The sequence below is a fragment of the Hippoglossus hippoglossus genome, chromosome 12, assembly GCF_009819705.1.
Source record: "Hippoglossus hippoglossus isolate fHipHip1 chromosome 12, fHipHip1.pri, whole genome shotgun sequence".
Classification (NCBI taxonomy): domain Eukaryota; kingdom Metazoa; phylum Chordata; class Actinopteri; order Pleuronectiformes; family Pleuronectidae; genus Hippoglossus; species Hippoglossus hippoglossus.
The window spans coordinates 9309041-9817447 of NC_047162.1; the positions used below are offsets into that span (position 1 = coordinate 9309041).

Consider the following 508407-nt stretch of genomic DNA (forward strand, 5'->3'; position numbering starts at 1 on the left):
CTGAACCTTTAAAAGTGTGTGGATAAACTAGATGAACTGGATTCTGGCACATCCCATCACATCCAGTGTTTTGCTCTGAAAAGACAAGGCTAATCTCTGTCTCTTGGTCAAGATGCCACTACTGTTATAAAACCTGTGTTTATGTTCCAGGATACCTCATAACGGATACCTCATACGGTTGCAGTCACGATACAACATATCTCTGTCGTTATTTTGATCTGCAATGTCTCACATCCGGTAACCTGGATCACAAACAACATGGTATCGAACAAGGAAAATGACATTTTACAGTATTACCAGTATTTCCAATATTTCGTTTTAAGTGAAATTACTAGACAAAAAAATACTAAAGGTGCCACAGGCTGAAGGCTTATACGCAGTATAATATTAAGGGACCGAAAATATAGCAATTTGCTACAAACATCAGGGGAAAGTGTCGGTAATTTTACGAATGAATAAAGCATTTTGCTAAAATAGATAAGGTGCGACTCTTCCTCAAGGAATACTTCTACACATTTAACACAAGGCTAAGATGAAATAAGTTTAACATTTTCAACAACAAACAAAGACACTGGGGCCACGGCTGTAAATGCTTTCATCGCCTTGTTTGTTTCTTCTAGGTCAATTTACAGTAACCCCGTTTTGGATGGGCAGGGGGAGTGTAAAAGGTGCTTTCAATAATAAAATGCTTAAATTTAGTTTTATCATTTTTGACAAAGTTATTTATAAATAGCTTGATTTTTATCTAGGTGGGATCGTTCACTGTAGATTTGACCAGAATGTCAGCAATAAAGAGTTCTGTTCACTATTGGTTACCAATATATTAAGATCTGTCCTAGGGGACCGCTCATTTAAAGAGCTCAGTCATTTTAATGCAGCACAACCTAATACGTATATATGTAACGTCTAAAATCTAATAATGTTCCAACTCATAAGAAGTCACTTTTTTTTCCATTTCAATCTTTTTTTTGTTTCCTCAGTGTTGATCCTACCCAACGTTATCATTTTCTAGAACAATATCCCAAGAGGCCACAATCTGTTCAAGCAAACTGTTGATCCTTTTTGGTGTCAAGCATTTCATTGTCCTCCATAAACAGGCTTTGACTTCTCAGTGATAGATCACCAGGGTTTCCTTCCTCTGTTCTGTTGCCGGAAAGGTCCAGGCCTGTGTCCATCAGGACAGAGGAGCCAGTGGAAGATGAAGCGGAGGCCTCTATTGCTGAGGTGGCGCTGGTGTCGATCTGACTGTTAACCGTCCTATAAATACAGGGAGCAAAAATAAGTTTGCATCGCTCACAGAAACATCGATGACAGAGGAAGGACGACATAAGTGCAAAAGTGAAGCCAAATCATCTGGATCGCCCCCTAATGGTTGGCTGCAGTCTATATATATACAGTTTAAACTCTGCCTACCTAATATTAAACTAAAAAAATCAAAGTACATGCCTAAAAAGGTTTTCTGAAAGATGGTTTCTATTGCGCAGACTTCATATGATGTCACCAGTAGTAGATGGCAGCACCCGTATGCAAGATATTTTGGCTTCAGTTTTGCACAGTGGGAGGAAGGGGACATGCGTCATCCATCTTTATTTACAGTGATTGGTAAAGATATGAATAAAAAGGACAGAGATGGCTGAATTTTAAATACACAGATACACTAATAAAATAAGACTAAAAGTCTAAAGCCATGCTTGTGACTTTTAGTCTTATTGGCTAGTACCAAGCTGTAGACACAATGGTGCTTGAGCTAAATGTTAAAGCAACCATGCCAACATAGTCACAATGTCTACATGTAATGATGCTTACCAGGGACACCACGTTAGAATGATTAGTGTGTTAGCATGTTAAGGTTTAATAAATAGCACTAAAACAGCACTATTTGGTTGAAATTCAAAGTTCTCAACAAATTCAAAACTTTACCCAGAGTTGTTAAATTTCAACCTGAGGGGGACTGAATGAACATCTGTGCCAAATCTAATGGCAATCCAACACACAGCTCTCACCCAAACAGAGTAGAGAGAAAGAGAAAAAGGAAAAGTACTAACATGCCATGTCGAAGGACGTGTCGTTCCCACTCGAGGCTGTCGGTGAAGCAGCGGCCACAGAACTCGCAGGGAAGACGCTTCTCTACACCGCTCGGCCCACAGCTGCTGCTGCTGCTGCTGGAGGGAGATGCAAGGACGTCTGGGAAACAGAGTTTGAATGATTGGTTAGTCTCACTCGTTTATTTCCTATTCATAGAGTACTTGAAAACAATAGACATATTTATGGATAGAGTTTATTCATTATGATGTAATTATAAGTAATACACCAATCACGAAGTCAAATTTTAAAATGAATGTGGGCGCCTTTGGAGTGAGTATATCTTACTACTATACAATACTATAATAACCAGAACAATGAAATAAAAAAAGGAATCGAAAAACACGTATGTTATGGGACTTCCAAAACACAATATAAAATATTCTGGAAGTGTGAATCAGTCTCAGCAGCCAATCATGACGTCTCACCCCATTTTAAATCGCATTAAACAACCAATTAGAACCAAACTTAATGGAAAAAATGTAACACTTGAAGAGACATCAGTGTGATAAGAACAACCTTTAATGACCATCTATGTACTTTGCTCCATGTCCCATTGGTTAAGATGGATGAGGCATGGCATATGACCTATACTGTAGCCAGCCACCAGGGGGTTGTTGAGATACTTTGGATTCACTTTTGGCGAGCCGTCATGTCGTCCATCTTTACATACAGTCTATGGTAAATATCAGTAGCTGTATTACTGCTAGTGACAGAAAGGTGCTCTCACTTGATAATAAACATCAACAATGTTGGTCCATGTTTTATTTTGTCGTTTCAGATTGTTTTCTTCTTAAATAAAATGGTATAACTTTGTTTACAGAAGGTTCCTGGAAATGATCCGTGTCTGTATGAGTGAATAATAAGTGAAATGATATCTATAGAAGATTTGTATTGATGGTCTTTTGTATTTACCTTGTAGGCCAGTCCTTTCTTCCTCCATCCCCTTAATGTCCTCTTCTTCCTCCTCCTCCTCTTCTTCTTTGATGTTGTCCTCCATCTCGTCATCATCCATCACTCTCTGCTCAGCCATTAAGTTTTCCATAATTTCCAATCCTTCGTCATCATAAAGCTCGTCCTCCTCCTCTGCAGCCAAGTCTCCGTCTACGACCATCCGCATCATATCTCTCTCCTCTTCCTCCTCCGCGCTGCTCCCTTGTTCCTTTATCATCTCCAGCTGGTCCAGGTTGACGCGGCCCATCAGCTCAAAGTTGCGGATAACCTGATCAGAAACAGGAGGTCATTTATCAGTTTGGTGCAGTGTGATTGGAGCCATGTTTGTCTTTCAGAACTCGCTTTCATTTCATTTGGGGATTTTTCTTTTCTAATGCAGCTTGTTAAAGAATTAAAAATAATTAGTAGTATATGGTCTGTATTTATATAACGTTTTTCAAGTCTTGTCGACAATTAAGTACTTTACAGTACAAGTTAGATTCCCCCATTCACTCACACACATTCATAGAATGCTTCTATATGCAGGAATTCTTCTATCACACACCATGTCTAGTCTTCTGCACCCTAGAGAAGCCTGGGATAAAACCGCCGTCCCTTGGCGTGCCCCTTTGTAACAATTACTAGAGAAACTGAAAAATCGAATCCTGATTGTTCTAAACTATGATAAATTCTTAAGCTGATTTATGCAGATTCTTACAACCGGGTGGAGACACTTGAGTTTGTTTCTCTCTGGTTGTTTGTTTCTTTATACATTAACTTTCAGATTAGCTTTATACGTTATATACATTTTAAAACCTGATTTAATGTTAAAGCAATAGTAAATAATAAGTGAAGTTTTTTTTCAGGAGCAGACTCTTCAACAGTAACTATATATTTTGAGGCAAAGAAACTGCATTAAAAGTTTCTGGATGATTTTTTTTCTCCAAACTACCAAAAGAACAGAGTCAGCAGTCTGTTGAGTGAGAGGGCCAGTCTCTTGTCACCAGTCAAAACGTTCCTAGTAAAAAGGTTTTGCAGATCGCCTTTAATGAAATCAACTTTAAAAAGTGAATTTCTCTCAAACAAGATGTGTGTTTGTATATTTAGTTGATGAGTTTATCAAAACGACCTGAAATTATTAACACCAACATAAATGGAAGGTTTGATTACACATCTTGCTCCTCTGATCGGTCAAGCGCGTCAATAAATCATAACAACTCTCCTTGCACGAATAAGCTCTTTCTCTCTATCTCCATCATTCTTCCTTTTAAAAGCATATACTCAGACTCCCAGGGTCCACATCAGCTATTTAAGTGTCCACGATGGAGCCATACATTCATCATATTCCAATGGCAAGAAAATAAAAGGATTTTACTGCCTGGTGTGCAATTAAAACTCACAACTTGCTGAGTGGCTGAAGAAGTTGTTAAATGATTGCCGTGTGTATGGATGATGAATGATTCAAGGCTTATAAATTATGGCCTGGCTCCTTGAAGTTAACGGTCATGCTCAAGGCCGATTAGAAATATCTACAGGCTGCTGCTGTTTGACCTTCATCTACCAAACATCTTTACAAAATGATGATATCAATGAGGACGGTGCTGAAAACCGTATTTGAAAGTGTCAAGCTAAATATAATAAGAAGGATTCAGGGAATGCATTACTACAAGACGCTTTCTTTTCTCCTTTGTCTGTCCCTTTTCCTGTTGTTCTTACAATCTCCATCTATTTTGCAGAGCTCCTGACCCTCTGAAGTCTTTTCTCTCCTGGATCTTTCTCTCCTCTCATCTTATTCTGTTGCATCACTTCACTGATATTTTGTTATCTCTTTACATGTCAAGGTCCAGCACAGAGGTCAATTTTGGAGTTATTGGTCTGTGTGTCTTGAAGAGGACAGAAGTTGAATGTAAAAGTGAGACAGGGATGAGCAGAGGTGTTATTGAGTCAAATTAAATACGGTGTAAAGTTTATATCCTCTCATTCTTGTGACTGACTTTATGGTCCCTTGTAATTGGACACTTCTAATGATTTCCCCCCTAATAAAGTTTTATGACACATGCTAAAAATACAAATACCACACACACACACAAAAAAAATGTTGTGCAGCAATCAACTCATTAATATTGTTTTCTCTGCTTAATTTTAAAGCCCTCTGATTAGGATGTTAATGTGGAGTTACTGGGTGTAGCTTATTTACATTTCACTGATATCAATGTACTTCAAAGAAAAAAAGTATACATGGATGATGAGGTTATAAAAACTTTTGACACTTTTATCCATGTAGGTTTGTTGGACACAGACGAAACTTATTTGACTCACCTGATAACATTATTAAATGATCTGTGTGTCTTGGATTCAAGCAAAGACTGTATATTAAGATGGACGACATGACGGCTCCACAAAAGTGCAGCCAAAGCGTCTTGATCGCCACCTGGTGGCTGGCTGCAGTATAGATTATAAACTCTGCCTCCACCATGTGAGTGGGTGGGACATTGACCACACTAAAAAGTCAAAGTGCATGTCAAATAAATTAAAGTGTTCGGTTTTAATTACTTATTTAAAACGTCATGATTGGCAGCTGAGACTCCTGATTGGTCGAGCACGTGCACCAACGGGACCTTGTTACTGTTCCTGCGGCTGATTACTCAGGATTTGTTTGATTTAGGGGTTTCACATTGGATTTGCTGTATTATGTGATCTTTCAACACAGAGGAAATACAGAAAGTTGACTGGTGCAGGCTTGATGATTACCTCCAGTAAAAAAGCAAAGGTCATATAGGATAAATTGAACAGTTTGAAGCTACAGAGTGCATAAGCTGTAAACAACTGGGGTTACAGCCATTAAACACACTGATGATTAAAACCCATTCTTATCAGTAAACCGCTGACTCTGACACTGATGAGCCACAAAGTCTCTCATCTGTAAAATGAGGCCCCTGTTTCTGGCCACATTCCTCCTACTTCCTACTTTTTTACGTAAGTTCTAGGCATTCAAACTTAGTTACAGAAAACTTCATGTGCATCATATCCAGACACCAGCTGACCTTGTGCTCGAGGCGGAGATGCTCCTCCAGCTGACTCCGGCGACTGCTGTCATAATAGCAGAGCTGGCACTGGTAAGGCTTGATCTCAGCGTGCTTCTGCAGGTGCAGCTGCAGGGCCTGGTCACTGGAGCATGTGAAGGTGCATTTGTGGCAGCGGAACACCAGGCCCTGGAGGTGGCGCGACAGCTTGGAGCGGCTGACCTCCAGCGGAGCCACGCGCTCCTCTGGCGGAGGAAGAGGAGAAGATGCGATGTGGATTATTAGGTTGGAGGAAATGGAGGGAGGGGAAAAATGGTGGAGCGAAGAACAGTGAGAGCTAACGACATAATAGGAAAAAGAGATGTTGGGATGCAGGACAGACGTTGAATGTCATTTGTCACACACACATAAAGAAAAAAGGGATCCCAGTGGCTGTGGCTTTTGTCATTTTCTCAATTTCAACCCTAAAACACCATCTAACTGAAGACAGTGTCACATAAAAACGACCTAAGCAAAAAAAAAAATAGCTTTATCAACTCATCAGAGCAGGACCATCTCTCTGTGGATGCTTTTAAATGTTTTCTCTCAGTTTCTGAGAGTCTTCTCATCTGACTCCATAACAGAAATTCTCAAATGTCAAACCCCTTCATTAACGGGTGTGACTCGTACCTCTGTGCAGGACGATGTGGTCGATCATATTGCTCTTGTGTTTGGTGTGGTAGAGGCAGAGAGGGCAGCGCAGGTCTTTGGGGATGTCTTCAGGTACGCTGTTGTTGTGTCCAGCCTCCACGTGTATGGTGAAGTTATTCCTGAGATAGAAAGAAGGAGGGTCTATTGTTTTGACATGTGAAATATATTATGCATTGTTCGTAAGCTTTAGTTATCGGCGTCTGTACTGTCTGTACTGTTTTCCTTGTTTCCTTCCTTACTTGTAGCAGGTGAAGAAGGAACAGTCTTTGCACTTGAAGAGCTTCTTGCCGCCGTGACGGTCCCTGTAGTGCCGGCGAAGGCTCTGCATGTATCCGGAGCTGAACTCGCAGAACTCACAAGTGAGGATGCCGTCTGGTCGATTGTCGCCCACTGTCGAGCCGCCAGGGGCTGAGCCAGAGGACATGTGACTGCGGGAAGCAAGCTGGTAATGACTCAGCTGCTGACGAACATCGGCCGTCTCCAGGTAGGATGGATCTGAGAGAGGGACCGAGAGAGATTAAGAAAACGTGTTGTTTAATATACGTCTGATTATTTCCTGAAAAAATTGAAATGCACGTTCTTAATAGTTTATTGAACGCTATCAGCAGACAGCAGAGGAGTTTGTCCTTTCCAAAGGAGACATGGTTTTCCAGATTTGAGTTCCATTCACACTCAATGTCTCCTCCCCACCTCCCAGACACTGAAGTGTAAATGTGACTGTCATCATTCGCCCACTACCTTTTTCCCTTCTCATCCTCCACCTCTCACGAGTCTGTAATATCAGTGAAGCAGCTCATCTTCTCGTCCTACTTTGAGCCTCCAACACATTAATAAATAAAGCACAGTGACACTAATAGAATATCTGTGAAAAATGCTTCATTCAGCACTCACAGGATGAGGAAATGTGGAGGGGGAAAATATATTTTTTAAGTTTGACTTGCCTGAGATTTGATTTGTCACTTTTGCAGTAGAAGCAGAGGAATTCACACGGATCCAAAAATGGAACAGTTGACTCATTAATATCCCCGTCATTGAGGAGATGAGATGGCAGCCAGAGAGCAAATATTGTAATGATGTGTCTGCTTAAATTAATTAATGTTTATTTTCCAAATTTCACGAGGAGTTGAAGACAGAGGTGGAAGAGAATGCCTGAAAAACATTTTAAGAATCAACTGGAAGCAGTACTAAAATTGGGAATGGATTTCAAAGATCTAGGGGTTGTCATGCCTCTGCGCTGGCAACAGCCAGAAGCATTATTTTTTCTGCTTGTCCGCTAATCCGTCTCATTCACGATATCGCAAGAAATCCTTTGATGGAATTTCTTCAAATTTGGAGTAAACATTCAGTTGGACTAAAGGATGAATTGATTCAATTTTGGTGTTGAAAGATTAAAGTCACTGTGACCTCACAAAATACATTTATTTTCCTTGTGAACCCGATATCTCTGGAACACGGGGATTTCCTTTCTAATTTGGTAGCGGGACTCAAAGATGAACAGATTAGAATTTTGTGGTGGAATGCCAAGGTCGCTGTGACCTCACATAACCCTTTTTTGCCTCGCGGCCATGTTATTTCAAGAATGCCTTGAAAAATCTTTTTGTATTTGGCATCAATGTTCACTTAGACTCACAGAGTGGTCGAAGGTCAAAGGACAAGAAGCCAAACATGTTTTTGGCCTCTTGAACATTAAATCTCAAGTCTGCCTTGAGAAAATGTCTTCGAACTTTGCCCACTTGTCACTTGGACTCCAAGATTAACTGATTCAATTTTAGAGGTCAAAGGTCAACGTCACATTGGCCTCATGTGAGACTTCTAGTAATCATTTTAATAGTTTGGGGGAGGTGTGGGTGTAAATGTTAAAACAAACTACAGTGACTATATTCAAACCACCTTCAAGAAGTTAAAGTTAACTTCCTAGTGATGAGAAGCAATCAAATGCTAATCCTCAAACACATTCCACTGCAAACATCTGAATTTCAGACATTCAACTGAAGGTAGCGACTGTGGCGTGGTGGAGAGACATTCAATACGTCAGCTCCGCTCTCTCTCTCAATGCTTCATTTGTCTTGGTGAGGCACAGCTGACAGTGGTGGTTGGTGCATTGAGGAATGTTGCCCTGCTCCAGCTCCAGGGAAGATTCCACAGCTCCAGCAGCAAGGTAACAGCTGCTGCCAAGAACAGTCTGCGAGCTAAAGCAGCGGCTGCATCACATCACGTCGCTGTAGCTGCTACACCAACCTACAGTGAAGCTGCCTCTTTAACTCAACATAGTTTGCGGAAAAAACGCGTCAAAATTAAACATTAAAGGAGAATCTGAGACTCCTAAATTCTCATACTCAGTAATTTATTCAATCTCTGTACACAACTGTCTTTCAGAGGCTGTGAATAAGACAATGATATAACTATATCAGCTATAACTGCTGATTTTCATAGTAAATCTCTTTTGTGTTATATTAATGGCATAAAATATACCACAAACACAGAATTTCATTATTTGCTGGGTTTGCACATTCTGATATTGATGGACCAGAGAATATTGAGATAACTGAGCCCCATCTAAACGGATGTCAAAAATCATAGAAAAGTGAACATTGTTGCTCCCATTTTAGGCCTCTCTTTGTTTTACTTTGATTGGGAGATAGAAATACCTTGCTTCTGCGGTTTGCATAGATGGTTCCATATGGATTTAATTTGTGATGGACCTCAAAGAAAATGATCAGATACTTGCACTGAATCGCAGAGTGTGTGCATCATGTCCTGTGTGATGTGGCTTTGAGAACAAGCATGTATTTTGATGCAAATTGTGGCAATCCAACAAATAGGTTTTAAAGTACCTTCATTTCACCTCACACAGTTTATTTCTTCCTGCATTACAGTGGATTCTGCTGCAATACTCGAATTAGATTTCCCAAAATTTGGCCTGACGAGTCCATCGTATGACATTACATCAAAATCATATTACACATGATCTCATACCATCTGAGGCCAGCGGAGTCTGCTCTGTGGAACTGGCCAGCCGGGAGGCCCTGAGGGTGGCATGAGCAGCCTGGGTAGCAGCCCTCAGTTTGGGGAGGGTCAGGGCCTCGCCGTGGTCTCTCAGAGAGTGCTCCTTCAGATGGCTGATGGTCATGGAGGAGAAGGGGCACGACAGGCATTTGTATGTGTGCTGCTCGCCTGGAAGATAAACAAAAATAAACAGGAATCACAAGTCAGCAACATTATCAAATACACATAACGCAGTATTAGATGAGGATTAAAGAAACCTATAAATCGTTGAGACTGAGGAGTAAACATGATGATAATCTACACACTCTCCACCACAAACAAAGTTCCCCTCTGAATCCAGCTCTAACAAATACTCACCTCGTACGGGCCGGTGCTCCCCTCGGACTAATTAGTGTCAGTTTGATAGAATCTTTTTCTTTTTAATAAAAGTTTAATCAAAACTCAAACGAAGCATCTCAAGGTGTCACATGTAAACTTTACTGCAGTAAATAGAGCCTAACCAAAAAAGTTAGGGGGCCAATGAGGACAACATTAGGTGGTAAAAACCTTCAGATACCAATATATCGGCCATATATAAATAAAAAAATAAGAATACTAACATCAGCAGTTGGGACTGACTAAGACAGTAAATAAAAAATATAAATGGTATTATTTATTTTCTATTGTTGTATTTTTCATCAGGTATTTTTCATAATTCATTTTTTTCTTGTTCTAATTCTTCCTTTTCAGTTTTCTTTACATTTGAATAGTCAAATGATCTGTCAGGTGACCCATTGGCAGAGGGTGTATCTACAATGACTGCTTTGTACTTTGTCTGAAGAAAGGCCTGAGCCCGACTCTTGACTTGAGGTAACTAAAATGTTTCTTTCTCCCCTGGTTTTTGTCACTTGGGTAATCAAGTCTGAATGTGTGTGATTTTAAATACTTTCTGAATGATTCCTAGGATTTCTTTATGAAACCCTAACGACAAAGAAATGTAATTGAAGCTTGATATTTTGCAGTTTAACCAAAAACTTTATCATAAATATATAGAAGTTAAATTAAGAAAATGAAATACACATCTGTTTAACATTGTTTATTCAGTAAAATAAAAGCTTTCATATCTGCAAACACAAACGCTAATAATGTCTGTGAAAAGGTCATATTAGCTAATATTATCAATATTAGTCGTACTTTAGTAGTAAAGTTGATTCTGTATTTTCCAACAAAAATCAACAGTACAGAATGTGAGAAAACCTACTGCAATAATTTTGAAGGCCTTGAATCTAAGCTGCTGTTGTTGAGAGATCTGATACAAAGACTAAAGATTAAAGGGACTTTTGTGTAGGTTGTTTGAGGACACAGGACAAAATTACTATTGTTATTATGCTGCTCCCCTGTATCACTTTGCTCAAGCTGTTTTGCCTAATGTGTGTTTCTTTGCTAGAAATGTAAATTTTTCCACAGGTGTTTTACAGCATCTTGCTTTAATATGTTTGCTCAACAACATAATACAAGCAGCGTCCTGCAGAGTGAATCTGATCTGACTGTAACATGTTGTTGTCCAGAAGTGGTTTTAATAAGCTTCTGCTTTGTTCAACTGTCCCTAGTGAGAACCAACAGTTTGGCAGCTGCTCGACGTGGACGCGTCAATTTTGAGTAAAACCTTTCTTTAGTTTAGCTGGAACTACAAGCAGCTCCGCTTTTCAAATGTAACTGCAACAAAAAAATTGGTATGTGTCAATTTTCCACAGCAGCTGTAAACTCGTTCTGCTGCTTCTTGTTCTCTCCGAGCAGACAGTTGAGAGCACTCAAACGCCGATTGAAAATTGGTCTTTCTAGTTTGCCGGTTTCCCGATTGTTCCTTTTGCTCGTGTATTGATCTCTCAGGTGCAGCTTTTTCTTTTCTTTTTTTGCATTTCTTGAATGTCTTTGGATCAATGTTGCCGTCTGGCTCGCTCAAAAACAAGAAACACCACAGGCAGAGAACTGCGTCTGACTGAAGACACCTGCATGGAGCATGCTGAGGATTTCTCACCATATTCCCAAACAAACAACATTAGCAATAGACTCATCTGTGGCCTTTTTGTGCTAAAATCTTTGAATATGAATTTGATTCCTTTGGGTGGGCTTAATTAGGTGTGGCTAATGTACTCAGTGAATTCAGTGAAGCTGCTCCTCAAGCTAATCCACTGGTTGTATTGTGCAGGAGAAGCTGAATCAAGCACAGCGTTGTTATGGGGAAGATGATAAAAACAGGAGGCTGCTATTCTCGTCATGGACACAGCTGTAAGATGTGATTTAACATATGTATGTGTGTGTGTGTGTGTGTGTGTGTGTGTGTGTGTGTGTGTGTGTGTGTGTGTCTTTACCTGTGTGTGTCTTATGCAGGTGGCTCTTCAAGCGACTCACGTAGGCAGATTTAAAGGGGCAGAGTTTGCACTTGAAGGGCTTGTGGTGCCCGTGGTGAGACTGCACATGTCTGTCCAGACTGCCGGGAAAAAGAGGGAAGGATACGAGATAAGAGGATGGAATCAAAAGAAAATAAATGAAACGAGGACAAAGAGATAGCAGATAGAGAGAAAGCGATAAGAATAGGGTACAGGAGGCTCTACTCCGAAGCATCCACTTTGATGATTTTCAAAAGTGCTTGTTTTCTGCAGCGTCTGAAGCTCTTCATTCTGTTTGGCTCACAAACAACAGCTGCACATTTCCAATGACTACTGAACAAGGGAGCCATGGGGTGAACTCATCTACCCACAATCCCCTGGTGGGAATGAGTGTGCGAGTGCCTGTGGGGACGGTGGCTGTGTTTTTTTAATGCCGGGGCCTCCTAGGTGGCATGGGAATTCGGCTCCTTTCTGGGTCAGGGCACGTACAGTACAGAGAGATTACACCTGGGAGCTCAAAGGTGATGAGGACTCTCTCTCTCTCTCTCTCTCTTTCTCTCTTTCTGGTCTGAGTCTGTGTGATGGATAAACCAAATCACGCTTCCTACATGTCTTCTGCTTCTAATGTTTGTCTTGCTCTCCTCGGAGGCAGGAAATCTTGGAGGAGATTAAAGAAGCGAATGCGACGGGGTAAACAGAACAAGGTGTAAAACTGTGCAAAATGATTCCAGCATCCAGTCGATCTGAAGAAAAGATTGCGTAAGGTACACAATGGTATTAGTTTTTAATACTTATACCTATGGCTACATATTGGACATATTGTAAGAGTGTGGGTATAAAGATCTATCACTATAGAAAAACAACAGTTTATGTTATCTTTGTGCTGCCAATACATTACACTCGTTTGAATCTGGATCTAAATCTGGCAGGAGCAGACACATCATCAGCTTCAATCAGCTGTTTTTATCTGTAAAATAATGATGACCGAGTTTGTAGACATTGTTAGGCAGCGGGGGATCATGGGAGTTTTTGTTTCACCACTATTGCTTCGGTGAAAAATCATGTTCAGGGATGAGGTGATGTAATAAAGTTTGTAATAAATAGCCACACTGTTTGTTAAATGTTTTTCCATCCGTGGATCATTTTTAAATTTCTGCAAGGAGCAGCCACAGTCGGCTGAACAGCAGCAGCGGAGAGCTTCTTGTCCCATGAGCAAAAAGAAATCTGACAACAGTCAAAAAATGTACCTGGACCTTTTTTGTTAAAACAACAAAAAAGTGTTTGGGTGTCACCAAATCAACCAGGAAAAAGAATTGAGAAAGTCAGGACAGATGAATATTCAGTGGAGCAATCAATGGATCAACACAGGAACACTGGTAAAAAATAACATTCTGTTAATGTGTTTCAATTTGGCATCGTCGCCAAATTTACTCCAATTTACTCCTTAAAGACTACCACTGGAGGCTCAGGAGGTAGAGCGGCTAGTCCACCAACCCAGAAGTCGATGGTTTGATTTATTGTGTAATTATTTACTAAAATTATAAACAGTGGTCATTCACTGCTCCTCTGTACTTACTTGTGCCTGAAGGGGGAGACGAACTGGCAGTACTGGCAGCTGTATTTGTCCTCTCTGCTAAACAGTGCCATGGCTGAGTGGCTCCTCTCGTGGGACCTCAGTCCCTGCATGGACATGAAGACTCGGTCGCACTGGGCACACGGGTGACCCCCCCGCAGTCAACCGCTGCTTCAGTTGGTCCTCAGTCACCACGGCAGTGAGGGCTGCCTCGCTTCCTTCAACGGCATCTGTTTCCGGATCAACCATCTCCATGGTAGCAGCATCACCACCAGAGGCAGCGGAAATCAAAGGTGGGCTCATCGTTGCAGCCTCGGGTCTCTCGAGGTCATCGGCTTCAGCTGCTTCATCGGCCTCCAGGTCGCCATTAGTTAGGCTCTCTGTGGGCAGGGTCAGGGGGACCTCGCGACCTCCTGCTTCAAAACAAAGAGCACAAGTCTCAGTAAGGTCTTTTTCTACAATAAAACAAAGAGAAAGATTGTAAGGAGTAAATCAAATGCATCATATTACAGTGCCCAAGCAACATTTAACCACACCTGCAGTATGGTTCTAACTCTACTGTATTGGCAAAGTAATTTTCAGTTAAATTTTAGTTACGCCTCTCTTTCAACAGGACCATCATATGAAAGACATTAGAATAGTCTGAAATGCTTGGATGAAGTGTCTCTCGTCAATGAACAAATAATGGGATGATTAAACATGAGCGGAACAGACGAGACTAAATCGTAGAGTTAGCCAACACGACAGTGATCTGACTCCTGTATTTCTGGACACACCTTACTTACTTGATAATAATGATTTGATTGTTTTATACAAAAAGATTGGGACGAGAAGATTCAAGCCCAAATCTTTAAATCTGGAGGAGCATTTGTACATATTATATCTAAATCTATTCATATATTATTATTATATATATCTATTCATCATATGAAAGACATTAGAATAGTCTGAAATGCTTGGATGAAGTGTCTCTCGTCAATGAACAAATAATGGGATGATAAACATGAGCGGAACAGACGAGACTAAATCGTAGAGTTAGTCAACACGACAGTGATCTGACTTCCTGTATTTCTGGACACACCTTACTTACTTGATAATAATGATTTGATTGTTTTATACAAAAAGATTGGGACGAGAAGATTCAAGCCCAAATCTTTAAATCTGGAGGAGCATTTGTACATATTATATCTAAATCTATTCATATCTTCTCATATATCTCCCAGCTCATCTTTGAAGATTCTTAGTCATCATGGTATCTAGAGCCCATTTCCCACTGGTCAAAACAAAACTCGTCTACTGACAATGGGAAAGGAGTCAATCACGTTTACCTACGTTTAAGAAACCCATGTATTTCCATGGTGTGAAAGAGGAACAACTGAAAGGTGGGTTTATGAACATATAGGTTTTCAACAGCCAGTCACACCTTGACTCACCACAACGACCCTGCATGTTTTACATAACAACTGTCAAAATAGGGAGCATCCCACAGAGGTTAAATACCTGGAACCAGGCAGTTGGAACTGAAGAAGCCTCTTGGAAGAGAAGTGAAACACAAGCACAAGCTATTCTAGCTGCCCACACATAGATCTCTCAAGCCAAATAACTCTTAATAATAATAATCATAATAATCATAATAATCATAATATCAATAATAAGTCTGTATACCAAACCACAAGCATTTATTTATGATAAAGTTTTTGGAGTGACTAATACAATTTCTTTAACTGCTAAACCTGATGATGATAATAAAATCAAGGCTTCAAGTCAATCAACATAAAAAAAGCTACAGGCAGAACAGAATACCATAATATCTTAATATCCGCCAACAGCGGCACGAGCCGACTGCAAAAAAAACTAAACTCCACCATCTCTTCCTGCGTCCGCCATGTGCTGGAGTTCAGAGCGGCTCCTGCAGTCCGTCCCGAGCCAGACAGACGGATCACCCGTGACTTTTTTTATTGCCCCGAGGAAGATCATTCTTTCTGCAGAGGGACCTGACCCTGCACTTTGCGTAAGCCATAAATAAGAATGTGGCATCCACAAGACCCATCCTTCCAGTCTGCCCTGACTCCACCGTGGGCTTGTTCTTAAAGAGCTCCATCAGAAGCCATTGCAGCTCCAGAATTCAAACTGTGCTTGTGATGCTATAAAAAGCAACGTTTATTTTTATCCTCTGCAAATGTGTAAAACAATGATATATTTTTATCTGGTGGACATGTTGTATGTGGTCATTATGCCATAGGACATAACTGCTCACAGGTAACACAAACCCTCACAGGGTTACCACCTTAGCTGCACACAGTAACATTTTATTCTGAAAGCTTTGAGTTAAATTTTATTGGCAGATCTCAGTTGCCACAATGGAGTTAAGTAAGTCTTCACTCTCAGGGGCTCATCTTAAATACATAAAAAACAGAGTGAGTGTCTGACGGAAGGAGCAGGCCTCCCGCTGGGGTGAGGCGTTGGATCCCTTGGCTTGTTCCCCTCGCTGGCAGCCTCAGCGGAATACTAATGTTTCAAATGGTTACCCGCCCGCTGCCCTAAAAGTTATGGCTCACCACCCCCTCTGATACTCTGCTGCAATGGGACAGCGTTGCTTGTTTTCTCTGGGGGGAAGCTGACAGACTGTCTACCCAGAAGCCTCCTGTCAGTAATAAACAAAATGGGAAACAGAGGCCCGAGCTCAGTAAAACACGTCGGCTGCAGAGCTCGGAGGAGTTGGCCTCGTAGGACGCTGGCTCCAAAAAGTGGGTCTTTCAGAGCGTTAATGTTAAAACAGGAGTGAATAATAGATACTGAGCATTTGTTTGATCCTCAAAGAAGCAGCTACATGATTAGGAAAATAAGTTGGTTCTACATTTTTAGGAAACACGCTTATTTTTCCTACTTGCTGAGAGAGAGATGAGGAGATAGATACCACAGTCATGCAGTGGCGAATCTAGGATTTCTCTAAATCAAGGGCCACTAGGGGGCCAATCACATGTCCAACATCCGTGCACAGTTCTTGATGCAGTAGGTGCACATTTAAGTCATTACTTGTTTACTGTTTACTCAACAGCTAAGAATGAGGAGTTTTTTTTCTTGCTGTCTGTTGCGTTTCGTGACCGGCTCGTATCTTTCTTCTCTATGCTCCTGGTGATTTGCTTGAAAAAAAATTCTCAGGGAAACACTGCAACTTTCAGTCTGGCAGCTGCCAACATCTGGAACTCTCCCCAGAAGAAATATGTAATGCCCTCATTTCTGGACACTAAAAAAATAACTTAAAACCCACCTGTTGACAAAAGCTTTTGACCATAAGTTTCTTTATCCTCAACTAGCATTTCAAAGATTACATTTCTGTTGTTGTTCTCGTTATTTTAATTAATTTTTTACTTCTATCCTTGTTTCCTAACCCTGTGAAGGCAGTCTTGGGTCCCATGAAAGGTGCTACATAAATTAAAGTTATTATTATTATTATTATTAACCCTCAGCAAAAAATCTAGTAAGTGTTTTCAAAAATCATCTTCTATCATCCCTACTACTACTTTAATACTTCTTACATGCAAGTAGACATGCCTTTATACATTTAAAAACTTACATTGTGTGTTAATACATCAAGTCACAGAGGCTACTACAGTCACATATTACAAAATGTAAAAACTAAATCCAACTCTATTTACCTTGAAGTGTCCTTCTTTGACCTCTCCATACTGGACCGTGCTTCCTAAGGTGGTTGCAGATGGCTCGGAGGGTGGAGTGCACTTCAACGCAGAAGTTACACCTGAATCCTATGGGGGCTTTATTTGCAGGACTCTCCTGTTCAGAAAAAATAATAAAAAAATCAGTTAAAAGTCACAGATACTATTTCCTTTTTGTTTGACATCTTTTTTAATTGTATTTGAAGGTGATTTTGTTTAACCTTTAAATGACACAGTAAGACAACACGACTTCTCTCCTTGACTCCTTGATTTTATAAACTTCCAAAATATACAAAATATTAAATGAGATCAATAGCAGTTTTAATAAACTAATTATGAAAGTAATATCACAACTCATTATTATGCACTTTTACAAAACTCCTGGTGACTGTGAAGGAGGCAAATTCAAATATCAAATGTTGTCTTTGTCTTTGTTGTCCATGTTTACAATTTCTAGTCGAGTAATTCAACACTATTCTCTAAGAGATGTATTATGTCTATGAGCTGATTCAGATTTATAACATGGCCACGTTTGACCTCAAGGGGGTCAAGGAAACACTTGCAGTATAACAGATTGTAGTAGCTTGTGACAACCTCATCAGATGATACAGTATGCTTTCACATACATTAATGTTGAGAGTGGTATCTTCACCCACCTCAGGTTTGGTGTCAGGTAGATCTGTGCTCTTCTGTTTGCAGACAAGCTGCTTCCTCCGCTCCATCCTCATGGCCCTCTTGTGAAACTCCTCGTTGTGATTCAGCAGATGCCTGGCCAGAGCCGGGAGAGCCAGGAACTTCAGCTCGCAGTGAGAACACTGGTACAACTCAGAGTCCTCGTCCCCAGGGCCCGGTGACATCATAAAGTCCCTCTTCAGGTCTGTGCTGTGGTGGTCGTTGTAGTGCATAGAGAGCAGCTGGCCCGTGCTGAAGGACAACCGGAAACATTTTAGACACTTGAATGGCAGCCATTCAGCGTCTTCGTCTTGCTCGGGCTCCAGCGGAACGTCCAGCACCTCCTTGTATTCCTCTTCCGCTGCACTGTCAGGAATCTTCTCCGGTTCTTTGGCATAGATAACGGTGAAGTAGCGACCGAGCTTGCTAGCATGCTGCTTCTTGGGGAAGACACCTGGATGGCGCTTAATGTAATGTGAGACAATGCTCTTCCTGCTGAAAGCCTGGAAGGCACAAAGAGAACACCGTCGACTCTCCACAGCCAAACGCAGGTCTTCACTCATTTCTGAATTCTCTGGCTCTGCTACTGGGGGTGCGATCACTTTGCAAGGCGTTTCACTTAAGGTCTTGGACGCAGCCAGACAATGGGTGTAATAAGCATCGATGTCATGGCGCTTCTGATAGTGTGCTGCCAGGCCTTTGCGTATAGGATTTGTGTATGCACACAGAGCACATTTGAAGACATTGTTTTTACCCTCAGGCTGAGCGCGGACGTTGTTGTGTTTGATGCGGTAGTGTCGAGCAATGCCTTTCCTGGTGGAGCAGAAGTATTTGCAGAGCTGACACTTGAATATAGCATGTTTTTCTGTCTTGTTGATGGGTAACTTAGAGAGGGCAAGGTCTAATTCACTGACCTCCTGGACTTTTGCAGAACTTGATATATTACTAGCGCTGCATTCTGCTACTGGCTCTGTGTCCTTACCAGAAGAGAAATGTGTAAGCGAGGGCGTGAACATATGAGAGGCCGACTGATTGTGATACTTCTCGTAATGAATTTTAAGCTTCTCCAGTGTACCGTGCGTGTACGGACACATTTTGCATCTGTACGCGCCGTAACCCTGCCTTTGGGTTTTGCACTTGTCCTCTCCTTCAGTTCCATCAGTTAGTTGCTCTATGTCATCTGCAAAATCTTCTGCAGTGACTTTCACTAAAGGGTGTCTTTTCTGATAGTGAGTTAGGACACCATGGATGCGAGAGTTCACATAAGGACAGTGGCGACATTTATACACAGAACTAGGGTTGATGTCAGCCTCCTGTGCAAAATCGGCAGCTTTTACTTTCATGCCTGGGTGCTTCTTTCCATAGTGAGTGAGGAGGCCATGGAGACTGTTGTACTCTGACAGACATACAGTACACTGATAAGGATTGTTAGAGATGGAAAGGCGTGGGTGGGGAGGAAGAGGATTGCTTTCTTGATGTTGTGTGGCAATGGCCAGCACTCCATCATCCTCCACAGACTGACAATTGAAAGATTCGTGTTCTTCGGCAACCTGCTGGTGGATCTTTTCAGCTGAGCCATCCCCTTTGATGATATCCAAAAGCACAGATTCATCCCCTTTGATGGCCCAGGGGTGGACCGCCTGGTAGTGACTGGTGATGTCCCATATTGTACAGGCCTCAAAAGCACAGTCTCTGCATTTGTAATGTTTAGTTTCCATATTTCCCCCTGGTTGCTGGGAGGTTTCTGGCCCGGCCCATAGCTTGCTGGCCATGTACGTGTAATCAACATTGTGCTCGGGATGGCGTCTTTGGTAATGGAGCAGCAGGCCCTGGGGTTCAGCATGGGAGTAAATGCACCATTCACAGTGATAGCCAGCCTCCAGAATGCCATCTTGGTAAGCCCAGTGTAAAATTGTCATGGCCGTGGCTTTCACAGTGGGGTGCTCTTTCTTCAGATGCTTCTTCAGGGCATATACGTAGGGGGATGTGTAGGTACAGTGTCTGCACTTAAGGGATCGCAGGGTCGTAGTATTTTCAGGGTCAGGAGGTGCTGGGATGGCAGCAGAAGAGACACTACCTGACTGAACCATCTGTGCGCGCTCACGCTGACTCCGGACAACCGCCGTGTGGCGACGTACAAGGTCAGCATTGGCCTTGGTTTCTTTGTGCTTCTTCTGGTAATGAATAAGTACTCCTTTTACTGTGCGGTTGCCATAATCACAGTGCTGACAAAAAAACAGCTCATCCTCACCTTTATCACCACTTCCTGGTTTAGGGCTTGAATTGTTGGATCCATCGTGACCGTTATTTTGAAACTGCTTCAAAAATTGTTTGGGAGTCGCAATTTGTAATTCATCCATTAATTTCATCAACCCAGGAGTGGGAGGGCCATGTTTGATATATTTTGCCGTCACCTTTACTTCCGGGTGTCTTTTTTGATAATGGACTAACACACCAACAACAGATTTGTTGCTGTACACACAATGTTTACAGTAGAACATTTCTTCATCTGATCCATATAGTGCTGCGTTCGACTGTTTTTGAGCTGTAGACATGCTGAGGTTAAACGAGTTGGCTGCAGGTTGTGACTGATCCACTGACACGACCTTCATGGTTTTCTGTATACGGAAATACGATGCCTTCTGCTCTGGGTGTTTCTTCTGATAGTGGACCAAAACAGAGTGCATGTTGGGGCTAGCAAAGGAACACACGTCACAATCGTACACAACAACATTACCACCCATAGCTTCTTTAAGGGTGTCGGCTTCTGCGCTAGTTTCAGGTGTCTTGGAAACAGTTTTCGGCACCGGGCTGGAGGAGGACCTGGGCGTTGACGTGGCTGAGTTAAACGTCTTGGGGCCAGAGTTCAATATTTCCCTCAGAGTTTGCGATTCACCTGTTTTTTGTGGCTGCTCCACTATATAGCTAGAGAAGATCATGGCGTTGTTGATTTTCACTGTGGGGTGCATTCTTTGGTAGTGGGGCATTAGGCTCCTGACATTTGGGCTTGTATACGAACAAAAGCGGCACAAGTATAACAGATGTGGTTGGTTAAAGTTGAGCACATTGCTTGCCTCAGGGTGATGTTCCATGTAGTGTTGGTGCAGATCGTTGTAATTTGTGTATTCAATGTAGCACTCTAAGCAGCGGAAGACCGCGCTCTGGTCTTCTGGGTCCAAGATGTACTTAAAGCTGAACTTGATGTACGGGTGCATCCTCTGGTAATGAGTGCTGACGCTACGAGCGGACTTATTGTGGTAATCACAGTGTTTACAGTAAAAACGTGCAATTCCGGTTTCCTCTGAAAATTCAGCGTTCTCTTGCACTGCGCTGTCGCTGGGATCAGCAGAGATGTTCTCACTATCATCTGAGAGAGTCAGTGATATTGGAATATTTCTAGGTTTTGACTTGGGGTTGCTTTTTCTTTTCCCTATCCTGCCTCTTTCGTGAGAGATCATTGATTCTCTTGCATTAAGCTGTTGTGTGTTGAATGCAAAAACAGGGTTTTTGACGCCATGATTTCTGCCCTCTTTATCAACACCGGTGTGATTTTCTCCGGTTTCTTCATCATCCATGTCATCCAGATTTATGATCATGTCCTGTTGGCTTTGGCTTATCTTGCTTTGAAGGTTACTGGCAATTTCATCAATTCTGGTTCTCTTCTTGACTGAGGATAAGTCCAAAGGCAAGTCGTTAATGGACTTCCTGGCTCTTTTCCCTGTTACTAGGGGCTTTTTGGTTGCAAGTCCTAAAATGGAGGTCTGGGTTTTTTGCAGAAAGATTGGAGAAGCATCCACTTCAGAGTCTGGCTGGTCAGTCAGCTGGCTTTCAAAGGCAGAGGGATCTAGGTCATCACAGTAGGAATGCTTATGCTGCTGGTGAACCCTCAGGCCTTTCAGAGTGGTAGTGGAAAAGCTGCAGAGCGTGCAGCGATGAGGGTTCTGCTGGTCGTTTGGTGTGCTGGTTATCTTTTTTCCATTGACTTTGGAGCTGACATTGCCTCCATTTACTGAACCTTCACTGCCATTCTGAGGTTCTGGGCTATCGCTTGTCAGGTCCATGGTCTCTAAATCTGAGGAATTGTGGCTCTGCTTGTGTGTGCCGAGTTTTAGAGGGCTGGTGCAAATAAACGGGCATTCATCACATTTATATACTGTGGTTTTGCCAGAGAGGTGAATGTTTTCAATGTGGCGGGAGATGCTGCGCCGGTGCATGGTCAGGAAGGAGCAGAAGGGGCACTGAAAGCGGTTCATGTACTTTCTGAAAGGTATTCCTTTCGTCTCCAGTAATTTGTTATCCTCGTCCGTTAAAAGCTGCTTTGCGTCTGCTGACAGGGTTCCAGTGTAGCTGGGATCATCTATATCACCCAACTCTTCGTCATCATCATCCTCTAAGCTGCTCCTGGAGTCTTCCTCATTGAGTAAGTTGGCATCCATATCTACGACGCTGTTTGAGACATCGGATGAAGCAAACCTCTTGGATAAAATAGATGTACCTGTGCTGTTTGGTGTGACAGCACTAATCTGTGCATACTGGAAGGATGAGATCTCTGGGACTGACTTTTCCAGTGTGTGTTCTGGCGTTTTTCCTCCTGTCTCCTCTTCCTCCTTTCCATGAACATCAGCAAAACTGATCTTTGTTCTAGCCGGGCTATGGGAGGAAGAGGAGGGAGAATCTGGTTTGGGTGAACTTCCACTGGCCTCCCCTTCCGGCTCTGCAGTGCAGGAAACTATCTTGACCTTGTCGCTGTGCTCCTTCACCACATGACTAGTCCAGCTGTCCTTCTGGTCTGTTTGATAGTCACACCACTCACAGGCAAACGTTCCCTTCACGAGTGCACTAGCTGCGTCAGATTCCTCTGCAGCCTCGGCGTATTCTGAGGGATCTCCAGCGCTCTCTGAGGGAACTTTGCTGTGATACATGAGTTGGTGTTTCATTATCCTTGCTCTGCGCGGAGACTTGTATGTGCAATACTGACAGGAATACACTTTTGAATGGTCGTTGTGCATTATAACGTTGTAGCTGGGCGGCTTTGCTGACTGTGAGGAGACACTCACATCTGAATCGTCCTCTGCAAGATTATGCACTTTTTTGGTGTGATTTCTTAAGAACGATTTTGATCTGAAGTAACGGACACAGAACTTGCACTGATAAAACGGCAGATGGGTTTCAGCTGTCTGCTTCTGTGGTGTTTGATTCAAACTGTCAGCAGAGTTGGGGCCTACAAAAAAAGAAAATATGACATTTAAATAGTGAAACAATAACATTTTGATGCCATTATTTAGTCTATTACAGCTGTTTCTTTTAATACATGTAGCCAAATATATAATACATATATGATCGTTTTACTGTGGTTGTGAAAAAGAAATGTTTCCTAATCCTCTGTAAATGAACTGTAACATCTGAATTAATGTGGTAGACATACTCGTGCCAGCTTTAGAAGGTGTATAATCCCTCTCATCCTTATCCTGCAATTCCTCCTCTTCTTCCTCGTCTTCATCCTCGTCTTTCAGGGAGTCGGACTCATCTGCATCTGCAGGCTGCAGGAAAGCAGTGTGCACTTCCTGAATGTGGGTTTTTAAGTCGTCATATGACTCGGCACGGAAGTCACAGCCATCACACTGCAATACCTCCATCACTAAAGAGAGGGAGCACTCCCTGGAAAATCAGGGGAACCTGCAGAGCAAGAAGAGAGAGAGAGAGAGAAAGAGAGAAATCATGAGGACATGCATCATTTTCCAAGGAGTCCACGGTGGAATAAAAGTCTCATTCACGTGGTTGTGAATGAAAAGAAAAAAGCAGTTTATGAGAATCTTGTTAAAGTGTTTACATGTGCCATAGGCTAAAACCCATTAACAATGCAAATGAAGGTGTATTTACTACAGCAGGGAGACTCGTATATACAGAGCTATCGCAAAGCTTTAAGGCTGTTTAAGTCATTTCAGGACTAATATTATTCTATTATGCTTCAATATTCAGTGCCGTGATCATGCTCTTCCATACAAATTAGCCTGGTGATGATTTTACAGAATCACCAATAGCAATTCCTGCTGTGAACCAAAAAATAATGACATCCACACCTTTTCCACATAACAAGACAATTACCAGCGAAAAACGTAATGCTTACAAATGTTAATGGTTATGATTATGTGTTTAAAAAAATGCAAATACATGCATGTAAACAAAATGTTAAAAATTTATAAATAATAAAAAAGACTTAATAAAAATTGTTTGCTGTGTTTTCAATGGGAAAATAAGTTTTTAGAAAATACTGTTATTGTACTTTGAGGATAGGGTAGAAATGCATCATTTGCATTAATTTTTAATGAATACATTCATGCTGATAAATGCCTGATTAGGATAAGGAAACCGGGAAAATTAAAAGTCCATATCCAATATCACGAAACACCTTCCAAAAAAGCTATGCGAAATTGTGTGTATATGAGTTCTCTGTCACTGCAAAAATATTCATATGCAGATATACATATTTATGCAGAACTGCCACAAATGTCTGTCTTCTCATTACAATGCACCACATGTGTGGAGTGTCATAAATTGATATCAAAATGATTTTACAGCTCTAATATGACCGGAGCTGTCCACAAACTCTGATAGAAAGCCCCACAAAACATGACAAAAGAGGAGAATTTGACTGATGCTGATGTTGCTCAGAATACTAAGAAGGTCCCAGTTTTTTAGTATAGCATCATTCAAAGAACAATGGCGGGACTGAGGAGGGATTATGGGCTGATTTGTCCCATTTTTATTACCTTGGGATAAGCAACAGCTGGAGAGCAGCTCCACAGCTCAGTATTTAGAGCAGACTATTCCATCAGATTGTATCAACGGCTCTGAAATAAGATTGAATGAATCAACGCAGAGATGAAGGCTTTGCGTCTTTGGGCTCCTCCGCAGTTCGGATTTGGCCAGGGGGAAAAAATGTAAGCTGATGATGTGGCCCATCATTTCATAGCGTTTTCATCACAGCTTTGTAATCAATTGTTGTTTTTGTCTTGAAAATATCGCAAATAGAACTTGTAGCTCACACTTCAAAACCACAACATCACCAACACTTTTTACAGGTGGACCCTGCAAACAAAGGTCCCTTGTAATGGTTCCACAGGGTGTAACCCATCAGACAGTTCATCTATATTACATTCCAATGTGGATTTAAGTTGTTTTGAACATTCAATAGGCTTTTCTTGTCAGTATCTCCTTGATGAATTGTCAGACGTTTCCTTTACTTTGTCCACGTTCATACTAATATCAGTTGGAGAAGAAAGAACTTGAAATACAAGACAAGAACTAGGGAAGCGCGTAACTCTGCCAAGGCCAAACAATCCCCTCTTTCAAGTTTGTAAAAATGACTTGGCTATCAGCAAACCACTGTTGTTATTGTGTAATTGTATTAGTTTCATGTACAGTTGTGTGATGAATTTCTTTTGTGAACATTTCTAAATGCACCATGTGCTTTTTTACTAAATAATACAACTATGTGTTTTAAGTAGATTTAGCATTTTCTTCCTCTTCCAGCAGATCTGGACTGTTATCTGTGATGTGCACCAGATTTTCCAACCAAAAAACTCAACACTTTAATATTAAGTACATTCTTTCCTAATGAACATGTTGAAAAATGCCCCATCTTAGGACATTTAGGAATGTGATAAACAATTCCTGAATCTGCTCCTTTCACCAGATTTGCACCAAAGTGTTCTTCCCAAATTCTGTGCAGACAAACAATAAAAAACAAAATAAACAACTACAATAGCACTCAGTCGACCACACACCTCCACCAAACAAATATGTCTGACTTTTTACATTCCAATGTCATTTACTATTTAAAAGGTGCTGCCTTTTCAATAAAACATTTTCCAAATCAAAACAATTTATTATTAAAAAGCCACTTCTGTAAGTAATGTTTGTTTATCACAAGGTCACATTTGTGTATTTTATTAGGAAATCAACAGCGTATTTTGTAAGTATTCAAAGAGGATTAATGGTTCACACTGGAAGCATGACTTTTTGTCAATCCATCCAAAAAAAACCTGCACCACAACACACCATGACTCATGTTGGCTCATCTTAACTATATGACTCAACAGAACTAACAGGTCGCTTCATATTCTTCCTGAATTTAACTGTACTTAAAGTGAACAATAATTATAAAATAATAATACATTGATAATTATTTAAAAAAATGTACGGACTCATCTTTATCCTTTTTCAGCAAGGTAACTTATACAGGAAAATAATCCATATAACTATTATAGACAGTGATTTAGACCAAAACAAATCAATAAGCAGGCGATTTAAAAATGAAAATAGGTTTAAGTCATTGATTTAATTGGAAACATAGAAAACCATAAAGGCCTCTTGTAATGGCTACGTTTCTCTTCAGCCCAATAGATTTTTTTGCTTGTCTAAAGAAGATGGTTGTTATAATGTGATGTGCTGACGTTGCTTCCGTGAACTTGGGGTGAAACTGACTTAACTGTAAACATCAACATCAGGTCTGCATAAGTGAAAAGAGTTCTAAAGTGCTCCAGATGTGCCTCAAGTCACTTGACTAGGAGTCAGTGAAGGCTACAAATATAAAAATAAAACCTGGTGGTACGGAATTAGAAAATGGATACATTGGACACGTAACATACAGGCAAGTTGCATTCTGGGTAATGTCTGCATTCGTTTTTTATCAGGAAGAGGAATATGTGGAATAAAACCATCAATTTGGGGGGAAAAAGCTGTTCAACCACATTGGTGGGAGGGCAATGCTAATCTGGCTAAAATAAAGATGTTATCCATTGTTTAAAAAAGACAATCAATACTTTTTTTTACTTTTCCTCATGTGAACAAGAAAACATTTAACAAATTATTGGTAATTAATTTCCACTAGAAAAACCAATGAGACAAATAGTGCACAACAGAATCAGGATTAGTCAGAAAATCAGCCAAGATGTTTTTTTGTCAGAATGTAGCTTTAATACCACTATGTAATTCAGCCCACTGCTCTGGATAGTGACACCGAGACATTTCAAGCGTGATCCAGCCTCAGACGGTTGGGAATCCCACCCTGCTTCCCACACCCAACCGTCCTGCCAGTGGAAAGCTGCATGTGAGCCGGCCAAGCCGCCAGTATGTCCCCGAGCAACCAGGGGATCCATTGTTGTCCAGGGTCAGGTTACAGCCTCACCACGAGGCCCCACCCTGCGCTCTTGGCTGTTCAAGGCAGTTTTGAACAAAGTTGTCTCCTAATGCCAGGTTCCTTGACATAGATATCAAGAGAATCCTTTTGGAGAAGGAGGGGAGAGGAATGCCCGGGGAGGAGGAGAGAAAAAAAAAAGCCTCCTACTGAACCATAATCTGCCTTAGAGTTGGCTGTGTCTTTTCAGCCAGTCGGTCTCTACACCACACCAAGTTAATGGGTGAGATTGTGTCACTACTTTCATCTAGTCAGCTGGGGCTCTAACAGGCAGCGGCTGAGCTGCTCAGATCCTCCTCTGAGCTGAGCTTCAAGGGCAGCCATTTTAGGAGCTGACTGTGTGTGTGCTTAGGTGTTCAGCCAGCACACAACATGGACCCACAGATCTGATCCTGTTCCTCAAAGGCAGGCAGCCTGTCACTGGAGAGCTGCTGACAGAAATGTATCTGCCAGATGCACAGTGCTGTACCCAGACCGTCTTCCCACACCGCTCAGCAGAAAACATCTCCAACTCTCACCAGCCTGATTTTGCCTACTCGACATTATCCCTGACATCAAGCGATTTTCAGAGGATGGCAGGAAACCCTGTTCCTAAGAGAGGCGGAATAGGTCGGAGCGAGCTGCAACACTTTGTGGAGAGAAGCACGGCACTTGCGTTTTGTAGGACCTGCCAACCGCTTTCCACAAGGGGGTCGAAAAATGTGAGGCATGTCTGAACTTCTTTATCTCAGAGCTCTGCAGCCCTGAGCCACGAGGAGAAGACGAGAGAGAGAGGGGGCAGGAGAGAAGCAGAGGGAGAGAGAACAGGCCTCGAGGGGAAGGGTGGGAGGAGAAGGGAGGCGGCGAGGGAGCATGACAGAGCCACCTGGAAGACCTTCAGTGGTAGGCAACGGAGGACAAAGCCATCAGACTGGGCTCCCCAGATTCCAAAGTCTACTGACATTTGTTAATCACCAACCGGTCTCTCTGCATCGGTGAGCTCTGCCAGCAGTCACACCCTCTACTCAAACTGGCTGACAGCAGCTGCTCTGTCTGAAAGAGGGCCTTTGAATAAGCCAGCATTAAGCTGATTAGGAGTACAGAGGTTTTGTCCTTAACTGTTGGTTAGCGCTACCGTCTCATGGCGTTTGGGAGACAAAGAATTCTCGGATGTGTTAGAATATCGTGTGGCCCGGCATCCTGGCTACAGATCATTTATTTGGCAAACAGGACAGGACATGCATCTTGTCAACCGGCGCAGCCTCAATAATTAATGACCCATCGATTCAAAATGAAAGGCGGCTTTTTAAAGGAAAAATACAGTGGCAATAACAGCAGGGAAGCCAGAGCCATGGACATTGATTTTTGCAGATATGAGATGACAGCATCATGAGGAAAAATCAATCATTTTTTTTGTTTCAAGAAAGTTACAAGAGAAAGAGAGAGGAAAGTGAAAAGGTATCAGCATCATACTCCAAATTCTGATGATCTCTTTAGCCCGCTGTGTTCAGCTGGTTCACGAGAAAAAACTGTGAGAGCGCTGAGGAGGATCTCATCCTGTCTGCAGAGGAACAGAAAACGCTGCGTCACATGGACCAGTGAGAATTTGGCCTCTTGCACAAACATGAGATGGAGAGAGAGAGAGAGAGAGAGAGAGAGAGAGAGAGAGAGAGAGAAGAGAGAGAGAGAGAGAGAGGAGAGAGAGAGAGAGAGAGAGAGAGAGAGAGAGAGGAGAGAGAGAGAGAGAGAGAGAGAGAGAGCTGGAGATCAAGATGGCTACTCCCATCCCCTGATGTCTGCAGCCGTGGAGAACTAAACACACCGGATCTGAGAGTGTGCTTAACAGTTGCACAAATATCACACATCATCATGCAATCCAAAGATGTCCCAATTCTTGTTTCCCTTACAGACACCGAACCCTTTATGATGATTGCTATGATGACACAGCCTCAACAAATATGGAACAAAAAGCTTGAATAAAGTGGAAGGATACTTGTAACCACCTGCTCTACACAGATGTTTGTGGAGCTACTCTCACCAATCATGTGGGAGTGTGGGAATGACTAAAATATCAGTACAATAAACAGACGCATTATAAAGCAGCAAAATTTTGATGAAACAACAAATGACAAATTCCACAAGAACCACTATCTAAAAAAAAGTTTACGCTCACATGATGATCATATTCATTAAAAATGCTCAATAAACTAACAGAGATTATGAAACTCCGGAATATTTGATTATTATTTTGGGCTCAGAAGAACCACGCTGATGAAAATAAGTGTTAAATCTCTCTGGTACAAGGCCGGTGCCCGTGAGGTTTGCTCACATGGATTCAGGTTGATTATTTTATCCTGAATCAGTCACATGAGACAGGGTGTCTGGTGCACACCACTGTGACAAGCCAGTTTAATACATCCAGTAGCAGTGTTAACATGCTGGTTTCACGTGACTCTCGTGTCATAATATTCACATTATGTGATCGGACAGTTTTCTTTTTTTTTTAAAGGACACTTTCTCCTTTAAAGAACAAAAACCTGTGAAAACTTGGAACAGTATCCTGTAATCACATATTCTATTGAAGAGTAAAATGAAATTGGGAATTTGGTCAAAACGAGGGAATTTGAGCGATGAGCAGAAGCAAGAGAGACATTAGCATCACAAGATGTTCTAAAAAAATAAAAGTAAAAGGGAGACAAAATCAGAAGAAAGCTGTAAAAACTGAGAGGAGCAACAGAGCACAACAAAACTCTGAGCAGCATCATACTTGATAATGGTGGATTACTTTTTATTGCATAGTAACCTTGATCTTATGGCATCTGATGTCATATTACTATACTGCAAATACATGTACATAACTAATACTTCACTTTTGTCTTTTGTCGTAGTTTTAAATACCGGATCAAGTAGCTACGGTTGGTTTTCTTATTTTTGAATTTATTACCTTTTAACACATTTTTCTTAGTCTCTCTTTGACTGTGGTACATTTTAGGGCATCTGTGACATTTGACTGAACTACAAATTAAAAGTTCATTAAATGTTATATGCACTGTTCCTATTTATGAACTTACTGTACAACTGAAACAACTGAGGATCTGAAAATGACACACTTTTGGCAAACTCTTTTGTTTTCTATGCTCAATGTTTTTTGAAATTCTCAGCCACTGAATCACAAAAAAGTTTTCAGACCATGAGCCTGCTTAAACTGAACTAATGGCAATAGGGTAAACTCCGGGCACGGCTCACCACCTGGCTAATACCACCATTTCAGTGAAGTGTGGTGGTGGCAGCATCGTGCTATGGCGGTGCTCCTCAGCAACACAGAGGTGCGGAGGAGCGCAGCCAAATACAGGGAGAACCTGCTCCATGGTGCAAACAAGTTCACCTGGAGGGTTCACCTTTCAGCAAAACAATGAAGTCATGTGGTGAATCAGGTCTCTGACTATGGAGAGGCCTGAAGATGACGGTTTAGGCGCTTGAGAGGATCTGTCAGGAAGAAAGGGATAAACTGACCAAATACAGGTGTGGAGAGCTTGTATCGTCATGCCCAAGAAGAGTTTAAGCTATAATTGCTGCCAGAAGGGGCTTTTACAAAGTACTGTAAAAAGGACTCAATGCTTTTGGAAATAATATTTTAGATTTTTAATGAATTGGTTGAAATTTCTGAAAAATAATAATTGAAGGCTATTTAACAATATCAAAGCACTTCCGGTCTGAAATAGCCCCTCTATGAACTTTCCTGAGGAGATGGCTGTTCAGGGGAACTGTGGAATTCAAGATAACATCTAAGGAACCAAGAAATCTATCAGATTAACCTGTGCATCTGCTAGACAGACATGCAAAACCCTCATATGACTGCAAAGGAACAATGTGCAGTGTTGATACACAAACAGGGCCAACATGGAAGAGTCTTCAGCAGAAAACCATCACATAAGTCAATGTCTTCAGTGTCTGGGAAAGCAAGAGTCGTTTTGGAAAGTGCAGCGGACAGATTGAGGCTACATGGGCAAAATCATGGTGCGTGTGACAAACAAGGTGTGTCTGCAGCATTTGATGAATAGAGCTTCTTGCCAGACTTTAAACATGGGTGTGAGAATATTCTGCATTGGGGTTGTGTGGCAGCCAGTGGAATAATAACACTGGCACAGATAGAGGGAAGAAACCAAATTAAAACAAGCTAAAAACCAAAAAGAAATTAAGAATGAGGCTGGTTCCTACAACAAGGGGTTACTAAGCACCGACTGAAGTTTGTGCCCAAACCTTTCCATATGCCACAATTAGTGCATTTTTTAAGTTAATGAAATAAACTTTACACATTCTATTATACAGTTTTGTTATTGGCCTTTATTCAATATTGTCTAACAATTAACAGGCTAAATAAGTAATGGATTATTTGAGAAAGTAATTGCAAGAATAACTGATAATTTATGCAAAAGATGACCTGTTATGTGAGGCAAGATATGGAAAGCATTCAAATAATGTTCATTGATTTTCTTGAAGTATTGACTCAAAATGTTTTCACAAATATTACAATGTTTCATAAAATTTCAAGCAAACATTGTATGAAAATGTTTTGTAACGGTGAGTAAAGTAAGTCTGCACTTCCTCTGTGTCAGGTGCATTCCATCTAGCACTGCAACGAACAATTATTTTCAGTATTGATTAATCTTACGGTGGTTTCCTCAGTGGCCATTATGGCTCCCCTGGGCTTTATTTAATCTTACAGCTAATTTCAGGACAATGCTTACATGTCCGGAATCCGCAAGTTTGCTGCTTTGGTTCACACCGACTTCAATAAACGGCACGAAGACACAGTAGAGCAATTAGCTGGTGAACATAGTGGAGCATTTAGCAGCTAAAGAGGCAGATGTTTCTCTCAGGGGTTGGTGGAGACCAAATTCAAAGTTACAAGAGTTCAGTTCAAATGATTACTGATATTACTGATTTTTCATCCTTTATATAGATACAATAATAAACAAAAACTCAAATAAGATTATACTGTTGTTGATTTGGGGCAGACACATTTGTAAGGACATTTTCCTGTTGTATTTGTTATGGTGAAAAGGACACAGAAACCACAGCTAAAAGGTAACCAGGGAGCATATGTAATGAACATTTGTACTATTAACTAACAACCAGCCATTTGTGCATCTACCTAAATTTGCTGCCATACACAAACAACATTCAGTTGAGGCAGATTACACATACACAGTCATCAAGTATCATCACCATCTCACACACACACACACACACACACACACACACACACACACACACACACACACACACACACACACACACACACACACACACACACACACACACACACACACACACACACACACACACACACACACACACACACAGGGCACAAGTACAGCGTCAACTTTTTCCGTGGCTTAGCGTCGTCTGAAAGGTCTCAGAACACACATAAAAGCCTTCGGGTGTGAATATGTCACAGAGCATTAGCCCCTAAAAAGGATCTCCCGAGTATTTCTTAATGCATGTTTTTGGAAGTTATTTTGGTTCAGATTGGGAAAGGACCTCTCAAATACAAGCCGGTCAAATGAACATTGTCTAGTCTGCAGCGTTTCTTTGGCCTGCGTTCAGCTCCCTCTCTGGTTGGCTCACACTTTTATCTGTCGGCACTGTGGCAGATAACAACAGTGGTTCAAAAGGGAAAAGCTGGTCTGACCTGACTGACCTTCATCGTCTAATACTGTGCTGCTGCCTCATCCTTTCACTGAAGAATAACATATTGACAGATGCAACCACAACACTGGATGGGACTGAGTTAGCACGGAAAGTGGAGGTATGTAGGGGCTGTGTATCACTAATGCTGATGGTTTTTCTTAAAAAGCAGATTGATTTATACACTCACTCCAACACTATGTCCCCTTGTACCGAAGAGATCGGTCTCCTGCCTCAAGAAGACACAAGTTTACAGTAAACAGTCATCGTGCAACAAGATGAGTTCAGATAATGTACTTTCACTTTGGCCTGCAGGTACATGTACAAGAATTGAGGCTCAACTCTTGTACATGCATAAACCCTCTCTTTAATCAATAGTTTGCCACAGGAAGTGATGATAGCACAATCTTACCACCGGAAACAGACAGACTGATGAGTTTTGATGAGCATATCTGTTTCCGTTGCAACTGTGATGCAGCTCTCGTGTGATAACAGCAGTGAGGTGGACGCTAACCTCACCCCTCCCGTCTGTGATCAGAGGAAAAAGCTTCCTTGAATGATCACATGGTGCTGCTCATTTGAGGAAGAGTGAATACACTGAGATGAGGCATCGATCCCACCTGGCCGATCAATGGACCAGGCCTTTTCAGAGGAGATGCGAGGAATCAATAATGTTCAGTATGAACGTTTTGTCATAACATTCATCAGACATCTGCTGGAATTGCATGAAAGGGATGTGAATGGTAAACAGGTATAGTACAGAAGAAGAGACTAAAATAAAAATACAGCTCTCCTAGTGCACATTTCCGTGTAGATTGTTGGCATACATTTGAATTTAGTTATTTTGAGGTAAGGATAAACCCAGACTTAACAACTCTGTTAATAATGTATAAAGATTCTGTGCGATGTTTCTTCTCTGGGGTCAATTTAATCAATAAAAAAACGGCAGATTGAGTAAGATTATTGAATCACATTTTCAGCTAAATCACTAGCTATGTGGCTGCACATGTATCCTCGTCATGGTAACGCTGAGGCTTTGTCATGTTAGTAATGAATCAACCATATACAGACAGGCCAAAAGTCCAAAATGTCTCTAAGAGTGCTCAAAAACACTGTCATAAGATATTATCAGCCACCTGACTAAAAAAACACTGGCGTTAATCTGACAACAAATCTGTTTCAGGAGGCATATGGCATTCGAAAAACTAGGTCAACCATTAACCAGCTAAAGCCTTGACTAGAAACCTTCTTCTAGCCTTCCTTCATCACAAGCCCCAAGTCCATCTGAAACATCTGGTGTAAAGCAAAACACTGTATTAAGTGAGCTTATGTACATTTTGAAATAACAATTGACACCATTTTTTTTATCTTACAAGTTAACGGTTAAATTCAGAATCAAACATCTTTGTTTAGTTCCAGTCAATCTGGGTGTTGAGGCCTCGCTTCTTCTACATGACCAGAAGCCTATGGTGACCAATGAAAAAATTTGAAAAATACCGATCTGTATTTGACTTTACTGAACAAGTTCACCAGCTTCTTGAACTTTACTTATGATTATCTAAAGTGGCTACAGAAAGTATTTCAACACTTTATTGTGTTTTATATTTTAAATGTTGCAGAAGCCTTTTTGGTGGCAATTACAGCTTTGAGTCGTCTTCATTAAGTCCAAACAAGCTTTGCTCACCTGGATTTGGGCAGATGTTCTATGAAGATTGAGTCTGGACTTTGGTCAGGATACTCAAGTACGGTCAGAGGTGTGTTGTGTTGGCTGTATGCTTTCATTGGTCATTCTTGTGCTGGTAGGTCACCCCAGGCACATCCAACTAGAGAATTGTTTCCTCATGCTCTCAGTCCTTTAAAAGGTAATTTGGTGAGCGTCACTTTTTTTCTCTCAACAAGGCTTCTGTCTAATGACCCCTATAAAGGCCTGATTGATGGAGTGATCCTGAGGTGGTCATCCTCCCAGTACGTTCTCCCATTACTGGAGCAGAACTTTTAAAGCTCTGGATCATTGGTCACCTCCGTGAGGGCTGCTTTGAATGAACAATGAACAATAAGGAAAGTCTGCCCGTGTTGGTATTTACCCATTAAACATCAGCTTATTGAATTCTATTTTCAGTGTTTGATCTTTGATAGATCTATAAAGAATTTTTTTTTTCAATGTAATAATGTACTCTACTTTTCAGCCACAATACAAGTTGTCTCCCTCTATTTATTTAATGTCTTAATTTATCTATTTTACTTTGCATAACAGAAAACATTGTCTTTAAGGTGAAGAAGTATCCTCCATGTGCCATTGCTCTGTATTTAGGAATTGAGATCAAAATGTTCTACCTTGGTTTCATCACATCACAAGTTACATTTCCTGTCATGGGAATCAACCACATTCTTGCAAAATGAACATGTGCTCTTTGGTAAGAACTTGTCTTTGTGTTGCTGCTTATCACTTAGGGTAGAAGTATGTAGAACATGCAGGTCTTGTTAAATGTATGTTGTGGACTGACTCTTATACAGTCCTTCAGTTATTTTTAGCTTGCTGTTGGCCTCTAGTTTTTCCTTCAGAGCTTCCTCCTCACATGAGCATCCATCATAAAAAGATGACCTGGTCTAGATAAGGTCCTGGTGGTGCCTTGAAGTTTGTCCTCACTATGTCCACGAAAACAAGACTAGGTAAAATCTCGGCGTATACCTGGACCCTGTATGGTCAATGTGCAAAATGGAGGCTGTTAAAGGCATTGGGAAACTAAAACCCACAAATTAACACATCCATGATGTCATTGCTTTGTATTTGCATTATGTCAATTTCAGCCGGTTTCAGCCCTTCATCTGTTTGCACATCAGCTCAATCAGACATCACATGGACTTTGAACTAGGGAGCTGGCCGGGTAAAGAGCGTTTAATGTCCAGTTCAAATGATTTGGACATTTGCATTCAGACAGCTCCTCCGGGCGCTGGATAGAAAAGTTCAGGGTTGCGGTGGATGTCTGAGAGCAAATTGTGTCTGTTACATAGTGCACAGCCTTCGTCTGGGTAACAAACTGCTGCTCCGCCTCTCCGTCACTCACTGAAGGGAGTAGAGGCAGAGAGAAGTGTGGCTGTCACTCACGGAGCAGTACTGGCGACTCTTTTTAATGGGGAGTGGCAAAGGTTTGTCCAAAAAGTCGCTTAATTTGTCACAAGATGCTGAGGTCGGCTACGCACCAGCAGGTATAGACAGGTTGTCCACCAAACAGAGGGTTGGAGTTCGAGCCCCAGCAGCATACCGAACCCCAAATTAACCCTGATGGTTGTGCTATCAGTGTGTATGAGTGGATTTACCATTCACCATTTTCAAGAATGTTCATTTTAAAAGAGCAGATGGAGGATCTTTCAAAGATGAACCAGCCAACCGATGTTGTAACTTGATCACAAAATAGCAAATATAGCGGATCAGGAATCCAAAGGAAATGTAAATGTATTAAGTCCGATTTTAGGTCTTTTCCAAATCAGACACTTTCAGAATCAACATTAGCAGTTGAGATTCACTAAAAATCTAGCTTTATTGAATTAGAATCAGTGTATTTCACAATTTTGAATGCAACTAATTGAATCTCACAATTAAAACCCCCCCATCAACTAGGAATGTGCTTTTCACAACTGAAATTTGTACCCATTCTTAGCACAGACGTAATATAAATAGTATAAACATTAACCTTTTGTGTTTAGTTTCCTTTTACTTGTTATATTAACTGGATGAATGAGAAAAAGAAACCCACGTTTTTTCTTTTGGTGAAACCAGCTCAGTAATCCCACATTGTCTCAGAGGACTGGTAAATACAGGTACAGAGCCTTTCAGACACTCCAATCCAGCCAGCTTTGCTGATCTGTCTACAGCCTGACCTTCACTGGTGTCACATTCAGAGGTCAGAAAAAAGAAACAACCCACACCAGCAGGACAAGTAGACCCTTAGGAAGTTTATGAAGGCTTACTATGCTCTTACTAAATTAACCAAATGCAGGTTTAATGGAAAAAAGTGAGGCATGGAGATATAGAACCGAATTTGTTTTTAAACTGTATAACTGAGAGAATGTTTACACACAAGTCCTGCTCTTAGACCTGGTTTACTTCACATCATCATGCTTCAGAGATCATCTGATTCAACATCAAAGTTAATGCATTACAAGATCTGACCATGTGCCACCTCAGTTTTAAAGGACAACAAGCAGAGCCCAGAGGATCGAAGGATTTTGATCTTTGGACCTCAAAGTATTCTGCTGACAGAGGCCTTCAAGGAAGTCCTCACATCAAAAAGAGAGACGGAGCAAGATAAAAAAGGGAGAGAGGAATGCCACCAGCAGGACTTTCAGTTGCAATACTAATCCCTGGAAGAGATGATAATTTTCGACTTTACGTCTGGGTTGTCCATACTGCAAGGTCAGACGGTGCCTGTGTCAGCCTGCCTCTTTCCGACAGATGGTTACCTGACATCACCCCAAACCCAGACAGCCTTTAATACTTAATATCACTCCACTCGCTATCCTCTTTATATTCTTTCCTTGCAAAAAAAGATATTTCCATTTCCAAGACATCCAACTTTCTAATTCCATGTTTCCCTCTTAAGCTGCAAAGCAAAAGAAAGAGAAACTGGCCATCATGGTACAAGTAACCTTGCTCCAAGGGTAGCCTTTGTGTTTCCTCCTGAAAAGGGGGACGGCTGCAACAGAGAGCACTGAGTAGCGACATTTGGCCTCTTTTGCACAAGCAGATTAAGAAGAGACAAGCATTAACAGCCATCTTCCGTGAGGCTACTGTCTTCAGGTTGTCATGGTGAAAACTCAACATGAAAAAGAATAATAATGTCAAAGTGTGGTGCGTACGCTCTTTTGCATCTCCTGCATTTACTTTTTAATCACGAGCCTTCAGAGATAGTTATGTGACCTTGAAGCCTGAAATTTTCACAAACCAACAAAACAGGGGGCTGGTAAATCCCTCAGCTAAAGCCTGCTGGGTGTGAAGATTAGATAATGAATACTCATACAAAATCACTCTCTTCATTCCTGTTAACAATACCAAAATGAACCTTTTCATCTTCACTGATCTTTTTTTTTCTATCGCCACGGTGTGTGTGTCCTCAATGCAAAAAAAATATAAAGCACCAAATTCAGAATCCAGGAAACCAAGCAGTTGTGTGAGAGAAGAAGAGTTGGAAGGAAGCAGACATGCATGACATGAGTCCTCTGGAAGCTCAACCTTCTTTTAGTGTAGTCACCTCACTTGGCTGCTCCCTCGTCTCCCCCTCTCTCCTTCTCTCCCTCTCTCTTTCTCTCTCGGGGGCTGACAGAATTATCTTCTGCATCAGAGCTGAGGCTGGGCCAACGCTCCACACAGAGGACTCCATTTCACACAGCCAGCCCCACTGTGGCCAAGGAGACGCAGCCAATCACGCCGGAGTATCAGTGGCATTGGCCATCCACCATTTTGTGCTCCTCAAGGTCTTTGACTGTCCTGCTCAGCTGAGTGGAGCTGTTGCCTCACTGCACTCACTCTGCTATCTTGTTACACAGATGGAAGTGTTTAAGTTTAGGAGCACAGACCTGAGCGAGCAGCTTCCCCTCCTGTCGGTTCCTCTGCAGAACGTCACGACAGTCAGCGAAAGCAGAAGTGAGATGTGTGATGTTTTTTTCTTCCTTTTTGCTCGCTGCAGAGATGGCCACCTAGAGTGTGGTTCTGATGGTCTTCTCAAGCTGAGGCGATCTGAGGACTGTGCCTCTAAATATGGAACTGTCAACCACACTGTCATAGAGAACTGTAAGAGAAGACATCAGCTGCATGTTTCTGTAGAAAGGTAGTGACCTGACATGTTCTATGGAAGAGCCAAAATCCTTATTTTTCTTGACTGAAAAAGCATAAGAGATCAAACTAGGGGCAACCCTCAGTGACATTATTAAATATTCCATCCAAAAATGATTAAGTGCATAATTTAATTAATAGCCTCAGGCGTGATTATTTTTACAATTCGAAACGGGAAGCGATAGGTAGATATATTTGGTTTTCTCCAGAGGTTTCTTCCCTCGAGCTTGAACAGAAAAATATAGAGAAGATGAAGAAGAATTCTTTCAGGTAGTGGAGACAAGTAGGCTACAGCAAAAGAAAATACACACACACACACACACACACAATTCAAAATTTGTTTCATTCAGATTTCTACCAGCTGAAACACACAGGTTCACGGGCTGAATAAACACTGTCAGCGAGTCGGGCAAGTGAAGGATGCCCAAGGACAGATCTTGGAGAGAAACCAGGAAGTGTTTTTTTTCCACAAGGACAATTACTCCAGGAAACGTTACATTCCATGCAGCCTTGTAGTCCGTCTATCCCGGGAAAGCACTTCCTGACATAAATCAATCTGCTGCTGTCTCAAATAAATCCAGTGTTATCTCACGCACCGTATACAACGGACTGAACAAACCACACAGATTAAGGTCGCCTCTCAATGTGCCAAACTTTGCCCCCCCCCCCAAAAAAGGTCACTAGAGATCTAGTGTCCTCACTCCTTCTCAAACCATCTTCCACTGATCTCAAACGTCTAAAACCTCGATTTCCTTCCTGATTTTATTTTCATTATTAAAATGCCTTCAGCAGTATGTAACTCCATCAGCTCACCTCAAAAACACGAGCAGAAGAAAAGCCCGCGAGATCTGCTCAAGGGCTTCTTGTAAGCGGTGCTCAGTGGACAACTGCCAGAAAGCTGCGATGCTTACTTCCTTGTAAGCCTGACATGTCAGTTACTACAGTTACAAGGAGTGGGTGAGGTTACAAGCTACTCTGGATGGAGTATTTCAGAGTCACCAAAAGAGGACACAGGAAGCAGTAAAAAAAATAAATAAAAAAAAAAAAAGAGCTGAAAAGCCAAAGGCAGTTTGCTTTGCTCGCAGAAATGTTGGAGAAAGGACTCTGCGACCGCAATCTTTTTAAAGCTTCTGCTGAGTTTATCTAAGAGGAGAAGAGAAGTTCTCCTTTAGGTTCAATGAACTGACCTCTCGAGGCAACTCAACAAGTTTGAGAAGGGAAAGAGGAGAGACCCATCAATATTAACTTACCACTGAGACCTCCTTTCCAAGCTCTTAAATATTTAATCGTCCTTGGACAGCTCTGTTTCTTCGTAGGCCGGGCCAGTGTGGATCCCTTCTATAAGACCACTCCTGTTACTGCTCAATGAAGGCCTTGTCCAGTGGCACCACACTGCCCAAGGAACGGGCGTCTCCAAAGAATTCAGGATTTTTTCCACCACAGGCAGCTCGAGGCTGACAGAGCTGGTTCACTGTGTCTCTTCAGAGAAGCACATGAATCCTGACTTCAGGCTGGAAACCTGAGGACGCCGTATAGTTGGTTGCATTTATCTCATCAGCATGGCCGCTTTGTACCTGAAGTGTTAATTTGCTATAAAGCTCGTGCCCTGTTTTCACATATGTGTGCCAAAAGATAGACAACCGTCTGAGCTACATGGGTTTTTTCCCAGGAGGGGAGAGGCAGTGTTGATGTTCTGATGGAAAGCAGAGAGGAGGAACCAGTTTGTCAGCAGTGTAACGTGGCAACTGACAACAGAAACTGGAATGACACCTCTAGCGAGCCACTTCCTTGTTCCTTTGTAACCCTGAGATGTTGTGTGTTTGGTTTTCAAACAGGCCTGTACCTAGTTACCTTAAATCATGCGGTTGATCAATGTGGCTTTAAGCACAACACAATCAAATCTTGCAGCTAAATCAAATCTTGCAGCTAAATCCAGAAAGGCACATGATTATTTAGTGCGGAAGGTCAGTGTAGTTTTGCTGGTCGGTAACGACTGTAGTGCTGTGGATGTGGGGCCTGTGTGTCTCAACACACTTACAAGTGTAGCAGCAGGGCCAGGCTGCATCTCATGAGCCATGCATCATGTCAAGAAAGCACTCACTGGAGCATTTCAATTTGCTTTTGTGCGCCTCCATAGCCTTCTTCACTGCCCCAGGTAGAGAAGAAAGGAGGAGTGCATCACCCAATGTGAGTGAGTGAATGAGAGAGAGAGAGGGAGGGAGGGAAGGAGGGAGGGAGAGTTTGAGCATGTGTGTGTGTGTGTGTGTGTGTGTGTGTGTGTGTGTGTGAGTGCAAGAGACACAGAAAGAGAAGCTAGAGTGAATGATGAGCTTCACAACCCTTTCCTTTCAGTGTTCAAACCATCACAGAAGTCTCTCTTGTTTAATCCTCCGTCCTCTCTGTCGAGATTTTTAGCGTAATCCTGAAATACCTTGCGGAAATCCAGTTATGTAATTTTTTTTCTAACTGTATCACCACGATAGTTCACTCTGCCCTGTCACCCCAAAGCTGAACTGCAGCAACAATGTGTGTTAAATATTGAATGCAGAGGTAAAATTCAACTACTTATGGCCTTTGTTGCACTTCAGACACGATGCAAATCTTTGCTTCGAGCTGCAAAATTAAATTACAAATTAAACCTGTATATTATGTTATGACATGGAGCGGTATATTATAGCAGGTTGCAAGATACTGCGAATAATTAAATCAGTACTCGCATTACCTGTATTTTACATGTATAGTCCAAGAAACCAGTATTTCTATATTACCACAACACAAGGTTGTTCTGTGTCAGCTACTTTGTCATGAATTGAAAACACAAGTGATGATTATTAACATTATAGATTTTATCAGGGGATTATTCCCTTGATTAGTCGATTAATCTTTTCCTTTAAAACTTAAGAATTTCCCATCAAGTTTGTGACATGTTTTTAAAAATGTCTTGTTTGGTTTAAAATCCAAAGAACTTCAATTTACTGATATACTATGACAGAGGTGAGCAGTTTTTATTGGTTTACACTGGTCCAAATTAAACAATAGAAGCAAATTCTTATGCTGGAGAAACAGGAGAATGTTAATGGACCAATTGTTTTAGCTTCACAGGTTCTCTTTAAGATGCTTCCTCAAGGGCCCTTTTCTTTTTTTGACAATAAAGTAACTGCCACACAGAGAACCCTGAGGACTTGTGGGGCCTCTCCGTGGTTGCCCACTTTGTCCTGTTAGTAATCCAACCTCAGTTTACTATAAGACAAACTACTTGAAATGCCATCTCCGCCACAGCAGAAGAAACAGTCCTGACCCACGCGACCGTACGCAGAAAACCTGAGCGCGAGCACATTAACTACTACAGCAGCACTTCACAATCTAGAAAGAGCCAAGAATGTGTGGAAGACTTGTGAAAGTTACAACAGGACCTCTGTGTAGCAAAGGGACGGCGCACACTGGGTCAGAGATCTGTGGAGAACACATCCACGGTTTTACATCAGCGGGCTAATTCGAAGAACATCCACCGTCCACCTAGACTATTTCCATGGCACCCGTCTGCGAGACAAATGTGTCGACCGCAGCAGATTCCAGCCCGGCCGTCCTCTGCCGGCTCCTCCTTGAGAACCTGTTTGCCCTGCCACACCGGAGGAGAAGGAGCATCGCCACCATTTTGATTGCTCTCCTCAGCCCCGGCATTGTCGCAGCACAGTGTGTCAGCTCACAGTCTCCTTGTCAGCAAGATTTCACACAGTGGCCGGGGGGGAACTGCAGAGCCCCGCACACACGCACACACACACATAGAAAAACACACTACGGCTTGCAAACACACCTCCACCCTCCTGACAGGCAGGTCAACACACACCTCAAGGATGTGATGTGTGGAGAGTCATCTAAGGCTGTGCATTGTATGACAACAGAGCTTGGTAATAAATGGTCAAGAGCCTAATCCATTAGTCCAAATAACTTTAAAAGTGATTCAAACACACTTCAAAACACAAAATAGATCAGTTTAACTTTGACATCACAGGCACGTGTGTCGTTGGATGAACAGAAGAAAACTTCATTATGCTCCTGTTTAACTCGTCGGTCAACAAATGATAAAATTAAGACTGGAGACGGGAGCCTGGTTCAACCAAAACCAAAGAGTCGTCTTGAGAACTTACGTGCACAAGAGAGAGTGTGTGTGTGTGTGTGCATGTTGCGTGTGTGTTGAGACCACTTTGTTGAACATTAACCACCAGCGTGGCCAAATCACTGCATTATTCAGCATTAGAATTCAGACCTCATTCATGAGTCCGTCAGCCGTCGCGGTCGCAACGTCCAGAAAAGTGTCAGCCGCAGATCACAAACAAACAAACTAAATAATCCCACATACTATTTGAACACCCCTGGGTTGTAAAATGAAAGGTTTGCACAGGCAACCTTGAACGATCCGGCCTCACTTTGTCTGAGTTCTTCTTCTGCTTCCTCTGGTTGAATACAACTTCAGAGGGTTTGAAAAAGCAGAAGAAGAAGAAGAAGAAGAAGAAGAACTGGAAGAAGAAGACAACCTCTGTCATGGCGTGAGGGGATCCTGCCTGTCCTGTCTGTCCTGTCTGTCTTGTCTGTCTCTGACTCCAGGGCTCTCTCTCCCTCTCCCTCTCTCCTTGGAGACTCATCTGCTTTCCTCCATTTTATGGTGAAGCCCTTCCACAGGCTGACATACCTGACTTGAGACCAGTGACAGCAAACACACACAGTGCAGGAGGAGGGACACACACACACACACACACACAAGCGGCTAACAATGTAGCACTGAGCACCACAGAACAAGAACAACACACTGGGATTAAAATAAGACAGGAACACATGAAGGCGCACAGGAGACATGTAGCTCCAACCCTGTGGAGCCACAAATCTCCTGTTTAGAAATAAATGAGGGAAGGAGGAGGGGGCACGTACATGCTGAGTGTGTGTGCATGTGCGTGTGTGTGTGTGTGTGTGTGTGGACCCGCGGCTAATGCCAGCTCCTCTGTTGTCGCTAATGGAGGCTGGAGAGCAATCCGTGCAATGGCTTCTCCATGAAGCTAACGCGCAGCAACAACGCGCGGCCGGAGAGAGCGCAGGAGGTGGTGGAGGGGTGAGGAGGACACACGGCACGGCACGGCACGGCCAGCGGCAGCAGCAGCGGGGCTACAATATCCCCCCTGACCAGACATGTCAGAATAACAAAACACCACCTCTCTCTCTCTCCACCACCACCGTCCATTTCCTTGTGTCACCGCTGACAACAAACCGAAAGGCGACATAGCAGCGAGGCAGCGGCGTTAGGAAAAACGAGAGGAAGCGAGAAGACCCACTTGACTTTGGGTGCCACAGCCGGAGCGCCCACCCGGCTTTAAAGCACCCTGTCCCCCGGCTTTCCTCCTTCCAAAAGTCCCTGCCTTGGACTGGAAGGAGAAGCGAGGTGGTGGAGGGGGGGATCAGCTCTTTCCAGGTCATTCACGAGGCGCTCTCCAAATCATATCCCATGATCTACCATCTAGCAGACCTTGAAAGCCCAGCGGAAACCTTGGAAATACGGTGCAAGAAGAAGAAGAGGAGGTGGTGGGAGAAGAAGGACAAAACTCACTGGTACAGTCTTCTCCTCGAGCGATCCTCCCAAAAGTTGTCCTCGTATTTCATGCGTGCGCCCAGTCGCTCTAATGGATGATCGCCATCTTTCCTGCTTCTCCTCCGCGCTGCAGCTGCAGATGACCTGAGATCCGTCTGTCTCTGAATAATGAGCAACCACACGGACGAGGAAGACAATCTGCGGAGCGGGCTCACACAAAGAAGTTTGGGAGACGAGCAGGCACCAGAGGGTGCACAAGAGTTTGCGATGAGACGAGGGCGCATCAGCGGGATGGACAACGTCTGCGTCTGAGAAGCTCATCCTTCATCCAGACTGAGGGTCGGGGAGGGAGAAGCCTGCAGAGCCCTCAGCCAGACAGACCCACCACCACCACCGCCAGATTACATGCCGGCAATTTTATATAGGCTTTCCATATAGTGTGTCTGCCACGTCATGGGGTTATCTGCAGTTCACTTTGGTGGTGGTGGTGGTGAAGCTTCACACTTGATCCAAACAAATACACAACTCAGATTAGATTAAAGATTAGACAGACAGATAGATAGATAGATAGATAGATAGATAGATAGATAGATAGATGGATGCACTCATATTATAACATAATATTAGCCTATAATAAATTGGTTATCTGCAGTTCACCTTGATGGTGATGTTGCTTCCTTTACACCTCAAGCACAAACACACAAGATAGATAAATAGATAGATGAATAGTATCTCATATTTTAAAAATATAATGAATAATAACAACATAATAAAAACCATAATAAAAAAAGTAATCTACTTGAAAAATCTCTAGTCCTGCCTTTTTTTAAATAGATAATATTATTTGGTCAGATAATTTTTACATACATGTAAAAAAAAGGGGGGGGGGGGGATGGTAGAACCCCACAAAATGAGATAAAAATAAATTATGATAACAGACTATTTGAAAAATCTCCAGTTTTTCCTATATACTCATCATCAACCCCTGCACGTTTATCATCTTTATTTATAATAAAAGCAAAGCCATCCATTCACATGATTCATTCTGTTCTTTATTCATAACAAATAAATATATGGATGTGTTGCGGCATGCTGCTCCGTCCACCAGCAGCTCTAACAAAGAGAGAGCCCAAGACAAAAGGTGCAGGGTCCTGCTCAGATGTATGTCAGTGCAGAGGGTGCGTGAGTGGGTGGGTGGGTGGGTGGGTGACTGGCGGACAGGCAAGCAGGCGGGTGGGAGGGGGTTTAGCTGCAAGAAAAGGGGCACACACAGGGGAGCGTGGTTATTGAGGAGAGGAGCGAGTGACTATAATGTGATCTGAAGACGTCCATCTCTCACGATGTCTTTTGTTCAGAAGAATTTAACCTGTTAGTGATGCTCATTGCTCTAAATGTAGCACTGAAATGTATTTATATCACTGGGCCGATGAAGTACTCTTGTCATATTTCTGCAATGTAAAATATTTTTGATACGACAACTTCATAAAAAGGCGCATGCTTCAGAGTTCTTATGTCAAGAGCATTCATGCACTCAAACTATCTTTAGCTCTTAAAGGTCCAGTGTGTAAGATTAAGGTGAAAGGGATCTAGTGCAGAAATTGAATATAAAATAATCGCTAGAATTGGCCCCTTATATTCAAATGTATTTATTTATTCATGTCGTATATTATATATGATATATTTTATATTTACATGTTGAGTTTTTATGACAACTGCAGGCTACCACAGGTTCTCTTTCATGTTTGGAAGTGGAAGGTAAGGCGAGGAGTATTCAGCTGCAACATGACACTTGACCACTAGATGTCACTAAATTCTACACACTGAACCTTTAAGATTTTAATGCATCATGTCGCATAAATCTTGGCATATTTTTTTAATAAATGTGGTAAAATCACGATGTGTTGCTTGCTTTTATTTATCAGTGAACTTCAGTGCAGTTGCTGTTTTTTGTTGTAGTCTTTTGTGATCTGTTGTAGTCTTTTGTGACTTGCCAATGTGACTTACACTTCAGGACCCCCATAGTTTTTGGTGAAACCAGTCTTTGCTTTTTAAAACTTGTTCACAGTGGTTTTTTTAAAGGTGCATGGCAGGTATGTGGTTCCCAGCCTCATGGAGAACCCGCCACAGTCCCTCTGTGGATTCAGGCTGCCTCTGTGTCTCCTGCCTCCACATGTAATCCCAGGCTGACTCCATGATGTGGAGATCAGCGCTCTGTGCGGGGGGGGGGGGGGGGGGGGGGGGCACCATCTGTTGCAGGACTCCCATGTGCTTTGCTGCTGAAGATAGTTCTTTATGACCCTGCATGGCTGCATGTTTGGGATCATGCTAAAGAAGGACTTTGGGAGCAATCAGATCCTGCTATGATGGTACTGTAAGACGGGTAACACTGTAACATCCACAGTGCCTTAAATATCTGCACAGTACTATATGAATCATGGATGATATACGATTCCCCAAAAATCACAATAAAGCTTAATATCATTCAAGTTCATCCTCCCCAGGTTATAGGACATATTGTCTTGCAGAATTATAATAAAACATATATAGGGCAGCTGTGGCTCAGGACATAGAGCGGGTCGTCCACTACCCAAAAGGTCAGCAGTTTGATCCCGCTCATTCTGTATGCCAAAGTGTCCTTGGGCAAGATACTGAACCCTTAAATTGTGCCTGACGCCTGAACCAGCAGTGTGTGAGAGAAAGTGATGCACATTGATGCACTGTATGAAAGTGTGTGTGAATGGGTGAATGGCATCAACTACTGTAAAGTGCTTTGACTGGTCATCAAGACTAAAAAGTGCAATATAAATATAGACCATTTATATTGGTCTGAATGCCATTATTTTATTATTACATTATCATACTTATTCATTCTAATAATATTCCTCTGCATGATGCAGGCAGTTGTTTTTTTCTTGCCTCTTGCAGGCAGTAGATGGCAACCAGAACATTTGCCCTGATTAGTCAAATAAAAGCATGTGACCTGTTTGTTCTCTGAGGCTTTACAAGTTTTTACCCATTCATAAAAAAGTTGTTTGAACTCGAGACACAGCTTTTTCTCTCTTTGTGACATTCAAATACCTGGAAAACCATCAGCCACAAATCATGCGCGTGTGCTCTCCGGTGATTGTTGCCTGATTTACAGGCAGAGACACAGAGAGGAATTAAATTTGTGTAAGATGCAGACGTAGTTAATCATGTTTGACAAGTGTTGCTGTTTCCTTTTTGCGAGGCTCGGTAATGAATTATGGATCGTGGAATGCATATATTTTTGATGGGATTTAATAGAAACCTTCAGATAGGAAATGCTATTCAGTCACTCTTTGTATCACCGGCCTGCTGTTTGTGCCACCGCGGCTAATAACAACAGGGCTCCGTTCTCGACAATGTTGTTACTCAGTGTGATACAAACAGTGTCTGAAACATGTGACGCCTTTGGAGCTGAATCAGGTGAGCATATGAAATTTAGAATGTAATGTTAAGCATAAGGTGACAGATGGAAGCAGGAATGAGCCTTTTTTTTTTTTTTGAAGCGCCTCCATAGTGCCAGTTCCTTTGTTGCAGTGACGTACGTAGCCCCATGTATTTCCCATACACTGTGGCAAATGATCAAATGATTGGCCCAAAAGTGACTTCCTCCTCCATCAGCGTTCTGCCTCTGACGCGCTGTTGTTCTTTTCCCTCAGACAAACAAACAAACAAAAAACCCTGGTGTTATTTACTCCAACATCATTTTGATATCTCAACAGATCTTTGAAGGAATGTCTCTAGAGGAACAGGGTGTGAAATATACACACACACACACACACACACACACACACAGACTGTGTTGACAGTGCGTCCTGTGGGTGCCAGGTAGCAGCCGGGGTTTGTCACGCTGCTCGGGCATATGGCTGCTGCGGCAAATCTGATTAATATGGGATGGCCGGGGAGTCCAGCGTATAGTGTAGGACAGACTGCACCAGGACATCCCCACTGGTGCGGCCTCCCCCGCACACACACCGTGCCAGGCCTCGATCCAGAGCAGCTAAAAACAGACCTGTCGTCAGGGACTCAGATGGTCTAAGCAGTGGGGGAGAGGAGGGCAGAGGGGGGCGCTGTACAGATTTAGAAGGTGACCAATGACTTTTGGGATACTTTAATATTCATGTGGCACTATTTAATATTATTGCAAATTAAAAAATGTTTTTTAGACTTGCTTATTCTGTTGTTGTTGACTTTATACTCACTTTTAATTCATTTATTTATAATTTAATTCTGTATTTAAAATGGCACTTTTCCAGTCTTGTTGACCACTCAAAGCACTTTACTGTACAATTTTGCCATTCACCCATTCACAGATACAGTCATACAGTGCATCTATGTACAGCACTGGCGTCAGGGGCAATTTGAGATTCAGTATCTTGCCCAAGGACACCCCGGCACATGGAATGGAAGAGACAGGGATTGAACCGCCGACCTTCTGGCTCTACCTCCTGAGCCACAGCAGCCCCTTCTATCGTCTATTGTTTTCTTGATGTCTGTAAGGTGTCCTTGGGTGTCATGAAGGGATTATTATTATTATTATTATTATTATTTTTAATACTATTATCATTATTATCATTACCTTCACTTAATTATTTTCTATGCGTTTCTGAAACACGATTTATTTAATGATTGCCATTGGGGACTTTCTGTGCTGTTGAGAGATCAAAACGTGCCCTTTTCGAAAAGTTCCCAGCACAGGAAGTTAGACGCAGCGGAGTCCTGCACGGGTCAGCAGACATTATGAGAGGTCAGGTCTATGTGCTGGAGAGGACAGAGGAGACACAAGGAGAGAAAGTGAATGCTGCCCTGATGTGTGAGTGCGAGTTTTCCTTTATTCAAAAATACCTTTAAAGTCTTTGCCTCAAAATATAAAAACACACACAACCCCACACACATACACAGTGAACACATGTACACACAACTCTGGGGTAAGTTTTTTCTATTATCAAGTACGACGAGCATGGAGAATGAAAGGTCTCCTCTGATAGATAGACGGATTCTGTCACGTCTTCTTAATTGAAATTGATTTTTTTTTTCACTATGAGATTATGATGAAACATAAGGGCAACTCATATTGTTTCCTTTGTCAGTATCCTCGCCATCGCAACAGAATATTATTTTACTCCAGACATTACACTGCAGCTATGATTGCAATTTTTTTATTCAATTTATTCGTATAGCACCACATCATAACATACATTATCTCAAGGCATTTTACAGAGAAAGGTCATGACCTCTCAGTCTCGCTAAGAAAAACCAGACAGTTCCCAAAATGAGGAAGCACTTGGCAACAATGGAGTGATTTGAAAAAACAACTCTCTTGTAACTCCCCTTTATTATTATTATTATAATTATTATTATTATCATCATCAACATGCTGCCTACGAGGGACATTTAGACAGGGACAATACATCCAGCAAATTGTCATGGCATGTGTCTGAGTGGAGGGATGATCATGAATTATTAATGCTTCAATTACTATTTCATTTAGATAAGCCCTTTAAGTTGTCAGCAGAAATGTTTCATAACTGTCTCCATGTTTTCAGAATTCCCACACGTTGCTCGGGAGTCTGCGCTGTGAAACTGACAGTTGGGTTTCAACAGTTTTAAGATGCAAATCAGGCGAATGTCCTGGGGCACCCAAAGGTGTGCATGTGTTTGTGTGTGTTCATCCAGGCAGACTAGTGACCTGAACCAACATAGCAACATTGTTTTGGCCACACCAAAATGGTAAATGGTCTGTAACACTTTCCAGGCATGATGACCTCTCAAAGCGTTTTACAGTACAGTTGTTTGCCGTTTACCCATTCACACATAATCATACAGTGCATTTATGGGCAGCACTTTCTCTGTTAGGGGCAATTTGGGGTTCAGTATCTTGCCCAATGGCATAAAGATGAGGAATACTGAGATCGAACCGCTGACCTTCCAGAGGACGACCGCTCTATGCCCACAGCCCTGAAGCGGCACACATCCGAATGTTACTGCAGCTTCTTCTCCATCCACTGAACGATAATATACAACTAAAGATACAGAAAATAAAAATGATCTACAAGGATGTTGCACAAAAATGAAAAAGAAGACACACGAGCAATCTCTGAGGAAGAAAAGAATAATTATTATGTCATTCAGTTGCCTCTGAGCCTTTATTTTGTTGGATTTTAAACCTTGTTTAGTTTCAAGTCAATTTTTCCTTCAAATCAAAAGAGAACAGGCATGATTATGCAGCACTTATAGTACACATCAAAACATCACCATTAACAATAGATATACCTTCTGTGCAATCTGAATGAAAGGTTCTGCAGTCTAAACTTGAATGTGTATGAGGGCGCTTTATATAGTTTGTGCAAAACAACAATTTGTGATGGCACATAAAACAAGAGTCGCTATTTTCTTTACTGCCACAATTTAAAAATGCTGCATTTCCCCTTAAAATATGCAGAATGTCCCGAGTCATATTTATGGAACAGCTTTAGTCATTAAGAGCAAAATGGAAAAGAAACATTGGCACGTCAATCAAAACATTTCAAGCCATTACAATTCTTTTCAAGCTGGCCTTCAGCATAAAACTAACAATGATTAAATAAAGAGAAAACATGTATTTTCCTTTACTTCAGTTAGGAAACCGACAAATGTTAAAACGTTCATTCACGTTTACATCTGCTTTAGAGACAAATTTGAACCTTTGATTCAGTTTGTAAGAAAGTAGGCCAAACGTGACAGGAGCCTGGCTTTAGATTGGCAGTTGCCCGGTGATTTGCATAACCCTCCCACAGCTCATCTAGCGATGATAATCAGGAGATGTTGTCGCTGGATGCATCACCTTTCTAAAGGGCTGACGGATTCCTCTGCAGTCTCTGCTCACCCCTCGTCTCCCTCATGGCTGACGAGCTGTGACTGTTTCTCCTGTGCCGATGGTACTGATGCTGTAAGGGCCGGTCTGTATGTGCACTGACTGGATCCAAGTAAATAGGTACGTCTGGAGGTCATGGTTCCTATTTCCTACAGGTGGAGATGCTACACTACAGTTTACTAAATCATCAACAAGTTCTATCACTATTATTAATGATTATTGTAGTGATGCGAAATACCGGATCCATCACAGTACGGACTTTGACTATTAGAAGTAAAGTCAACCATGCTCTCATGTAGTTTTTTCAATCAACACTAAACTCAAAGTACAATCCAGGCTTATGGGTCATTAGCTTTTGCTAATGTTTGAAATTGGCTCATCATATAAACGTGCACCAAACCCTCCTCCATAAACAAGGCTATGCTTTATTGTTATTGTTTATTTGTTTGTTTATAAGCGGCATTACGAAAAAACTGCTTATCCAATTTCTACCGAACTTGATGGAGAGATGCGGCCATGGTCTGAGAGGCATCCCTTAAATTTGGTGTGAATGCCTGTGGGGACTTTTTCTTTAAATTGTGCACAGTCAAGCACTTTGAGTGGTCATCAAGCCTAGAAAATATTAATACAGACCATTAACCATTTACAAATCTTTTTTATAATGTGAGAGCTAGACAATCACGTGTAGGATTGTTCAGCCTTGGAAGTAGTATGAGCTCTACTGAGTGCCATTGCAGTTCAAAACTACAAACGTCAAAACTACAAAAGGACAAGACATTAAGATACATCATCTTGGAACCAAAACTTGTGTAGCTATCCCCAAACTTAGAGGTGGGCACAGGTTCACTTTGGCACAGGTTCTCTTTGGTGTTGGGTGCCCCTCAGTACTTTCTTGCCTGAGGCCCCCAAAGTGCCTTGAAATGCTCCTTTCTACAAGTACAAAATCCGCTTAATCATGCTTAATGAAACTAAAAACAGGGCTGACCAACGTACAGAATTTGTCATATTTCAGAGACAACTGTGGTGGGCATTGTCATCCACATAGAGCCATTCGTGCTAATAGACTAGTGCTAGTTCTTATCCGCAGTAATTACTTCTCTACAGTTGCTTTTCCATGTCTTTGAACAATAGAAATACCTTTGTGTGTGCGCATGTATGTATGTGTGTGTTTCCGCATTCATGCTGGCAGACAATGCCTCATCATGGGGAACTTTATTGCTTTCAAGTCCTCATTCTCTGACCTCAGTGAAGTGATTGCCTCTGATAATGCCATTAACCACTGCCCTGCAATTCTCTGGGGCGCAGTGAAGAGACTGAGAATAGAAAATACTTTTATTTCTGAGGGGGGTGTGGATGTTTCTCACTGCTGAAATCAAAGGTCAAAAATTGACCACGTTTTATTTGCTCCTAACTTAACTGAATCATGCATTGATCGGCCCTCACCTATGCGAAGCCTTTCATTTGTATTCTGAGACGGAGAAGGTGGTGAAATGAATTGGGAGTATCAAATGGCACATGTTAAAAAGCTAATGCATTCTCTTCCATGGTAGTAGCTGTAAACAGCACTAGAACAGGGTGTGCTAATGACCTGAGCATTTCATTGAATGGCAGAAATACAATTACATGTCATTTAGTCTACATTTAGCCATTAAAACGTGACATTACAAAGTGCCAGCCCACCACTTTGCTGCACACTCATGTATCTTAACAACTGTCAGATGGATTGCCATGAAATTTGGCAGCCGCGTTCATTTTCTCCCCTCAGGATGAATTGTAATTCTTTCAGACATCGTAACAGACTACACTGTGTTAAATGCCTATTGTATATGAAGCTTTATGTCCACTGTGAGTTGCCGTAAAGCAGTTGTTATTAACCAAGTGCCGTTTGGCACACGTGGGCATGTGAGAAATGTGAAAAAAGTAGGTGTTGCTGATGGAACTTACCTCTGCCAACAAGGTTATTTTTGGTTTGTTTGTTTGTAAGCAACATTATGCAAATACATACCATGGAACTTGATAAGAGGATGCGTGCGGTAGGGGTCAGGAGAGAACCCATCAAATTTCCATGCAGCTCTGAATCAAGCTGAGATGGGAAACATGGTGACCATTATACCTGTTAAGCATGTTAACACTGGGATGTTATGCTGGTTACCATTAAGATGTCAGCATGTAGCTCAAAGCACTGCTGTGCAGAAGTGCATCCTTTCAGAAAACCTAGGGAGGCTGTAGACACTTAGTCTTATTAAGGGCAATTTGATATAAATCACTTTTGTATGTGATACAGATGGATTTTATTGTTGTCATTGTTGCACCATTATTAAAAAGGCCTGTTCCTTTGTATGCCTGATCATTTTAAACCATCTGCATCTGCTCCCATCCTCTCAATCTGTCTCCCCCTCCATCCTCTCTGTCTGCAGGGGGTGTCCAAGGTGCCCAGCCTTTATCTCCATCTATGTAACAATAAATCTGCTCTGCCAAAGGAACTAAAAAGTCCCCAGGTGAGAGCTGTGTAAGGAGGCCCTGCTATCCGGGAACAGCCAAGCATACAGCGGACAGCGGCATCTCTGGGATTAAAAACTGCTGCTTCCACTTTTCCCCTGGCCCACTGACGGATGGATAAAGCCTTGGACTTCACCTTATTGAAAGAAGGAGAGAGTGCCCGGGGAGCCATGAAATCCATAGACCCTTCTTTAAATGGGTTTGTAAGAGGCTTCCGCCTAGCAAACCACAGCTGAAAGAGCCCATTAAATAAAGCCCGGCTCCTCGGCGAGGAGCTGGGGCAGACTCATCAGAGAGAAGAAGGCAAAGATAATGATAGCTCATGGCCAGATATGAGACACTGGCTCCACTCGCACGTCATGTGGGACCACGTCAATAACAGTCAAACAAACAGTCCTTTCTCACTGTCTTCTGCCGTCTCTCTTTGGGGATTGTGTCTTGCAGAAGCAGCTAAATGCAGTTCAGGACAGGAAACATGAGTTGATTGGACCATGTTCTTGTTCACCACCAGCTTATTGCAACACAGGTCGGTGAGCTGGATGTGGGCGCCGTCATTTTAGTTGCGGATTACGAATCAGGGTGGGGACATTAGGCCACCTTCCTCCTCCCCTGGTGGTTTGGCCAGACCTTCACAGCAAGAGAAGGTGGAATGCAGCCTGGGCAGATTTAAATGTCAATGCGTTCAAATAGGATGGGAAGGTGTAGGAAGGAAGGAGGAAGGAAGGATGGAAGGAAGGATGAGGAGGGCCTCTGGCAGGACAGTGCGAGAGAGAGATGCAGGGAGGGATGGAGGGATGGAGGGAGAGATTTGTCATTTGCTCTCTGTTCCACCTGCTCCCTTGTCATGCATCCTGCCAGGGGGGGAATACACACTGATGTTCGAGGGAGACTGAGGGAAAAGGATAAGTGAGGTGAAGGGTGCGGGGGCAAATAAAGGGGGGGGGGGGGGAGAAGATGGACAGGATTGAGAAGGTGACAAAGGCAGGAGGCGAGATAGAAAAATAAACGCACAGAGTTGCAGGAAAAAGGGAAGAAAATATATGCATGCCGTTGCGTATTTGAGGTGCCAAGTTCTGAAACGCAGGAGCTAACTACAGGGGCTGGCAGGTATGCAAATAGGAGGATGTACCAGTGCGCCACCAGATTACTTTTCCTGCATTTGCTATTCATATATTTGCAAGGTGACTCACTTCAGACAAAGCAGGTGATCAAGAGCTCTTTCCTTCTCCCTCTAGCCTTTCTCCCTCCTTCTCTCTCTGTTTCTCTCCCGCCACATCTGAATAGCAAGGAGAGGAGGAGAGCAGGCAACACTTGATGGATCCACAGCCTCAGCAGAAGTCATAAGTCTGGCGAATGCTGCAGCTTCACAATTGCATGCCCAGAGATTTGATATGTATTCCGTCAGCAAACCCTATTTAATCCATTTTGCCGTCAGCCCCCTCCCCTCAAAGCATCTCGGCTGATGCGGGGGAGAGTTTAGAGAGCAAGGGAGAGACAAACAAGACACTGACATGCATGGCTAACAATCACACTCCAATCACTGGGAAACATTTGAAAAGGTTCATCTTGCTTCTTCTCGACCAGTTGGCTGCAAACTGCTTTCGCTTGCTGGATCTTTTTTTTCTTTCAGCATGTACATAAAGAGCTAAAAAAGCTCAAACTTTGACATGTCTTCCAAATTTGTTACGCTGATACTTTAGTTGTGCAACATGAGACAGTTGAAGGTCTTTAATAAAGACAAGATACAGTGGCTCCCCAAGGCTCTGCTAATCAGCTCTAAAAACAAAGTATTGCTCACAAATAATGGAAATGTATAGTTATAAACCAAAGATGTAAAAATAACCTTGACCTGATGATGATGCTGCTGATGATAGACAGATGGCCCTGCGATAAGCTGGAGATCTGTCCAGGGTGCACCTCACCCCTAGCTAACTGGCTCGAGCCTCCTCCCCCCCCCTACAACCGTCAAAGGATAAGAGGTATAGATAATGGTTGGACGGATGGATGGCCATCAAGATATGTTGCTAAAAACCATAAATATCAACCTAGAGGGAGGCACTTACTGTAACTCAGCCGGATACGTCATTCGACATATGATGTGCATATTCATTGTTTGTCTTGGAAGCACGAATGTCTGGAATGGAGCGATCGACTCGAGCTGCACGTCTCTACTCATGTGACATGCTTCACTCTCCACAATCCTCCATCATACACACCCTCCCAAATTGGAGGTCAATTTCAGCTAAAAAGATTTCCCATCTCTCCTTTTGCTTCTTGATGCCTCTGCTGCCCCTCCTCCACCCCAGCATCCACCTGTAGTCTCCGACACGGGGTTTAAAGATATTTCCTCATTACTCCCATTATATCTCTGTAACCATATCTGGAGGAGTGATGAAGTCGGGAGCCTATAGACGCCAAACACTAACTGCTGTTGTAATGAGCATCTCAAATATGATGAGTTAAATTGATTTAATGGCAATCAATCCAAAATTTATTGAAATATTTCAGCCTGGACTAAAGTGCTGGAATGACTGACTGACGAGTGTTGCCATTCTTCGACCCACAGCGCCAGCATTGCTAAACAGTCTCAATATTACATACTTAAAACATACCAAGCGCAGTGGTCAAAAATCATCACATGACAACATTAAAACATGGTGAGAAAACGTCTGACACAAGCAGCCATCTCATCACAGTCAGTAGGACCACGTATGTCTGCAGGTTTAGATAAATGTGTGTATTCGGCATTACGAGCAGGACGACAGACTGATTTACTCTCCTTGATACAGGCTCCCGACAAACCTCCGGGGACGTCTGGGGAGAGCCGAGATGAGTTCTGTGTGATTTCAGCCCTGTGATCTCCCAGTAAGCACAAGGGAAAAAACTGTGGGGATAACATTTCCCTTTGAAAATCACAAATTTGTAGCATCGCAGCATCATCTGAGGGGATACAGTGCATAAAGAGAATATCTCTATTGCACCCACAGCGCGACAAGGTGCCACAGTCTCTCCAAGGTCACACTTCATCTCTCCACCAGGGCTGTCATGCAATCACGAGAAATAAATGAAAAGCATGCAGCGTCCTGAGGGGGGTGAAAGCACAACAAACAGAGTGGGCTTTCTTCTGAAACCCTGCAAATTAGGATTTAAAAAAAAGTGTCCATTAGGTTTCATAGATGATTCTGTATTACATGTATTTAAATGTTAGGCCACAAAAACCACAGAGTGACAGACATGCATGTTCAAGATGACAGGCCCAGTATTTGTGAATTTCATTCTGGGGTGACTTTTCCTTTCAGGTTAAATCTCAGGAACCAAAACCAAGTCTCCAGGCAACGCAGTGACCCACATTCTTTTTGTGTGTGACCACTTCCCTCACATTACTTGGTTGTTTCCTTTTCCTTTGTAATGCTTTCCTGATCTCTGATGCCGTCTTTGATCATAAAATATATACTAATATTACAATACAACAATTATTCATGCAGCTTATTATTGCATTTAAAAGGACCTGGTCTTGTGGATATGGTTCTTGCAGTATGTATATAATAAAGCATTTAAAGATGCAAAATATGTAACTTTGGTCACTAGGAGTCTCTCGATCAAAACAATAACAAATGATGACATCGTGAAGCAGCATGGGATCATGGGAGTTATTGTCTTCACCATCATTACTGGTGAAAATCTACCTGGCGTGACTCAGGCCCAAGTAATGTTCATGGATGAGGTAATGTACTAAAGTCTTATTCATGTTCTGGAACAAACAGCGATGAATGGTCATGATCAGTGGAAAGACAGATTAGACTGGCTAACTGGCTAGCAGTTTTAATAAGACAATTCATGCTCTATAAATCAAGGATAAGCTCTTCACAATGATAAACTAAGGAGTAACTAATGTTAAAAATCACAGTCCATGAAATGGGCCACGTTATGTTGTTTCCCCTTGATTCCTTTCTGGTGATGTCAGTCATGGATGAAAATATATGGAAGCAGGTATGAAATATTAAAGCCGGGGTGTAACTCCAGGAGGCACAGAAGAAGTTGTCGGCATTTAATTTCACTTCTTTGTTGAGATTTCTTCCTGAGACAGTTGGCGGCGTCAGCAGATTCTCACCACTGGAACGAAATTCATGGGACAAGTGTCCATGTCAGCAGTTTCTCCCCACCCCTCAGCCCGCGTGTGAAAGGACATCACACTTGTCAGCTGGAGTAAACCCAAATTATAAGGACAAATAAAACGGTGTGTCTGTGAGTGGTGGGGGCTTTTCACAGAGCGTGTCCTTTTGGCTGAACGATATGAGAACTTGTAAAGGAGCTCTCACATGGGCAGACAGATCCTGCAGCTGTGTGTGTGTGATCTTCGCATGTACAGCCCAAGAATAGTCATGATTTATACTTTGAAGCTGACCTGAAATTGGTACTTTTCCCCTTTTTCGTGTAAGGACATGAAGATAAACTGCAGCTATTGTGTATATTTTTCAGATGTGTGTGTACATTTTGGAATATGAAATGAAAGTGTGTTGAATCAGCTAATGCCAGTTGCTTTTTTCTATGTATCCAAGGATGCACATCAGCCATCGACAGCTATCAATCGATTATTTTGTTACTCTTACATTTTCTTTAAAATGTGATATTCTCAAGCCAATTCTCGAATTAGAAGCAAGATCTTTTCTATATCTATGGGGTTTATATATTTATATTTATATATATACTGGACAATGCACTGGTAACAGGGAAACCGAGTGAATACTTGAGACCCTTAGAAAGATGAAAAATCCTGGGGAGTACCACCAGCTGGTCCAAGAGCTTTGTCTGGATGATGATTGATCCATGAGGTTTACTCTCGGATGAGCGGGGAAAGTTTGATATGTTCTGAAGCCTGTTAAGGGAACAATGATGCTGAAAGTGAGATCAACACAACCAATGAACCGTACGCCACCAGTTAACTATTAGTACAGTTTAACTTGACAATAATAACTCACCAGAAGGCTCATGCACCATACCAACTTGCCTCCAATCCCACTGTTCAGATTGCGATACCTGCAGTTAGTAAAGTACTAACGGTGTATCCAGCAACAGCCAACACTAGTTTAAAAATAATCAGACTGGACAATAGGGGGAAAACGTGAATGGCATAATCCATTCATTATCTCTGTCCATTAACTGACCTCTGATCCTTTTGAGGGTCGCGGAGGTCACCAATCCCAGCTGACACTGGGTGAAAGGCACTTCGACCCTTGCCCCCAGTGGAACCACTGCAAGATAAACATTAGTGCAAGTTAAATCTCCTTTTAAACAATTTTAACCGAGCAAGTATCAAACAAATACGTATACACTTACTTATAGTGATTCCTTATCAAAGATGAATTTTAATATAATAATTTGCTTTATTTACATAGCACCATTCATCACACAGTTTCAAGGTGCTTTACGAGCGAATCTTTGTAAATTGAGGGTAAACAATGTGAAACAGTTAAAAAGCAATTTGAAGATAACACAACAATATAAATGAATAAAAATGTTACAGATGAGAAAAGACTAAAACAAGATCAAATTAAACATTATAAAATATGACATTGAAAACTATGAGCTTCATGAACCAGTGTCATGCTGCCATCAACACAGCCATCCTCAGAGCTGCATGGTCTGCAAGTGAGTGGGAGGCGAGTCAGGTTAGGAATTAGTAGCTGGTAGGTGTGGATTAAGGTTTGTGCTCATTAGACAGGGGGAGCAGAGCTATAATCCACAACCTCCCTCAAAGCATATACTGTATACAGGCAGACACACAGACACACACACACAGAAACAACAGCCAGCTCACTTAATTAATTTTGCATGACCAGAAGCCTCCCTTTCAGGTTTTTACAGACACTGAGCTGCTGATGTAACCGGGTGGAAATGACACCCAGCTATACCTGCTGGGGGGATGCAGCAGGGACACAGGTACATGAAGAGTGTGTGAATGGCTGTAATGTTGCGGTAAAGGAATCTGGATTACATGGCTGCATTTGGCTTCTGAATCGGTGAGCTGGAGCAGAAGCACAGGTCCGCACGACTTTAATCCCCCTCCCCAATTCTATCAAAATCCTCACAGGGCATCGTTATGAAGTTATCGATCTGATGACTGCCTGCGCTGAATGTCACAGCAAAGACGGAGACAGTTTTTTTGATATCTGAAGGTATCGAAATTGCGTGCACAGAGAACTCAGGCAGGAGGGGCAGTGTGAGGCGTAATCAGGGTTAATTGTGTGAGGTGACAATCGGAGGTGACACTTAATGAGGGAGGAAGTTATAGTGAGGATGTGCAATCCATGAGCAGCAATCAGTGTCATTGAGTCCTTGCTACTGCTGCTGATGGAGAAACGACACGGTGGTGCAGTGGTTATCATTGTTTTCTCACAGCAAGAAGGTGTCTGATTCGAACCCCAGTTTGGTAAGGGAATTTTTGTGTGGAGTTTACGTGTCCTCCCCGTGTCTGTGTGTGTTTTCTCTGGGTACTTCCTCCCACAGTCCAAATACGTGCAAATCAGAGACTCTAAACGGTCTCTGTGATACACTGGGTACCTGTCCAGTGTGTACCCCGCCTCTAACCCGCCCAAAGTTAGCTGTGATTGGCTCCCCACCGTCGACCCTCTGGTGTCTACAATCACGAGATCACCAAATATTTTTACACTTATACCCAACCTTTCAGGTTCATTCATTCTCATTTAAAAGAAAATACTCTACATGCATTTTATTTAGTTAACTAAATGGTTATAGACAACAAATATGAACAGTAAATCTATCAGAGAGGTTGTATCACAATATGTTCTACTCATAAACAGTCATTCATTTGTTAAAAAAGATCCAATGAAGCTAAAAATTGTATAAATGTATCCATTAATAAATAATAGTGATTTCTAGCTGTCAGTGATCTCGGACACATCCTTCCAACCATTTTCTATAACGCTTATCCTTTGAGAGTCATGGTGGATCCCATCCCAGATGACATTGGGCGAGATGTGGGAACCCTGCTGGCCAACATACAGAGACATACAACCATTCACATTCACATCTCTGGTCAGAAGGACATCCGTTTAACCAAACCCCAAAAAGCATGTTTTTGGACTGGGGGAGGAACCTGGAGAAAACCACTGTCAATCTTGGAAACATAACTCTATGGAAACCCTACCCCCCGCCCCCCCCTGCTCATTTTTGTATTTATGGTTGTTCTGATTGTAGTACAGTAATTCCTCAAAGAGACCATGATGCATTGCTACACTGAACAATGCATTTTCACTGTCTGCAAACAAGCTATTATATAGAAAAAATGAAATATATATAAGTTTGAAGTATTCTCTAATAACGTGTGCTGTTGACTGGGGTGAAATTTAGGTGAGAATGATGTCAGTGCGGCAGAAACACAAACAGCATGTTAATGATTCAGAAAGGTTGTGAGGCGGTATACATCAACAATGACAGCTCTGCAGAAGTGCATGGCTTTTGAGCTGCAAGGTAATCATATCTGCTTTAAATAAGAAAACCTCTTGGTGTGGGAGGATACGCCTCCATGAGAAGTACAGTATAGGAGACTGCATTCATCACGCTGGTGATAGACACATTTTTCCTCCACGAAAAAGAGCGGAAAACACAACTCATTTGTCTTTAAAATTGTATTTTTCTGATTCCTGCTTTTGTTCTGCCGTCCCTGCTCCTCTCACGTCGGAGGGGACAAGCTCACAAAGGAAGCATTCTGTTAAAAAATTAAAATAAATAAACCTGAACTTCATCTAACGTAGCTCCACCTTATCTCAGCAACTCTGGAGGCAGCCTGTCAGGCTTGTGATGTTTTATATTCAGGGGTAATATCTGGATTCAGATGAACAGAGGAACCCAGGTGTATCTGGCCACTGTCGCTGCAGAATTCAATCAAAGCCAAACCATATCTGCTCCAGCTCCCTCCTCCTCTGCCCCCCTGGCAATTTCTTTTAATTTGACTTCAATCCACTCGGCTCTGTTGGTGTGAATGACGGAGGAGCAGCACCTAACAATAAACAATTGTCTTTTTTCTGACCATTTGTATCTGCGTCACATATTCATGTATTCAACAGCCAGAGCCTTTGTTGCATCTCCTCTTCCTATCTCCCCCTGTCAGGTAACATCACTTCTGACAAAGGTCAACGTGATTTAGTTCATGAATTTCAATTAGAGCGTAGTCAAAACTTTCCTTTCCTTTTATTAAGAGTTTATTTTCTACTGTCTTGCAGTTGACTTTGGTTTTATTTGCCTCCGTTTTAAGCGGTTTGTATTTTCTCCTATGATTTGGTCTCTATTCACACAGTTCCGTGTGTAGTTTGTAATGAAGACACTGCTGTCAATGCTGTGTAAGAAAATATATCAATCTGAGCCGTAAGATCCATTTTACTGTCTCCAAAAACAACATTTCCTTTACATCACGATGGAAAGTTAATTGTACTAAGGCACCAGATGCTAGTACTTTAATAGTATTTAAATTTCATATGCAACTACATTTGCAGGGAGAATATGCCAGTCTTTACTCCACTGCATTGCTCAAGATTAAGCCAGGGGTTTGCGGGTTGTAAGTTCCAAGGGTTGTACAGCACACAGACAAAACCTGCATGTTTGGGCAGACAGACAAAATATCTGCAGATGAGTGGAGGTGCACTACACCATGTGCAGCACAAACAGGGTCAACAGGCAAGAGTCATCAGGAGAGTCCAATCACAAAAGTCAACATCTGGATCAGCCAGAGATTCATTTTTAGAAACATGTGCTGGAATTAAAACGGAGCTTTTCGGGCACAATCACCAAAGGTGGGTGGAAAAAACAGGAAAAGCATTCCATGAAAAGATCATCCAGCCAAACATCAGGGTGTAAATATTCTGCTTGGAGGCTGTGTGGCAGCCAGAGGCACAAGAAAAAATGAATTATATAAAATATTAGCAAATTCCCTAAATATTCCAGTGTATTTTTACCTTAAATTGGAAAAAGTGAGAAAACACATATTTTGTCATTTGGGTGCATCAACACAAGTAGTTGGCCCGACAGAGGGAGGCTCTTCATCCAGCCACGCTCTGTGGTGCATATTTGCTTCTGTTGGGAGGGGATTGGATTTTCTCTCTCCATTTGGGCCACCAGTGATTAGATGAGTCTATGTCTGAGAGTTTAATCCTGGTTGGAAGGAGCACCAAGTTGCATGTGGCACACACGCACACACACACGCACACACACACAATTTGAGATCCAGATGTATCGTTTGTTTTTTAAGTGAAGCTGCATCTGCAGGGAGGCATGTGGCCCTCATGGCACAGGCCCAAGCTGCTTATTGATGGGCAGATTTAGTCCTCATTTCACTCAGACATTCCTTTGTCAGACCCCCCACCCTCTCTTTCTTTCCCTCACAACACACACACCATGTGTCAGATGATACCAGCAGGAGCTGGAGACTTTGTGTAACAGGCCAGACCATTAAAAAAAAAATAAGATAATAGCTTTTAAAACACTCTCACTGACACAATCCAGTATTTAGTTTGCTTTTGTCTTCTTTTTTCTGCAAAGTATTTTAAAAAATGAATGTTGATGGACTAAATTGACAGTGAGGTGTTACATCAGTGCATTGTTTGCATATCTGCCTCAGACTGCTGAGGGACAGAATGGTTTTAGCATAATAATTCAGCTTGTGTACTGTACATTAATATTCATATTTACATACTCGGCTGCTGCTCTGACAACTTGGCCCTTCTCACACCTGCCAGACGTGTGTGTCAGTGTGTCTTTGCACATACGTTCATTAATAACTTAGTTGTTGTTTTACATCTATACGTATGTTTTGTATATTTACAAGTAATACAAATGTACTGTAATACTTTTTTATAGCTATGGAAATGTATTGAATTATACTGACAGGTGTTTTTTTTACTTTATGCACCCCACATATTTAAAATGTAAAAGATTTGTTGAATGACACTGACTTGTACCATGACCATCTTGTTGTTTCTTGTAAGCCCATTGGTACCGTGTGGTATTTATAGTAGCGACAGTTTTAACTTGCTGAGGTTTGTGTGTGTGCATGTGTCAGTCTTCGTGCCACAGCAGCTGCCATTTCCTCCGTCCTCCAGAGCGACTCATGCATCCTCTGGCTCCAACACACACACACACACACACACACACACACACACACACACACACACACACACACACACACACACACACACACACACACACACACACACACACACACACACACACACACACACACACACACACACACACACGTTACTCAGACCATCCTCAACCACACAAACACATCCACCATCTTACTCATTTCATCCCAAACACAAGGCCCGCCCAGACCATATTTCATCACACACACACAACACACACACGCACAATCTATAAAATGGGCAACAAAACAGGGTTACCCAAGCTCTTCATTGCTTTTTTTTTTTTTACATTTCCTTTTTCTGTGAGCAGACTATTCTCCTTGAGAAAGGTCTCCATGCATATAATGAAAAAGCTGGTATCTATAATAGAGAAGATGACAAAAATATCTGCAATGTGCATTCAATTCATTTGTTCTTTGTCTCAGGTATTTTAAATTGCTGTCCCTCCACCAAATGCTTTATTCAAGCGGTGTGCTGGAGAGACATCTGGTTACCTGAGTGCGTCTCTCTCCTCAGAACTATAATGTTTTTACATGTCACTCCAGCATTTCATTATTTGCAGTCATCTTTCCTCAGCGGCAAGAAAATGTCATATCTTACACCATAACAATGGGAGCGTGAAGGTTGAGAGATGCATCAGAGGATTCGTCTGATATCCTTCAGGGAGAAAACAAGAGGGCTGATTTTGGAGTGTAATTGAGGAACAAAAGAAAAAGGTGATTGCTGTGGAATTAGAATTGGGAGAGGGGAGAAACAACAGTTGAGATGTGGCGCATCACCGGAGGCTGCAAGGAGCCAAAGGTGTTTTTTCTGCATTTGCAGATGAAGCAAAACTGTGCTTATATTGCCATGTAGACTTTTTGTCCCCAAACAATCACTTCTACTCCATGTTTTGATCTGCACCAGTTCTCCACGGATGACGCCGGATCTTGGATATTTGGCAACCTGTCTTGGATGACACTTTTTACTGCGGCAGAGTCAGTGAAAAATAGTTGAGTTCCTTGCATAGATTTCCTCGCTCATTCTCAGAGGTGAGCGTGGCCCAATTAGTATGCAATAAAGACACCTCGATGTGGCCACAATCTGAAAAAGAGAAAATGAAAGTTGGAGAAAATATGTGTTTTCAGAGCCCTGGGAGAAAAGAGCTAATATGCATGTCAGTCAAGCCTTGTGGCAGCAGATAAAGCCGAGCTACTATTTTATGCTGGAGAGTGACTAAGGTATTGGTGTGAACTAACTGACCGGATGCTGTTTTCAGAGTCAGTGACCTCCAAACAGAGATTTATGCAGAGCGGGGGAGTGAGGGAGAAGGGAACAGTGATTCTCATTTGTCCGAGACGTCATTCAAATCGGGAGCGGAGTGACACTTCAATTAACTCCCCGTCCTCAACAAAGTTTACCTTGGTCTTCAGAAAGGCGCCGTATTTCGTCTCATCCTGCAGGATTAGCTAATCATATTTCCAATCTCAGACCTGTCACCATGGTGTCGCTGTGCGGCAGCTGGTAGTCATAATGACAATCTATTCTACAGGAGGTGAAGAGTTGTTTTTCCCTCAATTTTTTCCAGCCAAAGAAGAAAGAACATGGTGGTTTTCTCCCTTGTAGCTTCCTCTCGTACACACAGTGTTGGTCCATCGTTCCTCTGTTTATCCATCCACCTTGACTTGTTGCATGCCTGTCAATCAATCCCTCAATTTGTTGTTCATTTTTAAATACAGATTTTTCCATAAATGGACGATACAGCAGTTTCCCCAAACCCTAAATACAGAAACGAATTGGTATATTTCTTGGGTCATTTACTCTTCCCCTGCATTCCACCTCTGAGCTAGGTTATGATTCTACATCACAGACAATGTGGGCCCTGGTCAGCCAGCAGCAGAAATACCACTGGCATGCAACCAAAGCTTTGTGTCCGCAGGCTTCCTCCACAGCCTGGAGATGGTTTTACTGCTTTTACAGGATTTTCAGTCCGACAACTTCCCCTTCTCACGGAGAAGAAAGCTCCACCATGGCGTTCTAGAATTAGGATTAGGGTAGATGAAACCCACTGGGCGATTCTCAGGATTTCAGAGAAGTTGCAGATATGGACCTGTGGAAACGGACATTGTTCCAGATGTTGTAGGTCTGGCCAGCATCACCTCCCTCTCCTTCTGGAGTTAAGCACCAGGAGACAGTTGAGGAATGCAAGCAGATGTTTAGCATTACTGTGTGTAGGCCCGGTTTGGCTTGGCTGTCCCATGATAGATGTTATGATGGCTGACAAAGAGTGACACTGCCTCCGCTGCAGCCAAGGACAGCCACAGTGATGCAGTGCATTCTCTGCTGCTTGGAAAAGGTATATTAGAAAAAGAGAAGTACAGTCAAAACAGTACTGCAGAACAGATTAGGGTAAACAGGACATTGTGCAGGCCACAACAGATGATTCTGGGATAGGAGTGCATGCCAACGTTGATTTACTTGTTATGAAAATTTTTTTTTAATTTGCATACTCTTTGTGTTGTGCTAAAGACTGGCAGGATTAGAAAAATAAATACAAGGTACTTTGGTACAGCCATGCTTGTGCTCTTAGAAGTAAAGTCCTTTCAGCTAAATGCTAACATGCTGACAATTTCAGTGTTAAATTGCCAAATAATGTCCATTTTAAGCATCTAAATTTAGTGTTTCACAGTGCTAACACTTGCTAAGTAGCAGAAAACAAGTACAGCTGAGGCTTATGGGACCAGAGGTGCCCATCCCATAGGTGCTCCAGGTGTCGAGCAACCACAGAGAATGCAAAGCACCTACGTGTGCCAGCATACAATACAATTTACATTAATTTGAAATTAAAGCTCAATGTTGGTGCTAAATTGGATCAACTGGAAGGACTACGTATCTATGATTGGTTATTTCGCTGTCGATGATCCAAACCCTAACCACCAATAAGAGTGTTGGTTGATCCATTCTACTGCCATAAAGAAGTAGCACCAATGTTGAGTGAAAACAAATAACATTTTAATATTTAATAGTTGTTTTGGCAAACATTCTTGTAGGCTATGATTTGTGAATGAAGTCTGTTATGGGTGTGGGGGTCAACTGTTAATATTAGCCACTGGCAGTTGCATAAATCAGCAGCTATAGATGAGAATGTCAATAGTTTGACTGGTTTGTCACATTTGTTTTTAAATATCGTTTTTTTTCCCTCCTGGTTGAGCAAGAAGAGACTTGAGAGGCTCCCAAACATGATTACGCTTTATCCTTCAGGAGACATAAACATCAGTGCCACATTTTGTGGTAGTTCATCCTACAGTTGTTGAGACATTGCCAGCCTCGAGCATTTGTCATTAAAATCACTTATCTTTATCCTCTGGGAACCATGAATGTCTGACAGCAGACAGGGTTCGCCACTGTCACACTTTGCTGCTTCAGCTTTGGCCATTTTTAGTCTAATGAGTATCTCGCATTTGTGGGGGCGCAATATTAATATACTGGAAACACATTAATTTTACACATGTGCTTCATGGTTGAAACATTCACTCTGTAATTGCTTTGATAACAACTTCATCCTCAACTATTTTAAATAATTTCTTGAGGGATAAATTCGCCACAGAGATCGGATGTGTGAGACAATGATGTCTCTTTACTCAGAGTCTTCCACCATCAGCGATCTGTCCCTCGTTTCTGCAAAATTAGAACAACTGCTGTGTTATCGTCTCATTTGTACTCTGTCGGTGGCATCCATCTATTCATCGCTTCAAACCATGTTTTATTTTACAAGTTGAAACTGGCGATTTGAACAATAAAGCTTTTAGTGCGAGGACTTCATGTTGTGTTTTAATGAATTGTTTTTGAATATTGAAAGACAAAATGTGAGATCACGAAGCAGCTAATGTACAGTTTGAGATGTTTTGTTCATATAACCAGTGTTGGTGTGTTCAGCAATTGTGTAAAAAATTAATATTCAAGATGTGCTGTCAATGTAATAATTAAGTTGAGGTGAGAATCATTACTTTTCCTTATAAATATCTCCATCCAGACAAGAACAACTACAAATACTCAGACAAGCATGCGGAGCAGAAGCAGTGGGGATAAAGTCTTCATTAATGATCTGTCAAATACCAGAGAAGAACGCTGTGGTCCAAGTTATATTGGGTGAAGCAGACACCTGTGAATGCTGGAAATGTTGTGCAGTGATGCTAAATTTAACTGCAAACTTGTCATTAGACCTCGTAGTGCTGACCAGACATAGACAGACCAGCATATGGTTGCTATTGTTGTTGTTTCTGGTATATGCTCACAAAGTAATAGTTGGATTGTGCGACGTAAATCTCCCACATGCTCCCGGTTAGGAATACAAATACATGGACACTGGAGTTTTTTTTAAATGTGTACTTTGGAAGGCCCTCGTAAAATGTTCTTGTTTAGAAACCTCAAACAACCTTTGCGGAAAATAATTGTTTTGCAAAAATATCCGCAGTCGTTTGGACAGGGTGGAAGTCTTGTGTTCCTTACTCCTCCTCTCTTTGTCTCCTCCTCTCTCATAGTCAGCTGCATCGTAATCCTACATGTCAACAAGTGATCACAGATGAATTCATACATGGCTTTATAAAATACATAAATGCTCTGATTACTTCAAAGATCCTTAAATGCTTCAACAGGTTTTTCCTCTCCCTCAGCTTTCGATATCCATCACCAAACAATAAGCAGCCGTCCTGTGAGAGACTTGCATCACATAAGTCTGGATGATCAAAACCCACAATGAGACACACACACAGATGCAATATATTCCTTTTTTTATCCATCTGAGTCAAGGTGTCATCCTGTGCGTGCGACACAGACTCATTCCAGCTGGTGCAAACACAACAGATATTAATTCCTCTGTAGCCTCGTGTGCTAGGACAAGACTCCTCCATCATTACACAGCTTCAAATGTGCATCCGTGGTCATGAATATAAATTTGACGCTCCATAAAGAAATGGGTCTCAACAACAGCATCTAATAAAAATATTCATACTGTATATCAACCGAGACATGCATGAATAAGTGTAATTGAGTGACATGGTGCAAAGGAAATGACAGAGGGAGGAAGACTGAGGAGATGGAGAGATGTGGGCATCAAGAGTTGTGAGCTGAATACTGAGATTAATGACAAAGCAAAGGACGAAAATAAAATCATGCAACAGTTTTTCCTGTTGCAAAACATGACCTTGATTTCAATGTATTGTTACCTTTTTAATTGCTCTGTCTTGAATTGCTAGTGTGACATATTGCATCAAAACACCCTTTTATCATTAATATTAAGAGGGACGATGTGTTTAAAGCCGCCATTTTGTGCATTTGGAGGCAGAGTCTGCACAGTAGCGATCAGGGGACGGAGATGTGGTAGCGAGGTCCTATGGATACATGTGCTCCACCAATCGTGAGTCAGCTGTCCATCATGATGTTTCACCACATTTAATTAGCATCAATTAAATAATGAAAGACCAAACTTACCAAACTAAATTAGGACTTTACATCAGTGGGGGAAAGATCTTTGAGAAACATTTTGATGTGTACGTTTTTTGTTTGGCTCATGACCCATCAGGTAACATGGAGGAGGTTTATGACCTATAGTGCAGCCAGCCACTAGGGGGCAATCAAGATAATGAGTTTTAATAGTTATTGTCATAAAAAGCAATGTTGCATGAAAAATGTAAATTACGAATTGATTAAGTAATCATTACATGACTCATTACTCCGTAACCCATTATTTTGTTTCCTCGGATCAGCCTCAAGCTCTGATACCCATGTGCCACATATTTTGTATTTATACGAATGTGAAAAAATAGAAAACAAGTCATTTTTGGAGTCAATGCAACTTCCAACTTAATTTCCGTGGTGTCACAGACGTCTGGTGTCTGTCTGGAATATTAAAACATTTGCACATTTACAATTCACTATTTACTCTGAATGTGCTGCTCCTCTCTGCTCGTCCTCGCTAAAATACATACAGGGTTTCCAGGTCTGTGCGACAACAGCCAATTACAACCAGCCCAGGACCACAACTGTAAATATGCCTCTGTCATCCCATACACAGTACACTGCTCTTTAAATCCAGCATTGCTATAATTGCCAAATGTATTGTATCCAATACAACACCATAAAAGTTTAGTGCGCCAGCGTTGGAATCATTTTCACATAAACAGTTTCATCTAAATTGGCCTTGTGTAATTAAACAGTATGTTATCATGAGTGCAATTTAGCTCTGTAGTGTAGAACAGTAAATTTCAACCCCTGTATGATACAATTTCATTATTCCATATATGTATATACAGTATATAGACAGGTTAACAGTGGAGACATTCATAAAGACAATAGTTATTCTTATACATGTGCACATTTAGCTAATTTCTACCCCATGTAAATAAATAAGTTGATCCTCAAATTGCAGAAGAATCACTTTATACAGTGTCCGACTGTAATTCTATCTAATATTTGTCATTGGGAAAAAAAACAGACATTACTGATACAGACTGTTACCAACATTCTTCATAAAATATGTAATTGAAGTGGGTGAAAAACAGCCTCAGGTACAACTAGCTGATGAATGAAATTCAGATGAAACCTTTTACCACTGAGGGTAATAACTTGCTCCAAGTCACGTTTGGCATGAGGAATTTTGCACAGATCCACACATTGTACCTTGATTGAATTTTTACACATTAGCCACTTACCCCAATCAGCAGCATTTTCTCAGGAGCTAAACTCCAGATGTGAATCGTAGATCTACAGTTGAATATTTCCTAAAAAGGCAACAAGGTCAGAGTTTATTTCAAGAAGGTGTAATTGTCAGCCTCTATTTCAACAGTTGAACTAATGTAGCTGTACATAGATATAATGGCAGTTCAGTGTTTTTAAATTCATTTCTCAACAGTTCCTTCTACACCATAATGAATAATTAACTGTGTTGTGACTGTAATTGTTCACATACTTGCCCATAGACAATGTGTGTCAATGCTTTAAACTGACACAGGATAAACAGGGCAGCCATTATTCACACACAAATCCATAAAAGCAAGTATTTCTGGTTTATTTCTGCATATGGTGTTAACCTAAGACAACGAACAGTTTCCACCCGAGACAAAACAACTAACTTAAAGTTGTTTTCTGTTTCATAGATTGTATATAGAGATAGAGGTGTCTCCACTTCTTCATACTATCCAGAAATTAAGCCAAAGTATCCCCAGATGACCATAGCCACCTTGTGCTTTTGGCGGCAGAGTCTGTGTAGTAGCAATCGGGGGATGGAGCCACAGTAGCAAAGTCCCGCCGATACATACATACAACTGTAGCATCGATTACATTGATGCTACATTTTATAGCATCAAATAACAAATTAAAACCAAACGTATTGGAAAAATTTGCATTTAAACAATTAACACCACCATTGTAGAGAAAATTTCATTTGATGTCTCCTTTTTACTATGGTACAGGTCCCATCTACGTACATGGACAGGGTGGGTCGCGCGACCTATACTGCCACTAGGTGGCGATCAAAACGCTTTGGCTTCACTTTTGGGGAGCTGTCATTTCATCAATCTTTATATACAGTCACATAACAAGTGACGTCGCTGTGTAACTTGTCAACAAACACTTAAACCTGTCCTTATATCTGCTTACACAACTTACAACAACATTATAGTTCACCATAAACAATTTGTTAAAAAAGTGTTTGTACTGCTCATGAATTTTAGGCGTGGAACAATTTCACGGTGGTGCACGGACAAGTCACCTCTTTTTGTTGGATATCCGTTTTCATCAGGTTTAAGTGCATTAGTTTAACACCACTGACCTTCCTCTAGCTAATGACCCTTGTCATCACGTTGGTGCCACACCAGCACTTTACACCAGGGAGACAGTATAAACTACAGCCTCGGTTCACCAGTCCTCAATCACCACTCCATAATGGCAGTTACCTTGGCACAGTTGATATCCATCATCATCATCAGCCAGCATTAAATTATTATAAGGGATGAGACATTAGAAACTGCAGAGGAACCAGACATGGCAGAGCAGTGACAGGGGCTCCCTCTGCTGTGATGAAAAAAAGCACCGGGAGCCTCATGTTGTGATGAGCAAAATGGTATGTATGACACAAATGTGATGGATTATGTATGGGAGCTGAGTGGTGATTCTGACAGAATGATAGTCATTTGAGACTTTGACAAAGTAGTCGTATGTTGTCTTAAAATGTGTTTGCACTTAGAAAACTAAGCTTGATGTCTCATTTATTATTATTCAACTCTCCATGTTTATGTACATCTGTCTTTTATGGTACACACTGGTCACTTGTATGGTCAGAAGGATCCTAAATAAACTCCAACAAAATGATGTAAAACATGATGAAGACAGTCAGAGTTGTGGCCAACACTGAAACAATGGGGGATTAGGCAGCAGGGGCTTGGTGATGGGAGCAATTTACACATTTTAAGCTGAATCCAGTAATATTAGTCTAGGGAACTTTTAAAAATCTATTTAAATTGACTAATTGGCTTTTTAGAGACTTTCTGATGGGTTACACTTCAGGGTTTTGGGGACTTGACTCATGACCTTAACTGCTGTCCACATGGGGTAAAGTTAGGAAGAGTCTAAGGGCCTGTGACTGAAAGGGGCCCTAAAATTTCTGATTACATTGTTAACCTTAACAAAGTTCATGGAATATTTTATCCACAATGTACTAAAGTAAACAAAGAATAAACAAACATCTAAACTGTATACTAGGGGCACTCTGCAAGCACATACCTCAGCCAAGGTTGATTGGCCACTTAATCACCATATTGCACATGTATTGAAATCGGAAACATTCTGTCCAACATGTACAAATATATTTTCTGCAAACTGCTTTCAATCACCTGTTCATAGGTATTAGCACTGTACATATCTTCAATGTTAAAGAATTATTATTATAAACTTTTTTGAAATGACACTTCCCACTTGATCAAATCTGATCCAAAATGTATGGGTTCTTCCTTGGCTCATACCCGACCCTTCCACGAAGTTTCTATAAAATCTGTACAGTAGTTTTGGTGTAATCCTGCAAAAAGTGTTATGCTATCAGGGGTGGCACGGCCTGTGCTGATGGGGCCCTAACGTTTTATGGGACCCCAAATTCACTTGGAGGCCCCCCTGCATTCCTCTCAACAAAAATATTACAGCTGTAGATGAAGAATTTTGAGTAAAACTGCATAGCATTGTAAAATATCAACATATGTCTGAGGCTTTTCTTAGTCACAGTGAAAACAGTTTACAGTAAGAAACATGTTAACAAGTAACTGTGATAGCAGACAGTTCCACAGGGGACTGTGAAGGGTAAAATGGTCTCCCACAGGAAGGGTTTCAGAGCAGATGGTTGCCTGGGTGTGCAGGCTGGGTGGCTATCCTCCCTGCCCCCTTTTATTATTTTGTCACCCTGGCATCATGCAGCTCCTTCGTGGGGGGGCAGCTGACAAACCATTCACCTACTCATCAGCACAGACACCATGGTGGAGCTCGTCCTTGGTGCCGGAGGAGGCAGATTAGAACCAGACTGTGGTGGAGGATTCAAGGATGTTTTCGATCTTAGACGTTTTATGATCCAGCTGCATACCTGATCCTTTTCCTTTGTTCTTTGTTACTATGCAATTATTAGAAAAAGGTCTCTAAGTGTTGTTAAAACAGTCTAAATGCATAACTACAACACATCCAGTTTAAAGCGTCCATGTTTTTGCCTCATCATTCCGACTTCAAAGCACGTGAACACACCAAAGTCTGGACAACAACTTCACAACTCGGCAAATGGGCCCTTCCAAGAAACACAAGAATGTTTCAAATTTCAGGTTCATGAAGGAAAAGAAACGCAACTTCCAGAATGATAGTCAGACGTAATAAATCCCTATCCACCATCACATCCTCCACAAATTCTCTGTCCTGCTACGTCTAGGTCCCACTACTTCCCTTTTGGCATTTGATGTAAAGAAATGTCAATTTCAAAATTGTATTTAAATCCTTTGGTATATTGATATGTCGCCAAACCTCTGTCTTGTAAAGTTCAGAAAAGCATGGAGAAAATTATCAGGATATTGAGACTTTAACTAATTCAGTGGCAGTCTTACATTTTTTTGTAGCATAAAGTTAAACTTCTCATTTTGTGATATTTGTGGTTTTAAATATTCACTTTCTTTAAATTCACTTTTTTGGGGGGATAATTTTGAAACAGTGTGTTAATGACATGGTATTGGACTTACAGGTTTGGGAGCATAGGTAGGAAGTCGGGTATTATCCAAAAATCTCCCAAGTCGAAGGCTCGGTCAGGAAATAAAACTTGGTCAATAACTGAAACATTATAAACGCAAGAAAACCACCAGAACACTGAGAAACTGACGAGACACTGACGAGACAAACCGTCACTCAGAGAAACACAGGGATTATATAAACAAGCTAACATGACACAGGTGACACCAATAAGGGCGGGGCAAGTAATCAGAAAAAGGCGGGAAAGCAGAAAAAGACAGGAACTGAAGTGAGAGAGACAAACAAGGAAAAGAAGCTTCAAAGTAAAACAGGAAATAAAGAATTCAGAGTTGAAACAAAGATATACATAAAAAAAAACAACACATGGAAAACAACAAGGTCAAAGTCCATAAACGAGGTAACTTCATGTTTAACTCTGGATTTTCAGTCCTACAAAGCTCGTTCACTTGTTACCAAGGAAAGTCACCACGGTGTCCTATGCTGAACAACAACCAAATAGTCTGACATCAATAAAAAAAAAAAATTTCAGCATCACATATTAATAATACAAAACAAACCATACTCAGTAATAACTTCAATAAGATAAAATGAAAATAAATCCCGGGTTTGCAGAACTTGCTTCAAAATGTTTGTTTCACAGGCTCCAGGTTGCTGTCAGTTCTTCTTAGAAGCATCCTTCATCAGAGTTTGATCTTTACGTTGCACCACCACCTGTTTCCCCGTCCTCTCCACACATTTCCTTTGTGTGACGTACTTTCGCTTCCTGTCCTCGTCATCCATCCAAATCCCAACTTTTCTTCCTCTGTCTGCAACCCTTTGAAGTCGCCACATGTGTGACATTTCAAAATACACACTTTACTTCACAGTTTTCAATGAACTTGACCTGTGCAACAGTTACACCAATGCCCATGCTAAAAGCATTATGAGTTCAACCAGCACTGATGCTTGCTGTTACTCCAACATGAAAAGCTTAAACTCCATCTACCTCCGCCTCACTCTTTCTCTCCTGTCTCTCTCTTCTGGCTGTACTCTAATGTATTCTACCCCTGTGGTGGCCTCTAGCCAGCCTCGCTCTTCTGTTCTTTAACAATGGAGAGGGAGGAGGTCACTCGATGCCTCTCCTAAGCTTGACTCTGCTCTCTCTCTTTTTTCTCTCTTCATATTCTCCAATATGTTGTTTTTCCCATCTTTCCTTTCTTTCTATCTCCTCTCGTCTCTTCTGTCTGCTCCCCTCCCCTCCTCTCTCTTCTTCTCCCCAGCCCTCTGGGTGAGGTTGTCCTACCAGCATGTAACCAAGCTCTCTCTCTCTCTCTCTCTCTCTCTCTCTCTCTCTCTCTCTCTCTCTCTCTCTCTCTCTCTCTCTCTCTTTCTCTGGAGAAAAGAAAGAACTGAAAGGAGGCTAGTTAGTCAGAAAGCAGGTTCTTCAGAGGATGATGTGCCTTCATGCAAATGTATACGTCAGGAATGTGCTGTGTGTTGAAAGCAGATGGTACATGTACTTATAAAGTGATCGTATATGGTGCTGTACGAATTGGCGACTCCACAGTATATCAACTAAAACATTACGCCCGTATGTGATAATTGTTGAACATCTCATTCCAGAACCATGACCACTGACATGCAGCTGTACTGTAAAAGCCACCACTCTCCTGCAGAGGCTCTCCACCAGTTTTTTTGGAACCTGGCTCCAGGGGTTTGCCCCCATTAAGCCACGAAAGCATTAGTGAGGTCAGACACTAATGTTGGGTAATGAGGCCTCTGCTCAGACTCATCTTAAAAAGTGCTAGATGTGGGGTAAAGGTCACGGCTTTGTGCAGGCTAGTCAAGTTCAGCCCAAAATCCCTTAGTTTATCTTTATGCTGTATGAATCCTGTAAATATATTTATTTTTGCAGAGCTAATGCTCAGTGACAATGGAGGAAGGAAGGTCCTTTGTGAGGTGGAAAGTTAAAGCTGTTATGGTAGAAAACAAGCGATTTGTACAACGTGTTATCCGAACACTCACATTGCAACCTCAATTGCGCAACACGTCACTCACGCAATCAACTGCCATTTTAACATGATGCCATCAGGACAAAGGCTCAAGTCAATAAGATGCAACAGGGCCTGCCTCAGCAAAGGTCTAGTATGTGCAGCCATAATCAGACTAATGTTGCTAATCCAGAACTTCACAGTCCATCAAAGGCCTTGTCTACACTAATACGGAAATTATATGTGTTATGTGTAAATTATACCTGCACTTCAAAAGGCATTTCTGTTAATCACAGTTTAAGCAATTTAAAATACTGTTTGTGTGTGGACGAGAAGCCCAAACACAGAGGCAAACAAATTGTTTTGCAATAAAAAAACAATCAGCATTATGAGGACAGGGTGGAAGTTTCATGTTCATGAGATGTCCCTCTTTGTTTTTATTATCATTGTCTAATAATGTGGGAGTTTCTGCTATAGCTGCAGCTCTGGTGCTTGTTTCTTTGGACCTGGTTGGACCTGTGGGTTAATGTTAATGTAAAAGCCCAATGTTGTGAAACTGAATTTCTATTAATCCAGGACAATAAACAAAATAACTAACTGTTCTGAACAAAAAGGTGTTGGAGAAAAGCTGGTCACTGTGTTTACTAGCATGATGGAGAGTATAGTGAGCTTAGCTACCAGTTTGTCTGCATTCAAATGTAGAGAGCTATACAAATATGAAGCTATAAAACTGTTAGTTAAACTGAAATGTGGGTTTGAACTTAGTTTAATCAAATTGTTAATTACAAACAATAAGTGAGGTTGTACAAAGGCTGCTACAAAACCAGTTTAGCAACAACGATAAATAATATTATCATATCAAGTGTGAGTGTTTATCTGTGTGTGTGTGTGTGTGTGTGTGTGTGTGTGTGTCTGTCAGCTTTCATCAGTTACACTCAAGCTTGTGCGTCTGTGTTCCCCTCATCAGCCCAATGATTGGTACCTGATGTCACTGTCATACTGAAATTGTTCTGTGGTGACACATATAGGTCTGCACATCTTCGCCTCCCTTAATGATCCTTGTTTTTTTATGATCATTTTATCTCTGAAGATCCACTGAGGTTTGCAGGTAAAATAATTTTAGTACGGGGAAACCAGTGCACATATCAAGGAGAATCTCCTAAAGGGAATTCGTGGTGTTTAACATGTGTATATATACATAAAGGGGACAGTAATAGTTGTGCAGCAAATGAAAAAAACAAAAACAAAAAGGTGTATGTGTGTGTATATTAAATATATTGGCCCCTGAAGGATGTGGAGAAAGTAGTTCATCCAACTCTCATGAGGGAGGATGGATAGAATTTGCATCCTAACCAAATTTCTTGGCCACACCTTAACTGCACAACAGTTCATTTGCAAAAAACCACAGTTTCCCTGCCGGCCTGCCAAAAAGGCCACTTTTCATTGCAAACTTGGAGAAAATGAGTAATATACCTCAGTTTGTGCACAGGAGCACTGTCAGCTTGAAATAGGAAAGAGAGTTCCCCAAAACTAGTTCCACAAAGAAGAACAGCAACAGTTTGACGCACTTTACTTTCTTAAATGTAAGTGGATTTTTGAGAATTGAGAGTCAAACCAAAGGGCCGAACTGACCAAGAGGCATTGCAATCGATGCAGACTAAATCGTACATTTTTCATTCAACCTGTGACTAAACCTCTGAGTTCATCTGAGCTGTTAATTCATGCTGTTTGGCCTCCTTCCTCTCACATCTCTTTATCCTCGCACCATCCAGAGCAGCGTCGGGAGCCAGCAGCTACTGCGACTCCAGCTTCATGCACTGTGTGTGGAGTCAGCAGAGGAGCGTGCACCGTGTGCCATCAGGTCCTGATCGACCTACCCTCAGCTCCCCTCCGCCCCTCCGTCCCGGTCCTGGACCCTGCTGGCGGCCATGATGAATGATTCATCCTCCCAGTGAAAAAAAAGCTGACTCATCGCTGCATTTCCGCTCCATATTTTTCTAAAGTGGGCAGCAGCTAAATGGCCTTACCAATGGCCTTGTCTCCTCACCACCTACAGCTACCTTCTGGTTCTGCTGCAGAAAATGCAGAAGAAGGGAAGACAACAGCAAAACGTATTGCGGCGCTTTAAGTTGAAGACATAACTGCCTATTTAGGTTTTTAGGTTGCAGTTAATTATTGCAGTGTTGTACCTATATCAATATTAAAGGTAGGCGTATTATCTGATTTGCTGCCTCAAGAGGTTATTACTCAATGCAGTTAACTTTTTTACCTGCCATGTCAGTCTCTTCCTGTCACTCTAAGTGGACATGAAAGTAGAGATGTTCCGATACCAGCGATGGAATGCTTCAGTTACTGCCGAAAATTCCCAGGTCGGGCATCGCTGAGTACGCAAAGCAAGTACCAGCCAGCTAAAATGTCAGGAATTTGGTAATAGGCCTTTTTCCTGTTGGAAAATGTCTAGTAAAACAAGGACCTGTACCATATTCAAGACTTCAGTTTCGAGGAGTGGCACAAGTGTTGCCAATTACAGCAGTAGCTACAACATAAAGCATTTTAAGTCATTTATTTCTAGGTTTATTTAATTTTATTAATAGCAATATAGCAAAAGACTGATCGATATGCTGATGCATTGTGCAGGCACAGTGGGGAGGTACAACACATTGATCTACATCAGATTTGTAAGATTTGTGTTTGTGATTCTTTGCATTAAAGAAGAGTTAAAAACCACAACTTTCACTCAGGAGCAAAACTCGTTATTCAAACCTAAAATACATAATAATGTGACACTTGTCGTGATAATTATCAATATTGACCAATATGGGCATTTAAAAAATGATACTATTATTGGCAATATGACCAAGCTTAACTCACAGGGGAATCCAAAGTAAGTTTCAACCCCAACACCCAGATAAGTCTATAAAGCTGAATATGTGTCTGCCTCTGACCCGATCCCTTATTTAAACATCATCTAAAAAAGCGAAGGTCACCAAGTAGCGAAGGACTGGACTGGAGTCGGTGTCTGTCTCTTTGATGATACTGGTGCTGAGGACTTGGTGCACACAAATATTCAGATGCTCACGCTCACAGTGTGACATTCTGAGATGAAGGACGTTTTAGTTCTGCTCTGCTGCAGTGGGCTAATGGTCAATAACAGATTTATTTTCATCGCCGTACAGTACGTGTGTGTGTATCTATGTGTATGTGTGTGGCTTATTTTTGTATCCTTATGGGGACTTCATACCTGTATACACACTAACCCATGGGGACTATTGATGTCCCAATAGGTCGAGCTTTTTCAGGGTTAAGATTTGCTTTAGGGGTTTCGGTTAAGGGAAGGTATTTACTTGTGCTGGTTAAGGTCAGAGTAAAGGGCTAGGAAACGCTTGTGTCAATAAATGTCCCCCACCGGGATACTGAAACAAGTTTGTGTGTGTGCTGCGTGTGAGGGTGTGTGTTTGTGTGTGTCCTTCACTTCCCTCTCCGGCAGTTATTATGGACATTTGAAATTCTGTGCCAGCTTCTAGATTGAGCGGGGGGATTACTCATCTGCCTCAGATATTGTGCTCCTTGGTGGTGCCTGGCTTTGCGGCTGACTTAATGAGAGTGGAAGGCTTTGTTGTTGTGAATTTCTTTATTCATCCAAAAGAGGAGGAAAGGTGCTCCACCGAAGAGGAAGAAAAAAAAAGAGGGGTAGTTACTTTTAGCTGCTTTTCCCGGTGAAAAGGAATGACAACTAATACCTGAGGGCACTTCCTTATCTGCAGCCTGTCAACACAGACAGGCCATATCATTCACCGGGGGCTTTACTCAATGGGAAAAAGCCGTCCACCAATGGGAATAAGCCCCTTCTTGAAGACAGTGGTGCTGTATCTCTCGGTGTGACTCTGTAACCTTTATCATACAGTGTTTATGGAAGAATGGTTCCTCACACTGCCAAATGCTGAGACTTTCTTTCATTTCCTGATTTCAAAGCAGAGGCTGAGATGTTCTCGGCTTAGAGGAAACAGGATGAGGTGAGGATGCAGGAAGTGCATTGTGGGACAAAGATGAGATTATGGGTTGGGGATTCAAAAGATGTGCTGACCACAGATGGTGTTATTAATGCGTGCATCTGCGAGAGTGCTGCTCTCACCGACATTTTTCTTGATCCCACGTTCAAGGATCATAGTTTGAATGATGATGCAGTTTTTAAAACTCTGCTTGCCTTTCTTGGTTTATTTTGGGGCAAAAAATTTAGATTTATCGCTGAAAAAAGATGAGAAAGAAGTGAAAGAGAGGATGCTACACGGCTCAAAAGGTTAACTAGCATCATGTCATCTTGAGAAAATGCCACTGATTCTTGATGATAAGATGAATTAATGAGGGAAGAAATTATCTGAGAACAAAATGTCAGATTTAATTTTCCTGGGGAAACCTGCATAAAGCTGCAGAAAATATAAAAAAAAAAAAAAACAGACCTTAACATTTCATTTGACCCGCAAGCAAAAAGAGCATAACCACATCCTGTGTATACCCACTGAGACCACATTCATCTCAGCGAGCTGTCCTTCACTCACATTGTGGGAATTCTCATCTCACTGAAAATAGCAAAGTTGTTTCTTAAAAAAAAAAAAAGAAAACAATACTCTGTGCTGCTGAGCCGCAGTGATTTTCTGATGAAAGAGAAAAGTCCAAAACACCCCCATCCCACACACCAAAGTGTCTCCCAAGAAGAAATCAATGACCTTCTGTGGGAGGTGGAGATACGCCACAATTGACTACACAGCCCACTAAATAAGCAGCCACTGGCAGATGATGCTAAGTGAGTTCTGGAGGAAATAAAACATTCGGTTACAGCGTTACTCCGTCACTCTGGTCCCTGGAGAGTGCCGCAATTCATAAACACGAGGGAAGGAGCCCAACACGATCGTCGAGGGAAGAAGAATGGAGGGTTGGGTTGGTCTTTTATGTAGCGTGACCTTTTCTAAGATGAAAAGTGAAAATAACATTCAGCTTAAACACATTTAGTTGGACACTAAATGGGAAATATAACCTTCATACTGAGAGTTGAGGTAATTTTATTTTACCTATCCTCAATATGCCAGTAACTCTCATACTCTGAGTGTCTGATATTTAAAGATGTTCTGGCTCAATCTTCCTATATATTGCTGGATTTGCCATAAATCATAAACCACAGACACATAGCCAAATCCTGAAAATACCTCTGTGGCCCATTTTGGTTTCTGCCAAGAATAACCAGCCTAAGAGTCTAGGGCCAAGCTAGCAGCTCGACAAGCCTCTACTTAGGCACAGCACTGCTTGGAGCTAAATAATAAAGCTAGCATGTCCAAACACAAATACTGTTTCAATAAACCTTCTTCTGTCTCTACTGAGTTCTGGGTTTGGGGCGCAGAGAAGTATTCCACTGAAAATCACAAATGTCAACCACGAGAGGAAATATCAAGGGATTCAAATTAGAAAAATTGCATCATCTGGAAACCATAAATGTCAAAATTTTGCACCAGCCCATCCATTAAATATTTCACTGAATGAGTGAAAACTGTGATTGTGGGTGACAAAACTGAAAAGTCAGGATTTATCCACCACAGCCAGTATTTGCGGAGCTACTAAAGTCTGGACTAAAGTGCGGGACGGACCAACGGAATGAGAGACAACACTTTTTACCATTAAAAAGAAAATGGTGCAAGACTTAGATTTTTACAGTGATGTTTCGCAAGTCTGAAGCTTTGCAGTGCGTCAGTAAAACAGAATTCCTGTGGTGGTTTTACATCATTATGACAGAAACAACAGAATGTATATTAAAGTGGAGTGACTTATTGGAAAAATAAAATTCTACATGAACATGCAAAATATGTAGAGATAATAGTTGTACTCTAGACACAGATATTTTTTTCCTTTTCCCCTCTGATACTTTCACTCTCACTTGCAGTCCTGTGGTTTATATGTCTGATAATGACAGTGATGATGAAGTATTGAGGACCTGTAGTCTCCAGAGTTCTGTGCGTCTCACATCCACTTCCATCTCTCTCTGATGTGATTGGTCGCTGAGTTAATTGTGGAGGTCACGGGTAGATGGGGAATTGATCTTCTCCCTCCGAGACCACAAAAACTAGATCACTCAGAAGGAGACGGCATTATTAAAAGTAAGCTATTGCTATAATAATAAAGATGAATTGTGACCAATTTAATTTTGTAGAACATCATGTAGATATAGATAAGTCAATGGGAGCTGGGTAAGTAGAGTAATAAGTCAATAATAAGTAATATCTACTAATTTAACCAAAGTAAAGATTGTTGAAAAATAGTTTAAATTAAAGGTTGTTCTCTTGACATGAAATTTTGTTTTTGATAAGATGCCTGTAATAAAAAGTCCAGTGCAAGCTTTTGTTTTATTTAAGTTTAAATCTTAAAGGTAGGGTTGATCATTTGTTTATGAAACAATTTTTAGCTTATTTGTTGAAATCCTCTTCACATTCCGATATCCATGTACAAATAAAGTCATCTTTTTCCAGGATTACCAACTCCAGCTTTAATTTTAAATACGTTGCTCAAAATTTAAATATTTTGCTCCAAAAATCTTTCTTTTTAAGTGTGTAAGTTACTGAAGTAGAGGGATCTCCTTAAGATGTATTGGATGTTTGTGTCTTTAACAGTCATGCATATAACTTTTATTCAGTGACCAAAGGTGGCAAAGGCACGCAGCAATCAATGTGTGTGTGTGTAACATGCACCTGATAAGATAAGGAAACACTTAAATTCTTGTTTTTGTTGGTTCTTGTGCCCATTTTACATAGAAGATAAAACCCCAATAATAGCCTCTAAGACCTGGCTTTTGTCTTCAGTGTGAAAAGGTCCGATCGTCGTCCTGTTTCAAGTGACTCAGCAGAGTAGTCACAGGTATTTCTCAGCTGAAGCTCTGATAGGCAGCTATGGAAACATGACTCCCTGGTAAGACAAGGTCATTTTCACCCCACATACGACACAAGGCTACGACCCACGTCATGGAGGCAGTGAGGGCCTGTTACCTCCGTCAGTAACTTCGGCGACTCTTTGCCATCGCAGCCACATCTGTGTCCAGTCAAACAGTGCTAAACATCGTTCAGTCAGTGTTTGAAGAGACTGAAGTATTATATATATTATTTTGGGTGTGATAAATAATAATTGATTATATAGTCATGAATATTGACATGATATAAAACGAAGTAGAAACTCCCATATGATATTACTCAAACAATTGACAGTATGTTTTTTTATGGTCCCATTCATGTATAAAATGTATAAATACAATTCAACATTTAAGCGGCCTTTGAAATAAGATAAAGTCACTTACAAAATCGGAAGCTAATTTAAATTCATTCCACTTGAACGGATACTTCATATTTTGATATTGCCTCCCAGTAATTTGATCATACTCAGACTAAGGGGTTTAATCCAGGTTTTGCTTGCATATCCACCTCTATAGAGATGCGAGGGAGAGTTCCTCCAGACGCACGAGCATAAAACCTTTCGCGAGGTAGACGAGATTAATGATTGAAAACAAGTGGGTGAAACAGAGAAATAACAACTATAAATACTAATGCTTTAGAGAGCTGGGATCAGGCCGGAGCTGTGCACATCAATAAGAGTCGCTTCATTCTTTGCCACTCTTTGTCTATGCAGAGAAAAAAGGAAAGGGAGCATTTTTGCACTGTTTCAATGTAATTCTAAAGACTGGGGCCTAGGCCAGACGTTCCTGGGTCCTCCTCACGTTTGGGTTAACCAGGACTCTCAAACCGCCTCCTTCAATGTCTCATCCAACTCACCACTACCGACACCAAGTGGTCATCACCTGACAGCTTCCTTCTCCAGTATCCAAGATATATGGCCGCACATCAAATGATACGACTGCAAAGTTGATCATTAATCTTGTAATTTGACGTGCTGACCTCTTTTCCTTTATGGACATGTAAAGGGAAGCTGTAGATCCATCTAGCACTTCACAACGTTAGTCTGAACCACCAGTTCTTCTTGTTCATAATGTATGTCGACCTCCTAAACAAAAGAAAAGCTTTCGCTGTAGGGACGATCCATTAAGAGCTTTTCCTTTTGGGACCTACATACACCATACATGATCAGGCTGTTCTGTGCGTTAATTATATAATTGGGTTCAAATTCCTCTTTACAGTCTTAATTGCAGTGATGAGAAGGGGCACCTTGCTTCACCGCTCAATGCAGTATCACTATTCTATGCAGTAGGGTCACGTTGTTCAGAAGGCATGAAAAAGCAGAGTCCTTCATGTTGTCTATACTCTACCGTTATCAGAAATATGTAGGAGTAAACACAAACAACCTAATTATAGTCTCTGTGTGAACTAGCAGTGGATTTTTAGCAGTTAGCTGCCATAGCAACATAACGTATTCACGCTAAAGTATGAATGAAGCATAAATTAGCCACAAACACGGCATGGTGTTAAAGCAGAATCCATCATTACAGCTCAAAGATGGTCGACATTAGTGCTCCCAAAAAAGTTAGGCCAAATCATCTTGATTCCCCCCTGGTGGCTGACTGCAGTATAAGTCAAAAATTCTGCCTCCTCCATGTTAGTGGATTAGAAAAAAAAAGTCAAAACACATGTGAAATACATTTTTCTCAAAGATGGTTTCTATCATTTTAGGTATTTCTTATCAGACTGTAAAGTATATTTGAGTTTTCATTGACAGCTGAAACTGAAAACTGCGATAGGTCGAGCACCTGCTACTGCACAGACTGGCTTCATTTCTGGATAGTGGGAGGAAGTGGAGAGGCTCCGTTCATCTTTAAATACAATCTATGTTACAGCTAATCTCTAATTTCCTGTCTTGAAATCAGAAGATCTTGTCTACCAGACCACAAGGCCTCAACTTTAGCATTAATCCAACTACATCTACAGCTTTATCAGCCTGTTGTTGCTCCACAACTCAATTCCTCCATAACGTCTCAGAGAACCTTAAAAACCCTTTTGTTCTTAAGACCTTCACTTCATATGTTTCAGTCTCTCTCTTTCACCTGGTGTACAGCTTCTTCTGAGGCCTCACTCATGGCCGGACTTGTGCACATTCCTCACCAGAGGCAGGTTAGCCTCAGTGCCAGGGTTATAGCTGGAGCAGTAACAGATGGTTGCTGGAGCAAGTCTGGCTTTTCCCCTTCTCTCTTTCACTTCCTCACTCACTCATTCTCTCTCTCTCTCTCCTCACAATAACCCCACCGCTGTTCTCATGGTAACACTATCTGCCAAGTCTGAAGGATTGGATTTTTACAGGACACATGAGCTCAGCACTGTACCAGCGGTGGAGACTCTCTGCCCTCACCGTGTCTCTCCTTCTCTCCTGCACCTTCATCTTTCTTTCCATCTCTACTGAATGTTTCATTTCTTCCTCCTCGCCGCCCCAGGATCTCTTTGTCTCCTCTGTCCGGCTCCTCCTCTCCTCGGCTCATCTGTCATCGCCTCTTGTTGACTCAACAGTTCCTTCTCTTCCTCCTCCTGGTTTTGTTTCATCATCCAGAAATCCCAACCATGACTGGGCTTTATCAGCTAGCACGTAGAAATCTCCCTCAGATCTAATCTCCTGTATCTGCTGTGCTATTGTTTTCCTCTTCTTTGTTTCTCTGTATCTTCAGACTGCTTGCCTCGGCTGTATTATGTTCTCCAAGCTGTGCTGATAGTCTTACCACATGACTGATGGTTTCAGCTCTGGGTATAATCTCTCACCTTAAAAGAACGACACCCATGTTGGTGTAAGGTTCTTGCAGTGAGGCTTGGTTGACTGTTGGTGCTTTCTTATTTTCTCTGGAAGTTAATCAGGGACACGGACCCACACAAACACACTTATGAGCGATATTAGATTGAAACGGGCACAGCGTGGTGTCGGAAAGACAGCCAGCTGTTCTTTGGAACAACTTATATTTCTAAAACAGTGGCCATCTGTGGCACGCCGATTGAGGGGGTGACCCGTTGTGAATTCAAAACATCTTCGAATCAAATGCAAGACCACACACGCACACACACACACACACACACACACACACACACACACACACACACACACACACACACACACGCACACTGCAGATTTACCCAACCCCTGCTCCATCAAAGCAGAAATTCAAATCACAAGACTTAAGAAGCTGGCTCTCTGTGTGTCTTGCCACCTTTGCATCCACAAGGTGAGCACGACGAGCCTGCTCTACCTCCTCCTTCCCTCTTTCTTCCTCTGACGGCATTGTAAATGGAATGAGTCTGGTTGCATTGCTGTATTACTGTGGGATAAAGTATCAGTGCTGGTAATCTTCCGTGGATTAATGGCTTCTTCTTTATCTGCTGCGGCTGCTCCGCTCAGATGTCTGGCCGGGCCAGGAGCCTCCTGCTGGAATACTAATGACGGACAGACAGACAGTTCCAGCTCTCCCCTGTCCCCAGCCCATGCCCCAGCCCTGCCCACGGAAGCTGTGTGTGTGACTGAGGTTGTGTGTATGCGAAAGAGAGGGAGCACATTCATGTGAAGTGCATGTGCATGTAGATTGAGAGAGCACGGAGCAGAGGACACAGAGACAGACTGTGTGTGTTTGTGTGTGTGTGCATGTGTGTGTGTTTTGCCCCCAAGACCCTGTCGCCTCCTTTGTGAGGTAGTCGCTGTCCTCCTTGTCCTGGCTGACACCTGCTTTGCATACAGGAGGGGCCAAGCGCAGAGGAGGGGAGGGACGGCGATAGTGAAATGAGGGTCCCCCAGGATGTGAGAGAGAGAGAGTGAGACACAAGAGGGAACAAGGGAAGAAGAGGAGGGGAGAGGAGAGGGAGGAAGAGATACAGCAGATTAGCAGAAGAAAATAAAGCAGACGGATGGAGTGAAAGAAGCAACCAGAGGAAAATGGAGATAGGAACAATGGGAAATATGAGCAGATCCCAGCAACTGGACCACACAGCATCACCCCCTTTTTCCTACATGAGCAGATCCACTGATAGACACTCATTCTGCAGTAAATACCCCGCTGTAGGGTGCAGTCTTTGTGGTGCGTCAACTCCAGTTCCATTCCCTCAGCAAGGTCACATTTACCCCATACAGACCCTGGGCTAAGAATATCTAGTAGGGCCTTTATGAAAAGGAAAACGACCAACACTGAACACCATCTGCTTCCCTCGATGAAAGAAGAAAAGAAGAGGAGGAGGAAAGGAAGAGGAGGGGGAGTGACAGGAGCACACCATGTACCAACCACTGACCATGCTTCTGTGCACAGAAACACAGGGAACAAAGGACACTGTACACCCTGAGCTTACCTCGTTTGCGAGGTGGAAGAGGAACCAGGCCGAGAAGCATAGAACATCCAACAAGAGTTAAAAATGAAATGCCAACATCAGAGGACTTCAACCTCACATCAAACTGGAAACCACAGAAAACGTCTCCATATTATCTCAACAAAACGCGAAAGAAATTGTGAATCAATATCATCTTCTAAGAAGCAGCAGATTCAGGATAAATATTCAAAATAACATTATCCCTTTTATGCAATCGATATTACAACCACAAACACGACTCTCGCTGAGTCTCACAGTCTCAATGAGACATGGACACTATGAGCACCAAACATTGATGGTTGCCATAGCGTCTATTCAGAGACCTTGCATGTATTCAAGGTTTATTAGGCACAGGTTCACAAGGTTCACAAGTACAAGGTGTTATTTTCAGTGAAAGAGAATCACAAGTAGCCATTACCAGTACCATGAGGGTTAGTGCAGTTTAGTTTCAATAACTGATGTTTTTGAGGTACTTGGGGGCCAAGGAAACAAGTTATGAACATATAAACATATCCTCACGTATGGTCACAAGTAAGAGAAGTACAACCAGTGAGTTTTCTCCGTTGGGTGGCTAGATAAGGGAGATGACTTGGGACATCCAGACGGAGCTCAGAGCAGAACCACTGCTCCTTCACATCGAGAGGGGACAGTTAAAGTGATTCGAGCATCTATTCAGGATGTCTCCTGGGTGCCTTCTGTTGGAGGTTTACTGTGCATGGCCAACTGGGAGGGGACCCAGGAGTAGACCCAGAAGTCGCTAGAGTGACAACATATCCCATATGGCCTGGGAAAACCTCAGGACCCCCAAGGAAGAGCTGGAAAGTGATGCTGGGGCTAGAGGGAAGTCTGGAATACCCTTGAACGGCTACGTCTGCAACCTGAGCTCAGATAAGGGGAAGACAAAGGATGGATGGACCTTTTTAGCTGATATAGCTTGTAAGCTTAAAGATTGATTAATTTCACACGCAGGGCAAAGAAATGATGAATGCGAAACATTGCACATACGAGATATAGATTGTTCATAAGATGTATTGAGGCATTTTTAATGGTAGCAATTCTTTTGGGGGTCATTTCTCATTTCAAAAGTAGAAAGGCCTAGTCAGAGGTGCAGTTATTTCAGGTGCACAGTCTAATGCAATCCACTGCAACAGCCCTGCGAATAAATCATATCTTTCTTAAGCTTATTATGTTCAGCTTTTGTTGACTCTGAGTCAGAGAGGTGTTGATTTAACTCAATGGTCATTTCTGAGGCTGTGCTGGATGAATGGGCAAAATGTTGCAAACAACTTTTCAATATATTTTCTTTCTGTTTTCTTCGTGTTATTTAGTAACAGTTGAAATGAATGGCTGATGCTGTTTTAAAAAGGCACTTGCTACACAAGCAACTCACCTCAATGTAACTGCATTAAATCCAAGCATCGCTTTGAATTCTGTATCCTCGTAAAAATCCAGAGATTCAGTGATAGCAAATCAAACACAACTATAATGCTGCCTATTTTATGCTTCTTATTGATATATGAAGGAGGAAACAAAAGTTTGAAGAAGAAGAGGATTGTGGGAGAAAGCCAGAGTACCCGGAGAAAACATACACAGACACGGTGGGAAAACAAACTCCACACAGGAAGTCATTGGCCAATCTGGGATTCAAACCAAGAACCGTATTGGTGTGAGGTGACGCTGCGAAAGTTTCTAAATAAAAAAAACAACATGAGGAATGAACTTGTTTTGAAGAAATCTTTCACGCTCCACTATTTCAGTTTTTCATCCCCTCTCTCTCTCATACACACACACACACACACCCAGCTCGCTAGTAAGACTACTATAGCTCCATTTTTTTTTCTCATTCTCCTCGCAGCTGTTCTTTACAAGTCAGATCTTGAATGGTGGTAGACATCGGCCATTTGGCGTTCAGTGAGGGCTCTCTTAAGGGACTGCTGCACTTGCACGTGTGTGTGTGTGTGAGTAAGTGTGCGTGAGAGAGGGAAAGAGGGTCTTGTCATGCACACAACACCACAACGTTGTCACGGTGCCCTGATGACTCCTCACTTCGTATTCTCCTCTAATGTTTTTCTGCCTGTCTCCTTCCTTCTCATGACTTCCCTCTTACTCAGTCTTTTTCCTGTGTGGTCCCTAGCAGCTCGCTCTTTACTTTCATCTCACTTGAGGGGATAATGAGTTTGATTGCATCACCCGTAGAGCCGTTTGACAAAAGTTAGCATTAAAAAACATTCACTTAGATCCTCTCAAAACAATTGCAGTATCATCAGCAATCATTGGTTGAAATAAAATGAACATATAAATGATCTTTTTGTTTTGAAACACCTATGAAAACCTTTTATTCGAGCCTCAGTACGGACCAGTGCAGCGACTTGCTAGGAATTAGTATTACATTCTGTCTTTTTTATTCTTTTTATTGATAAGGCGATTTCATCCATGGTAGACATTAGCTCAGAGGAGAATCGGTGGTCAATGTCCCACTAGAGATTATGTCAATGTGTGTATGTGTGTGTGTGAGAGGCCAAACAACGTCCAGCATGTGACATCACGTGACGCCGCCGCCGAGCTGGAGTAGGTGCACTGCTGCCACAAGCCAGAGGATCGTAGCTTTAGTTCAGACACTGTCCCAGTCGCTTCCTGGGAGCGATGGGAGTTCTGGTTGGGCAACGTGTCAATGACATGACCGAGACTGACTGGAACCAAGCGACAGCAACAGCAATAATACCCAAAATACATAATGGTCTAATCAATAAAGTAAGTAATGGTGACCTCAACAAGATTCATAGTAAAAGCAGAGGCAGATCAGCATGTGCAGACGTCGTGTTCCTTCTTTGGAGGTTGGTTTGAAGGATTTGGCATTTGTGTGCGTGTGTGTGTGTGTGTGTGTGTGTGTGTGTGTGTGTGTGTGTGTGTGTGTGTGTGTGTGTGTGTGTGTGTGTGACTGTATTCACATTTTTGCTACATCTTAAGGACCTTTTCCAGCATAAACACTGATCTTGTCAGGACCAGAAGCCCTCATGCCGACCGAAGCCTGGTCCTATTGAGGCCAAACATCAACAGCTCCTTGTTAAGGTTGGTGGTAAGATGTGAATAATGGTGAGGGTTCTCAGGGTGCACATTTTCAGCCAAACCCCCCCCAAATAAGCTCTGTTATCCATCCAGAATGACCCTACAACCTATAATGTCCTCACAAGTGTGGTACACTGGCTCTTGTCAGTCCTCACAAGCACAGCTAAACCAGCCCAGACACAATCACGCACATGCAGGCAGCGACCATTGGCTCTGCAAAGAGGGTCCCCTCCTGTCCACATCCCTTCTTGCCTGCAGCTGCTGGCCAGCCTGTCAGTTCCCAGGCATCAAGCCATCACAGATGACGCCTCCTAACGCCACCAAGTGGTCATCACCTGTCCTGCACCTCTTCTCAGCATGGATGCTACGCTCCAGAAAGCAGTGGAAGTTAAATATGCTACCAACAGTTTTATAGCTTCACTGATTGAGTTTGAAAATCTATTTGTGTGTGTGTGTGTGTGTGTGTGTGTGTGTGTGTGTGTGTGTGTGTAGGTGTGTGTGTGTGTGTGGTGAAGGTTAACCTATTTAATGAAACCACATGATGAAAAAGACAAATAATTTAAGATGAGTAATAAAACCCTGTTTTTATAGCATCGTCTAAATTAATAAATGTGTCTGAGATTCATCAAATGACCGATTCCAACTGTGAGTTAGTCTGTCGTAAAATCCTTTCCAACTTTCTCACACTCAGTCCTAAACCGACGGAAACTGGATGAAGATGTAAATCAACCCAAACAGAAGAAAACGAGGTGAATAAATATGTGCATTTGTTCAAATTATTTTCAACTGTGAATCGAAAGAAAAAATAACAACAAAACAGACTCAAGCTGTCAGTGTCGGATACGTGATGGCTTTACGATATTTAGCCAAGCTGCCTTTCCTTTTTTTCTACTGTGTGTGTGTTTGTGTGTGTGCACATTTTTGATACCTCTTTATGACCTTTTCAGCATAAACACTGACCTTGTCAGGACCAGTGGACCTCATGGACCAAAGCCTGGTCCTAATGAGGTCAAACATCATTCTCAGGTCCTGTGTGTGTGTGTGTGTGTGTGTGTGTGTGTGTGTGTGTGTGTGAGTTTGTTTATGGGTGGTACAGCTTCATCTTGGTGTGTCCCTGACCTCTCGTCATCACAGTGGATTCTAAGTCATGTGTATAGGATTGTTTGTCCATGTACAGTGGTTAAGACCTTTACTTAGAAATCACTGTGGGTTCAAATTCATGTGTATAGGAACACAAGGCAGTGTAGCATGCATTTTGTGTATAATCAATGTGCGTCTGTGTGTGTGTGTGTGTGTATGTGTGTGAACAAAATAAGTCTGTGTGCACGTCGAAGGATGAAATTTCTGTACCTGACAGCTGGAAAAGAGGCAGAAGTCTTGGAGGATGAAGAGAGGGGCTGAGGAGATGAGCTGTAGGGCAGGTGAAGCGCAGGGGAGCGAGGGGCCGAGGCGAAAGGAAGCCCGGGCTCGACAGTGGGGGGGTTGCTCAGCTCACTGAGTAATTGTGGTGGGGGTCATGCAGGTCCGGACCTCATTAAGAGAAGTGTCAGGGAACTTTCAGGCCCTGAGTTGTCATCATGTCACCTGCCGTCTTGTCATGGGAGGCAGTGTGGGGGAAAACAGCAGCTCGTTAATGCGCCTTTCAGTTTTCCAGGTCACACAGTTCGACGAGTCAGAAACATCAGTGCAGCGCCAACACGATGCGAGACTGTAATTGACATGCGTGCATCTCAAATCTACTGACTTCAGGCGTATTATAACCAGCACTATCATCTCAACATGCATCACTTTTGATCATCTTTGAGCATCTTCTCTTTTCTCTTCCATCCACTCGCTCTTAATTTGTATTCACAGGGGGGGGTTCTGCTCCGTCTGAGGTTCGCATAGACAAGAATTGGGGGGATTTGGCGGATCTCGCTCCAGCAGCTTTTTAAAGAGGGTGAGGTATCAATCAGGTGCTGATGTTACACTGATGCAATCTTTCAGCCTTATAAAGGAGGTTACTTGTGGACGCTGTGCTACTTTCTATCAGATCAGAAGCAGCTGATATTCAATTATTCTTTGCCACATGATACCGTGGACAAATGTGCTAAAAGAGCAACACAATGTTTGAGTCTGTATTAATGGGCAGCTTTCTTTTTAAAAAATGTGACTAATTGTCTTTTTTTAAGACAGAGCACTGTGTTCACTGAACTGTACAAATGTGTCTGATAATGCTGGAGGCTAATTAACACAAGAAAACTCCATTTACTGCATTTAAACCAGTTTATTGTCATGCTTTCAGATGTCATTCAAAGCATTCACCAAAGAAACAATGTTCAATTTCAAACTTCTTATACATTCAGCTGCAATTACACTTATTTAGTATAAATAGAATACAATATCTGAGTGTCATAGAATAAAATCTCTCTTTTAAAATTGTCTCAGTGTAGGAAATATAGCATTTACATTAAGCAGAATACACACAGAAAGATGGAGACATTCCTAGATCAGCAGGTGCACAGCACTGTTCCCAAATCCCAGAGATTTTTGCTTTCATAAAAAATATAGATTAGAAAATCAAGCTACACATTTGTAGTGCGAGTGTGCAATCAGCCCGAGGACAGTGTGATGTTCACATCCAACAGCAGAAATATCACAGTAGTTTTAAGGATGGGGTGATTATCCCAGAATAAGGTACTGGGTCTGTTGGAGTCAGTTCTTCATCAGTTGGCTTTAAATTAAAAGTAAAAGAAATGAAATGAATATAAATAATGGAATGAAAAGACAAATAGAAGAGAAAGTCCTGAATCAGAAGTGACTCCACAACCCAGCGTAGTGGTGAAAAGGTGCTACGGGGCAGAGGAGGACTATTTTGTCTTTTTGCAGTTTGTCGTCTCCGCGTTCTCTGATTTCTCTTTGGCTTTCAGTGAGTCACTTTGTCCATTGACCGGTGGAGACGGGGTGCGTTTCCTTGCTGCTCCCTTCCCACTGGACTCTTTGGTTTTGGCGGGGGAGGACAACGTCATGTTTGTCACGCCGGTATCGACACATGCTTTCTGCACCTCGCTAGTCAGGGCGGCGTAAGGGGAGTGGCCAGTGAAGAGGGTCTTGTAAACGGCTGATTCGATGCCAGCAAATGGCGAAACGTTGGACCCGGTCAGCATCATCCTTGTCTGAAATAAGAGAGGAAATAAACGTGTGATGACAGGAACATAAGAAGTGAGGAATGAGAGAGACGTATGTGTCTGATCATCTGTATTTTTATCTCAACAATAAATCACGTCACTCTGTCGCTTTTTGTGATGAACCCAAAGAAAATAATCACCGGAAACCAAAGAGTTTTAGTGACTTTAAGTTCACTGTTTGGCTTTTCTGGTCGACTGCTTTACTTCATTCTCTCCACTCTCATAGACAATGTTTTGGACGCTGCATCTCCTCCTCTTCCTCCCACTAACCAGAGATGAAACCAAGATGTCCTGATACAAACGCCACCATCTTGCGTATTGTAATTAATTAATGTACACTGTATATGCGATATAATGATAAAGAGGGCCCTTCTACTTTTTTTCATGTCATCAGATCAATTATGCAACACTTTGTTTATAAACAAGCACTAAGTAAGTGAATAACATAAGTATTTATTTGTCATTAGGATCATCAGAAGCACAAAATAACAAATCACAGGTTGGACACTTCTGAATCTGATGAAACGGTTCTGCGTTAATTTGACAGATCAGAGTCAGAGGGAGCGAAACAGAACGAGAGTTGAAAGAAGACATGGTAGATTTATCTGTGTCTCAGTCAAGAGCACAAGTTTCCCAGAGATGAGAAGAGGGGATGATGCAAGCTGATGAAAATGATGCAAAAGCACCAGCCCTACGGGTAATACTGAGCTAATGTGAGTCACCGCAGCTAAAACTTAAAAAAAAAAAATAATAAAGAGCAGAGGGAGAAAGGTCATTTAGAAGACAGGCCATCGCAGATGTGGAGCGGCGAGCTATTGCAGGGAAAACATTTCTGATGCCAGAGTTGTGTCCCTGAGATCTCATCAACAAGCGGAGAATGTGTGAGTGGTGTCATGTGTGAGCGACACGGACGCAGCCGACTGACCTTGTTGACGACGGTGAAGACGGTGTAGAGGAGCATCAGGTGGTGCTTCTGCAGGGGCAGGTAGCTGGTCTGCTGCAGAGCGAACAGCACCGCCCCGATCAGGGTGATCTTAGTGGGGCTTCAACATACAAGGAGAAATGATCTGTTATTATGCATGTATATGAGGGCAGGCTGCCATAATGTAGTATGGTTTCACAATTACTCATTTTTGCACACAGAAGTTCCAGAGTAATAATAATAATAATAATTTTATAACAATAATAATAATACCTGTGTTTATATCGCACCTTTCCAAACAGCCATTACAAAGAGCTTCACAAAATATCCAAGGCAAGAAGCAAATTAATACAATGTCATTCAAGAGAGCTGATTAAAAAAATAGAACATCAATTAAAAGTAATGGCAAAAGAAACGGATTAAAGAGGAACTAGCAAAAAACAATCATGTAAAAGCCATTCAGTTTTGAGAGATGAGTGAGAAAAGGTAGTGGACAAGGAAACAAGACGAGGAAATTAAAGCTTTGAATGTAATGCATCCTTATCTTAGTTATATTCATTTGATATATTTTGTTCCATTTCTGTGAATGCACACAAATATCTGAAAATGAGCATTAAATTAACAATATACCGTATCTCTCTTTTTCTTTGGCTCAATAAAAAAATGGTGCAGTCCCTGTTCTAAACCTGTTGGTTTGGAACAGGCTGGTTGCAGTTTTCATTCTGAAACTGTAAAAGTGACCTGCAGTGATGAGTAAAGACCGACTACTAGACACTAGTCTGCAGAACCCTGAAGCTGATCCACCGCTGCTGCACAGAGCGCTGGTCGCCAGTTTATTCAAAGTTTATTAATATTGACTGTATCTGGCGGACGCTGCGCTTCCTTGGGCCTTTGACAAAACACGTGCCAAGTGAGAAGCAGATAAGATGAATGGTTCTCCAGATATGCGTTCCACATTCAGACAGAAATCCCTGGAATCACTATATAGATGTTGAGCTGGACTATGTCATGTGACGCCCAGGAGCCGTAACTGCCAAACAACCAAAAATGACTGGAAATACAAACCCGCAAACTAATCATCTAATCTAACATCGTATCTGACTCTGGTCTAGTAAAAGCAAATAAGCACATCTCCTAAAATACAAAACTATTCCTTTTAATTGTACATCAGACTCGATCCATTACAATGCCCTCACGGTGTACTAAAAATGTAGTTTCATGAGCACGAAGACATCACATGAATGTAATGCACTGATGTAATATGAGCAGAATCCTTTAGAAGACTTACTAAGACATTTTGAGGAGCTCATTAGTCTCTGGTTTCCACACGCCTCGGACGAGCTGCTCAAAGTTACTGATCAGACCACCTCCAGCACCTGGCGGAGACGGAAAACACACACACACACACGATGCAGATTCACATGTAGTTCATTCCGTTGCGGTACATTCTTCAACGTAAAAAGCAAATACTTGAGCGTGGCAGATTCACACACTGACCTTTGGCCCACCCGATGGCAATCATGACGAGAAGGCTGTCCTTGTATTTGCCGTGGGCCTGGGTGACCCCGCCGAGCACCTTCCACGTCCTGGTCACTTCCTTCATCCCCGACAGCACCAGCCTGAGAGGCAGCAGGGCAGTGCAGCAGTACACCAGGTCCATGGGACAGTAAAACACGAGGTACCTGTACACACACAGATTAACTTTTCAAATACTGCATTTTCTCAGTTAATATTTCCAACAAGTACTATATGCTGGTCTGTGTCAGTAGCCTCACTTCTCCACCTGAGGGCAGTGTGTGTGTATTTTTGTGAAAAGAGTGTAATTATATATGCCACCAGCAGAGGACACCAAAGGCTTCCCATCTAAAGAGGGGACCTCCACAATCCCCTCTCTGTTTCATTCACTTTCTTCCACATGTCACGCTCCCTCCACACACATTCAAGTCGTTCCACACTTCTTGAATGACAAAACTTCCTTCTTTAGTATTTTGCTTAAGGGAAGTGCAGAGAACGAAATGTTTCTGTGTCCCTGTGCTTCTCTCAAAAGCTGTTCAAGGGCCTTTCGCTAATCCTGACCTTGCTTCCAGTCTCGATCTTTTCTCCGTCTACAGACTATCATGTTTTTTTTCACTTCTCAGATATTTACCAGATGACCGAGGCAAGCAGAACGCTGGTGCTGTTGGTGAGAGGTGCTATGGGGGGCTCGGCCAGCATGATCCCAGACAGGACAGCTCCGCCGAAACAGAAGAGCATGGAGCTGAACCAGCAGGCCAGGGGGCTGACTCTGGACACCTCCAGAGCTCCTGCACAAAAAATATATATAGTTATTAGTCTGAGTTCCCGATATGTAGTATATACACACAACCATACATAAGATAGTAGTGAGATGGCCCTACAAGGTGTAGGAATGTTAGTTTGCAGGATTACCATGATACCTGGTGGAGGGATGAGTTACGGTTCAGGGAAGAAACCATTACATTTTGCTGCAGATCCAAATCACAGGTGGATCCAGGATATTTTTCACTTCCTTTAACATCGCAAGATTTTTTAATTTTCAAAGAAATAATATCTTTTGATGTTGGAGACATATTTAGGGGGTTGATATCTATAAGTGTGTTCAATTTAGTGCAGCTTGATTGGATCTAAGGGGACTGTTGGGTCTCTGCGGAGGTCTGCGCTGTACTGAGTGCCATTCTAGTTATAATACAAATCCCTCCACTACACTGAAGACTAAAGAAACAGGTTTTGTGCGTATGAGTAACACACAGTCCAGACTGTAAATGCAGTGTTGGTGCAGAGTGCAATCAGAACAGCAGGGCAGCAGCAGACAGTGGAGTTGACACAGTGGTTATTGCCCTGTGTGATACTCGCCTCCCCCACAGTCCCTGGCACTGTATAAATATTAACCGGTTCACAGTAAACGGATACAGGAGGAAAAAGGAGAAACATAGGCTTGTGGTGCGCAGCTGTATTATTTGAGAGTGTGACCACAGTTCAAAGTGGAGTGCAAACGTACAGACTTAGTTACAACACTGCAGATAATAATCTGCGGCTCAACGGTCCCTCTGTGCTCACACCCTGTTTGAAATGAACACGGCATTCCCTTCTACACTGAACCCATTTACATGTTGACTGAATGATATGAGCACTCATGAGTTACAGTTTTAGTACAAAGCTTTTATTTTGAAATTGTACAGGGTCATACCACTTCAACATTCAAAATTGTACTTTTGCAATAAATTGTGAATAGTTTTAAAATAATAGCTTTTAATAGCTTCAAAGTTATAAAAAGTATGATTCCACATGTGTTCTTTGAGAAAACTATCCAGTGCTTAGGGTGTCATTAACATAGTATTACAATGGTATTTTGCATGTGCATGACCACAAACTGATGAATAACTGCTGTTAAACAAAATGGTCAGTAATAAGATCTTAATAATGACTCAAAAACCCCAAAGTCCAAACCTTCTCGAGGTCTGAGTGACATTATAAACTTTTTTTTCCATTAATATATAATCACACAATGCTGTTATTTTCTTTATTGGGGATAGCATACAGTTAAATATTGAGCTAAAAGGGCTTTAAACCCATATGAGAACCATTTCTGTGATCTGTATTAAGGGGGATATGACCATTCAAAGTCAAAAGTCAAACTTCCTCGAGCCCATATCATATTAAAAGTTGGTTTTATGTGTTTCTCGTGTGACGAAATCAATGTTAACATTTTTCATTTTGATCAGAGATGGTTGAGCTCAAACGTGTGATGATTTGACACAGAACCAACATGTGAACAAGTTGCCTTCGCTTCACGTTCACACAGGTAGAGCTCAGTTAACCATGAGCCACCTGCCCTGAGTCACCGTGGCCGAATACAGGACCACACTGGTAATCTGAGGATTACAGGCAGATTATAGACTCCTGGAGAGAGAGGATTTCTAGCTCTCTCTACCTCCACTGTAGACTCCCCCTGGACTCAGTCTGCATGGCTCAACTTTCCTTTCATGTTTTAAAAGAATCTGAAAGTAACAGGGAAGTGAATTCATCTAACCTCCAACCCCTCTATTTAAAATACACTGGTGAAAATTATTAAAAGACATTTATTAACAGCAACATTTCCTTGAGACAGATTTTTTATATTGATGCAGCATTTTATCGTTGTGCCCAGCCGAGGTGGAGCTCAGGATCTACTTTAGATACAGGTACTAATATCTAGTGGTTTACAATTCATGGTTCAGACCCCCTTGAAGGGTCAGCAGATAAATCGGAGGGGTCATGATATGATAAATGAGGCACGGAAGAGAGAGAGAAAAAAAAGTGCTTTTTGTGCTTTTCTGTTATCATGTAGAATAAATTATAATAATTTAGTAAATGAGTAAAACTTATAATACAGTACAAGTATAACGTAACATAAAATGTATATAAAATGTTCACTTGCCTTTTACATGAGTGTATTCATTTGTTTATACCATGACATACACAGGCTTTAACAGTGTTTCCAAACCGGAGTGGAGATAAAGGTGGAACCATTAACACCATTAACTGCTGCTTTGCACTAACGGCTGGGTGGTGTTGCGAGTTTGAGCAACTCTTCCTGCAGGGACATGTCAAATGCACAAGTAGAGAAGAACGGACGAGATGTGTCAACCCACAAAGACAAAAAGAGAAAGAGGCTGTTGAGTTAGACGTGAGGGCAAAAACAGCCTTCCCATGTGTTTATATAATATCTCCGGTTGTTACATAAAATACTCAGAGGGAGCTGTTATCACTTCCACACGTTACCCTTCATTAGCCTAATGTCTACAAACCTTCATTACTGCGTCCATTTCAGATGTTGTTTTGTTTGTTTACGCAAAATCTACTAAATGGATTACCACGAAACTTGGTGTAGAGATAGGGCACGGGCCAAGAAAGAACCCGTTAAAATTTGGTGTGGATCCAGACAAAAGGGGGATCCAGGAATTTTCTTTCTTTATCATTGGAAAATGGGGCGGTATTGGACATTTTCCCCAAATTTCCCCAAAACCAAATCTTGATTAAAAATATCAGGCATATTTAAAAGGTCAGTGTGTAGAATTTAGTGAGTGAAGTTGCATGTTGCAGCTGAATACCCCTCCCCCTCTCCTTCCAAACATGACAGAGCACCTGTGGCAGCCTCCAGTTGTCAGAAAAACTCAAAAGGTGTTTAGTTTGTCCAGTTTGGGCTACTGCAAAATACATGGCAGCCTCCGTAGAGAGGACCCTCTCCCGACGAAAATATAAAGTATTTAAATATAAAGGCCCCATTCTAGGGTAAAGAAAACAACAATACAATTTAGATGATCACACACTAGTGAAAACATCACTAGGATTATTTTATATTCACTTTCTGCCAATAGAACCCTTTTACTTAAATCTTACACACTGGACCTTTAAGGGACTTATATCAATGAGAGTGTGAAATTTGGTGAATAGTGACAAACCACACAGCGTTTAGGTGAGAGAATGTAGATCCAGTCAGGAATCAACAGTTTATACATCTCTTCTATAGCGTTAGCTTTAAAAGTCCAAACAAACATGACGGATTTGGTGCAGCTTGTCTGAATTGAAGTGGACTGTTGGGCCGATTTGAGCAGGTTTTTTGTTTTTCATGTGGAAACCTGGTGACACAACCTGGCAGAGCTTCCTCTGTGTGCACATGAAGTCTGATGTAATTACAGTTAGAAGAAATTATGTTTTAGTGTTAAGGTGGAGAATATAAAACTATAATTTTAGAATTTAGGCAAGCAACACATTCTTGAAAATTAGGTTTCTTTTATGTAGTTGTTGAAATATAATCCACTGCTCAGACCTGCTGGGCCACAAACACACACCACATCAGATCCTGTACTGATTTTGCATTTGAAGGAAATTAATTTACAAGTCAAATCTGAGCAATACAAGTCAAGTATAAGCGCAGATGTAACTTGTCATATTGTGCTGGTTGTATTTCTAATTCCTTTCGGTCTTTTTTCTTTCTCTATCTCGAGTTCATGCCACAGGAATTAAAACAAACTGACAACTGTTCTCTCCTTGGAAAGCTCTCGTAAAACCGACAACAGTAATTATTGGAATCTGTTTTGCCTCTAGGGACCAGAATCCACTTGTAAATGATGTTAGATTAGTGCGTTTGCTGTATCTGAGTGTATTTGCCAAAGGAGTTATTGAGATAAGTCTGAGAAACGGTTCAGTTGCTGATGCTGCAGCAGTTTCGGCACAAATAGTCATTTAAGTCTAAACCAACGCCTCACCTATAATTAACAACTAAAATTACAATCCTGTAGTTGTTCGCCTCCGCCAACAAGTACAGTTTCAGTGTCATTTTTCTTTTCAGACTCTTATAGCGTCACCATGACCTTTAACCTTTCACAACTGAGATCTAACATCTCTCTGTGTCACTACAGACAGAGCTGGATGAGAAATTAAAAAAAAAGAGTCTTATCCCTGGTTATTTTTGGCCCCTGAAGCGAGGACTGACACATAACATACAACCACTGCTCCTCTTCTTCCTGCTTTCTGTACAATCCACTCACAGAAAGGTTTGGAAAGGAGCTTGAAATAACTCCACTGTAAACTGCAGTGAAGGTTGAGCAGCTCCAGGACTGGACAGCCTGAGTGGTTGTAGCATAAGGAGCAGGAAGGAGAGACTAACACAGGAAAGAGAAATGCAAAGGAGGGTTGGATGGTTTGTGACATTCCTTTCCTTCTTTGGGGAAAAGAAGAACTGGCGATGGTTTCATGAGTGAACTTCTTTTACAACGACCTTGAGGTTTAAACTTCTCTTGCAAACTTTTTTTCCAGCTATAGTCATGTGTCTTAAAAAACACCACGCGTTTAAATAAGGAAACACAGTGAGCAGAAACCCACAGACAAACACGTTGTGCTCTACATAAGATACAGTGCATGTGATTCATTCCCCATATATCTCAGCCGAGTGTGAGCTCTTTGTGTCACTATACACACACTCTCACACACACATACACAAAAACATGAGGGTCCCATGTTGCGTTCACTGACCCCCTGCATGTTGTTGATCGATATTTTTACTCTCTACTTCAGCCGCAGATAGACGAGATGGGAGCAGAGGACAAAGGGTTAAAAGGTCACAGCAGCTCAGATGCTTTCCGAGGCAAGTTCCAAAATAGACTGCAGGCTTTATAGCAGTGCAACTACAATAGACTGTGCATGTGATCTTGTATGTGTGTGTGTGTGTGTGTGTGGGGGAAGGTCAACCCCGGCACAGTTAAAGTCCACCTGTCCCTGCGACCACCATATCAGTGTCACAACACACAGTGAGTTGGCTCGGCGCCTGCGTTTGCTCTGAGCCGATTACCAAAGGCTGGGTGCGTTGCAGTGTGTGTTGTAGGTTTTCAAGTATTTCCAGACATTGTGTGTAATGGAGTTTGGTGTTTGAGAGTCAAACAAAGAGAGCAAACATGAGCAACACTTTGGGCAATGAGAGTCTGCAACTGACTTATTAATGAGATCAGATAACGATCGCGATCATTCATGTCCAGGCACAAACTAAAAGCTTAATGTTATAGGCGACTGTTGGTTTGTGGACTGGATATATATACCGATGTTCACTGTATTTATGCAATTGGAGTAAAAAATTATAATAAAGTAACTTATGCTGATACTTTTATATGAGATTTTGAATGCAGCACTTTTTAAACTGCAAATTAGCATTACAAGCACTACCATTACTTTTATATCTTAGTTCTGCCACCGCGGGAAAACACTTTTTCATGTGAAAAAAACTAAACTTGAGTAATTTATTTGTTTGTGTTTGCTTCTTTGAACTTCTAGAAGTGCAATCAGTTAAATCAGTACAAGTACAAAGGTAAACATTGAGGTTCAACACCACAGATCAAGGTTCACACAGGTTGCTACAGCTACATCCGCCTGGACTGTATGCAACACAATCCACTGATTAACTGATTTACTTAGGCTAATTATTAAGGCCTCCCATCACGTGCCACTTCTTATTTTTGTATTTTACAAGGTAAACCTATAACTAAATAGAAAGTTGACCGACTAAACTGACAGTTATTGACAATATTGATTCATTTTGTGGAGTATTTTTCTTTCACTGTTCTTGGATGAAAATTTTTAAATAGATGCTGCTGCTGCTGCTTATTAGGATTAAGATTATTATTATTATTATCAAGATCGATTAATCGAAGGGGCAAACCCTTTCTGTTCTGCATCCAGTCACTACAACTCATACTTACGCTGAAAACAACACTAAGAAATAAACTATGTGAATAATAATAAATGCTAAAATGAAGAGAGGCTGTTATGTGTGTAGTATATAAACAAGAAGGTCGCTGTTAGGAAATAGACGGAAATAGAGAGTAGGTGTTTTATTATGATCCAGCAGAGTAGAGAGTTTGAGTTTCCTGCATTTCTCTAAACGCAACCTTGTGGCTGTGTTGCGTTTAAGTGCTTGAACTTGAAACATGGGGGACATCTGTTGGCCTCTGTTGGCCTCCCATGGTGAATTTAGAAGTTGAATTAATGCAAAACTTCTTCAAAGTAAAGTAAACATCATAAAACAACGTGAAGTAAAGTTATAAATAAAGCGTCCCTGTGATTAAAGTGTATGAAGTCGCTGGTCGGGCTCTCACCTGGCTGCTCCCTCAGAGCCATGACGGACACGACGTAGTGCGCCACGTCAAAGTACGGAAACATGGGCAAGTTCGCCAGAGCGTGAGACAGCTCGTCCACCCGCAGCATCCCCAACACGTCCATGGCGTCAGAGCCGAGGGGTCAGAGATCCGCTCCGGCGGGTCCTCGCAGTTCAGGTGGACAGGGAGGCGCAGACTCAGAGCATCAGCACCAGGACTTCCTCCACCGTGAGTCGGCTCTCACTCAGCTGGGAGTGCGGGGGATGGCGGCTGGTCAGGGCGCTCATCACCGGTGTTTCCCCGTCAACGACGCTGTCATACGCGGAATTCCTGCTCAGTGTTCCTCCATACTAGCGAGGAGGCGGGCGCAGCCAGGGCCGCCCGCGATTGGAGGAGGGAGAGCGCGGCGAGCCAATCAGGTGTCAGAGTGTGGCTCTGGGAGGGGATGCTACGGGATTTGGAAAAGACCAAAATAGTTATTTAAGTTATTTATTATATTAAAAAAAACTATAAGGAAACTACTTGTACTATATGTAGAATGAACACTACGCATACATACACAGAGATCGTAAAAGGGATGCATATATATACACTTTATGTACACTTAATTAAAAAAGCACAGCAAGATATGATACTGTATATATGACATGTAAACATACATTAAGTTAAAATGAGAAGAAGAAATTCAAAAATAAAGGGAGATAACAGACTATGATTGTTTAACATAGAGATCTTGGGCACATTTGTATTTAATCACTAATTTAAAGGACTTTAGTTCAAACTTGTATTTCATAATAGAAGCATATGAAAATTGGTGTTTCTTCTATATTGAGTTGAGCCTTATGAAGAAAGGATTTAGTCAAAATGAGCAAAACATTGACAACTGGATATAATTTCTTGTCAGCCAATACTATTATAACTTATATACATATACCTTTGTTAAAACAGGGACTGATTTGGTTCTTTATATAACTGAATTGTGTCCAGAACAACTTTGTTTTGGAGCATGAAACAAGCAGATGCTCAGTTGTTATAATATCACCTTTACAAACATTTTGTATTCCTCTCAACGCCAAATCTTGATCTTAAAAACTGATTAGATGTAAAAACACGTTGTGATATTTTAGATGCGTCTGTCTCAGTGGTTTAGGAAGTGGTTGTATCCTTCACTTCTGTAAAAGTAAAAACCCTTCGACAATACTCAGAGTATCAACACTTAAAGTAAAATAAAGACTGTGTGTACAGTACACACAGTCTGTGTGTACAAAACTTCATCACTGACCTAAATCAACGACAGAAAACTACAAAATCATAACACAGCACAAAATTTAACAATAATCCCAGAGCGAGGCAAAGCAAAACCTGCGGCCTCCACACTACAGACACCTCTCTGACCTCTGACTGAGGCACAGGAGCTTTTAAAGCACATTAAGGGCGCGTCTTACTGAAGGCTGATTGGGTCGGATCGGGGAATTGCTGCCATGGCATTGGCTAATGAGATAATTGCATGAGTAACCAGGTGTACAGGTGTTATTAATATAAACCATATATCACACATGGCTCAAATGGCTGGTTGAGTCCTTATAACCATGTCAGACACAATTAAAGAAATTACGTTTCAGTCGATAGAGACCGACAGAAGATTGGTTGGTTGTATTGCCCATAATTATGACCTCATACCACAGACTTTCTAAAATTGGATTTGTGCTACAAATTCCCAACATACAAATTAGTTGTTTGTAGTAGCAATCATCCAAAAATATTTACTGATCAAGTTTAATTCATGGTGCGAACTAGAAGCTGAAAACCGCCTGAATATGTCTTATAGACATTCATTCTAAATGGGTGAGGCCAGATGCAACATGAAGGTGAGGATATAGTGGATAACAACTGAGTTCACAGTGAATGATGCAAGACAAAATAATGACTAAACATAAAAATAACTTATAGCCAAACATTTCGAGACTAATGCAGTAGTGGGCATATGATTTTATAAAGTGTAGAATGTGACACAAGTTGTAGATGTTCGGCACAAATTGAAAGGATCATCGATTTTAGTGCTAATAGTGGATTGGAAATGTCTGACTATTTCTTATTTAGTTTTATTTCATTTTTCACATGCAAATAGAAGAAACACATGCAAATTAAGAAGACAACATCATCAATTTGACGACACATGCTTTGCTAAAACTCACAACACAAGCAACTTATGGAAATCTGCTACTCGTCAGTGGAATAAATTCACAAAGCATTGAACTACAGCCCGGTGTCGTTTCGCTACTTTCTGTATTTGCATGTGTTGTGTCATTGCAAGTTGTTTTCTTAATTTGCAGTGTGTTGAGCTCTCTCGGCCACTGCAGGAAGCTCCCATTGAGACACAATATATTTTGTGCCACAGAGTCCTGATCAAGATGGGCATGATTTAATGGCCCTAAAACCAAACTCTTGCCTGTTTTAGCATAAGATGTTCTAAATGTGGCAGTCCAACCTAATGGTATACAACTCAAATGAATAGCTGTGTTTAATATGTAATATGGCAGCAGTATCTAAGCTTTGACTCAGCACCCCCAACTCTGACTGACGTCTCCAGCGTCCCGGTGTGTAACCTTCTTGACTTTGATGCCATGATATTGAAGGCATTGGATTACACTGCTGCTGTAGTAATGCACCAGTAAACTAATACTCTGCTCTCTGGCAGGCCCGAGCATGACACCTGGTGGTGGCTCTGTATTAGTTATAGTCTCTCTGAAAATAATGTTACCTTTATAATAAAATAAGGGGAAACTGCTACTGAATTTCAATCTAGCATAGTAATAATTATTCTGCCTCCATAAGACTGAGGTAAACATTCAGGGAACATGCCCCATGTTCCCTGAATGTTTAAAGTTACCAATTCAAAAATACACAAACAGGTAAACCCTCTGTTTCGACTGATACTGCTGCATGTATATAACGATAATATTGAGATTATTTTGCACAGCTCATATTATGTAAGTACTGTATAAAGCATTGTACTTAATTGGACGACCAAAAAGTTATGGTCGTCTTCAATGTGAAAATTTCCCTCATATCTGTTGCTGTAATAATGTCACACTGAATAATCAGACATGGAACTTATGCTCATACCATTTGCTCTTTATACTGATGTTTTTGATCATTTGAAGCAGTGATTATTTCACTGTGCGTCCACAGACTTTATGTAAAGATGGACGATACTTCTCCACCTCTTCCCACTTTCCAGTAAGGACGCTAAAAGACAACAACGCTGCCATCTTGTGTTTTGGGATTATTCCTGGTAGCGAGGTCGCGTCATGGGCTCGACCAAGTCACTCTCATCTGTCAATCATGACGTTTCATCCAGTTATTATAGCATCATATAACTAAGACCAAACTTTCAAATGAATTAGCACTTGAACAAACAGTGTGATAAGAACTTCCTAAACTGACAGAACCCAACTTTGAGAAAAATGTACTTAATGTGTACGTGTGTAATACTTATGTTGACCTTTTAGTTTGGCCCAAGTCCCATCTATTAACATGTAGAAGGAGGGATATATAATCTATACTGCAGGCAGCCACCAGGTGGCGATTGAGACGATTGAGAGCAGTGGAAAATTCAAGCATTCGAGACGGTGTAATGTGAAACAATGACCACTAGATGGAAGCAGTTGACTTAACATCACATTTCTAGTTATGATACCTGTTCTTTTACCATATGATCCAACAGAAACAAAACCACCCATCTACAGTTATATCACATTCATGTTTAATGACATCTTATTAAAAAGAATAAATCAACAGGTGAATGGTTAGACTATATTCAGGAGATTTGTCAAAAACAGTAAAGATTAGTTATCAGAACAAAGAAAGATGCTGAAGATCACCCTTGTGTTACATTGTTCCTCAAAGTGAAGACAGGCCTTGTGACAGCTGTCAGTCGCAGCTGTGATGAAACCTTCCATCGGAGGTGAGGTGGTGACTCTGATACGCAGCTCGAGGACATTGATGATGTAAGACACGTGTTTAAAACATTCATGGTTAAACTGTGACCGATCCTGTGTTTGTGTTACTGTAAGAGCAGTCAGATGTGCATCAGCTTGTTGGAAACCTCTGAGTTGTTGTCCTGTGGGTCGCCAGCGGAGGCTGTGCATTATGTCCAGGGCCTGTGTTCAAGATATGACTCAGCTACCTCCCATAAATATATTATAGGACTGTAGGTCTTTCAGGTTCAAGGCTTTCAACACACACACGCACACACGCACACACACACACACACACACACACACACACACACACACACACACACACTCAACCCCCCTCCTCTGTCATCCGAGCACTTCTCATCAGTATTCTCCCAGTGGTACAGGATTAAATCGTGTCCACAGCACAGACAGCACAGGGGGACAGCCTCCCATTCTTCAGATTTCTGGGGCCCACCTTTCAGAACAACTGGAATCTTTATTCAATTATGTCTCTGGGCGCTAAGCCTGTCCCCCCCCCCCCCACACACACACACACACACACACACACACACACACACACACACACACACACACACAACTTCAAATTCTCAACGCTGAGGAAGTCAGACAGGGGTGAATGTTGTGCTGGTGTTTCTATTAACTATCTACAAGGTCAGGGAAAACTTTTCAGAGGAATTAAACAAAGGGAGTGAAGAGGTGCTGGCAGATACAAATGTAACACTAATATTTCTGTGTCTCACACAGTCTTGTGTGACAGTGTAGAACATTTCAAAATGCTAAAATAATAATAGCCTTAAAATAGTATGTGTCGACATAGCTTTCCATTCATAAACTCATTCTGATGCATGGTTAGCTTATTACTTATTTAATTCTTCCTGGTGTGCTCACATCTTTTTTTACATAAAAAACATAAATGTTTATCCGTCTGTTTGTTGTTTTGTTTGGTGTGGTGTTTACTTGTTGGCACCTTCAGTCCATCTGTCTTTCCTCAGGTTTTCTCCCACTGTGCAAAGACAAATGAACTCTGACCTTATTATGTGTTTCTCAGCCTCCTGCTCGTTTCATTTTAGTGCACTTCAGCCCAGGTGAGTGACTGTGAATAGGAAAACACAGATGAAGGCTAATCAAACAGTATTTCCTGGATTCATATCTGCAAGATATGACTCAAACTAAAATAAAAACCATTTGAACAAGTCAGAGATTTTTGCATTCTTCACCTCACTCCCTCACTGTTGATATTGATAATGTAGATATTATTCATCTTGTTTATTATCCAATATGAAATTTGTGTTTGTTGATTTTTGGGGGCAGTGTAATGAGCTGTAAACTGCCACTTTATAAAGTTATTAAAGCAAATGTCTGAGCAAACAGTTGCCTTCAGCCAACAATAAGAAATATAAGAGTTGTGAGTCAGTTGGGTTTTTGTCCACCTGACGAATGCAAGTTCAGTATTCACTGTATTTTAGCTCCGTATTTGGTCTCCACCATCTTCTGAGGGAAAAATCGGAATCTTTAGCTGCTTCATGCTCCACTATGATCACCAGCTAGTGGCTAATGATGCCTGACTGCCATTTGGTGCCAGTTTTTGGGACATTTTCTTTTTTAAATTGGTAACAACTGCCTGCTGCGACACTTTGCAAACAGGTGAGAGTGAAACAAAAATGATATACGTCCAGAAAACCAACTAAATGATCTGAAGATGGAGAGAGTGACCCTGAAAATAGAAGTGAACAGATACAAAAGACATGGTGACCCAGGCAGCGTGACATGACACCTTCACACATTAAGCCCCAGCAACACTGCCTAAAACAGAAACTAACCACAGAAATTCTTTGGCACCACCGGAAACATAACTGTGGTTCGCTAAATACGTCAAGCGACTGTGACATGAAGCACCTGGTGTATGGTTACAGCGGTTTGAAGGACATGAGTGGAGCGGTTATGTGTTGGACCTGCTTGTGTTTGTTTCCACCAAACTTTTATTTACACAAACACACAAGCGGTTCACGTCGGGATCGACTTCCAGGAAGAAAAACAAAGGTAACAACAACAAACACAGACTCATTAGCAACAACAGAGCGCCGTCCATCTTTTTCCCATGAGCTCTGTGACGGGACTTCCACAGCAACCACGATGAAGATGGTTTCACTGAGTCTCATGTCTTTATCCTCAATACTGTGTTTATATGAGAATAGAAGTTCTGCCTTCAAAATGACTGAAAAGGTCAAAAGGGCTTTAGGATCAAGTGATCTCAACCCTCCCTCTTTCCCTGCTGCATCCAGCTCAATAAAACTACTGCAATAAGTATCAGTCCGACAGGAAGGATCATCGATTGGTGTAAAACATAGACTGTATATAAAGATGGACAACATGACAGCTCCCAAAAGTTAAGCTAAAGCATCGCGATCACCACCTGGTGGCTGGCTGCCATATTGGCCACAAATCCTGCCTCCTCCGTGTTCTCAAATGGGACATGGACCAAGCTATATCGTCAAATAAATATTTAGTTTCTGGAATTTTAGGAATTTCTTATCACAATGTCGTATGTCCAAATGCAATTTTTTTAAGTGCCTGGTTTTAATTAGTTATTTATTGCTATAAAAACAGGTACAGGGTAAACCTAGACCACATTAACAAACAGAATGAAAGCTGGAGGTACAGTGACTCCACAATGTCTCTTACAAATGTGTCTCGCTGAGAGACTTGTACAAAAAGTTTTTTTTCTAATTTACAATTAATCTCTGCATTACTCATTGAGATTCTACTGTATGTTCAGAATCTATCATTCAGAATCCCTCCTAATTATTTAGATGATTACTCTAGATTATTATAATGTGATAAAGTAGAATGGCTTTCAAGCCAATCAGATCGTCACTGCCTCTACACAGGCTTATCTCAGGCTGTGCTAACAAAGAGAAGGAAAAGCTACTGCAGGCTGACTGCATGAACAGAAGGCCTGACTATGCATTATGTATATGTGTGTGAGGAAAACCTGCTGTAGAGTGTAGAGCGCTGCATCCGCTCCATGCGAACAGCCCCACGTAGCTTTTTGACTGCAGAAACAGTAACTGAGGATGAAACAGAAATGTTTTGTTATTAATATCAATATAAAATGATTCACCAACAAAACACATGCATAAGCCATTGTGCTACGATGATTAGCTGTCAGACCAACTTGCCTGGGGGGGGGGGGGAATTACTGTTCATCACTTTGTTTCTGCATCTAAATATATGCACATTACATTAAATGAAGCTTTTACTAACCCCATCAACTCCCAGAGGAAATCCGTTTTTGTATTTTAGACATGCTAGTATCCAGCAACAAATCCATGGTCTTACGGTTATCTGTTTGGTTGTGTTTTGGTGCGTCTCATTAAAGCTATAGTCATCAATGGCTTTGCACATGTTAACAAAGGATCAAATGACTGTGTAATGTGAATGGGGTCACAAATCCAGAGATAATTATCACCCTATACTCGTCAGCTCAACAGAGCGATATAGCTTCTCTCAACTCTCTCTGTTCTATTTTGGTTCACAACAATCTCATTGTTATTTTCAGATGCTGCACCAAACGACACATAGACAGAGCTAATGATTATCTGGTCAACAGAGTGACGCATTTTAGTCATTACAAAGCCACATATTCCCATCAGGAGTCGGTGGAGACCAAATCCGAGTTAGGAGGAGAGTGAATATTAGTCTTGCCTTCATTTAGTGAACACAACACAGCTCCAAATCAAAGCTAATGTCTGTTAAGTGTGTTAAAAAGGCACTTGTTTGCTAACATACCCGCCTTAACAACTTTATACTGTGATATCATGTCAATGTTGCTCTCAATTGGACAAAATAATCAATTAATGTTTTGCACTAAATCGATTTTGGCATATTTTTCAGTTGTTCAGATGGTCGGAGTCTTTGAGTCTTGGATGTCTTAAAGATATATAAAATGTAACAACTCCTCACCAAAATCTCTAAAGGCCACTAGAATTACTACTATTTTGTAGACTTGCGTACTTACATTTTCCAAAATGTTTCCAACAATGTTCAAATCCAGAGAAATCCCCACTTGTATTTAAGGTATTGGGATTGACTAGGGTTATTTACCATCTTGTCCTATATTCCAAAAATAAAACTTTTATATCTTGTTTACCTTTGGCTTTTAGCCACCTGTGTGAAAACGTCCTGGGCAAACAACGTATAACGAAACTAAAAACATTGTTTGCCAGTTTGCCAGTTAGCTGTTTGTTGTCTCCACTGTTTGTATTGGTCATTCGTAATGGATCACGATTATACATAACAAAACTTAATCTGTGAACATTATTATGATATGTCAGCTAGGGTTTAATTAGCAATGGTGGTGAAGACAACAACTCCCATGATCCCACACTGCTTCACGATGTCATCAAACCCCTAGTGGCTGGAGTGACATATTTTACCTTTAAAAAATCCCAGTTGCTTTGCTATGAGCTGTTTCAATGTGATAGTCAACTTCCCCAGAATCGATTTTTACCGTAAAGTGCTTGAATTGAATAAAACAAGTCTGGACTTTGACACATGGGACGATTCGGTCTGCAGCACATTGCATGTACATGGAACGTCAGTGAGTGAGTCAGCTTGTTGTTTTCTGCCTCGGGAGACGAGATCTATGTGGGACATCGGCTGCCTCTGGGTCTGGTCGGAAAAACCTCTCACAATCCACAGTGCCCTCAGCTCCCAACCACACACACACACACATGCATCGGTGCCCTGTATTCTATCCATGTCATCCTCAACCAAGTGTGTGCGCACGTGTCAACCTGACCACACAGCAAAGCAGGGAGTCGTGTCACTGGCGTCACACTGTGGTAAATTAGTAGTCATGTTAGAACACAGGTTATTTTAGTCTCCGATTATGTCCGTATCAAATGATGGCTTAGCATAAACACCAGTGACTCTGCCCATGTGTCCTCTCTTGGATTACACAGAGGAGGTTTTGATGATAATTATTATACTGAAGTAAGGAGTGATTCTCAAACTGGTTAAAGGTTTGTAAAAAAGAAAAAAATTATAGTTACTAGCAGACAGATTTTCTTCTTTAAAGTAATTTGGAACATCAGATTTTCTCAAGATTTCCATGTCCTTCTCCATCTTCCTCCGGATGCCACCGCAGTTTCCTTATACAACCAGGAAATGAGAGGAGTTAAATGCACCTGTGCAACACACCAAAGTAACGCTCAGGATTACTCACGGATCAGCTCTGTTATTTCTGTTGGAGCCCCTCCAGCTATTAAAACAAATGAAAACTCCTCTGTACGCATCAGACACAGAGAAGGAAAAGGGTGGAGGGTGAACTACACCCTCTTCACAAATGTTAACAACTTCTCATAAACCCGTGTGCATTTTGTCTCTGCCACCAGGCTGAAACGTATCATTTCAAGAAGACCAAATCTGGGTGTTGTCTGTTTCTGGTGAAACCACGTCACCGGGCTGGTAAGAGAGACGCGGCTCTGGCAAGATTTTTAATAGAAACTATGGCTGTTTATGTTAGTCAGGGAGAGTTAGTGGTGACGAGAGAGTAAATAGTTCATCCAAATATGGAGCCACCAAAATAGGACATGATTTATACCCTCCAGTGTGTGTGTGTGTGTGTGTGTGTGTGGGTGTGCGTGTGTGCGTGTGTGTGTATCACAGGGTTACAAAAAAAAACTGGGTTCCACAAGAAGACACGTGTAAGAGTGAACGTAAAACTAAATAGTGAGGTCAAACGACTATTGACCACAATGACCTTTAACTTGCTGAACATCAGTGAGAGAAGATGACCCACAACATTGCATCCTTGGAATGTAGGCTATGTCTTTCCCACAGCAGAGCCCCAGGAGTCATTAAATAAAAGCATATTTCATGAGAGGATGAGAAACTAATCCTAATACTTTCATACATACTAAAATTTAATGGACTGTTCTCTGGTCGATGCCCAACACCTCTACTAAGTTCGTTGCAAATCCGTACTTTGTAAATAATGCTGCTGAAAAACAAACGTACAAATAAACGAGAATGGTACTCAGTAGAGCGCCGTCAAAGCCCAACTCTCCCGTTATGAAACCACATGTAAAACCGCTCGATTCAGATTATTGTTTGGATCTGCACCAAATTGCACACACTCATAATGTCTGATTATTTTAAAATCAAGATCTATTAAACATTCTCTGGGAAATCCATGAAAATGAAGACAAATGCCCTGTCTCACGATGTTAAAGAAAGTGAAAAAAAACATTTTCTGGATACGGCCCTTCATCCAGATCCATGCCAAATGGTTTCCAGGGTTCGGATCTGTTCTTTCTTGGCCCGTGTTCCATCCCTCCACCAAGTTCCCTGGAAATCCATTCAGTAGTTTGTGCGTAATCCTGCTGACAAAGAAACAAGCTATTGTGTTGATCGTAAGCTAGAATTAAGACTAAGAAATAAACTCTAAGAAAACCCCAAAAAAGGATGATGAACACAAGACAGGCTGTTCTACCTTTCCCTCTCTCCTTTCATTCTGATTGGCCCGCAGACCGCCGATCAATCTCTCCATTATCCTCTGAAACCACCATTGACAAAGTGTCTGACAGGTCGACTGAAAACAGCGAAACCCACTGAGAGGCTGCCAAATGCTCTGCTTGCTCTCTGTTTGCTTTTAACTGGTGAGGAAGAAGAAGTGTTTGGTGTGTCAGCATGTGCAACAGTACACGGTGGGAAAACTGGCACCCTCTGCTACTCACTGAAAAGATACGGGCGCTCCGTGTTAAAATCAAGGCCAAGTCCTGACTGAAGCACTGCAGAGCTCTCTCTCTGAATTAATAACGTCTGAGTGACACAAACATGTTTATGATTGCAATGCGACGCCAATAAACAACTTGTTCTACTTTATTTAGGGGGATTAAAACATCCCCATCCTGTTATCAACATCACTTCAAGTGACGCCTTTCAATACAAACTGAAGTCCCTCTTTTTGCACTTCAGGTCCCTCTAATTTCCACCGTGCCACTTCACACAGACGTCTGCATTAATCAAGGCTGACTCGAGCGGTTGTCGTGCTGGGGAGGAATGCTCCTCTTGACTCTCCTGGCGTTTCGAGGATAATTGGTACTGATTACCGCCTCTTACTGTGTGTACCCACTGCTCGCTGATGAGGAATGACTCAAAAACACAGATGCTCAAACTCACGTTTCCAAAAAAAGAAACTTGACTCGACGGACGAGGAGGAGCGCGCACAAGTTTCCCACATTATCTGCCCCGGTGCATACCTGTAGAGGAGGAGGCTTGTTTATCTGAGCTGCAGTGTCTCTTAAAGACATTCCAGTGTGTGTGTTTTTTCCCACGCTGAGCGGAGCCCTGGTATCTGGGGAGGGTGGCGGTGGACGTGCTTGGGGGCAACAGCCTCTTGGACTTTGTGTTGATAGTTGGTGCATGAACGGCCCGAAAATGCCTCGTCTGGCCGCCACAGTACATAGCACACATTCCTCAGAGACATGTCCAGACATGTTAGAAAAAGACCCAGCGAGGATCTGCAAGCAGGCTCCCTCACAGATTTGGGTGTTTTAAAAAAAGGGAATGTGGGTTTTAATGCGACCAGCATGAGTGCATTTTGAGGAGCAGGGGATTTATACACTGCAGGATTACTGTTGTTTTTCACTGAGGTTTCTCATATCAACACGCTGACTCTAAACACAGATGCTACATGCAGCACGGCCAGTTTTTTTTTTAAAACGGGGGCAGGATAATAGGTATCATCAGTAAAAACAGAAAAGAAAAACCCAAGTGTGGAGCTGTGTGCCTCCAAAATAGATCTTATCAGTGAGGCTCCTAATGCCAGACAAGAGGACTGATGACAGACAACAGTTTACTGTCTATTTATGCATTAACACACACACACACACACACACACACACACACACACACACACACACACACACACACACACACACACACACACACACACACACACACACACACTGTTCCCACACCAGTGCAGCATCCCCAAAGCTCCCATTGTCAACATCTATCAGCACTTTTGGTGAAAACCAGACTCTCCAGGCATCACAGAGCTGAAGAGGCAGAGAAGAGAAGGACCTCCCTCTCATCTTCCTCACCCCCAGCTGACACGGAGGGGCAGAGGAAGTCTGATTTACACCCTGCAGGTGTCATGTACACGCACACACATACGTCCATGCACGCAATGTCAGAACAAATTGGCCCCTTCAGCGTGTTATACTGTTTAGTCAAAGCTCTGCCGAGATGAATGATGCTGTGTTAATTCTGCGCTGTTCAACGCTGCCTAAGAGCCTCGTCCTGTTGTGTAAAGACAATCAGATTTAGTACGCACTCGTACCGTGTAAATTTCTTTGGAGGACCAGTGGACACCAGCTGCTATTTATCAGAATGAAGTGCTGTGTAATATTTTCTCATAAAGTGGTTTAAATAATCAGCGCAGCCACAGAGGTTGTGTTTGTGTATCTACGATCAACTGACTCCAAAACCAATAAATGTCAACTTCATGCTGCCCGTGTATTCTTAGATCAGAAGCAAGGAAACATCTTCCTCCATTGGAACACTGGGGATAATATAACAGCTGTTCTGCACTGCACTCATTCATTTACAGACAGTTTTATGTCCAACGATATGCTGTAATATTAACTGTTTAAAGGATGAGACTGGAAATACTCTATAGTTCTATCACTGTCAACAAATCCTGTGAGGAGTGTAGTGTGAAGCTGAAGCCTAATATATCTTAATAAACTATTAAAAACACATTAAGGTGCCACACTGGATGACATTTACCATAGGAAACACACACGCGCACACACACACACACACACACACACGCTATAATTGTGGAGAGAGAGAGAGAGAGAGAGAGAGAGAGAGAGAGAGAGAGAGAGAGAGAGAGAGAGTGAGAGAGAAACTGTGTTGTTGAACCTATATACACTGTACTGCTACTGTTTATCACAGAATGTGTATAAATCTGCATCAAAAAACAGTCCAACATGCATTTTACTCCAGTTCGAGTAATATTTAATAAAAAGTATAGTATATTTATTAATTTCTGGTAACAGGCAGGCAGGATAGGGAGGGATAGAGCTTTTATGCAGTTACTCTACTAAGTTTATTTAATGTTTTATCAAGCTTCTGTGTTTCTATGCCTCTTTATTTTTCCGGAAAGCAAATTGAATGACTATGTATGATAATGCCCTAAACAAATACATTTAAATGTCAACCTTATATTCTTATAAAAATATATATTGTGCATGTGGTTTATTCTGTATCTGGGCCGGTTACGTGTCATTTTCTTGTGTTGATTATGTTAAATATATACATACACATAGAGCCAAAATTACATAAGTATATACTATAACATTGTAAACACATATCTTCCTCCTAAATAAAAAAAAAAGGAGTTCAAATGTCAAATTGCTGCATAAGGCAGGTGAGTTCCGGTCTGCTGACAGATTACAGACACTGATGCTGAGAAGTACCTGTTTGCCTGCATGTCTGAAGTTCACAGGAAGCACAGACTGTGGGTCTGTTGACACAAGGCACACATATACATGCACATATGTAAACAAGCAGTATGTCTTCTCTGTGGAAGGTGTTGACTAGATTACGACCGGATTCAGAGACAACCTTTTACTTCTGTAAATTCCCGAGAGATTATTCCGATTGCATTGTCTTCACTTTGCAGCAATGCCGTCTTTCTTTCTGCACGTCTGTGAACCAGTCGCTCTCGCCCTACCTCGCTCACACACCACCTCAGAGTCCGTCTCTTCTTTCAGGTTCCCAGACAGATAGACTTGATAAAGGGTATACCATTAAAAAGAGGGAGAGGGGACAGGACGATGAGAAAGAAAGGCGATGGAGGGGTGTTGGGAGTGGGGGGGGGTCAGGACAGTGCAGAGCGCTGAATCAGCTCCTTCTAACACCCATCAATGAGCTATTCTAGAGTTTCCCTTGGGAGCAGTTATGTTCTCAGGGCTCCATGCTCTATATAACATTCATAGGACAGCCAGCACTTAGCGACGGGGATCACATTACTGAGATGGGGAGGTACGTGGTAAAACGGCTGCAAATAACCAAGCATGTATGAAACAATAGGTCAAAGCATTAAGGTTAATCTACGCTCAACACTAGAAACGTAGGAACACTAACTGAGCCCCCTCTCCGTACTCTGCAGTCAAGTTGTGCACGTCTTACTAACAATTACGGATAAGAACGCAACAGATGAAACGTAACAGTACCACTGCAAAACCGTTAGGGGGAAGTGTAGCTAATAATTCAAGTGAGACGACCATAAGGACACAAGGAGGAAATTTCAACAATGGGCGGAAACTTTTGAAGAGAGACTTTGCAAGTTGGTAAGAAACTATAGTTACTTCCCCCGGGCACAGAGATAAACTCTACAGAGATACGTTATCACTCGTTTGTTGTGTTGTTTGTGTCGAGCTTCCTGAGCGAAAACGAATCGAGCATGCCCCAAGCCCAACAAACATTCTGCATTTCATGTCTGAGTCCCACCCATAGAGAAATGATTTCTCCCATTACAGGTATGTGCAGTGTAAAAATCAAGTAGAAAGCACAGCCAACGTGCACATGAGTACAAATTCAAAGTTCTTATCCAGCCCACACAGTTCGCAATGGCTCCGATGAGCTTTGGTCAGCTATCCGAACTCTAATGGAAGTATGTGGCAGCTACGGATACATAGTTTTAATATAAAGATTTAAACATCCTCGAGGGAAATGGAACACATGATGGCCCTGTGATAGTTGGTGTGTTTCCATGTGAATGTCTGGGAGGAACTGGGCAAGCTGGTGGGATGTTGTGTTTTGCTGTGTCACCATGTTTTTTCCATATGTCACAGAGGCACTTATCTGAAGCCTAACACATTGAAACATATTGCCGTTCCACATGTGTAAAAAAAGCTGTTTGAGCTCAGCTCCATCTTCCTCCTGTTGCCACCACTTCAGTCCAGTCAACATTCAAACAATAGGGAGAAACCTGCAATAGGTCAAGGCTGTCGTGGCTGAGCTGACAAAACCGCCCAGAAACTGATGCTCATATGATTCAGACAGCCCTTTCTAATTGGCTCACAGGAAGGAAGCTGATGAATACCAGGAAGTGAGGTTCACTGAAAAAGTCATAACGTCTGCAGTGGCCTTGTTGCTCGCGGCATCAAAAATTTCCTGAGTCTGACTGCTGTTGCTTAGCAACCATGATTACATTTAATCACTGGGAGACCTTTATCTGGTGGTGACTGCATCGTATGCCCTGCCCTTTGTAGAGGTCAGTGTGTTTGTGTGTGTGTGTGTGTGTGTGTGTGTGTGTTTGTGTGTGTGTGTGTCTGTGTGTGTATGAAGCCATGATCTCAGTGTATAGTATCACTTGTTCTATTACCTGCTCTATTCTTTTCTATCATACTCTATTCTAATCTACCATGAAGGTAATATTGGGGAAGAGTATATAATTTCATTGTCCAATCTGATATAGCTTTAGTAGGCCCACAGTTTAATTTGGCAAGCATTTAATTCACTGGATTAACCCAAATTATTTGAATCCAAATGGCCTTGCACTTTAGGAAATTCAAATACATTTGTATTGAAGTAAATTGGGTTAATCCAGTGAATAAAATACCTGACAAAATAGGATTTAATTTTTTCTTCTGGCCATGTTCATTGTTCATTTGTCAGAAAACCTTCATCTGTCTGTCTGGGTCTCCACAGCACAATCCGCTCACAATCAGGGCTCCATCTCAGTTTGCACTCTTTCCTACTCTCCCTTTATCTCCACTCTTTCCCTCCCATCGCTGGTTCAGGCTGCTTTCCCCGTCTCTGCATCTCGGTGTGTGGTTGCTGCCTCACCTCTCTTCTCTGTCCTTATATGGAAACAATGGGTAAGAGCTTCTCTTACATGGCTCCTCTGAGCCTCGGGAGCGATATAGGGGAGAGCGGCCTTATTGTTCTTATAGAGGACATTAATGATTTATCCCAGGTTTGATACATTTTAAATTCATCTCACATGGGGCGTTACCGTCTCTTGTAAGTCTTGTAAGGGAGCAAATGAGGGAGGGAGGAAGCAGGCTGAGAGATGAGGAGTAGCCACAGAGTTTTCTTTACCACGAGAGTTGCACAAGTGGGTGAGTCAACGGAGTATCCTGTGTTGCTGTGTTAACGGGCAGGAACCCTCCAGTCAAACATACACACACTGAGCCACAGGACAAAAAGAGACAGCTAACAAAACCACTGCAGTTATTAATCAAACCGCTGATATGAGGAGACAGATGGCCGGATGTTGCCGTGCGTGTGTGTGTGTGTGAGTAAGACAGCTGTGTCTGTCATACTTGCTTGACGTAAACCTTCCCAGGTGTTGCCTCCTCAGCTTCACTATTGGGAGGCACGGTGGGCACTTTATTTTGTGTGTCTCTGTGTGTGTGTTTATCTAGACGTCTGAGGGCAAACAGATGCTTTCGAGAGTGTGTGTTTTTTCTACGCTCGGGTTTCGGTGCCAGCCTGCAAGCGTGCGTGTCGTGTCATGCCTGCGTCAAAGCGAGTGTTCGCAGTAAATCTCGTGCCGTGCCTCAAAGCAGTTGGCACCAGGGGAGACAAAGAGAATTTTCTTGAAGCGGATCTCATGTGCGCATTCTTCTCATAAAAGCAGGTCAATACTGAGATTAAACTAAGATAACATATGTCTAACTCATTGTATAATTAGTCAGGAAGTCCCACTGAGGCCAAATATTGTGAGACGAGCACAAAATACAAGATAAACAAAGGAAAGAATGCATGAAGGAAGGAACACTTTAAAACGCTTTTAAAAACTACTTGAATACATCTGATCATGAAAAATATATAGTTTTATTGATTTGACCTTACTTTATTTTTGTTTTTTTGTTTTTAACAAAACACCCCCAAAACATTGTCGACCTACAGGCTATTTTCCTCTTTGAAGAGTAGTAACTGTCACTTGCAGGCACCACACACACAGGAAGCGGATCACTGACTGATCTCATGACAGGAAGAGAGGAAACAGGAAGTCAGACTGATATGCAGGAGCGACCACAGACAATGAGCGTCTGTTAAATATATCGGTAAAGAGGACCACATACTGAAACACTCGTGCACACGCTGCATGACTGGCCCTGAGTATGTGCGCATGCAAATGAAACATGATTCATGACCAAATAAATGCTTTATTGTTTGCTTTGTTCCGAGTCCCACAGATGAACTTATTGTTTCACTTTCTGCAGACAGTGACAATAAAAAACACACTCGGCAGATTCCCCCCGCTATGACTGAAATTGATCACATTTCCCACAAAAATGTTTTTTCATCAAAAAAGACTGAAGAGAAACAAAGACCCATTCTCTGCGCTGGTAACTGACCTGCAACAATACTGCTTGGAAATAATGATGATGCATACTGGCACACATTTACATTATTCAGTGGTTTATCAAAAGCTCAAGATGCACCAAAACACTGCACTGGAAAACTTTGTGACCTAATTTGAGTTGTAAAATGTCCATGTGTGACTTTGACATAAAACCTGAAGTAAAATTATGCAGCAGAAGTTTGGTATTTCTATACAATGAGTAACTTTCTGCTGCATTCCACTGGTGAGGGTCCATCTCCTGAGGGACCTGGACGACACACAGCTGAGGACGTCCTGCTGGTGGTGATTCTTCCTCAGGGAGAGGAGATGAAAGGTCAGCGCGTGATGGTATTTCCACACCGCAGATGGGAAGTCAGTTTTCTGTGAGTGAGTGTGTGTGTGTGTGTGTGTGTGTGTGTGTGTGTGTGTGTGTGTGTGTGTGTGTGTGTGTGTGTGTGTGTGTGTGTGTGTGTGTGTGTGTGTGTTGTGTGTTGTAGGTGCCACTCTGAGGTCGAAGCGAACTGACCAGTCGTTACCCTCCCCCCGAACGATGCTGTCTGTCAAGTTTTGAATTCACATTTTAACAGAGCTTCCAGAACAATGCACTTGCATAATCATACATGTTTCTATGTGTTTAGTGACGTTTAAGTCACTTGCTTGATGTACATCACAGATGCCCTTTAGCCCAAATACTTTTCTACCCTAAACAACTAATTGTAAAAATGACATGGATCCCATGGAGCTAGATGGCTTTACTCGACCTACGTTAGTTTATTGTTCCACGATGAAGGGATCATTTTTTTCACCATCATCTTTGCACATATGCATTGATTTGTATTCTGGGCCACACCAGCACTGCAGCACTGTGCCAGCTTCTAATTGACTAATTCACTCAGCCTGTCTGGATATGATCGTGGCTGATTATCATATCATCAGTGTGTGTCTCACTACAGACGCCTAAACTGCAGGCAAAAACTAAACCAACTGTCATTGTTATCAATACACCAACTTTTTCCACAAATTTTGGCTGATATTTTGTCTTATTGTCTTATTCCATTATCATACATTAAGGTGGTGCAGCACTGTCGCCTCAAAACATGAAGGGTCAGGTTTCATGCCTGACATCCAACCAGCATTTCTCTGTGGATTCCCCATGTTCTCCCTGTGTCTGTGTGGGTTTCCTCCAGGTACTCGGGCCTCCTACCACAGTCTAATTACATGCAGGTTAGGGTTAGGTTAATTGGAGACTGTAAATTGTCCATAGGTGTAATTGTGAGATTAGATGTGGTTGTCTCTGAATGGTGGATCAATGTCAGCTGAGACTGGCTCCAGCCCACGTGACCCTCGGTATAGATAATGGATCAATTCATTAAATGTCAGGTTATGTACAGGAATGTGTGTAAAACATCTAAAGAATTTGAATGGTTGTGTCTGACTCACTGTCATTCATGCCCACTAACTTTGTGGAATGATGGCACGTGGGTGGTCCACTCCCGTCTGCTAGATCTGGGCCACAGGTAAACGCTTGTCATTCCTCATGTCAACCTAAGGTGCTTGGAATTAGTTTTGTGCTATTTGGACCATATTCACCATTTACCACATGGGCCACTTTCACATCCAGATTACACTTTAGCTAGAGCACCGCATGTTTGCCCAACTGCCCACATTTGTTCTGAGCCACATTTGCTATTTTACTCAGTGGCCACTTTAGGCTCACATCTATTGTGTCCGCATCATTGCCTAAAGTGGCCCACATCCGTATACAATCTGGGGTACAACAACCAACTGTAGCATACCTTTAATGATGAAATCTATCAGCGTTATAGCAAATGATTTAAAGAAATGTCATAAGTTCTGTCCTCACCAGTTCCCAGGTCAACAATATAGAGTCATAAACCCAGTCAACCGAAGATAGCATAATTTTTTTCCAAATTCATTGTCTTTATCCTAAAATTCCTTCCAGGCCTCCTTAAACGATGAGCCTGTTTTTTGTCTGCCTTGGTCTGAAATCAAGCAGAAATTGCTTCCAGTAGTAAATCTGCCGTCGTTATCGTTCGAATGCAGAGGGCTTTCCACAAACACCAGGCTCAGGAGAGCGTGTGTGCGCATGAATGTGTGTGTGCACAAAATTAATTCCCCTTCTAAAAGACAGTGGTTCAAGAAAGGGATCCTTACTGTTCTGCAGCTGCAGCTGTTATATCCTGGATCGGTGACAAGTGTGATGACGAATCTAGTGGTCATCCCTCACCCCAAACACTTTCTCTCTGACACACACTCACACACAGACACACACACACACTTTCGTCAATACCACAAACAGAGCATAGCCAATTAAATAAGATGAGCAGCAAAGCTTGGGGTTACTGGAAACACACAAAGGGCTTTTGTAGAGCTGCCCCAACCTGACACACACTGGATGAATCTATGGGAAAAAGAGTAACTGTGCATACATTAGCTACTATGTGGCCGGCGACCATTATGTACGCGTGTGACTCACAAAGGCTGTACCACGTTCTACATCTTTGCACCGCATGAGGGTTACATTTTTCTGAACAATTGTTTTGAGAGGTGATGCATGTGTGAAAAGAGGTCAGCGTGCATATTCAAATCTCTGAGGACTCTTTTTGTTATGCACTTTCTTTAAATAACTTCAGGATGGGACCATTTTTGCACTTTGGTGGAGAAAAAGCATTTTGTGTTGCAGGGAGTCGACAGACAGGGAGAAGAGGAGGAGAGAAATCAGGAGATATTAAGTGGCGGGGTGGTGGTGATGGTCGGGGAGGGGGGGTGTAGAGGGAGAGAGGGTTGGACAAAGACTGACCCCTCACTCAGTGAAAAAAAAAACACAACAAAAAATCCCTTTGTCCGGGCAGAGAAGAATTGTTATTAAATGAGACAAAGAAAGAGGAAAAGAAAAGGGAAAGAGAAAGAGGAGACGGAGGAGTGGGCATGTCTTGACTCATCCACGCAGACAATAGTTGAATGATACAGTGTCTAACCTGATAATAATTCAACACAGAGAAGGCTGCTGAGAAGCAACAGGGAGGATTGGGGTTGGATTTTCGTACTGTATATCTGCAGGGATTCTTATATATAGCACTAATTTGAAAAGTAAATAAAATCTTTATTCAAGAGCATGCATGTCTTTGAGTTTGAGAGCAGGACTTGTATATTTCACGTTCCGATTTTGTAATGCCCTCACTCAAATCGAGAAGAGTTGAAGCTGGAGCCCAGGAAATCTGTCACGGAAAACAAAATATCTGAGTGCAAGCAAACCGTTTGAGCACAAGCAAATCCAAGCACAAGCGGCAGCCATTTGAGAGCGAGCGCAGCCGAACATGCTCTTGACTAGGAGAAAAAACTATAAAATCACTATATTCATAGTAAATGTGAGGTAAAAGTTTAGTATCATTATCATATGGGTGAATACTTCATTTGATGTCCTGTAAATGTCAAAGGTAAAAATCTGGTTTGATATTATTCACATATTTTATTCAGTTTGTTCTGCATCGGGCTGTTTTATCTTTACGTCCCAGCTCTGTAAGAACACACACGTCAGGATGCATGCAAACACAAACACAAGCTGGCATGCATACAAATGAGGACAGTTATTTTGATGCTTTCACACACCCCACTGCCAATATGATGCTTCAACCCGCACCAGGGCTGTGTGAAAATGAATAATTCAGCAGTGAGGACAGTTTTCTTTTCACACACACGAACCATGTAAAGTATGTTGTCAACGGCCTTCAGGGTCAAACCCATCTCTATTTGATGAAGACTTCAGGTAATTTAAAAATCAACAGACTGAACTGTGTGAGAGCTGCAGGACGGTTCGAAGGCTGAGCTTCCAAGAGAGAACAACGTTTCTAAGAAAACCAACTGAACGTGAACAACCACTGTGGCCCATCTTATATAAGGGAATAGTTCACCATTTAGAAATATACACCTATTTGCTTACTTTAGGGTTAGACAAGAAAATCCATACCTTTCTCATGTCTGCACGAAGTATGAAGCTATAGCCAGCAAACTGTTTAGCTTAGCTTAGCATAAACCTTAAGAAAGAGAGGGAAACAGTTAGCTCTGTCCAAAGGCAACAAAATGTACCCAATATCTCTCAATGCTATAGTTTCATATTCTATTCTAACATTTTGAGAGAGATTTTATCATTTAACATGCAGCAAAAGATAGAAATAGAAAGCAATTACACTTATATAACCACATTTTCAAAATGTTCTTTTAAATATAAGCAGGTAAATAAAAAAAAATACAATAATTTAAGGAAACAAGAAACCACAGATTATTGCTTATGACTGAAAATAAAGGTGAAGCTGGTGTTCTGTTTACCTGTATACTTATTAACACGCTGTACGTTTTTAACCATGAGTGTGTGATATCATTATTAATACACACTGTAGAAACACAGCCAAACTTTAAAATCAGTGGTTTATAGATTTTCTTTCCCTCTCTCGCACACTAACACAAACATATTGCATTTTTAATGTGAAGTGCTGAAAACACATCAGGTCTCTTGGTCTCTAACTCAACATTCAACCTGAAGTGTATGTACCGTTGTTACACAACAACACACGTACATCACTGCACTGTGTTCGTGACACGGCGTCATCAGTGTTAAGTTCAAGGAAACACAGGAGGAGACGTTTTCATGACTTCTCTCTGATTTATGTGACATTTATGACGATGTTACATCTGTGCCCTTTAGAGATTTGAGCACCGTCAGATTTCCAAACGTATAACTGGGGAATCGGTGGGTCGCTCCCTGTCTCCTGTTTGATGGTGACAGCGTCAGTGTGGAATGCAGCTCTAATCATCACCGCTGGGAGAAAATATTCAGGATGAAAAGTAGTTACTACACTTTCTCTTGCTGGAAATAGTTGGTGGAGACACGGTGACAGAGTGGGTGTGTATGTTGTCTCCTGCAGGGGATTTAACTAAGTGGGCTTTCATACCTATCTTGATTTATCCGGATCCTCAGACTTTTAGTCTGAACAAAAACAACAGGTGTAAAAGGTGCCACTGACCAAGGTGCAGACCAACTGACCAAAATTTAGAGAATCACCTGCTGTTTTGCTCATGTGTGAAATCCAAATTCCAGAGAACGTCCGGACCTGAGTGTACAGACGTTCTCTGGAAAACGGCTTTGAAAACCTCAAATCGGGGGGGGGGACTCTGAATTTTAGAACAGATGAGACTAACCAGACAAGTTTCAAATGGTCTACATGTCTAACCTCACATATAATAAACACTGTCTCATTACACACAGCAGCTAATTATTGAAGAACATAGATTAATGGGGTGTCTTTCCTAAAGAGTTACCAGCAGAGAGATCTACTTTTCAGTAGGACAATCACTTAAATTAATCAATTGCCCGTTTTGTTTTTACGAGAAATGATAAAAAATGTCTCTGAAACTGCAAAACTAAAGATACTAACTTAGAAAAGTGTTTTTCTTCCTGAAAAAGCTGGAAATAAGAGATATAACTGTAGATTTGTGCCCTCAGTATCTGTCCAGGCGTTTACAGGGTCATGGACTAAATGAGGATCGGCCTCGCTGGGAAATAAATAATGAGGATGTCAAATGTTTCCTGATCCATGAGACGTTAAAACAATTACGTAGAGATTTTTTTTCCCCCTCTTCCTAATGGCAGAGTAAGTCTCTTTGTCTCTGGATAATCTATTAATGCTGGAGGCCAGTGTTCTTGGACAGAGCCCATCTTCTGATTCAGCACTTCCCGTGCAGTGTTAGGAAAGCAATCAGGATTGTCCCAGAGCGATGCGCTTTATTGCTCTGCTTGCTGCGTCTTATTTCAGATGATGTGAAGTGAATAGTGGAGCAACGTTCAGTTATTATCTGGGGCCAAATCAGGGGAAAGTTTTTCTTTCTATCCAGTCAAATTAAAGTGTGTGTGTGTGTGTGTGTGTGTGTGTGTGTGTTTGAGGTTTCCGTCTGCAGGGGACATCCTTGCTGCTGAGCTTTGCACAACAGGAAGATCTTGTCGGGATTTTTCTTTTCTTGACTATTTCCTCCCTCTCGTCCTTTATCTTATCTCATCCTCACTGTTCTGTTCAGCTTATTATCTTGATTTTTTCCTCCATTCATCATCTTGTTTACGCACAGCAAGTCTCCCCTTGTCCTGTAGGCCAATGTTACAAAAACAGAACTACTGTGAAAATATCAATATGGCATTCGTTAAATAGCTACAAATGTATTCCATCACTTTTCGGGGATTTATTGGAAATGTCTGGTGCATATTGGCCTCACTTTATTGATTATGTCTGGAGCATTAGAGTAAATCCTGCTACTGAAAGAAAGCTACAAATGTGACCCATCTATCTACTTTAACTCAAAACCAAAGCAAACAGAATCATTACAAGTCCAAACAACAGATCAACACTAAGGCCTGGTCACAACTGAAATGATTCCTCAGGTAATTCCTGGGGGAATATCTGAGCTAGCCTGGTCGCTAGTAGAGAAACATATCGTTGTATTTGTACTATTGGCAATTACTCTCTTCAGAGGAGCAGTTCATTGTCCAACAGAGGAGGTTAAATAAAAGTTGAAGGTGCAACATAGCAAATAACCTAATGCCCATTCAACATAGACTGTGTATAATGATGGACAAATTGTCTCAGTTTCCACCTGGTGGCTGGCTACAGTATAGGTCATAAACCTTGCCTCCTCCATGTTAGTTGATGGGACATGGACCTAACTAATAAGTCAAAGTGGACAAAATTTTACTCAAAGATGGTTTCTGGAGTCCACAAAACACTTCTGGAGTCTCAGAAGTAAAATTTGTTGCAGACGAATCTGATACAATTGAAGTAAGTGGTGACCGATGATATGCTGGTGTCACCGGGCCTGAATCTAGTGGAATTCACTTAGGTCATTTCTTATCATACATAATATATTTATCTTTTTAAATGTTTATAGCTGCTGGTAAAACATCAGCTTTGAAATAGCCAAATGTCATCTTTTAGATTAGCCTTGGAAATATCAACAAACATTCCCGTTCCCTCCCACCTTTTCTTTACATTTAAATCTTTTAATCTTTGAAAAAATCTAAGCATCATAATTTGTAACACCATCACCATGTCTGTTAGTCTATCTAAACTGTCTCACTAATTATTTCTTCATGTTTTTGACATCCACAGATACCAGGCATCCTTGTCATCAGTTCAAATTACTCTGGCTTAAACTGCCATTTGTTCCCGTAACTAATTCTTAAACAACTTCTCGACGGAGTCCAAGAGAGGAAGAGTGACGATGTGGAGAAGGAGCACAAAGACTCGACTGTGGCCAAACATTTGCCTCTGAAAAGACGACGGCTGAACCCCTCGTGAACTGAGAACACGCTGAAAAGAGTAATAGAGCAGGAAGAACCTGCACCTGTGGCTTTTCTGTCAACAAATGACAAGTGATAAGTGTTTTCCGTTTGTGATGGGGTTTACCAGACAAACTAGAAACCAGACAGGAATTTCTGGTCGCCCAAGACAGGTGCAGCAGACAGCATAGCCTCTTCTTTCTTCCTCTTCTTGTGCCCTATACCTGGCTGAGGTCAAGAGAAGCAATATGAGACAAAAAGCAAGATAGACAGAGAGAGATGAAGATTTCCTCCAGACCACCCACCACCGTCCTCGGGATCTTAACTCTCCCACATGAGAAATCAGAAAAGTGCAGGGGATCACCTTGTCTCAGCAGTTGGCCGACTGTTTATACTGTAAACCCTCTGTAGCTGGGGATAAATAAACATGAATGTAGTTTTCTGTTTACTGGCTGAAAGCAGAAAAGACGGGGTCTCAACGTCTCCTGGGAAGCAGTTTTGGAATTCCCAAACAGATGAAGAAAAGCCTTTAAAACCGGCTCAGAGGATCCAAAAGTTTTTTTGTTTTGTTACCGAATTACCATAGCTTTATTTGAGGGTTAAATAAATCCTTTTTAAAGTTTTTTTCTTCACTTGTACATTTCATGACCCGATTTGTCTCCCATCTCGTCTCAGCGACCGTCCTCTGAGTGTTCTGCTGAGCGCAGCAGTGCCGGGAAAACTCTGCTTTGAATATTCCTGCCATTGTTGTGGCTTTCCTCGGCCTGCTGTGAATCTGGAAGCTGTTTGATATGTGAAGCCAAAGCGCTCCAGGGTTCTTGTGGTGGTTATTGATGGAGAAACTTTATGAATCAAGGATCAGTGAGACTGTGTGTGTGAGCGAGGACAGCACTTCCTCTGTGGGTGCATTTTTTCCTTCTTATGCGAGCTCCGACATGACAGCTGCCAAAAAAACACGACTATATCAGTTTTTCATTAAACACGTGTGTTATATTAAATTACATGTGTGTGAGTAGCGCTTCAGTGTGTGTGTGTGTGTGCTGTGTGTCTTAGGGAGTGTAGCACTCATTAAGCTGGGTTGGATGGTTTCTGTAACTCATTAAATCCTGGTTTGGCATGGCCCAGTGCGTGTGTATGGACCCAGAAAACCAATACAGAAGCCATCTAGGGATTAGATTTACCTGGCACAAACTGAGGGGATGAGCAAATAACAGAAGGTGGATCATACAGTATATTGTATTTTCTTCACCGTAGGGTTTCAGGATATATCCACACTAATACGTTTCCCTGATTAGAAGAGCACCCACTCTCTTTAAATCCAATCAAGCTGCACCAAATTGCTCGCCCAAAGTAAGCCTGATATTTGTCATAAAGATGCATTATTTCTTGACAAACGCAGTGTTACAGAAGGTGAAAAGAAAATCCTGGAACCCCCACCTTAATCAGATCCGCTCCTAACATCAATGGGTTCCTCCTCGGCCAATAACCTATCATTCCACCAGGTTTTTAAAAAATCAGTTTTCGTAGTTTTTGCGTAAACAGACTAACAACAATGAAAACATAACCTCATTGGCGAAGGTGAAAAAGTGCATTTTAAAACTAAAATGACCTCTGTCAGGGAGAGTGTTTAACCTCTGTTTCATGATCAAGTACTCTACATCCATACTAACATGACAGAAAACACATATATCACATGACTGTTTAAGTTTATAAGTCATGCAAGTGCTGGTGTAAACAGGAAGCAGCTTTTCTACTCTGCAGTTGGTTGCAGAAAATACTAAGTGCTTTCTTTTCTTGGACCAATGATGGTGGAATCGCTACTGGCTGTATTCACAAGGATTTTCATTCACTGCTGGTAGTCGAGTCATGACTCATCAGAACCAATCAAGAAGCAGAAGTGGGTGACATCGTTTCAAACGTGGTCACAGAGTCTTACTCTCCAGAGTAAAACTCGGCCAGCAACCTTTCTAAAGTTCGACACTTTGGAGGCTATAAAACCCCGGACTATAATGTGGCTGCCAGGTGCAAAGATATTAACAGTGATACATTTTAAAATTAAAAAACATAGTGCAATAGTCAAAGGAACAGTTTGACATTTTGGGGAAAACACTGGGTAACTTCACATTTAGCATAGACATGGAAGTGGGTCTATGGGAATAAGTGTCTTTCCCAAAATGTTTTTCTTAACGATCAATAAATAAATAAAATACAAAGAAACACAAAAATACAGACAATTACAAATACACAAAACATAACAAGTACTATCCCCAAGATGAGGGCCGGTGATCCGAACAGAGCTTCACTGCAAAAGGTCCATAAGGTTCATTTAAAGCTGATTCCTTGGCTCTGTTTACTCCAGCAGTCGTCGACTCCAAGTACACAATGTGCAGGTACATCACAACCCAAGCATGAAAACAAAAGAACGCATGGTTACTCATTTTCCCCCTAAATGTGTCACTATTTAAACATTTTTATGTATTCTACATACAAAATACTGTTTTACCATTATTTCTATAACATGTCATCTGATTAAATTCCATCCCCAGTCACTACTTATAGTCTATTATTGTTAGTAGGGGTCTTAAAGGTGGTTTCAGTTGTTACTCACAGTCTATGAAACGTCTATGAAAGTTTAATTATCTTTTATGTGACATTCCAATGAGTGTTTCCTCCTCTGAGCATCTCACTCCTCATCTCTGCCTCCGTCAACACAAATAGTTATGAATCACCATATTTTAATTTAACGCCACACACTCTGACCTCCATTCACTGTCTGATAATAACTATACGAGAGCGAGCAGGTGCTCTCATCATCCTAATGCACTGGCTGGTAATGCGATCTCCTGGGTGGACGGATTGTGAGCGAGGTGGTCCCCCCCCCTGTCATCTCTCCAAATCCCACGGGTCAAAAAAAAATACGCTCAGATGAATTATTGAAGCGGTCATGAGTCTGAACGATTTATCATCAGGAGGTTTATTCTTGTTACCTCAGATTACCTGTTTGTTGCAGTTCAGTTTTCTTTTTTTCTCTGTCTATTGCAAAAACTTTTCCTCCGAATTGTTGTCCCTCAAGCGCAGTATGACTAACACACTGTGTGTTAAGTAACTGCTCCCTCTCTGATCTCTATCTCTCTCCCTGCTGAGAAAAAAACAAGTGTCAAGTGTGCAATAGTATCTGTGTGTGTGTGTGTGTATGTGCATGTGTGTGTGTGTGTGGTCAACCATCAGTGGTATAATGACATTGAGTGCCAGATGTGCCCCTTCTGCATTATAGATGATAGTGGCAAACATGAGGTCTGCGGGGTGTTTCCACATGAGTGTTCCCTCTTTGTTCGTCCCTCAGATCTGCTTTGTGTTAGCCGCTGTTTTAATGTGTCTCATTTCTTGATGCTCGGAACTTTCTGGGAGACACATTTCCTTCAGGGTGAAACTGATTCATTGTCATTCATCCTTTATTTTCTTTAGCTGGTGTAGTACCCGTTCTACACCTGCCTGTTTGGAATTGGCTGCTTTCGTGTCCTGCGTTACTGCTCAGGAGCTACTTCAGAATTATGCCTTGTCATTAGTGAGTCCCCCTCAAACAGTTCTACAATATGTGCAGAGCTTTTTATAAACAGTCTATGGCGCAGAGTGAAGTTCCAAAAACTTTGTGTTCATCCTACCTGGTTTATCTGCGAAGAAGATTTTTATCGTAAATGTGTTTCATAAAGTTAAACTCTTTAATTCCACATGGTACCGAGCATTACAGCAACTAAACAAACGTTTAGTTGCCAAACAGGAAGTGATTCTATGAATGTTGCTGCCATGACAGAGATCAGCACCCGTGACTGTCACCGTGTCAGTCTCATATGGTGAAATAAAGATAGTCTAATAATCAAAATTGGAGCTGGCAGCGATTTTGACCTGGGGTTCGACCCAGTTGTTGACCGCTGCTGTTTTTTATCCAAGGACATGTGAGGACATGTTCAACCCCGACCACAGACTGAAGGCGCACTGCCCTTCCCCCACTGACTGCTACACAGCACCGTCACTGGGTTATTACATTTTTGTCAATATTGAACGTATCACGTGTCCAAATCAACACCAAAATCGACGCTGCACTTTTCTCTGGCAATTAAAAATACACATGATGAGTGTAAAACTCAGAAGATGAAAAGGTGTGTTCCACATACTTCAGACAAACAGACGTATAGGTAGATGTCTTTCCCACATAAAATCCACTGACCAGCCTTAGTAAATAACAGATTTACCTGTATATGTTTGCATGTATCACTGGTTTGTGTGTGTGCATGATGTGCATCTTAAACCTGTAAGACTGAATTAAAAACAATCCTCCCCTCTCGTCTGCACTCTCTCTCTCTCTCTCTCTCTCTCTCTCTCTCTCTCTCTCTCTCTCTCTCTCTCGTTTTAAATTGGTAGGCAGGTGTTTGGGTGCAGCGGAGGTTAATGCATCTTCCATCTGCTCTGTTTCATGCCATTAAAAAGTAATTGTGATTAATGCACGCACACACATGCACGCACACAAACACACACACACACACACACACACACACACACACACACACACACAATGCCCTATCATGCCCTTTCAATTAAACTAAAATGAAAATTTTTCCTCCACAGATTTCTTTAATCTCTGATAACTTTCACGTTTTATTTATACACTTCCTCATTCTTGGAAGACAACACTTATATTCAGGTTATTCTGTTCTTGTGTGTTATTCTTCCCTCATTAAAGTTGTTCAATCATTCCTTGTTAAAATTTAAAATAGAAGAAAAAAAAAAAAATTACCAGAGGGATGATTATTATCTGAATGTTGTAGTGAAATGTTTATGGTTAAAGCATCAGTCATCCATCCCTCCCTCCCTCCCTCCCTCCATCCATCTATCCATCCATCCATCCATCCATCCATCCATCCATCCCTCCCTCCCTCCATCATCCATCCACCCATCCATCTATCTATATATTATCTATCCATCATGTGAGGATGAGAGAGTATGCATTTGTTAAACTGATGATGGTGATTACAGTAATCATGATAATTATCTCCATGATCATTACAGTGCTCGTGATATTACCACCACAGCTGCTGATAAGCAACGTGAAGGAGGGAGAGGCGGCGGCTGATTTGAATGCAGATGAGACGACCTGCTGTGAGAGAGAGTTGAAGCATGAAGACCCTTCTCTTTATGTTGGAATGTGAAATATAAAACTGGTTTACTGAGCCGGAGACAACAGCTCTCTTCCCTCTGATGCTTCATTAAGAATCTATTCTGGTTTGCACTGGTCTCATATCTGTTTTGATTTGTGCCAGCTAAAAAAAAACGCCTGCACTGTAACAACCCTTAGTTAATATTAATGGTACTGAGGCTGTGTTTTTTTCTCTCACCGGCTGTATTTCATACGTGTGGTTTTGCAGTGAGGCCACTTTTAGCATACAGATGTTTCCTTTCAGCTGATGCTGTTGCAAACCATCTGCTCGAAAGCAAAAAACAAACTTTCATATCTTTATTTATGCACGTTTATGTGAAAGAAACTGTGGTTCTGTTGGATTGTATGAATTTGTGCACTATGCCTGCAAAATACTTTGTCTCTCTACCTGGTTTCCTGAGCATGTAAACATTCTTTCCGAAACCCTGGTTCTTTGTCTCTGTCACAGATACGAGACTGAGGAGTCTGACAGGTTCTCTGAAAACCAAGTTGACTTTGACTCACATGTGAGGAATTTTTATGTTTAGTGACCGAGTTGGAGTTTGAGAAGCTGACAAGATATGAAATGTTGCACATTCCTCAAACTGATCTCAGGATGTAGAGAAAAGAGGGATTAACTGAACCACAGTCATTAGTATTCCTGCAACACTTCACTATTATGAGAAGATGTGTGTTTTACATTTTGAGACTTATTTCAGTGTGATAATAGTGCAATTTACGCCAAGTTCAGACTATTACTGTCAATGTTGTCAGATCGCTAACCTTTTTTAGTTCCGTACATTTTAATTTGGTGTGGCTCATACTCAAACTTAGCTTTACTTCACATAAAAGCAATATGCAAAAGTCAGTTGCCAATACATGCAGCTCTTTGAACTGCCTTCCCCACCTCCTGTGATCTGATAGTTGTCACAGATTCAACAAGATATTAAGGGCCCGGTCACAAATGCGCAAATAAGAAGTGAATATCGCTGGTCAAACTTTGCTTTGCCAAAGGAAGCAAATGTTTTATACGCCTCCTTGCTCACACAGATTGGAAGAGAACCGGATCTGAAGGTTCGCCTATGATATTTGCATATGTGTGACCGAGCCTGCTAGAAATCAAGCCGGGGCCGGCGACGTGTCAGCGAATCACATGTCTGAAGAGTTCACACATAGTTTTTGGCAATCGAACACAGATTTTGCTCCAATCCTGAGCTTTTGTGTTTATGAGTCCCTAAATTTGTCAGCGAGTGGAAAGTCAGGCTTAAAATCGTGTCGTATTAACGAGGCATTAGTAACATCCATCCGCAATATATTAAGCAGATACTTTGGTTTCCTGTCATGCTGTACAAGTCAACTTAGAATGGCATTAGCATTGTATATATATATATAAGTATGCTAGACAAAGAACTAACACAGAGGAAGTGCTGAACCCTGTGTATGATGCACTCTCATACAGATATGACGCACAGCACTAAACCACAAACTCTGAATAAAATGAGAAGTGAAAATGTCCAAATCTGCCGCTTTCGTCTCTGTTCCCTCAGACAGAAAAACGTTATTTCTGAAAACGTGACGTGTCTATTGTTTCACACTGAAAATGTCATTGTGGTGTGAAGTTATTCTGTCACCATTCACTCTCCTCTCGTGTTCCTCTTCTCTATCCCGCTCTGTCTGTAAACCACAGACTTAACAAGCCAAGATTAACACAGAGGCGCGACTCACACCCAGTTTCTGACTTCAGATGTGTGTTTTCCACATCTGCTCTTATAATTACACTGCAGTCTGTTTCTACTCTTGTCTCTCATTGCCCTCAATTTATTTTGATTGTGTTAATGTTGTACAGTACATATTTTTCTCCATTCACCCTATTTTTACATTCCTAAGTCTGTTCTTAATAGGTAATTTAAATCTTGCAAATTGTCTATCCACTAATATAAAGTGTGTGCATGTGGCAAAGCTGAATTTATCTAATCCACCAAACTTATAAAATCTTGTGTTCTGCTTGAGTCTGACTGTTGCCACCCTTCTTATGGAAGAAGACATGGAGAAGTGTGAGCAGATGAAGCTACATTAAGTTCATGTTCTTCACTTTTCATGACGAAGTTTTCTTTACATGTTAGAAACTAAATGTACTTCTACACCTCAAAGCTCCGGAAGGAACTGCAAGAGGAACATTTAATTTCAGCTTAAAACATGTATTGGTATAGCCCAGATCACACTTTGTCTAACAAGCCATCGACTAGAGCAAACAAAAGAAAAATGTCTGACAGAGATGAAGGGAGCAGCACTGACCATTGTGATAATACGGGTATTGCCAGTTATAGTAGTATATGTGAGTATGTGTATTTTACATGTAAGCGATCTAGTGTGGATCATGATCCAGGATCAGCTGCCACCACGATCCATGATTCACTATGTGGCCACAAAGAGAGGATTGAAAAAAGCTGATATAAACATGTGTAAACACAGTCACAAAACACAGATGCACTGTCAGCACTGGGTTAGAGTTAGTGGAACTAAAGAATCCACTGCATGCCTTTCACACATGAGGACTGCAAACCACGATTCCTTTCATGAACGGCGCTCACGTCTTTGGCGTTGGACATGATATAAAGACGAGGTGACCTCCGGGAGGTCATCAGAGGGTGGAGACACGGGGCGAACCGGGGGGGGGGGGGGGGGTGAAGTCTGGAGCGAACATGCGTCTGGGAACCAAGTGTGATTCACACGCTACTCATCCCCACACAGCTCTGTTCCACACAGAGCCTCAGGCACCGAGAGGGGGGGGGGGGGGGGGGGGTTGTTTGAAGCCCTCCGAGTTAAAAAGACCTCCTGTGAATCAACAACTCTACAAGTTCATTTGCGCTTTTGTTTCCCAGACTCAAAGCTCCCCATTGAGACAAAAAAACTAGTTGAAGAGAAATCACTTGTTCGGAAGAATAGATCAGATTTCAGCTTTTGTTTTCCAAGCATGATTTATTTAAAGCCATGCAGCTTCTCAGGCAGAGCCCGATGAGAAAGTGGTTGGCTACACGTGGCGGTGAGAGGATAACAGGGTGAAGAGGCTTGTTATTATCCAACAAAGAGCCAATTAAGGAACTGGTCCTTGGCGTCTTTGTTGAGGAACTGAAAGTGACAACACAGTCGTCACACAGTTCACATCTCCAGGTCAACGACACTGTTCACACTCCTTAAATTAGTGTTCCGCTCAAGCCTTAATCCTACAGATAATACAAAGGCTACATCCATACGACTACATTTTTGTTTGAAAATGCATCAACTCTGATACAGATACACTTGGTGTTTTAGAGCCGCTCAAATGGAGATGTTTGGAAACGTAGCTGGCCCTGTTTTACATAAAAAACTCAGAGGCTGCAATCAGTCTTGACGGGCAGAAAGGTAGATGTTGTGAAATGATGACGTAAACACTCACATGGTGATTGGGTCTTTTTGGTCACGACGTAGCCTTCACTGTTTTGTCAGGCTCCTGTCACATGACCCTGTCTGGAAGAAAACAGCTGACATTAGCCTTGACTACAAGTGTAGAACACAACATGGATAATCAAGTACAAGCGTTGCTGACCCTGATGTCTTTGTTAACAGTTGATGTGCAGTTAAATTCTGCATTTTACAATGATACAACTGTTTGCATGCGCACGAGACAAGATATTATTCAAGCGACAATTCTACAACTAACGTGCACGCTCATGCCCAGTGTACATGAGTGGTCACGTGATGTGCAATTTCAGGTATGTTAATATGAACAAGGGTAAAAACTGATGCAGAGGCAAAATGCTCATTTTCGTTTGACAACATAATTTTAAAACAAAAAGGTCTTATGGATAAAGCCAAAGTTTCAGAACATAATCAGATTAAAATGAATGTACGGTTGTTAGGTTGATCTTTTATCGTATGCTGCTTAATGGTGAGTATGTGAGAGAGGGAGAAGGGGAGACAGACACAGAGACAGGGAATCAGTCCGTCAGGTCGACAGTGACTGTCAGCGACTTCCTGTAATCACAGCACCGAGGATGATCAGTCTTCTGGGAAGTCTCTGAGACAGGAGGAGGCTGCAACATGGGGAAACAGCTCAAATCAGCAGAATAACCCACAGTGTTGCAAAATTTGTGACATTCCACCATTAGAGATGGTTGGAGGTTGCATTTCGATGGCTGTGAGCACATCAATCACAGCACATTTCATAATCTGAAGTTTTACGGCAGTATCAAATGGGACAATCTTTCTCCTCTTGAAGAAAACTATGATTGAATAAAATAATGAATATACCTGAAGTTTCATAAGAACATACCTGTTTTCATTTCACTGCTGTTTGGCTTGGCTTCATCCTCTGCTGATGCATGCTGGGTAAGGCTCCAGCCCTCTGTTGCGAGAATAAGCAGATAAAGAAAATTGATTGTGGGTGAGGCTACATAAAGGGGGGAGGGTGAATTGGAGGCTCTGTCAACATTTATTTGGAATTGACTTTATCTTAGACTAAGTGAATTTATATGCAGTGAAGTTCAGAGGTGGTGCTACATTATTAATCATGAGCTTCCTCATGTTCCCTGTCTCTGAAAATAATGACTTGATTTTTAACAAAACCTCTCAATTTAAAATGTCACAGAACAACACAAGGAAAATATGACATAACCAGTGATGTGGTGAACTTAGCTAATGCTAACGAAGTGTTTTGTTGTAAAAGGTATATATTCTATTTTTCTTGCTTGTTCAAAAAGCAGGAGTTCTCCATTTCAGCCCTGAAACTATTTCTACTTTAACACTAAAGCACTGAATCAAAACAGTCAGGTGTTGTCAGCAAATTTCACTTAAGCTGCTTTCAGACATGCACTTGAGTCTGGGTTTGTTCCTGACATTTTCCTAAGGGGGTGAAGGATATGTGAGAACGCAAATGTCCAGGTCAGCTGCTTCAGACTCTGATAATTTTTCCTGTTTCTCTCTCTCTGATTAATGCTTCTGGTTATGAAAGGTTTGTGTTGGAGTCAATATGGAACAAAAACTTCAGGTAAAGGCATTTAATCTGTGTGTGTGTGTGTGTGTGTGTGTGTGTGTGTGTGTGTGTGTGTGTGTGTGTGTGTGTGTGTGTGTGTGTGTGTGTGTGAGAACCCCCTGCTGCGAAACCCCTGAACCCATGAACTCACAAACTCCCAGTGTCCTGCCACGGTAGCTAAGCCCCACTCTGAACTGGGCATCTGTACAAGGCAAATGCATCTGGCAGATGGTTCTAAGTGTGTGTGTGTGTGTGTGTGTGTGTGTGTGTGTGTGTGTGTGCTTGCGTCTGTGAAAATCACACAAACTCCGTTTTTTGTGTTTACGTGTGTGTTAAGTATTCAAGGCAGCGGCCCAGGCTGAGGACAAACAGGTCAACGGTGTGCGATAGGTATTAGTGCGGCCTGTGTGTGAGCCAGGTCACAGAGCGGCCAATCACAAACTGAGCAGCTGCTGCGTCTGTGTATCGCTGCCTCACAGACATGTTTGCCTCGTGGCTTTGGAACTGAATGTTTGACTGGACACAACTGGAATAAATACAAAACATGGTGAAGGTTTGTTGTCAGAAAATGTTACAATAAAGCTGAAGAAAATATTCAGATTAACAAGCAGGTATCTGTTAAAACCACACAGATTATTAACGAAGGCAGTCTATGGCAGTGTACAGGGCTTCTGCAGGTTTCTGCAAGATCATTTTAAGACCTTTTTAAGACCAATAGGAATGACATTTAAAACCAAGTTAAGTACAAGAGGGGGATGAAGGAAGGAGTCTCAGATTAATTTAGGCGACATTCACACTACCCTGTTTTTGTCTGAAAATGCATCAACTCTGCTATGGATATGTCTGCCGTCACACGTTTAGAGCCGCTAAAACAGAGAAGTTTGGAAACGCTGCTGATCCTGTTCTTGTTTGAAAACTCTGGGGAAGCATTTTAGTCTGGACGGGCAGAAACTGAGATGTTTGCAAAGACGTAGACAATCACAACTGATTGCTGATTGGGTCTTTTCGGTCAATGACGACTATCACATGACTCTCTTAAGGAAGTAAACAGCAGGCATTGGCCTCGTAAAAAACTCCACATGGATAATCAATTACGAGTGTTGCCGACCCTGTTGACTTTGATAACAGCTGTTGCATTTCACAATGGCTACAACTGTTTACATGTGTAGGAGACGAGATGTTGTTTGACTAATCTGTGTACACTGGCACGCGCATTCCCTGTGTGCATGAGTGGTCACGTATTGTGCTTTTTCAGGTGTGTTAGTATGGCTGCAACCTCCAGGCAGAGACAGTAGGTATGCATGGTCTTTCCCACAGCCAAGCCGTGTGAACTGGTGTTTGTAGATGATCAACTATCAGTTCCACGTTAGTCTTGTTTGTAATTTTACTACAATATGATATTTATTTACCTACAGAAGTAGCGTGAAATGAGCCTTAAAGACCTACCAAAACATATTTAAAACCTAGTAGGTAATATTAGAACAATTAGGCATAAAGTTTGAAAGATTTAATTTGACTCTTTTTAAGACCCTGTGGAAACCTTGTGTGCGAGGACAGCAAGTGCAAAGAAATAACATAATCAATGATCAAACTAAAAGATATACAGTGTTTTATACAACGATGAGTAATCTGGGTAAATGAAGGGGAGATGACGTAGGTAATCTCTGTAAACAAATGATGTTTCATGTTGATGGTGAAATGAAACGTCTCAGTGTTTTCGGCTCGCTTCATAATCAGAGGTGGAACCTGCAGGGACAGGTACAGGAATGCAACGGTGGAGGCTGTGGAGAAAAATCATCATCAGAGACCGTGTGGGTGATCGAGCGCACACAGGGTGGGTTTTTTGTGTATTGTTTGACGTGTGTTTGTGCGTTTGTCTTTGTCAGAGGCAGAAAGAAAGAGAGGTGCGGCTCTGCCTTGCGTTATCTTTGCATTCCTGACCACACCAACTCCTCGACACGACTGCCATGGCAACCCAGAGGGGAAAAGGCACTAAATCTGACACCAACCTCTCCCCACTCCCTTTTGCGCATACACACACACACACACACACACACACACACACACACACACACACACACACGCACTCACAATTAATTCCTGGTGCCTGGCTCTCAGAGGCATACAGTTACAGGAGGGGGTTACCTTTGAATGTTCAGGTTTTAGGAGGGACGACCTGTGGAGAAGAAAGTGAGTCCCGGGGGACCTGGTGGTGATCACTCTGCCCCTCTCGCTCTTTGTAGTGTTTCCGTCGAGCAGTAAACAGACAAACTGCCTCCAAACACAAGTTCTTTCATCTTTCATTTCCACCACCTGTTGAAACTGTTCAAATTTCACTCAAACCTTAAGTTGAGCTTTTTTTTTTTTTTTTTTTTCGGCGTAGGAGAATCAGAGAGAAGCATTGAGTTCCAAGTCTCCCCTAATGTCTCCAGTGACCAACTAAAGAGTATTCTCAGCATGCAGGCCAAATGCAAACAAGGACCTTTTGGTGTCGTGACAGGATATCTTTTATGGGGCCTCCTGTGGTAATGGGAAGTGACACACAAACACACACACGCACGCACGCACGCACGCACGCACGCACGCACGCACGCATGCACGCACACACACGCACACACACACACACACACACACACACACACACACACACACACACACACACACACACACACACACACACACACACACACACACAGAAACCTGAGCAGCTCAATACCTGGTTTGTCAATTAGCCCTATCAAACAGCGAGAGAGGGCAAAAAACTACGAACTTCTCCTTTTGGTGTGAAATTGAGGCTTCACATTAACAGCAAGAACAGCCGCTCTCAGAGACATGGCACCTGAGCTGTGTTCATTCATGCAGATTCCGAAGGGGCCTATATGATTTCAAGAACTTTTCCTGCCAGCCCCCTTGAAAATGTCTATCAGTGTCCGAAAACTTCATAGCGAGCGGGTGGGCATGTTGATGACGTTTATGAATTGTGAAACTGAGAAAATCTAAAAGAAAAACAAATGTTTCAGGAGGAAAAAGAGCTTCCATATGTGCAGAAGACATCGATAGAGATGTCCAATTAAAATGAGGATTCGAGAGTTTTTGACAATAAGGGCCGACACTGGTGTCAATGTGCTGGAAAGAAAAATGTGATTTTGCAGCGGTATTTATACGCCATATCCTGCCTCCTGATGCTCTAGCCAGACGCCACGCCACCCCCACCGGATTGTTCCTGACATTCTTCTGTTGTTGTGAACATGTCTGACTCGGACAATCTCCTGCTGCGTTCTTCACATGTTAGAGGCAAAGTCCTGAGTTTGTGTCTAAAAAGGCTTGGTTAAAAAAAGATCACTTCCCACCACTGGGAGACTAATGTGCATGGAAGTACAGAACTTCTCAATAAATACACATGAGGATGTCATTAAATGAGGCGGATCAGTCGTTGTAATGGGATCATGACGAATGTTTTTTTTGTGTGACAGTCACAGCTGTAGCTCTTGTCCACAGCAGGAGCTTAACTAAACATAGTCTGCCACCATTGTTACAGGTTCGGCTTTGTTCCCCACTGTTCTGTTAGAAAGAGTCCCTAGAATCACATTTTGGTCCTGCTCTGGAGAAGTGAAACAAGTTGCATCTTCCAGGAACTTTTCCAGCTGCTGCCCGTGATCTGGATCGTGACTAATCAAGCCATGAGGCCATGAGGTCAACAGACCTGGATCAAGGGTGAAAAGAGGGAAGTGGTGGAGGCTGTGACCATTGTGGAGACACCTCCCATGAACCCTCCAAATGGCCTGCATTCCTTTAAGACCATCTCTGCAGAGCACGTCAATGATGAGTGCAAGCATTAAGCATTCATTTTAAAGGACAGATGAATGCAACAGTAAAAACAATTTAACTGCTCCAATAGGCCAGGACAACCATCCATCTGCCCATCCATCATCTACACCCCTTATCCTGAGGGTCAAAGGGGGAGCTGGAGCCAATCCCAGCTGACATTGGGCAAGAGGCAGTGTACACCCTGGACAGGTAGCCAGTGTATCACAGGTCCAACATGCGAGACAATCAACCATTCACACTCACACTCACCTAACCTGAATCTGCATGTCTTTGGACTGTGGGAGGAAGCATACCTGTAGCAACCTGACGCAGACACAAAGAGAACAGGCAACATGAACTCCTCACAGGAATATCCCGGCTAAGCTGGGATTCGGACTGTGAACCCTCTTGTTGTGAGGCAACAGTGTTATCAACCGCGCCCAGGACAATAAATAATTTAAAAAGGTAAAACAAAAGAGGAAGCCTGTTGAACATGTCCTGTCATTGTGGAGAGGCTGCGGGAGCTGGAGTCAGTAGTTAGAAACCAGGATGTAAATAATGCTGCCAAGAGAAAGTGCGAATGAAAGAGAGGAGTTTTAAAAGATTATATGTGCAGTTTTTGGCTGCTCTCTGTTTCAGAGGGGAGCACAAGACAACAATGGCATCAATCTCATGGACACTTTTATGTCCAATACAAACTTTGAGAAGTCAGGCCACTCTTCTAACTGGATTATAGAAAAAATAAATGTAACTTCCCTGTAGGGAGTTTCGGTAGCTCTCTAATATTACTCAGTAAAGGCCTCAGTACAGCATTCAGTCATTTAAGAACTCTTTCTTGCTACATTGCATTAAAACTCTCTTCTCATTAAATGTCATTTGAGATGATTGTCCCTTTAATAATTCACTCAAGCTGAGGAAAACAAGACTGCATTTTTATTCAAGTTTAGAGAGATTTCTGTACGTCATATAGTGATCATGGTGCAGGAGCATGAAGAGAGATGCTAACGACAAACATGATGAAGAGTTGTCAGGGTGCCGCTCATATTTCAGCATCCTGTCGCTGTATCTGGGGCCAGGGCCTGAACAGTTTATGATTGGCTCTTCTCCAACAGCATCCTCATGTTGCAGTGTGCAGAGAGCAAGTCTATCTCACACTCACACACACACACACACACACACACACACACACACACACACACACACACACACACACACACACACTCAGCAGCCTGCAGCATGACAACAACAAACTGCTAATTCATCAGTGTGCACAGCCAGTCACACACGAGGTGGCTCTGATTCCCTTCATTATTTAAGGAAACGCTATAAAAGATCCAAATATTTTATGGGATACGTGATTGTGCATGGACACATTCAGCCGCGTGCCACAGCAAGCAAGAACTGTGTTGCATGTTATATATGCAGACTCATGATATATTTTATTTATAAGTCATCATTTATATTCATATAATGGGGTTTGATGGATATAGCATGGAAACAAGAAGGATCTGTCAAGCTAAAAGGAATCACATTTTCCCACACTTTTGACTTTTTGATGCCAACTCATTCTGTGTTTTCCCTCCCTGCGTAATTTCAACTGAAGAGAAGATGTGGGAAATACTTCAATAGTGCGTATAAATGATTCCACCCAATCCGCTGTGCTCCTCTAATTTGGAGGTTCTCACAACATCTTTGCACTGAAATCTCAACCTCCCGAGAATCTTGGGTGTATGACAGCTTTTCCTGAGAGTTTGCAGACTGACGCCACGCACAGTCAACAAGGAGGCTGTTGGCACAAACACACACAAACAGACGTGGCTTGCTGCGAGAATTCAATGTAAGATAATCATCTTAATTTGCAATTTGTATCCATCCACAGCAGAACGTGTGTCGCTTCTCCTCCATATTTTTCTGCAAAGCACAAGCCATTTGTTTTTCCCCATTGGTAGAATTATTACACGCTCCGTGCTGCCAAAAATAGATTCAATGCAACAAACTCTTAATCCTCTTGAGAGGATTGCGACGCTCTCCAACTTCAACAGGTGGTCTTGTAAAAGATATCACTTTTCCAGGATCCGGACTCTGCTGTGCCACTTATGCTGATTGTCTCAGCTCGGGACATAAATCCTCGCACAAGGCTCAGGAAACTGGCAGGTTGGGTTGTGTCCGATTGATTCATATTAAAGGACGTCTCTTTCGCAGGAAATAGACCAGACCAGTGGGATGGCGGAGTTGAGGGAAACCTGATTTGAGATGTTTTTCTCCATCTCTTCGAGGCCACCTGAAGAAACCCAAGAGGCAGCTCTTTTTGAATAAGTCAAAAAAGTCAACAGATAATACCTTGTTCGAGAGTTTTTTCTTCTTCTCCCAACTAAAGATAAGAGAGGACATGCTCGGTTAGGAGGTTACCACAGCGGCTGTGTTTGTCACTCCGGTGAGCTCTGCCTCTCCTTTTGCTGCCTGTAATGGAAAGCAGCAGGAGGTCCGGCCTGGCTCAGAGGGGCAGCGGCAGTGTTTTTCTATCACTCTGTCAAACCCAGTGATGAAAAGGAGCAGGAGCAGACCAGGAGGTAAAGCACAGGGAGGGCGGTGGCAGCAAAAGGAAAAACCCATCAGGGAATTTGGTGTAAATGCACGATCGCTTTTGAGTAAGACTGATTGCTTTGCAGAATAAACCTGCACAGACCTGGTCCTTTCTCAAGATGCAACCTTAAAATCTTCATTTTTAAATGAAAAACAGACTTAATAAGGCATAGGGATAATAATAAAGGGATAGTTCACCCAAAAACTAAAATTCCCTCATTATCTACTCACCGCTATGCTGATGGAGGAGTGGGTGAAGTGTTTAAGTCCACTAAACACTTTTGGAGTTTCAGGGGTAAACAGCGTTGCAGCAGAATCCAATACAATTAAAGTAAATGGTGAATAATTCTTTAAACGTAAAAAACAAACATAAAATGCCTCTATTCAAATTTGACTCGAAGCAGCGTCATATACACCATGTTTTTGGCCTAAATGTCCTCTGATATCCTCCTCTGGAGCCGTGTTCATACGTGGATCACAGCGGACATTTAGGCTAAAAACATGGTGGAAATGACGCTGCTTCGAGTCGAATTTGAATGTCGGGGCTTACGGACACTTGGATCATACCACAGCAGCAGTATGGAGGCATGTTATGCTGTTTTTTCTGTTGTTCTTTTACGTTTGAAGAACCATTTACTTCAATTGTATTTGGCTGCAATGCTGTTTACTCCTGAAACTCCAGAAGTGTTTTGTGGACTCAAAACACTCCATCGGCATTGTCGTGAGTTGATAATTATTAAATTTGAATTTTGGGGTGAACTATCCCTTCAAAGACATGCACCAAAATAAATCCGGAGTGATTCTGTGCATGCTGCAAGCTGGGTGGTGTTTGCTTTTTTTTTTTTTAATGAAAAACACATCCTTAAAAAGGGCCTTAATGAAAATGTGTGAGTGTGGGCCAGTGGCCAGCAGACTACATGGCTGGCGAGGAGCTCCTCCCACCTCCTCGGGTGCTCTCTCCCCTGCATGCTTGCTGCAGCAGAGGCAGGACTCCTCAGCTCCACCTCTGCACACACACACACACACTCACACACACACACACAGTACAGCAGCAGCAGCAGGAGGAAGCTCCGGAGGAGGCAGTGGCAGCAGCAGCGTGCTAGTGTTGCCCGGCAGGAGGAGAAAGGATCCCCGCAGCAGAAGCAGCAGCCGCAGCGGTCTCCTGGGTCATTAACCTGCCGCTGTAGGTGGAAGACAGGCGGATTTATACGTTTGCCTGCGGGACTCTGCAGTAACAGCAGCTACTGTACAGTTGTGCTGTTTATTTATTTATTTATTTGGTCTTTTTGTGTGGAGGGGACCGGTTTGTGTTGCCAGGGAAGAGAAGGTCCGAGCAGGTAAGCGGTTACTCACATAACCTTCTTCAGCATTGGTGACACTGGTGTTTTCCTTGTTTACCATGTAGATACACATGTGTTAATGGTTCAGGTTGAGACAAGTTCTTACATTTGACATGTTTTATTTACGAGTCGTGTGATAAAAATAACAACGTTGCCAGTTTGTCCACAAATTAATTTCTGCTTTAGTCAAATATCCAGTTATGAAATATCTCATAGATAAATAAAAGTCTCAAGCTGAAACATGTGGGGGGTGGTTTGTTTTATCCAAATATTTTATTTCTTTAGGTGGAAGTTTTGATATGTTGTATTCAAGGTTTATGTTATTGTTTATTTTGGCGGAAATTTCTACTGGACAGAAACAGGTTGAGCACCCCCTGAATGAATGGGCTGTGTGAGTGGGGCAAGCGTGACAAATGTTGCTCGTAAAGAGAATTTGTATTCAGCGTGCGTGTGTGCGTGTGTGTCGGTGTGTGTGTGTGACCTGCTTATCAGAGCGTGATGTGGATGGACTAAAGGTCTGTCTCATTATTTTCACTATGTATTTTCCTCCATGGTCATTCAATGAAATCAATGTGGTCTTTCTTTTGGCATGGGCACAGCTAATGTGGTAGTAATAATAGTTAATACTAATAATAATAGTAGCTCTGAAGTATTAACCACCAGGTGACCTGTGCTTCCTCAAAGCTGTGCCACTTGTAGCATGGGTGGTGGTTGGTGGTGGGTCACATGTGTCTGCTGGTGCTGGGTGCTCGCTCCTGCAGAAAGATTCAGACAAAGTGCAGTTTTGCCAGCTGTCCAGTGTCGATAAGCCCTCGGACCTTAAACTTCATTAACCCCTCTTGGTCACCACGTCTGCGGGCCATGTAATCTGTTACCATCCAGTCTATACCATTGCCTCCTGACTGCAGGCAGCTCCAGGCAAGTCCCTAGAGTCTCCAGACTCAGGGTATTGCCTCATGCTTAGAGTCCTTCAGATTAGGATAGTGGATTTTTAATCCCCCAGCCAATCTGGACAGGTTTTTGAGACATCTAGTGGCCGAGCAGCTGTGTATATGAGCAGATGTAATTGGAACACGTGACCTTGAAATTCACTCTTTATTAGGTGACCAGAAAATGTCCACCGTCAACTTCTGCTCCCTCTCATCTTATTTTCCTCGCCCTCTGACTTCTAGCAAGCTCATGAGGTATTTTTCATCTGCGTTTTATTTTGAAGGGGCTTGAATATTTTTTTGCCATATCGCTGAACTTTTGCTGCTTGTGTGTGTGTTTTTACGAGAGGAAGTTAGAAATACTGGACCTTGAGCTTGAGGAGGTGTGGGGAATGTAGACAGCAGGGTCTATCTCTGTTCAAACAAGCAGGGCTGAACACGTCAACAACAGCTAGAATAACCTAAACTGAGGCACAGCTTCGGAGTCTTGTCTGGAGAAGAGAGACAGACGGAGCACAAATATGTTGGACATCTCAGCTCAGCCTCTGTGGAACATCAGAGACTAAACTGTCCCAGTTCAAGGACTAAACTATGTGCGCGGTAACTTAATAAACTCACCACAGCAGAGCTCTCTCTCTCTCTCTGTGTGTGCTTTGTTGTTGCCTGATCATCACAATCCCCCCGAGACACGTCCCTGACTGCCAGTCAGTCTGCTCTCTTAAGCAGTCGGCCCAGTAGCCAAATGATCTGCGTGATCTCCCTTCAGTCATCACTTCATATGACTCATGCACGATGCCTTGAGATGTGAGGCAAGGCTCAGCTTCCTCTGTTGTCGCAGGAACGGTTAAACAAACAGCTAAACTGAGGGTGCTTTCCTGCACAAACTGAGTCAGACAGAACAAAGAAATATGTAAACATGCATTATCTTCACCAGCAGGAAACCTCTTCATTCCTATAGGATTAGTGGATGGCAAGGTTGTTCTAGTGGAGCCATGAATTACCAAGTCTCAAGGATTCCTTATCTATTGTTCTGGTATTCAATAAACAAATATAAGATTTAGAGATTCTTTGTGAAAGCATCTTGTATTTTATCATATCGTATGAATGCCTAATGTAATAGGAATATTACGGCTGCATACGTAGACCCATTTTAATTGTCTTGGGGGAGTATTTTTTTCCCACCTGTCTCCTGTGTTTTTCTGCGAGATAATGAGTGTAGATAGGGAGCTAATGTCGCTGCGTCTCATTGCAGCACCTTGTTGAGAAGCAATTAAAGCTGTGTAAAGAACATAAAGAGGGACACCCAGATGCAAGGAAACAAATGATCCCTCTGAAATGTTGTTGATCTTCTCACCATCGGTCCAGTTAAACAGGACACAAAGAGGCAGAGGAAGGAGGTGTGTGTGAGGGACAGTTTGTTTGTGAGAGAGCGAGGACACACATGTGGAGTGTGTGTGTGTGTGTGTGTGTAAGGGGGAAGGGAGGTTGTAGTGGGTGTGAGATTCACCCTGGTGAGACTTAAGACATTCCTGGCATTCCGACCTCCAGGATGCTTGAGGCTCCTCTGTCTTCCTCCAGTGAGTCGGGGGCTGCAGAAGACTCTGGAGGGCTTTTATGTCACCGGGCTCACACCGACAGACCCTTTGGTTGAACAGAAACCACATACCCTCTAATTTAGGAGGCCATGGGAACAAGTAGCAAAGCACACAGCGGCTCTTCTTAAGTTACATCCGCAGACGACACTTAAATCCTAACGGAGGTTTTCTATGAGCTTGGAGACACTTGTCAGCTGGGACTCTGTCATCACTGCCTTAACTATTTCAAGTACACATTTGGACTGGTTTATTAACTAAAGTATTACACAGAAAACCACAAATTAAAAATCACAAATCATAGCGTAGAACTTATCATTTTTTTTGTAGCTATGGCAACATTAGGCCAGGGATTGCTGTGGTACTAAAGAGTCAGGAGCCTCTAATGACTAAATAAACAGTGACAATGCAGACTGTGTTTAATATGATTTAAACCCAACCCCCTTAATAAGGTTAGGTCAAATACACAAAAATAAAAATAGTAATGTTATTTGTAATGTGTGGAAGAAGAAATGATGGGATAGATTCTTTAGACAAATCATAGTAGGATTATGATACATCCTTTCGACAAAAAAGCAATTACAGAGACTTAAGGAGATTAATTCTCTTAACACTGTACCTCATTCTTCTTTCTCTCTCTTTTGCATAGTGCTGTGTGTTCAACGCCTGGTGACGTTCCACCCTCTGCAACCCAGCCATGAGAGTTCATCCCATATCTGACAGATCCTTCCACACCCACTTCTGACACAACCGGATTTAGTAAACCAAAGATGTCAGCGTGCAGCGACTTTGCAGAACACGTGTGGAAACCCGGCTCTTGTAAGAACTGCTTCCACCCACTTAGTGCGCACAAGACTGTCCGCGTCCTGGGTGGCAGCGCGCCGGTCGCCTGTTTGAAGAGCAGCCTGGGAGGCGATGAAGAAACTGGAGTAACGACGCCCTCACCCTACAGCAAGCCAACCATCGCTGTCAAACCCACTATGATGAGCCTTGACACCAACGAGTCAACTGATGTCAACATGAACATAGAGCAGGTAAATGTCTCTTTCCTGTATCAAATCATAGCGTTTTATCCTGCCTGGGTATCTCTCTGTTTTTAATGTGTGCTCATGTTTATGTGTGACAGGAGAACACAAAGAGCCCAGTTGAGCGTTTGGGATTGAAGAAGCTCTTTGACCTGTCGTCTCTTTATATCGATAGTAATGGCTGCAACAAGGCCCGTAGAGATGCAGTTCAGAGTCCTGAAACCAAGATGGACTACAACAACTCCTTTACTTTTTCTCCCTTGTCCCCCAATATCCTGCCGAAAGACTCCATGATCATCGGCAATATCTTTGTAACTCAGGAGGAGGGAAGAGGTTCTCAGAGTTTAAAGAAAAATACCAATGGAGACAACCGAAAGCAGCAGAGTATTCCGTCTGGTATAAGAACCAAGAGCACTTACAACGGAAGTACTGTGACTACCAGGGACGCCCGTCAGGGGTCTGTGGAGATCCGTTCACCAGTGGACTTTGTCCCTACCAGTCCTACCACAGTTTATAGCAATGGTACAATCAGTGGGAGTACTACTCCTGTTACCACTAAGACTGCCAGCACTTGTACCACTTTCCCAAACTTGACTTTAAGCGTGGACACCCCAAGATACAGCCCCCCTTCAACCCTCCACTCTGTTCCCATCCTGTCAAAGCAGACCAGCCTATCGGACTCATCTTGTTCTTATCGCAGTAGTACAGATTCACTTCCTGGGGCAGAGGGGTCGGGAGGAAGACATGTCAGGCCAGGGAGCCCCCAAAGTCCACAAGCCACGAGTAGCCCACAATCACCTCCCAACTCTGCCAATGGTCAGACAAACTCAGAACCCATTTATGCAGAGAGCACCAAGAAAAAGCGCAGGCCGCAAGGAAATGGGCTGCAACCACAACCCGAGTCCCCAAATCAAAGTAAGAAACTGTCCTGCTCTGAGCCTGAGCTTTCAGGAGAGAGTCATCGGGCCACCATCACTGTAATGGCTGCTCACACCGAGGAGAACAACAGGACTTTTTACCTGAGCAGCCCAGATTCAGCCGTCAGCACCCAGTGCCACTTTAGCCCCACAGCACGTAAAGATCCCAGCAGCCCAGCCTTCCGCTGGCCCAGTCCCAGCCACAGTGCGCCCTCTCTGGTCACAGAAGCCAGCCTCAGCCCCACTCTCCATCCCAAGCCTCAGTCTAGTCCACCAATTCCACCAAAGAGAACCAACCGCTCCCCCAAACTGGGCACCTCTAGCCTCTCATCATCCATGTCCTCTCCTTACCCCTTCCCTGAACTCCCACGTCTAGGCACCTCCAGCCTCTCATCGTCCATCTCCTCTCCCGTCCCTCTCCCTGAGCTTCCCATGCTTTTCCTCGTCTCTGCTAGAGAGGGCCACTTCAAGGTTCATACAGAGCACAGTGCTGCATCCGAACGCTGGCACAAGCCGCACCACCACAATTCTGGCTGGAACTGCTGCATTAAGGAAGAAGAGGAGGATGAGGAGAGAGAGCGGAAAGAGGGTGAGAAGAAGAAGCTGGCCAGCAATCTGAGTACAACCTCTCGGGTGACAGACCTGGTCAATGGTGCCGCTGTCTGGAAGGAGTCCAGGGACTGGAAGGCCCACAGCAGCCCCCCTCCGATGACAGAGCCAGGCACGGCCCCCCCAACTCCCCCCAACAATGGTGCCTGTCAGGGGGAGGCTGGAGGCATCGATGCAGAGGAGGAGGGCAAGCATAACGGGAGCATGCCAGCCAAGCAACCGTTGCATGGCAGCTCTGATGAGCTGCTGGCCCCCGGGAAGGAAATTGCCAATAATGAGCCCAATCCACCTCCTCCCCCACCGAAGAAACTGCACAGGTAAGAATAACAAAGAACTTTTTGTTTGGCCTTTAAACGTCCAATTGTTACCCCTCAATTAGGATAGAATGTGATGCCTGTAACTGGGTCAGACTACTTTGCGATTAAATAGTTAAATAATTGTCTATTTTTATGAATTTTCTTCGGTTAATCATGTTGTCAGATGTCAGAGGTATTGACAAAATGCCAATTGAAAGTTAGCAGAGCTCAAGTTGTTATGCTGTAACATGGACAATCGGATCAATAGACACAAAACTGCTCTTAAATGAAGCTGTGAACACGATAATTTTATATAGATAAAGGACTAGTGATTAATAATCATATATCAGTGTTATTCAGCTTCCTCAGGTTAAATGTTTAAGTAAATCCTAAATGCTGTTTTACTTAAAAATCTTGTTTATATGTAATTTTCAGCCCATTATACATTCCTCCTCATGCCGCCTGTGGTGAATAAAGGCAGAGCAGAAAATGCTGCAGTTATTTTAAGGAAGAGTTGGTCTTAAATATTGTTTACCATACGGAAGCTGTGTAAAAGAAAGAGTAGCGGTAATAGAGGTTTAATTACACACCAGCACACCAGGCACTTGCTGTAAGATGAATGCTATGCATTTATCAAACCTGAACTTCAACCCATTACACGCCAGTAGTTGCGTGCATGTCATCAGGTTTTCTACCTATGTCTTGCATAAATTGATGTGACTATAATTCAGCCATGACACTGTGGTTTCATTATATTACATAATTTAGCACTTACAAGATGCACTTAGTTTAAAAGCATAAATTAATTGTGCTCTCTCTAGAGACTATATATATAAATACACATATACATTCATATTTATAATACAATTCTGGTGCTTCTTATGTAAAATAATCATGTTTTCCCAGTGATGGTGCATGTACACACATCTCACTGCAGGCATTTGTGTGACTCTCAATGTGCCTTCTCCTTTCATAGCATCATTATTCAGCCTTGAATCAGCCTCCATTCTCGCGCCTTGTGATCATTCAAACTGCTCAGGCGTACTGCTCAATGCACGCCTTGTTCTATTCATGCTCGTGATGTGACTTCTTCGATTCTAATTAACAGGAAAAATGGGTCTGTCAAATAGTCCCCTTCTGTGTCACGCTACTGTAAATTTGTTTTGGCTGCAGCACGATAGACAGAAAAAAACTGGCCTTGTTCCATTCTTATTGTCACACTGGGACAAATCTGTCATGAGCAGGTGTTCAGATGCATCTTTGGCCAAAATAGTTTTCACATTTGCTCTGTCGAACATGACTGTGCTTCTTGATGTTCACACATTGTTGTTGGAATACATGTGTCCTGTTACTTTTTGGGCTTAGTAATTAATTCCATCACTTACAGAATCTGCAGAATAATAGATTTTCATATTTATTAAGACCTTATGACAATGACTTACTCTCCACAAGGCTTCTAGCCTGCATAGATGTTTATTAGCAACAGCATTTGCACACATGCTTTAACCTGAGTCTGCAGGAGGCTAAGAATATGCACTCTGTCTGAGTCAGCTACTCAAAGTAGAAAGAGAGAAGAGGCCTTGTGTTGCATCAAATGATCTCCTCAGAATAAACTTTGCTTTGTCTGGGACGGGGGGGGTTGATGAGGTGTAATACACGACTGTGACTTCCTCAAGACAAGCAGATGTCTGGAGCTGCTGGAGTCAGCAAAAGCTGAGTGGGAGCGTTTTTACTATCAAAAACACAGATTGCACCGATCACGTTTCACTGGCCGTTATGTTTGTGGTAATTCTAGTAAGGAGCCATCTCTCCTGTTATGACATTGCCGACATTCTGCGCTGATAAAAATACACCTTGTTGAGACACATGTGGGAACACGCCTGGAGCCAGTCGGCGACAGTTGTGGCTCTCTGGTGTTCCAAGTTTATCAGCGGGTTTATTTTTTTTCATCAACAAGTTTCCCTGGGCACCAGACGTGTACTGGAGTGCTGCAGGGAAACAGAATCTAAATATCATCTGCATAGAAACCAAAAGTTCAAAAGAAGATTTCTTCATGGTTAAAAAGAGGCTTTTGTGTGGGACGAAAGGGAAAACACATGCAAACGTGTACGTGCACCCTGTGAGGCAGCATTTTAAAATGTGCTGAATCATTTAGAAGCCACAGATGGTTCGCCTCCCACAGTCTTTGATCACATCAAATGTTCCTCTCTTATTCCTTTTTAACAGGTCAACATACCGATCATGTGACGGGTTGACTGAAGGCTACATCCACACTAATATTTTATTGTTGTAAACCGCATCACGTTTGCTAGGTTCACGTCTGGTATCCACTCTAGCCTGGAGTTTTCTAGCCTTCAAAGACTTTTGGAAACGCTGATGCAATGTGCATATTTGTTTCCTGATTGGTTCTTAAGCTAATGCTTAGTTTTAGTAACAGTGCCACAAAGAAATCTCTGCAACTACAGCAACTACGCAACATACTGCAGCACAGAGGATCGACTTCCTGTTTACTTCAGCATGCACATGACCAGTGTATGAGTATGGTCATGTGCCATGGACAGAGATTATTTGTGACACAAGGCTAAGACGCTCGTCTGCACAAAGATCGTTTTCGTCTTTAAACCTGTATTAAATTGAAAATGGATTAGTGTGAATGTAGCCTAAGAGACTTGTGTGTGTTTGTGTTTGTGTGTCTGTGACATGCATGAGTGTGTGAGTGAGTCCTCTTTAACAGGGAAGGCGTGTTGATTGGTCAGTAAAGGTTGCCAAAGGGAGGGGCTTTAGCGAACAGATTGTTGCCCCTGGCAACTTCCAAACTGTCCCAGTCTGGCAAGCGGCTGCCACCAGTAGAAGTAGAATTCATAGATCAGTCATGTGGATTTGATTCCATTGATTGTGGCTCGGGCGTGAACTGCCTTGTTCTCCCTCTTGTTATCTCTAAACTACTGTTCCAAGACAAGCGGCCCCTCCCTCCACAGAGCCACCCTGGTTCGCTCTCCGCAGCAGAGCCGACAGCCTCTCGCTGCCATCTGACCGACCTGAGGCTGCTCTGAGGTGAATTTGCGGGTCAACGATTGAATGAACGCCACATGTGAGATGTGGGTGCTTTAATTTTGTGCATCTAATTGGCGCTGTTACTTTTCCTGCTGAGACAGACTTTAAATACACATATGACTCGTGAACAACCAGGGTTGTGTTACTACACATGGCGAGGCTTTAGAGAGCCAGTGGTCTGATCCAGGGGGCAGTCCGTTGCCCGCCAGCTCGACAAGGACCCTCTGCCTTTCCAGGATGAGGTAGGCACCGGACGGCAACTTCTTTTCCTAACGTCGCTAAAGATCAAGGAGACATCAGTCATTAGACTTGCAAAGGAAAATGGTGACACTCTTGCTCACAGAGGAAAGCGGGGTCAAAGTTTGAGTGTGTCGCAGAGGGATCGTATTTAACTACACTGCCTTCATAGGTAAGAAGAGGCCTCACACCTCTACCAGCCAGCACCCAGATGTGCCTTTAGAATGGTGCAGTGACAAACAGCATGTGGTCAGTTTGTTGCTAGTTTTATATTTCCACTCGCTTTTTGCTCTTCCACGCTTCTAATCCTTTCATGCCTAAGTTATCTTAGTCTATCCATCTTTTCATTTAATTTATCCCAAACTCAAATTATGGTGCTGAAATAGATTAAGGGAGAGAAGCAATGGGTTGCAATAACTCAGAGAAGGGGGCAGCAGACAGAGAAGAAGATAACAAGGCTGCAGCAGGTTGCGAGAGATAAAAATAATCGGTGTCAAACATTAATGGATCTTTGGTTTATGGAGCTATACAGCCATTGCAACTATCCTTCAGTTCTTGGAAAGAAACAATGGATGTCTTTCTTCTCGGCTTGGATAACATGTACAGTACAATGCAATCTAATATAACAGCCCTGCAAGAAATATCACCTCAGTGAGTTCTTGTATAATATGAAAGGAACATTTACATCAGTTTCTCTCTGACTCAGCAAAAACGTGATATTTTAAAGGTGAACAGAGGTTGTGTGAGTTGCATGTCTGTTGCAGAGGATTGCATTACATTGTACTGCTCATGAAACCACCTCCTGTGTGTGACGGAGTCAAATCTGAGTCAGCCCGCTCTCCGGTGTAACTCCACCCCAGTGTAACAGTCTGACTTGTTAATGTGTTGGGTGGGATCAGGTCGGTGTTGGATTTCATGGCCCTTAATGCTGTGTAAGCAGCTTTGATTCTGACCTGTCTCAACATAATACAGCCCCAGAAAGCAAATGTTTGTTTGTAAAGCTGTTCTTTTCCGAGGCACAAATTGGGCTCAGACATTTTCCAGAGTTTGCCTTTTTTAGCAAATGCAGCAGGAATTGTCTGGGGGATAAAAACAGAAAAATGTGCGCAACATTCAGGCAAGAGATGGTGTCTGGGTAGAGCGCGGAGGAGGCAGAGAGTTGATGACGTGTAAGAAACTTATTCGGGGACTGTCAGGAAAAAGTTCCAGAAACTGTCCCAAGCAAGTGACTGGGATGTTTGCGTTCTCACTTACAGCCCCTTTAGAAAATTTCAGGAAAATGCAAGTGCACGTCTGAAAGCAGGATCAGTGTGTGAGGCCGGGGGTTAACGGACCCTGTATTTACCATGGAGACGGCTCTAAATAAGAGTCAAGAAGTAACAAACCTGCTCCACAACAACAGTTTGCGTCTCGTTTAGCTGTAGCCCCAGTCTGATCCCGTTTTTAAAAAACTGCCCCGGCTCCTGTCACACAGCTTTATTATTACCCACACACACAGTCAGAATAGCCCACGCGTCAGCGGATCCCTGTGCGTTACTTACTGTAGCATGACTGTTTACATTCTAAATCTGGGTCACTGTTGTTGCCGGGCTGATTGCAGAATACAAACCTCGTCTGACGGGGTTGTGTCACGTCGAGTTTGTTTTAATGACGGACATCATTTAATCTATTCTGTGGAAACGGCCAATCAAGATGTTTATGAATGGATGTTTAGGCTACAGCCTGGTGATCTTAACACAGGGATTAAATGATGGATGGATAACGTTCCTTTTACCCTCCGCCAACGAGGTTATGTTTTCACCCCTGTTCGTTTGTTTGTGAGCAAGATTACACAAAAACAACTGACCAGATTTCCGTGAAACTTGGTGAAGGGATGTGGTAAACTTAGGGAAGGACACCATTACATTTTGGTGCGGATCCGGATCAGGGAGCGAATCAGGGATGACATTTTATTCTTTAGATTGCGAGGGCATTTTCCCAGCAAACAATTCATGCATCTTGAAGAAAAATATTCAAAGGACTGATATGTGTGTGTGAAATTTGCCGCAGCTTGATTGAATTTAAGGGGGCTGTCAGGCTTCGGCTGATGTATGCCCTCTACTGAGTGCAGCTCTTGTTACTGTAAGGAGCTAAACTCATTTGTTTTAATACTGTCTATCAAGTTGTAGATAACTAGTGATCGTATTCCTGTCACCAGTAGTGAATCAATCAGTTAATCGATGGGCAGAACATTTAAACAAGTAATTTCAAGATGTCACCTCAGGCTCAAGGAAAATGTGATGGGACATTTTCACAATTTATTTTTTTACATTTATAGACCAAATAATGAATCAATTATTCAAGAGAGGTATTGTCAGATTGATTGATGATGAAAATGAATGTTTTACTAAAGGCTCTGAAGGGCGTCTATATTTGTACATGCAGTCCTAATCAGAGAGAAGGTTGTTTTTTTCTAATGCCCTGAATCAGAGGGCTCGTTCAGCAGCGCACGTCCTCCCACAGGACAAAAGCAGTTGTCCTGTGGGACGCTCCTTCACCACGGAAAAACTCATGTTTTGGACACAGATCTTGGAGATCTGGAGTGAGACGTGCACAGGTGCGTTCATTTCCATAGACTCATAAGCTCCCGCAACCCCAGTACCATTCCTCCACTGCCTCAGCATTTCCACCGCCTTTCATCACGCCGCTTTTGTCAGTAAAACGATAGCAGATCCTTTAGCTTTAGTGTCCACAGGGAATGTCCTTACCCTTTGTGTCCCTCCTGCGCTCCTCTCTCCCTCTCTCCTTTCTCCTGCTCGTCTGTTTGTTCTGCTGATTTATGGGGGGAATTGAAGTCAGGGGCCGGCAGATAAATGGTTGGCCGAGTCATTTTGTGATGGAGGAGAGGAAAGGGAGATGAAGGGACGAGACCTTGTTTCCCTGAGCCATTAGCGGGTATAATGAGACAAGTGAATGGCTGTCGCTCAGCCTAATTGGTCACCTTGGTTAGATAGTCTCCTCATGCACAGTTTGCAGGGGTAGAAGTGGCCATTGTGGTGGACATGCAGGCAAACTGAAAAGAGGACTAAAGCTTCTGCGCAGTGAAGGAAAAGAAATTGTGTTTTGGATCAAATCGAGAATATGTAACGTTTGACAGAAGAAATAACACAATTATCATCTTACAGATGAAAAGTTGAATTTCTAGAAGTAAAATACACCGTTGCTGAATTCAATGTCTCAAAGGCTAAGAGTGGCTAATGGTAGCTAGTTATTAGCAAACTATTGCAAGTTTTCATCACAAAAGTGAAGCATATTGTATCTCATTAAGGGGAATATTTCCTGCAGTTATCCTCACTCAGACTGCAGCGCTCATGTGATGTGGGAGTAATGGGAATCACAAGCTGGGAAAATCCACTTGAACGTCATCTGAAGTTGGAACAACAACTTAAAAAGTCCACAAATATTTTGGTTCCCGAGTTGCTGACGTCATTACTTATAAATCAATAAACATGATTTTACAATCAGCTCTAAACAGTAGCTTCTGATTTTGTTCTTTGCAAACTGCGGATCCATCTCTCACAAGCATCTAACAACATATATTTGACCCATACAGATGTTTTGATGATGAATGTGCATTTGTCTTGAACGATTTATTTATTTCTTTGCTCTATGTAAATAAAGGAAGGAGGTGTCGTTACAACATCCATATTTTTCCCGCATTCCAACTTCAAAGCACATGAATACACCAAATCCGTAACAATGAGTTCACATCTCAGCAGCTGTGACTCAGGAAGTGGAGCGAGTCGTCCACTAATCAGAGGGTCAGTGGTTCGACCCCCAGGTCCTAAATTCTGTGCGCCAAAGAGTCCTTTGGCAAGACACTGAACCCCAAATTGCCGGCTGTGCAGCTAGTGTGTGAGTGATGTGTGATACAGTGCTGCACAGAGATGCACTGGTTGAATGTGTGTAAAACTGTACTGCGAGTGCTCATCGAGACTAGAAAAGCAGGACCCTCTGAGGAGCATGTGAATGCACGGTTTGTCTTCAAGGCTTTAAACTCCAGGGAATCTTGGGAAATGTAGGCAAATCCAATGTGCCATTATCCTGTAATTGTCACTTGAGGATGCTGGTTGGCAAAAGTGACATTCTCTCACTTCAAGGGGAACAGTGGTATACATGTTGCAGTTTACTGTTTCAGAAAAGAGTCAATATCCGTATCTGTTAGACTCATGATATTAAGGGGATTTAGTGACGCTCGTTTGTCAGGCTAAAGTCAACACTGAATCGAGAAGTGTGTCCTCTCTAATAAGGAAGTGAGACTAATCCTAACAGTACACTGTGCTCAGTTTCTCGCACATACTAGTGACACATAGTGGAGCAGATAAGAAAACGTCAAGAGGAAGTGGAGTGGTTCCACATTTGTAAACAGATGATACACGAAAAAAAGATTCTATGGCGACAAACAAACTACAGAGTCTGGACACTTCACTTCCGCTGAAGAGTGTTGGCACACACACACACACACACACGGACAGACGGCGACACAGACGCAGAATAAATACAGACAGACTTTTGCTTTATTGCATTTTTGCTTATATCATAGTAACTGACCCCGTGTGTGTCTTTTTACAGAGTGTCAAGTAAGATGAGTGGCAGCAACATGGAGCTGGACCGCTGCAGCCAACAAGGGTCAGCAGAGAGCACTGCTTCATCACCATGGGGACTGGGCAGTGCCAGCATGCCCACAGCCTCCACTGACAATCTGACTGCTGACACTGGTAAGAACCAATCCCACTCATGTTTTGTCCCTTTGTTCCGATAACAACTCACACAGGGAGTCTAAAGTTTGAATCGTCATTGTACAAATTGGGAATCAAGGATATTATCTGATATCTACAGGTCTATTTGGGTGAGTTGCTAGGCAAAACATGGATGTCAGGCGTCGTGCTGTTCAGACGCTGTTTCATCATGTTTTATTTTGAAGGTGTACTTTGTCCAGTGTGAAACTGAGCAGCACTAAAAACAGAAATGGTGCCGCAGGGTTTTATTGCAGCTTATCTCCTCTCTTTTCCTCCCTGCAAGTGCACTCGTACAGATTGTCCTGACCCGGTGTTGATTTCTGCCCGTCGTCAAACCTGAGACGCGAGTCAGAATGACTGGCATATGTCCATAATTAGAAATTATTGTCATCCTCCACGTATCAGCTTTAAAACCTCCTTGATGCTGAGGCGCTTGTAATTGCTGTAACTTCCTGGGCCGTGTTGTTTGAAGAGATAATTATGGAGTATGATAACGAGGGAAAAAGGGCTTGGCTGCATCCTACGGAGTACTTTTTTTTTTTTTCTTCTTTACAGTTCTTCCCCCCTCTGTGAAAGCAGTTATTGAAGACCGCACCGCACAATTATCTCAGTATCTGTCTCCTCTAGTGTAATGTCAAGTTCCAACTTTAAGTCTTTAATTAACAAATGGATGATAATTGGATGGAAGATGTTTTGGGTGTCAGCTTGAACTCTGGATTGTGGAAATTTACAACTATTTGGAGGAAACAAGGTATGTGTCTGTACGAGGGTTAAGCAGTAGGCAGTGACAGAGGGGATGTTTTAAATAAATGTGATGACAGGTGAGATCACAGAGGAAAATGAAGGTGTGTGTGCTCTGTTCAGGTACGGGAAATAAACCTACGTTGAAAACTGAATATATGGTGTGAATCCACAAAGGCAACCAATAGAAAAGCTGCCAGTTTGAGTTATAAAATATGGATTTGGTCTTGTTAACTTCAGTATTTTCTTCAGTACTTCCTCTAAAACATTTTAAGTACACAAACATTGTTCCTCTTGTAAACCGGACACTGTACTTCCACTTTCGATTATCGGTTTACAGACGTGCTGATGCACTTACCTCCACCAAGGTGGTTATGTCCGTTTGCTTGTATGTTGGTTTGATTATGAGCTAAATTTGTGGAGTGTGTGGAATTCAGATTTGTTTGGTCAAAGGGCACTGTGGCCTCACAAAACATGCTTTTGGCTTCTGAAGCAGGAAATCTCAGTTCTGCCTCTAGGTCATTTCTTCAAATATTGACCAGTTGTCAAAGGTCAAATGAGCTCATATGAGTTTACTACTAAATGTAGACTGAAGCTGCACTGGCTGTCGGAGACCTACAACTGCAGGGCAATAATTTTTCTTTTTGACTTTTTTGACTAGATTCTCTGGATGCTACGCGGAGGACTTGTTCCTCTCCATTTGCCAGAAGTCCAGCAGCCTCAGCTCCAGGATCTCCTCTCCCACCCTCGCTCAGCAGCTTGAGTAACCTGCCACCACCGCTCCCGGAGAAGAAAATGGTCAACCGCACCTTGTCAGCTCCAGACAGCACAAACGGAAAGCCCTTTGTCCGAGCCTACCCACGCCTCCCATTCACTGGCTCAGAGAGCAATGTATGTCGCCCTGCAGACATTAGCTCCCGCTCCAGTCTACCGTCCAGCCCTGTTGACCCGCGGCCCATTTTCTCCTCCAACGAGTCTCTGGAGCGGTGTCACGCCCCGCTAGGCCGACCCCTGAGGTCCCGGACACTGGACGAGCCACTGAAGAGTCACGGTCGCCTGGGCGTCCACTGTCGAAGCAGCATCACCTGCTCCTCTTCCCCTCAGCTCAGCGTGCCCTTCTCCTCGTCCTCAGAACAGGGTCCGGCTTCCAATTTGGGCTCCAGCCTGCAGCTCCAGACGCTGCTCAGTAACATCGACAGCAGAGAGGGAGTGTACTCCAAACTGGGAGGCCTGTATGCAGAGTCTCTCCGGCGCTTGGCTCTAAAATGTGAGGATCACTTCACCCGCTCCCAGAGGAACCCGCTGAGGTTTGAGGAGAGCAACTGGTCACTGTTCAGACTCACGTCCAACAAGCCAAGCTGCAACGCGGGAGACGCTGTGTACTTCTCTGCTGCCTGTGCGTCAGACCCCAGCCACTCCTACGCTGTAAAGGTAATCTATCTCTATCCCTATGTTATAAATGCAAGTTTATATTGTGAACTTAATTACTGCTGCTGAGGAGGTTATGTTTTCACCCCCATCTGTTTGTTTGATAGCAGGATTACGCAAAAACTACTGAACTGATTTCCATTAAACTCTATGGAACAATAATAATATGATGGAGCAAAGAATCCATTAAAGTTTGGGACAGATCAGGACAAAGGTGCAGATCAAGGATTTTTTTTCTCTGTCGTTTTTGGAGGACTTTCTTCACCTGTTTCCCAGAGAATACTAAATGGATCTGGATGAAAAAAGACATTTTAGAATTTAGAAATAAAAATGCAGATTCAGTTGATTTAAATGTGGTTTCCTAGGGCAACTGTTGGGCCTTGGCAGAGGCATTCGCTCGACTAAGAGCTGCGTTTTAGTTAAATATATGTTTGTTGAAACCGTGCTCACTTTCAGAACTCCTTAGAGTCACATTTCTTTACCTCTTAGTCCTGTTGGATTTGGCCGCTCCTGTGGGTTACTGGTGGTAACAGCAGCTATGAGTGTAACTGTCAATTTGTTGTGCAACCAAACAAACTCATTTTGTTTGAATTAAGATTTCGGTCAATAATTTGCTCTTCTCTATCTCGCCATGAGAAGTTTTCCTTATGACACAGTAAAGTTGTTGATTACAAATATTTAAAACTGACCCACAATAAAAAAAAAAATGCACATCTTGTTCTGTAGAAGTATTTTGATGAACGACACCTTAGTGACAAATGGGTTCTTTTGCCTGGGACTGTTTGACTAGAAAAAGCCACCACCCAGTTAAACACTTTTAATGTGAAGCAGCAGCAGGAAATGCTGTGTTTGGATTTGCTGTAACTGGACACAGCTCTGACACAGTGTTAGGAAATATCAATGAGATAAGAGCAGGAATCACTGGACGTAATACATTCACCTTTTCCTGTGAATCGCGTGTGCGTAGGTTGACATTTTGAATCCCGGACAGCGATGACAAACCTGGCCTCTCCCAGTGAAAACTATTGTGTAGAGAAGTAATTGTGTAATAGCATAAAAAAAGAGGGTTTGACTACATGAAAATCTTAAGGGATTATAATTTTAAAGCTCAAGAGAAACTGAATCACGTCCATATTTTTGCACCCTCATCATTCAGTTTTTAACGATTTAATACATTTTTAGATTGAAAAGTTATTTGCAGGAGCTGCTCATCTTTGAACCCTATGATGCCTCCATGGGTGGCCGTGATTCTGAAAAGTGAGTTCAGATCAAAACAGGCAAAGGATTGTAAACAAGATTGTTGTGGGCTGGTGGTTGGTTTCAGTGCCACGTGTTTAATCATCAGTCAGAGGTTGTTGTCAAGAGAGCAACCCGTGGTTCAGCCGCGATCGTCTTCCCTGTTGTTTAGAGGAGCGATTTGCACAGCGGGTGATGTAAACTGTCTTTTTAAGCAGGGATTTGACAGTGTGAGGATAGAGCAGAGGAGGAGATTAAAAAATCGGGCCGCGATCTTGTTTGTTCTTGCGCTGCAGACGGGACGGCCCCAGTGCAGCGCAAATCTTCCGAGGCATGTAGTGTAAACAACCAGCGAGAGGAGAAGGGTGTGGATTCAGTCTCGCTGACCTTTGTCCCAAAGTCATTAGTGGTGAGCAAAGCGGCAGCGGCTTGTACGGAGTCGGTCGTGCCACAGCCCGGGTGCCCACGCTCTTGCTTAATATCTTTTAGGCCTGATTAATCTTTACATTCCAGGCAGGATTTCCATCCAGACAAACCCCTGTTGTCAAGGCCAACACACACACACACAAAATGCAGTATGAGGCCATCCTGAATATATCTGAAACCAGCATTGATTAGTGCTACACAGAATGTGTTTGTATAACTTTATCTATTGTCATGTTATCAATGTGAACATGTCGATTTTAGTCCAGTAAATATACTTTAGCATTTACCTTCGTCAAAGCTGATTGGCCACTTTATCACCACATTGTATACACATACGAGATCATATCCAAAAATACACTGGTATTTTTTGCAATAAAATTTACACATTAAATAAACCTTGTGGGTATATGCAATCGCTGGAGCTAACAGACGAACACACAGCAATGACCTGATGGATGGAGGGAATGATGAAATTCTGATGGTGGATTTTATCCTTAAAAGTTTGGGTTTTCCCGCAGCTTTAAAAGAATAACAGATTATATATATATATTTTAGACTAGTGGGTTAAAAAAGCTTTTCAGTGGAGAATTCACTTTGAATCTTCAGTGAATCGAGGACAGTGATTTCACTCGAGGTAGAGCAGGGACTGAATTGGTGCTGACCTTGGACCTTCACTAACAAGCATTTCTTTCTTGTGTTTCTTGGCTCCCCTCCCTTTCCGTCTCTCTCTGTGTGGAATTCCTCTCTCCCTCCTCCCCTCTCTCCCTTTCTTCTTTCCCTCATGCCCCTCTCTCTCCCCTCTGTGTTTATACCTCCACAGATCTGTAAGAGTCCATCCGTGGAGGCCAAACAGGGCCATCTCTACTGTCTGTCGGTGCAGCAGACCATGCCTCCCCACTTCAACCTCCAGCAGGACTGCGGACACTTCATCGCTTGTGTTCCCCAGAGCATGCTGCCCTCTGAGGAAGTGTCCCTGCGCAACGCCCCGGCTCCGTCGCCGCCTCAGCCGTCCACAGCTGCGCCGGGCCAGCAGGTAGACCGAGAGCGAGTGGTGGTCATCACTTCGGAGATCCCTCAGCAGACGGCAGCTGACTTCGCTCGAGAGTGGCAGGCGTTCCACAAAACTCAGCCGGAGGTTTACGAGCGCCGCGTGTGCTTCCTCCTCCTGCAGCTCTGCAACGGCCTGGAGCACCTGAAGGAGTACGGAGTCACACACCGCGACCTCTGCCTAGAAAACCTGCTGCTGGTGCCTCATCATCGCAGGCCCTCCCAGTTCTCCCAGCACACCCACAACAACAACAACTCCATTAATGGTTCGAGTGGTGTAGACAACCAGCGCCACCTTCCCCGGCTCCTCATCAGCAACTTCGCCAAGGCCAAGCGGCGCTCCTCCGAGGACGCTGCCTCAACCAACGTGGACCCTCGCACCAAACGCAACCACGCCAGGCTGGCACCCGAGATCGTGTCTGCAGCCCAGTACCGTAAATTTGATGAGTTCCAGACGGGCATCTTGATCTACGAGCTCCTCCACCAGCCCAACCCGTTTGAGGTGAGTCCGGCGCTTAAGGAGCAAGACTACCGCTGCGAGGAGCTGCCCCCCATCCCCCCCGTCTCCCTCTACTCCGCCGGCCTCCAGAGGCTGGCCCAGCTCCTGCTCCAACCCGACCCCATCAAACGAATCCACATTCAGGAGGCCAAGCGCATCCTGCAGAGTCTGCTCTGGGGCCCCAGGAAGGACCTGATGGAGCAGCAGCTGGACAGACAAGGGCCGGGCGGGGGCTTCGTCGACGGGTCCCGACACGAGGGCCTCCTCAACTGGCTGGACGTGAAGCGAGCGCTGCTGATGATGAAGTTCGCCGAGCGCTCGCTGGAGCCCGAGAGGAACGCGGAGCTGGAGGACTGGCTGTGCTGTCAGTACTTTTCCTCGGCTCACCCTCTGTCTCTCTGCCACACCGCTGAACTGCTCTACTCACTAAAGTAACGGCTCATTTTTTAGGACTAGAGAAGCGTGTGTACGTGGAGCCAAAGTGGTTTGAGAAAGATCAGCAATGATCAAGTTAACTTCTCGACGCTGTGGTCGGCTCCAGAAAATGGAATCCTCTGGAGATACTGTGAAAACCACCCACCCCGTTTGTGTTATTACTAAACCGACGAGAGCCAGGCCTCTTACTCACCGTCCACTCGGAACCTTTGAACAAACAGTATCCTGCCACAGACTCGACCTGACGAAGAAATGAGGTGCAGTCACAGAGAAATGGACGAAATAGCTAAAACACTCACGTACCGACTAGAATCACTGATAAATTAAACGATAGAAAAAGAAGAATGTGGACAGTTTTCATAATCCTGTAATACACTTACCAAAGTTTCATGTTTGACACTGTATTTTGTATTTATTAAACATGGATTGAGGCATTTTCACCACTGGAAACAGGCTAAAGATTCATAACCGTATTCTCTGTCAGCTGACTTTTCAAAGTTATGCTGCGTCCGGTCTCAATGTGCAGCTAATCACTTTTTATTTGCCCGACATCCTAATAAAAATATGAGGCCACTAGCAGACTGTAAGTGCTGCACCACAGATCAATGCCCGTTCCTCCGTGGATACACGATTATTAGTTGGAATGATCAAGGCTGATCTTTTCGTCAGTGTGTGTTTTGCCTCAGGCCTTGTAAGACAGCTCTGCAAAGCAAATGGACTCAGTATAAATTAATGATAATCTGTCTCAACACAAATAATTCTCATCGTCAGCGTTTGCTTCCACCGCACGGACGACGCCCGGTTTTCCTCCTCACGTTTACTTTTTGTACACATTTAAATGTTTTTGACATTTTGTCACAGTGCCTTTTTGTTCTTTGTATATGTTACAGTGACATCGGACGCCACATGTAAATACGGCCGATGGTTATTGTCTTTTTCGGTGAAACTGGCCTTTCACAGAATGCTCGAGAGACAACGTTGTACAGTTTATTTGTAGTTGCTACGAGAAGAAAACAAGCCCAGGCAAAAGCAGGTCTTAAAAAGAAAAACAGCCATGAACATGAGCAGTTAAAAAGATATTTATGATATAATTTGTTATCCTGTAGTCGTCACTGGAATTTCTGTGTTTATTTTCATATGTGGATGATCGAGTGGTTGTTTTTTCTTCTTCTGCTGTATGTCCCGTGCAGGCTGAAGAGAAAGCTTCAAGTTACGAGCTTTTTTTTTTCTTTATCTCAAACAAACAATTTTTCCTTTACGTCCAGAGTGATGTGACTTGAATCGTGACTGATATTTCTCATGTTGAAGAGAGAAAAGAAAAAGGGTCTGATCTCACAACTAATACATTATTAGTGATTTGAATTCTTTTGTGTGTGCCTCGCTTATTTGCATCTATCAATAAACTGTGCATATATTTTCTCACAGTATTATGCAGCGTTTTTGATTGTTTCTTTGCATCCATCCATTTTAATGATTGAGCTATGAATATGATATTGGTATTACCGGCTTTACATAATATTAAACCTCTATAGTTGGGTATAAACTCATCTTGACATACACTAGTGGTACAAACTGTGTCATGTCTTTGAGAGATATTTAATTGTAGAAAGGAAATGTGATGATGATAAAAATATATTGAAATAATAAAAAACAACAGAACACAAAGAAAGATAGCTGAAAAGAAAATATTAAAAACAGACCAAATCTGTTAAAAATCAGGCATTAAAAGACTTTCTTTCAAAATTGGTTCAAAGCAATACTTATTCAAACAGGTAAAGTGCTGACAAGTCTAATCTTCTCAGGTAATGAATCCCAGGTCACCCTCAGTTATCAGCCTTAGTTACCAGCCTTAGTTACCAGCCTTGACTTAGGAACAGCTGGCAAAGTGTTAGATTACAACTTAGGGAGTTAGTGTCTCCGTAATGTAACTGAGGACCAGACTGTGCTGTTAAGTTATGAAAAGAATCTTTAAATAAATCCTAAATGTTACCAGCAGCTTATGGGAGAGAGGAGGGTCTGATGGGAGTTCAGGCCCCGGAGGCTCGGGACAGAGGAAGTGTAGAGCGTTTTTTATTTTGACTAACGTGGAGAACTGACTGCAAACATAAGTCAGGGCACCTTTGTTATGTTTCCTGTGTTGCTGTTATTTTCCGGCTTAGAATTCCTTTTGCTCCAAAGCACATTATGCAGGATGGTGGCACCCAGAGAAATGTAACCCTGTAACAAGGAGTGACATCTGTGAATGTCCGAATCTGAATAGAGTCCTTTATCCAAAACTCAAGTAATTTAGAAGACTTTTAATGTGACATGGAATAAATATTTCTTATTTTAACAGCCACAAACTAATGGTGAGAGAAATCTATGAAACTTCAATCAGCCGAGTGCAGGAGAAGCATCTGCTGGAGACGGGGGGGGGGGGCACATTGCAAGGATCAGCACAACAGGTTGTACGTGTTGTGGAATCTCAATTTGAGTTTGGAGCCTCGGGGCTAAAGCAGACCGCAGACTTTCTCCCACCCCCAACAACCCCCCCCCCCCCCCCCCCGCGTAGCTTTCTGCTCCACATCACTCCTTCAAAAAACCGCTGGCTGCTCCCTTGTCATAGGTGGAACTATGTTGCTATGGTGTTTTGACCAATGAAATGGCATTTCCAGGAACGCAGTCAGCCTCTGTCTCCCTCTTTCTTTCTCTCACACACACACACACACACACACACACACACACACACACACACACACACACACAGAGTGAAGTAGCCTGTTGAGCAAGAATCCAAATAACGCCCCCCCTGGTAACAACATCAAGGCTCCCTCCTTTGTTTGTCAAGTGAGCACCGGTCAGGAGGTTGCGTACTTTATCTGAGCAGATATGCATCCCAGCACATCCATCTTTTGGAACAAAAACACACTCCCACAACTTGAGTGTATGAATGCAGCGTCTGTGAGAGGTGCCATGTACTGTATACGAGATAGGTCGAGGGCGGTTCAAGGTAAATCTACTCAGAGGAACTTTGTATCTTTCCAGACTTGGTGTATTGTTAATGGAGCTGAAGCTGCACTGGCTTCTTTTACCAGAGACGAATGAGACATAATATAAAAACATATTTCAAAGTCACAGTCAACTATATAGTAAATATCTGCCGTATGCACAGGACATAAACAGGATTAAAATGCTGTTTCTCTCAGACCCCCAAAGCAAACATATACGCAAACATACACAAGCAACTCAATGGATTAGAACTAAAGAAAAACACAAGCAAAAATACTACAGGATTACACTGCCTGTGCATATATGTTTACCCAAAGTATTTTGTTATTTGAATAAGATGGTGGGTCTTACTTTGGAAGTCAATATAATTTTGATTAAAATGTCCTTCCTTATTGTCGTCACCTCCGGCCATAATGACTTTAATTACTGTAACTAGGTATTAATACACTACCTCTTTGTTAGCTATGAATGCTACAATCTCCTGTTGCTGTATGAATTGACATCAAATCAATTCTTTTGTAGAACCAAATATACAATTTTTATGTAAATGTGAGTATTTAACCTCCGCATATAGATGTAGGTATATACATAAATGGCATTGGCACAACATATGCAACACATTCTTGCCTTTCGAAACCTGTCACTACCGCTTCCGTACTTCACATTTAATGGTTAGAAGGAAGTTCTTCCACTGAGGTTCCCAGGCAAACTTTCCATTCAAGACTCACGGTTCACATTGTTAAAGCACAGCCAGCGGCAGGTTAGACAGTAGCCCAGAGGCTCTCACCCCATCAGCTCCAGCCAGCTGCCCATTAGAGTGAGCTGCCTGAACCTGATGAAGGTCAGTGGAGATGTGGAACAGGCAGGATGTCCCCTGCGCGTGCTCTTGTTGTTCTGGCTCCATGTTTTCCCCTCATAGCCTGTGGGTTCGTGCCAACTGCTGTTTGCACACACTGGTTAAACATGTGTTTTACTCCTTGATGCACATTGAGGCTCCAGGTTACTGACTTTTTCCTGACGATCAGCTGAAAGCTTGAAGCCGTCTGCAGGTACTATTAAGAAGCCTGACAGTAACCATGAGTGACATGGCTGCATTGCTCTGTAATTAGCTACAAACAGTTAATGTTGTCCATCGTGGCTCTGGACCCCAACCAAGCAGACAATGTACAGTTACAGCTGCAGGTTTCTTCAGGCTGCTGTGTTTCTATATGGTTCTAATGAGGAACACATTGATTTATTCGTGCGCTCGATGTGCCAGGGGCACCACACGGTGTTATCTCACTAAAACAGAGTTTGTGCTGAGAGGTTTAAAAGTGTTGCTGCTGTCCATCCTGGAGTCTGTCGGTACTGGGACTACAAAGTGGGAAACTCGTGAACTTGGCTTGTTCAGCTTCCATCAAAGTCCTTCACACTCCAGCAGCCTTTAAGCTCTGGTCAATACAGACTCCTGTAGTGCTTGAATGGGTTCAGCCTCACTAGTGTTTCCCCTTTTGCCTGCTGCCCATGTTATTCTGCAACAATAAGGTCAATGAATCTTTAATAAAAAACAGAAGGCAGCGGTCTTATCAGCAGCTACTGTAATACTCGAATCAACCCTTGGTGCGAAGTTATGGAGAAAGAGAAAAACTAAAAGAATTTAAAATCACAGCTACTCAGGGCTACAGTGAGGAAAATAAAGTAAAGAGCGAGTGTGTTTCAGCTGATTCAATTTTTATCATGATTGACTAACAATTATAAAAAAAAAAACTACACAGTAATTTGAATGTGCCTCAGCTTAAAGAATTCATTTCTTAACTGACTGTGCTGTTCTTCAGAAGTGGGAAACATTTTAAGTTAAAAAGCAAGATGCGTTTTCCAGTGTATATAAAATATTGTAATTTATGCAATAAACAAACAAAGTACGTAAACAGGAGTATTAATATATTATATCAATAGTCACAGTTAAGTACAAACATTACATGGAACAAAGTTTTGATGCAGTATTTTTGATTCAGTGGATCACTCCTAACATATTTCCGATCAAACTCTGACATCTAGTGGCGAAGAATTGCTACTACATGCAAACTTCATGTTGACTACGTACTCTCATGGAGCTAAAGTACCAGACTAGTGTCACAATCCAGGTGGTTTGGATTGTACATTAAGCTTTTCCTTTATTATATAAGATAAGATGATATAAGATAAGATAATATATATATATATATATATATATATATATATATATATATATATATATATATATATATATATATATATATATATATATATATATATATATATATATATATATATATATATATATATATATATATATATATTTTTTTTTTTTTTTTTTTTTCGAAAAATGTTTAAAGTCAACATTCTACAAACGGCTCAAGCCTTTGAGTCGTCCTGCAGCGGATTCGGTTTCGACACAGCCCTCTGCTGCATGTCCTCCCTACACCCTCTCCCCTATTCATGTTTTTCTTAAACATATGTTCATGTTTAGGAAATCTGCACTGGTTTTGGAATTTCTGTGCTAAAGTGTCTATAAACTCACACGCAGAAATGTCAGGAGGTGCCAAACTTTATTTTTTTTAGATCAAAACAAAGCACAGCCTTAAAAACACTGTAATGACATCCACTCAAGTGTGTGAAAAAAATAAACAGATGCAATCAAGCACTTTTGGCTTAACATCATGCTCAGAATTACAGTTAGTCGAACACGTTTGTCTGGTCTTGAAAAACACACGATCCTTTTAATGATCTAACATCACCATCAAAAAAATGGAGTTTATCATGCCAAAGCCTACGCAGACGCAGGGTGAACACAAACGAGTTTGCGATGTCGAGTAATGTCGTTCGCTCATTGGTTTGAATATTCGGTCAGAAGAGTGTCTTCAGATGACTGGTTAGTATGCAGCCTGTGATGCAGTGGAGCACCATGGTCCTCAGGCAGGACGCAGGTGAGATCAGCCCGGGTAGAGGAAGAGGAAGAGGAAGAGATGATTTAGGAGGTGGGGTGGGAGTTCAGATAAAGGGAAATATGGGACTGGGGGTGTGGGGGGGGCTGATTTCGAGGCTTTGTGTTCATTTCTTCTTGGGCTTTGCCTCCAGGGGGAGGCCCATGTCCCTCCCACGCAGTTTCAGGCCTGTTCGAGCAGATTACGAGTTAAATGACTGACAACTGATAAATTAATAAACATGATCGTTCTGATATGGGAAAACATTTTTAATAAAAGTTTTCTTACCAATTGCTCTCTCTATCTTGCACATGACCTGGTTGTTGGGAATTGCTCTCCCACATTCATAGTCTCCAATGACTTGAGGCTTCTCATTAATTCTCTGAGGAAAAGATTAACAATAACAATAACGATGATAATAAATCATAAATATAACCACAAGACTGCTACTCAAGTGTGCACAGGACGTTCCCGAGGGCCTACACGCCTGCGTTAGGAAAGTCTTTGGGGAGTGAACACATAAGAATCGGCCTATTTCAATATATTTGGTATATTAATGCTTTAATATGCTACTAATACCATTTTCTTGTTCCTTTTTATCAATTTAGGCGAATGAGCTACCACGTAGAATTCACTCATTGCACAGTGGTTCATTTAGTTAATCAAGGGATGAGGCGCAGACTCAAAATCTAGTATTGGCCAGACTCTTATAAAAAGCAACAATGGGAAGGTTAGTAAACAAACTCGCTTCGTTTGGCCAAAAATACAAGTAAATGTTATACGAGTAAAGAGGAGAGTATTGCTGAGTCACTGTAATCACTTTATACTCAAAAGGAAGTTGTGATTTCGTTAGTGATTTCAGAGTGCGGCTTGGGCTACAACTTCCTGACCGAACCCAACCAAGCCTCAGAGCCATTCAGTTTTTTGTGTCTGAACCCGACCCGAACCCAATGTATCGCCCAATTAGTCATGTGCCTTACCCAACCCGAATCTAAATATCATTTCACTTTTTTTTGTCTGAACCCAGACCCAGGTTTAGTATCCACACTCAAAATATAATTTTAAAAACTAGATTATCCAGAGCACTTGGCAAATATGTTCCATGATTCTGTGTCGCTGACTTGAGTCTGTTGGCCACAATAAAGGAGGTTTTATAAAATGTTACACAAAAGGCATCTTTTCCAGCCGTACCATTACATCTTGTGCATGTCGGTGTATGTGAAGTCTGGATACTCACAGTGGCCAGGTCTTTCTGGGTCAGGCCTCTCTCCTGTCTGCCTTGCTGGATGACCTTGCCCACCTCCAGTGGGACCCTCTCATGGTGCAGCTCCTCTGTTTCCCGGTCCAGTTTGGCCGTGTTCTTCGTCACCAGATGCTGTTTGTTCTGTCCTGCAGACCCTGTGAAACAAGCAGTGGATTGAGGCGATGTTGGGGAATCATAGACTCAATGTGAAAAAACAGCACACTCACAACACAAGCACTAAGTCAATGTAACTGTCCCGTGTTTGGACTGCAGCATTACATTTGGAATAAGAGAGGGACATCCCAGAATGGATGAAATCTCAGCAAATGATCTGGTGTCTTAATCAAATTGGTGCAGAAAGCAGAAATTTACATTTCTTGGTTGTCTCAAGGTCCTCCCCACGTCTCTGAGCAGCCGTGATAGCCTAGAGGAAACATGGACATGTGCACAACTTCAGTTTCAAACCACTGAACCCACTTGAGAACTTTGACAGTAGACTGCCTGCAACGTAACCGAGCTCATGCCAGTGAAAAAAGAAAATTGTTTGTCAACTCAAAGTGATAGTTCACCGAAAGATGAAAATTCACTCATTATCTACCCACCACTATGCCGATGGAGGGGTGGGTGAAGGGTTTGAGTCCACAAAACACTCTAGGAGTTTTAGGGGTTAACAGCGTTTCAGCCAAGGCGACTTCTTCTTCAGACGTAATAAAACAGAATTAAAGTTTAAAGTCCACTATCGGAAGTGGCGATGCTACACCCTGCGCGTGCCCTTTGGCGAGAGTGTGTGCGGGTTTCCAGTGTGACTGTGCGTACGTTGACGTGCCCCCTTTTCTCACATTTGAAGAATCAGTCCCCGGTTGCTTCAATTGTATGGGATTCGGCTGCAACGCTGTTTACCCCTGAGACTCCAGAAGGGTTTTGAGGACTCAAACCCTTCACTCACCCCTCCATCGGCATAGTGATGAGCAGATGAGTCAATTTCCATTTCTCTGTGAACTATCCCTTTAAAAAGAATACTTCAATTGGGAACAAGTTAATTAATTTCGTTTGCTCGAATTTAATTAACAAGTTGTATGCAAACAAATGACTTTGACTTGAAATTGATTTGTTTGCTACAATTGAAGTAGTTTTTTAAGTAAGGTTATTTTTTCAGTGTAGCTTTGAGTACATTTGTAGCAATAACCCTGCTCACCATGTATGACACATTAGGTAAACAACAGATAACACGGCCGATCCTTACTGAGCACAATACATGTGTACTTTGGTTTGTTATGATTAGCATCGTGTTGGCTAACAGGCTTTACAAAGACATTTACACGAGGGCTGCACATGACAAAAAGCCAAATTCAACTTAAACACGTAAAGCTTCAAATGTAATGAAACGGTGGTGAGGACTGGTTAAAGCAAAGCGAGGTGGACGTTTCGCGTTAGCTGGGTAATGCTAGTTAGCATCTATTTTCATCACCGTCGGCTATTTCACAAGGTAACAGTAGCTAGCCCAAGCTAAATATAACCTTTTTTTGAACGAGGTTTTGACTGAGGGTTCTGCAAAGCTAGGCTAACGACAACTAGCATGTGCTGTGAGGGTGTAACTCCACGAGAGGCAGGGTTTGGTTTGTCGTGTTGAGCAACACAACATTAAATGACAACACAAGAGTAGCTAACGCTAAACTAAGTAGCCGTTTCACGTTGGCTGGCTAATGCTAGTTGACGGCTATATTGGTCACGTTTGACTATTTCACAAGCTAACGTTAGCTTGCCCGAGCTAAATTGAACATGTTTTGAGTGAGGTCTGGTTGACCGAGGAGCCTGTAACGTTAAGCTAACCATTAGCACGAGTGAAGCGTGGTTACGTGTTTTTAGCAACTAAGTTACGTTAAACAACGGAGAGTGAGCGGCGTTTACAACATTTCAACCCGGAGCCATTTGCAGAAACGCTCATTTTCGCTAATACATTATGAACAGTGAACTGAACGCATCTGAGGCCATTTAACCGGATCCACAGTTGACGATCAGCTTCAGGAAAACCACGAGTGATAGTCGCTGACCTGCTTGGATTTGGACTGGGCAGCGGTCGGCCCCTTCTTCCTCAGCACAGTCACCGTGTCCCAGTCGCTCTCTGCCATGTTCGCGGCGCTTCGCTCGAGGATTTCAACGCAAATACAGAAACAAGTTCAACTCGTTTCGGGCTCAAAATGGAGCGTTTTCTGCGCGGCGCTGCTTCTTTAGTGGATTCACGCTCCGTCTACAATGATCACCCACGAGTTCTGCCAAAGCTTTATTGAAAGTGCTGGTGAACAGTGACACAAGGGAGCTGATGTCACCAGCGCCCCCTGCTGGAGGAGCACACTGACCCACTTCTTCTCCTGGGGTTCCCTGCAGCCTGGAGGCCTCTGCTCACTGACCCACATTCATATGTTCTTAACATCATCATAATAATAATGATACTAAATATATATACATTTAATACACTAACATCTTATATATCTTTATACAGGCTATCTTAGTCTAATGCACAACTTTGAATAGCTTCAGTTACTTATCTTTAAATCTGTATTTGTATTTTACTTCAATACTATGCCTCGGTTACTTTGATCTTTCAATCACCTGATACTTCAAGTATTTGTATTGTCAATATCTCCATTAGCACATACTTCTTTACAGTGACAGCTTTGTAGTAGTTCTGGTGGCTGGACTTCCATCTCACTGCACTGAACCTATTCTTGACTCATTTGGACCTTTTATTCTTTCTTTGATATTCTGTTTGACTGTTTTGTGTGTTATTGGATGCCTAAATTCCCCACAGGATCAATAAAGTATCTATCTATAATAATAATAATAATAATAATAATAAGAAGAAGAAGAAGAAGAAGAAGAAGAAGAAGAAGAAGAAGAAGAAAGAGGAGGTGGGTTGAGACACGACAACACGTCCCAGTATTTTTGACAGATTGGAGATTGGACTGGAGTTTGTCTAGAGAATTATTTGGATTTGAATCAAAAAAATTCTTTGAATACTTTTACACTTAATAAACAATTTTAAAAAGTTTAGTTTACACAAACAATACTAATAGCTGTGTTTATTTAAAAAAAAACATCACAACAGTAAACAGAAATACAGGGCATAGAAGAATATGTATAGTATTACATTAGATGTAGAATAATGCATGATAATGAGTGTAAATGTCCCCAAAAAAATGAAATGTGTAAAGACTTTTCGTTTCCAGTCACCATTTTGGTGGAGGTCCACCAGGTCACCAGTTACAAGACATCTCAGAGGCAGCGTCGCTGTTTCGTCGCGTGCGGATCGGGGACCAGCCGAACTCGGACTGGGCGTCCTCAGCCTGGTGGAAGCGTCCCCAGCGGTAGCCATGTTTGGAGCCTTGTTTCACCGCCCACGCACGAGGCTTGGGATTCATCTGGAAACAGATGAAACAGAGATTAGCGAAGATGCCAATACAATGTACATTGTCTGACGTGTTTCCATATCCCAGATTTCATTAACCAGGTAGATGAGAACAGTTAGGACATACTGATCACAGACTGCATATAAAGACCTCGATCACCCCCTGGTGGCTGGCTGCAGTATTGGTATAAAAAGCCCTGCCTCCTCTATGTTAGTGGATGGGACACGGACCATACAAAAAAGTCAAAGTTCATGTTATATACGTTTTTCTTTAAAGATGATCTCTGTCATTTTAGGTTGATCTCATCCCACTGATGTATATTCAAGTGCATCTTTTAAGTTTGGTTTTAGATGTAATAGAAACAGGATGAAACATCATGATTGACAGTTTTAGATTATTGGCAGGACATCGTTACTGCAGCTCCACATTACAACTGAGCAGAATCTGGCTCCAAATGACATCACCAGTATAACTTAAATAATTTAAATTCTGGGCTCTCTTCATTAATATAGAATAGATAGACAGATATATCTATTTTTGTTTTATGGAATATCACAACTGTCTGTGGACCTTCCTACTGATTGTGGACAATTATTACCTCATACTATGTCATTACTCCAAAGTATGCACTTGACCAGCAAAGCTCTCTGTGTGTTGAATGTACTGCAGGATGTAAAAGCATTAACCTCTAGAAAGACCCCATTTCTTACCTGAACAAACACTGCTGTGTTCATGTGAAGAGTCTCCACTCGCTCCGACAAGTGATTCAACCATTCCAGATGCTCAGCGACAGACTGGCTTAGATCACTGTGGCTCTGTATCAGAGGAAATAAGAGATGTCAATGGACATTGAATAAACAGTCGTGATGATAGATGACAGGCCGACTAACGCACATCAGACAAGTTGTCCTTCAGTTCGACGGCAGCCAGGCGCACATGCTCCAGTTTGTCGATCTGCTCTTTGAGCCGGTCGTCAAGCTCCTGCATCATCATCAGGCCTTCGTCTGACCTCACGCTGCCTTTGGTGGCCATCCTGAGTCAGACAGACACACCTCTCTCTCTGATAAACAGACAACAGAAACATACAGGCTCAGACAATGAGAATGTAGCAGCATCAACAAAGAGGTGGATGGAAATTTTCACATCATTAATTATTTTGATAAATGTCACATTATTATTTCATTTATTTTTAAAGACAGATTTTTGATCCTGAGTGAAGTGTGTGGTTTGAACTCTTCTTTATGATAAACACGTTTTGGGGGTTGCACCTTCTCACCATGCGGAAAGAAGGCTTTAGGTTTCACTGCCTGAGAACCAACACAGAGAGGATGAGGAAGAGTTTCTTCCCTCAGGCCATCTGCTTGCTCAACTCTGAGCGTTAAACTGAACTCAGATCACTTGCATACCTGCACAGTCTCTGCACTACAGCAGAAGCACACTCACCTTACATGTATATATTTTTATACTTACATTTTACCTTTGTAATATTTTGCATTTTGTAACACTATTGTGTGCTATTTTTATATTGTGTCTTTAACTTTACTATTTTAAAACTGGATGTAGGCACAATAACACATTTCACTGCACATTGTACCATGCATGTATATCTCTGTGTACAAGACAAATAAAGCTTATCTTATCTTATATATTGAAATCTTGTTGTATTGCTATTGACAAAACTTATATTGCTTTAATTATTGCAATTGTTGTATTGCCCAGCCCTACATCAACATGTGTGTGTGTGTGTGTGAGAGAGTATGTGTAGAAGCAAAGCAGAAGAAAAGCGCACACCCACAATAGTGAAGCTTTACCAGTGGAATGCTCTATATTTGCTGAATAAATCTCTTTAATTAATCCACTATTCAATTCTTGTTTATCGACCAACAAGGCGTGATAGTGATAACGTAAACAAACCTATATCAACAAGCTGGATGCAGGTAAGATGGTTGACATGTTTCCTCAGGTGGAGCAACGTGGCCTCCTCAATTCATAACCAAACCATCGGGAATTTGCTTTTTCGAAATTTGAAATATAAAGATTTTTTACATGCAGCGATTCAAGACACCAAGACGCGGCCCCTGATGATTTGAACCAAAAGTACATCGTGGTGCTGAGACATATTTTCATGCGGCCAGTTTCCTGCAGAGCTGAATATATTCCCAAGTAAAGAAAATCAGAGTTTAAAACCGACGTCAAGATGTTTGGACGTCAAACTTTAAACTTAGTCGCGCGTGCAACACAGTCAAAGAACATCAACTAAAGTAGAGACACAAAACAAACATGACTTTTTACCGTTGATCTACAGAAGAAAAGTGTCGAGGTGAAGAACACGACTTCCTCCCTCCACAGTCACGAAGCAGAAAGTTTCTTCGTCAGGACAAGACTCGTCTTTGTCCGGAACATCTCTGGAATCTGACACTTGTGACGTCACCTACCCTGCTGCGTTACTATCGCGGTATTACGGTAATTTATTTTAGTTTAGAGAGAGTTTACACGTCAGTTTAAGTATAAAACAATGTCAGGTAACATGTAGACGTATTTAACAGTGAATTTAGAAGTGTTAAATCATAAGAAAATTGAATAGTTTCCTCGTTTTCCTCCTTTTGGAATTGAGACCACCTCAGATGATGTGATGTATGTGCAACGATAAGTCGATTAAGCGATTAGTCAATTAACCGTAAAATAATCAGTCACAATTTTAAATATTTTCATTATACTTTGTAATTTGTTCCTTTTCTTTGTCGTATAACATAATGAAATTAATATTTGGGAGTCTGGGGCTGTTTTTGGAGGACGCCACCTTAGGTAAGTGAAGGTTTTTGTTATTAAAATGTTTTGATGTTTCATTGACTAAATAACTAATCAATAGTTTGCATCCCTATTGTGACACCTCATTACAGGATTTGGAATCAGTGTTAAGTTATGAGCGATTGAACAAAACAGTAACTCGACCCTCCAGTCGATCACTGGTCAAGAGAAGTATGCTAAACAAGGATGAACCGCACAGCCAGGTCAAAAAAGACGCCCTTTAAACTGCAAAAACATAAGCGGACTTAAAAAGTATAAAAGATGAGGAATAAAAGACAATGGGCATGGTGCTGATATTAAATCCTGATTATATCTCCATACAAGCAGACTAATCAGGATATACGAAGAAATGGCCTATTAGTTTTTTTTTTAATTCTTGTAAATTAATTATAAAGTAGAATGTCTTTTGTTAGTGGTGGCTATAACGTGTGGCTATTAGAGACATTCTTTTGCATTTCAAACTATAGTAGTTAAAACCATGCTTGATTTCCTCTTTCAGCAGATGCTTGTGCCTAATGAAAAGCTGTTCTATAGCTTCACATTGAACATTGTGTGAAATACTAAAAAACTGCATGTGAAATACCTTTTACTTTTCAGAAACTGAGCTGGTCAGTTTTAAACTGACTCCAGTCTCCTAAAACTTGATTATTGTACTTGTAAAGTTCTCCCAGCAACCTCAGCTAACAGCTCCAAGACTGAAACCATTTGATGCATGATTTTAATATGACAAAGTGAGAGTACAGAATCAACAGTACATTTAAGAAATCACAACTGCTTTATTTCTTTTCTTTCAATAAGCTCTTTTTTTTTAACAAGGGAGAGTATTGACCAAATATCTGAAAGGATAAAGATCAGATAGGATAAATAGAATGCTGGATCAGCTGTAGAAAGCACTGGTCCTCCAACAAAAATGAAATATGCATCTTAAAAGTACAAAAAGAAAGAGTCGGGGGGGGGGGGGGGCATTTTGGTGCAGGTACAATGATGAGAAGCATCGAGATCTTTTTGCAGTAAGGGATAAGAGGCAAAAAACACTCCAAGCCTGACAAAACCTATCGACAAGTGAAAGCAGTCCATTCTGAGAACAGTGACCTTTTCAACGTTAAATCCTTTATAGTGCCATAATATCTAAAAATGAAATGTGGGTTTGAGCCTCTCTTCGCTGACGAGGCCTGACTGTACAGTTAAGTATGCATATACATATATACCAGTGAAACATTAAGATAAATCGCAACATGTTGTAGTGTCATGGAGCATTATAGTAAGCAGTAACATTTAACCAGGTATGACATTGGCATTTTTGAGTTTCAAAATAAATGTCCATTACAAAAAACAAAACAAAGTAAAAGGATGATTCCAACAGCTTCACATTTTCATATAGAACACTTTAAAAGTCCTTCGTAGTCCACTGGAACTGCAGCGCGCACAAAAAAAAAAGCGTAAGCAAAATTTTTTAATTCAGCAAGCAAAGCTTAACGCCCCTCGTTGGTGATCATTAGCTTCTATCAGGAAAGAGTAAAAGTTATTTGGACCCTGATTGTGATTATAGTTAGGCTGCATTTATTGCTCGTGCCACCTCGGAGACCAGATGCTGAGTAATCAAATGGGATGAATCCGTTTCTTCACCATTTCCACAACTGTAGCAGGATTTGAACAGAATTGGTGAACAGTGTTTCAGGAGAAAGCAAACTGCCCCAAGGTTAAGGGATGTCAAAATAATCACATGTTCATAAACTGAAAATTTGATTCATTACAACCCAAATAAAAAAGGGATACGAAAGCAAAGCCTTTTAAATCAGCTAATTCATGAGGGTCCTTAACAGAAATAGAGAATGCAGCCCCCTCCCCCCACAAAACGTCACAACGAGCCCCAAAGTTTTGTTGCCAGCTTGGCATTTGTTTAAAATCCTTACAGTCGACGACAGCGTTACCAACACCGCGTTCGGGTAGATAGGAGTCCTGCGAGTTTACACACACACACACACACACACACACACACACACACACACGTTCAGCACATCACATGCACACGCCAGATCGATGCCAGTGAAGTTCCTGTGGAAGAGACATGATTTTGGTACAATGTTCACCTTTTTGTTTCAGTTTATAGACAGAAAAAGAGCAAGCAACAGAATGTTTAAAAAAAAAGCAAACAGACTTTTAAGAAAAGAAATAATTTCTACCGTTCTACGCTGTTTTTGCCGCAGTTCATGGGCTGGGTGAAAAAACCCCAGAGGATGCGCTTCTAGGCTGAAATCGACTTTTGCCACAGTGACATGCAACGATGTCCACAAATTGGAGTTAGAATTTTTTCCCAGGTTAATAGAATACGTCCTTTACCAATAGGATGAAGGGGTGATGACTTGAACCTTTTATTTACCAGCAAAAATGAGCAGCAAGTGCCCCACTGCATTTCAATTGTTTAAAAAAAATGTTGAACAGACCTTTCGTCTCATAGCGAGTTTTATCAAGAGTCTGCCTGGTCTCGAGGGCTACAGTCCATAAACAGGGAGTAAATACAGTTTGGCAAAATGGTGTGAAAAATGAACAATCTGTCTGAGTTGGCCACTTTTCTTTTCCCTGCTTCAAGGAGAAATCCAAAAAAACAGAAATATCTTATTTTTACCAATCTCCCCTTAAAAGTGACTAATAATAAATTAAAGAGGACCTTGAAGAGATCTGCTTAAAAGACTGTTTGTGTCTATGTATATATTTATAATATATTTATATATATCTCTATACGTGGTGTGAAATAATAAGTGTCCAGTTCTGACAGTTCAAAAAGGGGTCAATTCATCATGTCTGCATGTTTGCCCCTTGCCTCGGCACCTCTGGATGAGATGGGTCTCAGAGGGCTCAGACATTGGTGGAGGGGCTTTGCGCTGACAGGCTGGGTGGTGATGAGGACGTTCAGGTCCATTGTTATTATGCCTTGCCCTCCTCTACTTTGACAGCCTGGGGTTTGATGGCTCCAGTGCGTGCTGGTTTGGCTTGCCCCATGGAGGGTAGGGGCTCCTGGAGTTTGCTGGTCATGCCCCCGGATGGTGTCTTGCCCTCACCCACTGCCTTGCGCACTTCTCGTAAGGTTTTATTCTGTACAAAGAAGAGGCAGGGTTACTAAAGCCTACAGCATCGTCTAGTGAGCTTTACATTCATGCTGTCAAGTTTGTTTGGATAGTCCAAGGCTGATGTTCAGCTACCTGGAAAATATCAAAAGATATATTCCTTATACATGTCTCCCTCTGTAGTTTCAGACCATTTAAAAGGTTATGTTGTCTGAAACAATGTAAATTTACAGTTGGATCCCTTTTATGAACAGTGATCATAGTGAGATTGAGCCAATGACACCAAACTTCTACTTCATTCAGCATAAAAACTGCCTTTTGCATCATAAACTCTACAGAAAGACAGATTTTGTCTGATTAACCAAATCATCTGTAAGTTCAACCAGGCTGCTGATTACTTGTCAATGAGTTGATAGTCACTTAAACCAAGCTGATTATCAGCATCAGGCTATCCAAAACAATCATTCATCTGCAATCATATTTAAGAGTGCATATAAGGAATTACTTTTACTAATTAACTGTTGAATGACAAATGTAAATATATTTGTTATATACAATATATAAACATGTTCATATTTAAGACAAATTGTTATTAGTATCAACAGTACAGAATTACACGATCTCAGATACGCAGTAAAGACATTTCAGATATGATAACTACAAATGTACACTAAAAGTCAAAGGCACTCTGTAGATAAAAGCCATAAAACAAGTGATTCAAACAGAGAAAAAGAAAATAGATTAAATGAAATTACCTATATTTACAGTGGGTGGCTCACCTTCATGCCATCCTCTGGCCCCTTAACAGGGGGCTCGGGGGCCGAAGGAAGGTTGGAGTGGGAGGGGTCGCGGCCAGGGTTAGGGTAAGGGGGGGAGCGGATGATGACAGGCTTGTTCACCTGCATGATTGGTCTCTGGATGGGGTTGGGGAAAGGGCCTGTGGTGGGGGGCCGCATGTGCATCACCATGCTGCCCTGAGTGGGTGGGACCTGGTGGCCGTGGGGGTTAAGGGAAGGTGAGGGAATGGGAAATAAATGAAAAAACAAAAAATTAGCACTGATCTTATTAGGGTATTTTCAGACCTTTCACTCAAATACCTGCATTTTCTCACAAGTTTCTTGTTACGTTATTCAACTTTCATTTTTGGAAGTGATCCCTGGGCCATAATTTTGAGATACACAGCCTTAGATGTTGGAAAACACTCACACACTCCAATGCATCTCAAAATAAACATTTGAAAAATACATACCTGTTGAGTGTAATGTGTTGGCAGGGGGCCTAAAGGGCCAGAGGGCTTCCCACTGGGGCTGGCAGACCCAGGCCTGATGAAAAGAAGGCAAAAAAAAAAATGTTTTTCCAATCCATGTCTTCAAAAGGTGCATTGTAATACACCTAATCTCAATTGGTAACATCCCAAAGTAGCATATTAAGTGTTAGCTGTACATACAGTTAAATTCTAGTAAGTGTTTTCCACTCACCTGTAGGAACCTACAGACATGCCCTGGGAGTGGTTGGGCTTATCAGAATACTGAAAGCCTTTCATTTCCATCTGCGAGGCCTGAGAATAGAGCAACAACAAAAACATTTAGCATTACACAAAACACTGTGGACTACTCTTTCTATCATTATTGCACTAATGTTTGAACAATGCAGTGTTTGGGTGGGTGGCATGAGAGCTACTAGTCCTACCTCTCGACTGCCGGTCATGACAGCAGCCTGGGAGCCAGGTGGCATCATCCGACGTGGGGCTCCCACCGACAGGTTCTGTCCCTGCTGCAGCTGGATGGACTGTGGGAGGATGAGATGCTGCTGAGCTGAGCCGTAGCGCAGCTGAGAACCAGGGAGGGGCATGGTCACCTGGTGACAAGAAAGATCTTATTGTATTTAAATCTTAAAAAATCCGACGGTTACAACACGGTATCTTGAGCTGTTGTGAAACCGAGTTTGACCTATGAACTAACCTGAATGAGCTGAGAGTCCATTAACTGGGAAGAACCCATCCCAGGGCCCTGATTCATCTGGCTGTCATAGACTAGTTGCTGGCTGCCATTCATTGGCTGGTAGTGTGAGCCTGACTGTGACTTGACCATGTCTGAGGGCTGCATGCCAGGGAAAGGAGAGTAGGGCCCCTTGAGAGGGGCTCCGCCCGACAGCACCATGGGGCTGGGCTGTGACAGGTTGTGGTGCATGTAAACCTGTGACCTGAAACGAAGCACAGCAGCAAAATGAGCAAAACAAAAGCAATCAACTACACTCAGATGAGGTTCATGTGTGCCATGTGAGCTGAACATCCAACTAAATTGAAGCAAATTAGTGGGATTTCAGTGAAAAATTGAGGTGGCAGTACCTGAAGGGAGGAATAGAGCTGAACATCTCTTGAGACTGAGAGACGGGTAGACCGCCCCGAAGTCCCAGCTGAGCCTGAGCCTGAAGAGACGTGTGGAGAGAGATGGGAATCTGCTGGGCTGCAGCCGCCTGAATGAAGGAACAAATGTAACATGATTACAATTCTGCTGATACACATCAAGCCTGTGTGTTTATTTTGTTTATCCCTCTACCTGTTGGTATGTCTGCTGCTGGGTCATGTTGGGAGGTACAAGTCGTGGCTGGCTTGGAAAGACATGGCCATCCAGATACAATGGTGTGATGTGATTACCTACAGACATGACGGGAAACAACATGTTTTAGTTTAGTTGTCTTTAAAGAATAAACCCTCATCATACAAAGAAAAATAAAATCTGTTCTACCTTGCATGGACATGGAGGGTGCTACTGAAGCCACAGGCATTGGAGGCATGGACACTCCTCCAAATGAACTGTAGCTGACACTGGAGCCAACGCTGCAGGGAGGCTGACCACCTGAAGGTATTCCGCCAGGGGAGCCCTGCTCAGGGAGGGACTGGGAGTTCTCCCATGCCTTACGTGCAGATTCCATCTGAAGAAAACAAACATTCACAAACACCACAATCAGTTTTGCCTTTATGTTCCCACTATATTTACAAGAAATGGTTGCTTAAACAGACACAGATTTTCCTTTATTTGGTATATGTATGAAAGACACAGCTCTGTGTAAATGGGATTGTAATTCAAGTACCTTGAGAGTGAGGTCAGCACTGGGGAAGGAGATGGGGTTGAGGTTCATGCCAGGCTGCAGATGATTGGAGCGCAGCATGGGAATAGTCTGATTGAGAACAGTCTGTTAAAAAATAAGGTTCAGGATCAATATCTCATTATTAATGTACTCTGCTCTTTCTGGAAGCATTGTTTAAATGGTTTTAATTGCAATGATCGTAAATGCATTCAGATCACCTCTAGTTGTTTCCAAGACAACAGAAGTACAGATAAAAGCACTCACATTGGTGGCAAGTGCCTCCTGAAGCTTGTTGACAGGATTGGACACTGGCACCGGGGTAGAGCCTGGTGGTAGGCTGAAATCAGAGTCTTTGGCACTAACACCAAACTCAATAGGAGGCCCGGGCAGCACAGTGTCCACATGTAGGTCCACGCCATTGACTGGCGTGATGGGGCCACCTTCCAGCCTATCAACACCTTCAGAGCCCTTGCGGTGCTTCAGGGAGCGTTCGTTTCCGATGGGCCCCGGCTTGTGCTGTTCTTTAGTCTGCTCTGGGCCGGCATCAGAGTCCTGGCAAAGAGGAACATATACATACATTTATTTAGTTGTTTAATTTGGTTTCAACAAATGATATTTGACAATAATGAAGCAGAGAAGAAAACTAAAACTATTAACTGTATTACCTCGGAGTTGGGCTCGCTCCCAGTGTAAGACACCTGTTTAGTCCACGAGTCTCCCCCTGAAGACTGGACTGAAAGAGCTGCAAGAGATAAATGAATTCCATTAGTGACAAATAGAAAACATGACCTGTTATATAGATGAATATCTCAATGAAAATCCTTTTGTTGAAAGGCAAACATTTAATAGTAAAGAAGTAAGCTTTTACATAGAATCCACATTTGAAATAATTATTTCCTAGCTTTTGTGTTATAATGGCCATTATTTAAAGAGTGCAAACAAACTGCTGCATCCCTAAAATTGACAAATACAAAAAACCTCAGTTTAATAATAGAGAAAAGCTGTCAAATAATATTACAATAGTATATCCTGCTGTAAAATACTTTAGTAAATGTGCACTGTGAACAATGTTAAGATTTTGTCACCAAAGCTCCTGCTTTATAGAGCCATATAAATATCCCTGAGGACAAACACTTGACAGGAATTAGGACCTTTTCTGTTACCTGAGCTGTTGGTCTCCCAGATTTCAGTTCCCAGATTGTTGGAGGACAGCGCCTCCTCAGGTTGCTCAATGCTCATGCTTCCCTGCTTTTTAGCAAAGCGTGGTGGTATCTTGGATGCGATCGTCCTGTTCTTCACTGGCATCTAACACGGCAAAGGAAATAATGCTTAACAAACTATGCACTTTTTGTTCATCTCAGCAGGAGGACTGAGCATCTGGATGTGTGTTTAACTTACAGCAGCTCCCTGTTCCTTCCTCCTCCTGTCATCTTCCTGTGGGCGCCTTTGCTTTTTGGATAAGGCGTCCTGGTATCCATCTGGATTTGAAACTGGTCCCCCTGCATCGCCATCAACTAAAAGAAAACAGACATGTGGTTTGTGCAAAATACAAAAATGTAGGAGCAGTAATTGCCCATGGGTATTTCATTTCTATCAACATGGAGAAAAACTATTAATCCAAAAACGCAGGACTCACTGGGGTAGCTGCTGAGTTCATACTGGGACAGAGGTTCGGCTATGTCTGACTTGACAGGTCCTGGCTTTAGCTCCTTGTCCAAGTCCTTCCCTGACAGGTCACTGGGCTCCCTCTCCTCTGGCTCTATGCTGTAGATGGGGCCCAACTCATCTGGGCTCCTGCTGAAAATAAATGGATAATTTAAGCACCACTAAAAACATCAACAAAAATATATATAAAACTGTCACAAACTTAAGACAATCTCGTGATACACATCATTTAATTTGGGGCAGTTGTCAATTTTCAAAATCCAGGCCTGGGGGGGATTCTGTGGAAAATCTTGTCTGTAACTGACTGCATTGGGAGTCATGCCATTGACCTCAGACTTTATTCAACAGCAGGGCAAACAGTAGCAAACAATACTTCTCCAAAAATAATAAGCATTTACTTTCATGAATAAATAATTGTTCCTTCAAATTAAGGTGCCCTCTGACATTCCCGTCACTGTCAGGGGACAAGCTGGTTAATTTTGAGGTCAAAACAACATGTGAAGAAAACATTTTTTTGTTGGTTTCATAGCAACTATGAAAACCAGGCATGACACAAGACACTGTTGCATCAACACAATTCCCAAGCACATATTGAGGAGGCTTCATTCCATGAAGCAATAGATATGCGTATAAGAGGGTAGAACCTACAATGAACCTCTATCATTCTGTTCTATTATTCACCTCACCTCTTACAAGAAGTCCCTCCGTTCTGCCAACTGTCACTCCTGTTAGAGGACGACGTGGGGGGATTATCAGGTGTACGCGTCATCTTGCTCACTTCAAGCAGCGATGGCTCTCCTTTCCTGTTCTGCCGTTCCACCAGCGGTCTCTGGCTGGAGAAACTTCTCTTGGAAAGTTCCCTTTTCTCACCAGAGCCTGGTTCACTATGGCCATCAGATGGAATATCACCATGTCCTTGTGTAGCTGCGCCTCCGGCTCGCTTCTCTCTCCAGTCACCCAAGTCGCTGTTGTCTGATCCTGTCTCCCATTCCTCCACCTGACCATGCGGGTTAGGCCGTCCACCAGAGTAGTGGCCACTGGGCCAGTTCTCTTCCCCGGTGCCTTTGGGACGACCAGGCCAGGGGTTTGCGAAGTCCCCATTTACATACTCGTCACTCGTCCACTGGTTTGTGCCTGGTTCACGTTCTTGTTGTAGACGACGGAAGCGTGGAGGCTTGTCTTGTCGGGGTGGACGACGTCTCCTCAACATCTGCCTGTCTGGGTTATCGTTGTCAATGTAGTATTCTCCTTCACGTTCCTCTGTGCCATTTTCCACTAAAGAGCCAGTGAATTTAGTTGGGTACTTGAGAGACTCACGCTCAACAGGGAGTCTGCGGGTATAAACTGTCTCAGCTCCAGGACCATAACCATTCTCTTGCATGGAGCCACCATTGTTAACAAACTGGGGTCCACGGCCTCTCCATGTAGAAATGTCCCTGGAACCCCCAAAGCCTCGAGTGTAACTTCCAGTGGTATTCAGTCTGGGAGGCAACGTGCGGCCCCCAAAGCCCCGGCCGGCCTTGGTCTTTTCTTTGAAATCTGCGGCCGTCTGGTCATCTGTATACACTTTGTTGGATCTCCAAGAATCTCTATCAGCTTTACGGACTTCTGCTGACTCTGTGTAACCTTCGCCGTTTTCAGATCCCTTCTCGCGTCGCCTCTTCGGCAGTTCCTCATACTCGGAGGCTTCACTCAAGGTCTCACTGACATTTCGCCTCCGGGGCTTGCCCCTCTGGAACTCCTCCACCGTGACCAGGTCCCGAGGTGCTGCTCTGCCTCTGCCTGTCCGTTGGGCACCGATTCCACTGCTGTTGTTATTATTGTTATAAGCTCCTCTGAGATTGTCCCCACCTCGGCCACCACGGCCTCCACCTCTAGAGTTGAATTCCCTAAAGCCTCGACTGCGGCCTCTACCTGCTCCCCTGACTGCACCAAAGGCTTGTTCTTCATCAATAAAGATCCAGTTATTACGCCGTGGTGCCTGGGGATCGCGATTTTCTTGGCTGTCTCTAGGTGAATGGCTCTTGCTGCTCTCCCAGGGGTTCTCCTTGGGAGAATCATCACTGTGGGTGCTCAGTGGTCTTTCTGTTTTGATGGGAGCTGGTGACTGACGCTGCCTCTCTTCGGGTTGTTTCTCAACAACAGGTGAGGCTGCACGCCTGTTGCTGGCAGGCTGGATGTCTCTCTTCAAGTCATAAACATTGGTAAGGACTTCTTTCTCTAGACGGTAGGGGACAGGCTTCTCCTCAGGCTCAGGTTTAGGCTTCTCATTCTCCTTATCTTCCACTTTGAGTGCCTTGAGAACTGGTTTCTTGATGGGCCCGGTTCTGCGAATCAAAGTACGCCCACTGGGTTCAGATGGCTGGCTCACACTACTGCTGGAGCTGGAACTGGCTTCAGACCACTGGCTTTGAGCACTGTTAAGTCCTCCATCTTGTTTCTGGCCTCTGTCTCTTTTCCAATTGTCCTTGGAGCCATCTAAGGTCTCGTCATGAGATTCAGGGCCATCTTTGAGATGTTTGTCTCTGGAGTCTTGTTTTGGGTATTCATTATCTGCAAGATTCTGGGGGTGGGTCTGAGCAGTGGTCAGCAAACCATGGTCATGATGTGCTCTGTCTGGGCCCCGGCTCTGGAAAGCATGGTGGGGGAGATCATCTTGAGGGTGGGGCAAGCACTCGTTGGCTCTTTCTTCATAGCAGTCCTGTTGGGAGCTGATGACATCACTTCTGTAGAAGAAAGCCCATCAAGAGAAGCCTATGTCACTAAGCAAAGTTTTACTAGATGTTTCATAGTTTTTAGAGAAAATACAGTGCCTAGAATCAAGAACTGCAAAACATATTTTTATTACAATCACCAACCTATCATCTGGCAGGCCACTGTCTGAGCTTTCATGTTGTCTCTGGTAAGGTGGGGTGAAGCTGCGCGAGGGGTAGCCATCCTGGTTCCACACAGGGTAAGGCTCAGTGGAGGGGGCTCTTCTCTCCTGGTGCAGGTTGGAATGGCCCTCATCAGAACCAGGACTGTTCAAGTGGTCTTGATGCATCATGGGTTTCATCATTCCTGGTGGAAGAAAAATGCAGTGTTGAAGTTGTATTTCCATGATAGAAAAATCAACTAATTTTAGATGTGATGGTATATGCTTGTTTTGTTAAATTTGGGCTCACCTGAAGAATGGACAGCACCGGGGTAGTAGTCCACAGGAGATCGTCCTTGGGTCATGCGGGGATCCATGAAAGGTGGCATCATCATCCAGCGGGGGTCAAACCCGAGGACATGTGGGGGATAGTAGCCCCGCTGTCCATGGCTTGAGTTTGACGGGGCAGGGTGTCCCGACTGCTGCCAATGCTGCATCTTGTACACTTGATCCTGTTGAATGTATACAACAAACACGTGTCAGGAAATGCATACAATTAAATCCAGTTCACTTTCTAGACTAAGTCAAAATGGCTGGACCATGTATAATTAAGAACCAACTCGCCTTGCAATAGGCCCTTTTAGCATCATACAACAAAGCAGTCAATAATATATTGATACGTTAGTATGAGATTTGGACTTTGTGTCAGAATGGGCATCCAGTGGCACTCACCGGCTGCGGCTGCTGCTGCGGCTGCTGGTGGTGGTGGTGCGGCAGTGGCGGCGGCGGCTGCTGCTGCTGCTGCTGCTGGTGGTGCGGCAGTGGCGGCAGCGGTTGCTGCTGCTGCTGGTGGTGCGGCAGTGGCAGTGGCGGCGGCGGCGGTTGCTGCTGCTGCTGCTGCTGCTTTTGAAAGCGGGGTGGGATGGGTTTGGAGGTATGACGTCCGTTGTAGTCTCCTGAGGGGGAGGAAGGCTCCTGTCCATCATCCTCACTGGCACGGTAGTTAGAGAAGCCAGATTCCTCGCGGTAACTATGGCCCGGAGAGTTGTCTGTGAGACACTCAGTTCCATCTGGAAAATAATTGATAAAACAATATTAGAATTGCCTGTTGTGGAGCTTTTATTTTAAGTTAAGTATGTGGACCTAAATGTTTAGGTCTACTTGCAATTTCTCACCTTTTGTGCTGTATTGCCAGTTCTCAGGTTGACTTTTACTTTGTTCCCTGTTTGGGGACAGCGGGACTTCTTTGCCATCTTCCTCTTTCTGGCCCTCCTCTGTCCTTGACGTCTGCCTTTCGGTCTTCCCAAATTTCTCATCCAGCCTTTTCAGTTTTTCAGCACAGGCAGCCAGTCGCTCCTCACGGGCACGCCTCTCTTCCTCCTCCCGGCGTTTACGGGCTCTCTCGACTGCCTCCGACAGCTCAGGTGACACATACTTGGCCCTAGCAGGAGCCTGGGCCTGGGACTGAGACTGGCGCTGGTGATCTTCCTGGTCAGTCAGTGGCTCACCTTGGATTTTCTGCTGGGTCTAGAGACGAAACAGAGGTAGTTCAAGGGGAAGGACTTCTCATTTATGTAAAGCATAGGATTTTCTTGAAAGCACATGGAACTATGCCCTCTAATCAGTAAGGTTTTCAGTTAGTTTTTTTCAGTGTAAATTAATATCAATAACATGCCAGTTGATCTAATCCTAATTTTTCCTTTTATCTATTTTTTTTTTTTTTTTTACAAAAAACCTAAACCTGTGTACAAAGGAAAGAAATTTCAAATACATCTCAGTCCAACTATTTTTTTTAAACCAAAATGCTAAACAAAAGACTTTCACTTGCTAAGCAAAAAGAAAGTAAAAAGCAGCCAGGCACATCACTTTGGTTCCTGCAAGGTAATCTCTACTAAATATCAATTAAAGTCAAATTTAAGAGCATGTGAGGGCACAAAGCTATTGCTCGGTTGTGTTGTTTTATTATAATGTAGAATATAGGACAAGATGTTGAATATCCCTTGTATGTTTGAAGGTCTTCTGCTCAATTTAGGTTACCAACTACCTGTAGTCCCTAGCACCAGCGGATGCTAGGGACACAACCTGCCTTAGCACCTTAAGAAAGATTAAAGAACGAGATGTGTTTCAACTATGACTAACAGTGTGAATTATTCTTGGACATTTTATCTCAAAAGAGGAGAATGAAAGTGGAAAACAAAGCATTGTGGGCTTTTACCTGTGTGTCCGTAGGGAGATATCTGCCGTTGGTCTTCCTTGCAGCCTCGTGATGGTTATGTTGGTAGGAATAGTTCTCTTCTGTGCCCTCTGGGGGGTAAACCTCACCTGAACTCAGGGAGGGGTGGCACTCGCGTTGGATCTCTCTCTCTCTCTCCCATTCAGTCCTAAAAAATTTACAGATCAAAATGAAACCAATAACTTTTTTTAAATGATGACAAAACTGTGTTTTCAGTCTAACAGGAGCATTTAGAGCAGTAATGAGTTATGAGAAAAAATATCTCACCACATCTTGTTTTTATCCTTGTTCGAGTGTTCATCTTCATCATCACTAAACTTGAGTTTCTCGCCATAATCAACTTCCTCATGGAGTCCTGGAGGAAAAACAAAATTAAAAAAATATATAAATAAAACAGCTCAACAATTTAATTTGATTCTCTGAGAGAGAAGCCTGGAGGCAGTCTGAGGAATACTGACCAGCCCATCCATCCTCGCATTCGTGGTCAAGCTCATCCAGATCCTTCAGATCCTCAGGATTGATGATGGCTGGGCGTTGAGGTCTTTCACCAGGCCTGCGGATGGGCTGAGAAGACTGCCGAGGTGGTGCACGCACAAAGCGGTTGTCTCTTCTCACATCACCGCTGCAATCAGGGATAACGAAATAGACACGTTAGCGATCGCCTAAATAACTTTTACAACTGCTCCCACACTGTGAATGTACTTACTTGACGAGTTCAGGTTTGGCAAAGCTCTGTCTAAAAGCGGGTTTGTTGTCAAATCGGACTGGAGCTGCGACGGTGGCAGGGACATGCTCTGTACCTGGGGCTTCACGTGTGTCTTTAGAGCACATCTGTTAACAGCAGGATGACACAAGATGTTAATGGAAGTAAAACAATTAGCCAACAAAAGGGATTGAGCTGTTTCTATCCAAAAGTTGACAAGTACAATAAGTCTTCGCATGTGAGGCGTGTGAAAAATAATGAGTCAAACAGTACTTACAAATGCGGGCAACATGTCATGGTAGACAGCAGTGGAAGTGTGGTGAAGTTGGTACTGCAGGGCAGTAGGGACGGTTGTTCTGCGGACAGGCTGGGCGGGGCGTAGGGAGGGCTCCTTGGGGTCGAGGACCGGTGACAGAGCCGTCACTACACTTGTAGGGGTGGTGACCGTGGCAGAGGGGGGGTGAGATGGGGCGGGAGGGGTGCCGGTCTCACCCAGGGCAGTGAGCTTACCCTCAGGATCTGCAGGCAGGCCGAGGGTCAGGGTTGAGGGCTGAAGGTTCCTGCCACCACCTTCCCTCCAGCTCGTCACATCTTTAAGTGGGAGAGGGAGATTTTTTAGAAACGCCTATTGACAAATCATACATGTGTATGTGTGTATTTAACTGACAAATTGTGAAATCCAATGATATTTTTTATCATCGTCTCCGTGTTTAAAAACTGCTACTGGAGACAACTATATGACATTCACATGGGTTATAAAAAAAAGCTGTTAATGTGTTTCAACACTATCATTAGCTTCCAGACTGTCACAAATGTTGCCACCAATTTAATAATTTGCTTTCAAGCCGATATTATCTTAGCTTTGAGACTACCAGCCAACTCCTGAGACTTACTCTGGGGGCGGAGGCTTGGTCCTGGCCCATACGACGGATCGAAGCCGCTTCTTTCCTTGCCAACCTTGTCCTGTTCTCCAGCTGCCTTCAGCGTGGGAAATTCCTCGTGAGAGAAGGGCTGAAGTCGGTTTGAGGCCCTTAAACCTGTAGTTTGTGTTAAAAGAAGAGACATTAGGAATGTTGTACTAATTGGCAAAGCCAGATGAGGTGCATAATATTGACAACATATTCTTCCCCATGAGCATGCAATTACATTTTTAAATGCAAGTCACTCTCAATTAAAGTCAAACGTGTGCTCTCTCTCACCATCTAGCTCTTTTGCCCTTCCATTTAGCTGGGCCCATTGCTTTGGTCCACCTGCGTTTGTGTTCTATGGAAAGAAAATTAAAAACAATTGATATGCGGATTAAAAAAATAAATCTACAAAAAATGCCCATAATTGAACATAACTACAGATTCACATACGCACCTCTTGGTTGGCTGCCGGTGAGGGCTTCTGAAGATTGGAGACAGATTTCTGTAAAGCCAGCTGCGGCTGCAACTCCGGCAGCTGTGTTGTTGATGCAATAGAACTAAACAAGAAGGAACACATTTAGTCAAAGCAGGCACATACTGACTGTTACAAAGCTCAAAGCTTTATTTAGTTTTATTGCAATTCTTCTCTCTGAGAAGGGCTCTCTCAGGATGCACCTACGCATTGAACTTAATGTAGCTAACTTGTTCAGGTATTTGACAACCATACGTCTGGGTTTGAGACGAGTGCATAAAATATTAAAATTAAAAAAATACTCCTGAACTTTAATGATTATATGAGAGGGTAATTTGCTGTGTGTGAAGCATTCTCTCCTCACGTCTTTTGATCGGGTTGTTCCTGCTTGTTCGCCCATCCTGTACCGTCTTTGGGCACAATAATCACGTTGGGATCGTTTCCTTTGTTTTCAGACTTCAAGCTCGGCAGGTGAGCGGGTGGGGGCATGCGCCGGGCAGTGGCCACTTTGCCAAGACTCTGTAAGCCATGTCGCGGAACTACTGGGAAAGAAACCACAAGTAGATGAATCAAGGTAACTGAGATTTGATCACAGAAATGTATGGTAAGATGGGAGAAACAAAACATCGATCTTACCTGTATTTTTCTGATTTTCTATTGATTTTCCCTTGTACTTGTCAAATAGGCTGAGTGAAGAATACTTGCTTTTCCCATCCTTGGACTTGGTTATTTGCCCCAAACGATCGGACATTGCGATGTAATGTCATCTAGTATGGAAATTTTTCTTTGCGCCTCTTTCCAGTGCTTTCTGATTCTGCCAAGAGAAGAGGGAGGAAATTTCAACGTTTAGTATACACCTTACCGCCAGAAAACACATTTTCTTAACCTTAGGTCAACAATAATCATCTTAAATCTTGTGAGAATGGAGACAATCTGGATTTTGGCAGCACGAAATCCATTCTAGATTCTTGTAATATTGAAAGCAGAAACCCCCTATTGTTTCTAGAAAGAAAGCAGCCAACTTGTATAAACTCTTTTTTAACTTGTTTATTAATATATATTTATTTAAACTTTACGAAAGAACATGTCAGGAATAGTGATTCAAATGTAGGCTATATATGCATCCATCATCGTTTGTATAATTTGTACAAAAATCTGTTTCACTTGCTTCTGTCTACCTTAAGCCGTTTTCAGACATGACCTATAGGTAAAATTCGGAGAATTGGCGGCCGAGTTTACACGCAGTTTGCATTTCACACATGCACAACAGAGTGGGAGGCTTTATGCACAGACAGCATCAAATCCTCCACATTATTCAGGCGAGAGGTGCAGCAGCTGGAGCAGAGACAGGAAGTGACGTATTAACTCCACTGCGTAGATCACATGATCATGTTTACAGCACCCTGACACCGTAATCAGCTCTCATCACCACAAACTCTCTTGACATCTTCGTCTGTGTCCTTTGTGTTTATGACATCCCTTTTTCACCAGGAGATTTTTTTTAATACGTCTGTCTCGTGCTAGACTCGACATCAACCCCACACACACACACACACACACACACACACACACACACACACACACACACACACACACACACACACACACACACACACACACACACACACACACACACACACACACACACACACACACTTTTCCCCCTGGATTTGCACCAACTTTATACTCGGAGGTCAGGCAAGGAAGTCAGCAGAAACTACAGAGTGTCTCTCTCTGATATTTGCGTTCACACACACGCACCTCCTCCGGAGAAAATACGGAGGAACTGTGGAGTCCAGTACATGCCTGAATGCAGCTTTGGAAATATCCCAATAATTCATATCAGAAATACACACCTATTCTGCTAAGCCAGGATAGAGTTTCTGTAACACACTGCTGTTTAGCTTTGTCAAATGTCAATTTTCAGGGTTTTGAGCACCACAGACCAAATTCCTCTCGCCTCCATTGCACTGACATTAGAAGCATTCCTTTGAGAGGCAAACAAGTTCAAGACCAAGGCTCGTAAAACTGAAAAAGCTGCGTGACTAGTCACCATAATGGGGCTTTTGGTGATTACAGGTACTTGTGTTTTAACATTCCCAGGCTTCAGGAGATAAAATCTACACATGAAAATAAAGTGTGGCAGCTAGGATAAATGTTCTCTATTTTGTCATGTAAAAGTACAATGTTGGCAGTTTGACACTAAGCTGGAGTTATGCTTCCTGATACAGGGTACAGCATAGTTAGCGGTGCCAGTAGTACATGAAATCAACCGCTGTTTGTTGGATTAGACAGCGATTTCTGAATGTCTTCTGATTCAAACACAATGAATCAGTATGTTACCCATTTGTTTTGCTTTTCTTCCACAGGCAAAGCACTGACTGAAAGTGCCAATGCAAAGCAAATAAAAGAAAGGGGAAGCGATGCTGTGGGCCAGTTGCTTATTTTGCATCAGACATGCTCTGCTTGTACGGTGAGCAAATAAAGAGACTATTTAATCTGATTCAGCGTAGTGTAAATATGGTTGAAATGACCGTAATGTTTTGAATTACAAACTGACTGAGTATTTCTAAACATAGGTGTAGAGAGACCACCTACATGTTAGTGGTCAGATGAACTTGTGTGGTTTTTGCAGCGTGCTCATGTGCAACTAACAAAAGCCAATGGGAGGTGACGCATCAGTCGTCCTTTGTTCGCACCAGTATTTCTGTATGTCCCGGCCCTTGGACACACAGTGATCATAAGCCTCTCCAGTTCGACCTCAGCAGCGTCACAGTTATACAGAAAACCATGTGTGGTATGTCGGCTCTGATCACAGAGGCCCACAGCACGGTTTGGAACATGTATCCTAAGCACCTGTAAAAATATCTGTAGTGTTCAGGTATTCAACATGTCTCGAAAACCAGTTACAGTCACATCAATTCTTAAAAGGAACAAATTACCATTGACATTTGAGATTACATGGAAAAGAGTGGTTTGTTCCACATTCACATCTGTTGTGAAACTTCACCTCCAACTTCTGATTTAGTTTGACCTGGGGGAAGCGGCACCATCACGGACAACTTGTACGCAGTCATGTAATCGACAGTCTTTGTGTAATATTTCTGGTATTATGTACCTTACTTTGTACTGGGGTGCCGTGAGCAACCGACGCTGCAGATATGCTGCCCTCAATATGCCGACAGGGAAACCTCCCAATTTAGAGCAAGATAAAATTATAAAATGACAATTTTCACACTATCAGATCTGTTTTGAGCAAATTGCATTACTGTACAAGAGGATTTTTATCTCGACTGTTATACTTAAACCAGACACCACCTTTTATGTATTATGTTTAATAGATAGTCCACTGGAAAACTGTTCACGGTAAACCCCATCTGAGTTTTACATTTATAATGTTATTATTAGAACAATACAAAATAAATGTGGCACGGCATCCCAAAGTCTAAGGAGCAGATATCTCCAAACCATGATTGCAACTCTCTGTAAATCAAGATACCAGAGGATAATAAGAAGATAAGCAATCGTGTGATATATTACCAATGTGACAGACCATGTTGTTGTTGGCAGGAAGTAGACTCTTTCCTGGTAAAACTCCATTTCCATCTATTCATCCCTTACAACTGAGATACTCTGTAGAACTGAGTCTCACCTATTTCACTTGGATACGTGTCCTTAAAACACCGGATTATACTCAAATATGAGCTTTGTACTTATAGGGAGTTAGGGTTAGGTAAACACACAGTCAATCTAATGCAGCAGACCAGAGTACATCAAATCTAATCAACACTAACAACAGACATACAGAAAAACATGCGGATAACGACAATAAAGCAATTAACTCATGTGCGTCTACTTACCTTTTACTTAAATTTTCCCAAAACCCAGATCTTTTAATGGCATCACGTTTATAACAAGATTTTTTTTTAAATTATTGTTCACCTAAATCCGCCAAAATCGTAGAAAACAAAGGTGGAGAACATTGTCTAAGAAGAGCAACACACGCTCTTCCAATTCATAATCAATACTGTTCTTATCTTCAGTAAAATAGTATTACCAAACGATAATCAAACGATTAGCTGGGTTTTTATCCAGGTTTTATGCTGTGATAAATGCAAACGCGTTTTCTTTAAGTGTGCATTTTAATGATGGCTTCTTGTGCTCGGATTTCAGAAGCGATTGCTTAATCACACGCGAGGAGATGTGGAGTGGGACCCAAAACATTGAAAGTGAACTCCAATCCACTCGTGGTTATGTGCAACATTAGCTGAGACACCAACACCTGCATCTGCCTATTTCACTGTTATACACACAAAGCGATGCTGAGAAAGATCGTCGTCCGAGTGGAAAACCAGGCGATGGGCGACGCACCGGAGGCCGCTCGGGGTTAAAGCTCCGCAGTGGCGTTTAACTGGGATTTCCAAAGCAAATATCTGCCCATCGCGCTCCATTTAACTAAACATTAAATCACACCACGCCATTTTCTCCTGTGTTAACCCAAGAAAACAAAGGCGGTCTACAAAGGCCCTTTAAAAATTACACCTTTTGTGGAGGCTAGCAGGATGTGGAAGCTAACGCAATGACAGCTAACGTTATCCCTCCCTTGACTTTGTTTACCTGCAGAAACACATTTCCACCAGACAACGAACGGAAAACAACACAAGGGCCATAAACACACATGTGCTGAATTATAATGTTTGACCTCTGTAACGTGAACGTTACTTCTCGGTGCCGTAACCTCACTGGAAGCTAATGCTAATTACCGCACACGAAGCTGACACCAGCGAGTGCGATGCTCGAACAAAAACAAACATTTCGGCTAATGGTTAAAAACAAAGAAGCAGATATTGGGATGATGTTTGCTACTGGGATTCGACATCATGTTCAGATGTAGCGTAACGACACAAGCGTCAAGAGGAAGCCTCGGAGTAGCTGCTAGCCATCACACATGCTAGCTATGTGGAAAAAGGCTAATGTAAACACCAAGTGCTGCTGGCCGAGGTCCCGGGGAGATGTGCATCGCTTTTATTTACATGATATATAAACAGAAGAAAAATGGCGTTTACTCGTTTATTTATCCTAGAAAATAACAAATTTAAAAACACAACACGACCACTGGCTCCACATTAGCGGTGGTTAGCATCGGCGGTTTCAGCTTGTTACGCTAAACCTCCAGCCGGGTGCTCAGGAAACAACCGTGACAGGCCGGGGGTTTTCCACACACTTCCCCGCTGTACTTCACTTCGCCGAATACACGGTGGTTTCACCAGCGGGAGAAAAAAAACCCTCCGTGAAACCTGCGCTGACATTTTCAGCAGCCGCCGCAGCTCGGGCTGAACACAGCGGTGGGAATGTAGGACAAGGCGATTAAAAATGGCTGCTGCCCAGAACAAAGCAACAATAAAACCGGGCAGCGGAGAAGAACGGGGCGAAAGTGGAGATTCGAGGAAAGCGTCCGAGCGCCGCAACTCACCGTTTGAACGAGTTATCTTTTCTCCTGGCTGCTGACAGAGATGCGTTTCCACAAAGTGTTGTCTGAGCGGAGGATGGATGGAGATTGTTTCAGCCCCGATCTTCTCAGGTTCAACCGAGAGCAGTAGCTTGGGTCATACCCGGCTTCAGACTGTGGGGGGCAGAGCGGAGCCGGATCCGCTCCCTGCGTGGCTACGTCACCGAGCGACGTGAGCCAGGAGACGCTGAGACTGCCCCCTGCTGGTCAACCGTGGCAATTACAGATAGATAGATAGATAGATAGATAGATAGATAGATAGATAGATAGATGCACCACCAGACTTCAGAACAGTTTATAACACCAGGCCATCAGGTTTCTAAACTTGTTGTCAACTCATGACTAACAACCCTTCTCGCCCAACACTTATTGTACCGTTGACCCTGTGTTAACTTGCACATCATAAATACAACTTGAACCTGAACTAGATAGATTACAAAGTTATTTTTAATGTACAGTAATAACATATATAAATGGAACTACTACAACCACTACTATACTAGTAGTAATAATACAAATAATATTTTTATTCATGTCGCACCTTTAAAAGCAGGGTTTGCAAAGTGCTTTGAGAGACAAAGCAGACACAGGATACTCAGGGGAAATTGCAAAAAGTAATTTACAGAGAGTCTTAAAAAGGATTCTAAACCAAACAGTGAGCCAGTGGAGAGAAGCTTGGATTGGAATGTTGTGATGCCGTAATATGATGAACGTGATCCATTTTATGAACAGAGAAATTAGCTCTGAGATAATAGTTATTTATCAGTCTTGTTCCTGAAGTGCTAAAGTGCTTGACTATCAAAAGTAGAAACATATGTACAGTAGTTGTACAGTAGAATTTATTTAGATTTACATCTTGTAAAAAGAACAGTGTAGGAATTACCTCTGCTGTAAGAGCTCTTTAATGTGACTTAATAGAGATGCAGAAAAGTCAAATCAAAACAGAGACAAACATCAGTAGTTACAATATGAGGTTATGTTCAAAAATTTAAAATCCCCACATCCCCTCCTCAAAATAGAACATTGCCAGATTTCATGATGATTTCAGCCAAGCCTTGTTTCTTGAGTCCCGGGGCGTAGTCGAGCAAACTCCTCTAGAGGGAGCCCTCGTCTCACTCTTCTTCAACCGTTCTTCCATCCTCTCCAATGGTTTCTGTACTTCAGTGAACCAACACAGGCTACTGATGCATGTCTTTTTTTTTAATCTTATAAATCACAGACAGCCATTCATTTTTTGTGCAAATATTTTAAAAAGTGTAAGAAAAACAGTCACATTTGCAATTAACAGATTGCATTTCATTGCATGAAGGATTATAAAAAGAAGACGAAACATGTATGATTATGTTAAGTTAGTGACATTAATTTGTTTAATTTTATGTCATTGTTATGCAGCTATCTAGTAGTGCACAAGCTTTCATGAGCCTGACTGACATTTTCAACATTGTTTCCACCTGATAAAGGCGTTGGGCAGTGTAACATGAACAGAGCTCACACACCAACAGCACAGACGGGAGCTCAGTGGCACCTGTAAAGTTGTGATGTCTAATGTTACCTCTTGTATATTTTATATGTAACTTAGAGAGTGGCACAAATGGAGCATAGGGACACAACAGAGGGAAGCGTGGTGTCTCTTGCCTCAGTGCATGAGGAAACAGGCCTGCGAGCACTATCAGCACTTACTCACAGGGATATTTTGGGGACATGTTTTGCAGCGGCTGCCGAGGGCCTTGGTTGTGGCGCAAGAGTCAAACAAACCTGGAGCTTGTAACACACTGTGATGCCTCTGGTGTTCTGCTATCGGAGACAAATCATCCTGTAAGAACCTGTGACTCGGTCATGATGAAAACACAGAGTGAGGAGTAATCAAGTTTTATTTCATCTTGAGAAACCAGAGGGAAAAGTCCTTAAATATAAAGTACAATGGCATAGTCCTTGATGTTGATGGTGTTGGCTGTCCAGGATAAAGTTTGTCAAGTGTGTATCTCCACATGCAAAAAGTAAAGGCTTCCTCTTCAGGCGACAGAGGAACTGTCTGGAAATGTTCCTTAGATATTTGCTACAATGTATTCTGGTCATTAACTGTGCATAGCCAGGGAACGCATAAGAAATGTCTGACTGTTGAAAATTCAGCGAAAGATATTGAAATTCTTACCGTCCGACTCTCAGCTAGAGATGATTTTCAGGACACAAACACACACACAGAGAGACACACACACACACCAATGCACAGGTGCTGTTTCCCGTCAGATTGCCTGTGGTCAGAGTAGTGTGACAGGAAAGCAGAGGCTGTGCAGAGACACAGCTTCAATGATAATGAATCATATTGGAGTCAACAAGTCTGAGAGCCCATTGCAAAATACTGTTGCAATAAAATACATGAGCTGTGTGCTGCCGGGATCAAATCTCTATCACTTAGTGACTTCGTCTTAAGAGTCAAAGTAGTTCAGTTACCAGGCAACCGTGAGGCCTAAACTGAAACTATATCTGTTGGTAACGAACCACTGAGGCTTCATGTCGCAAGTTCTCATTTCTGTGCAATTCAATGGCTCACGAGCAATCCACTGTATATACTCTGCTCACAGTGTAAATCTATCTTATCTTGTATTCTGATCCCATGACATCATCAGAATGCAATTATTTCTACATTTTTATTATTTATAGGACTCAACATTCAAAATAACTGGAAGGAAGAGTTGTGTTGCACCATGTGAGGTTTAACAGTTTACCGGCATTCCAAATTTTTCAGTATTAAATATAATGCGTCGCCATGTGACTGACAGTCCACCTCATTTTATTAATAAGATGGAAAAGAAACTAATTCAAAACATGAAATAAAGATCGCTGTGCAGAACAAACTGAACTAATGTACAGTATTTACACACCAAACCACTGCACTGAAATACTCGGAGAATAACAAAGAAAAAAATCTGGTGTCTTTCAAGTGTCTATAAAAACACATTTAGAAAATAATGGCAACATCTCTTAAAAACTGCTCTTCACACAGATGCTTTGCATCCGTGCACACAGTGTTCACGCTTAAGTTGTTTATTGGGGCATAGAATCACTTACATGGTCTCTGTCAAACCAAAAACATCTGTTAGGCTGACGTGCAGACTGCAATGAAAATATATATTTTTTAACTCATTAAAGAACACTGTAAATGGCTATGAAGGAAATATTTGACCCAGTAAAAAAAAAATTATTATGTGAAATTAGTTTTATGCAAAAAATAACTTCATATTTGATGAACATACAGTAAAAAGTTCAGAATCCCATCAGAAATACACAAATATCTTAAGTCATGCCAATTAGAAACAATATGGAATAACAGTCACTTCATGTATTGTACTGTCAGATCCAATATTACAGCCCTACACCGAACTCTATTCAGGGTTTAACATGGTGCAAGTATTTCACTAACCTAAAATGAAAGCACAGAACCCTTGATACTTAGAGAAAAGAGGAAGAGGTTACAGAGCGGAAGAAAAGAGAAGTAAGATTGTGAAGAGAAGGAGGCACAACCATTTAAAACAGAGCCGAGTCAAAAGAGGTTCAGTTATACATGAACAGTACCAGCTTTCATACTGTATGAGAATCAAAGATTTAAATAGAGGAAAAATTCTTAAAACTTCGTGTTAATCTTTACCAAATTATTGTTAGTTTGCAGTCGTCTTATTTTTCCCTTTACTATGAAGAAGCAGTAGAGGCCTGACTGGAGATACTAGGGTTTGTGAAGCATTACATGCAAGCCAGCATGTGCATCCAGATATTAGTGCTTCCCGATTCACAGCCTGCAACTTCAGACCCTTAGAAAAATAACTTAGAAAACCTTTCGAAGTCCTTTATATAGCAGGGTTAGTGTATCAAATATGCCTAGCGTGCAAGCATAGCTTTTTATCAGGAGCTCAGAACAAAGGGCTCCAGCTGAATGTGCTTATTGAAATGAGTGTCTGGCAGGTGCTGGATGACAGCCACACCGACTCCATCAGGCTGAAGTGGAGCAGGCCCAGCGCAAAGCCGCACACCATGTCGGTGAGGTGGTGCTTCCCCAGCAGCACCCGCGAAATGCCCACCAGGAAGGCCCACAGCACCAGCAGGATGCGAAGCGGCACAGCCAGCACCAGGTGGGACAGCAAAAACTTGGAGACCATAGCGGCTCGGCTGGCGTGAGCCGCCGGGAAGGAGTAGAGGTCCATGGCGATGCAGTCCATTAAGCCCGGCGTCATCTCCCAGGGACCCCTGCGCTTCACCAGTCTCTGGACTCCGGCCACCGTCATGACATCAAGGATGAGGGCTGTCACAGAGAGAGTTAGAAAATTAGTTATATTATGAATCTAACAATTTGTAGTATTGATCGAAGAGGTATTAAGATACTTTAGTTGAAGTAAAAATACAACAACATAAAAAGACTTCGTGACAATGGACCCCAAGCGGACACTTGAAAAAAAGTGGGAACCACTAGTTTAAAGAATAAAATGCATCATATTTTATCAGCGTTTCCATTTTTTTGTATTAAATCCTAATCATTTAGCGCACACTTGTAGTTTTGAGTGAAATGTCTCAACAACTAATGGGTGGACGTTCCTGATACTTGGTGCACCCACCAAAGTTAACATCTGTTGTTACCACTAAGTTCAAAGCACCTTTTTTCATTTTTGTTGAATATGTAAACGATACTGAACAGAACAAAAGTGATAAGAGCAAAATACAGGAGATGAACAAGATAAGAGTAACAAACTGTCACAGTGGAACAGCCGGGTTTGACCAGGGCTTCTTATATAATGCAGTGAGTCCACTAGTTCTAATATGTAAATAGATACAGTGGTGAACAAGAATAACTCTAAGTAGCATTTGCTCAGAGTCGACATACCAGTCATTTGCAGATGCCTTTTATAGAACCATACCCCTCCCAAAAATATCCTACCCATCGCCATCTTTGTCTGCCATCTTCTCTCACACACACACACAGGCGCTCGCACACACTTGACCGACCCTGCACTAAATAACTGTCAGTTGTCTGACACATTGGTTACGCTGCCCCACTTCTTATTCCACTCGCCCACGCACCGTCCCAATGGGGCCATTATTTTAACTTCCTTTCCAGCTCCTTAAAGACAGGCTGGTGGTAAGGTGCTGTCTTTTTACGAAAGGAAGAGACGAGGGAACAAAGTCGAGGTGAGCAGGTTCTGTAAAAATTTAAAAAACAGACAGGCAATGATGCTGGCGCAGCCCCACGGTGCCCTGTGGCAGTAAACATCTCAAAAGCACTGAGGGGACGCAGAAGGTGAGCGATGACACATCGTATTATCATCTGCGAGCCTGTTTGTGGTGCCCTTCAGCTGACTACAGCAGCAGCGATGATTCAGTTTGTTTGGCAGTGTCAACACATCAAATGACCAGCGTCTTCAAGAATGTGGAGGTAATTGTGCAAAAATACTGGAATTACTTTTTGCAGCTGTTTTAAAAAAAGAATCCTGTGCTGTGAAACATCATCCGGACACAGACAGCACGGCTGCAGTCCGCCCAGCGTGATAACACGTTTGAAGTCAGCCCCCCCCCCGTCAATCAACACACAGTTATTGATCACACACAAACAACAGTGTTAGATTTTAAAAAGCAGCCAAACGCTCTCCAGCAGTGAGTCACCTCCTGGGTGCTGAACTCAGATTGACTGATCAACGGGAACCTGCTAAATTGGGAACGGAAACTCCACCTCTAACAAGTGGAACAGGTGTAGACAGATAGCTGGCTGCCACAGATCAACTTGCATTGAGGGAAAATCCCACAATGCCTATGGTTTTCTCATAAGTTAAGATGGAGTACAGCGGTAGTACATTGCTTAGTTTTTGCTGGATCAGAGTTTCTTCTTTCCCACTGCAGCAAGAATCTGTCACTGAGTGTTGCTATATACTCTAATGAGGATGAGCTACTGACGAATGCTGTGTCTCAATTAAAGGGCTGCATCCTTCAGAGGCTGCATATAAACAACGATTGCTTCACAGCGATGCGACTGGAATGGACAATTGAAGCCTCCTTCAAATGTGGCCGACAAATGCATCCTTCCATCCCAAAGAAACAAATGCTCCCACGGGTGGATTCCTCCAGGCCCAACCTATCCCAAGATTCCCTGTGCTTCTGTGACGAACCGGTTTTCAAAGAGGTAATGTCGCCAGCAAGCGACGAGATGTCCAATACAAACAGCTAACAGTACACATGTTAAAATACCTAGGGTCATTAAAACTTGAGGTCTGTTGCTAGGAAACAGCAATAAGGGTGAGCTGGTGACGCCGATCACGGAAAGCCTCTGGAGACCAGATCATCTCATTTCAGTTCTGCCTTCACAGTCTACACATCTTAAGAAGACTGCCTCGTACGTGGGCTGGGTAGACCACATCCCCGAAAGATGCAGCCCGTGAATTGAGACACAGCTATAGCCTCACATCACTGATACACCTGAAAACGGTAATTTTTAGAGTGGCCATAATTGGAAGGAAGGTTGGCAGTCCAACTCTTACCCTTACTACTTTTGCCACTGTTCTAATTCGTTTTTAGTTAAGTCTCCAACAATCAATTCCTCTGGAACAAGCTTGGTCTACCCATACCAAGGGGGCTGCACCCTACCTGGTGGCAATGGCAATTACAAGGTGTGAGTTGACCAACATATCTGGCTCCTCAACTCTACTATGTTCAACAATGAGATGCTAATTTTAAGTGTTTGCCATTTGGTGGTGGGAAGGGAGCAAACACTGAAGTTGTGGCGCTTTTTCATTAAGTAAAATGAAGAGCAGCAAGAGTGGACAAAAACAATACAGGGGCAGAGTAACAAACTCAGTGTATCATCCATTAACGATATCGCGCTTGGGTCGGGATCGGACACCAGAAACAGATTGCCTGTCCGGTTCAGGGTTTACACAGAAAATTATGATTCTGAGAATCCTTACAGACCATCCTGCTGATATATTAATTGTCTCTAGGGGCCTCCTTCAGACATAGGTTGATTGATTAGTCATGCAAACAGAATCTTGACTTTCAAAATCTTTTTCAATGCCTGAAACAACCACAGGAGTTGATTAAATCTCTACTACACTTTGAATGGAGTTGCATTATTTTAAGTTAACCCTGACTCTATGAGAAATTAGAGTAATTAGGTCACCGGAGGAACTTAGTCGCACAAATGAAGAAAACAGAAAACACTAAAGCTGCACTACACTATAGTTGATAAGGGTGGGAACAGCCTCTGCAGTCAAGGTCTGCATGTGCCGTGCATCTGACGTGTTGAGCTCAAACACTATATAGGAAGTACTTCAGCACTGCACAGTTCAGGAAATCTTAACAGCAGACTGAATCATTCCAGACTGACCAGTCATGATTGCTTATCCTTTCCCAATGAAAAACAAATCAGAAGTGTCAATCAGCATTAAATTCAAATTCCCAAAACACTGTTCAATATGTTGGAAGATTTGTTCCCCGACAGACCTTGACACGCTTGACATTACGCAGGACCAACAAATAATGAACAAGCAGTTGAGATTAAACAATGTCCCAAACACAATACAACTGTGTCCTAAATCCAGAGATTTACTAGCTTCCAATCAGAGCTCAGAGTGGCTACAGCCAGAGGATTTGTACTGCTTTTTGGTCAATAATCTGGGTTTGGTTCCAGACTGCGCATGTGTGTGTGTGAGTATGCAGCCACACATGCACACACACAAATGCATGCACATACACACACACAGCTGCCCCAATCATTCTGACAAATTTTATTTTGTGTCATATGCTCCTTGTAGTATATGCTGAATTAAAAATGGAGCACAGGCAGAGAAAAACAATGCACTAACAGATCAACAACAACAAAGAGCTTGTTATGTATGGACCATGGGAAAAAAACCCTTATCAAATAAAATCTGTTTACAAGCTTCATGTCTGAGCATATTTTGGGGACCTTGAAATGTTGGCGAATCCATTCGCTTCAGAATGAATGGGAGCTGATCAATGTGCATCTTGTTTTGCAGCTGAAACTTTGTAGCACAACATAATATCATGAGCCATAGAGTGGTTCAACTCAATTAAAATGGGCCTTTGGGATTTTTTTGGTCACTATAAAAGAGTTGTTTGTGTGTGGCTGCATCACATTGTGTTATATTACTACATGCAGTACTCTGAGTACAAAAGGTTGAGTGATAATTAAATGTATTTATTGTGGGGCTATACTGGATCTATTAGACCTTAAGGGCTATTTGTAAAAATATAACAAATAGACAGAAAAGCTGTGAGATACAAATCTCCTTTCATTAATACACAATGTTGACTTTACTGCACAAAACTGACACGTGTTGTCATTGTGTCTGAATATGCAGCAAAAATATGTACAATGTGTCAGTTATTTTAAATATTAACAGGGCTGCTTTGTATCAGAAAGTGCATTAGTGAGAACTAATTAAATAATGAACCACACTTAACAGGTCATATGATGGGTTTATAATCTTTAGGTTAATAAATAGTTAATAAATCATTTATTAATGGCTTGTAGAGCATGTAAAGATCACAGTCATCCTCTGATCTGTAAAGCAATAATAAAATAATTCATTATAATTTATAAGCCCTTATTAAAATATAACTTGGCAGAAAGTGTTGTGCACACTGCTGCATGTTGAGAACATTTAGACATTGCTTAAACCCCTGTGTTTAAACTAATGTGTTCTTTGGACATGTGACTGTATGTCCAAAGCATTATTCATTGCCTGGAACAGCTGACTGTTTCTCCAGGTGAGAACAAAAGTGGATAAAAGTAACAAGAACACTGTCCCACATAGCAAAGCTTGGCATAGCATGCGATATTTAGGCCAGAGTAGCTATTTTACAAGTGGGCCACTTATGGCTCACATCCATATGCTATGCAGGTCTTTCAAAATGAGCTGACTCTTGGTGTAAACTTTTCCACATTGTCATGGCGCAGGAGGAGCATCGAATGGAAGATGTATTTGCGTGTTTTTGACAGGTCAGTGACTGGCTGAGTGTGATGTGGCATTTACCAAGCAGCAGGTTGACCAGGACCTCTTGTCCAGCCAGAGTGTTACTCCGTGTGAGACACACGATAGTGCCAATGATCCACGTGATGCCGTGCCCAGTGAGCGCTAAGAGGGTGACCATGGAGCGGCAGCCTCCCCACGAGGACGACGTGTAGGCGCACACCCCCATGCGCTTGGACAGACAGATATCAATGGCGAGGAGGGAGTTGATGGCGATTCCCTTGAATGAAGGGTTCAGCTGCATGCAGTCCTCCTCCGGCAACTTGCTGCCACTGTCGGTAGGTTCCTCGCTCGGCTGGCTTGCTTGCGGCTTGTTTTGGCCCTGTCGCCGGGCGCTGCCTCGGCTCTCAGAGGGGCCGGGGCCGCGGGGAAGCTGCTGGTTCAAGGACATGAACTCAGGTCTGCTCAGGATGTTGTTTCTCTCCCGCGCCCTGGACCTCACATTGTAAGTGGAGGGCATGTCTGGATGGGGCCAAGTTCGCCTCTGTGGATGCAACAGCCGATTGTCAATCTCCGGAAGATAATTCAAGTGGGTGCGGGTCGACCACGCCGGGGAAATGTCCCAGGATAAACCTCCCAGCACCCCCACCTCCTCTGGCCTTAATAGATATATTTAGAGCCACCGGAATGTGCGCTGGCCATGCTGTTTATACCATGGAGGCAGGGGGGAGTGCAGTGAGTGGCATTTAGCTCGGCCAGTCCACTGAAACCCGATCTGCAGCATGGAGATGAAATAACAACATGCGAGTCTTGTATCGCCCCAGCGCTGCACAGCTACATACAAAATTGGTACATCACTGCACGTTCATCTGTGGAAAACAAGCTCGGGCTAGAAAAAGGTGCAAGGGATACGCACGACGCGGTGTTGTCATCTTACCAGGGGAAGAAGGATGAGGAGCTACGAAGCGCACAACATGACTCTAAATGTCCCCTGCAGCCTCCATAACACCCCCGATATCCCGGCGGAGAGGAGGAGAGGTGATGGGAGCATAAAGCGATGCGGGCTGAAGAAGTAAACAATCAGAACCAGAACCAGGAAGGGCGAAGACAAAGCAGCGCAGCCACTGTGGCGTTTGGACGCTCCGTGCGCATGTTACGTAGTTTACGCACGGTCCCGATTCACCATCTGCGGTGCACTCTGCTGCACAGCGGAGTTCTCCAAGGTGCTTAAACAGACCTGATCATATTTCCTGTTATATGGAGACACAGGGAGGACTTTCTAATATTAAAACTGATACCACTGTACCACCAAACAAAACTAATCAGTAATAGCAAATGACAAGCGAAATTATAAACGAATAAATACAAATATATATATTTTATTGTGGTGGAAAGCCTATTACAAATAAAACCACAGAACAAAATATGATTGCCAGACTTCAGACCATACTGATGATTGATAATTGATCAGCCTACTTGTCAACACTGATCACACCTTCCCAGAAACATCTTTGCAGACTACGGTGAAATCAAATAAAAGTTGTTGACATGACTACTGATATTAGGTTGAACTGCAGATATATAAGTTTATTTCATTCATTGACCAAAGAAAACTATTTAAAAACAAACACAAATTATCAAATCTTAATGAAAAAAGAGCAGAAAGAAGAATATTCTTAAATCATCTGCCCATCTTTCACAAGATATTAATTAACAAAGCAAATAATTCAATACAAAGTTTGATAGGCCATTACAATTAATGTTTTCACAAAATGAAAATCATAAGGGTTTTATTACGATTATTATCATTATTAGTATTATATTTAAGTCATTCTTCAGTATAATTCTCTATATTAACCATTATTTTTCTGCTGGAGCACTTTGTACTTTGTGTTGAAAAGTTATCTATAAATAAAGTATAATTATTATTTATAACTACCTTGTTATTTAACTTGTAACTTATATTATTGTAAGTTAAATCATGTAAGGAATATGATGAGTCAGTAGAATACAATATGGTCTAATACTATAAAAGTTATAGTTATGAACTTACCAATTATAATTATTTGTATTTAAAATGGAGTGTGTTAGAATAGAATTCAGTCCTCTCCATCTCCTGCACCTATTTATCAAATATACACATTTATTTTAATATTTACACTGAAGCCTAGCTCACGTGCTCTGGGGCTGTTTTCTGACCGGCTTTGCCGCACCCAACAGAAAGCTCCTAACACTACATCTCCCAGCAATGCTTGCGGCTCAGGGCGGAAGTGTCGTCCCTCAGATACTTATAGAGCCGCTTCCCAGGCAGCTGAAATAGACCAATGCGTAGCGGGGGTGAACCTGCCGAGGCAGCGATGGGACGAGCACGGAGACCTGACAGCCTGCGCCGGAATTTAGGCTGAACCGCATCCCATCGCGCCGGGAGGGTCGAACGGGTGTACGTGACTTCATCCCGGTTGATCGTCCCGGTCCCGTCCCGTCCCTCCAGAGGCGTCATGTCTTTATTCATCCCCACATTTACGCATGGATCCGGTGGAGTCGGCGCTGAAGTTGACGCGGCGGTGTCCTGTGGATGTTGCGGTGCTCCGTCTCAAACTCGCCTAGGTGTGGGCGCTCTCGGAGGGGCTGCGTGCCTCCGTGTGCGGGACGGTGAAATAGATGATAATAATAATAATTGTGTGGCAGAAACAGAAGGAGCGCGGGCTGAGAAGCAGATAAAGGAATTATAAACCTCCCTGTGTGACCGAGGAGCTGTGAGAGCCGCTGGAGACATTCTGCTGCTGGAGACTTTCTGCTGAACTGTTTTATAGGTAGACTTCTTTTTTTTTTATGCATGTTTTTTTTGGGGGGGGGGATCACAATCCATTAACCTTTAATCCGCACATGCATTTACGCCCTTAAAGTATTACACGTTTCCCCCCCGTGATGAACTGAGGCTATTGCGGATTAAATGGACACTGTGCGAGCGTCACATCTCAGCTGTCATTCATAAATGTCCATTTTTTTTCAAGTTCGATCCCTCGCCAGATGGATAAACAGTAGAGCTTTAACCCCTTAGATTATATAGTTCAGGATCAGCCCTATAATGTAATACAGAATCACACAAAGAGCAACGCGACGCCAAGATGTAACATTAGTAGGTTTTTGTTAATTATTTAGCGCGTAATCATCCTGAACTTTTTTTTTTTTTTTACCTTTTACGCACACCTCTCCAATGCATGATCGGCAGAAGGTCACGTCTTTCTGCGATAGAGTAGGCAGCGTGTAGGAACCATTGACTTGTATCATGGCAGCATGAAAGCATCAATGCACGGATAAGGAAAGTTCTTGCATCATGCGCTTGTTTGATGAAGTTGGTTTTACGCACCGGAAAGCATGCGCTCCGAAAATATGAAGACTCGCTGAGCCCGTCTTCTTCTTCCTCTTCTTCTTCTTTTCTGTTCTGGATCCCAAATGCATGGCTTTTTACGAGACAATGCTGTAAATCATTTTTTTGTTCCGCCGAGCATTTTTTTGGGGGTGATGATGAGGATCCAACTGAGGTGATTTTCTTCTTGCTGTGTCCCATGCGTCTTTCTCCTCCTCCTCCTCCTCCTCCCCTCCAGACCTCTGGACGTTGTTGTGGATTGACTTGCTGTGTAATGCGATGGGCTGCATCCAGAGTATCAGGTGTAAGCCCAAGAGTTTCCGAGACAGTGTCATCGTCCTGGAGGTGAACACTTGCATCGATTCCAACCCCACCAGCATCGACGAGTCTAACAGCGTGGTCCTGCGCTACCGAACGCCGCATTTTCGCGCACACGCCCAGGTCCTGGTGCCGCCTGTGCCCTGTCAAGAGACGTGGACCATCGGCTGGATTCAAGCGTGTAACCACATGGAGTTCTATAATACGTATGGAAACAAAGGGATGTGAGTATCGTGGGCTCTTTTTTGTTTCACTATGTGAAGACTCCCCAGGGATGAATAAGAAATATTGAGACATGAACATAGAGTTTATGTTTGGATACTGAACTACAACACCAACGAATATAGCCATTCGAGCTCTGATGGGTTAATTTGCTGCACATTACACCTCTCCTGCAATTTAGATTATAACAGCAAGAGTGGCTTGGTACATTTGAAAAAGTACTTTAAACAGTTATTGTATCAGAAATGTGCTTGTGAGGGAAATACACTCATTAGCTGTTCTGATTATACTGAAAGTCTTTGTCAAATGTGATGCACGACTTTACATAAGAAAAACTGTCATACTTTTGTTAAGGCTGCAGTAGCAACTAATCTACCTATTACTTTGACATGAATCTATCAATATTGGTCTCTCGAATGTCAAAAAAGTTAAAAAAGGCAGTCTCAACATCACCAGTGTGACATTGTCATGTGTTGTTTGGTCTCAGAGGTTTCAGTTCACTGTCTTATGAGCAAGCAACAGACCCTTCTATTTAAAATGTTGTACCAGTTATTTTCTTGACAACTATTGCTTTAAAGAATAACATGATAATTAATTATTCCCAATGTAGCCTGTTAAATTAATGTTGATCTATCTATTTAAATATATAATACAGTTGCTGATACTAGAATATGTAGATAAAAAAGTTTAACCAGTTCAGACACAAGTAAAAGAAACCCAACTTAAGTTAACGATTGCCAATCTTCTTAAAGTGATTGTTCCAACCACTAACAGAAAATCTTTTTTTAGGGTAATTTCACTGCTTGTGAAACTTCCTGTTTCCATATGACTAAAGTTCAATGGCTGTGTGGATGGCTCCAAAATGAAAATCCTCTTCAGTAGTGAAACTAGTCTGCAGTTGAATCTGAGCTGTCCAGCACCCTTCTGTGCTGCGTTTTAAAAATACTACACATGTTGACGTCAGTTTCCAGTAAGTTAACATTTGTAGAAAAGGAAGATAAATGGACTTCTCTGTGAGTGCACTTTAATTCAATCAGTAGCTCTGCTGTGTGCAGTATATATGTGGGCTCATGGCTTCATGCTCGCAGGCAACAAAGTAGTTCAAAACCAAACAGATAAAAGAGCAGGATGTTGGGCCTCGGCTCGTCAATACAGTTATATTTGCACTAGTGGTTATTTATTTATAAAACAGCTACAAATGCAGCTTTAAAATACATTCATGACACCAATTTTTTGCATTTTATGTCCCTTTTTATTTCCCCACTGTGTGCGTGTGTGTGTTGCTACAAATGCACCACAAATAGCAATCATCTTATATCCCATAGTTAACCACAAGCTGACAGGCCCCCAGAATATGCTTTATCTGTAGAAGCTGCAGCAGAGGATGTTTGAGTGCTGCACGTCTAAGATTAGAGACGCAGTCCACTCCCACTCCCCCGGCACCCCAACCCCATTACGGCCCCACACATGTGAGTGTGAAGTTAGTGTCTCAGAGGTCGGTCTGATCAGTTCCTTTTGTCAAATGAAGTTGTACTGTTTACAGTAACTGTCTCTGTCATCCAAAGATACACAACTGTATTGTGAATATTTAGCTGGTTGTATGTTGCTGAAGTGTGTTTTTGTCAATTGTTGCCATAGAAACATACAAGCTTTGTTAAAAAAGATTGTATTTTTTGATTCGTCTACTTATAATCATCTAAATTACTCAGTCTATAAAATATAACAAAATTGAAAATCACCAGTTTCCCTGAAACTCAAGGTATAACTTCAGATGTCTTCAAAACTCAAACATATTAAGTTTCTTATGATATAAAACAGAAAAGCAAAATCCGGAACCAGCAAATTTTGCTGCAGATTAATATTCTGTTGATCAACTAATTGATTTAACAATTTCAACTAATTACTTTAGCTCTAAAGGAATTTTTGTAAAGATCACATTAACTCCCAACCATAGGGTTAAAAAAACATCACTTTAAAAGACTTAAACTCTGATATTGCAAATTCTGCCACAAAGGTGGATAATTTTAGATTACATTAGCATTCGTCAACTATTTTAGAGCAATGTTGATCAGGATGATCACACGTCGGAATGTGCTTTAATACCGAATGAGACAATGTAGTTATGCAGATAGGAAATTCAGAAATTTGACTAAACATTGTCACAAAGCATGTCTGGTAAGTACAGACAAATCCCGGAGACACAGAGGAAGGGTGATCCTAAGTTAGACGTAACCAACATGGATGTAACAGATGCAGTATATATATAGATAGTACTACACTGTATATAGGAGTGTTGGAATGCACCCACCCACCTTTGCTGTAGTGTCTACAAACACAAATCCCCTCTTCATGCAGAATTTACATTATTTTGTCTGCCGCTGTAGCTCACGCACCCCAGAATGTATTTCATATATTATTATATTCCCTATTTTAAAATCATTAAACTTTTCCTCAGTCAAAGACAGAATTTGACGAGCAAATCAAGGCCACTTATTCCTGAGGTTCATTTTGGGATGAAAGAGTTGAGTCCTCTCACACTAACTCGTTTCTTTGAAGGTACCAGAACGTCACGGTGCTTTAATTACACAGAACAGCTGAGGATTCTAATGTGGATGATTTCTCTGTTGGCTTTGGATGATGTGATCTGGATTCAGGAAACATTTGCAGTTTCTCCTCTGTCACTGTCTTACAGAGCAGATTTACTGAGGGGCAGTTGGTTTGGTCCATTATGTGTGTTTTTTGTAAACATGCATGTACACATGCTGATATATATAGTCCACTGATATGTGTAGTGATTAAATGAGCTCTGCTGTGGTGCTCTACAAACACAAAGGTGCTAAAAATAGGGGATGTGTTAGAAGTGAAATGAGACCATTAAACAGCAGTTAAAGCTACGATGCATTTTCCAATGAAAGTTAACCGAGTTCATTAATTCTGCACACAAAACTTACTGCCAGTAGCCTTGATGTGGGACAGTGTGGTAATGTTGTACTCGACACTCACACACTCACTCCTCACTCACTCAATCCGGTAATTGATTGATTGATTGATTGCATTGCACATTTACTACTACTGCAAAATTTTATCCAGTCTCTTGAGTCAACAGAATTCAGTTACTCAAAACCATTTGCCCCCAGCATGCAAATGTATGTTGTAGCAAAGCTGCAGAAACATGGAATGAGCTGTTTCCACTTTGCCTACGTTCAGTCGGTAGATACAATCACAGGGGCTATTACAACCGGACGTTCAGGTGAACAGGAAACTGTTGCAACCTTTTTACAACACTTTCTTTTGTTAGATTAACTCAGATACACTTATGATCCACATATGTTTATCTCCTCTGATTCTGTTCTTGAAAATATGGTACGCAACTCTATCAATGACATAAATACATATTGTTACAGTTTTGGTTGATTCGATCACCTTCGCATTCATGCTACCCGTGGCAGGAGATGATTTTTTCATTATTTTCTTATGAGGCTACTTTACTTTTACAGTTTCTACTGTTTACAAAGGATAAGTAGGTGCTGTGAGGCTCTGGCTGATCCGACTGGTGCTCTTTAGTTATGCAGGTAGAAGTATGACAAAGTATAAATATTGAATAATGCAAAAAAAAACTTCTAAAAATGGGAAGTATAGATCTTCTGTCCTCATGCACTCTCAAATGCAACCTGTACGTTCTGGTTACAGCGGACTCAGTGTGCATATGTATAATTTTCATTCAGCAATCATTTATTTATTTATTTTTTCAAATTAGTTGAGCTACTCCACAGTCCTTCCAAGAACAACCCCCTGGCAGCTACACCCCTTGTTAATTGTACTAGAACTCATGCAGCATTTACTGACGACCTCAGGTGTCATACTGAAAATAAAGTCCAGTCATTTTTTTTAAAGAAGTGACTGATTCCCTGGGCTCGGTCACAAACACTCGCACTGCAAACTGAAGACACAAACAGGAAGTGAGCCACAGCTCTGCAGCGCGAAACCAAGTCGTGATCAAAGTCCCTCAGCAGCACTGTGCCTGTGTGCACTCTGCAGCCATACTCTGCTCGATGTGCCTTTTATTGGAACTTGACTGTAATTTTTCAGTTTCACAGCAATTCACATACAAGAACAGGTCACAGTCTGCCTGACATTTATGCGGTTTGGTGTTAAACATCTGGTGGAAAGTACAACCTGATTAAGGAAAATTAATACATGTTCATGATAAAGTATAATGAGCTTCTGAGGCCATGTTGTCTGCACAGTTGTGCTTCGAGGGGTTATGCCACTGACTGCTTTAAATTGTTTTTCCGAGGCGTCAGCTAAGAGGATTTAGTGATTTTTTCGGAAAACAAAAATGTACATATGCACATGCATGCACACTTGCACACTTGCACATTCACAAACACACACAAAATCATGCCCGCATTGCTAATCTCGCCCCCTGGGTGAGTACTTCACATTGTGAAGCGGGTCATGTAGGCACTAAGCCATGTGGCCGTGATCACACCGTTATCTCCTCTGCTCTGCTGGTCCTCAGCATTGGGGAATGAAAGGTAACCTCTCTCCCGCAGTGGACAGAAAATCAATAGGTGGACCGACTGTAGGTACCAGGTCACTTAATCTGTTCATCGACGCCCGCTGTGTGTGTCACAACATTTTATTGCACTGTATTTTTTTCACAGCGGTTTGAAAATTGGTGGTAAGAGTTGAGTGCGAGGCCTTGAATTAACTTCTTGAGTCTGTCTTGTGTTGATGGATCAACAGCAGCATCACTAGGGGGATTACTGAGATGCAAATGCTCAGCTGTTTATACAGGCCTGGTTTTTACCTCAGGAATCATTTGCTGTGGTTTACTCTGTCAGAGCTATAACTGTTTTTAGTAATCTGGCATCACTTCTGGCAGCAATAGATGTTGATATCACTAGAAAGACAAAAGATAGGTCAAGAAATATGTAAGGTAAAAGATCAAAAGCAAGTAAGATGGCACTCACTAGAACATATGCCTCCGCCTAATGCCCTATCGATCTTTAAAAAAATTCATGGATCCGCCTCTTAATCCTGATCCTAAATTGGCAATTTTAGATCCAAAGGACATGTTTAAAATAATCTGCTTAACTGGTTGTTCACCAGTGTCTCATACACCATCAGACATTATTGAGGCGATGACAGTGAATACAATATTATAGCAACCCAAAGAAATGTTGACCAAAACTATGACCAAAACATGGTGTGATAACATCCATTTATTAATTAATCTCACTAAGCAGTTAATAGCTATCAGCTTCAATTCTGATGACTCCTTTCAACTTCCAGGTCAAGTTGGGAGCTCCCGGACCTGCGTGACGGCAAGATCCAGGCCATTAGTGACTCGGATGGAGTCAACTACCCATGGTACGGCAACACCACAGAGACCTGCACCGTTGTCGGCCCCACCAAGAGGGACAGCAAGTTCACCGTTAGCATGAACGACAATTTCTACCCCAGCGTGACCTGGAGCGTGCCAGTCAGTGACAGCAATGTGCCTCAGCTTAGCAGCATCCACCGTGACCAGAGCTTTACGACGTGGCTGGTGGCCGTCAACCAGGCCACCTCAGAGACTATTGTCCTGCAGACAATCCGCTGGAGGATGCGGCTCTACATCAAAGTGGATCCGGACAAGCCTCTGGGTCAGCGGGCTGTTCTGAACGAGCCTGTGATCCAAGAGCAGCCCCAGATCCTTGGCAAGAACGAGCCCATCCTCGCCAACGCCATGGTCAAGCCTAACGCCAATGACGCCCAGGTACTGATGTGGCGGCCAAAGAATGGTGACCCCGTGGTGGTCATCCCACCCAAATACTGACCTGTTTCACTGACCAGGCTGGCCTTGGATACTTCGACAGTATCATCTCTCTATTTGTTCTCTTTTGTTTTGTTCCTGCTCTTCACCAGCTCTCACCGCTGTCGCCCTTCGTTGACATTAATGTCCGTCTATTTTTTGCCTCTTTACTCTTTTCTCTCTTCTATTTTCAAAACAACGGACGGAGAGAAAACCAGGCAGAGGAAAGGCTCTGAGAAAAAGACCAGCTGATGCTACAAGGGCAGGGGGATGTACTTTTTAAAACTGGAGTGAACAAACTGCAACCATTCTACCTTCAAACCGGGTCGGGTCTCACTGTGCTAAATGAAGTCACTGACGAAATGAAAAACAAGAGTATTTCTTGTTTTTTTATTTTGAACATTTTTATATTGTGGCTGTTTGGGCCGAGCAATGCAAGGTTTGTGAGTGTGGGTCAAGTTATAGTATTTACATGACCATGTCTTCGCACATGCTCCATACATGGATATGCACAAACGTTGTGTTCAAATACCAGTTGTGTTTCTATTTATGGTTGGGAGAGAGTGCATTTTATTTTGTTTGTTGCTGGCAAAATGCATTGGTTGACTATAGATTTTAGTAGTTTTTCAAAAAAAAACAAACATGCAAGACATTCAATCCATGCTGCCTTAAGTTTACATCGCTTTCCACTGCAAACTTCTTCGCCTTAAACTAAGTGCAATGCAGTATTTTGCTCATTTGTCCCATCTCTTCCAGACTGTTGGTGCTGGCGTGTGTGGGTTTAGGACAGGAGATAAATCGCGTCTGACATTTTGGATTTTGTCGCATTTACCTGACAAATGCATTGTCGAACAAGTACAACCAGCAATATGTGTAGAAGCAGTTATACAGTTGTGTGTTTCGATTGCATTACGCAGCAAAAGAGATGCTATGTGCAGAAAACACCTGTGAAGCAAAACCTTGTCGATAGCACTGAGTACATTCAACTATACGTGCAATAACAAACTGAGCAAAAGGTACTTAAAAGCACTCCTCAATTAACCTCATTCACTTTATCCTCTTCAGTGGCGGCTGTTGCTTTCAACATCCTTTCTCTTCATCCCTCCATCTCAGGGCCCCTTTTCACTTCCTTCCCTTCTCGTTTTTCATCCACCCTGTCTCGCCTACTCGCGTGTTTAATACTTTAAATTAAAAAGACAGGGGGAAATAACTTTTAATCACAGCAGTCTGCTTTTCCCCTCACAATGCGTCTCATGTAAATGGTCTCTATTTTTTGGCACTTATCCTCATCTGTAATGTTAATCTACACCGATCTACAATCTATTCCTCCTCCTCTCCCTAGTCTCTTCTTCCCCTCTTCCCTTCTCTCACTTTTTATCTGTTGTGGAGGCTGAAAAGCAGAACAGGAGCCGTTTGAGTTTGATCCCGGCTGCTCGGTCGGCATATAGATGACCCACTTCTCTGCTCTGCCAGTTGTAGTTCTCGCTGCGGAAACGTGGGGCCTGTCTCCCTTTATTTTACCGCCAGTGCAAACACGCACACACGCACACGCACACACACACACACACACACACACACACACACACACTAAACAAACAGCTCTGGTCTGCTAAATACCAACATTTAACGAAACAATGCCCATTTAAATGTTCATCTTTGGGCATGGCTTCAGATACAAAACATATATTTTTTTTAATCTATTAATGAAAACCTTTGTTAGAGTTTTTCAGGTTAAAAGCCAGTTTTAAAGGCTTAAAGATACTATGAACATTTATGCAAAGTTTCCTGTGTTTTGGCTCCAATATAAAAAAAAAAGCATCAAAGTCCTATCTGGTTGTGTGTTTCACAAAGATTTGTAAGCTGCTGCTTCACTGTATTAGCATCTCCTTTCTATGGAGTGAACAAAGCCTTCAAACTCGGTTCAGAAAACATTTCTTTGAGTGTTTTTTAGGACATTCTATCCACTGCAACATAACAATACAGGATTATTGTGTAACTTCACTGTGTAGTACCTTGATTTTGCTTATATTTCCACCTGGACTTTAAAATCATACATAGAGTAATACTACTTTAAGTAATACTACATTTGTTGCCTATTTTGACGAAACGTTTTTGAGACCATTCAAACATTTGTGCAAAGACAACAAAAATTGTAACAACCATTGGAACGTGTGTGACTTCCAGTATAAATCTAATGGTAGCTCAGTAGAATGACAAACTCTAACCCTAACCCTGGCTAAAGGCTCCACAGACTTCCATTCAGACTAATGTCGTATATAAGTCAAATAACATCCAGCTGAACCAGAGCTCAAAGATCAAATCCATCGATGCACTCGCTCTCTCTGAGGATATTATAATTACATTTTAAGCCCACACATGGCTTCATCAGGCACTGCTCCTGCAGCCTGGCCCATGTGTTACCGTGATGCCCTGTGCTCCGGGCAGAGTCACGGGGGAACAACAGTGGTGAAGGGAGACGGAGAGAAGAAGTAAGAGGCTAGTGAGGGACTACTGTCATAATTAGATCTGCAGTGACACACTTACACGCCCTACATGGACTGAACCGTGCCGAGTCGTGCTGGGAAAGGCAAAGGCTAGCTGGAGTCATGAGTGAGATGTAAGCGAGGTCAAAGAGCAGAGGTCAGGGGTCAACGCATCTGAAGCTGCCACTGTCCTAAACTGGGCCGCAGACAGTCGAGAGGTTGTGGTGGAGTGATTATGTATGTGACAACACATTGTGTTCGCTTAGAAAACAACTATTGTATCCTGAACTGCCTCGTAATGTCTTCATCCGACCTACGGACACCACGGATGGTATCCAAGCTGGACTAAGTGTAATATAATTAAACCTTTCACACGCATGGCCCCGCGTTCCCAACGTGTGTGTGTGTTTTCATGCGAGTTGTGTGTTAAATCCCATTGGAGGGATTTAGAAGGGATGAGTTTCACTTATGTACTTCTGCTGTTGTTGGGTCATGATTCTCTCTCTCTCACACACTCTCTCTCTCACACTCTCTCTCTCTCTCTCTCTCTCTCTCTCTCTCTCTCTCTCTCTCTCTCTCTCTCTCTCTCTCTCTCTCTCTCTCTCTCTCTCTCACACACTCTCTCACACACACACACACACACACACACACACACACACACACACACACACACACACACACACACACACACACACACACACACACACACACACACACACACACACACACACACACACACACACACACACACACACACACACACACACGGGGCAGGACAGGGTACGTCCTTGTCATAAAACAGGGATAGAGAGCTCGGACGCAAACACACACACAGAAACACCCCGAGGGGAAAGGAGCAGGCCTGGTGCGGTATCTGATTGTCACAGCAGTGTCACATTGGCAGAGTGTACTCATTTATCAGCCCTGCACGTGGACGGTCGAAGCACATGCACATGCTACAAAGCCATATGCACAAACACACCTGTCTGCTAACAAACAGGGAGTGATGTATGTGATTCTCCCCAAGGATTAACTACAGCGAGGACATTTTTATATAAAGAAGAAATGGAGGAACTGAGGTCACAGAGTGCGGGTGCCTGTCAACATCAGCAGATGTCTGATGTCTGATGTTGATGGAAAAAGGCACTAATCGTCTTCTGTGTGCGTCTGTTAACTTTGCATTAATGATTTTACATTCGGCGAGATGTCACAAATGCAATATGCTTCCTGAAATCAGCCACAGAAAAACAATACTGCACATTATTGGTTTTTCCCTGTATGGAGCACAAAAAGTGCCAAAATTGGACAGCGCCAAAACTATGCAGTGTAATATTGTATTATTTGAAGTTGTGAATTCAAAAAAAACCTCTTGGCACTTCATGATGGGCCTAATTTCATCATTAAATGCTTATAGTATATTGGTATTTCCTGAGAAATATCACAAATGCAAAATGTAGCCATTAGGGATGTTATTCGTCGTAGCGTTTTCTGCTTGTACGGCCGTGCCAAGCGATCAGACGCCTCCTCTCCTAAACCCACAACATTACAGTTCTTCTGAGGGCTGCTACTTTTGCTCCAGCTCTTTATTTATTGGTTGAACCCTCGTGAGACAGTAACCTTTATTTAAACCAATAAATAATCCCTAGTTCACACTCAGGACCACCTGCCTTCATTTCCTGGTTTTTATTATTGGTTCAATCCCATTAAGGAAAAAAATGGATGTTCCACAGGTCAGTTCATCTCACTATTCTCCTTATTTAGGAAAATAAACAACATAATTCTGTGTTTGAAATACAACCTGACACATGGTACATAGGATACTACGAGCAAATATGTTTGTTTTTTCATTTAGTTTGGTTTGCTTTCTGGAAGTAACAGCACTGAAATAGTTCAAGCAGTGTGTGTTTGTTTGTTCAGCTTTGACTTTTTACACCAATACTTGAAAATGGGTCAGTTCTGGCAAATATTTAAAAACTGTGAAAATGCACAACATTGGGGTGAACAACCCCTGAAAAAATATATTAAAAAGTCTTTTTTCAAGAATGAATAAAATGTACAAATGTCACCTGTCGTCTCTCCTTTTCTTTTTAGCTAAATTTGCAGATTCACCTTAATGAGGTACAGTTATTTGTCACACTATTACCAGATTAAGGTCTTGTTTCCCATTAGGAAAACTATTATTGACAATATACTGTTTTCCAATTTATAAATGCAATATTTCCATTAGCTCCAGACAGATTTATTAGTCGGCTATAAATATCACTCGATATGAGCTTTTCACAGACATATCAATACTGGCTTTTATGTTTGCTGATATGTAAACTGTTGATTTCAATTATAAACAATGCAGAAAAGATGCGCATTTATTAGTTTAAGAATTACTCATTAATTCAAGTTCTATTTTTATTTACAGTTGTTAATGATATAGTTTATGGTTAAACTGTAAAACTTCATACATTTGTCATAAGGGTTTAAAAACGACATCTTAGGAATCATTACAATTACTTTTTTACCTAAATGTCGGCTAATACATTGGTATAGAACATGTTTTACTCCCCAATATCGGTATCAGCCCCTAAACATCCACATTGGACTGCTTTTTATTGGCAGCCCACTTTACGGGTCTGAGTTGTTTATCCAAACTGAATCCAACAAAGATTTCCGTTGCTGCCTGGTAGACACAAGTCACATTTCCTTTTTTTAGCACATCTTCTACTTTTCATCTCTATATGTGTCACTTCGGGAGATTTCCTCACCAGGCATGTTGGGTTCGTTCGACCTGCACAAATCAAAAGACCAGATACCAGATGAGCCAGAATAAAGAAACGCTGTCTAAAGTGCTGAATTCTTGAAAGCCTGCACGTTTACAAAGAGGCCAGAGGCGACCCACACGCTGCTGAGCACAGTCAGTCAAGAGATTTCTATGGCATCAGAGGGGATGTTACTGCTCTGTATGTGCCTCTTTTTGTTAATGGCAGCGATTGAAAGCACATAAAAGAAGATAGAGCATAGTGGTGGAGTGAAGCCATTGGATAAAATCAAGGGAGGGGACATAAAAAGAACCACGCAAAGAGAATACAATAAAGATTCTTCAGAAAGTCAGGTTATGAATAAATTCATGGGAAAACTTTAATAAACAAGTGATGGTTCTGGGTGCATGTGGTGGCCCGACATGTCACTCACACACTTTTTTCTTTTCCCTTTAATTTTCAACCATCTATATTGCAAAATATTATTATTCTGCATGTAAATCTTATAAATGTTGCATTTTACTTGTTACTACTACTTTTTACTACATTTTAAATAAATAAATCTCTTGTAGCTGAACTCCCCTACCAGTCAGGAATTAAATACTTGAAACTCATATAATTTGTTTACTGAATTTCCATTTATACATGGTTTTCAAACACATTTCAAATTCAGTGTTTAACTGGGAATATCCTTTTTTTTTTGGTCAACTGGTTATACCATGAAAAGAACCAAATCTACATTAATCTTTAAAAAGGTGACACTAACAAACAGTTTCATTCATAAAAGTGCTTAAAGATTTAGCTGTTAACTATAATTTTTAGCAAATGTTACTCAAGCAGGAATATTGCATTTGTTGGGAACTATTGTCTGATGCGGAATAATAGACATTTATGCTAGTGAGGAATGACAGCATGGGAGAGTTATTTGCATGGTTGTCAGAATGAACAATTATATATTTCTATATATACTATACAATGATATACTTTATCAAGCTAAATACACAGTAGTAGAATAAATTATTTTATCGTTTTGCGTCTTTTCATCCCATGAAAAGAAAATATATCCCCAGTCTTATATTTTCCTCTTTTTTTCCTTCATATGTTCTATGGTTGAAATTGACGGTTTCTGTGTATGACCCTGATTCGTCAAATTTATATGCGTAATCTCATCAAAAGGGATAAAGGAGTTATCACAAAGATTAAATGGCTTAAACTCACAGCATCGGAGCTGCATCACACAAGATTAGAGATGTACAATGGAGCAATGACTACCTCTCAGTGGCTAAGGAGCCTCTTTGTAGCGGCACACAACCACTGGGTCAAATAAATCAAAATGTGTGCATCTGAATCAGGTGATTGAAATGCAAGAAGGGTGCACAGGTAATGCTGAACGGCTATGATAGCAGGAGGAGGAGTCTCCTTTCAACTCCTCTGCACTGCACCTCCGTTATAACTCCCAGAGGAGTTCTCAAAAGGATTACAAAGTGCTCTTCTGGGTTTTTGTATTTTCTCCTCATCGCCACATTAGGCATGTAAATAAGGGCTTGAAATTAATCTCTAGACTACAGCATGAGCAGCAGGCAGATATTTCCTCCCTTAGCACTAGCTCAGAGAATCACTGCATATACATATATATGATGGTGGACATTGACTCACACATTTTTAAGACAAGCTTGGGATTAACCACTAAATGAGAACTGGGAAAAGTCCTTTCACAGTGAATCTGTGGGGGAAAGGGAGGCTGATATTATTCTCTGTGTTAATGGCTGAGTCCAGCAGCTCATATACAGTTAGTCTACTCGCCGGATTCGGTTCAGGACCCTACAGCCTCGACCGTCTATTCTATCCTGGTCACATTCCTGAGCTGCAAATTCACAGCTATATTTATATGGCTCAGAGTATGTTGCAGTGTCTCGCTGGCTGCAGACGTCCACCTGTCCCTATTTGTAATTCCAAATAATCACTTCACGACTGCATGGGCTCCTATTAAAATTCAAATGGTGCCACTGTTAAGAGTTGCAATAGCTGTCCATCATTCATCGCAACAAGTCCTCTGAACTGAACAACCATATAGATCGCTTGTCCCCCGTACCCTTGACCCTTAGGAGGGCAGACATACCAGTCAATACTGGGGCTTATCAGCCACTGATCCACAAAAAAACTACTGGCTTTCATCTTTATCAGGATGGACCTCCGAGTGACTATGCAAACTAATCTCACCCACTCGATTTTCAAAGTTATAGATATACATGCATGGAAGTACAATTTCACCTTTGTATTTTCCACATTTAGCGTAGATTACTAGAACAGAGAGTCGGAGTAGTTATTCAAGGGTATCTCTGTTCTTGAGGGTGGGGCGTATAGTCAGGCCTGCATGTATTTCAGGAGCCTTCATGGGGGGGTTTATGAACCTGCGAGGTGTAAGTTTAAAAAAGTACACATGGTCGTTATTGTTTAGAATGATACCAGTATTATTAGACAGTCTATGTTTTCCAGACATTTAGTAAAAGTCAGTTAAAGTTAGTACGCCCTGTCCTAAGATAGAAGATGGATTGTGTATTTAAAGTTGGAAGTGAAACCACAATGACGCCGTTTCACGCAGGGGTCTTAAGAAACCTCAGGTCTATATAGAATACAGACACTGTTGTGACGATAAATTAATATTGGAATATTATTAAATGAGTAAAGTGGAAAACAAACCTGATAGAAACTAAACATTTTCTGAAAATGAGGATCAAGTCAAGGAATGAATACTTTGTGAAGACACTGTGTTGTCTGTATGTCTGAGTGTGATTAGAGTATGATGAGGCCACCACCTTGTTTGAAAGCATGTTTGCTTTTCGAGGATGTAATATCCTGTTTGACCTGTTGGATCCTCCATCAACACCAACAGGACAAACTAATGGAGGAAGGACCAACAAAAAAGCTTCTATTACACAATGTTTCCATCGGCAGGATCAGGCTCAGGGTTCCTGCACAGTTCACCAAGTTGTTATATAATTACATTAATAGACTTGGATAAGTGGCAGAAATGGGTGCATCAATTAAGTTTTGGACACTTTGGCATTAAGAGGCGATGAGTTTACTATCATGGACAAGTTAAAAAACTAAACTATTTTTCATTACAGCATGTTTGAGAAAATATTTAAAACTTATCAACTGCACTTTTTATTAAAGACAATATTTTTGTATTTTACACAATAAACAGTGCATTTATATTTTTATGGGGGAAAAAACATTTTTATTTTCTATTTCTATGTTCCATTTATGTAGCTGAATATGTATTTCGTTTTTATGTATATAGTTATTTATTGTAAAGTTTATGGTTAATCTGTAAACTATCAAGCCTCAATCACATTTCTTTGTCATTAGTGTTTAGGAATCATAATTTTTAAAACTCCCCAATATCTGCATCTGCCCCCAAAACTCCATATCTGCCGAGCTCTACTTTGCATTACCTTCCAGGGCCCTTTTGAAGTAATGGAATACAAAGCTTTTTAAGACGGTGTTATGCAAGTCATTAAAATGTATTATTGCAGGCAAGATAATCGATGGGACAATAAAGCTAAGCACTCACTATGTAACCCTTACTTATATAAGAGATTGATAAACAAAAATGTACATCAGTGCTCCGTCTGGATCGTCACACCAAGTCTCGTCTAAGGACAATAACTGCTCACTACAGAGAACCGTGCAATTTCCCATTTAAATGAATGACGGCCATTAAACATGGAGCATTCCACAAGTGGGGACAGGGGTACTTATAGGCAACCTTTAATTGCCGTCAGTGTAATTACAGCATGTGATGTCGTTGGATCCCACGTCTCCCACATACAGCTTTTGTAATAAAAGCCCGACATCACAAGCTGCTGCTGAGGGACAGCATCCAGAGCCTTTACACAATTATAAGTTGATGAGAAGTTTCAAAATGAACACCTCACCAGACCTGTGCTTGTCCGGTCCATAATTAATTTCCGTCAATATGGATGCCTTCGCTCACAATAACAAAACTTAATCCCCCTTTTGTGTCATAATGAATTCCTCTCTGGTCACTTGTACAACTTCAAGGAGTTTATAGAAAGCTTTAAATAGTCTGTGGAACAAGTCTGAAACAAGGCACAGCAACATATGAGTAAATTGGGAGTCATAATTTGCTCTCTGGCCCAAATATTATTGTTACTATCAACTTCAACTAAAGGTTACATATAATGCTCTTCAGTCATTATTTTCTCTAGTGTGTTACATAAGGTTTTTTTGTGTACCTAAAAGATCTGCAAAGTTCAACGCATTAAACCGAGCTCCTCTCCTCCAAAGAAAACACTGCTCCTGAATCGGCTCGTTAGTAGACCGGCCAAAACTTCAGCATCATCATGATGTGACATCAAAATACCCCACATACAATATAATAAATAATACATATACACATCTAGCGGCTAGTCTGGTAAAATCCAGGTAAAGCAAGAGCGGAGGCCGACTTTTCCTACACTGCCAGAGCTGCAGCAATGGACAGAATGAGGAAAGTGATGCATTTTCTGAACATTAGAGCATATAAACCGTTTCAAGCAATAACAGAAATCTAAATTATGAACCTGAATGCGAGCATAATGTCTCCTTTGAAAACAATATATTGGGTCAATACACAAGGCTGCTGGCCTGAAAGTATCAGCAATCAATCATGTTTGGATATTACCGATGTAAAAGCTCAGAGTGCACATGACAATGATTCCTACTGTATCCAGCCAGTAAAACACATCTGCTGACAACAGCATGCATTCAAATTCTAGATGCTTGTTTTGTGAAATGGGGAAAGTCCAGGATTCAGCAAATAATAGCATTAACCACAGTAAGCATTAACTAGATTCAATGTGAAATACTTGAATACTAGATGTTGCTGAGATAACCATGTCTTTTGCTGCAAAACAGCGGTAAATTACATGAAGAGCCCAGTAAACCTGGGTGATGCAGGACTTTAAAGTGTTAACCTCAAACTGGAAGCAGAGAATGCTCACCTGAGTGGGAAATTCAGAGCTGACGCTGAGAAGCCAGCTGCGGCTCGGCTCTTACACTTAAAAAAGAAAAGCAGCTTTTGTGGCCGAGGCAGGGGTCTAACCTCAAGTGCACTTTAGTGAAAACGAGTGAGGGCTTGGAAAAAGAAACATCACTGTCCGCAGTAGAGGACTCTCATTAGGACAACTTGATTAAAGAAAACATTAGTGTTGTGTGGTCGGGTTGATAAAAGCATTTTTATATCAGTGCAACATATCCTGTGTGTATCGGGTGTCACAAATTCTCACTTATTATGGATTAGAGGCAATATTGGGATATATTTGATCTCCCTCCACATGGCAACTGTTTTCCTTCATTCCTGATGCTGCTGTCTCATTATTAAATATCTTTCATAGGAGGAAACGAGAGTGTAGTTGAGTGTTTAAGCTCTCATTAGAGACCTTTTACATCTGCTTGCTTCAAAACATCTCAGCAACAGTGAACGACTGCAGTGATGCTCAAAGCATTCCCTCCCTTGGCATCTGCGATAATTCCTGACATCCATGATCAAGTTTATTAGAGAAGACAGTAAACCCATCGTCAGTAATCCATTCACATGCAAAGTAAGTGTTGAAATTGCCTTCGCATGCGCCTTTTTGTGTTGTGTCACATGTGAACAGAAAAGGGGGAATAACCAGCCCCGTCGGTCAGGGGCACTTTGTGCATTACGTGAAAGACCGAATGAGAGTTTTATGGAAATGAAAAACCTCAGTGTGAAGCTCCTTTGAAGTATCAGAATAAGTAATGACAGTGAACTGCATAATCCCTGTGAGGGACTTAAAGACAAAAGAAATTGTGAAAGAGGAGTCGGCAGGTAATTAAAGGTTGGGATGGACTTAGCACTGGCTCGGATGTTATTTATCATGCATTATGTTCATGTCAGCGGCGCAACAATGCTCAGAGCCAGGCTTAGCATTTAAGCATGAACACTACCATGCTAACAGGCTGTATTGTGTCCTTACATCCTGCAGCCTGATGGTTGCAGTAACCAGAGCACCGTGTTAAATTAAATCCCACAGCTAGAGCAGAAAATGTGTCAGGGCAAATATATTTCATGGCGATCCTTCGAGTATTTGTGATATTTCAGTCTGGAACAAATGATGATTCAGATAGATTTCCTTCAATGTTCAGTAACGAATACGTAAAGCCACCTTTCCACTGGTCAAAAAAACGACCAACACCCACTGACATCTGGCTTTTTTCTACAATCTGCATTAACTCCCGGGTCAAATGACTCAACGGTAGAGATGTTGTTAATCGGCTCCGATCGGCAGTGATGGAGTTGTGACACCTTGGTGAAAGCGCTGATTTGGCAAGATGTTGGGCACGTTTGTGACGTTGCACATGACGCACCGGGTGAAAAAAAAAGACGGGCAAATGGAAAAGGAGTCAATCACCTTTACTGGTTTACACATATGGGCATATACCCTCTAATTGTGGTGTAAAAGAGATATCAGTTTAAGTCGCATCGGTCTGTCCACAGGATGCAGCGCCCAAATAGGTGGGGGAGGCCTTGGAGAGGGGGATCCGCAGTGCACCACCAAGTCAGTGCAGGGAGAGGGATGAAACAGTTGAGCTAGGTCTCCCTCGTCCGTTTAGTGGATTATTGGATTATCTGTGTGCACACAAAATTAACCATTAGTCAAAATTTTAGTGTGCTCTTTGGGAGGAGCTGGTGTCCACAGTCGCTCGCACTGACCTCACACAATAGAGGAGCAGCACAGCGCTCATAGAAATTACTTAAGAACAAAAAAAGATGCACTCTAGGACGTCCAGTAGCACAGATGAATGTGTGGAGAGTAGAATGTGCTCAATGTGTAGTGCTTATCATCAGTCACTGTGTGCATGGGGGGGCAGAGAATAAGGGGGAGTTGGGGGAGGGGGAGTTTGGACGAAGCTATTTTTATCTGGATTCCATGTAGACAGCTGCCATCCTCCAGAGTGCGAGACCTTTCCTGCAGTTCCCATCCTCAGGAACAGTGACACGAGTTACAACAACTGTCACTATCAAATATTTCTGTCTATGTTTGAGGTTTATCAAAAGATAAAATATATATTTGTCGGCTGTTAATGCTTTTATAGAGGCCATTTGTAAAGTGGGTGCTGAAAATCTCATAAGCTCATCCTCTTTAACTGAAAGCATTAGACTCATTAAGTGCCCGTGTGCTTCTCTAACCTCCACCTACCATCACATACATCTGGTTAGGACGGACAGCAATATTCAGATTATTAACCCTATTCTACATAAGACATTATTTCAGTTATGATGTTTACATGAGTTACTAATAGAATATTCACTTCATTACGTGTGTCTACGTAATGCAAGTTAAGTTCAAACACTCCACAAGTCCTAATTTGATGATAGATCATCACAGTGACTGCCCAACATTAGAGAAGCTCTGGTTACAGAAGTAAATCCACCAATCACAGCTTTCATTATTACACCGAAGGATTGTGGATATTGTGTTTTCCTTGACATCGCGAATAAAACATGTTTTTCTTAAAACGCAGCTGATATCATACAGACTTGTATTGTTTCACAATCTTGCACCCTGTGGTAAGTCTACCTTGGATGGTTAAAATATTATGGCTCATTATCAAAAAAAAAATTGCTATTCCAAAAATAGATGGGATTTGTCCGAGTACGACATTATTTGGGTTAAGATTATCAGTAAATGCTGTTTGCATAGCAGTTTCTCTTTCAGACCGTTGTCTTAAATCGGGAATATTGGTGTCCATGTTATAGGGCCTATTGTGATCTAGTGTATAATGCTGTTCTGTTTCATCAGCCAAAGATAAAAAACTTATGATCGATTTGTGTCTTTTTCACATGTTTCCAGGAAAAGCCAGGAGCTCCAGCCCACTCCTCATATCTATAAAAGCCTGTTGGGGAATGTGGATGGGACCACTTCAGCAGGTGTCCACGATGGGTCACGTTATGACCCCGACATTCTCTTGCCGCTTCAGAGCCACCAGGACCTCTGCCTTCCCTTCCACGAGAGAGAAGGACGCAAGATAAGGTTGGACAGAGTGACAGTGACAAGCTCCACAGCCATAAGCCGGAAATGTAAATTCTGATGATAGCAGCCACATGCCGTCACAACGCCGAAGCTCTGATACGAGCCATAGATCCCCATCAGCATTTCTCCGACAACCCAATTTAGCTGCTGGTGAGTCAGTGAATCCCTGACTGAAGATGTAGGAATGAGCTGCATATCAGGAGGGATTTAGCATTAATTAGTGAACCATCTTAACATAGCCCAGGGCTAACTGCTATGCTATTCATGGACTCTCAAATTAAAGCTTTATACAGCAAATTCTCAGATTTTATTTCCTTTGTAACAAGCAAATACCATGTAGGGTTTTTAACCATGAGAAGTACGAATACAAACTATATCGAGATGCTTTGCTTTACATATAAAAATCAATACAATTATTATGTTCCCCTTCTGCAAGATTATTTCTCAGGGATATAAGGATGAGGATGAAGACGTTGGAAAAGGTTTCGACTGTGATTAAAACGTTCAGCTGTTGCTTGAATTCATTCCCAGACCATTAAGAAGTCACCCATGACTGAATGAGTCACATCATGATCAGACAATGTTCACTTTTGTCCTCGATTTTCTGCAAGAAAATCAAACCATAACACAACATATTTACTGGAAAGACAACACATAATCGATGAGACGTTATCGTGACTATTCACAATTAAGCTGTGGTACTAAGAGAGTTTAGAGTAGACATTTTGAGACATTTGATTTATTTCTAGTTATTTTGTGTAAAAATATACATAAAGAGGATTTACTACAAAAATGATTTGAGAAAGAAATATTAGTTTTTTGATTTTAAATCACAATTCCTTTTAGCAAGGTTCAAAATTTTCAATTTTGATATATTCTTCACTGGTGTACATTTGACAAACTTCTGTTTAGCACTGTGTGGAACATTAGATGCTGTGAACACCATTCTATATAATCCTATGAAAGACAGCTTAGAGCTTTACTTCTGAATATTTCTCTTTGTACATTGTGATGTTTCAAAGTGAAGACAATGATTTTAAAACGCTGAACAGAAGGCAACATTACTCAGGAGTATGAATGGAACGTTGAATGCAATGATACATAAATCAGTGAACTACATCAACGTGTGTAACTACATTTTCTGTAACAGGTCAAAGCAAAATCACTATTTGTCAAAGACATTGCTGACAATCTGTTTTTCCAGGTACCTCACGCTGACCGGTCTTGTTTGTATTGATGTCATGTTGTCAACACTTAATTTTCTTATTCCCAATAAAATATAAAGACCACATAATCAGCCACACTCTGCAAGCTGGTTGAAATCTCGTCTTTTTTTCCAAACATACATAAGTTTCTGTAAAAAAAAAAAATATGTGTAAAACTATTTTCTAATTTACTTTATTTACCCCTTGAACCCAAATGCACCACAGTCTTCCCCTGTCCCTCCTCTCATTGTGCGGCACAAAGGACTTGATTGCAGGAAGTACTGTAGCTCATGGAGGTTTAATAAAACTAGCTTCTCCAACTGGCAACTGTTTGTGAGCTTGATCTGGAAGAAGAAATGACAGACAAAGCAGAGAGAGGGAGAGATTATTGAAAGAGTCTTAATGTCTGTTTCAATGTTTAAAAGGTACTGATAGTAGTAATATTGGAAATACCGCTTTAATGTGTAAATCAAATACACACAACTTCTTTTTGAAATCAAGTTTAAGGATCATGATATCAAACATTCCATACTGGATTACAAGGACATGTGTTTAAAATGCATTACATGTAATGCTACTATATTAATGTGCATTCATGAAATATAATATATTTCTCTCAATATCTGTGTCTAGTGAACTGTTGTAAAAGAGAATGTGGCCTCTTGTTTAATGATGATGTCACATGTCTGTGCAATCAATGCAACCCTTCCTGTGTTCTCTCAAGTTCTTTTGCAAATATTTGTAAAACAATGAAGACAACTCTTCACTCTCTACTTGGAAAGTCACAACCTTTCAGTGCACACACACACACACACACACACACACACACACACACACACACACACACACACACACACACACACACACACACACACACACACACACACACACACACACACACACACACACACACACACACACACACACACACACACAGTGGACGTAGGGCAAGGACTGATAAATACAGATGAGGCATGTTTCTCAATCATCTTGTTCGTATTATTTTGAAACAGGCTTGTGGTCAGAAAATGTGCACATAATTGCACCTTGTTAATTCAAAACTATTTTACTAGAATCAAAAATTACAGTAGCTGGATGGATTTAAATGAGTAGATGACTGCAGACAGGCCTTATACTTGGAAATCACTTCCCATTGTCTTTCCTGTAAAAAGGTGGAGGCAGCTGAGAAAAACCGCAGACCGTGTACACGCCCAGAGCCTATGTGAATATTTGCTTCTGAGCCATGAACTGTCTGTTTACATTTCAAATAGCCTATGTTCTACGAGTACAGACGCCAGGCTCCTTGTTTGTTTTTTCATATACAATGATCCTGTACATCACCTCCCTGGAATAACTGACAGCAAACTGTTGTACAGTGACTGAGAACTTCAGTTATGCTTGACAGTGACTTCCGTGATTCTGATTTCAGTCTATTCAGTTTTATCATTATGACACATTAAGCATGTGTATCATAAACTGTCCTGTAAATATTTTTTTCCCAGTTAGATTGGCTGTTATGGTTTATCAGCACAACTTTTTGATACGTATAATTATGTAGGAATAGAAGAAATTAGCACAATTCTTTTAATTGCAATATTTTTGTTAAGACTCCAAGGTGTGAACACAATTTATTCAAAATAATAGTGAGTAGTAATTTGCAAAATATATGTGTGTGTGTATATATATATATATATTTTATTTTTTTTTAAATCGTGGCATAAAATTTAATTCTGTTTTTGTTCCTTTTGCTTCATAGAAATAATAGAGGTTTTTTGTACTCCGGTTCGGCGGTTTGGTACAGGGAGAAAAACACGAGGATTAAATAGCAAAGAAAAGGAAGACACAAAACAAAAAAGGAGCTGATATAAGGATTATTAACAGCATGTGAATGTGTCTAATATGCTGAGCCTCATCTCCACACACACTCCTGCACACTTCACTGTGCATTCCACTGGAACACACCCTAAGGAACACAGGCTGCCATGTGACACGCAGCAGCAAACAGAGGAAGAAGTAGCAGAAGACAGGGAGAGGTAGAAAATGGGATTGAGGGATGAAAGAAGAGATGGAGGGATGGGAATTAAAAACCTATCACAAGGGTGCAATTAGGCACAAAGTGTGATGAGCATTAAATAAAACACGGCCCATTTTAGGGACGGTGACTTGCAACAGGGGTCAGGACCATGAATCATACCTGCAAACACATGATTTAATGTGTAATTTATTTCTTCTAGTGTTTTTATCCATGGTCGAAAGTGCAAGAGAGACCATTTCATCTGTTATTTAATAGAGTAAAGCAGAAATAAAGCCGAATCAGACTTTAAATGAATACAGAGCAGAGAGAAGATGAAGAGGAGGAGATAAATGAGGGCAGATGAGGTGGTATTAAATCTGAAAGGTTCGGAGGAGCAGTGTTGTGGAAGAAAAGACGTGAGCTGCAGCAGAGTTCAAGCACCACAGGCGCAACACGCTGCTGCCAGGGAGGGGCAGTGAAATGTGGCTCTGCCCACTCACCACGTCACACACAGAGAACACAGTTAAAACTCAATGTATAGATGACACTTACTGGTTTGAAGAGCCAAAGGTGTTTCCAGAGAATCCTACAGGATGGAGAAAAGTGATTAGTTGTGTGATTGTAGCAATAAAACATTGTAAGTGTCAGTGTGGCAAAAGATTAAAAACCTAATATCGTAATAATATTATCATTTGACAGCACAAGTTATCTCTGACACATCTGTGTGCTATGTAATATTGATAGTAGTAATACAGTAAAGGGCACCTAAAACGATTTCAAGTACTCATTAATCTGCTGATTATATTTTAATAACAAATCAGTCAATAAAATATAAAAAAAAATAGCCAAAAGGGATGTCTTACCATTGCTTGTCTGACTATTTTATGTTGTTTGACATTTCTCACATCATTTCTTGTTCTGTGTAATAAATTATGTTGCATAATTTTATTAGGATTTTAACACAATACATAAACAATGTACTTTCTGTCTAAAGAACACTTTAAATCAAAAATATGAAGTACACAAAGCATAAACTCTCCAGAACTGTAATGTGCGATTAATGAAGTGTATTTTATATTTGTAGTTATTTGCTTTTATTTGCTTTCTCTGTTTTTAACTCGTGTCTTCAAGCATTGTTGAAAGTGCTGGCAAAATGTATTATCTTTATAATCATCATTATATTTATTATATCTACTATCTATTATTGTACTACTAATAATACTAATAATAATAGATAGCGGGTGTAAGAAAAGTGTATGGATGTCTGAAGAACCGTTTCCTGTCTCCACTTGAGCCACTGAGCTTGTAAACAAGAGGGAAGCTGAAGATGACTTGCAGTTGCATCCCTCCGCCAACCTGTAAAACTGTAGTTTACGTTCATCCGCTTACACTTATATGTAGCGAAGAAGTTAAAGAAATTCAAGTGTATTTTTCATCACAATTAATGTATTCAGTTTTGAGTTGTGGCAAACAATGTGTTCTGTGAGCTCACAGTGACCTTTGACCTTCAATCACCAATGGAATCAGTTTATTCTTGAGTCCAAGTGAACGCTTGTGCCAGATGTAATGAAATTCTCTCCAGGTGTTTCTGAGATATCACGTTCATGAGATAGCGACAGTCAGACGGACAGACTACCTGGCCTCTGGCCATGGCAGTCGCCCGCATGGACACATAAAAAAAAAAAAAAAAAAGTGTACTGAAATAGTAGTCTCACCTCCTGTCTGTGGCTGCTGTCCAAACCCTGAGAAGCTGCTGGGCTGAGCTCCAAACCCAGAGCCCTGCTGGGCCAAGTTCCCGAATGACGGAGGGTTCTGATTAGCTAGAGCGCCAAAGGACGGGGCGGGGGGAGGTGAGGCAAACCTGAAAACAGACGCATACACAGAGGATGTGATATGGTAAAAGAAAAGAAACATTTAACAGCCATATTCTACATCAACAATTTATTTTGAGCAAAGAGAAAGAGACTATGTGCGGGATCTATTTATTATTTAGCTCCATCCAAGTAAACATGCAAGCAGGGCAGGAGGTGTCAGATGGTGTGTATGTGTGGGTCGGGGTACGAGAGGATTAAGAGACAGGGGTTTAAGCAGTAATCTCTTCTGCAGGACCCATGCCACACTGAAAAGAGAGAATAAGCAAAACAGAGGAAAAGCAGGAGGGAGCAGGCCTGTTTAATCTGCAGGCGGCATGACCCCAGAGTGAGATTATCTGAGGGGAATAATCTAGTCCTGCAGAGAGCTCCATAGTTTAGGGCTCACTGGAATCAAAACACGTGCACATGGTGGACACGCAAAAAATGGGGAGGATGGAGAAATCATTTGAGTGGAAACAGAAGAAAAGCTGTAAAAAAAAAAAAATGTAATTAATACTTTCGTAAGACATTTCACTTGTTGTAAGGCTGAATATAAAATGTTCTCATTCAGTGGTCTGTTGTATTTCACTGTAAAATGTCTGATTTATATTTCCCAAAAAGGGCTGTACAGCATCTGCACCAATAGTGAGATTGGTTACATTAACCCTTTCCTGATTTCTCCTCAAACGGCAATCAACTTTGCAGAGACAGGAGGGGAAGAGAACAAGACAAATCTAATTTACATCACACAAGACAAAGGATTAAGGAGCAACACTGTCCCAGAGAATCATACATCACTATCTTTAGTTACTGTTTAATGAAATCTGTTATTAAACTGGCATCAGTGCTAAATTATTAAAGACCATAGTATTGATAAGCTCCAATGTTACAGGTTTCACACTCAAAGGGGGAGAAACCAAGACAATAAAATTCCTATTCATTATTTCTACATGAACATTATGTAGCACATTTTATGTCACCATCTCTATTTCTGATTTAGATAGACATTTATACTATTCTCAATTCAGATCTTTCTTGGAGCCGTCGTGCAAGGGGAGGGGTAACTCTCACAGACTTGCTGCAACACACACGTACAGCTATCCACAACTAATGTTCAAAAGTGTGGTTACACTTCACTGGGGGGGGATGCTGCTAAACCTCGTAGCAACAAATCACGTTTATGTTAATCGCATGTTTCACAACACAGTGAATGCTGCTCTTCGGTTACTTTGTGTGTTCCGCTTGTGAGATGGTGAGTGAGAGAACACAGATGTTCAGATTTTCAAAAAAGCAGCTGCACGCTACAGGCAAATTCCCCCCGCCCCAACAGCCCCCTGCGCAAAAAGCCTTGTGAGCGAGTGGGGACACTGACAATGTTAAATATTTTTTTATTGCAGCAAAGTAACAACCAAAAAAACAGTCTTGTGTATTATACTGCTTTGTTACTTAGAGGTTGTGGCACATGAAATATTAATTGCTTTATGGCTTGAATTTTGTTGTAGGCAACGATTTAAACCATTTTAATAAAAAAAAAGTAAGGATCTCATCAGCAAGCAAGTGAAAGAAGCTAAACCTCTGAGCTGCTAAACATCAGCATAATTCCTCAATGTCCAATATTGTCCTACTTAAATATCTGTGTACAGAACATATATAACAACTTTCTTACCCAAATCCTCCCATGCTGGAGGCCGCAGTTCCCTCTCCAAACACTTTACCAGCGGAGGGAACCATGTTGTTGTTGAATGAAGGGTTGGAGCCGAATGACGCCGCACCTCCAAATGCTGGAGAACTACCGAAGGAAGGAGAACTCCCAAACACTGGAGCGCTGCCAAATCCACCTGCAGAGGGGAAATCGATAAATTCTTAAAAAAACCCAGAAAGCAGTCGAGCATTGTGGTCCTCATCGTTGTTTCTACAATGATAAAAAAAAAAAAGGTTGCGTCACGATGTCATTGTATGGCTTTAGCTCATTTACATAAATGTCAGTGTGGAGATATGCTCAGACCCCGGTGTAAATATTACAACATATACATTCCACATGTGGTCTGAAACATGGCTGACTTGCATACATTTTTGGAACACTGTGACCGCTTAATAACAGGATGAACACTTCACGCCAACTCAAAGCCTCAGAGGTTGCAGTGCAGAGGGAGAAAGGGCGGACTGAAATTACAGCCCGACTACCAGCATGCTCCAGTAAATAATTGATTGAGCTAATGTAACAAGATTACATTCCCTGTACGTGGGCCAGTGATGGGGCATTAGTGTGCTGAGTGGTACCAATAACCCAGTGGAGCCGAGGGATAGCGTGGAGGGCTGCTGCTATTTATCATTCAATAATAGAAAAAAACAATACGACAGGAAAAAAAACATTTTACACCTTGAAAACCAAATAATCTTTTTGGTTGGGGTTTACATTAATTCTTTATACTTAAACTTGATCCTGTGTAAATTGTTAACCTGTTTGGTGATTGGGTATATGGGAGCATAATGAGCAGTTTAGACCATAAAGAAGATCTAAACAGTTTGACTGTAATTTTATTAAGCACAATAGAATGTACGCATTTCCACTTTCTCCCACTTAAAAAAAAGAATACGCACACTGCCATCTTGCAGCAATGACGTCATTTAGAGCCAGAGATTGCACAGGAGCGATCAGGGGGTGGAGCTGTGATATTGAGGTCCCGCCGATACACAATCGGGAGTCAGTCTCAGCTGTCAATAATGACGTTTAATCCCGTTCTTATAGAATCAAATAATTAATCAAAACCAAACTTGCTGGAAGAATTACTGCAAACACTTGAACAAACATCAGTGTGATGAGAACTATACCTAAAATGACAGAAATCGTCTTGGAGAAAAATGTATTGAACATCTACTTTGACTATGCAGATTTGGTCCATGCCCCATCCACTAACATGGAGGCGGTGGGGTTTATGACCTTTACAGCAGCCAGCTTCCAGGGGGCGATCGGGATTCTTTTGCTTTATTTTTAGCAGTCATGTCGTCCAAGAATCTGCCCATACTCTAATACGAGTGAGGGGGAAAGCATTTATCACCCTCTGTTTGCAAACAAAGAACAAAACCAACAGGTCTGACTGAGCTTGTTACAGTTTAACTTAGACAAATACAAACTGAAAACAAATAAGAATGGCACGACAAGACAAGAGTTTAATCCTCTTCCAAGTAAACAGCAGTGCAGTGAGCGAGACCATAAACAAACTACTACATGCGCTACATGATTCGACACTTGTTGATGCTGTTTATCTGATAAACAGGGTCTCTAACAAAACAAAACGTAACGAATCAACAAGGACAAAGCACAATGTCTGCTTATATGCATCATCAGCTGTCCTCGTATGATCTTGACTGTTACAAAACAAACTCATTAATGTAAATCAATACCTTTTCTAACCACAAAAACTGCATGAACACCTCACGTTTTCACAAACACCTCAGGTTTAAGTAAATATTCCTCACAGGCATAGTGCAAAATACATCTGAAGTCATGTGCACCTTTCTACATACTACAATTCATAGAAATCTGTACCATATCTTTATCATAAGTAGACAAATAAATAATCTGCTGTAAAGACATGACTGTTTTTTATATCATGTATACTACACATACTATGTCAGTGTGAATAAAGGCCATGTACTTCTATCTACTTCCTCCACCCTAAACAGTGCAGCTCTGATGAATGTTGACATTCAAGATAGAGATCACTTAAATTAAATAATAGCTTAGATATTTAAAGGCTTTTTGTATATTACATGTCCATCTGATACTTAAAAAATACGACACAACTTGGATTCATTGCCCTTTGACTGAGCAGTTCTGGGAGGGAACGTTGCATCAGCATTGTTCTGGAAGGTAATGATGTAGCATCTGACAACCTGACTTTCTGCTCCACTGGGGTGAGGAGATATGGACATTTGCTGTGGCTCAGATAATAAAGGAGAAAGCAATGTCAAAATCTGGCTGAATAAAAAAAATAACATGATTGTATATAGCATAAACTATAGTGTCTCTAATGTATCTCTAACTAGTATCATTCAGATATCGCTCCTCTAAATATACCTGTCCTCCTATACTGTCCATTCCTATCTCACAATGTTAAGAAAATCAAATCTGCGGCAAGATTTACTGGGTTCTCTCTTCGCCCATGTCTCATCTTTTCACCAAGTTTTGTGGAAATCTGTTGAACAGTTTTTGTGTAATGCTGCTGACAAACAGACAGTGGAGAAAACATAACCTCTATGGCGAGGGTAATAAAAACAATATGGTGGCGGGTTGTACCTGGTTTTGTCGGAGAAGCGAAGGAGCCAAAACCCTGGGATGCGACACTCCCTCCTCCAGTGCTGAAGGTCCCACTGGGTTTCTGCTCACCAAAGGAGGTCTGTCCAAAACCAAAGGTCTTGGCACCACTACTCCCAAACAGAGTGTTGGCACCTAGAGGAGAAACAGGAAGATAAATGCAAAATTTTTTAAGAACAGTAAAATGCTTTTGCTTTATGATTTCCAGTTGGTCTCCACTATGGCACAGGCAAGTGGTAACACTGATGACAGAGTAAAAAACGACTTTATTGATTGTGTTAGCTTACCTGTCTGAGCAGGCTGGCCAAATCCTCCGGTGGCGGGAGGGGCGCCAAATGGGTTCTTGTTGGCAGCCTCCTCGGTGGGTTTGCCTCCCAGGCCACTGAAGAATCCTCCACCAGCTGATGAGCCTGCAGGGTTGGCTGAACCTGAACCAAACACACTCCCACTAGATGATTGCTGCTGCTGCTGGGAGAGAAGTATTATTCATATGATGTGTCCAGAATGGGCAATACTTTAAATGTCATGACAAAACCAACCAGGAATAATGGATAGTACCTGTCCAAACACACTGCCAGTGCTCGGTGGCTGGCCAAACGAGGGAGCGGCAGAGGAGCAACCGAAACCTGAAATAAAAATAGAAAAGACATTCACTGTTAAATCTACACAATTGCAATAGATGTTGTGGAGTTGGTGATGCCAGCAACATATCCAATCACCACTAGACAATATTGCTCCCCTTTTCTCCCTCAGTGCCACAGAATGAGCCGATTATGGAAACTTTGACCCCCCCCCCCCCCCCACAGTGTGTAGTCAGGAGCTGTGTGCAACTGTTGAGCTGATACACTGACATCAGCTGTTCATGGAGAAACACATTCCCACTCTGCTCTGGGAATTTAGAGAATCTTGGGGAATGGGACAACTCCCGTCGTGCCACCTTCTCAAATCTCACAACCCGGAGATCATCTCAGACTTGGTAGTACGGTTCAAGCACAACTGTCACATTTGGATTTAATCACAATAATAAGTGAAAGTCAGCCAAATGTGTAAATGCTCTTACACCGCCTACCTCACTTCCCACTGCCCTTACTGATATAACAAAATAGTTTCAGTGGTTGTCAGACGCTGTTAGCGTCACCAGTCAGATACGACTTAACCACTTTGAGAGGTTCAAGTCTGATGAGCGAGTGTGACATCACTTTGTCTCCAGCTGACATTTTTATAATGACTTACTGTTTTGAAATTGTAAATCCTGTCTACGCCATTATTGTAATAGCCATAAAACAGCCATAGGATTGAATATTTTAAACTGAAGATGCTGTGTTGATTTAAATATGCCACATAATAAAAGATGAGAAAGGTAGAAACATCAACAGGACTGATAAACAGATTAACAGCAAAAAGCAGGTGAAAACCAGACAGAGTTCTGCCACAACTTTTCAACTGTTATCTATATTGTCAGAAACAAGGAAAATGCATGTATCATAAACCACACTCTTATGTTACCAGATTTACAAAGAACAAATAAATGAGGCAACTAGAAGGGTGCTCAGTGACACCATACCTGCCACAAGGCTACCACCCTATTTCGCACGGCTACAGAAAGAGAAAATTACAGAAAACGCAAGAGCAAACAATAGGTTAGGAGCAAATGCCCCTGCCTCCAGAGTTTCAGATCAGAGCTGCAGAACAACACTACTAAAAATCATGTGATTTACAAGCTCGTAAATACGTGGGCATATCTCAGATATATCTCGGGAGGCAATAGGAGCGCAGATGCACGTCTGCAAAACTCAAGTTTCAGCGTTTCAACATACATGGGCCTGTTTTTAGACCACTACTTACAAGGTTTCAAACCTAGTAAACAAATTAATGCACTGGGAGAAGAGTGACAAATTCAATACTCTGAAAATGTGTTGGAAAGTTTAAAAAGGAAACCTATAATACAAAATAATGTTTGCAGGGACTACATTTTTTTCAGCCTATCAAAACATAATGCAAGGCTTCAAAACTGTTTCAGTCATGCAAAACATTTTTTTTTTTTAATTATATCAGGCTTTCACATACCAAGTTTTTTTCAGTTTTGGAATATGGCATGATATTCATCCCATACATAACCTCCTTGGTTGAGGTAATTATTCCAGCAGTTGTAATTTACACAACTTAAGTGACATTATTCCACTCAACACTTCTATAGCTATACTATATGTCCCAAAGAATGGTTTTATTACTCAGTGGCAATAAATAAAGCAGTTGGCCACAAGCTGTTTCTCTATTTTACCACTGAGCAATGACGCATCAGTCCAGACTCGCACTCACCTGAGGGCTGTCCAAAGCTGAATCCTGTCGACGATGACGTGGTGGTGTTACTACCAAACACAGACCCTTGCCCAAATCCCGAGCTCTGGCCAAATGCTGGGGCTGTGCTCTGCCCAAACGGTCCAGAGCCGGTGCTGCTGGCTGTGTTGGCACTGCCTTGGCCAAACGGGAAGGTACTTGTAGTAGAAGCACCAAAAAGACTTCCTCCTCCTCCTCCTCCTCCTCCAGTGGTTGCACTGGTAGAGCTTACTCCAAAGACTGTCTGGCCAAAAGAAAAGTCACTAGCTGTTCCAGTGTTACTGGCAGGCTGGCCAAAGCCACTCACCTGGCCAAATACAGTGTTGCCAAAATTAGCTCCAGGTGATGCACCAAACCCAGATGAACCAAATCCTGTAATGGCTGGAGCCGAGGGGGCTGAGGAAACTGGAGGTGCAACAGGTTGCCCAAATACAGTGGCAGCAGTAGTTGTTGCAGTGCTCACAACTGTATGGGTGGTAGTGGTGGCTGCATTGGCAACTGTGTTGATTACTGTTGTGATTCCAATGGTGTGGCTGTCTGTTGTTACAGGAGCAGGCTGAGTAAAAATGGAGCCAGGCTTGTCAGAAGAGGGAACCTGAAATGCTGCTGGTGCAACCTGGGAGACAGGCACAACAGAGAAGGTGGCAGCTGGTGAAGTGGACACAGGAGCAGTGGTGGTGGTGTCTGCGGGTGCTTCGATTGTGTGAACAGCACTGTATGGTGGTGGAGGGGCGGCTTCAGCTGGGGCAGCGATGGAGGGGGGAGGTTCTGGGGTCGGGGCAGTTGTGGCCAAAGGAGGTGGGGGTGTTAGTGCTGCAGGTGCTGGTGTGGTGTCTATGGTAGCAGCCTCCCCTGCAGAGTCGGGTACTTCTGGGGCACTGGCTCTCTCTACAATGGGTTCAGAAGCTGCTTCTTTTTCAGGGGGTGGGGTGGCTTCTGAAGGTTGTGTGGGAGCTTTTGGTTCCTCTGAGGAGTCTGAAGATTCTGCAAGGAGACTACTGAAAGACGTAGGTAAACCTGTGGTAGCTGAGCCTGACTGGGGAACAGAGAAGGCTGGCTTACTAGTTGATTCAGGAGGCTTAAACAAACTGCCTGACGCTGCTCCCTTCGCCAAGTCTGATCCTGGGGAATCTTCTGCAGACTTTTGCCCACCTGTGCCAAAGCTAAACTGTGCTGCTCCCTTGCCCATCCCAAGTCCACTGTCCCCGAAGGTAACGGAGGCAGGAGAAGGTTTGGCGGAGGCATCTTTGGCTTCTTCTCCTTGGCCCACACGAAGTCCGGAGAAACTGCCCAGTGTCTCACCTCCAACTGTCTTAGGCGGCTGTGGCTCTACCTTGAGGGCTGTTGCAGTAGAGGTGGGTTTGGCTGCTTCTCCTGGTGGGTTCGGAGGCAGGGTGGGGGAGGCCGTGCGTAGAGCAGGGGAGGTGGACTTTGGGATGAAGGAGAATCCCTCGTCTCCAGCCTGGCCGAATCCCATTTTGCCATTTCCACCAAAGGAAAATTTACTCACATCCTTTGCTGGAGAGAGATTAGGAATAACAAAACAGAAAAAGATAAGTGCATATTCATTTTACACCCACTACTATATGACACCAATTAGCGTGTTTATTACCTTGTGATATTCCAGCTCCCTGTGTAGCTGAAGCAAAACCGAAGCCTGTGGACCTGCAAAAGAAATAATTTAAATCACACATTAATATTGCTCCAGTAGCTACAATGACCAATTAACTGATTGATCAAGTGCATTATATATCGTGGAATGGGGTTAGCTGGTTGCACTAAATCATATTTGAAGGACAATATAGCCTAGTTAAAATAGTTTCAAGCTTGTACCTCAAAAATGAGAAAAATATTAGAATTTAGAAAACATGTACAGAATATATTATTGTATATGTCAAAAAATCATCAATTTCATAATGCTTCTTACATTTTCCTGATCTGACTTACCCTGAAGCAAAGGAGAGACCTTTGCTGGTGTTTTGATCCGCTGAGCTTGCAGGAGCCGCGGAAACATCAGGTTTGGCTGGATGACCTGAAGGGACACAAAGGTAATGAATTCAATTCAAATCTGTCATGGAAGTTACAGCATCACCTTAGTTTTTACATAAAGCCCAAAGCAAAATTAAATCTCAGTTCCGAAGACCAGAGAAGTTTAATTTAGTTTATCTTACAATATACAGCACACATATTTAAAACAGTCCTTACCGAACACAAAGCCTATCTGTGGGGTGGTTGTACTTTCAGCGGACATCGTCTGGATGCCTTGGTTAGGATTCTGCAGAAACAGTTTGAAATACACTCAGACCATTGTACATCAATTTAGCAAAATCATCATAATTCACAACAAAGTCTGTGACTATTACACAATTTAAAGAATTGTTAAACAACTTTCTCCCATAGGTTCAATTAACTTGTTTTTTTAGACAGAAGTAGTGAAAACAAACTCATGACACAAACTCCTGCAGCTGGAGATCAGTGTGCTTGATCTTGTATGGGCCCAAGTTCAGTTCAATGGGACTGACCCAGAGATTTGTGCGAGGAGTTCCCCTGTCACCAAACTGTGATTTGTAACATCAACATGGGATGCCACAGGGGCATTTCACACCCATGCAGTTTATGGTCTGTCTTCACATGCAAACCTGTTGGCTATCTGTGAATTTTCACATGTTGAAAGTTAAGTAGAGATGGAATACAATAACACAAAAATTGCTTTATTTTGATTATTTAAAAATAATGGCACTTAAAAATACACTGAAGACATGTTTTGTGCATGCACCATGCTACAGTAAAAAGTTGGTATTTGCATGTTTCTTTGAATGAAATCATATGTTTCTAAGAAAATCTGATCAGGAAGTATCTAGGTAGATGTGGTAGGGGTGGATAAGATAGCATATTCTACATATTGTTTCAGAAATTGTGAAAATGTTTTTATGTTCTTATTATTTGGCAGGTTTCTGCAGTCCTATGAAGATTTAGTGTTTTAGCCATTCAAGTGTGTTTATGAAGTCTGCATTTGTGAACAATGTGTTATCTAGGAGACAAGACTACAGCAACACACAAATGTGAAAAGATGAATGACAGCCGTGTGAGTGGTGGATAGAAGATACTCACTCGTTTAGCCTGGTTGGAAGAAACTGTTGCAAAGACTTGAGCTGCTGGATCTGGAACTGGTGAGCTGAGAGAGAAAGAGAGAGAATAAAGAAAGTGTTCAGGTGCAATCAAAGGAAATGAGCTACTTGTGTTGAAGAAAATTGAGGTGTCCAAAGTGTATAAAAACACGCACGCACAACATTTTGTTCTTGACTGGGAATCATTTAAAGGAATGTCTGAACCATGGCCGTTTGACAGAGGGAAAGAGTTCACCATGTTAATGCTGGATCAGAGAAAAGCCGACATTCATAATCATCTTACTCTCACAATGCCTTACTTTGCTTATTTGTTATTGTGAGCAGACTTTATTTGGCAAAGCCCCAAGGAGAAATGGTCGACAAAAATATCAAGCAATAAAGTGGAGCACGGTCCAGTGACGCAGAAAGAGTTGGGTGCCGGAGACAGCACAGGAGTGCGGGTGGATCATGTACAGAATAAACAGCCAAATGAAAAACATGGAGGAAGTCAAGTAAAGAGGATGATGGCATGAAAACAGACTATTATGCAAAGAACATACAGTGCTGTCTCCTTGTTTTGTTTTGGCTCCATTCTCAAGCGTCCTGGTTTTTATATTAAACTTATGTTTCATTTAAAATCGAGTCTGCTTGTGCTGAAGTAAAAACCAATAAAATAAGCATGAATAATTACACATTGAGCTATACGTTATAAAATATGAAACTGATGTCATGATCGAGGAATCAAGCTGGGTTTCTGCCGGTCATGTTCATTGGCTAAGAATAGGTGGAGTCATTGACCTGACAGATCTATGGTGAGGGGAGACACTAGAAACGAACACTGGACCCCTTGAGGACTCACATTGACAGACTGTCTACTCACTGAATCCAAAATAGATGCAAGTTTAGTTAGCAATTACAAACATGAGTCAATGCTATAAATATAATATGCTTAATATTAAACCGTAAATATACAGGAGTGATTATTTGGACATGGCAGATATATGGAATAGTTTATTATTATTCCCAACTGCATAAAACGAGAAATAGCAAAATCCAAAGTAACATTATCTGCACCAGTATTAAAAGGGACCAAAAAGATAAATCAAAGAAGAATGCAGTAAAACTAGCTTGGAGCAGTCTCAGTCAGTAACTCACGCACGCAGAATACACATCACTGTACATATGGATAAAGCAAGCAAAGAGCTTCTCAAGGCAAAGAAATGGAATATTTTCCAAAAGCCAAGTCAGTCACCTCAAGCAAAATGTGGGGTTTTCAGCCTTCAGTTTTGTCTTCACCAAGAGAAAACCATGTTCAAACACACAGCACCTGAAGGCTGCTGCAGTAAACAACTCAAGGGTTCCAGACATCAGGTAGTCACAGACAACTGATTTCCATCCAAGTACTAAAAACAACTCTTCTTAGGTTTGTTAGATTGTCCAGTGACTTTTGAGCCTCTAAAAGTGAGGGAATAGGAATAAAAAATGGCTCTAAACCACCAACAACTGGTTAATGTAATGTTTTGGTTGAACTCACAAAAATGGTGTCACTGTCTAAACACTTCATGGACCTGATAATTCTGTATAATGTCTGAGTTATACCTGATGATATTGGAAGCTGGCACAGGAGGCCCTTTCTCCTTGAGCTCTTGAACATTGACGACCTGAGGGACTATCTTCAAAGTGGACTCTGTCAAGGAAGCACCGACAACAGCTGGAACACACAGAGGACACAGACAGATGAAACTACAGTGTTTATAGCAAAAATAAAATAAACTAGAATGACATGAACGTCTCGATGGTATTGTAATTACACCGAAACTTAAAGCTTTCAGGTTCACATAGCTTGCTCTGTTAGTCTGTGTCTCCCCCTGGTGAATTATAGTGGGCACTGCAACAGGATTTTAAATAAACAGCTTCTTACGCAGTGTTGCCTTTAAATACTTAATAATAAATCTTCATCATTATTTAAAGATAAATATTTAAATCAACTCTCGCTTGCAGACAGAAACTGGTGACTGTTGAATGTTCTTCCTACCCGTCTTCTGATTGGCCATCTGCCTGCGTAGAGCAGCAGTGGCTGCGGCCTGCTGGGCGGGGTTGGTGACAGGTACGGTCCTCTCAGCTGGTGGGGCTCCATGTTTGACCGTCTTTGTGGCAAGAGCCGTGCTATCAGGCCCGCTGAGGTTGATCTTATTGCTTGGAACTGAAATATGAACACAGTGAAGCATCTCTAGTAATGTTTAATCCTTGTACATCCGTGTTCCTTTTGACATGATGTGAATTACTTACCAGGGCTGGCGATAGGGCTGAGTCCAAAGCCCATAGCCTGTACTTGGTGAAGTTTGGTTAAAGGCGTAGACTGGATTGCTCCAAAGCCAGGCTGGATAGAGGGGGTCCTCACGACAGTGGGGTGACGAGGGGTGGCATGTGCTTGGGGTATAACAAGGAGGGGCTCTGGCTGTAGTTCCTCCTCCTCCAGCTCTAAGTGAGCCGGGTGGGGGTCCAGGGACTGGGACAGGGTGGAGGTAGAGCTCACATCATCCAAGTCCTCGTAGTATTTAGGTGAAAGGAAGGCGGATCGAGACAGGTTGGCTGAGAGAGAATACATCAAGGACACATAATTAATAAACATCTGTGGTATATAGACTTCAAACACTTATCTCATTGAAATCATGGAGTACGATAGAATCTTATAATGTTTGTTGAAGTAAGAGGTCTGTTTAATTCAACAGTCTACTCTTGTTTATGTGTAGTATCTCTCTCTCTCTGTTACTTTGAGTTGAGATTGATTGCGATTCAAGGTCAAATAAATATTAATGTTCATAAAACCACCAAATTCAAGCCTGTGAATCAAATTTGCAAAAGAAGAATGGATGAGTATCACTCTTGTTAACTTGGTTTGAGCAAGAGATGTGTACCTGGTGCAGTTGAGCGGACAGGAGGCATCTGCCCCTTTGACAGGAAGTTGCGTAGCTGGGACTGTTTCACTGGTGAGATCTTGACTGATGTAGAAAAACATCTACAGTTAGTATTTATTAAAATCAAATTAATACTTTCTATATATATTTAAAAAAACATGATTAATACCTGGAGATCTGGATTTGGTTTTGGGAGGGGAAGTGTCCAGTCTGGCTTTCAGGAGTGCATCCCTTAAACTCTCGAGCTCACTTTCCAAACTGCAGTTAAACATAGGAACAATGTTTTAAGTTGCAAACAACCAAACCTTTTCAGAGAGCTATTCAAAGTGCAGTGACACATACATTTAGACTGAATGTTAACATCCCCCGAAGGCTGCCACACCGACAGAAATGAGTGCACTCTTTAACTTATTCATGAAGTATGATGGTTATGTTATGAGCTATTTCACCACCCAGTTATGAAAACAACCCGCCGATCTGATTTTTTTCTGTTTTAATTATTTAAAAACTGCTCTAGATTCAAATTGTCGCTCATTTACGTCACCGTTCACTTGAGGTATGTGACTCAAAATCAACAAAGTTTAACACTTTTATCCATGAGCCTTTTATTCCCCCCCACATCACTTCCTTACCCAGCAGTTGTTGCTGCAGCAGTATTTTGGTTTGCAGTTGCTGTAGTCGTCTTGTTGTAGAGCATCAGTGAGCTGAGGTCTTTAACCAATTGGTCCAACCTGTGCTTTTGCTGCTCGATGATGTACAGGTTGTTGGCCAGTGTTGTGAAAAGACCCTCACGCCCTGGCACGGACATGTGTCTGTAAAGAGGAGAGCAAATCACACTCCATCCAAAAATTTGAAACTATCAAAAATACTCTGTAGAATATACTATGTAGAAATAGGCCACGTGTCAATTTAGACAGGGATCATCAGAAGAAGAGCCTGTGGAATGTGGAGCATCTTGTTAAGTTATACTAAAGTACATGTTTCACAAATAACAAAATACTTAATTGTTTGGCTCATCAGCATATCATTATCATAAGTATCAGGATTTTTGACAAGATTGTGCAAGAAACCGTCAACTTTATTCTTGTAATTTTATGATGACTCGAAATCTCAGAATTTATTTTCTTTAATATCACCCTAATACTCCATCATAATATGTAATAATGTCTTTCGTGCTTACTTCAGCTTTTTCTTCTTCTCCAGATGTTTCTCCCATTCCACATTCAACACATCGTTGACGTCTTCCACAGCAAATGTAACGTACTGGTACAGTCTGCGAATCTCCTGAATCCAGGAAAAAATAAAATAAAATATCAGTGATACATTTATACAAGCTTGAAGAATCTTTTTAGTGTCCGCTCATGCAACGATTTGAGTCATCCATTGCTCCCTGTCTCACCTTGAGTCGTTCCTCACTGCGTGGGTCCAGAGGTTTTTTGTAAAGCAGCTGTCTGTTATTGTTGTCTTTGCTCAGCTCACTCTGGGTGCTGGCTTCTTCTGCCCCAGCAAAGCCTTCCAATAAGGTGGTCTTCAGGGTCCCAATATCGCCATTGAGAGACTGAGAATCAGAAAAAGGAAAAAAAGGTTGGATGAGGACAAGACAGAATATGTCATACAATTAATTCCGCAGAGCAAACAAAACAACAAAACATGCACTGTATGACGGCGCAGTTTTGGACAAAGGTCACATTATAATTCTGCCGATACAAATGATTTAAGCATCTAAGCTTGGTCCTCTTTGAGGTTTTCACTCCATGTGATCAAGATATTAATAAAATCATTTTTGATTAGTTCGTGCATGTCGGAGCAGGCAAAATAAAAATGTTTTCTTGCAGAGAGAGAGATTTCTCTCTTTTTTTTGGGATGACCATTCATTTGTGGAAGCAAAACAAACATATTTTTGTGAAGTTACGAGATTCTATGTCAGATAAATAAACTATGATAACTTGAGAAATAAAGATGCAAACATGAACAAGTGCTGTAACAATGATTAGGGCCACTTTAGTCATTTGTGTGATAATGGGGTGAAACAACTTTGATTCTTTAGTCTTAAAATGTCTTAAAGGAATGGTTTGTATAGTGCTTAATTCCTGAAGAGGAAACTCTACACATACATAAACAATATCCATCTTCTTTGTTCCATGGTCTCACCTCTGTAGTTTCCTTGATCTCCAGCGTGAAAATATGTAGGTCCTCTGACTCCTTCCTCAACTCCTTCATCTCCTCGTTGGTGCCAACCTTGAAATCAGCTCTTGCGCTTCTTGCCTTAAGGTCATCCAACTCCTGCTGGAAGTGTGCGATCTGATGACAAGTCAAAGAGACGCTGAGTTACAAAACAATGAAAGGAAAAATTTTCCATACAGTCCTAGTTTTGATGGTTTATGTCAGTTAACTAACATTATATAGCAGTTACTGGGTGTACATATTTGGTATTTGAAACATTTTATACGTGGTGCAATCAAATTTTATTTCATACGCAAAGCTCCATTCAGTAACCAACTATGACTTTAACTTTAAATACGCTGCTGCAGAAGGAACTAAAAGTCCCAGTGGCACATGTTACTTTAGTGTAGACTGTCTCACCTCTTCAAATATACCGGCCATGATGTGATCCGACTCTTTCTTTTGCTGTGGCTGCTTCTCCACGGCCTTCACAGGTGCCACAGGGGTCTGAACAGGAGACAGAGATAAAACACATCAAAACCTTCTGTTCGAAAGTCAGGGGAAAGAAAAAACAAACACACTTTGTTGTCGTATAACTCCAGCAGTTGGTTTCATACGAGTATGCGTTTGATAGTAGCAACTCCTACCAGCAGAATTGCACTGATATCCACCATCTTGTCAGATCCATTACCATGGAAATCGTACGCGTTTTATCTCCTCTTTACTTTTCATTGCATTTTTGTGATTGTTATTTGCTCATTTTAGTTTTCTTTGATCAGCTCACTGCTTACCATGTTAGCAAACTTAAATACAGGAGCAATAAGCTGTCTGAGGCTAATGTGTTGCTAAAACAATGTAGCTGTGCTGAGATACCGTTTCTCCTTGCATTATTAGAGGACAGGAAATAATTGTAGCTAATTTTGTCCTAATATAAATTGTCCCATAATTCATGTTTAACACCACAATACTTCTGCTCTCATTTCTTGTTCATGGTGTCTCATCGTTTTATAATTTGTGATCACTATCATTGCTTTCAAAGTTTCACAGTGTCTTCCCTTCAACTGTTCAGCATTGCATACACATCTAGTGGGGGTATCCAAGTACAATATTTTATAAAGCCAAGCTGAAGATGAATGAAAATGGCTGCCATATGTTTTTTAGTCAAATACCAACAAAACAACTGAAAGACATCTATTTCATATGTGAACAGGAAAAAAAAATACTTAAGGATAAACAAATCAACCTGTGGAGCTTGGATTCGGCTCTGGGCTGCAGGAGTCGGTTTCTGGACAACGGTGGGCGGCATGCTGGTTTGAACTGGACGCACTGGGGCTGAGGCACAAGCAACAATATTAGAATGACATTCTTACTCATGAATACTTCAGAATTAAGGAATTCATTAATGTAAAAAAACAAGACTTTCTCACTTAGTACAGCTGGTGGCTTAGCAACTGCAAGCGGAGGGGCGGTCAAACTACTGGAATTGGAGACAACTGGTTTGGGTATTGGAGAAGTGAAGGGGAAAGACTGTGGGGCTTGTGCTGGGGTCTCCAGTGCTGAAAACCTAAGGAAAGAGATGATGGATTTGTATATATACAAACATGAAGAATGTGTCAGTCATTATATCCTCTTTTATATGATATATCAGTACCTCTCATTCAGATTCATTTTCACTGTGGGTGGGGAGGCAGCAGCAAGGCTGTGAGGTGCTGGAGCTGGAGCTGGGGCTGCTACCGCTGACGGTTTGATGGAAGGCGTGCTGATGGAAAATGCAGAAGGTGCTGAGGGAGTATCAGAGGGAGGTTTGGAGGCAAAGGAAAAGCCTGAGGATCCTGAGCCAAAAGGCGTGGATACCCCCAGGGAGAAAGCTGTAGGGGCTGAGGGGGAGCTGGTAGATGGGACAGAGAAAGAGAAGGCCGATGAGGACGTTGTCACAGGAGCTGTCGTAGCAAAGCCGAACCGAGCAGCGGCGGAAGAGGCAACGGGAGCTGCAGGAGTGGGAGCAGCTGCTGATGTTAGGCCGAGGTTTTGGAACACGGCTGGGGCAGATGGGAAGGAGGCAGCAGCTTTTGGTGGTTGGGCTGCCAAAGAACCTGTGAATAGAAGGAATATGAGGTGCCATTTGATCTCATCACATGTTAGGCAAGTTTGGTCTAATTTTAGGAGCACTTGAAATTAGCCTCAGAGATTAGAATAAATCCACATTTTTCATGGTGGGTTAGATGCAACCACATTTCTATCAGACTTCAAAGAAGTTTGTACAAATGTTAACGAGCCTCTTTCTGAATTACTTTGGATTGGTTAGAAACACTGGTCTCCTAACGTCATAGAAGAGTAAGCATTACACAGTGTTGTCAAATCTGACTACACGATCAAAACAAGATTGGTCTCATTCCATGAAGAATAGTGAATTTAAAATGAAAAATGATTGAACAACAACTAATTGTTAGATTTTAAAAAAAACTCTTCCACAAACAGAACAATCAACAGAAACAGAAAAATGTAAACAATTATTCGTATTAATAAATTGTACTTTCTTTCCAAAGGCTTTCCAATTATTTTCTGCCGTCATCACCACTACACTCAAACCCAAAACAACGTCTGGGTCATATCTTATGATGTTAACTGTGATAAGTCCTTCAAGCGTTACTTGTGTATTTGTAGACTGAGAGCTAAAATACAGAATAAAAGTCAGGGTAATTTAAGAAATTAAGATAAGCCTAGTGAGGGATAAATTTAGACGTGTTATTTGACTGGTCTCTGGTTGTTGTGTAACTAACTCACCTCCATAAACAACTGGTGCCTGATTGCCTGAGGATAATCGGCCCGATTTTGGGTCTGATTCAAACCCAGCCGACGATTGCGGGGACATTTTAAGGCTGATCTGAAAAGGATCTAGTTAAATGATCCTGTAATTTGAGGGTTTCACAGACATAACCTAATGTCACCAACTGGACACTCCCTGATTTCCAATCATAAACATGACTTACATGTTTGATATCTATAAATCAAAAAGGGGAAGACTTTAGACTGTAGTATTAAGGGATGGGCAATTGGGTGAGTGAGCAGAAACGCACAATAGCCAATGAGAGTGAGCTGACAGAAAAGCGCCATTGACCGGAAGTTGCATACTTGGGTTTAGAGCTGAAACTGGCTGCCTACAGCGTAAATAAGAGTTTACTTTCCTGTACCAGGTATAGTGACAATAGTATGAGTGATTTTAATGTGTCCACAGAAAAGTGCAGCCAGCTGATGACGCCGGCCATCCAGGTTTGTTTTTATTCTGAAGTCACGTTTGATCTCACAAGTTTCTGTGAGTTCCCAAGTCTCTAGAATCGCCACTCAGAAATCACTCGTTTGTTTAAAGTGTGTAATCATGCGATCATAAAAGATTAATAATCGGTTAAATCTATTGTTATTATGTCTGTAGTTTCCCCACATTTTATAAATCATTAAAAAGTTAGAAAATCCTCTAGTTTGTAGCAGGCATAAGGAGGAGGACACTAAACTGCATATAGAACAAAATTGATCACATGTTCGATGGTTCTGATGACCAATTTGGTCAAAAGCCTATGATGGCAAAACACCAGGAAATGGATAAAACTGGCAAACACTACTTAACTATCACTTGAGGAAACATATCATTGAGAGGTGTGATTATGAATCACCATGAAACCCTCTTGACAATGTTTCACACTAAAACATTATCGGATGTCTTACCTAGCTTGGGCAGTCTCTCCCCCTCCAGGGGGATCAGGCTGGGGACTGAGACCAGCTGCTTCACACCAGGATTGAGGTTGAGCAGAGCAAACGGGCAGAGTAAACCCTCTGTGGATAGAATTAGCATCGTGGGCGCTGGAGGTAAGGTCTTCTCATCAGCTGTGAAAGAAACAGAGGGAGGAAAAAGATACTCAGAGATAAATTGCCTTCATGACATACAGAAAAAAATGTTCACAATTTCAAACAAAATACCAAACACATAACTCTTACACACACTAACTCCATCTTTCTATCATGCATAACTCCCAAATTTCCTCCTTCTAAAAACACATTTTCCACAGAACACAGAATCAGAGAGAAATCTCTGCAGCTCTCTGGTGGGACACTTTGTAGACAGATTATTAATTGAGAGCCATATCTGTGTGCAATCTCCATTGGACGGTAATAAGACTTTTGTGAGAAATTTCGATCTCTGTACAGCTCCCAATTCATACCGCTGCACAAGGGAAACGATTAGCAGCAAGTGCTGTCTGCTCTCTATGGGTTCCTCTGTTTGTGAAAACAAAATTCGGTTTGTCACTTTAATCATTAAAGTCTTGACGGCATTTGAGCACAAACACTGTATGTCAGTTCTGTATTTATCCAATTAACTTTGGTCCATTCTGGCCTCCAGTCATTAAAATCAGTAAGCAGCGAGTGTTCCGCTGAAAAAGACTACTGACCTGTCCAATAAATTCCATGCTGCTGCCGAAGCTCCCCAAAACTCCTTCCTATTCCTCACACCGTGGCTACATTCACTCTATTAAATATTTGTTTTGAAAATGCCTCATCTCTGCTATCGATACGCTTGAAGTATGGACGTAGTCCAACTTTCCAAAGTCATGCAGGGTGTAGTGGGCTGCAGACAAAAATGGAAAATCCAGGCTGAACCAACATGTAAATGATAAAACTGAATATTTGCGTCCTACATTAATGATGCATTAGTTAGAGTTGATACCAGTTGCTTCAAATACATAACTAATGTATACAGAACACTTTGTCCTGGTTGTTCCCTCTACAGCTGCGTCTCATAACAGCGGTGGCTGTTCTTTCTCAGTTCACCTCAGTTTTGGATTACTTACCTCTAACTCAACTCTCTGACAACTACAGTTTGCATCTACTCTATATTCATCCTATTATGCAAGTATATTGGTATTATATTATCTGCATATATTCAAACAAATTGAGAAGATGACAAATATTGTCTTTCACGCAACACAAAATAAGCCTGCAATGAAGAGAACAAACACAGGGAAATACAGCCTCTAATGTTGAGTTTCATCTCAGTTATGAAACTACAGTTTGAAAGATAGAAGGAAAGAGATAGAGGGTGAAAGAGAGAGCGAACAGAAGGGAGAGGCACACAGTAAACCTCATCAGCATTCTGCAACAGGATTGTCTGGGCTTTGTTGTTTGTTGTGGTCCTCTAGCTTGTCTGAGCCATTTTAATGAGCACATTTTTTTCTCCTCTCCACAGATAACGCTCCTGTTACTCTCCCCTTCGCTTCCCCTATCTAATGTCTCACTCCGGATAAAGGTTTAGATCTACTACAATCATGTCAAAATACTGCTCAAATTGCAGGTTTTTTTTTTTTTTTTTGCTCAATGGGGAGGGAGTTCTTAGAATGAGCACCGAGAGATGTGACGAGACAGCAACGGCAGCTCTACGTGAATGTCTGACAGACTGGGCCAGTTAAGATTAAGCAGTGTTCTGAGACGGGAGCTTATCACTATTCTTTACACACGCTGCAAGAGAACACTGCAGTGGAGGCTGTGTGCACAAAGAAAACCTGAAATTCAAAGTTAACTTAGATATGACAGGAACCCCCAGATCATTAATATGCCTACAAAAATGTTTTTAGGAATCAGAAAAGGACAAACTGAGAGGGCCACAGTGCTTTGAACTTTTTTTAAAGGAACTAGAAAAAGATAAATGTCGAACGAGTATCAGCATGAATGCATGTTCATTAAAACAAGCTGATTGAGGTGGGTGGTAGCTGGGCGCAGGCTGTGCACAAACCTTACAAAACTAGTTTAATTTCCTGCAAACCATCCATTCTTCCAATTAACTATTTTGTGAAACACCTAGTGCATTCAGAGAGCCTTACTGCAGACATTCATCACCATTTACGATAATGACAATTTGAAAATAAAAGTGGTGTCCAAAAGCGCATAGATGGCAAATGCAAGGAGGAGGGATCCAATTTAAATTTGTCCAAATCTTGGGGTGGGAGAGGCTGTGATTTCAGTTGAATCATGGCTCCAAGCAGAAAATATGTCTAAGATCTTAGTTCTACTTATTCTGTGCCAGTATAAGGGATTTTTTTTATATTAAAAAAGTGATCATTTATATCGGACGTGGTGTATTTTTCAGAAAGCCATTTTATAATCTGTCTTCATAAACAGTTTTTTTGACAAACAAGGTGTCGAATCAAAAACACTTGATAAGTTAATTCCGCACATGTTTCTTATGTGATGGGGAAATATAGAGGTATGATGATTATACATGGATTGACCCAAATCCTTTAATTCTACTGTGCAACCATTCAACAACAAACATTCACAGAAAACTAACAATTTTCCTTACAGATGTAGATCTCTTGCTGGCTGGTGTAGTCTATGGCGAAGCCGAGCGGTAGAGTGTCTTCATTTGTCGCAGTCACTGGAAGCTCAGCCCGACTTGCATCTTCCAGGATCCAAAGTTCCCATATCTAAAAGGACGATAATTTGTGGACATCAGTCTACAGACATCAAAATGAGAATCAAAGCCATTTCAGAATATGAGAATAAAATCTGTTCAGGTAAAATTTAGGATGAGAACCTTTTAATCAAGTGTACCTTTGCTTAAATCAACTTTCACTCAAAGAAGTAAGTCTTAGTTTGTCAATCACTGAAAACACAAGATACCTTTGTGTTTAAAGTTCAAACTGAATACAGTAATAAAAACTAAATTGAGCACATCTACAATAGGAATCCAATTGGCACGTTTTTATTAACACCAATGCCAGTATTGTTTCTGCTCAATCAATCTGAACAATTTTCTGTGGGAAAAGAAGTCGGACTAGACAGGTTTTGAGCATCATTGCAACTGCTTCATTCTCTCTGAGTCTGAACACAGTCTGTCATCATCTAAAACCGATTTAATGACATACAAAATGCACAATAATTGTTTTCATTTAGAAACAAACAAGACTAACTTAAATCTAGTATATGGCTGGACCGGGTGTGTTCAATGTGCAAAATTGTGTGTACTTTGCTGAAGCAATATACAGTGGTAGGGCATGTAATGTGAATTTTTGGATGGGAAATATTCATTGAATTTTCTGAAGAGTTATTAGTAATAATTGTAACTTAATTAGGTACCTTGTCATCTTGTCTGGATATGACGCTGACCTCAATGGAAGCTGCTGATGCCGCAAACACAAGGTCCCTGAAAGAAATCAACAATGAAGCAAAACAAAACTTAATATGACATCACAATAAAACAAACACCAATGTTTAAAGTCAACAGTGACAAGGCTTTTGCATAAGTGCTTGAACACAATCTTTCTTACCAGTCCTCTACATGGCTCAGGAAGTAGTGGTGCAGCCGTTCAGTGCAGCTGCCGTACACCGTGTCACTAAAGTTTAGATACTTCGTCTCCACCTTCTCATCCTTTTTCTGTAAAAATAAAATAGCATAAAATTGAATTACTTAGAATTCATTAGAGTACATTAACAACAGATGACACCTCTGTGTGGTGGAACCATATTTTGGTTGCTTTATAATTTCAGATTTTATCATTGCTATCATTAAAAGAATTTCCCTACAAATACTGAGAAACGTATGCATTCACATTCTTCCAACTGACATCAAGTTAATATTAAGAAGAACTTGTATGATGAGCTGTTAACAGTGAGTCAGGTAACAATAAAAAATGATGAAGTCGATGAGTGGGACTAAAGGAGTGCAACCTGACAAAAATCAAATGTGATGAGGTGATCTGTATGTTGCTGTAGACCGTGCTACTAACAGGGAGGGAGATCAACACGAGCTCGGGAGGGGTCTCAAGGGATCCATCTGCAGCAGCGTATACCACTGCAAACACAAAGGTTTTCAGCCACAGCACATCCAGAGCTGAGAGAGACAATGGAGAGAGAAAAATACATTAGTCACAGATGAGATTTAAGCCCAGTCATAAAAACTCTTGAGTGTTATTTAATTTTATAGACACAAGAGTGGTCATTTCACCTTTGACAGGTTCATCAGGGGAAGAACTGTAGAAGTGTGGACATGGGATCACTTTCTTTTCCTCTAGTGCCTTTTGAACAGAGGAGATAATCAGTTATTCATCGTGTCAGGTATTGGGGTGCTGCAACTCTCAGCGCGCACAAAGATTTTTTTATTTTTGATTACAGTGAATTAGCTTCACTTACTGGTGTGTACTGACTGACTGTGGCATTCATCTTTCCTGCAGCGACTTGTTTTCCTTTTGGACTCCAGCAAACTGTGTGAAAACAACAAGCCCATGAACAACATTTAAGCCAGAGTAGAGATACGGAGTACAGGTAAACTCAACTGTTACACTCAGTCTCACTCACGGCATGTGATGCCACTCGATGCTGGTAGCTGTGCCTGCACTTTGACACTGTCTGTAACATCCAAAATCATCATGCTGCCGTCAGACAGACAGGCAGCCAAAGTGGACACCTGAGCGGGATTCCACTTCAGGTCCTGCACCACAGTGCCAGAGGGTACGGCTGCCTGCAGTGATGCAAAAGGTAACTTCTGTTGTCTCGCCTGGAAAGAAAGAAAAGATGAGAAATCAAAAGATCAAATTCTTAATGACTAAATCTGGTAGATACTAAGACATTTGATGGATTAATACTAAACTAGACTACTAAAAATTATCTTAACCACTTAATAGAATCAAACGTCAGCTGCATGTCACTATTGTCTTCACATTAGGAGCAAGTCTGCTGCAGCTGACACTATAGCACTGAATAACAATGTAGGCTTCAAACAGACATTCATTTGTTACAGAGACGCATCAACTCAGTACCACTGATGAGACTGCAGATACATTCTACCCTTATTTTTATCTCAGGCATTTCCTGTTCTGAATTAATCATTTAGAGCAACATGCTCAAGCACAGTAAAGTAAAATTTGCAAATTGATCTTCATGATTGTTGTAGAACCTGAAATAAAAATGATGGGTGGCCCACAAAATGATGAAATCATTAAAATATTCACCTTGTTAATGAAGGTGCGGACATCGTAGAAAGTGAGGAATAAACCCCCCTCCTCAGACACACCACATACTGACAATGTAAGTTCATCACAACTGAGAGCCAAGTGGTGCACAGCCAGTTCCACCGTCACCTCTGCCAACACTGGTATTCCATTGACTAGAACAAAGAGGAAGATTGGAGTGAATTGTGAGTAGGAGAGCATAGTGGAAATTTGGTGAAAAATACATTATAAGTAACAATGAATGAGATGACAATGCATTGTGAATGTGAACAGATACCTTTTTAAATGTATTTAATGTACGATTGTATTCATACCTATTTCATTGGCGTTGCCATCAACTCTATCAGCAGCCAGTATATCATGTGTCAGGTAAACTTTGAATGTTCTGTTGAGCCCAACGAAACATAAGCCATATTTATTTGAGAGGGTGAGCAGAGTGGATCTTTCTTCAGGCAAATCCCCAGCAGGTGCAAAAACTCTTGCTTTCTTCATCTGCCGAAACTGAAAATCCTAAAACACAAAGAGAAGCACTCTTTGTTACTTCATGGTGAAAGTTAAAGTTGGTACAAAAATATGGCTCCAGCTCAATAACTGCAACTTAAACTGAACAGAGGATAAACAATCGTATACTATAAACATGCTTTTTTTTGACTGCAGGGCTTGTGCCCTTTGAGACATAAGGACCCAGTTGAGCGATTCCACACCGACTCACAGAGGACCTTCAAGTTACGGTAATGGTCAAAACCTAGGACTGGACCATATGACCAAAAGTTATATCAAGAAGAAAAATCGTCAATTTCGATAATTACTACACAAAGAAATCAGTCATTATTATTTATTTTGAGTTTAAAGACTTATTTTTGCTCCCTGGTGAAAGTTGCAGTACTAAACTGTCCTTTATGGGCAGAAAACCACAAACACTTGACACATTTTACAAATCTGAGGAAGATCAATTATGTGTTATATCCTAACTATGTTTACACAATGCATAAGAAATATATTGATAGAATAATTGGACTTTTCTTACGTTGCTATTGATGAAATTATATTGCATTAATCAATGATATTGTTTTATAGGCAAGCTCTAAAAAAAAACTTGCTGCAAAAACCTCTATTGAATTCATGAGACCTTTGGAAAATCCTACAGCTATCCTAAACAAAGTTAAAATTTGATTGCAGGGAAGTATAAACTAGGAGGAGGATATACAACTAAAATCTTTTCATATTAATTTTAAAGGTGCAGTGGCACAGGATGACAGCATGGTTCGTTGACATGTTATGACGCAGTTTTTTGACACCTAAGACACATGCTTCTGACACGAGTCTGCGTTTTCCTTCTGCCTGACTTGATTATTTTTGACAGAAACGAAAACGGAAGTAAAGACATTCACTAAAAGCCAGTGCTTAGTTCACGTCAAAGTCTTGATGCTTAAGTGTAATAGCAGTAAAGCTGCATTAACTACGGGTCAAGGGTGATTGGTGAGTCCATTTTACACACAAGCGGCTGTTAGTTCACCTGTCATCATGTTAAACGTGCACATCAACTTTAATGCTAACGACTACCGAGCTAGCATACAAACATGATTGAACTATAAGTACACCATCTTTCTTGAGAGGCATTTAAACATCTCTCTTTTACTATCAGTGAGGTCCAGTGTATGAATGTGGCTCTGTAAACACCTTCAGGTTGAAATTTGATAAACAGGAGACCTAAAACCCTCCAGCTAGCTGAAGTGCTAACGTTAAGCTAACCAGAAGCAAGGAGATGGACTGGCATGGTGCTAACAAACATTAGCTCCGACATGCTAACCCTGTGGCGACAGCAGAGCCTACCTTCATTTCCCTCTCGGGGGGAGAGTCCGTGTCGTCGCTCATTCTGACGGAGAGCGGCCGCTGCTTTACGGGGAACCTGCCGTTTCACTGCGTTTGTCTCCTGGTGTGGATGTGAGGCAGATTCTTGTGAAGCCACATTGGGCTGAAACTCGGAAAGTGTACAAACACACACGCCGCGGCGCGTTTTTTGGTAAGAAAACAACGTCAGAGTTGCGCAGGACGACGAGTCGATGACGGAGCGAGATCACCGAGCAATGGATGTGTTATGAGAACATGCATGGATCACTAAACCTTCACAACATGGGGACAATATCCGGTTTACTGTGCCATAAAAATGCACTTATGGCTCCAAGGCATATCGTCACCTTCCTAAAATAATGGCCTACGTCATTTTTTGACAAAAATGATTTTTTTTGCCTCAATCATCTCCTCATGATGCTGGCCACCTCTGGTAAAATCGCCTACATCCTCAGTTGAACAGATCATGCGATTCTACCCCTGTTAAATAATGTCCTATGTCAAGAGTGTGACTTAGGCCGTTTTATTTTGCCTAAATCAAAATAGCTAGGTCCATGAAGCTAGCATTTAGCAAAGAGTGGAAAGGCTCCAGAATCTGTGGCTGTTACAAGTGATAGGCTTTCTGTTAACTCTTTTCTGTCTTTTCAAACAATATTTCATCTACAGTTTTTGTCTCATTTTTTCCACATTACATGATCTAATTAAGAAAGATTTGAATACCGTATTGTAATCTAACAGCTAGAAATTATGTGTATAACTACAAAATTACAAAGGATCCTCTTTACAACAACTTGTGCACCCCTAGGGGTGCATGCACACCACTTTGGGAATCCCTGATGTAGCTTAATACAAGTGACCACGAGGTAATGAATGTTTTTCAGAATGATCACACATTTGTGACTGTACACCTCAAAGGGTTGGGTTGATCAACGACCATCCAGAACTCAAGGAGATCAAAGTCAAACACAAAAATACCTTGTTGCAGGGCACACACAAATGGAGTGTGACAGCATGCATAGTACTATAGAACGCAAAATAGTTACGGATAACTTCACCTCGAGAGACTACGTCATCATACTCCAGACTGCAAGAATCAGGCCATCACCTTACCATGTGAAGGTGCTCAAGCATGATGACTGCCTGAAAATGAATGGATCTTAGTTCATTAGCATCAGACTAGGCAAAAAAGCTGGAGATCCGACTGTGCATCACTTGCGGGCTCTTCAGTTTAGCAGTGAATGCGAGGTCCATTTCAAGCTGTCCTTCTCGGAGGACTCTGCGTGGGAAGCACTGCCACAAAGGGTACAGGTGCCAAATGAGCCGATAGCATGGATAAGAATGTTTCCATGTGCTCTGCCAATGAAGGAGAGAAAGTTCCAGGACCTCCAGTCAATGAAACACGTCATGCCCGTTGAGTGTCATCACTTCTTTGACAACTTGTCACATTAATAGGCATCAGTCAAGAACCCAGCAAAGAAGAGCTGGAGGGAGAACTGAGGAGATGCACATGCCTCCTCAGCATTATGTTTAGTTAGTTTGTTAGTTATGCTTTATTGTTGACAGAGTTGAAGGTTTAAAATTGCTTAGGTCACAAAGGCATGTTCAAGGCATGCCTAAGTCATTTATTCCTCTTATGTTACATAATTGACAGATATTGTTATTAGTATGTCAATAGTCATCTCTTGTCATAACCTCTTTGAGTGAAATTATTAATAAATATCATATATTCAATATTTGGTTAATTTTTTTGTGTTTTCTGAAAAACCTGAAAAAATGACTTGGGCCATTAGATTAAGAGGGTGACGATATGGATTTATGAAGAAACACTATTTACAAATTCCCCAAATATCACTATAACCAAGTTATTACTCCACTTATCTGTCGTGCTGGGATTAATTCAGTTTTACAATAAAAGTCAGAGGGGACACTGTCCTAGCAATAAAAGTAATCGGCCTCATAACCCAAATTACACATCCCCGTTTACTCATAAATTACTGAGGGATATATGATGCTCTGCATAAACTCAGTAACTTAATATGTCTGACAAGGCAGAAAAACATTTTTGTGCAAAATAAAATGTAAATACTAGATATTAAAAAGTAAAATTTAGTCATTAGTCATAATTGCATTGGTTCTTGACAATGCCCTTATGTGACCTTGAATGTACTAGTGTATAGGTATTTTAATCAATCATTCTAGGTATCACAATCAGAAATATGCATTGTCTTTGTCTATTTTTCCTATATCTTTAAAATTCCCCCCATAAAAATTAGTTTGGATAAATTAAAAAAGCTAATTTTAATTCTCAATTTTTATATATCTGCACAGATGTTCTCATACCATTATTAACAAACTTAAAATAATAATAATAAATTTGAGGTCTTTTCAATTTACATTTTCCACATGAAATTAAACTTCTGCCAGTATAATGAGTGTTCAAGTTGTTTGCTCCATAAGCAAAATGGGGACATTTCAAATGTGGTCCTCTGGTGTATACATGATGTGACAATAATTTCCCAAATTGGGATCAATAAAGTACATCTATCTATCTAATCCATATTTGGAGATCAGCACTGAAAAGATCCCTGCAAGTGGCCAATCTGCCAAGGCCACAACATCCCTTCTAAAGAAATTACTTTATAACATTCAATCAGACAAAAGACAGCCGAGGACAGTGTATGGTGAAGTAAGGACTTTTATTAGAAAGCAGATTTTTCTGTATTGCATTTAAAGAAATCATGTACTCTTAGACTTCACAACCAAAACTGGTGGTGGCACATAACCATGATGGGAATGAACATATATTCTTATGCAACGTCAAAAGTGGCAACTTGCATTTTTTCTTGTTGTATATATTATTGATGCTTGAGTCGGAAGGCGCATAAACATTTTCAACATTTTTCATTTTAACCATAAAGCAGTTTTCAACACTGTTAATGTCCAATCCCAGTTTGCCTGGGCCAGGCCCTGTTGATAGTGAAGAACATTACCATGATCAATGTGTAAGGTTGCATGATAAGACCCTCTTTTTTTTGTCATATTTGGACTGTTGCCCATCAAGAAGTTACCAATGAGCCCAGACTTGGGGCTGAGTTCGACCCACGCTCTACAGAGCATTACAGATATGGTCCATGTCAACATGGAACAGCTCTGTTCACGAAGCACCAAGGTATCAGTCAAACTTCAGTCAGTCCTTGTTGCAGAGACACACACGTAATAACTATAGAAGGCTGGGGTTAACATCATAATGTCCCCCGACTCTGGGAAAGAGTAAGCGAGCAGAGACCAAAGCAAGCTGGAGAAAGACAAAGCAAATAGCAAGAGCACAGCAACTCATGTCAGATCTCCCATAGTGCACTTTGAGTCTCATCCCATATTCTGATTGTCAGCGCTCTGAACACATGGCTTTAAAAAGTTGCGTTTCCCCCCTCGTTCACCGAATCGCTCTTTACGTTTTCCCTCTTTTTCTGTCATTTTTCGAAGTAGTTCTAAAGTGCTGGCATTATATTCAAGGACACACACATACACATACTGTATAAACTTTTAGTGCATTTTCTGAGTCTGCTGAAGGTTTCAATGCACAGTCAACTGGGTAGTTATTCTACGTATTCCACTCTTTAAACACTACTTTGTCGTCGTTATCACAAGAGGTGATAAATCTTTTCAATAAACATTCAATAAAAGGCCAGGGTGTGCGGTAAAAATACAAACCCTACTCGTTGCAAGAGTCTTTGTTTGCTAACAGTGACAACAGTTATTCAGCATAAAATACATGGTGCATAAAGATCAGAGGTTTCATCCGGTTAGAACGAGTTTTTCTGAAAGGCATGCAGTTTATGATACAAGTGTCTCTTTGCATATAAATGTATTGTTTTCAGTTCGACCATTCAAAGTAAGAAAAACCACTGTGCCCACATTTGTTTTACAACAACGGGGGGTGAAGCGAGCACTATGTAGTGTTTTAGAAAGTAAACAACAATTTATTTGCAAAGAAAATTTGTGGAAAAAAGGGTGTTTTCAATCAACAATGCCATCCCATCTCTTATAGCGTGGTTTTCAAATCATGCAGGTGAATGGCAGATATTGTAACATATTGTCACTAAATTAAAGAAAAAACAAATTCTGCTTTCCATGAAAGAAACGTGTACAAAAAATTCATTACATACATTTTACAGGACTTTTTTCAATAGAGCTCTTCCTCCCAAGGGTTAGCCATGACATTCTGAGAATATTTTTTTTAGTGCAACTTTACTCATGTTCAAATTCACCCTGCACAAGAAAAAGACCCCAAGCAGGAAAGAAGCAAGGAAAAAAAATGAAAAGAAGGTTTTTTTTGTGGACAAAGTGGATAAAACTATTTAAAATGTGAATATATCAGAAGACATAACGTAAAAAATCTTATATATGTGTGATTTGTTTTTCTTGGGTGTGACTAAAATAGAAATCATATGTTAGATTCCTTTTTCCTTTTTTTTTGCTGTGAGTCTTGGTTGTTTCTGATTGGCTGTTGAATGTATCCAAATGCCGTAAATCTGTTCAACTTATTCTAACTGGTGATCTTGCACATTTTCCCCCAAATTAATGACATGATCGCAAACATAAAGTTACAAAATAAGAACATAAATTGTTACATATATAATTCTATAAGCAAAGTTTCTCAGAAGCCAATATTTTTGGTGAATTTATAGATTTACTCTGCCAGTACTTTGTCTAGTTTCTCTCTGAACCTACACGTTCACAACATAACATCCACGCCCACACAGTCACAGTCTAAGGCACTGCTCCTCACCCCTTTATCACTATTACTGTGGAGTATATCAGTGTTTCCCCACTGCAGGTCATTTAACGCCTCAAATACCTAAGTAGTTTAAGTAGCACCTGTTCGAAAACAGGCCTTGGATAAGCATAGGTTTATAGTGCATGAAAATATAAAGAGAGAAAAATAGATTTAATATATATGATAATTTAACTGCACAGTTGAACATTTATGGTTGAATTTACTAGGGGTGGCATGCTGTAATTTGTAACTTAAATTAATTATTGGAGTTAAATGTGTATGCATTTTTGGGAAGACTATTACCTTGAATGACAAATAATCACAAGTGCATTAAGGTAGTGGCTTCAACAAGCAACTGAACGCCTTTATTCTTTTATTTGTTTTCTTTACAAGAGCAACTTTAGGAACTGTCACTTAATAAATTAGAAAATAAGAAATAATTTGCTGAATTTTTAAGAAATCTTCAGTTTTGCGAACACACGTGTCATTTCAACATTAGAGACACAACTGTTGGGATAGAGATAGTATAAACAGCGGTGTAATAAAAGCCTGTACTTGAACCTCGCCCCGTGTCCGCCACAGTGGAAGACCTGTTCAAATAAGTTCTTTAAAAAAATCACAACATCACTAAAGCTTTAGGTTAGAACATCATCCAGCCGAACAGCCAGATTAGTTTTATATTATGGCCCATTTGTTTGAGAGTATACAATTGAGGAAAGAAGTGAGTCATACAGATATATAAAAAAGAGATTCAGTATTTTACCATATTCAGTCAAGGCTCGGAGCCCTCACCAAAGCAGTGCTACAGTTTACATTCATCCATCATCTCAGCCATTCTGTCACAGCCCTGTTTTATCAATGGCAGATCACATTTCTTCAACCACAAAAAAAAAAATAAAGAAAAAGAAATTTGTAAACGTCATTACTATTATTACCTAGTGCAATTTTAACCCTGTGTTTCTTGTGCAGGGCCATCTTAAAGCACCCCCCCACCCCCCCCAAAAAAAAAAGATTTGTAGAACAGACAGAGAATAATCTGGCCCAACCTTCGAAGTGACACAGCACTGATGTTTCAAACAAACAGGTCCAATATACACCGAGGGCATATTCAGTCGTTTCTGCTTAGTTGTTCATTCATGCTTTCACATTCTGTGGTGACAAAATATGACAATTTCTATTTTCAACCACTTCAGAATTCCTTGTACTTTCCCAAAATAATGGCGGTGGCTTAGAATTACCCTGGGGTTAATACATTGACTGGATTCGATAGTCTTATCTCGTGATTAAATCTGCGGGAAAACTTGGAAAATGGAAGAAAACATAAGGACAGCATAGCTTTTTAAAAATCTTTTCACAAAACAATAACAAAGAAAGGCTGCTCGGACTGCGTCCTTACATGTGGCAGATAGTGTGAAAACATATTAACGAAGAAAAGAAAAATGTCTACGACAAGACAAATAAAGGTTTACGTTGCTGTTCGACATTGCCTTGTGACATCCCCGTCCAAGATTTTTTTTTTTTTTGAAACAGTCATTGTCAGAAAGACCATTTGTTTTTTTTTCCCCACAATACCCAAAATTGAATAAATAATCAGGGTGATGTGGAGGAAAAAAAAGATTCAGTCTTTAGTACAGTCATATTTAGGCAAACTCCTTAGTCTCCCACCTTTAACCTTTTTTAAATTTGAGTGCAAATGCAATAAGCCAGCAGAAATTGCTCTTATACGTTTTATTCAATAACTTACCCCCCAACACCCCTCCCACCCCCCTGGGGAAAAAAAAAGCAGGACGGAAGCAGGACGCTGTAGTATCGCACCACATCAAGGTTAAACAGTGCCTCTCTATGGCATGTTTTATTTCTTCTACCACTTGGTGTAGTGCACGTCAGTCTCCTCTACCTGTGGTGACAGAGCGCTCCGTACTTAAAAACAAAAAACAAACAAAAAAAAGAATCCAACCAGTACTGTGTCAAACACAGTCACTTCTGAGTAACATCCAAATCAGTTCTAACATGTGTCAGACTGTGGTCTGTGAGAAACGTCCCGGTGAGAAATGGAAAAAGGAGTTCTTTTGCGTAGTAATGGTATATCTCGAGGCAACAGTAGCTGTTTTTTTAATCATTTCTATGCAGGTTTGTGGCTTTGTTGTTGTTGTTGTTGTTGTTGTTGTTTTCCATAATTTCTCTGTATCCGTTGTTTGTATTCATGCATGCAAGCTTGGGTTGTAGGGCTTGTTCTTGTCCGTGTATCTCCAAGACAGAATGATAACTGGTAATTGAAAAGGATTCTTCAAAGTTAAAAAGCATTGTTACGTTATTGTATTTTCTTTGAATGGTGTATTCAATGCATTGGTGCATATATTAAAAGGCTATTATCTTAAATGTGTGCTCATGTGTATGTGTGTGTGTGTGTGTGTCTGTGTGTGTGGTTAGCGGGGGCTGTCTGGAGCAGACACAGGCATCACATTGACAATCTAATCCAATGTGTCATGGGAAAGTATGCATGAAAAAACAAGTCCATGTGATAGATTATTAGTTAGATTGCGGAGAAGTCTTTAACTTTCCCAGGAAACCCTTTATCATAAAAATGAAATCCTCTTTTTTAACAGGAAATGAAAATTGTTTAGTTCAATTGTGCTAATTCAGTGCTTGACCTTTAATTGCTTATTAAGAGAGCTGTCTCTGATCCGTTTCTCCCAAGGTTACATGTTTTTTTTTCTTTCAGAAAACTGCATGATTTTAAAAACCATCATATCGCACACTCCGTGGACTGCCAGCAAGCAAGTGTTGCTTCTGTGCTGCGCTGATATCATGAATCATTACAGCCATTTGTTCTGGTATCAGGCCTTTGTGATATTGCTGCAGGAGCTGAAATACTGAGTCAATACAGCACATACGAAGAAGAGGGTTGAGCAGAAATCATTGATTTGCGTGATGTGCTAATGCCATGCCTGTGTCTACTTCCACTATAAATTAAGTAAGTGTGTACACAAGCACACGGGTGCGCATGCATGTGTGACAAATTTCTGTTAGCGAGATCTACGAGCGCTGCTTTGTGTGCTGACGATTCCTGTTGAGGAAGCACAGAGGAGAAGAAAGAGCGCTGGACAAGATGCAAGCAAAAGAAAACGAGGTGTTAAAACAGATTTCACAATGTGAGAGGCAGCTCCCAACAAGGGACGTTCACTGTCCATTCACCCTCAGACCTTGTTCAAAACTTTCCACTTCCTGCTCCGACGGCGTGTCTCCACAATTGCCCGCCTCAGCACCTGGGATCAAAGTCGGTGCCCCAAGTGATGCATCGACACCTTCTAACCCAGCTTCATCCTCATCTTCCTCTTGCTCCTCCTGCACAACTCCTTCGGCTTCAGCCTCAGCTCCAGCCGCCCTGGACCCGGGGCTGCCCTCTGTGAGCGGTGGGTGAGTCCTTAGAGGGTCCTTACGATCTGGATAATACCTCTGCTCTAGGTTCTTGAAGTCGGGCTCGAAGGGGAGGGGTACCCCTTGTTGAGAGGCACCCAGTGCCAGGCCAAGACCCACAGCAGCACCCATGCCCATTCCTGCACGGTACACCTCCATGCCGTCAGGCAGCATGGACTTGATCTTCGGCAGCCATCGCTTGCGCACGCGTCTCGCGTTGGTGCACATGTCAGCAGCAATCACATTCATTTCACTCTCCTTGAAGTTAGGGTTGAAATTCTGACAGTAGACTGTAAAAGAGAGAAAATAGCAAACTGCATGTGGGCAAATTGTGTTTTGTGGAAATTCTGTCACATTTATTTGAAATGATCGGGACAATAAACCTACGTTTTACAGCGTTGAGGACCCTGCTGTCCAGGGGTTTCCTACTGGGGTCACTAGTAGAAGAACGGATACCTGTCCCACAGCTATTGGCTAAAGTGTTTCTGCAAGGATACAGAGTCAACACCAGGGGGCAGAGTCAGCTACAGGCACATGCAGTCGGCAAACATGGGAACACACATAACTAACTGCATTGCACAAACATGGCCACAGATGGAGTGTGAATGTTGGTCTGTGACAACTGCGGCTGTGTTGGAGTCATAAACACGGACTGGAATATCACAGTGGGTCCTTAAAGACGACACCAAACTCTGTAGTCGTGCACGCCTTGATACTCACCGATCAAAGAACGTAGCTAGCAGACGGCGGAGCAAGACTTTGTGTTTGATACCGGCACATAGATGACAGTTCATCAGCTGGCCTCGAGTCATGAACACCTGCGTACCTGTGTAGTTAAACAAAAAGGCAATCAAATGAGAAACACACACATTTCTTCATCTTTAGAGACTTCAACATTTCTCTCGTTGCCGCAACTACCACTTCGTCTTTTACTACATTTGAAATTCAAGGAGAATCACAGACTGAAAGGAAAAGAATCAAAGTTAAAGGCCATAAAAGCAGAACCTTGTTAAATCCTTGGTTTTGCTTCCTTTTAAAATACTGTCTCTTTCAAATCCATGCATTGTTTTCTGCGTCTCACATATAGACTAACACATTTCAAATGTGTTCCATTCCGTTTTTGATTCAATTACATTACGATCTGATTGAAGCGGACAAACTTCACACAGCTTTGCATGTGCACATATTGTGTTCGACTGGACCGAAGGCTGCTCTTTTGTGTGAAAAGATTCAACATGAAATTGATTCAACTTTTCTTTCCATTAAAGGAATGATATCGCTGTAGCTACATGTTGAGCGGTGCCTCGGCTCTCTTTGAACAGCTCTGGTCTGACAGCCAAGAGCAATATCTGGCAGTTCCACCAAATAGTTCAGTTTTTCTCTCATCGAACCAAAGAATCTTTTCCCTGGTGCACTCGGAGCCCTCGAAGGGGCCATTTGGCAAACTCCTGGCTGTCGTTGGCTTTTTACTCCAAAGTGACTTCTGTCTAGTCACTCCCCCATAAAGGCCGGATTGACGGCTGCTGCAGAGATGGTCATCCTTTCTATTACACTCTTCAGTCTCTACAGGAGAAAATTGTTCATCTTTGTGTTCTCCCATTCAGACATGGCACAGTGACATGGGTCAAACCTGAATGAGTCAATCATCTGACCCTGGATTGGAAATGAGTAAAATTTGCTGAGCTGTCAGTGGTGTCAGTTTGACCCATTTAAATAGGGATAAGAATTGAACTGACTTGTTATTAACCAAATAATATATTACATGCTTTAAAATTATTAAGTTATTTTATATTAAACTGCAGTTTCTTTCCTTCGGGTCAAAAGCAGGTTGCAGACAACTTTTTTTCCCCGATGGGGCATCATGTTGGATATTACATTATTATTTGTGCTGGAAACTGAGGAGCTCTCTAGCCTCGCTGTCTTGCCAAATTAGCACGTTCCTTCAGATGTCATGTTTCCATCACTGCCGATCAGACCCGGAGCCGATAAAAACCCATGTCTACTGCAAACTGATTTGACCAGGGAGGGAACGCCGATTGTATTAATGGTGGACAACAGCCTAAAATGATTCCATTTCACATGGATGGAGTTTTTCAACTTTCTGCTTTTTTGGTTGAAATTTATTTAATCAGTTAAATTCAATTTAGGGCGGCGCGTAATAGCAAGAAGGTTCCTGGTTAGAACCCAGAGTTTGCATGTTCTCCCTGTGTCTGTGTGGGTTTTCACCACGTGCTACGGCTTCCTCCCACAGTCGAAAGACATGCAAATTGGATTTTGATTAATTGGAGGCTCTAAATTGTCCGGAGATGCAAATGTGAGTGTTCATAGTCTGTCTCTGTAAGTTGGCCCTGCACCTCTCACCCAATGCCAGCTCTGATTGGCTCTAGCCCCCCCGCGTGATCCTCAAAGGATAAGCTGTATAGATAATGGATGTAAATTTCACTTGACAAGCTATTGAGTTTTAAATGATCTAAATGTGGACAAATTGTGGAGGAATGCGCGCTCTTACCAGCTACCAATTCCAGCTTCTCCCCGGGGTCCCCCTCGGTGTAGAGCTTAGGGTGGCAGCGGTAGCCTATCTGGCTGATGAGGCTTGCAGGCAGCGCCACCAGGTCCCGGCGGATCAGCACACAGTTGCGGTTCTCCAAGGCCAAGGGCACCACCGCCATCTCTGGCTTGTCCTGGACTGATGAAAGAAAGCAGGAACAGAGAAGGTTCAAATAGGGTTTAAAAAAAACGAGAAGGGTTACGCAAACTACATCAACAAAGTTCTACTATCATCCATAACCTCTGCGTCCCCTATTCAGAGAGAGGCTGCAACATTTAATTGGGGAAGCAGGTTGGTGTAATCTCTTACAAAACTGTTGTGTTTCATAAATGTTTCAGAGCTTTGCAGATGTATCCCAGATAAGTCATGATGCTGCATCAGCAACTTGAGTTTTGGAGGGGGACAGATCCAAAGCTGGGTGTTAGGTTCTAAATCGCAAAATTCCTTCCTCTAACCTCTAAGATGACTCGCGAGTGTATGCACATGCACGCACCTCTCTCACACATACGTGCACACACACACACACAGGAGAGGAGAGAATGGTTCTCAAATATCCCACAATGTCACCCTGGGGTGCTCTGAATGATTGCAGATAGAGTGGATTTCATAAATATCTGAAACTCTAGAATTTGACAAACCTGCGTGATGCCTTTGAGCTGCAGGATGCTAAGAATGACAGAAAGAGTGTGTGTGTGTGTGTGTGTGTGTGTGCACATGTGATTTTGAGTTTGTGACTATCCATCAGTGTCCAGCTTGTGGGTTCATGTGTAAATGCAAACACGTGATTATAGCTTCTCTGCGTGCATGTGTAGGCAAATGTACACCGACAGTAGATGATGAGTACAACATAACAAAAAGCAGCACAGACCAGTGGTGATAAGGAGTGTGTTGTTGGTCACGATGCACTCCAATCATAACTCCATAAAGCTATCTTTATGCTGAGAGAACCCACACACACTGGAGGCACACAACATCCTGCCTATTCAAGATGCGCAGGGTACATGATTTATGAAAGATTAAATAATGTAACTGGGATGAAATTAATGTGCATTAGTTTTTTTGGCTCAATACACAAGAAGTCTGGACAAGGAGCAACAAAAGCCCTAATTTTCTGAATAAATATATATTTCTGCAAGTCATGCCGACTTTTACTTTTAGCTTTGTCTGATATTAAAGGCATTTTGTGTATCTGAGCCAAGGGCAATTGAGAAAGTGATGCACTTAGTCAGATCTTACATGACTGGAAAGATAAACTCGATGAAGGATAGTAATTATAAAAGTGGAGTGGAATGGAGTATTGGTGAGTTTGTTGTGATGTAAAATTGTAATATGACTTTTTGAGAAAAACATCCTGAATTCTAGAGAGATTTGGATGATAAATGAGATTCCATCTTTGGCTGTTTGAATTAACGAAATACTCACTCCCATAGGGGTTAGCTGAACGTCCATAGAGATGACTGTAGGCATCCTCTGTCATTCCATCATAGGGCTCTTCCTCAAACTCCTCATCCTCATTCTGGTAGGATGTTGGACTGTCAGTGGTGGGCAAGCTGGACGATCCAGGACTGGACCTTTCTACTCCTAATCCTCCTCCGGCTCCACCTCCGCCGGCCCCTTGAAGGTGGTAAGTAGGCAAACCGGGGACTGGGTTCCCTCCAGCTGTCGTGTAGAATAACGAACTCGCCCTCGCCAGCCGACTGCCCAACTCCGAGGAAGAAATCTTGCTTTGTATTGAGGGCATCGTCAGGGGTGTCGGTTCGCCCCCTTCTAGTTTAATCTTACGCTGTGACAGGAGCAAAGACTGAGGCCAACCGGGGGTTCCCAGCAGGGCAGCCACCGCCAGGCCGTTACCATTATTAGAGGGACTCTGTGGTTCGGAACATGTTTCCTCTAAAGACCCCGCTGTTTGCGAGTCACAGTGAGGTGAGTTGGCTTTGAACATTAGGTCCATGCCTCTTTCAACTATATGCTGAATTTGGAGGTAGCCAGCTGTGTACATGACCACCAGCTGTTCGCTAGCTGCCATTGTTAGCTTCCCTGTGTAGCAGAAAGTGAGGATCTGCTCAAAGCAAGCAGGTGTGACTGAGGAGGGCAACTCAAACTGGGTCTTGGTGGAGCTGCTGAAGAGGTCACGGAAGTAGAGGCTGCTGGCAGCCAAAACGGCCCGGTGGGCTTTAAAAGCCTGACCTGGTTGATGGAAATAACAGAGAACAGAAGAAGAAGTTGAGAATGAATGATGAAGAATTTAAATGCTGTTTCAAAGTTCTGTGAAATAAAATCTCTATTCTACCTTTGACCAGGATGGATACATCACAGTAGTGTCCCAGCAGGCGCTGCTCGTTGAGGGAGCCGAGGACCGTGGCTCCAAAGTTGGGTATCTCCACATGGAGCAGCTGGGACATGTTGGCAGAGAGGCAGAGGAAGATGGGGGCTTCAGATATTCACTGCAGACTCTGCCACTGAGAGAGGCATCTGTAAAAGAAAATATGGAGCATTGGAGAGGAGAATAAAAGGAGTGAATCGAAAACGTGTAAAGAGATGAAAAGACGTGCCAGGAGGAGGTAAGAGAGGTGAGAAGGAAAAAAGATTGAGAGTCTCGAAAGGAGCAAAGACCAAGAAAGGAAAAAAAAAGGGAGTTGAGGCGAAGTGAGAAAATGAATAGAGTTGAGGGAGAAGTGAGAGGTGTGTGAAAGAGAGATGGATATGTATGCGGAGAATGGTGGGTGAGAGATTAGAGGCGGGAGAGAGAAAGGAGGAGTCAAGTCGGAGCAAGAGAAAAAACAACACTAAATACAATACAGTGCCGTGCCTACTGTACACGAGAACAATGTGAAATGCCTCAATGCTATGTTGTATAACATGGTTTAAATTCCAGGAACCTGGATTCCAGGACTGATTCCATGCATTGCACTTAATGAATCAACAACAGTTCTCCTGTGGACTCAGATGACCTGTAAGACGGCCATGACAACAACTTTCTTTCAGTCTTCTCTTATTTCTCTCTGCGAGGAAACCAAACTGAATCAGTTTCTCATGTCACAGTTTGGAGATTCTCTACATTTTGCAGACTCTATATTGTTGTCAGACACACGACACACGACACACACACACACACACCTTCTTTCCTTCCCTGAACCTTGTGTCATTGTTTTTTTTCTCTTCCTCCCCACCAACTCACACACACACACACACACACACACTAGTTTCACTATTAAGAAATGCTGCAGAATAGTTTCCAGGAATACAAACAGAAAAAAGTCCCCCCCCCCCCCCCTCTCTCTCTTACACACACACACACACGTACACAAACACACATAAATGCGTGCACACTCGCACTCCCACTTCATGAGTCCATACAGGCAGACATGCACAGGCTCACTTACATAAAGGCGTGCATGCATGAACACATAGAGCCCGGGCTGCATGAGGGAGATGACTGTGTACTCTGGCACGCAAGCACTCACCTGGAGAAGCCAGCACATGACTTTTCCTCTGCTAACACACACACACGCACGCACGCACGCACGCACGCTCACACACACACACTCACACACTCACACACAGACACACATATAAAGAAAGAAAGTGCTATCCCAGACAGTTCTGACCTGTGTTAAGCCAGTCCTGTGGTTCAGACACACCATGGAGCCTGGACACACACAAACACACCAGCAGCAGCAGCGGCGGCAGGAGCAGCAGCCGGGACCAGGACAGACGAAGAGTAGTTAAAAGAGATGGAGGGAGAGCACTCTGATGTACTCCGTCTGGTCGACTCTCTCTTTTCACTTAAAGTGTCATTCCCACTGTTTCAAGAAAACGATCCCCCACTGCCGTCTGACTGACTTTTTCTCTCTGTCTGTCTTCACACAGCCCTATCTTCTATCTCTATATCCTCCAAAGCCCCATTCTCCCTGCTCACTGTCTGTTCTAGTGCCGTCTCAAAGCCTCCCTCCACCTCCCTGTCATTATCTCTCCCTCTGTTTCTCTCTCTCTCTATTCTCCAAGGGTTGAATTCAACAAGTGCCGCTGTAAGAGAGAGCGAGAGAAAGAGAGAGCGAGAAGGAGAATGGAGAATGGAGAGAGAGAGAGAGAGAGAGAGAGAGAGAGAGAGAGAGAGAGAGAGAGAGGAGCAGAGCGAATCAATGATGAAAGGAGTGGGAGGCTCGGTGCGCGTGCGTGTGTCTGATCAATGCAGTATCTATACGTCGCAGGGAGTGGGAGGGAGAGAAAAACACAGGCTACAGTTACAGACGGAGACAGAGACTGGGCAGAGCTACAGAGCAAAGGAAGGGAGGGAGTGAGCGAGGGAGGGAGGGGAGAGTTGAGACAGAGAGAAAGTCATTCGAGGACAGTACGAGCAGAGAAAGACAATTAGGTTGAAGCAACTTCTGCCACTTTGCCCCCCGGACACAGATGCCTATATGGTGGGTGTAGATAGAGCAGGGGTGACTAAGACGAAAAGGAGAAATGAAAAGAGCTCATGGAGGTCACCGCCGTCATTAATTAATTAGACAATGAATAGTGAAACTTCTGAAAATCCCTTGTTTGACGCAAGTCTGGAGAGAATGCGTCACTTGATCGTCTTGGTAAAGCAAACTCTTACCGACTTGGAAGCTTTAATATATACACTGCAGTGATCCTCTAATCCGAGCTATTTATGAATTAAAAAGGTTAATCAAAAACACAGTCTGTCATTTCAAGGTATTTCCCTATTTTCTTGCAGTACAGACAATAGTTTTTTTTTTTTTAAGACATTTTACTTTTGAGCAAGTGTTGTGTATTTTCTCTGAATCATGCAAAGACCTCTCTGCCAAACACCTACACACGAGCAGAGAGAAGTTCTGTCTTCATGGAAGACTGTTTGGTACATGAATTGATAAATTGAATGATTAATTTACGCCCCCGCTTTGGTGGCTCAGCTTATGCAGGTTGATATTTTATGTGTTTTCATGTTGTTATACTTTTTTGACCGGCAACTGGGAAAAGGCCTCCATGAAATGTGGCTTGATGTGGATGAGGGAGGACATGGAGCCAGATATGTCACAGCCTGTGACGGGGAAGGAAAGACAAAAGATAACATCAAGCAGAAAGGATAATTTCCAGGGAGATGCGAGTGCGAGGATAAGAATACCAAACTGATGCAAGTGCATGCACAGTATACACACATGCCCATGTTGTGTAATAGCAGGAAAAAACTAAAACCACATTGTGGGAAGTTTTCTGCATTTTGGATGATGCGACATGAAGACAGTAAACATTTTGGTAAATCATTTCAAGATCTCATTCCGTCCTCGCACCTCAGAAAACACAATCTGTGAAAAACCTGATGCAGAGCTTTAATATATCACGAGTGTGGCCTCAGAAAGCAGCCAGACATATTGCACTTCTTTTTTTTTTTATTTTGCCAGACAAACCTCAAGTAGAGAAAGTTGCGCTAAACCGAGCAAACTTTTACTCTTCAGTCACAGCGGAAATATGAAAGGGAGGATATCACAAAGCTTTGAATGCAGTGAGTGAGTCAGAGTTTGCCCCAGCAGTGTGATATCTGCACGGCACATATAGGTACACATGAGTGAGCACCCAACAAAAAAAAAAAAGAGCACAGTCAAACACAAATCCGCAAACACACTGACGCAAACAGACATTCACTGTTCTTTTCCACACACACGCCAACACACAAGTCAAGGTATCCTGCTCGTGCACACACACGTTCTGTTTGTCTGTCCTTCTGTGAACCCGCCACACCGCTTTTCCACCGGTCCGTCCATCACTTATTGTTACAATTGTGTCCTTACATCGCCTCCTGCTTCTCCTCTCTCTCTCTCTCCCCGTTCTCTATCCTTTCCGCCCCGCATACCACGTACCCACTGTCTCTCTGCCAATTAATGCACACAGGGCTGCATTGCAGTGAGGCTGGCGCGTGCCACAGCAGCAAAAGCACAGTACAGAGTCTACAGACATGCATGTACGTGCCAGCCGGGCAGAGCGAGAGGGGAGGGGAGGGAAGGGACGGATGGGTGGGTGTGAGGGAGGGGGGGTTGAAGAGAGGAAAAAGGGAGGGGGGAGAGAAAGAGCAAAAAGGAGAGTGAACGAGTGAACAGAGAATATGTCGAGTCAGGCAGACGGCGCGGCAGTGTGCCACACTGCACATATACACAGGCTCACATATGTGGACGTATATCTATATATATAAATATATATATATATATATATATATCTATATATATGCAGGAATGGAGAAAAAGATGCACGCTGTGTGCATCCGCAGAACAAGTGCAAAGACACACACATTCTAACAGCACACACACGTATGCAAACACACAAAATCAGGCACACGCAAACTGCAATCTCCTCTGCCTGCATTAAATATAGACTTTGCACATCCCTGATAAAAAAATATAAGGCATGAACTCCCTCAACTTGTTTGCCTGGTGATTGCTGTATATGTGCATGCCACTCTGCTGCCTGTGTCCTCGTTTCCCTCTGTGTCTGTTTACATTTCCATGTCAAACTTTCTCACATACCAAGGCGTGTTTTTTATAATCATCTTTATATACTGAGCTGTGACTTTTGGCACTGTATTTCAGGTGTGTGTGTCGGCGTAGTTTTTGAGTTGAGCTGTGAGTTTTCAACGCCGCTCTGATTGCTGTTGTCTGCTTTGTTGGAATGTGTTACATCCATTTTAATCAAGGATTCATACCTACGCACAGTGTTATTAACTGTAGCAGCAGGTCCAGGCATATTTGAATAATATGAAGAAATGAGCTGATTCGCCAGATGGCTGGCGCACACACACACACACACACACACACACACACACACACACACACACACACACACACACACACACACACACACACACACACACACACACACACACACACACACACACACACTTTAATTGCTAGTTATACTGTAGCTATACCCAATGACAACAGGGTAGCATTCGAACATAAAACCATAAAAGTCATACACAGTTAAGATTGATGTATCTGCCATCTATCATCTGGCGGAACAGTTCAACTGAGTTCAATCGCATTGAAGTAAAGTTGGTGTCGTATAATGCAAATATAAACCTATCTCCGATATCTATATATTAAGAGGATACCTGCACAGAAACGTGATAATGAATATCTCATTTAAAGCTGAGAAATAAAAGAAAAAAGGCAGACTGAAGGAAAATTTTGAAGTGAGCCGAACAGGAACGGCTCCTTCCCCTCTCGCTTATGTTGCCTCTATACAATCTCAATATGAACAGTCCCCTCGTTATAAATATTCAGATCCTGCAGTTGTTCTCATGTCTAAAGTGTACCAGACAACAGATTCTATCCACGTTGAGACGGCAACGCTCCCTGGCAACAGTTCTACCAATCGGGACGGAGCGGGTGTCTGCCTGAGTCTGTCTGAGTATCATTATGGGATGTCGAGAGAGAGAGGGAGAGAGAAAGAGTGAGAGAGGCTGCTTATCACTGCTTATAATGCAACATCATTCCCTGTGTATAGACCCCGCTGGGTGAAGTTGTCTGCACATAGTCAGGATCAAAATCATCTTTTCCTGAAAAAAAATAAGAAAATGATTCACACAGTTATGTAACAAACAGACAACTCTGAAATGATTTGTGGTGGGCTGAATATTGTCTGGTATCTTTCCACTTGTATTCACTCAATATGCACACTAATCACCCCAGTCACTGACTATAGGAGAAGGAGAGAGACAGGCTGAATTTCAGGTTTAACTACAGGCACAATGCTGTCTGTCTGCAGCAATGCAAAGAGGTCATGTAGACAATCACATACAGAGGATGCATTAAAGCCTGTCTCATCATGTATTGCCAGAATAATTTTTGATCACTTTAAATGTCACAATAGAACGTATGAGTTTTTTTTTATACCTCAATGTCTTGTGCTGTCTGACTTCTGATTTATTTGTCCTGATCAATATAGTATGACCAATTCGAGCTTCTGGACTTCTGAAATGTATAACTCTGTAATATGTAACATTACCATGCCCACCTATGTGACGTCACCTTCAGGCTTGGCACATAATGCAGCTATGATCAATGAAAGTAGCAATGGTTCAAATGACGATGTGCAATGTGAAAGGGGTCATTCAGAGTATCAAACTCGCAGTGAGAGTTATCAACTCTGCAGTTTGCAGTCAGTTCTACAAAGTTTTATACCATCTTTTAGTTCAATGTTTTAATTCTCCAGTCTGCAACTTCAACGTTTTCATCCACTCACACAACTTTATATTCAGCCCTACATACAGCAGGCAGCTGTTAAAGTGAATAATATCAGATAAACCTATCGTTGATGCAGCATTAAGCAGCTTAAGGCGCTAGGGTATTGTTCTCAGGAGCTGGTGGAGAACAAATACAGAGCCAAAAGAAGAGTTTTGTTAAGTGGCTAAAAACAAGAATCTACCAAAATGAATTCTAATATATATATATATATATATATATATATATATACACACATATACATATATACACATATATATATACACATATACATATATATATACACATATACATATATATATACACATATACATATATATACACATATATATACACATATATATATATATATGTGTATATATATAATTTGCTTTATCAATTTTTAAATGTACGTAATTTATTGTTAATAGTGTTTTCCACTATTAAAAAGAAATGTACTCTTGCAGTTTGATTGAGGCAGAGGATGAATGAAATAAACTACAAGGTACTTTAGAATAGGTTATGTTGTGTGTGTTAATTAATTTAGATATGTAATGTGCTCTAGTGCTCGTTCTCCATTATTCACACTTTTTTTTCACATTTAAAAAAAAAGAGGCAGTCCTACTGGCTGTTGTAGCTTTTGTCTATTCAATAATTTGTAATTCAGGCAATTACATTTTTGAAAATTGTAGTTTGAGACTATAGTGAAAAAAAAACACTATTCCATCCATTTTAGATATACTTGCCTATCTCTGTAGTGCCAAGGGGACAGACAGTAACATGCAACCGTGGTTATATGCTTTAATGTCAGGCATCTCTATTGAGGAAGACAGCGCTGAAGAGAGTACACGACAGCCGGCTCTTATTGCAGCAGGAAACTGAAAAGGTTCGGGACTTAATCAAACACAAGAACAGTGGGGTACCAGTCAGTTTAGCTTGCAGTCCCGGTGATGTGCAGAAAGAAAACCAGACAGAAGGTGGAAGAGCATGTACAGTATGTGTCTGCATGTGTGTGTGTGTGGGTGATCCTCCGGAGGCAAAGGCATCGCTAATGGACTCCAAGTGGCTGAGGGAGGTAAACAAACAAACAGCAGTGGCCACTATATCACACCAAACTCCAGTGACACACACAAACACAAACACACACACACACACACACACACAACCCACACACCCATGGACATACGTGATGCCTTTTGAGCATATATTTGATATTTGAAAATGTGGCGATGAAAGAGGCAGGGAGATCGAAAGGTACATGACGGGAGGTATGTTTGAGAGAAGTGAAAACGGGGAGCGGAAGAGGGGAGGCAGACGAACATAAAGAGAGAGGAGGAGGGAGGGAGTGTGTGTGAAAGATGCAAATAGAAAAGAACAAGAGAGAACTTGACAAAGTGCAGTCACAGTGAAATGAGGCGGCGTGATAGAGAAAGGTAAAGCTCAAAAGGAGTTTGGGTGAGGAGAGACACTGTAAGAGCCAAGATGGCCAAAAAAAGACATTCTGTCTAAATAGACAAGATTGGCTGAAGGAATCATACTCCTGTTCAAAACTGACCAGTATTGCTATGACTTGATATATTGGTGACAAAGCCAAGGCATAGCAACAGACGGACAGTTTGTTCAAATCAAACGAGATTCCACCTCCACATTGACGACTCAAAGATGTCAGTATCACCAAACAGGCCGCCAAGACTGCCATTTCTAGGAAATAGAACCCTGCTCTGTGAGGGAAAAGGGAAGAGAGTGCAGAGTGACACAAGAACATCAGGGGAAAGCGTTTAGGGACAAAGACAGTTTTTTTTTGGGTAATAATAAGCTCATATTGCAGAACCACGGGAGCCTCCGGGTCGTTCCAGTTTATAGAAACACATAAGTGTGACGTTGGAGGCAGCAAGGAAACTCAGGCCCAGGACTCACGCAAGACTGAACTATTTTGAACAAACACTGACACAAGACCAAAAAGCCCCTGATTTCTAGTTTATAAGGAAGCAACCTAAGCAGCACAGGAAGAAAAGGAGCCAAAAGAGAGAAGCAAAAGCACACAGAATGATTCAAGAGGCATCAGTCGAATAAATGTGTTCAAGATCAGTTTGACGGCAGCAGTAGCAACATTTGGAATGTGTAAACAAGGAACTGCATCATGGGTACCATGTGATATTTCAACTTTTGGGACAGTTTCTAACTAATAAATGCTTAACGTTGGCAGCAGCACGCAGCTGCCATGTGACCATTGGGTCATATAACTGTACATTTTCCATGAGCCTGAGGGCCCTAATTTCATGCTGGCAGACACTGATCTACGATCCACTATTGATATTTTCGAGATTAGTTTTTCTCACCCTTTACTATTTGGTTATTTTGTGTACCACCACGAAGGAGAGCATTCAGACATTGGTGCCAATTAAGGTATCCATAGCATATTATATACCTCCGACAACCTGGTTGGTTTGTTTGTAGGTTGAATGGTTGAAAGGTTGTTTGGATGGTTTGTTAGTTGGTTGATTTGTTTATTTGTTTATTTGATTTTCATTGCAAGGAAAGGGCAGTGTTTAGGTGATATCTAGAAGTGTGTGCAGCTTGAATGTATTCAAGGGGATTTATGGGTCTTGAGGGAAGTATGTGCCATTCAGAATTGTATGAAAATTGTTTTCCAGAAAAAAAAGGGGAAAGGCTGTTTAGTTTTTCTTATCCTCCCTTTATGAAGGTAGGATATATTTCAAGTCTGAGATCTAGACTCAATTAGGTGAAGTCAGGTGCCAGGCACTTAGAAACTGGTACCTTTATCAATCAAGCAACTAAGTTATATCTAAAACTTCTTCATGGAATAAAGTTAGTATGAAAGTATGTGAACTTTAAGTATGTCTATCTTGAAACACACTTGAAACAAACATCACTTCCCCATGGCATCACAGTAAAGGTGTTGTTCTCCTTGTGACTTGACAAGGACACCAGTTGAATCTCATTTGTGGCATCTCGAACACGCTCCCCCTATTTCCAAACTGTGATGGTGCCATGACAGGGACCTTACTGATTTAAGAAGGAGCTAATTAGCTCTAGTTGATGCCTGCCTTCAGAGCACCTAGATAATTTATTCTCGCAAGTACGATTACAAAGCAGGTGTGCCGCTGCTGTGCTAGCACTCCTCGCCACAAGACATCTGATACTCGAGTATGCTCAAACACAGTGGATTTGTGCAGCTTCTTGCACTTTAATTCGCAAGCACATGGCCCGAAAACTACATTGGTATTCTCTTTAATACGACCTTCATCTGGGGACAACAGGGGCCATTGGATGATCTGCTGAGTGTCACTGGCTGTCACACAAGGACTTCAATTAGGTTACATTTCACTGGACATCTCTATGTTTGCGAGTGTATGTGTAACAGTGGTGACACACACTATGCATTTGTTCCAAACATGACTTGATTTTCACAGCGCTTAAGATGGCAGAACATGGAGGAAATCAGGATAAATTAGCGAGAAGTAAGAGCTCATGAGTGGTGATCATGCACACACTCAAATGAGAGACATTATTAGTTTTGAGGAGTTTACCAGACATAACGTTCTTCTCTACATCTCTTTCACTTCTACAAGTTGTTGCCTTTTCTTTCCACAATTCGTTGTATATGTTGATCTTTATTTTAACATTCAGATCTTTGTTGATGCAAACTCCAAGTCAGCCTGGTAAAATGCGATCAAGAATTTGGAGGTGGATTCATTGTTTTAGACTCATTCAAACAGCTTCATTGGTTCTACTGACTGTTGGGGAGTTTCCGGCCATTTAAACCTCTTTCAGCTTAGTGGGGGAGTTTCAAGCTGTTAACAGAAACAAATGCATTTGTTTGAAATGTGGTTTCAAACAGTCACTGTGTGTTCAGGGAAAATTATGAAAGGAAAAAAGTAGAGCAAAAAAATAGTAACTTATTGTCTTTATCAATTTCACAGCCTCATTCATCCAAGCGCTCTGTAGCACGGAGATTTTGGGGTTATTTCTTTTGTAAGAATAACTTGCTTGCCAGCAAAATATTGGAGAATTATAGCTAACACCGTCATAAGGCCAGGTACTTATATTTTATCCTTGTAGCTGCTGGGGCATAGCTGAAAAAACTCTCCCTGGAAAAACAACATCACAGACTTGAGTTTAAATACTACTGCATTACCTCCTGTCATGTCCCTAATTTAACTCTATGGGTCATTTGATATCACATGTAAACATGTCAAAGTGGAACATTTCCTTGTGTACTGTTTAACCTGTTCTATAGGCTTTTACCTGTTGGAAACACGTAGTCTATTGCAAAAACAATTTCAAAAGGTCTATGCTGTAGGTATACACGTGCTAGAAGCATGTGACATGTTACAACAGTGGATTTACATTCCAAGAACCATTCAAATCTGTGGATAACAGCTGCAGTGAGTGTGTCAATCAAACAGGGGCTTTTTAAGGTGAGAGTAATAAAAAACACAATAAATTAGCTTATGCACCTTTAAGTGTGAAAGCTGCTTGGAATTTTTTCAAGAGTAAAAATACAGTTTTTCTCCACTCAAGAGGTGTTTCTCTGCATGAAAAACAAATTTAAGGTTATAGCAGGGGGTTGAATTATAACACAAAACTTGAAAAACTGCATGGTGAAGTTCCCAGTGCGTATAACAGTGACGGTGAGAAGTAGAGTGTGTGGCAGGGGAGTCTGGGGGTGGGGGTGAAACAGAAGTAGAGAGGGGGGGGGGGGGGGGGGGGGGGGGTGTGTATGGAGAGAATAAACATGCCATTTTGATCACCATGCGCTGTCGTGTCTGAGCTGAATGCTCTACAGTGACACATGCGTGACATCAGAGCAGCCCAACATGGCTACCAGAGGAGCCCGGCGCAACGCAAAAAATGAGGACACATCTTTCAGCATCAGTGCCCCACTGTCTACAGACAGGCATACACAAACACACACACGCACACACACCCACACAGAGAGAGAGAGAGAGAGCAGTGCCGACACTGACTGAGTGCCCTGTGTACATTTCTCAATTAGAGCAGACAGAATGCTTTAATTCACTCTCTTCCATGAATAAAAAAAACCCTGCAGGAAAAATAAATGCTATTTGATATCATGAACTGGGGTAGGTGGATAACAAGAACGTCTCATGACATGCGGCAAAGATTTCCCATGATAAAAAAAATAAAAAAATCACAATGTTGCCTAGTGTTGGAATGTATCATAAAAGACGGTTTGTTCATGTGCACAGCGTTACGTACACATTTATTTTGAGTGCATATGCCACCCCCCCACCACCACCCTCCTCCAGCAGACCCCCCCACACACACACACACACATACCCACACTTCACTGACCTAAGAATCTTCCAGTCAGCACCAGACTAAGCAAGCACACATGTGCTCAAATAACATGTCACCTTGGATAACCTCATAACGCTGCTAACATACTGAAAAGGTCTCATGCTGACCTATGTGAACAGAGCTTGTTTATCTCTCTCTCAAGTCAGAGCTGATCAAACGACACGGAAAGAGACAGAGAAACTCGCGCAGCAGCAAAATCCCATGTTAGTTTTTTTATGTAGATATTCATTTGTGTAGCTGAGGGTCAGTCAGTCGAGGGCGAAGAGAAGTATGATATGGGAGTTTCCCAACATTAACACAAATGCAAGTAGAAGAAATGAGTGATCCTACTTAAAGATATCAGGGTATAATACTGTTCTGTAGTTAAACAACCTTGATTAACATTGTTTTCTTGTTTGTCTGGCAGGTCATTGCAGGGCTATACGACCTATAATGCTGTTAGACTGATGATATAGAGCAATGTGGCCTATACTGGTTCACACAGTCATAAAATGTAATTACTCTATACACAGATTGCTTTTATGACCTACTTGTTTTGAATTGTAACAAGTCTTTATAAATAAGACTATTATTATCACAACAGTAGCTACAAAGAGCCTTTTTATCCATGAACTAAAACATTTTTTATGTTTGAGATTGTGAGATTGTGAGATTTTTTGAGGTCTTGCTGATATTTAGATGAGAAGGTTGACGCTATACTCTTGGTATACATGTATACTAAATATGACGCTTCTGCCACCGGTTAGTTACCTTAGCTTAGCAATAAGACCAGAATAAGCTAGCTGGGCATTGTTGCAGCATCCACCAGCTACCAGAGAGCTCATTCATTAAAAAACGCAATCATTTGTTGAATTCATCCAAATAACAAAAAGTAATATCGACAAGTTTTATGAGGGTAAAGTACATAAATATTTATAATTTGAGCCAGGCTAGTTTACCTCTGTTTCCTGTCTTTGTGCTAAGCTAACCTAACTAGCCTGTGGCTGTAGCTTCATAATGAAAGCACATATACAAGAGTGTAGTTAGCATCAGGTTAGCTTTGTTTAGCATAAAGACCAGAAAAGGCTAGCTTGGCTGTCGTATTGGCAGAAATATCTAGCAGATATCAGAAAGCTAACTATCATTTGTTTAAAAATTATATCGACAAGCTGCAGTTTTATTAGGTGCTTACTGCAATTTTTCATCCGAGCCAGGCTAGCAGTTTTCCTCTGTTTCCTGTCTTTATGCTAAGCTAACTGGCCACTAGCTGTTGCTTTAAATTTAACGGACATACACAAGAGTGCAAGTAGCATCCAGTTGGCTTAGCTTAGCATAAAGACCTAAAACAGCTAGCTTGGTTATGTCGAAGGGTTGAAATATTATCCACCAGTAACCACCAGGTCTTTATGCTAAGCTAAGCTAACTGGCCACTGACAGTAGCTGTATATTGAGCGGACATAGACAAGAGCAGCGTCTACCCGTCGCTCAGTAAAAAAGCAAATTATTTCCCAGAGTACATCAAATGATTATTACATTAATTGTTGCCATGACCACAGAACAAATTGAATTTCTTACCAATACATGTCGGGACAAAATTTCAAGTCAAGGTCCTTTCATCATTCTGCGGGGAGCGTGTAAAAATATCAGGTAAGCAATGCTAATGCTGGGATTTAGCGATAATTGCTAACGTATGTTAGCAGTGTAAATGGGAGATGATGTGTGTGTAGGGGGGGGCTGTGCAGTGAAAACCACCCACCTCAGATTCCTGTCTTTTTCCACTGGCTCCTACGAGCGCTGTGCCCGGCTGTGAGGACACGAGGAGCACATGCAGAGCAGGTCATCGCCACAGAGACGGGGGGGTCAGCCCATTCGCTTACCTCACTTATTACCTTAAGTAGTAATTAGCACGCTTTGTTTACTGCCAGGAGCCTTGAGAGAGGCTTGAAGTTTGCAGCAATTTAATTATGTACAGCAGACAGCAAAAGAGCATGGAAAATTGAGGTGGGCTGCGAGGATAAATGCCATCCATGGTGGTCTCTCTGTCTACTTCTGTGTGACTGAGTGTGTGTCTGCATGATTTTGTGGGGTTTATTTATGTGTTTCTGTGTGTGTTTGTGCATGTCTGCAGGCGTCATCCCCCGAATTATAGGTTTGACTTTCACAGTGAGTCTAATGTCCCACCGCTGAAAATCTAAGGATCTGGGAAAATTGTTTGAAACCTATTCAGGCTGCTGCGGCTTCACTTACAGTGAAGCCTTTGCAAAGATATGGGGAGTTTAAAGAGTTGATTCAAGCTCGCACAATCTTTCTCTGGAGATATTTAGGTGAATGCCAGTGACCTTATTATTATAAATCCTGACATAATGCAGATTAAACATAAAGGGTTCAACCAAGGCTCTCCAGTTCTGCAGATGAAGGGCTTTAGGTAATAATAAGAGTGATTATACAAGTATGAACAACTTTGAAATCTTTTCAGAATTGCTCTTAATGCATCTTACATTATAAAAAGTGGAATAAGCTCCTCATAATGGTACATAACCTCATGAATTTCAATATACTGATGCCACGAATACTGTCGAACGAGTAACATAAAGTGCAAAATCAAATTTTCCATCCTATTTGAGAAGCAGATCTCATGACTATATCAGAAACACGTCCTCATCCTGATTCTCAACAGTCTGAAGCGCTCTAATATGGCTAGGTGCTCCTATTCATGCTGAAAATACTCAGAACAATGAAATGTGCACATGCTCCCGTTCTTTTCTTTTCGCCTTTTTTTTTTAATACACGAGCACAAATGCACAGACATGTACAATCACACTCTCAACACACCCATACACAAACACACACACAGACGCACGCAACACAGGCACGACATTCATACCATGTGATCTTGCTAGGCATTATGCCAACGGCCAAACATGTCACTTACCAGAAATCTCTGAGACAGAGCGAGAGAGTGAGAGAGTGAAAGAGAAAGAGAGAAAGAGAGAGGGAGATTCTGCACATTTGTGAGAGCTCCTTGTCAAGTGTGAGTACAGTGCATACACTGGGAACATGAAATTTAGCTGCTACAGTTATCTGCAATGTAGTGTGGTGTGGGGGCTGTGATTCTGAGAAAAGAAAAAAAGAAAAGAAAGAGAGACACGTGATCTTTGAGATCTAATGTGGAATTGTTCTGAGGAACATGCCATGTTTACTGTTCATTGTCTCCATTCTTGGAAGGCTTCCTGAAAAGCACGTAGCACGCCAGGACCGTCCAAATCAGTTACATTTCAAAATCCGAAACGGTTCCTGCTGATCCTTCCTCTCATTTACCCCCACTCAGTATTTTCCTGCACATGCATGAATGGTGTGTGTTGATGCATAGCACATGACAGTAAAGATGGAAAATCACAGATCACAGAACCTATGCTCTACGTTATCATATTTGTGTGTGCTTCAACAAACACAACTCACACATCCTTCCTCGTTTTTTATCTCGTCTTTTGTCTAATCTTTCTTCCTCAAGTAAGTCTGAAAGTATATGAGGCACTGACGAAAAGCTTGTTGTAAATTCTAAGAAGAAGAAAAATATCCGCCACTCTACATATTAAACGAGGAACTGCACAACCCTGTCTTGTGGCTTTTTTTTTTTAAATCACCTTTTTACACCACAAACATGCCGAGCACACGTAGCTTGGCTGCAAAACACTGTAGCATCACGCTAATCACTGGATTATCTTTTTTCCCCCCACCTGGATCCCATCCCAATCATATTTGCTTTTGATTCAGGTGGGATACGTTAGCTTACTGTGTTAGCAGACCTACCAGTGGAACATTGGTCATTTCACCGTAATTTCGTTTATTCAAGTAAATTTATCAAATTCGCGCAATTGGCAGTTTATCTGATTTGATGTGACTCCCAACTTAATTTATGCTTTGATGAGGAAACACGTGGACGTGGCGAGGTCACTGGGGCCTCCAGCTTTGTTGACTATTCATGTACGTTTCACAACTGGGACTTTATGATCCTATAAACCTCATGCAAAGAGCTGAGAGGATGTTCTTCCTTTTCAGGTAACAATAGTAATATTGGAGGGGGCACATATAGGTCATTTCAGATTTATGGAAATACCAGACGTTAAAGACGGTAGCCGACTACTCTCATGTTCACAGATGTTTGGGCTTTTCCACCACAAAAGAAAACAAGCTGTCTTACGCTCCTCTCAGTCCCTCTGGTACATTGAATTGAACATTTGCATGCTGGCCAAACACAACCAATCAAATACGGACCTTGAAATAATTAGGTTGCAGTTTTCAAGCATTGTGGACACTTGACGGAAAAAGCAATTTAACACCTCCTCAGTCAAATAGAAACTACTGTGATCTGGGGGACAGATGTGTCAAGAACATGTGAGGAAAGTTAGAATTAGCTTCAAAATGAACTTATGCGACTTCTTATATATACACTAGATAAGAAGTCGCAACGATATATGTGATGGATTTCTCTGTTATGGATGAGCATTAGAGGCAGGGATAGGAACAAAAATATCATTCTGCATTTGACAATATAGTCAAAATGTTGAGAAAAAAAGTTGAAAAGTTAAGAATAAAGTCAACCTAAAGCAGAGGAGGAGGATTTTTTTTCCATTGTGCAGTTTGAAAACATAGTTGAAATGTTGGGAATAAACTCAAACTAATCCAGAGGAGGAAGATTTTAAAAATTCTGCTTGGTTGGTTACATCACAGTTAAGAATAAAGGAATACCCTTTACATTATTGATATGATACAGCTATTAAATAAGCATACAGTTGCACCACTTCAGAAAATCACTCTCACACTCCAGGGATGTGACATTTTGGCAGCTCGTATAACTGTCAGTCGCTCCTCCAACTGGATTTGATGTACCAAAGAAGTGAACTTCACCCTTGACATTTCAACTTTATTCTCGAAATGCAAACCCTTCCTCCTCTCCTGTTTTTTTTCTCCTTATGTCTGGTCCTAATAGTCTCCAGTACATAACATTTCCTTTTTGTATTTCAGCTCTAACCAACAAGCCTGAACACACGAGCTGAAGCAGCAGCAGCAGCAGAAACGTGTCTTTTAAATCCATCAGGGTTTAACCAGAGCCGGCTCTGCGTTATATGCAGAAAGTACGAGCCTAATGCATGAGAATATGATGTACGAGTGGTGCCCTGTATCGCATACCATCAGCAATGACTCATCACTGTCTCAGGAAAGGAAAAAATCATACACGCATAAAGCTTCTCCCCACACACGCATAGGCAGAGAAGGAGTGCATCGAGCATGAGGGCACACACACACAAACACACACAAACACACACAGCAAATAAAGCAGCGCCGAGGACGAACGTGGACTCCAGGTTTTAAATGTTATGGTTTGGATCAATAAATGTGTTTTAAGGTCTGCCTATGATGATTTTTAACATCAGTAGCATGCAGTGTTATTCGTCTGTGTGTGTGTGTTACTGTGAAATACAGTTGGAATTGACAATGACGCTTGTCCTGAAATATTTACCGTCCACAAAATCACAGTGTAAATCACCTTTAGGTGGTTTTCTCCTAGTGGTCGACATATTTATCGAGCACTGCTTGACGCTAACTTGTATCTCTTATAAAGCTCCGGAGAAATTTTACAGAGGTTGTAACCTGACTGTGCTTTTTCTTATTTTCTGACAGTTTTACTCTTCACCTCTTTCTGTCAGTACCCAGCATCAGTTACATTTGAAACTAGTGTTGCCGTTCTCTCGCCTTGACACTCCCCACTTGCAGACAACCCCGGGCCCCCTTGTGGAATGCTGTATAGCGTGAGGCCTATGGAGGAAGGGCATCCCGGGACACAGCGAGAGCACACAAATACACACTCACACACACACGCACACACTACATATGCTAACACAGCCACTAACACGCACATAGACAAATACAGCTGTTGAGAGCCTTCACAACCCTTTGGCAGACTTCCAAGTCAAAGACGAGTGCTGGAAGGCCTCCGTTTAGAGAGAAAGAGAGAGAGAAAAAAAAAAAAAAGTCTCACATTTTCCATGTATGTTGTGTTTAACACTTGAAGATAGAAACTTGGCAGCACAATCGCCACATTACCTCGAACTGATTCCCCCCCCCCCCCCATCCCGTACTGTGGGGAGGAGGAAGATTATCAAAAACTACCTTTATGCAAAGCTCGTCTACAAATACAACAATCTCATTATCGCCCATGGTATATTTCACAGAAGAGAAGCAGAAGCAGAAGGGACGTGTTTCTTAAAAAACAAGATTCACACTACACTGGTTTAATGATTCATACAGATCTATAAGGAAGGGCTTAAGGACTGATCCAACCTGTGTGACTTCTGTTACGGGACTAGGATCCTTAGTTCATACATATAAGAAAGATAAAGATGTCGCCCATAACCAATGAGCAAATATGTGTGTGTTTTTTTTTTTCTTTGCATAATCATCTTGACAACTAACACATGACTCCGCTGTGGTCTAGAGACAATAAGAAAGAGAGCTGGGTGTCAGAGAGAAAAAGAGTGTGTGTGAGAGAGAGGGAAGGAAAGTGACAGGAAATTATGAAAATCGCCACAGGCTGCGTGTCGGCGAGCCACAAACTGCACCCATGTACACACACACACACACACACACACACACACACACACACACACAACACACACACACACACACACACACACACACACACAACACACACACACACACACACACACACACACACACACACACACACACACACACACACACACACACACACACACACACACACAGGAGGGGAGGGAGTGTATGTATAGTCAGATATGGCTCCTGCAGGGTTCAGGTGAGGTAAACAAAGCCACAACTGACACATCAGACACTGCGGGCTACAGTTACATGCAAGAAGGGAACAACTTGTTTTTCAACCTTTAATTGAATCTGAATTTGCTGCTAAACATATTAACTTTATGAATTTAAAGCGCCTTGGGTCCCATTTGGGTCCAGTCCAAAGATTTTATAGCCTTTATTGTGTCATTTTTGTAATGATTATAAATGTTGTTTCAGGGCACCCAGGTTAGATTTTAAACTCTAAACCATCATTTAAACACGCAGATACCTTGAAGTAATACTTTAAATGCTTGTGAGTGAGGGTTCATACAGTGACACTCTTCAAACCTTCGCTCAAGTTATTTAAACTGTTCGGTCACGCATTTGCATCTTTGGTGCACATTTTGGTCCAGCCCAAGAATCTTGTATCCACATTTCAATTTTGAAAATGATTATAAATGTTGTTGACAATTCTCGTGCACTCAGATTAGATTTTAAACACAAATCACCATTTAAGCATGCGGACATTCCTTAAACTAACATACAATATAGGCAACACTCCTCCAACCTTTGCTCACAAGTATTTGAACCGTTATCTCAACATATCGTCATGTTTAAATAATGGATTTGTGCCCATTTTGGCCCAGCCCAAGGACTTTATAGCTTTTAATAATGTATTTTTTTGTCTATTATTATAAATATTGTTGATTTTTTTAGTGCACTCAGGTTAGGTTTTAAACACTAAAGCATCATTTGAACATTCATACGCTTGAAGTAACACTTAAATCCTTGAGGTGAGATGTTCGAGACGGCAGCTGCACTGGATCATACCGTAACACACTTCAAACCCTAACTCACATGTATTTAAAGCCTAAAATCCAGGTATATCAAGGAATTTATAGCCTTCATTATGACATTTTTGTAAATAATTATTAATGTTGAGAGCACCAAGGTTAGAATTTAAACACAAAACCGCCATTTAAACATTGCAGGATACTGCTTAAACTAACACTTACGAGTGTGGCAGCTGCACTGGATCATATAGGAACTCTGCACTGCCCCAAAAACCCCTGCAACCTCAGCTGATCTCTGTGCTGCTTGTAGCAGTCGTGCAGCATATAGCAACACAATAGATGCATTATGGTGGAGATTTTTTTTTTTGGTTGGGGGGGGGGGGGGGGGGTGTTTGACTTCATTATGACGCCAGAGCGATAATACATCCTACCACTTTCTCTACTCGTGCAGCTGAAAACTAATGACAATAGTATTCCTGTGGGTTTTTTTTAAAGCGCTGTCCAAAATAGGACTACTCTTTCCTGGGGAATGTGGGAGGGTAAAAAAAAAAAAAACTACAAATATGATGTGTGATTGGTGGCAGTAGTGGTGGTGCTGGGGGGGGGGACACACACTTTCTGTGCGTAAAATCCACTCATCCAAATGACTTTTTATGGAAGTTAAAGAGTGTAAAACTTGACTTTAGGAGAGTTACAGTGTGGTGGCGAGATCATGGTGGATGAGAGGAGATCGCGGTGTATATGCGCACGGAGAAGGAGCGAGGGGAGTAAATGCATGGTAATGAAAAAAAAAAAAAGCCTATGCGTCATGCAAATCAGGCACTGTAAACACGGAGCCAAGACAAGACGAGAGCAGTGGATGTATTTACCCAGATATGTGGTTATTCCATGAGCCGCGGCTGTCAGCTGCGCAGATGTGGCACACGCTTCTCCCTCCGGATAGACCTCTAAAGTTTTGCTGGGTGTTTCAAAGACGGAAGAAAAAAAAAGGAAAAGAGCAGGCCCCTGGCTTTCCTCTCGTCCGCTGTCTCTCCCTCTATCTCTCCCTCTTCGGTCCTGGCTCTCCCATCTCTCTATCCCACTCTCTCTTTCTCTCTCTCTCTCCGCTGTCCCCTTACAGGAAGTGAACGCAGGGCGCACTCACATGAACAGTGCGCGGACCGCGAGCTGCCTGACATCACGCACGGCTCGGTGTGCACTTCTTTTTTAAAGACGCAGACATGTTGGCGGGACCTGGCAGGGGTGTATTTCTCACTGGGCTGGAGGTGCACGCCGTCCTGGCCGCAGCAGAACACACGGTTCGGTCGCAGGCTACCGTGCGCCTTTAGGGACACATGAACCCGGTGCACTCTGCAGGCTTAAAGGTGTAGACTACGTAAATGTGAGAGTATATAAACCTGCAGCGTGTATGATCGTGTGTGTGTGTAAGGAGACAACACACTGTGTGCATTCAGGGTGTGAGGTTGCAGTTGGGACAGGCTCTTCTTCTTCCTCCTTTTTTTTTTTTTTTTTTTTGCGTGTCCTATAAGGACAATGTACATGTGTGGTTACCTCACGTGTCCCCATGCGATGACAGCTCACTGCACGATGACGCGCATGTGTGCTGCTGCTGCTGCTGCTGCTGAGTTTAAAAAAGCGCCAACTGCAGGCGGCGTGTGGCCCACTCCAACTTTTCTTTCACTGCAGACCAGACATGCAAACATCACCATGCAGCATGCAACGAACTGATACACTGCAGGGGGGTGCAGACCTCAATATGCTCAAATGTCCCTCACAGAGAGGCATGACATGCACAGGAAATATGATTTTCTTATTATCCTATAACCTCTACCATTAGGATTAACCTGAAAAGTGTATCACCTGATTTGGAGTTTAAATATTACTGATTCTTTATTTCCCTCCCTACAACTTTCTGGCTTTCATTTAAAGTCAGTGGTTCCCATCTTTGTTTGCTTGCAAACCCTTTAAAACAAAGTCAAGTCAAATTGAAAGCTCTTGTCTAACTCAATGAGCTGTTAAAAGAGGCCCAAATAGCTACATACCACAAGTAAAAAGCAAGTAACAGAAGATGTGGTTATATGTAGCAGAAATATATATATATATATATGTTTAATTTGTGGTCATAAGGCACAAGATGGTTTCCAGGAGTTTGATAGCATATCGTAGCCATAATTATGGCAAAAGATACAAATAGTAGCTAAACTTAAAGTTAGACCACGCAACTAAACAAAATGTATTCAACCATTACGATTCACTTAAACAAGGTATTACCTGATACGGGGTCAATATAGTTTTGTCTGCTTCTTTGTCTTTGTTCGGTTTATTGGCAGGTGGCAGCAACACCAAGGTCCATTACCGACATCTACATCTACTTAAAATCAATATATTTTGGATTGTTTTATGGCCTTTTTAAAATGTGTTAATTATTTCCCCCCCCTCATACTGACTTTAATCTAAAGTCTTTAATCTAAGTCAGTTGACCCTCACCTTTTTTTAATTGCAACTCTTTGAAAACACAGTTAGGTGAAATTACAAGCTCTCACAAGCAAACACGAGTTTGTGAGCTGTAAGAAGGGGTACAAGAGGTTTAAAAGTAATTTGGCTACTTTCTGGCGGCCCAAAAAGCTAACCTAGTATTTGACAAATAAAAAGAAAACATGTATATATTGCAAAACATAATAAATAATATCATATGTAAATAATATAGAAAACTCTGGAATGGCTTTATGGAATAGAATTATTTTTTTTATTATCCTAAATCTAATGGTTGCCACACAAGGTGTCAGGACCCCTTGGGGGGCTGTGAGGCACTATTGAAGAGAGGGTCACAATATGATTTCCAGAAATGAGATACAACTTTAAAATGATTTGAAATAATATTTTAGCCATAATAGTGGAATGGGTCGTATAGCTTGGGAACTCCTGCGCTAACCCTTTAAACCACTGTAACTTCTAAAATGTATCATCGAAACATTAAGATTGGTGATCACTGTTGTGAGTGATCAAGGTTAAACTATAGCAATCTGTTTTTCTAATTATCAGTTTTACAATTAAAATCTTATTAAAGCCATCCAATGAAGTTCTGGAGTAGAGAAGTGTATCTGAGAACTATTATACCAGTTTTGCTTGGTAATAGTGGTAATATAATTAATGTACCATAACCCAGAATTTTACTTTATTAAACTAAAAGTACATTATTATATTAATTATCACCTCCACCTGTGTAAGTTTAGCTGTCAAATGCCAGTTTGCTCTGTATTCATTATCACATCACATACCTTATTATCTCTCCTCTCATAATGGCACTAAAAGGCCTTTATTTCTCACCTTCGTTTTCATTTTTAACTTCTCGTGTTGCTTCTGTCTTCTCTCCAGGATCAATACCCGGTTGAGACGTGTCTCTGTACAGTCTTGTGATATTCCTATATGAGCCTGCCGTGTGTTTACAGTACTTATTGTACCTCTACTGCTATTTTAAGCACTGCAATATTCCCTATTGGGATTATCATGTGTCTGTGGTGGTCAACAGTGAGTTTATAATGATCTTATTGTACCATTAGAGCAGCTATATCCTCATCAAGGATGTAGTGTGTGTTTGCAAGAAATTAAAGGTTGTTTTTCCCCCCATTATGACTCATCATTCAACTAAATTCACTGAAAGCTGTTACTGTGGCCTAATTAAATGACAGCTTAAATCAAGTGTTGACAGTGGCTACTAGAATGGCACCATGAATTGTTCCCTGGGAAAATAGTGAAAATGGCAAAAATGCCCAAAGTCACAATGTTAAAGAAAAGATTAATAAATTCTGGATCTGCCCCTTTGTCAGGATCCATGACATTTTAATGGGTTCTCACTTTGCCTATGTCCCATCCTTCCATCAAATTTTGTGGAAATCCAATCAGTAGTTTTTGCGTAGTCCTGCTCACAAGCAAACAAATGGACAAAACATTACCTCTTTGATGTAACAATAACCATAGTGGGATAATTGAAGTTGATGCTGTATGACGGAATCGTTTTAAGTGATCTATTTTTGAATCGTCCGGAGTGCTCCAGCATGTGCTGAATATAATCATTTTATGCAGCGATTAGTTGTGCATTACCATGTATTCTATATTTTTCATAAATGAAGAGTTCAAGGTTTGACCTGGATGGGGGGGGGCTGCGAGGGAATCAAAAGCAGAAGAAGCGTTGTCGAACAAGAAAATAAAAAACAAGACAAGTCATTCAGACAAAGCAACCAAAAAGAAGAAATGAAAATGCGTGGGTAGTGGCAAGTTCACCTACAGTCCAGCGCTATACGGACACCACGAGACAACTCATGTTCTCCAGTTCTCCTCTGGTGCAGCTGGGCTGTCAGATCGGCCTCGGCTCTCGAGTACGAGGCATATGATGCGTTGATCCTCGGAACAAAAGCTTATTGTTGCCGCCTGATTATGCATTTGCCGCTCAAGGCCATACCAGTCTCAAGCATGTCTCAGTCGGTTTCCCAACCGCTGTGTCGAAAGTTCATATGAAAAGATGGCCCTGCTGGTAGTTTTCCAACTTCTTTCCTCTTTGTTTCATGTCCTATAATGGAAGATAGGCAAGGACATCTACGTTGATTTTTGTACAAGGTATAAAATATGAGTGAAAATACCTAAAACAGAAGTTGAAGTGTTAAACAGATTCTTTCAACTTCAACCTCATGCGCCCTCATGAGTTTCATGTCAGCGTAGGCTTCATGCTATGTGATAATGAGGCTATATAAGGTAACTGGGACACAGCCAATTCCATTGTTATGCTTGGCAGAAAACAGCGGGGTCTAGTTGTGGTTGGTGTTTGTTGCGCTGGGGGAAGCTGAACAGAGAAGTCAGTCAGATCGGCTCTGAAACCATGTGAAGAGCGACTGACGGAGCACTTGACCCAACGCCCTTTTTTCAATTTGAACTGTCACACACTCTTATGACACAGCTCGGGGCGCACCGTCATGGGTGTTAAGACAACACAGAAAGCAAATTGACTCGGCCACGCATCTCAGGGCTCGACACATTTCATCAACGGAAAATTTATTAAATTACTTTACAAAAAAAAAAGAAAAAAAAGCTGGATGTTTGTCACTTGAATACCTGCCCCGCCCCCCCAACCCTATTCCACAAAACAACATTATACACACTGCTGTTGTCGACTTGTTTTGGTCACTTTCGCCACCATAACTTTTCAGCTTCATCTATGTGGTATATTTTCATATGATATTAACATAATCCACATTGTCAACCGGGGAATCATGGTGCAATTTTGCTTTTGCTTTAGGGCCGACTTTGGGTTATTTTTGGCACACATGCCGGTCTTGCATCAGACAGCCATGATGCACATTAGTCATAGAGTAAGTCACGTCTTCATGCAACAGACATTCACTTTTTCCATTATTGCAAACGGAACAGTTCCTGGTCAAGATGCACATCAAAATCTGTGAAAACCGTTTACAAATGGCATGAAAATACAATAGAGAAGTAATAGAAATAACATATGAAATTCTATCATATCTGAAACCCAACCACTAAGGTTTTTACGCATTTAACCCCAACGTCAAAAGGGTCTTTTTCGACTACGGCGGAGCGACACAGAGCAGTCCCACAGGACACGTTAAAGCTGTGTGTTGTCCCATGAAGCCACACAGAGCTGAGGTTACAGTCTGCAGCATCCACGTGACACACACTACATCTCCATCACATCGCAGCTACATGTCCACAAACACCATGAAGCACCAGCCGAGCCCGCCCACCAGAAACATGGTGATCTGCATGCTGTAGATGATCAGGTCATTCACCACACCAAAGTCTAGACGCCGGTGACCCAACAAGAGCAGGATGATGGACAGCTTGTACTGCAGCCGCAGGAGCACGCGCACGCTCACGTACTGCAGGAAGAAGAGGGCGGAGAGCGCCACCCAGAGCAGGGAGGTCAGGAGGCTGCAGCCGAAGTACAGGAGAAAGCGGAGGAAGCTGTACATGCAGCGGGACCGCAAGTACAGGTCGAAGTTGTTGTACTTGGTGCGCACTAGCTTGGAGGCGTGTGTCGACCCGCAGGCTGAGTGCATGCAGGTGGTGTGGGGGCCATGGAAGCTGCGCACCCGCCGTGGGATGGGGATCACAGGCATGGGTGGGCTACGGGAGCCCAGGAGTGCCAGCTGCAGGGGGACTCCTCTGTGAGAGAAGCTGCTGGGGAGGCAGGAAGCTTCATTTGGTTGTGGGGCGACGAGCAGCTCTAGAAGTGGCAGCTTGGGGTGTGTGTCCAGTCAGAGAGGCCTTCCTCCTTCAGGTGCAACACAGATCTGTGGAGATATGACATTGTTACTGTGATTTTCTTAATGCAATGACAACCTGTGCATGAACACATGGCTGCAAACCTAACCCAAGAGATACAGGCCTCTGCAAAGTGTGCATTTTTTTACTGAAGTAGAACGTAACATGCATTTCAACACATGAGGTTAAGTCAGTGTGTGAGCATGAAGCTTCACATTATATTTGCACGACTACATCACAGCTGTGACACCAAATAACACGTTCCCCTCCATATATTCCTCTGTGGAAACAAGTGATGGTGCAGAATCAGTGATCTTACATGCAACACTATGGCGCCTTCCTCCTCAGTAAGAAAAGACGACGGCGGATTGACTCTCTGCGGCACTGAATCACATGATGGACACTTAGTGACTGTGACTCCAGCGTAAACACACACGATTTGTTTTCTGTCTTTTCTTGTTTATCTTTTCCTCGCGTCGGGTTGTTTTATTCCGGCGGAGATGAGACGTCGAGCCGGTTCCTCGAACGTAAAACTGTCGCAAAGCAAACGAGTCACGCTGCCCGTGACGTCAGACGGCGAGTTAAAGGGGAAGTGCGCCTCACCCGGAGAGAATGGAGCTGTGGATTTTCACATAAAAATAAGTTTCTATTGAGTTACACGGTTAGAAAATATGATATTATACATTGTGAATATATGTGTGTGTATTTGTTTGGGGGAGATTTGGGATTTCTGTGCAACAACAACAACAATAATATCATTATCATTATCATCATCATCATCATATTGGCTCCATCTCCTCCCAACACCCTCACAATAATAAAAAGTATAGATAGTTTATGATATATGATATGGATAATAATACTACTACACTACTACTACTAATAATAATAATGATAAAAGTGAAAATCCCCTCCCACTTCCCCTCTCCACCTGGCCTACTACTTCCTCCTGTGGCTCCACCTCCAGAAGCTCCACAGGAAGTCAGCTCACCTGGCTCACGTCTCTTTAAACAATGAGACCTGGCGGGCTGCGTGATGGCGGCCCCATCCTCTCAAGTGTGGACTGTCTGCATGACCAATGTAAGTTTATCTCGTTTGATGGTCCGACAGTGAAAGGATTTGATTGGTATTTTTGGTAGTTGAGTTGATGTTTAAGTAATGTTAAGTCTTTTTTTTTTACTGAGAAACCACTCCATGCTAATCCCTCACCTGTCCTCACCAACACACCTCTGAGTTGATTGTAGAAAAAACAGTTACATGCTGTTTTACAAGCTAACAATGAAGAATTGAAGCCAGACAACAGGAAACAATTAAAAGCTCTACCAGGTGAGCTATACGCCATCTCCATCTCCTGCTTCTATTCAGAAATGAAGCCAAAATATCCTGGATACAAACACTGCCATCTTGTACAGTTGAAGTCTGTTGATACCCCAGTATCCACTGTCACTCATGATGTTTCACCCTGTGAACAAATGAACACTTGGACATGTATCACTGTTATAAGAACACCCCAAAATGACAGAAAGAAATGTGTTCAACATGTACTTTGACTTTTTTGTTTGTTCCACGTCCCATCCCTTAACATGGAGACGGCGGAATTTATGAACCATACTGCAGCCAGATACCAGGGGGTGATCAAGATGCTTTGGCTTCACTTTTGGTGAGCAGTCATGTCGTCCATCTTTTATATACAGTCTCTGTTCTGTACCTGCAACAGTTCAGGGAAAGAAAAAGACGCTGCAGAGGTCACGTGTGCGTTCATGTTTATATGTCTGTAAACTTGACAAGGTTGCACAACATGTCCACTTGCGTGTCCTCAGAAGTGTAGGGACCACATTAAAGTGTTCTAGCCTTTCGCTCTTGTATGTCAAGTAACCTTGATTGGGCAGATTAATGCTCCGGCTGACTGATTACATCTCAGCTATCTGTCAGGAAGCCAGATGGCAGCAGGTGACCACATAAATCATTATAAATACACTTTTTCATTTATTTCTATGTTTATCTTAAAGGGTTTATTACAGTTGTTAATCGTGTTCTTGAGAAGGAATTTAAAGGTGTATTATGAGAAATTAGAAAAACAATCATCAAAATATTTAATCAAACACGCATAAAGCTGTCACCGAGGCGGAATATATTGTTCATGCATGTGCTCTGCCTTCACGTTATGATTGAGGTCAGTGATGAAATCCACAGAATAATAATAACTTGAGTGGCAGCCCCCACCCACCCTAAAAAAATCTGCAGTCTGCTCAAGTGAAGTGGCAGTATGTGTTTTGAATTAAGAGTATTTTCTATGTCCACGAGAGAGCGCTCACTGTCGCTGAGAAGGACTTTTGATATTGACGTGTGTGGTGAGTTGTTTAATCTTGGGACCTCAACAACAGAGGTCAAAGGCCTAGATGAAGACCTGCCTTTATTCTGACAATACTGTGATCATCATATCTAATCTAATTTCATTCAAAACTAAATATCAGAGGTCTAATCTTCGACCTCAGTGATGACAATCATGTGCTGGTCAGAGGTAACTGACTCCAGCCTTTAAATCCTACATCTCAGTGTATAATTGCAGTTTTGACTGAGAGGCTTCTCTTTGTGAAGTATTTTCCATTAAGTCTTCCCGATTCCCAGTTTTTAAAGACGTGCTCAGGTCACGTCAATGCAGTTGCTGTTGAATTCCCTGGAGGAGCTGCAGCCTCTTCTTCTCTTTCATCATCACTTTTCTCATGCAGTCTTATTTATATTTTATCTGCCGAAACTTGGCTTTGGCTTATCAGTGTCAAACTGTGACAAACAACATTTAACCAAGTCCTGCTTCAGACAAAGAGATGTCTTCACTTTCAATATTAATGCATAAGTGTTACTTGAGGATATTTTTCATTGGGGTCAAGTTTAATTAATGTTAGGTGCTAACTGACACGAGGTCTCACCCAAATGTTATTCAGTTTAAGGTACAAGTTGAAAATCCATCATGGTCGACTAGTTAACCATATCACTGCTCTGTTATGCAGAAAGGATTATGTTGTCATATGAATCAATTCTGCTTGGAAACTTCCAAATTGATTTAAAGCTCACACGGAAATTTTGAAGTCAGACAAAAAGTCCCCCAAAATTTTCTATATTTTGAATCTGTGGTTTCTAAACTTTGGTTCAGGACCCCTGGGGATTACAAATAAAATATCCTAACCATGATTCTTAGAAAAGAAAAAAATTATGTAATTCCCTAAACGTCTGTGTGTAGTTTATCAGAAGACATAGAAGGGACATGTTCAACTCGGCCTTGTTAGCACGCTGCCCCCCCATGTCTGAAAAAATAACAGCAGTTCAGTAACTCATTCAAACTCACATATACACCTCCTATGGGAACGATGATAAACAAGTTCAGTTTAATTTAATTTTAAAATTGTAACATTGACCATAACATCTTTATTGCAGATTCACCAGGTAGGATGAACGCTTCACTCTGTAACAGACTGTTTATATAAAGCAAAAAAAAAAGTGACTGTTTCAGAACTGTTTGAAGAGGACTCACTAATGACAAGGAATAATTCTGAAGTAGCTCGGGAGCAGCAACGCAGAGCAAGAAAACAGTTTTGGTGCTGCAACAGTTAAAATGTAAAATAAAACTGCAAATTAGAAAATGTGTAAACTGCTCTCTGATTTTCATTGTCACCTGACCCCTGAGGTGATTGTGACAGATTAGCGACAGAATCAGTTGTATTAAGGTCGATTTACAGCAACACAGGAAACGTTGTGACATGTGCATGTAGTTGATATATCCTCAAGTCTTTGGCTCTTTTATTTTGGGGGTTAGGGGCTGAAAATTTTAAGAGCCTCAGCTGTAAATCACAGACTTATCAGATGCTTCCATTCAGCAGTAAAAGTTTCTCTATCTTGGCCCACAAGTGGATTTTTTGGGACTCTGAATGAGCCAGAGGCTACTGCCCAGGTTGTTGTACTTCCCGGCTGAGTTTAATCCGTTTAGCAAGAAACTTTTTTCTGTATCTTCCTCTGTAACTCCCTTGAGTTGTGTACCTGTAATGGCCTGCACTATTTTCTGGTTAGAAGATTAATGGTGGTTATTTGGGAAAAGAAATACCCTGAAGGTTGACTTCGCTTGTCGAGGGGTGAAGAACCAAATTCTTTTCTCGGGTATAAATAAAGTTGGCTCAGTAGGAAAGGATACAGAGTTCAAGCTAAAACGACATGATGTTGAAACAAGCTCTGTGCAAGTTCACATTTAAGTTGGACAAATTCTGGATTTATTTGATCAGTTATTTAGAAAGAAACCTGCAAGAACAAGAGAACAACAGAAACAACCAAACCAAGTAAAAACAATTAATACCACAAACATCATCTAAAGAGAAAATAAACCAAATATAATTCAAGAATATTATGAAAATGAATAGAGTATAATGTTCAAATTAAACACGTCTCTCCACACCTGAATCACCCCCAACCCCCCATAACAATCCATCTATTCTATAACTGATCTGTCCTTCCATTCAAAACAGGTCCCATTACCATTTTATGGGGAAACATGAAATCAGGATTATAAGTTTGGTTACACTTTATTTTTATTCAAGTATGTAAGACAAATCAATCTTGCCAAAATGGACAAAGGCCTCAACCTTCTGTTATCCAACACAGATCAGCTGCTCGCTTTCTCTTTAATTAGTCCTAATCACATGAGTTGACCTATTTCACTGATACAACCGAACAAAGCAATGTTTGAAATTAGCTGCGATGCCAAGTCCCAAATTGAATGTTTCATAATGGTCTAATCTGCTTCACAGGAACGCAGGCCTACAAAGGGAGAGGTTATTTTCAGATTGACTGTGAATGCACTGAGATGTATTTGCAGACTAGAATTTGAAAAAAAATGTTTGTATTTGCCTTAAACATTTAATTTAATTTTTACTTATTCATGAGAAAAAGGCTGGATGAGATGCTTGTGGTTGGCTTTTGCACACCAGAGAGACAATTTTATTTTCTACCACTAGAGGGCGATGTTCGTTCAGGTTTCTGCTTTAAGAACAGTATATTCAATTTCCCCAGCACCAGGTTGTCTCTCTTCCTTCCTTCATGGGCCCCTTTGACGAAAAAAAAAAAATCAATTTCCAGCATTATTGCATCCCTTGACAAATTGACATATACAGCACCATTCTAGCTAAATGGGGCCAAGTTAAAATGTTGCCTTTCCCGTGCATCTGGTTAATAACTGCATCCGAGCTGAGGATGCTCCTCTGTCTTGTACCATTACCAAGAAAAACGACGCCAGTAAACTGGAGCATCGTGATTTAGGCATCCAAGTGCCCTTGTAAAGGATGTATACTGGTTCTAATCATGCATTATGGCAATATTATCGACTCGTATCTTTCCCCTCCAAAACATGAGGACCTTTAGAGTATCGCCTCATCTGGCCGAAGGTGGAGCTTGGCCGGGGAAAAGTGTTAGGAAGTATATTCTGTGCTGCGGTTTCAAGTTTCTTTCCAAGTTTGAGAGCAACTGAGGAATGGTGCTTTAAAAATGTCATTGCCAAGGCTATTTCTTCTTTCGCTGACAAACTGCAGAAGGACAAATCGGCCCCGCGCTCTTGGCGTTTCTGCAATCCGCAGCTAAAGCTTCGCCTCCTGCTCCCCCTCCCAAAAAAAAGCTGTTGCCAATGCATCGCCATCATGACCCAAAGAGCGTCTGGAGTGAGCAAGATTAAAGGGGCAACATGTCAAAATCCTCTTTGACTCCTCCAAACACACTTGGGCTCAATCAATTAATTCATTAACTAAGTAGAGGTCACAGCCAATAGTTGAGCTAAGACAAATTAAATCAATTATTCGGGCTAATAAGATGAGGGAGGCTTTAATTAGTGAAAGTTTAATCAAAGCCATGTTTGCGCTGTGCCGTGTTATAAAGCGGCTCTGTGGATCTCTTATAGAAAGATCCATTAGGCCCGTCGAGCAAAAACTTTGGCCACATATATGAAAATATACTGTATCCGCTTTTATGTTCTCATGTATTAGTTTCATTTTGGTAATAGAAGCTTCTGCCCACTTTTATTTGATCCTAAGGAATGTGGAGCGTGCGGCTGCCAAGTTGTCCCTCAGCGTGAGCCTGTTTTTCTGTTGGGCAGTCAAATTATTCATGAGAAACTTGGGGGAAAAAAAGCTAAATAAATAAAATTAAAAGATGGGAAAAGGGCCTAACACTGATCCACGTCCAAGGCAGTTAGGTGCGCAGAGGTTGCCAAGCCGCGGAGAGCAAATTAAGTACCCAATTAAACTAATTAAAATAAAACATGATGCAAGCAGTCAGGTCAGACGGTGGCGTCCAAGTTGCTTTGCTATATAAAGTTGAATTATGAAGGAAATAGACCCAAGACTGTTCAAACACTTTCAGTCCTCCTGTTTTATTTTTTTCACACACATTCATTATCTTGTGTGTGTGTGTGGGTGTGTTTCATAATCCCCTCAAGCCATCTGTTGTCATTAAAACCTGCTTCTACTGCGCAATAGTTCCCAAGTATTAATCTGGCCACATGTTACTTTGAACTACTGAAATGCAAAGTTTTACAGGTTGTTTTTTGTACGACCTCTATGATTTTAACAGCTCGCCAAACAAGTTCACATGTGTCAATAGTGGTTTCCGTCGTACATAGAGATGAGTTAACCGTGGGGAAATGCTACAATTTTGGAATATTATCCTGTTTTTTATAATTCCAATAATCCAAGATTACGTTTTGCCTCTTAAAATTTGCCTCGAAAGTGGAAATAACGGGATGAACCGCTGAACGGTTCACTGGCGTCGTCGCGGCAGAATCCTTTTTCTTGTCTGTCTCTCCTTTCTCCAGACCCATGTGGCTGGATTGGGCCCCGGCGAGTGTTAATCCTTGGCATAAATTGGGGCTAGGCTGGATTATTGACTGATGTGGAAACATCTGTATGGGCAGATGACGAGGTTGTGAAGCTCGAACCAAAGGATGAAAGATGAGGTGTTTGGGCAGGACTGTGAGGGGAGCGCATTGAAGTGAGGCCACTGTCAGATGTTCACTACATGACAATGAGAGGGATAGTGAAAGTCAGGATGTAGGGTTTAAAATAAATAATTGCATTGGTTCAAAACAGTGCATATGTCCGTTTTAAGGTTTTAAATAATTCCAACTGAAGGGATTAAAAGACTGATATTGAGTTACAAAGTATTGCTCTGGATATCTTTTTTTTAAACTTAAGTTCTCTTTTCTTCTTTATTACGAGCCTCCAATGAGGTCTTTCCACTTTTTTTTGTTTGTGCATATTTTGCATACGGACCTATTTCTATCTGGTCGTGATGCATAGAGCCATTAATATGCAGGGATGATTTAGAGGGCTGGGGAGACGAAGGGATTAGGCCTGTTTCAGTCCTCACTGAGGGGTGCTGACGAAGGAGGAGGTTTACATCAACAAGCCCTGATTTACGTCGGTGAACAGATGGCGGAGAAATTGCTCTGTTTGGAGAAGATGTGCAATTTATTTCGGTTGATATTGTGGCGGGAGAGACCAAGAGAAGGAGAGAGAGATTGATTGTTGCAAAGACACGAGGCTGCATTGAAGTCAACTTAATATAATATGGAAAAACTGGCAAAAATGGAAGATTTTCTGTGTCAGTTTCTCCGTTGAGCTCCTCTATGAGGACGGAGATTGTCCGAATGAGCCCATGTGAGAAAACAGCAGGCGCCTTCCCTCACCCGAACGCTGAGTGGAGAATCACCTGCTGCGTTGTTCATGTGTGAAAGCCTGGACCCAATTGTGCGGATATTCATGTCTGGCGAATGGCTTAAAAAGTGTGTTACAGGCACATGTCACTTTTATGTTCTTTTTTATGTTTTGTCAGTTACTATTTTTGTCTGAAGTTTATGCAGTTTAAAAAATTGAGCCGCGGTAACAAAGTAATTTGAGCACTGTTGTTTGGCCATATAGTCAAATGAACAGGCTCACTATGCCCAGTTACCAGCAGTGTGTCATCTCATTGCTTTTTTTCCTCCCACTCCTTTATGATTTTATGTCAATGAAACTGGTCCCAGTCTAACTCTTTTGGATCCGTTCGTCTTTGCTCCTCTAGCAAGACAATTTGTTGCTGTAATAGCTCTTCAGGCTTATAATTTGAATTTGCTGTTTAACTGTATATAAAGACGGACTATGTGTCTCCTCTTCCTCCCACTATACAGAAATGAAGCCCAAATTATCTTCATACGAACACGGCCATCTTGTGCTGATGACGTCAATTGAAACCAGTCTGCTCAGTAGCCTGTGTGTGTGGTTCCCCAGCATGGAAGTTTCCAAACGTGAGTCTCAGCTGTCAATCATGGTGTTTCACCTCATTGCTAAAGCATCAAATAACTAATTAAAACCAAACTTATCAGAAAACACTTGACCATACCTCAGTGGGATGAAGTGAAAATGTGACGCACTTTTCATGATTCACATCAATACATACTTGGTGTTGTGCACGTGTCTGTGATCATGTTGAATGATACTTACTTAATGATACTAGATAACTACTATGAGTATTTCACACAGGGCTGCAAATTCTACATTTCTTGTGAAAAATAAGGCACCTGATCATTTGGATCCAAAGAGTTATGAGAGGGTCAGTTTCGTTTTTTCGATGGGTGTAACTTGAAATGTGGGTGTCTAAGTAACATTATCTTGTCCAGTCATTAAGCAGGTATACATTTTGACATGTTTGTGTGCCCTGACTTGTATCTCAGTCTAAAGCAGGTTCAGTGTGAGATATGGATGTTGTTATAATGATGGTGTGTTACACAAAAAATTTGTAGTTGAAGGTTTTCAGGAAGAAAATGTGACTATGAGCTCTTCTAATCTTGGGACATCACAAGTATTTGTTGTCAGCGAGCTCTCACCTCTTTGTTAAGTCTGGAACGACACCCCTTGTCAATTAAGGATCCATACACTACTATTACATCAAATAAGTGGAAACATGATCCAGGTGCCACATACTGGATCAGATCAATACACGCACACACCCCATTGATCTGTGGAGGTTCAGTCTGCGGAAACGCATCGATTTATGTGACATAGTTCAGATGGAATATGATGATTCTGCATTTTTATGATTGGTTGTATTTTTTGCGGTTTACACAAGACTGTGAATTACGAGCGAGATAATTCTCAGAATCAATGATTCGATTTGACTTTTGACATCAACTTTACCATTTGGTTTTAAGAAATTAAACAAAACAGCTACTCTATGTTAGTCTAGTTAGTCTTCATTGTAAGGATCAACAGATCAAGTGTTTCATGCTCAGACAAGAGCTTTTTTAAATTCATCTTTAACAGGACAGGGTACATGGAATGAAGTGTGATAGTGTTTGGAATCTACCACAGAAAGGCCATGTTGTTAAAAAAATAAAAATGAAATGTAACAATTTAGTTCATTGGTCAAAACACACAGCACAAACAAAAACTTAAAGAAGTCATAGAGGGCACCCTTCTTCCCTCTAGTGACCCTTCTTGTAACTGCGATGTGCACTCGTCACATCAAAGAACAGCAGGTGCCTTTCATATTATTGCTGTTGTCATTGACATAACATTTCTACACCAGTGTAGTGGGAGGATTTTGCAGTTCAGTTGGTGTGTCTGTGTTATCTTTGCCTCCAGCAGGGGCCATGAGGTCTCAGCGGTGCAGCTGCAGATAACTGGTAACTTGCTGCTAATGCTACTTACCAATGCTAGTTGCAGAGTAGACGTTGAAGTGTTTTGCTTTTCTGCAGATGAATGCCGAATGGGACCAACTTGAGGGTGTTGAGAGGCGATTCCATCAACAAAGGTCAAAATTGTCATTTAGATAAATTTTCGATATAGAGTAGATATCAGGACACCTCTACTTCTCTATCCAAAAGTTGGAATTCCAAAAACGGCTTAAGGCTGGCAGGCATTTTGTGGTATTGCATCATAAAGTGAAACGTTCCAGGGCCTGTTGATTTTAACAAGCATGCAGGGAGACAAAGGTCAGTCTGAACAAGAGTCAACAGTGAAGGGAGTGCCAATACAGGCAGTTAAAATTGCGACGGCTTAGTAACCTAGGGTGTGAGATAGACCTGCATGTCCGTTTGTGTGCTTGTGGCTACACCACTAACCGGCGCGAGTGAAAGGGTACTCGTGAGCTACAGCTCGAGCCACTGGCCGCCATTAGCCTGATTGGCCTGAGAGGTCAGCAGGGGTCAATTGATGGGTCAATCACATTGTCGATTTGATGACCCAACCACATTGGTTTGGCAAATAGAAGGCTGGACGCTGGCCCCCTTCACTCTCCCTCCCGTCGTTTGACTTATTGCGCATGCCAAGGCGCACGTTACATTAACACAGAAAAATCTATCCGATCACTTATGCTGATTTACGTTTGAACCGCGCTGCCCCGTCAACCCTCTTGACCAGCTCAAGAGAACATTTTAATGCAAGGAGATTTATGCTGCAAATGACTTCACAGTGGTAAAGTATGAGTGCATGAGATGTGACGTTTGAATCGTGCGTTGGATTTTTCAAACCAGGCCGACTGAGACATAGAAATCGGATAATTTGTGTATTGCATGTTTAAAATCTATTTCTTAAAAGGTTTTTTACTTAGCTTCACTTGTTGAACACACATACATGCGCACACACACACACACACACACACACGCACACATATATCACTATTGTCACTACCCTTGTATCAGTTACGGCCATCAATTAAAAAGAAAACAGCAAGACCCACATGTGAGTTGAACCAAAACGTGGCCTAGATAGAAAACACAAGATAAACGCATCGGTTTTCGAAGGCCGTCTCCTAATCTGCAGCAAAGCACCAGGATGATCTGGTATCTTTATCAGAGCCCCATGAATGATACAGTTAGTACACAAGTACCCCAGCTCCGATACCACTCTTCCTTTAACCTGCCAATTCCAGATCTGCCCGAGCCACAAAAAGAAATACCTCGGCATGCTGCTCGGAGCGACGTGATGTCAGGGGTCAAAAGTTCAAGGGTCAGGAAAGCAGGTGACCTAACCTCACTGCATCAACACAGTAAAGAAAGGTGAGGTGGGGTTAGACTATAAATTAGTTTACCTAAATTGTTTTGTATTTGTTGTATAGAAGTCGTTGGTCAAGCTGGGACTTCTAGGTTCTGTTCCAGCAGAATTGTTTAAATGTAACTTTCCTGTTAAATGCAGTTTTTAATTAGGTCATTAACTATTGTGGGTGAGTCCATGAGCTAATGGGAAGAAATGAGTTACAATAAGAATAGAAAGGACTAATGCAGACATTGAAGCTACATGGTTGAGACTAAACTGAAAAGTTTGATTGTCCGCACCAAAGAAGGAAGGAACAGCACAGAGTTAATATGTAAAATCTGATTATAGCTGATTTAACATCACAAACTCTTAAACTGCTATTGAATTATCTTATTTGTCTTAATATGGAGAATAAACCCAAGAAATGTTCAATGAGAGATTTCCTCCTCGTATATATTTTATATTGTTGCTATTCAGTTATTACACATGGAGAAGAATTCCAGTTTTAAGCTGTATGTAGAAACAAATGAAAACTTAGCATCGAAATCCTCTGACAGATATAAAATGTATAAATGAGTGATGCAAACGGAACAAAATCAGGGAGGTGGCTATCAGTCCTCCAGGCAGTTTTTTTTCTTTTTTAACAATAGCCGTGTTCAGCAGTGCTGCGGATCAGGTGTCCATCTTCACACACGGTGACCCCAGCTTTGCAGGTTTGCGGTTACCCAAAACTCCTCCAATATTAAACACAGACGTAAACTGCAACTGGTCTCCCTTTACACGGGCACACACGCAGACACACCGATGCACGTACGTATACACAAGCATGTGCTGCACATTTGTTTAGCTTAGCTGTGTGCATGCGTGTGAACTAAGGACAAAGGATTGGCCTCGCAATGAAATGTTAAAAATACATGAATAGAGCCACACAGCCTGTAAGGTGTAAAAGGTCACATCATCAGGAGAAAGAGCTGAAAGAGAAACGTCAAACTTTACGCTTATCTGCTTCGAACTGAAAAGTTGTTTACCACCCTGTTTGTAACTGTCTTTTGAAACATATGTACCTTGATAAAATGTGTTTACCTCGAACAAGGATTGTGCAAAAAACGACTTACCAAATTTCTTGGGATTGGATATGGGCCAAGAAAGAACTCTTTCCAATTTGCGGCTGAATGTTGTTTATCACTGTCTAACATTAACATTGTGAAATTGGGTGTTTGTTTTTTGCGACATTTTCACGAATTTCCTAGAGAATAATTCAAGGATCTTGATGAAAAAAAAATAATTTAGAAAAAGGCATATTTAGAGCACTGTGTACAATTTGTTGCAGCTTAAATGAATCGAAGGGGACTTGTGGGCCTTGGAGAAGGAGGTGCTGTCTTATTGTTCATTTCTCACTGTGAAAACTCGTGTTTATTTGAACTGCTTCATGATTTTGTCAAAATTATCTTCTGAATTTCGAGATCAGATAGTTTCAGTGTCTCTGCTATCCTCAGACTGAAATATTATTTTAAATTAGTCTTTAGATTAATAACAAAAGCTATTTTCTTATTTTATTTGCTTTGTAAAATCTTTGTTCCAGCAATTCCACACCTAAAATCTTTCCTCACTTGATAATTAGTTCCTCCACGATTCCCAGCATGTAACAACATTTCCATGCCATGAGAGCAGACTTGCTGCGGAGCTTGTGCTGGCTTATCCGGCCCAGGTGGGGTTTTGTCCCCGTCAGCTCACGACAAAGAGCGTTTAGCCTCTCCTGAATAACCCAGTGAGAGCATCCGGCAGATGGAGACCTGGGGTTCGTAACCTGAGAGTGACATCTGACACATAGGCCCAGAGGGGACCTGGGGACTGGATGACTTCAGGTGGTTGGTGTTGGTGGTGGTGGTGGTGGTGTGCCCTCTGGACATGTCACCTAACCTGCAGCTCTTTTTGCTCTGCTCCCTTGGTGATGCCTAAATGGGGCAGAGTGGTTGGGATAAACACTCTCTCACCTGGCCTTAGAAGGTCCAGTTTCCACCAGAGAGACTGATTTATGTCTAATGGCTCGGTTTGATATTTTTCCTCTTCTCTGTGTGCACTTCAGTATTTCCTTTTGCAGATGAAGGAAATAAAAGAGATTGTGACTTCCTAAATGTCACCTTATTGGTAAAAATGTGTTTAACTTTGCACTCTGTAGAGCACGTCCTTCTGCAAAGGCACAACAGTCCCCTGTCCTCAATCAAGCTTCTTCTTTGCTCAGTTTATTGGCGGGTGGTAACCAACATCAAGGTGCATCACCGCCATATAATGTGTCTTCTATTTAGTACCAAAATCATCTTCTCCTTTGTCCGGTTTATTGGCCTAAGCCGTACGCCGGCCAAATTTCACACACTCATAGATATCAATCAATCAAATTTTAATTGTAAAGCCATTATTCACAAATCACTATTTGTCTCATAGGGCTTAACAAGGTCGGACATCCTGTGTTCTTAACCCTCAACAAGAATAAGGAAAAACTACCAAATAAAACTCAGAGAGATGGACAGAAGGAATTTACAAAATTTTTTAGAAGAAACATTGTAGTATTTGTACATAAGAAAATGTCTGATAGAGATGAAGGGAGCAGCAATGAAAAAATGAACTTAGTCAGTTATATCAGAGAAAATGCCTGATTTATCTCCTCAACATTCATGAATTATTTCCTGGGAAATTGGTGAAAATTTAGAAACTAGGTACATAAAGAACTTTTTTTAATTAAAAAAAAATTAAACATTTAACAGATCCAGCGTCTGATTCGGATCCGCACAAAATTGAATGGGTTTCTCAGTGACCCACACAGCTCTCTCCACCAAATTTTGTGGTAATCCGTCCTGTATCCATGTTTCTGCTTAATATTTCTCACAAACAAACAAACGGGTGAAAACATAACTTTGTGTGGTAAATAATTACTCTTTTCCCCACATTTTCCACCAAAGTGCACCATGTTGTGGTTCAGCCGGCACGGAGGTTCATGTCTGTCAAGCAATCACAATTACTGTATATTTGTTGGCAACCTCTACAAGTCGCCCTGAACGTGGTGCTCAGTAACTTATCGCCCCAACCCTAACCTTTCTGGGCAGAGGGAGCATCCATCATCTTAAAGTGCGATCTATTCCGGTCCACCTTCAGTCAGGGGAGGGAAAGGCCTGAGCCAGCGCGTGTGTGTGTGTCGGCACAACTTATGGGCTGTCAGCACAAAGTGCAGAGCCTTGCCGGAAACTGACAACCACTGAATGACTGACAGTGACATTGCACCATTATGTTCTCGGTGTGTGTGTGTGTGTATGTGTGTGTGTGTGTAATCATGCACATTAAACCTCCCCTCAGTTATATTTCTCTCTTTGCCCTTAAGGATCTTTCAGTTTTTTCATGCCACCCTTCACGTAGCGACGAGCTGCACAGAATCCCCACTTATCATTATGATGGCTTCATCACTGTCACCTGGGAATGTGACTGTGGTGAATTAGACAAGCCTTCTCTCCTCATCGCTACATTAATGACATTCATTCATTCCCCAGACTGCTATAGTTTTGTTTTACATTTTAATGTACCTCGATACATTTTCATACCTCGCGTCCAAAAACATATTAAATTTCATCTCTGTGACACTGCGACCCATAAACAAGTTAAAATTCTGTTGCCATCTTTGTGGTGTAACGGTGCACCCCTCTCTCGTCAGCTCTTATCCTCAAATTTCCTCCTGCATGACTCCTCCTCCTTCATTTCTCCTTTTTTTTTTTTAAGTCGGTTTTTCTCACTTTCAAATATTCTCGCCGCTTTTTCTCCTCTCCTCTCTGTACCATGTGATCCCTCACTCCATCCCCCCCCTGCTTCCCCTCGCCGACCCTCCTCTTTCCCATCAGCACCCAGGGGCTGATGAATGCGTGGCCTCCTATTGATCGCGATGGGTGATGGATGATGGCTGGGAGATGAGTGATGGGGTGCAGGCAAAGGTGCCAATAAGGGGGCAGCCAGAGGGTGGGGTCTCCCCTACTGGCGCTAATGAGAGAAGACTGGGGAGCCGGCGGCCGTGGCACCCCGCTCGGCCCCCGCCTTCGCAACACAAACCACGCGAGGCTCTGCATTTTCAGCTCCACTTTGCATTTTCTTCCCACACGCAGCACCCGCGGGTCACACTGCTATATCCTGTTGGTGACAGGCCTTGCATTGCATCCAGTGCGGGTCTCTGCATGTTTGTAATTGCATGAGGTAGCAGAAAGTTTTCATGTGTTCTCGTATGTGTGAGTGGGAGGAAAACAGAGGGTAATGGTTTGTAAGTGTGTGCATGTGTGTGGGTGGCTGCAGCGTGGGTGGGGGGATGGGGGGGGGCTGGGGGGCTGGAGTGCCCAAGTGGTGGTTAGTACGAAAAGATGATGGATGATGGGGCAGGAGGAGAAGACTGCTTCTCCGCTCCAAATTGATATCCCAGCAAATGTTTTTGTCTGCTGTGAAAAATGGTGCCGCAACTCTCATCTCCGCTGCCCACCTCCCCCCCCTCTTCGGTCTCTCCTCGGGCTTCTCTCTCTCTCCGCAGTGAATCATGCTCTGTAATCCATTTCCTACACCAAAAGCTTTACTTCGCGTTCCCTGCCATTCTGATAACACCAGATTACGGCACCGGGCCTCCCGGCTTTCTGCTCACATTGTATACCTGGCTCTCATTTCCTCGTTGCCATAGAAACCTGCCCTGGATTATTGTTCGTCGCCCCCTCATCCTTCATCTCCTTCTTTGCCTTGCCCCTCCTGGAACAGCATTTAGAGAAAACTGCCTATCAGAGTGGACTATCAATTGTGGCCTATTACTGTGGCTATTGGGGGGAGTGGAAAAAGTAAAGGTCCTCCAGGGAGAGGTCAGCTGATTCTCTAATTGAGTGGGATGATGTGAGTGTTTAGTAACAGAGCCACACAGTTCAGAAAAGGCTATGCAGTGCAGATTTTTCATGTGATTCTTTAAGAGAAAAAAAACTTTTTACAACAAATGATCAAATGTCAGGAAATTACCTAATGGTCTTGTCATTCAGAAGAAAATAAATTAGATGGATTTTAAATACCATATATTTTATTTCTAACGGCAAATTCAACACTGTTTTTTGTGATGTGACATGTTTTTTCGAAATATTGTTTTGTTAAATGTTTTCCCGAAATATCATTTTATGAAGGGTTGTTTTCTGAAATGTTGTGTTTTGTAAAATGTTTTAATGTTGTAATGTTCTTATATTTTCCAAAATTATGTTGTGTTTTGACCCTCAGGGCCACCGTAGTGCCACGCACCCTTCATATCTTTGAAATATGAAAGAAGTCCAGTTTAAGTGCTGGACCATTACTGACATGTCAGGTGTATTCTTAGTAGTATGGTAGGTAGTATTCTTCCTTTTTATCTCCAAATGAAGTTGAAATCTATTGATGACACTGTAAGTTTAACTGGAAGAATGATGGGGAATAAAATACAAAAATAAGATCTAATTGAAAATGAGCAGATTTCTTCCCTCCGTTGTCTGATATATTTATAGTTTTCATGTTTGTGCCAGATTCTATGTTCGTCCCAGTGGATTTAAAATAAAAAGCAGTTCTTTGCCTCAACAGTTCTGGGGGAAATCAAGTGTTGGGGATGAGAAATGAGAGAGTAATGTTGGGAGAAAGGGATGAGAGAGTTGAGAGATAACAGGGGGATAACAGGAGAGATGGGGGATGAGCTCACTTCTTTTGCGGTGCTTAAGGAGAGAACCATCTGCAGGAGAGATTGTGCCTCAGATTAGGAGTGAGGCGAGGCTCCAGCGGAGGGGATTACAGCTGCGAAACAGAAGCAACACTAATAGAGGACAATCCAGCTGCCCGGAGCCAGCTCTGCCGCCCACCCAGGAAAACACACGGGCTAAAGAAAAGAAACAGACATAGAGATACAAAAAAGCCAATCTACATCTAAACAAAAAATATATGCACATGCACACTTTGAATCTGAGGTTGGAGTCGGGCTATGTTTGGCTCCGGGGTTTGTGTCGTAACTTTAATCCTAGTTCACTGACTTGGTTGCCCAGTGAAGGGGCCAAGAAGCCTACTCCCATAAGACCAATCTCTCTGACATCTGGCTGGGCCTCTGCCTTTCTCCGGGCTTCAGACAGATGTTGGATGATTGTTAAGCTCCCAGGGTTCTTAGGGAAGGAGACGTGAGAGTTGGCCGTGGTTTAACAGTGGTTATAAAAACACTGTCAGTCAGGCACGTTAAGACAAAATGTTTGTTGATACTGAGGATTTTCTTATTATACATATCTATCTATTGAACATTTTTACAGGGAGTTTAAGAATATTTTAATAATTGTTTTAATATTCCTATAAGCTCAGGAGGTCATTCTTTTTTTCTGTTTACTGATCCCCTCTCCACTTTGAGGTTTACTTGTTTCAATTAAAATATCTCAATTATTGGATGCATTGCTGTAATATTTACTGCAGATATTCATACTCCCCTCAGAATGAACTGGAACCATTTAGTATACCCCTGACCATTCATCTAGCTCCATCATCGGATCAAATTTCTTTGGTTTACAAGCAAGTAGCAGCAGAAGCACCAACTGAGATGTGCTAGTTATATTGTTATATTGGCATGCACATGGTGAACACACTACGTATAACGATGGAAGACATGACTGCTCCCCAAAAGTGAAGCCAATGGGACTCGGTAGCCCCCTGTTGGCTGGCTGCAGTATGGGTCGTAAATCAACCTCCATATAAATGGAGTGGACATGGACCAAACTGCAAAGGAAAAATACATGTTGAATAATTCTTTCTGTATTATTGATGTTTTCTGTGATTTTAGGTAGGTCTTTTAACTATGATGTATGGGTGGGTGTTGAAACATCATGATTGAAAGCTGAAACTTACTCTGATTGGTCAAGCGTGCCTATCGCTACTGTGGCTAAATCCCCCGATCACTCCTGTGCTGACTCTGGCTCTAAAAGATGGCAGCGTTCATAAGGTTAATTCAATCGCTAGCATTATTGTTGTGAGCATTTTAGTAATTTTCTTTTTCTAACCGATTTCTCTTGATACATTTTAAAAATATTTTGCTACTTTAACATGAATTTATAAGAAATTGAATTAGTTTAGTCAACAGAAGTCACATAGTACATCTCAGTGTTAGAAGAATCAAAGGTCACAGGACTTCAGATCCACGTCGACATCCGCTGGCTGTTTTCTCACCACAAAATGAGCTACTGTGTGAGACATTTCTGTCAATGTAAATGTGCTAAAACTCCTATCAGGATCGTTTTCCTGCCTCTCCTAACTTTAGTCTGCGCCTCAGATTTACAGCTGAGGGGGTCAGATCTCTTGTTATTCTCAGACTGCGCAGATTTATAGACTTTGGGTGAGTCTCTCTCTGGTCAGCCGGTGCTGAAATAATTAACACATCACTGAGAACTTCACACAGACCGACAAATCATCATCACGAAACATAAATTTTGTTCATATTTATGATGAAAATATATTCACGCTTACAGAAAATACAGGATATAATGTAAATATTTGTATAAAGTACACATACACTCAAATTCACGTGTGCACTTTGGTTAACCAAACTGAACATTAGCATATAGATATGAATGCGATCCTAGTTGTCGCTGTGGAATTAGCCTGAAGTGCCTGAAGTGGCCTACATCCATATGCTATCTTGAGTGTTGTCCACTAACCAGAGGGATTGTTGGTTCGATCCCCATGGTGTGTGTGGGTGAATGCGACATGTACTGACTGGAAAAGCACTATATCAATACAGTCGTTTACCTTTATATTTGATCTGTACATGCTGCAACCTAATGCAATACTTATTGAATGCTACGTAAAGGAGGCTAAAAGATGCTAAATTGTGAACCCACCCCGTTCACCCCATAATGTCCAGTTGTCACTCTATAATGGCCATGATATAGTTTGATTGGTGGATTAAACACTTATCCCTCCCCTCAGTCTGCCTTATTGATTCCCCCCCACCCCGTCCTCCCCCCTCTTAAAGGTGAGGTGGACGCATGGCCTGATAAATGGCAGAGGATTGATTCGTATTTAATTAACAATTTGCCGGAGACTGTCTCTATAGCCCCCCATCCCACCCTTTCCTTTTCGTCTCAGGCAGCTTGTGAGACACGCGACGGGGAGAGGAGAGGTGATGCATGGGTAATTTATAGTCTGATCGATAAGTCCTGGCCTAACATCTACACCGCCTGGGTACGAGGGCTGGAAGGACTGTCAGGGTCCACAAGCGGGTTAGAAGGTGAAGCGGCGAAAAAGGGAAAGAGGGAGAGAGGGAGGGATTGAGGGAAGCAGACAAAAACAGGAAGGAGCCACAGAAAGAGAAAGAGAGCAGTATAGAAATCATATTTGCAATGACTGAAAAGAGGAAAGGATGGAGAAACTTGCATGTAGGCAGTAGTATGTGTAGCTGAAAATGTGTGTGACCTACAAGCAACAACACAGATACCGAAACAAAAATGATAATTAGGATAAACATAATCATTGACATGCCAGAAAAATAAGGTTTTGGCACAGATTCCACAGAAAAGCCTGTGAGTCATTGTACAACTAAATTTTTCTTCTAACATAATAAACTTTAAAAAATAATATCTTAATACTGACATCAAATGTAACTAATCACTGTTGTGCAGCAGCTTTTGGGATTTGCTTTTTACATACTAATTTCAATACTGTCATCTTTCATATTTCTGTGTATCTTTACCTATTTATTCGTTTTACTGAGTGTATACCTTTTTATTGCAAATTTCCCTGACTAATAAAGGATTATCTCATTTTATCTTAACTTATCTTAGCTTCAGCTCTAAAGAAAAGTATTTTAGAGCTGAAGCAATCAATCAGTTTATCGATTTAGTCAATTGACAGATAATTAATCTAACTGATTAAGTCATTTTTCAAGCAAGAAACATTTCCTTGTTTTTCTCTCATGTAGTAGCAAACTGGATATATTTGGGTTTTGGCTGTTGCTTCAACCAAAACATGTAATTTTAAGATATCACCTCAGACTTTTAAAATTTCTGACATTTTATTGTATAAACTATCAGATTAATCAATAATTAAACCATTTTAGTTTGATGAAATCTTTTGTTTAAAAACACCTTATACACCAGGGTGCTGTTATTCTGAGGTATGTCCAATAGGGGGCAATGCTGAGTCCTTATACTCCATATACAGTAAGCTGCTCTAACAGCCCACATACACACAGCACTGGAAAGAGAAACATGAAAAACAACTTCTTAAAAGCAACTTGAAGAAGCCACGTCCGAGTGTCGTGTGTCTGTTCACCGAACAGACACACGACACTCGGACAGCCGTCATCACGATACAAGACATAAGAGATATTCATAAAAGTGATCAGAGGTTTTCCTCAAGCAGGAAGAAAAGGTCCACAGACAGAACACATGAGTGTGTCTGTGAATTCAGAGAGGGGGGGATATATTCATCCACGCAGAGTAAACCTGCACCAAGGTGAGAACAAAGATAATTAGTCCGTGCTGCTGACTCCCCACCATCATGAGCAGTGTCCAGATCACCGGATCTGGACACTGGACACCACCACCACCCCCCCTCCCCACTCACACACACACACGCACATTGACAAAATGGGCCGCTGAGTGGGCACAGTGCGGGGATGAGACCGCAGCATTTACGGCCCTCCCCATAAAAGTGTTTTATCACACATCTTGTAATGCAACACATTAAGGGTTGCTGTTGTTATTTTCCAGCAAGGTCATTTTTTCCCCCCGTCCCCCGCTGCGTCTCCCGGCCTGCGCCACCGTCCCTCTCCCTCTCTCCCATCTTCCCTTTCTTGGCCGTTCTCACCGTGACGAGACGCCGAGGCCTGATGGTGTTATTACGCTCATAAAGGTGCGAACGTGTGGAAAATGCACACATGTAGGTAATAGCTGGGGTCAGTGCCGTGACAAGGTCATCTGCAGCATCCGGCCCACAATCACACAAGAGATGGTTTTATCTGCAAGTTTATGTTTGTGCACTGGCTGCATCATTTTTTTCCTTTAACTCAGCTGGTATTCACATTTCTTTAAAGTAAACGTCTGTGTGTGTGTGTGCGTTATTTGTGTGTGTGTGTGCACCAAGTTTCTACTCACCACATGTAATCATGTGTGTTTGCGTCTTCTGTGTCATCGTTGAATTGCTTTTGAGCTTATGTTGGGATTACAGTTCTGTGTCAGACCTACTTTTACCTTTTACCAGTATTTTTAGCCCTTCTTTTATTCAGTCATCTTAATGAACACATATCTGTATTTTTTTTTTTCATTTTTATTATTCCCCCCTTCTTGTTTAAGTCTGCAGGCTTTTCTGGTAATCCTATCAGTTCGGCCTTACCCCCCCCCCCCCCCCACCCCCTAACCCCAGCGACTCTCCTGCAGCTTCAGCAGTAATAAAAGAAAAGCATAATCCAGTGTTTAGAAATATGAGATTTGCCTCGTTGGAATTCGTGGAGCTGTGTTGGATTAAGGAAGGACTGAAGCCCCTGGTGATCTGCATGAATGAAGAGATGGGGGGGGAATAAAGTGAGAAAAGCACAAGTTGGGTTCCAGTTGGTGAAGACGTTCACTATTTAGATATCAAATATTTATTTGTCTTTAGCAGTGATTAAATCATTGCACGAGGAAGTACGTTTTTTTGGGGGGGTTTAGTGAAACAAATATTTTATTTTATTGTACAAGTAAATCACCCAATGCACAGATGTGTCTTTGATTTTATTTCCTGTGCAAGTGAGAGTGGGCCTATGAGGGTGGTCGACAGAGAAAGTGGGTGTGTGTTTGCGTTATTTATCGCTTCCAGGATTTGAGATGATAGAACAGGAAATTGGGCCGCTTTTTCATTTTTTCCCCTCCTTCCTATTTTACTGCACCCCGCTCATTTCTTTAATACCCTCTAAAATGTAAATCCGTATGCACACATGCATCTCGGACAATGTCCCCGATGTGAATTTTATGTAAAACGCACCCATAACTCTAGTGGACGATGTAACATATGACTCTATGTAATTTCATTATGTAAAAGGGTTTTGTGTTTGTTGGAGAGCAGGGTGTGTGTGTGTGCGTGTGCATGTGTGTGTGTGTTTCTTTCTGGTGTGTATGGGCACATGCATGTGGTCGGGGGAGTTAAGAAGATAGAAGAAGTGATTATTAGTAAAGCCTTATGTTTGTGTCATGCCTGTGCGGACTGGGCAGGGTCGAGGGGGGGGGGGTGTCAGCGTCAAGATCTCAGAAATGCAAAGTGGACGCGGGCATTAAATAAAGAGCGGAGCCTTTCATTGACATTAGAATAATCCCAGCAGGGGTTTTTTTTTGTTTGGAGATTTTACTGTGCACTTATGAAGGTAGGCAATCTACATATGGGACTGAGTCGAAAAAGGTCCGATCAAAATAAATGTAATATTGTAAGTACTGTAAAACAGAGGCTGATCTCAACCTCAATAAACCTCATAAGAAACATAATGCAGATTAGAAACGTGCTTTATTTTGTTAGAGTAACTATTTTATTATGGGTGTATAAAACCAGCATTTAAATTTACAGTAATCCCAATACAATCGCATTGTAAAAAATACCATATTTGTTTTTATATAAGGACTTATTTTTTTGCTTTAAGTTTATACTGTGAACTCTGGATGTGACGATTTAATCCGCTGCCTGTGACGTGTAGTGTTTGTCAAAGCAAAACAAAGACGCACAATGAATTACATGATTCCAAAATAGGAACTGAAAAAACAAGTGTGCTGTAAGAAATAATTAAGAAAGTGGCCACATTTATGTCGACAAAATATTGAAACACTAGTGATGAATTTTGATTAATCAATTCAAATATGGATCAATATCGATTTTTTAAAAGTATACAATCAATTTAATATTTTCAATTGCATTAACTATTTTCATTCAAGTTGAAAACAAACAATCACGAATACTAATTAAATCATTTAATTTAATTTAGTTTTATAAACTCTTAAATTTTTTATTTGATTTCCTGTGAAGTAATATCTATATAATAATATCATGTTTGGACTTTATGTGACAGCTGCTTTTTCAATAAATAAATAAAAGTGATCATGAAAATGTAACAGTGTGAATATGTGGGAAAAATTCACATTTGTTTATGTTACGATCCTGATAGGAGTTTTGTGTACAGGAATTTCTTCCACAATATTTCAGTGTGTATCATTCCCTCTGTCCTTGTGGGTGCATGTTATTATCTCTGCTGATGCCATAATTCTCATCCACGTGTCCTTGTGTGGATTTCATCCAATTAGTGTAATTAGAGGTGGGAGCGGGACGTTTGATCGTTTCCTGCTTTATTTTTTACCCATTAACCTTTTTTCCTTATCTGGAGATGTTTTCCATGTATGTGTGTGAAGCAGCCCGCTCTTTAAGGGCTGACTGGACAGGCCCAGTCAGTGTTTGTGTGTTTTGCGTATGGTATAAGAAAAAAAAGGCCTTTCAGCTCCTGAAACCTGCTGCTGCTGGAATTATGACATCAATCTCCTTTATTTCAGTATCTTAGGAGAAACACTGCCCACACACAAACATCAGTACTCACAGACCCCCATCTTTTCTTTTATTAAGGAACTGCCAATCCATAATGTGGAAATCATGCTCTGCTGATATCGATCGGGGACAGAGGGGGCAGTGTGTTGTTTAGTAGCAATGGCAGTGAGATCACAAGTGTATTTGTACATATGTATTTGTGCAGTGTGTGCGTGTGCGTGTGTGTGTGTGTGTGTGTGTGTGCACGCTGCACCAGACACTCCAGTCTATTGGATTGAGATTCATTCGCTGTTTAAGGGTCAGGGTTCGGGCCACGTGTGCGCTGCATGGCTCGCTGATCAATACCGCCGCCACACACCCTGCCTGACCCCTGCATTTAGTCACCGTAAATCCCCGAGCAACCCTTTTCTCCAGTTCGCCACCGCCCCCCCCCCCCCTCCTCTCCATCCTCCTTTTCTTTGCTTCTTGAGTCATTTAAAGAAGTGATGGAGTCAAGGGGGAGCACTTTGTAAGATCTAAATACATTTAATGTAACCAGGGATGGCCGGTTGATGGCTAATGCTCGGAGATTCAAGCGATGGCCTCGCCTCGGGAGGGACGTGCTGAGCGGGGGAGAAAGTTCAGAACGGGTTTTGATGTTGTAATCAGTGAGATGGTGACGCTTTTATACTCGACCACGACTGAACCCTTAATCTGTGAGCTTTTACATTCCCCATTGGTCAAAGGTAAAGCTGATACACTTACTAAAGGTGCAACATCACATTTGTTGACTTAGACATTTTCCCGGAGCATTTTACTGGGATTTTGGGGGCCCCAGGCAAGATGGAAGATTGGGATCGAACCGCCGATCTTCTAGCCAGTGGACGAGCCGCTCTACCTCGTCTCCTGAGCCACAACCGCAGAAACTGACCTCCCCAAAACAGAAAAAAAAACACATGATGCCAAAGTGCAGACTGTGCATACACATAAATAATGATTGTAAAGGAGTAAATCTCCCTCTCTGACACATTATACATCGTGCATTTCTAGACCTTCACCAAGCCTCTATTACAAAGCTTTCAGCAGAAAGTAGGATGGGGCCTTTTTAGTGGTTTTTTTGAAGTATTCTGTATGTAGCCAATTACAGAATTTTACAAATTGTCGTTGCTGTGGAGCATCATAATCAGCAATTATAAGGGTCCCCCTCTCGCCCCGGGGCCGCAGGTAATGGCCTGCCTATCCTGTTGCAACGCCCCTGCTACCTGGTCTATTCCAGCCTGCACAGACCAGTGAGCCCAGTGTTGTTACTCTTCAAGAATGTCTAGGCCTCTTTTTTACTGTCTCTCTCACACACACACACACACACGCGCGCGCGCGCGCAGGCACCCTCATATGCAAAAATAAAAACACTGCACATTTTGCCCTCTGCGTCCTTCACACATCCTTCAGTATTGCTCCTCATTCCATACAAAATGCAAACGCGGTGCCCCTTCACCTCCCATCGCTTCTACTCTACATACATACCTCCCTCCCTCCCTCCCCTCCATCCTTCCTTCCTTCTCTGTCTCTGCGCTGACTGTGGCAGCCGTCACGCCGCGCAGACATGTCTACCTGTCCGCGTTGATATAGTGGCGTAAGGTTCGCCTGATCACCAAGGTCAGGGACAAACAATCTATTCAATCCACTCATGATTATTAGGGGTATAAATAAATTTGGATGGGAGACTGCACCTTGAACTTTGAACCTTTACCCTCGGCTGAAATTTATCTTTTTACCATTTTTCTCCCACTGTTGCTTGGTGACGAAAGGTATCTCTTCCTCCACCTCTCCCTCTCCTGTGGTGTTTGATCCGATAATATGCAACACGTCCATTAAGCGAATGAGACGGATGCTGCTACTCTACATATATGCAATATTCACACAAACTATATACTTGATTTCAACCAAAGTGAAAATATCGGGTTGCACTATAATTCAATTCAATCCAATTTTATTTGTATAGTGCCAAATCATAATATACATAATCTCAAGGCACTTTACATAGAAGGTCAAGACCTTTTTTTTTTTATAGAGAAACCCAACAGGAAAAACTCCCTCATTAACTGGAAGAAACCCTCTAGAACCAGACTCAATGTGGGCAACCATCTGCCTCGACCGGTTGGGGTGAGCAGGGGAAAATGGGGAGGAGAGGAGAGATGGGTGGAAAAGAGGGGTAGGGGAGAGAAGAGAGAGAAAGAGAGATAGGGGGGAGGGGGAGAGAGACCAGGAACACTTGCACCATCAGGTATCAGCTCTGACCAGTTATAATTAAAACAATAACAGTGTAAAGATGTTATTGATTATTCATGATAGCAGCAACAATTTATATAATAATTAATTAATTAATAAGTATTATTGTTAATAATAATAATAGTTGTTATCCTGCAGCTCTGGAGTCAGAGATACCTGCAAAGAGAGAGAGAAAGAGAGAGAGAGAGTGACTATGGGAGGAAAAAGACACAGTTACTGACATGTATTAAAATAAATAAATGAATGTGGGGGCAGAGAGAGAGAGAGCGAGAGAGGGAGAGAAGTGCTCAGTGCATGAGTTCCCCCAGCAGCATAGCAGCATAACTAAGGGATGGTTCGGGACTCACCTGATCCAGCCCTTACTATAGGCTTTATCAAAAAGGAACGTTTTAAGTTTAGCCTAAAATGTAGAGATGGTGTCTGCCTCCCGAACCCAGAGAGGGAGCTGGTTCCACAGGAGAGGAGCCTGGTATAGATGCATAGGTAGAGTTGGACCGTTTATCAGTGAAGTGCACTAAGGTTCGACATCTGCATTAACATTTTCATTCAATTCTTAGTGTTATTCTTTGGTCAAACACTATATGCTTAAATATTAGTATAATAACCATAACTTCTATACCTCCCCCTCAACTTCAGGTGCTTCCAAATGAAGACATACGGTTATTTGTGGTAAGATGGGATGTACAGTATAGATTATGTGATGTTTCTAAAATAAACTAAACAAACAAGTTGCTATACAGGGTACTGTGATGATGATAATATTAATATTAATAATATTTTTATTTATAGAGCAACGTAGCAAAATGCATGGTTCAAAAATAAAAAAAACTACCATAAAAGAATGAAATACTAAACGTGTCACAGAAATTTAAGCATGACCATTTTCTAAAAATAATGGTTATGGTAAAATCAGGGAATATGGTAAATCCACAATCCCTATTACACTGCAAACAGTGTACTGTTTGAAAAAGAGGTTGGTTACAACTTGTCAAACGAGAAGTTGTTGTGTTTTAACTTGTCTTATACGAGAAAGATTCCTTTCAGTGTAATTGAAACATGCACGACAGGATGGATGGATTGATGTGTGTGTGTGTGTGTTTGTCTTTGTGTTTTGTACAAGTTGTACCCTGTAATGCATAAACCCTCACAGATACAGTGCTTAAGCCTAAAAACGCATCATGGAAATAACTGTAGTGCATTCATTCTCCTGTGTTAACAATAGTTCCGCAGCTCCCTCTTGTTTTTTGTCCCCTGATCCTTCCCCCCCCCCCCCCCCCCCCAGAAACCAAATTATAAAATCATCGAGAGCATGATGAGATTGCTGCTCGGTTATTAATCTTCAATAAATACATCTTGACCCGGGGATTAAGTGTGTGCCCTCTCCACCCCCTTGTCCTCTCCACCCCCGCCCCTCCTACCCCAACACACACCACCCTCACTCATCTCTCCAGAGATCCTTTGACATGAATTATGAAAAAAAAAAAGGGAAAGAAAACAACAAGCAAAGGGGTTGAGAGGCAGAGAGGGGGCCGAGAACAAATGTTCCAACCTGGATTGAGCGTTGGCAACTGATGGCGGTGACCTTGGGGCGCCCTCGGACTGAAGCGGGATTACTTCCTCTCGCTGGGAAAAGACAAATGGCGTGCTTTCGGTTGGAAATAGTCCAATAGAAATCTGAGGCCGCGTGTTAAGGCTAAATGCAACAAATGGATTTACAGACATGCTATTTGTCAGATTTATACATAGAACAATCCTAAAATCGCGGATTCAATATATTTTATACATCTTCTTAGAAATAAAACTTTAACTATAACTTAACTAATTGTGCTTTGAGAAGAAATTGACCAAAAATAGCATGGCAATGGTGTGAAAACTGAACACAATAACTGACCTCATTAATTATTTGAGGCTCCCTAAACACAACAATAGCTGTTATAGGAAGGGGATTAGTTGAGCTTTAAAGTGTCAATAAAGTTATTAAATGTCACAAAATAATCATACACTCCATTTAGGACTTGTAATTCTGAGAAATTTGCTCATTTCTTTTCTTGTAAGGAAATATGACACCATACAGGTGTTGGCTTAGTTTAGCGCAAACACTTTAGCGTGAAAACTTACATCACTTTGTTGCCCTTTGACCAAACACTGCAACCGAAAGCAGCACAGTGTGGCATTACATTTGTAGTTTCTCTGCAGTTTGGTTATATTTGCAGCGGGTGGTGGTGGTTTAGTCAAAGTTGAGCGCAAATGAGCAACCAATTAAAGCAATTGGGCCAGAGTGCATTGTGCACATAACACAATGGTGGCCTCTGTAGGTCAAAATATGGATTAAATGTTGAAGCTTTTTGAAGTAGTCAATATTTGAAGCACTTCTACTAAAGTATTTTAGAAAGAGATGGCACTTGTAACATATGAAGGTCTAAAAGTCTTAATAGTCTGGGTTCCATTCACACACCTTACAGAATAAAAGCCTATGGGGATGCTTTCTTTCTTTCTTTCTTTCTTTCTTGCAAGTTTCAAATTAAAACACCGACAAACAAACATGCATGATTTGCCCTCTGTGTCCCCCCCATCTCAACAAATGTGATCCGTGCTCACGTGCTTCAGCTCCCCTCAACTGCTGACTTCCAATACAATAATTATACTAAGTGATTCATCAGCTCCTTTAGCCAGAGATCAGAGTAGAGTGGGCACAAGGAGGACCGGCACCTCTTTGATGGTCAGATGTATCGCAGCTCCCATGGTTGGATTTCTGTTAGTCATCTAGAACCATGCGTGTAATTCCTCCACTAAATTTAATATCTCTTCTTTGTGTTTTTCTAAGTTTTGGATGCTGGAATTCTCCGTCTCCCGCTCTCTGGCTCCTCTCCTGTCCCCCGCGTCCCTTTAGCGGTGACAGCTGAGCAATGGCCTTCCCCGGTGCAGCGATAATTGAAAAGCATGATGGCTGGCTGCTGGTGAAGCGACCATCTGTGAGTCTGAGTGGTTTGGTGAGTGTTGCGGTCGTGGGCGGGGAGGTCGAGGGTTATGTGGGAGCCAGACAGCCTCCCGTGGGGAGCTGTTAACACCTCTTAGATGCCAAAGGGCCCCGCGATGGCCCTCTGCAGAGCCAAGGCTCCTAATGAGAAAAGGGGTGATTATCCCGCTGTGAGGCCACTATAAGCACGTGCTGTTATGAATCCTGACAACAGTAATAAAAAGGCAAAACACAGAGGGAATAGAGCATCAGAAATTTAAAACGTTGAGATGAATATGATAAAAAAAGTATCTGCCGTTGCCACAACAAACATTTTCTAAAGCAACTTCATTGTTGTTATCCTCCATCTACAAACCAAACCAGCAGGATTGTTCGATGGAAGATTTATAACCTATAAAAAAACAATTAATGCTGGCATGATTACTCAATTACTCAGCTGATACACAGAAAATTAATTAAATCCAGATTCAGTAATTGGGCGTTTTGGTCGTTTATCAAAAAGTAAAGGAGCTGCTTGGTTTTCCTTGTTTTTTATCATTTAAAAATCAGTAGAACAGGGGATTTCTAATTAAGACATTTTTGATTTAATAATAGTATTAAGTGATAATAGTGGGGGTGAAAAATGCAGCCGGAAATCAGTATGTGTCTCATGCGCACACTCCACAGTTAAAGCTCGTATGAAATGCTCTCATAAAAAATGACAAACATTTGAACGCAGCGTCGAGAAGAAGAGCTACGACGACGAACGCTCCTGATATGAATGTTCCCCCCCGAATGCATTTCAGTCAAGCATCGCAGACAGATTACTGGATATTGCAATCCCATTGCAAAATGAAATGAAGAGATAATTATCCGGCCTGTGGGGTAATGGCGAGGTGGAGCCGTGATGGATTTGATTAAAGTTGTCAGGGAAAACACACGCTAATGACCGTGTTGATTAGTTAGATTGCTTTAATGCGGCCGCCATTAATCTCGGGCATAAACAAAAGTATCCTGTTGGTCAAGTGCTGAGTTTGCAGTTTGTTTGCTCCTCCGTGCACCATCAAGAACACACCATGCTATGCAACGTGTACTTTCTCTTTTTAAGTTTTTGTGCTTTGTGGTTTTGGGCTGCTATTTGAAAATATGAATATTTAATTGAAAACATTCTATTGTCTATATAGAATATATTTAAGGAACTGAAATGAAACATTTTTATGCTTATTACTCTTGAATGTTTGTTTTAGTTTTTTGAAAAGGCCCAAACCAAAATCGTATCTACTAGATATGATGCACAAGTCCAACTAATCTTTCCTTCATCTTAGTTCTCTGTATCTACCTTTTACTTTTTCAATCTCTGCCTCTGCACAACCACGAGGCCTCAACCACTGGAGGATCTTATTCATTAACACTTAATTGATTGATATCTGTAACATGGATAATCCACTGTTCCCCCCCCTCCGCTACTACCTCCTCTCTTCATCCTTCCCCTGAGGTCCCAAAATGAAAAAAGAGCACGCCGCTGCCACCATGCATACATTTGCACACACGCACGCAGCCTCCCCTCCGTTGCTGCTCCATTAGGTCTGAATTGTAGCTGTGATGTGTAGGACCCAGGGGAGGTGTTATTGTCAGACCTGATTTACTCAGCACCATCTGACATAGGACTGGGGGGCTTGTGTGTGTGTGTGTGTGTGTGTGTGTGTGTGTGTGTGTGTGTGTGTGTGTGTGTGTGTGTGTGTGTGTGTGTGTGTGTGTGTGTGTGTGTGTGTGTGTGTGTGTGTGTGTGTGTGTGTGTGTGTGTGTGAGACACACACACAACAGGCGTATTGCCAGGCTTAGAGTCCTTTACAGAAAGGACAGTTAAAAGCAACAGTTTAACAGTCACTGTAAGCAATAGGCAACCCTTAGCAGTTTATGTTTCAAAATTTACACCTTATAGTCTATACCTTTTTATAATTGTTTAATATTTTGAGAACAAGTCACATCCATATTTTTTGTTTTGTATTTAAAACAATTTTTGAATAAAAAAATCCTTATACATTTCTTGGTTGTATGAAAACACCCCGTTACACCCAAAGATGTGATAAAGATGATGAACTACTATTTCTAAAATATAAATAAATAATATAATTAAAAATGAATCAGTAATTATATGGCTGTATATAATTAGTTTTAATTACATTAAATCAGTGTATTCTTCAACAATTTACTGGTTAAAGATTTGAAATTAAAAGGTCTACCTCTGAAATTACATGTCAGATTTTATTGCTCATAAATGATTAACTTTTTCGACCAATCAAAACCAATCAAGGCCAAAACATAACCCAAAACTAATGGCCGAGTCTTTTAGAAGGATACCTGTGTCCTGTTTCAAATCTTGGCGCCGAGCGACAGTAACGCGCTGCTGCCGAAGCATCATTTAACTCCCAGTGTGAAAAGGACAGAATGTTTTACCCCAAAATATTGAACTTGGTACATACGGTACCATTACAATACCAGATAAGATACCGCAGTATCGTATATCAGCATTGTCATCTTTAGCAGCTTTACACTTTAACCCCAGGACAGACTTTTATTTTGAAAAAGAATGAGGAACAATTTACCTCAGGAGCCACCGGAGCTCTTTCCCATGATTTTAATTTTTCTCATTGTTTTCCGACCATTTACTTATTTACTCATCGTGAAGCAGCCTGTGTATGGATTGTTAAAGCTAACGCCTCACTGACACCTCACCTTCTGCCGGTCTTATACAACCCATCTCACAAATTGCAACTTAATCTAATTCTTTCCTCCGAAAATGCTGGGTTTCCAACTCAATCTGGAAGAGTGGGGTGGGATAATCCCAGTTATTTGTTATAGGTGAGTTCATCCCATGGTCACCAAATTCTCACACCTGCTGCGAGGCGGAGCTCAAGGTGAGGCAAAGTGGGATCATTCACTAAGAAATGGCTTGACCTCAAATGCCATGCGGTCAACAAATCCAAAGATAATTTAGAATCCTACAAGTACACATGCAAGCATTAGTTCCCCCGTTGTTAAACAGAACCACAATTAACAGCTTAGACATTTAAACCAAGCACTTCCTGTTTGCTCTGGGTCTGCGACAAATCAGCCTGTCTGACCCCAAAAACAAACGGGCAAGTAAACTGACGGAGGCGGATATCGCAGGAGATTAACACAGCCTTCGACACTTCACTCTCACCCCCTCTCCTGTCTTCGCCAAACACTCTTTGGCTCGGGTTACGCACCTGCCGCTTTTGCGAGGCAACAGTGATACCTGCCACTCAGCTGGAAGGATTCAGCTGAGGATCCTGTCTGGTGTTCCTTTTCTTGTTCAGGGGAAACTGAGGAGCGCAGCAGGCAGCCATTAATGGCAGGGGATGCTGGGGATTATACTTCTCAGAGAAAAGGTTGGAGGACAGCTGGGTATCACCATCATGCATGTGATAGTGTACAGATCTGCCCAAACACGCATGCACAGACAAACGAAGTTGCACAATCATGCAGACCGATACTATTGCATGAACTTAGAAAACACAATAATGAAAATCCAGTCTGGGTTACTGTAAGAAAACCTCCTTAGAGATGTAAATATAAAGGGGCCATTCTAGGGTAAAGAAAAATACAATTTAGATGAAACACACTAGTGTAAACATCACTAGGATTATTTTATATTCAATTTCTGCCAATAGATCCCTTTCAACAAAATCTTACACACTGGACCTTTTTAAATGCTTTGTCTCAAATATTCTTTTTTACTTGTGCATTGATTCTGCATTAAAGAAGTGTGTATTTAGTGTAACAGTTATGAATACAATGTAAAAATATAAAATTACTATGAAGAAATCGTACTTGAAGTAGCAGATGTATAAATGCAAAGTGACCTAGTCATAGTATTGATTATAATTGGTATATATATTGTAATAGTTTATGCATTGACGTGTAAACAGCATTTTAGTAAGGCAGCTAATTCAGTTTTTTTTTTTTAAGTTTGATCCATAGGAAAGTATCAGAATTTTTAATTGATGTTTTATATTTAATTTTGTAAACTTGAAACTACAGAAATTTAATAAGCTTGATATAAAATCGAAATACCTGAAATTAACTACAATAGATTAGTAAATGTTCAGAGCTACTTTCCACCTTGGTTCACCTAAATAAACAAATTTGAAACTGTTAGGATGACTCAGTTGAGAACTTTGAGGTCTCGAGAGAGGCGTACCCACCGATAAATAATAAAAGTTGTTAAGGAGAGCCAAAGGTTTAAAATGTGACAAATGATGTAAAGCACAACTCAAAACCCTAAGTGTCTGTATGATATCACAAGCCATTCCCCGAACCAGATACATAAACATGCATCTTCGTGCACATACCACTCACACACACACACACTCAACCCCACACACACGTTTACAGTTTAATCTATTTAATTGAACCTGACTTTGAATTAACTAAACAAATGAGGAAATTCACAAGGGGCACTTGATCCCTTCTCAGCTAATGGATTGGAGATTCCTTTCCCATGGCGGCATTTGGGCAAACAAGACCCAGTAATCTCTGAATTGATGAGTTGACTCTGTCTGCATCAAATTTCTGCACTAAAGAGCTGTTGAACCCCTGATACACTGTTGGTAGTTAGCCAGGGACTCAATTTGCAGACGCAGCCGAACGGTGGGCTCGCTCTGGTTTCACTGCCAGCGCTGGGGTATGCTACAAATTAAATGTATGGGATGGATGCCGCACGTAAGACATAAGATAAATATGAAGGATTACTCTACGTGGTTTGTTGGCACGTGTTTCTTTTCTTTTACGAGAAATACCCAAATTGTAAAAAATACTTTAAAACTTTCCCTATGTTCAAAATGATGTTCTTTAAACATGCATATTACTTATTTTGGCTTATATGATGCACAGTTGAGTAATCCAGCCAAAAAGGATAGAACTCCATCTTGCTTAAGGTGACAAATTTATTAAAGTCCTGCCATTTAATCAGGAATCATCATCATTATCATCACCAGAAGGAATAAATAAGACATAAAACATTTCCCACATAAACAAACATATACATCAGACCCCGGGTGCCATAGCAGTTGGTCCTCGGGGGGGTTGTTTTCAGTAGAACAAAACGAACAAGATACATCTGAGAACACACAAATGCATAGAAGTAATTGGACCCCTAGGTACCATTTAAGACAACATCTACATTTTTGTCTATGTCCCTGTTTAAGAATGTACAAAGTCCTCACATCTGGGTTCTTATTCATGTCCAAGAAGGGGTTTGTATAAAAATAAAGTCTCCACAATGATAAACCATTATATTTATATATATGTAGACATTTGGCAACAACCAGACATTTAAAGACTCTGATCTTAGAACGGAATTCTGCACCTGAACTCACTGTAGAAAACAGATAGCAGTGGGAGGAGATGAGAATAAGAGGGTGTGAAGATCCAAATGATTGAGTCTGTACATTGTTCTGAAAAAAGCTTATTGTGGTATCTGCAAAATGAAACAATTTTGACAGATTCCTTTCTTTTTCTACACTTCTACTAGTGATGGACGACTGTTAGGCTGTAAGACTGTAAGTGCTTTTGAGGAGGGGCATATCTCTTCCCCCATTCTATCCAGATATTGAACGCTAATACCTGTAAATCAGATGTTGGTGAGATCCAAGCCAAGGATAGAAGTCTAGTCCTTAACACGATCACTGCCCATTTCCTAAAATCCAACAGAAGACACAGAAAACCAAGAAAAAAATTGTCCAATGTCTTGTCCATAACCAATCAAAACTGCCCATGGTCCACTTCGTCTAACCAGGAGGCAGGACTGGCAGGAAAGTCTGGGTATCCTCCGCTGCTGCCCGTCGAGAGGTCCGAGCTGGGTCCGTTGGCTGCCCCCATGGAGACTCTCACTGCAGGGTTGATCCCGGGCCCGCTGCCCTGCGTCATGATAGAAAGGCCGGACTCAGGGTAGACCAGGCTCGAGATGAGAGGCTGGTGCCTGGGTAGCGCCTGCAGTGACCCTGGCGACTGAGGAAGGCCGTACGGGCTGTTGGAGCGAATGTCGTGGAACTGGTCTTGAGAGGGCAGGACGCCGTGCTCCAGGGGGAAGGAGCCGTGGCTGTTGCCCCCTTGGCGGCCGACCATGCCCGGAGAGGACTCGCTGAGGCTGCTGTAAATGCCGTTGGTGTGGCCAAGCTCTGACATGGGTGGTTCATCTGTGCAAAGAGGAAAAGAAGGCAAAATTTATAAATTCCGTAAGACATTTTTGTACATTTCTTTTATTCCAGTAAAACATAACCATCTTATTTCAATGGATTTAGGACAAGTATGGCAGCAAAGTAAATCTGAACTAATAGCCTATCTCACATTATGTTCAGAGAGCCCTAAACTGAGGACTCATCACCAGACACGAGACAGGGTGCAGTTTTGTAAGTACTTTAGAATCAGCATTTACCACAGAATGAATTAAATTGATAATGTTAATGCACGTGCTCGAGCACGAAGATCGATCTCACGTGCATCAGATTCCAAGTGGCAGGTATCCAGACTACGAGGTCTGACTGCGTGGATGGTAAAAATGTAATGGACCATACCACACACGGTAGAGGGAGCAAGCACATGGCAAAAAGTGCTGCAAATAGCAAAGCACACACCAAGTTAGTGATCTAGTATATTATGAGAAGTGTAAAACATTTGTTGGTTCTTTATGGCCGAACAAATTAAAATAAGCCGGGCTGCCCCAGCTAATCAAGGTTGCTTCCCAATAGCTTGGAGAGCGTTTCCCCTCCTCAGTTACTCATTTTGAAATGAAACGTTGCACAAACCGCAGAATAAAATGCCAGGATAGAGTAAAAAAAATAAAATAAAAAAAGATTTAAAAAAGCATGTTCCTATAGCATGTTCCTTACATCATGCTAATGAGTTAGCGGTCAGCTTGCCACCAAGATCATGTTTGAACGGAAAATAACAATTAAACTTCTCCTGGCGTTGATAAACCATTTCAGGAATATATCAATCTTATCTGGAACTATACAAAACATGAATTTTGCATTTTTAACATTGCCACACATCCACCTTTTTAGCAAAGGCATTCTCCCATCTGAAAAACACATTTAATAAAAATGCCTCAATGTAGTAAGATGAGTTTACATTAATATTCTAAAGCCCTTTATGACAGCAAATGTTATAAATTGTGAAATACGATAGGCCTCTTTTTGTGGAAGACATTTTGTCCTGTCATAGTAGATGTAAACATTTAGGTGTAAATAATAAAATTACTGATGGCTGAATTCCATTTTGGCTTGTTCAGTTTCTTTCGAGGTCTTGGCCTTGTGTTTTCTGGCTCAACGACATACCGTGGTCGGGGTTAGATAAACCAACAGGGACACTTGAATTGAACAAAGCCATAATTACTGCGATGGCCTCTGTGATTGGGCTCATTGAGTGCTGTGGAGTCTTTACCTGTGAAGGACACCTCTGCGTCGCTGTCCATCCCCTCCTCCTGGATGCTGTCCTTATCAGATTTGGAGCTCCCCCGCGAACGCTTCATGTTGCGGAAGTACTGGCCCCACCTCTGCCGACCGGCGTCTTTCTTCAGCCTTTTCTCTTTAGCCCGTCTGTTCTGAAACCAAACCTGCCGGGTAGAAATACAAGATCTATTATCATGTAATGAATGTTATTATTTCCTAAAATACATTTCACTCTTTAAAACAAACTTATACATTTTTCCAAATAAGGTTTTGTAAAAGACCTTAACTATAAAAATACCCTTTTAGTTTTTAGCCCTCATGTTTCTCACACACAAGCCAAAGTCCTCTTTCCTTGATGCACATATCCTGCTTTTACGTATTAAAAAAAAAAAGTGAACTTTCAAGGACTGTCTGGACACGACTCCCCACTTGGATGAGTTCAAGTGGGGGGAACTAAAGCAGTGACACTGAACAGTAATCCTGGGACTCTGCAGCGTCCCCTGCACTAGATTTATCACTCACTTAATGAACTTCACAACAGCTACAAGTTGTAATTCCTCCGGGGGCAGACAGGTTAGTGTGCGGCTGACTTCAATTAGTCAGTACATGTATGTACTGTATCGTTTTCTTGCTTTCACATTCGAAAACATAAAATACACGTGCAGCGTATATGGTCCGAATGGAAAGTGTCTCAAATCTCACCATGCTGTCGTTTACAGTTTCTGACACAAAATGCATGAATGACCCATTTCTGTTTTAATTTCATCTCGCACACAAAATTAATCCATTTCAGTCACAAGCACAAAGAGCAGTTTTACATTCTCCTTAATGATATTCCGCCCTGAGTGTGAACCCCCCCCCCCCCCCCTTCACCCCTTCCATTTTACTGAATAATGAGAAGCATTTTAGTGGCTTCCGTCTCTACTTTTGTCCTTGCAAATAAAACAATATATATGACCACCACCCAGCGACCAGTGTGCGGCTCCTCAGCAGTGGACAATATGCGAGGGCCCCTCTTAGCATTGTTAACGAGCTTGCACTTAAACCACGCTGACTTTCGCTCGGACTTCATTTTACTCAATCTGGCCGTAAATTCCCCCCACACAACGCACTTTGTCGTACGGTGAGCTTGTGCCAGTTCAACCGCGATTGTCCCTTGATAATGAAGTCCAGACACTAATGGAATCGCCTTTAATGGATAATAATGTGCAGCCTTATACCTGCACAACTCGCATGTCCAGGCCCGTCTCTGACGATAGCTGCTCTCGAACATGGCGTGCAGGTTTGGGGGAGTTGTTGTAGGCGTTCTTCAGCGTTTCCAGCTGCTTGGCCGTGATGGTCGTTCGTGGCCTTTTTGCAGTCGAGTCTGCTTCTGAAACAATGAGCGGACGATACACAATGTGAGCTGGGATTGAACATATTCTGTTCGTATGTGAGAACTCAAGAATGCCAATTTTGCTTTTTGTCAGGAATGAAGAGAGTAATGGTCAAATAATGATTTTTCATGTGATATTTTACTTCCATATCAGTGTTTGAATTATTTGTTGTCGCTAGTATAGAGAATAAAGTGTCCCATGTAGAGACAGAGCCTATAAGATAAAATAAGAGAATCCTGTATTAGTCCCATAATAGGGAAATTTGCAGCAGCATAGGAGGCAATTGAAAAATAGACACCAGGAAAGTAATAATGAATAAACATGCAATATAAATACAATGAATTATAAAATATAACTACAATAGGATATAATATATAGAGTGAAAACTAAATATATACAGTGAGAATACAGTGAAACAGCCCATTAGCCATTGAATTGCACCAACGGAAATGAATATTGCATAGTTAATAGTGAAGTTTACTGTATCTATTAAATCAATGATAATAAAACAAAAAAATGATGTTTACTCTATAGCAACTGATGATATATAGAACCGCCTCTTAAATACACAACATTCTAATTCATCATAAATGGATAAATGTTCTTCTGCCTATAAACTAAACTCTGGCATCCTGTGCCTAATTGCATCATGTCTGCACATCTGTTGGCCAGCACAGCAAAATAAAAAAAAATTAAAAACCATCATCCAAATGGATGCTGCCCAAGTAATTGCGCCCTCTCATTAGTAAAATAAACGTGTGTGTTTTTTGCGAAAAGTTGCCGCATAAATCAGTGCTTGGTGTCGAGCAGTAAATTCAAACAAACAGATGGGGAGATAAAACTTGACCATGGCCGGGCTGTCCTGCGAGGAGCAGAGGCTGCTGGGATTTTTTTCCGTAAAGTTAATGGTGTTGGTATTAAACTGGGGATCTGATGAAAATGTGTTGTAGGCGTGTAAACAGTGTGTGGCAAAAAACATGAGCATCTGTTAACTATTTCGTGACAACACACATTCTGGTATATTTGACAGCCACAAATCAACTGAAAGAAAAACACATGCAATTGCCCTCAAATTGAGAATCTGTAGCAATAACCAGGCCCACATGAACGTAAAGAATCACGCAAAACACATATTACTTACTTGTAGGTAGATATGCCTATTAATAGTATTATGTATAGTATTGTACTGTCGTCACTGAACATCTTCTTTTGCAATCTATACTATATCTAGAATATTGTCCCTATAAGAGATGACCCCCAAATTAAATGTTACATAATTTAAAAAAGAGATGCAATAATTAACAATCCAGAAGCATATCTGAGTTATTATTGTTATTTGTGTCTTGTACATTCAGTTTTAGTACACAACTGGTACACTGCTGTTTGAGCCACATATGAGTTACTGCTAACTACCTTTACACTACTAATACATGAATTAGAGTAGGTGGCTTAAGCCTATAAACACAACCAAAATGTGCATGCACTCTAAACTTAAAAATATACCATGTGTCATTTTATTCCATTAAATCTTTTCTTTTAATTTGAAACATATCTTCAAATCATTGTAGATGAACAATTAATGCACCAATAGCATTTAGAAGCATGATATAATTATCATGTAAATAATAGGAGCACAGACACAAAGACCGTGTGTGTGTGTGTGTGTGTGTGTGTGTGTGTGTGTGTGTGTGTGTGTGTGTGTGTGTGTGTGTGTGTGTGTGTGTGTGTGTGTGTGTGTGTGTGTGTGTGTGTGTGTGTGTGTGTCCTCTGCACACGGGAACAATATGAAGAGTTATTGTAAACGGATCCATTCAGGAGCAGAGTGTAAAGCCTCTGGGCCTCCTCTTTACGCAGCTCCCCATCGATTGGGTTGCGGGCAACGATGCAATTAGCACAGGTGGGTCAGAGTTTATGGGTGACCTCATTGTCACGTCATGTATTTAACTTGACGCACAAACAGGCCATGCAGACCTTTTTGCCCCCCCCCCATCCCCCATGCGTAAAACACTGCGCATGTTGTTTTTTCTCCAGACCAGACGTACACACACACCTCTCTGTTTGGCGGTCTCGTAGTCGCCCTTGCAGACCAGCCTGCTGTCCTCCATCAGGTAGTACTCGTCCCCTGTGGCCAGTTGCCTCTTGCACACGATGCAGGCGAAGCAGTGCAGGTGGTAGACGAAGTCCTGCGCCCTCCTCACCACCTGTGTGGGCGGTATCCCCTGCTGACACGCTGCGCACTTGGTCCCGAATCTCCTTTTGGAAAATCAGAAAGTCGACATCAATAAAACCATAAATATAAATTGTATAGCTATAAAAACGGGTATTTTTGCCATAGAAAAATCGACGAAAACCATGTTGAGATGAGTCCTGGGATGTACTCACTTGAAGAAATCCTCTTTGCAGTAGACGCTGTCGCCCCTGCTGAAGCACTTGTCCGCCAGCTGAGCCTGGCAGTCGCTGCATTTCAGGCACTTGCTGTGCCACTGGCGGTCCAGCACCTTGAGGATGAAGCGGTCCACGATGTGCTGACTGCAGCCCGCGCACACTGGGATTTCTGCAGGAGACACGATGGAATCACGACATCAGTTTTCAGTCAAAATGTCGTCGTTGGGTGAATGTGCCACCGACGCGCCGAATGACATCTGAACCCCGCGTCTTGTGCGTAATGTGCGGACACTTAACATACTAATCTGCTGATGGTTGGACCTGTTCAATTATGCAAGACCCTCAATAAGCTTTGTAGCTAAAAATAAACATCAGCAGCGTGAATATTCTGTACAAAGAAATGCGTAATGATGATTTCATTTCAGATGGACACAAAATGTCTTCAATTTTGCTTTTCTTCTCTTTTTAAATATTTGAACATGTGGCCATTTTTATTTTAAAACAATCTTTAAAATAATGTACACATTTTACAGGAGTGCAAATTAAATTGACGTATAATAAAAACGATTGCAGCAAAGGTTATTTTGTACCTAATATACTGTCTCTTCTACCAACTTTCTTATAATTATTATTCACCCAGTAACATGTCTGTTATTTATCAATTAATAAAACATTAAATGTATAAACCAAAATAAAGCATAATGGCGTAAAAGCAAGGAGTGGGATCCGATTGCAAATACAATCAAACACATTCTTTATTAGCCTTGTTTAGTATATGGATAAATGCCACTATACAAGAAACGCATGTTTACCTTATGTACCTAAAATATTATTTCAATCCATCTTACATAACTTCTCACTGTCCATATTATTCTATATAACCACCACAAGCCTTGAACAGGTAAATGTATCAAAATAAACAACAATTAGGAGCTTTCTTATTCATTTAACGACTGCATTCAATTTGCAAACACTGCTGTATTTAGGCTTCAGTAAGATATAATTACAATAGTCACATTCCCACACTTAATCAATTAGTTTAAAAGCCTGTTATAGAATTATTAGAAATAAACATGGGCATCAGTGAATAACGATGCAAACAGCCATCATGGCATAAATGCATAACGTGAAGGATATAAATGACATTTATTTTCTGTGTAAATCAGATTGAGGGAAGCATGTATCGCAGGATTTAAATTATGAGAAGCTTTTCTAATCGAGGTGTAAATAACCGTCTTATAGAATTAACAGTTCATTCATTGTTAAAATGTCTGCAGTTATATGACGGATCTATGAGGCTGTCGAACAATATTCACTCAACGTAACAAACAGCCAAAGTAAAAAATAAGGATTAGCAGCTGCTGACATGTCGAGAAAGACGTTATCAGGCCTCTTTATTACTAATTAAACGAAGCTCAACCACTTCATATTCCATCCGCAGGAATCGCGTTCCCATTGTTCTGTTGTGGACAATTCATGCAACATTAACGAACCGTTTCTTCTGGCATCGCCGGCGAGCCCTGCACAGGGAGCCACGTCAAGAAACAGGTGTACCCAGCTCATCACTTATTCAACGCGCTCTGTACAAACTAGAAAACTGCGGCCTATAGTCTCCAAAAGGTACAGACCGACAAACGTGTCCGAGGCGATCTCACCGTGCAGGGCCCCACATGGAATATCAAAAAATGGAGATGCATAATCTCAATAGAAATATCTTCAAACGCGAATTCCCAGGTCAATCAAATACTCTGCTCATACAGTAGCTTGCCTGTTCAAAATGGCAGCGGAGGTGGAATCATGATTGTAGTGATCGTAAACACACACAACTTGCACAATGTGCATGTGTTCCTGTTACTCTTCAGCGTGTACAACCCTCTAAACCAGTGCGTAAAAATGCGTAAAAGTAATTTTCCATTTTACTCCTTAGTGCTGGAGTTTAGCCCGATCCATCCTCCAAAACAAATATCGAAATATGTCGACACTTAGCCGATCATATGGATAAACAAAGGTTAAAGCCTGATAAGTCGAAGTTGTAGATGCTTGATCCGAATCGAAATCTCTACGTTTGTGTGTAACTTTGGAGCAGGTCACTCCAATACCCAGCTGGTAGCCTCTCTGTTCAGAAATGACGGTGTATTGGTAAATAAAGGTAGGGTCGTGATTGTATTGATCGTGAAAATACAACAATTTAACGTGCATGTGTAATTCTTCAACATGCACGACCTTCTGAATCCATAGAACAAATGCGTAAAAAATGCGTAAAACCAATTTACCAGTTCAAAACGCTGGGGAAGCGGATTAAAGGCTGATTTATCCTCCAAAACCAAAATAGAAATAGATCGAAATTTAACCGGACATATTGGATAAACAAAATATTAAAAGCCTGGAAATGGCATTTTACAAGACTTCGAGCAACGAAATTTGCACATGGCAAAGACTGTTGCTGAGGACAGGACAATTCCCCCAAATCAACACAAATGCACAGCGGTAGCATCCATAATCCACACAGCAGTGATGATACGGACACGCGCATGGAACATCATCAGCAGAGTGAACGAGTCCAACAGTCAACACTTTGAAGGCCCACTGAAAGACGCCATGCTCCAACATGTATGGTCATGTTATGATGACTCTGTACAAATCAATATCGGGAAAGATAAACAATGCAAAAACAGGATGAATCGATCATATCTTTGCTCTTGGTTACCTTTCCGTAGCTGCTCACTTTGGGACAGCAGAGCGAGGAGCATCTCCGTGTTGTTCTGTGCCTCTTTTGGAGAGTTGCGCTCACCGTGTCCGTCCATCGCGCATGACGCTCACATTCACGCAAATCCCCCTCGTCTTTGGACGGTTTACCCACAAACACACGCCGTCAGTATTTTTGTCGTAGAGCGAGCAAAAAAGCTCACCGGTGAGCGGTGTGGAGTTTTGCAACGCGGGGCTGTTGGAGCCCTGGTCAGGATTATACGAGCTGCACCGTTTCCATGGGCGACAGGGAGATAGATTAACATCACCTGCCTACCGAGGGCTACCTTACCCGGAAGAGGAAAAAACAGGAGGTGAGGAGGGGGAGGCAAATAGGAGGTTCAGTGTTGGGTGGTAACGCTACTCGGGGACGCGTTACTTTATTGTATACCATTACTTTTCAGACAAGGGGACGTCAAAAAAGATATTTAGTTCCTTTAACTCCACTTTTCATTTGTGGACTGAATTTGAATTATTACAAATCCACTTTTCTTCAACTATGAAATGACTAACGTTGTATTCATAATATTATTTTGCCTATTGTCATTATATTGAGCACAAGAGGGAATTACTTTTTTACTTCTTAAAAAGGCACATTTGTGCAATCACGGTTTTGTAAACTACGAGAGCCACACACCGCACATTGCTTTTGGAAAAAGGAGAAGAGACATTTCCACGCATCAGACTATATCAACTGTTTCTATATTGCTTTATCTGGGAGGACGTAAATTGTTTCGAGTTAGAAACCAAGCAACCCCTGCGCCTTTAGGCACAACATCAACAGGCTGATATCAATGACCCCCGTGTGGAAACTGCACCATGATGGACACGACTAAAATTACAAATCACAAACCAGAAAAACTGGGCCCAATGATGTTGTTGGTTTATTCTGTAAAGTAGTATTTTCATGGCAATCCATTTTCATATCGATTTCAGGAGTGTCGTGCGTAAAGACTGGGGCCTGGGGAAACGCTACATCTTGTTTCGAAGCTTGTTTGGTTTGTTCTTTTCTGTCAGGAATTTATTTATTGATTGCGTTTCTTTGAAAAATGAAAATACCATCGGGCCTTAAATTCTTCTTCTTTTATAAATGCTCTATTCTATAATATATTTGCTCGTATTTCCACACTCGGTAGCATCTTATAATTCCATTATTATTGTTCGAATAACAAGAAACTTACTTTGATTATAAATAAGTCGTTTCAATGATCTTCTATCTCTCTCTCACACACACACCCACACACACCCACACCCACACGTACACACGTACACACGTACACACGTATGAAGTGTTGCAGCAGAGTGCTCAAAGTATTTATTTAGGGGAGAGATTGGCTGTTCAATAACATGTTGATCGGGCCAACACCCCAATAAATTTTATTGACACTGATCCTTGGCACAAAAGAGCGTCTGGGGAAATCACGGGTAGTGCCACAGCCACGCGCGCCGCTGATGAATCTAAAATCAATGTCCTATTTGCCTGTATTTCAGGAGTATATGAAAAGCGTTTTGGAGAAGGCTGCTGGGGTCCACGGGTGCCCCCTCTTTACTTCTCAGCTTTGTAATAATTTTTATGTCGTATTGATCGCTTTACTTTTGAGGGGGGAGAGGCCGACAGTAATGCGACAACAAAGCGATAAAATGACCATCAGAGTAAGGGTCAGTGCGTTAGAGAAAGACGCAGAAGAAAATCTCGTTTTTTTTCCATATGAAATTGTAAATTTAATTAATTTCAAATTCTCATTTATCTCCAAGAAGCATTTTTTTCAAAGTCAATCTAACATTAAATTAAAATAGGTCTTATTTTGCGTAAAGAGACCTCAGCCTGTCAAGCAGAACTGCGCAAAAGCTTAATCCAGAAACAGGCCAAACTTATCAAAATGGAATCCTCCCTTTTATCCTTGAATGCCACTAAATATTTAGATCAACAAGTTGGCTCTTTATCGAAAGCGTAAAATGGCGTCACTATTCCAGGCCCCACCACCTCCACCTTTTCCCTCAGGTGTCCCACCTGTCAGGGCAGGAATGTGACACCTGTTGGTGGGGGAGCAGCTCCGGCTCGCCTGCTTGCAGTCTGTCGTCCGCGGGTGGGTCCCTCCGTCCGGGTGGGCGCACGGTCTCCCCTCCACACATCCGCCCTCTGTGCGCCCTGGCTGCCTGCGCTCCCGTGACAACCGCGGGGCAGCATGTGCGAAATGACAGCACGCGCATAACATCTGTTGGTGTGACTCTTTTGCGACAATGAAGGCTCATTACAGATTCATAACGTCTCCCACACGCAGCGCAAAAGAAGCGCATCCAAACAGCCTGGGTTAAATGATACAAGGGGGGGGGGTTCTTGCAACTTCTAAAACCTGCATTTTCCCCATTTGGACAGCTCCAAACCACAAACCCAACATATGTGTGAAAGCTTTTTTGCAGGGCTGTGTGTGTTTTCCCACAATATAACACAAGCACTTCCCTGTGTCCGTTTCACGCTTGTCAAGAGTTCACACAGCAAAACAAGAGCCACCTCCCGTCATGCTGCGCTGATTCGCTTGTGGCCCATTATCCTCTATTTCACGCCTTATTGTGGCCCATTCACGGACCCCGGGGCGTCAATTAAAGCGTATTGCTCTCTTTCCCCAAATCATAACACACAGTGAAAATGAGTCAAACTGCGGATCTTACCTTGGCCTGAACGTACCGAGAGAAATTCCCGGTGCTCTGACAACTTGACCCCGGGTGTTCGAGCCACATATTTTGGAGATGTTCCGATGATCCAAGAGGTAGAGACGCACGACTTTACTAAAATTGAATGAAGAAAAAAAAAGTCTAACCAGCTACTGAATTGGAGACGGATTTAAAAGCCGCACTTCCCCCGGTGATTTATCCTCTGGAGAGTGAGTCGAGCTCTGTTCGATGGAAGCTGGATTTGTGGAAAACGCAGGAAAGCACCTCCGTGGACCTTCCTCCTCTTGTCAGCCGCCCAGGACGCAAACTTTGAATATTCATGAAGTTTGATTCTTTGATTCCCTGTTGATGAAGCTTGTCGAGATGAGGTGGAGGGAGAAGTGTGTGACCATTGACCACCTGACTGACTGACTGACTGTCTGTCTGTCTGACTGACTGAGAGTCCGGCAGCCTGCGTCTTCACCTCGACTTGAAGTAAAGCGGCGGTCAGCGCTGCCTCTGTCCAGGGTGCTGAACGGAGGAGGAGGAGGAGGAGGAGGAGGAGGGGGGGGGGGGGGGGGGTCTCTAAACGGGCTGGAGGCGTGTGTGCTGCTCCTATATCCCGCGTATACACTCACACACACGCACCCTCCCCCCTCTTTGCTCCTTATCTTGTGCTGTGTTGCACGTGTCCGTCTTTCAAGGCGCACAATGGGGCAATTGGGCTCCGCTCACGGGACATTGTTGTCCTGCGTTTCCATCGCTGCGTCTCTCTTTTGTTTGGGGTAAAAATAGACCGCATCGCATTAATGACACAAGTGGACGGAGCGTGCGTGCCGTTACGTTAGTCGAGCTGGTGTTATAAAGGGTAAATGATGAATAGACAATATTATTGACATATATTCGTTTAAAATGCCGTTTTACGTTAAAAAGAGGAAAGTTCAGAAAAAAAAGTGTTTTTTCCATCAAAATTTTTAGAAGGGTCTACCTATAGATTTAGGAATATGACCATTACGCAGACAATAATATAAGCTATAAGTAATAATAATTAAACTAATAAACACAAACAAATGATACTACAAGTGTTTTTTGATTGTTTGAGATGCTGTAATAAATGAAAATAGAAAAGTTCACAATTTCTTTTCAATTCTAGATTTAGGAATATGACAACCATTACGCAGAATATAATTTATGTGATTGATCAAGGTAGAGAAAAAAACCTGTCAAATGCAGAAATGCCCAAAAAATCTAAATCTTATTTGTGTTTCTTGTAAATTTGCATCTCCAACACGCGCTTGCGCACAGCCGGGGCGCACTATTTTGGCTACGTGCCATGCGCCCCCGTCCCTCTGACACTGTGCCAATTACCAACACAACGCACCAAACTCCTCTGACGTAGTCCTACAGCTTTGATTCAATTGTACTCGCCCAGCACGCACACGGGCCCACGAGTGGTGTAAGCCAATTAGACCTCTGCTGTTCATTAGTCCACTCAGGACAATTAGCCTCCCAAACTTGGAAATCAACCATCTCATCTTTTTTCCCTTTTCTTTTCTCATTATACCTCTCCTACTTGACACCCTCTCCTCCGTCCATCCAGCAATTCCACTACACACACCCTTAAAAACAAAAAAACAAAAAAATCAATGTCCAGTGGATGGTTGTTTTCATGGATGTTTGTGTTTTTGTGGCCAGTAATCTCTGGTCAACAAGCCAGTGTGGATCTTTAGGCAGATTAAGGGAGAATAGTTTGTAAATCTGGAAGGAGCCGTGCACAGTGACTGGGGATCCTAAAGCCAGAGCGGCATCACAAGAGCTAAGAAGCAAAACAACACAAGTGCTTTTCTTCTCCTCTCATCCACTGTGTCTCTTTGGGTTTGTGTTTGTGATGCCGTCGTAAAACTGGTGATGAACTATGAAGCATCATAGTCATTTTTATTTTGATAGGCAAGACAAGGCACGTTTATTTTTATAGCACATTTCAACAACAAGTCAGTTCAAAGTGCTTTACATAAAATATAAAAGGCATTATTACAAACTGTAAAAGCAACATGAGACAATACAAAAAGACGCATTAAACGAGCTACATAGAGAACAATAAAACAGCGCAGTGTAAGAAATGAGTAATTATTTGGTTTGATAAAAGGCAGCGGCAAATTAAAGGGACTAAAAGTTCCAACCAACCTGCAGTTCTCGTTTGCGGATCATGAAAACTGAATTCCATGTTTAGTTCTGACTCTGGGAACAGAAAGAAGACTCGTCCCAGACCTCATAATGTAGCAGTAGATCAGAAATGTACAATATCCATAAAATGTTTGCTCATGTCGGAGAAAAAAATTAAATGGATGAAAGACAATCTCCACCACTTCTCTTAAGTCTCTTTATTTTTTCTTCAATAAGATCTTGTTTTTCTTGCCTCTCATTAATATTACAATAAGCCAACACCCCCCCCCCCCCCCCCAAAAAAAACATGCCAATGCTTTTATCCTGTTTTGTTTGTCCTCTTTGAAATCTTCGAGCATCATCGCAGGAAATTGGTAAAGTGTTAATACACCTGGGTCCCACTCGAGCAAGCAGCTGCAATCAGCCCCTCATGGCCCTCCATGTAAAGACTCAGCCTGTTGCACCTATTACAAGTTGATTTTTGACCTTGAATATGAGCAGGTTCAACAGGCCGTCGAGTGCTCGGTGGATGAGGGTCGCTTCAAAAGAACAAATGGTTGGGCCGCGGATGAAACCACTGCTCTTGCTCAAGTGGGGGCACTCACCCGCAAAGGGAAAGGAGCAGGTTTATGAATACAAATCTTTATTCAGATCGGTCGTGCTTCATGTATGACAGAGAGTGGACTCGGCTTTTATTTGCATTTTTGCACCGAAATGATGCCGGTGGGAAAAAAATACATTCCCCCCCTCCCCTTTTTTTAGGAGGTGTAAATAAAAATGAAACAATTATTTTAATGTGCACTCACTGTCTGATGATAAGGGAGACAAAATATAGCTCCATATTTATGATTATTTAGAAAAAAAACTTATAACTCATTATATATTGTATATAATATAACTGAAAATGTCTATATTTGTCAATAACATTCTATAAAGTATAATAACCAAATACTTTCAGCCAATTTTGCATTTTATTTCATTTTTAAAAATTCCGCTTTTTTAATGCAGAATTTGGCAAAATCAGTAGATTAATGAAACATTTAGAAAGTTTTCTCTTTTAGTAATTGTATTTAAGTATTTAATCTGACTGCATCTCAATGTGTCGACTTTTATTCCAATGTTTTTACAAGCCCATACTGGAACATGTGGTCTGTCTTTGTGTGTACATTTTACATGCTCGCATATGTCCACAAGTGGCTCTGTGTCCTGCATTGTGTACATGTATGAGCATATACATTGTGTGTGTGTGCGTGTGTGTGCGTGTGTGTGCGTGTGTGTGCGTGCGTGCGTGTGTGCGCGTGCGCGTGTGTGTGCGCGTGTGTGCGCGCAACTGCTTAAGCACAGCTGAGCTGGATGGCCGAGTCTTTCTGCAGGGGGTCCATGTGCGGCCGTGCCACCCCTCTGACACCGGGCGGCCATTGTGCTCCTGTCATTATCAATCATGTCCTCCGAAGACTGGCCTTGTCCGGGAGGGAGGGGACCAATCACACGCCTCATTACCCAGGCTTGGTTACTCCTAAGCGGAGTGGTCCCAGGACACCTCGGCCTGTTGCTGTCTGAGGGGATGGAGGAAGAGAGTAAATGTGTGTGAAAGAGGGGGGGAAATACTTAGCGAGACATGACAACTGAATCAGAGTGTGTTCAGATGCTTTTCACTTAGGTTTGCATCAGTCGCTGCTGCACAGACAAGTAAAAAAAAGGTGTTTCGCTAAAACTAGAAACCAAAAGTTTCTGATCCAAATAATATTTCAGAATATCGTAAACAGCAGCCACGATCCCCTTGCAGGTCCACCCTGGACGTCCCTTCAGCAACCGGCCTCCATGTTTCAAACCCTAGCGAGCAGCACTCATTGTTTTGAAATGGCTCCATCTGGCAAGGTTTCACTGACCAGGCCAGCCGCGGCTCGCTCCCTCAGCAGCTGGCTAAACTGCCCAACCGCTATTCCGCTTGGCCGTCGGAGTAACCGACACTCTGGTGGCTGTGCCCCTCAAACACACACACATGCACACACACACACACACACAGGGGCTAACTGTCCCGCGGCCTGCCAGTCTTGGGGTCAGCTGGCTGGAGTTGAAGAAGGGGGGGGGTGTTGCAGGGTCGAGCGACCAGCACCATTTAGCCCCTTTTGTTAGTCGGCCTGAGAGAAGTGGAGAAATGGGTCAAAAGTGTTGCATGTGCACTGTCGGACATTTAAAATGATCTTCGGACATCCCGAGACGAAATGCTCCCAAACTCGGCTCCTCTTTTATTGCAGATATGATCCATCAATCCTCTCACCACATATGGGTTTAGCTCAACAGCTGCCCCTCAAGAGTTGAATGCAGGTTGCATTATTTGTGCATGAGGGTCTACTCCAGGCTCAAAAGGCTGCCACCTCTGCCCGCCATCAGCCCCTTTGAATATTGATATGCTAATGATGAACAACACAGGGAACAAAGCCTGAGTGCTACCACTGGAAACCGGCACAATGGCTCCTCAGTCAGGCCTTGACACTTTTACCACCCAACATGTGTCCCCGGATTCATGCTCAGACAATGAAGGCCAACAACTGTCCATCCATTTACGTACATGCAGGGGGTGGGGGGTTGCTGTTAAGTCAGTTCCGACGCAGTGTCTGGGGACCCTGACTGGTTACGTTTGACCCGGTGGTGTGTTTTACCCGTCTTTGTCCGGGGTGGGAACTATCAGCTTTTTAGAGCAATGATAAGCCACCCTGGAGGCAGACATAATGCCCGGGAGGTCAGGGTTCAAACCTTTCAGGCAGGGCTTGTCATTACAGATGTTGGCCTGCCGTGGGGTCTGTCTGGTTTGTAGGTGGTACATCTCAGTGGAAAAAATAACAAGGGATAATAAGGAACGCTAAGACACTCACTGGTGATTTGAGCTTTATGTCCATAAAGTGGTTGGAATTATATAGACGTATATAGATGAAATTATATAGACCTAATGGGCTTTTGAAGCCTTGATGGGATTTCTTTATTATTGTGGTCCATAAAGAAATGTCATATGTATGTTGTTATTATACATCTCTTTTCTTCAATACGGTTTTTACCTTGTTGGATTCTGCTGCTGGTTTAAAGTCTTCTGCTCAGTTTACACAAGTTCATTTACTTGTTTTTGTTTTTGTATTCTCTTCTGTGGGAATTCTATAGTTTCCTCCGCCTAAAAACACATCTTTTGACTGATACCATTAGATTTCGATCATGTACTGTACATATTTGACGAAAATCTTATTTCATAAATATAGACATAAAAGACCATACACAATATTCCCTGTTTTCCATTGTGAGTTGTATTCTATTGTCAAAGTTGTACAGTGTTATATTATGGAATCTAAAATGCCAAAGAAGCACAAGTGGAGAATAAAACAGACGTTGGAAAATACACTTCAGTTAACCAGACAAACAAAATAAGATTATATGAATATGAGCTGTGGGTCGTCCACTAACCAATATGTCGGCAGTTTGATCCCCTATTCTGCTTGCCAAAGTGTCCTTGGGAAGCCCCTGAGCCATTTGAGTGATGTTGCAAGTAAGTGCTGCACTATATGAATGTGTGGGTGAATGGCAAAAACTATGCTGTAAAGCACACAGAGGGGTCATCAAGACTAGAAAAGCGCAATATAAATACAGAGCATTTACCATAATTCAAACAAATGCAACATTTTTCAGCTGCATCTGTATCTGACGTCTGATTCAAACATTTTGTTCAGAAATAATGTTGATCTGAAGTGTGGTTTTATCGAGGCAAAATCTCAACCCAAGTAATTAATGAAACTCTCTTGTAACATGCTGCCCTGTATACGCATGTAGACACATGTAACAAATACTTTTTGCATTTTAAAGAGGCCATAGTAATGAGCTTTAATTGAAATCCCTGATCTCTCTTTCTCTCTCTCTCTTTCTCTCTCTCCCAGCCAGACACAGTATCCCCCCCACCCCCTGCCCCAGCCCCCCACCAAACCTGAACCAAAACAATGAAATGAGCAGATGAGTTCTCTCTCTACACCATGAAACTCAACAAACTATTGTAATCTGTTTCATTTTAACTAAGTCCTGAACTCTCTTGCATTCGTCAACTCCCCCTCCCATCTTCCTTTTTCCCCAACATTTACTTTGTAACCACCTCTCAAAGTCCCCGCTCTCTGCCGGTGATGTATCCCTTTCTTTTGCCATCACCACGCAGAAAGCAGAGAGAGCGACACTGATTAGCGACTGTACATGGCAACGGTGACCTCGGATGATGGATGTAATCATGCCGCTGCAAAATGAATGTATTTCTTATTAGTAATTTATTTGCTGATTAATCATACTCCACGTCAGAGCCTACCAGACAACCGGCCTGCCATTAGTATCACGGGGGTCAGCTGTTTAAAAGCTTGCATTCATCATTGTGTCGCCATTAGATTTCATTATTGCTGAGCCGGCTGGGTTTCTGTAAATTATTCATTGGGAACACTGTACAGATCCCACACCCTCGGGTGATGCGCTGACACTTTTTTTTCTATTTGTGTAAGTTTTCCACTGACACTGTTGTGAATATGCATTTCCATGACTTAAGAAGTTGAAACATGATGTGCTCTTCCCTCAGTCATTCCATTTGGTTTGTTTGTTCTCCTGTTTGTGAGAATGACCAGCACTAATTGGTGTCTCCAAGGGAGATGTGAGTGCCAGTTTTAGACCAATGACACTTCACCATCCAGTGCCCATACTATTTAATTAGCAAATGCTTATACCTCTGAGGGCCCAGAGGGGTGTTAGTATGTATGTGCGGTTAGGTTCATTGTTAGTGCGTTGCTATCTTGAGGCCATTGAAAGAGATTTTGATTTTGTCCCATAAAAACCTGGTTTCAGCGTTACCAAGAAAGCAATGTCAGACCCCATATGCTATCGTCTGGCGACATTTTAGCCTCTGGGTGCAATGGCCAGTATTTTGCAGCTTCCCGTGTAGACAGTGGATATCCGGGCCAAGACCTCGTCTTTTGTTCATCGTTCACCCTGTTCATGGTCTGAGTTGAACATTTCTCCACACAGAACACAAACAGTGATACTTTTTGTATCAGACAACATTTAGGCTAATCTCAATTAACAGCTATCTGCATATGAGTGCAGATATATTAAAATGCTTAAGGCCGATGCATTTGGTTCAATGTGATCTGCCTCTTGTGCTCTCCAAACGTGATTGGTCATGGTAGAAATTGAAACATGAAGGTTTCTGGCCCCAAAATCTTGTCACACACCTCCAGATTTCTACATGTTCACATGCAGAATCTGTTTACAGAGATCATCAAGATGGTAATATGCATATATGTAAATAGGCAGGTTCACAATGCATGTACACACAAATAGTCTGCTCGATTCCAAAGTAAGACTCAAGTGCCTGGTGCAGCAACTTTTTTTTATTGGACACGCCCTCAATGCACTCGCACCATGTGGATTACACCATCCGCTTAGATCGTTAAGACAGAGCCCTATGGCTGAAGATGTTTGTGTACCCATTGGGTGGTGGAGGACGGGTGTTTTTTTGCCTTTCTTTTCCGCTGAGGGGACGAGTGGGGGGAGCGAGGGGGGGGTCTAAACATTGCGGATAAGAGGTGGCCCGGCACACGCCTGCCTGATGGTCGGTAATCCCACAGTCTCAGACTCATGACCCACTTTCTTGGAGGAGCCTGATGGAGCAGCGGCCTCTTGCCCAGGAGGAGCCTCCAGACACCCCCCCCATACAAACACACCCTCTGTCAAGACAAAGGAAAAGACTCTTATGAAGACTCCTGAAAGCCAAGTATAAGAGGTTCAGGGGCATTAATTTGTCAATCTCATTTGCTTATCATTTAATCTCATAAATAATTCATGTGACTTGCGTGTTTGTTTTCAGTGCAACATACCTGTTAAACGGTGGCTTAATTTATCCTTGATTTCACCTGTTCTCTAGATACTAAATTGATTTCACAGTATTTAGGCAAATCTTGGACTTTCAGCAAATGTCACTTTACGCAGATGATGTTCTGTTTTATAACAACACTGAAAATGCAGGCAGTCAGCAGGATAGAGGCAAAGATGGCCTTGATTTCAGATGGGTCATCGTTCTTCTCGGTGTGCTCCTCAACAACGTGCACCCATGTGATGCACAGACTTTTTGTTTGCTGAATCAGGAAACTGTGCGAGCAACAATATTGAGGAAGGATTTGAGCCATTTCCTAATTAAATCACTGAATTGAGAAGAGATCATCCACTAATACAAAGGAAATGAAAAGAACAGCCTCTTCATTATTATGTCTTATCCCCTAAAAACATACTGACCGACATCGTGGCACGAGCCGCAGGCAAATAGGTCAGCAAATGTTGCATTGGCGTATTAGATCATATCACCACGATACATCTTATTTTTTTTTTATCAACCACCACCCGCCCCTCCTCTTCCTCCTCCTTTTTTTGTTGTTGAAAACATTCTACCCACGCGCACCACAATGCACGCCGCTCTTACTTCTCTCTTTATCTTAATCCCTGGCAGACTTTAAGTGTCTGGCATCGGGGCAAAATCCCAAACTGGAGAGGAGCGTGTTTGGAGACCTAATCCCCTTACCCACAGACTCGAGTTGCCCTCAATTCACCTCTCCCAAAGTAGGCCAAGAACAAGGAGCCACAACAGAGAGGCAAGCAGCGTCATAAGGCGCAGCATTATCACACCGCCAGACAGACAGACAGACAGACGGACGGAGAGACAGATTCCCCGGTTTCTCTCTTGCAGTCCTTATACAATGCTTAGTAACACACACACACACACACACACACACACACACACACACACACACACACACACACACACACACACACACACACACACACACACTGCAGTGCTTGTTTTTTAGTCGAAGCCTCCTTCCCTGTTCTCCAGCAGTCGATCTTCAATGTTTGCCTTTGCCTCTGGAAGGGGAAACGGATCAGCTCTACACTCCTGAGTGTGGATTCTCTGTTTCTCCCAACTGGATAATAACTTTCTTTGGGGGTACAGCGGCTTAATGGGAGATAACGCTCAGTACAGGAGGAGGGGCTGGGTATTAGCTGTGAACACAAATCAATAACTTGAGAGATCTCATCCCCACATGCAGTCCTCAGCAACTTGCCCGCTCGCTCAACGGATCGCTCAAATGATCACTAATACGTTTCCAAATTAGTTTAATCTAGAACTCAATAATGGGACAAGTGAAAATGTCAAGATTAAGAAGCTTAGTGAAGGTGAGGAATGTTGCACTTAGTGATAAGGACCATCTCCATGGAAACTATTGTTGACAGCAGATAGTGACATGTGTAACTACTGTCCTGTCAGCCTTGGACAGTGTTGATGTAGACCTTCTTCATAAAAAGACAAAGTGGTGACAGAAATACAAAGTCAAAAGCGATGCCACTCATTAAAAGATAGCAGTTAAAATCAAGAAGTCAATCTGATGGACAGGAAATCATGACAACTTTTTCCATTATCATTTTATCAGACGTCAATCAGACGCTAATACTTGTGCATTAACACACATAGGCACTAGTTGGGTGAGGGTCCCGAGACCCCCTGCCAATTTTGTGAATTTCAGGTTCTCTCCCTCATTTGAAATCGGAACCAAGTGCAGATGTTTCTACTCATGACAACTTAGATTCATTTTTAGACCAGTGGCTTAGCATGGAAAGCACATGAACTAGATAAGGTGTCAACATTATATAAGGATAGTTTCACAAGTCTTTCTATTCCAAAGGTTCCTCTTGGCTTTGTTCACGTTGCAGACCTTCATGGTCGAGACAAATCTTTTAGTAACATCTGATCTTTTTGTGCTGATGCATCTTAAACTGCCACTCATGCACAGATTGAACTGAAACACCAGCCAGGTAAGTACAATAATAACAACAATAATAATAATGTAATTTGTACAATCCTCAAAAATCCTAAACAGGATGAGAATGTCCAACAAATCTTGAACTTCCTTGTCTCTCCATAGACCCCTGGTGCTGTTGTTGCTCTCCTCCTTGTTAATCTGGAGGTTCTGAGGTACAGACACTGAAAGATGACGACAGGCGCTCAGGGTGAAACCAACATGAATTCTAATCTGACCTGATATGATATATTTCACATCTAGGATCACATATGAGAGAGGCCCAGATCTGATGTAATAAAAATCAGATTTGTTTTGTCGACACTTTCTTCAAAGGTCAGATCTGCTTCACTTGAAGAGAGAAATATTGAATTCGGAAATCCACTTTCATATATAAACTTCAATATTATAGTACATCCACTCTATTTGACTAATGCAGACTGCAGCAGCCTCATACTACTTTTAACTCACACTTAGAATATCCTTTTGCAAAAAAAAAACAGAAACTGTGGACTGATCATTTACATTGAAATCACAAGGGAAGGAGTGATTTTTAAGGCAAATGTCAGTGTATATGTGGGAATGTGAGTATTGTTTTTACATTTACTTTAATGCGACCGAGATTGTTGTGAACTTTATGCTGATCTCTTATATGCATCTGTCCATCTTGACCTATACCCACCACAGAGGAATAAACAACACTGCCACCCCTTGGCTGTCAGGAGAACATCAACCTATACCCATACATCTTGATGTTCCAATAGAGGAAAAACATACCAGTCAACATTGAAACAGGTAAATGGTTATAAAGTTCAGGCTGATTGGTTTATATTCATAGTCTGTTATAAAAGAGTTCATTCTGACATGACTAAGTTCAAAAACTTCACCAGCAGCCACAACATGGAAAACCAGTGACCTGTTTTAACATTGTAAAGGATCAATGCATACTAATGTACAATATAAAGGCCTATAGATAGATACATTTGTAATTTATTGTAAAATTTAAATGTTTATTTATAAAAATATCAACTTTCTTGGGGACCTCAGCCTTTGTTTCCTTTGTAAAATCTAAGGTTATAAACTACTGGAATTTCAATTAAAAACTCTTCTAAACTCTCGATCGCTATCAACATTCTGCTCTTACTCTAATTCACACACAGAGGATGTGATGCTCACTCTAAAGATGCAGCCATTTGTCAGATGATGCACCTGGAAATGTGTCTGTATGATGGTGGGGAGAAAGAGGCAAACTACTGTGATGCCATAATAAGGGATTGTTGCAGACCGAAGCATTGTCTCAGCGACTGCTTTGAGGCAACAAGGTTTAAGGACGTGCAGGCTGAGACACACCAGCTCACATTGGACTCTCAGATTTAAAGGCTCATCCATCGCTGTTCCCCTTCTCTCTCTCTCTCTCTCTCTCGCTCCCTTTATCTACGCTCGAAGCTCCTGAGTTCGGCAGAAGATTAGCTCTGATTTTTCCATTACGCAAATTGTTTTCTCCCTCCTGGCCCGCTGACATCACTTAGTTTTGTTGAGAGATTGCTTTATCACTCCAAACAGCACAGAAAAGAGGCAGGTTTTGATGTAGTGTGAAACAATGAGCTGCTGTAGGCCTGATGCCCGGCTCTCAGAGAGCCCAGATGTTTTATAGGTAATAATACGGCCGAGACAAAACAACACAGGAAGAGAAACCAGGCTATCGTAGTGGACTTGTTTATTTGATTCGGATAAAAATGTAATTCATTGATTGAATGTAACAAAGTACATTTACTTTGTTACTGCACTTAAGTACATGTTTCATGAATCTTTACTTAAGTAGATTTATTTTCTAGTACTTTTCACTTTTATGACATACTGTATATCAGCAAATCTGAACTTACTACTCCGCTACATTTTTACAATATTTTGCTCCACATGTTCACATTCCATTTTTGAAAGTTACCAATACCGAGATGGGAAGGTAACCATAGATCCTTCCTCCTTGAACGAGAGCAAAGCGCTAAGCGAAAAAGCTGATGTGGTAAATTTAGTTTTACTTACGTCGATTTTTGTGTATTTACGTAAACTATATGAGTACTTTCTCCACCACTGATGAATTTACACATTATTGGATTGGCAATGACGTAAACTTTGACATGACATATTATGTTGTAACGTAAGTGTCATGACGCACAGTGTGTTAGCAATGAACACTTCCTGGCATCTTTTTTCCCTGACGTAGTGTATTTCTGGTACATAACTGAGTAAAGTATTGCATTTTATTCTTCAGCAATACCTGTCTGCCTACTACTTTTATTACTGTACAATTTTGTAAAAGGTGACAACACACATACATGGTGTTAAATATTGTGTGGAATGAAAAGAGAATGACCCAGAGAATAAAAACAACAACATAAAATCACTTCATAAAGTTGCAAAGTTTATGAGCACGTCTTTAGAAAACTGTTAATCCCACTGATTAAATCAGTGAGGTCACAGATTGAAGGTAATCTTCCGACTGTCTCACATGAGAGGTCAAGTGTTTTAAACAGGCTTAGTCCACATACTGTATGTATATTATATAAGCTCAAGCTTTACATATTTAAACGCCTAGTGTACACAAGTTGCAGCTAAACTGTGTTGCTGCCTTGAATTTGTATGAAGAAGTGATTGAAGTGGTTTTGATAGTTGGAAAATTGGAGAAGGATGACGACTGTAAAACTGTTATGGAAGCAGTATACGATGTCAAATTAAGTTCATTAAGGTTTTGAGTTTGTAAAATGATGTTCACATATAATTCTACAGCCTGCAGTTCTATATCACCTCTTTTTCGGACCTAATAAAAAATGCATTCATATATCTGAATGCGTGAATTTATAGAACAAAAGAAACAAATTACAAATTCAAGTTTCTGGAATAAAGTTTTGCGGCAATAGATTTTTTGTATACATTTTTGTATAATATGTATTTCTATATCTATATCTATATAGATATCTATCTATATCTATTTGGGGAAAAAAAACAATACTAATAATAATACAAAAAATACTACTACTACTACTACTACTAATACTAATAATATTAATAATAAAACAGTTCCATTCAACTACCCAGCCTGGTACAGGTAATTCCAACGGAGGTTTTGAATTTACCTACTTTCCAGAGATCATTGATTTGAGTGGAAAGAGAATTTACTAACGAGCCAAAAGAACTGAGTTCAAAGGTCAAAACAAGTGAAGCCAGAGTTGACTACAGCAGCCTCACCCTGGACTGAACTCAGAATGCAAGTCACAAATATTTTCTGGTCAAAGTGATTAAAGTCAAGCAAAACAAACTTAAAAACAATCCTGTTAGTGTTTAAAGCCGAATGAGCTTCGTTCTGTCCAACAACATGTTCCCAGCAGTCAATTGTCTCACCAGATACATCCTCTGTTTCTTTTGTGGCAAATAATATAAAACTTGAGAATAAGCAAATTACATTTTCCTCTAATTGGAACACATGGTTTGTTTATTTATTATATATTTGTTTACATCTCTAATATCTTTATCATCGATAAGGAAATAAAAGCTGGCAACTATAAAAGCTTTACGGCACAAACTAATCCCTCGATGCTGATACAACAACAGAAAACATCAGCTATGACAACAAGTCGCACAAACGCTGCCACAGATACACAACCGAACGTCTAAAATCCTGGAGATTTATTTCGAACCGTTCCTGCTCCATTTGTGATTGGCTCATGGATTTTGCAAAATACACATCTTCCGGGTTCGATTGGACTGGTGGCTTCAGGGTGGGAATGACCTTTTTGATGCTGCTTTACATTGACCAACTTGTTTTCTTTGGACCAAACACACGTCACCACTGACGATTTTAATCCCTCACGTATTTTGACTCTTTCAAAACAGTGATGGAACAGTATATAACCCAACTGATATGTGGAGGGCAGATGGTTTTGTTTTTTCATGAAACGCGCTGCTGCCTCATAGAAGAGAAACAAATTTGAGTTGCTCAGTTTAAATCTGAAATCAGCTTACTTCAATCTCATTTAGCTTTTTGGTTGCTCCTTGTTGTCTGTAATGAGCCGTCACTCTCGCTGCCTTTTACAGAAGATCCGACCGATACACCGCCTGAGGATTAAGGAAATAAAACAAAAATAATAAACAGCAAAGGGGAAAAACAGGGAAAAAGAACAAAACACAGAATTTAGGAATATAAACTAGCTCCCTGGTGGGGCTTATTATTCTGAGTATACAAATGACATTTCATTAATATGAGTGGTTCCCAATGCAATGATATAATATTGCACCAAAACAAATAGGAACATACTCTAAAGATTAATGGCTGCTCCTTTGTCCTCCAGGGATATTTTTCTTATCATCCTCAGTTTATTAAACCAGGAGTTTTTGAATAACACAGAAACATATGACATTAATTTAGTTTATATATGCAGCACACTTACAAAATGATAGCTAAACGGTACAATAAAACCATATTAATATTTTGGAATAATATAAATAAATTATTTCACTGAAATGATGAATAGAAACTGAATAAATTGGATTATTCATAATAGCAAAGTCATCTGGGACAGTGTAAGATGAAGAGTTTTTGTTTTAAAACAACACCAGCTGTTTTCTTTTCATGACTTTTCCTGCATCAAATTATTAAATTCACAGCAGACCCGCATTCACCAGCAGGCACTGATCCTTTAAGCTTATCAGACATATTTAATATTTATTCTGTCTTATCCTCTGTTTATTAAGGGACACTTGATTTCCCGGCGTGGTGGCTGAAGGGGGTTGGAAGTGTGTCTGCCTCTGTATATTTATCTCATTATACATTTGTCAGGCTGCTGCCAACATGTTAGTGTGAGTGACGAGGAGCATTAAGGAGCAGAGAAAAGCCATCAACCAGATATGCTGCAGCCAAAACAACAGGACAACATTACAGCACAATTAATACAACTTTTACACGTTGTATAAAAACGTATTCACACAAACTATGTACTATTTAAAATTGGTTTACTTTCAAATATTTACAAAAACAAATGACAAAAATCTGTATTCCTGTATATGTATCCATGTTCATCGGTGTTGGTCCACATTCACATAAGGCGCTATAGCGCAGTAATGAAAACAAAATAAACAAATAAACAAAAAATGATGCAAAAAGTGAAATATGTCCCAGTCATAAGAATCCGAGAAACAGACTATTACATAAGGGTGGCTGGAATTTAATAACGCAATGAAACGTTAACAGCTAAAAGCAAAGTTCATTCAAACAAGCAGTTACATAAAAGTAAGAACACAGGAAAGAATAATGTCTTCAGACAGATTCTTCCAGTCGAGTGGAACAAGTGGCCAAACAACATTCAGTCATTTTTTAACTTCTTTTCAAACCTCTGTAGCCTAAATAGCAGGTACTATTTTTATATTGTTATTAAGCTGTATTTCAATGAATTGTGTTCATTTCATTATAATATTATTATCATTTTTATAAATACTGGACCTGTTTTGCTGTGAAGCTCCAGAATCCAGAACTAGTTCTGTCAGCCTTGTCATCCACTGGTGCTTTGCTGCCATCTTATGGTGAACTTTGGGTACTGCAGAGACCTCTGATAAAACTCTTTTCAAATATTTAGAAAAGGTAAGTTTACAAATACAAATATTTAGGACAGCGTTGTATGCTTATTTGGTGAATCTTAGGAAAAAAAAAAAAAAAGTAAATACAAAACATGAGAAAACATTAGTAAAGTCCAAACAATATAATTGATTATAAAGCATGTCATATTTCTGTAGATATGTTCTAAATTAAATGTACTATATACACTCTAAGTAGCATATACCATACTGTATATGCTCTACATGACATATACCATTTTATACGCTCTATATGCCACACTATATACACTCTTAGGTTAGATATACAGTATGGAATAACAAACACTAACAGAAAGGCCACTCCATTTTTTCCATTTATTTTTGCAGTGACAGCACAAGCATAACCAGGGTGACACGAGAAGAATCTAAACAGAGTCACATACTGTCCCCCCCCCCCACTCTACATCATTTACTGTATATGTAACATATTTGTCACATTACTAATAGTACCTTATTCAGTTATGAACCCAGCACATATACTGGCATGCTTAAAATATTCAGATGTGCGTCACAAACATTTTACTCAAACATTGTCAAGGCTTGGCACCCACAGAAACCTGTCATAGACCCGGGGAGGTGGCGTGACACAAATCGGAGTGACATGGCACAGGGCTGTGAGATGCTGCTGCATGAAGACAAAGTGCAGGACTGACAGGTGATGTGGAAAGTTGCTGTGCTTTGCAGTTTGGACCAAATGTGGCCGATGACAGTGGTGACGACAAATCAGATAGTAACTGTGCAACATGCCATGTCAGCACATGTAGAGTACGTCTGTAGCATTTAAACAAAGTTGATTTGAAATTAGCTTGATTTAATGTAACTCACACATGAACAGTAATATCACTTGGTATTTTTTACAACAAGTAAATACAATGTTTGGTCACATTTTAAACCTGGTGAATTCAGTGATTTGTAAGAGAATTGTCTTCCATCTCTTTTCTTAGAGCTTATCCTTGTTCAGGTCTCAGTGGCAGCAGTAGAGTATTGATGCACTTTTCCCTCCAGTCTTACACAAAGGAAGGACCTTGTGAGGAGCCTTGTTTCTCTTTTGCTTGTTATGTAACCAACCCTCAGGTAGATGTGGGTGGGTGTCAGCTCGCTGACTCTCAGGGGGCGGGAGGGAAACGTAACCTGAGGGTGAGGTGAACTCTGACAGACCAGACAAACAGCACATTGAGAGCTAAGTGGCTGGTGGGCTGATTCTCACCGGGATGAACAGTTCTGGCAACACATTGAATTCTTGTTTTGAAAGCTCTAAAAAACAATTTTCTCAATCAGCTCCTTTTAATGGATGATGGCGTCTGACATGGTCCCAGACAAGGTTTGTCACATGACAGATTTATGTTCTTTTACCCATTACAGAAATATTACATATCTATCTATTAGCTTGATAAAGAGTTTTTTATACCTGATAACTGGGTCATTTAGATGTTTCAGCTGAGTAAGAATTAGCACATCATCCATATTCACAAAATCATTATCATAAGGAGAATTTTGTCCTCTCACCTTGCAGCCATGATGTACAGTATGAAGGACAAAAAGGACATAAATAAAGACAGTTAAAAAAACCATTCACTATTCATGATGCTATGCTTCAAGTCTGAAAACCCGACGGAAAAGAAACAGAGACTAAGGACGACGGGAAAAGAGACTAAGAAGTAAATATGACATATATATATTGGGAAAACATTTGGTTTGTTGGGAAATTATCAATAATGAAAATAATAACAGTTGCAGCCCTGGTAATAAAAAGTATAAACATAATGCCCTAAATTTATTGGTCTTCTATGATGATGTATCTGATATGTAAGAGCATTGTTAAAAGTGCAATACCAATAAAATGTATTATGAGTATTATTATTGTTATTATTGTGTTTTTTCAAAACTGAATAATCACAATCTTTGTGTTGGATCGTCCTCAGATGGGACTTCCATTGACAGACAGTGTGAAGCTCAGGTTAAAACTGTTTCACAACATGCAGATATACACACAGTGACACAAGATGAGACAGACAATGTGCAAATGAGAGGGAACGTGGTCATCACATATTCACCGAGTATGAAAAACATGTGTCGAACTGCTACCGACCACATGCACCCAATACGTCTCACTCAGGTTTTCATTAGAACTATGTAACTGCACTAAAATGTGTTTAAACCATCCGTAGAACAACACCGTGAAGCCATCTTAAAAACACATCTTAAAAATACAGTATATATGTGCGGAGGAGAAAAACAGCGTTGGTTTACCTGATGATTTTTAACTTCATCAGGTAAACAGGTTTTCGTTTGCCTTCATCAGAGGAAGGGCCACAGGACCGAAACAAAAAGTTAAAGTTTTTCTGCAAGTACAGGAAAGTGTGCAGGACTCCTCTTCTCTTTAAACTATCTGTGCAATGTCACTATCACATGTGAAAAACCTTTACACTCTATATATTATGTTTACATTGTACACACTACTTTCTACTGTGTTTGTATTGTACTTCATTCATTTTAATGAGCATATATTGTCACTGAGCACTTTTGCTAAAGGTAAATTTCCCCATAGTGGGACTAATAAAGGATTTTCTTATCTTATATAAGCATATCTTATTTTTGCACTATTCTGATTTGCTCTACGCTTCTTCATCCTATCCATCATGTGCGTTAGGAATGAATACTATGTTGTACTTTGTACTATGTTTTGAGTACTTACTATGTTGCGTACTTATTCTGTCTACTTATATATTTACACCGGGGATCAGAGAAAATTGTAATCATGTCTATGTCCTGACCTGTACATATGGCAGAATTGACAATAAAGTTGACTTTGACTTATCTGATCCTGTCTTGTCTTGTCTTGTCTTGTCTTGTCTTGTCTTGTCTTATCTTATCTTATGTTTCAGACTCACAGAGCATCAGACTTGCAGGAGAAGACACAGCGTGTGTGCATGAAGGTGTAAACACACTTTGGCCTCGTTCGCCACCACACACACACACACACACACACACTCATAAGGAACGCCCTGTGCCCGTGACGTTACGCTGAGGGGGCGGGGCCTCGTGCTTTTATGGTGTCTTCAGCCTGACACCTCACTTCCTCACTTCCTGAGCGGCTGCCATCGCTGCTGCAGAGTGAGGGAGAGGAAGAGTGAGGGAGAGGAAGAAGAAAGGTGAGGAAGAAGAAGAGGAGACGGAGGGAGAGACGCAGCAGAGGAGAAGGAGGAAAGTGGGAGCTGCCTGTGGAGGAAGTCACCGGGAAGAGGAGGCTCCGCAGCGGGAGGAAGGCAGCTGAGCAGCGGGGCTATGGCTCAGTCGGCTGCTAACGGTGTGGACCAGGATCTGGCCAGTAAGAGGCTGCACTCCAGGTAGGAAGCGGAGGACCGGAGGGGGGTGGGTGACAGGGGGACAGGGGGGTGGGTGACAGGGGGACAGGGTGCTGGGTCTGTTAGGGGGAGACACAACAACAGGGAGCGGCTGAATAGGAGAAGAAGAGGAGGGTTATACCAGCCAGCTCCTGTTCTCCTCGGAAGGAGGAGTCAGGCAGGAGAGGGGGGGGTTGACCAGCCAGCTCCCTGTGATTTTTATTTTTTTTACATTATTATTAAAGCCCAGGAGCCGGTCACAGCTGCAGCCAGAGCCCGGATCCAAGCCTCATTCCTGGCCCGGGTCATAGAGCTGCTGCGGCTGGAATGTGCCAGACTGAGAGGAGCCTCATAAAATGTGCACGTAGGAGGAAGATACAGTGTGTGCATGTGCATGTGCATGTGCATGCACAGGTTGGACAACATTTGACAGTGCACATGGCTCTGATTTTATAGAGCAGTGAACACAAGATGCACAGATGCTCCGAGTCTGAAAGATAAGATATAATAATAGATGAAAAGATAAGATAATCCTTTATTAGTCCAACTATGGGGAAATTTACCAGCAGCAAGAGTGCACAGTGACAATATACGCTCATTGATATTAATTAAATACAATAAAAACACAATAGAAAGTAGTATGTACAATGTAAACAGAATATATACAGTGTAAAGGTTTTGCACACCTGAGATGGTTCAAACACATTTTAGTGCAGTTACATAGTTCTATTGAAACCTGAGGCATATTAGGTGCATGTGGTCGGTAGCAGTTCGACACATGTTTTTCATACTCGGTGAATATGTGATGACCACGTTCCCTCTCATTTGCACATTGTCTGTCTCATCTTGTCTCACTGTCTGTATATTTGCATGTTGTCAAACAGTTTTAACCTGAGCTTCACACTGTCTGTCAATGGAAGTCCCATCTGAGGACGATCCAACACAAAGATTGTGATTATTCAGTTTTGACAAAACATAATATCAATAACAATAATGACAATACATTTTATTCATATTAAACATTTAACAATGCTCTTTACATATCCTAGACATCATCATAGACAACCATTACATTTAAGGCATTATGTTTATACTTCTTATTACCAGGTAAGCAACTATTATTATTTTCATTTTTGATCATTTACAAACAAATCAAAAGTTTCCCCATAACTTCAGGAATAACAATAAAGCTCAGAATAATCATATTATTCAACCAAAGATAATCTAATAATAATAATATCCCATAAATGGCAATGCAAATTGTCAAAGTCTCACTTTTGAAAAGCCAAAATTGACAAGATCAAAAAGGTTCCTTTTTAATTTTCTGTTGAGCGACTAATCAGTTGATCGATTAATCTCATTTAATGTGTCACCCTACCAATCATGTCATGTGTTTCCTGGCCAATGGTAAAACTTGATGCGTCACTGCTTTATATTTTGACATTTTGAAAATTGCTTATCTCTTATAACACTGAGCTGATCAGGGGCATCCACGTTTTTGTTTCCAATCAAGTGTTGTTGAATCAGTCATATCACCGATGGAATATGCAAAAACAATAAGGTAATTGTGTTAAAACTGTAATGTACTTTATTGTAATGTAGTCACATATTTAACTGACGAACTTTTAGACTTTACAGACTGTCACTGTCTTTATTGAGTGGAACCATAATGAGCTGCTGGGGCTGTTTCTAACTGTTGACCTGCACAGTGACATTCATAAGCCCTGCAAGGTTGTCACGTCCTCACACACACACACACACACACACACACACACACACACACACACACACACACACACACACACACACACACACACACACTTGAACAAACACAGACACACAAACACACACTTGAACACACACAAAGATAAATACAAAGAGTGCGTCACAGTGCTGCTCACGGTCATATAGTCAGATCTACCCGGTGTGATTGCTCTCCCTCTATTTTACAAACAGATAAAGTCAATACATGACCTTTTCCACCATGAGGGTTGTGGATATATGTATTACGTGTGGGGTCTTTGTCACCAAACAGCTCCTGTAGTCATGTTGGGAGGACGCAACCTATGTGTTTGTCAGGCTCAGTGTGGTTAATGGAAATATTGATCTATCTAAAATACCTTTTGTTTAGAAATTTGTTATGCTGATTTGGTCACATGATAAACTCATGAAACTGAAATTTCATGTATCTGGGATCATAAGGAGAATAGCGGCTAACCAAGTTTTAAATTTTTCGGGGGACTCTGGCCATATTGTCCTTGTATGTCACATTGAAATGGTCCCATATCGTTTTAAAGCTCTTATCCACCTTATCCATATTTGTCTTAGCAGTATGAGATTTAAAGATTAACAGTGTTCAGAGTGATTACAAAAGTCAGGTTGAATTTCAAATATATATATATGTTTTGAAATTGGTTACATTTTCATCAAAGTTAGTTTATAATATAATCAAGACCTCCAGAAAGTTTGGTCTGTGAGTTGTTGCTGAGATGTCATTACTTATCTGAAGTGGCATCACATTGCTTATTCTTTGCAGTCTTGCACAGTGGTTGATGATCAGTGCCCACAACTGTTTAAGATTATACCGTCACCCTCGTACTGACTAAAAGCAACAACAGTTTCATGTCCTTATTTACACATCATGTGCCTAAGTGGAGGTGTCTTTAAATGTCACCTTATTCTGAAAGGATATATAAGAATCATTGTCATGCTCTTCAGAGACTACATCGTAGATCTTTGAAATTAATGCTTATGAAAATAATGCAGAATATTGTAAATATGACATCATTTATGCAGGGAATCTTGAAATCCGGCCACCAAATAAAAAAAAAATACAATCGATTTCATTCCTGAAAATCGAATGTGATATTGTAACTTAAAAATAAAAAATCTCTGCTTATTCTTGGTCCACAGTTGATGATACTGCTCAGTTAATATCACACACTGACAGCAAGTTTTGTGAGCTCAGGGAAACAGAATCGTGCAGAATGAAAAAGCAGTTTTACAGCAGAATCAGACAAAAGAAGGAAGCCGGAGAAAGCTCTGCTCTAGCTGGAAGAGCCGTGCACTGCAAGAGGAAAAAAACATTCCTAGAGAGTTTCTCTTTGGTTTCCGTGACAACGAGCCGCGGCACTCTGTAATTATGGCTGGATTAGTGTGCAGAGTTTCTTAGCTAAGCCAGGACTCATGGGAACAGAATTTGCAACAAGGATCTATGGATCAAATAAAAGCTCCATTAACAAAAACTTAACTGAACTTATCTTATATAGAATTAAATTCATGTTGTGTTTTCATATATGAGCATTAATTATTGCACCATATATTTTAGTTGCCTTTATGGATTGTCCTACTCCATATTTAACCATATTTGACAGTAATCTGGAGTTGACCTGTACTTATTAACTTGTACTTTCTGAGGTGAATCCAAAGGACTGCTTCCTAAAAACGCACTTTCAGACGCACTTTCATTGTGACATGTTGAAACACTGTGGTTTGATGGAGAGCGTGAAACACCCTCAATTGTCTCCCACGTATTCGAGCTCAAGTCGCAGAGGTACCCAGTCAAGTAGGGTATTCCAGACATCCCTCTCCCCAGCAATGCTTTCCTGCTGGCCTGCTCAGGCCAGATGGGATATGTAATCCCTCCAGAGATTTCTGGGTCGACCCCTGGGTCCTCTCCCAGTTATGTGTGCCTCAACTATCCCCTTTTGCTGGGAAGGAGAAGCGGTTTGACTTCCAGATTCCCCCCGGATGTCCAAGCTCCTCACCCTATCTCTAAGACGGAGAAAACTCTGTTTGGTCCATTGGTGATGGGTTGGAATGACACACAGTTGCAGTAAATGTATTTTTGCAGAGGCTTAAGTATCAAGTACAGCTGGAAACATAAACTACAGACTTACTGTATTCTGATTTTGTGCAGTTCCGGTTATGGGCATGTTATGCTAGTTGAGGCACAGTTTTGATCACATGAATGAATCTAGACCTAGAACTGTTGGTACAAATGCGGATTGTTTGAATATTATTCAATGTCGTTGCACTGTCATGGTAAGAAGGCGAACAGAATGGATATTAATTCACAAAGACCAAAGAAAAGGGTGATACAAGAGGTAGAAGGTGCATTGTGAAATATGGTTCACCTTGTTCTTTTTCCCAGTGAAAGGGCGAACCTGAGACCTTGCGCAGTTTGGCTCACACACAAACCTCAGTTTCACCTCCGTAACTTCCTCCCTGAAACCTGACCAATATATTACATGTGCGCTCTGCTGCCATGGCAACAGCACTGAGAGACTGAATCTCTCAGACCACAGGCAGGCTATTATGGGATGAGTGTCTCTCAAACAGACCAATTAGAGTGGTAATCAGAGAAGAGAAAAGGCAGACCACACTGCACAGATCCATTCTTCTGCCAACCACAAAGATGACAAGAATGAAAGTCACTTTGTGAAAACCATCTCTCAAAAAGACCAATCCCTTGTTGGTCTTTTATTTCTTGTCCTATTTTTTTCTGACAAGTCCATAAAGTTCTCTTTCTCAGTCTTTTATCCTTGTTCCGTCTGTCGTTTAACCGTCAGGCTAGCCATCAAGCTGTACTTTTCATTTACCGATTTTGACCTAGATAAGGTGTGATATATTTGCCTCTGACTTTACAACTGCACAGCTGAAGTTCCTTAACCAAGTGGCCAGGCCTTTTTAAGGCTACACCCATTTTCCACAAACCATGAAAACTCAAGGATTTACAACTTTGTGGTAGTTAACATCACCGTCTGCACCTGGACATCTGCTGCCCTTTGTCTGGTAACAACACCCCCATAGCTACTTGCCTCAACTTTCCCTGAAGACACTGCATTGATATATTTCCAAAGCCTCTGCATCTACAGTTGACTGAAGTTTTTAGACTTGTTGTGAGTGAAATATTTCATCTTCTTTTGTAGTCGACCTCCATCCTGTAGTCCCCCCCCGTTTCATTCTGGCTGAGGGTTCTCAGAGCTGTAGAGTCTCCCCCCATAACAATCCAGACTGCTGCTGTTAAATCCATTTATTTAATACAGAGGACACGACCTTGCACATTTTTATTGACTGTTTTCTACCCTGGTAACCACCTCTGTCCGCCTTTACAGAGCGATGTTATTGCCAAAAGATGTTTGGAGTGCTTTTGCCCCAGGGCCTGGATGTGTTTTCCCCCACAACAGCACTCATCACATCGCATCATTCGTTATGATGAAGGCAGTTTGGACGTTTCATTTCACCTTTTGGATACTGAACTTTTTATTTTAGATGTTTATTGCGCTCAAAGAGCCACTGGTTAAAACTGAGCTGTTGTAGTGGCAGTAGTTCTAGAGTGATATGACGGCAGCTTCGTCTTGCATCAGACCTTTTGTCCTTCAGGTAAGTTTCCTTTTTAAAATGTCTGTATAACGTCATTGTGGGCTGTCTTATATTTTAATGAGCTGAATTGTTGGTAGTATTTATAATTATCATCATTTATGATTATACATGAGGTACCATCATGTGTCAGGTATAAATGTGGTTAGTTCAGACTTTGCCAGGACAGCCAACAACATCTATCTGGTTAGTTTTAATCCATTGAAAGTTTTTCAACTGAATATTTGGGAGATGTACTCTATCACAATATATATTTGTACCACAGTGTAACATTTCATATACATAGGGAGAGAAGGAAGAACTCTGTGTTAGATACTCCTGTGGTGAGTAACACAGGGTCAAACTATGTTTCTAGCTCAATGAGGGTATGCATGGCTACATCCTATGGTGTCAGTCTGTGGTTTCTTAGGCGTCACTGCATTACCTTTGTTTCGAGTAGACCAGAAACAAAAGCACTGCCATGAATCATAAAATTAATGATGGCTGAATTCCATTTAGCCGCTTTAGTTCCAGGGTCCCGGTACCGACACGGCTCACAGGGACACTTGAATAGGACAAAAGCAGTTGTTGTTGTTGATGTTATATTTAGCACATGGGCTTTTTCTGCTCATAACAAGTTGAATGTCTGCCGTAAAAAAAAAGTCCTGTCCTGCTCTAAAGGCTCATTTATGCTGCCGTTAACAAGACACATTTGTTTTTAACGTAACCGTCACTGCCCATATATTTCCATGCGTCCTGTATTTGTCATGGTTGTTAAGCAATGCATCCACTAGAGGGAAGAACAGAGTCGAGAGTTTCTAACAAAACAAACATGGTGATGGTGGAGAAGGTTGTGATTATCTACCTCTTAGGAATGAGGCTAAAGGGGCCACGTTGTACATGGCGGTGGTCTGTGAGGAAATGAAATACTTTGCAGCATGTGGATGGTGAAATTTCTTCCTTGTGTTTTATGGATGTCTCGCCTGAACTATCGGCGAAACTGCCCCCCACGATTTTCTTGTGGTACTACTCCATTTCTTCTCTTTTGTCCATATCTGTTAACTTTCAGAAGACGTGCACAAACATGGGCGAAACGAACGTGTACAGACAGCTGTCGCCTGTTTACGCATACTTATCTAAGGGTGTGTCTGAGGGTACTGACTCATGAGTTTTGATTATTTTCATTATTTTGTAGTGAAAAGAACAGTTTTATCAACTTGTGTAAGTTTTGTTTCCATATTCAGTTGTTCAGCTGAGAATATCAAAATGTTTATTTGTGATTTTAGTTAAAATAATTGATAAACATCAGTACAAGTCTAGTGTTTTCATTCATATCCTGGCATCCCCTTCACTCACAGTCTTATTAGCCCTGGCCGGTGACCTACTGAAGTTTCTGCCGGTGTCAGCAGAGAGTTGGATTAGTCTGGGCCGCTCACTGCGCTGTGTGGTCTCCAGCAACGAGTTGCAGGTCACTGGATTAGTGATCCGCTCTTTCTGTCTCGCATCCTTCCCCTCTGTCTCTCATTGGGGCATTGGTCAAGCTTAGATGAATTGCACTCACTTTGTCGTCACTGGTTTCCCCCCCCCTCCCTCCTGGTCTTACCCAGTATGATCCCCTATAGTATACCTTCCCTCTTTTAAAGTGGAGCAAGACGAGACTGGATGCTGCTGTCACAGTTCAGGGCAAGTTGACGAGGGTCAAATGAGAGAACGCTTCTTCTTGGGGGCGAAGAACTGAACATCTCGACCTTTTTCATGAAGTCCACTTGGATATGTGAAACCTGCCCTTTGTAGACTCTTGACCAACATGTTTTTGCTTAGAAAAACATTTGAAACTGGATCTGGTCTTTTGTGGAATTTTCTACAATCCCCTCCTGACTGTCTCGGCTTGGAGAGCAGAGGGTCCAACATTTGGTTTTCTGGAACGTTCTCGAGGACTGGACTTGAAAAGCAGATGTGATTCTTGGCTGTTCTCGGACTGCGTGTAGAGCTTTCAGCTGGAATTCTTCCAGGTTTGCTACAATGTTGCTGACATTGTAGATTCTACTGGAGTTATTCAGTGGACAATACTGACTTCATATGGACCTGTTTTTGTAGCTGGAAATCCCATCTATATATATCATATCACTCATAGTCTCATTGTATTTTAAGTGGTAAGTGTACTACTTGAACGGACTGCAATCTCTGTGTAGGGTTTTCGACGTAGCTCTTGCCTGTTAACCCTCATGGCATTTGCGCCCTGCCCTCTGACCGGGGCAGAGAGTGCGACATGTCGACTCGTCCACCGGGGACCCCGACCACAGGCCATGCTAAAGCCTTTACACTTGGAGCTTCAGGTGTATGTGGACAGAGTACGAACCAAGCAAAAGCACAGGTACTGCCCAGAACTGTGTTCATCTTGTCGCTTGGTTTTGCAAACCTAGTGACCAATGGTAACTACTCTGGTTAATTACTATTATCAGTTACAATCATTTTGGCATTAGTGACAGTCCAATTTTTGGCAAGCTGTAAGCCAGAAGTACATTTAATTTTTACATGACTATAGAATACAAACATTGTTGTGGTGAGCATCTCCTTGCAATTCCTTTTTTAATGGTGACTTTTGTAAAAACTGATTAGATTCGAGGATAATCCTTGCTTAGCTATACATTCTAGTACCTTATCTGGAATTTGGAGCTGCAACCAGATTGGCTGGTCTTTAGTTTATCCTGGATTATGCAATTAATCGGGGATGTACAGTATAGTTCTGGATACAACTCACTGATGAAACCCCTTGCACTGGTTGTGACTGCACTCACGAATGATTCACTCATGAATCTAAATATTGATGCATCCAATCTGACTAGATGCATCAATATTTAGATTCATGAATATTTGGTACATGCTACACAATACCACACTTATTTTATACTGCTATAATTTGATTGCTATAATTTGATTTATATGTTTTAAGAAGGAACTTGTCACAAATTTGACATCTCTTTTACCATGTTGGTTTCCTCTTTTATCCAAGTCATAGAAGGCATTTACCATACATAGTTTAAAATATGACATTACTTTTAGTCCCTTACTCTCAGAAAATGTTGAAAGGCATCATCGGCTTTATACGGAAAGAAAAAAACTGTCTTTATAAATGCGTCATGTAAAAGATCAGGCTCATATGAGCAGTAATGAATGAAAAGTGCATCACGTTTTTCAAGGTGCTCATCTTAGAGCTTAAACTCAGTTGCTAAGGCAACAGTCCACGGATATGGCTGGACCTTGTTGTCATGGTGATACTGCCAATTTGTGCCTTGGCCTGAGAAGAAGTTGCACTGCCTCAGTACTAAGGGGCCATATCACTGACATCACTGACCATGCTCGTGTGTTAACAATAGTTACCTGTTTGTTTATGCAACATTTAGGATGGAGGCCTCTTGCCTGGAGTTGGCCTTGGAAGGAGAGCGGCTGTGCAAGGCTGGAGACTTTAAAGGCGGGACAGCGTTCTTCGAGGCAGCCGTTCAGGTCGGCACAGAAGACCTGAAGACCCTCAGTGCCATCTACAGCCAGCTGGGCAATGCTTACTTCTACCTCAAGGAGTATGGCAAAGCCCTGGAGTACCACAGACATGACCTGACCTTGGCCAGGCAAGTTGTGCACCCTTTAATTGAGCCTGACTGATGTTGAATTTTGGGGGCCGCTGCCAACACTGCTATTAAAGACTAAAAATTCCAATACTGCTATATCAGATGAGATATATTCATAAAAAAACAACATAAAAATCAGGTAATAGAGGCTTGAGTTTCTATTATTTGTTCACCCTCTATAATATTTATCTGTTTTAAGTCCCAGGCGTGAAAGAAAAGTAAAAAGATGTATTTATTTATTCCAGCAAACCAAACCAGATGAATCCCATACAAAACTTACTACACAAATTTATCTCAGATGAAATAGAATTAATATCACCTCTAATGTGAAGGTGCTTTTTTTTTGTCAAGTTGAACAGATTTTATATTGAAAATTATGGATTTTCAGTTTAATATGTTTTTGAGTCATCAGCTAATAAAACAATATAGTTTAGAACAAATGAGCTGCAACAATTAAATTAACTAAAATTCTAAGTTGTGTTCTGATACAATAATCAATGATAAATAATAAGAGATAAATAGAAAGAGAGGTTTGCCTTTGCCTGAATTATGTATTTATGACTCTTCTACTCTTTGATATATAGATGTTGTCAGACGTGGAAGAACCAGGTCACTGTCTCCAACAGATTTGATGTAATGTATCAAATGCATAAAGGATCATCAGCTGATTTAATTTTGTTTTGATTCAGACGATGAATATTCCAAGAAAAGTGAGGGGACTTTCATATAGTAAGAGTCAACAAGGAGCAGCTGGGTATTAAGCTCATATGAGTAATCTGCTCCCCTGCAGTGAGTGCAGCTGGTGTTTCAGCAGGGAAGTGATTAAAGACCCGGGGGAGATTTATCTTGTTAAGTTATGGTCTCACCAGGGCCACTGGGACCTGGTCCTCGGGAAGTGAGCCACCAATTAAAAATAATGCTACACAGCATCTCTTCTTAATGGCTACTGTTTAACTAAATGACTGTGGTCTTTGTTACCTAACACCCAGTGTGTCTTCGTTTGCTTTCTCAGAACAATAGGAGACAGGATCGGAGAAGGAAAAGCCAGTGGGAACCTCGGGAACACGTTGAAAGTGTTGGGGCGCTACGATGAGGCTGTTGTTTGCTGTCAGAGACATTTGGATATTTCTCAAGAGCAGGGGGACAAGGTAACATGCAGGTTTTTATTTCCTTTCAATAGCATGTCCTTAAAAGCTCTTCAGACGCACCAATACACTGAGACCTTTGTATGTTTATCTGCTCCTTAAGCTGGACGTACACTGTGCAGTTTTAGAAATATTGTTAGATTCCAACTGACACTGTTCGAGTAAATCGTTGGCAATTGAAAACCAAAGCTCATGATTGTTGTGCTGCTCGGTCCGACCATCAAGAAACAACCTGATTGCTCACACCGTATGTATCTGTCGGCCCCTCCGGACCAGTCTCACTATCGTCAAAAGAAAAGAAGTCGAAATTTCTTTCTTTCATAATTGTAGAGAGGGTGAATTGTACTGCCGTCCAAAAAGAGGCGACGACATTTCTCTCCGGTATGTCGGGACATGATAGAAAGAGGAAGAAACATCCATCAGGCAGGTTTGCTGTTGCTTTAGCTCGACCAGCCCGGCCTCTCTGTTTTCTGTCCGGATGATGTGTCAAGTCGCCGTGTTCTGGTTTCACTTTGATTACCATATCACACAGGCAAAGTGAGAAAAAAGGCGCTGAGTTCGGGGATCGATTCGACGGTGCGAGAGCATGAAGACGACTGACCAAAGTTTCTGTCAGAAATTCACCCGACCGTCCGACGGCCTGTCAGGAGCATTCGATCGATCTTGGCTGTTACACTGCACAAGAAACGATTCATGACAAAGCTGGAAATCTGTCCGACCCGACTAACTTTAATCTTTCTTTTCCTTATCTCTATATTTTCTGGCTGTAGGTTGGAGAAGCCCGAGCTCTGTACAACATAGGAAATGTGTTTCATGCAAAGGGCAAACAGCAGTTATGGGGCTGCACCCAGGAACCGGGGGACCTCCCTGCTGAAGTCAGAGACACACTGCAAAGGGCCACTGGATTTTATGAGTATGTATAGTTGACAGTGTCGAGAATGTGCACAACAGAAAATCACAGAAGCAGCATGGAAAATAGAGTTTCACTGCATTTTATGAATTATCAGTTAAATAGGCAAGGGTTACTACTTTGACTCACCTTTGGTGGTTATTCAGCTGTTCCTCTATACGTCTGTGACTGCCCACCACATCTGGATTTGAGTTTTCTCTTAATTTACCTGCAAATTTGCTCAAATTTGTACTCCTATTTTGGTCCAAGCTTTGGCTGCAGCATTTTCACAATTTCACAACCTAAAATGAGCCGTTCTATTCTCTAAAATCTTGCATTTTCATATGCAGAACATGAATTTGCCATTTAGATTGCTTTCCAATGACAGCATGATTATCTGTAGAACAAGTACATTGACTTCATATATTTAAGATACTACTTATCATTTACATTCAGCTACTTAAGTGGTGTGTACATTCCTCTGCAGGATGAACTTGTGCCTGGTGAAAGAACTTGGAGACCGAGCTGCTCAGGGGAGAGCCTACGGGAACCTGGGAAACACCCACTACCTGCTGGGGAACTTTGTCGAAGCGATCAAGTTCCATCGGCAGGTGAGAAACCCGCACAATGTTCACCAGCATCGTGTTCGTGTCTCTGCAGCATCCCCCCCCCGTGTGATTTATCAGCCTTGTTAATGTGCCAGAACAGAACGGGGACACTGTGTCAGCAGAACAGCACCCTAACTTTTATAAGTGACACAAGGTTGTTCATCTTGCAGCTGTTCAGTGACTTTGAAGATGCTGTGTTATTATCTGCAGCAGAATGTGTATAAAATGGACTTGATCAGAGGGGAATTGCTTTCAATTATCTTTTATTAATGTTTTGATGAATACAAAATATGAATAAAAGATAATTGAATCTTAAACTTAATATCACAATACTGAACAAGTTTGTATCAACCTCTTGGCCATGAATGTTTTGAGTGTCGTCCCTGCAGCCACAGCATCACATATTAATTTGCCTTGTGTCATTCATCATCCTGTCCACTCTCTTCATTCACTTCTGTCATATGCAGCCCAGAAGTGGTTCCCACTGAATTGAATTAGTGATAACTACCACTAAGTAACAGGAGGTTATGACTTAGTCAAATCAGTTTGTGATCAAAGATGGAGGATTGTGTTTGTGATCAAAAGTTGAGCTTTATCCTTTATGACAGACCAAGTCCTAAGTGTTTATTTGATGATGAAGATGTGCAGCATCAGTGTCGCATATTTCATAGTAATAAGAAGATAACCCCTTTATAAAGATGACTACACTCAGTGAATTAGCAAACTGAATGTATTTGCTCCATGTTGAGAAAGCTAGATAAGATTCTACATGCAAAATATTCAGTTTCCAGAGAGAAGGAGGAACTGACCTCTTGTATAGAAAGTGTTGATTACTTTCATTTCACTGAATCCATTTTTATGCAAACTACATAAGAGAATAACTGTCCTTGTGCTCGCTGCCAGCTATGCAGTGAATGCAAGGACAGGGATAGAGTGTGAATACAACATAGTGTTTCATCAAAATATGTGTTATTTCCTAGTGCAGTGCTAATACAAGACAGCAGGCGCTGCTACCTCTACCATGTTTCTCACCTCCCTGAGTTTGTAAGTGGATCCTGATCCATCTCGTGCTGTACCATCACACTGTGTGCAGAGATTGATAGCCCCTGGTAGAAAGGAAAAAAAGGAGGAAATTGGTTTCTGGTGAATCATTGGTAAGAATGGCTTCAGGCTTCCCCGCATGTGTTTCCTGTCACTCTCCTTTGTAAACCACTTGTTTGCTCATGGGAGAAGGCGCTCTCGTTGCCCCATCACAGATCTATCAGTGTGCGACAGAGGAGAGCATGCTGCTTCCAAAGCAGAGGGGCTGATTTGATGCACCACTGCTGCAGCAGCACCTCTGGTGATGAAATGATGTGCTCAGCAGAGCTCATAGCATGAACTTGCGTAACAGCCTGTGCTTGTACACTGGGTCTAAAGAAAAGTCTTAAGAAAAGTAAAATGACGTGATTTGGTTGAACTTACCTGTTTTTTTATATACATATATTGTGCTGTTGTGGTTTGACTTGACCCTCGCTGCTGTGTCATTCACAGCGATTATCCATTGCCAAAGAATTTGGGGACAAGGCAGCAGAGCGGCGGGCGTACAGTAACCTGGGGAATGCCCTGATCTTCCTGGGCCAGTTCAACACAGCCACAGAGTACTACAGGTGAGGAAAGAGGGCAGTGTGACATCTAGTGGAGGTTGGATGAAATGCAAAAGAGAAAATGAGACTATATGGGAATATAAATGATTCTAATGCGTTATTTGAACTCTTAAAACACAAGAAAGAAAAAAACTTTGAAGACTTTGTCTTCATCTACAAAACCTCCCTTCATTTCCCTCTTTACCATAATTTTTCTTTTCCTTCAGGAAAACTTTGCAGCTGTCCAGGCAGCTGAGGGACCAGGTGATGGAGGCTCAGGCCTGCTACAGCCTGGGAAACACCTACACTCTTCTGCAGGAGTATGAGAAGGCCATAGACTACCACCTGAAACACCTGTATATCGCCCAGGAGCTGACTGACAGGTAGAGTTCGTGTAAACTACATCTAATGCAGGCACACACTCACACGCATAAGCGGAGGAATAGTTTTTTGAATGTGTATATGTGTGTTTGTGGTTTAATAGGGTCGGTGAAGGCCGTGCCTGCTGGAGTCTGGGGAATGCATACGTGTCTTTAGCGAACCACAAACAAGCTCTTCACTATGCACGAAAGCACCTGGACATCTCGAAGGAGGTATGACACAGCATTCGTTAAAAGTTAAAAGTTAAGTCTTCTTGTATTTGAACTAATTAGTTTAATCCTCGTCCCCGTCTTTGTATTTCTCCTTCAGATTGGAGACAGGAATGGGGAACTGACAGCCAGGATGAACGTGGAGCAGCTGATGGAGGTTCTGGGCGTCAATGAGAGCGACCTCTCGCCCTCCAGCTCCGAGTTTGAGATGCAAGGTAACACTTCAAGTTCTTTCTACCTTATTTGTATTTTATAAGTGAGGTGCTGGCAGATCACCTTTGGACAGAGCCAAGCTTTAACCATTCCCAGTCGTAATGCCAAGCTAGCTGGCTGTAGCTTTGTATTTTAAGGATAGAAGTAAGAGTGGTATTGATATCCTAATTGAACTCTCTGCCAAACAAAAATAAGCATATCTCTCAAAATGTGGAACTTTTCCTTTAAACAGGAGTGTATACAAATGAATATAATAAATCACGGAGAGTTTGATTTAAGAGATACTTAAAAAATCTTTGTCATGTACACCTAGTGGATGTTATAAATGGAATGACTTAATACCACTTATTTATTTTGTCATTGAAACATTGCAATACTGTTCCCACTAATTTAAGTTCAGATAATGAGATATGCAATCATTCAGTTTAATTTACATATATCAGAGTGAAGGTCCTTGTTCTTAAGTTGTATTAATTATAACTATTGTGCAATTGACTTAAATAAAATTAGAATTTGCTCTTTAATCATGGTACAGTACAAATGATGTTTAGACCCTTATATGGTCATAATGTAAACTTGAATCTGGTCACATTCAGCAGATTCCAACAATTTACTTCAGATTGAATTCTGTGATGACCTTTGTGGTTGTGTTTCTCCTTGTGATTTATTCAGCTGTAGATTTTGGCACAATGAAAAATGTTCAGTCAAACAAGTAAACAAAAGAATCACATGCCGCTCTTACTCTGAAGGTGGAATTACCCATATACTCAGCCACTGTTTTCCTCTGCGTCAGTGTTTCATGTGACTCGATTTCTTAACCGCCATGGAAGCGAGTTACTCAGTTTCCTTAATCGTGTGTGTGTGTGTGTGTGTGTGTGTGTGTGTGTGTGTGTGTGTGTGTGTGTGTGTGTGTGTGTGTGTGTGTGTGTGTGTGTGTGTGTGTGTGTGTGTGTGTGTGTGTGTGTGTGTGTGTGTGTGTGTGTGTGTGTGTGTGTGTCACACAAAACAATGGCTAATGGGTTTAATTTCAAGTTAAACCCAGGGGTTTAATCATTGGGATTTAAATAAACTTAAAATGAATAATAAAAATAATTGTCACTTTAAAACTATTGATGATAAATAATAATTTTAGATTCTGATCTATTGAACTCTGTATTTGGTGTGTTGTCTTGATTACTGAGAATACTGTTCGTGTTCATAGCTATAGGTCATGTGAAGCTGACTTAAAGTGAGAATGACCTAACACATGTTTGTGTTTTGACTGAGTCCACTAAATGTGACCGAGAGCCAAGGGGTTTTCACATTTTCAAAGCAACATAGAGACACAGTCTATTTTCAACTATTTATCCTCAAATAAAGCAGATTATTATAAATGGACCTCAAACGATCCACTCACTCACATAATTGAGAGAACTCGCATAACGAAAGCGTGGAGGAGCTGAACGGTCTTTATCTCTGCAGTCAGCCTGGCTTTTGTGTGATGTTTGCTTTCATGAACCCTTCTCCAGGCAGAAACTCACACCAATGGCCCACATATCCCTCCCTGGTGCAAGGCTGGCAAACAGACTCTTATTCAGATTGTTTGCTCGCTTGTCTCCCTAAACCTCACAGTCTGCGCGCACGTCACAGGACCACTACTGACATTACAGACCGCTGCAGAAAAAAAGAGGACAAACAAAGAGCCCCTTGCATGCTCGAATCAGCAAGTGGAACAAATTTAGAATAAAGTCTATGACAGATTCTAAAGATGTGGGATATTTAAATGTTTAATTACGTATATCTATTTTTTTTTCAATAGGAGCAAGACCCAAATTCACCAAGAGAAACAGCATGGACAGTGTAGAGCTGTGGAAGTACTCTTCAGACAAGGTGATTTCTCTCCCTCACATTTCAGTCCGGCGCGAGCTGTGTGTGTATCGTGTGATCCCCACACCGCTCCACCAAACCGCCATCGGTCCCTCACGGAAAACAATGTGTCCTTTTTACTGCAGAACGGTGAGAACCAAGACTTGGAGAGTATACCCAGGAGATCCAAGAGTCAGCTGTCACAGCCCGGCAAAAGGAAAGGCTACCCCGACAGTCAGTCGTCGGACGAAAGGCCGTGGTTGGACTCTCCGCTGGACTCTGACGACATCACTGTGCAAGTTCCGCCTCCAGTGCCAGTGAGTGGCTGTTTTTGTTTATTATTGCGATGCATTGCGCGCTCTGATTTCCCCCCCCCCCTTTCCAATCTTTATGCTAAGCTAACCCACTTCTCACAGTAGCTTCATATTAATCGTACATATAAGAGTGTGAGATCAATCTCCTCATCCCTCAAGGAATATATTTTCATATCCCTTTAAACCTCTATTTTTGGCTTTAGCGTTGTAATTATTAACCTTTCAGGCTTATATGCATCATACAAGATCTACATAAAGATAACAAATGGCAAAGCGTCTAGATCGCCTCCTTGTGGCTGGCTGCAGTATAGGTCATAAACCCTGCCTCCTCCATGTTAACCTATGGGAAATGGACCAAAGTCAAAGTACGCGTTGACATTTTTTGTTCAAAGATGGTTTAACTCATTTTAGGTAGTCCTTATCACACTGATGTTTGTACTTCTGTTAATTTTTCTGGTAAGTTCGGTTTAAATCAGTTATTTGATGCTGTAAAAATGCAGTGAAACTGACTGACTCTTCGTTGAGCGCATGTATCCGTGGGACCTACTGCGCAGACTCTGGCTCCAAATGCGCAAGATGGTAGCGTTTGTATTCTGGTTGTTTTGGCTTCTTTTCTGGACAGTGGGAGGAAGTGGAGATGTCTCATCCCTCTTCATATACAGCCTTTCTAATGAGCTATTGCATATTATTTCAGATACACAGCACAGTGTTATTTGCTTATGACAGAAAAACACTGCACAAGCTCTAATTAAATTGCGTGCCTCAAATCTGAAGCAGCACACCAACATCTGCAATAATAATAATTAATTTTAAATCTAAAATTTGCTGAATTCCCTTTTCTACTTTCTCTGTTCTTCGTCCCCTCTCTGACTCGTCTTCAGGGCTTCTGCATTGAAGAAATCGCGAGGAAAAAAATTAGACATTAGAGTTTAAATTGGGACCGTTTCCTTTAATTTCCCATGAGCTTGTGTAAGATGTCGGCTATGTAGGTATCTTATTAAATGCCCAACGGTGATCCCTTCGCTGTGAACTAGATTCTTAATGAAGATGTGGTTTCACAGCTGTTATATCCCTGATATTCAGCGTTGCCCACAGCATCTAATGGCTGTTTCTGTGACAAAGCTAATTGTTGTAATCAGGAGGCTGACGTCCTAGAAGAGAGAGAGAACATTACTGGGCTGCATGATGATAGTTCATCACGGGGGGACACAGGGGAAATTGAAGTATACGCTTTTTTTTTTTTTTTTTCTCTGCCAATTTTCTAAAAGCAGCTGTGGGTCTGTGAACTTTGGCTGCTCTTCCCAAAAGCTATAAGTCAGAGAGAAATCCACCTTGGGATGACATTAGGATTTACTGTATCTTCAATGTAAATAGATGTAATCCAAATATATTTTAAAAATAAATGGTAAACCAACTTTGTGGAACCATCAAATGAGGATTAGGTTTGATCGTGATTAAGTTATGTTCACAATCTAGCATTTTTATTTTCGTTTTATTTACTTTATGTTGTCAAGTTTTGTCAACTTAAAAATGGCTTAAAAGCGAAGTTAGCGGGTTTTTCCCAAAGCCTCTTTTCCATTGGTTAAAAAACCCACTTACACACACTAATATCTGGCTTTTGTCTGCTGTGGGAATGGAGACAATCACCGTTCAGTCCCTGGTCAAATTTGTTTTTTATCGGCTCTGGCTCCAATCAGCAGTGATGGAAACATGAAACCTGGATGAACATGCTAATTTCTTCTTTATCTTGGCAGTGTAGACTTTGTAGAATTTAAAAAATAAAAAAAAAATAAATAAAAAAAAAAAATTCAGACTACCCTAGATTTGTAATGTTGTTTTTCACATCTTGAGAGGAAAATACAACAGCGATTTATTTTTTATTTTTCTTCTTTCTTCTCTGTATCGTGCAAGATGCAACACTGGCAAGACAGCGAGGTGAGGGAGCTTTTCAATTCCAGACACATTTGTGATGTCAAACACGGCAAATAGATTTCTTATTACTTCCTTTGTCATCCATGATGGCATCACCTCACAGTACTGTAGCTGTGAAACACACATACACACAACATCATTTCTTCTGTCACTGTCTTCCTGCCTCTTTTCGCTCTCTCATCATCACGTGTTCCTCTCCCCCTCGTTCTCTCCCTCTGGCCTACTTGATTAATTGGACAATGCAGAAAAGGGAAGTGAGTTGATCTGCACGGAGGCCGTGGGGGGGACAAGGACTCAACTGCTATAAGTCACACCTGATCCAAATAAATAAAAACCACAGCGTCGCCTTTCTAATGCGGCGCCACCGTCTCTCGCTGGCGGCCGATGCTGGCGTGCAGTTTACTCATCGATGGAGCCATCTTTACACCCCAGTGCTCCCCTTCGCCCACCACCAGCAGCTCTCTCCTGATAATGTGACCTTGATCACAGAACCGCCATCCTCCCCACAGGGTCAGCCCCCCCCACCCCCTCTCATTTGCTTCCCATAATGAGTTGTTTTCCCTCAGTGAACGGGACGGGACAAAAATGGCCTGCAGTAGAGCCGCAGAGGGAGAGAGAGGGAGAGGAGGAGTGAGGGGATGGTAGAGATTAAAAGGAGGAAGAAATAGAGGGATAGACAAGGAGAGGAAATTGGAGGGAGGGAGTTGAGTACAGCAGGAGAGCAGAGAGAGAGGGAGAGAGAGTGATGTAAAGTGGTGGGAGACAGTAGGGGGAGACGGGGGGAGTGTGAGCGAGGTGTGTGTGCGGACAGAGCGAGGGGGGAAAGAGAGCTCGGAGAGAGAGAGAGAGAGAGAGAGAGATAGCGAGTCGGAAAGATAGAGGACAAAGACAAAGTGCCGCTGGTAAGATGATTCAATTACGTTTTACAGCTTGAATAACAAGACGGTGCAAAGGACACCGGAGGTTACTAACTTTTCTCCCGTAGATGTTTGACACTGTGGAGTAACAGTGTGTTGCGTCGAGAGGTATTTCACTGTTTAAATAAGTAAAATGTATGTTGAACCATGGTGGGATTTTTGTAATAGAAAATGTAGCCGTGGAGAAGCAGAGATTCTGCTGCCTGATATCAGGAGTCTGCTGACACCGACCTGCTGCGCAGTTTGCTCTAGGCAAAGTGGTTTTCAATTTTTCAACTAGTTGCTGTCAAATCTTCTTTTGTTTTGGTCGTACACATTTTACCACTTTAAGGAGTTAATATAGTCTAATTGTTATTTGGGTCAGTTTGTTGAGGCGTGGTCGGGAGGGACAGTATCGTCAGAAAGTCTTTTTAATGAGGATCAGCCTGTCACGACCTCTGCTGCTTCTGTGCAACTCTGCAGCACAGTGTCGTGGGTTTTGTTTGTTATCACCGAGGTGTAAGATGTTTTGTGGAATACGTGAAGCTGAAGAGGGACTAAATAAATTTAAATGCACGAGAAGACACGTCATCCGTTACAAAACAATAAAACTATATTCATAACATTTCACTGTCAACCATCCTGTGATACTGTTGCGCAACTATTAGTTTAAAATAATTGGGAGGGAATCTAAGAAAGTGATTCTATTGTTTTTTGTTTAGTTATTGATTCTAAGACTTGTTTGGCATTTTCTTTAAATTTTTGCAAACGCTGCTTTATTGTAACTGATTGATTGAAGAATTTTTGGGGGATTTTATTGATTATTTTGAAATGTTCTGGCCACAGCTTATCTTCTGTTGTCAACGGTTCATGTTCCAGATTTGAGGATATTCCAGTTTTTACTCTGCAGTTTTCCAGAGACTAAACCCGGTCCTTGGAACAGACCTCAGGGATTTCTAAGAGAAGCCTTTGACATTTGTAGGATAAGTTGGATGAAGTATAAAATTCAAACTGCTGTTGTATTATTGAACATTATTTAATTCACGATGCAGTGGAAAGCTTGTTTTTTATATTTTATTGTTTTTGCTGCTATCTGATCTCTGTTGGCAGTTTTCTCCGTCGGCATCACAAGACCTGACCACCTGATTGCCAGAATACTTGGTCGAACATAATTTTTTAAAAATAAAATCCAAATCATTGTTGATAAAATAATTATCCCCTTCAGTTGCAAAGCTGCAAAACAATAATTTAGACTGTGACAGTGGGTGAGAGCATCACTAACACAAAGTGGACTTTAATGACTTGGCTTGACAGTGATTGAATAATTGATCAGCTGATCATTAATTAGAGTTACACGCACATTACGGGCTCTGCCAACTGATTCTGAAACCAACAGCTGGAGTTTAACAACTTCCCTGCTCATGTGTGGAAGTTACAAATAAAGGAAGCATTTTATGTTAAATTACACTTTTATTATTATTATTATTATTATTATATAACATATTTTACAGAGCACACAGTCAATCTAAAAACAACAAAACGTGAAAAATATAAACAGAAGGTATGAGGAGTGATTTAAAAGATAACATTGACTTCGCTCATTTAGCTCTGATGAAAAAAAACCACACAACCCTATCATACTAAGTTCTTACTTGTCAACATGCATGACCTCAAAAAGCAGCTACAGCTTCATCTCTTGATATTTCCACCTGATTTTCCAGGTTACCACCACGTGATCCCTTTTTACTTACATGTAAATGGGTTGTTTATTTTTACATTCTGTGATATGGTCCAAGCTTCAGTATCTAGGTCAAGGTAGTCTCACCAGGAAGGCCCGTCCCCTCGTGAGTTAATCACCTCCACGCAAGCTGGCCATCTTCATGATCCTCATTATGCAACTCATAATGGAATTGAGTTTAATGATTTCACCTGCGGATCATGTTTCTTGGATAAAGGCACAGTTTCGACATAACTAAGTCATCCAGGAAAAAGTGAACCATATTATTTTTTTTCATAAACCAAGTCAGTTGGGATTGGCTCCTGCTGCAGAGTGACGCACAGAATAGTTTTTTTGTGACCTAAAGATAATGAAAACAGTAAAAGCTTGATAAAAGAAGGCCACTCAAAGGACACATACCTTAACCAAGGCCCAACAGTCGCCTTATGAAACCATATTTAAATTCACTAGATCATGATTTGTTTGGGGGGGGGGATCTGCACCAAATTCTTCACGCTCACAGATATCAGTCAAAATCCATCCATGAGAAATCAATGGTGCTGTTGAAAGTGTAAAGAAAGTGAAAGGAAATCCTGGATCTGGATACCACACCACATCCTTCCACCAAGTTTCGTGGTAATACGTTCAGTAGTTTTTGTGCAACCTGCTAACCAACAGGAGGTAATGACAGGGTTTCAAGATGGTCGCAAAGACGGCTCTGTTCACCTGTTGTTGTTTTTTATTTCCTTTTTAGAAGTTGGGCCGTGACCCCTCCGATGAAGACTGCTTCTTTGACCTCCTCAGCAAGTTCCAGAGCAGCCGCATGGATGACCAGCGCTGCCACCTTGATGAGGCACAGAACGGCGAAGATGCTGAGAACGCCGCGCTGAACGACATGATAGGTCAGTGGAGCTTTAATTTTAGTTAAACACTTAGAATTAATTTTGAATTTTAGTTGCGTGAACTCATTTGCACCATGTGGAAATCCCTGTGATGTCACCAATTGTTATGTGCCGTTTTGAAGCCTTGAGTTTGGAATTTTGGCCGGCGCCATTTTAGTATTTTGAAACCAGAAGTAAGGTATTGGGAGGAGCAGGGGGGGGCTGACTGAGAGTTTAGGGAAACTACACGCCCACCGACATTTGCGACCTCTACCCATTGGATGGTACTAGCTTTCAATCACATGGTATCCATGTCGCAATGCATATCGCATTTTATTGTCTATTATACTCAAAATGGGACCAGAATTTACAAAATGAACATCGTGCTGGTTTGAAGAAGACTTGAAACCAACATAACCCATGAACTGTGGGGTCATTTTTTTGTCAGGCTATGATTTTCACTAACTGGGCTCCTCCCTCTCCTCTTAGATCCTGCATTTACCACCTCCCCCCAGACTGAGGAGCTGTTCGATTTGATCGCCAGCTCCCAGAGCCGCCGCCTCGACGACCAGCGGGTAAATCTTGGTAACCTCCCGGGCCTGAGGATTACCCATAACAACCTGGGACACCTGGTGGGCGAGGGAGATCATCAGGAGCCCAGCGACGACTTCTTCAACATGCTTATCAAGTGCCAGGTGAGAACACCACTCGCATATGAGAAGAACTCAAGTTTTTGATCCTCGTATATTCTTTATTATTAGCTATATAGACTTTGGAGAAGGTTGTCATGGAAACATTGGGTCTTAAGTCGAAGTCAAACATGGACTCGGTAGTGTTATGTCACATTTTTCACTCCGCTCCCTAAATGTATTGATCTTTCTGCCCACAGTCCTCCAGGATTGATGACCAGCGATGCTCCCCGCCAGAAGCCGGCCCCCACGCGCCCACGGTGCCCGACGAAGACTTCTTCAGTCTGATCCAGAGGGTGCAGGCCAAGCGTATGGACGAGCAGCGCGTCCAGCTGCCCTCAGACGACCAGGACGACCCCGAGTCGCCTGATCCGGAGCCGCCTGGCGGGTTTTCCAGCTAGGACTCGGTGAATAACACTGCACAACTCTATGTCAAAGAAAGTTAAAAAATTAAATTAAAAAAAAAAGCAGGAGAAAAAACGAAAAGAAGGACAAGCTGACATTCAACACCTAAGGCTGAACTAACACGTTTTCATGTTTTTTTAACAACAAGACAAAATTCCATGTGCAATAGGCGGTAACCTATGAAATGTTGCTCGGTGTGTTATGCTCTAAATGTGTGTAAATATAAGCAGAAAGACGGCAGAAACGATGCAAGGTGGTTGAGGGAATGAAGACAACACAAGGTTATGGTTGAAACGTGCAAATGTGTCTTCAATCTAATGCCTTAATCAGCATTTTTCAGACTCAAGATTGTATTCACTGGTGTCAGCTGTGGTTTTTAGAAGCACATGACGGACATACAGTATCTTATCAAGTCGTGGAAATCACAGAGATTCAATGACGGAAGCGGAGTTTAGGGAAATATGAGAACGAAATTGTAGATTTGCACTGAAACATGAGGATTTCTAACAAATTGTGTCAATTCAGTCCCTCAGATCGATGCTGCTTTTATCATTTGATTTGTGCGGTTCCCAGTGCTCCCAGAGAACTAGTGTTATTTGTGCAGTAACAGTATTAAACGCGGCCTCCCAGTGTTAAAACAAACTGTTTCTGTCAGCGTGAACAAGATCGATATGCAACATTTCACTTCCGCCAACAAAGTCAAGACGGACTCGATTATGAGCCACATCGCTGTCTATGATGTGAATTCATGCATTTTTTAAAAAATGCATCAGCCTCCTCACACAGTATACAGTAACCAAGGTTACTGGCCAAATGATTGAAAGAAGTTGCTTATTTCATAGATTTTAAGATTTAGAGTTGTGCGATAATTCAACGTCCGGTTCGTATCTCTACTCGTTTAAAACAAAATAGTGATGTCCAAACTGTTCTGAACATCTGATAACAGACTACTACTTACTGCCATTATTATTATTTTCATCATTAACTAACATATAAATAAAAACTGATGCATAAGGTGGGTGCTAATGCCATGAACATTATTGAGTTCTAGTTTGTGGTGCTGGTACAGTGCCTCCCTGTGGTCAGAATGTTGTATTACTTCTGTTGAGCTACAGAGTGTTGGGGATGAAGGACATTTCCTTTCCTGAATATTTGCAGGGCCGCACTGTAACACTAATATTCTGCTCCAGGTACGACAACTGTGAAAACTCTCATCTGGTTTCAGCTGCAAGGTTTTGCAAACTTCTACCTTGTAATTTAGAGATACTTTTTGCAGCAGCAGCAGCATAGGCAAAATGAGGTAGTCGATTTTCCTTTCTATCCATTTGTTGTTATGAAAGCAAGTGACGTAAAAACTGCATAACATTTCTAAATTGAATGTACAGAGCAAAACAAATTTAATCTTTTTATCCAGAATTATTGCTTAACTAATTTTTGTACCTCAATCCTTTTAGAGTTGCTGAGTTCTGAACCAGAACGCATCATTTGATTCACCTCTCTTTGATAAACGACACATTGGGAGATACATTTAATATGTCCTCCTTTCTGGTTTTTGTGAATTAACATTTTTAGAAAGTACTCGGTACGCTTCTGTTTGTCTCTGCCATAATTTGTACATATAAATATATTTTGTATTTATGTTCCTTTTCGAGGACGTGAATATGTCCTTTCATGCTTTTAATAAAATGTTACAGATGTTTTGTTGGTCTCCGTTTTTGTGAAGTTGTGCCTCTGCGCCGCCAACAAACAACAAATTTGGTAGAAGTGTTCAGTTGGACTCACGCTCGAGCTGATTAGAATTTGGTGGTCAAAGGTCATAGGTCAAGGCCACCGTGACCTAACTAAGCCCATATGTTGCCTTGTGAACATGGTATCTCAAGTTTGCCTCCTCAATTTTTTACCAGGAAGTGTACAACTACTGGGCAGTGATTAGGGCCCGAACACCTAAAAGTGCGAAGGCCCTATTGCTTTTCGTTTTATTATTCAGGAAAATTAATCACATTTTTGACGGCTGGAAAATACTCGAAAACTCACCAAACTCGTCAGTCGTCAGGCCTGATGAAAATGTACGTATTCTGGGGTAATTCAAAATGGGCGTGGCAAAATGGCCTAACTGCGCCCCCTAAAACGCAGCAATTCCGTCTGGTTTAACCGATCTTCACGACATTCGGTACATGGTATCATGACCGGATGAAAAAAAAAGCCCGGCACCAATTTGATTAACGCAACAGGAAGTTGGACATTTTGGATTTTTGCCGTTTTACACGTTGTGTATTTTAACAAACTCATTTAATCAGATCAACGTGGAATTCGGTGAGTGTCATCTTGACTCCTTGGAGATGAAAACTAAGTCAAATTGTGAGTTTTCGTCACACTGTGTGGCGTGGCGTCAAAGTTTGATGATTCGCCAAAAAAGAGGGATTTATTATAACTCCTCTGTGCATTGTCCAATCCGCCTCAAGCCTCTTTCACAAGATCACAGTCCCTCCCTGAACAGATCCATGTGTCAATATTGACTCATCGTCACAGTGCTTTACAATAAACCGCTCAAATGAGCTCAGACAAGACCATGGTCAGAATTGTGACATTAACTCAAACCGTGTAGACATTGAGGTGCACTAAAGGTTGATCCTTCGCCAAAAGAGACAAAGTTTTCATAACTCCACTGTGCATTGTCCAATCAGCACCGAAATTCTGTCACATGATCAGTGTCCCGGCCTGAACAGCTCCATATGTCAATATTAACTCAGAGTCATAGCGCCATCTACTTAGTTGTCTGAAACAGGAAGTCTTTTTTAACTCCACTGCATTGTCCAGTAAGCACCAACATTTTCACCTATGATTACAGTCCCAGCTTATTCTTCATATCAATCAGTCTATTAAGTATATACTGTTATATTTCGAGTTTTATTTTGTTGATCTAGCAATGGTTAGCTAGCCAGAAAAGAAGCTAGCTAGCTAACAGCTAGTTAGTATTGTACATATTTCTCTTTCTCACTAGTAATGGATTGTAAAATATGACTTACATGCATCAGATGTGCAAAAGCAGCTGTGTGAAATGAATGACAGGTGTTCCGTAGTGAATACATACTGTATAGGTCATTTTGGACCCATGTGTGTAAAAGTGATGTAGAAATACAAAATTTACATTTGTTTATAAAGGAAAAAGGAAAATAATGATTTGTGGTAATCAAAAACAAGATAGTGAATGATAAAATTCATTCAGACAATAAAAACTAACTTTTGACCCATGTTGTGGAACAAAGGGTTAAGATGAAAGAATAACACTGGTTTGTGACTTACTAATTAACTCCACCCAGGCTTTATATAAAACAACACTTCAAAGGATTTATTAAGCAAAGAATTCCGTGTTGTCAGTTTGTTTTCATGTTAGTGGTCATAGATTCCTCTGATGTCTTGGACTGTTTCAAAGGTGAACGATTTATACGATCTGAAGAGAAACAAGTGTGTTTTTGACCTGAACAGATCTATTAATCTGTATGTAGTGATGGTGGTAGCACCACCTACTGCCAAAAAGAGGTAAGCTCCGTTTTACAACTTTAATTAGATTTACATAAAATCTTAATTGTGTGGTCTACACCTGGTGGCGTGGGCCGTAATGCGTCATTAGTGGGCGTGGTCCAGTGCCGCGTGACGGACGCAAGAAGTGGTGTTTATCCTTCCCGCGATGCACAAAATGCCCGTAACATGGAGATCGCAAGTGCTCGGGCCCGTACAGTGCTGTTTTTGATTTAAAAAAAATTCTCAAGTCTCTACGTATAAATTCCTCTTTTTTTTAGGTTAGGAAAATCACATAAGTAACACTTTGACACACAATTTTATCCTATTCATTGTATTAGAAAATAAGTCCTGGGTCTACTGAGAGCAACACAATCAATGGACTGGATTTCTCAAGCACAATCTCCAGTGGAACAAAGCACAAAGGGCCACAAAGCTTCCCGTTTGCACGACCAAGAGTGAGAGGGAATGTAAAGAATTTATCAAACCACACATTTTTATTCAGCTTCCGTTTTTCTTTGTTGTGATTTTCTTTTCTTCCCCGATTGCACCTACTCCAAAGCTGCTGTGTAATATTCCCAGTTTCAAGCGAACTCGTAGTGGTGTTATAGCAGATTATTGTTTCCCTTAAAGGTTGATTCCCCATCTGTGTTCCTCTGTTCACACCAACGAATAATAATTAAACCACAAAATCTCATTTCTAAAAAGGAAGTTGCTGGGATACACTAGTGAACATTTATTACCTAATGACCTGAAACAAAACCCTCGACCACAGCCCCTCTCTTCTTCTCCCGCTGCTTCTTATTTCACCCTCCTGTCATTCATCCTCTCCTCTTCGTCCCTCCCTCCCTCCCTTCGCCAGTTCTTCCTCCCTCTCACCCAGAATGCAACGCAGCCTGAGCAGGCTCAGCTGAGCTATAAAAAGGCATGGCAAGGGGGAGGGAGGGCTGCCGTGCAGCAGGAACTGTGCAGACACACACTCACAGGGATCCAGGGATAGCAGCCCCTTGCACTGGGATCTAGAGCCACACGACAAGAGAGAGGTCAGTACAGAGGACAAAAGGCTCCACTGAGGAAGAATCGGCAGGAAAATGGCAGGGGCTGGGTGTGAACGCTGTCAGAGGGAGAGGAGAGGAATGGAGAGATGTCAGAGAGAGGGAGTGAGAGTGGGCAGAGCTGTATGATGGGATGGAGAATAACACAAGACTGTAATGGTAAACTGTCATCTGGCTTCTCGACAAACTTTAACCAGTCACACTGTTTAAAAATGGTCGACAATGTCAGAGGATCAGGTTGTTCTGTGCAGGGCAGAGGTGTGTGTGTGTGTGTGTGTGTGTGTGTGTGTGTGTGTGTGTGTGTGTGTGTGTGTGTGTGTGTGTGTGTGTGTGTGTGTGTGTGTGTGTGTGTGTGTGTGTGTGTGTGTGTGTGTGTGTGTGTCATGTACAGTTATGACACTCATAACGGCTATGCAAAATACAAAACAGGATTTTCTTCTCCAGATTTGTTTTTCGCTCCGCCTCCACCCTGATGTCATTTAAACATTCTCCTTCACCTCCACCCATTAAAGGACAATTCCACACTAGCTGCTCTCACACTCTAATTCCACTGTCATGCCGTTTAGCCTCAGTAATGGTCATGAACAGCTGATAGGCGGCTGAGTGCTATTGATTCCTGTGAGAGGAAGTTTGCAATTTAGAACACGCACACACACACACACACGCACACAATGAATTAATGTCGCTCCATCCTTTCACAAACAACATGGAATATCTACCACTGCACTGACGTCAAAGGTTCCCCTGTTCTCCCTTAAAGAGACAGTACGCCCAATTAATGTGCAGAGTTCCTTAGTAACTAAACGGTGTGTGTGGAGAATGTACAAATACATGAACCGCTCAGTACTTTGCTGTTGCTATACTTCCAGGGCGCAGTGAGTGAAAGCTTCATCTCCATGCAGCCGTCTTGACACACTATCCCTTAACAGCTGCAGACTGGCAGGGTCTTTTTTTAGCCGGGCTGCATGTTTAAAAAAGTCTAATAAGACATGAGGGTGGGACTCACTTGACATTTGGGTGAATCTGGTATCTGTAGATGTAATATCAAGCATGTGACTATATCTTTAATGTTTCTGCAGTTGCATGGTATTGCATTATTTCTGCAACTGTAAGCTTCAAGGGATTTGAAGGGAAACAATATGGAGCCAGTCCTTGTATTTATTACATTACTACATGTCATTTGGCGGACGCTGTTATCAAAAGCGACTTACTATAGTGCATTTAACATCTATGAAGGGCCATTTAGGGGCTCAGTATCTTGCCCAGGGACACTTCGGCATGCAAATGGTGAAGACTGAGGATCAAACTGCCGACCTTCTGGTTGGAGGACGACCGCTCTACCCCACAGCCACAGCCGTATAAAATCCAAATGGCTTTGTCCACATGTCACAAAATCCAGCACTGATACGGCCTCAGCTGGGAAATGCATGAGGGCAATTTCACTGCATATAGTTTTCACTTCCATAATTCACAGCACAGTATTTGGTGTAAGTGCCAAAGTAAGTGCCAAAGAAGCAGGGGAGGACTCAAAAGATGGCACCATAATAGGCCAGAGTGGGATTCCCAAACCGGCTCTGTGCTGACTCGGACGCCGGCCTCCGAGTGACATTTGCACGACCACAGGATTAATGGACGCTCGCATAAAACCGGACACCTGAGAAGTGGCAGCAGTAGAGCTGAGGAGCAGAGCGAGTGAGAACCAGAGAACAAGATGGGAGTATTTGGTGTGATGTGTCGTTACAGTTAACCAGGGAACACGTGTTAGTTCGAGCCCTATGAGAATCTGTCAGTTGGACCTCGTGCAATACAATAGTAATTCATATTTTTGTCCCATGCTGCAGTGTAAAAGCATCTACTGTATCATATCACCTTTCTATCACTGTTACAGCTTATTAATCAGCCTGGCACCACAGTTACAGATTTGTTTGTATAGCAGGCAGGTGCCAGTGAGTAAACAGCCAGATTCCTGCGAGGTCAAATTCGACTCTTGTCACACAAAACCTACAAATATATTTTTGATTATGATAAGAACTTTTCTCCATGACGACCAAATCCCAACATGAAACGTAAGAAATCACCTGTTTGCTTCTTGTTACGAATCTGGTTTCACAAAAAGTCAGGGCAGCAACTTCTCATGTTACTTGATTAGTACACACCTGTCTGTAAGTGATGTAAGTAACACTACAACCAAAACTGGGGTAAGCGTAACCGCATGGAAAGGTGAAAGTCTCTATGACAGCGTGTGGGGTGTTCGGCCTGTGGAGAAACTATTTTGGCCCAGGCAGCACCTGTCAAAGCAAGTTATTTAAAGTCAAACACATTCATTTTCAACCCGAGCACATGACACAGGCACAGGCAGCCAATTGAAGATACAATATCTTTTTACACATGGCCCAAATACTCGGCCAGCCGCCTTCCTCATTCCTCCTTCCCCTCATTTCTGTCTCCAAGTCTGAAAGAAATGTGTAAACAGGAAGCTACAGTTTGTGGCTGTTGTCTTCTGTAGAAAAAGTCAGTACTAACAATATATAACTACACTCCTGTGCAGATCAAAGGTTGAAGGACTAGATCTTATTCTGAATTAGGAGCATGAAATAAACACCATTTACAGCAATCAGGTAAAGACTGTTTTTATTTTTCAAAATACGTGAAAAATAGGAAAGATTGGCAAGTAAATAGTAATAATAAAATGTATGTAGACATCCTGAATAGGTGCCTTGTTTTTCATCTTTGCCATATTTCAGCTACACTAATAAAGGCTGTTTAGTTGTTCCACAGCAAGAGTGCCTTTGCTCATTTTCTCTTTTATATCTAAATGTACCACCCCTGCGTCTTTCTTTATTTAAACATAGCTTTAATAATAGATTTTTATAGATTATTTTAATAGGTTTTAAACTGGTGAAGCGTGTTAAGTGTTGAGACTCTCATACTGTAAATGCTGCTTAGAATAGTTTATGTACATGCACATGCTGACATAACATTATCAAAATGATTAATACTGCTAGTGTTACATCATCCAGAGGGTTAATATGTCAAAGAAATGTGTTTCTTGATACATTATCAGTGGTCACCAACTTTTTCGAGCCCAAGATCACTTTTTAATTCCAAACATAAGCCGAGATCTACCACCCTGATATCTTCCAAGAAACCCACCGAGGAGGGTCATATTTATTAGTTTTTGCAATTTCTGTTAAAGGCTGAATGTACGAGCATAAATATACACAAAGAAAGGCAGTTATGCATCTTTATCTTTTCAATGAACAATATTCACATTAATATCAATTCATATTTACAGCATCTGTTCAGTGCACCATATTTAGCTTCAGTTCAACAATATGTTCTGCAGAGGAGCTGCACAATGTTTTGTACATAGACTTTGACTTGAATATGGCCATAAATGTGACTATTTCCTTGTATGAAAGTAGTCCCTTGTACTCAAAGTACTCTAAAGTATAAAGCCGTGCGTGTGTCGCTCCTGCAAATATTTCACAATAAAAACTTTTTAAACAAAAGAAACGCTGGAGTTATTTTGAAACGCATACAGAAAGTGGTTTAAACATTTTAAAATGCATGTGTGTGAAATAATTTCAACAGATAAACATTAAAACTCAGGTAAAAGATCATTTTCTCTGTTTATTCGGCAGTGGAACACACTGTTTATCTGTCTATGACACAAACGTATTTACAACACTTCCTGAACCCGTTTCAAAGTAAAAGCACTCCAGAGTTTCACTTTCTGAATCCATTCGGAAAGTGAAACGCTCCTCCGCCATTAACGGACACGCCCGGTTTGGCGACCACTGCATTAGATAGTGTTATTGATAGTATTTATTATTTCACAATCCTCTGATTTTCCGGATTAAACGGGTAACTGTCCTCGGTTGTGCTGTGTGTGTGTGTGTGTGTGTGTGTGTGTGTGTGTGTGTGTGTTTGTTTGTGTGTGTGTGTTTGTGTGTGTGAGAGAGAGAGAGTGTGTACAGCCTTAAAATGGAGCCCCTTCCTGATACCTACTGTCCACTTTCACATAGTATACTGTCTGTGTCGGTTTACTGTACAATAATGGACTAACCCAAAAAATTGTGACCCATGTTAATTATTTTGCCTCAATGAAATTAATTGTGTCTTTTTGTGTCTTTTAGTTGAAGGAAAGTCCTCTTATAACGCAACACAATGGCAGGTAAATAATACACCTTTGATTCAAATGACTTTTCATTCATGACGATTCACTGGTGTGGAAAATGTTTCGATTTTTATTATTGGCTATATGAGCTGAAGTGCTGTTGTTTCTTGGACTCTACTGCCCTCTCCTGGTAGCTTTTGAGAATACAGTGACTGTCTTCATATTACATTTAAAGATACTGCACTTAGATATGTTATGTCATTTATACTGAGAAATAAATGATATCACATTTCATTAGCAACATAATTTTTTTATTATGACACTGTATTCATTCAGAATGCTAGACTCGTAAAATAGTAAGTATGATATAGTTTTTAAAATAGTCAGAAGTCATAATTCTGTGTTTTCATTAAAATAAAATCTAAATATATTACATTTATCTTTTATTATCAACATTTATATGATCTTTATGTAGCTCAGACTTTTCCTTTAGTTTCATGTAAGCAGTTACTTAGGTGACAACAGTTGCCATGGCAACACTGTTTGAGCTATAGCACAAACCTGCACTATAGCACAGACAGACATGGGGAATACCTGCACCACTGATTCTACATCTCACCATCAAGAGGGTTTGTTTCAAAAGGAACTTTCCTCATGTACTCACCCAACCTGGTTTGTTCGCAAATTTTGACTCTTTGACCTCTTCTGTACGTGCTCTTTTCAGACAAAATTAAAGATGCCAAGATCATCTTTGTTGTGGGTGAGTACACATGACATGTGCTTTGTCTCCGTTTTTAAGCTTCAGCACATTGTTAATCACTAAACTTCTTCTTCAGGTGGGCCTGGCTCTGGAAAGGGCACCCAGTGTGAGAAGATAGTGGCAAAGTACGGCTACACCCACCTGTCATCTGGCGATCTGCTCCGTGCCGAGGTGGCTTCTGGCTCTGAGAGGGGCAAGCAGCTCCAGGCCATCATGCAGAAGGGAGAGCTCGTGCCCCTGGTGAGAGAGGAACCAATACTTTGGTTCGATAATACTGATAAGTCAAAGGGTTGTGATACCTTTGTGAGGGCTTGAGATGATATTCCGGGGCATACTTGCAGGACACAGTTTTGGACATGATCAAGGACGCCATGATCGCCAAGGCTGCCGTCTCCAAGGGCTTCCTCATCGATGGCTACCCCCGTGAGGTGAAGCAGGGCGAGGAGTTTGAGAAGAAGGTAGGAGGAGGGCGTGAGGTGTTTTGTCTGTAATTCATCCCTGCATGAAGGGAAAAGAACGAGCATGAATAAGTCAACCGTTTGGATTCCCAGATCGGCAAACCCTGCCTGCTGCTGTACGTTGACGCCAAAGGCGAGACGATGGTCAAGAGGCTCCTGAAGCGCGGCGAGACCAGCGGCCGCTCCGACGACAACGAGGAGACCATCAAGAAGCGTCTGGACCTGTACTACAAAGCGACAGAGCCGGTCATTTCCTTCTACGAGAGCCGTGGTATCGTGAGGAAGGTGAGTGTGGCCGCCATTCTACAGTGAAAACAAAAAAAAACAAAATAATTTTAGTAAAATCTGACATATACTGCTCTATATCTTCTATATCTATTCTTGCTTCACCCCAGGTTGACTCTGAGCTGCCAGTGGACGAGGTCTTCGGCCAAGTGTCCAAGGCTGTTGATGCACTAAAATAATGTGACTAGATGAGCCGTGTCTGGTTGTTGTTTTTATTCTTTTTATTCCATCCGTGTCAATATCATGAGGACAAAACATGAGTGACAACATGACTAAACACAACAGAAGGCCATGACGGGTGAAAAGATGCCTCGACTCCACTTCTACTCCGACAATAAGAATCTACAATTCTGAGCTCACGCAACAACGATTCCACTTAAAGCCGCATCTATAAAATCCATTTGTTTATTCATAAAAGTCTCGCCTCCATTCTGTAACTACGTGACGTCTTGTGCGCAGGAGGTCAAACGCCTCCTGACCTTTAAGCAGCTCACTGTGGAGCCAACATGCACGTAACACAGTTTTTTTCCCTGTCTTCTCTCGTCCAGTGTCAAGAGATCATGGGAAAAGAACTGCGATTATGCCGTTGAGCGATGGCAGCCACTGTGGATTTTTATTATTCCGGTATTTAAAACACAGAAACATTGTAGTTTTTCATGAAGATGTACATGTGTAACATTAAAGTGGTGAATGTAAAAGAAGAAAATTAAAGTATAGGAAAAATACGTAAAATTGGACTTGTTAATTTATTAGTGGTGGTTTCCAGTGAAGTGCAATCTACTGCATATTACTGACAATGTGAGCAACCATGAACAAAGACATACTTAACCCAGACACAAACACACACACACACACACACACACAAACACACAAACAGCCCTTGCAAGTTGAAAAAGGAAACGCTTTTCAGAAATCATGTAGACACAACAGGATGCAGGACAGGCTGCTGCAGCCATAGTTCATCACGGTCACAATTCCTCCAGGTCTTCCTTTACCTCTCACCTTCCACACATACGCACACAGACACACACGCACACACACGCACACAGACACACACGCACACACACTTCCAGCTGGCCAAGCAAACAGCCCAACAGGTATCCGGACAACTCTCCAAGGGGAGCTCTGATCATGACTGTGCGCTGTCGGGATGAGGAAGAGGAAAACGGCTTCTGAAGGTGGAGGGGGGGGGGACAGGATGTGTCTGTCGGAAAGTCAATCAAGCAAAGGCGTCTGTAAGCACTTTCATGAAGTCATCGAGGATGCTGCCGGAATGCTAGGAATGCTGCTCTTACCTAATAAAGGTACAAAACAAAGGTGGAAGAAAGGGGGTGGCGGGTGGAGCTCAGCACGTACAGCAGAGACATGTGAGAGACACTGTGTGTGTCACTGTGCTCTGCAGTTAGAGGATCAAAAACCCCAAGAAGATTATTTGAAGGACCACTTCTCGATGTGGCAAGTACAGAACACTGGAGCAAACAAGACAGCTGGCAATTTACTTAAAGTCGCTATGGGAGGCTTTGAACATTTTTAATTTCAGAGGCCCTCCAGTGGTAGGATTAAAAAGGATTGTACCAAAAATGTTTGATATAAATACTCATCTCAAACCCGAGCCAACCCAGGCAATTAATCAAAACCCTACAACACAGGAAGGGATGTGCAAGTATATTTATTTTTGGTTCCCTCAAATGTAGTGTACCACTGTTTGGTAAATAGCTCCCACAGGGAAAAGCCTGGTGAGGATCACGTATTCATTTACATGCAGATAGGTGTTAACTAAATCATTTCTTTTTCAACCCTCTTGCAGAAGACATGGTTTTAAGTCCTTGAAAGATACTTAATGATTATTCAGAGGGGTTAATAATCAAGTTGCATATGTGTCTGTCTGTGTGAGGCTTCCTCCAGATGAACCTTAAAATGCACTTTGTATAATAGTGGGCTCTTAATGCTGCGGCTGCTGCTGCAGAGTGTGACATTATTGCAAGGAGAGCAGTTATTAATATCCCATTTCAGTTTGGTATCAACAGAAATGGATGAGGTGGAAAACATACAGCAGCCTCGACAAAAAGAAAATCAAAGGTTGCCACAGACAAACTGAATGCATGAATACCGCGTGCAAGGCTGCATAATATATATATGCGCACACAATACTTTTGTGTCTACTGTATTAGTATAAGAAAGGTTGAAGCACAAAAGTGCAGAACATGTGCAACCATCCTTCTCCCTGTGTTATTATTTCTTGAGTAATTCACAAGAACTTGCCGCATTAGATTTGTGAAAGGGTTAGCAGAAATTTCATATAAAATTATCCTAGTGATCATTTAAATTGTATGAATTGTTATTTCCTTTACCCTAGAATGGGCCCTTCATATTTAAATACTTTGTATTTACGTCGGCGGTGGGTCCTCTCTACGGAGGCGGCCATGTTTTTTACAGTCGTCCAAACTGGACAAACTAAACCTTTTGAGTTTTTATGACAACTGGAGGCTACCACAGGTTCTCCTTCATGTTTGGTAGGGCAGGGTGAGGTGAGGGGTGTTCAGCTGAAATATACAACTTCACCACTAGAGGTCACTAAATTCTTCAAACTGAACTTTAAATCAAACCCACTCAAAAATTGTACGTGTATTTCATTGGCCCTGTCACAAAGTTTCAATAAAATCAATTGTGGAATTTTTGTGTAATCCTGCTAATATACAAACCAACAGTCAAATGGTAATGAAAAAACTAGAAGGTTAGTCAGAGAGCTGATTCCTCTGCCGAGGCTAATGCTCTATCTCGCCTTGTCAAATCAGTGTTTCCCATTGATTATCTAGACCAGTGGTCGCCAACCCGTCGATCGCGATCTACCGGTCGATCTCCCAGTCTTCACTGTCGATCCCCCAACTCTCTGGACTCACTGGCTGTCGTCGCACCGCAGATCAGCTGCGTGTCGGTTGTCTGTTTTTCACACGCGCTGTGTGTCTGCTACTGGTGGCGGAGCTGCAGGTTTATCTCCTGCATTTCCTTCAAGAACAAGTTGGTTCATGTACTAAATTAAATGTCAGGACTCTACGGTATGAAGATGTGCATCTTTCGGTCTGTCGATAACAATCAAAGCCCCATTGGAACAAATGAGTGGATTCTGAAAGTCAAATGAACCTCCTAACTAACAAACGCAGTAGAAAACATAACTTCCTTGGTGGGGGTAAACAACCAGGATCACTCATTTCTTTAAATCCTAGCTTCCTCACTCTGAGCAAAAAACCTTGAATTACATTTAAAAGTGATTTCACCAATAGAATAATACATGTTTCTCAGTTAGCCGCCTTATGGAACTGTGTATGTACATTTAACAGTTTTGTGAGTCTGACAGGAATCTGTTCGCCTCATATCAGTCTCGGATATTACTGCCGCGAGGGCCATGCGTCAGATCCCCTTGGAGGACGATAAGGAAACAAGTGAGCCGGCGCGTATTCTTTATTCTCTCTGTCTCTCCTCTGCTGGCTGGCTGGCTGACTGGCTGGCTGGCCGGCCGGCCGGCTGGCACCACAGAGACCCAGTGGCACCGTGCGGGAACCAACGTCAACTTACGATGAAAGACGATGGCCGATTGTTTCCTGTTATTGAAACACCACTCATGGGTGGGGATGGAGAGCTGGGGTCAGGCTCCATTAAAAAAAGGGAAAAAAAAGGAAAAGGAAAGCCATTGAAGGAGGAGAAGTGCTTCAGTGAAACCCAGCGTCCTCTGTCCAACCTCAGATGTGAAGCAGCACCTAAAAACGAATGCCAACTTTGACATATGGCCATTAAGCAGAAGTGAGGATTGCTGTATTTAATTAACAAAGATTGCAGGGAGCGTAAAACTGTCTCTATTTAGTGTTGCATCCCAGGAGCTTTTCTTTGTTCACGCTGCCTGAAGGAAGGAGGTCGAGGCGAGTTCACAGTCACTACGCAGAATATCAACGAGTCTTAGAAAATAAGGCCTATTTTTACAAGATATTTTTCATACCTTATACAGTGGACTCAATGTATCTCAGTGCATTGCATTCAAGGTGTCGCATCGGCCTTCTCTCTCTGGGGACTCCAGTCCCTCTTATTCTTCTCAAAATCATCTGAATTATCGTGAGGATAAAGACAGACAGGTTTATGTTTGCCGGCATTTTAACAGACCGGTTTTAAAACTGTCTGTTTTTAGCGTATGTCCCTAATATTTTGATGGCGTATTGTGTTTTTTTATGACCAGCAAGAGACAGATCTATGAGTTGTGGTGGTAAAATATGCGATTGGAGGAGAGCAGCGCATCACAGCACGAACCGCGGCACACAAGTTTATTTCTACATTTACACACGGTCATTGGACGTGCTTTTTAAGTATCAATACTACGTGTACAATAAACATTGGATATGGCTGACGTTGTTTTTGTGCATCATCATCCTGTGACAACGACGTAATTGCTGCGCCAGAAGTGTCATTCAGCGCTCGTGATCTGCAATCAAGGTTAGACCTGAGCTCAAGGCTCTACAGAGCACCTGACTCTCAATTTAAAACAATTAACATTAAATGATGCTGCATGAGTCATTTGATCATTTCATTTCAATGTTTACTTATTTATTTTTTGAAATATCAGAATTAGGAAGAAGTTTATCTAGTTATTCCTCCGCCAAGGACCCATAGTTGGGTTCTTTCCTGACCCATTTAACATCCTTTCACTAAGTTCCGTGGTAATCCGTCTGGTCGTCTTGGCTTTATCTTGCTTACAAACAAACAAACCAAGAAGCAAACGGACAGGGGTGAAAACATAACCTCCTTGGCAAAGGTAACAAAATGACATATACACATGACGCACAGAGAGAGAGACACAGAGACATAGTTGCGGTTTGTATAATTTTATTTGCTACGGCCGTTCTGTAATTATTCTAAATGCTTCTGTGGCCTTTTTTAAAAGTCTGTACTAGATCTGTTTTTTCTCCTCTGCTGCTCCTGTGCGGAGAGTTGATTTGATGGGATCATGACTCATCTGGGTCTGCTCTGTGCAGAGGGATGTTGTGTCTACTACCTATTTTTCATTATAAGATGGTGGTGGAGCAGCAGCCAAAATTAAATGCTCCTCTAAACAAGACTAAAATATATATCCAATATTTAATATGTAGATACAAATCAAGATCAAATCACTGATAAAATGTTTCAAATTCAAACTGAATATGTATCTTTTATTGACTGCTGCCAAGGACGTTACGTTACTGCCCCTGTCTGTTTGTTTGTTGTTTGTTGTTCTGCAGGATTACACTGAAACTACTGAACGGATTCCCACAAAACTTGGTGGAGGAATGGGACATGGACCAAAACAACCCCAATGACATTTTGAAGCAGATGTACAAAAAGAAGTGGATCCAGGAATTTTTTGTATCGCCTCCTTTAACATTTCAAGGTGTTTTTTTTTTAATCGATTTCGGACTCACACAGTCACCATGATGGCGAGAACTCGGCTAATCAAGTTTAACTTTCACCCTTGAATGTCAGGTTACGAAATTCTTGCTGCTCTTATATGGAGAAACATGAGTGTCATTACTTGTACGTACAAGATGAAAAGATTTCACCCTTTGGGGCTTTAGGGGCATTTTAATGGATAGAAATCTATGAGTTGATGCAGATCCAAATACATTTCTGGATCAAGTGGAATTAAATGCGCTTTCAGATGGAAACTTGGGCCTTGGTGGACTTTTGGGACTTGGACTTTGGTTTATTATATTTAGATTTTCTTGAGTTACATCTTTCTTTACACTTTGGGTTAATTAATTCCTGTTTTTTAACTTTAAGCTTCTTTCCTCTCTCGCTTAACTTCCTGTCTTTCTCTGGTTTCCCTCCTTCTTGATCTGCTCCTGCTCTCATGTGTCACACCTGAGTCCAATGATCGCTGCCTCCTTTAGTCTCTGTGTCCCTCTCTCTCAATTTGTCTGTTAGCATCCCTCCATCTCCTCGTGGTTCCATTCTGCTGGTTGGTTCACATCACATGTTGGATTTCCTCGTCCTTTGGTTTAGTTACCTTCCCTGGATTTTACTCTGTTTCAGGTTTGCTGGCTTGTTCCTTTGTTTGAAAATCCACAAAGCATACCTGCTGACCAGAAACTGAAAGTCTGACACAATGGTTGGTCTACATTCCACATACAAGTGTTTTTTTTCAAACTTATTTTTAATCTATTGCACGTCCTCTCAGGTTGACGTGCACACTGTAAGGAAAACATTCCGCCACGTCGCACTCGGAAAAGCACAGGGATATAAACAAGAAAACAAATGATGTCTGGATTCCATGCTTTCATCCGCTATACGGCTTATCCGTCTCGACATATAGACGCAAACAAGGAAGGAAATCTCACGCAGGCACAGGGAGAACATGAAAACTGCAAAGAGGCCTCATCAGTGAAAAGGGGGTTTAACCTTCTTTGTGTGAGGCTATAACCGCTGTACCACCGTGCCACCATGGCTGAATTCCACTTTCCCATCTATCTATATACCTTTTTACAGCAAACAGCCACATATAAAAAGGTGTAACTGCTAGTATTAAAGGAAATCACCCCTCCAAGAGTCATGAAACTGGGTTCATCCTTCACTGTAAGGACTACAGCAGCTCCTGGGCAACCACTGTGTGGGATTCAGACTAAGTGCGGCCTGATAACTGATTAAAAGAAACAGTCAGATGTCAGATAAAACTGTGATTATGAAGTGTTTCAAATCAGATCCTTTGTGGATCAAACCCTCATCCTCCCTCTTTCTCAAGAAAACCCTTGTTTTGTAATCAGGACAGTGCAACAACAATTAACCATTTTCAATCCATGTTATCATGGGAAAGTAAAACCAGCCATCAACATCATCAATGAGTCAATTTAACTCCAAATTTTCAAATTTATGACTTTTTTCCCCCTAAACCCCCCAACATATTAGAAGTTTTTATTGATTTGCTTCCATATGTGGACTGTTCTTTGACAGAAATTCCGTTAAAGGCATGTATGCATGTTTGTATAAATATATACATGTGTATATGTATATGCATTTATAGATTGTGTTTATGTATGAATATCAGCATATTTAGGCCTATATATACATTTTTACTTAATATTTAATATTTAATTTATGCATAAAATCCCTATATATATATATATATATATATATATATTTATCTCTCACTCTGTATCTCTCTCTCTCTCTCTCTCTCTCTCTCTCTCTCTCTCTCTCTTTTTACTTTTTTTCATGTTCTCCTTTTCTAAATGAAATCTATTTTATCTAATCTATTTACCTAATGTTATGCATCTACCTAATCAGATTTCCCCTCAGAGCTGTGTGTGTTTTGGGGGTCTATAGAAACAGCTGGACATGTTGTCCTCTCTTCTCTCTGCAGCCTGGTGCCTGGAGGTCGAGGAGCAGCTCAGTATTTCTGACACCTCTAACATTCAGGGTTGAAAACTGCAAATCAGTCGTTGAGTTGACAGATTTACACGCAGCCAGTGGACTCTGTGGAGCAGACAGGACGATGCGTGACAGTGGGCAGCAAGAAAACCCCCCCAGCAAGAGCAGGAGGAGGAGGAGGAAGAGGCCGGTGGTGGGAGGAGTATAAAAGTAAATGTGCACCGCCCAGGGCTGCAGTGAAAAAGTTTTGCCCAAGTCCTGACACCGTGAAACCTCTGAGAGCTGTCACCTCCTCTCCTGTGGATTACTCAGCCTGACTTACTCCACCAAGACAACTTATACAAGCACGAGAAGGTGAGTTTGTGTGATTCTTCACTGTGTTGTTCACTCGTACTGAGCCCAGAGGACGTGAGGGCTGTTGTATTTCTCTGATAGAAGAGACGACAGTGAGTAAACTCTCTGCTCGACCACTCAACTTTATTATGAGGCTCGTGAAATCATCAGCACCGTTACTGATAAAGTCATAAAGTTGTAGAAAGTGCGAACTTATTGTTGATTGTGGCTAAAGAGGCTGTTAATCTTATTTAAGGGATGTTTCCTGTTCATTTTAGTGGGTTATTTTGCCTCATTGATTAAATTAGCAGTTTACTGCAAATGGATGCAAGGTCTGGGCGACATATTTCAAAATAATACATTCCATCACTGGTCGATATCGATAATTATCATGATAAATGTGAAATTATTGCTCGTTTGAAGTTTAAATACTGAATTATGCTCCTGAGTGAATGTGTTATGTTGTACCTCCTCACTGTGATTAGGTTATGCATAAGCATTATACAGATGATAATAATAATAAATATAAAATAATAATCAACAACTTTGATATATTTTTTATTTTAAGTTACATAATATACATAATTGTATACAGTCACAATGGGCTTTACAATACTAAACAGTTAAAAAGCAAATAATAAGAAAGAATGTAACAGCAATGCGAAGATCACACAGCAATTGTAAAGAATAATGATAATATTGATAATAAAAATGATACATTTTATTTGTATCACGGTTCTAACGATGCTCAAAGACACATATGAAACAGGAAGCAGCTAAAAGTGCGTAAAGCAAATTGAAGTGAATATATAACACTGTTTTAATATTGCCATTGAGGAAAATAATATTACGAGAATTACCGATGTTGTTTATTCATCCAGTCCTAGTGGACACACTTGCTTTTTCACACTTTTATTACATTTATTTCTGAAGCACACTTTTATGAAATACACTGCAAGTTGTAGCTATTTTCTCCCACTTACAGTTTGAAGTCCAGGGAAATAAGGGGTTTTTTTTTTTTTTTTGCATCTTTTCCTTTGGAAGTGCATAAACAGTTTATACAGGCTCTTCCTTTCCCCTCCAGCTATATGAATCATATAACAAGAGCAGCCCTCCCTCTTATCTGATCTGGGCATTGTGATATTATTTAAAGAAAGCGATGTCGTGTAGTGCTTCCGGAAACAGAAGCTAGTGACCAGCAGATAACCCTGTGGGTTCAGACCCCTCATTGTGCTCGAGGGAAGACGCAGAGAAATATTGTGAGGTTGATTCGGCGAAGGAATTTAAGGCATGTAAGCAACATTTTGCTCAATGTCAAATGTTTTCTTGATTATTTACTTGCATAGAATTAAAGTTTAAACTTTTGATATTCATGTAGGAGTTGTCACTAATATTAATTAATCAGCATCAGATATTTGTGTTATTTCATGATTTCAGTTAGATTCAACACACTTGTGACATTGTCCACTGAGTATAACACTAAGTCAGCCCCATCCTTATCCACCATCACATCACCTCATCGATTCCACGCCTCTTTTATTTTCTCCCTCTGACCTTTCGACCTTTTTAAAGACTGAAAAATTGTCTGCTCTTCCGCTGTCACAGTCATCGCTGCTCTGCCGCAAGACAAGGACGCTTCAGCAACTACCCTCTGGCCCCCCCAAGAGTACCTCCACACCCCCCAGGGACCCAGACTCAGCCCCACACCAGCGCCTCAGACTTAAACTCAGCAGACATGGAGGGTCACACGGTGAGGCTGGCTCTGCTTCTCTGCATCACCGCTGCATTCTCTGGTAAGCACACCAACCGATGTTCAGTGTTTTCAGCATCTATGAAAAATAAAAAATCTCTGGGTGCTCATGCTAAAACATGCATTTATTTATGTGTATAACCTAAGATGGGCCTCCTAGGGTTTATTTCAACAGTTGCAACCCACAGTTCAAAGGCAGACATCAATCTTGTCTTGTGTTCTCACATCGTTTGATTCTCAGGACATAAAAGAGCATTATTTGTGATTGTGTTTCTTTTCTTTTGTATCTTTTTTATGTTTTTGCAAGCTAAATCAGGGTTTTACAGCGGGTCTGTGGAGAGAGGTTCTAATTGTTGTGGCGTCTCTGGGCTGAATGATGGTTTATGCTGACTGCGGCAGTGTACGATATTTCATTAGAAGAGGAGATAAATATGATAAAGGGATACAAGAAAATCTACTAAGGACACAAGAAATCATGTGAGCAGCCGGTAGATATGATGTGGTCCTCCTCCTCGTGTCCTCCTTTGAACACCTCCCTCCAATAGCTGCATGTCCATATCAAATTCGAACATGTAATCCATACTAGGGATCTGAAACCTCAGCCCTTGCCCTCAGGCCACAATCCAGCTTCATGCTCTCCCCGGTGCCCTGCACTGATGTTTGTGTCTCACATCCCTCTGTTTTCTGACACCGCTCACAATATCTGAACTCTGCGTATCAGCCGAAAGACACATATTAATAACAATTTATAGAACATATTTTTACATATATTATTTAGTGTGCTACTCAAAACATACAGAGAATCAATGACAGAGAACTTCTTTTCTTATCTAGTTTGACAGTTGTAGTTTGATAGCTATTAAAAATAACAAGATACAGACAGAAATATTTGTATCTATCTTTCATGTGATGGTTCTTTAATTGTTTATGAGATTGCTGGTGTTGCCATTGGCAACACTGGTGCCATACCGTCGAAACTGAATTCTTACTGATTTATAAAGTCACTGTTTTACTTTCCTGCATGAAATATTGTTTATCAGACGTTTTAGCTACTTTATCCAACACTACGCCAGCGGAAATCCCTTTTTCTTCACCACGCTTCGGCTGGAAGCATTTCCGACACTGGTATCAGAACATCTCTAAACACCTAAACCCTATGATCTGGAGGTTTCACTTTTACATGTTATTGTTTTTGCTATTTGTAACATATAAAAATAGAACAAACGCAAATCACAAAGCACCCTACCATTATGTGACACAGTTTTAACGTTAACTCGCAGCGAAATAACTTGTCCGCAGTCATCATTCAATGCCATATTAGGAGGTGAAACACTTAAGTGCCAAATAACCTTTCTCATCCTCTGGGCCTATAAACACACACCAGGAAGATGAACTGGCGTTTTCAATTTGCTTTTTAAATAAGGCAAAGCAGCCCTGGCGAGCGTATACATCACTGTTAAGATTATGGGCCAGAAAAACAAGCCTGTTCTCTGAATCTGGCTTCGCTGCTGACCCTGCTGTATGACAAATCACAATATTGCCACAAGTGCTAAACACCCTCTCAGCAGGGGTGCTGGTGGCGGGGATACAGAAGTATTTTTTGGCCAACTGGCAGACCTGCGGAGAGTTGACCTCATGTAGCTTCCACTGCAGGGGATCAGTCTCGCTGTCGGCTGGCGGAGCCTTAATTGCCTCTGTGACACATAGTCCTGTTCTCGCTATCAATTTTTTTCTTTCTTGGAAGAAGCTTACGACAATTTTCTTTTTCCTCTTTATTTATTTTTGTTGCATCTGCTACAGCTGCTTTATGTGGAGGCCCAGAGGGAGCTGTGGCACTGTTCTCAGACAGCCTGTGACTCTGTGCGCTGAATGTCGCAGCATTAATCAAAACAGTGGTGCATTGTTTATTTGTCATTTTACAGTCCAGTATTGTCGTATTAATTTGTCATTTTTCTCTGAAACAGTCTCCTGGGCTCAGCGCTGCAATGTTGTCGCACAGATGAAGCACAAACATCAGCCGTGACACACTGAGGCCAGCGGTGCACTCTATATGAAATCAAATTTACACTTTCTCAGACTAAATAAGGCGCAGTGAAAAAAAATATTTACACTGCGATTTGGGGTCTGTTTGTTTTTAATAGCGTCCATGCCAGCTGCAAGTCACTGTGAAAGCAGACACTGCCAAAGTTCCTCGAAAGAAGAAGTAAACACAGTAAAAGTAAATCAAAAATAGCCTCTAGCCTGCAACCATTCCCATGATACTCCTGGCCTATTGCAGGAAGGCATGATATAATGTGTTTTAGCTTTATATCAAATTTTTATATGTTCGGCAGTCTGACAACTCCGTACAAGGATCATTAAATCATGACGTCGGAAGCATGGTTTGAATATACGGCAGCTATTAAACTAAAGAACATCATAGACTGTATAAAGATGGACGATGCGTCTCCCTTTTATACAAAAATGAAGCCAAAGTAACCTGCATACGAGTGCCGCCATCTTGCCCTTGTGATGTCATTTGGAGCCACAGTCTGAACAGGGGTTGGAGCCACAGTGTGGAGGTCCCACTGATACATGCTCTTGCCCAATTGCAAGTCAGTCTCAGCTGTCAATCATAGATCAGTGATTGGAACCAACCTAAAATGACAGAACCGTCCTTTGACAACGAAAGTTTGACATCTGTTATTTGGTCCTATCCTCTAACATGGAGGAGGTAAGGTTCATGACCTATACTGCAGCCAGCCACCAGGGGGAAATCAAGATGATTTGGCTTCACTTTTAGAAAGCTGCCATGTCGTCCATCTTTATGTACACTTTACCTTTAGACAGATGCAGTATAATGATTGGCCAAATACCAGATGATTTAGATTTACATTAGATGATGTAGCTAATCACATTATTTTTTTAAATTCTAAATGTTCCCATTGGCTCATGAGTTTGTCTAATAATAAACTTTGTCTAATATTAAACTTTAAAGAGTCTGTGGACGATTTAAAATGCTGGCTGGTAAAAACTGTTGTTATCTTGTTTAGCCCACCCGACTCCACTGCTGTAGTTCCAGCACTGACTCTCTGTCTGTGTCTTCGTGAGCTGGAGGAAAACCAACACGGACACAAATCTTAATCTCACCCTGACATTTGATGAAAACAGATAAATTCTGTCATGAGATTCTGTTTTCACTGGATTATTTATAGAGGAAAAAAAAAAATCCACCCCCTGTCCGTGTGTTTCATCATCCCTGCTTTCACCTCGCAGCCTTATTATTAAAATTTCACTACATGTTGGGATCAGTCAGGCCTCGCTTTCTTGTTTGTGGCTCATCCATAATCTCTGAACAGACCGTCCGTCAGGCTCCAATGGAACAGACGGCTTCAGCCCCGGTCTTAGTTTCACTACGCTGCCTCCCTGTGTGGTTGATTGTGTTTAAAATGCTGCGGTTTGTTTTGGAGGCCTTACATGGTCCAGCCTGTGGGTTTATCTCCTGAGCACCTGTGAATCCCTTTCAGTCATTTCACTGGGGGAATATGTTTTTGCCAGGATCATACAGACGCTGATGCCTTTGCAATGGTGGAATTTGTTCTTCCCTTTATATGTTGATCCTTCCTTTTTTAACAAAACATGCTGAAGACGTGTGTTTGGATTCTGTCAGTTCTGCAGTTTGAGTCTGGACATTGCTCCTTTCTTAATCTTGTTTATTCAATTCTGGTTATGCACTACACTTTAAAACGTCATGACAGCTGTGTTTAAAAGCATATAATGAAGACAAATTTGGTACCTTTCCTTATTGATGTGATGATCGCAAAGGCAATGTAGCCTATAACCGACTTTTCAAAACATTTCACGTCCCCCTTAAAGTGGTTCTACAATGATTTTGTATTCATTTTTGATTGTGTTTTACATTAAACTGCGGTCATTCTTTAAGTCGTTACATGTTACGTTATACTACTGCAACTCGCTGCCTACTAATGAAGTACGTTTACAAAAGTATTAAAAGAATTGATTACAAGACTTGGTTATTATCAACATGTCTTAAAAACCCATCTTCTCAAAAAGGTATGGCCACGTATCCGCTGCTATAAAAAATGATGTGGATTGTGTTCAAATTGAGTTCTGCACACAACAAGTTCTGCAGGTTCAGTGCCTGTAAACGTGGGCTCAACCAAAAGGCCTGTACCGGTCATTTTCGGTACAAATACGTGAACTACTTCACCCTTAATATATTATAATATTGGTCAAAAATGAAGCAGCAGAAAGTTGATCATATCTTGATTTCTAGTTGCTGCATGAAGCTCCAAAAATGCCTTCATTTCTCATCTTTTTAGTAAAGATTATCTGCCTGGCAAACACCCTTGTCTTACAGACCCCGAAACCTCAATTTGTAACACAGGCTTTCTGGTATATTTATATATATATAGTTTATATAATATATATATTATAGTTTCCGGGCACAAGCTGAGATAACCTGGATGACATCAGCGGGGGGTTATTTCCTCTTTACTTCTGAGACACAAAGACGACTTTATCTTCACAAGGTTTGACCACTTTCCCTTTTAAGGCTTTTAAATCCCGTTTCAGCAAATGCATATTTTTTCGTATGCATATGTCTCACTAGCAGCTTACTTGTAAAGTCCTTCTGAGAAGTTTTTCAAATTTTACTTTCCAGACAACTTTTTAATGGCAAACACAATAACCGCCACCACTTAAAGTCGACTCTATCCGTCTGACACACAATCCATTATCTACGCATCTGACTGAAGTCTTTCTATTTTTGCGATTTCCATCCACTGCGTGCGCGACATTTCCTGCCTGGGAAGTGGTGTTGAATATGCCCCCCGCTGCAACAACTTTCCCAGTGGGAGCCAGGCATCATGATGTTGTCTGCCAGACCGCCTGCTTGCATTTCTGCCTACCCCAGAGTCTCCCTCCACGGGCTGAAGGAAAAGTACAAAAGTGATTAGCGAGCCGCTAGAGGAAGGAGGGAGTGAGGGAGAGCGCGACGGGGGGAGGGAGGGCCGTCTGAAAATGGATGTCAACCGGGGAAGGAGAGCGAGACAGACAGACAGACGGAGATAACAGAATTCATAAAGACTGATTCATGGAGACAGCGAGGGAGTGGGAGGTCAAATTTTTTGGGAACTGTCAAAGAGCAGATAAGTGGTTCAGAAGGGAGATCAGGGGAAAGAGAAGTAAATATGGGATTAAAGAAACAGAGAGATAGGAGAAAAAGGACAAGACACAGATAAAGACGGGGAGTTAAATCACAAGTTGGACAAAGTGGAAATACAAGACTGTGAGTCGTCGGATGAAAAATAAATAAAATACCAAGACCAAAATACCAAGAAAAGAAAGAAAGGACTTTGCCATTTAAAAGAAATGGGCTGTCGGGGTGTGGGGGGGGGGGAATAAGAAAAAAACAAACAAAGAAAAGGAAAGAGATGACAAAGATTTCTCAGAAGACATGCTGCAGTAGAATACGCCAGGGGCAAAACAAAAAGAAAGTATAGGAAAAAAAAACTGTTCATGTTAAAAATGGCGTCGAGAGTCAAAACAGTCCACTTCCCCTGTTTGACTGTAGTGAGCCGGCTCTGCCTGCAGTCAGACTGGGTGGCAGGGAGACGCGACCACTTGTCGCTGCCTCAGACCGATTTCAATCTCCTTCAGTGTTATGCCCCTCCCAAATAACAATCCATTTCTGACCGCCTTGCTTTTCCTCTGTTTGAATACAGAGAGCCGGGCGAGGGAGCCTAACGCCGCGTTCCTCTCGTCCCCTCCAGCTCCCACGTGATCTCCACTGCAGCTCGCACTTAGTATCAAGATGGTTCGAAAAGGAACAACTTTTTGCGTTTTAACAATAAATCCCAGAACTTATCAGGTGAAAATGAGTGTGTGTATGTGCAGCATACTCTGCATACTCTGCCTCTCTTTCAAGTCATCTCCTCATTTTTCATTTTCACTTTTTATTACCAGCAATATAATTCAGGCTGTTGTTGTGCACAACTATTTCAGACATACCTCCGCCAAGGCCGAGGCCATATTACGCTCGGCTACACATTGGTGGTAGTTTGAGGTTTCTAACTCCACTTCTTACCACATTTTAATCCACTAGATTCAGATTTTCAGATCAAGATTCACACATGATTCGAAAAACATCCTATCTCAATTGAAAGTGAAAAAAAAATACCCTGGCTCTGCCCTCTGATGCAAATCTGCACCAAAATTTGCCGCGTTCTTCCCTGAACCATACTGCGATTTTTCACCAAGTTTCGCAATAATCTGTCTAGTAGTTAATATGTAAATCTGCTTTTTGGTGAAAATGTGAAAAGGCTAAAAACAATAGCCCTCATGTAGCTTTTGGCCTTTACCTCTCTGTTACATAACCGGGTCCCTCTTGTCCTAAACCCTAAATGGCAAACCAGAATTACCTTAATTGTAATCTCCTATGCAAACAACTTGCCAGAGCCTTGACCATTTAAGCACATGAAGACTTAAGTACATCGTGAGCGTTCATCGTATAGATTCCAGATACTGGCCCTCTGCCGAGTCTCCCCAAAGTTTTCCTTATGCATATATTGCATGAGCGCTGAATGGCTCATTAGTCGCGGGCGAGATAAACGCCTCGTCAGCATGGCGTCCGCTTGTGCCCATGTCAACATGCCTGCAGTCTACGCAGATAAGGCATGGCATTATGTGCTCTTATCCGCAGATCTGTCTGAGCATGGTCCAACATGGGATCTGCACAAGCTTAAGAAATGTAGCAGGGACCCCCAGTCAGGTTAAATAAACTCCAGATAACAGCGTTCTCCATCATACGTCTTCATTTCACTGGAACTAAAATCTCTCTTGTGGGTTTAATTGATGGCGGAACTATTTTGTAGGGCAGCATCAGTCTCTTAATCTTCTTTGGCTGAACAAAATGTTCCCGGGTAAAATGTCATAAAATGCTTTGTGACAAATGGAGACTCTTTGCTTTGAACTTTTCTCTCGAGATAATAAAAGAAATTCCAACAAATGTCATCCTTTGTTGGAATGAATATTTACCCGATATAGCATTTTAGAGAAACTTAATGCTATTGCTTTAAGCACTTGGCATTTTTCCTGAGGAGAAGATACTATCTGTCTGTGAACTGTAGACCGGCCTAGTTTCTAAAGTGGTCAGTGCTCAGCTGAGTGCTGTAAAAATGGCAGAGGCTCTTCATTCAAGCACATGGGTGGGTAGTTTTCCTGTTGATTCAGGTGCCACACCGGTCAATCTGTATTTACAGAGCTGAGATCTGATGTCTGACTGTGTGCGCGTACGTGGTGCACGTTTGATGGGACGGATTTGGACACCGGATTTTTCATTTCCTCCCCTTTCTGTGAAATAAGCAGAATATATGACTCAAAGACTATTTTAATCTGCTCACATACAGTAGCTACAACAAATCCAACAGTCTAACTCAAGATACTTAATAATCTTCTCACAGATGCTCGAGGGAATGACGTTACACTTGTAGACTCTCCACACTCCAGACACTTCCATAAGTTAAATGGGAAAATGAAATCATAAACGAGAAGCTGTCTCATATCGTTCTCTCTGTGAGAGGATTCAAAAACCTTAACGTTTTTAGAGGCTTTGTTTATCGTGGCCATATAAACTAAAATATATCACTTGAAAATATATTATTTTTGTTTCTCGTCTGTATATAATAGAATATAGGTGTCTTTTACATATGTCAACAAACTTTAATTGCATCACATTACAATATTTAGATAGGGGGTTAGGGGTGCAGGGGCAGATCCAGGAGCGGGGCCAGGGGGGCACTGGCCCCAGTTGAAATCTGATTGGTCCCTGAAGTGATCCTCTCAGTTGTCTAGTTTATTCAAATTTAAACAAAAACCCGCCACTTACTAACAATAAAGACAATTTGTTTCTTTTTGAAGTACACAAAGGAAAATTATAAATTGTAAACAAAATACAACATTCAATGTTGTAAGGATTTGCTCAAAGCTATAGAGCTAACAGTAAACAAGGAATGACTTTAATGTGGACCTTACTGAATCAGGAGTTGTGAATGAAAGTTGGGGCCCCTTAATAGCCCCTGATTTAGATAAATACACCAAATAAACAGAAACTGAATAAAGAAAATAAACTGAAATGTACATTTTTTACTTTTAATTACTACTTTAATTCTTCTGTTAAAATACATTTCTACATCGGCAAACATTAACGCCGATGAAAGGCTCTTATCAGCAGATTTATTGACAAACCTCTAAATCGACCAGGCTCTACTTTTCCTTACCTTTGCATCATGGTTTGTACTTTCGGCTCCATCAAATAAGTTCGAGAAAAATATCAGCGCCTTCATTGCTATTCTAGCCTCATATTAGAACACATTAATAAATACCGGCAAAAATCTGTCAAGTAGAACGAGCTAATCTCTGTTGATTCTACACGAAGCATATGTTGTGTGAAGCTACATCAATCCTGAGTGATTGGGAGCAGCCACTGTGCGATGAATCCCGAACGCTTCAGTCTGCTTTGGTCGCACACAGTCAGACTAAAACTTGCTAAATTAGTCTGTCCGTCCACCAATTAACTCTCAGATGATTAATTGTGTTTTGCTGGTGCTCTTTCATCATCGGGGGGGGCCGGGGTGGGGGGCGTCTCACCACATACAGTAAGCGAATGGAAAGGATGCATCTGGAATATAATAGATCACCTGAGAGGATGAGGATATATTTTCCATGCCTCAAGATGCAGCTTTCTCACAGGGAACCGCAACCCCGTTAATCTGCATCGAATTAATACGGTATGGCTAATGACTAGCAGCCGACAAGGCGTAAAGTGAGTGTAGCGAGCGACGGAGGAAGTGAGCCACCGTCCCTCTGTACGCCAGCGTCGGACTTGTTGTTCCGCCGGCTTCCGACAGCGATGAGACGACGGCCGCATGGCTCCCAGAGGCGTAAACAGAGCGAGTGTGAAGACAGGCTGTCTCCAGACCCGCTATCGCATCCTCTGTTCCTCTCCAGCCAACACTGCAGCACTTGGCGCACAGGCACGCAAATAAAACTCTTTTTAATACATAAAACAGACAAGATTAATCAGCCATATTTTTTTTTTGGAACAATTTGGCGACTTCGGAAGAGGGGAGGTGAGATGGGTCAGGAAACCTGCGCGTTGGGCTGAGTGTGTAAAATGTGCAGTATGCAGGGGTGAGAGGCCAGGGGACAGTGCGGGCCCCTGCAGAGCACTGATAAGACCTTGTTTACCTTCCTGTGGATGGTCAGGCCTCAATCTGCAGTTGCGGAAACTCCGGGACAATAGGTGTGTGTGTATATGCGTATGTGGAGTCGAGAGAGAGAGAGAGAGAGAGAGAGAGAGGGGGAGAGAAAGTCGAGCCAGGCTTGAAGTTCCCCTTTCCCTCTCAGACATAACTCTGATACGGCTGCTGACCCCTCCCTCCCCCTTCCCCCCATCATGACTCCGTCGCCCGACCCTGGACACAAACAGTTTACTCGACCCCGGGGGACCGAGGGAGACAGTTGGTCTTGACGTTGTCTGCTGTCAGGGTTTCCCCTCCAGTTTTTTTTCCCCTTCCCTGTCTGTCTCTCTTTGAAACGCAGCCAGTCTCTCCAGCTGCAAAGTTCTGCGAGGTTTCGTTTGGCATCGAGCACTCTAGGCAGAGTAGCTGATGCTCTTTGCCACAGTGACTGGCAATGAGGCAGGACATGAAAGACAGGGCATGAAATCAAGCCTGCCTGCCTGCTCGCCTGAGGTGAGTGAAAAGGCAGCTAGTTATCGGCCCCCAGGTACACTCAATGCCTTGAATCTAAATCAACGTTTAGCTAAGGTCTGACAGAAATGAAAAATCCAAGGGCTCGTCGGCGCCTGTCAGTCCCGAGCGTAGCGCAGATTCTTAAAGTTAAGGGAACGGTGCCGGAGACTGGTAAGCAGCTCTTGAGATCTTTAATTCACTGGCAGATGTGGATAAGTAACATGAGCAGGAGTGTTGGTGTCACTATAAAGTCTCAAAAAACCTCCAAAAAAGTCCCTGCTCACAATCTCAGCACAAATCTGTTAGTCCAAGAAAACTTTTATTTGAATTCATTAAATTTCCAATTACTTTTTATGAAGATTGTTGTCCTGTAGTCAGGAGGTTTCCCCTCTTCCCTCTGCTTTTAACCTCTTTTACCAGAACGCAGGCACTTATTTTTTTTCCTGCAGAAAAATGACCTGCTGACACTTTGTATCTGAAACAAGAAGTGATGATATTAGATTTTTTTTGCTGTGCATCAACATGTTTTGCTTCTGCTTTTCACTGGACAGCAAGGAGCCACAGTGTATTTCCTGTACACATAATGCCAGCAAAGCATTGTTACTAAAATACACAAGAGTGATGATCGGTTAAAGGTTCAGTGTGCAGGATTTAGTGGCATCTAGTGGCGACGTTGCAGATTGAAAGCCTGAAGTTTTGTGCGCTTAATAGCAGCTGTCAGGGACTTGTAGCTTTTTAGTTCAAACTATTTCGGATAAAGATAAAGAAGAAGAAATGGAAACATGGGATGCCAGTGTCTAGGGCTACTTTGATGGCTGATAATGATAAATCACCTGACGTCTCCAGTAAACGCCCCGGCTCAGCTCCTGGCCTCAGTTCAGCTTTGTTGCACTGATTCCCTCATGGGCAGTGCAACATGTAGGTGGATCAGATTGGCATTTTCGATTAATTACATTTTTACTGAGTGTTTTAATTTAAATCTGGAAACAATGGAGGTAACAGTTGAGATAACACTTGAATGCACACAGAGACAGTCCATTACTGGGAGGTTGCAGGTCAGGATAGCTGCACTCTATAAATCTGTCATTTGACTCTTTTCCGCAAAATGTGTGAATGGTTGAAATGTATACAAATGTATACAGTAGGTGATTAGCAAGGGAGTTAAATGGGGGGATGCCATCCTCTTTTTCACTCTCAGGATACTATCTTTAGTTAATGTTCAGGTTTTTCTTTTTCCTCAAGACTGCAGAGACCTGTTCTGTCTCTCTCTCTCTCTCTCTCTCTCTCTCTCTCTCTCTCTCTCTCTCTCTCTCTCTCTCTCTCTCAACTAATCCCTGCTCGTGCTGTAAAAAACAATTTTTCTGCACTCAGATAAACAGTTGCTGCAGAATTGCTTTAGTCTGAGGCCTTCTCCTCTCCATGGTCAAGCTGTTCTCGTTCCCGCAACTTCTGCTCCCAGATTTTTGCTCTCGCTTTTGGATTTTTATGAAATGACCCTGTCAAAATTCTCCTTCAAACAGACTGCCATGCTTGACATTGACCAATGAAATGTTCTTTGGCTCATTGTGAGTCCTTTCACATAATTTCCTCTCAATGAAATACCCTGCTCTTGATTAAAGATATGACAAAAACTCCATGGACAACTAGAATGGCCCTCAGTAGAGCCGCTACCTCTGCCAAGGCCCAACAGTTCCCTTATCAAACCACTTTTACATTTAAATTCACTAGATACAGATTTCTTTCTGGATCTGCACCAAAGTGTACACACTCATTAATATCAATCCCTTAAATGTGCCTGATTAGAAAAAGAATGATTCTCTCAAAAATGTATGAAAATGCTGAAAAATGCCTTTTCTCACAATGTTAACAAAAGGAAAAAAAAACTCCTGGATCTGCCTTAAATTTAACTGGGTTCTTTCTTGGCCCATGTCCCATCCTTCCAGCAGGTTCTGTGTAAATCTGTCCGGTTGATTTTGTGTATTCTTGCTTGCAAACATACAAACCGACAAATAAACAGACAGAGGTGAAAACAACCTCCTCCAGGAGATAATGAAGTCATGCGATTTCTGTTCATCATTAATTATTCGCTGTATCTGTTTCTATTGCACTTTTAATCACATTTACCTTTTTATTAATTCTGCTTAAAAAGGTTTTGGGGGATTTTTGAAGATTTTGTTTTTGAAAATGCTCATAAAAACAGCTACAACGAAACACAACTATTGAAACGTCAGCCAGATGAAATGCAGCTAATCTGAACAAAACAGGCCGACAGACTGATGGAAGCAGAACAAAGTTGGTGTTGAGCCGACCCTGACATGTCCTAAAATGGTCACATTAGTGGGTTCTGGCTTGATGACACTATGCATAATTGAACACATGCGGGAAAAGGATGTCTGTGATTTGGTCAAACCCGTCTGCTATCTTCTTCAGAAATGCCCTGATGGTTCGGGGAAAGCAGGAGCAGACAGACCCTGGACATGTGAAGGCACCAGACGGTGTTTCCCTTTTTTGTTGTTGTTTGTTCTCCTTGTTAATTGTGGCTCCGGGGTGCTGCAGACAGCGAGGAGAACTGCCGAGGGCAATTTTAAAATGCATCAGGTTGTTCATCACTCTCAGACATTGGCACAGTCCACAAATCCGTGCTCTCTCCAATGGCTGCTTCAGTCACAGCAAATTGGCCATTATCGAGTTTGGCTGCAAACTTGTTGGTCTTAATTATAAAAGCATTCAATCATTTCGGTGTAATATGTTTTGTATGTTTCTAGTTTAATAAATGTGGCAGTTAAGTGTTTTAATTTGACCATATGCTGTCTTTTAATATGGTAAATGGCAGTAGTCTATCCAGCCACTACACATTTATTAATAACCATGACATCTGTATCTGCCGACATTGATTCTGCATTAAGAATAAAGGCAAACTTTTGAGTTAAAAATCTGATTATACACACTTTTCATGGATTGAGCCCATTTTCTTTGCTCTGTAATTCCCTAATGGTCTCTATTCTCATACCTAACATCTAAATGGAGATCACCAACATTCATAAACATGTCTTCTCATGGAATGGGAAATGGAGGCGACTGATATAAGTAGATAAAGAGGACAGGGAATGGAACGGTTCTTCTATACCTCATTTACCAGCAAACCGCTTAGAGAGGCCATTGGCATTTCCGGGGTCATGAGGGCAAAATGAATGTTCCTCATATCCTATGGTGTCTCGTAAAAAGGAGACTAGTGACGAACGCATGCACGCACACAAACACACACACATGCACGCACACAAACACACACACAGTCAGTTGTGATTTATGCCAAGACCTCTCGGCAGCAGTCATGGGCCATTAACTCTGTCACAGCAGAACAGGAGAGAAATAACTTCATGGATGTGGATATTGAGCAACAGACATTAGCACAGAGGGCCAAAATAACAGGAAACCAGCCTTGACCTCCGGGGTGAGGGAGGGAATGAGAGACGGCGAAGGAGCATGGATGGCTCTCCATCGTGATTTGCTAGAAAAGCTGTGGTCCGAAGCTGAGAGGGATGAGAAACAGAAATGATACCCTTCCCCCCCACATCCTGTTCCAAATCAGCGCCAAATGTGTCCTTAATTTGATGGTGGAAAAATAAAGGGGGGTACGGTGGCCCTGAAGTGCAAAATACTATGGAAATCAACAAAACACAAAAACACAAACAACAGATGAGGCGAAGAAAAAATATGACAACAAAACATAACGATAAAAGAGATAATGCAACGACAAATCCCAAAATACGACAAATACGAAAACCAATCAGAAATAAGAAAGCACAACAACTAATCACAAAACACAACGGCTTTAACATCTAACTGAAAAAGTAGGTAACATAAACATGGCTCGTTGCTGATTGGATGGATGCATTTTCCACTTGTTTTGTGATTTGTTGTTGTCTTCTATTGTGATTTGCACCTCAGGGCCACCGTAGTGAGGTGATAAACTGGGACACAAGTTAATCAATGAGCACCATCAGACAAATGACTACGATCAAATTAAAAGTCTCTGTCCATCAGTGATAATCATAAAACCATGAAATATAAAAAAGAACACATTATGTAACATGTTCTCACGCCCTCTTCTTTGCTGTTGTTCGTTGCATTCATCGCTTTCTACCCCACTTAATCTGTCCATCCCCCCCCACTGCCAGTGATGACATTGCCTCGACCAAGGTCTTTGATTAGTGCGGCTGCTAAATAAGGCACATCCTGTTGACCTTCCAAACTTTGCAATTTCCTATTAACCCTTCCCTCTCTGTTCCTCTTTTCTTCTCTCATCCCACTCGCTATGCTCCACACCTCCTCCGCTCTCTCTCTCTCTCTCTCTCTCTCTCTCTCTCTCTCTCTCTCTCTCTCTCTCTCTCTCTCTCTCCCTGAGGGATTGATGCCTGCTGGGTAAACAGACCAAATATATCATAAAAGTCAGTGGAGCACGATGTCATGCAGCATTTGCTCACTAAATTAGATGCTTCTGTTGTGGTATCACACTTGCTTGCTCGTATGCCTCACCACTGTTGGGTGTGATTGAGGCACGCACAGTGGATGCTCAGGCGTATATTGCTTATATTCATCTTGCTGTAGATATGCTTATCTCGTGATTAGGCACAGGACGGAGTGGTTTCGACTGATCCCACGAGAGCCCACTACATCGTGAAGATGGGTTGGCTTAAAGGTTTCACCCTGAGGAGTAAATCAATGTTTGAGACCGTGGCTACACACATTTTCAAACAAGAGGTTTGGGTCTGCATCAGTTTTAATTCCCATCCATACTTACACGCCTGAAAATGCATGTCATGTGACTATTGACGTACATTGGGAATGCGCGTGCTGGTGTAAAAAGGAATCGTCGCAGATTGCTTGAATAATAGCTCGTCTCCTACGAATGTTAACATTGTAAAATGCACAACAGCTGTTTGCAAATACAACAGGGTCACCAGCGTTTGTAATTGATTATCCATGTTGTGTACTACACTGGTAACCAAGAGTAATGCTGGTTGTTTTCATCTGGAAGGGGGTCATGTGATAGGAGCCTGACGAATCAGCAAAGGCTACGTCTTGACCGAAAAGTGTTTGTTGTGTGAAACGGGGCCAGAAGCATTTCCAAGCGTCTTAGTTTTAGCAGCTCTAAAGCTCTTCAAACGAAAATGTAGAAGTATGGACGTTCATAATGCTCAGTCAGACTCTTTCGTGTTTAATCAGTAAAAGATGGGATATGGGCCAGGAAAGAGTTCTCTGATTGAGCTGGAAAAGACATTTGACCCCTGCATTCTGTCTCCACTGTTCTTCTCGAGAAAAGAGGAAGCATATTTTGTCCCCCGCCAATAACCTTCGGCAGGTTAAAGTGAGCACACTCACGGCAATCCAACACAATAGAACACACACACACACCCACACACACACATAGCCCAGGTCAAACACCAGGCATTTATACTCAACCTCATCCATGACCGCGCAGCCTCGCGTCGATTAATCCAGCCTCCCGAGTCACAGATCCCCAGGTTAAACAGCTGACTCGGAGCAGAAAGCATAGTGAACAGGCCTGATTGATGACTGCAGCACGGCGTCCTGACACGTCTGATAAACGTGAGCCAGAAGATCCGTTTTTTTAAAACAATATAGTCCTACCCACACGTTTGACATCCATCCTCCGAGACCAGGGAACAGCTTTCATGGTGACTTATAACAAACGTAGCCCCTTTTAGACATGGAATCTGTAATGTTGCTGGGTTCATCTATCTGTAGATAACGGCTTATTGGCTTTCACGCAAATAAGTCTTCATTCATAGGCTGTTCGTGTCGAAGTATGGCAGATTGTTGTGGATAATCTGGTACTACTTGCACTATCGGACTTGATAATACAAGAAGTTCTCCCCAGTTTTAAGGCTGGAGGCGCGAATTGTTATTTACTGCCGCTGACACTGCTTAACCATTTGTACTTTATTTCTTCCAGCCTCGAGTCAGACATGTGATCCGAAAAAGGTTGACAACAACCCGTGCTTCCACATGAGGGAGATGCTAATTGGCTGCTGGACCAGCTTCGTCACAGAGGACAAGGCAGAGGTCCACATCCTTAACGTTGGCGCCACGGTAAGCACGTCGCACACAAACGACATGCAGAGGAACCAGTGCGAAAAATGTGAACAAGTGAAAAACCTGCTCGACAGGCAAAAGGAAAATATCCTCAGCTGAGCTCAACAGAGGCATTCTGGAAGCAAAAAAATCCCATGCATTTTCTGATCGTCATCAACTATTATATTTTAACCATCCAAGGTAGAAAGAGCATATGATAGGACATTGTGAAAAATATGAAATGCTCCTGCAGAAGCCACAAGTCTGTATGATATCAACTGTCTTTTAAGAAAATCTTGTTTTATTCGTAATAGCGACCTCTACACAGTCTTGTACCTTTTTTTTCCATTTTCCGTTTTTTCGTTTTGCTGCGAATCAAATGTTTTATGGTCTCGATTCATCTTGTAGCTGCTCGGCCTGGCTCCAGACATAAACTCTTTTTATAAGGATTTTCTGAAACGTCAAGGGAGAAAATAAATGGTCGGCTGTTGCTGAGGAGTAGAGTGGTTGTTCTCCAGCCAGAAGGTCGGCAGCTTGAATCCCAGCCCATGCCGAAGTGTCCTTGGGCAAGTTGGGCACTAATTGGAAGTCGTTTTGGATAAAAGCGTGGGTTAAATGACATGAAATGTAAATGTACTTCCTGAACCAGAGCCATTCTTAAAGTGGGCAGTCACTGTTACGTAGTAATATAGTTTCTTCTAACATCTTATGTGTGCTAATCGATCACAGTCACACCAAACAGAAGGAAGCAGTGTCAAGTCTATGCATTCCACATGTGTTCACCATGTGTGCACTTTACACCTTTCTGTCTATGAAACGCACTTTTGCAAACGTGGGGGAAATCAGTCTGGAGCATTATGCCGAGTTTACTTTTACAGCAGGAGGCTCTGTCTGTTGGCAAACATTAAAATGTAGCAAACCCAACTGTGGAGGCCGACCTATGCAAAGGAGATGACACATCTCTTAAAAAATGCAGTAGGTGGTTTTTATACTTGTGCAATGTGGTCGACTAACAGCAGAGATTGGCAGGATGAGATGTTAGTGCGCACATCTCACATGAAACAGAGAAAGAGGCAAGAGGGAAGAATGAAGCAACATTCATACGTCCATCCGTTCATCTGTCATCGATTATCCTCTGAGGGGGAGCTGGAGCCAATCCCAGCTGACATTGCGCAACAGGAGGGATGCACCCCGGAAAGGTCACAATTCTCAGGGCCAACATACAGAGACAAACAAAATTCACACTCACACAATCTTCAATCAACTTAACCCCAGTCTGCATGTCTTAGGATAGAGGGAGGAAGCAGGAGTACCCAGAGAAAATCCACACATGCACAGGGAATACAAGCAAACTCCACACAGAGAGGCAGCGGCCAAATCACGATTTTAACCTGGGACCTTCTTGCTGTGAGGCGACCACTGTCATTTTGGTACATTTACCTTTAGTGCCTTTGCAAAGAAGGTCATGCTTTCATCGGGTTTGTCTGTTTATTTGTTATTCAGCAGGAGTACACGAAAACCACTGAACCGGTTTCCATGAAATTCTGTAGAGGGGTAGGTCACAACCCAACAAAGACCCCATTAAATTTTGGAGTGGATCCGGGGAATTCCCCCCCTCCCTTTCTTTAACAGGGAAAGACAGGGAGTTAGCCTTGGTGGTGGAGGTATGGACCCTCCTAAGCGCCTGTCAAGTTTTTCTTATACAGTAAATTGTTGTACATTTAATGTAGCTGAACAAACTCTAACCCTGATTCTGAAATAAATAAGCTGAAAAAATCTTTTCCTCCACGAAATAATTTAACCAGCTAACCATTACCAGATGCAAGTAAGAGGCTTTTATGTTTGTCTGTGTCTGCTGCATTCGTGTATTTGGGCCATTTTGATTTTTAAAACTTTTAAAGGACTGACACCCAAATAAAAGTAGCTCCAGAAAAACTTTTAATCTATATGTGGTTATTGCTGTGCCAGACTCCATTTTTCACTGTCCAGAGTTGTCGGTCAGCTCACATTAGTCATTTCTTTATCAGTGTTTGTTTGCTTCCCCTGTTTGTTAGGGTTCTTTATGTTGTGCATTCACACAACTTGTGTTAAGCAACTGCCGTTTATTTGTCTTTTTATTATTTTTTGCTCCATCCGTCTTTCTTCATCATTCGGCGGCGATTATGAGGAGCGAAGCACTTGTGCTGTGTGCACTCTATAGCTAAGGCCCCATCACACCAGCGTAACGCCTGCCAGAATCCATCACCTTTATAAAATTAATAAAATCCTGTCAGGGGTTTTTTCTCTGAAGGGAAAACTTCACCGACAAACTAAAGCTGACTTATACTGCCTGGATGCTACAAAATTCACTCATCTGAATTTATCATTTTAAGACTCTAAAGATACATTTTTATGTTCTAAAAAAAACTATATCCCGCATCATTCCGGACTGGGTGAACATTTTTTCTTCTACGCCCTCAAATTAACTACAGCAGCGACTCTGCAACTTGCAGCCCATGGGTTAAAATCGCTGCCAGATCATTTGATTATTTTTATTTCTACATACTGGCGAGCAGACATTCACAGGAGGCGTGGGGGCTGATCTCTGTCATGGTAGCAACATCTATACAATCACTTTCTCTTTAACAGGTTGTCTACAAACGTTTATTAAGTTGCTGCAATGCTTTAGATCAATCTGAATTATAGAGCTTTTATTTTGAAATGGTGTGAACTGGGGTCTGAAGGCTGTCTCGATTGCTTAACAGAAAAAATAACACCAGCTCAGTGATTCATATTACTTATATGAATAGTAATAAAACAAATTCAGTTTCATTTTATGAAAAACATTGACTATGAAATCTTCATTGCAGATACACCAGGTAGGATGGACACAGTTTTCTAACTTTACTTAGCTACACGGTGTGCGAGCTGATGATTGTTGTGGTTTCCTCAGAGAACAGGGTCTACTGACATGTTGCTGAGATCTTAAGTCTTAACTCCCATTTAATAGACTGAACTGTTACATCATATTTAATGGAGTGGAAATCAGAGGGAAAAACGCTATTTGATGACAAAATAGATTTAAAGCATATTACTAGGGAATTGCTCCTCTCAGTCATCTTATTAAGCCTGAAGCGAAATAGCAGGAACATTATGCCGTGTGGGTGATAAATAAATATTTCAGTGCCAGAAAAAGTTTGACACATAGTTTAGAAGAAGAGTGGAGCAAGTTGTCTGACAGAAATAGTACAAATTGGTGTGGGGGTTTCGGAGAGTTCACGAAAGGAATTTGACTTTGGAGCTGCGTGATGCATTGGACATTGCACAGTTAGCGTATCCTGTTCTGCTGTGGGATGATGAGTAGATGTTTTATCAAATGAAAGAAGATAGTGGACACGAGATCTCTCAGCACAGACTCCTCTAATCTGCTCCGGACTGTTTAGAACAGATTCCTCTTGTAAACACAGAGGTGGGGGGGGGGGGGGGGGGGGGGGGGGGGACATCTTCATCCCTTGCCAAACTGCTCAGTCAGATGGGAGGTTTGCTTCCCATGTCCCATTTGTCCTTTAAATTTTCTTATCACCCTCTTCCCCCCCCCAACCCTTTGTTTTCACGCTGATTTACAACCTGCTAGTCGACTCTGTTTGAGCGTGTGGAGAATTATAGACGGACATCAAGGGGGCTGCATGCACAGGCCGGGAGAATTCATAGGGTGGAGCCGCTCGTACGCGGGGGCCATTGATGTCACACGCTGGCTCCGGGCACGGCCGGGGTTCTTGGCGCGAGGCGGAGACTACACCAACGGAGCCAATTCAAGTTGAGGGGGAGAGCCAAGGAGAATAACTGGAAACTGCATCAGCAAAGGCCCGTCAAACAAAAAAAAAAAATGCTCCCGAGGAAGAAAAATAAAAAAGCCTGAAAAGGAAAACAATTGTATCTTGAAAGCACAGGAACAAAAGTAGCAAAGGTGAGTGATCGGGGTCGGCCGCAGTTGCGATTCAGGGTTCAGAATGAAAGAATGAAAGTCACGAACGAACGAAAAGGGAGGGAAAGTAGAGAGGGAGACAATGAAGCTCATTAGAGGATTATATAAGGAAAACACCAGTGAGTTATCTCCCAATGAACTCTGTAGGAACTGACATTCATTAAATTACTCTATGCAACATGATTCAAGGTAAAAAACAAAGCAGCCTTTCTGGGAAGACGTGTGTCTGAGTCTCTGCCTGTGATAATAACCCAGTCTCTTTAATGTTCCCTGTGACCTCAGGGCAATCGAGCTACAGTATATCCTTTATTTAGAATAAAAGTTTTGCACTCAGGATGAAAAGGGAGGGTTTTATAAAAATGGGATTGTACCCGCGGCTCCGTTCACAGCGTTGCACACAGTTGACATGCACAGGCTTGGACAAAAAGTGAAACGTATGCACAGAGAATCTCATCCTTTCACAGTGTCGATCCATTTGTCTCCACCGTTCCCTTTTTTATCACGTTTGTTTGTGGAATTGTTTTTACGATCCCTCCTTCTTTTCCGAGCTGTTCTCTGGACGGTTCACTCAGACCCGGGTTGTTCTTTACGACTCTGAATATGTTCACAGCTCCGACCAGAGCTCATCACAATCCCCACGCATAAGGCTCCTGCAGCATCAGGTAGCGGGTAAATTAATTTAATATCAGGGATTCACACTGTTTGCCCAGCATGCTCGTTGTCTCCTCAACAGGCTCTGCTCCGAAAACAATCAATCTTCAAAAGTGATAGGAAAAAAAAGTGTTCGTCGTGATGGATGAAAGCAGAAATGTGTAAATATGAATGTAACATTTCCATTAGAGTCTCGCTCAGATATTTCCAAGCTGTTGTTTTTGTCTGATACATTCATAAAGTTGAACTTTTTGAAGTTTTTCGGGGCTATTACGGAAGTAAAATGAATTAGTGCTAAGATTAATTGGAATTATTTCAGTCGTTAGAACACAAACATCATACTGTGAAAAGGTTTGCTCACCACCACTTATATGAATAAAACTCAACTTGAAACAGCTTTTCACGTGTGGAGCATGCTAATTAGGGCTGATTCATAGAGTGACTGTGGTGGTGATTAGTGAATCTGTTACCCTCAGCTGAAAATATGCTTAATGAGGTATTACATTATGTGTTAAATGATGTTAATGAGCTTTTATGTACAGTATGCACAGGAAAGTGGGAATACACCGGGTTGCAAATTAAGAAATAGCTGAAATCGCTCCGAGCGACACTTTAGGTTTCTCCAAATTCTTCTTCCTATGGTTATTGTTGGCGTTAATGTTTTAAATGCTTCCTTCTGTTCGTACTCCAGAGACGATTTCTAATGTTATGACGTAAATCTTGAAATTAAAAAGCGCGGCTCATTCATTGCCCGTCAGGTTAATAATTAATTTTGATAGCTTTTGACTTGCTTTTTGACTTGTATACCTTGTTTTTTGTGCGGCACAGAGGTTTAATAATAGCTCGGCGTTGCATTACTGCATTAATGTGGGTGTCAAACTGGAGACAGACGGCAGAGACAGCTCCTTCCTGCCTATCTATATACACAGCCTCGTCAAATGAGTGGCACTGCCTTTTTCTGGAGAGACGCATGTGTTGACATTTCGCAGACGCAAAAACAAGGATAATTGTCACATTCCCTCACTGAATTTTTTTTTTAAACCGGGTAAAAAAAAGGGAATCAAACTTGTACAGAATTTAACTGCATTCGGGAACTATTTTTAAACTTGGTGCTGCGAGCTAAATGTCTCTCCGTCGCATCAACTTGAGGTCTGTTCATGTAGAGGCGCTCCACGCCAGATCGAGAGGCTTTGCAGATTCAAAAACAACTGTATAATAATAAATACTGACTTTAAATCAGGATTTCCATCCCCATATGTTCAGAAAGGTCATAAAAATTACTATTAATTTGTATGTGAAAAGTCTTCATGTTCATGCACTTCATCCAAAGCTTAAAGCACATATTTATGATGTTTTTATCTTTCTAATCTTAGCAGTAAAGTATGGATCTCTGGAACATATTGCATTTTAATAGAGCCTGTCATGGAGCCTGTTTCTCTGTCTACATTTATTGATCCCATGACAGCAATATATGTTTCCAGTTGACAAGGCTGCACAGATGAAGATGTCCTTGCATATGCATAACATTTTACACATTCAGCATCCTACACCTACCAAATACATTCACTACGGGCGGCACTGTACCTCCCATGTGGACGGCACCATGGTGTAAGTGAAGGTTTGGGACTAGTTATGACGACTAAAGCTAATGGCACCTGCAGATTTACATCCCAATTATAGACTCCAAACTATTTGGCATTCACAGGAAAATAGAAGATGCAAACTAAAGAAGCACTAAATCTGCAGTGAAACAAGTGGTACTGTAAATATGTCAACTTTATATATAGATAAAAGACATTCTTGGGTGTATTTCTAAACTTAATGTTAATCATATCCTGTATATAAAGATGGGTGACAAGACAGCAACTTGATCGCCCCCTGGTTGCTGGCTTCAGTATAGCTCATAAATCCTGCCTGCACCATGTTTGCAGATGGGACATGATCTAAACTAAATAGTTCAAACAAACCTCAAATACATGTTTCACACTGATGTGTGTTGAAGTGCTTATTGTTCTGGTAACTTTGGTTTTAAGTAGTTATTTGATTCTAACTGGTTGAGTTTGTGTATCGAAGGGACCTCGGTGTCCCGGCTCCACTGTGCAGACTCAGCCGCCAAAAGACAGTTAGTTTTTCTAGATAGTGGGATAAATTGGCGACACGTCGTCCATCTTTAAAAAAAGTCTACGCTTACAATATGTCAGTTTTTACTTTTGTGCTGATGTGAGATAACATTTCAAATAACAAATGTTTTATTTTTTTCTTCCCCTGCAGGATCAGGGGATGTTCTCTCTGAATATGGAAACCGCCAAGCCAATGAACCTCATCCTCACGTCGGCCAACACAGTTTACGTTCTATACAACATCAACGCTGACGTCCACATTTATGTGAGTAAAATGTCTTTGTGTCCTCATTTTCACATTCAGGTTAACAGACAAAAACACTGATCCTGCAACAGACCACTAGCTCCAGCTCATTTTTCATTACAGTGTGCTGTTGATGCACAAGGCTCTTTAAAAAGTACCAACCAATCATGAAAAATTAACAGGTTGTGAGTGTTTATTTTTGTCAGTAATGTTTAAATTTCGGATTTCTCCAGATGTACTTGTCCGGGACAAATTTCTCCGGAGGGGGACGATAAAAGTTTATCTTTTCCTGCTCATGTAGCTCTTGTCTGGTGCCAGCTGTTTGCATACAGTCAAACTGCCACAGCTGTGCAGCTCTGTGAGCCTGTTTACAGAAACAATGAACCATGCTGCTTTTCCATAAGTACTGGCTGCTGCTGTGTATCAGCCCGCTCTGTGTGTGTGTGTGTTTTTATTATCTATACTATAAAATCGAAGAAGAGTTTGAGCGTGGCCAGCGACGAGAGGGGCTGATGGCACCGAGCTGTAAAATTAATGTCCCAATGAACTTTGAGATTCTGACGTTTACACACTGTCCTCAGATTATATCTGTGAATTAAATCTGCAGGGGCCACAGAACACAAAAGTTTTATTCAGCCGCTCGAGTGTCTATTTAAATGAAGACATAATACTTCTCTGAGGATAACGGGTGGCACTTGTTGTGGTTTGTCAAATTGTGTTTGTATGTAGGTGATGAACCTAAAAACACATTGTCTTTCAGTTTGACTTTGTTAGAACATCTTATGTGAACGTGTCCAAACTAAACAGTCTTTCAAGGACATTTTATTAAAAAGACTTGATGGGTCCAAATTAATGAGATTGTCTAAAACTCTACTTTCAAACTTGTTAACACACCTCACATTGATTTGTTTTAGTTTGGTCTCGACTCCTGGGATATTTATAACTACTCAATTAATGTTTAAACAAATCAAGCATCTTCAGGTGTAAAAGGATTCTGTTTTTATTCTGTCTCACTAATTGGGTAGATCATTGCTGCATGTTTGTCAGTACAGCAGTTTTAATCTATTTTGCTGTTTCCAATGTCAAAAGTTAAATTTATTTTTTACAAATGACTGAATCCCTGAGTGACGGTAAATGGAGTGTGTTTATAAAGCACTTTCAATGTTCTCAACCATTCACGCAAACATTCATACAGCCCTTCTACACGCAGCACTTCTTTTCTATCAGCCACCATTCATACGCTGTCGGCACAGCTGTCAAGTGTTCAGTATCAACTGTAGATCGGAGGAGTCAGGGATCGAACCACCGACCTTTTTTTTTTTTACAGTGTATTCAGTCACTGGTGTCTTTTCATATCAGTGCAGAATTAACGTTATATTTAAAACTTCCCTGAGAGGTAGAATTACAGTTCACATACTTTCACCTTAATTTTTATCCACAAATTTGATCATGGTGCTTTGAAACGTGTGCAGTCCTGAAATGTTTGATTGATCAGAGCACTTGAGATTTGACAGTGGGCTAAATGAAAGAAAACAAGTGATCCAATGAAATACATGGCCTCTCTCACTAAGGTTGAGCTTTGTGTTCACAATCCATGTTTGAGTTCACGACAAAAATGCCTCACATTCAAGGCTGCTGACTTTAATATGTCTGAGCTTTCCCCCTGAACCTGAATGCATCACTTGGAAAACCTTTCACTATTTTTACTGCTTCAAAACACAAAAATAATTTCAGGTCGGCATAAAATAAGATGAATTAATATGTTGATGTATTTCTATATTCACATGAGTTAAGGACCGCTATGATCAGCAGATATAGTTTAGGGGCAAAAAAACCCACATCTCGATTAAATAAGTCAGGATGATTTCCGTCCGTAAAGTTTTGTGAATCTTACATCTATTTCAGGACATCATGCAGCACTTTGCTTGCCGGAAAAAGCAGCAGACATTAGTATTGAATAGAATGAATCTAATGTTATTGATTTGGTGAGAAGATGAAGTGTGAGCACAGCAGTGAGTCCCAGGACGGGCTGATGGGAAAGAATCAGAGCTTTTTTTAATCTGCAGTAGATAGAGATGCTTGTTTCCACTCACAACATCTTCTGGGTTCCTTCACCTTTTCCTGTGAGCCTGCAGAATATCAAACCACTTTTCTGTCGAGAGTTTAATTCAACTCTAAACGCTCAAATGATTACGATTGGTATTTCCCTTCTTCTACCCATCCTGCTGTTCGGGCCCTTACCTCCTCCTCCTCCTCCTCCTCCTCCTCCTCCTCCTCCTCCTCCTCCTCCTCCTCCTCCTGTCGTGACTGACTTTCCTTCTTTTTATTCCTCCAGTTCTCCCTCTTGCTATTTTTGATCCCGAGTCAATCAAATATTCATGTAGAAGGACCGATGACTCCCTCAGGCTTACTCGGCTTTCACCATTTTAAGACACACAAAAAAACACACAAATAGTTGAACACACTCGACAGGTCGGGAGAGTGATTCTCATCATTTAAACACACACTTGACTTGATAAAAAAATTTATAAACTGTAGGTTCTAAAATTACTCATCGCACTACCCCTCCTTACTTATTTCCACAGACAAAGGAGGCGGAATAGTTTGAGTCAGAATCCAGTAATTATGAATCACACTGTCTGTGTTCAGCCCATTGTGCAGCCCAAGAATAAAACAAAATGAAATAATTCAAACGGGAGCACAAAAACGAATATAAGAAGATGAAATAAAAAATGTAATTTAGCAGAACTTCTCATTTGAAACAGGATATTTTTGGCCGATCGTCTCATTGTTTTTCGTCTATGAAAGTAGCCGCCATTCAAATGAGCTGTACAAATTCAGCCTTTGCACTGCGGAAGAAGAGAAGGCCAAACACAAGTGGATTAAAGTCCATTGATGGTGGAGCCTCAATGGACACACAGAAAAAAAAGCTCTCAGTTGTTATTTGTTGAGTCTTTTTTCTTTTAACATGGGACTAATGGTCTAGAGGCCTTTTCCCCTGCCTTCTTAATCATGCAACGCTTAATGTAAACCCCCATTATTTCCCATCGGGCCAGACGAGGAAACAGCGGTGTCTCGTCGACGGGATAGATGTATATATTTATACCATGTATGGAGCCAGATTTCAGGCCGACAGCGGTGACGCACAAAGCTTAAAAAAGGTCCCATTTCCTGGCCCCACTCAGGAAGCAAAGGAAAGACCTTGGCTCCAACAGGGTTGTGCAACTGGGCTCGTGGACACTTAACCATAATAAACATTTCTTTTTAACAGGACCCCGCTAAGAGAATGGAGGGAGAGTCGGGTGGAGGTTTAGGAAAAAAAAGAGAATAAGAGGGATGGGTAAAGAAGTTTGGATGTGTCAAAATCAGCGCAGACATGAGGTTTATATGTTAATAAATACAAAGCTGTCTCAGTCATTCCTCTGTTACCGTAGCAATGAGTGACACACACACACACTCATGCCTTTTTACGGCCGAGGCGATTATGACTGTCTCTTTCGGGAAATTGCCTTCTCATGAAACTAACCGACAGGACATGGACTTCTGCTTTACAGCTGAGCAATAACTCATCGATTTCCATGCATGGTAATCAACATACCAACAATGTCCACAAGCACGACATCCCCACTCAGGATGAGGAGCTGGTCAAGTGGGCAAGTATGAAGTTTGGCGGCGTGACTTCCTTCACAACCGTCCGGAACCTGATAATCATCTCATCAACAGGAACAACAGGTGAGAATTGTTTGTGCAACCTGGCTGATGAGTGCTGTTCAAAACATGTCTGTTTGGAAGGGGTTGTTTGTTTGGTCTGCGGTGAGGCTGCTCGCAGTTTTCTTTCTGAAACTGTCAAGGCGACCTGCTGCAGGACTCAGAATCCTGAAGCTGTGTCTCCGCTGCTGCACAAAGAGCTGTTCACCTGTTTATTCAAAGTTCAGTGAAGCTCAAGCACACTGAACCGTCGTCGTGATCCCGCTCTTTTCGTAATAGAAAAACATCACAAGTTGATGAGTCCCAGCCCCCGGTGCAGAGCACGGGTCGCCTGTTTATTCAGTTTGTTAATAATGAACATATCCTGTGTCCTAATGGCACCAAAGTCAACACTGCACTTCACTGGGCCCTAACAACACACATGCCAAGTGTGAATGCTGTAAGACGAACGGCTCTCTAGATAAATGAGCCACACACAGACAGAGATTTATGGAATTATTAGCTTGACGCTAATGGGGTTTTTAATAGAATAACTTTTGGATTGTTTTTGCTTACACACCCACAAAAAGGGCGAGACAATTTCATTTGTTCAACACTACAACTGGCATTCTATTGGATGGGGAAGTTTGACAGACGTGCAAAAAACAAAATGCAAAAGCAGAAGAAAAAGATCGGAGAGCAGAGGTTTCGCATTTGACGGCGAGTGCAAGTGCACAGTTTGAGCACAAGCAGAGCGAGTCTAAGCACAAGCAGGAGCTATTTGAGTGCAAGAGCAGGGTTTCGAGTGAAAGCTTTACAAAATCTGACCATGAGTCAGAGAAGTCCTGCTCTGAATATGAAGACCACTCTCTTAAATAAACACAAACCATATTTGAGGGAAAAAAACAACATGTACATAGCATGTCCCCTTTTCGAACATGGAGGAGCCAGCCACCAGGGGGCCATCAAGAAACTTTGGCTTCACTTTTTGGGATCAGCCCACTTATCTACAGTCTTTGGGAGGAAGTTAATTGCATGTTAACATGCCATACATGAAATGAGGAAGCAGACCAGACAACACGGTAGATTTCCATCAGATCACTCTAAAGGACTTTGTCTGCCTTGAAGTGTTTCAGATTTATCAGCCCTGCCACCCGTGATGTTTATCTGGGATCCGCTATCTGCGTCTTTGTTTGGTCTCGAACCGTATTTTCGATGCTGAAGAGAGCAAAGTAATTACAGTCGGCAAAACACAAATCTCCTCCTTACACAACTCGACGGGGGAGTCTGCGGTAGAGTAATCAGGGATGGATGCGGTTTTGTTTCCAGGGTTCTTGATAAAATTCATCACCAGCCTTCTTTTTTATCTTACTTGTGCTTAAAAATTATTTCTGATGAAATCATAGAGAAAACATTGTGGCCCTCGACGAGACCTTTTTTAGTCCCTGTATATGAAATGTAAAAGTTTGAGGACTCGGTTAATATCAAGACAAGACTTCATTGCATGCTGGCAATGCTAGCAATGCTGAACGTACATGGCTGAGTTAAGTCTGGACATTAAGATATTACTGGCTGCTTTTTGCAAGCAGCAGTAGCAGCAGGATGCTCCATGAAGCACAATTATTTCCAAGCAAAGCCTCCCTAAAGGGGGTTGAAGCCAAAGCAGAGCTCTGACATGGGTTAAGATGGAGTCGTGTCTTTCTCTTTGGTTTTAATATCTCTTTATGATTTCCTGTCCTTCTCCATGTCTATTATACGGATGTACTGTAGGTTTTGGACAACTAGTTTGGGAACCACTTCCTTAGGTGATGGGTTTACGTCCCTGAAGGCCGTATTGCTCTTTTTGCTATTTTAACTGTGTTGTTTAAAATTGCATGTTGAACACTTTGTTGTTCTGCCACTCTTCGCTTTAGCTCGTGCTATAACGGGCCCACAGTCCGCAGGGGAATTAAAACTACTGCAGTAGAAGTTTACATCGCTGTTTCATCATGCGTCTCGGCCTGTTTTGGGGTGTTAGGTGAACTCATGTAGGATGTTGTGGGCGTTTGAAAAGTGTGTGCAGTGATTACACAACTAGTGCGCTGCCAAGTGGAGGATTTGCAAAGTAGGTGGGGAGAAAATACAGTATGTACATATCCCTCGTGGTTCCTTGTGATTTGAGATTCCACTGCTATCATGTTATTAAGTGCAATTGAGAAATGTTTGTCCATATTTAAAGAAGCACTTTCTATGTAGTTGCTGAGCTTAAAGCCAGCCTCGACCTGTGGTATTTACAGGTGGCTTGAAGTAATACTGCGACAAATATCCTAACCCCATGAAGTTTTGAGAGATAGTCGCTAATAACTGAAAATTTCCACTGTGTCATCAATTTGGTTAGAATTTAGTGCCCAACCAATAGGGAGTCAAACATTACCGAAACTGATATATCAGATGATTTTTTATTTTAATTTTTTAAATTGGCAATAAATCCTTCGATGTCACTATTTAAACCTTATGACATTACATTACATTTCATTTAGCTGAGGCTTTTATCCAAAGCGACTTACAATAAGTGCATTCGACCATGAGGGTACAAACCCAGAACAACAAGAATCAAGAGAGTACAATTTTCTTAAAGAAAGACAAACTACAAAGGCATTTAATTGAGGATTAATATTTTACAGCTAAACATAACCTATATTATAAATATAAAATGTAGATAAAATAGGTCAGTTAAGAAATATATCTGCACATTTATTCTGTAAAATAAAAGTTTCTACATTTGCAAACAAACACCGATACCGACATGTCTGTGGAAGGGTCATCTCGGGCGATACAGTCGGGCTCTACTGGCAACACATGTCAACTTCCTCAAACCGCTCCTGCTGCATAATCCACGACTTCCCAAACTCGGTTCAAATATTCTGTTGTGAAAAACCCAACCCGGCAGAATAAGCTTCAAATATTCTGTTGGGTATTTCACACTGCTGCGTGTGTTGCTGCTGGTGTGATGAGGTTATAAGAGGTGCTGCGGGAAACTTGTATCTCCCACCACTTTCCAGCATTGCAGTTTGGGCATTGCGCCCGAGTGTGTACCAGGTCAAAAGTTGAGTGCAGCACAGGGTTCTCCCATGAGACTTCTTTTCCATATACAGCGCAGCAAGGTGCTTATGTGCCTGCCGCAGCAGTTTGGTCTCCTGCAGATCGAACTGTGACTCCCCAGCACTGACCAACAAGTGCAACACCGTAAATTTAAACGTCAGTTGTGTTCCTGGAAATGGTTTCCAAGAGCACCACTGGTAAATCAATACAAATTACAGGCTAGAATTGTTTATTAGTTGTTGCAATCACTGCGCCACTGCCGCAGGAATGAGTAGTGCTGGCAATCCGTTTTATGGAGCTGTTGTCTTCTTTTGTACCCATAATGTCATTTTTCTGTTACAAACAACAAATACTCAACGATTCGAATTTAACTTTACTTTTTGTTTACAGGAACCAAACCTGGGTCTCATCAATGTGTACTTAAAAATGAGGACGCGGCCGAGAAGCACTTCCTGCAGATTGAAGCCGCACCTCTTGCTTCTTCGCTCTCGTCTTGCTCGCCGCAGCAGCTCCCGAAAAACCAAGTGGATGGGGCCGAGCTTCACATCATCAACATCCCAGAGAATGCGATTGTTAGGTAAAACTGGAAATTCACCACGTGTAGCGTTGTTTCTATTGTTTGGTTTTGTTAGCAAACACGTAATGTGTGGTTGTCTGTGTTGCAGCAATGTAACGCTGCGTGTTGACACAAAGAAGATCAGGGTGTTCCTCAGGGGTCCTCAGGGAACGACGTGGACGGTCCTCAATGCACAGTACACCCAGTTTGGTGTAAGCACGCACACACGCACACGCACACACACACACACACACACACACACACACACACACACACACACCCACACACACACACACACACACACACCCAGACAGTCGTATATCCATGACTTCAGAGGACATTACATTGACTTACATTGATTTCCTGGAGACTTAACTTAACCATAGCTACTACTATCCCTGTGTGACTCTGCCCCTCGTGTTAACCCTAAACTGAATCTTTTCCTAAACCTAACCTTACCCTAAACCTAACTTAAACCTTAACCTAAACCTAAACCTTACTTTAGCCTAAACCTAACCTTAAAACATGTCTTCATCTTAAATGTAATGATTTACATGATGAGGATTTGCTCTTTATCCTCATTAGGAAGACAAGTCTCCATAATGTGACTGTGTAATACCTGGAACACACGCACACACACACACACACACACACACACACACACACACACACACACACACACACACACACACACACACACAGAGTAGTTATGGCTCATAGAGTTATCACATTTATTGTCCCACAACAGCACATGTGAGACAGGTTTCATAAAGAGGACAAAGAATCTGCTGTCTGTGGTAAAACTGTTGTCAATAGTGCTACATCGCTCACTTGATAACAGAGTTAACTGACTTCTTACACACACAATAAGTTTGCCCACTCCTGTGGAAATGATTGAGAGATGTTCTTGTGCGACACAGCCTCTAAATCCGAGCGCGTCTTCCCTTTTTCCACAGTCCAACAATGACATCCTGCTGCCCAACATCAGAATCCAGCCCTTGCTCATGCTGAACAGTGACAATGCGAGGGATGTGCAAAGGAAGGCTTTAGAGGTTTTTAATGTCAGCACGTTCACCAGCTACACTGAGCTCAGACCAGCGAGTTCCACAATCTTACTGGTTCTTGTGAATAATGACGCCCGGGCAGGTGAGACAGTGAAAGCTATACATTTGTTTTTAAAGGTGTCTTAGAGCAGATGGTGAGAAGTCATAGCTCTGCATATAATACATGTTACACAATCCCTGCAGCGAGATGAGAATCAGGAGGATAATGACTGCTGTAATAATAGTCAAAGTAATTTTCACCATCATCATTACTGTTATCACACTATTACTGCTATGCACTGTATTATTTTACATACACTGTGTGTTGTGCTGCAACTCTAACTCCTTTAGGCTTTTAACACAAAAGAGTATCTGAACAAAATGGTTTGTATAATATAGTTTATTTTCCTGTTTTGGTTCCTCTGTCAGTTGCAGAATCAACACTAGAACCAATCAACCCAATCGCAACTACGGCTCCTCACCAGATGCCTCTGCTGATGCAGCTGTACACCTCCCCAGATTACCGCTCTCCCCTGGACGGCAGCACCAAGGTACAGAGCGACAAGAGAATCTACGCAGAGGTAAGAAATCATTTAACGTCTATTTATTACAAAACTATTCACTGGGAAATTTGTGAAAATATTGGAAAAAGCCAGATTTCGCAAACGTAAAAGAAAGTGAAGTTTAATACTTTCCTCTCTGACTTGTACTGCATTCGACCATCAAATTTCGTAGAAATCCATAGGGTAGTTTTTGCATAATCTTTTTGCATGAACAGACAAATGAGCAGATGTGAACACATGGCCTCCTTGGCAGTTGTTTCCATACTCAGATACTATAGATTCTTGAATTTACATTCTCTCACAGTTTTTGTTGTTGTCTCTGTCCCCTGTAGATTTCAGGTCACACTTTTGGGAACATCGCCTTGACCATCAAGGTGATCAGCTGCTTCGTGTACTCTAAGGGTTCGTTCCCTGTCGTAAAAGAACTGCCCTTCATCCCGGAGTCCTGCTCCTCGAAATCCTGCCCCAACAGCACTCGACTCAGCTTCTCATTAGATCAGCTCGAAGAGGTGATGTCCACCACGTGGGACCTGGAGTGCTCCGTCAAACTGTGCTACAGTGAGGTGGGAGTTCATCAAGATGAAAATGTTTTTATTCTTAAATAAAAGGTTACATTGGAATTAGTAAAGCAATTAAAAATATGCATAACCTCTGTCATTGTGATTTGTTGATAAGTTGTTTTCATCTTGTTCTTACCACCTCACTAGACATGTGGAGAAGGAGGAAAAGTGAAGGTGGAGGTTACCAAGCCGTGTCTGCAACCACCAAGTGAGTTCAGTTTAAACTCCAAAATATAAACCAGTTCATTTTTTCTCTTACTCTTTTAATTGTTCTCATGGAAGCAGATGATACTTTGATCCACATTGGGGGCAGCGTTCTGTCTTCATTCAATCTAAAGCAGTTTTATCTCCTTACATCTATTATATTTTTTATTAAAACTAAACATTTCCTCTAATTGAATCTTACTTACTAAAACTGACATAACATTGATTTAGCTGTCTTAAAGTGATATAAATTATATACTTATTATATAAATATAATCTTCTTTTTTTTAAACCCTTATTTGGAATTAGTATTTCTCTAACAGACACTAACACAGAAACCTAATTGCTTTCACAATAATGAAACTGCACCAAATACATACAGTTTGACTGTGTGAAATGTTGTCTCCACATGATGTTGTCTTGATGGTGACCTTGAGTTCAATTTTCACATTTTTGGCAAATCATCCCTATGAGGATGAATATTTCATATTTTTATTCTCTAACAACAAAGTCTCCCAACTCTCAAAATAAAAAAGACAAACTTTTGAATTTTCCTTTCCTTGCCTTCAGGACTTAATTGCCGAGTCCGATGCTCAGCCAGTACATTGCTGCCCGCTGCTTAAATTTTCATGCATATTGTTGCTGTCGGTGCACAACAAACGCCGTGCATGGCGGTTGTCATAGCAGTGGACTCAGGATATGCAGTGAAGCCGGCGAGGGGGGTTTCGGGCCAGAGCCTCGTCCTTTAGGAAGGTCTGCAGAATGACCTTGTGACCACAATCAGAAGTAATGGTCGTCAGGGGAGGGAGGTGAAGTCCTTTGTGTTTCCAAGTGGGGCCTGACTGCGTTGCTGTCCAAACACAGCCGGCCTGGTGCTATTGTCGGACCATTCAACACAGTCGACTCAAACAGGGAAAGATGCGTTTGGACTGATGACAGAAATCTCCAGACGGGTGATTAATCTCCAGGAAAATTCATTTCTAAGCAAAATAGCACAAGAAAGTCGACGCTGCTCAGAAGAACACCTGGAGTTTGTTCTTTGTAAAAATGATAAAGGGATTGTTTATTTTTAAGCTTTCTGCACGCACAGAGGCTGGTGTGTCAGTGTTGCTGTGTGTGTGTGTGTGTGTGTGTGTGTGTGTGTGTGTGGTGAGGAAGCTGACTAAACCACTCATCCCTACCTTCCTGTGTCCTGTTGTCTGCAGTTAGAAATGTTTTTCTGGCGCGGCTGAAACACAGGAATGGAATTAGCTGTGAATGAAAAATGCTGGTCCGGTAGCTCTGCTTACGTGGCTTCATTCTTTAGCCGGTGTCAGAGATACAAGGGTTATATCAGCAGAGCGAGGGGGCTGCGTTCTGCCTTCACCGGGCAGGACTGAGCGCTCCATTCAGCGATCCTTCCTGTTTGGTAGCTTTCATAAAGGGGGCTCCAGGGAGCCACGGCACAGGCCTGCTGCCTGTCTCCTCCTGTCCACCTGCACTGGAGCTTCTGCTTCCTGCTCCTGTTTATTCAGCTTTGCTGTCAAAGGCTCACTTGTACAAACTAACACAGCAACTGATTGCCTTGAGAAAAAAAGTCTCAAGAGGAAAAGCACGATCACGCTTGCTGTGATGTTTTATCCCATTCAGGGTCAAGGAATGTTCCTCACTGACACGACAACAAACTGGGTTGACGGTTGGAGATGTGGTTAGTTCAAACAGCCACAAGATGTCACTGTTTCAGTGCTCTGAGTCGTGTTTGATGCAGTTGGTATTTGCAATTGTTTTATCAAGCGAGCATATTATTGTAATTCAATTAATTAAAACAATTGAATTCTTCTAATGAGTGACATGTGCACCATTACACTTTGTACCTCCGTTCTCAATGATGAATGTTCAGATATTAGCATGAAATGATGTAATCTATAGGCTCACACAGCAGAGGCAGTAGCACTACATGCATCAGTTATTCAAATGTACATGATGCACAGTGGTGGCACGTCTCTACAAAACAAACCCTCTGTCGTTAGTGTACATCAGTAATGGAGAGCTGTATTGTGCGATGCTCAGTGTTGTACTTAGACTCACACTTTCCACCAGGAGGCAGGAGGCAGCGGAGGCAGGTGAGAGAAACTCATGCAAAGGTGATGATTAGTTTCTTACCAACGTTGCTGATACTTGTGGGAGCATCTCTACAGGCACCTGGAGAAGGGGAGAGACCTTTGCATGCCTTTTTTTTCTTTCTTAATATGCATTCCATGGCATGCACACATGGATTATGTTCCAGTGGGGACTGTGGACTGCTTGCTTGTGTGAAGCTCCTTAAGTTCAGATTCAAGTCTAGAGACAATTTAACGGCCTGTTCTCATACAGAGAATACAGATGCAGCAAAGTTTAGATCAGGTCTGAGTCCAAATTATTTAAAAGAAATGATTTTAAAATGATTTTCAAGGACTTTTTCAAAAGTATTTTTCTGGCATGTGCGTATGTTGTTTTTTTTCCAGCTTAGAAATTGGAAGCAGCGATCAATAGGTGCCCAGTGAGTGGTTTGTTTGTACAATCAGATGTCTGAGCAGTTTTAGGTGATGTCTGAGTGAAGGGGAAAACTGTCAATGATCTATTGTACAGCCTTCTCGAAATGACGTGCGTCTCAAGGTGATCCGTCCACGGCCTCGCCGGACCACAATGAGTGGAGCAGAATTGTGGGTTGGCCTTGCCGGGCTAATACAGTCTGTCTGTGCCACTGTGTTGTATGTCAGAGGCTTGATCAAGTTTTAGTGTTTGTGCCCTGTTCTCTTTCTCTTTCAGAGCTGCTCCGAGGGAAAGTGATTTTTTTATTGCCCCTGGCTCTGAGTTTTATGTTTTCTATTAAGTCTGTTAGCAGAGAAGCACATTGTGCATGGCGAGCCAGCACAGAGCTCAGCCCAAAGAACATCGCCAAATGCATAACTTGATTGTAAAGTGAAATTTGTATCATTAAATTAGAAAAGGGGAAATGATAAAGTACAAATTTACCCTTTTTTTTATTTCTGTTGGGTTGAGGTCACCCTGCAAAAGTAATGACTGTTATAATTTCTACATGGGCCTTGCTTGTGCTGTCATGGTAACGAGGAGATGGGAGGGAGGCAGTGTTAAAGGGCCACGCTTCAGCTTGTACACATCATATAGTACTTGACATAACATCATTCGAAAATCTGTACCATGAATCTTTAAACTAACCGTGGAGGCAGCTGTTGGTTTCGGCTTGCAACAAAATCTGTCTGTGTGGGCGTAAAGCTGTGGTGGTAACCGTCCATCACAGTTCCGCATTATTTCATCAAAAGTCATTATAAAGGCCGTATTGTCCGTATTTGTGCACGTCTTCTGTAAGCTTATGGATATGGATGAAACTGATGGAACGGAGTAAGTATGACCAGAAAAAACGTTGGGGGGGCAGTGTTCCGAATGGTTAAAGCGAGATGATCATAGAGCAAATAATTCACCGTCTAAAAGAAGCAACACAGACCGCTGCCATTCACAACGTGGCCACTTTTGCCTCTTTCTTAAGAGATTATCCCCACCTCCTCTATGTTTTCTGTTGTAAACTGTCAACTGTGCGCCGCCCTCTAGTGGATATATTGCTTAGCAACCATGTCAACGTAAAAGACGCATGGAAGCATGTGGGCAGTGATGGTTCCATCATTTGAAATGGACATATCTCTTTAAACGCAGCAAAAAAACGAGCCATAGAAATATTGTATTCATTAGAGACAGAAGTACCACTACTCTCAAGAACCGCCATTAAAATGGTTGTAAGGTTTCAATGGAGTAAGTTCAATAATCATATCTAAAATCTGTTTGCTAGTATTAGGGAAAAATGTCTCCAATCTTATTTCTCTGGAAAGTATTTGAAAATATACTGAAACATGTCAGTGGTCTTACATTGACAAATTGCAACTGGATCAACACACAACAATACTGTCACTTTAATACACAACACAATAGTTTGTCGATAGCAGTAACAATCCGTTGCGGTTGTTGCTGTTGTGTCACTGAAGCTTGCATACATTGTGTTTTTTTTTATGTGTATGTTTCAGCCCCACCGTGCTTTGATTTCGGTCTACCTGGTGTCCTGGGCATTGCATTCGGAGGGTTCCTGATTGGAGTTTTACTTATTGGAGCACTGTGGTTCATCAAAATTAAAACAGGTAAATGTACGATTAATTACGAAGTGTCTGTGCGTGAAGATACAGCAGATCTCGTTATATATTTGTCTGAATTTCACATCTGCTGATTCCGCTTGATTCAGGATACCCAACTGGATTAGACATGAGCACAACTGCAGCAAGTCTTTCAGGTAAGGAGATTTTTTTTTGTATCTCTTTTCTTGTCTTTTCATCAGTTCTTTTCTTGTTATCATGTTCTCATAGTTTTTTTGGCCTCTTTCTTCAGGATGCCCCTGCTCAGGAGCCAAACGACAACCAGTTTCGAACAACCCTTCCCCCTCTGAGAACAGCAGCGCTAACGCTAGCATCGGAAGCACCCAAAGCACGCCGACCAGCAGCATGGCATGAGATTATGCTAATCTGCACCACCAGCAGGGCCGCCATCTCCCCTCAAAGTCACCTATATGGGTTTTGTGCTTTTGTTGTCTTCAATAATGCTTGAGAAGCATTTATCCCCTATCCTGCCCTCTCTTTAAATTCACATAAATAAATTTAAAAAAAGCACAACCCACAGGGCCGAGGTGACAGATAAACAGACGTCTAATCTGTGGCTTCTGACGCTCACCTCTGTAGCTTCTTTGTCAAGCTCCTGGACAGGAAGTTAAAGAGGGCAAGAGAGAGAAAAAAAGGCTCCCAGCAACAGGAAAAACAAACCACATCCCCCAAGAGCTAACAGGAAATTCACCGCATTCCTTTCAGTGAATTGTGCTTGTGTGACGGCAGCACAATAATAGTCAGACAGGAGACAAACCAGTCAAAAGAATCGACTTTGAAAAACAGATGAAAAGCTGTTTTGCATCCAGATCTAAGCCACCAAAAAAATACAAAGGGCTTTAGTTAGGTCAGTCCAAAAAGTTATCAACAACACCTCGGGGGACTGAGAAGCTCGACGTGTTCGGATCTCTCGGCCAATTAAATGCTCACTTTTAGGGGTATTTGTCCTAATTGGAGTTTGAGGTCAAGAGTTACCAGCTACCTCCTATTGCTAAGAAGTCCGGGGCTAAGTTTAAACTTACCACTGGATTTCTCTGGTGAATTGAATCTTACTTTCTGCCTTTTTCATGTTGTTTTTGTTCTGTTTAACTTTATAGCAGACCCGCTGGGTCATTTGTAGCTCAAAAACAAAAAGTTATGGTGCCATTTTCATGCTATGCAATAAGCGGTCTCGGGTCGTCCATATAGAAATAGTAACCCCATAGCTTTTTTTGGAAGCTGGAGGAACATTCTTGATTCTCTAATCACCCAACAAAACCAATCTAAAATCTTGTTTATGGCCAAAAGGTAGCGATAAAACCATTAGGAAAAGGAGCTTTGAAATAATCACTCATGTAATGTGCAGTATGGAGATGTATGGCTGTATTCAGAGCTGAGTAATGTGCCCATAAGGAGGAGTTAGCACATCAGTTTTCAGGTTTATATGTGGACTCATGCAGCTGCACCCACTGGGTGGAGTTTCCCTAAAATAGTCTGTCTGGAGGTTGAATTCCTGTACTTTTCCTCTGCACATTGTCCGGTCTCGTCAGGATTAGTCCATCACCACTTCCTGATGATTTGTTGCAACCGTAAAAAAAACTCAAGCCTGTGATAACACACACATACAAAAATAGATGCTTTAGGTGTTGCGTTTAAGTGTTTTCTGGCCAATTTAATCGCCAGCCTGAACTGCCCTCTAAGGTGCAGCTGTTTATGCTGCATAAAGCATCACTCTTCTGCTTATTTAAAAAGCAAGACTTTGACATTAAATGTGGTATAAAACGGTCCAGGCTCCTCGCTCAGGTTCAATGTCACTGTGCCACTAATTGCCGCTAATGCTCTGCTCTGTCTCGCGATCGGAGACGAGTCCGCGGAAGGGAAAAATAATTTTTAGACCTCTAATGGACGTTATTGATCACCACGCGGAGCTTTTCGAACAAGCACACGTTGACACAGGCTGAAGAGTCGCCACCTCGACTCCTTGAAAAGTATAGGTACAAACGAAAGGGCTGTGATATTCTATGATTGATTATTTAGCATTTCTTATGAATTAGGAAAATAAATCTGTGCATTATTTTTTTTTTCAATGAATAGATTTGGCATATTGAGTTTAAGTTTCCCCCGCTTTTCTTTAAACTGTAAATTCGTCCCCAGCTCTGGATACAGCTCATTAGCACTCGATGGTATAATCACAAGCAACAATAGTATAAAACTACATTTAGTATGTTCTGTTTGCAACAATACATAAGTCAGTAAAGATAACTGCTCTAACCCAATGACAACTACCTTTTTAAATTCTTGCTTTATTTTTCAGCTATACTGAACATTGTTAACTATATGGAAATTATTTGAGAAAGATGAGTTTGATGTTGAAAATATCAGCTTTTTCTTGCTACATGTGATCGCTTACATGCATGATAGCTTGCGTGATGGGGGAATTCCACGAGGGCTGCAGTCGTAGAGTGACGGTTGATCCGTGAACCCACTGTTTCTTCCACTGTGTAAATGTATTTTTATATTTTTACTGCCACTCTTCGAAAATATTCCCATCACATGTCAAACCTCTTGATTCAGCAGGCATCCTTTCAAATACTATCTACAATACAAGAAGCACCAGAATTGTAATGTTAAAAAATCTTCTTTATATACATTTCATATACTGATGCATATATATATATATATATATATTCACATGCCATTATAGTTACTCACCTCCCTCTTTTTTGATTGTTTGAATAATTTATTCACCTTCCAAGCTAATCTTAAAACATTTCAGTGTTTTCCAGACCAACGACATTTTAGAAATGTCTCCTCATTGTATGTATCTGAGCTCTGTAGCTTGCTCCCCCCCATGTGTGTGTGTGTGTGTGTGTGTGTGTACGTTTTCTCCGTACACGGCAGATTTTCTTTGTGTATCCGTGTAGAGACCGAACAAAGAGGGCCAGTACAAAATGCCACTTGAGTATTTGTGCAATATGATGAGGTTGAACTTGTATGTAGTGTCTATATGTAGTTTTAATAATGTTTTTTTTTGTTTTGTAAGTGTTGTATGATATTCCTATTTTTCTTAACCCGCCTCCCTCTCTTATGTATTTGAAGAACTGGGACAATCTCTAAATCAAGGCACTTACCAAATGCACAAGATTTGTTTTGTATAGTTTTTAAAATCCTCATATTGATTGGTGTTTTTCCCAATTATACAGCAGGCAGTGCGTGTCACAGCACATGTCACAGACAGTACATGTGGTTTGTTGCTTTTACCCCCTGTTTGACCTGTTATGCCCCCCCCCCCCCCCCCCCACGCGGCAACACAGCAAGAACACAGCGTATCTCCGCCGATGCTGACATCCTGACATTGTGTTGTGTGCATTGTGGTATCCTCAGTGGGTGTGATGGAGAAGGAGAATCTTGATTATTTCACCATAAAGTAGCATCTCAGTTAAATATCCTGTTGTTGTTGTTGATTTTTTGACTGGACTCTCAAACTTTAAGTGAAAATGCAGCAAGTACAGATTTTTTCATTTGAGATATAAAATGCTGCAAATTAAACCCATTCTTTATATATATTTTTTTCAAAGGTCAGGCATTCAAGTAGGTATATATGAATAAAAAAAATAAGGCTGTCAGTTAAATCAGTTGTTAATCCTGCAAATCCCTTCATTGCCTCTGACCACAGCTTCCTCCTCAGGCGATCCATACACAGTTACTGAAATATATGCGTGTGTGTTTGTGTGCATATACATGTTATATGTACCACATTTCTGTGTGCATGCTCAATTGTGTGAGTGTCTGTGTGTAGGTGTACTGTATGCCAACATTTCTGTCAGAATAATCTTCCTCTAGTCTCTTTTGCAAATGTTTGAAATCTGGAATTTTTTACAAAAGAAACCCCCTATGAAGCCCACACAATAAGTCTGAATGTCTGATTTGATTTTATAAAGTATAAGACGCAGTGTTGTTTTTCTGCCAATGTGCAGCCTTTTACCATTTAAAATGGGTCCAATATGTGTTGAGATAGTATTCAACTGATGTCATGTATTTTTATATTGTCTCTGAATCAAATACTGTATTAGATTTGTCTGGAATTATCCTAATAAAGTGAATATGACAAACCTTCCTCTCTGGGTTTCCTGGTGTTGCTGTTGTATCCTTGTTGCACTGTCGAAATACTACACAGTCCAGAACCCATCGATAGCAGCAGTGAAGTATAGGAAGATTGAAAATTATACTGTGTTTGTGCTGCAGGTGGTTTGTCTTATGTGATTGGTGACTTCCCTCTCTGAACCCTGTCTCTGTTTGGATTTGACACTTCTACATTTGTACTGGCAATTTGAAAAGAGACATTTCAAAATATTAGCAACAGAGAGCGTCACTGATCGTGATGCTATGTGTTGAAGCAGGATAACATTTTTTTTTGCACATTGGTGTCCTCTTGAACATTATCCGCACAACTACCTATTATATTATATTGTATTATTCCACATTTCACTTACTGTGAAAAATTCAACATTTATATACCTGCATACCATTTTATATTCTTATCATATTGTATATTGTATACTATTATGAGTTTATACCTATACCTATATACATCAATATAGTTATAGAATATAAAATATACTACCAAATACAGATACATCTTCATGCAATCATCCTGTGCCACTGCACTTTACTCGAGTACATTTATATAATATTTCCGTAGTGAAAGCAGAATATTATGTACATAATCTCTGGATATCTTTTTAAATAAAAAATGTCATCTACTGCCTTCTTTTTTTTCCTGTGTACTTCATTCTGAATTGATTTATATTATCTGCTTTATGCAGCTGTATATGCGCTGTATACTCGAAGATTATTTTAGGTTTGTGTAGCTTCATCTGTAAAGAAACTAACAGCAGTTGGTGAATCAATGTGATCCTTCTAAAATAATTTCCAAAATGAGTTCCATATAAAAAGAAGTATAAGGACCTCACCTATTATTTTGAGGGAATTTCTCCTTGTAGTTGTTTCAAACTGAATGTGTCATCTGACTTTTCCTGTGAAATCCTGTTATTCAAATGTTATAATAATGTCGAGAAATCTGTCTCCAAGTCTTGTTATGGCGTCCATCTGATTCAGCAGAGCTTGACTCGTGACTAACCTGAAACAATGGGCTCGAAGAGTAGAAAACATCATTATGCATTGGTGTTATGAGTCATATGTATGTAACCTTTATTGTTGGGTGCAACGATGAACGTAATGGTGTTTTCTTTCTCTATCTGCAGCCTTTCCTCAGGTTTCAAGTCGTCTGTTTTAAATACAAAATTCAATCACATTTTAAGGACTGGAGCCAAGGCACACAATACGTGTTGGAAGCCTTTGGCCTTGAAGGACACACAATGTGACACGTCTGTATGAGTGTATGACTGAGTGTGTGTGTGTGTGTGTGTGTGTGTGTGTGTGTGTGTGTGTGTGTGTGTGTGTGTGTGTGTGCGTGTGCTTGCCTGTTCAGGCTGTTTACATCTAGGGATGAGATGAGTTTTTTTTCTGCAGAACAGTAAAACCCTCCCATTCAGTCATCTAAAATGCTGAGATGAGTTTAATACTTAACACTAATGGTAATTGGAGATGGTGTCGGTTGCCCACAGTCTAACCTGATGATAAAAAATGTTGATCAGAAGCAGTAAACAAGTACAGAAACTTCACAAACCAAAGCAAAATGTCTGTCCTGAGAATAAATAGCTTCTCTAAAAACTTCTTATTTTTCTCTCTCCTTATAAGTTCTTGGAGCTTTGGAGCTTTTTCTAGTTTTTACATTTCTTAAAGCCTTCATATATTATGCATATATATTATGCATACATCCTTGAGTTCACTTTATTTGTGTCACTTTTTTTAAACATTAATCAAAGACTTTTAAAAATGGTATGAGTATGATATTTGGACACAGCTACGGTCTTCTGCCGATTGCGTGAACAGTGTGTACCTTCACTTGCCTTGTGTTCTCACCACTAGTAATTTCACAAACGTCTTTTTTTTGTAATTCTAATATCATAACTTTTAAGGCTCGTTCAGGACTTGCACCTAAGTACATTTAAGATCTTTTGACACCATATGTGCCCGGGTTCTAACCTGAGGTCCTCAGCGAAGGCCCCGCTCACCGTTCATCCACAGCTGAAGGCTAAAGGTGACCGGGCCTTTTGTGTCAGGGCAGCCACTCTTTGGAATTATCTCCCAGAGGAGATACGTCTGGCAAACCCCTTATCCTCCATCTCCCCTTAAAGACACATTTTTATAGGTGGGCTTTCTCCTAGTCCTGATCTTACTGTCTGCTTTAATCTTTTTTTATTATTGTTTCTGTACCTGTACTCTATTGTTGCTCTATTTTTCTTATCATTTGCATTTTTAACTGTTTCCTATTGTTTGCCTTACATTTTTCATAACTGTAACTGTAATTATTCTAACTTTGTAACTATTATTTGAAAGTTGCTATATAAATAAAGATTATTATTATTACCTCATTCTGTTTTAACAATAGTGCAGCATTTTAAATGGCCACCAATTCACAGTGCAGAGAGAAGGAGACTGAGACTTGAGGATGAAGGGAAGAAAGACGTTGATTTGTTCCATAACCTGTGAAACAACAACAGGGAAGAAGAAGAAAAGATGACTGATGTGTCTTAAGACCATTTCAAATGATCTAGTATCGTTGTCTGAAATGGGAAATATACAGAAATAAGAAATTGAATTGTCCCTCGTTTGGATTTATATTGATTTGATGGGGTTAATTGAGCCAACAACACCATTAATTATTGAATCATTTGACACCCCCCGTAAATACTGTTGGTTTCCATCTCTCACTCAAAGGTAAGACCATGGGAATGGGAGACAAATGGCAGTTTGACAGTGACACCTCTGGTCATGTAAAGGTCATGTGTTTAATCATGCGTCCTGAAGCGCTGCATATAGTCCTCAACACAAACTGTCACTTGTGTAGAGTTGACCAATGACTGTGCTGAAATTGAAAAGATAAACTATCCTGGTACAGTTTTCATTATGGTGCTAGATATGCTGGCAACGCTGCATAATGAATGGCTGCGGGGGAAACAACCCATTACATTTAATTACTCTGATGAATGTTTTTACTGCCGACGACCACCAGATGGGGCTATATTTTTTAAAAACATTTTTTCTCTGAATGCACACATTTTATAGCCTATTAACAGAAGAAGACAATGAGTCCCTTTGCAAAAGCGAAGCACTGAGCAAATCGGCTGAGAGACGATTGAATGAAATCATAAGTAATGCTGTGCAGAAGCACTGAGAATATGAAATGTAACACCGGGCTGTAAATACATTTCTGCCCATCACACATGGACAGTGCAACTAATACAATCTGATATGAAAAGCACATGAATGTTTTTGCACAACGCGTATTTCATATCATCAATGCGTCTATATGGCCTCTTTAGGCGCCTTTGTGAGAATCAGGTGAACAAATCTGGGACTGATCCTGACATGAAGCCTATAAAGCCTCGAGGGCATGTCGAATTCAGGAAGCTATATGTGAGCACAAGTGAAGCTTCTCGGTGTAAGCCTCGTCTCCCTCAGACTTTCACACCCCGAGGCGCTGTGCTGCACACAAGGTTGTTTACCCGCTCCGAGACGACGTGCAAGCCGAGCCTCGCTCACCCACACTCAGACATTCACTCTCTCTGGCGAGCACCTGCAAACTTGCCAGCGCCTCGTGGAGTGGACCCAGGTAATCCTCGAACTTATAGGCAGTGCCGTGTGCTCCCAGCAAATCCCATCCCTTCAAAATGCAGACACCCCCGGAGCTGATGTGTGGCCCAAACACCTCAGAGGTGATAAAAACAAGGCTTTTTTGGCTTCTTTTGCATGCAAGTGCAACAAATGTCATCAATGAAAATATCCAGGCCCCAAAAACTGGACATTCATGTGAATTCATGCGATCAACACATTTTGGTTAACAAGTCATTTTGCTTATGCAGATTTATCTGTTTCCTAATTCCTCGTGCATGAAAGTGTAACCTTTCAGTGAATTGCATGAGCAGCAGGTGGACGCTTTCCTTCCTTGTTTGCTGTTTTGTGATTTGGGCCGAACATCCCCTGCATCAAAATTAACGTGGGTCCGCACCAGAGAAGGAAACGAGTTGCAAACTAGAACACTCGGCAGAGCACATGCCTCCACCAAGGCCAAACATTATGACATTCCAACGACACACAACAATCCTGTCTATTCCATTTAATAGCAACATAAAAGGAAAATGAAGTAGTCTGCGGGTTTTATTTTTAGTTTCCTGATAAAATTTTGCACAATTGCCAGTTTCTGCAATTTGAAGTAAAGGAAAGGACAGGAAGGGAAAGGAAAAGGAACACAGGGATAGGACAGCAAAGGAAAGAAGGGGAGAGGAGAGGAGAGGAAATGACACAACAGGCCAGGAAAGAAAAGGAAAGGAAAGGAAAGGAAAAGAAATGGAAGGATTGGAAAGGACAGCAAAGGAGAGGAGAGGAGAGGAGAGGAAAATAAATGGAAGGAAAGGAAAAGAAAAAGAGTGAATATCTGCCCCTTTATCCACAGCAAAATTGAATTGGTTCTTTATTGCAAAAACCTTTTTTTCCTCCTTAATCCTGCTCACAAATAAACAAACACCCAAACAAAGTTGGGTGAAAACATGCACATTCTGCACTACAGAGTTAGTATATACACGTAGATTTTATATAGTATGTTTCCACCATATAAGCAAAACCAATCCTGCCTTCCTTCCACAGCCTCATCCCACCTTTTGTTTTCAATGTTTTATAAGATTAATGCATTTCCTTTACGTATCGACTGTTGGGGCAACAAAGAAGGTGCTGAACAATTTCTCCCTGAACTTCCTGCCTGATGATCCAACTGAAGCGTAATTGGCCGCAGCTAAATGCTTTGCAGGTATTTTTTTTTTTTCCCCTGCTAACTGCCACAACAGATTATAGTTTTCTCCTCCGGTAGCTCACTCCTGTAGCTGGTTCTTCATAGAAAACTTTAGTGTTGAGATGTTGTTTTGCTCATCGCGTGTAACTTGATGTATCTAATCCACTAAAACTCGCTGGTTTAACTTGTGACTCGTATGTGTTATGTTGTGTTAGGATGGTTGACTCAGATGTAGATATACACCTCACAAAGTAACAAAGTAACAAAGTAACAAATCCAAAACTAAAACCAAAGCCCTGCGGTTTTATGCCTCCGCCAACCAGTGCAACTTCAGTCTACATTCGTGACTGTGACCTTTGAAATAAAGGTCACTGAAATAAAATCAGTTCATCGTTGAGCCCAAGTTTAAAGAAATCTCCTAAAGGTAGAGTTGAGATATCCTGTTCAAGTGTTCATGTTTTTAGAGGCCACTGTGGCCTTGACCTTTGACCTTTGACCATCCAAATCGAATCAGTTCATCTTTCAGGCTGTTTTCTGAGACGTTGCCTTCACAAGACCAAAAACTTGTTCCGTGAGGTCACAGCAGCCTTGACCTTTGACCACCCAAATCCAATCAGCTCACCCGTGAGTCCAAAATAAAAAAACCTGGATCTGCCCCTTTGTCCACATCCACAGCAAAATGAAATGTGTCATGGCCCATGTGTCATCCTTCCACCAAGTTTCATGGAAATCCATTCAGTAGTTCTTGTATAATCCTGCTGACAAACAAACAAATAAATAAACAAACAAACAAACAAACCACAAATCATCCAACAAACAAACAGACAAGGGTTCAAATCTCCTTGTGTGTCTGGATAGGAACACATTAGGACATGGTGCTTATAGTCATACAACTGGCTCACCTTGGTCAGTGCCAACATTTAGCTCACTACAAAATACCAATAAGTGGTAAGATTTTTACACGATCTATGGAGCCCCCTAAAATGCACTACATCCAATTTTTGCACTTCTGTCACAGTCACAGTTTTCATAACCCTTTGCAAAGTCCTCACTTAATGAAAACATGTGGCACCGGTTGCATTGTGCTGTGCTGTTACTGGGGTGCTACCTCTTGTCAAGTCGTCAAGGAGATTTTGAGGATTTTATGATTTCTTTGCACAGCCTTTTATTCAATTATTTTCTTTCCGCGGGATTGTTATTTTGCTCACTCTTATTAAGACCTAAAATTGTTGTCGACCCTCGTGTGGCATGACTGTTTGCCTCGTGGACGAGGATGTTATCAGATCAACACTCAACAGCATGTGTTTTTTTGTGTGTGGTGTTGAGGGAGCCAGTGTTAGCTATAGCTTAAATGTGATTGATATATTTCCTCCGTGAAGACAAAACCTCGCCCCACGGTGGCAGATATGGAAATAAGTGGAAAGGAAAAAAAAAACACAAATGTAAATTAGTGTAAGCAGTAAGTGTAGCTCCAGATAAAACCCCTGACTGGCTGCAAAGACAAGTGGCACCGTGCACAGAATGCTGAGCACAGCGAGCCGCTTGTAAACAAAGCTTCTGCTATTTAGTTTCAGTTGGCTTAATTAGAATGAATGAGGGGGCCTTGTGCAAAGAGGACAGGTTTTTTTTTTTTTTTTTGCGGGTGGAGGGAGAGAGGGATCGGCTGCGGTGGATGGAAAGCTGGACGGAGAGATAAAGTTACCAGTGGGTGGCATGGACCAATTGGACAATGACAAACAGAGCCTGCTGCCAAAGGCCCAGACGTAATGAATTTAGGGATGCAACATACATGTTACTGTGTGTTCAAATCAAATTTATTATGATTATATTCCACGTTTTATCTGTACACCAAAGGCAGATGAAGGGTGTGTGTGTGTGTGTGTGTGTGTGTGTGTGTGTGTGTGTGTGTGTGTGTGTGTGTGTTTGTGTTGGAGAGAGAGAGAGAGAAATGATTGTATGTGTGTGAGTGTGGCTGTGATTTGTTTTTGGAGACTAATACTTAGCATTTAGATCCTGGCGAGGAAGAGCCCCATATGTGTTCCAGTAAGGGGAACAGATTGTTGCTCATAGTAAGTTCTACCGCCGGTGTGATGCCGATGCGATTGTAAAATAAACTCACATGAAAAGTGTCCCAGCAGTGAACTAAAGTCTCTATTAAATGTGAGAAACGTCTATTTGTCCTCACCAAAAGCAAGATCTTTCAGCTCGCATTGACATTGATTCAGATTTTGTATGTTTAATCCCAGAAACTGAAGGAAAAACAAAGGTACCACCTCTGCTCCTTTTTTACATTTTATTACTTAACTGCATTGTAGAAACCTTTGTCAATTGTCATTACACGCATGAATGTGCTTCACATTGCTCCCAGTTTGCTTCAGTTAATGTGCTCTGGGTGCGCACTGAGCTGGGTCACAGCAGTTATTTTGTTGATTCAGTTTACCTTTGTAAGGTGTGTGCAAGCTCTGCTCCAAATCTACCGGGTGCCGCTCGACTGCAAAACAACTTGATGGGATTTACTAATAAGTAATGTAAATACAAAACAATGCACAATGATGCATTACACCATTTTCCTCTTTTTTGGTTCGAATCCTGGGTCAACTGAGTCCTTTCTGTGTGGGGTTTGCATTTTCTCTCAGACAAATGGTTGTGTGTCTGTCTCTGTATGTGGGCCCTGCGATTCGCTGAAGACATGTCCAGGATGAACCCCACCTCTCACCCGATGTGAGCTGGGATTGGCTCCAGCTCCCCCTGAGACCCCTAAAAGTATAAGATAGATAATGGATGGATGGATTCTTCATCTTATACCTCAAGTATATTTGTTTTCAGTAACTCTTGTGTAGAAACATTAAATAATCACTCAATTTGTGCTCTGTCTTGATTTTTCATTTTGAAATATTTAGAATCCTAAGATATATAGCTATGTATTGTTGTCAGGTCATTGTAACTATGACAGGAGAGACGGAGGAAGTGAGGTGACGTGGTAAAGCGACATAGTCCACGTTAGGGAATGACGAGGTGGATGATCGGGTTGACGGATCACGAAGAAGACTGTTGTTTGTTTTCCCATTCCAAGTTGTATAATGAGACTGTAGTTTCTTCATCCATGACCGTTCCACAACCTTAACTCTGTTACTGTTGGATACGTTATGACGAAAGTCCTTGAAACTTAAGGAAAGCCTCATTTCAACCCCAAACTACATTTGTTCCCCTAAACCTTACTAAATCATAACCGTTCCACAGCTTTTGTTTATTGTCGTTACCTAAATGACAACAATACAATACACCTGACGCAGGTAAATGTGTTGTTTATGAAGATATAGGGACAAATTACATTCCTATATAGTTGCTTGGTAGACAGGATCCCCAAATGAGTTCTTTACGGACACTGATGACTGTGACTAAAGACGGGGCCACAGCTCTGCCACAGACCTTGCCAGCCTCTGTTACAGCTTCATGGAGCGAGTCATTCATTTGAATCCCTCATCCTAAAAGGCGGAGGCATAATATTCTACACGTGTGCTTTCGTAAAATGTTGTATTTTGTTCTTGTTTGGCATTCAACAACTGCACCGCGAACAAATCTCTGACATAGGTGGGCTGTCAAAGCCTGCACGGGGAGGCTGTAGCCGCACGCCAAAGTGTCAAAACGTTCCGATTTAGGAATTCATCAGTTGCGTGTCCGTTCGGCGACATGACATACTGAGGGTGAGGGGTCACGTCCACACAGGGGAGGTGATAATGACCAATGTTTGGGACAGAGATAGAGACTGGAACCCAATCAGGTACGTGTCACAGTGAGTCTCGTCAGCCACAGAACTCTGGATGATTGAGTAGCTGTTGTTAAATTGCTCAAAACAACACCGAGAAAAAAAAAAAAAGAAGACTGAAAATGCAACTATAAAGATTAACGGGGCAGGTGGAGACAACATGTAGCTCTTAATCATTTGACATTAATGAATACAGTTAATCTACATTTTGTTGGAAATGCACCAGGCGCTGAAAAATGGTCATTAATCACCAGCTCCCACATGAGGTCGCATTTCTCCTTCCATATGTTCGCTATATAAGGAGCAATAACACAGAGGTTACGGTGAGATGCCTTTAAACACAACACGAGACGCCCATATTGACTTTGTGTCACCCGACCACTTGGCTTTTTTTTGTTTTGGCGGGGACGGCCTGTCAGCGCCGACGGCAGCTGAAGGAGCGAAGATTTCTCTGAGGAGAGACGGGCAAAAGGGAAAGGTCACGGTGAATAAAAGGCTTTTAATCTGAGTACCTCGTGTCATGTGCCCAGGGAATATCAAAGACGTCCCATTTCTGGTGAGGTCAGAGCGGGTCGGCCTCCCTGTTTGCCCACTGCTCTGTTCTATGTTTGTGATGCCTAAATACCCCGGGCTGCAGAGCCTTAAGAAAAGGTTAGACGCAGCGTGGCGTTTTGTCTGACTCTCTCTCTGCTGACGCCTGCTCCTCCACCCTCTCTCTCTCGCTCTCTCCTTGTGTCCATGTGTGCTTGCGTAACGCTCACTGCGTGGAGATGAGATTTGAAATGTGGCTCTGTTTAAAGCTTACGGCTTTGCGGTGTTACCATCCTTAAACAGAGGCAAGACTTAATACTGGATTTGATTTTGTTCTCAAACATAAAAAAAAAAAATTGTCAGATTAAGACATGAATGCATCACAAAAGCTGTTACGTCCCGATATGTTTTATTGAATTTTTGTTATGCTGAGAATACTTCACCATCTACTCCAGCATGTCAGTGGAGATAGACGGGGAAGGTTTATTCGGAAGTCAGCGGTGTTGTCAGCTTGGCCAAAGGTCTCTGCCTTTATTTAGGAACTCTCGCAGTCTGGGGGATAGCTGGCCAGTCCATTAGGTGTGAAGAGAAATCAAGTTTTTTTTCGCAACACTGGCTCCGAGCATCCATCATGTCTCACATTCTGCACTCTTCAACACCACCGTGGCGTTTACTGACTGCTTTTAAAGTCACACTTCTGCGATCCAAACATAAACAAAGGATTAGATCCACCACCGCTTTAAAACGGACTGACAACCGTGGAGGAAGAAACGCGTCGGCCCAGGACTCGGGTCAGGACATCCACGAGATAAGAAAAAAGAAAAAAAAAAATACAGCTTTCAGAACAAAATGTACAAAGCTTGGACAAAGAGAATGGGAAACGTGAGAAACAGGAGACAGGGACTGCAACTGAACCCTCCCGCTGCTTCCTGCTGCAGCTATAACATCCATGTGTCTCGATTTCAACCAGGACGTCAGAGAACTGGAAATAAAATGGAATAACAGTTATTTGTGTTCTTGCTGGGGAACAGCCACTGCTATTAGAGAGGAGAGAATATTGAAACATACCTCTTGAACTGTCAGAGGATGATTTCACTAACAGCACCTTCTGCTGTGTGCCGGGATCATAGACAGTGTATCAAGATGGATGACGTGACTGCTCCCCAGACGTGCAGCCCAAGCGTCTGGATCGCTATCTGGTAGCTGGCTGAGGTATAGGTCATAACTCCCACCTCCTCCATGTTAGTGGATGGGAGATGGGCCAAACTAAGCACATAGAATAGTCATTTCTGTCATTTTAGCTATTTGATGCTATAAAAACAGAGTGAAACGTCAGTCCAGGATATTTTGGCTTCATTTCTGGATAGTGGGAGGAGGTGCAGATACATCGTCCATTTTTATACCATATACAGAGTTTACGGTTAGGATCTGCTCTTGTTCTGGACTTTTGAAAGACTCGATTCTTTTTTGTCTTGCTATGTTCTGTATTGTTTTTATCCCCATGTACTGTATTTTGTAAAGCACTTTGTAACCTTGTTCAGATGCTGTAGAAATAAAGTTAGTATTATTTACTGTTGCACTGTTTATTTATTCATCTATATATTTATTCACCTTTGTGAAACTTTTATGTTGGAAGAGTTTTTAAATTTTTCTCCTGGATATTTGGACTTAATTCCTGTTTTACTTTGACATTTTCTCGCCTAGTGTCTCTTTACTTCCTGTCTTTGCTCGATTTACTTCCTGTCTCTGTCTGGTTTCCTGCTGTTGTGATTGTCTGCACCTGTTCCAATGTGTCACACCTGTGTTTCACCTTTGTGTATTCCTCAGCTTCCTGTTTCGTCTCTTCACGTCCCTGGTTTTACTCGTGCTCTAAGTTTTAGCTGAGTAAATTTAGCCTCCTGCTCCTGTTTTGTTTACTCAGTTTAGTTTATTGCCTCTGTTCTTGTTTCTGCTCAGGCCTCTTGATTCTATATCTCAGTCTTTGTTCATTTGGAGATTGGAACATTCCGTTTGCCTGCTGCCAACCTGCTGACAAAGCGTGTAAGTCTGCCTTCTTGATCAAACTCATCTATTTCCTCAACCAGTTTGCAGTTTGGGTCCTAACTCGATAATGTGTTTTTAAAAAGTGACGAATAGGTAAAACGAAAGCAACCAGTGAACAGTCTACAGACTACACACAGTTGTTTTAGTATCATAACGATTAGCAAAAGAAGATAGTTTGTATTTTAGTATTGATAACTAGTATTTTACAAATTAGAGAATTAAAAAAAAATTTGAATGTGGTGCTACAGCTGAAAAACAAAAATGTACCTGGTGGTGGAGCTGGTGGGCTGGTTTCGATTCTCTATTAACATATTCTGACACATTCATCTAGTATACTCAAGTTTCATTCCATATCTAATACTTACTTATATATATTCTTATGTTTCTAATGTTCTACTCTCTCTTCTACAAACAAACGCACAGGAGCTCCACAGTAATGTAGAAAGTAGATCACAATCTAAGTGTTATGGTGTTTCACAGATTAAGTTGCATCCTTTTAAAATGAGATGTACAGATAAAACTCCCCATAGACCCAGTTTATCCCAGATCATAATGCTCTATGTCTTTATAATGGAAATGTGGATTCAGATTTAGTTGATTTTCATACCCAACAAAACTTGACGTCATTACAGCTGATATGCAGTAGTTGGATATAATGACTTGCATCTGTACTTCAGTACTTTTTTACATATATCTGTACACTACTCAAGTAAATTTATTTTAATGTACTTTCTCTTTTTATCCACTACATACATCAGCAAATATCTATACTTTCTACTCTACGACATTCTTTTCAAAGCATTGCATTAGATGTTCATGTTGTAGGTAAAGTTAATTATTTCTTATATTATTGCATTAGGGAATAAGCTACTCTCAGTAAGTACTTTGTCATTTATTTAAAATCATGTACTCATTTACTTTTACTCAAGTAGAAATTCTGGAGTGGTATTTTTACTTCCTAAGTTCACTTTTGTGTATTTATCTGTTATTTTTCTTGAGTAAAATGTTTGAGTACTTTCTCTAACACTGCTGATATGAAGCAAAATCAATTTTATTTCACTACCGATTTATGTTTGCAGTTCGTATATGTTGCACAAAAACTACTATCGGGATCAAGAATTTTCTTTTCCATTTAATGATATGACATGTCCTGGGCTGAGCTTCATGCAGACATTTTCAGCAGCAGTACAATCGATGAGCGGACTTGTTGCATGAATTAATCTATGTTGGTTTCTGTTGACCACAGCAGCCTGTAAGGGGGGGATTCAAACAGCTTAGCAACCCTCTGAGTTCGTCTAAATGAGAGAAGTCAGGGATGGCACGCAGGTCAGAACTAGTCGATGTCTGAGTGACTGGTCCATGACTATTCATCCTGACAACGCACTCCTCCCCTCACGGTCGGCTTTCAGCTGAAGTCAGCATGGCAGATTGCCCTCTGCAGAACACTAGTGCAACAAAGCACCGGAGAAATCAAACAAAGCTACCAAAAAAAAACTATAGTGTCCTGGCAACTCGACGAGAGTGTTACACGTCCCAGTTGGTTTGCCACAGCCGCACCGCTTTTATGAAATCATGTGGACAGGCAGCACCTGTTGCAACAGATTCCCTGTCACTAGTTCCTCTCATCTGGCTTTCTCATTATTTCCTCTGTCACCAGCTCTTTTTCAGAGCCGCTGGCTCAGGCCCTGCATCTTAAATCAGGATACTGCGGTTGTCGTTTTTAAAAGACTATATGAACATATATAGCTATATGAATATTCAACTTCCCATAGCTGGTGAAAAATACCTTTCTACTTTTTGATATGTGGAATATCTTTAGATGGTACCAGTATAAAGAAGAAGAAAACAACAAGGAATGTCAAGACAATTGTGAGTGCTGGATGTAAAGGAGAAGAATGGGGGTCTTTAATGAGATGGGGATGAGGTGTCACTATACGGAGGTCAGTAAGACGTATCGACAAGCGGTGCGGCAGCTGAGGAACTCGCAGTCAAATGGTGATTATTTGCATCCGAGCACCGCGACGGATGAAGAAAGAAAAAATGCTTTCGGCTTGAATTTTTAAGACCAGATTTATCCGTATGATAAGCTGGCCAATGAAGGCCGACGCTTTTATATAATAGGTTGTGTTGAATGTATTATAAGGAAGCCATGGTTCACCAGAAGAATGTGCATGTTGTCAGCTTGACCTTTCCTGAGCAGAGTTCAGGTAAGCTGATGGCAGTGCATTCACAGGAATTCGTTTTTTTTTTCGTGTCCTTCCTTCCCTTTCGAAAAAGAAAAGTGTTGGTTTTCTGTGACTCTACAGCTGCATAGGATTATTCTGGTAGATGGCTGCTGAATTAATAGTTTCTCCTTTTAAACCAAATTGAATTGCACGCGTCTCAAATTTGTCTTTTATGTAGATTAGTCGTGGAAAATATTGCAAAACATATTGCTTGTCTGCATGCGAAGGCATAGTCTACCGTGCTTGGCCTCTGCCTTATTAATGGACTAACATGTGAAGTAATTTAATGCAGGAATTTCTGCAGAGTACGTCCGGAGGTAGAATTCAGAGCGGAGGTCGGTGCCTCTGAGGGATAGAAGATGGATCTGAGCCTGAGCCCGGGCTTAAGAGGATGTGTCTGCCATGTCGTGTTTGATTAATGGCACCGCAGGCCTGCTCATCAAGAGGTAATAAAATATGAGGGCATAAGTCAGGCTTCATCCCAGGGTTCTGGCAGCTGTTCAGGCCTTCGAGCACGATGCCTCTCCAAGGTAGCCAAACCCAAAAGATCTACCTCCATCCTCCATCACCATTTTGCTGACGCTCTTGCACCCATTGATCTTTCGCAAACGGAATTTCCAGTTTTAAAAGCAAATGAAACATTACATTTTTAGCCCAGAAATTATTTACAGCACAATCTCTATTCATGAAAAGTGTCCGCTCCTTTGACCGTACCACACACTCATGTCAAATATTAGAGGCAATTTCAGCTGCTGTGGCGGAGAAGCAGTGTTTTTCAGCCTGTTTCACAAGGAGCCAAGTCTCTAAACTCATGGCTTTATCTAGAATTCCCATTAAGCAGGGAAGTGTCTGCTGATGTCTTCACCACAGATACGGTCTGGCCGAGAAATGTGCTGTCACCGAACGTCATGTCTGTCTGTCTTTAAGAACGTCTTAAAGGCAGTATTAAAAAAAAATCCGGTCAGAGGAAATCTCTCTGTGGCCCCAAAACCAGCTGCCACCCACAACTTGATAGACTGTCTGAGTATGTGATGGAAAAATAAAACGAATGTCATCCAACAGAGCTGCTGTTCGGCTGAATCTGTGGTTCTCTGTAAGATGGGGTTTTCATGCCATTATATGTATTTAACATGAACAAGACCATTTTTTACATGTAGGAGTTCACTTGATGGTTAGTACCTCTGACAGGAAGGTTATGTTTTCACCCCAGTCCGCTCAATCGTCAATTGTTTGTGAGCAGGATTACACAAAAACTACTCATCAGATTTACACGGAAATTGGTGGAAGAGTGTGAAATAGGCCAAGAAAGAACTGATTAAAGTTTGGCCCACATGTGGACAAAGGGGTAGATCAAGGAATAATTCAACACTTTATTAAACACTGCGAGATATGGTGGGTTTTTATTGACATTTTCACCGATTTCCCACAAAATAATTCATGGATCTTGATTAAATTAACCGTGAACATAATGAGGGAGCTGATATCCCCGACTGTTTGCAATTTAGAATTTCAGGACAGTTGGGCCTTGGTGGAGGTTTAAGGGCTCTACTGAGTGCCATCCTAGTTTGATCTTAAAATTGTATTTAATTGAAACAATATATGAAAAAGATATTGCATCTAATATTTTATCTTATCTAAAGTCTTGTAATGGTTGGCATATATTTGGGCTTGTATTTATGCAAGTCTTCAAGCGCTTCTTGTACTGTATGTTAGCTTTGTGGGTGCTCGTGGGTCACCAGGCACTGCAGGGCATAGCCTGTACCTAAATACACACTCCCGCATGCTATACATGAGTAATATGAGAAATGGGATGTTTTAACATTGACTCGTCTGTCTTTTTGCTTTACAAATGTGTTTCTTTCTGCTCCTAATGAATCTCCTGGCAGACAAGCTGCTGCATCTCACTTCCCCCTCTGTCAATACCATATTTAGTTTCAAATGGAAGTGTGAAATATTGATTTGACCATCACATACATCAAGTGTTAACCAATCCACCAAAATAGCACGAAAGAAACCTTTGAGATCCGAGGCGGTACAGAAGCAAAAGGAAATGTCTCAACAACAAACACTGCAACTGTGTGCTCCACTGGTCTTGAGCAGTGATTCCCATTACAGACTACCTTATTAAAACGTAGAAAATGTCATCTTTGCCTAGATAGCTATTCTCACACTTTCTCCTGAGATATTAACATTGCACTCTTGCATATTGTTCAAATCCTTTTTCTTCAAACCCCCTTTAGCCATGTATACATAATGCCCTATCTTCTTTGCAGGCATTAATATACACTCGCATTTGCTCTGCAAGTCATAAAGTTTCACTGGTAACATCGCTATGAATCATGTTTTAAATTTCCTGTTCACAGTGGGCTTGTGATGGTAATGGTTGATACTGTGCTGTTGCGAGATCATCCTATAAGATACGAGTGAAATTGACTCTTTGCTTGTCTCTTCTTTACACCACGGCTCCAAGCTGCTGATAAAAGATGTCTTGTTTCACCGTCAAAAATGTCTTATTGTTTATGTTGTGTCAAAATGCACCTTCTCAATATGCAGGAGCTGATACAGATTGACATTTTTGGCCTTTTTTTTTTGTTGCAAAACCAAGTCAATTTTCATAATTTGTAGCATAAAAGTGTCAGTCATCTGAAGGTCAGAAGACATATTTATTTCTTCCAGATTGCGTAAACCTTGCAGCAACAGTCTCGGCTTTGTCAACATAAGCTCAGTGGAAAACATGTCTGTGTTGATGTGTTTTCGAACAGAATGGATCACTTGGCTGTCATTAATCAAACTCCGATGCAGAAACGTTCAGAGGACAAAAACGCATGGAAGCAATTTTGAAATGTAGCTTAATCACAAGCTTCAGTAGAACAATCAATTATACTGGGGGTGTGGATATTATTCTTATTTGATTTTTCAGATGCAGCAGAAAATGACAATTGACCATCTGGTATCATGGGAACCAACTTTTAAGGGACTGGAGGATTAGAGGTTCTCAATAAGTAAAAGCCATTAAATGCTTTAAATGTAATTTTTTGGGGCATTGTTTGAGATAAACATATCATGAGAAGAGAATAAAGTTAAAATTACAAGAAAGTAAGTCAGAATATGATGAGAATAGTCATATTTCTAGGCTGTCATAAAATGGGGAATGTGGAGCATCTTAGGTCATATGTACTGATTTCACCAATACAAAATATTGAATCCTATGACTTGTTTTCCTCAATAAATTGAATTGTGCTAATATTGATCTTTTATTGATCTTTTTTCCTTATTAAATATGTTTATTCTATTATTGCAACCTAATTCTTGTAATAAGACTTTACTCAATTGCAAGTTCATTAGTTCTTGAGTATTTTTGTCATTTTTCTTGTAATATTTAAAATAAACGTTTTTCTTAAAATCTCATTTTATTTCTCGTCAAAATGGCTCTAAAAATTATTTTTATTAGAGCCAGAAAAAATTTAACGTATAGTAAATATGAGGCATTTGCAATAACAATTCGACATGATTTGTAGTGAGAGCACCGACTGGTCAAAAGACTTGAAAGCAGACAAGCAGGATGCTGTAGATGAAGACAGCTCTGCAAATGTGTGAAAAGTTTCTTACAATATAAAATCAAGGAGGAGTGGTAGATGGATATGCTCTCTCTCACCAGACAGTGTGCGATGGGGTGCTGTCAGAAGGGCGTCATGTCAGGCTGTCTCTCCAGCCTCTGCTCAGTCACACTGATGCATAAATAGGAAGTAGAAACCATTAAGCAAGATATAAATACTAAGAAATAATAGACTTCTCACATGTGACCTCGTTTGTCTTAACAGGTGATCATTTACATGTTCTACCACTTTCCCAACAGGGAGAATTCGGCAGGTTGTTTACCAGTGGAGGGTGGGGGTGTGTGTGTGAGATGTTCTCCGATTTACTTCCTGTTTTTTTAAGACATCACTTTTCACACTAATCCCACATTCTGTCTTTGAAATCTTTTGCCTTGTGTAGACATTCTGTTCTCTTCTTTGCAAGTTATAAGTGTTTCAGTCACTGGAGATATTTACTTAAATTTGTTCTCACTATTTTTTGCTCCAGTCTATGGATGGCCAGAGTGTGAGATCATAGCGGGATGATTTAAGACTTAGAAAGAAAGTAATAAAAAAATCATATTTCACACAAAAATTATACGTCTCTACAAGTTCTCCCACAAGTCTCCTTTCTCATGGTACTTGGAAACCTAACCCACAAGAGCTTTATTTAATATTTGATGGGACGATGACTGTCAAACAAATTGAAGGCTGAACTTTTCTTCTGTTTCTCCTTTTTATATTAAAGATTCCGAATCCAAATCCTGAGCTACAAAGTTAGAATGTTTGGGGAGATACTGTCTGAATGAGGGCTTTCATTTCTCTTCAAGTCTCTGTTTCTCAGGAAAGTGTGTGGTTGTCCAGGTCGGTGTGCCTGTGAAGAACATCAGATCAATGGCTAATGCGGTTTCCTCAAAAAGAACTGTGGTGGGTCTCAGTAACGACGAGTTTTCTGTCGGTTGATAAAGATGCTTCCCAAAGCGCTTGACGCAGAGTTTTGCCATCAGCAGACTATCCTCAGAAAAACTTAAAGCTTGTGCTAAACCCTTTACCCTGAGAGATGCTGTAGCTCAGTTGTTAGATAAGCTGCCACCGCACCAACAGATCCTGAGGTCAAAGCAGCCTTTAAACAACATTTAGGAAGCTACAACTTCCACTACATATATAATAAAGCACTGCCTTTGAGCTATAATTTCTCCAAAAAATTGACTTTTAAAGATTTTAATTAAATATTTTCATTCATTTTAAAACATATACATTTGTCAAAAAAGATTAGCAGAGCAGGACTTGCAGATAATATACTTTTAATTCCCTTTGAGTGGGGTGATCATACGTTCTCCAACTGCCAAACTAAAGTTCAACTTTTCAATGCGGCAATGGAGGCACCAGCCAATCAAATAGTGTTTAAAGAAAACAAGTGCAGGCGCTCGACAAACTAATCATGTTATAGAGAAAGTATGGGCAGAGGCTGCTGGTTAAACCTGGTGTATGTTCATCTGGTTGCGTTTTTTTTTCGTGTACTTCTCCTTAGCACTGTACTGCTCGATAGTTATATTGTGTGTCCAAAGCATGAAACGGGGATTGTAGTCGTGACAACTGTTGTCGATCTTTGGCACACCCACCGTCAAGTGTTGATGCAACACAATAGCAGGCTATCACGACATGATGGCATGTTAGCAGGAAAGTTGTGTTGTATGTCCAAAGCGTTACAACAGGGATTTTACTCGATAATCTCAGAAACGCCCAAGTCAAGAGTTAACACAACGCATATGAGTATTTTCTGAGGCGGCAGAATTAAATTGAAGCTCCCTGTTGCAAAATCAGGCTCAGCAAACTGTACCTGGAACACTGTGGGTGGAAAGAAACCCAGTTTATAAAAGCTACAGCCAATGCTTGTTTCCAGCCTAGAACACAATCAAACACCCATCCACCATCTCAGCCTCTACCCTGAACCTCACACTTTTTTCCTGAACCGTTTAAACAACAATCCCGTGTCCACATCAGATATTCCCACTCACCTTACACTGATATGTTCTGTGAAACAATTACAAAGTACCTCATGATGTTGGGATTTGCCATTTTAAGGTGTAAGATACAAAATAAGTAATAGGTTAGCAACTCTCACACTATAAGGTCCAAATCTGTTTTAGAGCTATTGTTTTACACTGAGTTGCGTCTTATGATTTTAACCAGCCCCTCATGTATTATGTGAAGTGCATGACGTTCTGACTTTAGACCTATCTGTCACTATCTGCCAGCTGCTTCTAGTAAGGATGAGGCAATAAGGGATTTGCTTAAGAGCTGAAGCAGAATGTGCTAACTGCTGTGAAAATGAATGCAAACAATCCACCAGCTGTAATGCATCTCAGTGCCTGCTCCCTAAAAGACCTCCTAAATGATGGAGCCTTTTAGTGAAATCAGATTTAGTCCTAATTGGATGACAGGCTCCGTGTGGGCTCCCTCAGGACAGCGATGCACATACATGGGGCGGGTAGATAACAAGAGCACATTACAGTACAATGCAATGCATGCAGAGACACTACAGCAAACACAGTTGTGAAACTTGAAATGTTCCAACTTAGTGTTGTTTTGACCTGGTAAATGATGAGGCCACAGTTTGTGTGAGGAAAGTACAGTAAATCAGCAAGTGTGCTTCAAACATGGCTGCTGTGTTTTCAGCATTGTTTATCTCTACCAGTGCTGTATCTCTGTGTTTGACACTTGAAACATTACATAATTTAGTCGTTGTTGCAACCATATACTGTACGTGAAGATGGACGACATGACTGATCCCTAAAAGTAAAAACAAGGCATCTAGATTGTCACCTGGTGGCTGGCTGCAGCATAGGTACAGTATAAATCCTGCCTCCTCCTTGTTGATGGATGGGGCATGGACCAAATTAAACAGTCAAAGTACACATTATATACATTTTTTCATTTTAGGTAGTTTTTATTGCTCAAAGGTAGTTCAAATTATTCATTTTTTGTGACAATTTGGTTTAAACTAGTTATATCAAAGGGCTTGAAACGTCTTGATTGACAGCGGAGACTGACTCCAGATTGCTTTTCATAAATCCAGCATGAAAAGCACAGATGTGGCCACTGCTATTAACATTACATCCAATCTATGTTTAAAGTTATAAATTACAGCAGGGAAAAAAGTAAATGTGTGATACAGGAGAGTCGAGTACCTACAAAGAATCACATAATGACGTTTTTGATAAAATAAAATATTCAAGGTTATAATGGGACAATTCAGAAACTAAATCAAAAAAAGGTGTTTGCAAGACAATAGTGATCCTTAAAATAGGAAAGCTAATTGCCCTGTATTGCCCTGAGTTACATGGGAACATAAATAGCTCCTGCTCTTACTCTTTGCTCTAACCACTGGAACCCTTTATAGGGTCTCTATCTGAGGAATGTCCTGCTGGTTTCCCAGAGGGAAGATTCGGGCTATGTAGCCTGTCAGGAGCTTCAAACAGGAGCAAAGACAGAAGCGGTATAGGGCTAGTGGCTCCCCGTGATATCTCCTCTGAACACACAGCACAAGAAAATGGGTAATGCGAAGCTCCTCAGTCGGGAGCTGGGGGTGTTAGATAACACCTCACTTTTCATACAGGTACAAAACAGATGAGGCTTCGTTAAGACCTGTCACTAATTTGTTTTTTCTCCTGCATGGAATAAAGGTGATGTGGGGATAGCTAACTCATTTGACTGTCTGAAAAAAATGAAGGGCGAATTTATTCAGGCTCCCTTAAGCACTGCTTAGGGATTCTCGGCGATATTTGATAATGGCATAGCTGAAGTGCTTGTCAAGATATGTAATCAATTTTGAGTTCTCATCCCAGGGAAATGTTGACCCATATTTGTGCATAATTGTATGACATAAAGCACAGAATGCAGCATTTTGAAAAAGCGTCTCTGCAGGGAAGGATAAGGGAGAAAAAAACAAAAAACAAGGAAGACACAAAAAAGAGAGAATCCAATGCTCTCTCCGCATTACATTCTTAACAGCCTGCTTTTTCTTAGAAAATAACGACGCACTTCAAATAGACAAAACAGCCAACTTTTAAAACCCCACAGTCAAATGAAGAAGGCTTCGGAAGTGACATTTATTTCCTTTCCTCCGCTGCTTGAGCCTGTTTGGGTTTTCTAACATGGTTGACAGGGGCATATAAGGAGGAGGAGAAAGGGCATCTGACTGGGCGCTGTTGCAGTCCATCGACTGTTTTCTTCAGAGGGAAAGGTCAGAGGATACAGTACGATGGGACACCTGCTGAACGTGATCATTAATAAGCCCGCTGTCCTGTCAGCAGCCCCTGGCTTTACCAGATGTGTTCTGCGGGAAAAGAGGGAAACGTGGCAGGAGCGACCACACATCATTATAATACAGTTGGGCTGTCCTATAGCAGTGATTCTGAAGTGTTTTATTATACAAAATATTAGACTTGAATGGGCCAACTGGAATATTTTGAGTGCTGGTGAGTCACGGGTGACCTGTGTGATTGAGGAAGTGGATGCCCGGAGTTTGTTTTCCAACTACAAATGTCTCTAATTTAAAGGTCTGTCCCACCAGGGACAACCATTAGTGTTTGAAAACAGGGTCTCTTGCAATACAAACAGTATGGCATGTAGCTAAAGCACTAACTACTACTACCAGTTTATCATATGCTCACAGTTTGTATCTCTGCAATATTATGCTAATTTAAAACAGTTATTCCCCCCCCCCCTATTTGACAAGGTTATATAAAAGTACAAATTGGCAGCAGCCATGATTCGGTTATTGGCGCTGTGGCCCTGTCTAACATCCCCTCCTCTGTTCTCCCGCCTCTCCCTATACTATACCTCAATTGCAACTTCATGAAAATAAGTCTGCTGTCCTGCGGAGGAGAAAAGGTGGGAAACCAAATTGGATCGAATGTAATTCAGTTCGCCGAGCGGGGAATGAATCGATAATGCTGAGAAATGTCTTTGGAAGGACTGAGTGCACACCTTGGTTAAGAGGTTCCTTCTGTTTATCTGGTCCTTCATGCTTATGTATTTTACAACGTGCTAATCAAGAACCGCAGAGCCCACTGCTTTATTCCCGACATCTCTTGTTGCGCTGTTCGCCGCGCAGCACTTCAGAAAGCGTCTTGTCTGCTTGTATTCTCAAGTGTAATAGGTCGGTATAAATGGTATTTCCATTGACTCCGGATTTTTATTATCTGTGTGTAATGTATTCACCGAATATTGCTGCGCAAACATGTTGGTTCAGTTTGACTTTACACTCGGTCGCATCAAGCAACATTTGTACACTTGGACCCATAGATGCCTTGTACAATAGCATGCACACAGTATGTCCTCCAAGTGAAACTGTATAATGGGCGGCTGTGGATGTAGAGAGGGTCATCCACTAAAGTTGAAGGTTCAGTCTGCATTCTGGAGTGTCCTCGGGCAAGACACTGAACTCCAAAGTGCCCCTGACGACTGTGCCGACGGTGTATAGAAAATGTTGCATATAGAAAACGCTGTATGAAACTATGTGATTGGGTGAATGTGACTCTTAAGCATTTCGAGTGGTTGATGATACTGGAAAAACGCTATATGGATACAGTCCATTTACCATAGAGACCACACTGCATACAAATGACTCGCATACATACACACACTAAGTCAATTTGACCTTTTTTTAATTTTCCTTCATTCGCACTTGAATACTGATTTATGTAGCTCTTATTATTAATTGTGTAATTATGTGGTTCTGGTATTTTGATGAGTCCTAAAAACACAGAAATAACTTTGTATTTTAATACTTGGGTTTGCTGATCTGACAGTTGATTGGTGTTCTCAGTGGGTTTTTCTGCAGTTGCGATGGGCTCCGGACATTTTCAAGTTTTATTTAACAACATAAAACAGTAAGAATACCTTAGTGGTGGTGACGATGAAGCCATGTGACCGTGGTGGTGTTTGTTTATTGCCTAATCTTCGCTCTATTCCTCTGGTAATTGTCTGTCGGATTCCAAAAATCCTAATGCTGCGTATAGGTGTAATTATCATTCAGCTTGTCACCGACCTTTTTATGTGCAATAATTCAAAAGCCAAAGGAAAAGTCCCATTTGCATTTTTGTCGAGGGAACCAGGGTGAAGCTAACTCCCAGGTTGGCCTACAAAAAATGCTCTCCCTGCGGTGCTCTATTATGTAGTACTTATTTGAGCAAAATTACCCCTGTTGCAACAACTGAAGGCAGACTGCAACAAAGGTCGACTCCACTAACAGGTTGGAGGGATTGGAGTCGAGTCAGTTGCTCTACAATTAGAAGATGTTTGTTCAGGTACCTGATACGCATTCATTTTTCTAATTTTTCACATTTCCAGTAAACACCGAGTGAGAGGCCGTGCCAGCGTCGGCCAATCACCCGCAGGGAAAAACTGCATAAGCGCTCCTTGAGATCCCAGAGTATAAGCTCGAGGAAGGAGCTAAAGAAAAATATGTCTGGGTCTGTGTGGCGGCTGCTCTTTGACAAAGTAATACTTATTTGGATACTGGGCTTGAAAATGGAAAAGCTAGATGCATGGAGCACGTTATCATGGTTGTTTCCTGGCTCAGGGCTCTAGGGAATCATTCTTAGGGGAAATCTGAAAAAGTACAAGTAGAAAAAGTATCTTAAACTAGAGATCTCTCAAACTTTTGTAGAGTATGGTCTCTTCATTCATTTATTTACCTCCCCTAATACACAACGGAGTAACTTACAGAAAATGCTAAACTGTAGGACTGTGGGAAGACTCCGTATACATATTTGATTATATCATACCATCCAAACATGCCTTGACATTGTATCTTGTGTGTTTTAAATTTTTGGATAAGGAAAGGTAGAGCTTTACGATGCACTGAGATCTACAAAGATCTGGAATATTGGTGTGCAGAGCCCGGCAGAGTGATCAACAGTCACATTAAGAATGAGTGGCGGAGGAGAGGTGTAATTAAAGTTCCATTAAGCGATATTAACATTAAATAAACGTCTTTGTAGTTAACGTATCTGTGCTATGCAGAAAGGTTGCTTGCAAAACCTATACAGAGAACCGACTCTCAGCTTTTTGTCGCTGATTGCTTTGTTTTTTTTCCTCTTGTATACTCAGACTGCAAGGTTGTTCCCTATCGGGTCTTATCGACTCGCTGTACAGGCAGCCATTTCCAGCAAACATGCTCAGACATGCTGAGTGTATGTTACCTGCCAGTGTGAAATGGCAAAACAAAAAAGCTGAGAAACACATGGATTTTTTTTCTTTTCTTTCTTCCATGAGTCATTGGCGCAAAGCAGAGTTGAAAGTTGAGGAAAACAAATATTGGCCAATAGTAAATAAATGAGGACAACCAAGGGATGTCCACGTTGCTGCTTGTGCTGAATGTGTAATATGCGTGTGAGAGTATTGTGAGCTGTATGACCTTGAAAAGCCAAATCCATCGATCAGTCTTTATTTTTCTCCTGTAGAGGTAAATCATTATCACAGGAGGAAAGGTAATGTATTGACTGTAAAATAAATAAAAAGCAAATGATAAAAAAATACCTGGTATCTAATCTAATTCCAGAAATCTCTGTCCGTCTGTGGCTTAAATAGCTCGAGAACCGTTTAACGTAATGAATTTACACTTGGCATGTGTGTTGTCAAGGTCCCATTGAATTTCGTTGACGATTACAACAACAACTGATTCGAGCTTCACTGAACTTTGAATACACAGCTCTTTGTGCGACAGGGGTGGCGAAGCTTCAGGGCTCTGCGGGCTGAGTCCAGCAGCCAGTCGTTACTCACCACGGCTCAATTACTGCAGGTCACCTTTAGAGTTTCAAAAACAAATCTGCAACCAGCATCACCACGGGCCAAACGAGCAGCCATTTCCAAACAGGCAGGTTGAGGACAGACACTGCACTAGACGTGATGAATCCAAAATAGAAAAAAAGAAAAGAATCGTACACAATACCCTATCGTCTTACCAGCGCCATTATTATTTTTTATTATTTGATTGGCATTCAGCTATATTGTATTGGTGCAGTTGACCACTAAGCCTGCATTTTTAATAACGACTTTAATTCAGTTTAAGAGGTAAACCTGATTAATCTGTTAGTGCAGCCATGGGCATCTCTAATGGCTCTTGAAAGCACTTATGACAGACATAAAGACGGATGTACCCATCGACTCAAGTCACCATAACCGAGGAGGGCTGTGTTGCCCAGAGCAACACAGTCTGCTGTCTTCCCTGTGCCCATGAGAGAGGCACCCATGACAAACAAGCATGTCCTACAGTGTGGCTGGGGCTGGCTAGCTGCCCAGCTTTTATGCATCCAAGCTCAAAGCGGAGGCAAAAAAAGAAAGGGGGTTGGAGAAAAAGTTCGAGTGGGGAGACGGAAAGTAACAAAGGAGGGGTGAAGGGTTCGAAAACAAGCAACTCCGACGTTCAGCGGGGCTACAGGCACTCGCCAAACAATGGATTGGAATTTAATGGGTTGGTCATACACATTTAATCTGATGCAGCGCTGGCAGTGGCCACAAGAGTCTGAGCACAATTAGAGCTGGTTTTGGGGTACTGATTTTCTGATAGATGGCTACTTAGAGGCCCTATACCTCCGGAATAAGAAACCCAGGGGTAGTGTCTGGGGATGTTGCATCAATGCTACTCACGTAACGCGCAGAAAATAGAGGGAGGTGACTGGCAGCAGGGGGGGAGCTGTGCTATTTGGAGTAAATCCACTGATGTAAAATGCACTGAGTACACATAAGCAGCAGCGGCAAAAAGGAAGGCATACAAAGAAAGCAGACATGATACAAATTCAGATACGCAGGAGCTCCGGAAATGAAATATCTATTTATATAAAAGTTTGGTCTCCTTGGACTAATGGTATGATTTGTTGATTTTGTGGATCTTCTAAGTGAAAAGTGCCCTTGAAGGGAATGGTTACTGAACACCGCATACTTAGAAACACCTACAATAAGCCACAGCCTTGTAGTTTCTCCTTGCCACCAATCCTCTGTTGCTTCGTTTTTTTTCTTCCATCATCCCCTGCATAATGTCTCTAGCTCAGAAATACTCCTACTTCTTTTTTTAATGCACGGCACGTTTGAAATACATCCAAAGATATTCAGTAATGTTAAAGTCTGGGCACTGTGACGGCCAATACAAGACCCCAATCTCTCGTTCCTGTGAGTAGTTCACGGTTGATTTTGATAGAGATCAATATTCAACCTTTTCTTCATTTATCACCCCTCCCTGACTCTGGAACATTATGCTTTCCGGAGTTGTAGATACATGGTGGGACTCCAAATGTGTTTGTCAAAAAGCAACACGAATATGAAGAGGCGCAAAGGAGGAAGCAAGCTACACAATCCAGTGGTGAATGGAGGGAAATGTTGAAGACCACAAGAAAGTCCTTTTAGGCACAAAACATTGTGTACACCATGTCTGGGTCCTACTATAACAGGTGTATGATCCTAAGTGTGCAGGGCAAGTGCATTTAGGGCACGTCCAAAACCACTTTTGGCTAATTTAATGGTAGAAAAAAGGTATCTCCGCTGAGCAAGAAAGTTCAAAAGAGTTCTACTTAGTGTCTCAATCAATCAGGGCTGTTTTTTCTGCTTAGCATGCAATAGACTACTCGGAGTGCCATCCCCCATTCCCTTTGAGATCCAGGTGAGCTTGCAGCTCGGCAGATTGTTGTTATAAGTTTTTTCCCAGGCAGTGAAAGAAAATGCTTTTTTTGCAAGGGAAATGCTCTCACTTTGAGCAGTAGGAGGCCATCTGTGTGAGTTGGCACATTGTGGGTCCCTGCATGTAGTCGCATATTACTGTCTTGATAATGCATCCTTAAATGAACAGTTAAATAGGGACTTCAGACAGTTTTTTTTGGTCGAAAGTGCAATTGATTTCTAAAGCCTTCAGATAGTGATACAAAATATCCACAGTGTGCATGACCACACCTCATTTTAAGACCAACCCACCACTGGGTGATCAGATGGGCCCACATGTTATTCTGGTGCTGGACAGGCAATGGTTTCAGTTTGAAAGTTAAGATATCCGCATCCCGCTTGGTGCAACTTTGCTCTGGGTATAAGATATGCGCTGGCTATCTAGTTTTCACTGGAAACATGGAAATTGAACTGGGCTGATTTGATCTGGGCTGATTGAGTTTCAGAAGGCATGTCGCCCTCCTGCTGTGAACCTCCCATCCCCAATGAGGAAATAAACTAGCCGAGTGCACACTGATTAGCTGCTGTGTTTTTCTAAGGCGCCGAGTTTTAAGGTCATTTCATGTCAGGGAGCATTTGGTTTCCAAAAAGAACTGAAACCCAAGATCACAAAGAAGTGTCTTAGCTCCTCGTCCTTTTTCAAATAAAGTGGTCATGTGGTCAAAGCCCTGGATTTTTCCCGATCGTTGAGGTTGTTCTTCAAACTGAAGGGGTCACTCGTCCCAATCGTTCCGTAGGACCAATAAGGAGCATTTCCTTAATTAGTGTGTGAGTTAGATAGGATAGGTGTGCCACAGATAAACTTTGTTTCAATGTTTAAGTATAAATAATCAACTCTTATCATGTGACATGGCCGTGGTTAGGTTTGGGGACTAACTTAATCTTTATTAGGTTTAGAGAAAGATTGTGGTTTGAGATTTCAATACGATTGTGAAGCTTTTATCAGCAGAGCAGCAATATTTGTGAGCACTAAGAGCAGCGTGTGTCAGGATAGTTTATGTTTCTGTACATGAAATGGTGACAGCTTGCAATTCAAGTCAGTAATCACGAAAACAGAACATGTAATTCAATGATGTTTCCCAGGCAGGTTGTAAATACATTTACTTAGTGTATTACTTTCTGTAGTGGCACAGTTTTACATGAGTTAAACTGCCAGAGCAGGCGTTTAACGTTGCAAGTGGGTTTGCACTCGATCTGGCATGTGTCTCGTGTAAGTTGCTGACAAAGGGCAGGGGTTTCACATTTGCTATCACCACAGAGGGAGAGCAGGCTCCTGTCCCAGCTTGCCTGAGTGTGGTCAGAGATGATTTAATAAATTCTCACCACATGGAATAATTCATTTGCGTAGTTTGGGTTTGCATCACTACTTCACTCCATCTGTTGTGTTAGATTGCATTGTCAGTTTTTTGAACATGCCACAGAGAAGAAAAGCAAGAATGACGGCCCCCCAAAGCATTTATTTTTTTTCTCCCAACAACTTATGCTGTTGCTAAATTCTTCAAATGTCCAGAGATGAATCCTCACACTATTGTGCCGCTGTGCTTTTACCCTGGTTTTGTGCATATCCTTAACCGTCTGCAAAGCAAAAAAAACCTGCCAATTTGAATCAAATTCTTCTCTCTGTCCTGGCTACCATACTGTGTGCATTACAATGTTTGCATACCAATTGGACACGCTGCAACTCTGATGCCCCAAATGATGCACCGTCCATCCCCATTTCTCAGCAGCATTAGGAGAAGCTGCTGGACTGGGACAACCTAATTGAACTTTCATGACATATCTGACTTTGAGAAGTTTGCACCGCGTATGGATAGTCGGCTTTTTCCTGGCTCGAACCGAAGCACCTGCCGAAGCACCTGCCGGACTTTTCCGAGAGGGTGGCCGGCTGACAGTCTGATGGGCTGTGAGATTGGCAGATGGATATTTAATGCTATCATGCTGTCGGTCCACTGATCAGATAATGATCAGCGTGCCATTATTTTGACATTTCGAAAAAAAAATCTGATGTTTATCATGTGAAATGGATCATTCTGCGGGGGTGAAAGGTTGTGCAGTTATTTTGATCCTACTGAGCTCATACACATTTATAATTAGACTCATCACTGGTTTCTTGTGCGGCTCTGTTTATAGCTCTTGGCGTCAGTCTGCCACCAGTTGAATTTATGAAATTCTCTCTGCATAACCGAAATAGGCTCTTAAGTCATGTAAGTGGATTATTGTTTGGGGTTGTCGATTTATGCAGTTTTGCACACTATGTTTGGGATGGTGACACTACTGTGCGTATTATATTAATGTATGTAGCTAAGTGCAGATAAGCCAACATATTATTATTGACGTATGTTTTCACCTTTGTGTGTTTGTTGGTTTGTGATTTTGTTATGTTTCTTTGCAAGCGAGATAACACAAAAACAACTGACACCAAACTTGGTGGAAGGATACGATTTGGGTCAGGAAAGAGCCCATTACGTTTTTGGTCTGAATCCAGATCGGGGGGGCGGATCCCATTTTTTTCCCACTTGCTCTTCCATTCTAGTTTTGAAATGTATTTGTCTGCAACATGAATAAATAAAAAAATAATTAATCACAAGGTCATAAGAAAAATCCTTTGTACTAGTATTTGCTGCCATCTATTGTATTTTAAATTTTTCGGATCTCTTAAGGACATACCCAGCCATCCCCCCTCCTTCCTCCCTTCAAATTGTTTGCACTGCATATACACTCTATATCTGAGTGAATTTGCTTAGTGGTCTGGTGTGTAGAAAGCATAATAAATGAACCGCAGAAGAATGGATTTTGGAACGTCAAGGTCTGAGGACAAAACACTGCTGTCCTTCAGATTCTGGAAACAACTCTGAGTTTCTCAGCTGCATGAGAGGTCTCTACGACACTTTTGTTGACATACTCACTCTCGGAATGTGGACTTTGAGGGACGCAGCACCTGTACTGAGAAGCAAGGTCTTCTTACAAAATGTAGCTTGGTCTATCTTGTTAAGTCAGCTGAAGTCTTGAGAAATTGAGAAAGTTCCTCTTCACAACCACCTCAGTAACTGCACTGTTCATTGATTTAGCAGTTTGTGCAGGAGACATCTGGTGTTCAGTGTTGTCCAAAGCATGTTGGCAAACTTAATGTCGGAACATTCTTAGCATATTGGCTCTTGAATGGTTTCACCGGCTGGTAAAATTGGTGGCGACAATGGAAAAAGTAACACTGCCTTAACCCTGCTAAAACACCTCATTAAAACTGACAATAATAATAATAATATAGATGGTTTCTTTGTTATATAGGAATAATTAGTGATAGTTTTTACAATATGATTACTGTCATTTGTCCTAATTATGAAGGTTGTTGTTAGCATGTGAACAGGTCTTTTGTGTTTGTGCAGTTGCTTTTGCAGACAAATATTAAAAGAGGGTATAATCAGAGAGTTTATTTTATCTGCTAGTAAAGTAAATCTTTGTAATGGGTCATTAATTCTGGAGTCAGAATAAGTGCTTAAACAATAACTCATGTATATTGTCTCTAAACACAGAGCGGGCAAACGTTCCCACAGCAAATGCTAAAGTTATGCATTGAAATTGCACTTCCTGTGGACCATCACGTCACACAAGGACCTCCACAGCAAATTAGAAATTCAGACAACCACGTCGAAAGCTGTCACTCCCTCAAAGACGAGCCACTCTCTCAAAAACGAGCCAGATGGTGAATATCCGTCCCGATGGCCGGGGCAGTGTTGTTCCTCTGCACCAGGAGCAAGGACACAGCATGAACAGCAAGGAGCGAAACAAAACAAAAACAAAACCCAATCTTGTTTCCATTGAAATAACCCAGATTGCTGCCCCCTTTAAAATAAATGAGAAAATGGCGATGCTGTAAAAACACTTGAATTACATAATTGGAATGACACGGCACTGGACAGGGTAAAGGAGAAGGCCGTGGCTTTGACCACTGTGGTTCACTACTAATAGAGGTTTGCAATCACAAAAAGGTCATTCCATTGTGTCCTGGCAAAGCAGGGGCTCTTTGAAGGGAGCAATTACAGCATTCACCGCTGCCAGGGCTCTGACTTATTTCTCTTCAGAGACTGTGCTGTGCACATAGTCCATTTTGCTTTTGTCCGATTTACCATCATTCTGTCTTCACATGCTGTTCTGAGCTCTTGTTATGACTGCTGTGACTTCCAGTACAAAGACCTAATTACAGTAATGGCAAGGGATAAACAGATAAACAAGCAAGCAGATGAACTGGAGGCCACAAAGGCAGTTTGATAATACGTAAACCTCCCACGCTGCTTGTATAAAATCCATCCCGACCACTCAGTTAGCTATAGTCAGGAAGATCAGCTTCACCCAAGCAGATTACAAATAAGTGTATTAAGATGGAGCTCTGTGTAATTATTTAGATGTCCAGTAGTCTCATAAAACATGTCATTAAAATCAAATCAAATTTAGCTCAGTTATATGTCTGATTTTGAATTTGGAGCATCTGCACGGGTGTGTGCGTGAGGTGTGAATATATTCCAAGCATGTGCTGTGAGAGTAGCTCCAGGCAAGAAAGCGGAATGGAGAATGGGTGACTAATGAGAACTTGCTTCACCACTGTTGCCTCGACTCTCCGGGTGTAGTGCTTAATCGTGACCGTGCATCGTGTCCGTCATTTAGCCACGGAACCCTGTCTCCACGACAAAAAGGGGCTTGATGCAGTAGGTGGAGAGGGATGGCGGAGATCTAGGAATCTGTTGTTGTCCTTGATACCGCATAGTCCAGGATTATTGATCCGAGGAAAACCACTCAATCATGACTGTGTGCCTTCTGCAGAGCCAGCAAAAATCCTTTACCTGAAAATGCGAAGCCCCAAGGATCAGTCCCCCTCCCTGGCTTTCAAAGACAAACAGACAAATTACACATAGAAATGTGTGTGTGCATGTGTGCATGCATTTATACTGATAATATTTTTTGCACCCACAGCTCCGTTTTAATCCTCCAACAAGTGAGAAGGACTGTTTTAGACTCGTGGGCCTGTCCAATATATCCTGGGATAGGCTCAGACCTTCAGCTGAACAGGTACAGGAGATGAATGCATGGATAATGTGAAGAGACAGTCATTCTTTGACTGTATAATTTAGTGACAAAGTGATTGAGTAATACTGTGGCAGCGCAAAGGAAAACATAAAAAGATATTATTTAAGGTCTTTAGCCGGAGCTGCAATCACGTTGGAGGAAATGCACTGTTTGGTTCAATTACTTTCACTGGCGGGTAATTGCGTGCGTGCAACCAAGTTAAACACGTCTGAGTCAAAGTTCTCATTCTCACTTGTAAGAGAAAGAAACTAAAGCGAGAGGACAATGGTGAGAGGAGACGGGCAATGAAGTGAAACATTGAGTTGCACAAAAGTAAAAAAAAAAAGGAGTTGTGAGTGTGAATCTGTACAACTTCAATAATCATCTCCAAGTTCATGTGGTCGAAAGAGGGTGGACATTACAGGTTTAGCAAGTGAACCCAGAGGAGTGTGTGGAATGAGAAGCAAGGCAGAGGGGAGAGGGTGTTATCAGTGATTTCTGCAGGAACAGGCAGGTCTGTTGTCCAACGCAGCACGATGATGAATGGTTCTACCTCTGACTAGCAAACTGGCATGATAGTAAATTTTCCTGACCATGGACAAGGCTCCATCACGTTATAGTGAGAAATCTTTCTATATGTATATATGCATGTTATTCATCGATCTCAAGAAGCATTCAGCCCAGCCACTTGGCAGGCGTGTTCCTGGGGGCCCAGGCAGGCACAGTGACAATTGTAATTTCAACTCAACACGCTCCATATTAAAGAAGATATTTAAGGTTATGACACAGAAATTTCATGTGACATGATGGTACCACATATTTGCACGATCTACGCGTAGCGTCTAGTTTGATACGCCCCATAGCAAAGCCAAGTAAAGCTTGAGAGAGAGGCTGATATTTTCCTACATGCTCTGGAAGCTGGCCAATCTGAGCGGACTTGGCTTAACTGAAAATGAAATCTGAGCTAAAACCATGCGTTTCAGACAGAGGCTGAAAAAAGAAGCTGCAGAACTGGACAATGAGGAAAGCCATGTGTTTTCTTAACATCCTGAACTGAAAATTTTGAACTTGAATATGAATAAAATATGTCTCCTTTAATAAATTGAGATGAAAAAAGTGAACTTTGTAGATTATAATAACGGCATCTCTCAAAGATGGCTACATCCAAAATAATACATCCATGGGTCCAAGCATGATTCCTCTGGAGACCAGGCTGCAGCTTGGAAAACCTCAATCATTCAAAGCAGGGGAGTATTATAGAATGAGATCCCAGATGTGGTGTATGAAACAGGCATGTTAAGAACAGGCACTGCATTAGGTGTCATTCATTTTCAAATCCCCTAAGCTACAATGAAAGTCACAGGTATATACTGTACGTTTAGGTCCAGAGTTATGTTAATGCATATTGGAGCATGAACACTCAAAAGAACCCACTCAATGTAAATGTCAAACAAGGTTATATCATCAGAATAAGCAAAAGTAAAAATGCATGGGTCATTTCATGTTATAACCGACTGTGTCGAATTTCTCATTTTGATTTGCTACATTCAACAGCAGGAGTGAATCTGTGCCGTGCAACCTGAACCATGTTTGGTTACATTTGCTCGTACAAGGGAACATATGGAGAGGGCCCTTTCATCGCCCTCCCGAATTAATTAACCTGATGGACTGACACGAGCAGAATTCTGATAACACGGGGTAACAAATATTCAGAACTATGTCCTTCACAGCCGCCGAGCAGCAGCGGATAATGCCGCCGAGGCTGTGAGCATATAATGACCAAAATATGCATGAATGTTGTATCTTAATCAACACAAGCAGCGGTGCCGCCGAGCGGTTGCTTCCTGACTGCGAGGCGAAAATGAGGTCTGCTATCGATCAATCTTACGACCTAGAGATGCTTCAATTTCTCATGTGGGGCAAAAGCTCACACCAAGGGCGGTGACTTGGGGGCAAACCATATTTTTATACTGGTTAGAGACCACTGGGTGCAAAACACCTGAATAAGTACCTGAGAAGAATGTGTCAAAAATGTGGACATGATTTAACTAAACAAGAAAGAAATGATAAAAAACACTACAATTAGTGCACATCATTTTTTTTTAATATAGTAAAAAAGGGTTACGTGTCCAGATTGCTTCTTTTGTTCAAGTAAACCAAACAGGAAAAAAATATGTCAATTCAGCAGCAATATGAAAAAGGAAAAAGGCAGAAAGTCCTCCCACCTGACGTCACTGAAACCTGGGAACCAAATGGCTTAAACGTTTAATGAATTCATCAAAATTTCTAAACACTCATTTCCCGTCCACTGGCTATCTGATTGATTCACTAATCCTGCTAAACTCTAACTGAATTCAATGGCTGCTAATCGTTTCAGCATTAGTTAAATCCGTGATTCCCTGCTACTTCCTTCCCTCACTTTGTGTCCTTTTCATTTCCTTTGCAAAAAAATCAAACGCTATAGGACACCATCAGGGACAACTGCCATTGTCACACTCATCACTAGCACGTAAGCCCTTGTCCGACCCCAAGGACGAGTGCACTCAATAACTGTCGCTGTCCAGACGCGGTAAGCCTGTGCCACAATCCCTTAAAACCCTGAACTCTGACATGCTTCAATGAGGTACATGAAGCCTCCTCCTTTGGGAGATTAAATTGAAACTCTTTGCCGCTAAACTCCTGATTAATTTGAAATATTTTTTCTTCCTTACTCTGCTAATCTGCACTGTTGTGTATTGTCCTAAAGCAGTGGTAAGTGATAAGATCAGGGCGCAGTGCTGAGACGTGACAATGCTCCAGATCAGAACTTCTGTGCAGAGAAATGATATGATGAAAAAAACAAAACAAGGTCTGGCATTTGTTTCTCAAAGCTGATGAGGTTTCTGTGCTGTCACATGAGAATAATCGGAGAGCGGAAAATGGAACTTTTGCCACTGCAGTGCAGAGAGGTCCGGGCCCATAGTGCTTGTTTCCTTTCAGCCACAACTCTTATTTATTTAAGAGCTCAAGATAAATGTGTCATCTCTGTCTCTTTTGCAAGGCCATGATCTGTCATTTCCTCCTATCTGCCTGCCGGTGTCCCACGTACATTTTTGTATTTACCCTTCATAATTTCTTTATTTTGTGTGAAGTGCAGATATGAGATTGTAAGCGTGGCAATCTCCCGACAGCCTTTTCCAATGTTTGTTTTTAGTGCTTCCATCGTCGCACAGAAACCATCATTAATTCATGCTATGACAACATAATTGGCGTATCCATTCATCCGCCTATCATCTATCCATCCATCCGACCGAACATCCGTCCAACCATACATCCGACTGACCAATCCGGCCTACTGTTGTCGATATCTATTGACCGACCAATCATCCTATCCATTCATCCAACTGACCGTTGTCCCATCCATCCATCCATCCGACAGACTGATCTGTCCATCCAGCCATCCGACTGATCCATTCAGCGACCCGCTATTTATCCATCTACCCATATATCTCTGGTTACTGTGACTGCGCACCACTGTAATCCCTGATGTGAGCTGAGATGCTAGACACAAAATTCTCTCTGAAGCTGGCACTGCACAGAGAAGTTTTTTTTTTTTGTGTAAATGTGGAGCTGTTGCTCCACTCAAGTCGAATCATGCTGCTCGACAGTGAGTGGTGCGGTCACATACTGTACATTGGTTCCACTTTATAGGTTTCCCTGCAGTGTAATTGAATCTCTGCCACATCTGACCTTTACCACTACTTTGTACTATATACTGGGTGTTTTTTATCCTGAACTGAGTCTTTCACTATTCTTTGATATACGTTATAACTTAACTTTCAATTACATATTTGCACTTATATTATCATTGTCATTATTATTATGGCAAAATATCCTGTTTATGTTCCATTCATTCCAGTTTTCATTACTGTTGCTTGGCACCTTTCGTCACGGATCACCGCCCCAGTATTGGTCCTCAAGTGTCATTTAGCTTCGACTGGGAGTGGAGCTCAGATCACAGACCGATTCCACAGAGGGCTTTGCTGGATGTGCTATTTGGCTCCAGTATCTGACTTCTTATCATTTAATACCCTTTGTGTATGTCTCTGAAAAGATATCTTGCATCCCTCCTTTGCATAAAAATCCTATTAATTCCTCTAGCCTGTTATCACTGGGTAGGTTTGGAAGGCATGCGAGTCCAGATTGATCCATGCCATAATAAGCATATGTATATTATCCATCTTTTGTGATGCATTCAAAAGAAAAGTATCTGGGTAATCTGACAGGTAAAATCACATTTGCAGAATAGAGGGACATTGTTTGTTGCTTGGGAATAAACGACAGTAGATTTCCATTTCAAAAGCAAAATATTTATTGTCAATTTCCTAGATTGAGTTAGCAGTTACCACGACGCCACACATTAACTATTTTTTGGTCGTTGAGAATGTATCAAAGATGGGTTGCATAATACAACTCTACGATCATTGTTGATACCATAATTTGTGGCACTGCTGACTATTCAGTTGTATGAAAAAATGTAATATACTGACAAACCCAATAATAAACAGTAAGATCTAAGGGATGATATTACTATTACTGTTATTGGTGGATTGATAACTTGGTGCAGTTAAGATGAGCATTCCAGCCAATCGTGTAAATGACGCATCAATACAAGTTCATGCTCCTGGGGATTGGTCATTATCACAGATGACGATCATCTCCAATGTTAGACTTTTAGAATTGGCACATTAGCTCCTGGGCCCCCATCAGTTCCTTAATATTTCATGGTCTAAGACTAAGATTACTCAGAAGATCAAAAGATAACAATAAATTCGTTACAGCCCTGTAGCCTTTAATATGACTCCTTTTGATGAAACTGAGAGAAAGACAACATTTGTGACTTTAAAACGGTCACTTTGGAAATAATTGAAGTCATTGAAATTCCAAAGGTGTCAGTGTCAAGGGAGCTTCAATGCTGAGTCTCTAACGCTCCTCTATGTGGAGCAAGAGGTCATTATCACAGGTTTTAACTTCACCTTTGGAATTAAATAAAGAGCAGTTGCACATCAGGAGGTGCGAGCTGTGGGACCTGAGTGATGGGACTAAGTCAGACATGACAACGGATGATTGTTTTTTAAATTATTTCTGCGATTTATTCATTTATTTACGACGTAGTATTTTCATTATTCCTCAGAAACAGAAGATGTGGTGGATGGAGGGGGGAAATGTCAGTGATGGGGATGTAAGAATCATGCTGGCGTGATATATTCGTCTGGTGAACAAACAAATATTTTGATGGTGTGAAATGTGAAAAAAAATGAGAATTTTTTTTAAAAATTTTATTTATTTATTTTTCTTCCATTTTTGTTGTAGCTGAATGCAAAGAGGAAGTTACCTGTGAGCAACGAATGCTTAAATTAGATTTATTGTGAATCACTGATGTGATAGTAAAGAGGACGTTGCGCTGTTTTCAGCAGTATGTTTATGTTTGTACGTTGTGACGAGGGTGCAAATAAATATTTTAATTCAAAATGGTTGACAGCTTCCAACAGAACCTTATCGACATAAACATTAAAATAAGTCTTTTCTACAGGTTTTCTCTGTAACATACACTGATCAAAGTTTTAGTCAGTAACTTTGCACAATCATTCATTCATCCATTCATGCACTGACCTGTGCTGCTTTACTTACAGGTGTGGTGCTGTGTTCTTTTTCCTCCTGAGACAATCCACTTCCTGCAATGTTCGTCACAGTGATCATAGCCTACAGGTAAGAAAACATGGACCATAAATATTTTTTGGTCGAGAAAGATAATGTATCTGCATTATTTTGTGCAGGTTAAATAAATTGAAAAAGATAATTTGACTGATTATTTCAGAAATTCTAGTGCTGAGCATATTGTGAGTGGATAAATGTAAAACTGCTTTGTGAATTGCTTTTGTGGATATGATAGTGCTCGTTGTTTGTTCATATGTGAACGAACAGCTGCTTGAAATATCAGAGCTGAAGTCTTGTTTGCATATTTTGTGCATTGCGGGGATCGCAGTATATTGAATATCTGCAAGTTTGTGTTGGTTGAATAAAAATGATATTTCTGGTCCAAAGTTCAGGGATCTCCTGAGGGGTTTTGACTCTGCTGTTAACCTCACTTATTTGTCAGATGAATATCTCAGTGGCACCATGGCTTTAGATTGTCAAAGCGTTATATCAACAACTCATGCGCCCTGGTCTGAACGGCTTTCTGATCCAGGCTTAAGCTTATTTAGTGATCCAGCTTTGTGTCTGTCTCTGCCAGCACAAAGAGTCTTACTAATGTTTTACCATCTTAAGTCTCGGGGGCTGAGTTTGTAACATTGACAAAAAAGCAATATTAAAAGCAGTTGCGGCTTTTAATGTTGTGGCTGATCAGTGTACGTTCAGTGTGTTTGTTGCATAGACTGTATATAAAGATGGACGACAAAGCTCGATCGCCAACTGGTGGCTGGCTGCAGTGTCATAAATCCCACCTCCTCCATGTTAGTGGATGGACAATGGACCAAATGAAATAGTCCAAGTAATCGTTTAAAAATGGATTGTCATTTAAGGTACTTCTTAATACAATGGTGTTTTTTCAACTGCTTATTTTTCTGGTAAGTTTAGGTTTTCAATTAATTTTGTGTGCTAAAAAAACTGCGTGAAACATGATGATTGACGCATGAGACTGACTTGTGATTGGTCCAGCCCATGTATAGGCAAGACTTCGCCACTGCGGCTCCATCCCCCGATCGCTACTGCACAGACTCTGGCTCCAAATGCGCACGATAGCATCATTTCTGGAAAGCAGGATGTGGTGGAAGATGCATCATTATGTACACTCTGTGATTTGCTGTGTTGATTCAAAGGAAAAAAAAATGAAGAAGAGGTTCAAAGGCTAACTCTGTAGGCGTTTTCTTCCTGTCCAGGTGTCAGAATCTTTGAGCAATACACTGAACCAAATTGTTGGGCCGGCGCCGTGCATGGTCGCTCTCTGCCCTGGTTGTATGTGTGTGTGAATGAGAGACAAATTGTAAAGTGCTTTGAATAAGAGCTCAATTTAGATGCCGTCCATTTACCCCCCCAAAAAAAAATATATATATATAAGCCACAGCAAAGTGTAACTTGGGCTATTTGTGAACATTTTTTTTTTGGTTTAATGGCTAATACAGGATGAGAACCTAGATGCATTATTGGACTGCAATTATGCATTTACTATAAGACTTGATCCATCATACACAAGAGGAAAAGAGTGAAACACTTAGCTTACCGATTGAGCGATTTACATCAGGAGGTAGTTGACTTGGATAATTGGGTAATCAAGGAAAGCAGGGGCAAATAAAGGAGCGGCTGCTGGGGTGAAGCCTGGGAAGAAATGAGAAGAGGAGGGAGTGTATATCGTATATTGAGCTCAGAAGGAAATTAGAACATATACTTCAAGACATGGCACGTAGACGAAGGGAAGAATACAATCGACTAAAGGGACCAATTTCTATTCGAGACGTATTATCCCTGCAAGACTTCGCCAGTGTGTCACGGTGTGGGGGCCTCAAACCGCTGTATATGCCCCACACTCTCCACATGTCAACAAGCAGTACACAGCAATCACCAACACAGCCACATAAGACCTTGCTTCAGAAGTCAATATCTGTCGGCAGTAAACATCAGCAGCCTGGGATTCAGGCCTGGGCCCCCCCCCCAACGGCAGACCTGTCTATGCGCCTCAGGCAATGTATCATTAGTATAACCCCATGTCAGCACTCACTGATGTTGCAGCCCAATGCCCACTGTTTGGATTCACACAAAATAGCGAATGGAGTCTGTGGGCAAACTCCATCTTCATATTCATCCGCAAGTGAAAGACGGCAGTGGAAAGTTCTCTCATATTGTGTAATATGCAAAAGAGACGGACACACAACTATAGTTTGCTAGTCCATGGATTTGAGATGTTAACAAATGAAAACTAGGCTTGCTCGGAATTATAAAAACGTACATACCTCAGAATCACTTCTTAGAAATTATAATAACAATTATATCCAAAAACAAAGATTATACAGTTTGAACAACAGACTGATTATAAAGATGGATGACATGACGGCTCATCAAAAGTGAAGCCGAAGTGCATTGATCGCCCCCTGGTGGCTGGTTGCATTATAGGTCATAAACCCTGCCTCTTCTATGTTAGTGGATGGCATATGGACCAAACCAAAAGTCAAAGTACACATCAAATTAATGTTTTCTCAAAGATGTTTGTTGTCATTTTATGTAGTTCTTATCACACTGATGTATGTGCAAGTGTTTAATTTCCAGTCTGGTTTTAATTAATTTGATGCTATAAAAGTGGGGTTACATGTCATGATTGACAGCTGAGAACTTATCAACAGGACCTCGATAGCTTGGGTACATCCCCCAATCACTACTGCGATGACGTCATCGACACAAGATGGCAGCATTTGTCTCCTGGATAGTTTGGCTTTACTTCTGGATAGTGGGAGGAAGTAGAGACTGTCCAACTTTATAGACAGTCTATGGTTTGAACCCAATGTAGATGCATTTCTGCGAAAACAGGTTCACAACGTGTGTGCACCAAATACATAAAATAACATTTGTTTAATATTGTCATGTACATTCTGTAACATAGATGCAAGACTGACTTTTCCGTGATCTGTAAAGGTTCTACTGCTGCAAGAAAATGCAGACTTATTTTTATCTTTGTAGACTAATCTCTATCAACTATCACATATAGCTGTACTTCATTACTCAGGGCTGGATCACTCTTAATGATGACACTGATTAAACAGTTTTTATATTTATTTTCTAGGGGGGGGCTGTATTGATGTTGTTTACCGGAATGGAGCTCCTTAATTAATCAGATGAAAACAAAAATCTTTATCTTAAATGGGATAAACACAGGCAAGCAGAGTGAGAGGCAAACACTGAGAAAGTCACAGAGCTACAAAGAGCTGATGCTTAATGGAGTCTGCCTCCAGTACATGGCAAAGACATACAGAGTGTCTTGGATGAGTGTCGAGATGATAGACTGAGGAAATCTCATTCATTTTTCATCCTGATACATGCTCGGTCTGAAGCTGAGACAACAACCGTGTGCTCTGGGGAGCCTCTGACTTCTTCTCTGTGTCTTTACCGAGACAGAGGATGTATGGCCGTTGTCACTGATGTCAGATTCAGAGCTTGTTAGGACACATTTATGAAAGAATACCAACAGTTCACTGCATCCGTTCTGGTTCAAACACAAGCCCGAGTTACAGGATGCTCAGAAATTCAAGACAGGAGTGTGTGTGCTCTCTCCGTTGATGTCATCGTATTACACTTAATTGGTCAGATGACTGTGGAACAGTGCGGTAAAACTTCAAGTAACATTGACATGAGGATAATGAGACAGACCAACTTAAATTTAGGTGTAAGTCGTGAAAAAATTGAAACGAAACGACCGGAAACATCTGGCAACAGAACAGTAATGGCACAGCAGTCATTTTCACTTTGAGTGGTGACTGGTGGGCTTTAGAAAATAACAAAGATTTCACAGCCACAGTGACGTCTGGCACCACAACAGGTGCACCTGCAAATGAGACATAGTATAAAGCCATTAACAACAAGCATCCTCGGCAAAAACACATGAGAAAAATGAATTGTGGTTAATATGTGTTAATAAAGATGGTGTATAGACAAAGAACCAGGCAACACAACACATAGGCATAGTTTGATGAAAAATGAAAATTCACTCATTATCTACTCCCCACTATGCCGATGGATGGGTGAGTGAAGGGTTTGAGTCCACAAAACACTTTTGGAGTTTCAGGTGTAAACAGTGTTGCAGCAAAATCCAATACAGTTGAAGTAACTGGTGACCAAGTCTACAAACATAAACATAACAATAAACATTAAATTCCTCCATACTGCTCCTGTGGTGTCATCCAATTGTCCGTAAGCATTCATATTGAACTCAAAACGGCGTCATTCACACCATGTTCTAAGCCTAAATGTCCTCTGGTGTCCTCCTCCAGAGCCGCGTTCACATTCGCACGCACACACCACATTGGATTTGGCTGCAACGCTGTTTACCCCTGAAACTGCGAAACTCCTGAAACTCCATCGGCTTATTGGTGAGTAGATAATGAGTGAATTCTCACTTTTTGGTGAACTTTCCCTTTAACTTACTCTGGACTCTTGCTCTGTACATCAGCAACTCTTAAGGCTGCGTTGCTGGGCGTTTTATCCTCATCAAAATGTCCATTCATCTTTTAGTACGTGTTTGAGTGCCGAACGAGAAGGGACCCAGTGTTTTTAAGCCACATGTGACGCGGCGCTCGCAGCCGAGTGCTTTTAAGAGTTCCTGCATGTTTTCAGTTGCTGATACGTCCATCACAAAGACCAGGACGGAAACTGTGAGAGCAGTTGAAGTGGCCTAGGCTGCACAGCAGAATACATCTCAATCTTCTTTTTTTCCTATAAAAATATTACTGTAAAAACAACAGCATATGCAGATTTGAAGAGTTCATCGCCAGGTTACTCCGACAGAGAGGTTGCCTTTGATGGATCCACAGTTGTTCAGTTGCCTCTGGGTTCGATGAAGCCGGTGTGCTAATGATCCCCCAACGCATTATTCTCCACCGCACACATTCCTACCTGGACCTTGTCGATAATAATTTCCCGAGTTCAGATTCCTCAGCCGTGACACTGTTTGTTTAATAAACTATGAATTTGCGCGAAGATTTACCGCATCTCCCGTCCTCGACAGCTCGCACCTTCCTCGCCGTCTGCAGGGGAATCAGAAGGGACTCCTAATAAAGTCACTGCACACTGGTTCTCAGTGCATCACATTTTATTATGCACGGTTAACAAATTCAGCTGCAGTGAACAAATCCATATTTCTTGCTCCTGGATCTGTATTTGACAGCTTCACAAACGCTGTGCCATTATTTGCGCGGGTTTTCTAGGGTGCTGACCTTTAAGTGGTTGGCCTTAACCGTTGTGCTTGTTTTGTCATTTTTGTGAGGCAAGTGTCAGTAAAACGGCCTTAACGCTCCTTGACGGCTCTCCCTAAGTTTTAGGAGGCAGTTTTTTTTGTTGTGTTTTTTTTTTTTACAATGGCCTATGGTCTTTAATACTGTCCTTGAGTTACAGAAGAGCTCAAGGCACTGTGGTGGTGAAAAGCGCCAACCGTAACCGTGGGGACGGTGTCATCCACCCGCCTAACAACGAAGCCAGCCTCCGCTTCGGTAAAGTCTTGATTCATTGGCTGTAGATGCCGTAAAGACATTTTTTCTTCTTCTTCTCTTCTTCAGCAGAATGACATAAGGCAGACAGATGACAGAGTCTTCTCTGCTGTGTGTCATGAAGTGTTTTGACCCGAAGGCAGAGTGAATCATTATCTGTGCAATTATGCAACTTAATTACGACCGCTAAGGGCTAGCCCTGCGTCTCTACTGTCCATCTGTCAGACATCCTTGAACTCCATCCATCTCTTATGTCCCTTTTGCTTGGTTTCAAACCCAAGGATGTTGGAAGAGCGGGAAGTGAAGACAGCTGAGGGCTGTCATCCGTCTGTCGTCTCTTTGTCCTGGTATTACTGCTTATTTTGTTTTTTTTCCTGTGTTTTGAGTTGTGATGTTGTTCTTCACTGAGGACGTACGGAAACTGCGTCTTTTCAATGCTTTAAGTCTTTATCCTGTCTCAGTGACAGACACCTGTAGTTGAGGGAAAAATAGAAACTTCCCCCGACTTGCATTTGATGAGACCTGTCTAGGATGAGAGCGGTGCTATCAAGAATTGGTGAAATAAAGTGGCCATATTGGTGCCATGTTAAAGTATTTCTAAATATATGAGACTTTTCCTGACTATATATTACTCTTGCAACTCGAAGTGACGGATGATACTTGAGCTTTATTTATTCAGGACTACGCATTTATTTCCTGCTGCATATCTGGGCTGAATCTCTGAGATACTCCAGGTTTTATGCGCCTAGAGTTTTATTTGTCTCCACATTTTGCCAGTTTTATTGTTCACTTTACTATTAACACCTGACTGTTATTCCAGGGCCGTGAAAACTATTCATATTCTTCACTTTTCTTCACAATTTTCTTCACAATTCTTCACAATTTTTGGCAACGGTCGTCCGGCTTTATTAATAAACGTCCAAACACATGCTCGCTGATTTCCATATCAGTGAGATGCACAGTTCAGTGCGAGCAGACATGGCATTTGGTGCAGTGAATTGATTCATTTTAATTGATTTAATTTCAATTCACGATGAATAAAGATCCCTGCTGCACTGCAGTCCTATACGGCGAGACATCAAATAGATGCATACACACTGACATTATTCATGAAGCTGAGAAATGGAACCATGATGAATGACTGGACGGCTCATTTATGCAAACAAACACACACACACACACACACACTCATACATAAAAGACAAGCACCCGAGTGCACACACACACCCACGCTGCACACATGCATGAACACACTGCACACACAGGCTGCTTTGAAACCAAGTCAGAACTTCTCTGTCAGTCTAATCAGCAGTCACCACCAGCTCAAGACCCATCAAGGAAGAGACGAGAGATCAGTCATTTTTACTTACCTTTAATGTGCTGTGTTTGCTCTCACTCCCTCGCTCGCTCTCCTCTGGGCGTTCCCATTTAATCCTGTGCAACAGGCGACATATTAATATCATGAAATGCGGCAAAAGTAATAAAACGAGAGCGGTTAATTATCCCTACAACTACGTTCTACTTCCATGAACCTTTTTTCTTCAGTGCAGTTTAAGGCAGCGGAGCAGAGATGGAGGGAGGGTAAAATAAATGAAAGGGGGAATAAACAGGAGGTTTGGGGCCACGGGATGGTGAGTTAATTTTGACCTTAATGATCAGACCTGCATGGGGCAGGATGTTGGTAGCTGGCGGAAAACGCTCAGTCGTTCACGGGAGGCAGGCAGGCAAACTGCCAGCACACAAACAAGGTGAGGTGTGAGCCCAAGCTAATTTGTGCGCGTGTGTTTATATGTTAAGGGGCAATTTGGGCACCCATGAGTGTGCGTAGGTGCACGGGCACTTGTGTGTCGGTGCCATGTGTGCGCCTGGTGTTATGAGCTGCAACCTTGGCTTCGTTTTTCATTCTCCAGACATGCTCCTCCACCCACGCAGCTCTGCTAGTGAGGAGAGCTGGAATGAACCATCCCCACCACCCACCAGCAGCAGCCTTCTAACAAGTAGATGTGAGGCATGTGTATGTGTTTGTTGAAATGCAGCAATCAAAAATCTATTTGTTTACCCTAGAAGTTAAAGCACAGTTGGAGTTTCTGCGTCTTCACCTTCTGTTCTTGCGACTCGGCTTTGCCCTCTGCGTGCACGCACTCGCTTGGTAGTTCACTGTTTTGCGCTCACCTCTTTGACACAATGCTTCTGCCTTGTAGGCATTGAGAATTTCACTTTTCTTATATTTTCCACGGTGAAATAATATTTTCCACGTAAAAAAATTGCTTGTAATATGTAAACACTGCTTTTAATACACATCTGGGATTCTTGTCAGTCGATTCATATTCGGCTGGTGGCTGCTCAATATTAATAGTCAACTTTGTTCTATTTTTTTTTAAGCAATGTTTTATTAAAGTGCTTTATTTTTTAACAGTGACAGCAGCTTTCAAGTGAAATAGTAAACAAGTCAAGTTATCCCTTCAAGCTAATGGGTACTAACAAATGGATTGAAAATGTGCAACAATGTCTTTTTGGCTGACACTATATATAAAACAAAAGCCAGAGACCGTGTCGTCTTAAGTTGCAGTGAACTGTAAATTCAAAGCTTCTAAGCACAAGGCGGAAGATAATGTTATCTCAGAGCCTAACTGGGCAAGTTAGGCCTCTCCTCCAGCTGCCTCCATCTCACTCTGGGTCCACAGCTGCCTGTACCCGCCGCCGACATCTTCAGTAAGGATGACTTGATGTAGTGGAATGATTTTACCCCGGGGAGCAGTGTGAAAGAGAGGAGCGTTCCCTGTGCAGCTATTTCCACAGACCGAGAAATGAGAGTTTTAAGGTTAACAAACTGAAGTAAATCACTTCAAAAAAGAGAAGAGTAATAATCATAATGTACTGTTTACAGGACATGTTTTTTTTTCTGGATATACTGTCCAATATGCAGTACACTAAATGTGTACGATATACAATACAACATGTTCCACAAAAGTGGAGCCAAATCATCTCGATCACCACCTGGTGGCTGGCTGCATTATAGGTCATACATCCCGCCTCCTCCATGTTAATGGATGGGAGATGGACCAAACTCAGAAGTCAAACAACACGTTTTTCTCAAGGATTGTCATTTAAGTTACTTCATAGTATAAGACTGGCGTGTTTACTTTCAGAATAAGTTTTGCTCTGGTTAGTTATTTGATTGCTATAAAAACGCCATGATTGACAGCTGAAACTGACTCACGATTGGTCAAACACAGGTATTGTCGAGACCTCCCTACCACAGCTCCATCTCCTGATCGCTACTATACAGACTCTGTCTCCGTTTATGTTCAGGTATTTTTAGCTTCATTTCTGGATAGTGGGAGGAAGTGGAGATCTATTGTACATCTACAGTCTATGATATATATAACTGGAAGACTCTGATTACAAGAAGTGTTTTCAAACTATTTCTGTTTCTCTGTTTGCCTCTATGGTTCCAGGTAAAAATAAAGAAACTTTATAACCATCATAAAGCATTTACATCATAACTGTGTCTGCTATAACTAGTTTTTAAAGTACTGTCCCAATATAGCAATCCCTGGTTTGCTATGTCTCTACATGAACACCCTGATCACATTCACACAGTTACATTAATACCCTGAAGCTTCCCAGTACAACCACAGTCTGATCTCCATCTGGGGCTAGGGGACTTGCTTAAGGCACCACAGTGGTGTTGATGAGGGCTGGATAAGTGTTGCTCTTTCACTTCCTCCTCCAAGATTTAATCCCGCTAGTCTGGGCATCGAACCAGTGACCTTTCAGTCATGAGATTGCTCAACTAACCTTTAGGCCAGCGTCTGAAATTTCACAGTCATCTCAGGACATGTAATGCTTTTCTTTTATCAAGCATGACGCAAAGCAGTAGGCTTCATTTTTGAATTTCAATATTAAATTCATACCCATTTCCAATAAGAGCTTGAGTTGAATTTGCGAAACGTGGTTAGATTTCATGATATTAAGCACATAAATTTGCGGTAATTTCACCCATTATTCAGGCCACTCATTCCCTTCCCCGGAGGCACGTGTCTGCATATTGAACGCTCACCGAAGAATTCAGTGTTTGCTACAATATTTGCTGATAAACAACTCAGTCTCTGTCTGTTCCCTCTGAGGGACTGAACTAGTGAGCTGCACATGCAGAGATGGATGTTGTTCCTCAGCAAACAAATCAATAAAACTCATTTCCTTTTGGTCAATTGTTAATTAAATGCCAGTTTCCCCTCAATTAAAAAGTGACTGAAGTGCAGAAAATGGCATATAATCATATTTTTCCTCCGCAGCCCCCCCAGGCATTTGCAAATACCCAGGGATGATTGCTAATGCATTTTCTGATTTGTATCTGCAAATTGCTGCTGCCCTTGTGGTATCATCAAAGCTAGGTAAGCTTTATCAGCCCCCCACCTGGTAAATGATTTTAATGGTGATGGGTTAGATTACCCAGAGAGTAAGGCTTGTCAGTATGCTAAAAGGTCATTCATTATTATCTAAAGGGTATACCTGACAATTATGCCGAATAGGAATGTGTTCTTAAATCTCATCATGAGTCGTCTCTATTAGGAAATGTGAAATATAAAAATACACCAGCCATGTTATTCTATCAAGACAAAGTGTTTTCATAACTGTGGTATTTCTCAAAGGGATAATGAAATGTCACAGTGGATCCATGCCTTGCATTACCTTTCAATCCTACAGAGCTGCTGTCTTCCATGAACAACTGCAAGGTTGTTTCATTTTCCAGAAACTGTTGTGCTGTAAAAAACAAAAAAAAACCTCACTGCATTACCGATGTCTGACCGACCAGCGAAAACTCCCCCGACTCTGACCCCAAGAGCGATGCATTCGCTTCTGGCCTTGGCTGAAGTCACCGTCAACCAGAATCATCCATGATTGGAGGGGCAGGTGTAGAGGAGAAATGAGGGGTGGGGTGAACAGGGAGCCGGGGGAGGGGAGGAATGACCATGGATCAAGCTGCAGTGCAGAGATGTTGCTCAATGGGCCGCGGTTGCAGAGAGATATAAAGCTTATGACAGATGCTCCTCTTGAAAATGCATTACTGCGCCGGGCTTGAAAACCATCCATGTTCTCCCGAGTGTTGAAGGGAATGCCCAGCCAGAATAGCCGGAGCTTTCACAATTGTCAAGTAGCATTCCTTCCCGCTGCCTGCACCCAGATGTTTACACTTCCATTTGCCTGTCATACTCAGAGACATATCCACGCGCACATATCTACGCTGTCATGCATCCACCGAAAACGCGTCCGCACATGCAATAAAAACAAAGAGACTTTCCTCCCCTAAGCATTCACACTCTCATAAAAGTTCCGCAGTTGGAGTCACAAATACGTCTATTCCACTTTTGCGAAGCACTCCTGAAGGAGTGTGCAGGACGGATTTGCTCTTTACGGTCTAACGCCCAGACTATTTGCATTTTCTCTCCCTTTTTATTTGCTTTTTTTTCCCAGACAGTGGTAAATGTTTGTGTATAGGCTCCAAACACTGCAACAGAAACTGAACATGCATTTTAAGCAGTTAAACAAATTAATACTCCAGTGCTGGATCTAGTGTCGGTAGTAAAATTCAGATGCCGCCGCTTAGTTTTATGCCTTAGTAACCACATCTTTGAAAAAAAAAAACTGAAACAAACAAATCAATTCGTTACCTAATGGGCTTACGCAACACAATGAAAATAGTCTCTCAATATCAGGGAATTACTGCGTCAGTAATATTCTAATATGCTGAAGGGAAAAGGCTTCATTGTCTTTTAACACAGCAGGTAGTCGATCCCTCATTCGCCCTTGCAAATGAATCTGTATGTGAGAGTAGAACAGTTACCAGAGGCTGTATTCAAAGATAGGTTAAGGTTAGTTTAGCTTTGATCTTAGAACCGGTTTTGTCAAGAGATTGTGTTTAATGTGATTGATCAGCAAAAAGATGCTCATGTACAGATTTTTGAGCGAATGTATCGCCTCAAAGAAATCTTCAGGGAAGACCGTGTTCTTGAGAAAGAGGTTTTTCTTTTTTATCGGTAAAGCCTTAAAATGTTTTTTTTTAAATCCCTGACATCCCTGCCATAAAACTTTTTAATATGCATTCAGATTTCTCCAAAAACATTGAGGGCTCTATTTTAACAATCAAAGCTCATGGTGCATGTGTGCATTTAGGGTTAGTCCAAATCCACTATTACTAGTTGAACCCCCCTGGACTCAAAAGAGCAGTATTTAGTGTCTTGGTTTATTATGGGTGTGTTTTGGGCACAACAGGCAATAAACTGAAATGGTTTAACTGTGCCCGGTAGAAGAAAATGTATCACTGTCTGTGTCCCAATTCAGGGGCTGCCTCCCTCAGAGGCTGCATTAAAAGACTGTCCCATTTCGAAGGCTCTTCCATCTCTGTCCTTTCATCCCCGAGCGACAAAGGCTCCAAAAGGTGGATCATTCACAGGCGAACCTATCTCAGGATTCACAGCACTTTGGCGACAAACAGTTTTTTAAAGGGGTAATAGTAGCAGCAAGCAGTGAGATGTTCGATGGTTAGACTATTATGTGTAAATATCATGCTTCAACTCGTCCGAACAGCCAACAGTACACAACGCTAAAAAGCAAGGTCTGTAGTCGCAGATCATGGAAAACCTCCGCAGACCTTCTGAGTTCTATGCAGCCCATTTGGGCGACGCGGTCTACACAGCCCCCCTGAACTGGGACCCACCTGAAATACTGCACTGCTGACTTCAGACCAGGTTGTTAATATTCAAACGAGCGATTGCACAACACTAACCCAAGATACCAATCAACCAACAATGACCACTCCGCATTTAATATTCAAACAACAAATGTCTGCTGGATGGAAAAATGACCGGTTTTATCAGATTGGATTGATAGTGGCTCGCAGATGTCATCAAATTGTCCCCACGACTCCAAACAAGTGATTAAAAACAAAGAGACAACAAGAAAAACACAGAATGTTATTAAATAACTCAAACTGTGACTTCTGCAGAAACTGTGTTCATAAGGGATCCATTACTCTTAGAAAGATGATTGAGATGATTGAGGAAATGGGTTTTCGGGGCGGTTGTAAATTAAAGGGGCTCTGTTGTTGGGGATGTGCCGCTTCAGTTACTGATGAGACAATTAAATATGATCCCAGAAGCGGTGTTTGAGGAATAAATGAATGAGTTTGAAGGCTTATCAGGCACCAAAATAGTGCTCACCAGTTTATAAAGTTGTGAGGAGGAATGTACTACTCTGAAAAATTACTCTGGCAGCAATCGTTTTATCTTTCGTGGCCGTGATTGCGAGATAAGCAGGAGAAGTACATTGTTTTCCGACTACGACGAAAAAGCTCGGCTCCACTTTTTGCCAGTGTTGCAGTGTTTTCTGGAAAAAGTTGATCTTATAGGTATCAAGAAGACTCAAGCACGTGTCTTGTATTTCAATTTTGTCCAGATTTTCTCTATTTATCAAGTCAAATTCCATGAGATAAGATTTATTCCGCTGTTTTTATTTACTCTTATTTTTTCACACCTAAACATAATTAAATGCTCGTTATCAATTGCTCAACTCCTGCATGTGCAGACGTGTATTAATTTATCCACTTTACAGACGAGACACAAAAGGTGTTGATATTAATTATAATTTATTTATATCGGCTTTATCTTAAAGTGAATTTCACATGATTTACATATGAGCGAGCTATACCTGTAATGTTAGTCAACTTTTACAGATAAAATGATGGCTAAGCTGCAGCAGATTGGTCCTTTTTGAAAGCATGCCCTTTTCCCCCTTGAGAAACTCAATCACACCGGCCTGTCCTCTGTGAACAGGCCAGCGTTGGTGTGGTCTTGTCGAACCCCAGCGCCACCGCCGGAGTTCTGGAAATCGCCGCTGGGTGCCAGGGACTCACGCTGGTTGTCCATAATGTTCGGCAGCCTGTCCTCCGCTGTGGAGATGGCATGAGCACGGCGCACATGGTCCACTGTTTTCATGCCAGGTGCAACTCCTGTTCTGCATTGTGGAGGCTCTAGTTGAGTTCCAGAAGAAAATTGTCCTCCAGCAGGTAAACAGGCAAATTGTTATTACCTTCAAACGCTGAGTGACATTGAAATAGATGGAGAAATCACAAGAGGGGAAGGGCCCCTTGCAAATGCTCACAAAGGATATTTCTACCAAAATGTACTCTAACTGCTAACAGCAGGGACATTTTGTATATTGTCTGTAGTTTTGCCTTCTGAACAGCACACCAGATTATAGTTCTCTAAGTATTTTACCCTGTTATAAGTCGCAGTGTGTTTTGCATACCATGCGTGATGATGCGCCGCACAATGTCAAAGATGTTGAATAAAGAGCTGAAGATCTCCTTGGAGACGACAGTTGACAAATGACGGGCCTGACGGCCACTTCTTCTCAGTGCCCCTCAGATGCAGAAATGCCCCAGACACGGAGCAGGAGGAGCAAAAACCACCCGCATATTTTCCACAAGCAAAGCAGGTTTTGCAGCCGAAAAAACGAGACGGCTCGAACGAAGATGCCTCTCTCCGTGATGCAACATGTAATTTAACTAATGCAACAACAATTGCGCTGTCTCGTAAATCACCCCTGTAATCTTCTAATTTCGAATGGGGCCGGTGGTTATGGTGCAACGCTGCAGCAATTTCTGCGGAGGTCCTCGGGTTTTTTATCTGTCATGCACAAACCCAAGAACATGTACCTGCGAATGATGGAGACTGGTTCTGCAGCGAGGCATATGAGCAGAATGGATCATATAAATCGATTGTTACCGCCACTAAAGTCAGGAGGACACGGGGGGGTCACTAGTACATTGTGTTCTTGTAGACAGCTGCATATATTTGAGGGGGCAACATGTTCAGTGTCTGTGGGCAGCAGACAGGAGTACACATGTAGTGGTTATAAGATAAGGGTAAATAATAATAAAATAAATAATACCATCATTCACTGCTGCTCGGATGTCTCTTGTTCATTTAGAAAATGAGGGACCAGATCCAAAGCCGTCGCTGGAGAACAATTGTGCCACCTGGCCAGACATCACGCTGTGTGGGAGGGTGATGGTGATGACAGAGTTCTAGGAAATTAAGCTAATTTGTTTTTTTGGGGGGAAAGCATCAATTTTGGACCGGTGTGAACACAGCCTTAGACATTTTATCATCATAACAGTAACAACATTGTCTTACGAGTAATGATAAAGGGCAAACAAGGATATTGAAAAAGAACGTGAGATGCTAGAGGGTCGCAAAGTTGCAAGGTTAACTAAGGGCTTAGACTTTAGTGGAGATGATGAGAAATGAGGTCTAAGGATTGAATCTCATTGATTTAACTTTTTTGATGCTTGAGTCTGGAAAAAAAAATTCGATGTTAAAAATTCTCTTCAAAAGTCTTCAAAAGATTTAACTTTCACCATATAGTTTTCTAAAGTAATGTTGCCGTAGGTTTGAATCCAAACTGCAAGTGAGACCCTAAATCCAAAAGATGTAAAATTACATTTTCTACTGCAGCGCCAACTAGTGGTAATATCAACTCACTGCAAAGCCAGCTGCCACCCACCATCAGTAAAAATCAGTCGAGCTGTTCTCATCCAGATTTCGAAGGAAATATTAATAGTAATGCACTAGAATTCGTATGAATTCCACGTAACGAGTCAGGAGGCTGTGGACACGTGACCTATGCGCTGCTCTCTCTCCGTGATAACAAAAAATATGGCGGACATTCATTTTATTCTTTATGGGAAATTAAGTATTTTCATCATTTAAATGTGTTTTTGATCTAATTTGAAGCAGAAAATGTTATTTTTATTTTCACAATCTTCTCTCAGATGGTGTGTATGACCTTTCGTTGTTAGTTTTCTTTTATCGGTCGAGGTTAACAGATTGTCAGTCAGAGAAAACTCCATTGACTGCTTGTGGCCAAAACATACTCGAGTGCAACTCAAATCAAAGCCAGAAGAAAAGGATCACGCTATCTACACCTTATTCATTATTTTGGACTGGGAGAAACTGACCACATGGTGCAGTGCTTGCAGGCCACACACACACACACACCCAACTGATAAGATTCACCCGGTGTTTCAATCCATTTTTTAGCTCAGTGGTGCATATTGTCATGTTTTTATGTTGCAGAATATCCTCCCAGTACACAAGTAAAAGTGTGAACTGCAATGACTATGACTATTGCCTTGTGTGTTGAATTTAGCAGTTTGCCAACTGATATAAGCATACACTTGATGTCAAGAGTATTGGACACAGACTATCAAACTGACCACTGTGCAGAGATGCCTTGGGCAAAAGGGAGGTGGGGGGGAAGTATGGATCGGACTTTTTCCAAGGCTGGATGTGAGTATTTCATGTTCCTTTGCCTTTACTCTGAGTTCCCATTCCGCACACGTTTGACTACAAACGCAGAACTTGCAAAGTTTGTAAAACAGTGTGGGAAGGACGGGATGTTTGCCCTCCTATCAGACAGGTAGCCCAGAAGCTTTGAGGGATTTAGATATACAGAAGGGAAGATGAGCAGTAGAGATCTCAACATTGGAGTTGAGGTATAAATTAGATGTATTAATGTATTAAATGTATAAATTAGACACGTCTTTTCAGTAGTGTTTCTTTTTCTTTCAAACAGGTTAAAAGTCCCTGTGGGGGGGGGGGGGGGGGGGGATTGTGATATGTGGAAATCAAAGTTATTAAGTATTTATTTCCGTCAATATAGAAAATCATGAGATTCTTTGTGTAATAGCAAAGTTTCCATGTCTGGTGAGACTCCAACTTCTCCACTGTATAATAGAAATTTTGTCCCTGATCCCTCTTCATTTTCTCGCTGTAATGGCTGAATGAAGGTAGAAAAAAAAAAAGAAAAGACAAGTCGACTAAGAAAAATAAAATCCACACAGTTCTTAGATTCCAGTGAATCAAACACAGCCTCAATAAATGTGTATTTCAAACAACTGAAGATCTTTTTGACCTCACATTCCCAAGTTTATAAAAAAAGTATTTTTTCCTTGACAGGTTTGCTTAAATTGCATGTGTTGTCTGTATTTACTTACTTTTTGCTACCGTGCCAATCTCAGCATGAATACAGATGAGTAAATATCCATAATGTGTAGAATGTGAAAAAGTGGTATTAAGGCAGAGATCCCATAAATGCTAATCATGTAGCACTGTAGAGGATAAGCCCTTTCACCAGCTTAATCCTGCATAGCATTATTTCATGGGATAGAATTGTACTATCTTACTTGGGGATCATTTTGAGTTCACTCCACGGGCAGTGTTTACCCTCCAACGTCACTGCTGGCGATCTGTGCAACTGCACACTCAGGTTTATCCGCCCAGGCAAATGAATCCCCAGGAGCCGCTTTTAATGTCCCGTATCACTGTTGGATTTGGCACATGCACATAGAAGAAATGCCATTCAGACCCCTGTTTGCAATCATTTACTGACAAAATATACATTAGCTACCCATGTGGTTTTCAATAGATTTTCCTAAGTAACCATCATATCCATATGGTTTTACATCCTATAAATCACTGTGTGGTGCAGACTTCACAGTCGATGCCGCTGTGCAATCTACCTCTTTCCACAATGGGGACTTGCCACATGGTATCTGAACGTGTGCCTGTTGACCCGGGTTCTGTGTAGAGCTGTCAGTTTTTCCCCAAAAAATATATTTCACCACCCTTTGCTTTGAGTGCTCAAAGTCAGACAAGGTGAACAATCGACCACTCCACTTGTCTGTGGTGCCTCCTCCAGTTGAGCTCCCAGATCTGTTGTGAGGGTAGTTACACGGTACAAAGACGGCCTCACCTTTGATCGTTACTCTGCCGTCTACGGTTTAGAGCTGGTTTCATGACTGTCTGCTCAGGATGGCTTTGCATGCTAGCGTCCTCCATTTTCATTGCAAAAAACGTAGCATTACTAGCTTAATTTGCTGAGAGGTCAAGAGGGCATAGGTCAAGTTGACAGTGATCGCCCTCTGCTGGATCAGGAGATAACACACGGTCTGATGCGCTGTTAGAATGTTTATTTTGAATCTGAACGGGTCATTACAGGTCGAGTACGAAACGTTTCCCCCTCAATGTTCAAATATGCTTTTCTCTCACATATCTTGTTGAAGCCCTAACTTTTACGTGTAACTTCACATTCAGTAAAGGTCTCATATACTTGACTCAAAATGTGTGTGTAATAAGAGAGAAGGCAAAAGACAGACGGACACGGCTTGTTGATTTTTAGAGTAGATGGTGTTTTGCTTCAGCAGAGGGCGCTTTTTACAATTCACTAGTCAATAAAACGTGAAGAACTGTAGCATCTCAGAAGAGGTGTATGGAAACATTACACGTTCTTCATTGTTGGTGAGAAAAAATGACCAAGCGTCTGTTTTCCTGACTCGTGTGCTAGCTTGCCGCCCAACTGAGGCCGTGGAGCTACTAGAAACGACCTGTAACCTCTTTCACAATGAAGAACAACAGAGAGCCCATTCTGGACTCAGTGTCGTGTATCCGATCCTCAAACGGCACCGACCTCATTTGTCTTACAATTACTCCGAATTTGCAGGTTATTCGTTGAGGTTCAGGGTCGTAGTTCCCATAATTAGAAAAGCAGCTCATGTTGACCAGATTTATATTTTAGGTAACTAATGGTGCCACATCATCAATAACTCTAACTTACTCTTGGAATCGGTCCCACATGATAAATGATGAACCAATTTCAAAATTGAATTAATCTGTTGTATAATCGTTATCTTCATTATATACCTTTTCACTCGCTCTAGCTTGACATCTTTCACAATCGTTCTTAGGCCTCAAATCTCAGTGTCCTCCAACCTGCTGCACGTTGTATTTTTACTGACTGCACGCAGCCATTCAAGCCTGATGATCCTCTTCAACAGCATTTGTATTTTTTATTGATTGTTCTTGAGTGTGGTGCCACCTAAGGGCTCATTGTGAATTGTGTAATGAGTTGATTTATCCAAACTCCTTCCCGTGTGTTTGTGTGTGTGTGTGTGTGTTTTCAAATCTCATTGCTTTCCTAGTCCTCTTTTTGCATTGTATCTTTATATCTCTTATACTATCAGACTCTGCCCTTGCAGCATGTCGTTTTTCAGCTTTGTTTTATAGGGGATCAGTTGACCACCTTATTACTTTGAAACAGATTTCTTCTTGTGAACTGATCTATGCCTGATTACAGCCCAAGGGCCCCCTAGTGGGTTAAACTGACCATTAGCTGATTGCGCTGTTTATTCCTGTCAAATTAAATCCTTAAGTGTTTCAAAGGGGCCTTGCAATGTTTCAACAAATCTATCTCATCTCTGCCGGCTCATCCCAATGCTCAACCTGGAATAACATTAAACACACTTAGAAAATACTAAACATTTCATACTTGAGTCCAAGTAAAGATTTGTGCCAACTTTAAAGGTATAAGAGATATCACGTTGACGAGAATGGGATGGACAGGCACACTGAAAATATGTGTCTGTTGCTTATGAGCTGAGCAAAGAAAACAAAACACAAATTTATGCTCTGCATGGAACAGCATGAGACGTTTTACATGACACAGCAGACCAAAAATGTCTGTTGATGTTGTTTGGGGAGTCAGGAAAGCATCAAATCAGTTTTGTGCTTCTGTATCCAGCAACAGCTTTTGCAGTTCTCATGAATATGATATAATTTAAGAAACGCAGTGAGGACATCCCTTTAAAATTTCAAATGGTTACATTTGGTGCTCAAGGGTCAGAGTCACTGTGACTTCAAATCCAACAGCACCATTCATTAACTGCACAAATGTCCAATTGGACTCAAGGATTAACAGATTCAATTTTGTGGTCAAACATCTAAGGTCAAGGATACTGTGAACTCGTTGGGTTATAGCTCAATAATTCAAATAAAAATTATGATGAAATACACTTTTGACTTCTTTCATTTCAGTTAGGACCTACGTGGATGTAAACAGGAAGTTACAAAGCGATTTTGTTGTTTGGCAGTTCAGATAAAGAATTGAATTAATGGAATTAAAAATATTCACATTTTCATGACAGCCATCTTAACAGATTGTGTGTGTGTGTGTGTGTGTGTGTGTGTGTGTGTGTGTGTGTGTGTGTGTGTGTGTGTGTGTGTGTGTGTGTGTGTGTGTGTGTGTGTGTGTGTGTGTGTGTGTGTGTGTGCGCGCGTGCAATTTGACCCTTCCTTCAAGGAGAATTGAGTTGAGTGCATTTTCTGCCGCTTTGTTAATGACACCGACTTTCTTGTCGCATTTCTCAGACTGGTGCCTTCGCTTACTGATGCACATTTCATCTAATTACATTTATCAAACAACAAAAGGCCAGAGCAGGCAGAGAAGATCCACACTAATTACATTAGAGCCAGAGGTAGATTGGCACTCGTGATGAAGTGATTCGGCCACTCACGGCCCCACCGACAGTGTTGAATAACTTCAAGCCCATCCCAGTTGTTTATGAGATTGAGCTGTCATCCGGACATCACTCACCTTTAAGATGTTGCCGTAATCTCCCGTAGCAACACAAGTAAGATGAGCTCGATGCTGTCGAGGGAGTGAATCAAAGGATCGGGTGAAAAATCCTCGTGGCCGTCCGTGTCTCTGGATGACAAACTTTCTTCCAAGAAACGTATAGAAATGCATTGTTGTCCACATACACTGCAGATTTCACCTCACTCCCGTGCTGTTGAAACATCTTTTCAACATTCTCATGCAAACACTCTCTAGATGTGTGACACGCTGAGCCACAGGAGCACCAGGAGGGTCAGTCCAGGTCCCGGAAAACAAATCCAGCATCTCTTTGTGGCAGTCGGTATTTTCCCTGGAAGACGGTCCCCCGTGTCAACAGAAGATCCTGAGTTGTGTCGAAAGCTCTCGCTACTGTACGAGCTTTCAACACAACTCCGGATCTGTTGACACAAAAGGCTGTTTGTGTGTGTGTGTGTGTGTGTGTGCTGGCGTGTGCGTGCTTGTCTTTGTCTCTGTTTGCTGAGGGGGGTACACACAGGAACTTAGGAATTTGCAGCTGTCACAATGAGATGTCAATATTTATGACACGTTGTTTGCTATCTGGTACGTGTGAACTCTTTCTCCTTCAGACATCTGCTTGAGATATTTGCACATTCACGCAGCATTACGGAGGATTGAGAAATGAAACTAGAAAAGCCTGGGAAATTTAATTAACTGAAGGTAAAATTATTCTATTTCCCTTCCAGTGTGTTAAGGAAGACCCTTTTCACATTTACACAGTTACCATACGCACATTCTCACCTTGATGCCATGCAGTACGGAGTTAAAGGCTCTGCTGTGCATGATGACTTGCTACTGCTATAAAAATTTACATCAGGTTTACTACAGGTTATTTAATGGCATTCAGCCCCATTCACAATACTTGGAATACACTGAAGTGATAGACCCTTAGGCCAGACAGTGAGCACAGTACAATTCAAAGCATATGGCTTGTTTTGTAGTTGCGCCCCCCCCCCCCCCCCCCCTCTGTGTTCCTAATACTGCACCTGTTACAGTCTGCCATGTGGACCAGGATATTTACTGGCAGTCTGTGAAGCAGGTTCCTTATACTCCTGCAGATCAAGGGGACTTTTCACACCTACTTTGTTTGGTCCAGACCTTCAGACTTTGAAGTTAAGACTGAGCCAAAATAAAGGTGTGTAGGGGACTTGGACCCCAGCCCGGACCACTGGGTCAAAATGAGCCAGACCAAAAAAAGGTGGTGTCGGTCCTGAACCACGGTTGGTTAGCAGTGTGAAAACGCTTTTTTTGGATACTTCAGATGTTCGGAACAGTTTCAGGAAGATGAGACAGCGTTGAACAACAGTTGAAGGGAAGTAAGTGGAAGCTGCTGACAGCACAGGAGGTCTAAATACCCATAATCCAACAGTTTGAATGATGGGGCGTTCATTTTGCTGGTAGTAACACTATAATAATATCAGAGTGGCAACGAAATTAACCCCCCTAATTTTCCTTGGTCTGGACTCCGAGTTGTGAAAATGCCCCTTTGCATCAAAGTCACAGTCACCCCCAGTCAAAAGTGTAAAGGCTGCCAAAAGGCTGCATAAATTTGTGCGACAAAGCAATGCCACGGAATATTGTTTTGCCATTTATTTGATTTGTGCTGCAAGTTTGGCATCGAAACGCGAACTCCACTCGCAGTTGGTCAACGTTGTCGCCCTTGTTTCAGGCACAATGCCACTGCCAATTCTTTGGTCAGTCGGAAAGAGCTGCCTCTCCTTCCCCATTCACTTTAAGACCGGCTCTGTGCTCGCTGGAGTGTTTTCCAGCCTCTCTCTTGTACGAGACAGCGTCGTCTTTATGTTGCAAAAAGAACACAGCAGAATCCACCTTCTCACTGACCTCCTATCGCTCTGCAATGTGTTTTATCTAAGATCCCTGAACTCAATCCGCCAAACAATATTGTTTTTCTCTTTCTTTTTTCGTTTTCATTTATTGAGGTTTCAGCCTCTCATTCTGTAATGTTGCGGCTCTTCGCTGTCGACACTTGTGCCGCTTTCAATTTCAATTTACAATCGTAAAGTTGCGTTGATTGGCTTCACGCCGCGATTCGTAATGAGACACAGGAGTGTGTGGTGTTTTTGCAATCTTCACAGGTACTTAGGGACGGGGAATTGTGTATGTATCCTTGCAAATGTGCAACTATGGGGCCAGAGCTTCGATGTACTGAACTCCTGCCAGGCTCAGGCTTTTACAAGCTCCCCTTTCGCATTGGGTGATTAAAATATCATCACAGCTTAAATTAGCACTTCATTAGCAAAAGCAGTAATTTTACCACCGAGCAGTGCAGGACTTCATGCAAACAAAAAAACTACATTTTTTCAAGGTTTTACCAAATGAAAGTGCAGGTTGTGAAATGAAATTCTGAAATTATTAAATGAAAGTGAAAACAAAGCGTATCAAAAAGTGCCCGGAGCTGGTGAATGCAAGTCTTCACAGTGCTATGTTGGATTTATAAATGATGAGTGGGGTACACACATGAAAAAGGCAGAGGAGCAAAAAATAGACTCTGAAAAGGATTGAAGAAAGACGCGCAGACAGAGTTAGAGGGAGACAGAGAACGGTAAGGACAGTAAGAGTTGCTGTCAACTGGAAAATGGAAAAGTGGAAGGTAGGAGATTTTTTTTTCACTGCCGGCTCCAGGAATGCATTTTTTTTTTTTTGCGAATGGAGTCCCTCAGCCGGGTCCACAGCCACTGAGCCCACCAGACAGCCTTTGGCCACCTCCTAATCACTGCTTAATTATTTAGTGTGAACAACTGCTCTCAAGGCTGCTTTGTTTTCTTTTCCATTGTAATCCTATTGCATATGTTTATTTCTCATCTGCTGTCTAGAGCGAGAAACAAACGAGGCCTACTTTTTTTTTAAATTACATGGTTTGCCAAGAGCAATGGAAGCACAGAGAGAGAGAGCTCCCTGTAATCAGCACATTGAGAGTTATATTCTTCCTTAATTTGGCCCACATTTCTAATGGAGATTTCACAGGGCGATGGTGAGTTTCTTTCATACAACACATTAGATGATTAGAGACCCAAATGTATATAGTCTCAGGACAATTGCCACTTCCAAATAATTATTTCTAACCCATTAGGGGACGCTGTTTAAGTATACATAGTTTTCTTTGTCTCTGTTATGTCATAACAATTTGCTGATATTTTCAAATGGCACTTTCTACATTATTTTCCCTTTTTAGTTGAATATGTGGTTAACAATTATAGGTATTCAGCGAAAGGTAAAGAGCGCCGACACATACATTTCTGTTAAAAGCAAAACACCTGCGCCGACTTCATGGATTGGGACCAGAGGTGCTTGAAAGTTTCAATCTACAGGGAACAGTGCAGCAGCCGTTTCCTGTCCCCTGTGATTCATAGGTGAATTATCCTCGAACACTCGCTAAAGTGCTCATAATAATGCATTTGTGACATCCACA

At 41.7% G+C, this 508407-nt stretch overlaps 14 protein-coding genes and 2 long non-coding RNA genes across 46 annotated transcripts; 6 read left to right on the forward strand and 10 right to left on the reverse strand.

Annotated features, from left to right (window-relative positions):
* Positions 1 to 954: 954 nt before the first annotated feature.
* znf462 (zinc finger protein 462) lies at positions 955 to 44684 on the reverse strand. The gene is given in 14 exon segments (XM_034601911.1): positions 955 to 1257; positions 2046 to 2184; positions 2998 to 3304; positions 6060 to 6283; positions 6708 to 6847; positions 6968 to 7223; positions 9705 to 9902; positions 12086 to 12204; positions 13680 to 13831; positions 13833 to 14092; positions 17336 to 17471; positions 18010 to 23246; positions 23451 to 23701; positions 44321 to 44684. Coding segments are annotated over 13 exon segments (7596 nt in total). The 5' UTR covers positions 23662 to 23701; positions 44321 to 44684; the 3' UTR covers positions 955 to 1040.
* A 47995-nt stretch (positions 44685 to 92679) lies between these two features.
* On the reverse strand, positions 92680 to 103510 carry tmem38b (transmembrane protein 38B). 2 transcript variants are annotated; one of them, XR_004615711.1, is made up of 7 exons: positions 103163 to 103510; positions 96664 to 96820; positions 96015 to 96199; positions 95806 to 95893; positions 94521 to 94638; positions 93187 to 93583; positions 92680 to 93140 (listed from the first exon to the last, which is right to left on the reverse strand). XR_004615711.1 is itself a non-coding variant. In XM_034603002.1 (6 exons), exons 1-6 carry the CDS (start codon positions 103284 to 103286, stop codon positions 93278 to 93280), a joined length of 978 nt encoding a protein of 325 aa, XP_034458893.1. In that variant the 5' UTR covers positions 103287 to 103485; the 3' UTR covers positions 92680 to 93277. The 2 variants fall into 2 exon arrangements, 1 of the variants encoding a protein (XP_034458893.1); XM_034603002.1 differs by having other exon boundaries at positions 92680 to 93583; positions 103163 to 103485.
* Positions 103511 to 145475: 41965 nt separating this feature from the next.
* Positions 145476 to 166473, forward strand: LOC117771777 (inactive tyrosine-protein kinase PRAG1). 2 transcript variants are annotated; one of them, XM_034602527.1, is made up of 6 exons: positions 145476 to 145794; positions 148968 to 149352; positions 149445 to 151186; positions 159068 to 159213; positions 160637 to 161406; positions 163886 to 166473. In XM_034602527.1, exons 2-6 carry the CDS (start codon positions 149089 to 149091, stop codon positions 165044 to 165046), a joined length of 4083 nt encoding a protein of 1360 aa, XP_034458418.1. In that variant the 5' UTR covers positions 145476 to 145794; positions 148968 to 149088; the 3' UTR covers positions 165047 to 166473. The 2 variants fall into 2 exon arrangements, with proteins under 2 accessions (XP_034458418.1, XP_034458417.1); XM_034602526.1 differs by having other exon boundaries at positions 145492 to 145794; positions 149014 to 149352.
* Positions 166474 to 170587: 4114 nt separating this feature from the next.
* Positions 170588 to 174523, reverse strand: edf1 (endothelial differentiation-related factor 1). Its single transcript, XM_034602529.1, has 5 exons — positions 174271 to 174523; positions 172592 to 172643; positions 172214 to 172374; positions 171265 to 171358; positions 170588 to 171165 (listed from the first exon to the last, which is right to left on the reverse strand). The coding sequence occupies exons 1-5, from the start codon at positions 174346 to 174348 to the stop codon at positions 171104 to 171106; spliced, it is 447 nt and encodes a 148-aa protein (XP_034458420.1). The 5' UTR covers positions 174349 to 174523; the 3' UTR covers positions 170588 to 171103.
* Positions 174524 to 179134: 4611 nt separating this feature from the next.
* Positions 179135 to 199059, reverse strand: prrc2b (proline-rich coiled-coil 2B). 8 transcript variants are annotated; one of them, XM_034602537.1, is made up of 32 exons: positions 198898 to 199058; positions 194061 to 194238; positions 193789 to 193966; positions 193407 to 193509; positions 193244 to 193307; positions 192938 to 193081; positions 192322 to 192635; positions 192048 to 192172; positions 191800 to 191963; positions 191609 to 191696; positions 191324 to 191489; positions 190284 to 190635; positions 190003 to 190178; positions 189841 to 189942; positions 189419 to 189620; positions 189113 to 189314; positions 186941 to 188980; positions 186226 to 186386; positions 185988 to 186103; positions 185753 to 185894; positions 185255 to 185331; positions 184854 to 185141; positions 184593 to 184694; positions 184247 to 184433; positions 184058 to 184155; positions 183847 to 183974; positions 183461 to 183701; positions 183189 to 183356; positions 182978 to 183057; positions 182749 to 182821; positions 182279 to 182542; positions 179135 to 181527 (listed from the first exon to the last, which is right to left on the reverse strand). In XM_034602537.1, exons 2-32 carry the CDS (start codon positions 194173 to 194175, stop codon positions 181360 to 181362), a joined length of 6828 nt encoding a protein of 2275 aa, XP_034458428.1. In that variant the 5' UTR covers positions 194176 to 194238; positions 198898 to 199058; the 3' UTR covers positions 179135 to 181359. The 8 variants fall into 8 exon arrangements, with proteins under 8 accessions (XP_034458428.1, XP_034458424.1, XP_034458422.1 ...); XM_034602533.1 differs by having other exon boundaries at positions 186226 to 186383; positions 189841 to 190178; positions 198898 to 199059; XM_034602531.1 differs by having other exon boundaries at positions 189841 to 190178; positions 198898 to 199059.
* A 2882-nt stretch (positions 199060 to 201941) lies between these two features.
* Positions 201942 to 209257, reverse strand: LOC117771781 (inactive phospholipid phosphatase 7). Its single transcript, XM_034602545.1, has 2 exons — positions 207966 to 209257; positions 201942 to 203227 (listed from the first exon to the last, which is right to left on the reverse strand). Exons 1-2 carry the CDS (start codon positions 208420 to 208422, stop codon positions 202839 to 202841), a joined length of 846 nt encoding a protein of 281 aa, XP_034458436.1. The 5' UTR covers positions 208423 to 209257; the 3' UTR covers positions 201942 to 202838.
* A 970-nt stretch (positions 209258 to 210227) lies between these two features.
* Positions 210228 to 218617, forward strand: fam78ab (family with sequence similarity 78 member Ab). The gene is made up of 3 exons (XM_034602546.1): positions 210228 to 210715; positions 211511 to 211814; positions 217111 to 218617. The coding sequence occupies exons 2-3, from the start codon at positions 211552 to 211554 to the stop codon at positions 217634 to 217636; spliced, it is 789 nt and encodes a 262-aa protein (XP_034458437.1). The 5' UTR covers positions 210228 to 210715; positions 211511 to 211551; the 3' UTR covers positions 217637 to 218617.
* Positions 218618 to 220000: 1383 nt separating this feature from the next.
* On the reverse strand, positions 220001 to 222396 carry LOC117771783. Its single transcript, XR_004615648.1, has 3 exons — positions 222271 to 222396; positions 220815 to 222231; positions 220001 to 220615 (listed from the first exon to the last, which is right to left on the reverse strand). It is a non-coding gene; the product is annotated as an uncharacterized LOC117771783 (long non-coding RNA).
* A 254-nt stretch (positions 222397 to 222650) lies between these two features.
* nup214 (nucleoporin 214) lies at positions 222651 to 261860 on the reverse strand. Of its 10 annotated transcripts, XR_004615644.1 has the most exons (38): positions 261653 to 261860; positions 260134 to 260329; positions 259820 to 259974; positions 259167 to 259365; positions 259002 to 259072; positions 258817 to 258886; positions 258599 to 258702; positions 258140 to 258246; positions 257949 to 258015; positions 257173 to 257296; positions 254547 to 254705; positions 252478 to 252919; positions 252254 to 252390; positions 252070 to 252158; positions 251247 to 251333; positions 250815 to 250964; positions 250063 to 250221; positions 249844 to 249947; positions 249296 to 249475; positions 248833 to 248921; positions 248664 to 248747; positions 248035 to 248337; positions 247781 to 247948; positions 247345 to 247456; positions 245750 to 245813; positions 244844 to 244913; positions 244586 to 244670; positions 244251 to 244303; positions 242621 to 244156; positions 240860 to 240927; positions 240589 to 240772; positions 240284 to 240436; positions 237650 to 237821; positions 235846 to 235991; positions 234994 to 235048; positions 234679 to 234716; positions 231177 to 231180; positions 229274 to 229504 (listed from the first exon to the last, which is right to left on the reverse strand). XR_004615644.1 is itself a non-coding variant. In XM_034602542.1 (37 exons), the coding sequence occupies exons 1-37, from the start codon at positions 261692 to 261694 to the stop codon at positions 222808 to 222810; spliced, it is 6000 nt and encodes a 1999-aa protein (XP_034458433.1). In that variant the 5' UTR covers positions 261695 to 261859; the 3' UTR covers positions 222651 to 222807. The 10 variants fall into 10 exon arrangements, 5 of the variants coding, with proteins under 5 accessions (XP_034458433.1, XP_034458431.1, XP_034458430.1 ...); XR_004615647.1 differs by lacking the exons at positions 229274 to 229504; positions 231177 to 231180 and adding an exon at positions 222651 to 222874 and having other exon boundaries at positions 234683 to 234716; XM_034602542.1 differs by lacking the exons at positions 229274 to 229504; positions 231177 to 231180; positions 234994 to 235048 and adding an exon at positions 222651 to 222874 and having other exon boundaries at positions 234683 to 234716; positions 242621 to 243734; positions 243765 to 244156; positions 261653 to 261859.
* A 4917-nt stretch (positions 261861 to 266777) lies between these two features.
* Positions 266778 to 294943, reverse strand: LOC117771539 (nucleus accumbens-associated protein 2). 3 transcript variants are annotated; one of them, XM_034602029.1, is made up of 7 exons: positions 294439 to 294943; positions 274703 to 274884; positions 273835 to 274599; positions 272374 to 272550; positions 270585 to 270690; positions 270252 to 270349; positions 266778 to 270154 (listed from the first exon to the last, which is right to left on the reverse strand). In XM_034602029.1, the coding sequence occupies exons 2-7, from the start codon at positions 274812 to 274814 to the stop codon at positions 269628 to 269630; spliced, it is 1785 nt and encodes a 594-aa protein (XP_034457920.1). In that variant the 5' UTR covers positions 274815 to 274884; positions 294439 to 294943; the 3' UTR covers positions 266778 to 269627. The 3 variants fall into 3 exon arrangements, with proteins under 3 accessions (XP_034457920.1, XP_034457922.1, XP_034457921.1); XM_034602031.1 differs by lacking the exon at positions 294439 to 294943 and adding an exon at positions 293792 to 293861; XM_034602030.1 differs by lacking the exon at positions 294439 to 294943 and adding an exon at positions 276021 to 276547.
* A 3643-nt stretch (positions 294944 to 298586) lies between these two features.
* Positions 298587 to 300379, reverse strand: LOC117771540 (transmembrane protein 250). 2 transcript variants are annotated; one of them, XR_004615611.1, is made up of 3 exons: positions 300171 to 300379; positions 299192 to 299880; positions 298587 to 299146 (listed from the first exon to the last, which is right to left on the reverse strand). XR_004615611.1 is itself a non-coding variant. In XM_034602032.1 (2 exons), the coding sequence occupies exon 2, from the start codon at positions 299704 to 299706 to the stop codon at positions 299287 to 299289; it is 420 nt and encodes a 139-aa protein (XP_034457923.1). In that variant the 5' UTR covers positions 299707 to 299880; positions 300171 to 300379; the 3' UTR covers positions 298587 to 299286. The 2 variants fall into 2 exon arrangements, 1 of the variants encoding a protein (XP_034457923.1); XM_034602032.1 differs by having other exon boundaries at positions 298587 to 299880.
* Positions 300380 to 300827: 448 nt separating this feature from the next.
* LOC117771629 lies at positions 300828 to 356422 on the forward strand. 2 transcript variants are annotated; one of them, XR_004615621.1, is made up of 3 exons: positions 300828 to 300931; positions 328529 to 328694; positions 356003 to 356422. It is a non-coding gene; the product is annotated as an uncharacterized LOC117771629 (long non-coding RNA). The 2 variants fall into 2 exon arrangements; XR_004615620.1 differs by lacking the exon at positions 356003 to 356422 and adding an exon at positions 339543 to 339665.
* Positions 333613 to 345831, reverse strand: lhx3 (LIM homeobox 3). 5 transcript variants are annotated; one of them, XM_034602211.1, is made up of 7 exons: positions 345328 to 345831; positions 344996 to 345018; positions 339894 to 340065; positions 339562 to 339764; positions 337356 to 337507; positions 336128 to 336299; positions 333613 to 334881 (listed from the first exon to the last, which is right to left on the reverse strand). In XM_034602211.1, exons 1-7 carry the CDS (start codon positions 345378 to 345380, stop codon positions 334448 to 334450), a joined length of 1209 nt encoding a protein of 402 aa, XP_034458102.1. In that variant the 5' UTR covers positions 345381 to 345831; the 3' UTR covers positions 333613 to 334447. The 5 variants fall into 5 exon arrangements, with proteins under 5 accessions (XP_034458102.1, XP_034458099.1, XP_034458098.1 ...); XM_034602208.1 differs by lacking the exon at positions 345328 to 345831 and having other exon boundaries at positions 339562 to 339761; positions 344653 to 345266; XM_034602207.1 differs by lacking the exon at positions 345328 to 345831 and having other exon boundaries at positions 344653 to 345261.
* Positions 356423 to 363982: 7560 nt separating the features above from the next.
* On the forward strand, positions 363983 to 388739 carry gpsm1b (G protein signaling modulator 1b). 2 transcript variants are annotated; one of them, XM_034602205.1, is made up of 14 exons: positions 363983 to 364308; positions 373071 to 373292; positions 374305 to 374440; positions 375208 to 375350; positions 375814 to 375937; positions 377468 to 377583; positions 377787 to 377942; positions 378044 to 378152; positions 378250 to 378364; positions 380161 to 380231; positions 380354 to 380524; positions 385821 to 385968; positions 386437 to 386642; positions 386837 to 388739. In XM_034602205.1, exons 1-14 carry the CDS (start codon positions 364247 to 364249, stop codon positions 387035 to 387037), a joined length of 1980 nt encoding a protein of 659 aa, XP_034458096.1. In that variant the 5' UTR covers positions 363983 to 364246; the 3' UTR covers positions 387038 to 388739. The 2 variants fall into 2 exon arrangements, with proteins under 2 accessions (XP_034458096.1, XP_034458097.1); XM_034602206.1 differs by having other exon boundaries at positions 364037 to 364308; positions 385824 to 385968.
* Positions 388740 to 391482: 2743 nt separating this feature from the next.
* On the forward strand, positions 391483 to 397650 carry ak1 (adenylate kinase 1). Of its 2 annotated transcripts, none has more exons than XM_034603160.1 (7): positions 391483 to 391603; positions 395755 to 395792; positions 396460 to 396495; positions 396572 to 396735; positions 396837 to 396953; positions 397047 to 397238; positions 397349 to 397650. In XM_034603160.1, exons 2-7 carry the CDS (start codon positions 395786 to 395788, stop codon positions 397415 to 397417), a joined length of 585 nt encoding a protein of 194 aa, XP_034459051.1. In that variant the 5' UTR covers positions 391483 to 391603; positions 395755 to 395785; the 3' UTR covers positions 397418 to 397650. The 2 variants fall into 2 exon arrangements, with proteins under 2 accessions (XP_034459051.1, XP_034459052.1); XM_034603161.1 differs by lacking the exon at positions 391483 to 391603 and adding an exon at positions 395391 to 395429.
* A 7174-nt stretch (positions 397651 to 404824) lies between these two features.
* eng (endoglin) lies at positions 404825 to 447502 on the forward strand. Of its 3 annotated transcripts, XM_034603164.1 has the most exons (15): positions 404825 to 404975; positions 406560 to 406747; positions 422437 to 422573; positions 423585 to 423594; positions 429452 to 429555; positions 433089 to 433266; positions 436693 to 436879; positions 436968 to 437070; positions 437815 to 438004; positions 438331 to 438482; positions 438797 to 439027; positions 439172 to 439232; positions 443284 to 443394; positions 443496 to 443543; positions 443639 to 447502. In XM_034603164.1, the coding sequence occupies exons 2-15, from the start codon at positions 406690 to 406692 to the stop codon at positions 443758 to 443760; spliced, it is 1692 nt and encodes a 563-aa protein (XP_034459055.1). In that variant the 5' UTR covers positions 404825 to 404975; positions 406560 to 406689; the 3' UTR covers positions 443761 to 447502. The 3 variants fall into 3 exon arrangements, with proteins under 3 accessions (XP_034459055.1, XP_034459054.1, XP_034459053.1); XM_034603163.1 differs by lacking the exon at positions 423585 to 423594 and having other exon boundaries at positions 429442 to 429555; XM_034603162.1 differs by lacking the exon at positions 423585 to 423594 and having other exon boundaries at positions 422437 to 422568; positions 429434 to 429555.
* The last annotated feature ends 60905 nt before the right edge of the window (positions 447503 to 508407 follow it).

Excerpts from the sequence above, each read along its gene's own strand:
- LOC117771777 (XM_034602527.1), top strand. The coding sequence starts at position 149,089 with ATGTCAGCGTGCAGCGACTTTGCAGAACACGTGTGGAAACCCGGCTCT. Across the intron at positions 149,353-149,444 it reads TCAACATGAACATAGAGCAG|GAGAACACAAAGAGCCCAGT; the intron begins GTAAATGTCTCT and ends TATGTGTGACAG. Across the intron at positions 159,214-160,636 it reads CAATCTGACTGCTGACACTG|ATTCTCTGGATGCTACGCGG; the intron begins GTAAGAACCAAT and ends TTTTTTGACTAG.
- LOC117771540 (XM_034602032.1), bottom strand. The coding sequence starts at position 299,706 with ATGCCTGTGATCCCCATCCCACGGCGGGTGCGCAGCTTCCATGGCCCC.
- prrc2b (XM_034602531.1), bottom strand. The coding sequence starts at position 194,175 with ATGTCCGATCGTTTGGGGCAAATAACCAAGTCCAAGGATGGGAAAAGC. Across the intron at positions 184,695-184,853 it reads AGGAGGCACTTGCCACCAAT|ACTGTTCTCAATCAGACTAT; the intron begins GTGAGTGCTTTT and ends ATTTTTTAACAG. Across the intron at positions 182,543-182,748 it reads CAACACATTACACTCAACAG|TTTTTTCATTTATTTCCCAT; the intron begins GTATGTATTTTT and ends GCTAATTTTTTG.
- lhx3 (XM_034602207.1), bottom strand. The coding sequence starts at position 344,857 with ATGTTATGCGCGTGCTGTCATTTCGCACATGCTGCCCCGCGGTTGTCA. Across the intron at positions 339,765-339,893 it reads TGCAAAGAGGATTTCTTCAA|GAGATTCGGGACCAAGTGCG; the intron begins GTGAGTACATCC and ends ATTTTCCAAAAG. Across the intron at positions 337,508-339,561 it reads CGAGACCGCCAAACAGAGAG|AAGCAGACTCGACTGCAAAA; the intron begins GTGTGTGTGTAC and ends TCATTGTTTCAG.
- LOC117771781 (XM_034602545.1), bottom strand. The coding sequence starts at position 208,422 with ATGCCCTCCACTTACAATGTGAGGTCCAGGGCGCGGGAGAGAAACAAC. Across the intron at positions 203,228-207,965 it reads CCTGGTCAACCTGCTGCTTG|CCCTCATCCTTGATGTCATG; the intron begins GTAAATGCCACA and ends TCTCTGTGACAG.
- fam78ab (XM_034602546.1), top strand. The coding sequence starts at position 211,552 with ATGGGCTGCATCCAGAGTATCAGGTGTAAGCCCAAGAGTTTCCGAGAC. Across the intron at positions 211,815-217,110 it reads ACGTATGGAAACAAAGGGAT|GTCAAGTTGGGAGCTCCCGG; the intron begins GTGAGTATCGTG and ends TTCAACTTCCAG.
- ak1 (XM_034603160.1), top strand. Across the intron at positions 396,496-396,571 it reads CAAGATCATCTTTGTTGTGG|GTGGGCCTGGCTCTGGAAAG; the intron begins GTGAGTACACAT and ends CTTCTTCTTCAG. Across the intron at positions 397,239-397,348 it reads GCCGTGGTATCGTGAGGAAG|GTTGACTCTGAGCTGCCAGT; the intron begins GTGAGTGTGGCC and ends GCTTCACCCCAG.
- tmem38b (XM_034603002.1), bottom strand. The coding sequence starts at position 103,286 with ATGGACGTGTTGGGGATGCTGCGGGTGGACGAGCTGTCTCACGCTCTG. Across the intron at positions 94,639-95,805 it reads GAGCTCCTCAAAATGTCTTA|CCCCACTAAGATCACCCTGA; the intron begins GTAAGTCTTCTA and ends TGTATGTTGAAG. Across the intron at positions 93,584-94,520 it reads TCTTCACCGTCGTCAACAAG|ACAAGGATGATGCTGACCGG; the intron begins GTCAGTCGGCTG and ends CTCTTATTTCAG.
- eng (XM_034603162.1), top strand. The coding sequence starts at position 406,690 with ATGGAGGGTCACACGGTGAGGCTGGCTCTGCTTCTCTGCATCACCGCT. Across the intron at positions 422,569-429,433 it reads CCACATCCTTAACGTTGGCG|CCCTGCAGGATCAGGGGATG; the intron begins CCACGGTAAGCA and ends ATTTTTTTCTTC. Across the intron at positions 436,880-436,967 it reads CCAGAGAATGCGATTGTTAG|CAATGTAACGCTGCGTGTTG; the intron begins GTAAAACTGGAA and ends TCTGTGTTGCAG.
- gpsm1b (XM_034602205.1), top strand. The coding sequence starts at position 364,247 with ATGGCTCAGTCGGCTGCTAACGGTGTGGACCAGGATCTGGCCAGTAAG. Across the intron at positions 375,938-377,467 it reads CGATCAAGTTCCATCGGCAG|CGATTATCCATTGCCAAAGA; the intron begins GTGAGAAACCCG and ends TGTCATTCACAG. Across the intron at positions 377,584-377,786 it reads ACAGCCACAGAGTACTACAG|GAAAACTTTGCAGCTGTCCA; the intron begins GTGAGGAAAGAG and ends CTTTTCCTTCAG.
- nup214 (XM_034602539.1), bottom strand. The coding sequence starts at position 261,694 with ATGAGCGACGACACGGACTCTCCCCCCGAGAGGGAAATGAAG. Across the intron at positions 258,703-258,816 it reads CCCTGATGAACCTGTCAAAG|CTCTGGATGTGCTGTGGCTG; the intron begins GTGAAATGACCA and ends TGTCTCTCTCAG. Across the intron at positions 244,671-244,843 it reads ACAGATAGGCTTTGTGTTCG|GTCATCCAGCCAAACCTGAT; the intron begins GTAAGGACTGTT and ends GTGTCCCTTCAG.
- LOC117771539 (XM_034602029.1), bottom strand. The coding sequence starts at position 274,814 with ATGTCCCAGCTGCTCCATGTGGAGATACCCAACTTTGGAGCCACGGTC. Across the intron at positions 274,600-274,702 it reads TGTATCCATCCTGGTCAAAG|GTCAGGCTTTTAAAGCCCAC; the intron begins GTAGAATAGAGA and ends TCCATCAACCAG. Across the intron at positions 270,155-270,251 it reads GGTCCTCAACGCTGTAAAAC|TCTACTGTCAGAATTTCAAC; the intron begins GTAGGTTTATTG and ends TCTCTTTTACAG.
- edf1 (XM_034602529.1), bottom strand. The coding sequence starts at position 174,348 with ATGGCAGAGAGCGACTGGGACACGGTGACTGTGCTGAGGAAGAAGGGG. Across the intron at positions 172,375-172,591 it reads CCTTGAGACAACCAAGAAAT|GGTCTGCAGGACAGAACAAA; the intron begins GTAAATTTCTGC and ends CTTGTTTCACAG. Across the intron at positions 171,166-171,264 it reads CAAGATAGAGAGAGCAATTG|GCCTGAAACTGCGTGGGAGG; the intron begins GTAAGAAAACTT and ends CTGCTCGAACAG.